The sequence below is a fragment of the Leuciscus leuciscus genome (assembly GCF_965113295.1).
Source record: "Leuciscus leuciscus genome assembly, chromosome: 8".
Classification (NCBI taxonomy): Eukaryota; Metazoa; Chordata; class Actinopteri; order Cypriniformes; family Leuciscidae; genus Leuciscus; species Leuciscus leuciscus.
In genome coordinates this window covers 9885356-10462071 of record NC_138732.1, presented here as the reverse complement: position 1 = coordinate 10462071, position 576716 = coordinate 9885356, and the positions used below count along the sequence as shown (strand labels likewise).

General features: G+C 37.9%; 11 protein-coding genes and 2 long non-coding RNA genes across 25 annotated transcripts; 8 read left to right on the top strand and 5 right to left on the bottom strand.

The window, feature by feature from the left end:
• Nucleotides 1–101484: 101484 nt before the first annotated feature.
• Nucleotides 101485–224479, bottom strand: LOC309504475 (uncharacterized protein). Of its 2 annotated transcripts, none has more exons than XM_082177622.1 (6): nucleotides 224389–224479; nucleotides 126572–126637; nucleotides 113893–114052; nucleotides 110982–111068; nucleotides 106801–106875; nucleotides 101485–103263 (listed from the first exon to the last, which is right to left on the bottom strand). In XM_082177622.1, exons 2-5 carry the CDS (start codon nucleotides 126588–126590, stop codon nucleotides 106803–106805), a joined length of 339 nt encoding a protein of 112 aa, XP_082033748.1. In that variant the 5' UTR covers nucleotides 126591–126637; nucleotides 224389–224479; the 3' UTR covers nucleotides 101485–103263; nucleotides 106801–106802. The 2 variants fall into 2 exon arrangements, with proteins under 2 accessions (XP_082033748.1, XP_082033749.1); XM_082177623.1 differs by lacking the exon at nucleotides 101485–103263 and adding an exon at nucleotides 103423–103477.
• A 6860-nt stretch (nucleotides 224480–231339) lies between these two features.
• On the top strand, nucleotides 231340–240842 carry LOC309504484. The gene is made up of 4 exons (XR_014208087.1): nucleotides 231340–231415; nucleotides 237881–237981; nucleotides 238318–238405; nucleotides 239533–240842. It is a non-coding gene; the product is annotated as an uncharacterized lncRNA (long non-coding RNA).
• A 17535-nt stretch (nucleotides 240843–258377) lies between these two features.
• On the top strand, nucleotides 258378–272249 carry sncb (synuclein, beta). The gene is made up of 6 exons (XM_082177344.1): nucleotides 258378–258538; nucleotides 259342–259472; nucleotides 263076–263105; nucleotides 263937–264055; nucleotides 269531–269617; nucleotides 271311–272249. The coding sequence occupies exons 2-6, from the start codon at nucleotides 259352–259354 to the stop codon at nucleotides 271338–271340; spliced, it is 387 nt and encodes a 128-aa protein (XP_082033470.1). The 5' UTR covers nucleotides 258378–258538; nucleotides 259342–259351; the 3' UTR covers nucleotides 271341–272249.
• A 933-nt stretch (nucleotides 272250–273182) lies between these two features.
• On the top strand, nucleotides 273183–274920 carry adirf (adipogenesis regulatory factor). Its single transcript, XM_082177331.1, has 3 exons — nucleotides 273183–273277; nucleotides 274363–274425; nucleotides 274800–274920. The coding sequence occupies exons 1-3, from the start codon at nucleotides 273199–273201 to the stop codon at nucleotides 274901–274903; spliced, it is 246 nt and encodes an 81-aa protein (XP_082033457.1). The 5' UTR covers nucleotides 273183–273198; the 3' UTR covers nucleotides 274904–274920.
• A 3779-nt stretch (nucleotides 274921–278699) lies between these two features.
• On the top strand, nucleotides 278700–281814 carry gprin1 (G protein regulated inducer of neurite outgrowth 1). Its single transcript, XM_082177679.1, has 2 exons — nucleotides 278700–278946; nucleotides 279363–281814. Exon 2 carries the CDS (start codon nucleotides 279447–279449, stop codon nucleotides 281043–281045), a length of 1599 nt encoding a protein of 532 aa, XP_082033805.1. The 5' UTR covers nucleotides 278700–278946; nucleotides 279363–279446; the 3' UTR covers nucleotides 281046–281814.
• An 18-nt stretch (nucleotides 281815–281832) lies between these two features.
• On the bottom strand, nucleotides 281833–297967 carry cdhr2 (cadherin related family member 2). The gene is made up of 31 exons (XM_082177678.1): nucleotides 297895–297967; nucleotides 297262–297327; nucleotides 296952–297017; nucleotides 296701–296840; nucleotides 296493–296546; nucleotides 296323–296412; nucleotides 294669–294758; nucleotides 294461–294583; nucleotides 294105–294248; nucleotides 293585–293660; nucleotides 293258–293376; nucleotides 292858–293076; nucleotides 292583–292738; nucleotides 291026–291184; nucleotides 290882–290943; nucleotides 290453–290696; nucleotides 290054–290293; nucleotides 289776–289848; nucleotides 289073–289657; nucleotides 288525–288596; nucleotides 288347–288396; nucleotides 288019–288176; nucleotides 287664–287757; nucleotides 287433–287521; nucleotides 287256–287324; nucleotides 286486–286633; nucleotides 286207–286328; nucleotides 285625–285738; nucleotides 285435–285518; nucleotides 282987–283050; nucleotides 281833–282700 (listed from the first exon to the last, which is right to left on the bottom strand). Exons 2-31 carry the CDS (start codon nucleotides 297311–297313, stop codon nucleotides 282539–282541), a joined length of 3918 nt encoding a protein of 1305 aa, XP_082033804.1. The 5' UTR covers nucleotides 297314–297327; nucleotides 297895–297967; the 3' UTR covers nucleotides 281833–282538.
• Nucleotides 297968–301645: 3678 nt separating this feature from the next.
• On the top strand, nucleotides 301646–319602 carry rnf44 (ring finger protein 44). 3 transcript variants are annotated; one of them, XM_082177593.1, is made up of 11 exons: nucleotides 301646–301940; nucleotides 307615–307815; nucleotides 307937–308156; nucleotides 309629–309796; nucleotides 310587–310760; nucleotides 312194–312355; nucleotides 312817–312932; nucleotides 313183–313270; nucleotides 313646–313767; nucleotides 313849–313948; nucleotides 314602–319602. In XM_082177593.1, the coding sequence occupies exons 2-11, from the start codon at nucleotides 307709–307711 to the stop codon at nucleotides 314662–314664; spliced, it is 1320 nt and encodes a 439-aa protein (XP_082033719.1). In that variant the 5' UTR covers nucleotides 301646–301940; nucleotides 307615–307708; the 3' UTR covers nucleotides 314665–319602. The 3 variants fall into 3 exon arrangements, with proteins under 3 accessions (XP_082033719.1, XP_082033718.1, XP_082033720.1); XM_082177592.1 differs by lacking the exon at nucleotides 301646–301940 and adding an exon at nucleotides 304006–304568; XM_082177594.1 differs by lacking the exon at nucleotides 301646–301940 and adding an exon at nucleotides 304013–304568 and having other exon boundaries at nucleotides 309629–309748.
• Nucleotides 319603–320261: 659 nt separating this feature from the next.
• On the bottom strand, nucleotides 320262–326530 carry faf2 (Fas associated factor family member 2). Its single transcript, XM_082177609.1, has 11 exons — nucleotides 326448–326530; nucleotides 325455–325523; nucleotides 325209–325343; nucleotides 324859–324935; nucleotides 324615–324753; nucleotides 324368–324453; nucleotides 324187–324278; nucleotides 323292–323469; nucleotides 322991–323162; nucleotides 321215–321358; nucleotides 320262–320984 (listed from the first exon to the last, which is right to left on the bottom strand). The coding sequence occupies exons 1-11, from the start codon at nucleotides 326508–326510 to the stop codon at nucleotides 320802–320804; spliced, it is 1338 nt and encodes a 445-aa protein (XP_082033735.1). The 5' UTR covers nucleotides 326511–326530; the 3' UTR covers nucleotides 320262–320801.
• Nucleotides 326531–327716: 1186 nt separating this feature from the next.
• On the top strand, nucleotides 327717–332248 carry higd2a (HIG1 hypoxia inducible domain family, member 2A). Its single transcript, XM_082177619.1, has 2 exons — nucleotides 327717–327932; nucleotides 331413–332248. The coding sequence occupies exons 1-2, from the start codon at nucleotides 327749–327751 to the stop codon at nucleotides 331577–331579; spliced, it is 351 nt and encodes a 116-aa protein (XP_082033745.1). The 5' UTR covers nucleotides 327717–327748; the 3' UTR covers nucleotides 331580–332248.
• cltb (clathrin, light chain B) lies at nucleotides 332106–340118 on the bottom strand. 4 transcript variants are annotated; one of them, XM_082177612.1, is made up of 7 exons: nucleotides 339997–340118; nucleotides 339640–339889; nucleotides 338348–338400; nucleotides 338099–338216; nucleotides 336380–336491; nucleotides 334956–335009; nucleotides 332106–333719 (listed from the first exon to the last, which is right to left on the bottom strand). In XM_082177612.1, the coding sequence occupies exons 2-7, from the start codon at nucleotides 339827–339829 to the stop codon at nucleotides 333548–333550; spliced, it is 699 nt and encodes a 232-aa protein (XP_082033738.1). In that variant the 5' UTR covers nucleotides 339830–339889; nucleotides 339997–340118; the 3' UTR covers nucleotides 332106–333547. The 4 variants fall into 4 exon arrangements, with proteins under 4 accessions (XP_082033738.1, XP_082033737.1, XP_082033739.1 ...); XM_082177611.1 differs by having other exon boundaries at nucleotides 339640–340077; XM_082177613.1 differs by having other exon boundaries at nucleotides 338348–338397; nucleotides 339640–340076.
• pdlim7 (PDZ and LIM domain 7) lies at nucleotides 338432–383540 on the top strand. Of its 4 annotated transcripts, XM_082177598.1 has the most exons (14): nucleotides 340796–340958; nucleotides 343553–343651; nucleotides 354265–354416; nucleotides 360771–360801; nucleotides 365467–365483; nucleotides 365923–365961; nucleotides 367493–367647; nucleotides 368676–368712; nucleotides 374442–374503; nucleotides 374961–375198; nucleotides 375598–375778; nucleotides 377282–377402; nucleotides 379721–379836; nucleotides 381659–383540. In XM_082177598.1, exons 1-14 carry the CDS (start codon nucleotides 340938–340940, stop codon nucleotides 381743–381745), a joined length of 1356 nt encoding a protein of 451 aa, XP_082033724.1. In that variant the 5' UTR covers nucleotides 340796–340937; the 3' UTR covers nucleotides 381746–383540. The 4 variants fall into 4 exon arrangements, with proteins under 4 accessions (XP_082033723.1, XP_082033724.1, XP_082033721.1 ...); XM_082177597.1 differs by lacking the exons at nucleotides 340796–340958; nucleotides 365467–365483; nucleotides 365923–365961; nucleotides 367493–367647; nucleotides 368676–368712 and adding exons at nucleotides 338432–338642; nucleotides 362359–362552; XM_082177595.1 differs by lacking the exons at nucleotides 365467–365483; nucleotides 365923–365961; nucleotides 367493–367647; nucleotides 368676–368712 and adding an exon at nucleotides 362359–362552 and having other exon boundaries at nucleotides 340802–340958.
• On the top strand, nucleotides 368719–370494 carry LOC309504482. Its single transcript, XR_014208085.1, has 2 exons — nucleotides 368719–369629; nucleotides 370385–370494. It is a non-coding gene; the product is annotated as an uncharacterized lncRNA (long non-coding RNA).
• unc5a (unc-5 netrin receptor A) lies at nucleotides 383238–569445 on the bottom strand. Of its 4 annotated transcripts, none has more exons than XM_082177552.1 (16): nucleotides 568853–569445; nucleotides 471770–471991; nucleotides 444194–444337; nucleotides 439908–440011; nucleotides 438463–438643; nucleotides 433222–433389; nucleotides 422318–422482; nucleotides 411430–411651; nucleotides 410408–410707; nucleotides 408870–408957; nucleotides 408120–408288; nucleotides 404119–404352; nucleotides 394964–395113; nucleotides 390294–390458; nucleotides 388957–389135; nucleotides 383238–386809 (listed from the first exon to the last, which is right to left on the bottom strand). In XM_082177552.1, exons 1-16 carry the CDS (start codon nucleotides 568941–568943, stop codon nucleotides 386644–386646), a joined length of 2748 nt encoding a protein of 915 aa, XP_082033678.1. In that variant the 5' UTR covers nucleotides 568944–569445; the 3' UTR covers nucleotides 383238–386643. The 4 variants fall into 4 exon arrangements, with proteins under 4 accessions (XP_082033678.1, XP_082033679.1, XP_082033680.1 ...); XM_082177553.1 differs by having other exon boundaries at nucleotides 411463–411651; XM_082177554.1 differs by lacking the exon at nucleotides 433222–433389.
• Nucleotides 569446–576716: the final 7271 nt, after the last annotated feature.

Sequence of the window (576716 nt, the reverse complement as noted above, 5' to 3'; positions counted from 1 at the left end):
CACACACACACACACACACACACACACACACACACACACACACACACACACACACACACACACACACAATTATTGTATTTTATGTGTTATAAATCATAATACATTAATATAATTAATTCCAATTAATTTATTAACTGTCTTGCTCCAGTTCTATAAGTTCTATCTTATCTCATTCTCTGTGGTGTTGCATTAGCTTCGTATGGTAATTGTATAAATGATAACTACTGTACTACAGTACAATTGGCAGTAATCTGAAGCTTGTGTGCTGGTATTGTGACACTGGTGCACCACAAATTAGACCCACAGACGCAGCAGCTAATTCGTCTCCATTTCCTTGAATTCTTTCCTTCCCACGTTTCTAGTGCTAAATTACTCAAAGTGTTTTCCTGCCTTTACAATTAGATCAGACAGGCAGCAAGGAGATTAATCAAACACCCAGACAACGTTTCTGTGGACGTGCCACTCAAGGAATGTGCTCTGAATGAGTCTGTCTGTGTTAGCTGTCTGTAAAGACCATGTGACCTGCTTCCTCGCCCTGCTTTTATTTCCAGCCGAATTGGATCGGGAGATCTACAGTCAGCATGTTTGTGATTAATCTTTTGGCCACCCGGCTTTTTGGCCACTGTAATTGTACGCACAAACAAAATCAAAGTAAAACGTATTATTTTACCCTTATGCTTGGATAAGTCTCACTCCCCAAGAGGACTTGAAATATTGTGATTTTCGTGTTTCTTGCTCGGCTCTCTGAATATATTAGTGCTAATATATACAGAGCAATATTAGGATTCAAAACGTTCAAGTTTATTAGCATTCCTTCAAGAGGCTGAAATATGAGCAAATCATTACAGCCTGCTGTTAGCTCTGAAGCATGAGAGGAGCATTGAATAATCTCACTGTTCTTTAATCAGGGCTGAAACTTCACTGTTGGGTCACGACCTAAAAATTGTCTGTTCTGATGGGGAAAACAACGCTAAAAGCAATACTAAAATGCAGCCAACCATATAATCACACATTATTATGATAGCAAAATAAATAGGCTTTTAAAAGTAAGGAAACCCATCCCAAATCTTGTGGATGTCAAAGACTGTGGTTTTGTTTTTTTATAGCTCAATATTACAGGTCTTTTTTCTATGGTACTTTATAATGTTTTTACTTTTACTATGGTAACTTTTTAATGTCGAGTTAGCTGACGCCTTCATCTTAAAATGCAACACTTACACTTACGATTATAATTTGCTGCTCAAGAAACATTCTTATTATTATAAATATTAAAAACAGTTGTTATTTTTGTGGAAGCCGTGATGCATTTATTTACAGGATTCTTTGGTGAATAGAAAATTAAAAAGAATTTATTTGAAATAGAAATACTTTGTAAAAAAACGCACAAAAAAAAAAACGCACAAAAAAAATGAGACACCAAACTTTTTTCATCATGACGACGTAATGTGTTTAAGTTTTACGTTTTTTTATTATTTTTATTATATATAGGCTATTACATAATAGTTAAACCAAACTTCTAGATTGTGAAGAGAAACATTTCTCATTATTCGTTTCTTTTCGTTTAGCACGCTTTGCAATCTACCCACTCAGAATGCTAGATTAGCCTGTTTAATATGCATATGTTTATACATAAAACATTTTTTTTGAACAGGCATTGCAGCATCTGTAAACAAGATTACTGAAATATGATGATTAAGAAAACTTTACAGCTCAAATAATAGCCATTTTGTTTGAAAGAATGAAGTGGTTGTTTTAAAAATGTTTACGATGCACATTTTTGCCTATAAACCCTCGGGACGCTGGGATCATTTTTAATTATTTATTTTTAACCCTAAATGAAGCAGTGAAATGAGCCTATTCTTAGATTAATTATTCGTATTCATTATGCCAGAAATACTGTCGATTAAGCATAGCATGTATTGAACCCAACACATATCACTCCATTTTCCAGTGTGTATGTTGAAGGTTTATGTGCATTTTCAAACCTCCATCTCTCTCCGTCTTCATTTCTCCCTTTCCTACAGCAACATCAATGGCAAATATGCTACAATCACGTAATGTACTCGCCTGCCAGCACTTTACATATGAGCTTGAAATGTTTTCCATTGAGGGAATGTTTATTTTTATTGGTGTTCTTTATGGGAAAGGCTGGTGATGATTTTCAAATGCACTTGTGTGATTTGTGGCCAGTGGTTTAGATCACAGCGTGTGTGTGTGTGTATGGGGGTGTGGGTGTGTGTGTGTGTGTGTGTGTGTGTGGGTGGGTGGGTGTGTGTGTTTGTGTACATTCACAATTATATTACACTGCCGGTCAAAAGTTTGGAATAATTTGAGATTGTTTTAATGTGTTTTAAAAAAATAAGTCTCTTCTGCTCATCAAGGCTGCAATTGATCATAAAAATACAGTAAAAACAGCAATATTGTGAAATATTACTACAATTTAAAATTACTGTTTTCTATTATAATATATTTTAAAATTTAATTTAATTTCTGTAATGCCAAGCTGAATTTTCAGAATCATTACTCCAGTCTTCAGTGTCACATGAACCTTTAGAAATCATTCTAATATGCTGATTTGGTGCTCAGTTATTATCAATTATTATTATTTGTTTGTTTGTGGTTTAGGTATTTCTAATGTTATGGGAAAAAAGTATTAAAATGATCCTCACAAGGATAATAACACCAGACTTGTATTGCTCGCCATGAGGAAAGCAGCTTATAAATCACATTAAATGTGATTGGTAGGTTTAGGGGTTGGGTTAGTGGAACATACAGTTTGTACAGTATACAAATCATTATGTCTATGGAAAGTTCCCATAAAACATGGAAACTCATGTGTATGTGTAGAGAGATTTCTGGTGATGGGGAGCATCTTTCCATGAGCCCCTCTTGCCCTGGCCTGTATGGTACGGGAGCGACAGACACCTGGGATGTCAGCATGGAGCGGTTTTCGAAATACCACGTCTGAACCGAAGGCTACATTTCCCTTCCCTGCATACAAATGGAGAGAGTTGTGTCCCTCAAACGGCATCCATATCAACACATTTTAAAGACTTCTTTTGAAAGTATGCGAATGCACACCCAATCTATCTTTCATTAGCATGCTATTTTTCAGAGTGAACTGCTGGTCTCTTGTGATCTGTATATGAGGGCATTAAACATGTATCAGGACCCAAGAGTTACAGCCTAATAAAAAGTCCATAAATATTAGGTGCATTAGCATAGTAATATTCATCAAAAACTTCCCATTCTCGCTCAAGCAGGGAAAGCTATCCTGTGGTTCTGTGCCGCTCGTGTGCAAGTACCGCTGAAAATGTTTACGCAGGATTTTTTTTACATCCGAACACAAAAGGGGCTCTCTTTGAGGTCCTTAAACAAGACTATCTAGCTGTGTGGCGCTAAATTAAACGCCTCTGTGTCGTTACTCATCGGGCTTGTATTAAAAGGACCAGAGGTGTCCAATTCTGTTTTTTGAGAACCTGGAAAGATTTAATTAATACAAAGAGTAACAAGTGCCCTTCAGAGTTATATGTGTGTGTGTGATGTTCCGGTATACCCCATGTTATGGGGACAAAATGGAAATTTTTTGGGTCCCCATGAGGAAAACAGCTTAATCATACTAAATGATGTTTGTTGAAAATGTAAAAATGCAGAAAGTTTTCTGTGGTGGGGAGGTTTAGGGGTAGGGGATTGAATATATAGTTTGTGCAGTATAAAAATCATTATGTCTATGGAAAATCCCCATAAAACATGAAAACCCAATGTTTGTGTGTATACTGTATATAGAGAAATAAAAGGAAAATGCACCACACTACTGTGGCTAGTACATATTTTACCTGACAGTGAAAGTGATTTAGCCTGATGTAGGATCAGTGCGGGAACATTGTTATCAATTTGTCAAGCTGCATATCAGGGCTGTAACAAACTAAAAGTAGCAACGGCACTGACTTGGCTACATTTTTTTCAGTAGTTTGATTGTTTTAAAAATGATTTAGGCAAGCACCAAGATGTGTAACTTGAAGTGTTACTTGTATCTAGATTTTCAGATAAAAAAATAAAAAAATAAATGTTTTTTAAGTTAAAAGTTGTTGTTCATCATAAGTTTTAGACTCTTGTTATATAATTTTGTTTTTGTTTTGTTTTATTGGTTGCATTTAGCATAAAAGCACTTGAGAAGATACTTCACAATCTCAAAGAAAGTTCTCAAAAACTGTTCCGATTGCAAAAAAAAATATATAATAAAATATAGTTTTATATAATAACATAGAAGATAGCCCATTTATAATATAGCCTCCTTAAAATCTTCAATAATGTTATTTTCTGTTTGTTGGTAGCTTAGTTACAGTGGCTACATTTTTAAATGAATAGATTGTTTCTGGAGAAGTTTCAAAGTAGCAGCTGCATATTAACACAATCATGAGGGTTCAATCTAAATGAGGGTTCATAGAAAGTTTGACTGGGCACAATCAATGCACCGGCACATAAAAGTGAATGAGGACTGCTGGGGCTAAAATCTGCTGAGAACATCAAGCCTTCATTAAAATGAGCTGTTGCCACACTTAATTAAAAGTGACACTTGGTAATTTGGGAACATGATGGGTGCCATGAACCTAACTCTTGTTTAATGACAGTCCAGTGGATTATGCCTCCTGACTTATCCCTGTCCTGTGGTATCTCTCTCTTTGAACAGAAGCACCACGGCATGCTGGGAAAAGCCTTTCAGTCGCCCAGGCTACAAAGGAGGAAAAGAAGAAAAAAAAAAGTTGCCGGAGTTTCAGTTGTATTGATTTTGTCTGCTCTATAATAATGTCCTTCCTGGGGGCATTAAATCACCCTGATTGTTAGACTGTATATTTTATGAAGGGCACAAAGCCCCATCAGACCATAGGAAGGAGAGTGCGCACGTCTGAGTAGTTCAAGATATCACGCTATTTCCCCAGGTTGTCCTGAGCACATATAGGAGTCTCCAGTTCTGTAGACCTTTGAATATGAAGGGGAAGTTTCACTGTAAAGTCCTAATCCAAGAGGTGATTAACTCACCTTAGCTAAAAATATACTAGTTGGAAAGAGTTACTTACATTATTCAGAGCACTATCTGCACTCGAAGGCTCATGAGCACAAATGTTTTTAACGTATAAATCCGTCGAGATTTGTAAACAAAATTAATATGCATCATGCGAGTTTGGAGGGTACGTGAGCGAGCGATGAGTAAACACTGTGCCAAACTTCCAGAAAATACCAAAGTGCAAAGTGTAATGAAGTAGAAGATTGTTTTTAAATGTACTGAACAGTTATTTGAATTTCTTGCTTTGCAGACAATTGTGCTTATATCTGTGGAAACACGTACTGTATTGTCAAAATGCAATCGTAGATTATTGAATTGCAATGCTCAAAGTGAGACAAATATAGAACTGAATTATTTGAAGACACGTCCCACTAGCTTTGTTTCTGTTTGCTCTTCATAATCAGCTGGTGAACTCTTGTTCCCTGACATTCATGTGCCATTTGTTTTTCACACTATGATCTTTAGAAGTTTATTGGGGATTTTTAATTTTTGATTTTGTTCAGTTTCATAACATCAAAGTAGCTGTTCAGAGGAGTTCAGGAGTAAACTTTCGCATTCTCAAATCAGGGCATCTGTGAACAAACGGCAGTTCATTTAATCCCATTCCTTTAAACTTTTTGCTCTCATTGACAGAAATTGACTGCTGGGCCAGTATAGTTACTCAAACTCAAGCAATCATTCATTCATTCCTTTGCCAGTCAACTCGCCTGACAGCAGTAAATAACTTCAGATAAGGCAAGAACGTGCCTGACCCGTATCAGTGCTGCTTTCCGAGAAAACTGGGTTTTTTCCCGTTCTGGGAGGTCTAAATTAATCAGTCATTTTTGGTGTTTTGATGTGAAAGGGTACCATAAATCATGCTCCTGAGCAAGTTAGCAATTATCATTATAAACATTGTCACTTACATAGAGCCTGATTTCACCAAGTGCAACATGTTCCTGGAACAACATTCCAATCAATCAATCAGATTTGAGGGAAGTTTATAGTTTATGTCAAGTTTAAGCTTACAACCAGGGTTTGCTGCTTCTACATCAGTGCTATTCACATCATTTCCCTCTGATTTTAGGGATAACTCATGTTTGGGGATATGGTTATGGTTACATTTTCAGATATGTTGACCTAAGAACACGTCTAAATCCACAAAATCCAGACTTGCGTCACTTACCATAATATAGGCGAAGGACAGGGTGTGTACACAAGGAGTAATGGAGTAAAATGACCTTCTTTAGGGATGCACCAATATTAATCTTACATGCTAATTTTGAACACTAAATTAAGACACACTCAAACAAATTAGTCATTATGTCAGTATGAAATTTCATATACATTTTGAGAAGAAAGAATAAATAAGTGTTTATATTTTAGACCTGATGGAATGGTTTTCGTGGGAAATTGCATAGTGTACATCCGTCATTCGCCCGTGCGTATCTTGTCATATCCGTAAATAGAGAAAAGTTACTCTGGCTACTTTGAAACATTGGTTAGTTGTCACAACCAGCGAGAAAGGAGAATCACACGCAAAAAAAGAAAAAGAAAAACTAACAGAGGAGAGTGCTGGCAAAAAGAAAACACAAAAGAGTTCATAATAAAACAAGAATCAACATTGGTTTGGCTTTTTGAAGATGACGAAAACTGGGGGATTTTTTAAATATCAAGTCAAGTCACCTTCATTTATATAGCGCTTTTTACAATATTGTTTCAAAGCAGCTTTACAGTGATAATAAGAAATTGCAACAAAGATTGTTTTGGCTGTACATCAGCTCTAGAAGAAAGTGCAAGTCCTTGAAAACCAGTTTCGAAAACAATACCACCACTATCCCCATGCAAACCTCAAAAACGTGAATCCACAAAAACAGCGACAGCATGCACAGTCACAGTTTGGATAAAAGCATCTGTCAATCTCAAAATATTGTTCATCCTTAATTATTTTGAACCGTAAATGTGATTATAACATGAAATTTATTCACAAAAATGAAATGCATGTCCATGATTTCAATTAGTATGGTGGTAACAGCAGCACTCTTTGTACTTTACTTTTAATTTATACAGTTTTGAGAAAAGTTGTAGATTTCAAAGCGACTTTAATTTGTAGCAGAAAGTATGAAAATATTGTATCATGTGGGAATATTATATCAAAGTTTGAGATATACCATGCAAAAATCCAGACATCAAAACTGTTTTGATGTCTCCCTGTAAAACGGGTTGGTACTAACTTGTACAGTTCCCTTATAACGATTTCCTTTCCTGTCATATTCTTGATCACCGCACCAACTGAACTGCTTTGAATATTACACAGCTATGGCAGCATGTTCTCATTTAGTTAACTAGTTCTCTTTCTTGATACAGTAGCTGGACAACTTCAGGCAATATAAAGATCCATCAGTAAGCAGTGCAGTATAACTGAATGCTATTTGTGTGATACCATGTGATACCATGTTAAATTGCATGTGATACATCATATTTTTTAATCTATACATTTCTGCAATATGGATTATGGATTCATATCCTGTACATGGTATGAAATAATAGATGGGAACATGAAGAATATCGACAGTACTTCTTATAGATTTTCTGACTGATTGGTTTTCATGGTGGGGTTAAGACTGATTTTCCCTTTGAGTCTCCAGACTTACCGAGGTTTTTTTCTACAGACTGAACGAGTTTCCCTGCTACCATCTCCTTGTGCTATAGCTCACTGGCTTTGTGATAATTAATATTATGAAACATAGCCTACTCTAACACTCTTTAAGGTGAGATGTCACAGGTGTCTAGTTACCTACTGTGATTTTTTGGAATAGAATTTTGGCCAGTGTGACAGGAAGTTGAATCTCTCTCTCTCTCTCTCTCTCTCTCTCTGTTAAAAAGTTATATTCTTTGAATTTCAATTCTGCTTTGATACATTCAAATTTAAATTGGATTTCTGCATCCTGTTTGATTACTCATTTCAAATTCAATTCAAATTAAGGAATCCAAGTGGAATGTAGAAAACATTTGTAAAATGATGAATGTTTTTACTGCCACTTTTGATCAATTTAATGCTTCCTTGCTGAATAAAATATGAATGAATATTAAAAAAAAACTTTGCATCTTTAATTTAATTATTCTGACTGAAAATGGCCGATTTTCACTTACAATTTCCCCAAAAAACAAAACAAAAACACTCCAAGGCTGAATACAGAGCAAATTTGTGAACTGAACAGAGTGTTTGATATATATAGTGTTTGATATATTCTGAGGTCAGGGTCTAACAGTGTGCTCCGGTGGCCAAACTCTGCCAGCACTTTAATCTCGCCTCACATACCGAGTGCCCGACCCTCCCTGCTCCTAATTGGTGTTTTGCTCTTTGCCACTGGGCCAACAAATTGACTAACTGACCTGCAAAAAATTGTAGCCACTGGTCTCCAGTTTTCCCAAAAGCAGAAATTTTCGGGGGCCAGACATTACGTTTATATGTGCAGACAGGAGAAACTCTTGGCCTATTTTCATTTTTCACCCCCGTCATCTCTAATAATACTCTTGGCCAGCCTTGACGGATGAACATGAGGTTTTCCGGGTATTTATTTAGTGCTTGTTTGTGATTGCCTTCAGATATTAAGTTTAGAGGACACTTTCTGCAATATCTTCTTAAACGGGATGTCAAAACTTGCATCCAGACGGAAGAAAGCAATTTTATGATCTCACTCCTAATATGAAATACATTTGCCTTACAGCCGCTTTCATCTCCATCTCAATGTCATGGAGGAGCTGTTTGTCCAACAATAACCACGTGCCTCAGTGTTTGCTGAGATTTGCTCTTTTCCGTCTCTCTGCTTTGACTTGACACTGATATATTGATGGTTGCCAGAGGCAGAACCTGCCAGGCAAATATGCAGGAATGTGTATTTGTTGACTGACGACTATTAATTTTGTCTTGTCTTTTTTCCCTTTTTTTTTTCTTGTTTTTAAGAAAACAATTGTGTATGTCAGATCCCACTAATAACAATAAGTATTAAACAGTACATTTAGCATCTTTGGAAACTTCTTCATATGTGTGTGGAATCCTCAAATAAATGGATTCAGCAGCATTTCTTAAAGCAGGGCTATGCAGTTTGGGGAATTTCTTCGCTGTATTCTCGCTTTTTGCTCGCAGGTTTCTCTCTAGAGCTCCCCCTACAGCTTCGGAATAGATATTTGACAAAAAAGTCGAAAAACTCGTTGGCGACTCTCAGATACCAGAGGCTAGTAGATCAACGACATCAAAGCAGATGGGACATTCTTTAAAACGTCTTCTTCATTCGGGTTCGAACAGCGTGAGGGAGTGCAATAATGACAGAATTTTAGCTGATTTTTTTTTTGCTGTAAAGCAATTCGTTACATCGCGAGACCTGATATCTTCCTGACGCTGCGGCCGGCGGCCCGACGGCTCAAAGTTGCAAGGGTGGTTTTTTCCGCTCACAGGCGCTTGGGGGGTGCGATACGACCACCATTCAACCCGAAAAAAGTCATATAACTATTCCAATGACTCCGAAGCTGTTCGGTTAAGGTAAAAAAGTTACTTAGTTCACCTTTAAACGGGGTCTGTTTCTGTCATCAATTACTCATCCTCATATCATTCCAAACCTGTATGACTTTATTTGCAGAGCATAACAAAACATAAAATAACTTTTGAGAAATGTTTTATTGTTTGAGATGAATCACATTAGCAATTGAAATTTAAAAAAAGCATAAGATCACAATTCGTATTATCAAATCACCATGCAATATAACACTATTGACTCTTAAGTATACAATGTATTGCTTGCCATGGTTTTACACATTTTTATTCTCAATCAACTGACTCTGTCAATCAGAAACTGACCCCAGTTAAAGGAATGCTGTGGAATCCTTTAATTTGAAGATTCTTAGACGATAAGCTACACAGAATGTAGGGTCAGTTAAACTGATAAAGGGTAACTGATTCGATAATGTCATTCACAATGCTTTTTGGTGGTCTGAGCACAGTTTCTAAAACGGTAAAGAGATTCTGCACAGGAAAATAGAGATAAATTCCCAGAAAGAAAGAAACCATGCAATATTTATTTTTTATTTTCCACAAAGAACTCTTCTTAATGCAGGATGCACATTTCAGGTCTCTGGTATCCAATGACTACCAAAATAAAAAAAAAGGAAAGCTATAGTTTGGCCTTTTCTGGTCTTGAAACAGGATTATATTTGAAATACAGTCCTGCCGGCTAGACCGAAAGTGCAGCTGCACAAACAATTCATTATTTCTTTTTTCCCTTTTCCTGACTGGTAACTCACCGGCTCCCACTGGACACCAATAGTGCTTATTCACACCCTCATGTAGCCACGCTAATTAGCCTCATCATAGCAACTGTATCTTAGCGATAACGAATCACTCATTGAGAACTCCCACAAATTTGCAGTTCTCATGTTTCTTTTTTAGCTCCATTCTTTCTTCCCGGCATTGTAGGAGTTGATATCTGCTGTTCATGAAAACCCAGCATCCCTCTGGGTGTTGTGAGAGAAAATGAACGAATAGTGAGCTTAATGAAGAGTGTGCTTGTATAACATGAAGACTTGTGGAACGGTTTAAAATATGTTCTTTTATGTATGCATGTTTACAAATTAACCACTGTAATACACTGTTTTTGCTTAATTCTCAATTTCGGTATTCAGAAACATGCGCCTCTATAATCCTTCCTCACTGATTATGAGTGATTTCCAACTCTACTATTTCTGGCTTATTTCTTCTGAAATGTGTTGCATTGACATTCTAGCGAAATCTCTGAAGTGCACAATGCAAGAGAGGCTTGAATTAAGTTATTACTTCATCCACCATTGTGCTTGTCTCATGGCCGTACCCTTGACTGCTCTGCATCAAACAGTCTGGACACGGAAAACTAAATGCCTGTTATCTGCTCCCAATTTACTGCAGCCTTAGGAATCATTTGTGCACACAGAAAGATTTTAAATTATTTTAAAAAACGATTTCACTTTTACTTTGCTCACTAGAGACAACACTAGAGTGGCTCTTAAACTCTCAAACACCCAATGACCAACCCGTGTTTTTTCACAATGGTTTTGAACGTAACTGTACTTTGAGTGTTACAAATGTTGTAGTATTACAAATGTAATAGTTATTCAGTGAATGTTTTTCATGTAGATGTTGCAAAGTCTGGAACAAAAATTGTATCCTAATGTCATTGTTGACATACAAATATGTGAATTAAATACATTTTAATGTAATTTTTTTTTTATAAATGAAATAGGCTACTACTTTACAGCTTACTGAACACTGCAGTGTAACCACTTTATTTTACATTGTGGAATTAAGCTATTTTCTTTGAATGTGCGAGACTTCAGGTTCATTAACATAACTAGAAGAATAACAAAGTGCAGTAAATGCTAAAAGTAGTTGCGCAACAAACCATTGTGTTTATTATTATGATAATGAAATTAAAATAATATGATAACAATTACAGAACAGACTATTTTTGTACAGGTAAAATAATTGGAAGCGAATGACAACGGAAGCTGGGCGCATTCAAGTTACAAATGGCCGTGCCTGCTTTTTCATTAAAAATAAGGTGTATGTATACTGTATACTGTATATATATATATATATACATACATACACGTATATGCCAAATGCATAAATGTAAATGTAAAATGTATATACACACTATTTGTTAAAAGAAAAAAACAGTGTGCTTAGTTGTATACTGTGCATTTGGGGAAATGTGGTCTGGGTATTTCGTGCATACAGAAAACGTATATATATATATATATTTTTTTTTTTCTTGTTCTTGTATTTTCCTCCTCATTACACAGTATTTATTTTGTATTATCTGTTTTAATACCTTAAGCTTTGGAAATATTTTAAATGCTAATAAAGCTTTTTTTTTACTACACTGCAGAAATACTACAGTAGGCTATTCCATTTGTTGCAGGTTGTTATGCTACAAAGACCAGGGGTGTCAAGGCTTGGCTGGTTATCATCAAGGAGGTCTATAATGCCTGGAGAAAACCATCCATTAGCATTCCCATTCAACTGCCACAGCCTATAATATTATATCTATAAGAATAAAATATGTGCGATTATATGTTGCTTGCAAAATATATATTTTGCCATAATCCTCTGCTATGTTTGAATGATCGTCAATGGAGAAACAGGCTTTTTTCATTTGCAAAATGGTGCAGATACAGAATCAACAAGTAGGGGCTAATGCTGGCAAGCCAAACCTTGACCTTCTAGTTGCCAATCCTGTCTCATACACCTATGAGAGAGATTTTCTAATTATTGCAATCAGTGACTGGCAGCTGCACTGGTGTGAAGGCAAGGCTTTAAAAAGCCACTTGGAGATTCAGATTAGGGAGTGGGAATGCTGCATGAAGGCTAATGGATTGAGTAGCTGGCGTTCTGATTGTTGCATTTCCCTCGTCCTCAATTTTTCTTTATTTATTAAATTTTATAATTGCTGTTCTCCCTGTCTGCTCAGATGCTGCTGCTGCTGCACGACGTGTTTGTGTTGAGCGTTATGTATTTCTGTAGTAGTGGGTGTTGTGCTGCTGTGTCACATTAGAGACAAAGCTTAACTCTTTTTAATGAGCATTTATTTTCTTACTTGTTTTTGTTCTTTTGTTGTGAACCACCACAGAGATTGGTGTGCAGGTCGTAATAAATGGCCATTTGATGGTAAAACATGTTGAACTTTTAGTAGCACAAAGATAGCTTAGTTCTTGGACTTTAAACTTTGAAAAATGTCTAGAAGTTTAAGTCTAGGCTATTAGCATGGCTTCCAAGAAAACTGTGACAAAAAAACAAGCTTATTTTCAGGAAAGATGTATACTTTCCAATCTCAGATGTAAGTCAGATCACACCGGACCAATTTACCTCCATAATGGACACTGCGCTTTTATCGAATTCTTATTTAATGTGTCAGACAGGTCCATGTATTACTTCCAAAAGTAATTTCCAGAGGATTTGCTGTGGCTCTTTTGTCCTATTTTACATGGACACCAATTTTGAGCGCTGAGTTTGAGGGATGTGTTAATACAAGCTTTTATCACTGCTCTCAGGTTATTAAATCCAACAAACACTGTAGTCTGATTATTTGGCCATAACCCCTTGAAGCCAAAAATCACATCAGAAGGGCATTACGTATTCTTCATCTATTGTTGTCTAAATTTAATAGATTGGAAAAGCTGTCGCAATCTGTGGATCCATTAGCGGCGTAATCAAAATTTCAGAGCCATAAAACGCAGTTTAAGGATGTGTGAATGACGGCTAACACTCTAGTCGTACTATTGTAGATGTTGAAAACACCTATGTTTTTCCTGTCACCAGCAAAAAATGAATAGTTCTGTTTTTGTCCAACCAGGTGTGAAATTACTGTTGGCAGTGGTGTATGTGGGTTAATTTACTCTCTGTAGCTTTCAGACTCCCATAGGTCCTCTCTTACATGTGTTCAGCTGTGGAATAGATTTGCGGTGGTAGAGTTGCAACTTTAATAGCCTTATTGAATGTAAGGTGATGTTGTTTGCGGTGGGCCGAGGGTGCATAGTTGTGAAGGAAACGGAAAGCTTTTGGTGATGAATGCGTTCATTGGGTTCCAGCGTTACAGTACGGACATGCTGGCTCTGACATGAAAAGGCTAAAAATGCCATATCGAACCATTTCTCACAGAGCGCAAGTAATCTATTCCTTAAAGCAAGCTAGTCATTTAACATCCCGCTACAGTGCACCTCTTCTGGGAAGTAATCTCCCTCTGCCTCTCTCCGTACCCGAGACAATTTCAAGTGTTTGTTGCGAAGCCTTTGGTGCTGGCTTTGTGATGCACCGTTGAGTTCTGGATCCCTTTTCATCTATAAATCATTTAGTCAGCTGCAGGCTGCAGACTTTTGCAAGCACCAGGCTAGCATGCAAGGGAAGTAATCAGTGCTAACAGGCATGTTGCCATGGCTGTCTGTGATAATTGTTTTATGAAATGTGACACTCCCCTTCTTTCTGACAGTCTCCTAAATGCCATCAGAAGAACGTAAAGAGAAGTAGCCCAGGTACCTGGAGCCCTACCAAAACTTTGAACGACCTCTGCAGTCTTAAAAAGAGGGAGATGGATAAAGGGCTAGCTAGTTAGCATGGCCCATTAAAGGGGTAGTTCAGCCAAAAATGAAAATTATGTCACCAGTTATTCACTTTCATGTCAATCAAATCACATAAGACTTTTGTTCATCTTCAGAACAAATTAAGATATATTTTTTAATAAAATCTGACAGATTTCTGTCCCTCCATTTAAAGTTTATTCACACAAAATTCTGATGCTTCAAAACATTCATAGTGATTGTGAAAAAAAACGAAGAAAAAGAATTAAGCGGTTTAATCCATTCTCTTTTTTAAAACAACATTTCACCTTTTTAAGAGACTTTTTTTTTAAATGATTAAAAAATGTTGTACTGTATCTCTCCCAAACTTTTGAATGGTAGTGTACAGTATACAGTTGCCTATATAATTTAGTAAATGTCTTAATAATTAAATTATTAAAACAATACCCCCCCCCCCCCCCCTATTATAAGTGTGCCTATTCAAATGAGTTTAGTGTTATTTTGCTCTAATTTCAGTTTATTTTTATTATTATTTTTTGGGGGGGATGACAAAGTCTTGTATCATTTAAAGTTTAACGGAATTAAATATCTCAGCACAGTTTGGTGGTATTGCTGTCTAGTGGCATTTTCGTGTTTGAAAATTAATTTGTGTCCATGAATGAAAATGAATAGCTAACGGATAGGTTTCTCAATGTATGATATACCCACTTGTTCTTTCCAGTCAAACATTCACAGAAACACATGCAGGGCACGTCTTGCACAGTGCAATAAACGCAATAAATCAAAATCTGCAGCAGGTTCAAAACCACATCCACCCATATCCTCAAATACTACAGCGGATAAAGGAAGTCCTGCTTCAGATCAGTAGCGTGGTATTTGTTTTCCTCCTGAGTGTTGCCTTTGTGGTGCTTCTATTATGAATGCTTGACTGCACAAAATGCTCAGCATACTGTAAATGCCTCCAATATCAGTCTGTGTGGATTGTGTATTGAGATTTCCATTCGGTTGCGTGTTCCTACAGGCGGTATCCCCGGGGAGAGCAAGTCGATTGCAGGGGGTCCCTGGGGCATGAGCTCCAAGCCTCCGGCGCAAGAACAGATTAAGTCCAAGATGGAATTTCTGATTTGTTTACTCTGTCTTTTTTTCTGTTCCGCAAGTGCAAAAGTCCTAACTGCTGTTCCAGTCCTCAGCAGCGCTCCAGGCCATTTAATGCTGCAAAGTGCATTTCAGAACTTTTTATTGGGCATCATTTTTGTTTGTTTCATTTAGCAGTAAAAAAGGTTGCTGGCAAGTGTTGCTGACAAATATCGAAGCATCTGCTCTTTTCTGAATGTTCATTCACAGATGAGCTAAATGTTTTTATTTCAGAGATTAAAAAGAAATAGGAAGCCATTCATATTTAACTAATATTTTAATCTACAAAGTAAACCATCAAAAAATCCAGTAAACAACTCTGAGAATTCAATTTGAGTATTTTCTCTGTTCTGAACTCTGGTGAGCTTCCAATATAGGCTGCATTTTAAGGCATCATAAGCACAATACCAACACCAAGCAGGGAACTTTAATGTTTCTGCCTTCTTTTCGCCAAATTCAAAGGCAGCGCCACATTAATACTTAATTGAGAAGGGAGTCCCATAATGCACTGCAGCAGACTGAATGAAAGCATTCATCCAAGATGGTGGACTATGGAATATGGAATATGTTGTTCTATAAAAAAAAGTTCAGTAAAATTTTAAACAAATAACTCTTTTACCCAATATTTGTTTGTGTTAAGTAGTTTTATGCAGTATTGCGTTGTTAGCTTATAAATCAGAGCGCCATTTTTGTAGAGCGCTCCAAATCAGTTTAGTATCACTGAGATACTATTATAGTTTTAATCAATATTTTGAATTAGATTTTGTTTCTATTTTCAATTGAATTTTATTTAAAGTTTTAGTAATTTTGTGTTTTTTTTTTGTGTTAAACTACATGAAAATGGGAAATGTTGCACTGACAACTAGCTGAAATAAAATACATTTAAATACGATTTTTTTCACTTTTTTAATTTCAGTTCATGTTTATTTTATTTCAAGTAATGGAACATAAAAAAAAAAAAAAAAGGTTTTAGTTTTAGTTTCAGTTATAATCATAACCCTGCTCCATTTATGAGGTTCTATTTCAATTAGTACGTAGTAGACAGCAAGGCAGCTCACAAGGTTTTGGAACATAGCCATAGTTAGTGTGTACGCATCAAACCAGACACGCTAGTGCTTTACTTTGCATTATAGGGAAGTCTTAAGATCGTCATTTTGTTTGTGAGACAGACGGAGCAAGTGGATAGGATATGAATATATAATAAAATCTAAAAGTACCTGCCGGGTAAGATGGGCTTAACGATGTAATGTCCTTTAAAATGAGTGTAACTGTCAAACGTAAGTTCTGACTGCATTTATTTGTTCCTCTAGCCCTCAACTGGGAGAGAGTTGAGAGACAATGCGTAAATGGCAATGTTCCTGCAGCACAGACGCCAGACCGACAGAGGTACGCTTGTTTAAAGAAACACTTCTTTTGCATTAAAATGCAACACTTTTTGCATTAAGCTTTGTATCGTTAGAAACCCAGTCATATTTTTGAATGGTCGTGCATTATTCCCTCATTTTCCCATGAGACGGGAGATATACGGATTTCAGTGTTGCAGTTCCTGCTTATAATTTTGCGTCATTCTAAGCAGGAAGTCCATTATCTTTGTAGAGGGGTTGAGACTACAAACACTCGTTCCTCATTTTTCCAGGGGGTGGGACCCACTCACACTACAGACCTATTACAGATCAGTGGGTGGGACATCACTTGCAGAAACTAAAAGCAATATTGTTTGGAAGCTAAGCTAACAGGCGCTCTGGAGCCACGTGTGAAGTTACGACAATGGCAGGTACTCAGTATGATATGGAAGAAGAGGATTTTGAAAGTCTGATGCTCGAATCAGATGTTCATGGCTACCTTTATGAGTCGCAATATGGCGAAGAGCAGCTGAGGCTGATGGAGGAACAGGAGGCGGCTGCTGTGGCTTCTGCAGCCGAGGCAGAAGACCTGCCTGTCGCGGACGAGGAGGCCGGACTGGCTCGAGCTGGGGCGGACTGGTGGAGCCACTGCTCTCACTGTACGCCTACGGACACAGAGATAGAGTCCGTCTGCTGCAAAGAATTTCAACTATGCCAATTTCTCCTGGACGAGATCTAAATTAGACGAGGACACGGACGTTTGTGTTGTGAACCATCCTAGTTTCTGGATTAGTGGGAGTGGCTTGCGGAGCTGTGCAATGTGGTGCATTGTGGGAGTTGTTGTCTTCCATACAAATGCGCTCTAAAGTTACTTTCTGTCTTTCCTCGGTCAAGAAGGCACCAAATTAGAAATTTATGTTACATTTCGACTACATATATGACCCACTTTCAATAAAGATTAATGATCCCACGGGTGAAATGCTCCTTTAATAGAGATGCGTGCAGTCCTGTTCAGGCTGACAGGCAGTGGCTATCGTGAGGGCTTAGCAACACGTAATCATCTACTGGATAAACGTTCAGATTAAAGCACTATGTAATTCTGTATCGAGCCTTTACAATGTGACAAAGAGGATTTTGGCGGTAAATGCTTCAGTACAAATAGTCGTGGTAAATGAACCGTCTGTTTGTCCCCCCCTCCTCTGGTTTAGCATCTTGTGAGAACGGCGGGCGCCCTCGACTCAAGCATTCGATTATTTTCCTGGCTCAAACTGACAGCCTGCAGGTGACAACCAATATGAAACTAACCCACTGTGTCATGCAGTTGCAGATTGTTAGTTGGGGCGGTATCAAATAGTTTATTTGATACATTTAATCTCTGTGTTGCGTGTATTGAGCAATTTCTCACAGAGCGGGAATAGAACTGCGTGGCCATGGAAACATGGAGGTTCAGTGCCAGCATTACAATTCTGTGCTGTGAGAGTGTCGAGTATGTGTGTAGCACTGCTAAAAAAGGCTGCCAGTGTGTCTTTTAATGAGGATGGGCAAGCATTTTTAGTCATTATACCACGATAGCCTAATTTTAGTATTCAAACTCTCATAAAAGAATTAGGATGCATGTTCCTGTCCATAAGAAAATGAATGGAGGATGTTTTATTTCCTCAATAAAATAGGCATCCTTTGCACTGAATGTGTGTGGTCAGCTGAATTGCAAATGAGTTTGAATAAAATCACAGAGGAGGTGAAGGTCTGAGGCTATATAACCAAAATGAGTCATAAAGGCAGAAGTACCCCTGGCGGCTTAGCCGGGAGTGATGTTGATGTGGTCAGAACTCGCAGGTTAATTGGATGGGACTGTGCACTAGATTAGGACCGTTTACCTTCTAACTGCAATTGTCTCTGCGCCTCTTCTTGAAATAAATCACATCAGGTGAAATTCATCATCGTTGGAGGAAACCATGACTAAGGGAGAGAAGAAGAGGGAGATAAAAAAAAAAAGCAAGGGCAGACCCCTGCAAAATGCGATTTTATGAGCGCTCTGCCACATTCTCTAACTTTGTCACATTACAACTAAACTGAATCGGCTAAATCAGGAAGCAATCAGCACAGCAGGTAGAGAGCGAAGGCCTCACCGGAACAGCCTGCCACGGCAAACCTGAGCGAACCAGCGGCCAAGTGTCATCACATGTGGAATTGGCACGGAGACCTCGGGTTTCCCGCTACACATCCATCATCATGAGGCTTCTCCGGTTCGGTGCTCCAGGGTCACATGTGCCTTTTCTAGTGCCCTGCGCCTGCTTTGACATATTGACTGTGACATTGCAACCTTTTGTGCAGAAATTTCCAGATAAACTTTTAGGGGAGAGGAAGGTCTGGAGGGGTGGATGGGAAAAGGTAATCGGCTTAGATGTTGGACAGAAAACAGGAAACGTCAGCTTTGATTCTTCTTCGCTCTTGGTAGAGGTGTTTGTGGCACCGAAAACACTATTACACACTACATTCACACAAAAGCACAATATACTTGTCAGTCCTGTTTGATAAATGCAATTCTGTTGTTCATACACAGTTATGTTATAAACAAGAGCAACAACTGTATTGTATAACCAAAGTGGCTCTTACATTTTCAGGGCTTGCAGTCGAATTAAGTTTGGTTTGCCTGTGCTGAGTGAGCCACACTAGACGACATGTTGGCTGTCATGTCATACGCAAGTGCGATAGTGAGAGCTGTGCTTTTTTATGTGTGGTTTTATTTTATTTAAAAATGTAAAATAAGTTACAAATTATGCATACAAATCTGCTGTTGATTAATACAAATCCACACTACACTCTTAGAAGAAACTTATATATTTAGTATGAATTCATTTTGTTTGAAATCATTTTTAATTGTACTTAAATTGTATGAATTAAACAGCTCATAAACATAGTTTATCATAATTTTTTTTTTTTATAAATAACCTGTTAAATATGAAAGTATTATGCAATAATTTAAGACATTTCTCCTAACATTTTTGACATAAAGAACGCTTTAAAACTGAGTTGAGACAAAAGTTGCGACCCATATTAGGCACTACTCTATGCACTTATGCACTATGTTCTAATCTGTGTAGTGGATGAACTTTATAAGGCTATTTTGTCATTGATAAGGCATATTTTATAAGGCATTCTTTATAAGGCATATTTTGTCCCCCCCCCCCCCACTACGTCATTAAAGTTGCGACAGTTTAGTGCATCAACATTCCACTCTTAGTTTTTTTCCGTTAATTTAGTGCATCATCCAGGTTTTTGAAGTGCACTTCAAAGTCAAAAGACTTTTTCTTTTGGGAGTTTTTTTAGTGTGAACACACTACTCACACTATTTATACTTATATAGTGAATGAATGAGTACGCAAATTGGGACATATAAAGTCCCTTTAAGGCAAGTAATTTCACTCGGCGGCCATCTTCGTAACGCATCTCTCTGGCAGCTATTTCAGTCATGCAAGTACAACTCCCATCTCTTTGAATGGGGAAACATAAAATTCTCCAAAGCTGTTTACCAAGCTTACGATTAAATGTTATATTTGAAATCAACAATGAAAACTGACGACAACTGTCTCATATATTTTGTTTGAAAATGCTCAAATCATGACAAAAAACCCTGCATTTTTCAGGCTGGACCAGCCAATGCGCAGTCACAAGCGTGCATCTCAGAAGTTTCTATAGCAACCGGAGCTTCTAACTGCAGCTGCAGTGATGTGATGACTTTACCAATTGGTGATTGGCTCTTTTATTTAGAAGATACCGCCATATTGCATATTGCACATTCTGCACAATGATCTAAAATCTTTGGTCAAGAACCCAAGGGTTCTATATTGAACCCTGGGGTTCTTTTTTCTATGAGTGAACTAGTTGTCAATTGTCAGTTTATACAGTGCTATCACGAGTGCTGCATTTAAAAAAAAAATTTTTTATGTAAAATAAGTTATTAATAATGCATTCAAAGCTGCTGTTGATTAATAAAGATCCACAGTTGTCTGTCAAGTCATGCAGTGCGAGGGGTGTGTTTTTTAGTTTTTTTCATGTGTGATTTATATTACGTTTTTGTTTTATTTTATAATTTTTTTAATTTTCAAATTAGAAGTTAGAAATTGTGCATTCAAAGCAGATGTTGATTAATAAAGATCTACACCAGACAACGGTTGTCTGTCAAGTCAAATTGCCATCATGAGTTTATTAATTAATTTATTCAAAAATAAAACATTCAGAGATGCTGCTGATTAAGAAAATGTAAGCGATGAACTTGCATCTCAATTAGACTATTAAAATATGTTGTGCAAATGTGTTAAGACTTTCCAGTGTTCATGGAAGTCGCCATATTTGATATTTCCTACTGGTATTTAGCCATTTATTATTTAAGACATTGTTTGAGTCACTCCTGTAAGCTGTTGTATAAATAGGACAATTCAATTGTCTTGACCTCATTTGCCAACCTCTAAATGCAGTATTTTACCTCCATCTTTTACATAGTTTCGTTCTTCTCTGAATATTAACAGCTGAAGATTATTATTTCCTCATTGAATATTCCACTGTTGAACAACAATTACAAATTCTAACATTGAACTTATGACCAGGCTTTAATTGTGGATTCGTGCTGATAACTCATGACATGAATTGACGGCCTCCAACTTCTTCTGTCACATGCATTTAATTTACTGCCAAAGATTTAATTTCAGATTGAAAGTTCAGGTGGATTCAACCTCCAAAAGTGTCGGTTCTGCCAAGTCCCTTGCGTGAGGGCAAATGCAGCAAAAGGGGATTGTGTTTTCATGGGAGTTAGTTACTTAAAGATCAAGACCCCCACAGGCACAGAGATCCCGCATGGATTTATGTGCTTTTGGACAAGTGGCTAACTCCTAGCGCAGATTTGTTTCATTATACAGAGAGAACATTGTGTACTCAATAGTGTTATTCCCTGGAGATCGCAGACAGCCTATGGGTGGCCTACGTGTTCCTGGACGGCAGTGAATGAGAGCGAGTTTGCTGTGGGCACAGAAAGCCAATTCACCCCAGTGGAGTCTAAATGCCTCATCACACTCTTTAATTACACTTTGTGCCATTAGTCTGTTTTTCTATCAAAGAATTAGCCTCTTTAGAGAAACACTCAGCACTGTGTAAACACTGAATGATAATGAGGAAAAGCTTTTAATGATGTTGGTAGTGCTTCTGCGGTTTTAACGTCCATATTGCTTACTCAATCTTCCATGGTGCGTTCCTTATAAGAAACTGCGCGCCATTGAAGTCATTGTCTGTCTTCAGTGTCTCCATTTGTTCATTTTTTACCTCTTGTTTTGCTCTAGAGTTTCAAATAGTATTCTTTCCTGTTTCTGAAAATGTTGATGATTGTTCAGACTCAGAGTAGGAAACAAGTAGTTCGGTGATGGGACAGCTGTAGTTTCTCTCCAAAAAGGCACACAGTTATTGTTGGGTCTTCTAAAGAATGGTTCACTGGTTTAACCTGGTTGATTTTTGCACCCATTACTGTAAGCATAACTGGTAACATGTAGCATTATTTTTTTTATACATTTTAACAAGTTTAAAGTACTACTTTTTAAAAATAATTAACAATAATCATATAAAATGATCCCTTTGCTGCTATAATGTATTGACATTAAATATCACATGACCACTAGAATAAACCATTAAAAAATGGTTTAATTGATAACACACAGCAGTATCCATGTACACTAAAAGTTTGTGCTCAGATTTTTTGGTAACACTTTAGAGTAATGGACCGTCATTAATAGGTAAACATGCAGAAAGAAATACAGAACAAATGAGTTCTACATTATCCAGCCCATTATCACTTCAGCTACTACTATTACCTAATATGGAGACAAGATAACTAATCACTAAGTACAAGCAAATATAGGACTGAGATAGTTTCTTATCAGGTAATCAATAATAACTGAATGTGATTGGCCTCATCAATAACTATTAACCAACTATGACAAATTCTAATTAGGGATGCATTTTATGACCATATTCAGGGTAAAAAATAAAATACAATTTATTATGTCTCAGAGACACATTAATGTTGTGATTAGTAATGAATTGGTAATGCTTTATATAATTTGTTATTAGATCTTAATGAGGCCAATCTCACTCAGTAATTATTGATTACCTAATAAGGAACTATCTCAGTGCTAAATTTTCTATTACTTGCTGATTAGTTCATCTTGTTTCCATAGTTAATAGTTGAAGTGTTAATGTAGTATTAATCATTTGTCCTGCATCTCTTCCTGCATAGTTACCTATTAATGACGGTCCATTATTCTAAATTGTTTAAGTTTTGAAAGAAGTCTTTTATTCTCACAAAGACTGGATTTATATGATCAAAAAGGCAGTAAAATATTGTCAAATAATACCTATTTTCTATTTGAATACATTTTAAAATGTTAATTATTCCTGTCATGGAAAGCTGAATTTTCATCTGCCCTCCAGTCTTCAGTCACATGACCCTTAAGAAATCATTCTAAAATGTTGATTTGGTGTTCAAGAAACATTTCTTATCTTTGATGAGATTTCCTTGCTACGACACTGTAATCACTGCAACCAATTCAGTCTCGAGTTCAGTTCGACCTCGAGTGAATTTTGCTTGTGCAGCTCAGGTCATTATCATTGTGCTTGGATTAGGGGGGTTTCAAACTGTCAGTTTGTTTCATCTATCTTGGTCTCTAGTGTGTTACAAAAAAGTCACATGCATTACGCTCACAACGACTAGCTGAAAAAAAATGCTGAATCCTCAAGGCCCAATTAACAAAAATTCTGAGGAAAAGACTTATTTTAATGATTATGGCTTATTTCAGGTTTCCAAAGGCAGAGCTTCCTTAGTAATTCCCCCTTGCACAACTTTGATGTGCAGTGCTATAAAATAAATTCCAGCAGGCATGTAATCTAAACTGTTGAAAGGGTTTTGTTTTCATGTAGGAACAGGGAAGTGAAATTAATGTATTGAAAATACATTGGCGTACACACTGTTGAATAATTGCTTGGACTTGTGCCTGTCTTTTCTTTGATTGGCCGAGCAGAATAATAATTAGATGTTGTTGTTTCCACTGTTCCACAGTGAAACTGCAGCACAACGAGAAACAATAATAACAATATATGTTATTTCATATATTAATCTTTTAACATGGCTATTTCCTTTTGAGATCAGAGAACAGCATCTAAGTGGTTCAATGTTGTGTAGGTTTCACACCTAACAACCTCAATTTGCAATTAAAACAGTGTCCTTGAGCTTCTCTAACATCAGAAAAAAATTATTATTTTTTGAGCAGGTACATTTTGCAATTCTATAGAAAAGTTCATTATGCCAGGAAACATTTTACGCTGTGATGTAGGTTTCATAAATTCAGTCCATTTTTATTTCATTCAGAGTGATGTGCATGTTTTGCTACAAATCAGGTAATTGAGTGACTCATTTATTGCGTAGAGACTTGAAACTGGTGGGGATAGCTGCACCAATCAGCCTGATGGTGGCGCTAGAGTGATCAAAAGCACGTAATGGCCCATAACTCCTAAACCGTTTGTCGCACACTCAAGTGTCTTATATTCATTGGTTCAAGGTGGACAATGGTGAACTTTTCCAAAAAAAACTTGCGAACTAGTCCAGTGCAGAAAGATTCTCTGGAGTCTGATTGTCAGTATTTTTCGAAATTTCTATCAACGTCCGCGACGGAACACCAAATTGTTCCCTTTTATGGAATGTGATAATTTCACCAAACTCGGTACATGTATGGGCTAGGTCTGTGGTCGCGTGAAAAAAGATGATACGACTGGCCACTTGGTGGCGCTATAAAATAAAAAAAACACGAAAACGGCTAGCTATGTTACAGTCAGTCCGATTGATTTGAAAACTGGCATGTGGTGTCTGTGTCCAAGGTGCCGTGCATTCCCTATGAGGACATTTGCGTGTCTCGAAAAACAAGGCCGCTGTCGCCCAATGAATTTCGAGCAGCTGTCAGACAAGATTTGGAGACCAATGGGAACCAAGGGGGTAATCCAGCATCCGGAAAGCGTACCTTCTATGGGGGCATCCATTGGCTAACAAGCCATCACCTGCTGTTAGCATTCCATTGACTCCCATTCATTCACTTTTCTCCATTGAAGTCTATGGGGTCGCTGTGTCCATTTCTTTTACTGTCTATGATGGGAACGAAACTCGGTAGGCCTGTTTGACTCACGACCCTGGAGGGCTGTGAGAAATTTGCACATGCCCATGACATTCATACCATATGGTCGAACTCCTCATTCTGAACAGCTTTGCCTCTTGGACCAGGTCAATCGAATCGTTCGTTAAATATTGGAGATTATTAGAGGTTTTTGGCTCTACCTCGATAACTATTAAAAAGCTTTAAAACATAGATTTTATTAGTAAATTGCCTGTTTTAGCTGTAAATGGTCTTTTCCATGTACAGTATGATCTAGGTCAGGGGTGCCCAATCCTGTTCCTGGAGATCTACCTCTTCCTGCAATGTACAGCTTCAACCTTGATTGATTAGAGAGAGAGAGAGAGAGAGAGAGAGAGGGAGAGAGGGAGAGAGAGAGAGAGAGAGAGGGAGAGGGAGAGGGAGAGGGAGAGGGAGAGGGAGAGGGAGAGGGAGAGAGAGAGGGAGTGATGGATGGATGGATAGATAGATAGATAGATAGATAGATAGATAGATTAGATTCTGTTTTTAAATGTAATTCAATAAATTCCTTATTTCTGTCATATTATTTAAATGTTCAGCTTTTTGTGGGCTGTGGCCAGTTCAATTCAAATTCCAATTCGTGAATTTACTTTTTAATGCATTTGTTACTAGTCACGTGTGTTTGCTTTCCTGAAGGAACTGACTTCCCAAAGACATTTCATGCTGCGGCTACCACAAACAACATACAACAAGACAGACTAGCACATATCACAACTGTGAGAAATGTAATGAAGCCCTCTGGTCCATTTGTCCTTGTGAGCCTGACGTCAATCAAGTGAAAACATCTTGTGTGTTTTACCTGCGGCTGTCTCTGCGGCCCTCCCTCACGTCCAGACGCTGTGAGTGAGTGAGTGTGTGTGTGTGTGTGTGTGTGTGTGTGTGTGTGTGTGTGTGGTGCCAGTGGTAATTGGAATGCAGCATGTGACTCTGGGCTACAGAGAGAGCTGTCTGATGAGCCCATTTGTCTCTGAGCGCCACAGCAGCTCCGCTCCTCCCCCCTGCCACTAATTGCAGTGTTCGTCTGCGTGCATTATCTGCAAATGGAGAGCCGGGACGCCACACTTCACTTTCTCTATTGCATTGATCCTGTAGTAAGAGACAGCTTCTTTCACACTGACTGTTTGATCAATCTCATATTGTGCTTGTAGTGTATGGTACATTCAAACACAGAGAACAAAGGAGGAAGATCAAGAGAGACAAGACAATACTACCTTTAAAGTAAGGCATAATTTAAAATTGCACTCATATTGATGTCATGGTTTTAGGGGGTATAAAAATGACACAATATAGGTGACTGACTTTTAAACAGAAATGTAAAGAGATAGTCCCACCCAGGATAGTCTGTAATACTTTGAGAGCTATCTGTTAGCATTTCCATTAATTTCTGGCAGTTTGCAACCTGCATGCTGCTTGATTTGCTAATGGGCATTGAGTTCAGGAGGCCAATCATCTAAGCTGTGAATGGCATCAGTAAGGGGTCAAGGTTTGGCTGGTTAGCATGGATCCGTTAGCCTCTGCTGGTAGATACCATTACTAATGATGCCACAAGAACACAGGCAATCCCAGACCTCTCATAACCATGCTGAGATGTGAAAATAGCAGACAGGGCTATTACCATCAGTAATATATATTACTATATACTGTATATATATATAAAGTAATAAAGTAGGCTAATTACAAATAAATTTCAAACTGTTAGTGTATAATTCATAGTTTATACATTGTAGTTTCTACATTATTATTATATTAATAGGCTATATACAAACAGTGTTCTTCATTCATTAATTGTCACTGTAATTAACAACATTTTAATTGTTTTATTAGCACATATGTGAAGAGTTAGATAATGTTTTTAATGCTTTGGTAGGTTAGGAAAATCGGAAAAAGTCATTCATTATAAGTGCAATTATAAGTGTTGATTCTCATTTGGCAAAAAACAAGATTGTCATTATTGAGTTTTAACAATCAATAACAAAAATATATGATTTTTGTAAGATTTATTTTCCTATTGCATTCTCAGGCCAAAAGCAGTTTGTTACAACCAAGAAGTCAGCAATCATTTTTATGTGTGTGTTAATCATGTGTTTTCATATTCTTGTGACCTTGTAAAGAAAATTACAGAAGTTACATTTTAAGGCAATCACAAATAACTACAAAACAAGCTAAAACAAGACAGATAGGCACAAGACAGATAGGAATCAAGCATTGTTCGGACAAACCGGTAGTCTTGGCCCAAGTTTACAACACTGGCTGAATCAGATGTTATTATTATTTTTTAAATAATATGATAGTTCATTTTGGTTTCATATTGTTCTCGCCTGAACATAAAATTGTGATGGTTGGTGACTCATTCTTGAAACAAAAAGAGACAATGACACTTTACACTTTACAATTAAACCCTTGATTAATTATATTAATTAGGAAAGGTGTGGATTATTTTTATAACATGCATGATGTCGACACCTTCTCTTTAGTTAATGAATTGTTGTTGTTGTTGTTGTTGTTTAGTTAATGAACTGTCATAAACACGGTTTGGTCAATATTTCCCAATGTCACACAAATGGTTTTGCATCACACCCTCGGAAAATAAGAGAAATCGTTTATTTATTATAAGAATGATATCCAAAAAGCATAACACAAGGACAGCTGCAAACCATTGCTCATTTCAATAAATCTTCAGTCTCTCCAGCTTCTCCACTCATCTCATCTGCCAACATGAAATATGAACATGGGCAATTTATTATTTGTAACTTGGAAATTTGATTTGATTGCAGCAGGTAATGTTAGCTGGGTGAACTATAATTAATCATGGTTTGGAATAATGCCTAATGATGTGGTTTTATTGTTCCAAGTCCATTTCTAATCCCCTTTGTTTGTGTATGTGTGTGATTTTCATTTATACAACACACACATAATTGAAATTACTTGAGCATTGAAAAGCAACATGTTAAACTGTTATTTCTCTAAGGCCAGACTATATCAGAGACCCAATCTTAATATCTTAAAATTGATTTCCTCTGCACCATGCTCTGAGGAACATGCATTTATTGGATGCTGAATAATGCTATGTGCAGTGGCACATGTTTTAAAGCTGTGCATTTGTACAAAACCCCAGAGACCCTGTAATACAATTTAGCACAAATGAGCATCTATTATTGCTTTATTTGTTCATTGATGAGGAAAATAAGTTTCCATTGCATCTTCCTTTTTTTGTAAAGGTTTCTCAGAAGTCTTCCGAAGAACACATCATTTTGTGCATCCAGTCAGAAGTAATTTTTCAGCTGCAAGCAACTGGGAAAAGTCAGTCAACACTCAATATTAAAAAAAGGGAAAAGAAACTGAGCCATTTTTTCATGGCAAAATACATTTGTTACGATAAGCAGTGATTTACATGTTAAGACAGAATGAATGAAGTGTGACCTTGTATTTGAAGTTGTATTCCTGTTGGGAACTGTGTAATCGTTATTGTTTATGAAAAAAAAAAATCTAATTACCAAATCACTGATTAGCAGCTTGCAACAACCACTCATTGAGTATAGTGTACACACACAAGTTTAAGCTTAAACCTACATGTCAATGCATAAGGTAATTTGGTAACACTTTATTTTGATGGTCCCTTTTGAACATTCTGTTGACTATAAGTAACTTTGCAACTACATGTCAACTTATTCTAACCCTAACCCTACCAGTCTACTAATACTCTACTAATACTCTAATGAGAGTTAGTAGACATGTAGGTACAATGTAACTTCTAGACAACAGAATGTGTTAAAGGGACCATCAAAATAAAGTGAAACCAGTCATTTAAACGCCTTAAAGGGATAGTTCACCTAAAACTGAAAATTATGTAACACTTTATATTTCGATAGTACACTTTAAACATTCTACTTACCATAAGTAACTTTGCAACTACATGTGAACTACCAGTCATTAGAATACTGGAAGACTGTCTGCTTAATATTTGCTCACACTTTATTTCGATGCTCCCCCAACAGACGTTCTACTGACTACAAGTAACTTTTCTAGCAGCTATGTCATGTTATTCTACTCACCCGAACACTTAACCTAGCAGTCTGAGTGTAGCGGTCGATGAAGTACACAAATCAAGTACTTGAGTAAAAAAAGTAGATACCCAAATAAAATATTACTCCAGTAAAAGTGTTAAGTACTCCTTTTCAATTTTACTTGAGAAAAAGTACAGAAGTACGTATTTTTTAATGTACTTGTATTAAAAGCAAAAAGTACTGATTGACGAATGTTTATTTAGCAATTTTATATACTCCTTCCTTCTGTTTAGAATATGTGTGGGGGGAGGGGGGTATATACTGTATATGTACTAGACAAACAGATAAGGCTTAAATAGGTCACAGCTCTCTGACATCCTTATGAATTGTAGCCAGCACTGGTCAATAAGGAAGATTATGCAGACACTTACAATGTATTGATCTGCAAGTAAGAAAATGTGCGAACATACTAGTTTCATCATTTGAAACTGCTACGGCAGCAGGGGAGATGCATGAGCATTAAATTGCATTATTACATGGCTCTGTGGAATACTTAATTCTGATTGGTCAATCACACCATCCAGCATGTTATCCCTGATAACCACCGGTAAAAACGAATAACACAGGCTTATCCGGGTAACTGAATTCGGCACTTTGCGCTTGCTAGGAAAATTTTTTCCTCATGGTTTGTGTTTGGTGAGCTAAATATTAAAACTCAAATCAATATTTTGTGTACAGTTATTTAACTATGCCATCTGGTTTCGCGGACTCGCTCTCTCGTTTCATACAAATGCAGCTGCTGCCATTTTGCGACGATTGTTGTTGAATATGTTATGGATTATAAGATAAAAAACAGGTGTACCATTTTAAAACAGTTTGATCTCAAATCAACATCTCTTATTCTTATAATTATTTATGTGGTGAAATGCCATGTAATAAGTAATATGTAATATGATGTTGCATATTAATGTAATATGTATGTAATAAAATAATGTAATATGACATTACTGTATCCCTTAAATGTCCATCAAGTTTGAACTTGCCGCTTGCTAGCAACTGCTATCTCTGTGCAAGCTCTGCGCTTGAAGAGCAAATAAATTATTTTGACTCAGATCAATATTTCATGTCTAATTATTTGCTTATGTGGCAAGTAGCCGTGTAATAAGTGGGATAATGTACATCCAGCCGGATATTATCGCAGAATAAACACTGTTAGGGTTTGCGCATCTTCCTCATGCATGTTTTGATCAGGAGATTCAGTGCTCTTTCAGAAGATGCGTAACAGCGCCCCCTACTGAAAAACAGTGAAAACACGTAAAGCCGGAAAATTTCCGTCAAAGGCAGGGAAGCGTTTTCTCAGAAATGGCGTAAATTTCCGTCAATGGTGGAGAAAGAGTTAATGAGAGTTAGTTGACATGTAGTTGCAAAATTAATTATAGTAAGTAGAATGTCTAAAGTGGACAATCAAATTAAAGTGTAAGTTGTGTAACCAAGTTCTATCATCATTTACTCACCCGCTGGTCGTTCCAAACTTGTTCGGACCCCAATGTTCTTTACAATATCATCTTCTGTGTTCCAAATCTTGTTCGGACCCCAATGTTCTTTACAATATCATCTTCTGTGTTCCAAATCTTGTTCGGACCCCAATGTTCTTTACAATATCATCTTCTGTGTTCCAAATCTTGTTCGGACCCCAATGTTCTTTACAATATCATCTTCTGTGTTCCAAATCTTGTTCGGACCCCAATGTTCTTTACAATATCATCTTCTGTGTTCCAAATCTTGTTCGGACCCCAATGTTCTTTACAATATCATCTTTTGTGTTCCAAATCTTGTTCGGACCCCAATGTTCTTTACAATATCATCTTCTGTGTTCCAAATCTTGTTCGGACCCCAATGTTCTTTACAATATCATCTTCTGTGTTCCAAATCTTGTTCGGACCCCAATGTTCTTTACAATATCATCTTCTGTGTTCCAAATCTTGTTCGGACCCCAATGTTCTTTACAATATCATCTTCTGTGTTCCAAATCTTGTTCGGACCCCAATGTTCTTTACAATATCATCTTCTGTGTTCCAAATCTTGTTCGGACCCCAATGTTCTTTACAATATCATCTTCTGCGTTCCAAAGAAAGAACAAAGTCATACAGGTTTGGAATTACTTGAGGGTGACTGTACACCTTTTTAAAAAGAAGACTGTGTTGTATGTCCATCCATTCCCAGGTGCATGTGCCTTGCAGGGCCATAATCTGTCCTTGCACTGAGGTTATACCAAACCCATTTCTTTCTATTCTGATGGAGTGAATGAATGTGAACAGGGCTCCCAACAAATCCCAGTGGAGATGCTTGGCTCAGATGTGAAATTTCACAGTAAGTCACTTAAAGTTCAGTGACTGACGATAATCAAAAAGATGCATTTAAATGCAGAATGCATACTACGATCTTTTCAACCATTTTAAAGCAACAGGCAGTCTGGCCTCAAATTCTCTGATGTCAGAGTATATGCTTTTAAAACATTTTAAAGGCTGCTGTTTCCATCCAGGGATTGACGGGGACGGCAACACTGTTGGGTTAAAAGGTCAAAGAGCTGAATCTAGGACAGTTGCCTTCTTGAAATAAGAGAGAAGATAGTTCTTCTATGTGAATTACCCCTTATCATCCTTGCTGTCTGTCCTCAGGCTCTTTGGACGGAGCTTTAAGAGCTGAGAATCCATTCAGATAGGGGATGTGCGAGTTTGTTAACCCAGGGAAGTGACCTCTATTTCAGCGACTATATGTTTATGTTGCTGGATGCTCCAGAGATTGTTTTTCTGCCCCAGCAAAACTTTGCTGCCCCTGTCGTAGCAGAGTTTTTATTTTCTTTGCTCTTTGAAAGTGGAGAGTTTGACTCTGTCTTACGGCTGATTCCTCCCTGCTGTGGAGACTGCTTGAAAAAGTCTTCTAGATTTAGAGTCTCGGGCATTTATTGTTTGTGCTTGCACAAATTTTGAAGGTAAAATTTAATAAGTATTGATCATGACGATAGAAACTACTAACAATCAAAATATGCAGAGGACCAGAAATCGCTAGATGTTGGTTCCTATAAGAACATTATTGGGTGAAATTATGGCATTATTGTATATACTGTGTCTATGCACTGTACATATACATTCTATATATATATAGGGACTATATCTATATATATTGGAAAATGATAATTCTAGAAGAAAATATACAGGAAAATGATAATTCTAGAAGAAAATTTCAGATGGCAGATACTGTATATATATATATATATATATATATATATATGGTGTAGTTATTGTAGAAAATATTATATTTGTCTTCTCTTTGTTGCTGATATCCAATAAAGTGTGCTGTCATTTTGTGTCATTATGGTTATCAGGGTTCGTACACATTTTTACCATTAAATTTCCATGACTTTTCCATGACTTTTCCATGACTTTTCCATGACTTAAAGGTAAATATTCATGACATAATGTTCCATAAAATGTCTGTGTATACATGTAAAATAAGAATAAAAATCCATGTTCAAATTTACCACCCCATATCTTGAATAAAATAAATGAACAAGCAATGTTTTAATACAAAATAAATATTTATTCAAATATGCTGGCACAGTAACACAAATAATGTCAAACCCTGACAACTCCTTAGACATTTATTAACGTAAATCCATAGGATAATGAACTCCTTGCGGGCGGGTATGGAAGCTTGTTTCCGCCACTGAATAATAAATAAATAATAATAATTGCGACTTTATTTCCCAGAATTGCGAGATATAAAGTCAGAATTGCGTGAAATAAAGTCACAATTGCGTGTTATAAAGTCAGAATTGCGAGATATAAAGTCAGAATTGCGTGAAATAAAGTCACAATTGCGTGTTATAAAGTCAGAATTGCGAGATATAAAGTCACAATTGTGAGATATAAAGTCCAATTCTAAGGGAAAAACCCCCTTTTTTTTTTTTTACCACAGAATAGTTTATATCTCACAATTCTGACTTTATAACACGCAATTGCGACTTTATATCGTGCAATTCTGACTTTATATCTCCCAATTGCGACTTTATTTCTCAGAATTGTGACTTTATATCTCGCAATTGCGACTTTATTTCTCAGAATTGCGACTTTATTTCTCACAATTCTGACTTCATATCTCGCAATTCTGAGAAAAAAGTCAGAATTGTGAGATAAAAAGTCGCAATTATTATTATTTATTTATTATTCAGTGGCGGAAACAAGCTTCCATAGGCGGGTAACGTTAGTAGCTGATGAAAAATGTATGGAAGCTTGTTTCCGCCACAGAACAAAACATTTTAAAAGATAATTGCGACTTTTTATCTCACAATTGCGAGTTTACATCTCGCAATTCTGACTTTCTTTTCTCAGAATTGCGAGATATAAAGTCAGAATTGCGTGAAATAAAGTTGCAATTGCGTGTTATAAAGTCAGAATTGCGAGATATAAAGTCAGAATTGCGTGAAATAAAGTCGCAATTGCGTGTTATAAAGTCAGAATTGCGAGATATAGTCAGAATTTTTTCTGGCAATTGCGACTTTATATCACGCAATTCTGACTTTATAACACATAATTGCGAGTTTATATCTCGCAATTCTGACATCTTTTCTCAGAATTGTGAGATATAAACTCACAATTGTGAGATATAAAGTCCAATTCTAAGGGGGAAAAAGACGGATTTTTTTTTTTTTTCAGAATAGTTTATATCTCACAATTCTGAATTTATAACACGCAATTGCGACTTTATATCATGCAATTCTGACTTTATATCTCCCAATTGCGTGTTATAAAGTCAGAATTGCGAGATATAAAGTCAGAATTGCGTGTTATAAAGTCAGAATTGCGAGATATAAAATCAGAATTGTGTGTTATAAAGTCAGAATTGCGAGATATAAAGTCAGAATTGCGTGATATAAAGTCGCAATTGCGAGAAAAAAAGTCAGAATTCTGACTTTATAAGACGCAATTCTGACTTTATAACACGCAATTGCGACTTTATTTCACGCAAATCTGACTTTATATCTCGCAATTCTGACTTTATATCTCGCAATTCTGAGAAATAAAGTCAGAATTGCGAGATGTAAACTCGCAATTGTGAGATAAAAAGTCGCAATTATCTTTTAAAATGTTTTATTCTGTGGCGGAAACAAGCTTCCATAAAAATGTGCTTGAAGAGCTCTTTTCCAAAACGCGATAAACGCCATTAAAAAAAACGAGATTGTTCCTATTCACTGCTCCATCAACGTTTCATGCCAAATCGCTATATTTCCTTGTTTAAAATGTAGGCCACTGCAAGATGCAGTTTCTTTCCAAACCGAGAAGCGCCGACCCTATTTTTAGCCTAAACGGATAAATCCACTCGACTAATCAGAATTCGGTGAACGTTCTATCTTAACAGATCATTATAAGTCCTCAAAATGAGTCAAACTAATCATATATTCTCTCTCTCTCTCAATTTTAATTGTTTATTAATAAACAAGTGTTTTCTGTGTCGACTGCAAAGACGAAGTTGACTGACTCGCGATCTTCTTAGTAGTGAACACGCCGGAGAGAAATGCACATTTCATACGGATTAGGCTACATCGTTTTATTTTGTTTTGAATGGTTCTGTTTAAAAGTAGAGATTTCTGTAGATAATAGATATAGGCCTATTTCAGTTTTGTTTAGGTCTGTGAGGCGAGTAGGCTACCTTTTACGCTGAGTTTCGGTTCATGGATGATAGCTTAAGCTCCAGTTCACTCCAGCACCACTGTGTCGTGATTATCTATTTTCTGCTATTTACTTTTTATTTATTAAGCAATTGGTTAATGAAACAAATTTTAAAATCAAGATACAATTAATACAAAACGAATTTTTTTGAAAAAGGCTTTGTGCTTTCTGTTTGAGGTCTCTGTGTAAGTTTTAAAGTCTTTTAGTGCCGCATTCAGAGCACTCATTACCGTAATGGAGAACGGTCACGTAACATTGTTTTTTCCTCATAAATGCCAACACGGAAAATAAAAGACAAAATAATTTTTTTTAAAGAAAAAATCATCCATATTAATTTGTATATATTTTAAATGTTTAACAAAGAGGCAAAAAGTCATCACAATCAAGGGAGAAACATGAAGAAACTTAGCCTATATATGTGCCGTTCGCATAAGGGTCTTTCCCTGACATTAATGCTTGGATAAGACACGTCTCCTTCCATTAATAATAATAATTTGTAGGGCGGTGGCTGAGATATAAACCTACTAACGTCCTCCGTTGCCATGATTTTTGGAATGACTGATCGCGAGAGGAAAAAAATAAGTTTTAGTTGCTTAACATCGGTTAATGGAAACGCCGTCATTTTGCAATAGTTATTTATCGATATTTAGAAGAAAAAAAAAGTTTTGCTCAAATCTGTAATGGAAAGGCGCATACAGACGGTAGCTAGCCTATAGCTAATATGAAAACGCAAAGCAGCTTATTTTCATTTGAAGCACTGAGCTGAGGACAGCGACACAAGAGCCACACAGGTATGGCTACTTAGTCGCTGTCCTCAGTGCGGCAGAAAAGCGCTGAAACGGACATGAAGGGGAACCCATTTCTTTTGGCCCATCTAGTTTTCTGGAGGCACACCTACAATCAAAATCCGCCGCAAGTGAGTCACGTGATTCGACTGATCACTCTAACGAAAAAAGTATTGCAATTTGTTTCACCAATATTATTAATTAAACAAATTCAAGTACACGGATATTTTGAAAAACAAATTTCCATGACTTTTCCAAAACTTTCTGAGTTTATTCATTTTCCAAAACTTTTCCAGGCCTAGAAATTGCCATTTTAAAATTCCATGACTTTTCCAGGTTTTTCATGACCGTACGAACCCTGGGTTATACTGTGTGAATAATATTTTTTACTATATTTTTGACGCCTTTTACCTTTATTCAGAGAGGACAGTGATGAGTGACTGGAGAGAGATAGGGTGGGATTGGGCGAAAAACGACCGCGGGTCACATACGAGCCTGTGTTTCTTGTGAGCACTTGGACTTAAATACAATACAGACTTGCCAGTAGCGATTTTGCAACTGTTTATTATGTCTTGTCCAAAGTGGCAGACTTAGTGTTTTTTTGCACAAATATCACACATGGAAATACAAGTGAATTGACAAAAGTGCCATTTTTCAACATAAGGCATTTCAATAACTGACTACTAACCTTTTCATTGCCACTAAAGTAAAATCACTAAACCTAAACAAGTCTGATAAAATAAAATAAAAAGCTAATAAAAAATAAAAAAAGTCTGAAGTCTTCAAATACAGTGATTTGCAAAAGTATTCGTACCCCTTAATTTCCCCCCCACATTTTGTTATGTTGCTGCCTTATGTTACTACTTTCATTTCATTTTATTTTTATTTCACATCACTCTACACTCCATACACAATGACAAAGCAAAGAACAGATTTGTGACATTTACAAAAATGAGTGTCATGGTAATCTTATGTTTTATCTTATTCTTGCCATTTTGGGACCTATGCATTTTATAACTGTCGATAATATTCTCTTATCTCAGATGAAACTGTAATGCTATATGAAAACTTATCCTTTTCAAACAGATTGTGATGAATCTGTCAGACCTGAACTCAAGCTGATTTTAAAGGTGAGCTCAGTAAATTTCCCTCATTAGTAAATTTCCCTCATTTTTCACATAAATGAAAAATATTTGAAATGATGCACACCCACCTAAGCCATGTCAGCAACCTAATAAAAGCTGTTTTATTTTACATGCCACCACGTTGCCATCATTTGACCAGCTGAATACTGCTTACTTTATTTCAATAAGCCCTTATTTTTGGACACATAACCAATAAATGAATCATAGCTGGAATCAGGATTTAGCTGCAGATCCATGCCAGCACAACATAACAAAAAATTACTGAGTGCACCATTAATAAATCATTATTTTTCAGGGTTTTCACACAAAAAAACAAAACAAAAAAACTGAGGCTTTAAGGTTTTTGCAAAAACTTGATTGGATTTGTGTGCATGCCAGGACTCTGGAGTCTAAAAAACAACTACAAATTATAAAGTAATAAAAACCTTTTTTGAAGACTGTTTCCCCACATAAACAGCTTATATGTCATACTCAACTGGAATTCAGCCTGGAAACCAAAAATGACAGTGACACTGTAATCTTGACCTTTACTTTGGCAAACATTGTCTGATGATGGAGAAGATCGATCTGAATGGGGATTTGAGAGATCTCCACTGCCTTTTCATGCGAGTCTCACCAGAAATCTCATTGTAGTTTTGTTTTTTTTGGCTCCTCCTTTCATGAGTTCATACTTTATGCCAGTCATGCCAGGCAGCAACATCATGCTTTAGTGAGGCCACTGTGCTTCTCCATGGGCTGGAGATGATGGATTGGACTCAGTGTTTGTCTATAATAGAAATGGGCTTGGACTGGGCTCTTGGCCATTGCGTCCCACAAGCTTTGGGTCCATTTTAAGCATCTTGTTTGTGTTCAAACATTTGATAAACATCATCAGAGTGGATTCACATGCATTATTAATCTTCCAAATGTTCTGACACCTCACAGGGATCTCTCTGCAACGTATTGTGGGTGAGAAAAACACTCTAAAGATTTCATCATCCAGACAAAAATATATTGCACATACATTTATAATTTTTGGATTTCCATTCCAATTTCCCCTCCACCGAAACACTTAACAGGAGTTTTGTCTCACTTGAACACACAATGCCTGCCGTTTTTCGTAAGCTGAGAGAGGTTGACAGTCCTGACATGATTGATACTGATTGACAGCCAAAAATACCGTATGAAACGTGCTCTTCTGTCATAGATATATGTCCTTAACGTGACAGACAAATTGTCGACTGCTTTTCTGTTCATACAATGCACATCAAGCATAATGGCTCGCAGAATTCGGTTGTGAGTCCTGAATTTTTACAAGGAGTCACTTCGGTTATTGAATGCATTTTTCAGTCTCTTGAACAGTATTTAGTACTGCAGACAGGACTTACAACTGTACTATGATGTTTGCTGATAGCATAAACAATTAAATGTTGGATTTATTCAGCAATTCTGTATCTTGCTACCTTATACGCTACCATGAAAAAGGAAAACGTTATCAGCAATGTAATCGATTTGTCTTCATAATTGTTTTTTAATAATAACCAATGACAAGCAGTACTTTGCTCCGTTGTTTTTGGTTTTTTTTTCATTAAATCATTGACAACACTGTAAAAATGTTACTGCTATTATACTTAAAAAAAATTATGGTAACAATATTACACATGATATTTTTTAGTAGTTAAGGCTTGATTTCTTTCATGGAATCTACCTGAATAAATCAAATCCCCTAATTTATTTAGTCTATGACACAATGAATTTAATAATTTTAGTGAAATATGCTTTTTTATTTTAAGTTGACTGCCAAAATTGTGTGAATTCGAGTGAATGGAAATGACCTGTTTATATTTGACTCTGAGTTATATTGTATAATTAAAAGACTGCATGTTGTTAGCACAGCACAGAAACAAACTTGTTACTGCACTGGCATTAGCAAAGTTATTGCTCAATGAACAAAGCAACATGCTTCAGAGTATTAATACATGCAGTTATTCAAAACCTAATTCTTATTAGGTTTTATTCATAAACCTTATTAACCTTATTCATAAGCCCTACTCTTCTGCATAATGGTAACAATCAAAACTTCAACATAATAGAAACTCTTTCAAATGCCAAACATAACGGAACATTAAACATTAACAGATATTTCCCTTTGCTCAAAAACACAATAACACTTCATTTCAACATGTGCAAAGCATGCTGGAAACTAACAATGGTGTCTCTAAATAAAACCGCGTAATTGAGCCAATTCTCTTAAAATAAATAGGTAGCCTTTTTACCTTAATTTCATCAGCTTTATCAGTTCCTCAATTCAAGTCTCAAAATTTTTCCTTAAAAAAATAAAAAAAATAGGAAAATGTATCTCTTGGTTTTATTAGTGAAATATTCTCAATATTTTCTATGCAACACTGAACCACAATTTTCTTAATAAAATATACACAATATTATGAATTATCACCTTCATTTTTTTTAATGAAAATTACAAGACCAGTGAATGCATTAGTGGATGAATAGTTATCAACTTCATACAAGAATTTAAGTGTGTTTTTTTTCCTATATCAAAGGTTGTAATATTGTGATTCACATGGAATAGATGGTTGGTTTGGTAATAACTTTGGTTAAAGACATTTTTGATCTCCACATAGAATAAATGGTAACACTTTACAATAAGGTTCCATTGGTTAAAATTGGTTCTTTACGTGTGAACGCACGTTCTTTTGAGAGAGAATGCATCTCATGTATTTTCCAACAGCATGTCCCTTTAGGGGCTCAGTAGTGTGTTACCAGTAAAATAAATGGTAAAAATACTCTCAAAGATGCACTGTTGCTTTCTATACGAGTGCTATTAACTGTAGATGTTAGCAGTTATTTAACACTCAACTGACTCTATAAACGAAAATAAGTCATTGGTTATTGCAGATTTCCAGAAACAAATTAATCCTCAACTGCTTAAGAGATGATTCATCTTCCATCTTGGAGAATTTAATCTAGGCTGAGTCTCTGAATCACAATACACTGAATCTATGTGTGTGTGTTCATGTGTATGCAGGTGCTGTCTGCAAGCATAACTGATATGGATGCAACAGACAATATGTATAATGTCAAATTTTATGCTGGCTTAATAACAGTGTTTGATCCACGATTAGTACCGTCATCCCTCTTTATGTGGCTCTTGGTATTTAACACCCAGCAAATCAGTGGAAATGAAAAAGCTACACAAAATGTGCGTAACGAAGAGCTTGGAAGCAAGAATGCGTATTTTATCTCATCCTCTGATTATGTCACATAGATTTACTGATGTGTTGAATGGGGACACAAAATGAGGACAGGGTTATGCTGTTGATATACAGGACTGATATTTTCAAAATGGCCACTGACTCATCAGTCAGATGGTTTTCTCAGAAGCAGTAAATCACACGCTCTTATGGTATTCATGTTCATATGAATATTATCCCCGTTGTGCAATTCTCTGCTGCCACCTTACAGAGCACAAGAATTATATACCTCTTAAATGACAGCAGTTAGTCATTACATTTTTTTTTGTGTTGCCAGTGTATTTTACAGTCAAAAGCAGAACGCCTTATTATAAGTTATCCTTACAAACAGTAAATATCTCCAGGATACAAATGATTTTGCTGTCAGTCAGGCTACTGATAGCAAAGTTTCAAAACAGGCTTCTGAACTCATAAAGTAAAGTCAATAAACATAAAGTCAATGTTCAGAGGTTCCATACATGTTTAGCGTGATGATTTTTCATATTTTCCTAAAAAAAAAATCTCTTTTCCTTCATTCACTTTGTCAAATATAAAAATAATGTATCAAATATAAATCTGAAATTAATTTCAATTAATGCATGCTTTAAGACAACCAGATGGTTTCAAACTGATTTGCCCGTTGCATTGCTTGCTATTAATAAGAAGTAATATATATAAAATCACAATTACCACAATTTAATATTTTATACAGGTAGTTTTAGGGATAGTTAGTGATAATGTAATAATTGTGATAAAAAAAGAGAAAATTAATGAAATGGCACATATACATTCTGGTCATCTGTAATTTCAAAGGGAAGATGTTGTTATTTTGTAATGTTAGGGTAGGCCATTTCGGAGAGGCTAGCAATAGCAAGCTAGTTTTGAAAGCATAAGATTCCACCCTCCCTTCAGAGTGTCTCCAAAGCCACGCCTCCTTCAAAACACATGAACGCGCACAGCAGAGTCTGCAAAAAGACTGCGTTAAACTACCACATGTCTTAAAGCACATAACATTACAATAATAATGAACATGAACAACGTACAGAGCTCTAGTTGTACCACCTGACTGCTGCAGATTCATTTCGCCGTTGATAGTGTTGACATAGAAACGCATAAATCTGAGTCTGTGGATGTGAACAGCTCTGGGTAGAAACGTCACAGGTTTGCATCTTGTAATTATAGTTACGACATGGCGTGAACGCAGCATAAGCTCATTGCTTTGGTACAGGAGGAACTGTAAAAGGCAGCTGCTGTTTGTTTGTGGCGCTCTGTGACTGTCTGTCTGCAACTCTGCATAGCCTTATGGAACGTGCTGATGAGCGAATGCAATGATTGGAAGAACATTTTTTTTGGTCCTGAGACTTCCAGAGAAGATATATGTCCATTTTTTTTATATTAAGACCACTTCTATTATTGATTGCTATCAGGATGTTAAGAGAGTTTCAACCACTATAACAAAAAGTGTTCATGAAAAAAATATTGCCTAACATACCTTTAATAGTTTCAAAACTGATTGCAGATGAAATTGTGGGTATGTTTTGTCTCATGTCTCAGGAATCCGTGCTCTGTTCCCACATCTTAAAGCATACTCAGCAGACGTGGGTGTCATGCGACATAATAGAAAATGCATTTAAAATGGGTCTACAGGAGCTCATTTTATGAATCATTAATAATGAATTGGTGCAATCTATCCTAATGATGACAGCTCCTGCTTCTGTCTGGCTTTAGGAGAATTTGGCTTCAATAGACCCCTTGCTTTTCTTTACATTCAATGGACGTAGGGCTTCCTGGGGATATTGTTAACTCACAGGGTTTTACGTGTATAAGATGTGTAGCACAACGTGTTCCTGCCTCTGTCGTCTCTTTCTACACCAGATTTTCAGAGAGTACCTACAGTGTATAATTTCTTTGTGCACTCTAAAGTTAGCAAGCAGTCAAACACTGGTCTTCATAACTGCACAAACATTAGCTTCTCTCTATAGTGGTACACACACACACACACACACACACACACACACACACACACACACACACACACACACACACACACACACACACACACACACACACACACACACACACACACACACACACACACACACACACACACACACACACACACTATATATACTTCAGTCAAAGCATTTTTAGGAAGGGAAATGGCAACCATCTGGAAGTGGTGTCTGCCTACGGTTAAGAGTCAGGGCCGCTAACAGTAAAGTCAGAGGTTTAATCCCAAGCAAGGGTGACCAGGAAGTGATAAAGAAAACTCATCCTGTCTCTATCACGGTCCTCTTGAGAAGTGTACATACTTCTAGATACTCCATGGGGATTATGTGGCTATGTACTATATGTTATATCTTTTAGATCAGCTTAGACTATAACAGTTTAACCACCTATAGCTAACAACTAAGACAGAAACCTCTACATTTCTGTTCAGGGAGTTTATTAACAGCTTGCCCTAAAAATGTGCCACATTTTGCAGACACACAGCAGTGGAGATGTATGAATTTCCTCTGGTGAATGGAAAAGGTAGGCTGTCATTATAAGTGAACCTGCTGTCTACCTCAGAGGTGAGCAAGAGATAAAAAGACCAGACAGCAAGGTTTTTATTACCGCAACCCCTTTTAATGGTCTATTTAATAACATCTCTTCCTCTCTTTTCATTAATTCTCTTTCAATAGCCAACAGTCTTCAAATACATCTAATCTGTGTTACTAAAAAAAGCTAAAACTTCAGTGGCGTTATTACTGTACAATGTGCAAAATTCACAATGTTGATTATATAAATATAAAATATTGTTAAGCCCAGAATAAGCTTTGTTTTCTACATTCCGCTCAGTCTCAGCCCTGATCATGTTGATCACCATGAGCGGATGGACGCATGGTTTTATTCTATGACATAAAATATATCAGATTTTTCTTGCTTTGAAAAAGGCAGTTACTAACAAGTAGCAAAATGGGTCTACAGAGGTTGTCAAGGACATTAAACGTCATCTTGCCAAACAGGAAAACTCATCTACTCACCAGCCCAGTTTTACAGCCTCATTGTGTATTTATGCTCCTGCAAACTATTCTAACTCAAACTTTCAGAGAAAATGTGTGTTAAATAAAAGAGGAAAGAGTTTTTGAAAGTTGAAAGGTGCAGTAAGCGATCTCCCAGAATTGTTGTTGAACGCTGTTTATATTTGAAATCAACCCAAACAAATCCACCCCCTCTCTTCATTGCTCCGCCTCCAAAATTCACGAGCACTTTAAAATTTGAAAAATTGCTTACTGCACCTTTAATGGCTTTCTTCAGCCCGTTGTGTTGTTCGTTTATAGCCTACATTTAGATTTTTACAGGTGATTGTTTTTAAGCTTCAAAATTCATAAATGTTGTATTCATTTGTGAAAGATTTTCATGATGTGTATCAAGTGTGTAAGAATAATAAACTTTTGTTTCATATTTTCTTATTTTCTGCAAAAAATCCAAAAGCCAATGAACAAATCCTATTGGGCTTTTGTCGAGGGAACTGCATCTGTTCGCAAGATGAAGCAGAACGCTGTGCGAAGTATAGCTTCTTGGTGAAAATGAATAATTCTACAAATAGTTCCTACCTAAATTAAATGCAATTAGTGTCTTTCATTGTACACAATAAATCTGATTTGTTGCAGAATGTAATTAAATTACTGTTTATTTCACACATCAGGAAAAATACCTTCACCTAAAACTTTCCTTTTAATGGCATCATTATCCACTCTGTGCAATTCCACCCTCATAAATCCAGCTCTGAGCATTATTTAGTGTACTACTGACTTGCGGTTTGGAATGGTTTGTTTTTGCAGTGTTACATGAAGGTTTCATTGGAGTTAACCAACATGACATCCTGATTTTCTTTAAAACCATTACTCCCAAAAACACGCAAAATGCCGCTTAAAAGCTTTGGTGAGCAAGATCTACCGATTCAGCATTAATCCAAGACTTCTAATCAAGAAAGTAGACATGCAAATGAAATCAGGGCATTTTCTCATTAGGCACACTCGAAACTATAAGATTCCACAGCAATCTCTTTTTAATGTGCACACTGATGAATACAGTATGGCAGAGGGCATAATGAAAATGATGAACTTTATTTTCCTTTAAAGTTTACTAGGGATTGCAAAGACAAAAACTAAATGGGGGACGAAATACCAGACAAATAGCCGACAGGAGAGGAAAACATATCTAGACGGATGGACAGACAAGAAAATAGACTGACAGAGCTGCATCAGTGAAATAATGCCAAGCTAAAGCTGGTTTCTACAAGTAGGAGTCATGCCATTTTGACAACACACTCTACATTTTACATGAACCCATTTTCAATCCACTTCATTTGACAGCTAGCTCAGTGTTTTCTGAAAGTGTAAAAAAATTAAATAAAATAGTGTAAGAGAATATAATCACATTTGCTCCAGATTTGAAACTGTAGAAATATCCAGTGGCTGTGGTTCGTTAACATCAAATTAAGAAAAGTACATCAAATATATAATATAAATATATAATATGACACAAACCATGTTTATCCTTCTTGCAAGTGACCGTCAAGTTGTCTGGGTCATGTATAGCATCACACTTGCATAGCTCTGTGTTTTTGTTGGTTCATGTTTTTTTCTGTGTTTTTGTAAGTTCATTAGGGTATGTTGCACAACGCTTGATTTCTTCAAAGTGACAGATGCATTTGCACCAAAATAGCGTGGAGTTTTAATGCATGCACAGCTTTTAAAATCAATATAAGGGAACACATTTAAAAAGGCAATTTCCTTTGCTATCCTAACACGATTATATGGTTGGATGCCTTTTATTATTTGCAAATATGTGTGTAGGCCTAGGGTGGCTTTGTAAAATGTAAAATGTTCCCCATTCCCTCCATGTCTGTTTTATTTTGTAACTGTTGTTACAAAAGTTACTCTCTGTTGTAACCATAGTTCTTTAGAAATACTGCTCATTATATTTCACTGAGGGAAATGTGTCTTTATTGAATCATTATACTTAATTTTACACAAACAATTTACAGCCCAATTAAGTTATTTACTTTTAAGAGACCAATAACTTTTAATTACACACTAATTCAGCAGCTAATGCATTTTAATTACCCTCTAGTTTGTGATTTACACACGTTTATAGTCTTTAAGAGATAGTAGTAAACATTATGCTTTCCTTCCTCCCTTTCATGTGTAGTCATGTGAGAGTCAGGTGCTCTAACAAGGAGGCTAAAGACTGCAGCCTCTAGTGTCTGTCGCTAGAGCACCTATTGAGATCAGAGGAGTGAGGTTTACTCGTACAGCGACTACTAGCTGGCCTCCGATACACATGTTCTGTCTGGAGAAACATCATGTCATCTCAATGGCTTCACATAGTTTCTAATTTAAAGCCTTTTTGTGTTGTTTTTTATTGATGTATTGACTATTTCACCTTTCCCTCTGGATTAGTAAAGTACATGCTGCATTTTATGGGCAACATTAAGAAGACTAATGAAGGGAAAAATGCTCTGTTTATTCATTTTGAAAGGTCCTTCAGAACAATAAGGGTAATAAAACATAGATTATTATCTTTCTGCACTAGTACTTGTTTTGAAGTTTTATAGTTACTGCTTTTCTTGGACAGACACGAAAAAATAAGCCTCTGCATGGGCACCAGTGCCAAATGCAGTAATACCAACCAATCAAATTCAACTTAAATGAAAAACTGAATATTCATTCAGTACAGAATTCCTATTTTTGATACTGAGTTCCAACCACACTTTATTTTTTAGAGTTGGTGTACATTTTATTAAGGACATTTTATATTGAGAGTGATTAAAAGTGCAAAGGCACAAATCTTAAATGTCATGAAAATATCAACCTTTTACCTGCTGTAACTTTTCATGCATTTTAAAACATCTCTACCACAGCACATCCTGAATATAAAATATAATCTTCTTCATTATGCAAACACCTGTGGCTATTTTGCTAATGAAAACCAGCTGTTCTTTGAAAGTTGTAGAGTAAAACGTTGACTCATTTAAGAAGGCAATATTGAATTTACCCAGATATGATCTGATTTTGCAAAAGAGAAATAATAATCCGCCTAGAAAACATGCTCTTATCCAAACACAAATAAATTAATCATGGCTCCCCATACTAGGCGGTGCTCTGCCGCACACATCTGTTGCATAAATTACCACGCTGCAATGGAGTCCTGGTTAAATAAACAGGAAGACTTCATGCCTCCTAGTTTGAAAGAAATGTTGAGTAATGAATAATAAAAGCATGTTTGCTGACATGGAGTCTCTGTGGACAGTAGTGGTCTCCATAGTCCAACTGGACTGACCTCAAGTCTGAGGCTGCAATAATGAGGGTATTCAGTATGAAGTATAAAATCAATGCGCTCCAGCTGCTTTTAATCTGAACCTTCTTTGTATTTTTTTTTTCATTGAGAGGACCTTGATGAAAGATTTTAATGGAGTTTGATAAGAGTAATTATGATTCATTAGGGCTCCATGATAGAGAAAAAGACTTTTGAGCAACCATAAAGTAATATGCGCTTTCAAGCATGGCAGCCGAACAAGTCATGTCCTAATGTGAGCAAATTTTTATTGTTGTCCATTTCATTAGTTACAGAAATCTCTCTTGAAAGTGGAAGTAGTAATTGCATGAAATTGGTTGTTAGTGGCACTAAACATTAATGTCAACAGACCGTTATGAGGCTAAATGGTTCCTTCCACATGTTTTCAAACATTACTACACAAGCAGGATTTTAGTAATCACCGAAATTGTACAATGTTTTGCTTTTCACCTCTAAAAATATGGATCATGACGCAAGATTAAAAGCTTCCCTGTGCTCTCAAGTGTCTTGAGTGTTTTCAACTTTGTATTCCATTCTAAAGGAAGTGATTTAAAGGAGTCATGACCTGTAATTTTCACTTTTCCACGAGAATCAATGTATGTTATGATTGCCTAACGATTATACACTGGCCGGGAAGCCGATATTTAAAAGTGAAGCGTTTGTTTACCCCTGGGTTCGTAAACCAGCCCACGTGCACGCGCACTCAAATACGAGATTTTAATTTCTGCCCCGACTTGACGTCAAGACGGGGCAGGATATACCATATATGGACACCGCAGACCTATGCTGCAGGAAGCCCGCCCTGCCCCTCTCCCCCTCATATTCAGTCGCGAAAGATGCAGAAACGTAGTGCACACTTGAGTTGCTCTGTTGTTGACTGCCAGAATCAACATGTAACTTAAACGTACAGTATGGAATTTTTTGCCACTAGGGGTCGCTAACCTATTTACAATAACAAAGGCGTAGTTTGATGACGCAACATTTGCTAAGAATTATGGATCTTGTCGTCAACGTCAAGCCGACCGATCTAATCTATGGATCTAATAATGTTTATGGATGACTGAATACATCGATGCTTTTATCATGACTGTGATATGAAGCAGTTCGTGATTGCTAAGAGACAGCTATCAGCTCCACATGCTACGCGAGTCCCGCATAAGGAATATGGACATTTCATTCTACCGAACTAACGTTACATGCGAGTGCAGAATTACTACTCACAGTCCAGCCCGTTCTCATCCCAAGGCGTCATATATTGACGCTTTTGACATTTCGTCTACATCGAACGCACATGGCACCCTTTAGCGTCAATATGAGACGCAGATAGAAATGGGCCAGAAGGCGCCTCCTAGCGGTCTAACCCTATCCCTACACTACACCTAAACCTACCCATAACCGAACAAAGCTCTGTGCGTCTCATATTGACGCTTGTCAGGGACCAAGCAGTTAAGCAAGAGAAGTCACAAGGGAAATTCAAAAATAAGGGTTTTTATTTCCCAACAATAATGACAACAAAATAAAAATAAAGTTTTGGGCCCCAAAAAAAAGTCAAATTAACAGACAATAACTAAAGCTCTGAACATAAAAGACTCAAAAATACAACTGACTTCCTACAAAAGAAACAGGGACTTATATATTGGCTGATCAGACCAATTTTGACACACAGGGGAAGACTAACAACAACACTACTACATAAACTACAAATAACAGCAAAATCTACCTAAAACTTATTCCAAAAGGAATATACTTTTACTTAACCTTAACTCAACAAAAGTACTCAATATAATATAAATCTAAACCCCAAAATATCTAAGGAGAGAATGAGCTAACCCCCCCGGACATAACAAACAATGGTAGTGTCCAATTAGGCCATCTCCCCTATAAAGCTGCTCCTGCTCCAAGCGCCACCCCTTTAAGCCAGCCGACTTCCTGGATCTCTCCCGGGTGTGGAATCCAACACTGGTAAGCTCAGAAACAAATTATTATACAAACAGAATGACAATCCAAAAGTAACTAATGTTGCGCGCTCCCAAAAATATACTTCTGTATGGTCAACTAAATAAAGTATAATGTATGTGAAATGAACTACGTGTCCTGTGAGTTATTTGTAACTAAATAAATATTTGCAACAAATATATAATGTGTATGGAACAAACGTATATAAACTAATCCTAAAGAAAAACAGCATCAACTCAGGAAAAATATAAGTGCATGAAGTTACCGCTCTTGAACTGGTTGTGAGGCCATGGCTGTGGCCATCACACATCCCCCCCCTTCAGAGCTGCTGCTGGGCCAGCGAGAGAGGTAGTCTGCAGTGGTGTTGAACTTGCCAGGGATGTACTGGACTGTAAACCGGAACGGCTGCATGGCCAGATACCACCTGGTAATCCGCCCATTGGTATATTTCATCCTCTCCAGCCACTGCAGTGCCTTGTGGTCAGACTCTAAGATAAACTCTCTGCCCATCAGGTAATACTTGAAAGAGTCCAGGGCCCATTTAACTGCCAAGGCCTCCTTTTCCACTGTTGAATAGCGGACCTCTCTGGGTAGAAGTTTCCGACTGATATATGCCACAGGATGTCGTTCCTCCTTAGGTCCCTGTAGAAGCACCGCCCCCACACCCCTCTCAGAGGCATCAGTCTGTAATATAAACAGTCTCTCAAAGTTTGGACTATGTAAAACAGGGCTTTTACTCAGAGATTTTTGAATGTCCTTGAAAGCTGCCACTGCCTCCCCCGTCCACTTGACCTGGTTGGGACATCTTGAGCCCGTCTTATCCGTTAGTAGAGCCGCCCTGGCCGAGAAGTTGGGGATGAACCGATGGTAGAAACCAGCCATCCCCAGGAAAGATCTTAGCTGCTTCCTGGTCTGTGGGAGAGGACATGACTCAATTGCATGGATCTTTCGAACCTGAGGTTTAATTAACCCACCTCCAATGGTGAAACCCAGATACTCAGTTTCCTTCTTGGCCAGGGCACATTTAGCTGGATTAATTGTCAAGCCGGCAGAACGTAGGCGGTCAAAGACCACTTTAAGATGCTCCACATGTTCCTCCCACGTTGTGCTGTAGATGACAATGTCATCAAGGTATGCACAAGAAAACTCAGACAATCCATAGAGAACCTGGTCCATTAATCTTTGAAACACTGCTGGAGCCCCATGCAGCCCAAATGGTAACACCGTAAACTGAAAAAGCCCCCAGAGTGTTCGGAAGGCTGTCAGTTCCTGAGACTGCTGGGTTAGGGGCACTTGCCAGTAACCCTTACAGAGGTCAATGGTGGTTAGATACTTTGCTTTTCCAAGGCGGTCAATGAGATCATCAATTCATGGGGTGGGGTAAGAGTCAAACTTTGAAATTGAGTTTAGATACCTGAAGTCGATACAAAACCTTATTGTCCCATCCTTCTTCGGAACCAGCACCACGGGATTGCACCACTCACTCTTAGATCGCTGAATTATCCCCAGAGACAGCATAAGGTCAACTTCCTTCTTCAGGGACACCAGGAGGCGCTCTGGTATCCTGTAACTCATCCGTCTCACGGTTGCATCAGGTTTTAATACAATGTCATGTTCAACCAGGTTTGTGCGCCCTGGATATTCTTGAAATATGTCTGAGTGAAGTAGAGTTTGTACCTGAGACTGCTGATCCTTTGACAGATGGCTTACATCAAGCTCTGTGGACACTGGCAAGGGCAGATACTGGTCATCTGCCTCCTCCTCTTCCTTTACGGCCTGAATCAGGAACACCTCAGCTCTTGGGACCCACTCCTTAAGGAGGTTCACATGAAGCACCCGGCTAGAACGCTGATGCCCTGGAGTGGAGACCTGATAGGTGGTGGGCCCCAACTTTTTCTGCACCTCAAAGGGCCCCTGCCATTTTGCAAGGAGCTTACTGTCACTGGTAGGCAACATAACCAAGACTTTCTGGCCCGGTTGAAAGCCTCGCTGTCGAGCTGACTTGTCATACCAAGTCTTTTGGTGCTTTTGGGCTTCCAGCATGTGTGTCTGGGCTAGATCCCCCATTCGCTGCAGTTTCTCTCTCATCTGGACAACATATGAGATTACATTAATGGTCCCTTCCTTCTTCTGATCTCCTCCCCAAGTGTCCCTCAATAAGGCCAGAGGACCCCTCACCTCATGACCATAGAGTAATTCAAAAGGGGAAAAACCTGTGGAAGCCTGAGGTACCTCCCTATATGCAAAGAGGAGGTAGGGGAGCCAGTGATCCCAGTCAGATCCAGTCTCATTCACAAACTTACGGAGCATTTGCTTGAGGGTCTGATTGAACCGCTCTGTCAGCCCATCTGTTTGCGGGTGGTAGGGCGTAGTGCGCACCCTCTTTATGCCAAGGAGTTGGTAAACCTGTTTCAAAAGTTCAGACATGAAATTAGTGCCTTGGTCCGTTAAAATCTCACAAGGGAAACCAACTCTTGAGAAAAATTGCACCAAGGAAAAAGCCACAGTTTTTGCTTTAACTGATTTCAATGGGAAGACTTCTGGATATTTGGTTGCATAGTCGGTTACTACCAACATGAAGCGATTTCCTGTTTTACTTTTCTCCACCGGACCAACAATGTCCATGCCAAGACGCTCAAAGGGGATACTTGTAACTGGGAGAGGTTGAAGTGGAGCTTTGGAGGGACTTTTCATTGACGTCTTTTGGCACTGAGAGCAGCTTCTACAGAACTGGGCAACATCAATTTGCAAACCTGGCCAGTAGAAATGGCGCTTAATGCGAGCTGTGGTCTTATGTTTCCCTAAGTGGCCCGCCCAGGGAATGGAGTGACCCAAGTTAAGTACTATTTCACGGGCCACCTGTGGGACCACTAGCTGCTTCACCTGGCCATTCTGATGGTAAAGAACACCGTTCTGTAGGACGTACTCATTTTGCTCACCATTAGTATTAGTCTCCTGCTTCCTTCCTCGTGCTCTCTGCAAAAGGGTAGACAAGGTTGGATCATTTTCCTGCATTTGCATTATATCTGTAGGTATTTGAAAACCCAGAGACATGTCTGGAGCAGCCTCAGCTGATGATTGTATAGCCGTGCCCTGAAATTTGTCTTGCCTCCTCTGACTACGAGTCTTGTGAGCTTTCCCGGGACATCTCTCAATCTCTTCATTATAGAAGGGCAAGGCACTGAGGGCTATGGAGTCTGCGTCCACCTGCTTAGCTTGTGCTCTCGTGACCACATTACAACTTTGCACCGGCTTTATCAAGTCATAGAGTACTGGCAGATCTTCACCCAAAACTACAGGGAAAGGTAAGTGATCCGCCACTCCCACATTTAACAGATACATCTGTCCCTCTATCTCCAGATAAATATCAGCAGTGGGGTAATGCTTCTCATCACCATGTACACAGCAAATAGGGACAGTCTCAATGGTACAGATAGCATTAGCTGGTACATATTTTCTCTGTACAAGGGTCTGAGTACTGCCAGTGTCAATCAGGGCTCTAAGGTTTTCCCCATTGATTTTAACCCAAGTCATTTTCATGGTGTGATTACCTTTGGGTTCAGGGGTAGCACTCTGGCGTGGAATAAAACACATTTGGGTCAGCTTGGCTGGATTCTTCGGGCACATTGGTTTAACGTGACCTTCCTGTCCACACAAGTAGCAAATGGGCGTTCTATTAGGAGCTCTAGGTGGTGTATATTGGTTCTCCCTCATGGGGGGCTTACCCACTCCTGGCGCCGGCCTCTGTTGGTACTGAGGGGATATGGGCCTATGGCCGTCCCTACCAGCTTTCCCACCCATACTACTCCATGGCTGGCCCTTTTTCCGGGCAGCAACAAACACATCAGCAAGTGTGGCAACTTCAGCAGCAGATTTCGGCCCATGCTCCTTTACCCAAACCTGAAGCTCAGGGGACAGCATTCTCAAGAATTGTTCCATGATCAGGATTTCACTAATTTCATTAAGTGTTTTACCTTGCGGTTGAATCCATTTTACATACAGCTCTTTAAGCCTCACATACAGCTCCTTGGGGCTTTCCTCAGGTTCCACATAGAGAGATCTGAACCTCTGCCTGTAGGTCTCAGGGTTAATATCATATTTTTTCAGGATTGCTGTTTTCACTTTATCATATTCGTGAGCATCATCTACATCCATATGCACATAGGCTCCTCTGGCCTTACCAGTCAACAATGGGAGGAGACGAAAAACCCAGTCCACTTTTGGCCACCGACATGCTACTGCAATTCTCTCAAAGGTAATTAGAAAATGTTCAACATCATCATTTTCTGTAAATTTTTCCAGTCTAGGCTCATGAAAAGATCGAGACTGACCTGCTGAAGACATGGTGGGGTGGATCGACTCTATAGAGGGTGAGGCTTGGGCTTTTGGATGACCCCCATTCAAATCATAGTCCTCAGAAGGATCTGGCACTGTGGAAGCAGGCTCTGGTACTGGAGATGTGCGAACCTCTATCTCCTGCTGCAGAAGGCGAAACTGATGCTGTAGTGCTTTGAACTGGTACTCCTGGCGGTTAGCTTCCTCTCTCAATTTTGCTTCCCTGGTCTCCTGTTGACCCATAAATGACCGCATGATCCCAGCCAGGTCACTCAGCGTTGGCTCTCTGCCATCTTCATCCTCACCACCTGATGCTCCCTTTAGTGCTTCTCCCTCCATTGCGTCCTCACCTTCCACCCGGTGTCCTCTCTCTATATGGGTTGACTCAGTCTTCTTAGTCCCTGTCTGGCCGCCTCTTGTCACTCTCCCTCCTCGCATGCTTCACCAGAATGGAGAGAAAAAAAAAAAAAAAAAAAAAAAAAAAAAACCTTGCACTCCTCAACTGGATAGTCCCACCGCTGCCACCATATGTCAGGGACCAAGCAGTTAAGCAAGAGAAGTCACAAGGGAAATTCAAAAATAAGGGTTTTTATTTCCCAACAATAATGACAACAAAATAAAAATAAAGTTTTGGGCCCCCAAAAAAAAGTCAAATTAACAGACAATAACTAAAGCTCTGAACATAAAAGACTCAAAAATACAACTGCCTTCCTACAAAAGAAACAGGGACTTATATATTGGCTGATCAGACCAATTTTGACACACAGGGGAAGACTAACAACAACACTACTACATAAACTACAAATAACAGCAAAATCTACCTAAAACTTATTCCAAAAGGAATATACTTTTACTTAACCTTAACTCAACAAAAGTACTCAATATAATATAAATCTAAACCCCAAAATATCTAAGGAGAGAATGAGCTAACCCCCCCGGACATAACAAACAATGGTAGTGTCCAATTAGGCCATCTCCCCTATAAAGCTGCTCCTGCTCCAAGCGCCACCCCTTTAAGCCAGCCGACTTCCTGGATCTCTCCCGGGTGTGGAATCCAACACTGGTAAGCTCAGAAACAAATTATTATACAAACAGAATGACAATCCAAAAGTAACTAATGTTGCGCGCTCCCAAAAATATACTTCTGTATGGTCAACTAAATAAAGTATAATGTATGTGAAATGAACTACGTGTCCTGTGAGTTATTTGTAACTAAATAAATATTTGCAACAAATATATAATGTGTATGGAACAAACGTATATAAACTAATCCTAAAGAAAAACAGCATCAACTCAGGAAAAATATAAGTGCATGAAGTTACCGCTCTTGAACTGGTTGTGAGGCCATGGCTGTGGCCATCACAACGCTAAAGGGTGCCATGTGTGTTCGATGTAGACGAAATGTCAAAAGCGTCAGTATTATGACGCCCAAGGATGAGAATGCGTTGCACAGTCACAGGTCAGTTTATTAGACAAATTAAACTTGTGAGGTAACGCAGCGTTGTTTCACTTGGTCTAACATTACACTATCACACTAAACTGCATTTGAATGTGTTGAAATGTATGTGTTAGTTTGTCTGTATGAGACTAGCAGTAAGCTAGATCAACATTAGAATAACATACAGATCATATTCTAACATTTCATCATGTTGAGCTATATAACATTGATTAGTTTTATGTAAATGTGCTCACCTGTTTAATAAAGTACATGTAGAAGCGGTCGAAGTCTCGGACGTGGAGCTCTCGTTTACTGTCTATGGGAGCTCTAGGCATCTCGAAAACACCGCGCTGATATTGATTCTCGTTTTAGTTCTCCTTTTGTATCCAAAGTCTGCTTGCCATGGTCCATAATGTTTGAACGAAACAACAACAGCGTGCAAATAGACATTGCGAACTACCGTCAGTCGCTTTGGTTACTATCAGAGGGCTCTGGTTCATAGCTCTGGTTGCTATGGCAGTACGAGCAGAAACCAGGGACAACGCGGATATGACGCCATTGACGGTGACAAAACGGAAATAAAGAAACGGGACGTTTCTCGAATTAAATTACAAATTTCTCCTGGTTTGAAAGTTGTTGGAAACAGTCGGGATAATGTAAGTACGCAACAAAAAAATATATATAACATAGATATAGTGATTTTTGCTATTTTTAAAGCAAAAAAGTTACATATTGTGGCTTTAAATGTGTTTTCTCTCCCAAGAACGGACCAAGCTGTCAGGGACCAGTGGATTAAATTCATTTTTAATGACGCGGTTCCTACAACCTTTCCCACTGGCTTAACGTTAGGTGTCTGTGCTAATCATTTTACGCCGGAATCGTTCACAAATTTGAATGTCTAAAAAAACACAACGTGAAACAAGGCAAAAACACCACATGATAGCAAACGTTGATCTCAATAACCACAGTAAGCTGAAAAAATAAAGTAGACTACATCTCCGTTAATGTAATCTACATTAAATAAAAGGTATATAATGTATGTCTCAGTCAAAATGATTGTCTTTACCATTCAGAGACATCTTGATGTAGACGTCCTTCCATCGACTCTACATCTTCCCTTTCCAGCTCAGGTTCAGAGTCTGGCTCGTGCATATACGGTTGAATTCCGTAGGTCGCGGCCAGGTCGGGTTCATTCACAACTTGCGCCATGATGTCATTTTGGAATGATATGCTGAAGTTACCTGCGGTGTCAACCCCCCTCCTTCCTGCCACCAATCAACGCGCCCCTCATTTGCATTATTAAAATGACCGTCCACGACAGCCAAAATATCGCATCAGATCTCGCGAGACAATAATGCCTTCAGAAATAAGGGTCAGAGGAGCTCTGTGTTTATTTTTTTTCCACTTTTCTTTTTTAGAAGGGCCTGAAAGACTATAATAGAGCGTGGGTATCCAAGGTAATACTAGGTTATGACTCCTTTAACATTTTAAAGAGTGAAAAATCAGACACCTTGTACAACTCTCTGGAATACTTGATTCTGATTGGTCAGTCGCTGTGTTCTTCCAAATATTTTTGTACAACTGACTGTTGTCCTGGCAACCAGTTTCCTTCATTGTGCTCTTACACTCTCTCAAAACACTCTCTTCTCAAATAAACTTAAATTAATATTTCTTGCCCATTTATTTATTTTTTTGTCCTGTAGCTGCATAATACTGTATGTTGGATAATGTCAGTCCCATTATTCCAAAATGAACCCTTTCACGCTTTGTGTCAGGGTTTGATCACCTCTCATGCTGTCATAATATTCCACTGACAGCACATTATTACATTTCAAGTCTATTTAAGTAAAAAAAAAACTAAAAAAAAAACTATAGGTATACTATTTCCCCCCTGCTTCATGTTCTCCAAGGGAAATGTAATGCATGCTTACCTTGAAAATCCAAAATTTCTATATGTAACATTACAATTGCTGTAACCAAAAGAAGACATTTTGTACTTAGAGGTTCATCGTTTTAAGAACAAAAGTCAACATGAAATAAAAATAGACTTTCCTCCAGTTTCACAGGCTAGTTCCAGACTAAAATGCATGTTTGATCTGTTTTAACTTAAAGCTACTTGTACTGACATATCTTAAAATATGTCAGTGCCATTGTTTTGTCTCGAGATGCACACCAGTAATGTTTTTTTGTTTAGTTTTTTCAAAGGCACATTTATAGAAGCTACTTTAATGTCCTCATTGAACTAAGGTCTAATCCTGGCTTAATCTAAGCCCTGTCTGTGAACCCAGGCATCTATTTACTTTCTTAATGTAAGTTCCTGGTCTTACTGGGGACAGATCATCTGTGCATGACATCTTATTCCAAAGAAAAACGTTTACCTTCCTAATCTTTCATCAAAATGTAATAACATGTTCTATCCCTGAAACCACTTTACTTTTCACCTGATGTCACCAATCCCCATTTGTCAGTCTCTTCTCTGTAAACCTGGCTCAGAGGAATATACCAACTCACCTTTTTGCCCACAGAATGGTGGTTACAACATCTACAAGTAGAGGCTAACTGCTTCATGCCAAAGACTTTAGATATACAAAAGTGGTGCACTCATATAACTTACGAATGGGAGAAAGTGCAATGTGCAATATGGCGTAACAAGTCCCATCTTCTAAATAATTGGTAAAGTCATCATGCCACTGCTGCCATTAGAAGCTCTGGTTGCTATAGAAGCAGGCAAATTGTGTCCCAAATGACACACTTTACACTATGCACGTATATACACTAGGTTGTGAACTTCCCTAAGCACTTCCCCTTGGGGGAAAGCCTGCCGCCATTTTGAAGAGCGTTCATCAAGTGGACAAGGGAAGTATATTTGGACAGACCCTCGACCCCATAGGGAGTGAGTCTACTCATGTCTATGTAAATTCATGACTTTCTAAAACATCCAGGTAATAAAATGTTCAAACAAACTCTTAATTAAAATCACTGGACTACATAAAAAAAGAGTTGACGAGACGTTTTGGTGTTCATCCAAACACCATCCTCAGTTGTAAAAACACAGGAAGTAACTCTGGCAAATTTACACCTATTAAAGTCACATGATCAGCACACATGTAGAAGTCACATGACTGTTACAGTAAGTTAACCTCACAGTATGCTTGCCAGAGTAGATGGCATTCCTCAACGCTTACGGTGGTGCCCCTCCTCCCAGTTTCTTTCTGTGTTTTTACAACTGAGGATGGTGTTTAGATCAACATCTTGTCGGGTGCTTCTCAATACTCAAATTGATGCTTCCTCGTTCCTCCATTCTCTTATATGGCGGCGCAGTGGCTTCACTTTTTTATGATGTCCTGAGCAATCCAGTCATTTATATACTGTAGATCAGTGACTTGAACACATCCTCGTTTTTTTCGTTTTTTCAAGTTAATTGAGTGCATTATCAGAGTACACTATTGTGTACTATTTCTTTCAGTGTGAAAACATTGCTCACACTATTTATACAAAACAGCATTAAATATTGCACAAGTACATAAATTGGGATGTACCTTTAGCGTCCTGAGACACCCTCTGCGCACGTGCTGGCACAGCCTGAAATACTGTATAAGCTTTTTAATGCTATTTGAACAGAAAAAAAATATATATAATTCTTCAATGTCTGCAATCCAGTTAAGCCAATGTTTGAATCTGCTGTTATATATTATGGAAGTGAAATACAGCAGTGTTGTGAAGTTTCTATTAATTTAAAAGGTTGCTTTATACAACAACAAATAGTGGGGTCATAGCAGATGTGATATATCCCTATTCCTGGGATGTCCACCCTCTCTTACTGTCAGACGGCCTCTCCTCCACCTCTCTGCCGGCTCAGAGCATGGAAGTAGGTCAGTGACTGTCCCATCCTCCAGCACGGGGGCGGCAAGCTTATTTGCTCAGGGCTTGGTAATGGTACTGGCAAAGACGGCATTCAAAAACATCCATTCCATGCTAAATTACAAGGACAAAAATACCAGTGATGGAACACAGAAACTAAGAGAGGTCTTTAGCCTTGAGCAGAGTCCTTATTTACTGGTAGTTTGCACAGATGAGCAAATTGTGAGCTGGAGAAAGAGACTCAGGGCAGGGCAAATTCACTAAACATTTGTGGCAATTTTACTCATGCTATTTGTGCAAAAACTTGCATCTTATTCACCAACAGCCCACAATCCGGTTTAACCAATTGTGTTGAAATAGATGTTAAAGTTTTTTAATAACTGACTTTCAGTGCAAACACGCCTTCTGTTATATTATAAATAGATATTATAAACATATGAATTAGATCTATGTTACGCAAATAGTACAGCCCCCGTAAAGAACGGCAGATTGTGAGACACCTGCAAGATCAGGAACTGCAGCATGCAAATTACATACATACAGAGATTTTTTGGGGGGTTTATTTGCGTCGTTACTTGATGTGCATATGGATCCTTTAATGAATCGGATGCTAAAATAATGCAGTTCAGCCAAAGGTAATCTTTTAGTGACAAAGTTACTGATGAAAATGTTTGTAACGATAATTTTATTTTTACACATTTCATCAACGATAATGAAGAGGAGAGAAAATCTGACATCAAGGCCAGAAATACTGCAGTGTGGATAATTGAGACTAGGGGTAATATTCATAGTCCAGCTACAATCGCTTGCTATTACGAAGTTATGTCACAGGTGGTAGAATAGGGCACCTAAATGCTCAAAACAAATGAAGTGCACTTCACCTACAGTCATATGTCTTCATTATTATCTGCTATGACACACCAGAAGCCGTGTCAAGCCTTCTGACAGACGGGGAATTAAAATAGTCTTTTTCTTCATCTTCCCTCACAGATGTTCGATTTACTGACATATTTGCCATGATTTGGATTTCCAGTGTTGGCTTGGAAGGACTGTGATTGTGTTGGATTGTAGCGTATCAGTCTCCGAATCAGGCACCAGCAGGGCTGACAGAATACTCCCAGCTGGATTCTACATAGAGGTTGTTATGAAGTCTAGCCAACCATGGATGTGTTGCCAAGATCGGATCGGGAAGCATGAGCAATGCAGCACAACCCCCCCCCCAAACCTCCAGGTTCCCCCCTCCTTCTCAACAAATTCATCAACACAGTCATCAGCCATTATCAAACAGCTCAGCTGAACCTGAGGGCTGCCTGGGAACAGAACAAAACCGCCACAAGAATCATCTCGAGTACGCGCAGTGCCTGTGATAAAGACCCTCCTCTGTCGTTTGCATGCATCCATTGCATTTAGCATATCAATTTCACACATTTCAATGAATTGATGCCTGATGAGGAAGAATGCTGTACTGTACATGATGTTAATTTTCACCAAGATGGCAATAAAAGAGCATAGATTGCATCAGATCAAATTGTATAGATTCATCAACGACAAGCTTCATTTTAAACAAAAGACTGTAGTGAATGATCCGCCTGTGTGTGGTACACTCTTAATAGATTACTCTGAGCAGACTGTAATGAGAAGGAACTAAATATTATTAGTGCATGGCGGTGCTTGCTAAGTGTTTCATTTAATATCCTTTGGCTCTGAAAAATGATGACAGAAATAATCAAATTTGAATATTGTTAAATTCTTGACAATTCAGTTCTGTGATTTGTAGACACTGACTTGAATGCTAATTCTTATTAATTTCAGGGCTTATAGGTACAAAACAGAATTGCAGGTTGGGAACTTAAGTTTTAATGTTGGTTTACCCCAGTATGCTTTTATTATGTACATCTGAATTTCTTTTCCAGATTTTTGCATATAACCATCTGAGTTAGCTGGAAACCACTTGGCAATTTGCTCCAACATTTTTATCAAGGTTGTACAAAGAAGAAGGTCATGTTTGATTCAGATGGGATTAAAAATAAAAAAGTATGTCTGTGAAAACATTTTTTCCGACGCCTTAAGGGAAAACCAGTCTCATCTGAATATGGCTTGTGTGTGGACAGTTTAACTTAAAGAAACACATACAAAATGAAGATAATCACTTCAGAGAATTGGACATTTTACTATTTAACACAATAACTGGTTGGTGAATGTGAGAATTATTTTGAAATCAAACCAGGGCTCTTAAATAGAAACCACACCGATCCAACAGCCTTCATGACTTTCTCAGAGCAAAATTCATTTAATGAAAGCACTGAAATTAATTTGAATTTCAATGTCCCCTTTGAAGGCTCCCCTAACATATGACTAATTGATACCTCTGGAACCAGTGTGCATTCAAACATTTCTTTCTGCTCTGATGGCCGAAACAGACAAAGAGAAAGAGAGCGAGACACCTAGTTAACGCTCAACGTGTCATGATTTATTTAATAGATGTAGCATTGCATAAAGGTGGTGTTTTGCATGAGAAAGAGGTGTAATTATATAAGAGGTAAACAATCAGATATCTCAGACTCAATAAAGGTAAACTATTAACTGCTAAAGGTGCTGTAGAGATATTCGTGCTTCTCATTGAAGTACAGAGCACAGTTCTCTCTCTGTAAGGCTGACATCTCATTGGAAAGGTTAGCTCTGTGACCTTTATGTCTTATACCTTATTATGTAGGCAAAGAGTGTGCAATTTGATAGTTCAGAAAAGTACACTGAAGCTTCTTTCGCTGACAAAATCAGGTAGATCTTTACTGAAATCCATCTCTGACAAAAGGATGAAAAAATACTGATTCCCATTCATAGTTCCCATAAAAATGCTGATTCTAATAGATTCGTGATTGAATCCCACAGATAACTTCGAAGAAAGGGTGCTAACAGAATAACCGAAAAGCCAAGAAGTCTGCAATACCTAGCTGTTAGTATTCCTATTCATCTTAATGGCAGTTCCTTGGCTGGTCCAATCACTTGAGCAGTAAATGCCATGTGACTAATCACATCGTGGAAGCAGACAGGGAAAGAAATATGCATTAAAAAAGAATCAGACACTTGAAACATATCTACTATAATATAATTAAATAGTGTTGATTGCACTATTTTTCTCAGAATACACAGAAAAATCTAAATGGCTGTCAATGTATAGAATTTTTTAATTTTTTAATTTTTACATCAGATGGTGTAGTTACATCATCTAACAAGCAGGGTCAAATGGTGCCCTGCTAATCCGCCAAACCTTTGGTTTGATCTAGTTTCATGGTTCTCAAATGGTTTTGCTTAATCAGGAACCAGATTTGGACATCAAGTGGTGACCCAACACTGCACCAAAACCATAAAAAAAACTGGGGTTCATAAGATATTTTTTTATGTTTTGAAATAAGTCTCAAGTCTCAAGGCTGCATTTATTTGATTCTATCATTGCAAAGCAGAAATTTCAGCATCATTACTTCAGTCATTAGTGTCACATGATCCTTCAGAAATCATTTTATCATGTTGATTTGATCCTCAAGAAACATTTGTCATTATCATCAATTTTGAAAACAGCTGTGCTGCCTAATATTTGTGTGAAAACCATGATACTGTTTTTTTTCAGGATTATTTGACAATGATTTATTTGAAATATAAATCTTTTTTATTGTTTCTTATCATGTGTCTTTTGTAACATGTCTCATCTATCATAAATGTCTTTACTGTTACTTTTGATCAATTTAATGCATCCTTGCTGAATAAAATAATTCATTTCCCAAACATTTGAATGGTATAGCTAAATGGCATAAGCTACATGAATATGACAAATTCAAAATGTCTTGCATTTCAATGTCTTTAAGCCAATGCACAAAACATATTTTGGTTGACACAAACCATGTTTATGTTTACTGCAAGTGAACCCATTTGCTTTGTATTTTCTTTTTCCTTATGTAGTTCTGATTTGTTTTTGAGGATGATAGGATGTCATGCATGTTGGCATCTGTCTAGTTTGTCTAGCTTCTACCAAGTGAATGAATCTGCAGAAAAATACCATAGCATTTGATTGGACGCGCAGCATTTGATGTCAACAGAAGATATGGGAGGCATTTTTCCCCTTTTTAAAAGTTGGAAAGCCTAATGTACGATTATATGGTTGCATTATATTGTTTGTAGTTTTTTTCTGTTTCTTTTTTTTTTCACTTGCTTTCAGAACAGACCTGAGTGAAATGTTATTTTCTGCCATAGTCCAGCAGGATCCATTCAGCCATCCTATTTTTGTCATAAATGACTTGTATTGTCATTACCTGAAACAAACAAGCTTATAATCAATCATTCCATCATGCACTCCTCCAAACCAGTGCGATGTACATTTGAATTTCTATTTGTTTTTAATTAAAAAGCTATTTTAAATTCCAAAGATGAACCAAAAAACAAAACAAAACAAAATCAATTCCCAAATGACAAGCAAACATTCTCCAAGCTTGAACCTGAAGACACGCATTTAATATCCAATAAATAAAAGATTGTTACACTTGAACGACCAACAGCATTTATTTTGAATTGTCCGTGTATGGCTTCACATATTTGCTCAAGGTCTGCTCACGACAGGCCGTACAACCTTTACACAACAAGGTCACATTCACGATTTTGTGTCCGATAGGTCAGTGTTGACTGCAGCACGGAATACACAAAAAATCCTCACGTTACACCGTCTTCCTATGGGAGATAAGCTGAGGGATCTGTGAATACAGGTAACACAGCATGCAAGAGGAGATCAGCACGGCGGTTACAATGGCTGTGTATCCAGGGACATGAATGCAATGGAGTGGAAAGATCATGTAGAAAGCTGTTTACCCTTGATTTGTTTGAATCAATAGCTGCAGTGCTTTGGTTTTTCTCAATGATTTGTAATTTGTCCCTGTTTGGCAGCTCTTAAGCCCCTAAGATCCAACACAACACTGAGCCTCATAAAGAAAGGCAAATCCAGACTTTATAGGATTACTAGCACCCTCATAAAAAGAGAAAGTCAGCACTCTCCTCTGAGAATATTTCATTTTATGGGATTTAGCCTAATATGACCCCAGGATCCATCTGTAAATCTGATTACTATAGGCAACTTATGACATGCATATTTCATAACAAAACATTAGATAATTGGTTCTGAATTAGAATTTTAATCATCATGGGGAATTGCAAATAGTCTTGAGAATATGACATTGCAGTGAGTCAAGCTAATACATCCTTCTACTGTCTTCACATGTGAACTGAAAGTATAATAAATAACAGCCTTTGTAGGGCCCATTTAATTATCTCAAATTGAAACACTGCGACTTTCATTTGTGTATAATTTATGGGGAACATCTGATAATGTCACTTTTTTTGGGGCCTTTTGAAGAGACAATAATGAAGGAGCGGACAGGGAACAGGAACTACTGGGAAATGTCACAAGTGACATTTGAACCACATGAGCATTACTAACCACTCAGCTTCAGACTAACGTGTCCCTTTTGAAGTCGACTTGAATGTACACGGGGTCTAAAGGTGGTGACGCTACCACAAAGTCTCATACAAAGATTACAGATTGGGTCCTTTGCACCCAGTTTCAAAGAGCGCTCATGTGTTAAGGCATTAAAGCATTGGCTGTAAACCCAGGAAATCTTCCTTCTTCCTGTTTCTGTCTATGTCTGTGCAGTGGGCTCTGGTAAAGGTATTGGCAGGCCTTTGACACTGGCAAGAAAATGATTGATTGGAGTGTATTGATCGTGTTGTAATGAAAGAAACCATGCTCACTGTCACTATGTGACAGATACATAAGCTCTGCTGAGGACATTGTGTATTTTCCTTTGATTGAGCTGAGATAAATGTAGCGGAATGAACTTCACTATCGAAGGCAGCCTTAACACGGCACTCAGGAAACACAATCACTACAGTGGAACTAAAATTGCATGCTTTCTTGTCTTAAACCAGGGCTGAAATGTTAGTTATAATGATATGTTTATACTAACAAGAAAGCACATTTTAACATTTTTCTAGCACTGCTTGGAAAGTTTAAGTGATCAGTGCCTAATATTCTCTGAGATTTTCACTATGGCCTTGATGGTTCAATGATGTTCCATGACATTCTGTGAGGATAAACAAAATCATTTATAAATCCTCAAATTTTTTTGGATTCTTTGTGCTTGCCCTGATGTTGTACGGCAAAAAAATGACCAGCTTCTTTTCTTGAATCTACACCAGGCAACGTGCAGACTCACAATGACCCACATCTTGTCTAAGTCTGGAATCACTGGCAGGCGTAATAGCTTCTAATGTTGAGTAATATGAGCTGCAGAAATAATTTCTCTTCCTGTGAAAAGTTAAATGAGGCTTAATTAAAAAAGACACAGGACCGCTATGACTTCTAATTCTCATTCAGATGGTAGAGCAGCCCGGTGTGAGAGGCCTCTGATAATAGAGGTAATTCTCATCTATATTGCTGTTCATGCTGCTGAAAATAAAAATAAAAATAAAAATAGTACAGCACAGCACTAACCAGCCATCATATAACACTGACTGAACCATTCTGTTTTAATGTTTAATTACACTGAAAAATTAATACCTCAAAAACTGCATACAGCGCTGCCAGAATCTAGTAATCCCAAATCATCATGTCCATTTAAATGAATTTACGGGGGTGTATACAAAGCATGAAAAAAAAATTTTTCCTCGATTTTTTTAAATGAGTTCAATGTATTAAAACATACTGTAACTTTTATAACTTTCTCCCTAGTTCAAAAAGGCCATCTATTGAAATTAAGGTCCAAAAATGACTTACACAACAATGCCGTCTATGTGTTTCGACAGAGTGAGGTAATGACATATGTTTAGACCAATCAGTGCAAGGTATTGAAAAGGTAGCATAGATACTATTCTAAACACCAGAAAGAGATACTTGAAGGGATAGTTCGCCCCAAAATGAAAATTCTGTCATCATTTACTCACCCTCTAGTTGTTACAAATCTGTATGAATTTCTTTCTTCTGTTGAACACAAAAGAAGATATTTAGAAGAATATGGGTAACCAAAGAGTTGATGGGCCAAAGCATTTTCCAAAAAGTTTTTTGTACTATGGAAGTCTATGGAGCCCATCAACTGTTTGGTTACCCGTCGATCTTCAAAATATCTTATTATGTGTTCAAAAGAAGAAATTCATACAGGTTTGGAACAACTTGAGTGTAAATGATCCCTTTAACGTCAATCAACTGCATTTGTGACAATGTTGATTACAAAAAAATATATATAAATTCAACTTGCATGTTATTTTATATATTTTTTAAAGCAATATATAATTATATTTAAAATATATAAAATAAATAGATATATAAAAATATAAAAGCAAAATATATATTTTTTTTTTCGGTTTAAAACTTTTTATTGAACTAAAAAGCTAATGTTTACAGTTGTTTTAGTGTTTATAGCATTGCGTTGTGATTGTATATAACGTTTCACTGAAAAAGTTCACACTTACGTTAAAATCAATACGCATATTGTTTGTCTTGTGGCTAAACTATTGAAACAGTGAGTATTTTAACATTTACATACTGACCCTTATTCACTTCCACTGAAAGTGTCACACTGTCACTCCTAGAAATGGAGGCACAAATGGAAATTAATTTTTATAGTAGCTTGTATATCAACATTATTCAACAAATGCAATTAAGCTTATCTTGTATTGAAGCCATAAACATTCCTCTAATTTCGGTTCCTGGACTTTCCAAAAACAACCCCCCCCCACCCCACCCCACCCCCACTAAATTATGACTGCTTTCATCCTAAAAAAAAAATAAAGAAAATTTTGCTGTGAACCTCACAGAAAAAAAGAACAATTACATAAATGTTGGATAAAAAGCACCAGTTTCTTGATGAGTGTGATGAAGAAAGAAAGCGACGGATGCGCTGCGTCTCATTTATGTTCTTGGTTGCATAGACGGAGCCAGCAGGATTTTGATGAATAGCATAGAAACACCACTGACCTAGTTGCCTATTTTGGTTCAGCCGCACTGATTCACAGCACCAAACACAAAAGATTGAGCTAAGCACTTCAGGGCGACTGTGTTGGATGACTTTGTGCAATGCATTACCAGTGCTTCTTGCATGTTCAGCACAGTCGTTCATTTTACCCCATGGACATATATAGGGCGGCCAAAAGCTCGCCACTAGTGACAATGCTTTCTAAATTAAAACCTGTTTAATTTTTACATGTATTATTACATAATTCGACTAACAGGTAGCACTGAAAACTTTACATGAAATTCATTTTGATTAGGGCTGCGTTTCCCAAAACCTTCTTAACACTACGTTGGTCTTAAAGGGATAGTTCACTTTGAAATTAATTTTTGGTATGTTTTAGCTTACCTCAAGGGCATCCAAGATGTAGGTGTCTTTTTTTCCGCAGTAGTTTCAATTTTGATATTTTTAGATATATACACTAGATGTCGCCTTAAAGACATTCGTTCCAATGAACTGCCGTAGACAAGGCGACATCTAGTGTGTATATATCTATGCACCAGTCTGCGTACACGTCAGATCAGATCACTCGGACATGGCTGTGTATAAGTGGTAAAAACGATATAAATACTGTTCGTTTTCTCACACAAACCGCTCGTTTCGTGTCTTAGGCCATCAATGTGTACTTACGATGGGGAATTGTTTAATTTGGACGACGGGGAATTGTTTTAATTTGGACTCTGTGCTTGTGTTTTGAGATAATGACCATAGACCTGCATTATATGACTGACAGACAAGAACGGTTTGACCTAAAAATATAAAAATTTAAACTACTGCGGAAAAAAAGACACCTACATCTTGGATGCCCTTGAGGTAAGCTAAAACATACCAAAAATTAATTTCAAAGTGGACTATCCCTTTAAGTTACACCTTAAGCTCTACCTTATCGATAATACGTGTTTCCCGAAACGTTCTTAGTTAAGTATACCTTCTGTAAGTCATTCGTTCGGAAGGTTGGTCTGGACCACTATAGCTTAACCTTATCACTGTTGCAGGTCTACACAAATATAATTCTGAAGTTTTCATGCAAAGAATAAAATTGTCATTACACTGATTGTTGTTAGAATTTTAATTATATTATTATTATTATATTAATTTAATAAAAGAGCGCTTTTAAAGGCCAGTGAACGCATAGGCTACTGTCAGTTAAGTCCTATTCGGACGTTAATTTTTTCTCATGGGCTCGTCCTGTTTTTTAAACATTTAAAGGGGTAAGCTGTGATTTTAGTGCCGTCCGAATCCATAATATCAGTGTTTTTTCTCACCCAACCCGCATAAAAAATCCTTGGCCAAATTAGTACCTACTGTTTTTGACAAACAGGTCGTGTGGGAATTTAATTGCCGTCTGAATCCAAATCTCTGAGTTTACAAGAAGAGATTACAAATTCACTGTTTAAATCCTTTTTGATCACTGCCGAGCACCGTACGTAAGATGCACACTTTTATTACTGAAATGCTGGAAAGTATTTACAAAAACAATATTTCATCGCAGCTCCACCTCAGCGAACAAAAATGGGAAAGAGAAGAAAGCACGTACAAATTTGAAATGGTTATTATGGCAGCAATATATGATACAATTTAAAAATATGTAGGCTAGGCTATTATAGTTTGGATAATTTTTTTATAATATCCCATGAGTCCTAATAAAATTTCAACTATTTCTAAAGTGCTTCTTTTATAAAGAACACCGCTTTCTCCCATAATGCAGTGAAGCAGCCCCTGCACGAGCGAATAATTGATTCTTCATTCTTCATGCATGTTTGTTTATGTTGGATATATTGCAATGGCACGAAGACACGCAGTCGTTCAAGCATTTCAGTTTGACCCAGAATCTGATCCAGATGGAGAAGCAACGGATGAAGAAGTTGCAACTCAGCGGCTCCAGCAGGACGTTTCCGAATGGTTAGTTTAAAATATTATGTCTGGATACGTTACTTTATTCGGATGGTTTACAGTTATCATCATGTAGCTAACGCGAACCTACTGTTGCCTTTTCATGAGAGATCTGTAACGTCTGTAATTGATCTTATTACAATTACATCAAGCTCTGCGATCTTGAAATGCGGATATCGCGCGCGCCATATAACCAACAGGAAAACGGTTATCCAAATAACAAAGAAATGTACAACACTCGCGTTACAGTATGTGTAACTTGATGTTGTCTACCTTTACATTAGCGCAAGTAACTGCATAGCTGCATAGCTAATGTGACAGCCACATTCTACGTGTAAGAGGTAACCATAAACAGTAAAGCAACACATATATAATTTGTTGACTTACTTGTCCGACGTTCAGCAAGCCCAGCTCTGTATTAACCATTCGATGTTCATTTGTACATCCAATTATTGAGCAATTATTATGCTTCGTGGACAAACTAAAATCGCGCGCGCGCGTTCTACTTCCTAGCTCATTTTCTCATGGGCGAGAAATATTCTCTGGGCGTGCAAAGCAGAGAAAGGTAACATTTATCCTTATGACGTCATAAGGAGGAGATTCAAGATCAGCCCGGTTGAGCTTCCATTTTCTCAAAGGCAGAGAAAAATAGCAAAAGCACGATTTACACCGATTACAATTTTTAGAAACTTTGGGACCATGTACAGGCTAGGGGAACTCATATTAATGTTAAAAAACCTCAGAAAGTGGAAATTTCATGTCATGGGACCTTTAAATATTTCATTGTCATTTTTCGTCATATAACTGTTTTTTGTTTAAAGAAACGTTAAATCCTAAAACGTGTTTATTTCCAGGTTTAAATGAGATTTTAAATCCCAGATTGTTATTGTGATCTCAGATCTTATTCCACTAGAAAATTGCGTTAGACATACAATCTTGAATTAAGTTTATTTTCTTTTAAGTACAGGTATAAGTAGTTTTTGCAATATATTAATGCTAAGAAACTGTTGCCAATGAGTAAAGAAAAAATTATATTCTTTAATAATTATTTAATATTGTTTAGATGTTTCCCTGGAAAGAGGAGACTAAAATATTGATTTAGAAAGAGCAGATGAATAGATCTTTAAATACAAACTGTGAAAGAGAAGAGAAGAGAAGACTTTATGGAAAGAGGGGGAAGAATCAACATAAGGTGAGAACTAGACGTTGCGTAATGATATTGTTTTTTCAAACAAGGTTGCCATCATTCATCCACATGGATCCCTCCTGAGATCTGTGAAAGGTTGATGTGCCCATTCAATATTGATGGAGAGCGTCGGAAACCGAATCGTTTGGGAGGTAGAAACGGCAACATCTGTTTCATGTCTGTTATGACGGTGGTGATGAGACAGAGGAACGACTAGGAGACGTTAAATACTGACGTTTAAAAATCTGATGACACAAGGAGGGAACAGTTGGGCATGTTTATAGGGAAGAAACATATATCACACCTGCACCAGGTATATACGGCTGTTCAGTATTCCAAGACCTCCTCCAAGGGGAAGAAAGACTTACAGCTATTCCCAGTGTATTAATTAACCCTGCCACTGGAAGAGATGCAGAAAGACAGTGAGGAGAGACAGATGATGCTGTAAAATGCTTCCACTTAGCCATAGAGGTTAAAATTCAGACACATTGTGCACCTACAGTATATTTATTAAAGCTGCACCAGTGGGGGTCTGAGCTCAATGATGGACAAAACTAGGGGTTTGCATTGAGGCCGAAGACTCCCAGGGGACTGTAGGAGGTTTGCAGGGTTTTTCTCAGTATGCGCCTGCGTGCATAATGAGATAAAAGAAGAAAAAAAAGAAGAAAAATACTAATTATTTTATTCTTCTGATTAAGAAAATATAGCAAGTAAATATTTTCCATTTTATACATATATTTTTCACAGCATAAATACATCCTTTTGCAAGGGGATCCTATGGAAGCTGGTTTCCACCACTATATGTACAAAAGGTAATTGTGACTTTTTATTTTACAATTCTGACTTTTTGTCTCACAATTGCGAGTTTATATCTCTCAATAAATTTGGACTTTATAACTCGCAAATGTGTGTTTATGTGTATCTCGCAAGTTTATTATTCCGGGTTTATATCTGGCGATTCTGACTTTTTTTCCCCCTGGGAATCGTGAAATATATTTTCCCCATAGGATCATAATATTTGGGCAATGCAAAAGTTTGAATAGCTCTGGTCTAGATGAGATAAAAACAAAACATGTAAAAAACATGACTATAAAATAATCTAATAATTTATATTTAGCTATGAAAATACAAAACTTGTGCTTACACAGCAATGACTCTTAATTGATTAACATGACCTTTTTCCAAGTATTATTTCATTTTGTACTTATAAAAAGCTCAACAATCTATTATGCCACTTCACCAGCCTACAGCAAGTGTGTGAAAAGATGAAGTTATCTGAGTGGAGGTTAAACGCCCACACACCATATACCTAGTATGTCAGTATGTCATTCTCTTGCTGTTATATATGGAACACAGGATAAAGGAAGACTTGTGAGAATTACAGGTAAGTGCACTCACTTCGGTCTGAATTTAGTGTAAGTGCAAAAGGATTCGATTAATATAAAACAATGTCCTCCTTATCACCATGCAGCATATTTTTCAAGCCGAGCCCTGAATGCAGATGTAATATCACACAGCTGATCACAAGTTCTTCCTGATAATAACCTTCAATATCCTTTCATAGAACTCTACATTCCTGACCATTCTTCTCACTGTCTTTCAAGGTACTGCTTTTAAATGGTGCCCCAAAGGCAAAAAACCTGATTGAAACATGAGGGTGTGTACAAGTCATTTACATGTCTAAATGTACATCATATTTTTTTTATATATAATGCAATAAAATTTTTTAACTATCCACATACATTTGGCTACGATTTAATCTACATATTTTCGCCTGCATTATAGAGATGATTTTTTCTGAGGTAACCATTGCAACATGATGCATTTTTTTTTACAATGAGATGGAACATGGTAAAAAAACATAAATGTTTTTATTATTTATAGATTTATTAGACATTTACTAAAACTGTTAACATTAATGTGCCAGTGCAAGTGTCACACAAAGTCATAAGATTCCATTTGTTAACATTATTGGTAACACTTCACAATAAGGTTTGTTAGTTAACTACATTAGTTAACATGAACTAATAATGAACTGCATGTATACAGCATTTATTAAAGGTACAATATGCAAGAATTTTTGCAGCTAGAGGGCGCTACATTCCAAACAACAACAACGGCGTAGCTTGATGACGATGTGAAGGAGCGTGGAATGATGGGAACTGTCGTTTTAAACTCCACCGTGGATGTAAATCAGTCAGACGGGAATCGAAAAATCATGTTCATGGATGAGGCTAAGTTCTATTTTTATAAATGTTGCGTTTAATGACATGCTTTTTGTGGCGAGGGGGGCGCGGTCTGTGATGGGAGAGAAAAGAGACGAGCAAGTAGGTCAAGTGCAAATGCACCTGTGTCTTATTGCAGTGATCGGCGTGGAGAGACCGCTTATAAGCCGCGCTGGAACGAGAGAGAGACTGGAGAGAAAATTGGACGCAGAGGAAGAAAACCGGTGGATCCGAGCTCTCATTTTTGAACTGTTTTGTGCCGTCGCGGTTGCCACAGTGAATGCGCGTTGTGCGCGGCTTTTGTTTGTTTTGCTTTATTTTAATAAAGTACGAGTCCCAGTCACGACGACGCGTCTTCTTCCTTCCTGACTCTTAAACCTCATCACACTATTATTTCATTAAAATGAATTAACCGCATGAAAAGTAAGGTTTAATACTTCATAGATGTTACTGTATTTGTTGAATTCATTGTTGTGATAACGCTGCGCAGTTTTACATGTTCTAAACAATTGTTGTAAAAGTACATTCGAACATGCCCACATCATTTGCCAAAATACTGATTCATCTTTATGTATAACACATGCTATATTTATTTACATGGCCATAAACACCAGACGTGATAAACAATGTCAATAAACTAAACACAAATCTAAAGCAATAATACTTTCCTTACATAAACATAACTATTACCGAATGCTACATTTGGAAAATATAAAATTAAGCATGCTTTGTCGACAGAACCAGCTGCAATCGGTAAAGAATAATTGTGTCCCATAACGACTGCAAGAAACAAGCTAAAGTTTGTAGCTTGATAGACGCTACAACTACAACTTCCGCATTTGTCCAGGACTCCACGCAGTACGAGCGGAAACCGAGGGTGACGCGGATATGACGCAATTGACTGGCGACTCCCAGCTCCCCCCTGCTCTAACGCCCCGTTTCCTTGGTTAAAATCGCAATTTTCTCACGATTTAAAAATAGTTGGAAACATTTGGGATATTGTAAGTAATCAACTTAACAAAATATATAACACTGGTCTTGAGATTTTGGGATATTTTAATGCAAAATTCTTACATATTGTACCTTTAATCTTTGTTAATGTTAATTTCAACATTTACTAATACTTTATTAAAATCTTGTTAACATTAGATAATGCACTGTGAACTAACATGGACTAACAACGAACAGCTGTATTTTTTATGAACTAACGTTAAAAAAGATAAACAAATACAGTAACAAATGGATTTCTCATGGTTATTTCATGTTAGTTAATACATTAACTAATGTTAATTAATGAACCTTATTTAAAAGTTTTACCATATTATGAACTAAAAATGAAAAATAACTTGGTACCACTTTCTTTTGATGGTCCACTTTAGACATTGTTTTGACTAGTATGGCTCCACCTACGTTAACTAACTCTCATTAGTAGTAGTATTAGTTGAGTATGAATAGACTTGATATCTGCAGACACTTTATTTTGATGGTCAGCAGACATTTTACTTACTTTAAGTAACTTTGTAAGTACATGTAAACCTATTCTACTAACCCGAACCCCTTATTCTACTTACTCTAACCCTAACAGTCTACTAACTAATACTCTAATGAGAGTTAGTTGACATGTAGGTGCAACGTTACTTATAGTCAAGAGAATGTCTAAAGCGGACTCCAAAAACAAGTGTAACCAATAATTCTAAAGTATTTATTACATTTACTGATACATAATTGAAATCAAAAGTTGTATCTATAAATATTATTTAACGGACATGAGCTGACATGAACTAAAAATGTATAGTTGTATCATCATGTATTATCATTGTAACAGAGATGAATAAATCCTGTAACAAATACAAAGCTCTGTCATGAAACTCTAGATGGCGCAGGCTAATAGGTCCTTAAATCACCCTGCTTGTAATCACATCATTCTCTATAGGGAACAGCTGATTGTTTCCTGCTGTACCAGTAGCCAATGAGCTCGCTGCTCAACTTTCAAACACATTAATATGCCTTAGCAGTGCAGCACACTTTCAGAAACCCTCCACCTTCCCCAGCTCCACCTGTATAGATCTGCTACGGGTAATTCATGTCAAGTCAAGTCAAGTCAAGTATATTTGTATAGCGCTTTTCACAATACAGATTGTATCAAAGCAGCTTCACAGTATTAAATTAAAATAATACAACAAGGTTTATTTCTAGTGGAATTTATTGATTGATAATATCCCCAACTGAGCAAGCCAAAGGCAACAGTGGCAAGGAACCGAAAAACTCCATTAAGTGACCTAATGGTGTCCTAAAACTCCATCAGGTTACCCAATGGAGAAAAAAAAACCTTGGGAGAACCCAGGCTCAGTCGGGGGCCAGTTCTCCTCTGGCATTTATGAACTAGAGGCCGGATTTAACAGTAAGATTAAAATATTTTATGAATGCCTGAAGAGATGCGTCTTTAATCTAGTTTTAAACTGGGAGAGCGAGTCTGAGCAACGAACAGTATCAGGAAGGCTATTCCAGAGTTTTGGAGCTAAATGTGAAAAAGCTCTCCCTCCTTTGGTGGATCTGGATATCCTAGGTATGACCAAAAGCCTTGAATTTAGTGATCTTAAAGAGCGCGATGGATTATAGGGCGATAGAAGGCCGTTAAATAGACTGGAGCTAAGCCGTTTGTCCACTATCATGTACACTATATTGTACAGCAGCAGCAGCCTGTCTTACATGATCACAGCAGTGTATTGTGTATGTATTGGCAGTAGCAAGTCCTGTATTTGATCTGCAGCAGCAATAAGCAACATAAGCAGCAGCAACAACGGCAGCAGCAGCGTAGCAGATCTATTCTGCCAAGACCAAACATATCAACATTGTCATATCCATTACTATGCCAAACACTCAAGAGAGTTGTCATGACAGAAATGAATGACTTATTTTTGGTTAATTTTAGTTAGTGCATTAACTAACTTTATTACTAGTAGAACTTCATTGTGAAGTGTTGCAGTGAAATTTAATTTTCAGTAAAGCAAGTGAAAGTGAATATCACATACGGTATGCTATCATTCAAATTTTGAAAATTGAATTGTCATGTTTATTTTGTTGACATTCCTTAAAAAGGAGCTGAATGTTAAATGAATATAAACATTTTGATTTGCATACCAGAAATGTATAGCAAAAGTTTTTGTGTGCTTTCAAAGTGATTGCGGGCACTCAGCCTACTCTGAAAGTTATCCTATAATTTGCACACTGAATAAGACATACATTTTTCTGTTTTCAGGCAGGCTGTTAATGGAACCAATCTCTGCTGAGGCCAAAATATCAGAGTGTTGCCAGAACATGAGACATTGTTCCACTTGTGTGATTTCTAACTAAAGGGGAAAGGGAGCCGTACCCAGTTAGAGGAGAACAAGGTTATTACCTTCACAATGTTCTCCGTGACAATCTGCAATCTGCTGGCATTTCCCCGGGACATCTGTTTCAGCCAAAATAAATGGAACATTATTATGCATGGTAGAAACACTCACGTTGCCACTGATTTGCCACTGATTGGGACAAAGGGCCTTTGACAGATTGCATTCTGGGTGTGGAAGAAGACTCTGTTGATCTATAGACAGAGAGTGAGAGGCTCTCTCCAAAGCCCTTCATTTTGCTAACTAAACACTGCTTGGGAAGGACCAGTCATCACGGGTCATAGCGGGGCAGCTCCTCAGGGACTGGAGAGTGGACTTGACCACTTTTGGCCTCTCTGACTGAACTGTTCAAATCTGAACTGGTTTTGACCCGTGCTAGGATGGGTAGAAACCGTCAGGCTTGCTCAGATGACTACAGTAATTGACTTGTCATCTGACACAATGACTGAGACTTTGGTCTCGCTGCTTATCATGGCACTCACAAATAATGTGGCATCTTTGTGTTGATTCACTGACCTCATCATCAGCTGCTCATTTCCCCCATGCCTGAAAGTCTACAACTGTTGGGATAGACAAATGAATGTTAGTGATGACTGGCAGCCATTTAATGCACCGGGCGCAACAGGGCCACGAGAAAACCTACCACGTTGTATGGTATCAATTTAGGTAGCTGTCAGTCTTAAAGCTGTTGTCATGGTGACAATCATACACTCTCATGCAATGTAATCATGGTTCATTATGATTCTATGATGCTGTGATAACGACCAGGTGTGTCCTCTTATACCTTTTTTCCTTTTATCAGAGCAATGAAATATGATAGAAAGGGCAAAATAATTAGTCCGTAAGATATCTTAACATACTGAGTTCGTTCTGGTTTTCAATTCTGATTGGCTGCGAACCTTTTCTAGCCATGCAATGTTCTACCATTATCAGCACTGGAACCGTTTCACTGTTTGGATCACTCCATTTGCAGCATTTCTCTCACAGTGAGTGTCATGGCAGACGAGCAAACACCATACATTTACAAATAGTACAAGGAGGTTTTTTGTAGGTGAGAATGTAGTTATTTAGACCTCAAATATGAAACTTATACATAAACAGCGCGTATTTGACAATTTTTTTAGACATTTTCAGAGATGTAAGCTCCAGACCGGCTACGGCTACAAGAGTGATATTGCATATACTGTATATACAGTATATATATATATTGATAAATCATGAGAAATGGCATCAGGAGTCTGACATTTGTTTCTGAATTGGGCTACACTTTCTTCCCATTATTTCACGGTCTTGTTTTATCGTCAAATTGGATGCAAACTGCAAATTTACATTCACAACTCAAGTAAAATATGATTTCTTTTGCAATGGTGATTAAAGGTGCTCTAAGTGATATCACGCGTTTTTTAGGCCAAACATTTTTTTGTCACATACAGCAAACATCTCCTCACCAGGGACGGATTATGGCGATGATGTGCCCTGGGCACGGATGTCTCAAAGGCCCCCTTCACCAATTTTTTGGACAACAGTGTTGCACCTGTATGCACAGGCGCCGCAATAGGGCAGGCAAGCCAGGCATTTTAAGGGGGCCCCCGAGGGCTGATCATTTAAACAATCAGAAATGTTAATATAAAGACGCAGAAACATCTCTGCATCCCCCTTAGTGGGCACCTCTCTCGTTACGCTCGTTATGCTTTTACCTTTTTCAAACTGGTGCAGCACTTACTCGCGGTTGCTAGAAAATGCATGATTTGATTTGTTAAACATAAAAAGGACTTATCCGTCTGGCATGGCAGCTCGCTCTAACTTTAACCTAGATAAATGCATATCCAAAGTGTTTGTGCGGAGTGTGCAGCGCGCACTGCATGGCAGGCGTCGGCGCGAACACTTGCAGTTTCCTATCAACAGTGGAAACAACTTGAAATACTCAATCTTTCCTGGTCATATACAGAAAAGAATAATGCATCAGTCGCAAGTAGCTACTTTTATTTTCGTAAACTCATAATAACAAGAAAACGTTGTGCTTTTGTAAAATAAAATAAAACAAACAGGGCGCTCTTTCATGGTCTCCGTGGCGTGAACTGGAGCGCGTTTAAAAAATGAACTGAAACACAGTGTATAGCCTCACAGACATGATGAATATTTCTATATAAAGCTTGAAATGTCCACTTTTAAACGAAAAAATTTGAATCGAAAGCAAATACCGGCTGATATGATATGAAAGGTGCATTTCTCTCTAAAGGCGCATCCATTTTACAGCGGAGATATAGATATGTTTGCAGCCGACACTGATTTAAAAATATATATTTTTATTATTAAACAATAAAAATGGCTATTTTTTAATAATAATAAAAAAAATTAGACATATTATCATTAGCCTGCTTTTGCCGGTGCTTTGCGGCAAGATTTATGCATGAAATTAATATTAACGTGAGATTAGTCGACTAGAAAAATCTTTAGTCAATGGCAATTCTAATCAATGCATTTAGGCTAGTTGACATTTATTTAATTAGTAATTCTAGTATCCAGGTCTTTACGTTAAATTAGTTGAGTTAACAATTAGTTAATGAACTAAAATAATAAAACAAAGATTAAATTAAGATGCTATAATAGCATTGCTTGTTCCACCACAAAAGACACTTTTTAAGGAGACAATCCGTTACACATTTAAAGATTTACTGTATCTTGATGATTGTTGTATTGTATTTTTATCTTCTGTTATAAAGATGAAGATTGACATTTCGTTAAAAAAATAAGCCCATAGGTTTTAAACTCATTTTTGTTTTGGTTTTTGAGTAACCGTCTTCTACGCGTGACTTTTATATTACGCAATGCTTTTCACTCGCCTCTAGATGTCCCTCTCAACAGCGCGGCAATACATTAAAATTATTTATTTGATTTATTTACAAGTTAATACTTTGCAACTGCAAAAAAAAAAAAAAAATCACATTATTCCTCAATATTTAACACAATTTTACTGAAAATAAAATAAAAATAAAAAGAATTATTTGAAAAGAATAGACACAGTAAATTTGACAGGGCCCCCTGCTGGCCCAGTGCCCTGGGCAAGTGCCCAGTAGGCCCGTGCGTTAATCCGTGCCTGCTCCTCACTATCCGCTAGCTGCCTGTCCCCTGAACACACAGTAAAAAAACGCGGTCTCTGTAGACACCACAGGCTCCACAAACGGCAACCAAAACAACGAAACACCACGAAACACAACAAACAGTGCTCCAGCCAATCACCGACAAGAAGTATTTGAGGGGTGTGGTTTGGGGGTTAGTGCGCGTGCACATGAAGGGGGTGTGTGGAGGAGAGAGAAGCATGAAGAGGGAAGTTTGAATTATGGCCGACACACGACTAAAGAGACGACGTTCTGATGAACAAATTGCAAAGAAGAGGGACAAGGATAAGGAACGCGCGAAGTCCCGAATTTACATCGGAAAAACCCTCGAAAGGTGGCGAGAACTCCGCCGGCAGAAGGGCTTCCAATCCGACATTCAGTTGCTCTGTTTTTGCAGAACAGGTAAATCCATTTTTCTTTCTAAATTGACGTTCATGTTCGCCAAACCAACACAAGGATGTAATTAGCTAGAACTATGCAGTCAGCGTTAGCTTTGGTGAATACATATGTTTCTAGCAGCTAGCGATCAATCTCTATTGTAAATGGTCAAGCAAATTCACAGTAGGGCGACAATTTGTGTGAATGATTGTTTTCACCCACTGTTTGTTATGGATTTGAATGTTCATTTATAGGCTATTGACAACTTTGACTAAATTTGTTTGCGCCGCCGCCGTTGTTTATGCTCACTGGGAAACGCGAAGATAACGTTATCTTGCTATTATTGCGTCCTTGTATGGGAGCTATAGTTATAGTTATAACCTCAGGTGGCGAAACGATTTTAAGACAATGTTTCTCTTTTTCTGCATTCTGTTCTGCAATATATAAAAGCATTTATCTAACTTGGTGACATTACACATTGAATGAAGTATCAGTAAAACTTAACTTTGTTTTTAGTGATTACTTTGACTTTCCTTTATGCCGGAAGGGAGGGGAGGAGGGAGGGTCTAGCTAGCCTCCGTTTTGTTTGACAACAATTCGAATGTCAATTGTCAACACTCCCGGCAACACTTATGGCGCTTTTCCACTACACAGTACCAGCTCGCCTCGACTCGACTCGGCTCTGTTTGGTTTTCCACTGTGTAAAAGTTGTACCTGTACCTCCTTCCAGGTACTTTTTTTCGTACCACCTCCGGCGAGGTTCTAAGCGAGCTGAGGCGATACTAAAATGTGACGTGAAAACAAGGCAGACTGCTGATTGGTCAGAGAGAATCGTCACTATTCACTGCGTCATCATTGCACGCGCCAGACGGAGTATCCTGAATAAAAAACAGCAAAAACAAAAACAAAAACAGCATACACTCGATTTCCTCCATTGTCCTGTGTGTGTGGGTAGCGGGTGTATCTCGCGCGTCTCGCGTAAAAGATTAAGTCACGGCAGTTTCCTGCGGCGTCGCTATGACGACCAGGTACTATTGTGGAGGTACTATCTGCAATGGAAAACGGAGCGAAAAGCGAGCCGAGCCGAGGCGAGGCGAGTCGAGTCGAGTTGAGTTGAGCTGGTACTGGTAATGGAAAAGCGCCATTAGAGCACCTTTAATATTAAAAAGTGGTGTAGAAAACACTGACATTTATTCTTATATTTTAATGACTGCTGTCATATAAAAATATTAAATATAAATGTCTTTAAAGAGTCTGTATATCTTAAAAAGTCTTTATACCTGTTAAAAGATCTGTAGCTCCTTTTCAGCATCTTTAGTTTAATTAGACTTAACGTCGTGTTGAGGTGGTGCATGATCAAGCTCCCATTCTGCAGTTGCTCATTGTTGCTCTCTAACTGGTTGGGACAGTGGCAGTGCGCACCTGACTACTGGTCGACTAGATTTGTCATTTATTTTAATCTGCAACATGCTGAAAATTTGTTCAGATCAGGAGCTTCTTACTGCAGTCTTAAAACATCATTGGCCAATGTGCTTCTTGTAGTGTAGGGGTGAGCAGGCACAACCTAACACAGGGCTAGTTGAAGTATTTTAAATACTTCCAAACATGCTTGCTAGCATGACAAAACTTGTATTTACTAGTTGCCATATCAACACTATATAGAGAAATAATTGAGCCAGAATTCAGAAATCATTTATTTTCACCATCGCAAAAGTATATTGCTTACTTATGTTAATTTGTCATCTCTGTTTGTTGTGTTTATTTAAAATAAGACAAATCTGACATTATTTTAATCTCCAATCTGTTATTTAACAGTTGAGATAGTTCTCTAATGCTTCGCTAACTAGCCGGGTTTAAATCCCAGTTGTGCAGATGGGGCATGCTATAACACTACGTTACAATGTGCCCCTATTGGAACATGCTATTCTATTCTTCGACTTTTATGAATTCAATCGAGAAACCATGAGAAAAAGGTGAATAAAGACTAAGAGTCAATGTTCAGAAATGATTAATTATTATAATGTTTTGAACTATGCTGTATTAGCAGTGTTTGGTGTGTTGTCAAACTAAAAAATTTGTTTATTTTCATTATTAAAAACATTCCATTATATTATATGAAAAAGTTATTAATTTCATTTTATTGACAAAATATTTTAGTTTGTCTTGTATATATATATATATATATATATATATCTTTTTTTATATATATATTTTTTTATTAGATTAGATTACATCTTAAACTGTCATATGGTCATGTTGTGTGCCCCTTACATGGCATGTTGTCACATTTCACTTCCATTCTAGAAAAAAAGTATACACTGTATTAATGAAACAAAACCACATAATTGTACTAGACATGTGGGAAATGAATGTGGGAAAAAATAAATACTCTGAACCCCAAGTGGATTTACACAAACTGTGAAAGTCAAAAAGTGTTAGGTTGTGCCCCGCTCTCCCCTACGCTTGACGGGTCAATTCTCAACTTCTTTGCAACATGCAAGATTAATGATTTACATCTTCATAATACTCAGAGCTTGGTTTAGTGCATGGATATCAGGCTTGTGCAAAATTCTGAATTTCAGAATTGGCCTCCATTCAATTCATGAATTGGAATTTGAATTGAATTTTCTCCGCCCCACAGGACGTTGAATTGAATTTGAATTGGAATGACAGGAAGTGGAATTAAATTCATGGCAATTCAAAGAAATTCCACACAGTCACACACAGAAAGGATGTGTTGAGTCTCGCATGAATTCAGTGTTAGGAAGGTTACTTTGGAAATGTTATTGCTTACTGTTATTAGTTACCCATTATAGATGTGGTTTTGATTACTTATTTGGATAACTTTATCAATGCAAAGCAATTTCGTTTTAAGTTGATTAGTAACTAATTGAATTACACATTTTACCTCAGTAATACAACTAAATACAATTACATTAATTTTGTAATTTAATAAGAGAAATTTCATTTCACGTAACTATTTACTCCTCAACCCTGCATACATTTTGTTCTAAAATGTCATACCTAGGATATCCAGAACCACTAAAGGAGGGAGAGCATTTTCACATTTGGCTCCAAAACTCTGGAATAGTCTTCCTGATACTGTTCGTTGCTCAGACTCGCTCTCCCAGTTTAAAACTAGATTAAAGTCGCATCTCTTCAGCCAGGCATTCATATAATCCTACAGTTCAAACTACAATCCGGCCTCTAGCTCATAAATGCCAGAGGAGAACTGGCCCCCGACTGAGCCTGGGTTCTCCCAAGGTTTTTTTTTCTCCATTAGGACACCATTAGGTCACTTGATGGAGTTTTTCGGTTCCTTGCCACTGTTGCCTTTGGCTTGCTCAGTTGGGGATATTTTGGGGATATTTAATTTAATTTTATCAATCAATAAATTCCTCTTGAAACAAACTTTGTTGTATTATTTTAATTTAATACTGTGAAGCTGCTTTGATACAATCTGTATTGTGAAAAGCGCTATACAAATAAACTTGACTTGACTTAAAATAGATATTGATCAAATTCTTGAAATAAATTACCCCCTCAATGTTGTTTAATTAGTTTTGTTCCAATGTAATTTTCATTTCAAAGTAATCACACAAACACAAAGTTGTTGTAAATGCAGTTATCATTTATTCCAATGCAAAAATTACTGAGCATCACTGTTGCATCTAATTCTCAATAGCTCCTCAAATGTTTTTACATTGAGTCTGCACCGTTCTGGTCTGAATATCTTTCCTGCAACACTAAAGATTCTCTCAACAGGTGCAGAGTGAAGTTGTAAGGGACTTCTGAAACTTAAAAAGTCCAGTGTTGCCCATCAAATTGTGCTTTCAAACAAATGTCCACCTCAAATTGTTTAGCAACCATTTTAAATACTTGGTTAAAGTAAAGCATTCTGGGAAATGGAGTCATGTTCCATCATGTTCCACAAAATTACAATTACAATAAATCAAACTTAATTATTTGTCCTGTGACTAGAGCTTTTAACATTCATTGCTGGGGGAAAACATATCATTTTAATGTAATCTGTACAAGTAGTTCAAACTAATATAATTTATAATGCAATCATATCTGACATATACTGTAAAGCTTCATTGTTAAACACTTCACTTAAAATATGTATATGAATTTATTGAATTGCAATTCTGCTTCCTTTAATTCAAATTCGAATTGTAATTCTAGATCCTGTTTTTGACATCAATTCAAATTCAAGAATTGAATTGGAATTAAGGAGTCATTCTCAATTCAATTCTGAATTGTGCACAAGCCTGATGGATATAGGTCTTGCATGTGTCTATAATTTACAGCTTCTACTGCAACTTTCTTTGATCATCTTCTCTTAAGCGTGCTAAGTAAACATTCCACAGTGAAAAATTATCCTAAAAGTGGAATGACTTCCCAGAAAGCTTTATCACTGCTTGAGCGTCATTCCCTCTTTCTTCACAGCATGGGTCGTGTGATCTTACTTTAACAACAAATGCACTGTGTTGTTTATGACGCACAATATGTCACAGCATGTATATGAACCATAATCCCTAATGCTATTATGTTCATTTTCGTACATGTTATTCTACTAAGTATGACAGCAACTGTAAGCCTACTGAAATTCAGATTGTGGGATATCCTACCATACTGTATGATCGCACAAACATAATTTGTCTGTTTTAAAACCTATTTGGCTGCCTGTCATGAGAGTTTTAGTCATATAAGTGACGCAAATTTTTTTCAGAAAGGTAGCCAATTTAAAAATGCTGTCTTTTAAGATACCTAATTTTTTCCAAATTCAAAGGCATGCATTGGATGAATCCTTCCAATGTTAGGAGCCAGATGCCTTTATAGGCAGAATGACAGTTCTCTAGGTTTTGGAAGAGAACTAATAACAATGTGCTTATTCACAATTGTTTTCTTCATCCTGTTGTCCTTGTTAAATTACTGAGGGACTAGGGTACCTGGAGTCACATCGATGCTTGTAGCCACTGGGGTTCTCTTGATTCACAAGATACTCCACTTCATCACATCTTAGTCTTATCAAATCACATCCGCGATTCGCCATCGCATCTCAAAGCTGTTCAGTGTCGTGTTTTCATTTCGCAACAGAACCCTCACTCAGAATTTCACCAGTAAATGACATTTCCGGGCTCAATCACATCAATATTACAGTGAAAACAATCAGTCGCTGCCACAAAGCATGTTTTATTCAGTCCGCTGCTGCCTAACGGGGCTCTCGATGCCCCTTGAGCTGTCAGAGAGGGGAAACCTAAAACACCCACAGTGCATCACCCTTTCTCTCAGAAGCACAACATGTGACTTATTCATATGTGTAAATCATGTTTTATACAATATGACACTGCAGGGCCATTTTGGTGAAATAAAACATGAACATGCTTTATTATATAAGATAAGTACTTTTGGGCGTTACAGGGAATATTGTTTTTGTAATGTTCTTAAGATACGATGAACTAAATTACCCTTGGGTTAAAGAAACTAGATGTGTGCACAACCCTGCTGAAAAGGCCATCTTAGCATGCTCTTTCTCATGTTACTGGGAGATTCAGAGCACAATGCATTCTGAGAAAGTGCACCATTCAAAAGTTAATTTAAATAGTTGAAACTGATGCAAAATTGCAATTCGGATGTAAACATAAGGAATACGAATTAAAAAGTTCATATAACTGTATTTTTTACTAGAAAAGCAAAGCTTGTCAAAGAAAACTTTGAATGTTGGCTTGACAAAGCCTTGTTTGAAAGTTTTGAAAAAGCCTTGAAGTTTGAAGAGAACAATAGATTCAAATGCAAATTCCAACGCATGAATGCGGATGAATGTGCAACAAACTTCCATATTCTGTAAAGCAGGTTCTGCTTTAGGTCTTTTGTAGCGTACGTGCTACGTTAAATATGGAGCTGTTTTAATCAAGATGTCATTAAAAGAGCCAGCAGAGATGAGCATAACCAATGACCATCACATATGCAGGTTGACGTAAAAAAAATAAAAAATTCTCTTCACACTAACATTTGGATATTAAAATGAAATATACAGCAACAATATAAAGAACTAGCTAGCTTTTCTGACTACCTTAAAAGTCCATAGCAATCACCGTCAGTTCATACTGCAGTTAACACTTTCTCTGACAAGCGGATACAATGAAACCAGTTTTCCTGTCTGTTCATGTGCATTTCGGCATTAAGCCTATTGAAAGAGAAGGTGTTACGGTTACACTTAACACTTGCTGATGGCGAAGAGGAGAACATTTGACATTCATCTACCATTCAAAATGACATCTTTACTGAACAGACAAAGTTTGACTGATCAAGAACAAAAGATATAGGGTGTCTTAATGAAAATTTGCAAACAGTTTCTGTTCATGTATTTTTCGTTTCATGGCTTTCTTTGAGGATAACACAATCCAGTAGACGACACAGTGGTCAGGAGGTATAATGTTTTATGCATGTGTCCTCTTTGCAACCGTGTTGACAAGCAAAAGATACCCAGACAAGAATGGGAAATGCTGCAAAGAAACTGGTTTGTTTCACCACCATGTTCCTATAAATCATACAGAGCCAAGCACAGAATAGAAATAGGACAGCTAATGCCCCTTTTCCACAGTATATTACATATCAAGTTAGGTGAAAACATTTGGAATATAGAGCAGAGAAATTGTTTCGAATGTCATATTATGCTAATTATACCATTTGTTATGGGCATGGCTATTCAACCTGTTTAACTATCAATCATGTTTTGTTGGAGCTCAAATATACAAGAACCTGCAAGATTAGAGAATAGGCTGTTTACCAACCCAAATACCTCATCTGAGGACTTGTTGAAATAACATTGCAGATAACATTAATCTTTCATAATTGCCTGAGCGAGAGTCTGCTGAAACCAGTGCCAGACAGAAATCACCTGTAAACAAACAAAATCATCCCGTGGGACGGAAGGTTAGATTTTATTTTGAATTTGCATGGATTATCGCTGTTTGTTCTTTCAATCAAGAGGTCAAGGTTTAGCTGGTTAGCATGGCACCAACTGGGTGCAAAAATCATCTTTCTCCATTGATGCCAAATCAAAATAAGCCATGTCTGATTAAATAAAAAGTTTTGCAAGCCACATTTAAATCATGCATTTTTCATTATTTTTTAGTAGATGTTTTACCCGTCTATTTTCTTTTTTTACATTTAAATCTAAATTCTTCTTTTTTAAATCTTAGAAATCATATCCTTCTAAATGTAGGATAGATTATCACTTGTCTTAAATCCCAAAATGTAAGATGTTTAATGCATTTATTGTGCTATTTAAAATATTAAACACTAGAACATACACATTCTAGCTGCATATAATACACATTACTGCTACAATATTATACAATGGCATTTCTAGCAACCACCATGAATGAGAATGCTAACAAATCTCCAGGTATTACAGACATCCTTGCTAACAATAATTGTACTGTACCAGTAAAACGGCTCAAGATTAAGCTCACAGTTCCTTTTAGTTCAAAAGATACGGCAAAAGATCCTCAGTGTTCAACAGTCATAATTAGCCATTTAGTAAATTCTACCATTCAGGATATTCAAGTGTCCTGTGGTAATGAAAGGATGAGAAGTGTCTTATGTAAAGTAGGTGATTTAACAGCCTCTGTTTAAGTTCGACCTTCGGGAGTGCAGTGGAAATGCTCTTAGCTTGGCATGGAGAGTGAGAGCGTTGCTGCACCACTTCCCTGCACATTTAGCCTTTCTATCCAGCCATTAGAGGGAAGTCTGGGCCTAAATTCATCATGTGGTTTCTGGCACAGGGACCATCGTTGCCCAGGGGAACATGTAGAAGCAGCAGGCTACATTGTCTGGGAGGATTTGGCTTAATTTGACCCATCAGGGTGGCTGTGGATTCGAAGAAGCCGGGAGAGTTTTATATGTTGAACTGTGAAATTTAGATGGTCTGGACTGATAACATGCCTCACAGTGGACTTGGCTCTGGACCCCGATGTCCATGTAGCAATTGGACCGAAAGGAGATTTACTCTCCAGATTTGAGAGCACCAGCAAAGAAGGAATACGATGATGGCATTTACCTCTAGAGATAAACCAGTTGGCCGTGTTCACTGATCTAAGAACTTTTAAATCCTTTTAAAGTAAAGCAGTTCATTATGTTGCCCAATCTCACAACTGGAGTATCTCCTTTGGGATAAACAGACCATTGTGTTCACAGTGGAATCTCTCAAGATAAAGCCATCAGTTGTGTTCCCCATTCTAAGTACAGATGTAACCTCTTGGGATAAAACCTGCTCACTGCGCTCTCTGATCTAGGAACGGCAGTTAGCCTTCGGGATAAAGCAGTTTCTACATCTCCTGATCTAAGTATACAATGGTAACCTTTGGGTATACATCAGTTTATCATGTTGCCTGATTTGGTAACAGTTTCCGACTGATCCCGATTCATCGCTTACTTTCACACCAAACCTCCTGCAAGGCATTCCTGGGAGGCCACTTAGTTCTAACTTTACAGCATGTCCCATTCAGTCCCACTGTCCTGGAGGACAGCAACATCAAAAGGATGTGCTTTGTTATGTTTATTAAACCATTTTGAAGGGAACATGCAGTGATGTTCTGAAAAGCACATTAAGTCAACTGAACAGGAGGATGAATGGAGGCCTACTGAACTGAATCAGCAGAGAATGTCTCCTTCCTTTTGTCTTTCACCCTTTCATATTTTTCAAAGACAAAATCACACCAGAGACCTCTGGAGTAATTTGTATTGATTAATGTTTCTCTGCACATGGAGAATACCTTTCACAGATTCTGCCTCATCTTAAGAACTTCCAGTCTTATCTCCTCTCCTCCACTCTCGCTTGGACGCATTTGAAATGTCTTAATTTCGCAGAATAATGCAAAATACTACCGGGAATATTTTATTACATTTTACCCATGAGTAGTTTAACCGAATATCATAGTGCTAAAACTGAACAGCATAATGCACAGTGTTTAATATTGGGATGCATTATTTTATATTAGTTTATTTATTATGATTATTTTTTACAAACAAGAAATCAAATTTTCAGTTTTGATCCTTGTGAATGTCTTTTCCGTTTCCCTTAATGGACAAACTGGAGCTCACATCTTAATGATCATCATTGTTAGACCACCTGCCAACCACCCAGATTTAATTTTATATGTCTTATTTCCTGCAACTCTGAAATCAGTGTTTATCATAACTTCTAGGTCACTTATTTTATATAGGAAACCAAGCAAAAATTATACCAGTTAAGTTCCGCTTGACTGTTTTTGTTAGCAGGCCAAATTCACTGAATCAGGGGTGTCCAAACTCTGTCCTGGAGAGCCACTGTCCTGCATAGTTTACCTCTGACTTGCCTCAACACCTGTCTGGAAGTTTCTAGTACGCCTATGATACCTTGATTAGCTGGTTGTGGTGTGTTTAATTGGGTTTGATTGGACAACCCTGCACTAAATGGTCATGTGCGCTGTATTTTAGTGCCAAAAAAATACATATTCACTAAACACCTACAATCCAGTTTAACCAAGCACTAAATTATTTAAACAGTGTTGTCATTAGCCAACAGTAATACATTGTTATTCAGTGTAAACACGCCTCCTTTCTATGCTAATTAGTCATAAGTTCCTTTTATAATATAGATCACGCCTTATTCACAAAAACCCTGTATTTGCGTGGTGCAATTAATATTTGTTTTAATTTTCTTGTGATTATGGCAGCAGTTATTCATATTTTCTATTTTATTTTTGCTGCTTGTTCAAATAGCCTACTTAAGACATAACCTTGTTTAAGCGAATACCCACCATGACATATTTTTGTGTGTATTGAATGAGCTAAAGCAACATAATTGCTATACATTTTGTCCTAACTTAATTTCATTGTGTTGACTCCACTTAAATATATTTAAAATGGAAGTTTACTTAATCCATTTGTGTTGGGATTACATTAGCCCCGATATCAAATCTTTGTAATCTGCTGCATCCACCACATTTATCATTATTATTATTATTATTATTATTATTATAATTGGCATGCTCGCAGTGTTACCCGAATTGCACAGTTCCTTTTATGAACCAGCCATTAAATTAATGCAGACTGTGAATGGATGCTATCAATGCATTTTATCAATGCAATAATATAATTTAAAATTATATTATTTTGAAAATATTCACCAAGCAATTATTTGTGCAACTCCACCAAAGTTAGCTGTAGAATTTTATTTATTTATTTGTTTATTAATTTATAGCTTTCATAGTCAAATCCCACTTCTCTAAAAGTGGAAGTCCTTAAAACTGTGGGCAGATTTGACTGTAGTTCTCAGAAAATGATGCAATCTGATCTAAATTCCCACTTTATTTCAAAGCACTAGTGACGGTGAGCTCTTCACAGCACGTTCTAATTAAAGTCTGATACTGCACTGCAAGGAGTGTCACTGATTGAAAATCACAGGACTAATAACCTTTTTCTCTCTGATGGCACAGATTGACTAGGATTTAAATGTATCATTCAGTCTAACAAATTTCAATACTTATGCAAGTACTTGCCAACCACCATTGCAGTACAGTAGATCCAAAACATATTTGGACACTTTAGAAATACTTACAAATGCATGACTAAGAGGCATTTATTTTAAATATAGCACAAGAACACTTAAATTGACATAAATTCTGTAAAAATTACAAATAAAAAATTATTTTGTTGGTTTTAAATAATAAATGCATTGTTTAACATTTCTGGTGGACAAACTGACCTAAAGTGGGCCCAACAGTCCTTTGTTTCAGCCCTGATTAAAAGTAATAGCAAAAATGGCTCAGAAGTGTGATTTGTTGATGTCTCTTGGTTTGATCTTTTGTCATCCAATGACATTCATCAATTTTTTTTGTGTGGCTTAAGTGTCCCAAAAGCTATTGAGTCGATTGTGTGTATATTGATTCCTCATGAATCTCCAAGTAGCTGATACCATTATAGCATTTCAGTTCACATTTGTGTCAGTTTTTCTTTTTCAGCTCTGATCTTGAAGTCTTTGAAAAACATATTTTTAAAAGGGGACCTATTATGAAAAAAAAAAACATTTACATTGTTTCTGAACATTATGGGCCCTATTTTAACGATCTGAAACGCAAGTGTCAAGCGCAAAGCGCAAGTAACTTTGTGGGCGGGTCTCGGCGCTGTCGCTATTTTCCCGACGGGATAAATGACTCTTGCGCCAGGCGCAAATCTAAAATGGGTTGGTCTGAAGTAGCTTCATTATTCATAGGTGTGGTTTGGGCGTAACGTGAAATAAACCAATCAGAGCGTCATCTCACATTCCCTTTAAGAGCAGACGCGCTTTTTCCATAGCGGATTGCTATTGTAACGGCGGATTTGCCAGGCGCGCGCCAGGAGCGGTTCACAGCCAAGGAGAGCAACGCTCTCGTCACGGCCGTAAAAGAGAGAAGTTACATTGAAATGGAGAAACCCACCCAAATTAACTTCGGTTAAACAGGCGTATGATAATTTGGGTAAATGTGTAAGCTAGATGTATGCTTTTATAATAAATTGTCTATCTATCTATCTATCTATCTATCTATCTATCTATCTATCTATCTATCTATCTATCTATCTATCGTTCGTAATAATTTATGATTTGCAAAAATGAAAACTGCTGCTTCTGTGTAGATGAGAGAATCAAAGTGCGCGTTGTGCACACGCTACATTGATTATGGCCAAGCATGCACCCTTAAAATAGCATATGAATAACATGCGCAACGCGCCACTGACTTTAAACAATTTTTTCCTGGTTAGTGGCACAATTGTTTTCTAAACCTGCAAAATAGCATGAAGGAACGTTTGCGCCGGAACACGCCTCCTCTTTGCGCTGAACCGCCCCCGGGAGCACAAGTGTATTTCCTAACTTACCGACGTGCTTCTGTAAAAATCAATCCACTCTATTTGTAATTTTCCCCATGAATCAGAAACAGCAGCTGTGTCCTGATTCAGAGGCTGCATCCTTCGATTGCGTCATAGCGGCACGATGAAGGCTGTCCCAATTTCCGTTTCCCTTCGCAGCCTACCCAACCCCGGAATTCATAGCGTGCCGGTAACAACAGGATTTTTTTTCCCGAGAAATTGCCTGATTACACTTTTAGGGCCCTAATTTAACGATCTAAGCACATGGTCTAAAGCACAGGGCGCAACTGCACTTGTGTCCGAATCCACTTTTGCTAGTTTAATGATGGGAAAAAGGGTCTGCGCGCATGGTCTAAAAGGGTTGTCCCTATTCTCTTAATGAGTAATGGGTGAGTTTTGGGCGTAACGTGCAATAAACCAACCAGAGTCTCATTTCCCATTCCCTTTAAAAGCCAGTTGTGCAATAAATTGAATCCGCCATGGCGGATTCACTATTTACATGACGGAATTTGCAGGCTGAAAGACTGAACGTGTCTCCAGAGAGGAAACGGATCTGCTCGTGCCCAAGGTTAAAGCGGGCAAGCAGACCATCTATGGGACAAGCCGGATTCTAACATATCTTTATCTACACAATATTAATCTTTTACATTGAAATCCTTTTATTTTTAATATTTTGCATGTTTGTGTGCTGCTGCGTCCCTGAGTCCCTGTGTGTGTAATAAGCAGAGTCTACACGCGTTGTGGACCCGCCTATAGGCGCACATTATATATATAAAATATTGCAAATATTGCAAACTTTAGACCAGGTTTTTGTTGGTAAATGGCACAGTGTATTTCAGCTGCTTCAAAATAGCAACCCGCCAACAATGCACCTGTACACACCTCGTTTTCAGACCAGCATGCCCATGGGCGCATAAATGGGAACAAATGCATTTGCTATTTAAATGTGGCACAGGATGTGAAAATGATAACTGCGTCGGGCTGAAACTAGCAAAAAACAGTTGCGTCGCGTTTGACGCTACATTGCGCCGGGTGTATGATAGGGCTCTTAGTTTTAAATTTAAGTATTTGATTTCAACTTATTCAAATATTTAATGATACATTTTTAAAAAAAATTTGATATATATAAAGCGGTTCAAATGTTGACTTGTATCTTACAAAAATGCAATTTTATATAATTTCAGATCTATGTACAGAAATGAACCAACGTGAACATATTTAGACAGGTTGTGAACCTTTTTTGCTTTCAGGCAGTTGAATATAACTTTCACTATTTCTGCTTGTCAACGGCAATCCTTTGAAGGCTAGACCGTCCCATTTAACAACGCTCGGTCTGAACTTAGCGGCTTTCAAAGGTGTGGACCTCGAAGTCTGTGTCATTTGAAGGATGCAGCCTCTGAATTAGGATACAGCCAGTGTCTGAAAATGACCTGTTCAGGAATGCTATACACTGTGTGACGTCACAATGTAGCAGGCCCCGTCCACGACTGACGACGGAATCGGCCCCATTAGCTCAGCTCCTCCCCTGAGTGAGCGGTACATCATCAGCCATGTTTATGTCCTCGCTAGAACATTTAACAGCAGCATTCAAATAAAAAAAAAATCGATTCTTCTTAAATCTACAAAAGTTTTTCAGTCAAGAGCAGTGAAGGATTTTCTTCTGTTGTTTGATTTACATTCACGAGTTTACACAAATAATCAAATAGAGTAAAGAGTATGCGTATTTGCGTGCTGTCTGAGGAGAGCTCAGTATTTTGGCCCGAACCCAGAGTATTCCCCCCGTATTTCTGGCTGTGGTAGGAACCAGTCAAGAGTGAGGGGTCGGGGTGGTGGAGGGATGCTGAAAACTTTCGAGCAACGTAGGTGAGTCGACTGTGTACATATATAGGACTACTCTCATGCTGATTGGATAGACGTGTTAATTGCTGATTGGAATGACATGTGATTGGATGATTGGACAGATCATTTGAACGTGTTCCTCCCGAACTTTGTTAATGAAACATTATTTAACAGGATAGAGCAGCAGGTACTGTACATTCGGCTGCTGCCACTTTAAATCACAGGTCTAATATACATGTGATTTCCTTCCCAGTTGTTTACATTCACAGACATAACCGGCTGTTTATGTGAACATTGTGTGTATTTGACAGTTTAAGCGCAATAAGACACAAAAGAGAACTTTGTTTAGTGCTCACGCGACATGCACTGTAAAACAGCCAACTTTCTCTGTGCCTGCATCGGATGCGAGTGCTCAGAAAACCACATATCAGAAGTTTAAACTGATATGACACGTGATGTCCATGATGAACCGCGATACAGATGATAATTAAAAACAAACATATGTTTTGTTTGTTGTTGACGGAGTATCCGAGGGACAAGCTTCAAATCGGTATGGGGAGCAGCAGCTCATTTGCATTTAAAAATGCACACACAACCAGCATGTTTTTGCTTTCACCCAAAAAGGGACAATTACAGCTTGGTATATTAAATGATCTGTTGGGTAATTTGAGCTAAAATCTCAGAGACATAATCTATGGACACCCGAGACATATTAAATATTGTAAAAAGTGGCATAATAGGTCCCCTTTAAGTTTTAACCTTTTTTTTCCATTGGTATATATTAAACTTGTTCAATTTTACTTCCTGTCAACATGACTGCTTGCATCTTGTCACTGAGATGCCAAATTAAAACCAGTTTATTTTAAACCAGTCACAAGCAGTCTCTTAATTACCCAGCAGAAAGCTATTTGTCCTTTCTTTTTTGTTTAATTGTTTACTTTATAATTCATACTCTGCAAATGTGCATTTATACAATAGCCCATAGATAACATTTACATTGATGTTCTTGGCAGATACTTCAACAAAAAGCTTTACTGTAAGTGCATGTAAATCACAGTTAACAAAATCTGGACACAACGCTAAGTAAAATCATGTTTTATAGATTGCAATGCAAGATCTTGAAAAGTTTATAGTCATAATCGATTTTTAATACAAAATGCCAAATGTTCACATTTATTCTGGGTGTCTCTATTGAGCAAAGGTCAAATGCCTTGCATAGTAGAAAAGCAAATGCATAGTAGAAAAGTGTGTGTACAAATCTGTAATTAAAATTGGTCTGACACTAAAAAAGGTCTTATATAAATGTAAATCCTGCTCTTTGACTTTATAAATGTTATCACTGGTGGAATTGTGTAATCTAGTGGTTAAAGATCTGGGCTGGTAACCAAAGGTTCTATAAAATAATACTGAAGCAATTAAGTACATTTAAGTAATGAAGTATTTTACATCCAATTATCACAGAAAGATGAGTGCTAGCTAAACCCATGTGATGCTAAATAAAACTATCTATCATTATTCTCATATTAAAAAGCAACTTCAGCCATATGCAGGTTTTTCTCAGTTCAGTAAAGGATGAATATGCTGGCTTGACACAAACTATACAGCACCTTTAGTATGAAATATTGCAGTTAGCTTAATACATTCTATCCGATCTATAACGGAGTCGCTCTGTGACTTTGTGTCAGTTTTAGATTTACTGCTGTTCAGGCTGGTGATTTTATTCACCAGGAAAAAAGCTGAAGCCTTCAACATTTCTTTCCTTTTTTTCCCCTCTCTGGTTTTTGTCCAGAATAACCTGCTGTCCATCTATTCTGATTGCCTGACTGAAAGATAGAAAACTGAAGCGGAACAATTGCTTCTGGGGGTTATTTATCCTCTAATAAACAGTTGTTTGCCTTCAGGTTTTCCAGACACTTCATCTCATTCATTTAACTCGTCAGACATTATTTTTAACTCTAAAAGATTCTGCCAGTGAGCAAGCATATGTACTCTATAACTCTCTGTCAGCATTAGCTAAAGAAGGGGAGTGATGGCCTCATTACTGGGACACTCAGTGAAGTGTGTTACATTAGAGGGGTGTCATTAAAACACGCTGCCCCGTACCGCAGTTTCACACAAAACAATTATCATATGCTTAACTATCTGCGGCCCAGGCAAGCATTTCAGTTTTCATGTTTACTGATGATGTGCTTATTTATAACACAGATGGGCTAAAAGTGTCAAAAAAAGTTTCAATTGACTGGACAGAACAGGATGGTAGTCACTATTACAGCATCAATACTTCATCAATGATGGAGGAGACAGTTGATCAGTCAGAGGTTAGAACCAAACTGGATTAAAGCATTGATTACTTAATTGGATTGCAGTTTATTCAATATCCTGATTGTAACACCACCACATTTTTAGCCACCCCAGCCAAGAAGGCCTATAATACCAAGTGACATTAAGCCGCAGGTAAATGATATGACAATGCTTATTGGATGATTGAAGAAAGAACACTCACTGCCTCAAGGTTTTCATTACTATCCTGCGCCTCAATCAATCAATAATCAATCAAATCAATCGGTCAGTCTAAATCCCCCCCCCCCCCCCCCCCCAAAAAAAAAAGACATCATGACAACACTGATGGATTCAAAACAACATGCATAGTCTCAAGCCCTTCATTAGCAACTAAGCCCCAAAATAATATCACTGGTAAATACTATAAATAAATATAGATTAGATTAGATTAGATTTCCTGCAGAATGCTGTTGTTACAACATCCACCAGCAGGGGTTAACAGGGCCATGCTAACCAAACCTTGACTTTCTAGTCCCAGTAGAAACAACAAAATCTTAATTCAATCACATTTCTGTAGATAAGACTATACTTTGAACCTCAGGAGCTGTTACTAAATGGAGCCTATGTTTTGGGGGGTAATAGACAATTTACTACTCAGCTGGTAAAATGTCATTTTAATTGCTTTACCACCATATAATGGGAGGAAGAACAAGGGAGAATTTTTTTTAATTTGTTGAGCAGTGTGAATTGCTCTATGGAGCCAGAGTATATTAACACAGCGAGACAGCAGCCCGTCAGACAGAGATGTCCTGAGAATGGAGAATAGGTCAAACACCCCTTGAAAAAAATTGCCTTGATTTAAAGCTGCAATATAATTTAAAGCTGCAACAATAATTGACAACTCTAAGGCTTTCCAGAGTTACACATCATCCCCCTAATCAAGGAAAAAAAAACAAAGAAAACAAAATCAGATTTCCAGATGTACATTAGCATAACATCAGTCTCATTCTTCAAACAACAGGTCATGAGAACCCTCAACGAGATCTTTCCCATACTCATTGACCATCACTTGACCCAGCTAAGTGGAGAAGCTTGACAGTATCTGGAACGCTACGATCTCCGCTGTATTTACACAGAAAGCACTGCGGTATTCTGGCTTCAGTCAGTTCTCCACAGCAGCACCTCAGGCTCAGTCTCGCTGCCTGAAGAGCCCACACGAAGGGGTGCATTGTTTCCTGATGGCAAGCAGTAAAGCGGAGAGTTAATTCAAAGTGAGCTGGGCTCGGCACGTTGGGTGTAAAGTGAAATTGTGGTAAAACAAAGCAGAAGCCCTGCTGGGGAAACAGAGGAGACTGAGGTAACAGTGTGTGATCACATTAAGGACGCATTCTGAGGGCCATGCAACTTTCTCAGATGAAGTGAACCTTGCGTTTTAGATGCTTCCCTGCTGCGGCTCTCGAAACAGATGCTACAAAAGCTGAGGCCTTTCTCCACAGTGGGTAAAATTAAGAGAAGAGTCCTACCAAGAGGCAAGGTCTTGCCATACACACTACAAAAAACAATAGGATGAAAATCAATTCACAATCTGCACGCCGTGTTACAGATGAGATCGTTTTCAAAAAGGGGTTTGCACGGAATAGTCAAATATTCAATATTTAATTATTATTTGAAAAATAAAAATACTATGTTGCTCTGCTGGCCATAAATGCAGTGAAATCCTAAGCACGCAAAATAAAACTCGCAGTTTTAACTAAACGCACTAGTTGGCACTGTGGAGCTTGATAACGAATTGATAGTATTTGATCACATAATGTTGTCCTCAGCGCAGAGAAGTTTGGAATTACTTTGATCAAAATGATTTTACTAAATGACCTTACAAAATGGAATTACTTTTGATCAAATGGATCAACATATCGTCTGGAAACATTTGTCTGGTGAAATGGAGTTATCATAAATATCACCAGTCAACACCATGAAATCGCATGAAATTCAAACACCAGTCAAATGAGGAAAGACAGCTGTGCATCACTGCATTCACGCAGGTGAGCCGAAAGCAAAATGATCTTGAGACATATGCTTCCTTTAAGTTTCGTTGGGGGAGACAGGTTTAAGAACAGAAAACAAAGCGCTAAAAGAAACTTTGCTTAGCACTAGTACACCGTTATGTGCGTCCCTGCAACGTCTGTCGGCGGAGTGCATTTTTTTATCAGACTGAGGAGCCAACTTTCAACCGAGCATGTGGATGTTCTTTTTTTCTCAACATGAACACATGAAACAATATAAACAAAATAACCATATGTTGACTCGAGTGTAAACTGGCACAGTCTGCACTCTATCCATCTATCTATAAATACACATACATCTCATTTTGCTCCCGTCACCCTAATTAAAATAGTACAAAATTGAGTCAGACCAACATTTACCTAAACATTCTGGTATAAAAAGAAGCCCTAAAATGTAACGCAAGGGAATGTTGTGTAGGCTCGCTCTTTTTTCAGTTTCACAATTTTTTTTAACATTTTTTTTATGAGGGTCACCTCAAGGAGGCAGACGTGTTGAAATTGCATGATCAGCCAAATACTACTCACTTTATCTCAATAACCCCCTTTTTGAAAGTGCACTATTCATGACTTTGGATACTGCACTTCTACAATACTCTACCGTTACCTTAACAGCATTGCATAAATATTTATTAAGGTAAGCACTGAAGCAGTTTGTTTGGTTGTCTGTTGCTTAACAACTTTCTGTTACTGTAGATTCTACCACCAGCTTTACTGAATACCTTTGGCACCGCAGTTTGGGCTAGCAAAGCAAACAGGTTTTCTAATTCAGGGTTAAAAGAGGTGCTAAACCCCTTGCAAAATTACAAGTGTGGAACGTTGCTTAATGCAGCATTTAAAATGGCCTTTACCTGGGGTTTAAAATTCTGTTAACCCCAGGGTTAAGCGTCGTTAGTCTATGGCACCAAGGCTTAAGTGCTTCCTCTCGCATGTGGAGTTTAATGCATGTACTAATCATGTGTTTGCTGGCCGTATGAAAAACGACAGGTCTGATTTCTCACTCAGTAAACAAACTGCAAGTCCCAGAGTGCTAAAATAAATCACGTCAAACTCAAACATGTTTGTCCACGTTGACATGTAATTATTAGTTTGTCTCTTGCTAACATTTATCTTTGGAGACTTAATCTTCTCTTGCTTTTTAACTAAAAGCCATCAATATATTTCCTTGCGTAAATCTTTCTTCCTGATGCAATTATCGGATGGGTGGCAGGTAACCAGGGCAGTAAAGAGAAATTATGCCACTCTAAATGACGTTGTTATTAGATTCGACATCCAAAAGAATATTAAATTGTGTTAGGAGAGCTTCAAAGATGTGGGATAACTCATATAAACTGCTCTGTGCCCCTGAGTAGGAGAGAGAAATGGTAATGAAATATAAAAAGTCAGATGTACTGCATTACAATTCATACCTTTTTAATCCATAATACTGGTTAAAGTGCCCTTTGACTCACTTGGCAGCACTTAGTCATTGAATCCCACATCAATGGGCATAAATCATCTTGCCAATCGCAATAAAAAGGCTCTGCCTAAAACACCTTCTAGTTCCTGTCCAAACAGCAAGTTCTCATCGGGCCAGTTATCTTCAGAAAACATGTCACAGGCTCTTAAAGTCATCCGCCGTCTTCACTTTGACAAGGGCGGCGAGTCGTTTCCTGTCAAATCTCGAGCTCAGGGTCACTGACCTGCTGAAAGCCATATTTTTCTGTCACAGTTTCATGATTCTAGCACTTCGCTCAGGGGAATACGGAGTATTTTGAACTAAACGTGTACCTCAAAAGACTTCTGTTGCATGATGCATGAATCCTTGATGCGTCATGGGCGAACGATGTTGTATGTTGTTGAATTGATGGTGATCTGTATGGGGGACAACTTCAGTTGACTGTAGGAAAAAAGAAAACTGTCATTTGCTGTCTGATGGCGGAGTCAAAACATCAAACAAATTACATAGACCTTCTTCACTACCACACTGAATAATGATCATTCCCTCCATATATCATAGTATCTGTCCAGGTGACTTCTTTCATACCTTGAACATCTTCAAAGAAGCATTGCGAGCAATTGAACATTTCAGTTCAGTTTCTGATCATATTTTCCTGCAGAGCTGTTCTGATTAGATCCTCTGTTTATTTTCAGAAATAGTGTACACTTTGAGCAATAAGATGCATAGAATGTCAGGCTGAAAAACATCTTAAAGCAAACTGTTTTCAAGGAGACAAGAAAATATGTCCTTGATGTAACTTTTATATTACATATACCACGGTCTGTATATATCAAGATTTATTGAACATAAAACTGTCTAAAGGTAAGACAATATAATTGCAGTAGTCTTGAAGTAGGTCTCAACAGCGAGGCTAGAAATCTCCAGTTGTTTGGCCCTGGATAGAGTGAATCTCTATCCAGTGCTATCGTATGGCTTCAGAACACTTGAAATATAGGATATACGGTCATACAGAACACTTTTATTTATAGTTTATGGTGTTTTTGTGTATTTTTTTACGTTTTAAAGTTTCAATTGTCATTCATTGTAACTGCATGGAAAATAGCAACCAACACTGTCTTCATAAATTCACCTTCTACGGAGAAAAGAAAGTCAAATGGGTTTTGAAATGACATGAGCGTGAGTAAATGATCACAGATTATATATATATTTTTTAATCCTACCAAAATCTGCTTAGTTGTTTGTAGTCTCAACAGCAATAAACAAACCAGATTTTTACTAACTCAATCCAAACCTCCATATGTGGTCAAATCAGATCAATATCGCCATCCACAAAACGCAGTCGTGTCGGCTACAGTTGTGTCCGGATTTATTCATTTCTGCTCACGTTGCATTCATTATGTACTGAACGAGCAAATGAACAACAGTCTCGACACATTTATTCATGAATTTGTAAATAGTACAATAATGCTCTGATGTCTGATGCACCTCATGGTTGCATTATCACAGCCAGATAACAGCTCAATAACAGCTAATGTGATGCTTGAAATGATAGTTCACCCAAAAATGACAATTCTGATATCCTATCCTCTTATTTCTTTCTAAACCTGACTTATTTTCAATATGTGGAAAACAAATGAAGATATTTTGAAATATCTAACATTAGGGACCAAATTTTGTGTTCCGCCGAAAAAAGTAAGTCATATGGTCTGGAACAACATAATGGTGAGTAAAATGATGAAATACTTTTACATTTTCATGTGATCATGGGATACGGCGGTTCACTCACAGGACTGTAACACAGCAATGTTCTCCAGACTCATGTAGGCGGCTCTGTTTGACGACTCAACACACTACCCTGATAAAACATAGGTTACCATGGTAACTTGCAGACTCCACTCGCTGCCAATTACAGCTGAAGAGGAACAACACGAGGTTAAACAACTACAGAAAGATTAAAAAAAGGATACAAGCATGTAAACATACATGTAAATGGAATATGCAGTGGAACTTAATCTGACAGGGACCGTGTTGTAGATGTAGTAGGAGTGATGTTTCGATTTAAAAATATCTTTTACATGTGCGCATCTGTCAAGCTCAGGCTACAGAAAGACACATAGATGAGCTCATCCTTTGCTCTGCTGGCTGTTACTCATTCGACATGGAACAAGACATCTAAAAGTATTTTTTTTGGTCTCTGTGCATGAATAACTTTGAACTGTATACCCTGACAGACAAATGACATGTTGATTCAGTGTAAATAAGTGTGGGTGAACAGACATTTGGATAATGTTAAGCCATAACATATGAATTAGAAACGCTGAGACTTACATTTATTTATAGATACACACATGTGTGCGATTTAAATGTGCATGTTTTTCCTTTGTTGTTATGCAAAATACAATAAAAAAAACTGCCTACCCTGCTAATTTCAGACCATGCTTATACAACCTTGTAATTTATACCTGAATGCAAATATATGTATAACTGGTTCACGTAATAGCTCACACACGTGCTATCTGTCCATTTCATAGGTAAGTGATTGTATTCCAGGTTTTATTCAATTTCCACAAAATCGAGCTAATGGAAAGGGCATTCACTCCTGAAGTGGTTCATGGTAAATTATTTAAATCTAAAGAACATTACGCCGGTAACCCCTGATCCTAGATCGGTCCATCTCCACATCTGTACCTCTTTACTCTTTTAGACAGGTGCACATTACAAAACAATTGAGTTTTAATGAGCTCCTGGTGTTTATACAGGCCCATCTCTGCCCAAGGCTTGCGTTCATTCATTTTAAATGAGCTGCCTAGAGAGATAACACATTAATATTCATACAATGACTATTTTCTCAAGCACAAAATGGTTTTATAGTACTCTTAAGAACATTAAAAGAATGTCAAAGGTAAACATGTACAGTATGATATATTACATCTAAAAGGCAGTCAATTAGAATAATGGTTTAAACTCCCCATCCAAGACTGATTAAATGTTCTTTTAATAACCCCCTTTATGGTGTCTAAGTCACATCAGGTATGAATAATAATGGTAATAATTATAAAACATAGGTTAAGTATAGAGAATCATTCAATAGAATGACTGACTCAATGTGTATCAAATTAATAAGTTATTCAGAAACATCTATCTATCTATCTATCTATCTATCTCTCTCTCTATCTATCTCTAAAACTTTTTACTGTTTCAACAAACTTTGCTTTTCTAGTTAATTACAGCTATATTAATTTATTTGAATTTCAATTCATTTTAATTTAATTACAATCAAATTGCAATACTGCACCCTATTTGCTACCTCAATTCAAAACTAGAAATTTAATTTATTTTAAGACACTCTTAATTTAATTTTGAATGGTGCACAACCCAGATAAATATTCAATCTATTAAAATGCTTCGTAACAAGTGATAATGATCATGTTGGTTGCAATTCATGCAGTTTAATATTTAGTCGCTTTGTTGTGTTTACAGTCACAAGTTCAAGTACTGTTGAGTCTCATGGATAAACATCTCCGAAAAAAAAAGACACTTTGGCTTTCTAGTGTTAACATGTCTTAGCCTACGCAGCTTTTAGAAAGCTTCAAAAGCTTCTATCCTGCTTAATTAATGTATTTTTGAGCTAGTGCATGCCTTATACATTTCTGCTTACAGACATAGATGTTTGAAGCCAACCTGAGGAGCTTCCATCAACTTGATCAAGATCAGTGGCGGCTCGTCAGGGGAGGCAAGGGAGGAACAGCCTACTAAAAATTGAGGTGAAAATGGGAGAAGGATGATTTAATGTTAATACAATTCCCAGTCATTCATTTTATGTCTCAGAATGTGTATTTCTTGTTTGTAATTTCACCACTGTAAGTGTAACCACCGCAAGCCTCTTCCCCGAATGTGCCGAATCTGCGAAACGTGAGTCTGAGGGGATAGAGAAGGGGAGGGATAGGCAAATCCATAGCCAGAGACTTGTGCCTCCATTGGTAAAAAGAATTTGCCAATCACCATCGAGTATTTCACTTTAAGCGATTAGGAATGTTGAGAAATGTATGAGGACATGTCAGAAGAGGCTTGCCTCCCTTGTAATATCAACCAATCATCGAAGAGACGTAAATTACGTGATGCTAGTTTGAACTGCTACCGCTGATGTATCTATGGAGAGTAGAGATATTGAATATTTGATCGCAAATACATTTACTAAACTACCATTCAAACAACAGCTACAAATTAAAAATGAAGGAGGACCCCGTGCCAAAGTTGAATATAGGCTACAGCAACCAGCTTCGCTAAACGGCCGAACAAGCTCTTTTAACATGGACATTTAAAAGGACAGAAGGATGGATTTTTGCTCTAAGTGATAGGCTAGGACTAGGTGAGTGAACTTATATTATATTGTCTTGATGTGTGTATCGCTTTCTATAAATATTCTGTCTATAAGTGACCAAAAAATCCATTTTTTGGGATAAGAAAGGTTGGAATATATAGGGAACATTCATCTTATACCTGAAATTAAGCTTTAAGACACTCCAAAACAGAAAATTGGTCAAATATTTACTCACCCTCGTGTTGTTCAAAACCCACAATATATTTTTCAGAGGCGGACAGGTTTAAAGAATATTCACTTATTCTTTACATACAACAGTAATTCATATTGACCATCTCTGTCAAACTGTTGAAATGTAGTGCATTCACATCATCTGTTACTTTTTGGAGCTTGACAGAGATGGTCACTATCAGTTGGAAAGAATGAGGGTGAGTAAATAGTGACAGAAAATGTAAGTTAACTGGGTAAACTTAAAGGACAAGTTCGGTATTTTACACATAAAGCCCTGTTTACAGATCGTATCTGATGAAATACAACGGTTAAGATTAAAATTTGGACACATGCTCCTGTCCCGAGAATTTTAGGTTTATTTCGCTTTTGTGGACCTATTTTGCCAAACGCGTCACACCCGTGATTCTTCCGTTGAGAACTTGAATAATAGACACTCCAGCCCAGTTGGTGGCGATAATGCACCTTTGCCAATTGCAAGCAAACCACGGGCATTTCATTGAATACACAGAAGAAGCAGAAGAAGAAGCGGTGGAGTAATATCGTAAAGGTGCTGCGGTCTCACAGCACGTCCTATTAAGTCAATGGAGTTGGACAAAAACTACGATAAAACCTGTTGGAATGCATCTTTTTCAGCGATTTTTGATGGAACATATCAGTGAACACCCCTGACCACTCGGTGAGTTTCACGTCTTTGTAAACGAAAGTTTAATGTGTTTTTAGGACGGAATCTTCCAGTGCATATAGACAACCATTGTGGGGGTGGTGGGGGGAAGCGAAATAAACCTAAAATTCTCGGGACAGCAGCATGTGTCCAAATTTTTATCTTAACCGTTCTATTTCATCAGATACGATCTGTAAACAGGGCTTTAAGTGTAAAATACCGAACTTGTCCTTTAAAGATGCATTTCACAACCTTTCGAACATACCTGGTGAACTGCCTGACAAAAGCTTTAACAGTTGGTTGCAATTATAATCCGATAAACATTCATTTCATTTTCAAATGCTATACATTCCATCAGTTTGCAATGATTAGACGATGATTAATTGGATCATTAACAACTTTATCATTCCCCCTAGTGATCCGAGGAATAAAAACGTACTGTGTCAAAACCAATCCAGAATGGTTGAATCCATTTCCCGTCCTTCCCCAGCGTGTTTCACAATTAACACTCTCTGGATCGCGGCTTCGAGAGATTGGAAGAACAGTGATGGATTGCTTTTGTGTGTGGAATTAATAACGCCACCCAATCTGGGCAGTGTCATTATGGCCGGGCTCTTCCTAACAGAGGAGAGACAAAGTAAACACATTTAATATTCATCATTTCCCTTCAGAGTAAATGAAGTGGAAAAGGAACAAAAACTTACGCTTCACTGTTATTTACATTTATTTGGATTAGGTAGAACATATTTATTTCACCTTTTCTTCTCTTCCTCTCTGACTCCACATCAGGAGGTTGGGTGGTAGGGCCAACGCAGAGGTGTATTTTCAGGTGCTGCCATATGAGGACGCAATTAATCGAAGGCAAGATTCGGGAACTGATGATGAATTGTAATTTCCATCTCTCCCTAGCTTTTAGAGAGGGCTACTTTTCAAAATTATTTGAAGTGCTTCTCATGATTCATTGCTATTTTATCCACTTATCACAACACTTGAATTTAAATGAAGAGACATTATTAAATTATTTAATCACACATTTTCTGTATACTATTATGTTTTTTTGGCACTTTTTGCAATATGTTATTGTTTGAAAAGGTTAATGTCAGGTAATAGATAGAGAGCCCATGATATCAAAATTGGAGTTTTGTGGCTTTTACTTCATGCACTGTAAACCCAAACAGTGAAATTAACCAAATGAAATGCATTTATTACACGCAAATATTATTGAAAGTTCATTGTACTTGAAATAAAAAAGTGAACTTAACTGATATTAAGCCAAACTTAAACTGAATGAGTGCAACAGAGTTCTAATTCCCAGCATGCTTTGCGTCAGACTGCATAAGGGAAATAAATAATGAAATTGAGTGTTATTTTGTAGGGGTTTGCTCAATATTAATATAGGGAGAGATGTGTTAGTGTGTAATCTTCTGTTATTTTGGGATTTATAGGGTTGCTTTAATGTTTCAGTTATGCAGTGGTTAGTAAACAGTAGAGTCTGTGGTTAGGTTGAGGATGATTACATTTTAAAATGTAAAAATTTCAAACGAATTGAAGCAAAAGTAATTAGATAAAACTAAATCCATAAAATGATTGCATGATATGAAACCTTTTCTTCTAATTTAGTGAAAAACGTGTAAACTTTCCAGCATAAGAAACTGATTTTAAATTGACCAATTAACTATTTCAATTTAAAGCAATCATCTCAATTACACAATTTTACTGCCATTTAAGTGCCAGAGTCTTTTAGCGGTACTGTAAATTAATAGCACAGTATATTACAACACCTTCCATTATGTGCTTAACCCACAGTCCTTGGCAGAAATTGATACGTTAAACCTCCAAACTAATTTACATTATGTCCATATAGATAGTCCACATTACTTGTGCATTCTCAAAAAAATTTAATTGATAAGTAGGCTCACACTAATAGCCAGGGTCCAAAAGAAACAGTCAAGCACCAAAAGCAGGAAAAAAAAAAAAAAAATTCTCCACAGACTTCCATATGGCAACACATATGTGGACCGTTCCTCCCATTAAGTCACCGAAATGGCAGTAATATACAAGAAAAAACAAAACAATTACATACAATTTAATGGCCGGTACGAAATATGTATATGCCTTGGACTCTGTTTCCAGACATCTGAAGTGACTCAATAAGAGACACAAAAGATACAAGCAAACAAGTGCGGGCATCTACTACACTTCACACAGTAGACATGATGAGATGAGTGTTTTAAATTAATAGGGATTATAGGATTATCTCAAGTTTGCATGGAAAGATATAATACATGAGTTTGAAGATGCTAGACTAATGTTAAGCTCAGCAGGGACAAAGACATGAGTACACACACCAAAAATCCCAATGTCTACAAACACCATGACAAACAGAAAATAACTACAAAAGGTCAAGGTAATGCAAGAGAGGATTCTGTGGAAAAAGTATAGTGAGAAAAATATAAGAGAGAGAAAATGAAGGCTTTTAACTGCCACACAGCTGGATTTATGTCAGATTCGTCTTGGTACTTCAGAGGCTCTAGCTGGGTTCGATTCGCCTGTGTTCATCCTCATAAAAACAGAGATATATATCAGAACAACTTTACCACCCAGCAACTGACCACGGGGAGATACAAAGTCACGTGAAAGTAATAGACCTCATCAGTGCTAAAGTCATCCATCACTCACCAGACTCTAATCAAAAACCACACTGACTCCCTGAGTAATACATGGGCCGCACAGCTGGGTTTTAATAACTGGGAAGTAAAATAATAATTTACAGTTATTGTCGCAGTGTGCATCTTAATCTATGCTGAGACTTAATCATGGTTCTAGGACGCTTGGAGCGCTGAGATCAAACATATAAAGATAAAGCTGGACCCAGTATCACATTACAATGAAGCCACAAGTTTGCTGTACAACATAACAGAAGATAAAGCTGGACCCAGCATCACATTATAATGAAGCCACAAGTGTTTGCTGTACAACATAACAGAAGTACTCTGACAGCGAACAAGCAATTAAACCAAGACGCTTCCCGTCTCTAAAGACTTGCTGTCTGCTTTTAAAATTAAAGAGCTACACAGATATTATTGTCAAACTATCTTATTAAAATAATGTTACAGTATTATGTTTTTCAGCTTACTGAAATGCTTTTGAGCACCAGTCAAGTCTGGACACACTTGACTGAATTTATGTTTCTTATGATCTTAAAATAAAAAATAAAACTTTAAATGCTTAATTCATTTTGTATAAAATAAAGTCTGTATTTGTATTTTTATTCAGCTGTAATCTAGACAAAGAGTGGCAACTTTAAAGAAGTACTTTTATTTGCATTATTTCAGAGTTTTATTATTAGAATCTTAGCTTTGGCAAAATAGAACAAAAATGGAAAGATTCAAGAGAGGAAGATAAGGGGTCATATGAGGAGAGAGAGCAATTAAAAAGCTTGGAGGAAGACCAAAGAGGAGAGTTTCAACCATCAGAGACGCTGACAGATCTGACTCTGAGTAGGTAATTCTAATTTTGATTAGGGCCAATCTGACTCGCTGAATCCAAATCATGTTCACCAAGAAACCCTCTGTGTATATAATGTACATGTATAGCTCCTCTTAAATAAGACACTTTTAAATTCAGTTTATTATATTATGCTGGAATAAATTACTTGAGAGTGTTTATATCTATTGCCTTAAGGCTCCATCAAAGATCTCCAATTGGACAACTACACCTATGCTTTGAGGTAATTGGGTATCAAAGCAGGATTTCCCAAAATTTATGAGATGATATAAATGTCATTGTCAAAGCTAAATGAATATGTAAATGTAATGTATCTAAAAACATTTTTTAACAAAAAATAAATAAATTATAAATTATATATATATATATATATATATATAACAACATATTTAATAAAAAATTCAATTCAACCTTTCACTCAAATTGTCATGCCAATAATATAATTTGTAATGAAAAAGTTTGCATAAAATTAGAAAAATGCCCAGATAAGGTATTATACTTCTCCGACGTTTCAATTCCACCATAGTGAAAATGAAACAAATATCAAAATATCAGGGTGATTCAAATATTCAAACTTTTTTTCACCCCATGTCCCATATTACTGTTCTTTTTGCTGCAGAAACCAGGAGCCATGTGCAGTTTGCTGACCTTTAAATTGTCAAAAAGCTGACATCCGTCTTTGATGAATCAGAAGTGTTCTTGAAGGGCAGCATTGAAACGACTCTGCAAATGACACAAGTGAAATGATGTAAGTGACATGCAAAGATATGATCCTGCCATCAAAAAGGACAGAAATATCCCCCAGGAAGACACTGGAGGAGTGAGGACCATGACCATGATGATAATCATTGATATTCAGAAGGGGACGGAGGGTGATGGTATTTGAGAATCGTTCAGGCGTCAGGCCATTCACCTCTAATGTCAGAGACGATTACACGCTAATTGAAGCAATCTAGCCCTGCTACTAATCACTGTTAAAGGAACCTCCCTTTCATCGCCTTGTTCTCCCGACGAGTCTATACAAGAGGTGCCTTTCACACTAAATCACAGAGATGCCAGTGGGAATGTACATCATATACACTGAGGTACGTGACCTTTCTCAAGGACATCATGTTTAACATCCCCTTTAAATGTATACATATGTGAATTTTATGATGAGACAGAGACATTTAAGACTGTAGTGAGTGCATGATGGCACATGACCACAGCTCAGACATGATGCATTTAATTTAGGGCAATCCATGGCTGTAAAGCTTAGTCACTGTTCATGACAGCCAAAGGAAAATGGCCCTTTTTGCTTATAAAATGCAACTAGACAACATAAAAAGAAAATTGACAGACAATTAGTTTAGGTTAGATTGCTTCATCCTTTGTGCTGTAGAAAGGGCATCTTTAATCACTGACTGCTCAGGAAAACCTCTTTGCAGATATTTTTATTGCCAATATCTGCGCGGTGTGACTGTCAAAAGACTCTCGGTTGAACCCACACAGGCAATATGCAGACAACAGTTCATTGTTTCAGCTGGAAGAGTTTGTCAAATGAGACAGCTTTTATGAAAGATCAGTTACTTCGACAGAGCACTTATGCGCTCTTTATACCTCAGTGAGAACTTTATATCCTAATGTCACATTTTAATGTTCAGAGAATATCAAAACCCCATTGTGGAGTCGCTCTGTGATGATCTACAAGTTTATGGATTGTGCACATTTCACTTAATGCACTGTTTTATGTGCCAATCAATTGTTTATGCTGTAAGAGCACAGCTCTGCTTTATGATTTAGCTAGATGTGCTATCACACGAGTAATTTTTTTACTTGCTGATCAAAGCTTACGAACATTATGGTGCCTTCCTGCATATGTATATTATACAGAGGAAATGCATAAATAAAATGTTTGTCGCGACATAAATATGTAAAATGAAGAAGTGGAGAGCCTCCAGAAGTTTATATGGCTTTTTCCTGTAATGGTTTAGAGATGCTTCCTCCCAGAGAGACACAGAGAATGCTAGTCTATTTTACAGGACTACAGACAGAGTGCTGGAGAAAGGGGTCATTGTCAAGGTTGACCATTCACTTCAACCTCAACTCGCTCTGTTATTATGAGTCCTCAGAGTAAGAACCGCTCGGCTTTGATGACAGCATACACAGAGAGGTTAACAGAATATTACAGGCACATCAACATACTTTAACTTTAACATACGCTCAGATCTTTAATGTGCACACATCTAAAACTGGTACACGCACAGCAGGGTCAGAAATTAAACTGGGCTTGAGAAAGAAATGCTCTAGGTATTTAAAAACTAGGAAGAGTAGTGGATTACTCTGGTTTTTAGAGCCTTCAGATGTTAAATGGCAGATAAAAATACATCCGCACTTTCCTAAACATCTGTTTATAATTATCCACTGCAAAATGTTCCTGTCCCAGTGCAATGGCAAAATATTTTTATGGTTAATTGATCTAAAAGGTAACCAGATTTTAGACAAAAGACCTGCATATGATTTTCAGTTGGTCACACTTTAGATTAGGGTCCAATTCTCACTACTAACTAACTGTTAACTATGACTTTAGCCTCAATAACTCCTAATTACAGCTTATTATTAGTTAGTAAGGTAGTTGTTAAGTTTAGGTACTGGGTAGGATTAGGGATGTAGAATAAGGCATTAATATGTGCTTTATAAGCACTAATAAATAGCCAATATCCTAGTAATATGCATGTTAATAAGCAACTAGTTAATAGTGAGAATTGGACCCTAAACTGAAGTGTTACCTTCAGTTTTATTGAACATGATTAAATCAACAGAATATGTGTTCAGCCATATTTAAATGAGACATTTCTGCATCCTTCTTTGTCAGCTCTGCAGTCACGAGCAGTTGCCCCTAACAACAGGTTTAAGAGCATTTTGGATTTTTTCCTCATCTCCCTATATCCCCCAACCTTGAACTGAGAAGAGAAGAGAAGAGAAGAGAAGAGAAGAGAAGAGAAGAGAAGAGAAGAGAAGAGAAGAGAAGAGAAGAGTGCCTGTTACCATGGAGATGCTTGAAGTGATGCAGTATGCAGCACAAGGAATGGCACATTTGTTTCCGGGAAACTTTCAAATGGATCTAGATCACACTCTTGAGTTTGCAGTGGACACATTATCCTGTAATGAATAATGTACCTCCTCCCACACCTGTGCTGAAGTCAATGTGCCCATCACTCCATCTGTTCCACATTAGATTAGAAATAAGATACTAAATAAAAATTTCATGAAAGATTTTGAGAGCGGCAGCTAAAGTAGCAGCAGTTACATTGACATAATATCACTGCTTTTAATGCATTATCTCTTTATCAATAAACGTAGAAGATAGAGTGGCGTCAAAGGGAGAAAAAAGGTTTGGAATTAATGGAATTATGACATTCTTTCTTCTGTAGAACACACAAAAAATATGTTTTGAAGAACATTGGGCTCCAAACAGTATCGGACTCTGTTGACTTTCATTGCAAAAGAGATACAGGTTAGGAATGTTAGTAAATGATGACAGAATTTTCATTTATGAAATAAATGAAAACTATGTCAACAATTACACACTCTCATGTCGTTCCAAATCTTTAGAACACAAAATAAGATTTTTTTAAATGAAATCTGAGAGAACTTACATTTATGCATTTGGCAGATGCTTTTTTACAAAGCAACTTACATTGCATTTCAAGGTACACATTTTACATTCTTATCAGATCTTGCTTTCACTGGGAATCAAACCCATGACCTTGGCGTTGCAAGCGCCAACACTCTACTGTTTGAGCTACAAGAAAGCTTTTTTCTGAGATTTCTTTCCCTCCATCGAAAGTCTATTCACCCAAAACTCTGATGCTTCAATTTGAATGGAGACTTTTATTAATGGAGCCAAGTATTCTGAAGAGTCCTCTGATTAATTAACTGCTATAGGGAAATAACGAAAAGAATATCAAAGTGCAGTAGCTAAATGGTAAAACTATATGCGCTACCTACAAGTGTGTTTATAATTACAACAATACATAACAATTTTAACATAAAATAACATCATAATTTAGCGTAAGTATTCATACATCTACAAAAAACAACAGAAGAGATCGACTGGGCACTTTAGCTGATAGCGCATCAAAATTATGAGTTTAAACATGTTATCCCAGCATCATCCCATCTGGCACTCTCACCATGTGAAAGACAAAGCGCGCACGCCATTAGTATGCACAGAGGTCACAGCAATTTTCACTTCAAATTCATCTGCCGTGCACAAAGATGAATTTCACTAGGAAGCCTGAGGAAAGCCTAGTCAATTAAGTTTTCAATTTCATTTGACAGTTTTACAATCCACGGCAAAAAAAAAAGATTTTTTGGGAAGCAGTAGTTGTGTTGGAAACAAGCACTTTGCTCAGAAAAAGTTGTTCAGTCAAGACAGACACAGATAAACTTAAAACCTGACATCTGTGCAACAATATCAGGCATAGTTAATTTTATAGAGGACTGTAACTTGCCAATTACTGGATTAAATGATTTTTTTCAATTGTCAAACAGAAATATCTCAGACTAAGAACTAAACAATCAAAAAGTCTATTTTACATTTTAACTCACTGTCATTAGCTACTCAACCTCAAATCTATATTTCCTCTGCTAATCAAAAATGTACATTTATGATAATATTCATCAGGCTGCTGAACTTTCCCATATTGAAATGAGCTTTTATGTTATATAATAGTGTGTATCTTAGCGACGAGAGTTTCTTAACCTATGCAATTAGCCTCCTAGGAATATGTATGTGTGTGTGTTATGTATATGCCTCTGTGCGGCTGTTTGCTTTTAGTACTTACTGAACAGATGACATCCCTGAGGACACTTTCCTTTGGGAAAGTGAGGTTAATTTCTCCAGCTTCCCTGATCTGGAGTCTGGAAAGGCCCTTGGGATTTAGAATATCAGAAAAGACAAAGAAGAACAATTTAATGAGACTCAAGCACATAATTAAGTACAAAACACATTCTCTGCCCCCCTTTTTTCCCCTACCTCTTCTCAATCATAATCCTGTTATAAGGCTGGTCATTTTATTATTATTATTTTTTTATGATTGTATATGTTCAATATCTGTGACATTTCACAGCCAGTTTCTATTCATTTTCTTAATTATCCCTAAAGGGACCCCCCTTCCTTTTCCAACTGATAACACTGCATTTAATTAGTGTGGCTACATTCATCCAAAGCACCAGTATTCTAATTATCTTGTATAGTTTACACATCCTATGCCTATATCAGTCTTGCCAACTGCTTTAATTATTTGTACGCTACAGTAAGTGTGCGGTACACATAGCACATTATCTGCAGGTCAAAAGTTCGCTGTTGGCTCAGTACAGTCTGTTCAGCTAATCACGGACGCTGCAATAAAGACGAAGACATACTTCAAGAGACCATCATGGGAAGTCAGGCAAAAGGAGGAGGGTAAACAGATAGTACATACAGTATTGCTTGTGAATGGGTTAGTGAATTATCTGAACTAACAATTTAGGATCAAAGCTAAAGGGCAGAAAATGCTGCTGTTCAAATCTCCAGAGACTAATGAACTGGTAACCTCGGAGCTAGAGATTAAGAAAACTGGTTCAGAGCCCTGCTGTAGTGTTCCTAAATAATACACTTTTCTTAAAGTACTTGCTCGAGGGGGTAGTAATACATGTTGACCCCAATTTCCTAGTCCCTTGGCACCTGAGAGCAAAGGAAATAAAAGAAAACCCCTTGGAATCCTGAACCATTTATCCCAGTTGTCACGGAGGAGATCGGTTTCCGTGGGTTACCAAAGGCCTTTTAGCATTGGTGGGATATTCAGGGAAAATATTTACTTTTGACAAGCTCATACTTGCACAATGATGTTGAATTAATTTCCTGTGCAGACGTACTAAAATTCAATGAATGATTAAAGAACCCGTCAGCTCAAAAAGAATTCCAAATGTGCATTTGAATTGTGCATCTCCTCACATAACCTTCAGACAAAACAAGTTCTCAGATCCTGTTAACAACCACGGTTTACTAGAAAACCATAGCCTCCTTCAACCTTTCTTTTCCTCTGGGTGCATGCTCTGAAACAGACTAGAAAATCACAAGGAGACCTTATGCCTTTGTTGCTCCTGTGTATATGTGAGTATCATACTGTCTGTGTGAAAATAATCTTCCTTGTAGGAACTGAGAACTCTGTCAGATGGCTGAGGACATCGGTTGTCCTTCTATTGTTAGAAGAACAGAGGTTCTGAACTGGTGGGTCAAAACCCAAAAATGGGCAGGTCTGCGCTGTCATGAGAAAGAGGCAAATTTGCTAAATGCATAAATATATATATAAAACTGTGCATAGTTATGATAGCAAAATAGATAAGCTTATCGACTTTATAGAAAACATTTCCCATATCCTTTGTTATTAATAATTCATCATAAATGTATCCTTCATTTTTGTGCAGGGAAGTATTGGCTGACAAGAGCATGAAATTACATTTAAAAACCAAACATTTTTGCATATTTTTGGGCCTATGCTGTTTGTTATAATTTTAATACATTTTAAATGTTTGAAAACTCTTGTATTGTGCTGGGTTGTCACTTCAAGTCTACAAAACCAGGTGAGATCCACTAAAATACATAAACTAAACATCCTAGGCTTTCTGTTATATCAAGCTGTTTATCTGTTAACATTACTGTAAATTGGTTCTGGCGTTCCAACAAAAAAAGTTTTTTACGACCTCAGCCCTACTCATTTCAATAGAGCCGTCTGTTATGGTTCACATGCCCATGTTAATTTCATTAAGCTGACTTCTAGACCGGAACAACTCACTGTTTCAGCCTTGAACTTCGATGCCTGGATGTTTTTCACTGGATGTGTGCCACAAGAAGTCATCAAAGGGATGCGGAGCAGAACTTTGGCAAACCATTTTGGATTGCGTTTGATCCATGTATATGTTAAACGGAGAGCGCTATCTAACAATTCCTTGCTGAGAAACTCGGTCGGACATCTGTCTGCTTCTGGACAGCTCCCCTTTCATCACGCCGAGAGGATACCCCAGGGAGCATTCACAGAGGAGAGGCTTGCCAGTTTCCCAAGTGGCGCCACTGAATGCACGATTAACCAAGCTAGGTATATGCTGTCCTCTTTACACAACGCACATCAAAGTCCACCAAAAGTTCACTCTGTCCTTCATGTCCTCCACATTTATATCGCATAACTGATTATATTTGATCATATTTTAGGGGATGTTGAATGATCTAATTAAATACTTGAAGCTCAGGATTGTTACTGTTAATAAGTCTCATTAGATAGTCCTAAAAGCTGATCAGGAAATCTCACTCCACCGGGCATTGCTAATGTCCTATCTTAAAGTTTTGGGAGTCACAGACTTAACACATTAGACGGAGGGAAATCCTAAAAGTTGTTTTTCTTTATTAAGATGTTGATACTTTCTGCTATCCCATATTAATGCATAGAGAAGTAAGCCATTTGCACCATTTTTTTTTTTATGATGACATAGCAACATGCACTTTATAAATGTATTTTAGTCACATTAAAACAAGAATCTGTCAAAAAAATGTCACAAGTTCTTTAGTCTTGCATATATTTTGTGCAATTGGACTAACAGGCCTAGACAACACCACTGTAGCTTTGTTCTTTGATGATAGCGGAGAAATGACACAATGCACGTTCATAGAGTCAAATGTATTTTAAAAAAGCCACAACAAGAACTTAAAAAATACTATACCATTTCTTCTGATCTGGTGTCCAAGTGTCTACCCGTGTTTGAACCAGCAAAGCAAGTCTCCAAAGCCCTGAATGCTGACGACAATTTAGCGGGCCCAAAACAAACAGACACCTCACTCTCCTAGGACGCACAGCAGAGGGTCCCAGCTGGAGAAGATTGCCTGTGTCAGGGTCAAAATCAGAGTCAGACAAAAAGAGAAAACATCCAGCTGAGATGGGAGAGCCTGCACTGTTTGGGGTGCAAGGCGAACAAGCAGGGCTCTCATTGCACACCTCCCTCTGTCTGAAAGATTTGCCACATGGGCACAAGGCTGTGATCAGAATGGTTGAAGCCACAACAGAAGTTCAAACCGTGCCCTGTATCTCAGGGGGTTTTGAGCAAATAAAACTGTGGAAAATATTTTCTTCAAAATCACAGGTGATGCAGGCAATGATCAGAATCCTGATGTAAAGCAGTTATCCTATACTTTAATGCTAAATAATTTTTACATACTGATGCATTGAAATGATTGTAATGATGTGCTCAAAATAAGTATTAAAATAGTTCATCCATGACCTGAACAACATGAAAATGCCGTAGGCCTAATAATTAACCAATTCTCAACATAATAAAGCTGTTCTAACAAAAATGTCTTACGTGAAATTCAAAATGTGATGTTATGCAGAATCTTATGCAACTTTAACATACAATAGTGGATGAGAATCACATGAGAATCGATAGCGTTAGGCGTCAATTTGACCGTGACGTGAAATCTAGCGGCACGTCCATGGGCGCGTCCATAAGCACCTTTTTTTTTTTATTGAACACGCGAAGGAGATTAATTTCATGAGTTTCAGTCTGTTCCTGAAATATCGTATGACTTTAGACGACTTGGAATGTTTATACTTTTATAACATTTATACTTTTACGACGACCTAATGCGGCAGAGAACAGAGAAACAAGCGCGCAGCCATCTTTGGAATTTTGTGAAAAAGTAAATAGCTGCGAAGTGGATTTACTTATTGTTAAAGCCACACCGTGGACTTTGTGACCTAAAGAGTTGACGCATACAAGTTATTTTAAATGATTCCTCAGGCCAATATACAGCGTTTGACACTATTAATGCTCCGATGGGGGCTGCCCTCTTGAAATACCACCTATGTAAGTTTGGATAAGACGGACCGTCGTTGGCCAGGTCATGTGACCTGGAGAACGTATCGCTTTACGGCCGTCTTCCCCCGGCTCTCCCTCGTCGTCCTCCGCGTCCTCCTCGTCCTCTCCCTGTTTCGGGAGAGGACTCTGAAGATTCTTCAAGCGGTGAAGAAAATGACTGACAATAAAACGAACATCGGCATAAATGTGGATATATAATGTAATATTTACTGCGAAGTCTGGAAATCGTGTAACAAAACTGATATAAGTCACAACATAGCCTACTGCCGTTATTTGTAGGCTTCAGTTTCTTTGTCCTTTTGCACATTCATATATGTGTGTATTATTATTAGTGGCTTATATGATTTTAGATACAAACGTGTATGTATTATTAGAGGCTTATATGATTTTAGATTCAAATTCATAGGTTACTACAGGAAAAACACAAATAAAACGATGTAAGTCCGATCTAAAGATAAAATGACTCCAAAACAAGCACAATAACAACTTAGTTTTAGGTACAAAACGTCTATAACCTGCTCCCGCCGATCGACTGTCCTGACCTGCACAGTTTATCTCCAACCCTAATCCAACACACCTGAAGCAACCAATTAACGTATACAGGATCGCTTGAAAATTAAAGACATGTGTGTTTGATTGGAGATGAACTGTGCAGGACAGACGATCGGCAGGAGCATGGTTGTGCACCCCTGGTCTATGCGACTTACCTGATCAGACATTATTTTCTGTTCACTTTTTGTGCAATTAATTTATTAAGTGGATGTCTTCTAGGCTTTTGCGACAGTGCTGCGGCGCTTGTGGCCTCTAGGGGCGCTAGACGTGAAAGTTACAGGTCTAGCGCCCCTAGCGCCCGCAAAAGTTCCGCGGTGTGGCTTTAAGTAAACGAAAGTTAACATGAGCTTGTACTGTTTGAAGCGGATGTCATAACTTAAAGTTATATAGCCTCAGTAGACCGGGAAGATTTTTAAACAAGTGGTTCATTCATAAATCAATAAGATCTTACCTTCATGCTGATGAAATAAAAACCAGAAGACTGAACACAACCAGCAACCTGAAAATGGGCGGGACTACATAAGGTAGGCTATTTTAAAGTCCCCCTTTAGTCAATAACTTTATCCCTTAAAACTCATATTTGATCACCAAAATGACATATTTAAACGTTTCCTGTGAAAATAGTGTCTTCACACAACGAAATTTAAAAAGCAAACATAAGAAATGAATCCACAACACAACGCTCCCGACCACTAGAGGGCTCTCGGAGCGCGATAAAGTTAGTTTTCCATGCCACTGAATCTAAAAAATTTAACAACACCACTTACCAGTATGTACAGAGAATGTCTAATATGGCGAGAAGTTTCACTCTCAGTAAACTTCCGGCTTCTGAACTGGTTGCAGTTCCACTCTGATTCCATATGAGGGCGCTCACAGGACGAGTGCAGAATGAATGGAGGTCTATGGAGATATTGCTCTCAAAATCCACTTTTCTCAGGATATAATTTTTTGTCTAGTAATTTGAATGTTGTATTCGAAAGGAGATGCAAAGAAATTACACATTGCTGGGTGTTAGATTTTTTTGAGTCACTTATTTGCTTTAAAAAGTATTTTAAAGTGTCAATGACGTCATACACATCGTACGACCAGAGATACTGCTTTACGGCGATCCTTCAGTCACTTTGGTGCTTTCGCGCTCTGCACTTTCTTTTCTCTCGAGGCATCAACAACACAGCTGACACAGGGAAATACACGTGCTAGAAGAGTTTTTGTTTTGTTTGTTTCTGGTCCCGCTTCGGATGCCACGATGCCATCAAGCGGTATCTCTGGTCGTAATCAGTCCTTCACTGACCAATCAGCGTTCATTAGCAGAATGCTAGCGTGTTATGGGCAACAACAACTCAACCTGTAAGAAATCGAAAGAACATAAGTACTCGTTCATTCAACTTTCGACCTATAACCCATGTTGAACTTGCAAAACCTACAATCAAATCTGAGATTTCTCAACGGCAATCGGGTGAAAGAGACAAATTTAGCCGTCTAGCCCCATTGACTCCCATTCATTTTGCACTCATGGCGAGCGCCCCCCAGTGGAACTCTGGTGGAACTACAACCAAAATTCGGTACAATAGGACTTATTAGGGAGTGGGCAGGCTCTCCGTAGACGGGCTCTGGTATGTATCTAACCATTGTATATAGGGATGGGCGATACCACACTTTTAGGATTCGATACGATACCGATACTTTTTCTTGCATTTTCATCGATATCGATACCGAGACCGTTAATTTCGTTCTTTTTTTCTTTAATTTTTGTCAGTAAAAATATTCTTACATTTAAGACAAATCACAAGACAAATACAGACCATTTATACAAAATGTATTATGGTCAATACATAAAATAAATAACATAAATATGAATGAAATAAAAGAAAAAAATAAATAAATAAATAAAAAAAGACCAATCTTGGTAGAAAAAAAATAAATAAAAAAAAATAATACATCATAACAATGTTATGTTTCGAGCCTCTTTGTAGAAGTAAACATGTAACACTTCACTGAAGCAAAAACAAGACGTCATAAAGATCCTAATAAACTAGGATTTCCTATAAACCTGCATAACAAAGACAGTTGTTCCCTGAGAAAATTAACTTGGAAAAATTAACTAGAAAACGGTCTGACACCATCACGCCTTTAGTGCACTCGAGATATGTCGTCACACTTTACTGGGCTGGTGGCCTTGTTTGGCTGTGTGTGTGTGTGTGTGTGTGTGTGTGTGTGTGTGTGTGTGTGTGTGTGTGTCGTTGTCGGCTGTGTTGCACAATGTCGCTCATTCGCTCGTCTCCTGTCACGTGACATGGGCCAGCTCAATACGCCGCCAGGTACAGCCAGGGGTGTCCCGGCACATAGTAATTTTAGGAAGTAATCTAAAACAGCTGAAAGTGATACACCCCCAATTATAATTTTTTAGTTTATATCGATATTTTTTTAAGGAAATCGATGCCAAATGAGTAGCGCAAGTATATCGATCTATCGATACCACAGGATCGATACGCCCATCCCTAATTGTATATTGACATTTATTAATTCAAAATCACTTACGTGCATTATAGCTTTATATTTATACTCTAGAATGCTTTGACACGCTACCAGCGCATGATCCCTAAGGGAACGTCCGCCAATTGTTTCAAATTGTTAAAACATATAATCTGTATTGATTAAAATTACTTTTAACATTCAAAAACAGACATGTTCCAAATCCAAAGCTTGATTGTATTGGTACTAGACTGACTTACTACAGCTGATTTATTTCCCAATACCTCCCTTCATTACAGTAAACAATTATTATTTTTAGGAAAGTTCTGCAATATAATAAAAGGTTTTTTTTAATCATGTTTCAAAAGTTGTAGTTCTTATTAACCAGACTGACTTACAAAAGGTGAAATTGTGCCAATAGCTCCCTATATGCACAGTACACAATTTGTTTTTTATAAAAACATTACGCCTACTTTTTTCATGTCCCAAAGCTTGTGGTAGGTTCCTAGTGACCAGACTGACTTATTACAGGTGAAATTGTGCCAATACCTTCCTGTAATTCTGCAATTCACCAAATGGTTTGTATTTTTATTTATCAAATTATATTATAAATTATACGTTTTAACCACTTGGTGGAATTGCCAGACGTTCCCTTCTCCAGTATACACAGCTATAATTCATGTAGGTGATTTTGAAGTATATTTTATGTCGATATACAATGGTTGCATACTGTAAAAACTAATTGTGGTATTGATCAATTAAGACTGCCTGCTAGCTTAGCTTCCAAAAAAAGATGGCTGACACTATGTGTACATTCTGTGAGTGAGATCCCACCCTCTATGGGAGGGTTGAAAACATGCGGGACAGCCCCTACTACTGGCTGTAGTCTTTAGCCTCTGGCCAAAAAAATCCTCCGATGACACAAAATGACGATTTTTGCGTCATCTGAGGATTTTTTCCAGACAAAAAATACATAAATCTCTCGTCTCAGGGGGACAGGAGGGTGGAAAGCACGGTAATTCAAAAATACTACAGGTTTTCTACTAATACAAAGCTTAATGCTAAATCCTGAAGTATCCCTTTAACAACATTAAAAACTTGATTTTCACCACAGGGGGACTTTAACATTTTCCATGGGGTTACCTGGTTAACTCTATGGAAAATCTGCCTGACATTCTGCCTGACATGTTTTGTGTTTCACGAAAGGCAGAAAATCATGCTGAGTTGGAACAACATGAAGGTGAGTAAAAATGATATATTGTATATTTAAAAATATATTTTCAGCAGCAGAATTCCTGCTGAAAAACTACATTACCCAGCATGATTATGCAGAGAAATCTCCACCAATCAGAGAATCGAAAGAAGCAAACCACCCAGAAGAACTCTTTAGTGCCCACCCACTCCCATGAAGCACTGCACATGATGTAGTCAAATTACCTGCACTGTTAACTTATTTGAATGCATAATATGCACATTTTGCAATCAATGCATAATATATTGTTTATATATATATATATATATATATATATATATATATATATATATATATATATAATCAACATCTTTCAATCATTAGTTTTATATTTCATATAATTTGATTATGTAATTTGCACTGCTTTATGTGAATGTAGTTCTTTCCCTCATAAAAATCATCAATACACATTTTGTAATAATGTGATCCACTTTGTAGCTGGTTGGTTTGATTCATCACTCATTAAAATCCATATGGGAAAATGAATGGCAAAAATACTTCTGGAACCAAAGCTGCTGAGAAAAAGTAGATGGGCAATGTTTCATTCTAATAGTTACTTCCTTCACAAGGTAACCAAGGGAGAAATGGCATGCATGTGTGCAGAAATGTTATGAACAAACCAGTGTGTGGCATGCATAAATAAAGGTTAATTTTCAAGAGGTATTTTTGAATCCAGAACATATAGTCATTATCTGTGCATTGAACTTCTTATACCTAACATTATCCACACTTATCCACAGAAAAAAATCCACTTCTGCATAAATACCTTGCACTCTAAATGCTAATTAGTCTGGAAAATCTGTATTGTTGTGTGTATATGAATGTGTAGGTTCTGTCTCTGCATGTGTACTGTATGTTCTTTCAGCTCAAACTTAGACACCCCGCTGAGTCTTAGCTGTGTATTGTTCCAGCCACAAAATATAACCGTTCCCACGCAGGAAGGTTAGGTAATGCCTCTGAAACAGCTGCCACATCTAGAATGTGTGCAAGGCCACCAACACTGATGTTTAATTAGTTTTTACCAATAACTATGTGATGCATCAAACATTCTTTCAAGGTTAAAGCGGCTTAAATTGGGAGCAACTCTCTTAAGTAGATAAACGCTACAGTGCTCGCAGGTAATAAGCCTCAATTGCAAATGATCTGTGTACAAAACAAATCAAAATCTGTTTTGGGTCCTGTGTTTGACTTAAAATGTCTCTTGTTAGTTATGCTATGTTTTCTTTTAATCACAGCGGTGTTGTTACAGAACATCTGCCGCAAAGGTGTGAACGTGTCCTTTGAGAAGTAAACCATTTGATGGATTCATAATTTGGTTTGGAAATTCAGTTGTCATTCACTCTGTGACTCATAGTATACCATACTTGTACAACGCTGTTTTGCGAGCAGGTGCTACTTGCTAAAACACATCTGCTGTATTTGTTCTGGAAGCTTGTGCATCTCTTATTATCTCCTTTATTACCCGTGACACGAGTCCCAACACACAGGTAAACACTAGCCTTCCTGTGACACGTTACTTATTTCGCCCGAATGCTGCGACAACATCAAAGTAAAGCTGCTTTTGTTTGCTCTTTTCATCCCTGTTTTGCCTGCCCAGATGCACAGGAGGCAGTCTGTCTCCTAGACTCAATGCACACAAGTTATTATCCCCCCCTTATCGCAGAGCTTTGCCTCTCTCCGCTGTGCAGGAAGTGGTTTGCTCTCGACTTGCACCCGCACGGTGCTGGAATCACTTAACCCATCCCGTGTTGGAAGACCCGAGACCACCGCCGGCCTCGAGTGCTGACGGGAAGGAACTATGTGAGATGCATTCGTTTATATATTTATTTAGTTTGAGATTTCACAGGGGCCATTTTTAATTCATGACTCCCTGCCCAATCTTTTCTAACACACACACACACGCGCCAGCATTTTTAGAAGTCCTGGTTGAAGAAAAAGAAATTCGTTTACTAGTAATTTCTAGACTTAATTTGTCACAATAAGGATACTTTGTTACTCTGTAGAGTTTAGAAGAATCATCTGTGCAGCCTTTTAGCACTAAATATTTAAATCACAGCCTCATATAATTGTAGTTAATCTGCAGATTTAAAATAAGCTCAATCTTTGGTGCATTTTAACATGCCTTACATTTCTATTCTTTTTTTTTTTTTCTGATGAAAAATGATCACCCAATGAAAGCCTCTGAAGAGTCGTAGACGGGGAGCTTACGCACTCCTAAAATGCTCCTTTGTGGAAATGCATTTTCATGTAAATATGTTCAGAGTTGCTCTGAATTAATTTATAAGATGATGATGATGCCAGGGGAAGATGTTTGTCTGTATTTCCTGCTTTGCATACACATAAAACCCCTTATAAATATCCACTTGAAAAGACCAGTTGTTTTCAAACCATGGTTTGCAGAACGATTTCATAAGATGAACATTATGAAAACATATTTCATTCAGAGTATTATTGTATTCAAAGGAATATTTGTTTTTATTTGGAATGTGATTACAAAAATAAAACAAAAATTTTAGTCTGAAAGTCTAATTTGAACACAGAATTGAAATAGGTAACATTCTCAAAAATTGATCAAATATTCTGTTTGCCTTTAAAGTACGTGAGCTTGAATTTCTGTAGGCAGGCTTATAGAGTAGTTTGTTTTTGACTCAGCACTCAGTTTCAAGCACAGACAGCAGTTCAAACGCTTTTAAACAGATGGTAACAGATTAAAAAGAAGGAATTACTCCAATTTTGTTTAATGAATACTATTTTGTTTAAATTTGATATATTTGAATACATATATATATATATATATATATATATATATATATATATATATATATATATATTATTTTCTCTCTGTCTCTCTCTCTCTCTCTCTCTCTCTCTCTCAAAATAACGTCTTTAAATTGGATTACAAAAAGTCTAAATGTGTGTTTTTAGATGCGTGTTTTTAGTGGTACTTGGGTGCTTTGATTGGATCGAAGTTAATACTTGGCCTGAGATGTTTGAGAACCACCTGTTCAAGTGGAATCATGTGGTTCATGTGGCCCTAAGACCCCACCAAATCTGGCTATGCATGTCACTCATTCTGAGATCATCCATGTCTTTAATAAATGTGTTCTGAGGGCAATGGCCTAGTTTTGAGGAAAATATTTATTCCCTCAGACAGAAGATCTCATTACGGCTTGATTAGGAATGAAACCTATCCCTTAGAGGATGTTCTGAGGAAGATTTCTGCAGTCTCCCGCTCTTCAAAAACAGTTTTTATCTGACCTTCAGAGAGTTGAAAGAGAATGGCACTCATCCATGCTGGGAGAAATGGCTTGTGAGAGGGGGAGAGCGGATTCAGTCTTTCAAAATGTGTGTGTTAGCATCTCTCTCTCTCTCTCTCTCTCTCTCTGTATAATGAAGCACCTTCCATCTCCTCTGTGAGAGATAAATGAAACCTGTCTGTGCATGTGGGCATCCACTATCCTCTCAAGTGCATAGGCTCCCATCCAGTGAACTCTGACTGAAATTAAAATGTATGAGAGAAGTTTTAATAAGGGGAGAGGTAATTTGAAAAGTCTTTGGAAGTGTTCGGAAATTTATCAATAAGAGCCAGCTAGGATTTCATGCATGGAAGCGTTTGTTGTAATTGCCTGTACCTCTCTGATAGAGGTTTGACTTCGGTAACAAAAAACACAACAGTTTTAAATCCGAGCAACTTCTGTCTTCCGCCACAAACTAAACAACCAAATCATTGTACAATATATTCATCTATATTCTGTTATAAGGACATCTTAATTTCTCAGTCCTTCTGATTTGCAGAACCTTTCTGCAAAATTTAGTTCCGACATGCTCTGACAGTTTCTGTCATTTTTTTAAATGACCCCCATGGTTCAGGTGTGCTGGACTGAGGTTGGATCTAAACTTTGCAGAAATGTAGATCTCCAGAAGCAGGATTGAACACGTGTCTTGCATCCAATAAACCAGTAAAATTAGTGCTCACTGTCCAGAAGTTCACAAAAATCTAATTATAGCTTTAGCAATGTGTTTTTATAATTGCTAGAAATATTTGATTAAATTAAATTCTCTAAAATGATCATTTTATTTTTGTTAAAAAATTCTGTCAACTGGCCTGAAACTCTTTCACACTGGCTCTAGACCATAGTGGGTTATCGTTATTGTTGAGTCCTGATGTCGAAACGAGAGATTGGGGAGAGAGAGTGTTGTGGTTGATGGAAAAATATCACAATGGCTGTCCACATCCTCTTCATTAGAGGCCTTGGTGCTGTAGGTCATAGGTTTTCACGGCAGGCTTGTAGAGTTGCGAATATTGTGCTGAAATGGTCCGCACAATGTTTCTGTGGTGGTTTGTTTCATTTCATATCCTGCACTCAGGCGTGTGCTGCTGGTCGAGGGATTTCTGAAGAAAAAGAATCTCCCCTCCTGCCAAAGGCCCTGTGTGAGTTGGTGGAATTTTTGATGTGTCTCTTCGGCCGTGATCATCGAGGTGCCTTTGGGAGAAGACGAAATAGAAAACCCGACCTGAGAAAAACAGACATGCTACTAGCTCATCTCAGGCAATTTCAGAGCAGCTAAGAAGCAAGATGGGTTATTCATAGGACCAGACTCTTTAGGGCTCTGAGCACGCGGGAGAGTGTTTATTCACCCCAGCATGAGAGGCTTTCAACAGGCTTTCCATTTCGCTCGCCCTGCATCTTTCACTCTGTCTGGCTCGAACGCAGCCATGCTGTCGCCGTTTACCTTCTATATTGAGATCTGTCCTGCATTAATTGTGAAAAATGTTGATGCTGTTTTTATGCTGCCAAATGACTAGGAATCTTATAGCCATTAGCGGTGGCGTGGCAGACGTACAGTAGTACAGGTCCTACTCTGTCTTCGTTCTTGTCCCTCTCAGTGTCTTTGAAGTCATCGATGGACACTTTGACTTTAATCAGTGTTGTATGGCGCACCGGCATTACTCGCGTTCCCCACCACGTAAAAAGCCTCTCGCGAATGAGGCATCACATTACAGTCTGGATTTCAATATTCCGTCTGTTGTTCCCACTTCAGAGTCCATTTTCCAGCTAAAAATGTTGCGCTGGATGTAAGCAAAGGTCTCCTCTAAATGTCACAGCACCTTTGTTTAAGACTCTTTTCACCAGCGACTCAGCTAGCCAATTACAGTGTGCCTGTGGTTTGGTTTATTTCTGTCACCTTCCTACTCTCATGTTGCTACCTGGACAGGCTGGAAGACCACGTGCATTTCCAGGGCTCAACCACGGCGCCCTATGAAATCCGTTTCTCCCAAATTCTGTCTTCTGTTTTAATGGTCTAATAAAATTTTTACAATAAAAAAAGAAATTAAATTCATACAACTTTTTAATTAAAATGTACAATATGATGTTTTTTTCTATTATTTTTCTTATTATTTTTCTAGAAATTGTGTTTTCTGTTCTAATTTTTCTGGATTCTGTGTTTTATTATTTGATACAAATTTATTATCAAAAATGGCGTTAATCAAGTAAATGCATACATATTTAACAATTTAATTAATCTTTTAAAATGTAATAACAATTCCTTTATTTATTTTTTGGCAAACAAAGTGCTGCACATTTAGCTATTATTATTATTATTGCTATTATATACTTTGAGACAGATACATTCTACTGTACAATAGTAATGTATAATTATATTCATAAATGATAGTCACAAACTTTTATTTTGGTGGGTTGCAGTGAAGACATTTGAGCTTATGTGTGTATCTGATGATATTCTTAAACACCACTGAGTGGTTTCAGGTCTGAGATTGGCTCTGTCACTATACTGGTGTCCCTCAGGGTTCAATTTTAGGCCCCTTGCTTTTTAGCATTTATATATTTCCTCTTGGATTACTCTTAAGATCACTTGGGCTTAATTATCACTTTTATGCAGATGATACTAGATTTATATTCACTCTAAGCCTGGTCAAAACGTGTATGTTTCTTTTCTCTCACATTGTATTTCTGAGATAAAAATATGGATGACCCAAAACTTTTTGTGTCTTAATAGAGATAAGACAGAGGTCTTGCTTATTGGATCTCCTCATCAGCTTTGTAAAGCTGGTTCACTAACGTTAAATGTTGATGGCTCTGTTTTGGATTTCCAAACTAAATAAAATGATTTAGGGGTTATATTTGATTCAAGTTTGTCTTTTGACCCACATGTGCAATTTACTGTTAAGAAATCCTTTTTTTTTTTCATCTCCGAAATATTACTAGACTTGCTATCCTTTCCTGTGACTGAAAGGCTTATCAATACTTTTGTTTTTCCCCCCGCATTGACTACTGCAATGCACTTCTTGCTGGGGTTCCTAAAACTCACTCGACAAATTGCAATGTGTACAAAATTCTGCTACTAGGATCCTGTCTGGAGTCAAAAGAAATGAACACATTTTCTCCAGTTCTGAAGTCCTTGAACTGGCTCCCGGTCAGGTTCTGCGTTGATTTTAAAATCCTTATGCTCACATATAAGGCACTGCATGGTCTGGCCCCTCAGTATCTGTCTGTGCTCTTAACTGTATATATTCCTAAGCGTCATTTGCACTCCTCTCAAGCTGGTCTTTTGGCTGTTCCACAGACACTTTTGCGATCAGTAGGGGACAGGGCTTTCTCGTCCTATGCTCCAAGACTCTGGAACGCACTTCCTTCTCATTTTAAAGATGCACAAAATCTAAGCATTTTTAAATGCAACCTAAAAACCCACTTTTAGGTTAGCTTTTTCCTAATGATTTTTTATTATTTTGTATTCCAGTGTGTTATTTAGTTTTTTTGTACGCTTTGTACTATTTCTGTGTATTTTTAACTTTTTTTATTATTATTTATTTTTCTCTTTGTATTTTTATTTTGTAAAGTGCATTGAGAAGCTGCTTTAAAGGCGCTATATAAAATAAAGTTTATTATTAAATGAAACATTGAATGCTCTCAGAGCAGATCTGGAGATGAAGTTCATGTAGAGTGTCCTTATATAGTGAGACGGCAGACAAATTCCGAAGCCAGGATGAGCGTTTTGTTCCAGTTGATGGAACAATGTGTCACGGATTTAGTCACAACATCAGTGCCAGTCACTACAGCTCCACACACTCGTCCAATCTCACCCAAACCATAACCTGCGACACCTGTTCACACTCATTACTAACTCTGTTAAATACTCACCCGTCTCCACACATCCTTTGTCTGGTCTCATCACTCACTACTGTGTGTTTGGACTTACCTGACTGCTTACCATCTTTTGAATAATTACCTTCTTCAGTCCTCATCATCTTCCTCGCTTCACCAGGCTTCAGACTTGCATTGAAGTATTCTCTGCCTGTAAAAGACAAATACACTTCATTTAGCTTAGTGGTAGTGGCATCATTTACCAGCTAAGTATTTTTCCTGACTCAGTGCTACATGTTTTTTACATTCATTGATTTTGTGCATGTGTTTTTATGCCTTGCGAACCTAAACGTTTGTTTTTTATGTATTCAACATCATTGTTGATTTGTCACCATAATGTTATTTAGCTAAATAACATGAGCAATGCAATAAAGCAGATGAATAATACTGAATGGACCTTATAGGGATGCTGTGACAGGCATCACATAGAGGTAGACATGGATAAACTGAGAGTCAGCTGACATGAGCTTGACTGACATGACCTGCCAGAACTAACAGATTTTGGTCCAAAAAAAAAACCTTTTTATTTATATATATAATAATAATATTATTATTATTTTTGGTCGAGCCAGTGAAAATATTGGCCGTTCAAGTACAAATTGGAACCACTGGACAGAAAAACTAATTCTTACTGTTTAGCACTGGACATGTCCCCATGTAATTTGACTCTGAGGTAAATTTGTGATCTTATAGAGAGGGCAAATATTACCAAAGTTACCAAACTTGAGTCCAGACCAAGAGTACCACTTTAATGAATATTCCCAGCCTGGTTACATTAATATTATGCTGTTTCCACTTGAGTCACGTAGCCGTTTGAGATCCAGCAAATCTGACTTATGTTGGCCCTCTAGAAATGCTGAATTAATCCCAGGCATGATTTGTTCCTGTGAGCTTCAGTGACAGAGGGCTTGTTTCGTGATGAAGAAACGCTGGAGAGATAAGCTTTGCCATGCACTGTGTGTTTGTTTTTTGGTTTGTGTGTGTGTGTGTGTGTGTGTGTGTGTGTGTGTGTGTGTGTGTGTGTGTGTGTGTGTGTGTGTGTGTGTGTGTGTGTGTGTGTGTGTGTGTGTGTGTGTGTGTGTGTGTGTGTGTGTGTGTGTGTGTGTGTGTGTGTGTGTTGCCAAGGAGGCCTGCCAGAGAATATTGTTGCCTAGAAAGTACAGCTGCCACCAACCAATGGCAGATTTCAGTGGGATTTTCATGTTTGTTTTCTTACCTCAGCAAAAGTGAGTTACAAATGCAGGGAAAACACTCTTCTCAATGTGTACTGCTCCCGGATCATGTTACGACTTCAATTCCAGCAGTTTATGTGCACAGAGGAATCATGAGGGGTCTTTATAGGACATGACATGGCATCTAAAATTCAGATCTAAATTCAGACTGCAAGATGCCACAGATGTGGCAAACAAGAGGACTGATACACCTCACTATCTCTCAATTCTGCCTTTGGCAGATCAGGATTCTTTAGAGAGCATAAAACCTTAACCGTCCAAAGAGATTACAGTACACACGTTTCCTATCATTAAAACTGAATGCTATAATGACGAAAGTGTCTTACAATAAGTCTGCGTTGGGAATAGGCATGCCCCGCTCTCAAGTTAACTTTGAATGAGTAGCATTGAGTCTGCATTGTTTATTATGTCCTCACATCTATACTATGGGAAGGAGCCCATTTTTTTCTAGTGCACAAACAGGGTTACAGAAATTACATTTTCGTTAAGCACAACTTTTTAAGCTTTCTTTCGTGAAAGATCTGTGAGTGCTGTTAAGTTAATGATAGATTTTAACATTTTGAGCCCATGCAGAGGCAATTTTCCCCCAATACCTGCACAAATTGAGCATTATATTGAAGTGTATTATACCACTCCATCAGGCTGTATTGCTCCCTGCTATTCACAGTCACATGTCTGTCGTGGAGCCTTGGAGGGCAAAACAGCCATAAAACTGCAGCACCAGCCTGTCAATTATCCATCTCAAATACCAAAATATGTGAAGAAGTTTTGAGCACTTGTGATCTATATAAAGCACCATCCGCAGTATTTTAATCACTAAAAACAGTGGAAAGTTCTTAAACGCTTAATATGAAAACCCCACCTATAGGATTCAATTTAGCAAAGTTTAATCATGGATTTGTTGATCTGGGTTTTATTTCAAATCGAGTTTAAAAAAATCAGGAATTACAATTCTAATCTGTGATTAAAACCTTCATGTACGATTAATTTTCTCCGCCATGAAGGATTCGCCTAGCCTGACGTCGTCATACTCAGATTCTAGTCAGAATGTGAGTCTGATACTGCTCCAATTGAGCTTTGATTATGGGGCGTGTTTCAACCGAACCAGGAAGGAAAATGCCTCTGCACTCAATTGGATAGACCTATAACCAATCAGAGCAACGGAGTAAGTGATGTATGTTTTTCATTCATGTTTCCGATCGACAAATGCCTTGATCGTGGTTCTCTGTTCCTCTTTTAAAATGAATGCGCTGTCGATATCTTCTATAACAGACGCGATGGCGGAATCTACACATAATGTTTTATAAACAAAGTTCGAGAGGAGCACGTTCAAATAATCAATCCAATCAACTTGTCATCAAACAATGACCGTCTGGTCTACACTATCAGCATGAGAGGAAGCATATATTTATTCACTTTGTCAACTCACCTAACATTCCATGACAGTTTTCAGCATCCCTCCACTCACTCTCGGCCTGTTCTTCCACAGCCTGGAATACGGGGGGAGCACTTTGGGTTCGGGCCGAATACTGAGCCCGCCCTCTCCTCGGACAGCACGCCAAATATGCATTTATTCTATCTGACTTATTTGTAAGTGTGAACTCGTGAAATAACAATTCTCCAGCGGCAGTCATCTGTGTTGTAAACGAATTCAACCCAAGCGCTCGTTGGTGACGTGGATGATTACGTTACATTGCTCATCTGTCCATCATCGTATAAAGCCCGCCCTGACAATTTGATTGGTCCGAACAATTTTTGTTCGGGCATAATAGCTCCTCAACGGAACGAGTCCAGACCAAGCGGCAACCTCCCCGTCTCTCTCTTGAAACCAACACGGAAGTGAGTTAAACTGCAATTCATTAACTGGCCGCTTGGCCTGGCTGCAGAAGTGAGTCAAATCTGTATCTCCCTCATGTTAAAATTGCCAACTTTACAGCAGAAAAAAACATGTTTACAGCCTGGATCTCTATGTGGCTTTGGTCTATACAGCTAATTTTGCCCTTCATAACAACTGTGAGGGGGGTGAATTTTTTTATAACTCGTCCGTTTAGTTGATTAATATTTAAATTTAAGGGTGTGGCCACTTGAGTGACAGATGGATTGCCGCTGTCAATGCTAGCCGTTTGTCTGCTGTTACTAGCCGTCACTTCACCTCAGCAAATGTTAGCTGCTGAACTTGCCTTCTCTGCAGTGTTTGTGCTTTTTTTCGGGATTATTTCATAAAATTTAATACTTGGGTACAAAGCCCACGTCTTTGGATTCCGTCGTTATCGTTTGAGAGAACAACCAGCGCTGTATTTCAGTTGTTTTCCTCTGTGAACATGGATGGATGTCTGACAATTTCTTTGCTTTTTGGGGTTCTCAAATTTAAAACGTCAATAAAGGCTCGTTCATTCTGCTATCATGGAACAGATGGATTATAATATGCTTATGTACTGTCAGATGAAATCATGCAGGCGTCGGCGCTTTCTCCGTCCGTGCATTAAATGCACATGAATGAGCGCGGATTTTCTAGCGCATTTACTTGCACTTCAAAGGCAATATATCTATGGTTTAACGGTTTAACCAATTTGAGAGGCGGCCAAAATCAGAATTTAAAATGGACTGAATAAGCTCTCTACGAACTTGAGCGATGCCGCGCTGACGGACCATGAAAGAGTGACTGACATGTAACGTTATGCACATAAATCACTGTCACGCACAAACACTCTCGAAGTAATACACAGTCTCACTTGTAGCCATGTCTTTTAACTATTATAATATTTCGAAGGGCAAAAATAGGAACTTTTAATTGGCTTTACATCATCAGCTAACTCGATCACGTCGAGCTAGGTGATTTCAGATAGCCAGGCTCATATCTATGGCCAGGCTTCTTAGCTCCACTCACGCCCCGCCTGTTTGCCTATTTTCTGTTATCCGGGAGTGACGCAAGGCCAAGATGGCGACGGCCGGCTCCGCCCACTTTAGGCTTCAAAAATGCTCTTCAGAAACCTACGGGTGACGTCACGGACACTACGTCCATATTTTTTTACAGTCTATGGTCCAGACCGAACTTCCCGACCAAAAAATGTTGTGGGCGGGGCTAAGTTCGGCTGGCATCCAGGCTAGGATTCGCCATTAAACAGCAACAATGTTAATATTCCATTTCCTTTTTTATTGACCATCAGAAACTCTCTCTCTCTGACATAGTAGTAATAATAGTATATCTTGCCGATAAAGGAAATAAACTTGTAAAATGTCAACTGTCTTGATAAACTGCTACGTAGAAGCCCTGATTATGGAATTAAAGAGCTGATCAAACAGCATAGGCGGAGGGGGAACCAGTCTATGGAGATGTTTAATCCTTATTGGTGCAACCCACCCTTAAAGTGCTTTACAGTTTTTCTCAGTCGCTTTGGTACATTTCTCACATCACTATTTACATTTGCACAACAGTTAATGTAGTTCTCAAAACAATTAGTACAAACTGCTAAACCTAGTTGATAACCTGCAAAAGCGTGTCACTTGCTCAAAATGGATAGATCATTCCTCAAAAGCAAGTATTCATATCAATGAAAGTGTCAGTGTCATCAAGATGAAAAGTCCTGACACCATTGTTTATGAACAAGATAGTCAAATGGCTTTGTCATGTTTTCATTATGACAGTTTACTCTGTAAATGTTTTCCAATGCAAAAAAAGTCAGATCTTGGTGACACTACCTGAAAATGCTCAAGACAGCACTATATACTATTTGCACAGCCATTTGAAAAATACAGTAAAGTTACACATTACTGTATTTAGTGAGGTAACTGAGTACAAGACACTGAATATGTATGTTTCACATTTTTACTGCATATGCTCCTTGCAATTCTAATTTGTTCACAGCATTGTGCGAAAGAAAAAATACACCCTTATTTACAACAAACATAAACTCCCTTTGGGTAGAGCTGTGCAACACTGTAAACAATACTGCAGTACATATTGGAACTGAACATACAACATACATAGTACTGTAATCATTCATGCACATCCAGACGTTCCTCTCTGTCTATGCTGAAAGCTGAAATTCACCTGAGAGAAATTTTTCAATTTAGGAGACATTTTCAGAAAAAAAAAAAAAAGATTTTATTTTTTATTTTTTATTTGCTTGACAGATTTTGACAACAAGTTCAACATTTTTGTATGTAATGACTCAAGCAATGAAATGAGGACTATTAGTTTTATATGGAATGACTATTCAGCATTCACAAGTATAGTTAATTTTGACTGACATGACATAAGCAAATGATAATGTTATAAAACAGCAGAGAGTTGTATGAAAGCAATTGATGCATGTCCAAAAGCATCTGCAATTTGTTGGGAGGAATTAGAAACTGCTACTATGATGTGCACAAATGACTAAATGTTGTGGAGGTTGAACTAACTGTTGTGCAAATGTAAATAGTGATGTGAGAAATGCACCAAAGCGACTGAGAAAAACTGTAATGTACTAAAACTGGCATTAAAAGATCAATTTCAGTTTACACCTTTTTGATGGTGCATACTATATGCAAGCAGATGAGCCCAGAATATGAACGCAAAGCTTTTTCTTTATAATGGTTTTCGATGGAAAAAATGCTTAATGAGAAACCTTGTGATGCATTTATATTGTGTTCATCTGCTTTCCTGTACAAAGTATGCATCATCAATAAGGTGTATATTGAATATGGTCTTTTAATATCACTGTCTTACTACATTAGTACTTCCTACAAACCTGGTGAAAATAACTGGCGGGCAGCGGAGGAAAGCCTTGTTTTGTTTTGTTTTGAGTTCCTATAAGAGTGTGATGTTTAGGCCACTGTAATTCTCTACAATGATACAAAAAAACAATACTTATTGTATGTAAAAATATGATAATATTGTCCTTTCAAAGGACAGCGTCTTGTTTGAACTAAAACTCCTATATAATTTTCTACGAACCAAATTATTACATATTTTTGCCGGATGTTCACAGATACATAATTGCAGTATAAATGATGAAAGACAGCATACAAAGTGACATTTGTGATGAATAACTAGTTTCATGGCATAATAATCTTTCTGATCTAAACAGACAAGATATATTATATGACACACATATAAGACACTGCAAAAACAGTATTTTTGTTGTGGATAATGCAGAGCATGATAGATGATAGATAGATAGATAGATAGGCAGACAGACAGACAGACAGACAGACAGACAGATATATAGATAGACAGATAGATAGATAGATAGATAGATAGTCAATTCTATCTATAGTCCTATCAATCTATCTATCGTTCAATTCTTTCTATCTCTCATTCTATTCTATCTGTTGTTCTGTCATCTATCATTCCATCTATCTTTCTGTCTACTGTTTTATCTATTATTCTTTTGTTCTGTCTGTCCATAGGAAATTCCAACAACTGCATTGTCTTTGCAAATCCATATAGACCTTGTATGAAGACTGGTTGAAATAGTACTATATTATAGAGATTTTATACTGAAATCCATTGAGTGTTAAATGTGAAATAATATTTTACAAGACAGATGGAGTGATAACAGGGTATTCCACACAACACCGTAACTGTACCTGTCTGATTACATACTGTCAGTTCGCAGATTATTACCTCCTGGTGATATATACTTTAGAAAGACTCTCTGGATTGTTTGTAATTATAATTCCTATCTGTTAGTCATGTTCGACGTTATGTCAAAGACTGACAAATGGGTCTCATTTGGGGTCTCAATCACCTCTGAGTTGTAGAAAAACGGCCAATGGAATTGGCAAGTGGAATTTGCATGCCAAGCCATTCCCTCATGCATAAGGGTATATAAGATGGCGGTACGCATCCACTCATTGAGATTTTTGCTTCGGAGCCTAGTGGTTGCGTGCAGCAATCACTCTTTCCAGTCACCTGTGATTCTACAATCTCCTGGTTGAGCCTGCTTATTCACGAGATTCTGCTCTGCCCCATCTTTGCGCCTGTATTAGTTCCATCCCTGTTTATGCAGGACCTACCGCAGAGATCTTTCCATATGTAGCACTGCCCCATGGGTCAGTCCATATGTGTATTTCCACATGCTCCTTCCTATGGGCAAGATGTGGCCCACAAAGTGTCCCTTTCCATTGGACTAAGTATGCTTCCCCAGATTTAACAACCCTAAAATAGAGGAATAGAGGGCCGAAGCACTGTTCCCATGAAGTAATATACAAAAGCAACAGCAGCTACGACCGTCTCTATGGTAAGCCTTGTCCCTTCCATCTCATTAGCATGGAGGACTATTTTTCTTTAGGCCTGCTTGGGGCACTAGGTAGGTTACAACTCTATGATGGAAGTTGCCAAATGGGCACACTACAGCTTGCCAGCATCTGTGTCTCCAAACACTCGTAACACAGTTCGGTGGCTGTGGCGCTTTCCATAAGGACCCCATTTGTCAATCTTTGACATAACGTTGAACATGAATGACAGATAGGGAACGTATGTAACTCTCGCTCCCTGGTGGAGGGAACGGAGATGTTATGTCCCTCCTGCCACAACCCTGAACCAACCTGCTGAATGGCCTCGTCTCCTCAGCATAAACCTGAATGGGTGGATGCTTGTCGCTATCATATATACCCGTATGTACGGGGGAGTGGCTTGGCATGCAAATTCCACACGCCAATTCCATTAGCCGTTTTTCCACAACTTAAAGGTGATTGGGCCTCCCAAGTAAGTCCCCATATGTCAGTTCTTGACATAATGTCTCTGTTCTCTCCAACAAGGAATGAGGGTTACATCAGTAATCAAGACATTATGGGTAGTAAGATGCTAATGTAAAATAAGGAGTTGAAATGGTAATATTTAATCTGCATATAAATTAATGGGATAATTGCATTGTGGTTGCCCAGGCATACCTGTTGCAATCTATTGTGATTATTTTCATGGCTGCATTTTCCAGATCTGGAATTGCTCCATGTGTAGTAGTCAGTGTCTTGTATTCCTTTTTCCAAGCACAGATGCGCATAATCTATGGAAGAACAACGTGCGTATTTAAAGGGGAACTATGCAGTTTTTTTAGCTTAATTTACCTAAACTGAACAGCTTCGGAGTCATTGGAATGGTTATATGACTTTTTTTGGGTTGAATGGTGGCCCTAGCGCCTGTGAGCGGAAAAAACACCTTAGCAAGTTTGCAAGGGTAACCTCCGATCCCCGTCAACATTATAAAAGAATGCAATGTAAAGTTTCATCTTGATACTGCCTAATCTAAGTCTATAATTGAGAGAGACTAAGCTAAAAAAAAAATTATAAACACAATTAAGCGGAAATATTTCTTAGTCTCTTTTGTTCGCTATAATGTTACGGATTACGTTTTATAAAAATCCAAATATACACTATCTCAACATTTATATGCTAGCCTTCTGTGTATCATACATACCTCAGTGGACATGGCTCTGTGTGTTCGCCGGCTTCTTTGAAACAAATGCACAGGGAGAAGATGGGAGGGGGGAGAATCGCCAATGAGTTTTTAGGACAGTGTTGTCAAATATCTATTCCGAAGCTGTAGAGGGAGCTCTATAGAGAAACCTGCGAGCAAAAAGTGAAGAAATTGCCAAAACTGCATTTAACAGGGATCTCACAAGACGGTTTCACACAGTTATTTTCCTCCTTAAATGCTTGTTATAGCCATTTAAATTACACAGACAACACAATTCATCAGTCCGATCAAAGAATTCTCTTTGAGTCAGCATTATCTGTGACAATTTTTCAAAAAAGATGATAGAGCAGTAGAGTAAGGCCTTTTGAAAACAAATTTGTCACAAGAGATTATTTTTATCTTTATCGTGACCTTGCTGTGAAAAGAAGCGAACCGCCAAATGCCACGGTAGTGAGGACCTCACCTCAAAGCGCTAAGCCGGACTGTCATTGACAGTGAGTATTCATTTTCAAATGCCATCTCTCAACAAGTGGTCACAGAGATCGGCCTGAACGAGAAATGCCATTCAAATCTCGACCCTGACGCTATCAGATTAGCACACATGATTTAAAAGCTTCACATGTCTGCACTGTGCCATATGCTCTTCCCACATTTTGCTGAGGTGCTGAACTAAGGACAGACCATTTCCCAGGCAATAAAGTATCCTGCCTCTCTTTAAAAACCTTTAAAACCTTGCACTGGGCCTTGATAGATTTAAATCAGCCCGGTAGTCTCGGCCTTTGATTTACAATCAAACCCTACCTGAACTTGGAATTTATGACCCATTACTGCTGTCACTGAGCTGGTATTACATTAGATTTCACTGTTCATCTGGTCTGGGCTTGAATGCCCACAACTGATGTGCTGTGAGAAATATGTGTTTGGGGCCACATTATAAAGAATAGTGAACACGGGTAAACAATGAGCGTGTCATTGTGTCCTCTGAAGTTCAGGGATGTTCGGTTGAGATGTAAATTTCAATTCAAGGCTTCCTCTCAGATCGGTATCCCCTATGAAAGCAGAGCCAGACGTATAGACGTATATGTTATGCATGTATATACACTTCACCCACTCTTATTTATATTCAAAGATAAGTTCAAGATTGGTGCAATAAAACAGATTTACATACATAGTGCTTTTTTACGAGTTCCAGTCATTCGGCCTGCAGTCTTTGTTGCTTAAGATTGGACCTCCATATTCTTACAAATAGGAAAAATTCACTTGCTCCTGTAAGACTGCGGAAATTTACTGTGCACCAAACTCCGATTCAGCCATAAAGTTGACCGCCGGTGTGTAGACAGGAGACAAAATGTCAGACACATTCAGACCCCACAATAAGATTACCGATTGGTTCATTAGCCAGTCATCAGACACATCCCAGCTGCTCACGTTCAACACCCAAATCATGCTGACTGCTTCAAAGCTCCATCTTGATGGAGGCCTGCTCCCTATCAAAGCATGCCAGGCTGTGGATATATCCTGGTCTTGTGTGATGTGTTTTTTTTGTTTTGTTTTTTTGCTTCTGATAAAACATGCATGGCAGCTTGCCTTTAAAGTCAGTACTATGTGTGTGTGGGACATGCATAAAAGCTGAAACCCAGATTCACTTTACCCACTAGAGGAAACTCTGCCACATTGATGTCAATGTTGACAATCCTCTTACTCCAATTTAAAGGCTTACAAAGGGTTTCAAAGCTAACAAAGGAAGCCTTTTTTTTTTTTTTTTTGGCGAAACGGAAAGTAACATTGATAATTGTATCATTAGTGTGTTGTTACTCTTCAGTGGTTATTCACTGCTTCGCTTGACCGGGGTAGCTCTTTTTATTAGACAGCCTTTCTGAAAAATTACGTTGCTGGGAGATTTGTTGACTTTCGGTATTATTAAAATAATTGTATTGAAGTTTGTTTCGTAAGACACTTACATACTAGTAGTGCTTATATTGCAAGCGCTGTTTCTTTGGAATAGTGAAAGAGAAAGCAAATGAGTTGTAATTCACATTGAGTCATCATAAAGAGCTGCTCCTTTTGTGATGTACATTCTCAACAACAATAGAGGCAGCCAGGAATCTTGGTGAAGTATTCAACACAAGATGGTGGACGCGCAACATCTAGTCAACCACCTGGTAACACAGATTCCTGCTATGTTCCGGCTCTAGTTATCTCCAAATGCTTTGCCAGCTATAGCACCATTAAGCATTTGCAGGTGATCCAATAAGCATACACTACATTTTATAAGTTTGGGATCAGAACGATTTAATACTTTTATTCAGCGATGACACATTAACTTGATCAAATGTGTTAGTGAACACATATCTAATTTTACAAAAGATTGTATTTTCTATTCTGGAAAAATGTATCACACTTTCCACAAAAATATTAAACAGGACAACTGTTTTAAACAATAACATTTGTTTCTTAAGCACCAAATCCGCATATTAGAATGATTGGTAAAACTTTACAATAAGGTCTCATTTGTTAACACTAGTTAATGTATTAACGAACATGAACTAACAATGAGAAATACATTTATTACAGTATTTATTAATCTTTGTTTATGTTAGTTAATCAAAATACAGTCATTCATTGTTTGTTCATGTTAGTTCATAGTGCATTAACGTTAACAAATACAACTTTTGATTTTAATGTATTAGTAAATGATGAAATTAACATTAACTAAGATGTATAAAGGCTGTTGAAGTATATTGTTCATTCTTAGATCTTGTTATCTAAAGTAGTTAACTAATGTTAACTAAAAAATCCTTATTGTAGAGTATTACCTAACGATTTCTGAAGGATCATGTGACACTGAAGACTGAAGAAAATGCTGCAAAAAATAAGGAATATATATATATTTTAACAATAACAGTTAAACTGTAATAATATTTCACAATATTGCTGTCTTTAATGCATTTTTAATCAAATAAATGCAGCCTTTGCTAGCATAAGAGACTTCAAAAACATACCAACCCCAAACTTTACAGTAGTACTGAAAGTAGTAAAAGAGTCAAGCTACATATTTGAAATATTCAACATTAGAAACATCACAGGCTGCTTACAAGTTGTTAGATTTGATTGAAGCTGTTTGAAGCTGACAGTTCACCCAAAAATGTACAATTCTGTCATGTAAATTCAAACCTTTATGAATTTCTTTCTTCTGTGAAATAAAAGCGAATAGGTTTAAACAATTTCTCAGTCTTTTTTTTTTCTGTATGAAAGTCAGTGGGGTCTAATGTTGCATTGTCCCAATAGTAGCATTTAACTAAATATCCCCCTATTTGAAAAACAAAAACAAAAAAAAATGTTTTTTTTTTAATTGAAGTAATTTTTCATATGACAGAGAGCACAAACTAAGAAGGCAGTTTTGGAAGTTTTATTATTGCCTCAGTTTAATGAGCATGCAATAGAGTGACTTTAAACATAGCGATGATGTGCTCCAGGTGTTACAGGGTCATTCCACGAAAAAAGGGTGGCTTTTGTATCAACATATGTTTAAACAAATATGTTATGTTGAATAAGTACTTTTATGTTATCATAGGAATTTTTTTTGAACACATTAACAAAAGTCCTGCAGCTTATTATTATAATTTTTTCATGTGAATTCTTTGTTATACTGTTTTGACGACTTTTGTTGTAGTGCACATGTAACCGATCCTACTCGACCCGCTCCGAGCGGGATTCAAACTGGGGTCCCCGCTGTGGGAAGCGGGCGCTCTAACAGGGAGGCTAAAGACCACAGCCGCTAGTGTCAGTTGCTAGCGCGCCTCTTGAGGCCAGGGGACTGAGGTTTACACTCACATCTCTAAGTCTGTTACACACATTTTGATTTACAATTTTACAGATACATGTTTTCAATTGTATTATCGAGAAAAATTTGCCTGTTCTGATCTCATTCCTGCTAGCTTTTAGAAATTAATTATTTCATCAGATTCATCTTCCTCCCCAGATATTATAATGAACAAGATGGAATGCTCTTCACAGAAATTCAGATTGCTGCAACAAGCTTGTTCGTTTTTTTCTCCCTTTTGCTTCTGTCTCTGTCTCTCTCTCTCTCTCTCTCTCTCTCTCTCTCTCTCTCTCTCTCTCTCTCCCTCCCTCCCTCCCTCCCTCCCTCTATGGCAGTCCTTCCAGGGTGAACTTATTTATGATCCTGTGTTTCTGTGCGTGAACGACAGGCAGACACAGTGAGAAATTATTATCTGAGGAAAGTATTGCTGGATTGCTGTGGGTGGACAGGGCTCTCAAAAGGTCATGCTCCAGCCTTAGACTGAAACGACATCCGGTGAGTCACATACCAATCTGACAGCCTCCTCTCTCGTTTTTTTTCTTTTTTTTTTTTTTTCTCCACACCTCCCAGCCGGCCTTGACAAAGAACCATTTGGCTCAGCTGTCCGCAAGCCAAGCTCAGTTCCCCGTCCCCCTGCTGATTACTTTACATAATTAGTCAACAGAACATCACATCTTGCACATGATAGAAATATGGCAGATGCTAGATCTACTCTGTTTTAGAAGTAAGGAACAACAATTTGGGAGAAAGGGAAGAGAGAGGCATAGATGTAGGTACAGTATGTGTAGTAGAGACCCTATTAAAGTGAAGAAAGAGACTGAATAATTCCTAGCGAATTAGAAAATTAGTAGAGGAGACTGCGAGACATGTTGTAACATGGGGTGAAGTTGTAATGACATCAGTTCAGCCAATTAGTAATGAACTACAGGGATGAAATCACTTTCATACATGAGCACCAACATCCTGAGATAATAGTAGAAGTTGTAAGTCGCTGTGTAAATATATAAATGATTAACAGGACAAAAAAAAAAAAAAAAAAAAAACGTAGTAAGAAAGTAATTTCATGTCATATTAAATTACAGAACTGGTCTCATTTGAATTAGATGATTAGAGAAGCTTTTCACTTACATTTAAACAAATGATAATAACAAATAGTAACATTTGGTATCAGCTATTTATTGTTATTTATAATGAGGGACACAAAAAAACCTGCTTTAGAATATAATCAAACTCCAAGAAAGTATTATTTATAAGAAATGATGGTATAATTTTCTAAAGTATATTATATATTATTAAAATGATTTGCATTATTCCTAAATGATTTCAGAATTTAAGAAAAAATGGCAGTCTGGACCGTCTACCTGTTTTTTTCTCTTTGCTTTGAGGCCAAAATAAAAATATATATTATATTATGGTTTACAATTTGATTTGCAATTAAATCAAATCATAGAACTGGTCTGATTCAGCAGGTTTTCTTGTTTAATTGTGTAACCCACACAAGCCTTTCACCTACATAAAAAAAAATAAAAAAATCTAGAAATATCATGGATGACCAGACGGGGAGGATTTTCCAATGTACTTGGTTGTTAATGGAGAAAGATGCTCTTTTCAGCCAGATGGTGTAGTTTTGAAAAATCAGGAACAGCACATAGTAATAGTTGGTCTATCAGGTATTCATTGGCTGCGTTTAACTCCACTTTTAGACATACACTCGCAAACTTCCAGTACTAAAACTCAGCACTACATCCGAGTGAACGAGATGGAGGGAAGTCAGCGAGGGAATTGAGAATAGCAAAAAAATTGACTTAAACACTGTAATTGTTTATGCATATGCTAATTAAGGACACCAAAAGCACCAAATGACCCATCAAACTCAAGTGTATTTTTTGGACATTGTTATTGTACATTATAAATGTACAAAAGGTAGCAGAAACATGGAAAAAAGTGGGTAGCTCAGGTTTAAAATTTCTGCTGACTGTAATCATTTTCCTGCTCTGAGGAATAAAAGAGAATATTAGTCAGCTCATTTAAATTAGCAGGGCCAAACTGTACATTTTCCCTCCTTACCTGTCAAGCTGACTCATTCTGAATAACAATACAAAAGCATCTGAATACATCTCAGACGTGAGACGCATAAGTTAACTTTTCAGTGTTGATATTGTGGCAACAGCTATACGCTTTTTTAGGAGTTTTTTTTTTTTTTTTTGGAGCAAGCACAATTTAATCCATTTTATTTGCATAAATACATTTTTGTACCCCAGAGTACTTTGTGCGTGTGGATGACATGTAAATTAGCCAAATTTGGACACTCTTCTTCTCATATTTCGGCACAGAGGATCATCACTGCCCATGCATGGCCTTCTAGTCATGCTGAAAGGTTACTGCGGCTTTCCAATTGGATTCATGTAGGGAAATTAATTATTTCTGGGAAGCAACTACACTGTAAAATTAGTTTTGGGCAGCTGTGGGCTACAGTTTTTGCCAGAGCAGAATCTCTTCATCACGAGCTGACTGTTAATTAAAGAAACCTTTCAAGACGTTGGTGGGAGTATCGGGCCTCCATCTGTGCATCACTCAACCACTTTTCATTGGACGCTGTCGTAATTTCCCTCCACTACAGAGAGTGATGAGATAATTAATGTGCACTCATACAGCTGTATACCATGATAGATGTGTCATGGGAGTTTAGCAGCCAGCTAGGATGTGATGGCCACACAAAAGGGGCAAATGGTCTTTGTGGAAGTCAATATTGAAGTCAGGAAAGTTAAGATTGACAACAGGGAGCCAATAAACATGGTGCACAAGCAAATGAGACATGCTGTACCACGAGGGACATCTTTCAGTGTTTAAATTCTAATTCGCAAGATCTATGCTATATCCAAACAAAAATACATGAGCGTTTGATCGCATCCTTTCCTAGAAGGAGCATCAAATTAAGGTCAAAAGCCGCAAGAAGTGCCTGACTCAAAATGTGAGTCAATGTGAAAAACAACTCTTATTTTGTCATTTGGATTTTTTTGAGCTTGTTATGTTCAAGCTCGAAAAATTTGTGTGTGATATGATTTAAACCATGCTAATGCAATTCCACTAATCCCAGCATAATTTTCGAGTCTACATAAAAGAATGTTGTGGTCAATGGTGTCAAATAAAGATCAAGTAACACTAATAGAGAGATACAACCACGATCAGATGATAAGAGCAAATCATCTGTAACTCTAATGAGAGCAGTCTCAGTACTATGGTACGGTCTAAATCCTGATTGAAAATCCTCGCAGATATCATTTCTTTCTAAAAAGGAACATACTGTAGTTGTGAGGATACTGCTTTTTCTAGTATCTTTGACAAAAAGGGTGTCATAAGCAAAGTCTCTAAACCTACTGCATGGGTTAGCAGTAGGTTTAGAGACTTTTAACAAAGACTACAACAAAGGGTAGATTTCAGATCAGCCTGTAATTGACTAATTCTCTTAGCCTGGAAATCCAGACCTAAATCTAAAAAGATTAATGGTCTGGTGTCGATCAATGAAAATCAGCCAGCTCGAGGGGCGGCACCAAGCATGCATTTGAAAATCTCACAGCACGCAATTGGATAACACTACGACCAATCACAACAATAAACCCCATACGCTTAGCTACCAGGGGAGCTAACTGGTAGATTAGACTCTTCCGGTCGGCAAAACAGCAAAAACACCCTTCTTGCAAAGGAACGATTCGAGCGCCGTCTTCTGTTCCTCTTTTGGGAAAAAGCCAAGTCTAACCCGTTCATTGTAGAGGCCAAAGCCGTTTCAAACCACTGCTATTTATCCATAGGCATCTTGCAATGTTTACTGATGACTTCGACGTCACAGCGCTGTCGTCATCTGTTTAGCTCGCCTCTGGCCCGCCTATATCAGATAACTCGATGTGATTGGTGCAGCTCAGATCGAGGGGCATATTTAATGAGCTCCATTGCTCGACACCAGAGTAACTCGCTGAGCAAATTCAACTTGTGCTCTCGCGAGAACTCTGGTTTACCAGGGTATAATTCTCTAGGATCAAGTTGCGTTTTTTTAAGAAGAGGTTTAATAATAGCCAGCTTAAAAGTTTTCGGTACATATCCTGCTGACAAAGATTAATTATTAAGAAGAGGATCTATGACCTCTGGAGGCATTTCTTTCAGTAGCTTAGTCGGTATAGGGTCTAACATACATGTTGTCGATTTAACAAAACACATGATGGACCCCGCTGACTTCCATACAAAAAAATGATATACTATGGAAGTCAGTGGGACTTGCCATATAATGAAAAAAAGGTAAGGTAAAAGTGTTGTTAAAGGCGTGGATGTTGTTTTGAAGACTAGTCATTATAACTGATACCGAGGTAAATGCATCTAGACATTGATGTAGCATTTGTATATAATACAATCCAGGTTTGAAATAAAATGAATGCATAGTTTCATTAAAACGCTTCCCGGTTTCAAAGATAAGAGGCCGTTTTAATTTTGCAGACTGCAAAGTGTCATTATCTGCTTAATTATTATCTGTGATTAGTGCCTCTAATGAATGGAACTCCTGGATAATGCCAGTTATTCGGTGTCATTTAATGATGGATAAATCCGCTCTGGCTAACAGAACTTCCCTTAGCTTACGCACTAAAGCAAGAGCATAAGATGCTGAGGTAAGAGTGAGAACGCGGCCTATATTTAGACCCTCCTACTCAACCTCATGAATATGGACTTAATATTTCCTTTATCACAGAAACAGATATAATCTGAGCTGCTTATCTAAAAACTAAATCGAATAATTAGACCTAGAAATCTAGAAAATAAGAGTTCGGCCCGATGTGGGATAAGTTACATATTAAAAGATATACCAGAATAACCACCCTTTCACATGCGTCGATGTTAAAAGCTTGTTCCAAAAACAGAACTTTACTCCTCCTCAGTCTGAATTGGTGGTGGAATAAACACATCTGCCTGCCCATGGCACCTGCTGGGGGTGCAGGCCAGATGGAGGGCATGATGGGAAATTTGAGAGCACGACCATGAAATAAGGACATCACATAAAGCCTGTGATCCCTCTGTGATAGATGGTGTATCTCGTTCAGTGAGGAAGAATAAAAATGGATTGTGGAGGACACGATTTGTCCATCCAGAGTTCAAGATGCATAATAACAGCTGAGACTTCAGTGCATGGCTAAGAGTGGTTACGTCAAGCTTTGACCTAGGAGTGAGAATGAGGTCTAGATACTTCTATCTGTCTCTGAACATCAAAACTTGATCAAAAGCAAAAATAGCTTAGCTTTTTTAGATTATATTTTTAAACATTTTAAAAGCATCAATTAACAATGAAACTGTATATTTATAAATTAACTTGAACCTAGATTTCTAAATGCATTAACTTATTGATGTGTTACCAAATTTTTTTTTCACAGAGAATGACCTTTTTAACTCTGAAATGCATCACATTATTTTAAGTAAAATGGTTTGAGAATCCTGTTTTATGATGACTAAGTACTATTCTGCATGTACAGACATAATTTTCTTACTTCAGCTGAACCAAGCAGTCTTTCAGCTAACTGCTGTACAGATATTGATGTTCCACATTGGCTTGCACTGTTTTAGCTAATTGTGTAGTTTGTAACGCTCCGAACAGAGTTGCACCTCCCTCTAAAATAATATTTTGCTCATAATTTTATATAGACAAGCACACTACTTTAGACAGCTGTATACTTCCTATCTGACTGTATGCCATAAAATGTTATGGTGCATATGATTTGAGAGGGGGTATTTGGATTCCAGACATAAAGTGGCCATGCACGTTTGTGTATATGAGTGTGCATGCATTTAGGTCTTAGCTGAATTAGCCCAGAAGGTGTTGAATAACATATGGAGTGCAGCTGTTTTTTTGGTCTCAGGGACTGGTCAAGGTCATTTCTGGATTAAGGGTCAGTTGGTTAATAAAATGTTTTCCAAATGGCTTTTCTCAATAATAAAAGTAATGTCCACACAATACAGAAATATTCTTTACAGCCCTCACTGTCTTGGTTTATATCCAGTCCGGTCCAGGTTACAGTGACTTAAAGCTCAAGTTTCCATTTTTCAGTGAACCTGGAGGCCACCCGTCTCCCTGATGACTTCTAAACAGGGAAGGAATATGACAGACTCTGTTTGTGTGGTGAAAGCTCTGGAAATCATGCGGCTATGTTACCTCAGCCCCCACAACTCTGGAATTCACTGAGACAACTGTTCTGAAATGTTGGGATGTGCTTTAAAAAAAAAAAAAAAAAAAAAGTAGTATGGTAGCTGGTTTTCATATTATTTCCCATGCTAACATTTTAACATTATTTACAATACTTACAATTGCTTTAAAATACATTTATTATTTCGAAATATTATCGATTTGAACACTGCACTGACTTGAGTAATGACACTGTCTCCCGTATAACTGCATTATAGTCGAACGTTGACACTGTTGTTATTATTAACTAAATTGAGCTGAATAATGACACCATTGTCTTTTTAGAGGTGCTTTCACTGCAAAAAAAGTATTTTCTCGTTTTTCAGAAAAATATCTAAGCATTCTTAAAACAAATTACATTTACTTGAGAAGCATGTAATTTACTTAAAGAAAAGCATTTCTTGAGAACCTGATCAACATTAAGTGAGTTCCTGCTTAAAAAAAGAAAAAAAAAATATCTGCCAAGAAAAATTATCTTGTTTTCCCTTTTTAAATTACATTTATTTTTCTTTCCACATTAGCAGGTATTTTTTCTTCTTTTAACCACAAACTCGCTTAATTTAATCAGTTTTTCAAGAAAACAAGACTTAAGTCGTTTTTCTTGTCGAGTAAATGTATCTTGATTTAAGAATGTTTAGATATTTGTGCCACACTTTAGATAAGGGTCCAATTCTCACAATTAACTAACTATTAACTATGACTTTTGCCTCAATGGGCCCTATCTTGCACCCAGCGCAATTGACTTTGTACACCGACGCATGTATCATTCCTATTTTGCACCCGCGCAAAGCGGACTTTTCCCTCCACAGAAGCACGTCGGTAAGTTAGGAAATACACTTGCGCTCCCTGGGCGGTTCAGCGCAAAGAGGAGGCGTGTTCCAGCGCAAACGTTCCTTCATGCTATTTTGCAGGTTTAGAAAACAATTGCGCCACTAACCAGGAAAAAATAGTTTAAAGTCAGTGGCGCATTGCGCATGTTATTCATATGCTATTTTAAGGGCGCATGCTTGGCCATAATCAATGTAGCGTGTGCACAACGCACATATACTTTGATTCTCTCATCTACACAGAAGCAGCAGTTTTCATTTTTGCAAATCATACATTATTACGATAGATAGATAGATAGATAGATAGATAGATAGATAGATAGATAGATAGATAGATAGATAGATAGATAGATAGATAGACAGACAATTTATTATAAAAGCATACATCTAGCTTACACATTTACCCAAATTATCATACGCCTGTTTAACCGAAGTTAATTTGGGTGGGTTTCTCCATCCCCAACGTCCCTGACGAGAACGTCGGTCTCCTCGGCTGTGAACCGCTCCTGGCGCGCGCCTGGCAAATCCGCCGTTATAATAGGAATCCGCTTTAGAACAAGTGCGCCTGCTCTTAAAGGGAATGTGAGATGTCGCTCTGATTGGTTTATTTCACGTTACGCCCAAACCACACCTATGAATAATGAAGCTACTTCAGACCAACCCCTTTTAGATTTGCGCCGGGCGCAAGAGGCATTTATCCCGCCGGTATAATAGCAACAGCGCCCAAGACCCGCCCACAAAGTTACTTGCGCTTTGCGCTTGACACTTGCGTTTCAGATCGTTAAAATAGGGCCCAATAACTCCTAGTTACTGCTTATTAATAGTTAGAGATGTAGTTATTACGTTTAGGAATTGGGTAGGATTAGGGATGTAGAATAAGGTCATGCAGAGTAAGGCAATAATATATGCTTTAAAAGTAATAAAAAGCCAATATCCTAGTAATATGCATGCTAATAGCGTCCCTGTAGCTTTCCTGTTGCTCAAACAGTAGAGTGTTGGTGCTTGCAACACCAAGGTCATGGGTTCAATTCCCAGGTAAAGCAAGAACTGATAAGAATGTAAATGTGTACCTTGAAATGCAATGTAAGTCGCTTTGGATAAAAGTGTCTGCCAAATGCATAAATGGACCCAAAACTGAAATGTTGCCGATATTTGTAATAGAAAACAAGACAAAAATACTGAGGGAAAAAAATCATTCATACTGTTTTCGTGTTTATTACTGTGAAGATGTTTGAAACAATCTGTATTGTATAAAGCGCTATATAAATAAATGTGACTTAATTTTACAGTAAATACAGTCGATAACTGAGGCACACCAGTTACGTCTAAAACAAGACAGAGAGAGAGAACATCCACAGTGTGGTATGAGAAACATGAAGGGAGTGCCAGTTTCAAATAACCGGATGAGTGGTCATTATGCAGTATTGCTATTGACGATGGTCATTATCGGGGATTAAGTCTCCTTGGAATGTTGTGACCGACCAATCAGAATCAAGCCTTCACTGTAAAGCAGCTTGGAAACAATCTGTATTGTACAGAGCTATATAAATAACTGGCTATTTTCACACGCATCAGATCTTTCAGGCACGTAATATGCATTACTTTAAAAGAGGATGTAGTCACTGCGGTGCTAAAATGACTGGATGAAAGCCAGGGACCCACACACAGACTCTGTCCTCATCTGGCTGGCTGGACCAGGCTGGGGTTACCATGGAGAGAGGAGGTGGCACAACTCCCACTGCATATTCAGAGCCCCTGGATGCCGAGGCACACAAAGTACCGGTTCACAGGAAAAGAATTATCCCATCTCACTGTGCTAAATTAGCTCATCAGGACCAGCTATATAAAGCTAAGCACAAGCAAGGGAAACGAGAGCATGCAGGTGAAATGGTGAAATAGAGAAAAGGAAGGATGGAGAGAGAGAGAGAGAGAGAGAGAGAGAGAGAAAGAGGAAAGGCGGGAGGGGAAAAAAAAAACAGCCGCGAGCCCTCAGGCAGCATTCTGACGAACAGCTCTATGTCTTTTTCCTGCTGCTCTGCGGAGACAACATTCTGCTTGCTGTCTAGCTTACGCTAAGACACACTCCGTCCTCCCCGCCTCGGGGGAGCCTTTCTGTCCTGCCTCTGCCTCTGAGCAGCTTCCCTTTTGTTTTAATTATCCATCGCCTAACAAGGAGAAATTTATTCCTCTTCTCAATCCAGCGCCCCCCTTTCCACCCCCCTGTGGCTCACACTTTCTTCTGCCAATGGCATCATTACCTGCTGCCCTTACTGCAGGAACTCTGCCTTAACATTTAGATTTGAAATTTAAATTTTGCATTTGCATAATCGTAATTTTCTAATTTTCTTTCCTTACTTACAAAAAAAATTGGCTTTTTCATGATCTGTTGCTTTTTCTCCCAACCGTATTCTTGTTAACCCGAAGTCATTTCTGCTAACCCTGTGAAAAATTATTACTTTGAATCTCACGGTTTCCCCCTTGAATGAACATGATAGACATCTAACACGGCGGCACAGTATAAGACACGTTTCAAAGTGTAGCTTTTTATCAGTCATCTAATTTCTCTCTCGTTGCCTGACACACTTAACGGGGTCCACTGGAGACTGTGGATAAATGTCAACTGTATTTTTGTGTCTTTGGGCTGGGTGCGGTGCTGTAAGCAAACCATCTGTTTCTCCACCTGACCTTTCCTTTAATTGCCTAAATTGAAATGAAATGAAACTCTGCCTCCAAAGTTACTCATGTCTAGCAACAGTCCTGAATGAACAAATGTTGTGCAGTGACAAAACAGTGTGTAAGAGCTAACTAAAAGTTTCAGCAATAAATTACTACATGTTTCAGTAGAGTGACTGAAGCTACAAGCTCAGCTGTTTCAAAGAAATGTATCTTTTTCAGTAACAAATCATTTTACATGGCTGTTTCATGTCACACACAGCTGAATGCACTCTAGTTGAGCATCTCTCTTTTCAAACGAGTTTGCAAGTCATTTCATTCAGGTTCAACGATTAATTTGAATTCATCCAAACGATTTGTCTTCAGCAAGAACAAATGAGGTTCATTCTTGTGTTACGCAGAACGTTTGAGCTTCCGCAAGAACCAGTGAGGTTCATTCTTGTCTGTTGCGCTTGAGCATCCGCGAAAGGTTTGTTCTCACGTGTCAAGCAGGTTTGGTTGAGCTTTTGTTTATCTTTCCCCGCCAGTGTTTTTGAAAAAAGTTGCCAGTCACCACCAGCATTGTTTTAAATCATTTTCACAAAAGCTTCTTGGCCCCCAGAATATTTTGTTGTATGAATCCATGAGGGTGTGTAATGACAGAATTTTCATTTTTGAGTGAACTAACCCTTTAAGGGCTGTCTCAATTGCAAAATCCTTCCAGTGCACTGAAATGTTCACTCTCTAAAAAGTCCTTGAATGCACCATGAAAACCAGGGAGCATCGATGCTCACTGTGTTCCCTTAACGGAAGTTCTGAAGTGCGAAACATAAATCATGAGAGTCAAGAAACATTTCTTATTAATATCATTGCTGAAAACATAAATTTTTTGAGGAATAGAAATTGAAATAGGAATCTTTTGTAACAGTATACATGTCTTTACTTTCACTTTTGATCAATTTAATGCACCCTTGCTGAATAAAAGCAATTATTTCGTAATTTTTTTTTTTTACGTTTTAGAATGTACAGTACATGTATAAAAATGTCACTTATGGGATTGTATTAGGAAGTATATGTATATAAATGTAATGTATGTAAGGGTTAATGCCCGACGAGGTGTCCATTGTCAGGTATTAATGGACGACGGCGAGGCGTGAACCATCTGGCGCGTAGCGGAAGCCGAAGTCCATTAATACCTGACAATGGACACCTCGAAGGGCATTAACCCGCTTATTCCATGGTCACTTGCCAAATAACACATTTTATATTTTAATTCGTTTTACAATCGAAATCTAAAGTTTTTACAAACAATAACTTGGTTTCCCTGGTTACGCCTGACGGTTTATTTAGCAACCGAAGATATTTATAGTCCGCTCGATTTATAGTCCGTATAGATACTTTGACTGCCTGTTTCTATGGTTACTCACAGCTGATGTAGCCAGCGCATTTATTTATTAATTTCGAACGCTAAACAGTCAGTTTCACCAGAACTCCTTTACTTGGTGTCCTCTATCACTTTTTAATGGACACTCTGCAGCCAATCAGAATCGAGTATTCACCAAGACCATGGTATAAACAGATAAACAGAACCTGTCTCATCCCTTCCATTTCACATCACTCTCCCCTCCCTATCAGTCATTACAGAAACCGATCTCACTAACCATTTCAACAAAATCCACCTCACAACCTGCCCACTGGACCCCATTCCATCTGCACTGGTCAAGCACTGCCTTCCCTGCCTCAGCCCACTCATCATGGTCATCATCGACTTCTCTCTCACCTCTGGAACAGTTCCTTCTTCCCTCAAAGTTGCCGCTATCACACCAATACTTAAAAAACCTGGCCTGGATCCTGACAACCCCAACAACTTCCGCCCCATCTCCAACCTACCTTTCCTGTCTAAAATCCTGGAACGCTCGGTCGCCTCTCAACTAAAACATCACCTCCTCTCCAATCAGCTCTATGAAACCTTTCAGTCTGGATTCCGCACTCATCACTCTACTGAAACTGCACTACTCAAAGTAACAAATGACCTCCTGCTCGCCTCTGACTCTGGTTCCCTCTCCATTCTCCTCCTACTTGACCTCTCTGCCGCCTTCGACACCATTGACCACTCCATCCTTCGACAACGCCTACAACATCTTGGCATCTCTGGCTCAGCTCTCTCCTGGTTCACCTCTTACCTCACTAACAGATCTCAATTCATATCCATCAACAACTGTACATCTCACACCATACCTGTCAGTCACGGAGTCCCTCAAGGCTCGGTGCTAGGTCCCCTACTGTTTATCCTGTATATGCTTCCCCTTGGACTTATCATTCATAATCACGGACTAAAATTCCACAGTTACGCAGATGACACATAACTATACTTCAGCACCAGATCCATCACTCCTGCCACAGTATTAACCATCACAAACTGCCTCTCTGCAATAAAATCCTGGATGAACGCTAACTTCCTTAAACTCAACTGCAATAAATCGGAAATCATCGTCATTGGTCCCAAATCACTCCTCCTACCAAGACTTCACTCTCTCCGTCGATGGCCATACAGTTACCACCTCTCCCCAGATCCGAAATCTTGGTTTCATTTTTGACCCCACACTCACATTTAAGCCCCATATCCGTCATATCATCAAAACTGCCTTTTTCCATCTACGTAACATTGCTCGCCTACGCCCCACCCTCTCCACATCTGCTGCTGAAACTCTCATCCATGCATTCATTACATCAAGACTCGACTACTGCAATAGCCTCCTATATGGTCTTCCTTCCTCTGTTTTACAAAAACTGCAATACGTTCAAAACTCTGCTGCCCGCCTCCTCACCCACACCCCATCCAGTGACCACATCACCCCCATCCTCCAACAGCTTCACTGGCTCCCTGTACAACAGCGCATCCATTATAAAGTTCTGCTCATCACCTATAAAGCCCTCAATAACTTGGCCCCTCCATACCTCACAGACCTCTTACAGCACCACCGCCCATTCCGACGCCTCCGCTCTACCGACTTAAACCTTCTCAAACCCATCACCAAATCAACGCACTGAACTTTGGGGGACCGAGCCTTCGCCATCGCTGCCCCCACCCTTTGGAACTCACTCCCCATCCACATCAGAAACTCGGACTCACTGACCACCTACAAAAAACTGCTCAAAACTCACCAGTTTCAGCTCACCTACAATCTATAATAGCACTCTCATCTTTGTTTGTTTGTTTCATTTGTAAAGCGTCTTTGAGTTCCTTGAAAAGCGCTATATAAGACCTATGTATTATTATTATTATTATATAATGTACTGGTGAGATGACTAAAGGTTTATATGTAATTTATAATAATTAATAAAAAAATTAATTTAAGGTGTTCCTCTGAAAAAAAAAAAAAAAAAAAAAAAAATGTATACAAAAATAAAGAACAAAAATTCACTTATGTACCTTCAATGTAGTTTTTTTAATCTACTTTATGTTAATCTATTTTTTTTATCTACCAAGTACTTTTTTTTGTTTTTCGGTGCAGTTCAACAATTTAAAAATTAGATTCCCCATTACTGCAAAATAGCAGATAGAAAAAAATTAAATAAATCACAAGTAGGCAGATATGAACAAAGTCTCAGCTGGTTTCCACCTGCCTCTGTTTGACACCTGAACACCTGCCCCATCAGGTTCACTGCAGATGGTTGAGGTGAATCTTTTGTCTTTCAATCTAAACCCTTTTCTCACTCAATCTCCATCTCTCTCACTCTCTATGTGTCACGATCCACACGTAGGAAATAAAGAGAAGATCCAAGTGCAGTATGAATATTTATTAAAGGAAATCCGTTACTCAAATCCAGTCCAGGCAGGGGTCAAAACCAAAGTAGCAATCCAACATAAACAGGCACAAGAAAAACGGGCAAGAACAGAACTCGGAAGTGGCGTGAAAATACAAGGACTCCGTGACACATACTAAAACAGACAGGGTATATATACACAGGGAAATGACAATGCTAATGGGGAATTGGCTGAGTGCAATGATTAGTGACAAGGGACAGCTGAGTGCAATGAAGAACAAGGATCGTGGGGAATGTAGTTCAGAATGTGACAGACACCGTGGGGAAGGAGGACATCTAGTGGTGACCCAGGGAACTCAAACCAGACACTGTGACATAACCCCCCCTCTACGGAGCGGCTACCAGACGCTCCAAGACATGACAGAAAAAACAAGAGCCCAGGCGGGAGGTGGACTGGTGGAGGATCGGGGGAGGGATGGGGGACCAGGTCCATGGAGGGAAACGGGGACAGGGAGTGACAGTTCATCTGGCGGCCAGGGTGGAGACGACAGTCCATCTGGCGGCCAGGGCGGAGACGACAGTCCATCGGGCGGCCAGGGCGGAGCAGACTTTCCCTCGAGTGGCCAGGACGGAGCAGGTCGTGTAGGCGACCAGGGCTGAAACGACAGTCCATCGGGCGGCCAGGGCGGAGACTTTCCCTCGGGCAGCCAGGGCGGAGACCCTCCCTCCGGCGGCCAGGGCCGAGACGACCCCTCGGGCGGCCACGGCGGAGACGACCCCTCGGGCGGCCACGGCACAGGAACAGACACCGGCTCAGGAACTGGCACAGACACCGGTTCAGGAACTGGAACAGACACCACCGGCTCAGGAACTGGAACAGACACCACCGGCTCAGGAACTGGAACAGACACCACCGGCTCAGGAACTGGAACAGACACCACCGGCTCAGGAACAGACACCACCGGCTCAGGAACCAAAACCACCGGCTCAGGAACAGACCCAGGCACCGGCTCAGGAACAGACCCAGGCACCGGCTCAGGAACAGACCCAGGCACCGGCTCAGGAACAGACACTGGCTCGGCGGCGGCGATCTCGTCCGGAGACACTGGATCGGCAGACGTGGCGAGCAGCTCGGGCGGGGCCGGCAGGGCGAGCAGCTCGGGCGGCGCGGGCAGAGCAAATCGCCTGAGCGACGCGTCAGGGATGGCAGTCACCTCCGGGATGGTCTCTGGGTTAGGAGCCACCAAACAAGTCGTTGTGGAGGGGTTTCTCCTCCTCCTCCGTCTCCGGACCACCAGACTCAAGACCACCGGAACTGGGACCACCGGAACAGGGACCACCGGCACCGGGACCACCTGACTCGGGACCACCGGAACTGGGGCCACCGGAACTGGGACCACCGGAACAGGGACCACCAGAACCGTCACGGAGGGTGTCTTCCTTCTCCTCCTCCGTGTTCGAGAGCGAGTGGATGCTGCGGTCTCCCCGGAATCTACCGGGAATGCAGCACTCTGCTCAGTGAGACGATCCCACCACGTGAAACACTCAAACAAAGTTAAGTGAGGCTCCGCCTCTGGTTCCTTGGGGAGACAGGAGGTCTTACCCCTCCTCCGCTGTTTCTGATGGCAATGTGCAGGCTCTGGGCTGGGCGGAATCAGCGGCGGATGGGGCTCTGGGCTGGACATCACCAACCCAGGGTCGAAGAGGGGCCAGAGTGGAGAGTGGTGTCGGGATTCCTCTCGACCACCTCCTCTATTGCAGCCTCCACGGGTCCCGCGAAATTTGACCAACCGGGTCCCCTCAAAAATATTTCTTCTCTCCCACTCGGTGGCTGGGGAAGAGACATTGGCATACATACCGCTGGATCTTGTGTTTGACGGAGTCCTTCTGTCACGATCCACACGTAGGAAATAAAGAGAAGATCCAAGTGCAGTATGAATATTTATTAAGGGAAATCCGTTACTCAAATCCAGTCCAGGCAGTGGTCAAAACCAAAGTAGCAATCCAACATAAACAGGCACAAGACAAACGGGCAAGAACAGAACTCGGAAGTGGCGTGAAAATACAAGGACTCCGTGACACATACTAAAACAGACAGGGTATATATACACAGGGAAATGACAATGCTAATGGGGAATTGGCTGAGTGCAATGATTAGTGACAAGGGACAGCTGAGTGCAATGAAGAACAAGGATCGTGGGGAATGTAGTTCAGAATGTGACAGACACCGTGGGGAAGGAGGACATCTAGTGGTGACCCAGGGAACTCAAACCAGACACTGTGACACTATGGCTATGTTCGGAATGGCATAATACAGTTCTGTTCTCACTATTTTTGTAATAGGCATATCATGTGCATGTATGCAAATTTGTTTCTATTCTCGGAATGCCATGATGACCTATACAACATTTGTAATGTGTAGAGTACAACAGAGCACATCGTGTGGATGGAATACCATATCCCACAATGCAATGCACTTTGACTCTCCATTCCCAGAGTGACGAGTGAACAGAAAGGGATTTTACACATTTTCTTCATAACCCATAATTTATATTTCTAAAGTTGGAAGATTTTTATACAAATAATTGTATTCATTCCAAACATTGACTGTCTTTCTTGTGGACCTGCCATGTCTAGAAGCAGTGTTGTGTTTTAATAGAATTGCAACTGCATGTCGTGAATTTCTTACAACTCATAATGAAATATATTCAGATTTCATTCATGATACTCAGAATATCAACAGGATATTAAATGAACTCGGCCTATAGCTGCGTTGTGTGTTCATGCATGTAATATAACAATATATGCACTGTTCATGCACTTATGACTGCATATTAATTTTTGTTTTCTATGTGAATTTCTTTCATTTCAAATGCCATACTTCTCTTGTAACATTATACGCTCCATAAGGCAAATGGAGGAGGAAGAGGCAGGGAAAGTGTTGTGCTTGGGTGTGAAGTTTTCCATCCCATGATGATTTCCACACTCAACACTTTAATTAGCATGATTATCCATGAACATTAATACAGTGCTAATTGCAAGATGTTTATTTCACAGCATTCAATTAACACACTCTGCATCCAACAGTAGAAATCACTCATCCTTACTGATCATTATGGAGCTTGAGTCTTTCTTTAGACGTCTTAACAAACACGACTGCGTGGCCAGTCACACTGTGTCCCTGTTCACTTTTTGTGTGAGATTTGTCTGTGCACAGTATTCAAGTACTTGTGAAATAACACGTTTCTATATAGACTCTGATTAGCAATCACACCCTCCTGCAGACACCGAACAAAGACTCATTTGTATGCTTAAAACCTGCAACAAAACGTGTATATATATATATATATATATATATATGTATATGGAATCTACATGATGAAAATGAAAGAATATGGAACAATTTGCACTCTATAACAGAAGCATTACATTTGTTTCAGATTCAGTTTTACAACCTGGTGTGACCCATAGCATTAACAAACCCTTTAAAAAAAACCTTGGCTTTATTTCCAGCATGCACTAATTGTGTAGTAAATTCCCTGAAGTTTTATTCAAGTGCAAGTCATTTTCCCAAAGCGAATGAACTGCTCACCCTTGACATCTCCAGTGGAAGCAAAACTATTTTGTTTTTGGTTCTCAATTATGCACATCTGCCGTCACTCAGTTTGGGATGAATTTGGAAACTCAGCCAGCCATGCAGGACTTTTTATGCTTGTAAAAATTAGAGATTGGCAGGTTCAATTGGAGCAGGGCAAATGAGTTTGCGGAGGGTTTGGTGGGGTCAGGGTGGGTGTGCTGTGGTGAGAGTTGCTGTGGGCAGCAGGAGTTAGGGTCACGGGCCTGCAGATAGCTGGGTAATGAAGCGTTTCACACAGCTGGTGCATTCTCAGGCATCCCTGGAGTTACACCATTGAAAGAGGAAAGGTCAGCGTTAGAAAGAGAAAAGAGCAAGAGAGAGAGGGAGAGGCGGAAAATCTAAGAGCGAGAAACAATGGTTCTGCTTTGAGGAAATTAATCCGACAAAAAGAGGGACAGGAAAAGAAAAAATAACTGCAGTTTAGAGGATAATAAAGATAGATATTTCCGTTCATGACAAGAGAAAAAGAGAATGGGGTAGAGTATACATCGCACAGGCCAAAAGTGCACTCGGAGAAAACAATGACTTTGAATATACTTGGTGAAAATCACTTTGACACAAGCTGGAAAAACAAAAAACAAAATGAATAAACCTCATACAAGCATGCCGACACAACCCCGAAAGGAGTGCGGAGCAGAGCCCATCTCATCAAGCCCTGTACAAAAGTCATACAATGAGAAGTGAAGGGGAGCCCGGGAGAATCGATAACCTGAACGACCAATCTGTTCCAGGTACTTTATGATGTGACTGTGGTAATTATTACCTGATCAATAAAAGAGTTTGTTGTGTAGAGGGATGGGTTCTAGGCTGGCGTAATTGGTTTCTCCTCCGTGTAGGTTTTATGTATACATTTTCTCAGTATCAGAAATGGAGTTTGTGGAAAGGTGAAGAAAAGGGGTGTTTCCTGCTATGCAGGATATATCACTAATATCCCGATGCATGAGTGTTCTTTACTAACTGCGGGCCCTGCAGATGCTCTTATCATTAAACACTCTCAAAACCTATCAGCAAAGAGGAAAAATTAGAGAGAAAGCAGGAGAGTCACAGAAAATATTGCCCAGTTTGTCTTGTAATTTTTATTTGCTGTTACAACTTCTTGAAAAGTTTATTTTAACACTAAGGTTTCTGTGCGTGTGAATCTGCGATTGACTAACACTGTTGTGGTTGCCCCCCCCCCCAAAAAAACTATGCATATTAAATGCATGCAGCAGTGAATTCCCTGCATATTTCATAGACTACAAGCTATTCTGGTTTTAGCCACAGAATGAGTCCAATTCATTCCTGCTGCAAATCCCCACTTCTTCATTTGCTGATTGTAAAATAACAGTTCAGACTCAAGGGGAATGCTCTGGGAATGAATTGCGGCCGGTGATAGCGCCGTTTGTTTGCACACGCGGTCTGTGTTGTTTTTGTGTCCAATTCACTAAGGGAAATATGCAAATCAGGTAACAGTGTAAACGTGCACACAAAATCTGTCCTGAGTGCAATTTGCATGGCACAATCTTGCAGGTCAGGTTTAAAGTGCTAGGTCGTAGAGGATGCAGATTGTCACATTGGTGAAGCAGAGGAGGAAGCAGGATCCATGTGCAGCAGGCTTTTAAATAAACTCCAAACTTCAGACTCGGGAACAGAACAACCAACAGTACAACTTTAAGAACTGACAAAGACTGAACAAGACACAGGGCTTAAATACACAAACAAACTGGAGAGCTAACAAGATAAGACGAGACACACCTTAACAGAACTAACTAATCAATATGTAACCATAGAAAAAAACAGGGGCAGAGGAAGACTAAACTGAACTAATAAACAGATAACCAGACACCAACAAGAACAGAAATCAAAACAGACTGCCAATGTTACACAGATGAGTTCCCTTTCAAGGGAACTCCCGTTGCGTCGAAAAGCTGACGCTATGGGAACGCTTTGCGTGATGACGTCTTGAAGCACATGTAAAATCAGTCCAATGGTGTGGCGGAACGTCAGAGGCGGGTGACGTCACGTACCAGGAAGCTATAAAAGCCGGCCCGAAACAGAAAACGAAAGCTTTCTGAGTCTTCAGTTGCGCTCTGTGTTGAATCTGTCCTTGTTATTTGGTGTTGTCTGTCTATATTATATATATATATTCAGTATGGCGAGCAAGCAGCAGTTTAGAGTGTGTGTCCATCCCTGCCCGCGTTATTTAACGGGAGGTGATACTCACACTCTTTGTGTTGTTTGTTTGGGTGAGGAGCATGCCCAGTCAGCACTCGAGGGTGGTGACTGTGTGCATTGCGACGCGCTTCCATTGCGCACGCTCCGATCCCGCTTGGCTCGGTTCAATCCCGATCGCGTTCCCCAGGGCTCGGGTCCCGCCGCGGCTGAGGCTCGGCGGCGATCTCAGACCTGGGGTTCGCAAATGGATCTGTCAGTGGATGTTGAGACGGGCTCTGCCTTATCTCAGCATCAATCTGACAGATCCAGTGCCTCTCATCAGGGTGTGGAAGCACGCATTGCGGTTTCTTCCCCCCCGATAGAGGCACCAATACTGCAACTGTCCAGCTCTGAGGAGTTGGATGTTGTGAGTATTGAAGCTGAGTCTGAGGATTCGCCACCTCAGTCTCATGCGTTTGAGGAACTGCTCGATGTTATTACTAGAGCAGTTGACAGACTATCTATTGAGTGGCCAGAGGATAGGCAGGACGTTCGTTCGAAAAGTAAGCTCGATGAACGCTTCCTGCCATCTCGTACACAGCCTCAGCGAAGAAGCCTTCCGTTTTTCCCCGATCTCCACACCGAGGTGTCGAAATCGTGGGGAAAACCGGTTTCATACAGAGTGTATGCACCACAAACATCCCACTATTCTTCCATTCACAAATATAAAGAATATGGTTATGGGGAGATGCCGAAGGTGGAGGAGACGCTTGCGAGCTATCTCTCTCCAGCAACGGCATCTTCCCTGAAAGCTCCTTCACTTCCCTCTAAGCCAGTAAAATTCACATCATCTCTGGTTCATAAATCGTATGCAGCCGCTGGTCAAGCTGCAGCGTGTCTGCATACGATGTCTATTATGCAAGCCTATCAGGCAGAATTATTGGGGGATTTAGAGGAGGGCGGGGGAATTGGTCCTGACACAGTGGCTGAACTACGCAGAGCCACAGATCTGTCTCTCAGGGCCACCAAGGAGACCGCTAAATCAATCGGGCGGTCTATGGCAGCCCTGGTGGCCACTGAGAGGCATCTGTGGCTCAATTTGAGCGATATAAAAGATAAAGAAAAGCACGTTCTCTTAGATGCTCCGGTTTCCACTGTTGGTTTATTTGGTGATGCAGTAAACAGTGCGGTAGCTAAATCTCAGGAAGCTGCTAAACAGGCAGCTGCATTACAAAAACTTCTCCCCCGCCGTTCTTTCATTGAGGCTGCTGAGCGGGAGCAGCCTCACTCCTCTAAAAAGAGCGCTGAACATCGTGCCACTCAAAAACAGAGTGTGTCCTCTCGTGCTCCCCCACAAAAATCTCGGGGACACGGAGGGCGCTCTCAAACCCAGCAGTCTTCGAGGGGTAAAACGGATCTGCGGACCGTTATTACCGCCAAGAAGGCTGCTGGGAAAAAGTCCTGATGTCTGAGGGCTCAGGACAAATGAGGGTAGTCCCCCCGAAGCAGAGCGGTTAACACCTCTTTTCACGGTGCCCGTCTCTCTTCGGTGCCCTCAGGGGACCGTTCTGCCAACCCTGCCACCTCTGGTGTTACAGGGCGCAGCGGTCTCCGGCGAGCACATATCTCAAGGTCCACCCGGAAACGTAGTGGCCTCGGGATGCCCGCCCCCTCTGAGGAGGGTGCTAGAGCAGTCTGTTTGGTCGTTCCCTGCCGGTGCGCCGTTACAGGGCGACGAACCGACTACTCAACAGCAGGAGAAAAATACGGTGCCGTCTCTCTTCGGTGCCCTCAGGGGACCGTTCTGCCAACCCTGCCGCCTCCGGTGTTACAGGGCGCAGCGGTCTCCGGCGAGCACATATCTCAAGGTCCACCCGGAAACGTAGTGGCCTCGGGATGCCCGCCCCCTCTGAGGAGGGTGCTGGAGCAGTCTGTTTGGTCGTTCCCTGCCGGTGCGCCGTTACAGGGCGACGAACCGACTACTCAACAGCAACAAAATCCAGAAACCAGTCTCGAGAGACTGGTACCTCTAGTAGAATCTTTGACAGCGTGGAAGCTACTGTCAAATGTTTCTCGTTGGGTCCTGCAGACCGTGGAAAAAGGGTATTAGATACAATTCTATTAACGCCCACCGCGGTTTATGGGGGTCCTGCCCACAGTGGTGGGCCCCGAGCAGGTTCTGGTTATGGAACAGGAAGTAAACACTCTGTTAGAGAAAGGGGCCATAGAATATGTACCCCCCTCCAACAGGGAAACCGGGTTTTACAACCGGTACTTCATAGTTCCAAAAAAGGACGGGGGATTGCGTCCCATTTTAGATCTTCGAGTTCTGTACGAGTACATGCAGCTCAAGTTCAAAATGTTAACCTTGAGACAAATCGTGCCACAGATCAGGTCCGAGGACTGGTTTGTCACGATAGACCTCAAGGACGCATATTTCCATCCGTCCGTGTCATTGGAAGTTCCTGAGGTTTGCTTTCGGGGGCAAAGCATACCAATATCGAGTTCTTCCATTCGGCCTGGCTTTATCACCCCGCACTTTCACCAAATGCGTGGATGCAGCTCTGGCGCCTCTGCGCCTCCGGGGTATTCGCATCACGAACTACATCGACGATTGGTTGATTTTAGCTCAGTCGCATTAGATGGCGGTTCAACATCGAGATGTTGTTCTCGCCCATATGAAAGAGTTGGGGTTACGGCTGAACGCCAAGAAGAGTGTGCTTTCTCCATTTTAGAGGACCACTTTTTTAGGCGTGGTTTGGGATTCAGTGTCGATGCAGGCGCGCCTGTCATCGCCACGCTTCGATTCCATCCTGGCAGCTGTGAGAAGTGTAAAGCTAGGCCAGCTACTCACTGTCAAACAGTTCCAGAGACTGTTGGGTCTCATGGCAGCAGCTTCCAACGGGATACCTTTTGGACTGCTGCACATGAGGCCCCTGCAGTGGTGGCTCAGGACCAGAGGGTTTTTCCCCGAGGGGCAACCCATTTCGCACAATCAAGGTCACGCGGTGATGCCTACGTGCCTTGGTTATGTGGAAGAAACCTTGGTTCCTGTCCCAGGGCCCAGTGCTGGGAGCTCCTTGTCGTCGCAAACTGCTAACGACGGATGCTTCCCTCACGGGTTGGGGAGCGATCCTGTGGGTCGCTCATCTCAAGGTCTGTGGGAAGACCATCATCGTTCCTGGCATTCTATAGCCTAGAGATGTTAGCTGTCTTCCGGGCTCTGAGGAGCTTTATCACAGGTCTCAGGGGACACCATGTGTAGTACATACGGACAACACGTCGGTAGTCGCCTATATCAAGGGGGTTTGCGCTGGCATGCCATATCCTCTTGTGGTCCCAGGGGAAGTTGCTGTCACTCAAGGCAGCCTACATCCCCGGGGTCCAGAATATAGGAGCAGACACTCTGTCGAGACAGGGGCCGAGGCCCGGGGAATGGTGGCTCCACCCCCGAGGTGGTGGAGCTGATATGGAAATTATAAGTGGATCTGTTTGCGTCTCGAGAGACGTCTCACTGTCCACTTTGGTTCTCCTTCACGCATCCAGCTCCTCTGGGATTGGATGCTATGGTACAGACGTGGCCGAGGCTACGTCTGTACGCCTTTCCCCCAGTTGCTCTGCTCCCGGGAGTTCTGGAAAGAGTTCGCAGGGACCGGGTTTCCCGATCTTGTGTCCCTCCTCGACGGGCATCCTCTGGAGTTACCCGTCAGGAGGGACCTTCTGTCCCAGGCAGAGGGCTCGATATTTCACCCTCGGCCAGAACTGTGGAACCTGTGGGCTTGGCCTCTGAGGGGGCCCAGCTCATAGAGTCAGGTCTCTCAACCGAGGTTGTTGAGACCATTCTACAGTCCAGAGCTCCCTCCACGAGGAAACTTTATGCCCTGAAGTGGAGAGTATTCACTTCTTGGTGTAGTGACCGTCGGTTGGACCCAGTCCACTGCCCAATTGGTACAGTGCTGGAGTTCCTGCAGGAACGGTTCACTGCAGGTCTGACCCCGTCCACTTTAAAGGTCTATGTGGCGGCCATAGGTGCTTACCACAGTCCTTTGGGTGGAATGTCTGTGGGGAAAGACCCCTTGGTATCTCGTTTCCTTCGTGGCACTTGGAGGTCCTCCTCCCTTTCGAAATCGGACCAGGAGGCGAATCATTTGCTTTGCCCTGTTCGGGCGTTAGACGCGTATGTCCACAGAGCTGCCCTGTGGCGTAAAAGTGACTTTTGCTCCCCTAACAAGGGAGGTCCAGTGTCTAAGCAAAGGATGAGCAAGTGGGTGGTTGAGACTATCTCACTGGCTTATGAGGCGGCTGGACAGCCTTCTCCTTTGGCTGTCCGGTCGCTCTCTACTAGGAGTATGGCGGCCTCTAAGGCCCTTATATCAGGAGTATCGTTACAGGACGTCTGTGATGCGGCAGGCTGGTCCTCACCGCACACCTTCGTCAGGTTCTACTCTCTGGATTTAGACTCTACTCTAGGGTCTCATGTTTTGTCTTCTTAGTGCTGCTCACATGATTACACACAGGACAGACATTTGTAGCTATGGAGGCGTTGGTATAGACGTTCCCATAGCGTCAGCTTTTCGACGCAACGGGAGTTCCCTTGAAAGGGAACGCCTCGGTTACGACTGTAACCTCGGTTCCCTGAAGAGGGAACGAGCGTTGCGTCGCCTTGCCATATCTCCTTCATGCCTGTCAGCGCGACTTCAGACTTTACGAAGCTTTCGTTTTCTGTTTCGGGCCGGCTTTTATAGCTTCCTGGTACGTGACGTCACCCGCCTCTGACGTTCCGCCACACCATTGGACTGATTTTACATGTGCTTCAAGACGTCATCACGCAAAGCGTTCCCATAGCGTCAGCTTTTCGACGCAACGCTCGTTCCCTCTTCAGGGAACCGAGGTTACAGTCGTAACCGAGGCGTTTTGTCAACAGTTATTGCTGTCTGCCAAATAGATATTTTAGTATTTTGCTCCTTAAGTAGAGCAATAGCTGAAGCGAATGCACACCTTTTGAAGCGCATGTTAATGAAATTAACTTTGTAAAGACAGTTTAAAAAAAAAACTTAAGTGAGTGTGCAGTTATTCTCTGTCTCATGACTTTGTGTAAACATACACGCCACTTTCAAGTCAAGTGGCGTGTTATCTATACGCATTTTGAGCTATCCGCGTGTATGTCCACGCCGTCATCTTCCGCGTGTATGTCTACGCCGTTAAATGTCCGAGTGATTCCGTGTGTATGTCTACGCCGTTAAATCTCCGAGCAAAACGAAGCAAAATGTATATCTACATCTGGGGAGCGATATTTTTTTACTAGGATGGTAGGGGAAGACTCATAAATGGTATTAACCCCAGTGACGGGTAGGTTTAGGGACGGGGTTGGGGTAAGTCATATATATTTATATAGAGAGTAATGTAACGTTAAGTCAACGGCGTTGATAAACACGCTGAAAAGCGATTATGCGTGTTGATAGCACGCCAAAAATGGAAATACGAATTGGCGTGTCATACATACGCCATTTCATGAGATCAGTCTGGACCATGAATATTTTATGAGGATGTGTGTGTGTGTGTGTGTGTGTGTGTGTGTGTGTGTGTGTGTGTGTGTGTGTGTGTGTGTGTGTGTGTGTGTGTGTGTGTGTGTGTATTTGTGTAAATTGTTTGTCTGACCTATTGAAAAGAACCGGTCAGTTGTTCGTGAACAGTTTCATGTGCTGTAACTGCATAATGCACACACAACATTTTCCCAACTGTTGCAAATGGCATCTAGATTTTAAAATTACTGTTGCATTTAAAAAAATAAAATGTTTTGTCACAGTCTGGGGCCCTGAGTCTATAATAATCCTCATGTTTGTATGCATGTTTGCACTGAAAATAATGACTTCATTTAAATATTTAAAGTCCCCCTGTGGTGACAATCAAGTTTTTAATGTTGTTTATATGTCTATGTGGTGTTTTTAATATGCTCTAAGACAAACCATGTGCAAATTCATAAGCCAACACCATTGCTGAGTATTGTCTCCTTAAAACTGCAGTTAAAAAATTGCTCAAAAATGCGGTTTGAAATCGCTGGTGTTTCTGACGTCACTAACTACCTTGTAACCAATCACGTCATAGTGCTGGCGGGCTTTAGCATATCATTAACAGCGAACTAGCAGTCTCGAGAGATGCCATGTTATCCCAGTAGCCTATATTTTTTTGTTGATATGGAAAATCAGGGACATTTAGCAAATAGCAGGTGTGATGTATATTACGATGTTATGATGAACTACATGCCTTTCTCCACTGATGTTCTGAGTTGTTCAAAGCGTTTCTGATGATTGTTAGAAGGCAGACTGAGATGAGGAACGGGAACATAGTTTGTGTAACATTAGCAATACATAATTAGCTGTTTGATAGTAAGTCAAGCAAAAGGCTAATCTTAAGAATTACCGCTATGTGTCCGACATTGTAAAGAGCGATATCATTGTGCAGCGTTTACCTCAGTAAGTTGGCCGAGTGAATCTGTGAGCAGGCGTGAGTGGAGGCGGGGCTAATTAGCATAATCATGGAGCCGTGTATATTAAATGAAGCAAGGGTAAAGAGTTGCATTCAAGCTATTTAAGGCACTGTAAGGACTTTAAGGCACCATTTTAACCCATTTAGCATCTGGTTAAACTAGATTGAGGGTGGTTACTGAATAAGTTTTCATGCTGAACTGCTACAGAAAAGTGTCAAGTCAAGTCACCTTTATTTATATAAAGCTTTAGCCTATACAAAACAGACTTTACATGGATGAACAGGAAATGATTCAATGATGCAAACAGAGTTCAATTCTGCTGTGAAGCAGCTCTAAAAAGAAAAATAGTGTCATCGTTCAGCTGAAGTTAGTTAAGTGTTGATTCAGTTTAGTTTAATAACTTTGTGAAGATCATCAAATGTGATGTTAGTTCAATTCAGCTGTAAAGCAGCTCTGTAGAAAACAGTGATGTCATCAGCTCAGTTCAATTCTCATCATCTTAAAAGTGTTAAAATGTTATATAATACTACCTCTTAACAGTGATTAACAGATATAACAGACTTCTCCCTTCCTAACTACCAACCTGACAGTCAAACTGTTGCACTAATCACACACACCTCTGATTATGCTGTTGAGTCACCCCTGCCCCACCTTGTCACAAGCTGCAATTTATTCATCCTAAACTGCACTTTTTTTGTTTTGCTGCTTGTGCATTCTTTTTCTGAAATGATTTGTTGAATGGTGTGGCACCTATACAGAGCCCTAAACTGTCTAGAACGTCGAAAAACGCATTTTGTTCTCTCCTGAAACACTGACTCAGCCTTAAAGAATAATAGACGACTAGCCAAAAATAGCTCTGTGTGCCAAACAGTGCTGTTGTAAGGGCCGGTTACACGGTGCAGTCGTTTGATCTTTCAGTGTAATTATCACCATTGATCATGGTTAATTGTGATTGGTTGTCAGTGTATATTTCATAATGGCATGTCAATCAATTGACCTTGTTCAAAAGGCTAGAACCTTCTAGATATCCAATATTTTGTTCTTCAGATCAAGAAAAGCAATAAAGACATGCTGAAATAGAATATAATGGCAGATAGCACCATTAAATTCTCACTTTATGCCTCTTTAAGCCCACGCTATCCTTCATATTCCGATTTAAACCCACCCTCACTTTCCATTTTCATTAAGGTAATTCACAATGAAGGTCATTTTAATGAATCAACTCACAGCCGTTTAATTAAAACTTAGCAAGACTTTTTTGTCATGATTCAACAATTGATGGAAGTAAATCATCTCCACTTCACTGCTTCAGGAGTCAATAAAGCATAACAAAATAAAGGGGAAAAACATGCTTTATGTTATATGTAGAAGCCTATTTGCAAAAGCTCAGTTGCATGTTGATATTGCATATTTTGTGGTGCATGATTTCCCTTTGTATCTTGTGTTTCTGATTTGTTTTCATTTTTGGGACCAATTTGATGCATATGTACTATTTAGATATCAGAGCTCATTATGCTGCTGAGTTCAGGGTACTTTATATTCTGTCCAACTACCTTCATTATTTTTTTCCTCACAAAAAGTTATAATCTATTAGGACGTGGCTCATTTGTCGCCCGATTAGATGAAATAAGGCCAGATAGGGCTTATCACTTAAATCCTAATCGCTTATTTAAACATGCTGCCTCGGATTCATGGACATATTTTCATCAGTAAAAATGTCTCTAAATCTGAGCCAAGAATTCATTTCTAGCATTAGCACAGAACTTTCACAGCAATTAATTGCTTTTATCAGCCGGTTTTATATCCGTGCCAGAGCTGAAAAGACAAAGTGCGCAGCCAAAGCGGTTGCCCCGTGCCATCGATCATGAGGCAATATTAACTACCCCCTCCCCCCCAATCACAACGAATACAATTAAAGTTCAACTTGTTGATTTTGTTCCTACAGGCCATAAATCACATCTCAGCCTACAAACTTTCCATCTGCATTGCTCGTTCACTCACTCCATCTATTTCTCTCCCGCTTCCTTTTTTCTTTCACTCCATTTCTCTTTTTTTCCACTCAAACCTTTCAGCTTCCTGGCTAATGCAGTCCTGCTACGTTCTGAATCTACTTCAGACCACCAGACCATAATTACGTTTAGTCAATAAAAGTAAGTCATTACAAAATGAGATCTTGGGCTAAAACCTCCCAATATTGATTGGCGTTTCAGCTTCTATTTGAAGGATGGCATGTTATAAAATGTGAATACAGAAATAATTTCAACCTCAAGGCTATGCCATATACTTGTATACTGTCAATATAGAGGTGGCCAAGGCTTGTTTTCACACAAAGAAGTTTTCATATCTCTGTAACAGAAAGAAGATTTTTAGTCAAAAGTCAAAAGATTGTTTTCTCTACAGCCGTTTGTATGTTGGTTTCAAACATAGCACAAAACTGTTTTAAATTAAAATATGTTCATATGATTCTCTCTTCCAAACTCCAATATCATCAGATTTTTTCAGTAGTTGTTAGGTAAACAAATGAATACAATAAACTGGGATGGGATACACTCAGGCAAGAGTTATTTAAATAATGAAGTCAGGTTTTAATTGAAAGTTTAAAACAAGGGTATTTTTCATAAATGCCAGGTCAAGGCAGGTTGAAAATATTAAATCTTGTAATGTTACACAATTATTTACAGCATTGTTTGGCCAAAGCAATGTTCTAATTGGTTTGTATGTTAGTTTTAATTTAATGGAATTATGATATTCTTTTTGTTGTTGTTGTTGTTGTAGACAAGGTGTCTATATTTATCAACATATTAATAAACTTAATCTGAGAGATGTTGATTGGAGTTAAATGTGTGACAACTAGCCTTGGTGCCTTATGCATTGAAAATGTATAGGTTAATATAATTAGTGTTCAATAGATAATTTTTTTTTTAATCGTGACTCATCACACTATTTTTTGAACGATTAATCGCACACTTATAGTGAAATTAAGCATTCACCAAGCAAAACATAAGATTAAAAGGTGATTCTCACAAAACTTTAATTTCTGCAAGCTTTTTTCAATTATGAAATGTTAAATTTAGCTGTCTTTCCCAAAAGGATACTTGGAGACTCCAAAAGGACACCAAATAATCAAATTATATTAGAAGTACCAATTAAAAAAACATTACAGAGAAAACGTTTCAGAATTCACAGTGTAGTAGGCTAGTGGGCTACGCAACAGCAAAGTGCTTTGCTTTAGCCAACACTACAGACAAGTTGCGATAATGAACAGGACCGCATAGAGATAATTGTTAACGTTATTCTGATGTGTGGAAACAACGTGAATGTAGAGAAACGTGTCGGTGCATAAATTCAATGTGCGATCAGTGCATCGAGAGCGCACATAGCTACACGGTTTGTTTGCGCATCAATATAACACTGTACGGCTCCTTTACATCACTTTACTATCGCATCTATCTTGATTGTAATCCTCATCCATCAAAACTTCACTAGAGAAATGCTGGTTTGCTTTATCCAGCCAAGAAACGTAGTTTGTGTATCTGTATCTGTAGGCTATCTGGCGGCGTTTGTATTTCACACAGCGTGATGCGTGAAGGTTCGCACTCTTCTCAAAACAATCACCGAATATGACAGAGCTCATGTTTTAAAGCAAAACACACACAGTGATTAATTCACTGAAAACGCAACGCAAGTCTTTATTCCCTGCCATCTCTGATGGAATCAGCCTGTTTTTTGTTGTTTTTTCATTAGAGCTGTTTTGGACTGATTGTTTGAATGAATGCCCTTACTGGATCATCGGACTGGAAACTTTCCTGGAGTTTAGCGGCTTGAAATTTACATTTACATTTATTCATTTAGCAGACGCTTTTATCCAAAGCGACTTACAAATGAGAACAATAGAAGCAGTTACATTAACAGTAGGACGACAATTTGCAAGTGCTATGACCCTTCTCAGATGAATCCAACGCAGTGCATGTAATTTATTTATTAAAAATAATAATAATAATAATAAAAATATAGAATAGAAGAGAAAGTGTTTAGTATGACTGGATCAAGTGCTGCCGAAAAAGATGCGTCTTCAGCCGTTTCTTGAAAGTGGCTATGGACTCAGCAGCTCTGGTTGAGTTAGGCAGATCATTCCACCAGCAGGGAACAGTCATGGTAAAGGTCAGAGAAAGAGATTTTGTGCCTCTTTGAGATGGTACCACAAGATGTATTTTGCTTGCAGAGTGCAAGTTTCTGGATGGCACATAAGTCTGAAGTAATGAGTTTAGGTAAAAGGGAGCAGAGCCAATGGTTGTTCTGTAGGCAAACGTCAGTGACTTGAATTTGATGCGAGTGGCAACTGGCAACCAGTGCAATTTTGTGAGGAGAGGAGTGACATGTGCTCTCTTTGGCTCATTAAAGACCACTCTGGCTGCAGCGTTCTGGATCAGTTGCAGAGATTTGACAGAGCAAGCTGGGAGACCAGCCAGGAGAGCATTACAATAGTTCAGTCTGGATAGAACAAGCGCTTGGACAAGGAGTTGTGTAGCATGCTCTGATAGGAAGAGCCTGATCCTCCTAATGTTGTGCAAGGCAAATCTACATGACCGGGCAGTGCTAGCAATGTGGTCTGTGAAGTTCATTTGATCATCAACTACAACTCCAAGGTTCCTGGCTGACCTTGATGGAGTTATGGATGACGAGCCTAGTTGAATGGTAAAGTTGTGATGAAGTGTTGGGTTGGCCGGGACCACAAGTAGCTCTGTCTTCGCAAGGTTTAGTTGAAGGTGGTGGTCCTTCATCCAGACAGAAATGTCTGTCAGGCAGGCTGAGATACGGTCAGCTACCGTTGGATCGTCAGGCTGGAATGAGAGGTAGAGGTTGTGTTTCATCAGTGTAGCAGTGATAGGAAAAAAACATGTTTCTGAATCACAGATCCTAGTGATGTCATGTAGATGGAGAATGGAGAAGAGAAGTGGTCCAAACACTTAGCCCTGAGGCACTCCAGTAGCTAGATGTTGGGTCTTAGAGACCACACCGGAAAGAAGCGAAATCGGGCTAAAGGGTTAGAATAAAAATTTCCATCAACTACTAGGTAGCCACTTGCACTATTGTAGATGCTCATTTTGATAAACTCCTGACTTAGAAGATCGTCCAACTGCGTGACGTAATACATACGTTAATGACGCAATTACACATGCTTCAGTAATTTATTTGCATTATTTGCGTTAAATTATGGTTTTGAATTGATTGCATACGTTAACGTGTTTAAAGTTGACAGCCCTTAATATAATGGGCTACATAGCCTATTTATGTATGTTTGTATACTGATAAATTAATCATGAAGACAGCTAGTGTAATACCCCTAAAAAGAAGTATAAGAAGATTAAAGAAGAATTAAGTAGGGGCTTGTTTACACTGCAGGTCTTGATGCCCAATTCTGATTTGTTACCTTTATCCGATTTTTTCGATCATCCGTACACGTTCTTTCAATTGTGACCCATAACCGATTCATGTGATTACACTTGCCATACTATCTGAAACATCGCGCATGCTTAAACGGGGTTCTTATTCGCCAAACATCACCATCATTTTGAGGCGGAGGAGGAAGAAAAGGGCCATCATCATTGCGCATATGCTTCAGTTATTGTGTGCGAGAGAGATCTCAGGACTGGTGGGAGCATATTGTGGTGAGCAGTGGGTCCGAAATTTTAGGATGAGCCAGCCAACCTTTGATATGTTGTGTCAACGTTTGTCCACATTCCTTTTATATGTTGTGTCAACATTTGTCCAAGTTTTGTCGGGCCATCCGTCCCTTTGCAGATGTGTGTCGGGGTTGCTCTCATCATTAAACCACGGAGATATAGCCTAATGCCTCAGAAAATCCGATCTGCCTGTTTACATGACAGTAGCATTGGCACATATCTGATTTATATCTGATTTATTTCCACATATGAATGAGGCCTGAAACCGATCTGGAAATATCCGAATGCATGCATTTTTTTCCTGTTTACAGTGTCATAGAACACATCCGATCTGTGTAAGCGAAAAATCGGAATTGGGTCACATTTCACTGACAGTGTAAACGAGGCCTGAGGTCCTGTACCTTGACCCAAGCGCTTCAGTTGTTTCGTCAACAGGTAAGTCTCGTTCCATTGGGTCAACGGTTGGTTAGTTTTTATGACATTCTTGTCTTATTGCAGGTGCAGGGGCTGGCTCTGGAAGATTTATCTCTGACTCGGATGAAGGTGACTGTGGCCTTGGTTTTGACACTGGAGATCTAGATAGCGGCTCACAAGGTACTGACTGTGGTGGTAACAGATCCCTGTTTCCTAGGAGATCACTGCTTTCTTGTGGTCTTATCTTATAAGGCTCCACTCTGAAGTAGTACTCATCCTCTTCACTTTCATTATCACACTCTGGCTCACATTCTCTCTACCTGGTGGGCTGAATTCTGCTGTTTCTTTGTTGATCTCCTTGCTTTGGTTTGATATTTTGAGTTGGTGTGATGTTAAGAGGTAGATGGTCACATGGAAGAAGAAGATTGCGATGTAAAACTCTTGATCTACCTTTACTCTGCTCAGGTTTTACTTCGTAGATTGGTGCATCATCTGCCACCTGGCGTGTGACAACGTGAACTTAATCCTCCCAGTAATTCCGCAGTTTCCCGGTCCCACCTCTTGCTTCCTGGGAACAGGTCAGTGCACCTTACTTTTTGGTCATAATTCCTTTTGTTCCTTTCAGCACACTTGTTTGGCCTGTTCTCTCGCTATCTCACAAGCTTCTTTCATCCCTTTCGTCCATCGTTCCATGTACTCACTGTAACTCTGAGAGTTGTTGTCGGAGTTGAGTCTGAAAAGAGTGTCGATGGGCAGCCTTGGCGAACGGCCGAACAGCAGATGGAAAGGTGAAAAGCCAGTTTTTTTGTTTGATGCAGGAGCAGGTTCTCAGGACATAGTTTTCAATGTCTTTCTGCATGTAGGGCCAGAAGAACCGATCCCTGATGAGGCTTGTGGTGCGGTCGAGACCCTGATGACCCATCTCATAGAACAGTTGTTTTGAACCAGTTGGTAATACCAGCTGTGTCCTGTGTGATGTTTGGTGGAACAGAGTGCCATGTTCATCCAGCTTCAGCTTATCCCATTCTCTCAGAAGAACTTTGGATGGCGAGTTGACCGACCACCACTGCTGAGGAGGCCTAGATCCTGTTTGTAAGTGTTCAATGATTACTCTAATGTCCTTGTCATCCTTTTTTGCATGTCTAATTTCTTCTTTTGAAAGGGGTTTGAGGAGTCCGTCATTTTCCTCCTCACAGACTGGTACACTCTGACAGGCTACAGCAAGGGACACATCTGGATTACGCTGGATCTCCACTGCTTGTACTACAGCTCCCACACAGTCAGATGAGAACTCCTCAGTACATTCTCTCACTGTCGTTTCTGGGTCGACTGGCATCCTGGAGAGTGAGTCTGCATCTATGTTTTCCTTACCGGGACGGTAGAGGATGGTAAAGTGGAAGTCTGTGAGCTCTAATAACCATCTACACCTGGTGGCATTCAACTTTGCCGAGGTCATGACATAGGTCAATGGTTTATTGTTGCCGGAACACTGTAAAAGTTGGTGCGTAATACAGATAGTCTCAGAATTTTGTGCAGGTGGTAATTTTTCTCTGCTGCTGTCAAAGTTCGGGAACCGTAGGCAATTACTCTCAGCTTGCTCTTCTGATTCCGATATAAAATTGCTGGAAACCCTAAAAAGGCATGTCCACGGGATCCATACTACTGCCTTTAGCTGAGACAATTCTTCCCAGGTAATGCACCTCCTTCTTAAAGAGCTCACATTTTCTTGGTTTTAACTTGACTCCATGGGATTGCAACCTTTTCAGCACTCTCCGTACCGTTTCCACCTGTTCGTCGAAGGACTCAGTGAAGACCAGGATGTCATCTAAATAGGGTATGCAAATTCTATCTCTCAATCCTTCCAGGCATTCCTCCATAAACCGTTGGAACGCTGCGGGCGCATTCATAAGGCCAAAGGGGATACGAATCCATTCGTAGAGGCCCCATGGTGTTGTGAATTCAGTCAGATACCTGCTCGCTGGGGACATGAAGCCTTGATGGTTCGCTTTTCCCCTTGTCCAGCAGAGATAACCATGCATTGCCCCCCAAGCCATCTAGGATATCCTGTACCCTGGGTATTGAGGATTGGGGACGAGTAAGGGGAATGAGACTTGGTCACCCATCCTTGAGCAATCAGGTCATGTAAGTAGTCTTTCATTTCTTGGTATAATGGTTTAGGGACCGATGTGTATGTGCGGGCAACAGGGGTGTTATCGCTTAAAGAAATGCTCAGTTGTAAACCTGGAACACAGCCAATATCATCATCTGACTTTGAGAAGGCATGACATTCCTCACGCAACATCTACTTCACTTGTTGTTGTTGGAGCAGAGTTAAATGGCTCACATCAACTGGAGGGTCCCATGAATCCTGGTTGCCATCTCCACCAGTTGTTTCTGGTGGAACCTGAACAACAGAGCTGAGCAACAGCTGCACACGGTGGGTTTGCCGTTTGTAAGACAGACTTAACCGGCTGCAATGTTCCTAGATCTGTTCTGTCGCTGAGTGTGATGTCATGGTCTGTTCCATTCTGCACACTGATAGTAACCACTGGGCGACCTCCCCTTTTCAGAATGAGACGGATATCAAAAAGTTCAAGGCCATCAGGATATGGCTGGTTGACATGTGGTTAAAACAGTAGCACACTATCTTGTTTCACATGAGGCATTTTTACCTGGCACTGAATCTGCATTAGAGTGTGCTTCCGTATGTTCACAGGCTCCTTCATTGTTCTTACTGTGTACTCGCTGAGGCCCTCTGCCGTCACTAAATTGATGAAGGTATGTACTCTATTTTTCTTTATGCCAGGGAAAGCATTCCTGACAGTTCTGTACAAATACGCATTAGTCGCATCATGGGATCCATTTGTTTCACTCCGTCTCATTATTTGTTCTATCACGTTATACCCGATGATAGGTCTGGACAATTCTTGGTCCTTCAAGACAAGCACAGGAATGATTAACTGTTTCACATTCATTATAGGGGATGCTAGCTTAAAGGTCATTTTTACGACCCTATGGTTTGTATTTTGTTATATCTCTGTTGTTTTGTGAGTCTCTGTGTGTGTCTGTCTAGGAACGCCATCTGATTGGTTCCTGCAAGCTGATTGATGCCTTGTCCTGATTGGTGCAGAGTACTTTAAAAGACACGTCATCACTTCCTCTACAGAGAGATCTTGTGTTTGAGCAGAGAGAGTTTGTGATTATAAAGTGCTGAGTATTTTGAGAGTGTTAAGAGTATTTTGAGAGTGTTAAGAGTATTTTGAAAGTGTTAAGAGTATTTGAGACTGTGAGTATTGTTTGTTTGTTTGAATTGAAAGATGTTTGTATCTGAATATCTTTGTTGGTATATTTGACCCTTTGCCTGTTTCTGACACTGATTTGGACTGCCCTTTTCAGTTTGTTTGCCTGATTGTAAATATATTGTAAATACAGATTTTTTGGGAAAGTAGGGAGTCTGATGCCATTTTTGTTTAGGTTAGGGAGTCAGGTTTACAGATTGTATTCTTATTTTCTATATTCTATATTGTTAGGGTTTAGGCCACCCATCCGCTGAATGGCATGTTTGTTCCATTGGCTGCCACCAGACGTAGACTGTCCGGTGCTTCTGTTGCCTCTGAAATGTTTCTCAGTGTCACTTCAGGTGCGTATTTGGCTTTCCACTGCTCATCTATAATGCATACTTGAGAGCCTGTGTCCCATAATGCTTCTGTCTTTTGCCCCTGTAAATAACAGGTCACAAGACATTGTTTGCCCACTAAAGACGAGACTACAGAATGCTGGTTAACTTGACAAGGGGCTGTTAAAATACTATCAAGGGACTGGAACTCAAGCTGTCTCTGATGGCTCATGCTGCTCTTGGGACTTCTCTACCGCTCGGATCACACCCTGTCCCTTGGGGGCAACCCGCTCCGGTTTAAAGGAGCTCCTGGCTGAGGCCTGGTGCCTTTACTCCTACAGCCAGCTGAAAGTGCTCACTGCTGCCACAGTGGTAACAATGGGTGCAAGGTTCCTCTTCTTTACGCTGCTGGCAATGGAAACATTGTCTGGCTCTTGAAGGATGGGGCTGGCGGAACTGATAAGGGTGCTGTTGTGGTGGCACCATATACTGCTGGGGATAATACTGTGATGCTGCAAAACTTGAAGGATGAGTTGCATTATTGATGGACATGGGATGCTGCGGAGGAGAAGGATACACATATGGCTGTCCATTGTGAGTCTCTGGTACTGTATAATGCTGACTCAACTGGAGATAATGTTCTTGCGGAACACTGAGCTGGATTTGCAGGTGTAAGCGGTATGTTCTGTTCCCTCACCTATTTTTGACTTTGTGAGAACTGGTGTGGAGGCATGTACAGTATGGACCTGCCTGCTGTGAACATGCAGCTGTATCTGGTTTCCAGGTCTGATGCTCTTGGACTGGGGTTCATCCTGATGTCTGTCGGGAACCCTGAGATGAGATCTGATGCTGTGGGGACACTGCTGCTGTTGGTTCTTTGTTATAGACTGCAAAACACTGCTGAGAAACAGGTAAGGGTTGTTGCATTGTCTCTTTAATCTGCATGATATCATCACTTAGTCTTTTCAGTTGTGACATTAAATCAAGCTTAGACGGTTTGGAATGGAATTTTTTTTCAGGGACAGGCTCGCTTAGCTGCACAGCGTGAACAGAACCACTCTTTTCATATTTTCGCTTGTTTTGTCTTTCAAATTCATTGGAACAGGCGATATTGAGTTTTTCCAGCAACACTTCATCTGGAACAGTGGGATCTGACAGGCATGGTTGAAGGTCACTTTGGATGCGATCATTTTGCAATCCGGTCAAGACTGTGTGCAAAAACATATTCTGGACTAAGGCAGGATCACATTTTAAGCCTGAGTCATCCTCCTGAGAAGCAAACAGAATTTTCTGTCTAAGATCAAGGGCTCATATTAGGAAGCTTTGTGGCGTTTCTCTAGTGCGCTGAGCTTCGGTTGTGAGCTGCTTATACGTATAGTTCAGTAGCGTTTTTCTTGTGATAATGAGACCGAAGTATCCGTCTCAGCATTGGGAGTGTCAGCCCTGCCTTTCCCTCAAGATAGCTCCGCAGCTGAAACCCTGGTGTGATAGCTCTGATGACAGAATCTATTATTTCCTGTTCTGGATAGCCCTTATTGAGTCCACTTTCTATCTGCCGTGCCAGACTGGAAAATGAGAGACGATCCTTCTGTCCTGGGTCTCCTATTAGACCAGAAATTTTGAAGTCTTTCTGCCATGCTGAGTTAACTTGTCCATGTAATGTGTGTGGAGAATAAACTGGGCCATGGTCTGCATATGTCTGTCGGTTTCCTGCATTCTGTAGTGCGGCGGGACTAATGTGCATGGCAGAAAACAATTCAGCTGCACTTTTTCCACTTTCTCGCATTTCTCTCTGTACTTTGTTAACATCTCCAGGTTTATTTTCCTCCCTCTGTGCTCCTGGTTCAGAAGCATTAACTGTAATTCTCAGGAACTGACTCAGTTTGTCATTAATTGTCAAAAGTTCAGCCATGCCACCATCTTCTAACTCATCTAGCTCAGTTCTCAGAAGATAGTTACTAAGGCAACTCAACAGGGAAAAACGAGTCACATTTATCTCATCCTCTCGTATTAGGCGAAGAGAGACACTGAGTTTTGCCAGCTTTTCACATGAAAGTGTGCATCATTTCTCACCAATTTCATCCTGAAGACGTTTAAGCCCATCCATTTTTGACTGCCGTGTAGACAGGCTGTTGAGGGTGGTGTTTACCTTACTGACTTGACCTTGTGACTACTGGTGACAACTCCAAGTGCACACACTGCTCATTTAGTCTTTTCCACCACTCATCCTGAATGCCTTACACAACTGCTCATCTGGATCACTAAAGGCGCTTTTCCACTGCATGGTACGGTACGGCTCGGTTCGGTTCGGTACGGCACGCTTTGGCGCTTTTCCACTGCATGGTACGGTACGGCTCGGTTCGGTATGGCTCACATATGGCGCATTTCCACTGCATGGTACGGTACGGTACGGCTCGCTTTGGCTCGCTTTAAATGGTACCACCTCTGTTGAGGTTCCAAGCGTACCGTACCGATACTAAAATGTGACGCGAAAACACTGCAGATCACTGATTGGTCAGACAGAATCATCACTACCAGCGTCATTGTATTTACGACACGAGACACTAAACCCGCTAGATTTAAATAGCCAGTAGACAAGAGCCAACACTGTAGCGCCTGTTTTAAAAGTATTGGCTTAAAAAAAAAAAGAGTATAAACTTAAAAAAAGAAATGGCTGAATCGTGGTCAGTGGACGAGGTGCAGACGTTCCTCTCGTTGGTTGCCGAGGAGCGGATGGGGAAACACAGAATGAAAAATTCGCATTTAATATGATGATGTCATGGCAGTAGAGACTGTAACTATAACGATCAGTCCCACCCACTTTGAAGCGGTACTAACTGCAGTGGAAAAGCAACCGAGCTAAAGCGAACCGAACCGTGCCGTACCGAGCCGAGTCGTACCACGCAGTGGAAAAGCGAAGCGAGCCGAACCGTTCCGCGCCGAGTCGAACCGTACCGAGCCGAACCGAGCCGTACCATGCAGTGGAAAAGCGCCATAAGAAGGGGACGATGTTGCTAAGTGGGCTCTACCAGTCAGGGAGTCACTCCACCAAACATCAATCCCAGCGGTGCCTCCAAAATTGTAATACCCCTGAAAAGAAGTATAAGAAGATTAAAGAAGAATTAAATAAAAGAGAGCGCAACAGTAATGGCTTCCTTGACGGTGTATTCACTTTGAATGAAGCGCACCACCTACTGAAGTGTGCGATGACATCATCACGCTGGTATGCCAAGCGAAAATAATTAATTTAATAAATGCACATAACACTCTTTCTTTTCTTTTTTTACATAAAGCACAAATAAGCATTTATACAATATTAGCAATATTATAAAAATAACATTTACCAATTCTATAATGCATTTGAAAAAAAATAATAAACAAAATCCACTATATCACACTGGCTACTATTTTATTTGTATATTTTATTTAGACTATACATTTATCTCAAACGTATATCTGTTTGGCAGCTTACTTAGCATCTACTAGCATCAATTTTCACACCAGTGCAGCATGATATGAAATTCCACATTGGTACTGCCCCTAGTACCTAGCACTGTGGTATAGCTAATTGTTTTACTTGACTGTAAATATTTTATGAATACATCACTATGTATTATACCATGTATAAGGGTAAAGGATAAGATTAAGTGTAACACCGGTTTCACACTGCACGCGTTAGCAGAGCGTAAGCAGCGCAGGAGCAGTGCGTATGGTGAGCGGGAGCAGGACACGCGCGTTTTGCTTTCACACAGCGTTTGTCACGCGCGGCTGAACCACGGCGTGTCTAGCCTAAAGACAGAGTAGCCTACTCTATAATGGGTAAGTTGGCATTGCTTTATTTCATTTTCAAATACATTTAAGAGAAAAGACTTGTCAAGAAGCTTATTTTATTAATAATTTCATTTATATAACTTTTGGTTCATCTTTGTTTTTAATGTTCGGGCAACAAGTTTGTTTTTGGACATTTGTTTTCTTTTTAAATTGCTGTTGGTCATTTGATTGACTGTTTAAAACACAATAGATATAATCAATGCGCTTTTTGGGTAAAACTGCGGTGTATTTTGGCCATGATCAATGCATTGTCACTTTAATTCAGCGTAAGCGGCGCAGCAAAAATAGACTGGGCGCCAAAACTAGCGCTCCTGCTCTGCTCCTGCTACGCGGTGCCGCGCCGCCTCTGCGTGCGGTGTGAATGCTCTAATCTGTTAACATGGGCACCGAAAAAAATATGCGCTACGCTCTGCTAACGCGTGCAGTGTGAAACCGGCATAAGACTTCAAAGCAAAAATGCATTCTGTGTTAACCAGCCCTGACTGTAAAACAAACCTATGTTTGCCCATTTTCTCTACTCCATGTTGGCACCCTGACAACCTTTCCCCGCTGCACATTAATTATCCTGAGATGGCCAATTTTGACATGTTTGTATAAATTTTTTTGCTTTGTTTGCTTTATTTCTCAATCTGGTTTTGTCCTGGCAGTAGCAGAAACACATTGTGTTAACCAGGCATATCCGCCAAGAGTCACCAATCTCACCCTGCTTAAACAGCCATGACCCTGTCTGGCACGGACAGGTGGGTGATGAGACAGACTCAGGCCTTTGGAACCTCTGTTGCTATGAGGCTTGGATGCTTCTCTTCAGGTATGTGCTGTGCCTTTTGTCCTGCGAATGAAATGGGATGGTCTATTCAGCCTGCTGGCAGCTCACATTAGAGATTGGAGACCCTTTCAGAACCAGCATATGCCTGAGAAAGCTTGCGGTTAATCCAAAGTCTGCTGACGCGCGGGAAGCTCATCGAGAATTCTGACATTCTCATTCCGTTCCGTCGGGGAACGAGGAAGTGGATCCAATTTGATAATGACATTCAGGGCGTGCGGGTTTCTGTGATAATTCTCTCACAGTACAGCACATCAGTTCTTGTTACAGGTCTGGTGTTGCTGCAGATTGGACAGCTCTAGCTCGAGAATGTTTCAGAGTGCGGAAATTAGTCAGAGAAGTGTCAAACACAGTTGGGCCGCACTCATTTAATGAGACTGCAGCGAGAAACATATAACCCATCAGTCAGCTGAACACAAACATATTTTCCATAGATCTTCTTCCCTTCAGTGCAACACAGTTTAAACCAGGGTTCCTCAAACCCGGTCCAGGAGGGCCACTGCCCTGCAGAGTTTAGTTCCAACCCTGATCAAACACACCTGAACAAGCTAATCAAGGTCTTCAGAGTTACTAGAAAATTGCAGATAGGTGAGTTTGATCAGGGTCTGAACTAAAGGGGCCCTCCAGGGCCAGATTTAAGGAACCCTGGTTTAGATGAAGGGAACAATATAAATGCTAAATATAGAAGATATCTGACTGCTTAACAAATGACCTGCCCTATAAAGGCAAACAGCAGGAACTACTGTATGACAACACTGAGTTTTTGGCTGGACTTTTTACATTCGATTTTCTCTGATAAATTCTGATCAAATGTGAGGTTGTTTTAGTTGATCAGAGATGTTCTGTTACCTAAAATTACTCCACTGAGCCATCCCTTTTATTGATTTTCCACAAACGTTTCCAGTCACCTCTGATATTAATGATTAATTAATCAGAGACACTAGAAACAAACATGAATGTCTCCATTGTTGATGTCTGTTGATGTTCATTAGAGTGAACATGCCGACTCTTAGCTTACGCATTAAACTCATTTGTATAACATTATGGGTCAAGGCAAATTAGGCTGCTGACTATTCATTATTCCAGCAGCCTAAAAACAGCCAATAGTACAACCTCTGTTTGCTCAAGTGTTGTGTTCTAATTGCCCTGAAAGTACATTCTAGACAAAAGAAACACCAGGAACACAGGATGAGCCAGCTTAAAAGGATAGTTGAAAATGTTTTCATCATTTACTCACTTTTATGTCATTCCAAACCTGTATCTACTTACTTTCTTCTGTGGAAGACAAAAAAGAAATCTTCATCTTTTAAGTTCCGCTGAAGAAAGTATTACAGGTTTTTGGAATAACATGAGGGGGAGTACATGATGACAGAATTATTTTTTTATTTTTTTATTGGGCTATGCCTTTATCAAGCAAATTTTGTAAACTTCATAGCAGATAAAGTGCACCTCACAAAAATGTCTCTTCTCTGATGATGTGTACACTGGCCTGAGGGCGGGGCAATACGGTTCTTCTTCTTCTTTTTCTTCTTCTTTAAGGTTTAACACAATAAGGTAGCCAAATAGCCAGACAAGTTTCAATCCTTCCCCTGCAGCAACCTGTTGCTCACATGAAACGATCGCAGCAATTAGCAAACGACAATGATCCAATGATTCAATCACTTCCCATCGGCCAAAATCAAGTCCAACCTCACATTTTTTCTTGTTTGAAAAGCCGTTACAATAGGGAAGAAAAGATCATTGCAATTTCCCTTTAATGCCAACTTTAAACACTAAATTTCTACTTTATGGAAGGCGTACATCACTGTTACTCTTGTTTCTAATTGGGGATTAGGAATTTGAAACTAACCTGTAATAATGAATTGTCATCATGTAACTTGCCTTGCACCATTTGTGTGTCAGGGTTATGTTTGTTTTAGATCTGTTTCCCTGTTTTGTTCATGTCTGAGTTTCACGTGTTCCTTTGTTCAGTTCCCACCTTTGTTCAGTTTCCACCTTTGTTCAGTTTCCACGGGCTAATAATACCGTCATTATTAGTTAATTGGTTTCAGCTGTGTGTCATTTATTAGCTCGTTTCAGTTTGTTATTTAAAGGGATGGTATAATGCACTTTTCACAAGATGTAAAATAAGTATCTGATGTCCCCAGAGTGTGTATGTGAAGTTTTAGCTCAAAATACCCCACAGATATTGTTATACAGCATGTTAAAATTGTCAATTTTTGAGGGTGAGCAAAAACGCACTGTTTTGTGTCTGTTCCTTTAAATGCAAATGAGCTACTGCTCCCAGCACAGAGGGCGGAGCTTCAACAGCTTGCACTCACACAGACATGCACTGAAAATTTCAAAAACTTTTAGCCTTTTATGTTCAAACCAGATTCAGACAATGATGGAGAGACTCAAGAAGAAGTGACAGCATGTAGAAGCAGCAGGACATTTCTGAATGGTTAGTTGATGAATTGATGTATCTTATGTGTAGTTATCTTCTAGTCATTGATTAGCATATTCTCTCTTGATAATCTGTAAATCGTGTTCGGGGGCCGGGTTTATATAAATTCTAGGGTTGGTGATGTCACTAACTCTGGAGGAATGTCGTGTTGTCCCTACCAGCCGTTTGTTGTAGTCCTTAAAAAACTATTTCTTTAAAAGCAAATATCTTCCTTTGCTTTGAACTTTGAGCGTTGTAACTTTGTAGATGTTGTTTATGCTCAAACAGCAACATTACACACTAACTAAAGTTAGAAAGTGAAATCATAATCAACCACCCCTTTAAGCCTCACCCTTGCCTTCACTCTTTTTCCAGTCTGTTATGTTGAGATGTGTTTGCACTGCCTGTTTGCTTGCTTTTTGAGTAAGAATTAAACTTATTAGTGTTTTGTGAGAACCTGAGTCTTCTGTCTTCAGCTTCCCTGCATGCATCGTTACATTGTGCTCCAAACATAAGTGATGAACTCAAATTATGTGGCTTGTCTCGTTGACCTGGCTTTTATGATTTTAACTTATAACTCCTTAAAAACGGCTATAGAACACCATAGCTATATAGCAACTCTCGAGCAACCACCCACAATTTTATGGTGTTGTAGGAGTGACTTTTAGCAATCAAAATTTATTAAGAAAATGTACGTCTGCTCACTTGGCAAATGTTATCTAATGCAACATTGCTTTTATGTGTTTTATCAGTTTGATTGTTCCCATGAGTGTTTCATTTTGGCATTAGCTGAGCTACTGGAACAGATGTATGTATGTCTGTACATTTTTAAGTATTTTTTTATTTTTTTACACATTGCAAATGTAATCGGTATGTGTAGAACATCAGAATTGTCTTTAATACTTGACCAGGCTTCATACTGTATTGAATGAAACACAAAAACATGTGTTGCTTGAGAATTACTTGAATTAAAATAACACTTAACCACTGCTCAAGTCCCCGAGGAAGATTCTGACACAATAACCAGATAATCAGCTAATGTTCAGTCTAAGCTCTGTTCAGGAACATATTATACTAAATATCTCTCTGCTTTGTCCATTCAAGATTAAGTTCACAGGCTGGTGATTAGACACAAAGACCCTGTCACAGTCTTCCCTTATCACAGTTTGCGGGGGGAAAAAAGGCTCAGTGATGCCCCATGCCAGCCAAATGCCATTGCATAATTTCTCTAAGCTGCTTGGCACCGGCTCGGCAACTTGGCTCCCACTAAAGAGGTGAGTTTAGCTAATGAGCTCATTAGGAGCAGGTGTTAGATACCTGTCCATCTGCCGGAGAGGGTCACTTTCAACGGAGGACCCCGCAGCCAACATAGTAACCCCGATCCCCCAACACAAAGACCTGACCCGCCCCCACACTGGTCCCAACATTTACTCAGATTAAACTGATGACCCTCCCTGCCCAATTCACCAAGATTAAACCTTGGGAAAACCCCTGCCGGGATTCACTTGGACCCTAAAGCCTGTTCGACTATAGTAAAATGAAAAGGGGAAAGCTGAAAATCCATTGCAGAGCCAGATCTGTGTGGGAGCCAGATCTTCTCTTAACAATCTTTTCTTTTTTAAAGCAGATGTCACCAGCAAAAAAACAAAAGAGAAACCATAATTTAGATATAAAGGCTTACTTTAGAAAGTCAAAGAGAGGATGTAAGAGTATTACAAATACACCCTAGAGATTATACCTCAAGTACTACAGGTCACAATGACAGATCTTTTCTGTCATGTGGAAACAGTTTTTATTCCCCGAGAGCATGGATAGTCACAAAGCAAACACTCTTTTTTGTGTGTGACACATTCTTACACTTCAGCTGGGTTCTGTCCAACTACTGTTTATTTAAGTGTAGATATGCCATGATTAGACGGATTCCCTTGGTGTGCTATGGAGTTTGCAACAGACTGAGGGCTGAGGGTACAAAACACATGGCAAATGTTGATGGCATGTCCTTGAGCATGTCATGTCTGTAATACATAATATTCTAGAGGGAATTTTTATTGCTCAGATATTTCTCTTTCAAAGCTCAGGTGACTTATTGGAGATCTTATTTATATTTTAAGTTTTAACGTTATCTTAGATGTTTCTCTTAAAAGTCCTTAGGCATGGAAAAATAAATCGAGAAAAAAAAGAAGAACATTTTTGACCAGGTCTATGCAGATATACTGTGTACTATTGTTCAAAGGCTTGTGGTCAGTAATATTTTATATATATATTTTTAAATACATTATTATATTTAATTATTTTAAATTGCAATAATATTTCTCAGTTTTACTGTATTTTTTTAACATGTAATGATAACTTGATGTTGATTCAGTAACTGCTATAACCAATTCAGTGAGTTCATCCTGTGATTTATGCGAGTCTGTATCTCTTTAGTCTTTTTGAATGAAACCTGCTTTTAAGAGTCATTGGTTCATGAATTGTAGGTCTACTTCACGTCATGTTATGTTATGTGCAGCCCTAGGGCTTTTTTGCCATTATTTTACAGCATACACCCTGTTTATCGAAATACACTCAATTCAAACTTAGATAAAACATGACTTCTTTTGCTGTGGGGCTACAAATTCAGCAGCGGAGTTTGCTGCCTTTGAAAAACATAGCACAGATAATTTGGTCTTGGGGGAATTTAATAAGTTGATTTAATGATATTGAGTTCATGTTGAAATAATATTTAAATCGAAGTTTTGATTGCAGACTTTGGTATTATAGTTTGGGACATTGTTTAGTTCTCTGAAACTCTAGAGAAGATGTGTCATTTCTATCCAGGAGACAGAATTTAGGTATTAAAGAGATCTCAGTTGTAATTTTTCTTCCTTAAGCTGTTGATTTTGAGTCACAAACCCCCCTTGTTTCCTTTACCAGTGGAACCACAATGGATGACCTCTCTCAATACAAAATGACAAAACCATGTTACAGTGAAACAGCAGGAGTTGATATCTGTGGATGTTTGAGATCCATGAGCCCATGGAGGTGCTACAATTTGCTGTTTACTCTTGTTTTAAAGTGTTCTGAGACTGCAAAGGCAGTGGGTTGGTTTGCCATCACGATCTGTCTGTGACAGAAACAGAATATTCAGGACAGCACAGGATGAAAATACACAGTGTTTAACATGCACAGAGAAGGCTGCCGTCAGATACGTGTAAAAATAAAACATTTCCGATCTTTCGGAGGCTCTGCATCAACATTTGGTTCCAATAAGGGTACAGAAAACACTCAGGCTATGGTTTAACTTAGGCACTCTGCAAATAACTATAGAATGACTGTCACGTAGCCTGAACACAAGGCGTAACTGATGCCTTTCAGGGACGTGCACAGCAGCAAAAGCTTGTGTATCTTGCCTCGTTTCAGCTCAGCGGTGTGGACATCAGCAAAACACTGACTGTTGCCGTGCAAAAATATACACACAGGTTAATGATGAAGCAAGCAACATGTTCCCAAGACATGATGATGAAACAATAACAGTGGTGAATACTTTGTGTGTGATATAGGCTATATCACAAGCAAAGTATGCACCACTTGTGTCATTTAAACTCTCGGAATATTTGGCAGTTGGCACGGTAATGGATATTATGACAATGTTTGAATCAATCAAAAACTTACTTAAGCTGGACAATGACTTTCTTCTAGAGCTGCTGTACAGCCAAAACTATTTTTGTTGCATTAATTTCCTATTATCACTGTAAACGTGCCTTGAAACAATCTGTATTGTAATAAGCGCTAGGCTATATAAATGTGACTTGACTTAACAAGTTTACCTGTGAGCAAGTATGACATGCTGCTGCTGTGAACACATGAATTACCCATAGCAGATCTATACAGGTGCTAACTGCTACAGTCACCATGATTTTGCCATGTAAGACATGCTCCTGGATCAACATGTTTTGCTGATCCTGGAACAACATTCCTGTTCGTAAATTACCCATTACTTTTCTATAAAATCAGAGGGAAATAATAGCATATAAGCTATAAGCATAAGCATAAGAATGGTCAGAATGGTGTAGAAGAAAACAGCAAAATCAATACTTTTATTCAGCAAAGATGCATTATTCTGATCAAAAGTAACTTTCTTAAGGAACATATGACAATAGAGACTGGCATAATGACAGCTAAAATTTCAGCTTTGGCATTACAGGAATACCTTTAAATGAAAATTTAAATAGTAATGTTAATAAAACTTAATTGTAAAAATATTACACAATGTTGTCGTTTTAACATTATTTTTGATCAAATACATGCAGCCTTGATGAGCATAAGAAACAAAAAACAATAGTGTTCACGTATACGTATTATTATTATTTAGCCCAGTCCTACATGTTTTATTAAAATCTGCTGCTTAAATCAAAGGTTGATTAAAAGAAGCTGGATATTACCCTGGAGAGTAGATTTGTTTACTTACAAATCATTAATTCCATTAGTAGTGAGTTATGAATCAGAGAGGGGGCGAGATGAAGTGGCTTGTTGCATGATGGACAATGTTTTGGTGCGTTTTGTGCATGGTGATATGGGTGGGTGGTTCGATTGACAGACAGAGAGGAAAGGGAGTTGGAGAGACGGAAATGAAAAGCAGAACACGCAGCAGTACCAGTGGACATGCATCGGGCAAATCGCTGCTGCTCCATTCCATTATAATTGCACTCTGGTATAGGCCTGAGGGTCCCCCTGCAGACGGTGGTCTCTGGCCGGACCTTCACAGAACATTTGTTGCTCAAGTATAGGCCAGATCTCTAGAGAATAGACTGGACTTCAGCTCCCTGCTCGAACGCTTCTCTGGAGCCTGGCCTCTGGCGGAGATGGAGACCGTACACAGAAAATACTGTGCCCTTAATTATGAAAATCACAGGGGGACAAACTTGATCCATGTTCTCTCCCTTTTTATCTTTCTCTGTCTTTTTCCATCTCACCTGTATGCGGAGCACCTTTTAGGTTACTGGGTCATTGTGTTACGCAATTAATTTCTCACCCCCTAACCGCACCATCTATTTATGAATGGACGACATGATGATTGTCTTAGGGGGTCAAGTATGAAATTCCCAATTTACTAACTCATCGGGATTCAAATCCATTAAAGTGACAGACCGTGTGTGCAAAAGAGTTCCAATTTATTCACCTTTGAAATATTAGGTTTCTCGTAAAAAGATTAAGCATCCCAACAGTTTCATTACTGAAATAGCAACTGCATGCAAAATTTTTGCAGTTTATGAAAATCTCATATCTGTAAAAGCCTTGTGTGTTTGAATGGAATGTTATAAACTGAATAAACAAACTGATAATCTAAAATGAGAGACGAGAAGGTATTGACTAACACTTCTGTCTGTGTCATGTCATAATTTAGCCCTTACCACAAAGGGATACACTGTTTAAAGAACATACACTAAACATACTTCCCTCTTTATTTCATGCTGTCTTATTGTTAAGGTTAACAATGACAGCCATCAAAGTCTCTATCTCCCCCATCATGACTAATTAATATATATGCTATTTAATCATTAATTATTAATAATCGCCTGACATGAGACCTTGTTAGTTGTAATTTATTACAAAGAGGGAATCAATATTATTGTAATGAAATAAATAATTTAAAGGGAGTGAAGTGGAGGTCGGACACATGGGATGATGGCTCCCTCAAAAACCATTGAGGATTTACTGAAAAACAGAGATTTAGCATGCAGGATCACTATGCATCATCCAGTATTATTAGGGGAAATAGTTGGAAACATTTGCTAATATATTTGTTACAGGGTAAGATGAGGCCTTACCTGAAGCCAGAATCCCCTCGGGATAAGCTTGTCCCAGATGTGTTTTTATTTGTATCTATTTTTACAGAATGTATAAAATGCATCTAATGTGTTTTTGCATACATTTTTGTGATTTTTTTATTTGTATTTTTTTAGGTAATGCACTAAATGCAGAATCAGGGATTCTATTTAAAATATTGATATATTTATTATTATTATTATTATAATTATTATTATGGGCCAAGCACCAAAGTCTGTAGGCATCTTTTGTTATTGTCAGTGTTCTTATTTTTCTTTCTTCTTCTTTTTCGCCCTTGAGTCTATGGCAGGAAATTTTTCGCTTGCGGGAAAGTTATGAAATTTGGCACACAGATAGAGGACAGTCTCATCATTAACCACGGCAAATTTGGAGACTCTAACTCAATCCGTCTAGCGCCACCAACTGTCCAAATTTGCACTCATGTTTATGCTAATAACTTTTGAACCGTATGGGCTAGATATAAGATTCGACTGCAAGGTTATTTTCCGTCATGATATATTTTTCTCCATCATCCTGCCCTAAAGTTATAACTTTAGAACATATAATAAATGTGCTGAAATGAGATTGACTGCCATCTATGATTAAGTGCAAAATTACAGGTGGGGAGACATCTTACCTAGAGGGTTTCTTGCCCCATTTTACCCTAAAGCTGGCACATGTGCATTTATACAAAAGGAAATCCTCATCCAAACTTTTAAGTGGTTTCATTTTTCCACCTGACAAGGTGATTGAATTTGATTTGTTTTGGCATACTTCTGTGTTCTTACACTTAATCCCTAGAGTGCGAATGTTGTCAACTCGATTACAGCTCAAACCATGAGTGAGCCATATACTCAAACCATATACTCTTGGCACTGCAACATTTCTGAGATAAGTATCTGTTCAAAGAGAGAGACAGTTTTGAGCCATAAGGCTAGAAGAGATTATCTATGTGTTTTAATGTTCCTGGGTGTGCAAATGGTTTCAAGAAAATATTTGATTAGAGGGAAAAAAGTCCTTTACTAGCCGCAGAGACACAGAAATCATGTACTGTAATTCATACAAAGTGATCCAGTGTCCAGAGGGCTTGTTACTCCTTTCTTATTTATCAAATATTTCTTGAAACATACAAAATTGCAATGATCCGATCGTGGGTTTTTAGCATGTTAGTGTTGTTCTATTTATTAATAAGTGATCATATTAAAAAAAGAAGTGGCATTTATAAATGTGCTTTAGAAAAGAAAAAAAAAACATTACTGGTGGTGTGCATTTTGAAACAAAACAATGGCACTGACATATTTTAAGATTTGCTTTCAGTTAAAACAGCCCAAATATGCATTTTAGCCTGGGACTAGGCTTAACCCTTGTCTGTGAAACCAGGGGCATATGTGCTAAACATATCCCACACCAGAGACTCCGGTTCAAATCCCGCTCGGAGCGGTTTGACCGGTTACAATTGTAGCCATGGAAGCCATCAAAGAAACTGGGAGAGATCGCATATTCTACCCAACATAAAAATCTGTGGCAATAAAAGCATTGCAAATGTATACATTAGCTGATTAGCATACATTGTAAGGCTTGTCGCTTTCCATTGTCAGTTGCGCTCTTTCTTGTTGCGTGCCTTCAATCTGGCAACCCGCTTGAGCATCGAGTCTGAGGAGGGGAAGCGGGGAGAACAACTCTCTCCAATACTTTGAATTTGGTCTGCAGTACACATTTCAACCGCTTGCTGTCAATATTACATACTGCACCTTTAAAATATATTATAAACTGACAATTATTTTCAATGGACTTTTGTGGGATTAAAGATTTTCAGCATTAATTGTTGACTGGCACAGGCGAGTTACTGGTTATTAAATGTGTGTAATTTCTGCAGCCTTCGGAAATTCTCAGGTTAATTAATTTTTCACTTCTTGTGCCGAGTCTAAATGAGGGAAAACATTCGCAACACCCACAGACATGGGCTCAAGGCATGTAGGCCCACTTGTACACAGGTGTTTGTTGTTGTCATTTGTTGTTTTCCCATGTATACACAAAACAAAAATTATCAAGTGGCAGAATAATGCCTCTCAGTGCAAATAGCTCTTATGAAAATCACAGGGTAATATGTGAGTGAGTATCTGGATTGCAGTGCTGTGCACCATGGATTCAGCACCAGGGCCAAAGCTTTTGAATGCAAAGAGGATGATGAAATGGTCTAGAGCTGTAACACATTAGAGACTGCCCACCCGATTGGCAGGATCGCTACTATGTTTGGCTGAACACCCACATGTACTTATTCCTGAGGATGCGGGCAAGGCTATGTGGATTGTAAAACTGAATGCTTAAGAAAAAAAGAAAGAAAAAAAAGCATATTAAAATGTTGCCAGTAAAGAGGTGAGTCTATTGGTGCTTTGTCCTCTGGGTTTTTTCTTTACGGAGTCTAGAAAGAAAGGCTGAAAATGGGAGAGCGAGAGAGAGAGAAAGAGGCAGAAAGTTGAGAAAAGAAAGAGGAGAGAAGCGATAAGAAGAAAAACAAAATGGAGAGACCAGGTGAAAGAAAACCAGAGAGTGAAAGCAAATAGACAGGAGTGAGGTAGACTGATCAGGAACTGCTCAAAAGTGCTACAGTGCCACCCAAAGGCCGACCGCCACACTGCAGTCTATTGATCTGATTAGTCATGTATGGAGCCTTCATGCCTTTTTCCCAGCTAACTGCATCTAATCAGGAAAGCACCACTGTAAAGATTTATCCTCTTGTACTATAGATGTGGTGTGAGGCAGAAGCTGCTAACTGAACCTGTGACACGCGGGGGTGTGCTAGCAAGGTACACCGCTGAAGTACAACACTTTCAAAATCCATCAACACATCGATTGCTGGCTGGTCAGCTCATTTCGAATACTTAGCATGAAGCACACGCCACCTTGTTCCGTCTACATTCCTTTAACAAGGCATTTGTTAATGCTGACAATGTAAAGGAGGGTTGCATCAGTCTCTGGTAATGTTTGACCTTGTCCACTCTGTCTACCTGCAGTGTGGAGCTTTCACAATGCAAACAGAATATCACTGAGCAAAGGTTCTTCTCTCCTCAGGTTTTCCATGCATTAATAATATCAAACAATTGAGCAGAAACATCCAGCTTAAAAACTGCATCTATTTCCAGATCATAAGGAAGAGATTGTTGTGACGCTGGTAGCGATGGCTTTAATGTTGTTTAAAGGTGAAATGTGTCTTTTTTCAAATGTTAAAATACTTTTGTCTCATTTTTATCATGGATACTGTCATCGAGCTTGTATTGTATATACCACTATAAGTAGCACTATCAAAACATTGCTCTGTTTGAGCCAAGGAGATCTAGGAGAATCTGTTAGCATTTCGCATTCATATCAATAGAAGTTGGTATGGAATATATCTGGTACCAACTTCCATTGATATGAATGAGAATCCCTCCATCCATCCATCCATCCATCCATCCATCCATCCATCCAACCATTGTAGTTCCATCCATCCATCCATCCATCCATCCATCCATCCATCCATCCATCCATCCATCCATCCATCCATCCATCCATCCATCCATCCATCCATCCATCCATCCATCCATCCATCCAACCAACCAACTATGGTTTTATCCATTCATCCATTGTGCTATATCCATCTATTATTCTATCATGCTATAGTTCCATCCATCCATCCATCTGTTTATTTCATTATATCATTTTGCATAAATATATATATGTTGCTTGAAAAAAAATATTGACTTGCCCACCCATCCAAGAATAAATCTGTTGGCAATTGTTTTTGCAATTCTGTTTGGTGCCCCTAATAAATTACACACTCTACCTTTACATTTGTTGTTGTTGTTGTTGTTGTTGTTGTTGTTGAATTGTATTTGGGAAATCTACAAATCTTGCACTATTTGCAAGCATCTTCTGAAGACTTTTATTGTTCTTTGTCTGTAATACAGTTTGTGCACAGTAAATTAAGGAGGTGTGTGATGGATTAAACACCTTCCTTGTGTTTACATGTTATCTCAAAATCTTTGATTCGGATCATTTGCATCTTTTACTTTGAAGCACCCACTTCCTCCAAACATATCTATCAAGAGAGAAGGCAGACAGCAAAGCAGAAATATAGAGCATCCAAGAGGTAAATCATGACAAATGACGGCAACAAACTGGACGTGGTCTAAGAACTTCTCTATCTGTCCTTCACAATGCTCACAATCATTTTCATCATCTGCATTTTTTTGTCTTGCTTTCCAGTAAAAACATATAATCATCCTTAAGACAAGATACAGTTCATTTAGCTTATTTCTCTTACCCTTTGAGAAATAAAATAGGCTTTTTGTCCTTGTTTTAAGCATAGATAAAATTTGGATTAAAACAATAAAATACAAAACAGTTTGCTAATTGAGTAGGAAAATTTTTTTTCATTCAAATTGTATTTTCTCAAAACAAGTGTTAATACTATGTGCAATTTTGATAACAATTAATCTTGTTTTAAAGATGTTTAGACATTCTTACTGGAAAACAAGACACATATGTTTTTTTATATTGCTGTTTATATATATTATATATATATATATTTATTTTTTATTTTTTATTATTATATATATATATTTATTTTTTTAATGCTATGGTGCAGTGATGTTGGAAACTGGTGGAACTTTTGTTCTCACGCCGAGTTCACTTGAGGGTAAAGATGGCAAATTACCTTAAACTATGTGAAATATCACTAAACCTCAGCATGAATACACCTACACAGTAACTCTAACCTTAAACATGCTCCACACACAGCATGATGTTCATTTTGCATCTGTTTTTATTGGCAGTTCTGGCACCATTGCTTAATTTGTACCTGCTGAAGTAATCAACACAACACCTCACAATATGGATGTTGTTGCAAGTCATTTTCATACGAAAGCTTCTGCCAAGAAAACAAATGTAAATGTGTTTCTATTCAGATGTTAACAATGGGCCCACTTCTCGGTTGAGCCTTCCAGCCTTTCCTCTGTTCAAACAAAGATTCTCGGCTGGTATCACTTTGAAAGCATGGCTTCGTTCTTTCTCTGTGTCTCTGTGGTGGTTTTCAGACAGACTTTAATGTCCAAAACTCGTCTTGTTTTTCACTCACTATTTTGTTAGAAACAGGATTCAAATGTTCTTAGCATAGTTACTTGTATGTAGGGATAGCATTATAGTCATTGAATAGTCATGTATAAGAAAACATTATTTCATATTGTTGACTCTTGTATTTTAACGTTTTGTTTTTCTGAAAAATTGAAGAAAAAAAATCTGTTACTTACCACATTTTAGCATTTAGAGAAGCTATGCAAGTTCAACAGCATTTTTGACATTGCCATTTGATTACCATTAAATATTTTTTTTAAATAAACATTGCATCCACACCGGTAACACGTTTACAATGAAAGTAAACCAAGTCAGTGTTCCAGAGGATTTAAAAGCAAAAACTGTAAAGCTAGTATTTTTATTAAAACCATTTAATAAAATATTTAGCAAAACTACTTTTCTTTTCTTTTTTTTTTTGCTATAAAGTGGTTTAAAACATCCTTGTTTGATGTGGGGCCACTTTTCTAGGTGGATGAACTTTTATGCATTACTGACATAATTCCAAATGGGTTGAGTATGCAAACACTGCTAATATGCTTTTACACATTTTTTTTTTTTTTTTTTTTTTTTATATTCCCATGATATCAAGTCACATGTATTTATATAGCACTTTAAACAATACAAAGCAGCCAGAATTACTGACATAATTCCAATGGGTTGAGTATGCCAACACTGCTAATATGCTTTTACAATTTTTAAAAAAAAAATTTTTATATATATTTTTTATATTCCCATGATATCCTTGCACATATTTTGCGGAAGTAAAGTCAAGTCACATGTATTTATATAGCACTTTAAACAATACAAAGCAGATTCACACACAAACAGGAAATACTATTGTAAAAGTAATCAATTATGAAAAAATTCAAGTTCAAGCAGCTCTTGAACAGAAGACAATATATTGTCATTATTCAGCCCAGTTCTCAACCTCGTTGTCCGACACTATATTCAAAGGCGCTCCACATAGGCCAATGGTATTACATTTATTTTTGCTGCAATTACAACAAAGCTTACATTCATCATGTTTCAAGAACTGTATGTTCTTTAATAAAAACAACATGATATTGCTTTACAATGTAAATTGATTTCATACTGTATGCTTTTTGGCATGGTGATTTAGATTTAGATATTAATAATCTTTTATTTAAGTACTTTTAAGTCACCCCGCAGCCCCCTGGTTGAGAATAGCTGGTCTGTCATGAGTAGTCTCTCTCTCAATGCCAAAACGTATAAAGACCTGTTTACACCAATAACGATAACTATAACGATAACTATAGCGTCCACATCAACGCATAATATAATTTGGTTTCTTATAAGCACACGCTGCAGTGCTGTCGTCTGACGCTTTAAAATGCTCGAGCTGTCAATATTTGTATCGTTCATCAACTGAAAAAAAACTGAAACTGAAAACACTCTGTACTGTTATCATTGTTGTGATGTGGACTTCACTATTCTTTGACAAAAACGATAAACCTATATCTTTATTATTATAGTTATCATCGCTGGTGTGAACAAGCCTTAATGTTCTTAATTTTATTTTTGTAAGTTACTATAAAACTTTTTTTTTTTTTTTTTTTTTACTGAACTATGAGTCAAAATTATTTTATGTGCTAAACAACATCATATCAAAAAATGCTCGATGGGGCCTAATTTGCACTGAAACCTAAATGTTCCTTCAACATCAGCTGTTCCAGCTCAACCCATGTTTTCCATATGGATAGGAAGAGTTAGATGAAGCTCTGTCAGTGTGAATATATGGCCAGCCTTTAGTGAAACCTTTTGGGATATTCCACAGGTTTACAGCTGTGCTCCCCATATACGATATAGACTAATGTGACATTTGGAGTTCCTGTGGGCTGCAATGCTTTTGACATACATCTGTTGCCAACATGTTGATAACATAATATTCTAAAAAAAGACTTGTTTGATATGGGCAGAAGAGATTAGATACGCAATGAATAATTCCCAAACATGTTTTCAGACCAGAAGTTCTTGCCGAGAGCGTTCCCTGACATTTGTTTCAAGTCATATTGCCCATTTCCCTTCCATTAAAACATGGCATTTGTTTTGCTAAGTTGGTGCAGAGTCACGCTGTCGCTCGGCATACAAATCCAAGCTGTCTTTCATATGGATGGGCTGAGACTTTCAGCCATACACGCTGAGGTACAAACACAATTATTCTTTGTGGTCTCGACCCCATGCCGAGACAAAACACAACAGGGATTCCTTAGTTGGTCTGCAGAAGAAAAAATATTTGAAGGAATGCAAAAGCAAGCACTCTTGTCTGGGTCTCAGTCTGGCAGGGGATTGAGTGGTGTGAACTTGGGTGGGTGGGGGGGATGAAGCAGACCATTTTTTCATCTTCTGCAAGGTAAGCAGCACTCCATGTGTGTGTATAGGCTACCTTACAAAGAGGGGTCATATATCACAGAGATAAGCCCTCCCAGTTCAATAACCTTGTATCTAATGGCAGACGTAAAAAAATAAAGGAAATCAATTCATCTAAAAGTGAAGTTCGGTTGAAGAAGGTCATGTGTCACGTGTTCTGTGACTAAATATGCACAGGGCCTCTATACAGACACACAGTAGATATGAGTTGTGGGTAATGGCTTTGCAAGGCTTTGAAGGCATGACTGACATTTAAATTGTCTATATATAACCAACTTCAAGATGTGCCTTTAAAATCTATTTCTAAACTCTATAATGAAGTAATTGGCGGCAGGGGAGACTATTTATTGATCAGCTATTGCCTAGTAAATGCGTTTCCTTGAGAAAACGAGGTGAAGTCTAAACACATGCATTTATTCATACGTATGACAATGCCGCTCATAAGCGATGAAAATCACCGTTGATGATCGCATGGAATGCAGATAACCCAACGCAACAGCTCCAGGGCTATCTATTTATAAATGACGGCTGGTGGAATTATTGGTCCAGATAAAAATACTACCAGAATGTTATTGCTAATATCTGTTTGCTTTGTTTTCTGAGTCAAGAATGATGAATGCAGATGGAAATTAAATGGGCAGAGTGTGTTTTTTTTGTTTTTGTCAAAAGAATTACATTCATTTTCATCTTCCCTTGCTGGCATTGTGCATGACAGCAACCAGTGCATGAAGATTAAAGGTGCATTCATTCATTTTCTTTTCTTTATTAAAAAGTGGTGCATTCATTCATTTTCTTTTCTTTATTAAAAGGTTTTAGATAGATAGATAGATAGATAGATAGATAGATAGATAGATAGATAGATAGATAGATAGATAGATAGATAGATAGATAGATAGATAGATAGATAGATAGATAGATAGATAGATAGATAGATAGATCCTATCTCATGTCTTTGTTTAGTTTTGATAATTTTCTCAAATGTATAAATCTCATTTTTGTATAAATTTAAATAATAAAATCTGTATATAAAATGCATTTGAAAGTAGCAATAAAATGTTCCCAAGAAAGTTTTAATGTGACTTTCAAATAAAAAAAATAAAAAAGTATATGTCTATTAGTTCTGTAATAAATACCAACTCCTGGTACATTGTATAACCTCTGGCCTAAGCGGCAGACTAAGCGATCAAACTATGATAAAATAAATTATTTACAATCAACATTTTTTTCTCATAATCGTGGCCAAAACTATACAACATGCACCAGGCTTAAAGACAATGTTTTTAAGGGGGGGGGGGGGGGGGGTTTGGGGGTCGACGGATGAATGGATGACAGTGGGCTGCATAAGACAATAAAATCAAGGCCGTTCAAGAGCCGAGATGGATTGATGAGCTCGTTGAGAGGAAATGGCAGTCAGCCAGATATCTCAGAGGTCAACACAGAAGGATACCTCTCCAAAGAAATGATGCTTTTAAGAAGGCCAAGGCTGCCAGGCCAGGTTTCCTGTAGGGAAATCAGAAAAGGAGCGTGAGAGAGAGAGAGAGAGAGGGGGGGGTAATAAAAGAAAGAGATGCAGCGTGTTGAAGAACCTAAATAAGTGAGGGTGGGGAGCCGAGAGAACATGTTCGGTTGAACTCTGCTAATTTAGATTAAAAAATTTCCATAATAATGAGATAAATTTCACTTCTCACACGTTACAATTATGGTTCTTTTCCATGGCTAACCGCTGCTAATTCATTCAGGTGGTGAGGCACACCTTGGTGCATTTAAATTTATTTATACCTTCATTCTCACCGCCAGAATTTATATACATTCTATTGTCAATCTTGTTTTATTAATCAAAGTAATTACACAAAAAAAATGCAACAGGAAAAAAAAAATAATGTGACATTTTTACATAAGTGAAAAAATCCCCCCATCTGTCCGTTATCATTTGCAGCAGTGCTTTGTACAAACACTTGAGCTGTCAGAGCAGGAACGCCGAAATCAGATTTATGCAAACCATGTGCTGTGAAGATAAACATGGCTGATAGGCAAAGTATAGTCTTATGCTCAGGTATTTCTTAAGGGTCTCGCTGGAGTGTTGTTGGTCTTGAAATCTGTCTCACACATTGTGCATCTCCTATCGTTCACCTTTTGACTCCCTGTGTCACCCTGGACTGAAGTTCCTATAGCCCACATGCTACAGCCAGGACCAAGGGCTTTGGTTTCCTTCTCATACACCTCTCGTCTTTGACAGGGTAGTAAAGAATATATCTGGGGTCTACAGGTAGATTTATGGCCAATATGGAAGCTTGCAAAGAACGATGTTAACAATTACTTGTGGCTTGAACACAGAATGAGCCAAGTACACACTACAAGACTGAAGCATGTCACACTTTAAGATTTGTGAACAGTTTGCGACAAATGGTCCCAAATCCTAACACTGATGATTGTAGTTGCAGATGCTTTAATAAATTTCAAACTAGTTTGAAATCTGTCGTTTCCATTTCTTACTTTTTGTGCAAATCAATGCAAAAATATCCTCCATATTGTTTGCTTGCATTTTGTCAATTAACAGGGTTTCACAGTATTTAAAAATAAAATGAATTATCAGGAAGTTTTTTAAGATTTCCTGACCTGAAAAAGTAAAGGTACAAAATGTAAAAAAAATTTTTTTACAATAATGTGAACATCATTTCACCAAGTGCAACATGTTCCTGAATCAACATCTTTGTTGATCCTGGAACAACATTCCAATCAACCAATCAGATTTGAGGGACAAGTCAACCAATCAGATAGCTGCTTCTACATCAGTGCTATTCACCAATCATTTCCCTCTGATTTTGGGGATAACTTGGGTAGGGTTAGATTTAGGGATAGGACAACATTTTCAGACAGAACTGTTGTTCCAGGATCAACAAACTATTTTGATCCAGGAACATGTCTTACTTGGCAAAATCACAGTGACCAAAGATATGTTTGCAGTTATGTTTCGCTGTTAAATATTAGTAACACTTTACAATAAGATTTCATTTGTGAACATAGTTAAAGGTATAGCGGAGGATGTTTTACTTCCTGGTGGGTAACCTATACTATTGGTCCTCCTAATTGTCAATCATTCTGGTGAATCAATCAAACTTTTCAAAAAGTGGAGAGGGCGGGTCTTATCTAAAATTTGGAAAGATCCTCCGCTATACCTTTAACTATAGTAACTTGAACTAACAATGAACAATACTTCTAACGCATTAATCTTAGTTAATGTAAAATTCAACATTCACTGATAAATTTTTAAGATCAAAAGTTGCATTTGTTAACTTTAATGCACTGTAAACTTAAATGAACAAGAACATTTTCATTAACTAACATTAACAAAGGTTAATACACTAAATGCTGCAAAAATATATTGCTCATAATTAATGTTATAGTTAATGAATTAACTAATGTTAGCAAATTAGACTTTATTGTAAATTGTTACCTAAATATTTAACTGGCTAGAAATTGCTCTTTGTGAGTGCTGTAAAATCTGTAAAATATATTTTTTAAATCCTTATTTAATGATTTAATTTTTGGTATTGTACAGTCGGATAAGAGCATGATCTTGTGATTGGTTGTGTAAAGCGAGCACCAGCATGACAGAAAACTAGAAACTGTGGATCTGTGTGCAAGGCGGAAAGTCTAGTAGTATCTGCTTGGCATAAGCAAAAAAGCTTTGAAATCTAACAAATGTGCTGCAGTGGAAGATCATTATTCTGCAAGTTCAGAAAGGACAAGAAAGGAAAGAAGTCGTGGGCAAAGTCGTGTCATGGAGCAGTGGGTTAGTTGACACATAACATGTCTTGTTTTACAGTATATTAATATCAAGATTTTGGGTCAAACTTTAATTAGTAAGATAAGTGTCGATTTTAGGTTCTGTAACAGGTCACTTTTTCACCATTTATAAACACCTTATTTCCTTCACTCATTTATTTTAAATTGTCCAGCTGTGGGACAATCGTATCTCAAAAGTATGAATCGTAAACTCTTAATTAATTATTCATATGCGGTCATAAAAGGTGCATTCAAGATAATGTTTAAGCGAGTAGAAAAAGTATTATGAAGTATGTCACACTGCATGTCAACTTTCCCAAAGTATTTCATGTCACTTCACAATGACATCTGTGTCATACATGATTGCATTTTTTATTTTATTCCCACATCACAGTGCCATGGCAGCATGCTGCAGTGTGGACAATGTTAAAATAAAGGCCCGCAGTCAGCCCTGCGAGAAGTTCCTCAGCATTATTTTTTCCTCTCCGTCTGTCAAAAGCAGTGTCTCTCACTCCACTTAACAGCCTGCAGTAAATAAAGAACAGAAGCTTGTCATAAATGCCTATATAGCTTATTAGAAGCTCTGCCGACAACGTCCGACGGCTAAAATCAAACAAATTAAGCAAAGGGAATGTTCTGTCAGGCAGGCGCTGTCATCCATACATGTCATACATATCCAGGTCATTGTGAGGCTGTGGAAAGAAACATTTATGCCCCCTGCTGCACTGCTCTTTGGCCACTGATGGCATTTTTGTCCCATGATTCAGCCTGAGGATTTATGCTTGCTCAGTTGCTTTCTTTCCTTTTCTCTCTTTTTCTCTCTCTATGTTCCACTTTTTTCCCTAGTACCCCGTACAAAGCCTGTAAGGACACATGTAAGCTAAGGCAATTTAATGTGACAATTTGCCGAAGTCAAATGCAAAATTGGTGGAACTGATATAATGGCATATTTGTAAATGCCTACTTCGGTCATCTTGGGTGTTAGGTTCACACCCTATGGAGTTAATGAAGTGGTTCAGCCAAAAATTAAATTATGCCATTATTTACTCTGCCATTCTTAACCCCATACGAATTAACACTAATGTTTTGCAGAATCTGCTTTTTTCCATACAATGAGTCGAAAGTGTTTTTCACTATCAAGTGTAACCGGGCCGAGCGCCTCTTGAGGCCAGGGAGTGAGGTTTATACGCATAGCTCTTACTGGTACATAGTCTGTTACACACGTGATTTTTTAGAATTTTTTTTAAAGGTAAAAAAGTACCAAAGTAGTTGAAATGACTATTCCAAGTCTTCTGAAGCCATTGTGCGATGGACAGACCAACATGTAATCCTTATCTGCTGAAAACACAACATCTGGTCAACAGGATTGATCATATGACATAAAAGAAGCAATGACATTCGGCATCACTGACATCAAATAAGGCGTGAAATTTAAAGCATATATGACTGCAAATGAGGTTTGAGAGATGTGTCTAATGAAAAGAGTAATTTATGGTGATGTATGGTGCATTTTTGGAGCTTGGCAGTAAAAGTCACCAACGCTTCCAGTTTTTGGATACAGCAGCCAGGTCGTTCTACAAAATATGTTGGCAACGTGGGGTTTTAGACAACGTCAGCATACATCATTCTAAGACGATTTTATATGGATAGAAGACAAAATAAACTATGAAAACATTTTATTAAACACTAAACTGTTTTATTCGGTCTGTAATCGAATAATCAGAGTGTTTGTGTACATTTACCCATTTTATATTAATCAAAAAGTAAATCATTATTTCTGCTGTTCACTGAAAACTACAAAAAGTTCCTTTAATGCATTTACGTTAATATATATTGAAGATTTATGCTGATATTGTCAAAATCTCCACCTTGCCTGGGGCATTTTCAAGCTTTTTGGAGGGTAATGTATCTTCTGTGTTCAATGAAAGTAAGAAAGTTGTATAGGTTTGGAATGACATGACTTTAGAAAATCATGACTGTATTCTCATTTTGAGGTTAGACAATCCTTTTAATATTCTTTATAGTAGTCTGATCAAAGCACCCTTCAGACATCCTCATTATGTTCTGTGAAGAACCACCAGCCTTACTTCACCCTTTAGTTGAATTAATTTTGCAAACTGTGCAAACTGTAGACCCTGCTGGCACATGAACCCTCCATGAATAATACAAATTGATTCCACAAAGAGGCTATAAAACTTTGGACATTTACTATGCTGCACTGCCTGGGTTGGAACGCCAGAGTTTTCGTTTTAACTCCCTCATAAATGAACACTCATGCAGGGGAAAATAAATAAAATAAACAAATAAATTATGTACCACCTCCTAAAGGTTTATCCAGATGTTAATCTGTCAAGTGTATTGAACCCTGAGTTCCAGGATTATCAAGAGAGCTTATCTTATAGCATGGCTGTGTGTCCGACTCAAACAGACTGAGTTTCTTGTTGAAGGCTAAGACATCCTATCAATATTTAATCTTCCTAAAGTTCGACTTGTAGGGCATGAGGAGTTGTAGTGTTTAAATGCAACAAAATCCTCCTCTATATTATCACAGTTTGACTGAGATTTCATTAATGGTCATGGCTTCAATTCCAGTTTATCTTTCCTCAGGCCTTTACAACACAGGAACCGCATGACTCTTGGGCAGGAACATGAGCTCACTAGGACGGGTCAAATGTTGACAACTGCGCAAACCTCGGCTAAGATGTTTTAAAAATGTAGGTGCAGATAGGAGACTTTAATAGCACTCAGGGGAGATGAGAATTTGCCAAGAGAGGATGGATTGTGTGTGAAAAGGCTGGAATTAACTTTTCACTGCAGTGGTGGGTCAGATAAGGACTGCCTGGAACCGGAAAGCAGCACCCAAGAGAAACAGTGGAACTGAGTGAGAAGGCAGGTGATACAATTATAAATAATACACTAGTAAGGAGTTAGTGAAGACAATGCTATCAAATGTCATACTGTAGATTTGGAGAAGAGACTCCACTCTGAGAACATGATTACTCACAGAGTGAAGCAGCAAGGTGTCTTTATTCTCAGACTGACGTCATCTGTACAGGCATACACACACGGTTAAAGGATAGACATTACTCATCATCACTGCACGATGGTCCACTTTAGACATTCTAATAACTACTATAAATAACATTGCAACTTCACGTCAACTTACTCTTTAGAGTATTAGTAGACTGTCTGCTTAATATCTGCTAACATTTTATTTTGATTCTACTAGACATTCTACTGACTATCATTAAATTTGCAACTAGATGTCAACTTATTCTATTAACCCGAGACCTAACACATACCTTAACCTAACAGTCTACTAACATACTCTAATGAGAGTTAGTTGACATGTAGGTGCAACGTTAGTCAATAGAATGTCTAAAGAGGACCATCAAAATAAAATGTTACCCAGTGATGTATGCCAGACTTCTCTAATCTTTAGTCCACTTAAATCCCATCCATTCCTTACAATCCGCTGCAAGCTTGCATTCAAATCTGCCTCTATCCAATCAGCAACCAGTGGATAGAAACAAATCCCCGCCCTACATTTTCTTCTTTTTCGATAATCTGTTTCACTTGGATGTACGTCACAACACAAAAATAAAAGATCTGTCACTACACTTAGTTTATCATGACTTTAAAGAGAAAATAAAGAAAAGAGTAGCAATGAGCATTCAATGAGATATGTAGCATGGCTCAACTTTTTTAGCCATATGTTTTTAGATTTGTAAGAAATAATATCAATATTGTCCATTAGATGTTAAGTGTTTTTCTGTAAACTGGCTTCCATACCTGGCTTATTTAAACCAATTGCTAAAAGTGTAGTTCTCTTACGAGAGATAGCCTACTCTCGTACTGCGTAGAATACGCTAGGGGAAAATCCTTTTCCACGAGAATACTGAAGCCAAAAAAAATTATCCTTTAATTTTGTATTAATGTAAAACGCGTTGCGGCAGCATACAGATATAGGCGAGGCAGCTCGCGCGCCTATTGGCTGGTCTGCTGGCAACTGCTTAAGCCTATCGAGCGAGACCTAGAGTGACGTCAGACCCAATGAGGGCGCTTCGCGCCCTCTGCATCACGTCCCGCCGAGACGGGCGTGGCTTAGGTCTATAAATACCGCTCGCAGGCATTATTTCTCTGATTTTTCATCCTTCAGCGAAGCAACTCACATCGCTGGATCCGAGAAGAAGCCGCGCTGTTGAAGAAGCACCTCAGCGGGACGAGTCGACGAAGCTGCTGGCCGTGCCGCCTTCATCGCCTTCCTGCTGCGCTATCCAGCGCCCATATCCTTTTATTGCACTGTGTGTGTGTGTTCGCCGGCGCGACTCACACTGTCTAAAAGAGCTGCGTCTTTTTCAAGATGCCTGCTTGTGGCTCGTGCAAAGCCACACTCAGCGACGGGGACCGCCATGTCATCTGCGCTTCCTGCCTGGGTCAAGAACATGCAGCTCTCGCGCTCGCTGATGGCGGCTGCCATCACTGCGAGCTGTTGCCATTAGCGACTCTGAGGACTCGCTTGGCACTGTTCAACGAGACTGCGCCCACACCTGCTGTTGTGCCGCGCCGTAAAAAGCGCCGCGCTCAGCGAATCCCGGAGCCCTCTCTCAGCCGTCAAAGCTCGCCGGTGCGCCCGCCTGCTTCTCCGGTTTCATCAGCTTCACTTCCGGACGGACAGCGGCCGCGGTCTGCCACCGCTTCTGTCGATGACGCTGATGAGATCGACGCGCTGCTACGAGAGGGGGATTCCTGCTCTCTCATAGCATCAGGCAGTGAGGATTGGGCGAGCTCTGAGGATCCCGCCCCCCCTGCCCGTGCTTCCACGGGAAAGAGAGCGAGCATTGAGGCGGAGCTCATGCGCGTGCTCACTCAGGCCACGGCGAGCCTCGGCCTCGAGTGGATTACGCCTGAGCAGCCTGCTCACAACCGGCTGGACGGCTACTTCCTGCCTGGGGAGCGCGTTTCACCTGCATCCAGGCCAGCACCTTTTCTTCCTGAGCTTCATGAAGAAGTCGCTAAGTCTTGGGGCTCCCCTTTTTCGGCCAGGACACGATCCTCTGTCTCTTTGGCGTTCTCCGCTGTCGACGACGCAAAGAACAGAGGCTACCACTCCCTACCGCCGGTCGAAGAGGCTATTGCAGCGCACTTATGCCCGCCCTCTGCTGGACGGCGTGCTAAGATGACGCTGCCCTCAAAAGCCTGCCGCACGACGTCAGCCCTGCTCCGCCGCGCTTTCTCCGCCGCCGGGCAGGCCGCGTCAGCGTTGCACACCATGGCCACGCTCCAGATATACCAGGCCGATCTCCTCCGCCAGCTGGACGAGAAAGGACCTGACGCAATCTGCGTGCCGGACTTGAGGAGCGCTACAGACTTCGCTCTTCGCGCCACCAAGTCAGCAGCACAGGCCATTGGACGGAGCATGGCCTCGCTCACCGTGTCTGAGAGACATCTGTGGCTTACGCTCTCTGACATGACTGAGTCAGAACGCACCGCGTTCCTCGACGCGCCGCTTTCCCCTGCCGGCCTCTTCGGAACCTCGGTCAAAGATTTCGCCGATAGGTTCGCTGAGGTGCAGAAAGCGACCCAGGCCATGAAGCACTTCCTCCCGAAGCGCTCCGGTTCTGCAGCAGGCCGTGCGAAACCGTCTGCTCAGAGCTCACAGCCTAAGCCTCCGCCCGCCGCCTCCTCTTCTCAACGCCGCCAAACCCAGAGCTCGAGACCGCGCTCTCGCTCATCCGGCCGCCGCCCCGCCCCGCGTGGCTCGCGGCAGAAGATTGCGTTGAAGCCAGAGGCCCCGAAATCGTCCTAGCACGCCTAGGAAAGCGACGGTGTCCAAGTCCCGCTGCGGCCGGACTTCCACCAAAGCTTGCCGCTCGTCCAGTTCCAGGAAATGTGACTGGTCCAGCGTATTTAGCAGCCAACAAGCCGGTTCCATTACCCGCTTGCCTGCACACAAAAGCCGTTTTTACGGCTACCCAGATAAATCCCTTAAAGAGTGTATTTTCTGGTGTCCCGGCCACGGCCGACGGTGTTTCATGTGTAGAAAAAATGCCCACTACTCAGTGCCCATTCCTACACACAAGCACAGCCCTTCACACAGGGCCCGCGCACATAAAATCGACTCAGATCGATTGCGCTTCAAATGTAGCAAAAGTGCCCACTACCCAGTGCCCACAAACGCTACTTCCCACATGTCTCACGGTCCCTGTAAATACAGGACCAGTATGCATATGCTCTGCTCACGCGAGCAATGCTGTAAAGGTGGTGTATGTGCCCGCTGCTCTGCGCCCACGCCCACACACAGACATGAAACTAGCCCAGCCCTCCTCCTCTCAGCTAAACACTGCGGAGGAGTCGAGCGTGGGCATTCTGCCCGCTGTTATCAGTGCGCCCCCTGCCTCAGATGTCATGAGCGCGACGCTTATGTCACAGCACACAAAAGCCGCTGTATCTCGAGCCGATCAGAGCGTGCTTCGCATCCAGCCCCTAGCTACTCGCGCACCTGCGTGGGAAAAGCTTCCCGGGGTTTCAAGATGGGTGCTGAACATCATAAAAGAAGGCTATTCGCTGCAGTTTCGCCGACGCCCTCGCCGCTTTATGGCGCGCGTCGAGACCACGGTAGAATCGAAAGTAGCTCATCTACTTCGAGCCGAGATTTTGAAACTGTTGAGCAAAGGGGCTATAGAACCCCTATCTCAAGCTCAAAGCGAAGGGGGGCTTTACAGCAGATACTTCCTGGTGCCCAAGAAAGACGGGGGTCTCAGACCCATACTAGATCTGCGGCAGCTGAACAGAGCGCTTATGAAGCGCCAGTTCAGGATGCTCACAACCAGAAAAATCCTCGCGCACGTCCGCCAGGGGGACTGGTTTGTGTCAATAGATCTAAAGGACGCGTATTTTCAAATACAGATAGCGTCACGTCACAGGCGATTTTTGAGATTCGCCTTCGAGGGCCAGGCATATCAGTACACAGTCCTGCCTTTCGGCTTGTCCCTGGCACCCCGTACATTTACGAAGTGCATGGACGCAGCGCTCGCACCCCTCAGATTACGGGGCATACGAGTGCTGAACTATCTGGACGACTGGCTGATTCTAGCCCAATCTCACTCAGAGCTCGTAGAGCACAGGACCATTTTACTCGATCACCTCGAGAATCTCGGTCTCGCAGTGAACTGGGAAAAGAGCTCGCTTTTCCCCAGACAGATTATATCTTTTCTGGGAATAGAGCTGAACTCGCTGCTAATGACAGCACGCCTGTCATCTCAGCGCACACTGGACATTCGGCGCGCAGCCGGCTCGTTCCGCTGCGGCGCGATAGTCCCTCTCAAAGCCTTTCAAAGGATGCTCGGTCTGATGGCCTCAGCATCTTCAGTTCTCCAGTTGGGCCTTCTGCGCATGCGCCCACTGCAGTTCTGGCTCAGAAAGAGAGTACCACGCACAGCGTGGGCCTCCGGTCGGCTTCGCGTCAAGGTCAATCAAGCATGCATTGCAGCTTTGAAACCTTGGGAGGCAAAAGACTGGTACCAATCAGGTGTAAGCCTGGGGACTTCCTCGAGAGTGATGGTGGTGTCCACGGACGCATCCACCTCGGGATGGGGAGCGCTGCTCGAGGGCAGACCGCTTTTTGGCCAATGGTCAAAGCAGGAGAAGCTCTTACATATCAACTGCCTCGAAATGTTGGCAGTGAGCAAAGCGCTCACGCGCTTTTGTCCCCTCATAGAGGGACACCACGTGCTAATACGTTCAGACAACGTCTCAGTGGTGTCCTACATAAATCACCAGGGCGGCCTCAGGTCCCTGACTCTGTACAGGCTAACCAGGCGCCTCCTGAGAGCAGCGCACGTGCCAGGGCTCCAAAATATAGGACCAGACAGACTGTCCAGGAACCAGGTTCCGACAGGAGAATGGTCTTTGCACCCACAGACAGTCCAGCTGCTGTGGAAGAAATTCGGCAGAGCGGAAGTAGACCTGTTCGCGTCTCAAGAAAACGCTCTCTGTCCAGAATTTTTCTCGAAGAGCAAGGACGCGCTGACCCACGAGTGGCCTCGCCGTCCTCTCTACGCTTTTCCCCCCGTCTCCCTCCTGACTCAGGTGGTAGAACGGGTCAGGGAAGAAGGATGCTCAGTGCTGCTTGTAGCCCCACTTTGGATGAGCCAACCTTGGTTCCCAATTGTGATGCAGTTAGCGAGCACCGCCCCGTGGCCAGTGCCTCTGAGGAGGGATCTCCTCTCTCAAGCCAACGGCTCGATTTGGCATCCTCACCCAGAGCTGTGGTCCCTCCATGTGTGGGCCATCAACGGGTACCCGCTGACCTCCCACAGGGAGTGTTAAACACTATCACACAGGCCAGAGCTCCGTCTACGCGACGTCTCTATGCCTCAAAATGGTCAGTGTTCTCTAGCTGGTGCACAGCTCGTGGTGTGTCACCCCGGCATTGCGGTGTGACGGAGGTTCTCTCCTTCCTACAGGAGCTGTTGGATAAGGGCAGGTCCCCTTCCACGCTCAAAGTCTATGTAGCGGCCATAGCAGTGTTCTCTTCGACCACGCTCGGCCAGTCTATTGGAAGGAACGATTTAGTCATTCGCTTCCTTCGAGGAGCTAATAGACTGAATCCTCCCAGACCTCCCACAGTCCCTATATGGGACCTTTCTACGGTACTGGAAGCCATGAAAGGTCATCCATTTGAGCCCTTGCAGGAGATTGATCTTAAACACCTGTCTTTCAAGACGGCGTTTCTTCTGGCTCTCGCTTCAGTGAAGCGCATAGGGGACTTACACGCGCTCTCAGTAAGCGCGACGTGCATGGAATTTGGGCCGAATGACTCTAGAGTTATACTCAAACCTAAGCACGGTTATGTTCCTAAATCCCTCAATACACCGTTCAGAGCACAGGTCATTTCCCTGTCTGCCCTGCCGGTCACTGAAGGAAATATGGACGAAAGCTCCCTTTGCCCAGTCAGGGCGTTAAGAGCTTATGTGTCTCGCTCGTCTGTTTTCAGACAGACGGAGCAGCTCTTTGTTTCGTTCAGCGGGCGTTCTAAGGGACTAGCCGCTTCGAAACAGACCCTATCCAGATGGGTAGTGGACGCAATAGCGCTAGCTTACACAACCAAGGGCATGCAGTGCCCGCTGGGTGTCAAAGCGCACTCCACGAGAAGCATGGCTTCATCGTGGGCATGGTCAAGTGGGATTGCCTTGCAAGATATTTGTATGGCGGCAGGCTGGGCCTCTCCGTCTACATTTATAAGGTTTTACAACCTAGAGGTTCCCGCACTACAGGCCAGACTACTGTCGGTCTAGTATGGCCAAAATCTCATAACTGGCGCTGTCAGTTATGCAGCTATTGAGTATTGCAATCCTTGCTCTATGCTGCTATAAGGAAGATAGTGGCTAACCCCCCTCTCTTCCAGGATTCCCTGTGAGTCCCCTGGGTGATTATGTACTGTATGAACTCCGGGCTGTCGCCCTTGAGTCTATGGTATCAGATCCCAGCACGCACGGCGTTTTACAGTAGGTTCCCCTAGCGTATTCTACGCAGTACGAGAGTATCTCTCGTAAGAGAACGTACTCGGTTACTAACGTAACCTCGGTTCTCTCTAGAGAGAGGAACGAGTACTGCGTATCCTGCCGTGCCTGCACGCGCTCTGGTTGCTTCGACTATGAAAAACCAGAGAAATAATGCCTGCGAGCGGTATTTATAGACCTAAGCCACGCCCGTCTCGGCGGGACGTGACGCAGAGGGCGCGAAGCTCTAGGTCTCGCTCGATAGGCTTAAGCAGTTGCCAGCAGACCAGCCAATAGGCGCGCGAGCTGCCTCGCCTATGTCTGTATGCTGCCGCAACGCGTTTTACATTAATACAAAATTAAAGGATAATTTTTTTGGCTTCAGTATTCTCGTGGAAAAGGATTTTCCCCTAGCGTATTCTACGCAGTACTCGTTCCTCTCTCTAGAGAGAACCGAGGTTACGTTAGTAACCGAGTACGTTTTGCAAGACACTCCTTCAGACAACACTGGTACTGAAGGTGGACATGTTCTTCATGGTAGAGTTAGATTATGTACATAGAAGTATAATATTTGCATTTACAACCCAGAAGACGAAGAAAAAACCATTTTCCTTTGATGCAAGAAATGAACTCCAAGTGGGATGCATAAATCAAATATGAAATGCAGTGTGTTTACAAATTCACCATAGGATCTTGGCTAAAGCAGGCTTGAAGCGTATGAATCTTTTCATTTGGAAAAACATTCAGTAAGAGGTAAAATAACTTCATTAAGTATGTAACCCTGCAGAAATATGATCTTACATCTTGGGAGTTTTCTTTAACACTTCTCCCCTTAACAATATTTCAACAAGTCTCGCAACACTTTAATTAAAAACAACACCACACAAGGGGTTACGGCAGAATTTGCATGTCTGTTATGAAAACTTTAAAATAAATTATGATTTGCAATATCAGAACGAGAAATTCTAATGAAGAGAGAACATGAGGACTTTTAAAGGGGTTACATTTTCATCTACAAAATCACTTTGCCTCACTGGGCACCTTAAAAATGCTTTTTTAATTTTTTTTTGGTAACTGTTTAATTAACTGTTTAATATTCTATTTTTAGTGTTAATGAGTTGTGGGATCTGTCAATCTCTCAATAGCGTGGCTACTGTAGCAGGTGGAGCCAGATGGTGTTAGGACCATATCTGACATACATGGGAAAATACATCCAGCATTAATTACAGAAGTTACCCAAAAGATTAAACAAGTTATGAATACGTCAAATCAAATGGGGTATTGCGATGCAGTGGTCTACAATGGACGCTTCAGTACCATATAGCATCATCATGCACCCTTTCAGAAAGACAAATGTGCAGTTTATAATGTTTACTTTGATGTGTCTAGTGTAGACAGCCTTCAACAGTTTGGGACATCATGTAAAAAAAAATGCACTCAGTGCAGGTAAGTTAAATGGGTTGGCTGCAACACAGGCTCATTGGAAAAGCATACCTGTGGCAATTTTTTTTTTTGCAAAATGCAAAATACCAATATGTACATATCACTGCAGTTTCTAACAGAAATAGAAACAGTAAAACAACAAGCACTTTTAACCCCTTCCTCATCACCCCCAATTTTGGCAAGTGCTGCATACATGAAATGGCCAAAATAAAAAGGTTACTGCTCATAAGTAATTCTGAATAGAAACATAACACACATACATTTAGAAAGCCAACCCTTGAGAGTTTATAGTTCAAGACTCAAAATTAACCAGACTGTTATTAATATTGAGATATATAAGCTCAAACATATTTTGAACTAAAATAATCCGGGATCACCAGTGATCCCTGACAGGGTTAATTGTTTTCACACACAATTTTGATAACGGGCAGATTATGGATTAATAAAAGACATGTTTTCACGCGGCTCCTTGTACAATTATTTTATGACCTCAAAACACTTTTTAACCATAGTGCATGATTTGTAAACGATTATATTTTGGAGTTTGCATTACTTAACCAGCTCCATATATTCGTTCAGTTTTACTGATGTACTAAGTTTGCTCAGTAGCTCAGCTGGTACAGAATTGTTCTTGTGATGCGGAGAGCTCAGATACGAATCCCGTCAAAGACGAGTCACAGTAACAGCTCAAAGGCAAGAGTTTAAAAACAGGCTAAAATGCCATGATTACAATTGCGTTTTATGTCGGTTAGGTTTAGGGTTTAGTGTAGGTGTACGTTATTTTAAAATGGAGTATTAAGCTTTTAGCGCCACTCATTGGACATTTCAATTCAGAACTGCAGTGATACATACAAAGTCCAACATAATAAAACGTCGCCATATTCACGTTAATCTGTTCTGGAAATAACTAAACACGCTTTTAGCACCACTCACTGGACATTTCATTTTGAAACTGTCACGAAACGTGCTCGAAGCAACGTATTTTGCAAAAATGTTGCAACAGTGTATAATAATAACAGTGTTAGCTACTCAACTGCTTACTCATGACACATAGCAACACAGCTAAAAGTATTCCTAATATGTTGGACCTTTACTTGAAAGTAACCGACATTTACCTGTTAACGTCTACACCCATAAGAGTTGTATTTGTGACGTTTGAGTTGGGGGAGGCATGAAAGGGGTGTTTCAAGATTGTTTGAACATGTGTTTTATTTTTGTAATTCCACCATGGTGCTACTAGTGTGGCATAGCTTACAGGGAGAACCCTCAAAAAAATGCACCTGAAAATGTATTTCTATCAGAAAGACTCGGGAGATAGAAATGTAAACAAAGCGTTAATTTATTGACAGCCCAGCAAGCAATTATTTATAAAGTTCTTTGGCGTAGGCCCCTTTTGTAGTGCATAATCCGAGGGTAGCGGATCTGCATTTCCTGCCTTAAGACGAAGGCAAGGGCGCAGCCAACCCCCCGGGAGGTATGGACAAGACCATCCTGGTGGTGGTGGGGAGGATGGAGGTAATTGTTTGCGTCAGCATCTGCAAACTCAAACATGTGTAAGTACTGATCTTTTATACAGAAAGTATAAGGACATGATTGGATAGATGTGAAGGTAATAAGTGACGTATAATTGAGTCTTCCTGGCAGAACTTATGCTAAAGCTTCATTTCTGGAGGGAAATTTTGGCTCGTAATGGAACAGTTAATTTTTTACATGGGTGCGGTTTAGAATTAGGGTTTTCCAATCTGATTTCCAAGTCATGATGTATTCAAGGATAGTCGGAGTATAAATGTATATAAAATATAAAACAGTGCCATTGTGTCTGTCTCATTTTGTCTCAGCATGCAGAGGATGTGCCATCCGCGTTGCCCGTCTCTGTCACAGTTGGAAAATGAATGTGTCGGCAGGTGCTCACCCTACACGAAGGAGCTTTGAAAATTAAAAGGAAAACAATCTACTCCCTGCATATGAGGAAACTATTATTTTGATGCTTGTCGGCAAGAACGTAAGCAAACAGCATTTTACCTGATCCGTGGAAGATAAAAGATTGCTTAGAGATTATTTAATTATAAATTGAGTTAAAATAGGGAGTCGAGACAGCACAAACCTTACGTGATTATGTAAGTGCAGAGGAAAAGAAAGTGAAGAATGACAGAGGCTACGTGTAAAGCATGTGTGCCGTTGCTGTACAATACACAAAGCACTTTGGGTGACATGAAAATTGGATTCAAGCACACTGTAATACTGTACCACACCCCCAGGTAGCTGACAGAGGCAAAATTCTCTGAGCAGGAGACAGATCATGCATGAGAGTATATGCAAAGCACAGTCTACACGGCTGGCATCTGATATGAGCCGAAATATCAAAGACAGACAGCTGCCTGCACAGTCCTCCTCCACACTCAAACACACTCTCCCCTGATGCTCAAGAAAAAAAGCTTTTGATCTAAAACAACTTGAAGCTGCTGTATTCTCAGATGTGAATTAATATTGCATAGAAACAACCTTGCAAGCCATTCCTCTTTTTTCTTTTTCTTTTTCTTACCCTCAGCATTGATTCAGCAATGGAGTCTGCAGCCAATTTGAATCCCGAAATCAAGCGAACAGTGGATGTGCCTTATCCCCCACGTTGATGATTAGTCTGTGTTAGTTTGGGCAAATTATTGATGACAGCTGTTAGTGTTGTGAGTTTGTGTGCAATTCCACCACATGTCAATCATGTTTTTCCCGACTGGGGAGATTTTTTTTTTGTGCTGTCATACTACAAACGGCATCAGCCTCACTGTCAGCGGCAAGCTAATGATCAGAGCATCCCGTTCAGACATTTATATTGTTTTAGGCAGGTAATATCTTAATAAGACAGCAACATCACCCCAAAAGACTCTATCAACCCCTAGACAATAGTGTTCAACTCTTTTCTTCTTAATGCAGTAAAAAGCTGTAGGTTTTTTATACATTGTTATGTTCAAAGTCGGATGTGGGATAGTCTCACTTGATATCTAAAACTTTAAACCATAAAGACTTTCTGTTGCCTGATCTTCAGAAAATGACATATAAAGAAACAAAATGAAATCATTAGTTTTGTACTTGTTTGATTGTCAACAAAGACGTCTCCTAGCAATCATATTTTGTTCTTAAGGTTTACGATTATCAACAGAGAGGATCTGAAGTGTGCTAAACTGGATTTATAATCAGTGCCTTGAAGAATTTGATTTGCACACAAACAAATGTTTGTTTGTCTCAAAGTTGTAGATCTGAATTTAAGCAGTATTCCATTGCAATTTTCCAAGTGGGAATTTAGAAATTATGACTTTTACCCTTGAATGGAATGCATCCTTAGTTTAGCTTATTACTTTGACTAGTAAGGATGCATAAAATTGATCAAAAGTGACAGTCAAGAAAATGTGTACAATATTATAAAAGAGTTCTAAATACTGTATTTTTCAAATAAAAAATAAAATAAAATAAATTGTCAAGGTTTCCACAAAAAATAAATAAATATTATATATATATATATATATATATATATATATATGAGGCATATTAAGCTGCACAAACATGATAATAATAATAAATGTTTATTGAGCTCCAAATTAGTCCATTACAATGATTTGGAGAATGTAACTGAAGACTGGAGTAATGATGCTAAAAATTAAGGTTTGGTATCAAAGGAATTAATTATTAAAAAATTTTATCAAATAAATGCTGCCTTGGTGAGCATAAGAAACTAATGAGAATAATGTTTTCATTCAGAAACATAAAAATATGTGTGTGTAAGTTGTATATACATATAAGTGTTGTCGATTTAAGTTAGTAGTGTTGTGGTGATATTGAGGATTATGAAATCTGTAAAGTTTTGGTTTCACTATTAGCAACATGCTCAGTGGTTAAAGCATCCTAGACCTGTGGTGCTCATGTGGAAAGCACAGTTCAAATACAGTTTGTGATTTTTTTTTTTTTCTGATCCCATTCCCCCTCTATCAACCCATAATTTCCTGTCCTATCTCTATTATCTTTTTAATAAAATAGCCAAAAATAAAACTGTATCTGTAAGTTTGTGATAATTTGCAGCACCTTAGTTTTACTGTTGTGCTTGGGAACAGTAGTGCATAATTGATGTAATCACATCTCTTTCATCTTTATTTGAAGCCTTTTTTATTAAAAATGGTTTCCAACTGCTTTGGAGTCCTATCTACCAACACTGATTAAGCAAAGCATATGCAGAAATAGGTCTGAAACGAAAGCTTTAGCGCAAGTTCTGCCAGGAAGACTCAATTGTTACGTCACTTGTTACTTTCTCATCTAACCAATCGTGTTCTAATACTCGTAGTATAAAAGATCGGTACATACATACACATGTCTGAGTTTGCAGATGCTGATGCCAACATTCACCTCCATCCTCCTCACCACCACCATGATGGTCCCTTCCCATACCTCCCAGGGGGGTCGGCTGCGCCCCTGCCTTCCTCTTCAGGCAGGAAATGCAGAATCCGTTACCCTCAGATTGCGAGTTACGGACGGGGTCTACGCCAAAGAACTTTAGATCATAATACTTGCTTGCTGGACTGTTAATAAATGTATGCTTTGTTACGTCATTTTGCCTTCGGAGTCTTTCTGGTAGAACTAAATGATGGCAAAACAGTTTGAATTACAGTATTAAACTTCCCAGGCATTTTCCATAGTGGCAGGAAATTATTTTAATCAGCATTTCATTAGGTTTGCTGTTAATCCTCCTGCACATGCAGCACATCCCTTGATACCTGGATAAATTAAATGCACTTAATTTGTCTTTTAGGTGCATATGTTGACTCCAGCTTCTGGCATAGGCTATGTCAGAATCCTTCATTTTAAACTTCTGCTCACAGGATCTTGATAGTACTGAGGTAGTATGAGCTGAGCTCATATGAATCTACAAAGAGCATGACGGTAGTCTGGACATCTTGCATCATTCATGGACATCAGGAATCATAGCTGAATCTCATAAATATGTTATACATTTTTTTTTTAAATACATTTGTTTATAATGGGAGATTATTTTCATGAAATTAGACATGAGAAATGTAAAATATTGTAATTTGAACCAGCATAAAGGCTGGAAATATACAGTATTATTTTTTTTTAAATAAAAAATAATTACATTTAAATCAGCATTAAAAGCAGCACAAAAATATTACAAATAAATACATTAATATTTAAATAATATAATTTTGCAATATATATTATATTCAAATTCATGCTATTTTTCATAATGGTGTCTTAATCTCCAGCAGAGTAGTGAATTGCACTGATTGGCTGTTCGCTGCACGTGTCACTCTTTCAGATGCACACGCTTCAGAGTTAATCACAAACTCTGGATCAAACCCTGAGTTGACAGAGAACGTTTTTGCTGAGCATTTTTGCTGAACCCGCTGAACCTGATCTAAACCAGGTTGGATCTAAACCAGGTTTTATCAACTCTAAACCTACTTTGAAACTTTGTTCAACTAACTTCATGCAACAGACCTCAATTGTCCTTCTCTAAGCAACACAGTAGTGGTGTTCCCAGATGAATCTGTTATTTGAAGGAATCGGTTGAGTGAATGAATCAATGACTCACTCATATAGACCATCAGTTCAAGTTGTTTCAATCCTAAATGAATCCGTTGTTTTAAACAAAATATGGCTGCGTTTGACTCCACTTTTAGACATACACTCATGAACTTCCCAATAGCACTTCCGCTAGGGGGAATCCCCGCCGCCATTTTGAAGTGTGTTCAACTTCAAGTGGACGAGGGAAGTTTATTTGGACAGACACCCGACCTCTTTGACTGAGGGAGTGAGTCTGCTCATATGTACACTTCAGGTAGATCCATAGACCACAAAGACAAAATAACTGTGATATCACACATACAACTCGCAGTTCTCGCACTTATTTTTACCCACAAGTGATGAAGAGCTTAATTCGTTCCATTTAAAACCCATTGCAAGGGTTCCATCAGTAGTGGGCACTTGTGCAACGCAAGCAGTGACATACCTCCATGTGAATGAGATGTTAGCAAGGGAAGGGCATAAAAATTGACTTAAACGTAGCCTAGATGAGTGAATTATTCAATGACTCACTGACTCAGTCCCTGAATGAATCAGTGCCTTTACGATTCAGCGATTTCAAACGATTTGAAATAATCGTTTATAAACAATTCAGTGACTAGCTCTTAAAGGCAGTCACTTGTTTTTATCTTCTGGCATATCTATGAAGTTCCAAACAAAGCCACAGCAGAAAATAGAAAATAGAATGTACCTGTAAACACCAATCCATGAATTAATTGCCTTAATTAGTATTGCATTTGAGATCAGCCTAATCAGCAATGAATAACAATATGCTTTTTAGCAGAGACCCCACTAACTTGAAACAATCTCAAAGATTGTTTATCTCCGGGTTATCGGCAGGGAAGCAGTTGCTCAATAATAAAGAATGCTCAATAATTTTACATTTAAAAAAACCTGTTAGAGAACCTGCATGATGCCCACAGCAGGCAGCATAGCCCACAAAAAGATGATGCATCTAAGGAAGGGCTGATCTAAAAACACTCAATGAATCCAGGCTCCATTAGCAAAAAAACAAAAAAAAACGAAAGAATTTATAATAACATGTTTTCAGGAGTGAGAGCCAGATAAAAGCTGTGGAAAGGAGACAGAATTATTTCACATGTGTTTTTTTGTTGAGCACAACAAACCTGGTGTACAAAATGGGATGAGAGAGAGAGAGAGAGAGAGAGAGAGAGAGAGAGAGAGAGAGAGAGAGAGAGAGAGAGAGAGAGAGAGAGAGAGAGAGAGAGAGAGAGAGAGAGAGAGAGAGAGAGAGAGAGCATTCATTGAGTGAGATAATATCCAAAGCTCTCACAGTTTCAAAGATATCCAAAGCTCTCGCAGTTTCAAAGAAACTTTTCTGTTTGATCAGGCCACAATGTTTATGCATTGATTTGCATTCAAGTTGCACTGACATGACAGATGTGCATGTTTTCTGATGGCAGATGAAAGTTTCGTAGGAAGGAAACGTGTGGCACAGCCAATCAATGACTAGCGAATCAACTTTGTCCATGTGCTTCATTAATGAGTAGCCATGTTGTTCACAGCCCAACTTTTCTTATTTTCATACACACTTTTCCCTTCTTTCACAGCCTAACAAGGTAGTTATTTTATCACACTTTCAGCTTTCAAATGTAGTTACGTCCACGGAATGATGAAGTGCCAAATGCACCAAGGGAAGGCAATTCTGAGGATGAGACTGTCAGTGTCTAGGGGATCAAAGTAATTTGCAAAGAGCACACACATCAAACATCCCGGTACAATGTGTTACCTAGCAACCTCAGACCAGGTGTCTCAGAGCAGATGGGGAAAAAAAATGTCTTTTCTTCAGTTACGTAAGTTTATAAAAATCGATAACTGAGCAGAATACACGTGAAATGAAGGTAGACTGTGCCCTCCCCAATGCCGTTCTTCAGGCAGTCCTTCATACAGATTGCCAAACTGCTTCCCTCCTACACACTCTCGCATTCTCACCTGAGACGAAGCTGCACTGGGAATGTAGCAGACACCAGTGCTTCAGGTGGCCCGTTTCCAGTGAAAAGATTCGTCAAGGCTAAGTTGGCCCATCAAGTATGATGCCCCCCAAAAGGGGGTCCATACGGCCACTGAGGGGATGATGCTGCTGGGGTATCAGCAAGTGCAGGGTGATATGGGCAAAAAAAATCATATCTCTGTATTTTTTGGTTGAATTACGATATACAATATATATCTTGGCATATTCTACGGTTTTCTACTTGGATAATTTTAATTTATTTGACATCCTGCCCAATGTTGTCCTACAAACAATGTTCATATTGAAGGCTATGAAAACAAATAAAGTGAATGTAACCATGTAGGCTGTGCAATTATTATGTGCATAAAAGGGTTAAAATCACATTATATTCTAACAGTGTAACAATCTAAAAACAAAAATAATGATTTTATTTTTAAATTCACTAAACTAAACGTAAATAAATACAAACAAAAGCACAGACTTAGCCTACATTTGATTACCCCATTATAATAGTCACTTTAAAGTTACTGCTATAATAAAAATACACTTAGGCCTACTTGTAGGTTTAAAATTTTACCTATGGCACATTTTTTGTCCAACAACAAATTTTTTAGCAATATGTATATTTTAGTCAGAAATTGTTGCGTTCACGGAAGTCTGTGAAGTTAAGCGGAGATTCACTCCTGACAGCAAAATGATGTGTTATATCTTACCAACTGAAGCCCTTAAAATAAAGCATGGCTTATCCTCAGGACAAAATGGATGATGCACTTTCCCTGCAGCAGCTCACTGCGTCCTCCGCTATTTTTCAGATGCGCTCGTATCAAACTAGGCTACTGTTTTTCGATATAAACGGTATTGCCTCGATATTGTACAATCTCAATATACTGCCCAGCTCTAGTACCAGCCCTGTGATATTACATGCAATTAGTGACCTGATTACACTGATTTTTGTTTGTGTGTGTGTGTGGGGGGGGGGGGGGTTCTGTTCCTTCTATTACAAAATATTCGGAGGGTCATGAAAGTCGTGTGAAAATGGTGACGCTGGCTGTTAAAGGGATACTTCACCTCTGGAAAGATGAATGTGCATTTAAAATGGGTCATTTATGTAGAAGAAATGTGAAATTGTTTTTGAATTTGGAGCTTTCTAGACTGAGAAAAGCCAGAAAATGTATTTTTGGCTTATGTGGATGAAAGACAACAACTCCCAGAATGCACTTGCTTCGCTGCCCTAGGAGGCCACTCCCAAGCCACGCCTACCGGTAAGAGTGCGCAGTTTAAAACAACAAGGCTAGGCTACTAGTGAGTCTCCGTGACGATTTCGAGATCGCCCAAAATGTCGAGATGGTGCTCGATGCAGAGCCAAATGGGAGGAGCTAGAGCTCGAGCTCCCCCTTTTCTGGAGCTCCAGCTCCACCTCGCTATATTTAGTGGGCGGGGCTTCGCTGCAGTGTCAAATGGGAGGAGCTAGAGCTCTAGCTCACCCTCGCTGGATCTAGTGGACAGAACATGACGCGCTATCAAGCCTGTTAATGTTAGTGCGAGTTCAACCGTGATAAAAAGATTTTTTTGTTATATTGTAAATTTAAATGGAATACTGACTGTAATTTTGGATAGACTCAACCTTGATAGGCTATGCATTAAGCTATTTTAATGAAATGGAAACAAGCAGTCCAGTACTCTAAAACCAGCCATGTGACTTCCCACTTTAGAGGAAAAACAAGATAACAAATGTGCTCTGAGATTATCCTCTCCAACCAAATTTAGGAGAAGATAATTTAAAAGTCACTTGCTCCACTCTCCCACAAGTGTTGAGTTGGATTTATTTGTTTCTATTAGCCTAAATTAGCAAAATGTTCATCTAACATAAAATTAATCCTAAATCTAGATAAAATGTTATAAGATAAAAAAAAAAACATAAGTATATCCCAAGAACACAACCCTTTTTTCCACACAACATTTTTGGTGTAATAAGATAAAATAATACATTGTATGAATATATTTCAAGAACACACTTCACATAACATTGTAATATTTTACAAAACTCAATCAATATTTATTTTCATAGTACCCCCACTGGTAGATTCAAGTTCAAGTTGATTTTATTTATACAGCACATTTTATAACAGCCACTGACTGACCTAAGTGCTTTACAGAACTACAAAATTAAAAGAGAATAATACTTGCATAACAGCACAACACAGATAAGTGCAGCAAAGCTAAGAGCAGCCTTAAACAGGAGTAGCAAAAACATTATCGGACTTAAAATATAAAATAAGAAAAGAAACGGCAAAAAAGTATCAGACATATCAATAATAAAACAAAAATGGCAGTGTCAGACTCCAATAAAAAGGAAGGTTTCAGGCGTCATTTATATGTGGAAATAAATCTGATATGAATTGGATGTGCATTTTGGACCTGCCGTGTAAGCGGACAGATCGTACATTCTGTCAATGCGAGTCGTATGTCATTAAAAATGTGTCTTTTTATAACTGTTCGCGAAACAAGTCTTGTTGACTAACAGAGTATTAATTTTGTTCATTTGTGTTAAATAAAAAGCGATCTGGCGCTGAAATATGTTGCTTTTGAAATCATGCTGAGTGTTCGTTGTCGCTGCTGCTGTCAATTTATTTTAGTGACAAGCAGTTTCTCTACGGATAGCGTTACCACATAAAATGGTGGCGCCTTCACGGAATGCAACGCTGCGTGAAAAGATCATTCGTGACGTAACTCCTTGATGGTGAAAGTTAACCTGCGCGAAAAATTGTACTTGATGTACTTGTTCATTGATGTTTAATAAAATAAATTAAAAAAAGTTAACCTGCGCGGCCTCGCCCATACTAAATCCAGCGAGGTGAAGCTGGAGCAACAGCGAGGGGAAGAGCTGGAGCTCCAGCTCCTCCTATTTGGCTCTGCATCGAGTACCACTTGAAAATGTCCGGGATTCGGCTTTTGCGTTCTACAGTCACCATTCATTATGTTTTCTGTGGCGTGCAGGACGAGGCTGAGGGGCGTGGGAGAACGGTGCGAGGCCGGTGGCGTGATTACTGAGATGCACCGGTCTCATATCTCTCAGGGAGGAGCGGGAATTTTCTTAGCAATGTTAAAACGCACATCAACCGATCACTTGTTTAGCGATCACTACATTCAGATTCACCAACTGGAATGAATTCAGTTAGATTGAAACAAAAGGTGTGCATGTAAACAATGAATGGCGACTGCAGAAAGCAAAAGCCGAATCCCGGACATTTTGGACAATCTCGACGGCCGGACATGTCCGGGAAAAAGAGGATGGTAACCCCAACTCAGCTTTCTCCTACTACTCATCTTTCTCCACAGAGCAAGAGCCTGTTGGCTTACCTTGCAAAAAAAGATGGCTGACACTATGTGTACATTCTGTGAGTGAGATCCCACCTCCTATGGGCGGGTGAAAACATGCGGGACAGCCCCTCCTACTGGCTGTAGTCTTTAGCCTCTGGCCAAAAAATCCTCCTATGACGCAAAATGACGATTTTTGCGTCGTCTGAGGATTTTTTCCAGACAAAAAATACATAAATCTCTCGTCTCAGGGGGATATGAGAGTGGAAAGCACGGTAATTCGAAAATACTACAGGTTTTCTACTAATACAAAGCTTAATGCTAAATCCTGAAGTATCCCTTTAACTTGTTTTTTTATTTTTGGGGCAAAATATGACCCAGACATGTTCTGGCAGGTTTTCCCTATAATGGAAGTACTATTATAATATTGTATATAGAGATATTGTATATAGAGACAAAGATCAATCTAAATAGCATTTCATAAGTGTTTAGCACAAGCAGAATAAAGTTGGACCTTAAACACACAATGAAAACTGGGGTAATATACGGTGACCAGGAAGGAACATCTTCAGTTCAGTTTAGGTTCTCATATTAACTCATGGGAAAGTGTCGTGATATGTTGTGGCCACAAGATCATTTTGTCGAGGTAACAGGCCTTCCCGTTCACCACAGTAATCCACTTAACATTTTCTCCGCTTCAGATGCAGCTTGAATGTTAGAGAGTTCGTCAATAACAGCAGGGCTTCGTTTTGGGCGAAGTGGGATTTTCAGGAGAGACTCCGCTGGAGGGAGGGTAGGGAAGAGAGGAGAGGAGATGTTCCTCTGGCTCACAGGGACACTTAAGTCAGCCAGCAGGAAGATTGATGCGACACTGTGTTTCTGGACTGTCTGTCTTACGCAGCAGAAACAGGTGTAAATTAAGTGGCTGATGAATGCTTGCTCTAATGTCTTTGACTGATCCACTCCTTGATTCCGACAGCTCGTCTGAAACAATGCTAAAACAAGGACACCGGATATCAGAGATTACAAAAGAGAAGAATGTAAGCCTAACGCTTTTGAAAATCATTGAAAAAGATTCAGCCATCCAAAGCCATGAAACATCAAGCGAGTGGTGAGGTTCAAAAGAATTAAATCAGCATTGAGAAAAGAGGAATAATTACTCATGTCGGAGTAAAACAAATGGGTTTGCAATATAATTATACAAGAACAACAGCATCTGGTACAAAAGTCAGATAATAGCCTGACTGTCATAAAACAGGAGATGAACATAAGCAGTTCAACGAGCAGATGAACATAAGCAGTTCAACGAGCAGACACACTTAAGGAGGCCGAGAATGACGAGAATGACGAGACCAGACAACAGGTGAGTGTGCTGTGTGCTTGTGAAGGGGGATTGATGAGGGTGTGACAGGTGTGGCAGGTATATAATAATATTCCAGTGATTGTGAACGAGTAGGTGGAGCTGAAGGACCTGGTGCTGATGGCATTCTGGCTGAATCCGTGATGCTGAAAGCGGGAGGATCAGCCTGAGTAAAGCCTTATGTGTTTAGCACGCGCAGAATAAAGTAGATATGTATTTGAACCTTAAACACTCAATGAAAAAATGTAATTGGAAAATAATTATGAAATGATTTTGAAATAATTAAGGCCCCTTTTTTTTTTTGCTTAACACAACTGAGAATTGGGTTGAGCAAATGTGCTTCATTGTCATGAAAATAATAACTCAAAAATACAAAATCAGTGGTCCTAAATATTCGTTACTTTTTTCCCTTCATTGTTTTTTTTACTTTTCCTTTTGTGCCATGTTCTTTAAAGGTGCTCTAAGCGATGTCGTGCGTTTTTTAGACCAAAAATTTTTTGGTCACTTACAGCAAACATCTCCTCACTATCCGCTAGCTGCATGTCCCCTGCACACACTGTAAAAAAAAACGCTGTCTCTGTAGACAGCCCAGACTCCACAAACGGCAAGAAAAACAAACTGGCCCAGCCTGGACCACGAAACATAACAAACAGTGTTCCAGCCAATAACCGACAAGAATGATTTGGGGGTGGGGGTTGGGGGGTTGGGGGGTTAGTGTGCGTGCACATGAAGGGGGGTGTGGGGAGTGGAGGAGAGAGAAGCATGAAGAGGGAAGATAACTAGAGGAGAGATGTCCTAGACATCGACTAACGTTAACATTTTTATATTCTTGAGAATGTGGATATGGCCGACACACGACCAAAGAGACGACGTTCCGATGAACAAATAACAAAGAATAGGGAAAAGGAGATGGAACGCGCAAAGTCTCGAATTTACGGAAAAGCGTTCAAAAGGTGGCGAGAACTCCGCCGGCAGAAGGGCTTCCAATCCGACATTCAGGTGGCTCAGTTTTTGCTGGACAGGTGGGTAAATCCAGTTTGGTTTTTCTACATGGTTCATGACTGTTTCAGGACTGTCACATAATAAAACATAAAAACCACAACATAAAACCAGGCCTGTCCTCTCTCCATCTCCACTGTCGTCGCTTTTCATTTTATGCTTCCCTCCGTGAGAGATACGAGACCTCGCGCCGTCCTCCCACGGCCCTCGACCTCGTCCTACTCGCCACAATAGCATTTCATAAGTGTTAAGCACAAGCAGAATACATTTTATGTACATGTATGCTGCAGATGCTCAAAGAAGTCTTTGTTAAGTGTTTTTTTTGTGTTTTTTTTACTAATTAAGGCCTTGCAATGTAGTTCCATAAACCGCATCTCAAAAATCGAAACTGCAGAAAGCAATTAGCACAAAAAAACAACGACGAAAACAACAATTTGGCCGAAAAATAACAGCTTAATGAGACTGTGAGGGAAAGATTACAGAGATGTAAAACAGAGAGAACCCTCTGCCTCTCAATATACAAAAGGCCAACAGGACAAGCTCAAAAAACAAACAAAAAGAAAACAGCCTTTGAGGACTTTAGAATTAGGAAAATCTCTTCTTTTCCATTGAAAACAAGAGCCCGCACCCTGAAATGGGAACTTGGCCTGGGACCCAATGTTTGAAAGACTGATGAGCTTCCATTAACAACACTCTGAAGCATCCTTACAATGACAGCTGTTATTTGAATACAGACAGCAAAAAGGAATACTTCAACAATCTGTCATCAGCTAAACTGATGAGGGTACCTCTCCAAAGGCCTGTTAGCAGAGAAAAATGAGGGGCATGAATCTGGCTGCAGTCTTCCCTTTGAAACCAATTATTTTCTCCATCCTGGGCAGCACTTAAGTCTTACAATATGTCACCTTTTATCCAAAGTGTTGAGTGAAGTGCCAGTGCCTTGAGGTCAGACCCTTGTCCACTCAGATCAAGCTCATTTCAAACGCTTCATGAAGTCGGCACTCTGCTGTTGCGTGGCTCAAACAGTCCAGATTAACAGGAAACGGTTGCGCGCAATTCACCTCCCCAATGTTTTGAAGGTCAAAACCCTATTAATGTACAGTTAATGGCTTTCTCAACTTGTTTTGTTAGTTCTTTTCAATCCTGTTGATAGTTACTCAGAGAGGAGCCTTTTCAGAATGGAGTCACACAAGGTGAAACTGCATAATAATGTCCTTATTCGGAGCTAAACACAACTCTGTTTAAGTCCTCTTTAAAGTTTCAGATCTGAACGTCACAGATTCTCCTCAAAAGGCCTCCATCTATGTCTTTGTGTTTCATTGACAGGTCGACTAAAACAGCGTTCATCTGTTCCGCAAGAACGTCCGCTGCCGGATCAAAGGAAAACGCATCTTCTGCAAGAGCAGCAACAAATGAGAAGTGTGCAGGACTATCATATGATGCTAACTGTCATACATACATTATTCAACGGCAAGTAAACAAGAGAGGAAAGAAGAGCGAGACGTGTTTTGGCTCTCTACCAACTGTCTCATTAGCCTCACTCTGTCATGAAAAACAAACACTCACCAGGCCCACTGAAACACAGCCAGGTCTCATGTGGATGTGCTACATTCAGTCGCATAGACAGTTCCTCCAGTCAAACAACAGAAATCTTGTACTTACCTCTCACAAATCACCGCAGAGGCCTACACCTCGAGCACCAGGGGCCAGTGATCTTCCCCGCATGGAGTGGCAGCGTATTCAGACTTACTGAGTGCCCCATCTGACACTAACACACCTGACTCTGCTAATGAAGGCTTGGAGAAGTGTCTGGTAAGTAGATTCAGGTGTTTTGGCACCAAACTGTGCCAGAACAACAAGAGGATGCTTGACTGCTCTAGTTGTGTCTGACAGATCTGCACTGCGTAAAACCTGCAAGTGGCAGGTCGTCTGTAAAATATGTGCAATAATTGTATACTATTATCTAGGTTAGGGTTGAGTGAATTTCTTATAAACCCAGATTGAATTTAAGTCATATGATATTTTTTTTTTTTAAATGACACTATAAATATTAGAGCTGTAGATTAGCAATTAGCATAGATAGATAGATAGATAGATAGATAGATAGATAGATAGATAGATAGATAGATAGATAGATAGATAGATAGATAGATAGATAGATATGGAAAGTTTTGCTGCTTAATATTTCTGAACAAAAAAAGAACAAAGTTTATTTGAAATAATATTTTGTAATATTATAAATATCTTTACTCATTTTGATCAATTTAATGCTGAACTAAATAGGCTAGTTATATTTAAAAATGCTTTTGTCATCATTTATTTATTATAACTTCTCAACTTTATTTCAGAGTCTGAATTTTACTTAAATGTAAGCCCAAGGGATTTTTTTAATAACCTTTTCTTTCTCTCTCTCTCTCTCTCTCTCTCTCTTTTATTTAATTTTTTTTGCCTGCCAGGTGAAATATGTAAGTCTGGTTGCTTAAAAATGTATATCACACCTCTCAACAAGCGGGGTGATTTGAAGTCTCATTCATGTCCAAAGCACATAAAGCAACAGTGTTGCAAAGTTAATACTCAGGGTTTGGGGTTCATAAAATCCATAAGCTGCCCCTATGAAGATTATTAAATCGTGATTTTTTTTTAACTTTTATTATTTACAGTCTTCTTTCTTTTAATGTACAGGACAGTGAACATGGAGGGAAATTGGACAGACACATGATGCACGGCCCATTGTTCCACAGCTCTGACGGTAGGTGAATAACTCTGTGATTTAAAGGTTCACATTCAGTTTTGACTTGGAAGATTCTAGACACATCCACTGTCATGGTGCCTTCAAGTAGCTGCACAGATGCACATTATAAAGGCAGATCAGGCAGCGCTGAACAGGGTGAGATTAGGTGAATTCTGCTGCGTGACACCCTGACACCAATCACAAACATCTCTTCCGAGGTTAACAATCAATGAACCTCGTACAACTGCGATATATCCACAGCAGAAAGAAATCAGTATGGCCGAATAGAATTGATTCAATTTTTTGAATTGCTTTGCATTCCTTTTTTCTTTCAGTAGGATTCATACCGTCTGGTGGCTACACAGTAAGAATTCCAGGCTTTTTATAGTTATTAAAAAATGCATGTTTATAAAGAAAATTATTGGTGTAAAACTATTCAGTTCATTTAAAGGCAAAGAGAGTAATAGTTTCAATATAAAATAAACTTTCTCGGATTAGTTTAATGTCAGAGTCAGCCAATCATAGATTAATTTCCTGCAGAGTTAAACACTGTGGCTCTGTAAGGGCTTGCAAAACATTTCTCTTTTTGCGTGATCTGACTTTTCAGCAATTAATGGTGTGAGTTTAGGTGTGGTGTGGGACTACCTTGTCCAAACAAACAATGACAAGGGAGAAGAGTCTTTTGTGTTTAGTCTACTCAACTTGAAGGTCAATTTGTTGTACAAACTTCGATTTTTAAGTTTAGTTGACAATATATATTGAGTTTTCCGAACATAGAAATTTAAGTTCACAAAACCTAAAGGTTTAAGGCAAACCGCTTCAGAACTTTTTAGAGTTTACTAATTTAAGTTGGTATGTATGTTCAACCAACCTACATTAATAAGTTCACAAACAAAGAAGGGTCAATCCAACATGAGTGAATGCATTATTTATTAAATGCTATTCAGTAAAATTACAGCTTCAAATCAAATCAAATCTTCAGTCTTCGAACCAAATGGCCACAATCATTAACAGTGACATTACTATTGCACCAATAAATACACTGTAAAAAAAAATGCTGCGATTATCACAACTTAAAATCCAACATTGTTTCAACTTTAAAAAGTATGTGTTCATGCTTGACTTAAAATATTAAGTTTAGTTAACTTTAGTTAAGTTGGATATTTAAGTTATCTCAACAAATTTTAAGTTGTTATAACTAAATCGCAGCCACATTTTTTACAGTGTAGTTTCTTTGTAAAACCACAATTTTAAAATCCACTAATTTCATTCTCAACAGATCTAGTGAAAAGACAGCTTTTGCCACTGGTATAAACTACATATTTACAAAATAATTATGTAATACTGTTTTACAATTTGTGATCCAATAAATGCAGGTTTGGTGAGCATAAGAGACTGCTTTCATTTATGTTATAAAATCTTACCAAACAAACTTTTGAAAAGTATTATAACATAACTTTCTGGATATGATTACTAACCCTAAGCGCATTTCTTCTAATTTCCTCAGTGTTGTCTGTACAACTGATTGCTGACCGACACTGCTGTGCAATTATTTCAATGAGTTTTTTGCTGGTCTGTTATTGTAGCGTCAACTGCTTCAGATAATCACACCCCTCAACGGCACAAAAACAACAACAAAAAAACTGTGATTTGTTGCTTTACATGTTGGTCAGACAGTCTCTTCCTGTTAAAGTAGGCGGTTCTTGGCCAGAATAAGCTGTGATTTAGACTTTATGCAGCTAGTCAGAAGTCCAAGATCTGTGATGAATCACTGCTGTTTATGAATGTCTGCAGACATCCAGCATAGTGCTTCATTGACTCACCTGTACCTCCTGTGGTAAGAATTAAACTCTTGATAATGTCTGACAGTGTGTTTTCCTTTCCTCTAACATAAACAATGAGCATGCTTCTGATTGCTCTGTATGTGGGATATGTACATGTGTCTGTTTGTTCACAGAAGCATTTTGCCCCCTTATCATCTTCAGTGTGGGCAATGAAAGCGGGTTTGCGTGTTGACACAACACATTTCACACAGTTCTCCTCGAGTGATAATGCATGACAGCAATGATAATATGCAGGAGAAAGAAAGTATATTCCATTCAATGATCCATATCTGCACTGCAGACTTTATGAAGTCATGACCTTGGCTGAGATGAAGCCTGAGATTAGCTGATTTGTTCTTTCTTATTTAAAGGTGATGTGTGTATTTTTTAAATGTAAGCATTAATACATCCCTTGAGTTTCTTCTTCTCTTCCAGGAAGGCAATCCATTCCAGTCGATGTTGGAGCACGGCTGTAGGCAGCTGTATAAGCTACTTGAGTAATTGTCCTTCATTACTATACTTAAGTATCATTTGGGGAACTTGAACTTGAGTCCTATTGAAACTGAATATGTGTGCTCTTTCTCACTAACATTCCAAGGTAAAAATGATACTACTTCAAAGTATGACGTACACTTTTTTAAAGGTCGCCATGACTTCAATCAAGTCAATGGAATTACTTTCACGGCTGAACTTTTATAGATTTAGTTGACATCTATTTCACTGTGAACTATAGTATAAATCAGTTGTAGGTTGATTTCCCTGAACATTTTTTTTTCTCACAAAACACCTGCACGGGTGTCTTTACGTAGCCACTGGTGCTTATTGGATAAACTGGAGGTAGACATCAAATTATGAAAATGAAATACTATAAGGCACTCACGTGGTGAAGTAAAAAGCCTTTAAATAACTGGGCTGAATCTTTAAAAATGATTGCAACCCTTAAATGCCAGCTACACCAAATTTAACCTGAGTTATTCGACCCGTTCTGAGAGGGATTCGAACGGTGGTTTCCGCCATGGGCGGCGGGAAAACTTACAAGGACACTAAGGACAGCAGCCTCTATAGCGTCAGTCACTAGCGCGCCTCTTGAGGCCAGGGGATCTAAAACATAGCAGAACAGGGAGTCATTATTTTTGCAATTCCATCTGGTGACCCTAGTGACAGAGAAATTAACCCCTTCCCCTTTAAATAAAGAATAATGATCTGATCTGAAAGAAGGATGATAATGGAAGTTGAGAAAGAAAGAGACAGAGGGATAGAGATTATCTGTGAGTGTTTCTCTGATGTGTAATTGGCCTCTTAAGAGGGGGAGAGTGAGCCAGAGAGAGCTGATGCAACAATAACGTCCCAATTCTTCCTCTCTCAGCATGTAAACAAGGCTCGACTTTTGTAAGCCAAAACTAAAAAAAAACCCAGACCAAGATCGATCGATCTGATTCTAGGAAAAGAGCAGGAGGAGGATGTGAGTGATGGAAGGCAGATGGACCTGTGCGGCCCATATAAGAGTATCAGTCTCAGCTGCACGCCGCACACTTCCTCACTCCACAGGCAGGAGGGAAGAGAGATAAGCCCCCATATCTCTCTCCCCCCCTGCCTGTGCAGATTACAGGCATGCCAGAGCTGTGGGTCCTGCTCTAATAGTGCTGCCCACTCCCTCACAATTAGCCGTAATCATTACCACCCCGCTCGAAGGAGATTAACTCAGCCTTCATTTGTTTGGGGTTTACAGAGCTGCTCTCTCACGCCGAGGTGAGTCGTGGCAAGAGGAGATTCCAAAGACACAATATTGCCATCTGTTGGAAGCATGCCGGAGCTCTAGGAGTAATGTTAGAGAAAGAGGTAAAAAGTTGAAAGAAGGAAATATGGCTAATTATTTGTGCACACTGCCAAATTCAATCAACTATTCAATCTGCCATGGCGCGTCGCAATCACAGTGTAGACCACTTCGCTGATTATAATTTGAGGCGTTGCACCATATTTTGCTACTCTGTAATACAACGAGAAATCAAGGCATAACACGTGATTATTAATTGGGTTGTGCAGACGTTTATCTTCCAGGAGCTTATTGTCATGAGCAAATCATTTACCTTTGTAGGAAATGTGGTCACACTTTATATTAGGTGTCTTTAACTATTATGTTCTTACATGTTGTATTGTAAAACTTTGAGGTGGGATACGGGTTAGTGTTGTGGATAGATTTAAGGGTGGGTTAAAAGGGAAGGGTCAACAGTGTAATTATAGCTGCAATTACAGATATTAATTACAGATGTGATTATATAAAGGTAATTATAATGATATGTGTCATGGTTATGGGCTCTGATTTTGATATTATTTTATTATATTCTGTTTGATTCTTGTTTCCCTGCTCTGTTTAGTTTTGGGTTCCTTGGTTACTGATTATGGCCTTGTTTGTTCTTATGGTTACATATGATTTGCACCTGTCTCTCATTATGGTCGTCTTGTATTTATACTCCCTGTTATGTTCAGTGGCTTGTCGGTTCTCATTTGTATTTAGTTGTTGTAGTATTTCTTCAATGTTCTCCTAAGTGTTTAGATATTAATAAAGACTGTGTTCTTGAACCTACTATGTCTTCAAGCGTGCTTACCACTATTGTTACAATAAGAACAATGTAAAAACATATAAGTGCATTGTATCAAATGATTAATTTAAATGTTAGTACATAGTTAAAACATAAAGTGGGACTGGATGTATCAATTATTTCATACAGATATGCAATCAAATGTGAGATAGTGTCATAAATGCATAAACAAGGTGTCTTTGTTACAGTGTAATTGCTCATGCTACTGAGTAATATTAATTTACATGTACTTATTATTGGGTTGGTTTAGGATTAGATGCATGTAACTATGCATAATTTACTGTTATTACTATAACAATACAATAGTAAAATGTGTAACATAGACAATGCAAAGGAGTTACCGAAATAGAAAATAATGGTTGCACTTTATTTTTATGTGTCTGTGTTGCAGTGTAATTATACATTTAAGTACTGAGTAATAATAATAACTACATGTACTTATTATAGGGTTAGGGTTAGGAATATGGGTTGGTTTAGGGTTAGTTGCATGTAAGTATACATACATAATTTATTGTTATTACTACAGTAACTACATGTAATATGTAACAAGGACACTGTAAAATAAAGTGTTACCTAATAAATAATAATAATATAAATACTTTAAAATTGACTTACAATTTACTTTCTAATGACTCATCAGAAATCATGAGATTAAATAAAGGTTATTTAAATTTATTGGTATAGCCTTAATTTCTCTTTGTTTATTTACTCTAATGTTGCTTAAAAAAACACATAATTTCCAGGGTATATTGTACACATATTATAATATTTTAAATTTTAAATATAATAAATAGGTCTTTTGTATTTTAGGAAAGGGGTTTGTCGCAAGGAGACCGTTATACTGTATTTGATGGATTTGAAAAGTTGGAAAACCTCTAGAATAAGTAACCAGAATGAATTTGTCTTACACTCAATCTTATGATGACATTCTATTACATGATACCTGTTTTTTGTCATTCCTGTTCATATGCAAAGAACGTCGCACCAGACCTTGGAGCGTAGAAGCATTTGGAATGCATAAATCATCAGCTTGACATTTGAATGCTTCTGAGCAGCGCATGTTAATAGAATAACTTCAGAATACAAATTACTTCAATGCTTTATGATGTATTGAAGAGCAAAATGGGGTGTTTGAGCTAGGGACAGGCACAAAAAAGAAAACAAATCTGACATGGCTATTACAAATGCATAAATGTGGAATGTGGCAAACAGTTTGGCTGCCTCTTTATTTCTTGTAAGGTATTTATTTTCCACGCTGTACCTTCAAGTAACCTGACCATTTCTGGTATCATTAAGCATTAGATTGTGTTAAATCTGGGAGGTTCCTCTATGCAATCGTTCAGGTCTGAGGAGACAGCAGCTGTGGAGCTGTGGCCAGGTTGCTGTTTCTGCCTGAGTACATGCAGCCTCTCTGCTGTAAATAACACATTCATCGCTGTGCCGCCTCCTCCTGCCAACACTCTGCAGATACACTGTGACGTTCTGTGTGATTAGGAACTCTCAAAGCAGACCGACCGGCCGTGACTTCAAAATGAGTGAGTCAGATTTCTAGAAGCTTTAGTTTGCTTTCCATCCACTTAACATTTCTAGCGTTCTTCTGCTACTCACACTTCACACAATTCACACTTTAAAAAGCATCTTTTACTACTCTGCACCAAAAGCATCTGTATGTGTATTTTCCATGCAATTACAGTGAATGCAGACTGAGGCTTTCAAGCTTCAAAAGGGATGAAAAAATCACCATTAAAGTGTCATGTCCACAGGACTTCTGTCAGGACCACTATCGTCAAATACGATATACAATTAGCATACAGTTAGAATTGGCGGTATGGTTCTGTTATGGGCAAGAACTCCCTGCACATCCACGCAGCCTAGCATGGATAAGAGCAGGGAGAGCAGAAATAACCCCCCTTAGGGTAAACAGAACAGATCCAACTGAATGTATTGCAGATATCATTAATTAATTTTAATGTTCAACATAATTAGATCATTTTAGTCTGATTCAGGGGTAATCAGAATGCCAAATCCTGACTGATGAGAGGAGGAGCTGGGGATGGAGGAGGGTAATTTGCTCTTGAGAAACGTAATATCTGCTGATAATACTGAAGGAGCTTATATATGTATACAGTTATAAGCGTCGTATTCCTATAGGTAGACGTGGATCAGCTGAGAGTCAGCTGATGCAAGCTTGACTAACGTGACCTGCCAGAACTGACGTTACGCTTGATTTTATTCAAAATTTAAAGGTGTGTTCACACTTAGCAGGTTTGGTTAGATTAAAACAAACTCATGCGATTGCTCTCTTAGTGCGGTTCAATTGAACAAGTGTGAACGCTGCCATCCAAACTCTGGACCGAGACCCAACTTTTCAGGTTTCAAATGAACTCAACACGATGAACAATGAACAACGAACGCAACACGATCCAAAGACATAAACAAACCAAAAACAGGACGTGATGTCACAAGATGCGCAGCACACAGCATTGTGTTGGATGTTTGGGAAGTTCTGAGGCAAAATATTCGTTATAAAAGTAATTTTTTCTTTCTCTAGGTTTGGTGTTAAAAATGACATTGTGAACGCTAGCTAACCAGGACTAAATGTTTTTTTGTTGTTGTTCTGGATAAAACAACAACAAGAGAACCGAACTACACGTGTGAGTCGCTGTTCACTGAAAATCATGAGATCTTGGTGTGTTCATGAGAAAAGCACAGATTTGTGAGCAAATTGTTCTTTTGGGTCAAATCTTTTCAGTGAATAAGTTGATCGAGTTCACAAAACCGGTCTGAATGATTCATTCACGAATAAGACTGATACGGTTCTTAAGTTCAACTCATTGATTTAATAACAGCATCAGTGACTTAAAGGGATAGTTCACCTGAAAATTTTAATTCTGTCATCATTTACTCACTCTCAAGTTGTTCCAAACCTGTATGAGTTTCTTTCTTCTGTTGAATACAAAATAAGATCTTTTGAAGAATATTGGTAACCAGACAGTTGACGGAAGCCATTGATTTCCATAGTAGGAAAAAAAATACTATGAAAGTCAATGGCTATCCACTTTTTGTGTTCCTCAGAAAATTAGGTTTGGAATGACATGAGGGCGAGGAGAAGGTTTAATTTTTGGATGAACTATTCCTTTGACATTTTCAACGTTTCTCTGCTTCTGGCATTCACACTTCAGAAAGCTGTTACTACTCTGCACAGAAAGCATCTGCATGTTTTTTTCCTTGTCTCACTTTCTCCTTGCAGGTTTTCATTGACGTTTCAGCTTGGATGGTCCTATATGACGAGATCTCTTCCTTGCTGATTTTCTTTCATTGATCAGATGAGGTTACAGTGAATGAGTATTTTATAGCAAATTTGATGCATGTTGTATATATCTGTGCTTAGAAAGCCACTGGAATCTTCCAGTCCGAGACTATATTTATGATAACCAGCTCTTAAGTGATCTGATGCTTATTGTTTTTCTGTAGTTATTAAATTCAAGACAACAGTGGAAATGCATTATATTTATGATTTAATATAGCTTTTGCCAGGGGGAGATGTTGTATGCTTACCCATGCCCTTACAAATCAAAGCCCTTCAAGCTTCAGTTTTCACGCACCGCTCTAAATGATTCATCGGAAATTATCACTGGGGGGAAAATTAAATAGACTGATAAGCTGTATGTATTTGGTTAGTCGCATTAACCTGTGAGGGTTGTACCTTTGGCTGCATGGTACGCCCAGCTTATATTGTGATGCTATCAGAAGAACTAAACATCGAATAGATCTCAAATGATAAACACCAGGCTTCACAGGTGTCTTGTAATTGATTTTTTGGAACACTTTTCTCAATGGTTTATTTGAAAGCATACACACACACACACAAATTTTTTCTTTAAAAAATATCTGAAGATTTTTTTAAATATATATGAAAATTACATCAAAGGTATGCTTAAATATGTCCATATGTCATTATCTGTCATTATTCTTATATAACATGCTCATGTAGTTCCAAATCAATATTCAAATCCAAATCGAGTTCCAAATCTATCCAACTTTCTTTATAAGAAAATGACTTAAATCACTAATTTCCATGCAATTAAATATGAACAAGAGATGTCAAATTTCAGGGACAAAAAAAGCACAATGAAAGTATTCATATGACTCATGCACTATATTCCACACTTTTTGAAGTCAACAACTTCTAGTTGAGGTTGTTACATTTCAGTATGTGCTATAAACAGAATAAACTGATTCATTAAAGAGATCTGACTCAAACAAATGATTCATTCACAAATTAGTCACCCCTAAAATCTCTCAGGAACTTTAATTTGCTCCAATAAGATCTTGAATGGACTTCAAGATTTTCAGTCAATAACAACTTAAAGACTTTTAAAGATTTGGAATAGAGTCCTGTAAACCACTATTATGATATTTGATGGAGCTTTTGTATCCTATTTGAAGCTTGAAAGCTTCAGTCCCCTTTGTAACCCTACCCTTGCATGGAGAAGAAAAACGAATTGCATTCTTCAAAGTAAGTCTCACATGCAGGTTTGGAAAGACATGAGTCAGTGAATGGCGAACTGTTCCTTTATAGACTTCATCCATTAAAACTAAGTGCATATTTGTCATGTTGAATTAAATCATCTGGCATGTCTTTATATGGCATTATAAAACGTTATTTTAAAACACCATGTATGATTTGAAGCACCTTCCCAAAGAGAGATTAGAAAAATATGAGCAAATATGGGCCAATGCAGCACATAAAGTGTTCCACACCGTTTCCCTCAAAGTGTTGCTTTATTTGGAGCCGTAACGTCCTGCCTAGGAATAAGATTGAGTGAAAACTTGTTTCACAGTGAGAGAGAGAAAGAGAAAAAAGTGTGAAATTCCTTTTTAAAATGAATGCTGCATGCCACTTTTCCTTTCATCACTTATTCATTGAGAGCAAATGTTTTTCTCCATAACCATAAAGCAGTTTCCCATATGCTCTGTTAGTGTGACATCTTAAAGCAGTGCAGGTGCTTTAGACGTCCACAGAAACACTTGCTACTCTATCTCTCCGCGTACTTACACACAGTTGTGTTTAATATTGCGAAAGCTGTCTTTCCGCAGGAGAAGAATCTTTGGGTCTGCCTGGGGCCACGATGGATGGGGAGATGTTAGGTGGCAGGCAGTGATGCCAGGTTTCTTTAACACAAGCTTGTAGAAATATCAGTTTGGATATTGGTGTTAGATTGCTGTCTGTAGAAACTCCAAGGCGCTATTGTTTTATCTCAAGTTTATGTAACCTTCTTTTGCCCCAAGGTCTAATAAGTTTAGTAAAAGAGTATGAATCATGTTTCTGTTTACATGCAACTGTGACTTTGTCTGTGTTAAAACCAAACTCTGAGTCATTCCTAGAATTATGTGGATTTTATGCCACTATGAAACAATTCTGCATATTTTACAAAAAAGAAAGAAAAAATAATAAACTATTATGCCACATGGTTTTTCATGCATAGATGTACCTCAATTAACACACATTCATAATGATTAGTAAGAATAATAATAGAAAAAATACTTTTTGAAGCATTAACAGGCAAATTCCCATGTCCCCGATCATCTTCACTTTGAAATAAAGGTTACATACAGTACATGTCTTAGGCATGTTAATATCCTAAATATATTACATTTCCAAACATTCTTTTTGCCATTAATTGTAATAATCCAGTGAGATTTGTGTATGCACAAGGAATCTGACAACAGCCGGTATGATCTGATCTCACCATCATCGAGTCCGTCTGTGATTACATGAAGAAACAGAAAAAACTGAGACAGACTAAATCCAGAAGAACCGCGGGAATGTCTCCAAGACAGGCCCGGGGTGGGTAATCGGGAGAATCGGGAGAATTCCCGGTGGGCCGCTTCACTTTTGGGCCGGTCGAGGAATTTGGAAAAAAAATTTTTTTTTTTTTTTTGTGTCATTACATTAGGCTACACACATTCATTCCGCATCCTGACACCGCAGCGCGCAGCCTCTGCATGGGTTGTACCATGAGAGGGAGTTCTCCCCTCCCCTCCCCTCCCATACAGTTGGTTGGGTCAATAGCCCGTCTTTTCCAAAACGTTTTCTCAGGTAGGCTACCGCGGCACCGCCGGCGCCTACCGATAGCTGGGCCGGCCCTATGGCGGCAAATCAATGACAAAATTAACGGAGCGCACAACTGATGCTGGCGCGCGCAGTAAATTACATTCGCGAGAGGATAACAGATCTACACGCGAGGAAACGGGAAATCGCGAGCTCATTCAAACCCTGCGCGCGCGCATGACATCTCCTCTGCACGCAATACAAGCCCTCGCGCGCGCATGATCATTCCCCACGCTCTCGCGCTTGATCTCCTGCATTTGCTCGCTCGAACACTTTTATTTTTGGCAGTCAGTTAATACATATTTAATTAATTAAAATTATATGTATTTTTTACCATCATTCATTAAAAAGCGTTATATCATCATCATTAGGCACACGGTAGTTGACACAACACTTCATGTTTTATTTCAATTAAACAACATACAATATAACACAGTATTTATAATTATATTAATAATTTTGTCATTATTCATTAAAGTGCATAATATGTAAGGGATAATGTATTGCGAGGCGGTTGTGAATAACAACCCCGACAGGCTGAACAGGTTTTGAATCAGCCTGAAGGGGTTGTTATTTGCTATAACAACCACCTCGCAATACATTATCCCGCTTATTACATGGCTACCTACAAAATAAATAAATCATTTGACACAAATGATTGATTTAAAAAGGAGTTTATTGATTTAAAAACGATTGTATTGCTTCCGCTAAAGAAAATAGTCTGTTCCGCGTCCATAGCAACGCTCTGTTTTTCATGGCAACGGTGTGTTATACTTCGCAGCGGTCTGTTATCAAGAAATAACAGACCGCATTCTACATTGGAATTCAACCAAGCCATGTAATAACAGCGTTATATCATATGCATACGTGCAGTTATAATAGTTATATAAAAAATAGAAATAAAAATTCAAGCCTTATCATAACTGGTAAAACCTGAATGCCAAAGAAAGAAAACATCGGTATTTTTTACTTTCTTTGGGCAATATACAAGATAACTCAATATTTACTATAAAATACTATGATAATGCTGTAAATGAGTCCTGCCTGTCGCGACATTACCTTCTCTGCCTTCCCTTATAAAATAACCTTTTTATCATAGTAAAATCTATATATCGTTCCCAACAAAAGTATTGTTTAGTGTAAAACATGTTGAAGATTAGCATGTTGATTACTTAAATGATAAGGTGTTTCCTCACAAAAGCGGTTTATTCAGTGTAGTGAAGCCTCCCCTCCATTGACATCCATTCATAAAAAACGGCCTCTGCTTTCATTCCCTGTGTACCGGCGTTAGCATTAGCCGTTATTCTTTTTTGGCTAAAGGTTGCAGGCTTGTCATAGTGGCTTTGTCATTTGTCTCTATATAGCCCTCATGTTTCCATTGTTCCTTTGTCTAGCTTTGTCCATGTAACCGCTGTTTAGTCTATATTTCTCAAGCCATGTTAGCCAAGCCTTTGTTTGTTTTATGTTTGCTCATGTTTGGGAAATTAAGCTGCACTTGGGTTCTATCAACTTGCCTGCTGTAGACTCATTACATTTACACACTGCATTGTAAAAATGTCATGTAACAGGGTGAACAAATGTCCTATTTATATGATGGACAGACATTTTCTTCCTCTGACAAGACAAAAAAAAAAAAAAAAAAAAAAAACCTTGCTCAGTCCAAAATCCACCTACCTGAAGGAATGACCCCTCTATATAAAATCAAAGAGAAGATGTCCTACATTTGATCATCTCAAAATCACCTTCTTTTCCTTCCGGCCAAAAGCTCCTAATTTTCTGTTGCAGATCACACATGGTACTCCCAGTGTGTAAAAAGCCTGCCACTTGTCCAAGATGACCAATGATTTGTGCTCACAAATACTCATATTACACCATTTGTTTTCAGATCTCTTTATCTGTTGGCTGTACCTGCTAAAAACAAATTGAAGATGTTATTTCTGGTCTGCAATATATCGCAAAAATCTCTGATCCCACCTCCAAACACAGGTATACCTGACAAATCACTTAATGCCAAGACATAACATTTTGATATATGCACTTTAATGCAATTTAACAAGAACACATGATTTTCTTTTCCTCAAATCTAGCCTTGAAGTGAAACACTTGATTTGTGTCTTTTGCTGATGCACTAATCGTCCTGCTGCTTTAATATGAACTCCAGCCATGAAAAAATATGTAAATAAATGTAATAAATGTCAAAAGAATTACGATCTCTCTCATCTTGCCTTCCATTCACAGTCAGTGTGATATAGGCCTTTATATAGAGATCCTGTCTATGGATTTGAAAAGAGCGATAAACTCTCTCTCTCTCTCTCTCTCTAGACCTGATGCAAGCTGTTGTAAAGATATGCTGTTAACTTGAACGATGAATTTACAGTAGAAGTAAAGATTGAATTTCCTAAATCTGCAGGTAAGTACAATTTTAGTATATTTATCTTGTTTTCCAGCACAAATATCTAAGCATTCTTAAATCAAAATTTACTTGAGAAGCAAAATTACTTAAGATATTAAGTCTTGTTTTCTTAATAAAAAAAAAAGTGAGTTTGGGCTTTAAACAAGAAAAAAAATATGGAGTCAGAAAAATAAACTTAATCCAAAGGGAAAGCAAGTTTATTTTTCTGACCCCATTGGCAGATAATTTTTTCTTGTATTAAGCATAAACTCACTTCATTGATACGCTTTCAGAAAACAAGATTTAGGGCCCTATCTTGCACCCAGCGCAATTGACTTTGTACACTGACGCATGTATCATTCCTATTTTGCACCCGACGCACAGCAGACTTTTCCCTCCACAGATGCATATGCTAATCATAAATTAGGGAATGAACTTGCGCTCCCGGGGGCGGTTCAGCGAAAAGAGGAGGCGTGTTCCAGAGCAAACATTCCCTGGTGCTATTTTGCAGTTTTAGAAAACAATTCCGCCACAGACCAGGAAAAACCTATAGTCTAAAGTCAGTGGCGCATTATTCAGATGCTATTTTAAGGGCGCATGCTTGGCCATAATGCAGCGTGTACACAATGCACATACACTTTGCTTATCTCATCTACACAGACGCAGCAGTTGCCATTTTTGTAAACCATATAATTACAAGGAAAAATATTCCACACGAGGGAAATCATTGTGGTGTCCATGAAGATGTGAAAAAATCTATCTTACACATTTACCCAAATTATTGTACGCCTGTTTAACCAAAGCTAATTTGGGTGGGTTTCTCCCAATTTCACGTTACGCCCAAACCACACCTATGAGTAATGTAGCTACTTCAGACCAACCCATTTTAGATTTGCGTCGGGCGCAAGAGTAATTTATCCCGCCGGTATAATAGCAACAGCACCCGAGATCCACCCACAAAGTTACTTGCGTTTCGCATTTGATACTTGTGTTTTAGATCGTTAAAATAGGGCCCTTACTATCTTATCATTTTGTTTCTCAAGTAAATTTGGAAAACAAGACAAAAATACTGAGGAAGAAAATCTTTTTTTATAAATGTTTTTGTGTGTGTGTGCTCAGATCCTTGTTGGTAATTTGCTTTACAGAGGTTTGTAGGAGGAAAAACAGAGTTGTTTGATTCCGGCGGGATTTGAATCACAAAATATGCCTCTGAAACATGAATTTACCTGATCCTTTTGAAGGAAAACTAGTTCCCTTTTTTGCTTATCCTTTGTACATGGAGCCGTCATTCTTGAAAGACCCAGCCAGAGTCTGATCAGAGAATGAAGTAAAGGTCAGAGGAGAAGTCAGGCAAGGTGACATCGCACCTCCACTGGGAGCCCATCACTGCGATGCAGATCATAATGATGCGCATATTCCACCTGTCAATCATGCCTCGACAGAAAAGAAAAGGTTGAGAGCGATGACGCAGACGCCCTTTTTCCAGACGGCTGAAATTTACCGCGGGTCAACAGAGAAGATCAACTTCAAACCGCATGCTTGTTTGCGCTCACTCGTTATTTCAAACAGACAAAGATAACAACAAATCACAACCGCTATAGAAACAACCAAAACAAGGAAGCAAATCAGACAGATAAATACGCTGTGTTTCGACAAACAGCTTTGCGTCTCCTTTGAGAACTCCTCATTTGCTGTGTCATGTATAGGGTGCACTACAAAGACTCTGCGGCTTCAACAAGTTTCCAGCTGAAATGTAGGTTCTTTTATCATGACAGGTCCATACAAAGACCACAGTGAGACGAAGATGCTTCAAAACATCACAGGGACAGAGTTTGTGAAGTCTCTTGGTGAAGCGCACAGCGTGAACGATAGACTCCCATGATAGTGTTCAACAGAAGAGTGTCAATTCCCCTCTAACCCTTCATCACTAAGAGGATGTTGAGCTCTGGCACAGAGAGACAAGGACACTTAACAGATTGTTATCATGATGCTGAAACTAGCAGCTACTTGCAGGCGTGCGATTCCTATTCACACTGAGATTTCACAGCTAAGTGGCTTTGAAGGCAACCTCAAAACAAAATGGCACAAAACAAAGTTGCATCATTACGTTGAGAATTGAAATCAGGTGCACCTCCATCCACAAAAAATATACTTGTAGACTCTGAAATGACCTTCCATTTTAATTTACATCACATAGGCTATTTGGTAATGTTAACCAATTACCAAATAGCTATTTAGGCATTTGGTCTTGCTTTATTCCAGTATGCAATGCATCACTTTTCATTATCCAATCAGTTGGATAAAAGGGGTTGTGAACTGCAATTCGCATTACTTTAAGATGAGATTTAAACCATTAAATCATTAATATTTGGAAAGGATTTCATGTGCTGAAGCAAACTGTTCCAGACGCATGGGACCGCAACTGAAAAAGGCACAGTCTCCGTAAAATTTTGAAAGGGACCTGGGAACAGATAGAAATAGGCTAGTTCGTGACCGTAGATGAGCATCAGAAATGAAATGCTGGTGCCAAGCCTGGTTGCAGTTTTTAATAAATCAGGTCTGGATTAAATAAAGGCATTTGTGTAGCACACCCTTGACATTAATTTATAATTTCATGTTGTTGTTTTTTTTTTTTATTAATTTCATGTTTTTTATTAATTTCTTTCTTCTTCTTCTTCTTCTTCTTCTTCTTATTATTATTATTATGGCATTATATTATTGATGTTTAAAGCTGAAATGTGGTATTTTATTATCAAAATACTCTTTCCTCTCCCAGCTTAATATGCAGAGACCACTCTAACCAAGCCATGGACCCTTTTCACATTTCCGGGGTTCTCTGAAAGCGTCTCAAAAGTGATTATAGTTGGGTAAACTTCTGTAGAGGTGAACGTATACTACACCAGTTATAATTCCCATTTGCCCCAATAGCAAAAGAAATAATGCACAATAGCTTTTATATGACTTTCCAAAAGAGGAAAAAGAGAGATTGCCCTAACGCCCTTAGCCATTGTATTAGAATCACTCATCTGTTAGCTATTTTTCTTAATGCCAAGTTAAGAAGAGTATAGAGGGTAACACTCTATTTTGATGGCCCACTTAAACATTTTTACTAGCTACAAGTAACTTTACAACTACATGTAAAGCACCAGTCATTAGAGTATTAGTAGATTGTCTGCTTTATATCTGCCAACACTTTATTTTGATGCTCCACTAACATACATTTTACTAACTACAAGTAACTTTGAAACTACACGTCAAGTAAGTCAGTAGAGTAGTAGACTGTCTGCTTTATATCTGCTAACACTTTATTTTGAAGCTCCTCCAACGGACATTTTACTAACTACAAGTAACTTTGCAACTACATGTCAAGTCAGAAGAGTATTAGACTGTCTGCTTTATATCTATTAAAATTTTATTTTGATGCTCCTCCAACAGACATTTTATTAACTACATGTAACTTTACAACTTCATGTCAACTTTTTCTACAAACCTGAACCCTAACACCTAACCCTAACCCTAGTTGCAAAGTTACTCATAGTTAGTAGAATGTCAAAATGGACCATCAAAATAAAGTGTAACCATATAGGGTTAAACATTTACATAAAATAATAAAATAAAATAAAAATAAAATATAAAAACATTTGCTATATTTACAATTTTAATAACTGTGGAATTGCATCATCACAGGGTTAATTTGTGGCAACACTGGCTCAACCAATGGTGTGAGTTTGGGGCGGTACTATCTGGCTGACCAATGGCAGATTAGAGGTGAGGGGGGTTGGGAAACCTGTTTGAAAACCATCACAGTTTTTGCACTTCAGTTTGGTCACCCCAGTGATACAGACATAGAAATTCAGCTTTAAATCTTATTATATTGAAAATAATGGAATAAATATGAAATAATACAATTATCAATACAGAAACAAAATGTTAAAGGGATACTCCACTTTTTTTTGGAAATAGGCTCATTTTACAACTCCCCCAGAGTTAAACAGTTGAGTCTTACCGTTTTCGAATCCTTTCAGCCGATCTCCGGGTCTGGCGGTACCACTTTTAGCATAGCTTAGCATAGATCATTGAATCGGACAGGACCATTAGCATCTCTCTCAAAAAAATGACCAAAGAGTTTCGATATTTTTCCTATTTAAAACTTGACTCTTCTGTAGTTACATCGTGTACTAAGACCGACGGAAAATGAAAAGTTGCGATTTTCTAGGCTGATATGGCTAGGAACTATACTCTCATTCCTGCGTAATAATCAAGAAACTTTGCTGCCGTACCGTGAGTCCAGCAGGCGTAATGATATGACGCAGCACCTGAAAATAGTCCCCAGCTCGGTAACTTCCAATGTGACCAGGGCTAAGTTTGTCTAACCTATTAGACCTATTTTCAGGCGCTGCGTCATATCATTACGCCTGCTGGTTTCTTGATTATTACGCAGGAATGAGAGTATAGTTCCTAGCCATATCAGCCTAGAAAATCGCAACTTTTAATTTTCCGTCGGTCTTAGTACACGATGTAACTAGAGAAGAGTCAAGTTTTAAATAGGAAAAATATCAAAACTCTTTGGTAATTTTTTTTAAGAGAGATGCTAATGGTCCTGTCCGAGTCAATGATCTATGCTAAGCTATGCTAAAAGTGGTACCGCCAGACCCGGAGATCGGCTGAATGGATTCGAAAACAGTAAGACTCAACTGTTTAACTCTGGAGGAGTTGTAAAATGAGCCTATTTCCCAAAAAAGTGGAGTATCCCTTTAAATCTGATCGGCCTTCTGTGATCCTGATATTTTTCTTCTTTTTTGTATTATATATTTTTCCTGAAACAAACACTTAAAAAAAAAAAATTTGGATTTTAAAGTATTACAATCATTGTTTCTCTTACTGCTAGACATTTTCTCAAAACAAACAAAGCTATTAGACTATTCGTTCTGGCAACCGCTTGTTGATTCTGGCACACAGCCAAGTGAGCTGACAGGAAACAAAGCAGCACTGATTGTCATGACAACGACAAAGTTTACTGCATTGCCTTTCATTTCGGTAGGTCAAAGCTGCATGTTTTAGCACCACTTTTATGCACAGCTTCATCTTTACACAGCCTCTGGAGCCGCTTCGTGCAGCCTTACATCAGCTATGTAAAAGGGGCCTTGTAAAATGCTTTTAGAATGTCATTTCATTTATTGTTTGACAGTGGTGACTAATACCAATTAGCTTTACTTTACAATTACCATTTAGCTGGAGAAAGTCATCCAACTTTAAATGTGCCTCAGGCTGACAAACAAAGCTTGTAAGGCAGAACTCTGACTTGATTTTAGTGGAAAATAGAGCTGGAGTACAAAGCACTGTGATAAAATATGTAATATATTTGCCGTTTTTAGATATTGATTTCTTAAGATTAAGGCAACATGCATAATCAAGTATTTGGTTTAAAAAAACTGTGAATGTTTACATGTGTACAGCTAAATGTTACATTTGTGCCACAGTGAGAGCATATTCTGACTTTAATCTTAAAAGATAAAACAGGTTTAGTGCATTATATAACACAAAATGCACCCTAATAACATAATTATTAGTTTAAAAGCGAAACGCTCTAAATTACTGACTTTTTCAGCCGTCTGAAGCTTCGTCTCTTTTCACAGCAGCGGCTCTTTGCTCATTAGATGAGCGCATTGATTTTATGATCGTCTGCGAGGGAAATGCAGGATAGTAAGAGTTTAATGAATTGCTCGTTATTCAGTGCATTTCGTAAGAGTCTCAAGGCACCATATTACTCTGAATGCAACTCAAACTGAAAGGAAAATGCTAATGCCTGTTTCTTGTAGCAGCACCTTATAAATATTCCACAAATAAAGCATCTCCACAAACAAGCTCCCTGCTTCTCTTGCTCCAGCACTGCTGTGTGGTTTTGGTTGACATACAGCAGACATCAGAGAAGCTTCAACCTTCAGCAGCAGTGCTGCCAGATTCAGAGGCAGAGAGCTGGGGGTGTTCTTCAAGAACGCATCCCTGGATCTCTGCCTGAGCTGAAGACACCAGGATAGTCGGTGTGTGACTCTCCTGCAGTCCAACTTCTCAGGGACTGCCAGAGATCTGATAAAAATGAAGAAACATGGCACTGGAGGCCTCCTCATCTTTATGCAAAGCCAGGTTTAGGACAGGATTATTATTAAACCAAGTTTGCAGTGTTTGGCAAGTCACTCAAGAGCAGGCGGTCTGTGTGTGTGCGCGCGCGTGTGTGTGTGTGTGTGTGTGTGTGTCGAAGAGGAGAGCTGTGGTCAGACAGAGAATTAATCTAACAACCCAGCAGCATAACTCACTGGTCAAAACAGACTTACATATGAGATGCATCATAGGGGATAATGCTAATGCATTTCTATATTGATTAACATGGCCCTAAAAAAACTCCACTGCCAAATAATTAAAAATGAACATAAAGCCAAGATGAGATAAGACACATTATTAAAAGTGTGATGATTAAATAAGCACCAATTATCAACACCATGTCCAAAGTAGTATAATGTTACTATAGATACAGCCATTAACACATAGTTTTATAATTAAGCAGCAGAACTTGACCTTTATATGATTTACAGTATAGCCTATAGAAGAAATGAATGCTATAGATAAAGCAGTCATGTTTTGTTATAATACACAACCTGTGTTGTATTCTGATTGCAGATGTGACAAAATAAAATAAAAAATGTCCTACTTTAAAATCTAGTAGCCATCAGAGAATTGGTCCGCCTCATCAAAGCACGTGCCAGTGTTTTTGGTACGTAATACTGAACGCTGCGTGAGCTGCGATGAACGATTTTCCAAACCAGTGACTCTTATAAATCGATTATATTTAATGAATCAGTCAAAAAGATTCACCCCTTTGAAACTGGACTTGCAAATGATTCAATGGTTTGAATCTGATTCACTCAGTAAAGAGAGTTCACAACTGATTTCCTCATAGAACCACAAGTCATTTTTTGTTTATGCCTGATTTGAAACAAACCAGAAACCGCAACCAGGAGAGTTAAATCAGTCTATTTACTGACTGGTTGTTCATGTGACAACCTGTAGTCTAATTAAAGATTAATTTAAGGAAACATTTACAGTAGCTTTGTCTGTTACTGGAAGTGCTAACGTGAACTTTGAAAGGAAGTTAGACTATCTCAGGAAATAATAAATAATTTATTATTGTTCATGTCTGCTGAATTAAACAGACCTTTCATTAAATTGTGTAAACTGTAAACATGTTAAGTAATAGCCTTTTTTTTTGTAACCAAAGTCATAATTAACACCAAATATCTTGTAACTAAACAACATTAATATTTGAATCACAGAGGGAAGCTCATTAACCGATATGCTGTGGGCTTTTGGAAGAACATTGAAAAATCTGTGAATATTTCAACAGAGGTCACCGGTCCTCCAGAGGCTAGCTCTGACAGAAGGAATAAGGGAACTTTGTCAAATCTTTCCCTGTATTATTGATGAGGACGGGGCATGATATTGCATCTCTTTAATGGAGTGAAGATGGCGTGATTAAGAGCCAAGAACGATGTCTAAGGGGCCATTAGTGTTGTGCCATTAGTACAGCTGAACTTTATCAGACGACCAGGGATATAGATAAGGGTAAATGTTTTTTTTAGACACGGGCACATTGGCAACGTTGTGCCAGTATGTTTTGAGCCATAATCAAAGTGAAGGTGAGCATAATTGCTCATTGCCATGTTTCCTTTTCAAGTGCAGACCAAGGTCGGCTAGAATAATCTCCGTAAATTGTTGCATTCAGTCTTGATAATCTCCTCTCGCTCTAATGGATCCTAGGAATGTTTACCAAGTGGGAACACCTCACAAAGTCATTTTGCAATTGTTCTCTCCTCTGACACAATAATAGAACTTGAATTGGCTTTTTGATCAATGACATCAGTGGTTAACTTGATATGTTTGATAAGGACTGCCACCTTGAGCCTTGATTGCATAATGTATGGAGTGGTGTGTGTGTCAGTGTGTTTGTCCTCACTAGGTCGTAAGCTTGTGTCCGGATCATGCATATACTTCTCCAATTAAACTAAAATGATGTTTAAATAAAAGTAAATTAAAAAAAGCATCTGTAAAACATATAATATTAGGCTTTCACAATAGTGTGGCAAAAAAGCCCTCTACTAGTAGCACCAAAGGTAGAAGTAGTCTCAAGAGCCTTTAAAGTGTCAGTGATACATGAGCTAAAGTAGAGGGAAACAAGCTAATTTGTTTTTGGAGGGTCTGGCCGCAGGACATTTGAGGATGTGCAAAAGGGGCGGATGAGTGCAGCAACGAGATGCAAGGAGCCCCACCACTGCGAAGCGACGAGAAGTGTTTATTTGATTTCCCTGTGCGCTTTTCCCAGGCATTAATGGTTGAATAAATAGGAATGGACAAGGCTGAAGTCTAAATAAGAGTGCAGCCCCAAGCATAGCGTGGCAGACACCCTTGCTAATATTGTCCGACTCTGCTTTTGCTGATGCACAGTGGTAAAAGCTTAATTACAGCTGTAAGTGTGATACCCTCTTACATCAACCACAGACTCGTCAAATGAGCCCACTGCTAGGAAGGGAAACATGTCCACACATTGAAAATAGATGCCAACACAAGCAATTGTGCACATGCACAGTCTAGAAAAAATAAAAAAATTTTTTAACTTAACAGAATTTAACCAATTATATTTTTAAAAATAACTTTTTGAGTATAAATACGATTGGAAAAAGTGTTGTACATGCATTTAAGGATGTCTTAGTATTTTGTTTGTCCCCCACTTGCCACTGTTGCCTTTGGCTTGCTCAGTTGGGGATATTTTGGGGATATTTAATTAAATTTTATCAATCAATAAATTACTCTTGAAAAACAAAAAAACTTTGTTGTATTATTTTAATTTAATACTGTGAAGCTGCTTTGATACAATCTGTATTGTGAAAAGCGCTATACAAATAAACTTGACTTGACTTTTCTTGCTTTAATAACAGCAAAACCCCTAGCTGCATAATTTTAGAATGATCCACAGAGAATTTTGTGTTTCAATGAAAGCAAAAACATGACAAGTTAGATGATCGTCACAAATTTGCTTAGATTAGTAACCAGAATATTTAAATATTTCTTTTTCATTTTAGTTTATTTATAATTTAATAAAGAATTAATGTGGTCTCATATAAACAAGCACAGACGTAAACACACATTAAAGGAGATACCCGTGCTCTCCTAAAGAGAAAAGCACACTTCATTTCTCATTTGTGAAAGCTGAATCAATGTTACCATTGTGCCTGAAGGTGCAAGCTGCCAGAAGATCTCCTCTTGAGTACTTCAACATTCTGTGATCCCTCCTCTAAATCCCTCCACTTCAAGCTCTTTTTGTGTATCTGATCACATTAAGTGGTTCTAAGTCCACTGCTTTAGCAAAGGAGCTTTGAAAATAGCTGGCGTCTCCTGGTTTGAGAAGTGCAGAATTCCAGACTTGATGGTCATGGTTGGTGAAAGGCACAATATTCACATAAAGGAGCTCAGAAGAAGGTGTGAAAGGTGTTTTCAGTGTGACACAGCAAATAAGGAAGAAAAGCTTAGTGAGAAAAGTGTTTTTCTTGCTTATTTTCTGTGCATATTTCATGAGTTGAATGCTACACCTTGTTAGTTTTAGTGAGGCCAGCGGGGGGTTCTCACCCTGTGGTCTGTGTGGGTCCTAACGCCCCAGTGTAGTGATGGGGACAGTATACTGTCAAAAAGCATCATCCTTAGGATGAGATGTTACATTGAGGTCCTGATTCTGGTCATAAAAAATCCCAGTATGTCCTTCGAAAAAGAGCAGGGGTGCATCCTGGCCAAATTTACCCATTGGCCTCCATCCATGGGCTCCTAATCATTCCCATATATAGTATATACTGATTGGCTTCAATCCTCTCCACCAATAAGCTGGTGTGTGGTGGGCATTCTGGGCACTATGGCTGCCGTCGCATCATCCACGTAGATGATATATTTAAGAACCATAGACCTCCTAAATTACAGTTATAAGCAGAAGTATGTGAACCCCCCATCAACAGAATGGCTTCAACAGAAAATACATCCTCTGGAAGAGACCACTCTGAGCAGGCCCGGAGTGGGTAATCGGGAGAATCGGGAGAATTCCCGGTGGGCCGCTTCACTTTTGGGCCGGTCGAGGATATATATATATTTTTTTTTTTTTTCACATTTCAATGTCACGTTAGTTACATTAGGCTACACACGTTCCGCATTCTGACACCGCAGCGCGCAGCCTCTGCATGGGTTGTACCATGTGAGGGAGTTCTCCCCTCCCCTCCTATAGAGTTGGTTGAGTCCATAACACGTCTTTTCCAAAACGTTTTCTCAGGTAGGCTACCGCGGCACCGCCAGCGCCTACCGATAGCTGGGCCGGTGTTGTGCCGAATTTCGACCCCCTGCCAAATTATTACCCCCCTCGTTGAAGTCAGTACCTGATTGCCTAATCCTAACCCCACCCCTAATCCTAACCCCTCCCCCACAACTAATCCTAAACCTACCAATACTAGGGGGGTAATAATTTGGCGGGGGTCGAAATTCGGCACAACACCGGCCCTACCGTAACGGTACGCGTCAGGGAGGAAGAGGCCAGGAGGTATGGAAGCTTTGTTTCTGCACAGAATAAAACCTTTTAAAAGATAATTGCGACTTTTTATCTCACAATTGCGAGTTTACAGCTCGCAATTCTGACTTTATTTCTCAGAATTGCGAGATATAAAGTCAAAATTGTGTGAAATAAAGTCGCAATTGCGTGTTATAAAGTCAGAATTGCGAGATATAAAGTCAGAATTGCCTGAAATAAAGTCGCAATTGCGTGTTATAAAGTCAGAATTGCGAGATAGAGTCAGAATTGCGTGATATAAAGGCACAATTGTGTGTTATAAAGTCAGAATTGTGAGATATAAATTCAGAATTGTGTGAAATAGTCGCAATTGCTTCTTATAAAGTCAGAATTGCAAGATATAGCCTAAAGTCAGAACTGCGTGAAATAAAGTCGCAATTGCTTATAAAGTCAGCAAGATATAGAGTCAGAATTGTGATATAAAGTCGCAATTGTATGTTATAAAGTCAGAATTGCGAGATATAAAGTCAGAATTGTGTGAAATAAAGTCGCAATTGCTTCTTATAAAGTCAGAATGGCAAGATATAAAGTCAGAACTGCGTGAAATAAAGTTGCAGTTGCTTATAAAGTCAGAATTGCAAGATATAGAGTCAGAATTGTGTGATATAAAGTCGCGTTATAAAGTCAGAATTGCGAAATATAAAGTAAGAATTGTGTGATAAAGTCGCAATTGCTTCTTATAAAGTCTAAGTGAATTATTATTTAACCTTTACATTATTTGTTGAACCATGGTATTAATACAAACTACACAATAGCTGAACTGTTGCTTCATTTATCCAATTTAGAAAAAGTGCTAATTTGGAATTCCACCATGGAAAAAGTGGGCCGGTCTTGGGCCTGAAACTCCCGGGCTGAAAAGTGGCCCCACTCCGGCCCTGACTCTGAGTCATGACCTATTGAGATACTTTGGCATGATCTCAAGAGAGCGATTAACACCAGACATCCCAAGAATGTTGCTGAACTGAAAATTTTTTTTAAAGAGCAATGGTGTAAAAAATGGTTCCACCTGAATCATTGTGCAAGTCTGAACCGCAGTTCTATCATGACAACTATCGGAAGATTTTTAGCATGGTATTTTGGTGTCGATGGAATCGATCTGCTACGCTGCTGCTGCTGAATTGCTGCTGTTGCAGAGTAAGTACATGAACTTGCTACTGCCAATACATACGCCGATACGCTGCTGTGAGTATGTAAGACATACTGGTGCTGCACAAATAGCATGTATATAAATTATCCATAGCAGATCTATACAGGTGGAGCTGGGGAAGGTGGAGGGTTTCAGAGGAACTTACTGTATATATTCTTGTATACATCACAAGTATGTATGCTTGTATCCAATGTATCCAATTGTGCCCCATTTCTGATGGTAAATTGTATTTTTAACACTTTTTTAATTGTCTGCAGAAGTAGCCTATTCATAATTCTGTACTTTCTAAGGACTGTCTTTCCCATGTGAAAATTTTTGCGTCAAGATTCCCTAAATTCCAGAAGAAATGGGGATTGAGGCGGTGACAATGGGAACAGCATTACAATGCTTTGCACACTAGATCCTCAAAGGCCTGGACACAAAAGCAGTAACAAACCTAAGAAGATAGACGAGCAAACTCATTAGCTTAGCGGCCCCCAGTCGAAGAACATAATATGGTGAGCAATTCTCTGCTCGCCGGTTGCCTGATAACACTTATTTGTCGTACTTCAAAGCCAAAGCTGTCTCCAGAAGTCATTCTGATTTCAGTGTCCTGCTGGCTGTGTGGGGAATGAGTTGAGAAATAGGTTGTTTAACATACTCCTTCCACCGCAAATCATGAATTGTGTGGCTCAACTCACCTAAACAAGTGCGTGAGTGCATCGCCCCGCTCTATTTCGAGAAGGGCCCGGAATGAACGAAAAGACCTGTTCATCATCTTTTCAGAATGACAAATGACAGGAAGATGTTTCAGAACAGCAAGACGTGACGCTTAAACTTCTCACTTGTTTCAAAATTGACTTTGATTGGTTTCAGGGCATGTCACCGGAAATAAGCCCAATACGCTTTTGATCACTCCAGGGGAAAAAAAAACCCTGAGCAACAAATTTGAAGACCTATTACTACAAAGTGACTTATGCTTGCATGCTCTCTGGGGAAAACATATTCTTTGTAGTGCAAATTATGCCCTTGTTCACAAATTTCCTTTTGACTTATCACAGTAGAACAGATTGTTCCCTTACTTCACCCCAGTGCACTTTTGCTAGTCTACAAACTCGTCTGTGACCGAGCAGAGAGCGAGTATAATCTATAGATGAAAATTGGTAAATATTTGCTTTTTATTACTGGACTGACAAATGCTGCCTGTGTTCATTCGTACACCCAAATGTGTCTATTTATTGTCTCTTTAACTCTTTTCTTCCGCCATTTCTCTCTCAAATATCGGTTGAGGAGTTGATTTAAAATGTAATAGTGAAAACAAAGCGTACCCGAGAGAGATGCTTCCTACAGATAAAACCATAGATTCTGCTATAATACTTGATCTTGCATCACGTAGTTAAACTGCCCCCTGGTGGCACTGAAGAGCTCCCAGTAATTTCATAAACCATTGCAGTCATTTTTGTTACGGTAATTTTCCCCCGGGGGTGGAAGTCAGTTTGTTATTAGCATGGTAATAGCATTCACAAAGAGCTAACACTATCTCTCCAGTAGTCCTGAGTTTGCATTCATTATGCAGCCTTGTTTCTGAACACAGAGTTGAGGTTCCAATCACAGCGAGCAGATGTCTTAAGTAGCTTCACTTTGGCAACCGCGGTCTGCCGAAACCCTTGGGAAGCTCGTCTCTTGATGTGTCCCAAGTTCATGTGAAGTGCTTCAACGATGCAGAGCACTCGATCGAGCACGTACGCTTAACATTTGCACATTAATAGTCACACGCTTCCGTCTGACTGGTGGCAGTTTATTGCTTTTTCAGTTGACTGCCATCCAAAGTCTCCAGATATATGGCAGCTGCTCGGTATTTACCTATATTTATGGTGAAAAAGATAATGGGATGCCATGCCAGGCAGTAGTTGTAGGCTACAACTTGTAGCCTATTTTGAAAGGCGAGAGAGAGAGAGAGGTTTTGCGCAGGAAGACAGCGTCCACTCATATTGTATCTGCCTCCCCCCTCCCTGCCGACCGTTATCAGTTTTTAATGTTTTTCATAAGCATTTTATGTAACATAATTGTAGATTAACATTTTAACATTTAATAGCAGCCAATTGTGCTGGCAGGCAGCCAAATTAATGGGTTTACATAACTGGCGAGATTAGTTAAATAAAGCACATTTTGATGTCACTAATGTTGTCAGATATTAATTATCCGTGTGGCAATAAATACTTGAATACGGACCTCACTGGAATTACATTTCTGAAAATCTTTTCTAATTTTTTCAGTTTTATGAAATGTATTTATGTGAATAGTTTCGGCTTTGCAACAGCTGAGGAGAATAGTTGTGCTGTGCTAAAACATGGTCTTTGTCGCCATCCAGCGGGGATGATGCTGAACTGCTGGTTTTGGCCTCAAGAGTATATTTTAACAATTCAATTTATTTCAGTGTTCAAAAGTACTTGTTTTAATTATTTTTTTAATTAAAAATGACTGAATTTATCAGTTTATGCTAATGCCGATATATTTGCATTTGTAATATATAGGCCTATTTGTATGCAAATCCATAAAAATGGGCTGCTGGCCTGATTCACAGCAAAAAGACTGATGTACCATAACCTGAAGGGGTACTTACATTTACATTTACATTTAGTCATTTAGCAGACGCCTTTGTCCAAAGCGACTTACAAATGAGAACTAAATTAAGCGAGTCATTGTGAAGAGGCAAAAACAACGCAAGAAGTGCTCAAAATACAAAGTTCAGGCATTGCTCAGAGTAGCATAAGCCAGACAAGGGAGGATTAAAGGAAAAGGAAAGATTTTTTTTAATTTTTTTTTATGAGGTTAAGTGCTCATGGAAGAGATGAGTTTTCAGTTGTCTTTTGAATGTTGTCAGGCATTCTGCATTCCGGATGAGGGTGGGGAGAGCATTCCACCAGCATGGAACCGTGAATGAGAATGTTCTGGAGAGAGATTTTGTGGCTCTCTGTGATGGAACCACGAGCCATCGCCCATCGCTCATTGACCGATCATAGGCTTCTGGTAGGGATGTAGACTCTTAGGAGCGAGTGAAAGTAGGAGGGAGCCTGTGGTAGATCTGTAAGCAAGCGTCAATGCCTTGAACTTGATGCAAGCAGCGAGTGGTAGCCAGTGCAGAGAGATGAACAGAGGAGTGACGTGGGCCCTTTTGGGCTCATTGAAGACAAGACGAGCTGCAGCGTTCTGAATCATTGGTAGAGGTTTAGTTGCACATGATGGAAGTCCAGCCAGAAGAGCATTGCACTTTTTTACTTTTTTATAATGAAACCTTTTACTTGCTAAAAAAGTATAAACTATCAATGAGATGACAAGTTTTTTTAATTAATTTTTTTATAAAAGTTTGGATCATGTTGAAAATTTTGGGGAAATACACTCACCTAAAGGATTATTAGGAACACCTGTTCAATTTCTCATTAATGCAATTATCTAATCAACCAATCACATGGCAGTTGCTTCAATGCATTTAGGGATGTGGTCCTGGTCAAGACAATCTCCTGAACTGATTTAATCAATTTTGAGCGTGGCATGGTTGTTGGTGCCAGACGGGCCGGTCTGAGTATTTCACAATCTGCTCAGTTACTGGGATTTTCACGCACAACCATTTCTAGGGTTTACAAAGAATGGTGTGAAAAGGGAAAAACATCCAGTATGCGGCAGTCCTGTGGGCGAAAAAGCCTTGTTGATGCTGGAGGTCAGAGGAGAATGGGCCGACTGATTCAAGCTGATAGAAGAGCAACTTTGACTGAAATAACCACTCGTTACAACCGAGGTATGCAGCAAAGCATTTGTGAAGCCACAACACACACAACCTTGAGGCGGATGGGCTACAACAGCAGAAGACCCCACCGGGTACCACTCATCTCCACTACAAATAGGAAAAAGAGGCTACAATTTGCACGAGCTCACCAAAATTGGACAGTTGAAGACTGGAAAAATATTGCCTGGTCTGATGAGTCTCGATTTCTGTTGAGACATTCAGATGGTAGAGTCAGAATTTGGCGTAAACAGAATGAGAACATGGATCCATCATGCCTTCTTACCACTGTGCAGGCTGGTGGTGGTGGTGTAATGGTGTGGGGGATGTTTTCTTGGCACACTTTAGGCCCCTTAGTGCCAATTGGGCATCGTTTAAATGCCACGGCCTACCTGAGCATTGTTTCTGACCATGTCCATCCCTTTATGACCACCATGTACCCATCCTCTGATGGCTACTTCCAGCAGGATAATGCACCATGTCACAAAGCTCGAATCATTTCAAATTGGTTTCTTGAACATGACAATGAGTTCACTGTACTAAAATGGCCCCCAGAGTCACCAGATCTCAACCCAATAGAGCATCTTTGGGATGTGGTGGAACGGGAGCTTCGTGCCCTGGATGTGCATCCCACAAATCTCCATCAACTGCAAGATGCTATCCTATCAATATGGGCCAACATTTCTAAAGAATGCTTTCAGCACCTTGTTGAATCAATGCCACGTAGAATTAAGGCAGTTCTGAAGGTGAAAGGGGGTCAAACACAGTATTAGTATGGTGTTCCTAATAATCCTTTAGGTGAGTGTATATCAAATATGATACCGTAGGGCAGGCTTTATAAGGTTAACTTCAATGCAGACCAGAACCATGAGAAGAGTTTTTCTGTGAAGTATTTCACCACACTTAGATAGTTTCATAGACTTCTCTTGCTTTTGGCCTTTGACTCGAAAAGTTTCATGTCGTGAAGGCTGGACCTCGAACAAGATCATGCAGCAAAACAAAGCCAAATGTCTCCTGATTTGTTTTGGATCTCTGGGAAATAGAAAGGACCTTATAAAAAAATGTTTGGACTGGAGCACAGTGTTAAATCTGTTTACTCAGTGGGAGCCTGTGAGGAGGATTGTTAAGAATGTAAGCTCAGTCTGGAGGTATTGAAACACCAGTACTCAAGCAAGAGATGAAACAAATGAAAAAATAATGCATTAAAACAACAGAAAAAGAAAGGAAAGATAGAAAAGGGAGTGATGTAAAATTTCAATGGCCAAGGTTCATTCGAAATGCATTTGTGGAGAGAGACTTCAATATACAGCTTTCGTCAAATAACACTGACTGATAGGAGACTGTTGTCATTTCCTGTTCCCAGATATTGCACTTCTATCAAGGGGCTTCGGGGCTTATCTTCCAAATTCTGAACAACAAGTTCATTGCAGGAACCACGGAGCAGTAGGTAAATAGTTATTGTCAAACATGATGTCTCTGTGGGATCAAGTCTGCTTCTGTCAACATTTTACTCGAAGAAACAATGCATTACAATTTCCTTCATTTTTCTTCTATAAATGGATATTTGCAAAGGACGTCAGATCTGCATTCAAGTAAACCCTATGTTTTTTTTGTTTGTTTTTTAAGTCTAAAAATGCAGAAAGTTTTCTGTGATGGGTAGGTTTAGGGTAAGTAAATAGAAGTTGTAAAATGTGTAATGAAAAAAACTATGATGTGAATAATTATATGCACGTCCCCTTTTTATCTAGAGGCTGCAGGGGAGAAACATATATTATTAAAAGGAAAGAAAACATATCTCCTTGAAATGAAGGCAAAAATAAGAGCGAATTGGTTCTGTCTGCAATCCCGGCACTCACCATACACACAGGGAAACTCTTCAATGTTTTATTTACAAAGTAAAGTCTCTTTTACAGCAAGACTTCAAGCTTCAGGAGGGGGTTAAAGCCGAAATAACAAACAAAAGGGTAATCTACCTGGGAGTAAGGGAATCTAATGAACCTATCAAACGAAAAATTAAAGAAACAACATCTCTTCCCTGACTACCTTACTATACCAAAAACAGGAGAAAAGCAAGTGTTAGTAAAAACAAAAGTGGCGTGGATGTGTGTGTGTGCTTTGTTTATATGATTTATGAGAGCACAAATTTGTATAATGACATGGCTATTACACTGGTAACGTAAATATGTTTTATAAGGACATTTCCTGAGGCCTTCTAATTAAAATGGCTTTTAAAAAAAAACATACTAAACAATGTTTTATTAAAAATGGTTAAAATGCAGAAAGTTGATGGGTAGGTTTAGGGAGGTTTTGTGTGTAGGGAGAGAGATTATACAGTTTGTACAATAAAAACAGTCACGCCTATGTCCTCATAATGATGTACACCAAGGGGTCAAGTAAACCTTATGTTATGGGGACAAAATGTCCCCACAAGGATGGTAATATCTGAAATCCTTATCCATTTTTGGTCCCCATGAGGAAAACAGCTTATAAATCATACTAAGTGATGTTTTTTGAAAGTCTAAAAATTCAGAAAGTTTTCTGTGATGGGTAGGGTTAGTGTAAGGGGACAGAATAAACAGTTTGTACAGTATAAAAACCAGTACGTCTATGGAGAGTCCCCACAAACATGAACCAGACTGTGTGTGTGTGTGTGTGTGTGTGTGTGTGTGTGTGTGTGTGTGTGTGTGTGTGTGTGTGTGTGTGTGTGTGTGTGTGTGTGTGTGTGTGTGTGTGTGTGTGTGTGTGTGTGTGTGTGTGTGTGTGTGTGAGAGAGAGAGAGAGAGAGAGAGAGAGACAAAACTTTGAAGGAACGATAACTGCTGTATTACAGTAATTAATTTATTGAATTATAAATATGAAATGTTTAGATGTTGTGGCATCGATGCCATAAGAACCAATTTTGTTTCCCCAAAGAACTAACCAAAGAACTAACCACTAACCATTTGTGGAATGGAAAGGTTCCACAGATGTTAAATGTTCTCCATGTTCCATAGATGCAAATAAAGAACATTTATTTTTACTAATGAGGTTAACCGTGTATTATAAAATGTGTTGCGTCGAATAAAGTAAGAAAAAAAAAAAGAAAAAAAAAAAGTGAAATCCCTTTGTCAGCCTGGGAAGATTGCGTCTGCTTCGTCATGGAAGACATAGTGCTGTTTAATTAACTTATTGTGAATTATGAAAAGCCAAATATCGTGAGTTTTTACTCCCCGGTGTTTAACTATTGTGTTTTGGAGGCCGCTGTCCACGGTGCTGAAATTCTGCTTTCCGTCTACAGCTAATGCTGGTCAACAATCGTAACGAATTAGCGAAAACTCCTGAATAACCAATGTTATACTACTATAAAACAGCAGATGGCACAATAGGCATACAAACAGGGTTTGTGTGTTAACGGCTGATGTCATAGGTGTGAGAGCTACGTCACTAAAAAGAATACGACGATTCCCGTGATGTGTTTTAATGTGTGAAATCACATTTTTCTTGATTAGCCTATACATCATTAGGCCTAGACGAAAATACGTATTCTAGACAGATCGTTAAAAAAACTTTTGAATCACCAGCTGGTACTGATCTTTACAAGACTTTAAACAGGTTTGGACAAAATCAATTGGCCAGTCGAGCCATTCGATTGCCTTTCAGAGGCAGAAGTCACGATGCGCCCACTTCAGGCAGATGGACAGTGGACACGACACTCATCACTTGCAGAAAATCCCGATAAGACATGCATGAGAGCAAGACTAATGGCTAATGGCCACTCCCTCCCTTCAGGATCGACAGCATTTTGACTTGAATTTACAATACAATTAACGGTTAGACATTCAGCTTGATTTTAACATCCAGCTCGATATTAAGCCACAGAAAAAGAAGACACGCACGCGATCACAAAAACAAATGGATGGACTTGTCTTTCCCCCTCCACTTCTGTTTGGTCAATGCATATGTAGTTTCTCAATATTACACAATACTGCCATAGATAGATAGATAGATAGATAGATAGATAGATAGATAGATAGATAGATAGATAGATAGATAGATAGATAGATAGATAGATAGATAGATAGATAGATAGATAGATACTTCTCTCCTGATAATACATAGATAGATAGATAGATAGATAGATAGATAGATAGATAGATAGATAGATAGATAGATAGATAGATAGATAGATAGATAGATAGATAGATAGATAGATACTTCTCTCCTGATAATACAGTAATGCAACACGATATGAAGAGAAGACTATCACACGTCCTCTGTGAGTAAGTGCAAATTATGAAATAACTCCTGACAGTACAGTATGAAGCAGATGTCCAATTTGAGCGCGCGTGCCATCTCCTGACGATCTCAGTCACCTTTTTATATGATAGGGATGCAGCATTAGTCTCACTGTGTCACAGGCCATTACAGCCGGGGACTGACACCCCCCATGATCAATACCATGAGCTACGTCGATCGTCTCATCCTCTCGTCCTCATTGGCTGAGAGCACATCCAAAGGAAGGCCCACCTCAAGATCGTAGAGTAAAATTTCCTTCCACGATATTTCAATCTACTACGCAATTGAAGCATAAGGACGAAGAAGGTGCTTTAAAAGGTACGTTTTAATTTTGATTTCACGTCTACGAGGCTGAATCGCAGTTGTTCGTGTTAACATGAGCCGAGATCGTGTGAAAATACTAAAGGTGCGCTCGTAAGGACACAAAACCCCGTGCACGTCGATGGAAACGAGTATTCGCGCGCTTGTATGAAAATTAAAACATTGCGTGTTGAATGTTGTATGCAACCTGATGATTAAACGGGCAATTGTTTTGTTTTTCCCGTGTCGTGTCCAGCACTTCTTCTGTGTGAGGACATTGGAGAGGTGACACCATATTGTAAATGAGAAGTACTAGATCCATCTCCTTTTTGCGTTTAAATTAAAATATCCTGTCTGAAACACTGTCAGTAATGTGTCTGCACACATTTTCTCCATTATAGCAGTGCATTCGGTCTGTAATATGACTTAAATTAACTATATAAAGCAATGTGCCATTTTTATTTCACACAAGCACTAAAATATGTCTCTCAGGACCCATATGGATGTTTAGTATAAAATACGCGCTTTAGGAGCTTTGAGTAAAAACAGTAATGTGTTTGTGAACATCTCGATGACATCTCCTGCTGTTAAAGCTGAATAATAACGTCAGCTGATGGTGTGAATGTTCTCATCTCATTGTGTGAGCATGTTTGGGCGTTTTATCTTCAGGGAAATTAGACTCCTTTTTGTTCGACTGACAGGCTGCTATTACACACACACTTGCTCTCAATTCCAAATTAACCCACATTTGTCATATACAGTGCAACACAAACCCTGTTTTTCATTGTGCGCTGCCACATAACTTGCTCTCTTGGATGCAGAGGGGCCAAGATGGATGTTTTTATGAAGGGGCTTTCTAAAGCTAAAGAAGGTATGGCAGTGGCCGCAGAGAAAACCAAGGAAGGTGTTGCGGTGGCTGCAGAGAAGACCAAGGAAGGCGTGATGTTTGTGGGTAAGACATGGAGCACATAATTCTTTTTTTTTTTTATGCATTCATATCACGAATCAAGCGTGAGCTTGGTGGGAGTGGGAGGGACCATGAAGCTCAGAGCCTGAGGGCCAGGAGGGGGTTGCTATCTGTTTCACTGCCTCTTCTCAGAGCATCACTATAGGTTCAGGCACTATTGTGTAATTTTGTGATTGGCTGGGATATTGGGTGGGGTTTTCCAGGCCTCTTACATGTACCACATCTTATTAATATTAATAGAGCTTTTTTTCTTAAACAGCCATATAGAGCCACATTTCTTGTGTACTTTGTGGGCATTTTGAGCATGTTCATGTCTCTGTTTAGTCTCTTAACACTAAGGACATTTAGTTCTTAAAATTATTCAAAAAGAACATTTTCTAATGAATTATGATTAATATACTACAGTAATGATTAAGACTACTCAGAACATTTGTAAATTTATTGTGAAAAGCACTCTACAAATAAATGTGGACTTAAATTTAAATATTTTAAATATTCTAATATTTTAAGAATATCTTAATACATTGACAATATAAAAGCCAAATATTTCATTTTGTTCAAATATAATCTTTTTTTATTTTTATTTTTTATTTATATATTAACACTTGTGTTTCTCAAACAATATGAATGGGTTGTTATGCATTAAAATATATAGCTGCCTTTATATTTTTGGAAGGTGGTCCATCGCAAGAGTATCATCATATTTGGGGTCCTTAGCATCAGAAATGTATTGGGGAAAATATGCTCTTTCCCTCAGTACTTAATATTTATTTTTAACTAAAATCTTGCTGTTGAAAAAAAAAAGTAATTTTCCATTTTAGAAGCAATTGTTAAGCCCCTGGCTAACTGAGGGTTTTCAGCAGGGGTCCGCAAAGGTCCTGCAGGAAACGTATATATATATATATATATATATATATATATATATATATATATAATACATTAGGGATTTTCTTTAAAAAATATATTTAGAAAAGTATATTTATTTCAAAATATACAGTAGTAAATTAAGTCATGATATTCCAAGCAATATTATAGACAATAATAATGTAAAGTATTGTCAGGATAATCTATCTTTTTATATTAAGGGTCTTACTCGGTTCAGTTTTCCAGTGCACGTAGTTTGTGGTGTGACACTACATCACTCATCTCTCCAATATTTCTCACAGTAGAATACTTATGTAAATATGATCATAGTTGTCCTACTGCAGTATGTTTCCCTAACAACAAATGCTGTGACAGTCTTGTTTGCATATCATTTCTGAGGTTGTCATCACTCTCTAGTGCACATGGCCTGTTTAATCAACAATGGATTTTACATCTGGAAAATTAAAAGCTCTCAAAATACTGGACTGATATTGATTCTAGTATAACATGAACTGTAAACGGAGAAAAATCCATTTTATGGAACCTGATCTTATAAGGTGATCTTTAATGTACACGCTAATTTGAGAGTGAAATAACACCGCGTGAGATGGTTGACTTCTGGATCTGATCCAGCAGCTCTCTGATCTCCTATCGGGTTGGAAAAAAAGCCGTACGGGCCACATGTCACACAATTCCATGATCTCATAGCCCTCTATATGCACAGCACCCGTGACAGAGAGCTCTATAAACACTGACAAGAGTGACAGTCCAAATTCTTATATAGAGTTGAAAGAAAGGAAATATATCTCTCTAAGCTTGTCTGAAATTATTCCAGGCTGCTCTTCTTGATTCCGTGTGCTTTGATCAGTAAGATGAGACGTTGCTGTAATTGGAGACTCAGAGGGCATTTGTGTTTAAGTGCACGCGTTCATGCCCGGCGACAGCACTCATTCATACTCCTCTGTTTTGATGTTGAGCTGAATGAATAATAGAATCCCTTAACATAAAAAAAACTCACATCTGTGCCACCAGTGTCCCAGGGAGAGACAATTAGGCCAGATATCTCAAGTCCATTTGCGTTGCTTTGCGAGCACATAGCAGATCGTCCTGTACGGTTTCTTGCTGTCGTTTCCTTTGCGGTGAACACAAGCTTGCACGGTGACCTGGGATGCCATGCTTGAATGACCTTATGAGAGTGTGTGTTAGCGCATGGAGGAGGGATGACGGTTATCTGATAGGTTCTTGTTCCACCTTGGACAGCAATTGCACACTCACACTCCTTCATGCACATGTGCCACCATCCCATCTGAGGAGAGATTGAAGAGGAAGTGGCCTCTGTTAATCTCACACTGGCTCGTTTTGTCCCACTGATATTAATTTCCTGTCCGTCTTACATTTATTTCCTCTGTGGTTCCTCATCCTCATATCGAGCTGTATATTCTCTGCTGTATATTTAGTAGTATATTTGCGGTTTACTTTTGCCCCGACACTGTTTGTTCTCCATACATGATTGTGTGGCTTACTGGGAAAAGATGTGCTATTACTTAAAATATATATATATATATATATATATATATATATATTTGTTTTTAAATGAATGTTCTGCTAAACAATGACAATATACTTTGTTTTATGTTTTATTTGCTGTTTGTGCAAATAGGAATGCAATATATATATATATATATATATATATATATATATATATATATATTATGGTCATCAAAGCTACATTTATTTTATTTTAAAAAAGACAGTAAAACCAAAATCTTATAAAATGTTATTACAATTTAAAATAACTATTTTCTTTACTATTATTTTAATATATTTAATTTCTTCCTGTGATGGCAAAACTACATCTAGCATCATTACTCCAATCTTCAGTGTCACATGATCCTCAAGAAACATTCCTTATTATCATTAATATTGAAAACAGTTATGTTTAATATTTTTGTGGAAACTAATACAATAGAAAGTTCAAAAGAACAGCATTTATTTGAAAAATTAATATTTTGTAACAATGCAAAACTATTTACTGTATATATATTACTGACTACAACTTTTGAATGATATACTGTGTATATTCTGCATTCCAAACACAGAAATTTGAGAAACATAAAATGGAAAAAAAAGAAAAGTTTACAGACATTTCTGTCAGTGATAGATTAAACCTAATAAAGCACTTTTTATCTGCCCTTTTTATCTAAAAAGATACTTCTGTTCCACTGTGCATTCATGACCAAGTCTTTCCCCTTTTAAGAAGCGACTTTGTGTTATAATGACTCAAGTGCTGTAGATGAAACATATCAGCTTTAATGAGTCATGGTTGAATGACTCTAGTTTAAACATCTATTAGCTCAAGAGTAATTTCTCTTCTTCTCTCACTTGTAAGAAACATACACAAACTGAGACACAGAGTAGTATTTGCCATTACAGTGTGTAGTAACTTCCTTCTTACCAAGTGCTCCTGAGCTGTATTACTCGTGCTGGCTGGTTAAGGTGACAGGTCTGAGATACAGGTTCTATTAGCTCTAATGATTTTTCAGTGAACCTTTAAATGAAGCTGCTCTGGGAGTTCCAGGCTTGTATTTCACATTGTCTTTCCTCTCTGTATCATGTACTTTCAACCTTATCACAGTTCCTTCAGAGGACTTATTTAATGTGTGTTTCTATATAGTAATGGGCTGGGTATAAGTGATTTTACAATATTTTTTTGTGTGCTTGCAGGCAACAAGACCAAAGACAGCGTTGCAACAGGTAAGGTTATTCTGCAAACTGTTCTTTAGTCTTGTCTTGTAAATAATGGATACGTCTCATTTAATGTGTTCAAAGGGCATGGCTTACAGCCAGTAAGTGGAACCGAGACAAATAGCTCTGTGACTAGGTGATATTTCAGAAGGTTATTGTCTAGGACAGACGGACAACAAGAAAAGCCATAGTGTTTTTCCGTATGATTTACTGTGAGCACAAAGTCTCTAAACCACAATACCTGACACACATTTAAAATAATTCAATATCACTTGAAGCCTGTATAGACGGTGCATAATGTATTATGTATGCATAATGCCTACTAATCAGTATGTTTCTTGTAAGTCATGTTAAGAACAGTTATATTGTTAACATATGTAATCCGATGCATATGTAAAATAACGCAATTATCAACATTAAACAGCATATAAATCAAAACTGCCTAACGTTACCGAATGAAATGTCGACCCAGGACGAGCTATAGAAATGTGCAAGGTTTGGGTATGTTGATGGACTCGATCTACTCCATGTATGTTTTGATCATCGTTCTGTATCCGATCCAGAGATAGTTTTTGACAAAGGTTTACTAAGGTAGTTAACTAATGTTAAATAATAAACCTTAATGTAAAGTGTTACCGTCATATAAAATTGTAAAGAATTTTATTTTACTGAATAAAATCCATTTATTTTCATATTGCCGCATAGCATTGACATAGTGTAGAACAGTTGCTTTGTTAAATAATTGACCAATTTTATTTCTTGTGTCACCAAATAAATATTGAATCTCTGAGTGATGTGTTTGTGTTGGAAATGGGTTGTCTGTGTTTCATCTCCGGTTAGTGGCTGAGAAGACGAAGGAGCAGGGCTCTCAGCTGGGAGGAGCTGTGATGCGCGGAGCCGGAAACATCGCCGCCGCCACAGGCCTGGTGAAGAAGGATGAGTTCCCCAGTGACTTAAACGTATGTTCTTTTATATATCATTATTGATTATTCTTATCTATCATTTTATTTTCATTCTTTCAAAAATATCACTGTAAAAATGTTCAGTGGTTAAGCTCGTCTTGAGCTATTTCTACCTGATCAAAAAAAAAAATATATATGTTTTGTTGGTGTAATGAAATGTAGTCAGTTTGACTGTCATAATATATATATTTTTTTTTTTTACTTGACTTGACATTTTAGGTTACCTGACAAAACATTGAAGATTTGTCACATTTCTGCAATACTATATTCCTGCAATCAGTGGTGGGCAAAGTACACACACAAAAAAAAAGTTCTTAAAAAGTAAAAGTACAAATACCCTAAAAAAAAATTATTACATACTTTACATATTACGTACTTTGGAAAAAAAATATATGGGCCAAGCACAAAATGGTGCCTATCATACATCTGGTGCAATGTGGCGCCAGGCGCGGGTTTTTTTGCTAGTTTCAGCCCGACGTAGTTACAATTTTCACGTCCTGCGCCACTTTGTTTAAATAGCAAATGCATTTGTGCCCATTTGTGCGCCCATGGGCGTGCTGGTCTGAAAACGATTTGTGTGCCGGTCGCATCTTTGAGACTGAAACTTTTTTAACTGAAATAGACTGCGCCATTGACCAACTAAGACCTGGTCTATTTTTGTTTTGTTATTTAAAGGTTGGGTAGGTAGGAATTGTCTAAAAAACTTCTTTTCCAAATTTGTTTAAACTTTATTTATATATCAATACATAATTAAAATGTAAGTACTCTGAAAAAGAAAGTATAAAAATCGAGTGTCTGTAGACCTCTCACGACTGTTTTAAAGACAGCTCATTATTTCCATTCACTCCACCCCCTCCCTTCTGGGCTCCTTCCAAAGCCACGCCCCCAAAACACATGAACGCGCGACTCCGACCGCTGAGCTGGAAGACGCATTATTTACCTGAGACGAGCGGAGAGGAGCGCAGTGCATGCAGTGACATCATGTCAGAATGACATGTAATAAAAAAATCTAACTTTATCATTATGAATATAAACAAATAAGATGTATTTTAGTACTCACTATCAAGCTAGCATTGGTAAAGTTTAAAGCTGCAGTAGGGAGCTTTTAGAAAACGTTGACTTAGCCTGAAAACATGCTAGTAAACATGCAGAGACACTGATGACGGCGGATAAACAGTTATCGCACATTCTCACTGGTAGGGACGAAACATCAACAATATGATTTATATTGACTATGGCCTGCCCATACTTTGACTACAAACTTGGTCCTCAAATCATTACGTATTTTGCAATTCATGTAATGTAACTTCATAACGTTGCACTCTTTCTATAAGTTATAAATAGCTAGCAAGATAATAATAGTAACGTTACACTAGTATCTAAGTAATTATTCTAGCGATGTGTAATGCTAAATAAGGTTTGCTAGTACATTATTTCAGCAACATGACAAGCCAGTGAATTAGCAGGTTTCTATTGTTGCTTTGCACAGTGCGTGACATTTTATCTGTATGCTATGCGGCTAGAGCTTTGACACTGAGTCAATGGGCTCCGACGCGCTTGTTTATCGTCATCGGTCTTTTTCCGTTTACCTGTCTTTGTTGCATGAGCTGGTGCCACTCGATAAATTGGCAGTTTTAGTTGTTTGTCCGCCATTAGCACAGCTGCGCGGCCCACCGGCTATCTTGATTTTGAACGACGGTACGCGCTGTGCGAGAGAGGGGGGTGATCAGCGCGTACACGAGCTTGATTGACACTGCTAAGACACTCCTCCTGGCTCTGATTGGTTGTTTCTTACCGGGAGCGGTGTATTTCTGCAAATGGCAATAGGACCACTGGGAGGAGCCTGGGGAGCTTGATTTTTTCACAGATTATCTGTCTCATATTCTACTGTCAGGACATAATGACAGTTTTAACAAATATGTAAAAAATAAATTTTTACAGAAGTTACCAACTGCAGCTTTAAAGACTGCGTTAGTAATATGCGCCTCAAACGAACTGGGAGGCATAGGCGGGTCCACTTTTTCCCGTAGATGGCCTGCTCGCGCGCTTTAACCTTGCGCTCCGTCGCCAGAGAAGCATTCAGTTTTTCCGCTTGCAAATTCCGCCATGTAAATAACGAATCCGCCATGGCTCGAGCGCAACTGGCTTTTAAAGGGAATGGGAGATGATACTGATTGGCTTATTGCACGTTACACCCAAAACACACACATTACTTGTTAAGAGAATCGGGACAACCCTTTTAGACCATTCGCCATGTGCGCTGACCATTTTTCCCGTCATTAAACTAGCAAAAGTGGATTCGGACAGGCCATTAGTGCACTTAGTTTAGACCACGCTCAGATCGTTAAAATAGGGCCCTAAGTGTTTAATTGTTTTAACCACAAATTATTGGTCAGGAAATTAGCTAAGCTTAAGCAAATGCACTACTTAAAAAAAACACTGCTGTCTCAGAAAAACATCAAAGACAGAATTAAGTTTTTGGCAGAAAATGGGAAGTTGTGTGTGAAGTGATGAATCACAATGAAACATGAGTTTCACATTGTGATGCTCCAGAACGGTCTTCGAACATCTGGTGAGAAATATGATAATAAAAGCATCTCTACCACAGTGAAGCATGGAGGAAGAGATCCTTTTAGCTGCTGATATTGATGAGATACTTCACTGTGAAAAGTCATTTAATGCTTTTGGAGTAGAGGAGAATATTGCAGAATAGCTTGCTTCCCACAAATGAAAAGAAGAATGATCAGATATTATTTTTTAACAAGACAATGCTCGTGCTCAAACTGCAAAGTCAACCAAGAGAGCAAGTCGATCAGGCTATTTGGTCTCACATTAAACTCAAACCAACTGGGAGGCATTTTTGCAACCCATGAACTGTTTGAAGCCATTAACATTACGTGGAACAACACAGACTCTTCCTGTAAAAAGCTGTCTGCATGTTTGGGAAAGCTATTCCGTGCTAAGTTACTTTATCTACAGTATTTGTGCAATTCTTGCTAATTTCCAGACCAGGGATTTGTGATTAAAATGGTTAAGACCATTAAAAGACCACTAATTATTGTGCCATTTTTGGCTTGGCCCATTTTTTTTTCCGTCCAAGCTAGCCAGGAGCTAAAAGGAGAGTACATACAAAAAACTAGGGTCCTAGACTGGTTTTGCAGGTATACCCTACTCCATTTCAGCTCAATTGTATTTGAATTCATAGACTAGAAAATGTGTGAACGCTAGTAGATGCACATGCACATCTTCTGTGTGTCCATCAGACGTAGTTGTGGGTTATTCCATGAGAAATACATGCCACTAGAAAAAATAACACCGTCTATCAGAGGGCTGTACACCCTACACACTCACCTTCACATCATAACACATGACACATAATGGATCGCCGCTTATCCCACAGGGAATATTGTATCTTACTTTGTCTTTCTATCCTGCTGAGCCCCCTCTGCTCTCCCCTCCCCCTCGTCTCTCTCTCTCTCTCTTTCTCGACCTTGCCCAAGGTCACTTAGCACTTTGCATATTACTTAAAAATGCACAATGGGAGGAGAAGTCGGCCAATCTTCAAACTTAGGTAGATCTGTTTCCGTTTAAACAAACTGTTGATATCAGAGCTCGCTGGATTTTGAACTGTTGCGGTAGTAGCAACAAATGTGTGGTCTTCCCCGGATTTTCCCCACCCGGCTTAAAAATTAGTCTTGTCGTTTGTGGTGACTCAGTAATCTCTTAAATCACTTAGAGGCAAAAGCAGCATAAGAAGCTTGCAGCATATGTGCTTTCAGTGTTTACAGTTGTGTGTGTGTGTGTGTGTGTGTGTGTGTGTGTGTGTGTGTGTGTGTGTGTGTGTGTGTGTGTGTGTGTGTGTGTGTGTGTGTGTGTGTGTGTGTGTGTGTGTGTGTGTGTGTGTGTGTGTGTGTGTGTGTGTGTGTGTGTGTGTGCATGAAGCCTGCTGGAGACAAAGAAACAAACACTATGTCGCTGTCATTGATTTTGTGTGTTCTGAGTGTTCTAGTGATTCAGTTAAGCCATCATCCCTATTCATTTGGAGGACAGTTATTGTCATAAGAAAAGTGTTTGATGGCCGGTTTGAGTGTATAGTTTAGTGGTTTTGAAACTTGCGAAAGTGTGTGGATGGTCAGTGCTAACTGTGTTGCTGTACTGGACTGTGCCATTTGTGTGTGTGTGTGTGTGTGTGTGTGTGTGTTTGTGTGTAGACTAGAATGATCTTGTACACAGACACACTCACAGTGCCATTTGTGCCACACACACACACACACACACACACACACACACACACACACACACACACACACACACACACACACACACACAAATAGCACAGTCCAGTCTGTGTCACTTGTGTGTTTTAGTGTCCACATGACTTAATACTGATTCAAAGAACTTTTCAACTAAAATTTAAATCTAATTTATAAATAAATTTAATTTAAAAAAAAAAGAGTTTTTACATATATATATATTTTATTTTATTTTATTTTATTCTTACGAGTGTTCTAGTAACGAATGGATAAAACAAGTTTCCTAAAACATCCTAAAATGTTTTAGCACAAATAGCATAATTTCTTGATTGACGTGAAGGGTTTGACAGGCTGTGTTGTGATATTAGGACTGTAGATCGCTGAAATATGACCTAATTGACTGTGATAGCTCAGTTTAAAAATAAACCTTCCATTGACCCAGAACTGTAAAGAAAATCTTAACTACTTATACTGTATGTAGGTAATGAGGGTCTCTCTTTCTCTCTGGCAAGACATAAAATGGAGTTTGATAAAACATTTCTTAGGTACATATTAAGATGTAGCATGCATATTAAAGCACAGTAGAAGATACACCACTAATATATATTGCACATACAGTAAACAGCACACGAGACAGGTGCTTATATTTAACCTCTGTTTGTGATAGTGCTTTTAAAAGAAATCGATCCTTTTATCGATATACTGTATATATGTGGAAAAACATTTTCAACCCTCATTCTGACCCTCTGTCTGAAATGATCTGTTTTAAGAGGCGGCTCATTTAAGGCTTGTGCGTGGAGTATGTCAGAAACTGAACGCGCATTTGTATGCTGAATGCACTGTAGACAGCATCAGTGATTATAATGGGTTCTATTTGCTTTTGACTGTACTGTACTTTATACTGTATCCAGTGGAGGCAAATGTCAGCCGTTAAGCGACTGAATGCCTGGGAACGGGGCCTATGGTGCGATGATGTCATGTTCTGGAGGAAGTCATAGGCATAATGTATTTACCTATGTGACGTCACAAATCCCACAACATCCAATCAAGCAGTTTTTGGAGTTTGGTTACATAAATGCTTTGTTTATAAAGAAGAGGACAGTTTGAATGTTTTTAAATGTTTTAATGGTACAAAGACCTCTTATTTGTCAAAAGATCAGGGCAAATTGGATTTCTCATGTCATGACTTATTTCATTGGTTTCACATGTGTATTCACAGCCTGAGTTTGGTCAGGAAGCCACCGAGGAGCCAATGGGAGAAGGTCTCGTGGACCCTGAGGGACAGACATACGACGAGACTCAGCAGGTAAAAACATCAGCACTCACAGTAGCACACACATTTACCAGACACACAAATCACTAGTCAAATCTCAAATCACTTTCACAAATTGTTTTCTATATGCTTGTATAGTTTTATGAACCCAGGTTAAATTTAATTTAATAAAATTCAAAAAGATACTGTAAAATTGATATTATTTATGAAATGTATTTATATATAATATAAAATTTCGTTAATTATATTGATGATTAAATAAAAATAATATATTATATAATACATTTTAAGAAGTTAGTCTCTTATTAGTCCACAGTCTATTTCTTCTCACATTAATTATTTTAAATAAAATAATGAATAATTTCATGTACACTTTTTCTTTGTTAAAGGACTCATGTAAAAACAGTATTAATAATCACCCTTCTATTTAACATTAATAAAATAAATAACACTAATAAAACTACACACACACACACACACACACTCATTCCATCCTTCACAGAATTATAATATGTAATTTAATCCCAGACATTTTTCTCAAACGTGTCTTCGGCATCTTTCTGCTTCCTTTCCTTCTTCTATTCCTCCCCCCCTCCTTCTGTCACTGCCATGCTGAATGTGCCTGTATGGGAGTGGCGGTGACATCAAAAGCCCTGTTGCATTGTGGGTAGCAAATGAGGCTCCCCTGCCCTGTTGAGGAGTTGGGCTCTTCTAGTAGATCCTCTCTCACACACAGGCAGCCAGGGCCATCAGAAAATGATAATGACATTTAGATGTCAGATCTTCAGACCTTACTAATATAACTCCAGCATGATGTTTGTACTTACAGTATATTCATTAAATAAATAAATCAGATGCTTATGATCTGAAAGCTGTAGCTGCCACCTGCTGGGGGAAGTAAGGCAATGCAACAGACCTTAAAGGGATAGTTCACCCAAAAATGAAAATTCTGTCATCATTTACTAACCCTCAAGTTGTTCTAAACCTGTATGAATTTCTTTCTTCAGTTGAACACAAAAGAGATATTCTGAAGAGTGTCTGTAACCAGACAGTTGATGGTAGCCATTGACTTCCATAGTAATATTTTTTTCCTACTATGGGGCCTATCAACTGTTTGGTTACTAACATTCTTCAAAATATCGTGTTCAACAGAAGAAAGAAACTCATGCAGGTTTGGAACAACATGAGGTTGAGTAAATGATGGCAGAATTAAAATGTTTGAGTGAACTTTCCCTTTAAAAAATCAATGCCATAGGAAAAGCATCATGATGAGATGTAGTTAACCATCGTATTCTGTTGAAATTTACTTTGTGTAGGATCCTAGAGAACCCAATGTGTAAAAAAATAACACTAATTTTAAAATTATAAATTTTTGTCTAAATATGTTCCTTTGGGCTAATCAAAACCTATATGTTAGATATTATTAAAGAAATGTGATTTTTATTAATATTGTAATATTGTTTCTGTTTGCATTCAGTTTAATTACAGTGAAAAGTATATTGTAGAAAAATTCAAAAACAAATCAAACAAAAGAATAAAAATGAAGCTGGTAGCACTTTACGGTTCATTAAAACAATGCATTAAAACAAAGTATTTTTGTAAGAAATCTTCCACCATTATATATGCAAGCTCCTTTCCTTGTTGAAATCAAGTTCCACGGCCTTTTGGCTATTTTTGCTATTCTTCTCATTTTTACAAAATGTCATTTTTCTGTTTCTACTCACAGGACAACCAAGATTATGAGCCAGAGGCATAAACTACACATTCCAAGTCCAAGTCCAGCCAGCAGCACAAAAAGTTTATATCAATAACAAGTACAAATTCTAAACACAATAAACCCTGTTGCAAAAAAAAAGAGAAAAACAAAACAAAAAACATAAATATATATTCCAGTTAATCCTGCCGAGAAATGTTCTTCCTATCAGATATATACTTTTATTATGATCTATTGTAAATGTCATGTTCTGACGGTAACGTGTTGGATGTAGCTCTACGCTGACTGCCGGAGGGCGCTCTGTCTCGTTTCCTTGACTCCCTCCCAATGAAACGAGACCTGCCCTCCCATTGTGACTCTTTGTACTTGTACTGCATTTCTATACGTGTAATAGATGTTTCAGATCTTCCAATAGCATATTGGGGGTTCAAATATCTTCGGGTAAATATGATATTATATATAGCTGTGTGCAATGCCTGTTTGTGGGATTCTACTTTTATTTTTTATTTAATATTGAAGCAAGTTATTTATTTAATGTTTCTGAAGTAAGAGTTTTATACGTTGTAACTTTATAGTTGCTTGTGATATCATTCCAGTGGATTATTTGTTAGAATTGGGCAATTTGTATCTGTGGGTATGTATGCGTTTGTGTACTGGAGATTTTAAAGTTAGTGTAAAGTGTCTTGAGATGTTTATGGATGTCAGGTCAATATGTGCTTTACAATGCTGGAAATGTCAATATTAAGGTTTCTGTGTCATTCAAGACAGTGAATCCTCTGTATATAAAGAAAACAAACAAAAGAAATCTTTTCTCTTTCTTTCCCCGAAAGGGTACGTTTACACAACAATGATGTGCTAAAAACAGAAATGTTTTCCTTTGTGTTTTGCATTTTTTTAATTATCTCTGTTCACATCCACAAAAACGATTAAAAACGTTGTATTAAGCTGCCAGACCAGTAGATGGCGATGTTGCTTTGTAAAGAAACGCCTACAGACTGAACGCGTAAAACGCATGCGCATGACGCCACTGTTTCCATAAACTCGTGTTTTTGTAGTTTACACGGAGACGATAACGGTATAGGTTTCAAAAACGTACACTTTGAAACATGTTTTCAAAAGTTTGCATTTTCAGGCCCCCAAAACGCCATTGACTCAATAAGAAGCCTTTATGCCAAAAAGTTATATGTAAGGAGAAACATCTTAAATTATTGCATAGTGCTTTCCTGTTTAACATGTTATTTGTTTTGTTTTTTTCTATTGTGATAAAGTATTTTTACATGCTGTTTCATTCATAAAATTTGAAATGAACCAAAACAAAATTAATTAATTCAATCTAAATCCATAAAAATTATTCCAATTAGGGAACCCCTAAAGGTTCTATAGCCTATATGAAGTGCCTGACAGAACCCTTTAAGTTTCTATTTAAGAGTGAAAATATGCAACACTATTTTGATTTACAGCACCTCAGCATTTTTGGACACTTAAGTCACACATGAATGTTAAAAGTACTTGTAATAATGATCTACTACCACTTAGTTCGCTATTTTCTTATACAGCACAATGCAAAGGCACTTGTATATCTTAAGTGTGTCCATCTTTTGGCTTCCAGAATAATATATTACATCCAGAGAGCCCTATCCTCCTGTCTCTCATCAACAGGAAGTCTGGCTGTGTCTCAGAATGTAGTGCTCTATACAGACATGCTGAGCCCAGCAGAATCAGGACGGTGCAATAGCTGAATAGCTGGCATACCTGTATAAGCCGGGCACCATTGATGGATTAGCTCGTGTTATAACAACAGAATGTGGTGCCCTCCGGCAGCAGAGGGTATTTAAGGGCCTGCTGGCAGCATCCCTCTTACGCCGAGCCGGTAGGACTGTGAGTGTATGTGCTCAGTATCATGGCTTCCTTTAAGAAGTCTCTGGAGGGGCTGAAGAACACAACACAGTCAGCCACTAAAGGCGTCACTGACAGTGCAGGTACTAATGGATGCACACTGTTCATCTGTCATTGATTATGTTTGGTAACGTTCATTTTTAGTTTAAGAAAGAACAGCTGTCTAATTTACCTCATTTGTGTTTTATTGTGCCACACATAGATTTGAAAGAACTTTGACCATCAGGATGTTTTATTTAAACATTTAATTATCTAACTTTTTATTGTTGATTTATGTTTTCATGTATTATTTTATTATTTATTTATTTTAACTATAATTTTAATAATTTGATTTGAACATGTTTTACATTTGTTTTACAAGATTTCATAAAATAGTGACAGGATTACAGCATCAAAAAATTCTCTGTTTTTAAGATTTGCATATTTCAATTATATGACATATTTCCGTCAAATTAAATTAAATAATTGAGTAAAATAAAACTGCTTGAGTAAATTGTAAAGATATTGTGCATTTCAGAATAAATTATTTTTTGGGAATTTATAAAGCTTAGAATTTGTGAGTTTTAAATAATACACACTGATTGATGGCAGAAAAAAAAAAAACGATATTTGCTTTGCCATTAATTTAACTAAGTTAGCAAAGTTAAGCATATTCAAATAATTAAAATGTAAAACATTTGTTAAAAAATTAGGTATCACTTTATTGTGATGGTCCTTTTTGAACATTCTGTTGACTATAAGTAACTTTGCAACTACATGTCAACTAACTCTCATTAGAGTATTAGTAGACTGTCTGCTTAATATCTGATAACTCTTTATTGTGATGCTCCCCAACAGACACTCTACTGACTATAAGTTATTTTGCAAGTACGTCAACCTATTTAACCCTATCCCTACCAGTCTACTAATACTCTACTAACACTCTAATGAGAGTTAGTTGACATGTAGGTGCAATGTTACATATAGTCAACAGAATGTGTTAAAGGGACCATCAAAATAAAGTGAAACCAACATTTTTTATTTAATTTTATAATTATTATCATTCTATTTATTGTAGGCCTAGTCCATTTCACCATGCGTTAATGTAATTTTTAGATACTGCTTTTTGAGAGACTTTTTCCCCAGTGCGCATGAAAAACATCCAGCATATTTGATAATGTTATTTCAGTTCAGGCATCGCAAGATGTCGTGCACCAGGTGGCAGAGTCCGCCAAAGAAACCACCAGTATAGGTAAGAGAAAGCTGCCAGCTCACGAATCTTCTATACATCTGTACAGAGATAAAGATGCTCTTAAGTGTGGATGTGCTTGATATTACAGCTTGTGTACAGTCAGTGTATGCAAAACATCTACAATCATATTGTACTGCACACAGAATATTCTGTGCATAATTGCCATTCGTCATTGCCACATCATGTCATCATTGCCATAATGTCTTCAATCTAAAATTGTATTGTATTGTTTTGCTTATCTCTATCAATTTATTTGTATGTTGTATGAAGAAAATGTTTGTAAATGCGTCCCTGACGGATCTCTCTCTGTGCGTGTGCGTGTGCGTGTGCGTGTGTGTGTGTGTGTGTGTGTGTGTGTGTGTGTGTACAAACAGCTGCTGAGGAGGCGTCCAGACAAACACAGTCTGCTATAGGCACCGCTGCAGGGAAAGCATCAGACACCATAAAGGAGTTCGGACAAAAAATGAGTTCTAAATAAATGCTGCACTGCCCAACCAATTTGACATTCCTTCTTATCAGAATAGATTCAACTTTAAACTTTGTGAATTAAATTGTAAAATAATAATAATAATAATTAGCAAATTTGCAAATGTACTGGCTTTATTTCATCTGCAGTTGCAATGCGGACTATGCCTAAAGATTTCATTTGAGTTTAGTTGTTGATCCTGTTCAAAGATGCATATGCTTTCAAAATACACGATACATTCCGTTCAACTGCTGCAGTGTCTCTGTATATCCATCCTGCATTTATATTCTAGTGTAATACGATGTGATTATAGAGTATGCAAGAACATGTTCACTTTCTTAGTAAAACCTTCTATTATTTTTCTCAGCTCCCACGTCACGGGGGGGGGGGGGGGGGGGGGGGGTGTATCAGAGGAGGGGGTGGTGAACTGTTGCTATGGCAACATAACACAGATAGTCCACAGTGAAAGAACTTTCATTCAAAAGTGCCTTAGGGCAGTTCCTGCTATTCAGTATTCCTGTGGATGTCAAGAGATGATGTTTTTGATTACGAACAATAACCCCTTAAATGTACGTGCAACGTGATGGCTGCTACTCACCTACTTACGCATCCTGTTTCAAATGTGTTGCACGTCTTAAAATCAGTCTTTATCAGTTCAGTGAAACTGCAATAAAGCATTGCAATGGACATCCTTTAGATGTTTTTAAAAAACTCATTTAGTTGAAAAGAAACACCTTTATTATGGATGTATTTGCCCTGTAGATTAACTCGTTAGGCTGCGTTTACACTGCAAGTCTTAAATCTTTTGACCATATCCGAATTTTTGTCCACCCTGTTTACATTCACTTGAGACTAGGGGTGTAAATCGGACAGTTCATCATGATACGATATGATATCGATTCTCTCAACCAGCGATACGATGCCGATTAAGGCTACCTCAAAAAAATGCGATACGATTTGATTCGATTCAGGGCTATATTGATTGATTTATCGATATTTAGATATTATGTGCCAAGTTTACACAACCAGTTATATTTTTATTAACTCACAAATGTAACCAAAATATATAACATTAAAGTATGTAAGAAATGTATTTCAATTAATCATAAAATGGCCCTGATATGTCACTAGACATTAAGAAATCATGTTCATTTCAAATACTTATATCACTGACAACAGTAGTCCGGCCAGGATATTTCCATTTAAAAGTGAAGTTGCAGCCCTTAACTGATGTTGATGTTGTCATGTTGTGTTTTGGCCTGAAGCTCCACCCTCCACCTATCTACCAATCACGAAGTCAGTAGTGTTTTGGCATCCGGGTTGCCAGCTCTGCTCTAGTTACCACAGCTGCAGCTACAAACGTGTCGGATAAAAAATATCTAACGTTACGAATCCTAAAAGACCTCGTTATGAATCCGAAATACGTCGTGACAAAGTCCGAAAAAAGACTTACTGTGTAGGACTCGTCACTTGCCATTGGAAGCTCCTTGTAGCAGCCTACGTTCCTGCTGGATCCTGCAGCCTAACTGGCAACGTGGGGGGGAGGGGATACACCGCTCTACAGTAATTTGAAAGTGATTGCAGTACCAGTTTTGGCCACAATCTGACATACGGTTCCTTTAACTTTTTATTAAACTCTTTGCAAATTGCAACTCATACAGCGCTGCCCACAGGGCTATTCCTCCTACATAAGCACTTATTTTTATCAGTTCTTTTGTCTTTGGGGCCATTATATTTCTCACAGATTTCTGTTCGTTCTAAATCAGACACTGATAAAGTAGCACAGTAAAGATATATTTATGATGTTTTATATAACACATTTAGTATAATAGAGTATAAACACATTTATATGAATGCATTAATGAGAAAGTGATTGAGTGTGTTCTACCTGTGCAGCGTCTCTCTATTAATAGTGAATCTGTGGGTTACTAAGAAAAATATGCTAGAACGTTTCAGTTTTAAGCAATGTTGACAATACATTTCTGCGCAACTGAATGTTTCTGTGTGCGGCGCGCACGATCTTCATGTGATGTGCGAGCTACTGTCTGTATGTGTGTGTTACAATCTCTATGGTTACAATGCAGCAGCGCATTAGTTTATATCTGCGATTAACTTACGTGTACAATAAACTGTTTAAAATGTGCATTCATCCGATCTATTTTGAGCATCCAGATAGTATAATCAAACATATCTTGTGGAGCGCTCTCGAAGTATGCATTTATTTGTAATTTTAACTGTTGGAAAGGGAGTGTAAAAGTGGACAACAAAGATTTCTTATCCTGTTGCGCCCTCCGAGGATAGGCCATGATCAGTGACTAGTCGATATCAAGCTTAAAGTCGACTAGTCTGTGCAATTCCTAATATGTATCTGATTTAAAACACATTTGGAAGTGGCTCAAAATGGATGCGAAAAATCACCTCTTGTGCGGATTTTTGTGTTTACATGCATGCAACAAATTTCTATTTGTAATTAGATGTGAGTAAAAAAGTGGATTTTTTTGGTGTAAACGCAGCCTATATATTCAATGAGAAACTGCTGAGAATGAACCCCTCTTACCCTTAAAATGTATGAGTAGAATAGGCCTATTTCTTGCAAAGTTCAAGAGCAGATATGCTTTGTGTCAGGCACTTTATGTGAAACCTGCCAGCCAGTGAGCCCATAATAACGATATGGTGTAGAACAGACTTGGTACGATTTCATGCAGCTGCAAGGAAGAATAATCTATAGATTCTTTTTGGTTTATATTTTCAGTTCAGTTCCTTTAAAACACAAATATAACAAAGAATGTTTATTTTGCATTTATGGCATGAAAAATCAAGAAAAATCACTTATCAGTGCCAGATTGTGTAGGTGTCTATAAAAGCTACATGGAAACAAATATCCTGAACTGTTTATTAATGGAAATTCCCTGAAGATGTAAGCAGACAAGATGTACCCATTAGTGTTCATATCTGTGGTAGACGCAAATGTCAAACAGTTTCATCCTGAGGAAAGGTTTCTCACCGCGACTTATTTTACAGTTGATCTCCACAACTTGTGGCATAATCTCCACCTCCACACCCCCCATCATCTTTACATCCCTATCCACCTCCTCCTCCTCCTCATCATTTGCCTGCATCCTGTTGTTATCAAAATATGGCATGTGTTTTTTGAACACCCCCCCCCCCCCCCCCCCCATTACCATGAGCACAGTCACCCCCCTCCCCCCTGCATGTACATGGCTGGTTGCTAGGCAACAAATATTCTGCGGGTGCGTGCAATTGGCAAAAGCCCTCGATTTCTATGGTGAGAACATAGGCGATAGAATAGAGCTCTCCAGAACACAATCCACGGTATGGTGAGGTGCAATGTATGCGACCACATACATGAATCCAAAAACACCTGGGAAAAGCCGTTTTATAGTTACCATTCAGCCTTAAACTTGCATACTGTTCAATAAAATTGAAAGAATATTAATTTGAAGATAATCTAATACATCATGGCATCAGCATAGTGACCTACATTGATTGTCCAGCACTTTACACTTACAGTGATTTGTCTCCTGTGACATGTTGAAAATATGAGTTCATTCTATATATTTCAAAAGAAAAAGTTCCAGAGATCACAAAACCATTACCGGTGCTCCCTTTTAGTGTCTTGTCTTCCAAAGTAAATTTGTTTCATTTGATTTTTTATTACATAAGAGCCATGTGTGACTCTACACCCCCCCCCCCCCCCCCCCTTTAAAAAAAGGGAAAAAAAGAAAAGAAAAAAAACTATTTTAATCATGATTTGCTTCTGATCATAAAGCTAGGGATACTCTGTCATTTCATTACCACTCACTGCCAGGTTGAGTCTGGTTTCCAGGGAAACTAAAAATCAGAAGCTTTCAGTACTCGCAGCCAAAGTGAAATCCAAGGACCACCATCCACTGAGATTCTTCTGGAAAACAAACCATCTACAGCCTGCCTCTGATTTCGAGCACCTAAAAGAGGAGCTTGGAGTGTGAAGACATGCTTTGGCTGTGAAATCTTTCAAAATATGGATACTGCTTTTGATCTGTCGTGCAGTTGAGGTATGTGTCGTTGGGGTGTTTTTCAATAACTGTCTCATTGTGTGTCGTCGTAGTTTTGGTTTTAGAGTGTACTGTTACCGAGCAAGTTCTCTGTGTGTGGATGAACCGAATCAGACAGCTATGACATTATTGGATCTCTCTTTTTTAGGAATAAAAAAAGGAATCGACTTATTGACAACTGATACAATTTTTCCTTTCTTAAGTATTATAAGGCTGAAGTTTAGACAAGAACAGAAATTATGATTTTTGTCAGTGTCTGAGATCATTACTAAACAATATGATTTGATATGAATTTTATCTAATGTAATATGTTTTCAAATAAAATGAGTATGCTATCATTAATGCAAGTCAAGTGCCATTTTTTTTTAATTGCACCAACATTAATGCACTAATGCATTTATGTAAATGTTTTCCAGCAAAACCATCAGTGGTGTGAGACCGTGAAGCTCAGACATTTTCCTGCCCTTCTCTCGGATCAACACAAACTCATCTCTAAACCCATGGAGGGTCCTGTTCTGACAGAAAGTGAAGTTTGGAAAGTTGGCTCAGGGACCAGCTCAAGTTTAAACACGGATGACAGAAGTATTGACTATTCGCCCCTTATGAATGACACCGTAACTGACGAAAACCTGTCAAAAGCATCTGAAAACCCAGGGATCCCAATCCAAGAGGAGATCTGCGACAGCATCCAGGAACAACCCGACCCAGAGGTTACATCAGATCAGATCAAGTCAGTAATTCCACATGAGCAGCGATTAGAAGAAGATTTACCTTCCACTCAAACAGCAGTAGAGAGCAATAAGCCACCTGAGTCAACGTGCAAACAAGAGAGGTGTGTCAACCGAGTAGAGGAACAAGCAGATAAGATATGCTTGGCGCTTGGCCGACAAAACCTTGACCAGGAGATTAATCAGGAGATCACCATACTGGTGACCAATCATGACTGTATATTGGAGGATGAGGAGGATGAGGAGTTTGGGGAGCAGACGACTTCCAGCTGCCCTACTGAACCCGAGACTGCCTCTTCCGTTGAGGGTGGAGGAGCGACTGAGGAAGAGAGTCTCGATGGTTCCATCGTGGTGGTCAACATGATTGAGGTCAGTCAAGTTCAGAAGACCAACGTGATAAGCAATGCATCAACTGAGCAGAATACCACCAATGAAGAACCAAGATTGCCTGGAGATCCTGGGGATAGTAGCAATGAGACAAACTCTGGGAGAAAAGGTTCAAGCACCCCTCAGAAAACAGACGCAAGTAGCACACATGCTAACACAAAGGCCTCTGTGGAAGTGAATGTCTGCAGTCTGACAGATCAGTCCATACAGCCTAAAGACGTAGAAGTAAAACTGGAGAAAATCGAATCGACTGACTCCAGGAATGCCGTACGGCCAGCGCAAGAGACGCTTGGCGTGACTCGGTCACCTGGACGCGCACAGCATGTGCAAACCCAGGTCAGTCTGGAAGTGATGTACCAATCAGTGGCCACCAGCCCCATGACTCCTCCCGAGGGCTCTGCAACGTTCATTTTTCCGAGCACCTTTGGAAAACTCGCCAACAAGTGTAGTACAGAGTTGGCCCAGACCAAAGATGCAGAGTTGCAGGTGGGCTTGCAGGTGGAAGTACGTTCAGTTGCCACAGCTCCCATGAGCCCGATTACTCTGACCGCACCTGAGGTTATCCCAGAGCCGGAACCACGGATCGGGGTGGTGCCAGAGGAAGCTCCAGAACCCGTGCAGGAGGTGAGCTGGGACGAAAAGGGAATGACTTGGGAGGTGTATGGTGCAGTGGTGGAGGTGGCAGTGCTGGGTACAGCTATCCAGAAACACCTGGAGAAACAGGTAAAGAAGCAAAATAAACAACCTCCGGCCTTGCCTGCCCTGACAGATGATCTGCCAGCGGATCTGACTGAAACATCTACAACGATGCCTTCCAGTCCACCCCCCATCCCAGACCCCGGTGAAAGCAGCCCGGCCAAAGAACAAAAGGAGGAAAAGACGGTGCAGAGCGGCGGCCGTCGACAGAATCATTTTCGCCAGTGGTTCAGGAACGTCCGGCGACCAAGTTGTTGTTCAAGACCACGTCAAGATGAGGAAAACTAAGAAAGGCATGAAAGTGGAAATCATCTTGAGACAATCTCTCCCAGCTTTGTGCACTTTGGCCGTGCACAGGATTGGGTTTTGTTCGATAATACACCCCTTTAACATTCTTAAGACATTTAAAAATGACACTGCGCCACAATAAGTCCCTGTATGGATAATCAACATTTTTGGTTTAGTTTGTATTCACTGCAAACAATTACAGTCGTCTTGATTTCTCCTCGCACTTTGACTTTAAAATGGCTCCTTCCAGTTTATGTTGCTATGAGTGTATATTTGCTTGCTTCTGTCAAGACCATGCCACCCTGATGTTGTTGTGGTCAGTGAGGATCACTTTTAAAGTGCCCTTTTACAATATTTTACACAAATAATTTTACCTTTAAAATTTCTATATTTCAAACATGTATATGAATTCACCATGTATATTTAAGGAGTGGTAGAATACATTTATAGAGTGACAGTATCAAGTACTGTGTGTTAGACAAAAATTACCCTAGAAATTCTTGGTGTTTCTGGCAACATGTAATAGATGACGTCTCTGATTTTTTGACTGTGACAAATGTTTGGTGTTCTTTATGGGTTTCAGATTCTTCTTTTTCTATTGGCTTTTGTATAACCCTGTAATATTACATGGATTTGTCTTGTTTTTGCAGTTCAGCTCAGCACACTCGTAACAAACACACCTTCAAGCCTTACATTCTGTGTGATGTTTCGTGAATGTTGTGAGAGCTGTGAAGTGAATAGTTTTGAAAATAAATAATCTTTACAAGGGAAAAGCAAAAACTTGATTTTGTCTCTCATTTTGATAACATGATACATTTTATTTGAGTAAAATAGCAAAATAATAATAATAATTTTTGAACATATAACAATACACCAAATATAGACAGTTTACGATATATACACCCTGGACACCAATCTGGCTCAGCAAGATATGATTTTTTTGTTGTTGCTTGTTTTGATCAGACCTAAACTAAGCAGGCTAGTGCCAGGTAATATTTGGCAGAGAACACAAGCAGTTTTATAAGTTTATGTGTTTGTTCAAAGACAGAAAATAACACAAAAAGAATTTTACAAATTTGAAAGAGTTCCATTCTTCTGTAAAACAAAACTTTAAACAGTATGAAGGATTAGGTATTACATATTGGAGATGAGACTTCAATATGAAAAAAATAATAGAAAGTGATGACAAAAATAATGACAAAAATAATGAAAGGTAAAATTAGGCTTCAAAGTCTGTTTGAATTACCACTTGGTTTTAGTGCATTGAGAATGGTTCTTTTCCAAACATTTAATTCCCCCCCCCCCCCCGACCAACTCAACATTTCAAAGTGCATTGCTGATTCAGCATTCAAAGTCATGGGTTAACTTTAAAGGTCTTGTTTAGAGTTAGAGTTTGGCCAAACATAGAATATATAGTGTGAAATTGAGTATTTTCTCCTTTTTGGCAGAACCACATATAAAATGGCAGACAGGTGGAGGTCAGAGGTTGATTTTTAGAGATCAGTGGTGTTTATGGAAGGGTTTGCAAAAGTGAGACCAGGGCTGTCCGCATCTCTCTTCTTCTCTCGCTGGGCCAATGCAGCGCCCAAAGGCTCAATGTTTAGAGAACCACTCCTGTCGTCGTCATCCTCCTCCTCTTCTTCTTCCTCAATTACCTATCGCACAACAGAAAACATAAGCACTCAAAAAACATACATAACCAAACAGCTTATAAAGACTTCAAATGCACTTGTGTCCCCAGCATTTATACATATAAGTAAATATGCTTGAAATACTGTGGAATCCAAAAGTCTGAATGCAATCACACTGAAAATCTGATTCAGGGTTTTGTAAACTTTTAGGGTAAAAAATAAAATAAAATAAAATTATGTTGTTTTTCACCAGTGGCCTCAGACTTTTGCACCCCACTGTATATTATATTAATTTTAATAATACATTTACCATCATTGGCATAGTGTCTTTCTCTGTCATGGTCATATCAATGTTGTAGTCCAGGGAGTTAAGGCTAAAACAGAACAGACACAACATACACACATAATCAGAATCTCACAAAGCAAATCTTCTGTGTGAAGTCATAAGTGACAAGGGGAACAAGTTACCAGTAGAGACATTTTGGACCAGTAAATCAAAAACATGCTTCATTGTGTGATTCAGTGTGACTCTGAGAAATATGGGGTCACCAATATCACCACATCATCTAACTAAAACTATTGCTAGTAAAACTAATAATCTACTATTGCCCATATATCAATACAAGCAGATGTTCATCTGTCATGGAGGACCACAGTATTATTTGTAGTCAAAACAATTGTAAAATGATTTTGTAGATGCAGTATAATGTGGGCTTCCATGACAAGATAAATATGCATGCAAACACTTCCGGTGTAGGTCAATGTCTTTCATCTTAAAAATAAATAAATAAATAAACCAGCAAATATGCAAAACCAGCCATGTAGCCTATTTCTTGGCTGGCCATCATGTGGTCCCATGCCATCTTTGTCCTTCTCCTCCTCCTCCACCACCTCTTCATCTTCCTCCCTGTTAAGTAAGGAGACTCTCATATGTCCTGACTACAACAACAAACATTCTCAAACTGCTGAGGTGTTGTGGCTGCAGTCTGGACAACTGAAGATGGAGGCTGAGGCCTGGGAGGGTTGTTTGGAGGACTAGGAGATGGTAGGTGCTGGGAGATGGCAGATGAAACTGATAGATCCTCTGACCATGAAGGACCTGACTCAGACTCAGGTTGAGTTACCCCTACTACTCCATGGATGTCAATACCACCACAAATGCCATCTGAAGCACTTGCGCCAAGTAGTGACAAGGCCTTTTCTTCCTCTGCTGTAAGAAGGGGGGAATCATTGGTCCCACCACTTGTTTTATTAAATGTTGTCCTCTGCAGTGCCCTTTTCCTTTTAGCAAGGCTGGCAAAGTTATTCCACTTCTTCCTGACCTCCTTCCCTGATCTTTTAATGCCCCTAGTTGCAGTCAGTTTTGTAGCAATATCCTCGCAGCCTTTTTTTTTGGTTTATTTGTATGACTTCCCTTAAACCTGCTGAAAATAATATGTTTGTATAGCTCCACCTCCACTAAAATAACATTAATCTCCTCTTTTTGAAAAATGTATTTTCTTTGGGTTTTTTTTTTGGGTTCAGCCATTTTGCTGGTGTCTCCACCAGCTAGGTTTGTGCTTTTATGGATAATTGGCCTCGTAGAAAATGCACATCATATGAAAACAATTAGGCTAAACATTTCAAAATACAAGCGTGTGCTACAATTACGAGCCATTCTACAAGGTGACATTTCAGCACTTGACATACGGACAGCGACTCTTAAGTAGCACTTAAAACACAGCGCCGTGCGATAGTGCTGAGTGTGTTGTTATGAAACGCATGTGAAATGAACACGAACGTTCGTAAAGTCGCTCGTAGAAAATGCTCGTAAGTGCTAAGATCCATCGTTATCTGGAAATGCAGCCCAGATCATTTCAGAGCAGACGTGCATATGCATAAGATCATATTTTACCTCTTACTGTCCAATATAAATATTTTCAATCACAAACTGCCTGAGAGACCAGACAAATATAATATATATTTTGTAACTAATACACTAAAAAAACAAGAAGTAAAATTTACTAAATTGACTAAAAGTTTTTGCACACATATGGAATACTTAAGTAAAATTATCAAAGAAAATAAGTAACTTTTACTTGACCAGATAAAGTAATTTTCTACTTAGTTGAAGTTTACTTTGCAATATTCTGTTTGAAAAATTCTTTCTCAAACAATATAACACCGAATTAAGCCATGCTTTTAAAGTGTATGCTTTACTTAGAACAAGTAAATAATACAGTATATATTGTGTAGACAACATATCTACATAATAGAAGTAATGTGGTACGCATCCGAACAAGGCTGTATTAATTTGGTCAAAAGTGACAGTGAATACAGTTATAATGTTACGAAAGATTTCTATTTCAAAATAAATGCTGTTCTTTTATTCATCAAAAAATCCAGAAAATAAAATAAAATAAAAATTAAGCAACACAACCTTTTTCAATGCTGATAATTAAAAAAATTATAAAAAAAGTATTGTGCACCAAATCAGCATATTAAAATAATTTCTGAAGGATCATGTGACACTGAAATTTCAGCTTTTGCATCACAGGTATAAACTACATTTAAAAATATATTCAAATAGAGAAGTTATTTTCTATTTGGAAGACATTTTATATGAAGTAAAAATATTTCACAATATTACTTTTACTGTATTTTTTAACAAATAAATGCAGCCTTGGTGAGCATAAGATACTTTTTTTTCCTATGCAAAATGTCATTTTTCCCCCCTGTGAATCCCCAGCTTGATGTGTATAGTGTACTTTCACGGTACCTCTCTCTGTCTGCGCTGGAGCCATCTTCATCAAAGCCAAGGTCTGTGGCCGTGTCAATATTCATATTCAGCACTGGGTTTGCTCTGTGGAATATCAGACAATCTCATACACCAGCCTGCTGCTGAATGCCAGTTCAAAATGATATTACACTGGGCCAGCATTTTAGGTAGCTTGTTATTTTTGTCTCACCCTTCTTTGGTGTATTTGTTGGTTCCAGGAACAACAGGCCCGGTCTTCTGATTCTGTATGACCACAGTGGCTGCTGAGTTCATGGCTTTGGCTGCCTTCAGTTTCCTCTTGTAGCTGAAGGGTAAAAGAGACCAATAGCGTAAAGTTGTAGATGGAGCGTGTTCGTGCGTGTGTGTGTGGGTGCACTGCACATCAGAAGAGCTATTTTAGAATCTGTTGAAACTAGTTAGCAGATTTGTACTGTTTGTGACCCAGACTGAGGTCAGAGGGTATTGTATAATGTTGGCTCCATGCATAATGTTGGAAACAGGTCTGACATACGGGATCATTCAAGTTCTATGAATATTACATTCACCCTACATGAGCTTCAATGTCTTCCTGTCCAATTTCAGAGGCATGACTGCTAATTTTAGCATCATACATTTTACAATCTGGCTTTAAAGTTTCTCAAAAGGTGAAATATAAACAAATGGTATACATCAAGAGACTGATAAGTTGAGCCAAAAGCATCATGCAAACACAACAGTGAGTGTTTCTTTAACATCATTAAACTATAATGGCTGGTAATTCAGCAGTTCTTACTTTCTTCTGATACACACGAGTGAGGTGGTTGTTACAACAAGAACGATCGCCAGTGCAGCCATCAAACCAATCATGATGAATACCTCAGACTTAACTCCTCCAGACTCAGTAATGGTTGTCGACTGTTAAGGGAATCAAAAAAGATTATATATATAAAAAAAAAGAATGCTTAATGTTTTGAACAACAATGTTGGCCTTCATGCTGAACTTTTGGAATATCACAATTCATCATGTGTTTTGAAAAGGGAAATTATTAACCTATTATTTTTAATTACTTACAATGCCAGTAAATCCAAGCTCAGTTAGTTGGTATCCAAATTCCCTATAGACCTCCTCTGAATTCAGGATTGAGGTCACTGCATCATAGTCAAGAGCCGTGCCATTTCTGAACACAAAATATGCCTCCACAACAGTCGTCACATCAGCTCTGCAAAGGACATAACAAATTCTGCTTTCACTGTATGGAAACCACAGTTATTTTTTGTATAATTTATATACTATTATAGTGTTTATTCATATTTTTAATTCACATATAAATCTTTTTGAAGCTTTCACAGTAATTCTGATATTTCCTTATGTCATGTTAATTTCGTTTTTTTTTTTTTTATATTCCTATTTAGCTTTATTTTTATTTCAGCTTTATAGTAATTAAGTTTTTAGTATGTTTTTTTTTTCATCTAATATTTATATTTTATTTTATTTCAGTTAACAAAAACTACTTTAATAGTTTAAGTCAACAATAACAACACTGAGTGAACATTCTTTAAAAAAGTTTCCTTTTTTGTTCCACAGAAGAAAGAAAGTCATACAGGTTTGGAAAGACATGAGAGTGAGTGAAGGATGACAATTTTTCAGTCTATAATCTATCAATTAATACAAACCGACTTGGATTCATTATTCTATGATGTACACGCCACCTGCTGGATCTTACAAATTCCAACATCGGAAGGAAATGAAAAATTCAGATATTTCTGCCGTACATATGAGATTCAATTTAGTTTACTGTCTGTATATATGTATAAATGGGGGTGTGGGTGGTGGAATCTTACCGTTGAGTACCATCCTCAGGATATACACTAAAGAATTCCACCGTTGCTTTTGTAGCACTTGTCAGAATACTGTAAGAGATATATCATACACATTTACTTTTTTGGACTGAATCTTTGTTTAAAAAAAAAAGTATTAAATAAATAAACAGACTATAATCATGATTCATATTTCCTTACTTTCTGATTTTAGCCAAATTCTCATTGACGTCAGACACAGGCGCATTAAATCTGAGACTGACTCTGTAGGAGCTGTCAACTGTGAGAAGCTGCAAAACAATGCAATTAGAAATTGACCAAAACAAACAAGACTGACTGAATGAATGAATGAATGAATGAATGAATGAATGAATGAATGAATGAATGAATGAATGAATGAATGAATGAATTGTAAGGGTGAAAATTCTCTACCTCAACCACAGAGACGGATGTGAAAACGCCGTCAGATGCCTCCACCTCCACCATGTATTTCCCTTTTTTATTATTTGTCATTGCCTGCTGGGACCTGGACATTATAAAGAGGCATTTGCTTGTTTATCTTGAGTTAGTTTCTTTGTGCGTTTACAATCACTTGTTCTCAGTGACGCGTAAAGCAATAAATCAGTTATTCCCTAACCAGGGACATCGACATTTTGACTGATTTTCTGATTCTGTTTTGACTTCCTTCAACGTGGACAAATAATTTGATGTTGAAAACTTGTTGCATCGCATCAATAAGGACTTACATAAAGGAATTACAAACAGGTTCCAAATGTTAATTTCTCACCTTATATGTGTACTGAAGATTCCTTCAGCATCTTCCTGAGCGGGAGAGTCAGCAGCAAGAAAATTGTCTGTGGAATTCCTGTCACTGCCGATAAAGATCACTTTGGTAACTTTAAAGTTGATTTTCCTGTTCTTTTCATCCGTGTCTCTGTCTTTGGCCTTAATAGTGTAAGAGGAAATAAACACAGGGAACATACTTTATGGAGACGTAGAGACATTGCATTCTGACTTAAACAATTACATAACAGTGGATAGATGTATATTACAGTACAAAGAGTGACAGATATAAAGAGACCTCAAATTGTCAATGAGTAAACTATCACACTTACATAAACTCTGGCGACAGACGTGCCCGTGTCTACTTTTTCAATGACTACAACTGGAGAAGCAGAAATATGTTCAAACTTTTTGAAAGCATAATATACATTTACTTAGTATACATTTATGCTTTAATTCACATCAAAACATGGTCACGGTGAAATAAAAAAAAAATAAAAAAAATTTTACCAAAGAAATCCTGCGAGGCAATAAACTCTGGGGCGTTGTCGTTGATATCCACAATATTAATAGTCACGTCCCCTATAAACAGGTGAACAGTATTTTATTAATATTTAATGCACTCAATAGTAAAGGTACTGGTCAGTATAAGAGAGGAGATGGGAAAATATATATATAAAAAAATGAAAATGTGATATGTTAAACTTGAAGGAATAGTGCACCTAAAAAAATTATAATTCATCCTCGGTTGTTTGAGTCCTGTATTTTTCTTCATTTTTAGGGTTCAAAGTTTGAAATCACCGATGACAAAGGAGTGTCACATGACCAATCATGATATGGCAAGTTAGAAATTGAATTTAAAAGCAAAATGGAGCAAACATTGGAAAATGGAAATTATCATCCCATTTTTTTCTATGGAAAACACCTGTTGTGCTCCATGGAATTAAGAAAATTATACAAACTAAAACATTTTGGAGATGAGCTATTCCTTTAACAACAAAACATACTACGAAAAAAAAAAAAGACAGTTTAAGACAGTAAGAAGCAACAAAACACACCTTCAGTACTGTTCTCCCCCTTCTCAGTTAGAAGATCCACCACCATGGCAGTCAAGAACACTTTATCACATTTCTCATAGTCAATATCATAACTACTAATCGCTTTCACATCGCCGTTACGCTCAACTTTGAACCACTCCTCTGGACACGGCCCTTTGGTGCCATTGCACTGGCATTCAGTAGAAATAAGCTCATATTCTAGATGGTGTTTGGTGTCCACATCTTTGCCTTCGATTGTTATCAGAGGCTCTGGCAAGCTGCTGTTCTCATTTACATTCAGGATCATGCCGGATGGGAATACAGGCGGAGTGTCGTTAACATCATCCACTATCACTTGCACATCAATTGTAGCCTTGTTTTGACCCAAGTCTGAGGCCTCCACCTTCAGATTATAAGTCTTGCGGTCACTTTCGTAGTCCAGCTCAATTGCAGGATCCACCGTGATGTTGCCTCTGTAACCTTCACTGAGGGACTCAGAAAATAATATGAAACTCCCCAAACTGCCATCAGTGATGCTGAAAATGATGCGGTTATTTAAGTCCGTTTGGTCGGCGTCGCTAGCCAGCAGAGAGCCAACCAATATGCCTAAAAGGGACAATAAGAAGTGTCGGTTTTCACAAGATATTTAGCAAATAATTTCATAAAAAGAATTACTTAAAATCGTAATGAAATCTGTTCCGAAAAAGCACAACAATCTACTTGCCTCTTTCACTTTCCTTTACATGAAAGGGTTTGGGAGTAGGATCCAGGAACTGTGGAGGATTGTCGTTTTCATCCTGGGAAAAAGAAAAATTAAAGTTAATTAATTATATTATTGAATTATAAATATATGCAAAGGTATACACATTTAAAATGTATACGTATAATTGCGAAGTCACATCAATAAATGGTCAAATTCAGCTTAACTAAATTTGCTTTGCGGGGGCACTTGCATGAAGTACCGTAGTTACATCTCTAACTGTACACATGCCGGATTCTCACCTCAATGTTGATGGTCACATTGGCTGATGAGGACAGGGATGGTGTGCCCATGTCTGAAGCGAGCACCGTCAAATCAATCACACCCTTTAGAAGAGGGTCCATGGCTTCACGGTCCAACTGACCATTGTTTTTAAGCAAACCAGTGTTCGGGTCTATGGTGAAGTTACTACTGAAAAAGCTGTCCACAATGTGATACTGGATTTTGCTGTTTGGCGTATTTGGCTTATCTCCGTCTATAGCCTATAAAAAATTCAAAAATAGGTCTTAGAAAATAAGGAGACTTCTATTACATGGTAGTTACATGGATAAAAGTGTCATACAGAACATTCACACAATTTGTTTTCATCATTTGAGATGTCTACGCTGCTTTTTGAATCACAGTTACATCCATAAAGTCACCTTAATTTGAAGCTCAAAATTGTTGTTCTCTTTTACATAGGCCTCATAAACTTCTCTGTTCATCTCTGGTGTCTGATCATTCATATCCATAATGTCGATCATCACAACAATGCTACCAGTCTGGTTGTTTGAATCTAAGGCCTGCAGGGTGGGTGAGTAGGAATTGGTGCCTTCCCAGTCAAGACGTGATCCATTTTTTACATAGATAGTTCCATTATTTCCATAGACATCAAATAATGACCGCCTAAAGTCAGTTTGAGAAGGAAAAAATGTAAAACATTTTTTGAAGTCATCTTCATCTTTTTTATGCTCGAGTATGATTTAAATACATTTAACCCTGAACAGTCACATATTTAGCTAGAAACTTGCACTGACTAAGTAAATAATTTTGGCTTAACCAAATTATATCAGACTGAATATTCAACATACATGCTTTCTGGCATCAATCTGTAAGTGATTTTGCCATCATCCAAGGCATCGGCATCTGTTGCCTGTCAAAGCAAAACATTAGTGAGTGCAAGATACAATTTTACTCACCACGACAAGATAAAGGTAAAAGGCAAGTGCACTTACAGTAATGGTAGCCACAAAAGTTCCATCTTCACAGTTTTCAAAAACCTCTGCATTATAAACCTCCTCCTTAAATGTAGGAAAGTTGTCATTTATATCATTGATGTTAATGGTGACAGAGGCCGTAGAGGTGAAGTCTGCACTGGCATCTTTAGCAATAATCTAAGAAGATATAATAAAGCATAAAAAGTGCATTTTATCATAATTTTGATTCAACAGTTGTTTTTTGATTGGTATAAAGTACATATTCTTTCTACTACAAAGAGGTTTTCTGAACACTACCCCTCTTTGACTATGTTTAGGAAAATAGATAGTCTCATCCTAAACTCGCAGCATTGGTTGAAGTTAGATTAGAGTAACTAACATTTTTGACAAAATATGGACAGCTTTTTTTTTTTTCTTTTTTTTTTGTTTTTTTGACTTGACCAATGAAAATAGTTCAGATAAAATGTTGTGAACCATAGAAGTGAAATTCAAAGTAGTGAACACAAAGACTGAAACATCCAATGCTGTGATACAAAATAATTGAGTATAAACATTATACTACTTGCATAAAGTTAATGGTTGTTGTTTTATGGCTAGTTACAGACATAATTGCCATGCAGTTTAAAATAATCAAACATTTCCTGGTTTCCAAGAAGTCCCCAATATTTGTTCCTGGTATGCTCTTCAATATCTGTAATCACTCTAAAAGTAATTGAGCTTAAAGGGTTAGTTCACCCAAAAATGAAAATTCTGTCAGTAATTACTCACCCTCATGTTGTTCCAACCCCGTAAGACCTTCGTTCATCTTCGAAACACAAATTAAGATATTTTTGATTAAATCTGAGAGCTGTTTCACTCCTCCATAAGCTTCTAAGACATTATAACTTGCTGGCCCAGAAAATGCATTAAAGACATCGTTAATATAGTCCAAGTGACTACAGTGGCTCAAACTTAAGTTTATAAAGCGACGAGAATACTTTTTGTGCGCAAAAAAACACAAAAATAACGACTTTATTCCACTAGCGCGTCTGTGTTATACGTCACACATAGGCTCACTATTGGGCGACGCTGGTCATGTGTGTCATGCGTGTGATGCACAACACAGAAGCGCCACGCAGTTACACTACGTGAAAAAACTCAAGGCCCAGAGAGAAGGAAATGAATAGTGGAATAAAGTCGTTATTTTTGTTGTTTTTTTGCGCACAAAAAGTATTCTCGTCGCTTTATAAACTTAAGATTGAGCCACTGGAGTCACTTGGACTATATTAACGATGTCTTTAATGCATTTTCTGGGCCAGCAAGTTATAGTGTCTTAGAAGCCTATGGAGGAGTGAGCCAGCTCTCAGATTTAATCAAAAATATCTTAATTTGTGTTCCGAAGATGAACGAAGGTCTTACGGGGTTGGAACAACATGAGGGTGAGTAACTAATTACTGACAGAATTTTCATTTTTGGGTGAACTAACCCTTTAAGTAGGCAAAGTCCTTTTCACAAAGATAATTCTGGCATCTTCCAAAGTAACAGACTGGTTATCTTATTTGGTTAATCTCCAGAGACACACCTTCAAATACATACCTCAACATACATTACTGTCTTCTTCTCATAATCAACAGCAAGAGAATCTCTTATTGTCACTTGTACAAGACTGTCTCCCAACACAGAACTGGGACTGACATGGAACGCATCCTTATCGGGTCCAGCAAGTTCGAGAATAAACCTGCTGTTTTGCCCCTGGATCATAAATAAGTTAAACATCAACAAATAAAACAAAATAACAGTCATCATTTCAATAAAAAAATAAAAAAAGGAATCTTCTCAGAAGAAATCATCCAAGTGTTGTAACTACAAACCTGGTCTGGATCTTTGACTCTTATATTCAGATCATTTACTGCCAGTCCTGCAGACGAATGCTCATCAACCTTGCCTGTGAAGCTGTTTTTCTGCGTGCAGGTTTCTCTCTCACACTCATAAAATTCAGGGCCATTGTCATTGATGTCGCCAATAGAAATCTCTAAATCTGATACTGTGCTCGCAATAACTCCATCCACATTAAATTGTGTCTCACTTGCCTGAAGTACAGGAAGAAAACAAATGAGCAAAAAATAAAAAAGTGCAGTTCATAGAAATCAAAGAATATGATTGGTACTTAAATTTTAAAGTTAAAAGTATTTAGTGCTATTGGTTTGCCGTCAAATAGTAATCACTCTGATATTATGATAACAGGATACCATCAAATCTCAGTAAACTCACCTTTATGCGCAGTACTACAGTAGCACCTATATCCAGTAACTCCTCACGGTCAAATTTAGTTTTGACAGATATTTCACCAGTATCCTCCTTGATTTGGAACAGGTCTGGTGCATTAGTACCTGTGTAAAAGGACAAAATAATAGAGACAAAATGTCATTTAATTGGCCAAGAAAAAGCTGTTTTATTAAGGGTGTCCAAAACTACTTAATATATCTTAATGATGGGTAACAGTGAATGGGGTATTTTTTACCATTTTAGAGACAAAATATAAAGTTCATATTTCAAAGTTCAAGCGCATCTTTAAAATAAAATTTCCAGCTGACTCACTTTCAATGCTGTAGAGGATTTTGTCGTTGATCCCAATGTCTGGATCTATGGCTCTCGCAGTAAAGACTGATACACCCTGAGATGGAGCAGCATATGGTGAGAGGGTCAAAGGTGAGAGGTCATTCAGTGGATCTCAGATGTTTTTGCTTTGTGATCCAGATTTTACATTAGACAACATCAAGCGGTACCCCAAACACAGTACCAAAACTGTTTAGCTTACAAAGTAACACTGAAATAAATATTGAAATGTATTAATATGAACTGCATAGTCGATTAAGGTTGAAAACTTAAAACAAATTTAGTAAAAACCAAAGCAAAAAACAGTACAGCCTGTACAAATCAATGAAACACTTGTGGGTCTGTCTTTATTTTGCAAGTGCTTTTTTCTTTTTTAAATTTAATTTAATTTTATATTTTATTTTATTATTTGCATTTAGCATTGATTTTTTGCATTGTGATGTACAAGTAGTAAAATACAGCATGACAAAATTAATTTTAAAACAAAACATACACCACTCACCACATCCGAATTCTCGGCAATAGTAGCAAAGTTAGGTAAATTCAGAAACTGTGGGTTGATATCCGCCACATCTTTAACCGTAATGAATGCAAATGCTGCTGTAGATTGAACCACGTCTTTACCATGCAATATTCCACCACCATCCTGACAAAACCAATGAACACTTAGCACATGACACAGTCAATGTATGTAGATTTTCAGATTGCTTTTTGCTTGTTTTGCTAGTAAGAATTATTTGATAACTTTTTTTTTACTACTTGATTGTGCATTCCATACACAGATATCTTCCCTCAATCATTTTCTAAAAACAGTCCATCACTTATCTAAATATGATTACTTCACATATAAATACTCACAGATGCATTGATTCGTATCTGATAGAAAGGGCTTTTCCCAGTGTAGTTTAAAGCTCCCACCAGGACAACAGTTCCAGAGGTCGCAGAAATTGAAAACAGGTCTTTCCCTTCATTCGGTACCACCTAAGACAAACATACTGTGTTATGAATACAATTAATGTGAGATGTGAGAGTGAAAATGCAATTTATGCCATGGAAGGGAACATACATCATCAATTTTGTAGGACACTATAGAAGCTGTGCCAAAATCATCATCTGTGGCGTTGACTCTGAACAGTTCACTGCCCATAGCTACATTCTGAAGGAGGGAATGGGAAAACATCATGTATAAATGTGAAAAAAAATAAACTGACACACATAGTCAATTCTTGAAGATTGCTCTTTGCTCAGAGACAAAGAGTAAAGTTAAATTGGAGTAGATTACAGACAGAATTAGCCCAGTTCACATTCACACATTCACACAAGATCAACACCATCACAGCTCGTAAACCTCAACTCCTCTTAAACGATTAGATTCCGTCAGCATTTACTCACACTCATATTGTCCTAAACTCGTTTGACTTTCTTCCACAGAAGATGCAGAATAATCTACTTGTCACTCATTCAGTTAAATTATGTTGACTGAAACTTTCAAGCTTCAAAGTGGACTCAATTGCACCATCAAAATATATAAAAGTGGTCTATACGATATCAGTCTTCTGTCATTCAGACTTAAATTCGTCGTTTTACACTCATAATATTTGGATAAAGTGTGTTGTTTACTTCTAAATGCAAGTCGAGAATAGGAGGATTTGTGAATGAATCACGGATCAACCAGATCTAGTTCACAAAATAATGATTTGTTCAAACCCAGTGGCAGTATTTAGGCGGTGTGTAATATTGGGTGATATAATATTGTATACTGTCTAGAAAAAAAACAATACTGATATTTTGTTTCTTTGGCTTTCAGGTTTTACCAGTTATAATAAGACTTGAATGGCAATGGCTGTTATGCACTATGATGCTGATATAATGCATTTTAATGAATAACGAGAAAATGTATAATTATAAATATTGTTTAATGAAAAAAAAAAGAAGAAGAAAAAAAGATGTGTAATCTCGAAGGATTCCAGGTTTCAACAAATAAATTAGAATTGAACTGTAATGATTTATGACTGCTGTGTATGCCTAATAATGTTATAGGCCTAAAACATTAAGATTTGAATAGGATAATTAAATGTTGTATTCTGTGGCTTCCAGACTGTAGCAGTAATCTGCAGCTAATAGAGCGATTTGCTATCTTTTTCCGCTCAGTAAGTCCTAATGTACGTTTACTTGTGTGATATAACATAAAATATAGCACATTTATTCACAAGAACGCACTAATCCACAAGAAACTGTGCGCAACGTAAACTGACATATAGGTAGCCTACTCATAACACTCTGAACGCTGAAAAAATTGTATTTAAGCTATGCAATGAGCAATGACTACAGAATACTGGTGAAATATAGTACTCAAATAATATTGGCTGCTTTTATTATACTCGCTTTTTGCCTAGCATCATGAGCGCCGCGTTTTTAAAACACATTTTAAACAGTACCTGTTCTGGCCAGTAGATGGGGCTGTTGTCAATCGTAAGATTTCAACAAACCGCCTATGCTAATAATAACTGTGCAGAGTTTACAACTTGAACTTGTAAATTTAGCGTAGGGCCTATATATTTTTGGATAAATTAAATATACAATACAATAATATATCATTTCATTGTATAAACTTTTCCAACCCAAGCAACGACCCTGTTGTGGAAGACATGAGGGTGAGTAGGCTAAATGACAAAAGTTGTTATATTGAATGTTATATAACGGGCTCATGATAAACTCACCTCTAGGACCTCTACGTTGTAGGGCAGACCTCTGAATACAGGTGCGTTATCATTAGCATCTATCACAGGAATATAAACGATTTTTGTCACCTAAAAGGGCAGAGGTACGTATTAGGATACAGGAAAGTGAATTTTCTGACCAATGTAATACTTTCATATTCCCAACTTACATCCGCATAAACGCCATCATTCACCACAACATCTATTTGTAAGAGGACTTTTGTCTGAAAGAAAACACAGACATTCATAAACGTAACTGATTGTCTTTCATGAAGAGTAATTATAATAAAATTGTTGTGGAAATTATTCCCAATTGTTGTCCTTCATCTCAATTCAGAAATAGAAGGCAGACCTTTACATTCTTAACTAACTAGCTACCTCTCTGTCCAGCAGACTCTTGATCTTGACTTCACCAGTGCCTTTGTTGACGTCAAAATAACTAGCGTCGGTTCCAGTGATACCATATGTTAGAGTGTCATTATCCTGATCATATGCAATAATTTGAAATGCCACTTCGTCTGTCAGGTTAAAAGATCATTGGGAAAATGTTACATCCAGGCATAGAAAAAGTAATGCAAAATGGGATTGAGTTTAAAAGTTGAGACTGAAACTAGGGCTGATGTACAGACCTATTTTAAGATCTTCTCTCAGCTCTACCACAGCCATGTCAATCACAGGGACAGAATTACAATACGCTGCAGAAAACACAAATATGAACCAGCATGTGAGTCATAAGAAAGCAATTGTAAGAAAACAAATCTTATTTTAAAGAACCAAGTTTTCGAGTTCTTCTCTGTAAATGACAGTGAAACTTAATCACATTGGCTTCTCTCCGCTCAAGACTATCATTGTTAGATTTGGACTTTGAGCTAGTGCAGTATAACAAGTCACATCTTATTGATAGATGAAATGGACACTGACTAATTCTCAGATACTCACCAGAAGCTAAAAAACTGAAAAGGAGAAGTAAAGGTGTCCCCATCCTCCCCATGTCTGTCTATAAGGCTGTAATATCAAAGAAACGAAACACAAAATCACCACTGAATGCAAAAATAATTTCCACCTCCAAAATTATAGAAGATAGAACTTTGATTATTTTGCTATAGTGGTTTATTTTTCAAATGTTATGAAACAAAAAGAAAGCACAAGACTTAATACTTATTAATAGTTACAAAACTGTAATAACTAAGTAATTAATAGCCTAGTAACAAAATCAGTCTAGTTTTTTTAAATTTTCGGGACTCCTTACATTTCAAGCCCTGGAATGGCTGAGTATCATAAATAACATACTTGCACCGATTTTTCATTTAGAATACAAATAACTAAATAAAATCACAAATTATTTCTTTTTTAAATCTGAAATATTTCTCCTTGACTATGAGATTAGATTTGTCAAGACATCATCAGTCTACAATCAAAATTGAATTAAATCTCAGTACAAACCCATCATTCATGAAAAAGTAATCTATGCGAATAAAGTTTATTCCGGATATAGGCTATTGTTCTAAATGGCAGTAACTGAATATAAACAGATATAATAAGAGAAAAATGATATGGTTGATGAAGACTTACCGTGCCCAATCTGCTCTTTTAGTGCTATTCCGACAAGTGGCGTTCTTCAAATGAGGGTACAATATATAATATATGAGACCTTTGTCTAGTGCATCACTGGCTATTACTGTCCTTCAGTTGTAAACATTAATCATTAACAACGCTGGGGAGAAAAGCCTGCGTGCTTAATTCGGTCTTCGCACCCTGTAGACAGATGATAAAGCTGCTCAGTGGCACCACATTATCAGATCCTAAAACAGTGTTCAGAGAATGGTTTAGCGGAGCAGCAAGTCTGGGTAGGCAAACAAATGTCAGAACAGATTATGTCTAGAATAATCCAGTCCATTCACACATTAATTCAGCAACTCCTGAGCAAACTCAAAGACACAAGATTATTGATGGCCGCATGGAATAGAAAATAACTGGAACCTTTTTATTATACTTGATTAGATGAGATCATAAAAACTATATAAGAAACCAGAGGACAACAACACCATTTCTAGTGAAGTGTTATAGAGCATCTGCTTCCTAAGCCAACTACTGAACCATACAGGTTTTATTTTCTGGCTCTTTCTTGGCATCACCCCAGTGAGCTGGACATAAATGTGGTGTGAGAGATTCCAGGGAGCAAATGAGTTCATTAGCTATTCAAGAACCTCCCTACTCTCTGCCCGGCTCTAATGAGCCCACTTCCCTCGTGGGCCTTCATAATTAACGAGAGAAAGACAAAAGATAACTCTCCCCTGGGAGAATCTTTACCGCTACCAAACAAAAACAATGGAGGAACTTTCTCCTGGGACTGACAGAAAAGCTTGTGTTTGTCTGTCTCTAATTGTTTGGTGTTATACATACTGGGCATGCTGTGGAATGAGGGATCAGACTAAACCCACTCGAGCCCTGAAGATCAACTAATCCTATAGTAAATTAATTCTATTGAGCAGCAGAACTTTATACCACTTATATATACAAATAATTTAAATAGATCAGTGCTTTATACAATAGTATCATTGAATAAAATATTATACTTAGTATGAAAATATTATTTATTTCTCCACTTACGCACGCGGACACACACACACACACACACATGCACACACAATGTTGTGTTTTCATGTTTTATGGGGACTTTCCATAGACAAAATGATTTTTGTACTGTACAAACTGTATATTCTATCCCCTACCCCTAAACCTTCCCATCACAGAAAACTTTCTGCACTTTTACATAAAAAAAAACATAATGTAGTCTGATTTATAGGCTGTTTTCCTCATGTGGACCAAAAAATGTCCCACACAGACAAGGATTTGGGATATTTGCCTTTTTGTGGGGACATTTTGTCCTCATAACGACCACACACACACACACACACACACACACACACACACACACACACACACACACACACACACACACACACACACACACACACACACACACACACAAACACAAAGCGTATGTATGTCTGTGTATACACTCATGAAACAGGTTCAGTTGTTTTCTGGGTTCTTGACTCAATTTTAAAGAACCCTTTATGTGAAAAGGTTCTATATACGAAGACATGTCTTAAATTATTGCATAATACTTTCATGTTTAACAGGTTATTTCATTTTGTTCTAGCGATTTTACTTTTTCACAGTTATTCTGTGGCAAATTTGTGTGGCCTATGACTTTAAAGAATGTGGGTGTGTTAGAATAGTACATCAAAATACAAAAATCTCATAAATCTGTTTACTGGTCCTCATTTTGTAAAATGTGACCTGTTCATGCCACATGTGTTGCAGTAATATGCCATCCTAATCTTATCATATTAGACTTTGGTTTATGACCTCGCACAATGACGAGAAATAGGTGAGGCCCAGTGATCATCACATCCTAAGACACAAGTTTTTAATGATATGCATATTGTGTAATTATGCTGGGAAAAGAAATAGTGTTTACAGGCATCATGTCATAATTTTCACTGTCATAACAATAAGTATGTGCGATAAGTTGGTTTGTCTGTTATAGGCCTATACATGAACACTGTTTAGTTAATCATTTATAGATTGAATAGCTTTCCATGACAATAAAGTGTTTTGCTCATTTATTGCTGACAACAAGGCAGCCATCTCACTAAGCAACGGTTATGAAAAGTATGGACTAACGCCCTATTATTAGACCTTAATGTTTAAGGATATACACAAAAAAATAAATAAACAGACAATAACCCAGGCTCAAAAAACATGTTAGACTTCAGTAGCCTATATGGTGTATGATTTATAGAAGAGATAGACCCTCACTATAATATAATATAGACTGTGTAAACACACATCAAATAACTTTGTAACATCTTGTTTTATGAAGAAACAATGCGAGAATTGCATGATGGTGTATCGTGTGTCAATCATCTCAGGTAGTGTCTGCTGTTCCTCGTCTGGCTAGTAGAGGGAGACAAAGCAAAGCACATTCTAATCATAGACTGGCAATTACGTAATGTGACCCTGATTAGTTTTTCCATAATGGATGCAAGGAATCAAATTGATGATGACATATGCCTCCCTCATAATGCAAACAGCTTTAATAAGAAAATAGAGCACAGGTAATGTCATCATTATCGTTATGAAGTCAAAAAAAAAAATATCCCAGTCAGCTGTCTATTTTTGTCATAAGATGCTCGACGAGGATTTGAGCTTTTATTAATTTTTATTCAATGTGGAGAATAGGATAATGACACAGTCTATGCAATGACCTAACTGTAGCCCAGCGATCTTGTTAACCGAGACTTGACATTGGGAGTTCATGAGGACAAATTTGTACAGTGTTTACGGTAGAGCAAGACAACTGTGGCAAGCCAATTGAACATATTCCTGAGCGTATCTATTTAGTTTCTTACATTTTCAATCCATGGTATGATTGAATATCATAATATAAACATCCACTTGCATTGATTGTTCATTCAGTATACCTATATAAAAGTGAAATTCACACATACAATCATAAAATCTCCTAGACAGCAAAGAGATTCAACATAGAGGAATGAAGACTAGTGCTTTTTCCAATTAATATTAACAATCAAAATAGTATCTATTCCACTTTTACTATAGTATTTATTTGTATATTCTAGTACATAATTATTAGTATCTACTAAAGAATACCAATAACTACGTAGGATTTAATGTGGAATTTACTTGTTTGTATTTGCAAATACGAAATTGACTTCTAACAATAAGTTAATGAATAAGTAATAGTGACTAATTCAGTATTTGTCAATACTTGAAATACTAGAATGTAATCAGTATAGTAGCCTACTAATTAATAGTTAGTGACACTGAAAAAGATTCTATAGTTGGACAACTGGATTATTTACAAATAAAATAGAAGTATCACTATATATATATATATATATATATATATATATATATATATATATATATATATATATATATATATATACCACTATATCACTATATCATATTTCAATTAAAAAACTTAAGTTCAGTTTATGCATTCAGTTTTTATGTATTATCAACTTGGTTGTACAAGTCATTTCAACTTTAAATATGTTAAACTGACTTATAAATCGAGTTAACTCTTGTATAACTTGTAAAAAGTTGAAATTGCTCAATAATTTTGATGAGTTAAAGTATGGCTTATGACTCATGACTGGCTCATGACTGATCATATAATTTTTACGGTTATTTTGAAACAATAATTTTTTTCATGAGGAATAATGCTAAAACTGCTTGCCACAAGCAAGCGGCCTCTAAATGCCCCACATAGGGGTATGTCACAAAAGCACGCAAATAGGCGGCGGATGATACTGGGTTCAACCGAGTGCATTGGTTTCTCCAAAGTCTGATGCATTCAGAGAGTGGTTGTTTTGCGCGAGATGCGAAGAGTAATGACACATTCTGCCTTTATTCTTCGTGCGAGCTCCAGTTTGTACCTTTTTCACAAATCAGTGGTGAAATCCACGGAATGTTCCATTAACAGGAACAGCTGAGGATCATGCCGCACCGAATATGGGAGAGATGTGAAGAATTACAAGGAGAAATGTCAGCGATTGCGATGCTCACAAATTAACAATCAGGTAACGCACGCGCCTGCGTCTTCGTGTTGATGGCGTGGATTTCCGTGGGTTTTCACGGTCTTGAATGCATCGCACATAGGTATCAGCGTGTTTTTATATCTTGTCCCCCTAAAGCCTTGAGCCCCTCCTTGTTTTGTTGCTGTAATGCTGTAATGTTTACATTGGATTGGAAGTGCACGGATGGATTGGACGCGGGTTTGCTTGTCTCGCGCTTGTCTCCGATGTGCGTGATTGTGTGCACGCGCAGCGCAGGTTTCACTAGAATCGGAATTATTTTCGCTATTTTCTCGTGAGTTAAAGATTAGGAAGGAAGGTTACATTGCGGCGTTTTCTCTGCAGTGAAGCCACACGAGAGAAAATGCTGCAAAAATTATTCTGCCCCATGCGTGCTCAGACGAATTAAACTCAAACATTATTAGAAGAAAAAAATGGGGCACTTTGCCTTCCTAGTTCTTCTACAGACCCATTAATGCATTGAAGGGTGCATTTTCTAGATCAACTTAAGTCCATATTTCTGATGTCAGTTTATGAACTTTAAAGTGCATTGAATAAACAAGATGTTACTCTGACCGCTTTGAGACGCTTGCATGTGTTTCTGTCCGCTGGCTCGCCATTTGGCGCAAGGCTTATGTAACAGACTGGGCTGTGTCACACTGTCTCTGATGGAGAGACGGATGGGAACTAGAGAGAACACAGTTAGACTCCCCAACATGATGTTTTTTTCCCCCCCTGCTTTTCATTTAGTACACACACAGTGATATCAACACTAATAATAAACATTGTGTTATTATTATTATTATACCATCATTTAAAACAATGCTTAAAATGGTAGTTTATAGCTTCATCGTAAATTAACTTATGTAATAAAATCACAAAAGCAACTTAAACCTGAAAACTGCTGAATGTAAAGGATTTCTATTCTACTCTATACTTCTATACTTTTCTGCTCTTTTTATATAATACTAGTAATGGTGATTATAATAAAATCAGTATTTATATTGTAAAATAATATTGCATTTTTAAAAGAAATGTTAAACACTTACATTTCTGACACATAAATGAATATTTTATTATATTTTTTGCCGCATAAATTATAGTATTTTATTAATACAAATTATAGTATAATGAAAACATATAGGCCTAATTTTGCATTTATTATGTTGCAGTGGTTTAGTGAAATATTCCAAACATTTCTATAGAAACTAATTCCATTTCAAATTTATCTTGATTTTGTTATTAAGCATTATAAAACATGAACATAGCCTATAGGAGATGGTCAGTTTCAATTCAAGGAAACATTTTAGAGAACCATGAGGTGGTTCAACGAGTAGAGAAAAGGACTTCCACTTGCAATAATGGTTTGTTTGGTGATGTTTATTTGACATTATTTTAAAGCATCCTTTTGATCCCTTGACATGCTGTTTGAACTGCTTTAAGATTATAAGTACCTTGTGCATTGTACTGTTTTAATGGAATTAATTCGATGCTGTCTCACTGAATTGTAATATACAACACGACTGTGTTGCATCACTGTTGTTTGATCACTGCAACAAATCCCTTGTGACAAACAACATCCCCTTTATCTGGGACTACCCATGCTACCTCAAAATGAATGTCAGAGGCATAATAAATCATCACCGATAACATGCACTGCCTGACATGTTTATGGTTAATGTTTTGACTTCTGCACAACACAAATCAGCTGACTCCATCTGTTGGATTGCAAAACAATTTGGGGAGCTGCTTATAGTTTGTTTCTTGGTTCGTCAGTGATTTTGACTTATGGATGCTCTAAAATAACTTAAAAGTGAACCATTGTGATCAAAAAACACTCCATGTTCACTTTATTTTCACTTTAGCATTAAAGTTAATATTTACGCCAGCAATATTATAATCTATCATGATATCTAATTATTCTCAATAATAATAATTCTAAATATTAAAATACAGTTTTGAAGTTAGCTTGTTCTCTTGGACTGCAAATGGACTGCAGCTAAACTGGACCAAAAAACGAGTGTCCACGGACAGTGTGAATGCAACTTGGTCCCTTTTTAATTCAATTCACTTTTTTGGAACACTTAAAAGTGGTTTGAGTTTGTTTTTAGTAAAGAGGAAGTGTGAAAACACCCGTAAGGTTGGTATCAGGCTGGAGCAATTCGACCAAACAGCAGCATCTAAAAAGTGACTGGCTGTCTGTCTATTGCGTGGTAGTTTTTAGAGGAAGAAGGCGTGACTATATACAAGCACAGTAGCACACAACCACCACAACAATACTGAACAGCACCCATGTCACAGATTATACCCAGTTTGAATGCATCGGATGTAATAATAAAGGAAACAACAACTGCACGCTATTACAAGTTTGTTGGATATAAGTTAACGGATGCTAGGCTGCGGAAGAATATGTATTTTCTCTTTCTATGCTGAAGCTCAACAACAAGATCAAGCTCGCGGACGTGAACTAGGAAACGGACGATACCTCATTTTAACCATGACTGTTTGCTAGTGTACCTTGGCGATTTCTTTTGGATTAGTCTGCAAATTCATCAAACAAGACAAACTGCATCGTTTTAGTCGCCAACAAGCAGCGCGTGGACGAGTCGGAAACTCGCGCGCCATTGAAAACAAGTAAGCTCGGTTGGTGTGATCATACTTTGGTTATTGGACACAAAGCTGTCATGTATCAGCTAAAATAAAACCGAAAACACTCTTGATATTCAAACATTGCAGACTGTCTAAATGAGGCGTTCAAGCCAAACCATGTTTCTTTTGTCAGGGGTGCATCCCTGCATTTCCTGTTTAGGGCTTCATCTGCTCGGGCTATATGCTAGTGATAGCAGTTAGGGCTTGGGAAGTGCATGCGATTGAATTAATTAATTAATTAATTAAATGTAATGCACAAACTCCTTGTAGTGTTGAGAACATGTTTTAAAAGCACGAGGACAACTGCGGATGTTTGCACGAGCTCCGCGCGCGCCTGTAAAACTTCGGCCTTGCGACTCTTTGTGCTATTGTTGATCTACTGCTGGGCCCCGGTGACAATTTAATTTGTTTTATTCATAGGAAATGTGCACTGTCCTTATGTGAAGCACGGACCATGTTTTAATCATATCCACAAGCCCATTCAAATGATTATTTCTGATAAAGCGAGGCACGCGAGGTTTGGTGGCGCTCCTTTGTTATTGCTTTGTCTATGTGGGAGCACATGGCCATCCACGCTTTTGTTGTTGAAGTTACAGCTCCCCCTCTTTGTGGCAAATCAGCCCCGTCTTTCCATTAAACACTGTTTGTAAATATTTGCTGTTACTTGTTTTCTTATTTTACACATAAATAAGCATTTGAACATTTAACATTGAACATTTAAATGTCATGTAGTGTGATGAGAAGTTTTGCTTGCGTGAACCATGCACACTTCACTGATTTTGTTAAGAGAAAAGTAATACAAATGATTTGAAATGTGTATATAAATAATATTTTAATTATTCATTCTGATGCCTTTCAGTGAAGTGATGTCTACTTGCCTGAAAAGGCTGGTTTTATATAATTTCTAATCCCACTGTCTTCTGGTTTACTTCAAAGATTTACACAATGAAATAATGTCACAATCCATAAAAAAATACAATACAGCTTTTTTGAGGCACATACCAGCATATTTTAATTCAGTTAGTATTTCACTGTTCTTGGTTTCAAATGGAAAATGACCTATTTATTTTTAAGCTATTCATGCTGTTTTGCTTTGAGAGCAGGAGGCTATATGGTCTTCACATTTTAAGTCCAGGGTAATTTTTTAAAGGAATAATTAACCCAAAAATTGTTGTTAGCTTGTATGCTGTTTTTTATATGAAAGGAGACATTTTTAATAATGTAAATGCTTCTGTTTTCCATATAACAGATTGACCACAGCTGACTACAATAGACTGACAATAATTTTTACTGAAAATTTGTTCTCAAATGTCATTCTTCTTCATGTTTGTGCCCTGCGTTTGCTTGTGATTCAGGCTAGAACAAAAGGATCTGTGAACAAAATATAAATGCAACATCATGCAAATGGTACTTGCACTGGGTTCCCTGCATGCTAAACAATTAGTGTATCACAAGACTAATTTGCCTCATGTTTTGAAAGGCATGTTATTACAGCACCTCTCTACTCAGTCTGTCAGTAACGCTCTGGGGTGTGCTTCCCAAAAGCATTGTTAGCCAACAAGTTCTGTCGTTATCAGCATATTTCAACGAGTCGGCGTTTCCCGAAACTATAGTTCCAACGAACATTCGCAAATAGCATTGCAAAGTTGAATGGTTGGAACAGCAGCTTTCGACCTGTTAGAAGCATAGTTTCTTGTTTGCATGACTTAGTCCTTATCTTGAGCAAAATAAGCAAGCTGACATTCAGGACAATCTATATCTTTCATTTTGAATATATGCAAATTTCATTTACATCTTTTAGTTTGTCAACAGATTTAAAGCACCGTTTTTGAAGAGCGCTCGTGTGTACGTGCTGTAGTAGGCTACATAAGAAGGAGCCTATGATTGTATCTGGAAATTAAGCAAAATAACTGAGAAGAAAATAGAATTAGTAATTTATTGCAGACAGATCTGGCATTAATTTGATTAATTAAAATAAGTTATTATTCCACATGCGTGACATCATTAACCAGCATAGCTGAATGACAGATTTGGGACAATACGTTTTTTGGAAACAGTGGTGACTAGCTAGTTGATCTCTTCAATAATGCATTGTACTATGCAAGTTAAGCAGCAAGTAAGGGTGGGGAATATAACCAAATTCTTATAGCACGATACAAGTAGGCCTTAATGTTTTACTATATATATCACAATAAAGTTATTTTTGCTTTAAACAAGGTTTTTATGATAATAAAATGTTTGATACTATTGAAATTTCATCATTGAAAAAACTTGATTGGCTCACAAAAAAACTAATAGGCTACTAGCCTGAGAAAAAAAACTCTCAAGCTTACTGAAGGAAACAGTAAAAAAAAAGAAAAAAAGAAACTATTTACAAGGATAAGGACAAAACTACAATAAAACAAATGAATTAGACCTGCCTGAAAATTATTAAGCACTAAATAAGAAATGCTACATAAATTGTATAAATTAATTAAATGTAGTGCATAGTCTTTACTGTGTGAATTAAATATAGCCAACATGTATTCTTATTAAAGTTACAAAAGTGACTCAGGAGGAGTGAGTGATATTCTCTTTTGTTGTTTTATTAACATTAATGACAGACGGCTGCAGGTTTATTAGGCTGCTGCAATTTTAAGACGCACCTCTGTTCACTTCTGTTTTTATGATGCCCCTCCTTCCGAAAAGCACAATATGTGCTCTGATCAGTTCCCTGGACCAGTGTGTTGTGATTGGTCAACCGCTTCGAGCATGTTTTAGAAATGTCACGCCACCATTACTATAACCATGAGTTTCAACATGCTACTAAAACAACTCAATCAGGCCTTGCCCCTTATTTGCTTATACCCTGGGCGGGAATTATTTAAATGAGGGATATCGAGGTTGGAGTGGATTTTAGTTTGAGTGCTTCATAACTTTGCCGACCGTCATAGGTCCTCTTTAATTAACTTCATTTGAAATGCACAATAAAGTTTTTTTCTGTACATCATTATTCAATTCACAAAACCAATATTTCTTGTGTTTCAAACAGAGTTCCGACAATCTGAAGCTGTTAGACACAAGTGCCTCTTGCACTACTGGTTCCCCACCCCAGGCAGGTGTGACTCGTTCGTACGACGTCACAAATGCGACCATGGGAAGTAGCAGTGAGTAGGCGGCCATCAACAGCCCCCTTAAACCAGAGGAGGGTCGTCGGGGAGCCTTGCATCACCCCTCTGCACCTCAGGAGAAGGTGGGTCGGACAGTGTCATATTGAGTTTGATGAAAGTAGCATTCGAGTTGTACAATTTATATATATAAAAAAAAACATCTGCAGAGTGACTACTTACGTTATGTGTACGTTCATGTCCTAGTCCTCCAGTACGACGTCAGTGGGGGCAGAGAGATAGACCTGCTGTGCACACTTCCCTACATCAGGATGAGAACTTCCTTCACCCTGTCTTCTCCCAGCATCAGCAGATTCCTTTAGATGAGTCCAGGCAATATAGCCACACCAGTGCACCTCCACGCATGCTGCATACTGCCACACAGCCCCCCCAACAGAACTCCATCATGGTGGATCTTCACGAACAGGTATTAGTTCAAACGACAGTTATTCATTTAGACAATGGGTCTCAAACTCTAATTTTCTGGAAGTCACTATCTAGGTGTTGTTCTCCATTAGAATAAAATATTAGTGATTACTCTCGAAAATGTAAACTATTCTTATTAAACTATAAAACTATTAAACTATATCTTTTTTTTTTCACAATGCCCTCGTGATTCTGAATAGGCAACTTAACATGTACTTTACTAGAGGTTCTATTAAAATGTTAATTGATGCAGTTTATATATATATATATATATATTAATTTCAATCAATTGTTTTAAAAGAAACAATTTGAATGAATGATTCAACAACTCATAAAGACTTCACAAACTTACTGGTGTAACAATGTAATTGACACAATCTTCATTTGAAACATCAAGTTATGTTCAAAAGTGATTTACACTTTTCTGATCGCTACAGTAGACATCAGTGTTTACATCTTTACAACTCTACACTTTTATCCCAGTACTTCTGTGATCATTTGAATGTTTGTAACACAGAAATAATGATACTGTGTGGTCAAAAAGACTGTGAAGCTGTTTCATACCTATAAATGGCAACTGCTCTTTCTGGGTCAGCGGCAGGATCAATGAAGATTTGAATGTTCGCTGTGATCGTACTTGTCAAAGGTTTAATGATAAAAAGGACAGAGCCGAATCATTGTCATTTAGGAATAAAATCTAATCGCGTGGGTATTGAATCGAGATTGCGATCTATTAGCGATTAATCGTGCAGCTCTATTCCCTATATAACACACTATTTGACGTTCACTATATAGGGAATTGAGTGCATAAGCAATCTTTTTCTGGTTGATTTTTTTTTGGTTGCTATTTAGGCTACAAGTGGGCGTTTATTTGCTTTTCAGGCCTTTAAATATAAAAATAAATAAATATGAAAAAAGTATTAATAAATACCAATTTAAATGTATAAAAGTGTAAAAACAAATAAATATTTGGCAGCTTAATAATCCTTAAGAGAACTATGGGAGAGCGTTGGACGCTAAACCAAAATTCATTGAATGAAATCTGATTTGCGAGCCAAATTTGAGATAAACTGGTAGTTTGAGATCCTTAATATAGACATTATCCCTCAGTTTCACAGACAAGGCTTAAGCCTAGTCCCAGACTGAAATGGATGCTTGAGCTGTTTTAACTGAAAATAACTTCTTCTGACTTATCTAAAAATATGTCAGTGCCATTGTTTTGTTTCCTGATTCACACCAGTAATGTTTAAGGCACGTTTATAAAATCACCTATTTACAATCCTAATTGAACTAAGGTCTAATCCTGGCTTAATCCAAGCCTTGTCTGTGAAAGTGTATTTACTCTGACTTTGATGTGAAAGCAATCAGATTGCTGTGATATTGCTGATATCAGATGATTGCTGTGATAATGAAAATCAGAGATAGTGGTTGTTTTTTAACAAGTAACCTGAACCTTTTGTGTTGTCCTTCAAGATGCATCAAGGATCAGTTCCGATATCTTACACAGTTACCACGGTGACGACCCACGGTTTTCCCATCCACACCGGGCAACCTATCCCAGCCTGCAATGCTCAGCAGCTCCCAGCATGCTCGGTAATGTTCAGCGGACAGCTCTCTCTGCTCTGCTGCCTTCCTCCTCCAGTGAGTTTGAAAAGGAAGAGCTGGAATGTTAGTGAAGTTTGTGTAGAGCACACCTAACATGTCCCATCGCTCCAGCTTTACTTTAGCCGATGTATGTGTGTCCCAGGCAGCCATTATGCCCACCTGTCCTGCTAGCCAAAGATATTCGATTATGAGTGTTGTTCTGTACGTCCCACTCATGCTTACACATTAGACATTGGTATAAAGCTGCATTTCACGTTTTGATTTTCCCGTAGGCTTTTCCTGTGTCTCTAGAATGATTAATTACCTTTTATGATGCAACTTTCAAGGGACAATGTGCAACCCTCTTAGTTTGTGTTTGCATTGTCACTGCAAATGTCTTTGGGGTATTTGATCTTTAATGACAAAGGTGTACTTTCTGCTAATTTTACCATTTTCTCAAGTCATTGCATTTGTGTCAACATACCCACCTCTGTACTACTTTTTATGTGACTATAGTGATGTACAGTTGAAAGTCTCTTATATTGTGCAGAGGACAATTGCTTTTCAGTCCTCTTTACATTATGTATGCTTAATAAAATTATATAAACTAAAAAACTATATATATATATTATTCTCTAAGTTTTCCCCATCATTAACCCTAATGCTTTTGAAATGGTTTAGCGGATTTCTAAATAGTACAGAGTAGGGAAAGTGTTAGATATGCTTTAGTCCAGAGTATGTTAGCATGTTGAATACAGAATTGCCCATCCTCACTTTCTTCATGAGTGTATCTATGGTGTGAGTGACCCTTTTGTTGTCTGGTATTTCTCTGTCTGTCTGTCTGCAGCTCATTCAGGCCTGCACCATGCAGCACCTGCCAGTGTCCTATCAGGCATTTCCACCAATGATCTCCAGTGAGCATTTTATCCTTCACCCTAGTCCGCCAGTGCCGCCTCACCAGCCGCCTCATCTGCCTCCACTCAACCAGTTTGTTCCCATACAGCCCCAGCACCCGCGCATGGTGAGTGCTGATCACAACATCTATGAATGCTACTAAATGGAAGAGAACTATTATTAATGTCCTTTTTATGCAAATTATAGTGTAAGAAGTTTTTTACATATTATTTTTAGGGATCGACCGATATGTATTTTTTTGATTGCTGATATCTTGGACAGCAGGGTTGCCGTTGGCTGATATAAAGCTATATGTAATAGTAATATAGTGTGTGATAGATGTAATGATAGTAAATAACACCTGCAGGATAACTTAGGGCTGCACAATATTTGAAAAAAAGTGCAATATTTTGTTTTTCTGCAATATGAAAACAATTTCACCAGATTTGAATAGCTGTATTTTTAAAGAATTAATAATTCTAGGATGATTGGGTTGATTTGTAGGGTATTGCATCTGCATAGCAAACAATAAACAAATTAAAAGTATAGATAAATAGAACAAAGATACAAATGAAATAAGCAGTGCTTTGTTTTTCAGTGTTTTGTAGGCCTAAACCTAACAGTATTCAGGGAGAGAAATTGAATAATCAAATGTAAAATAACACTGCGTAGTCTTCGCTGTATAAATTAAATGTAATTAATAAATGTTATCTTTTTTAAAGCTTTTTTTTTCTCAATTGTTTACAACATAACTGATTGTGTTTACGAGGATACTCCCTGAGACAGACATTTTGACATTTGTCAGACTTAATTTTGCGTTCATTTGTCCTTTCAAGCTCAAAAAGGAGAGAAATAGAACTGAAATTTTGTGTATTTCAAATAAGTTACGTTGACAACATGACCAAAATCTTCACCGTGTGAGTAATTTTATATTACTGTAGCTGTAAATGTTGTAATGCAGTTATCTTTGCTGGTAATTCAACACTAAATGTTTTGTTTCATATTTATGGAGTAGTAGTAGTGCTATTTTTTATATAAAAATGCAATTAAATAATTTGAGGAGTTAGCTTCTTGATGAATACAAACTAAAAGATACGCTTACTTTTAATGAGCTTATTTTTAATCTGCCTTTAGTGCAAAAACATCTTTACATTATGTTACACCTGAGATTTACATCAAAAACATAGTTACAGTTAAAAACATAACTCAAAACTATAAATGTGATTGGACGAGCCATGTTTGAAGGTTGCCATGTTGTTCCCAATGTTGAGTGTGCATTACAGTAATCTAGAGTGTAATGTGATTACTGTTACAGTGTAATTAGTAAAGCAAACCCATTACAATCTAGAGAAAACAGTTAGTCATTGGTAACAGATAAGCCCCCATAATGGATTATACCCTTAAAAATGATATAAAAACAATGCTGAATGTTGGTGTGACAAAATGCATCCTTTATAAAATAGCATATAGTTTTATGGTATTAATTGTCATAATCTTATGCTACAGGTATGTTTTTTTTTCTTTCTGGTTGTGCAATGTCTTTTATATGTGTGTATTCAGCCTCTGCAGAGGGTGGAGAATGAAGTGGATCTGCGAGGAGACCAGCATCCGTTAGGAACATTCTCTTATCCTCCAGCCCACCATCCACCAGCAATGACCCCCTCTGTCCCCCTTCAGTACCTCCCCCAGGAGCCCCTCCATCAAGAGCTACCCTACGGAGTGGTAAGATGTCTTTGCTTCTGTATGTTAACAAAGCATGAATCGCAGTAAACAAGTCAAAATGAAATACTGATTTAAATGAGGAGCATTTGCATAAACAAGTAATGACATTATGCAAAAACTAGGGCTGTGGATTTAATTTAATGAATTAATCATGGAAAAAAAAAAACCCACATCTGACGCACCCGCCCTGCCCCAGACCTACGTAGGTCATCTGACATATCATACAGTTGATTGGTGACGAACATGAAGCAGGGCAACAACTCACTGTGATAGAGCCTATAGAAAGCAGTTAGAATGGCTCTAAAATTCAAGATATGGGGCAAAAATGCCCCTGTGTGAGTTTTTGTCTCATATTTATATCATATGATATAGTAGAAATGCTGCTAAAGTAGCTTTGGATAAGAGTTGGTAAATGAAAACTAATAATTTGATTGGTTTTCCTCATGTCTCTATTTCCTCAGCCATATCCGCACATGCTGCCGAGGCGTATAACTGGACAGAGGTACCGATTACAGCAGCCTCTGCCTCCCCCGCCTCCTCCACCGCCCTACTACCCCGGCTTCTTACCATACTTCCTGTGAGGGTCTTCATTTTGCCATATAAATTGTTTCATATTCTAATAATGGAATTAAGTAACGAGTTACTTTACATGTTATATCAAAAAAGTAATCTGATTACTTAATGCACGTTTCTTGTAATGTGTTACCCTCAATGCTGCTTATAATTATATGAAGCCTTTGTGATATTTCTTTGCTAGAGTGAAAGAAAAGCCATTGAGTGTATGCTAATGATTTGTGATGCTAATGTGTTTGTGACCTATGAAACAGCTCGATGCTACCTGTGCCTCCAACTGCTGTGGGTCCTGCTATCAGTTTGGACTTGGATGTAGATGATGTGGAGATGGAAAACTATGAGGTAAATGAGAATCCTCACATGCTGGGTGATGTAGTTGCCCCACTGTTTGTATAACCTGGCTTGTCAAAATTAAGCCACTGATGGTTTTTATGTAAGGCCTAGTGAACTGCCTCGGTGTCTACTGAATGTATAAGCAGCTCGCTAACTTCTAAAAACGTATACATACTCATTTGCAACGATCAAGCAACTTACTCATTTTCAATAAGAGTGATTCTGTGGGCATGTGCAGTGATGCAACAAAGTTGAGAAAAGGTTAACTTTATAGAATTAGTGAGTTACGTTATAGAATTAAAGCTAATTTTGGAACAGAGATAACATGGTTATCTTATCACAGTTTGTGTGGAGAGTTTTGAACACTTGTGATTTTTCTCTCAGGCGTTATTAAACCTTGCTGAGAGACTCGGAGAAGCGAAACCTCGAGGACTAACGAAAGCTGATATAGAGCAACTTCCGTCCTACAGGTTCAATTTAGAAAACCACCAATCTGAGCAAACTCTGTAAGTGTTTTCTGTTATATATGCCCTCTGTTATATAATGTTGAAGTTTTGATTGTGACTTGGTATTGACTTTTCTTACAGGTGTGTTGTATGCTTTAGTGATTTTGAGTCAAGACAGCTACTTCGAGTATTACCCTGCAACCACGAATTTCATGCGAAATGTGTAGACAAGTGGTTAAAGGTAAGAAGAACATCTTAATGCACAATATCTGCATTAACTTACAGCAAAGCGCTAAGACGATGTAAATAGTAATGGTCAACGAATATAGGTTTTTAAGTGGCTGATGGCTTGTAAATTGCTTATGTACACAACCGTTCAGATGTTTGGGGTTGGTGTGAGTTTTGTCTCTCATGCTCACCAAGGCTGCATTTATTTGATCAGAAATATGGTAATATTGTGAAATATTATTATAATTTAAAACTGTTTAAATTGGCATGCTGATTTGGTGCTCAGGTAACATTAATTATTGTTATCCATCTAAGAACAGTTGTGCTGCTTAATATTTTATTCAAACAGGATTCTTTGATTTAAAGAAAGTTCAAAGGAACAGCAATTATTTGAAATAGACATTTTAACGCTTTTTCTTAACGCTCAATTTAATGCATCCTTGCTGAATAAAAGTATTAATATTTTTTTTTCCTACTGGCCCCAAACTTTTGAATGGTATAAAATATTTATAATTTCATGATAGTTGCTGATTTTTTTATTTATTTTTTTAATATTTAGTAAATGTTGATTTAAGCAGGCACAGTTATTAGCTGATGCATAGATCAGGTAATGGTGTATAGAAACATCACTGGCTTGTAGAAATTAATCCGTAACATGTCTTGCAGACCAATCGCACCTGTCCAATCTGTCGAGCCGACGCGTCTGAGGTTCACCGCGATGTGGAATGAGTTCAGGTTTTTGTCCTTCACTGGAAAGCAGCACAAATCCTTGAGTGTGTTCTGTGAGTGGGGACACCTGATCTCCAGCCAAACGCAAATCTACCCCCCACCCCGCTCCCAACCCCACCTCTACAATAAGCAATCTTGGAATTTGTAAGGAACCTGTTTGACCTCTGCTGTGCGCCATTGTGTGAGTTTCATGAAAGCTACTGCCGCCTATAGCAACTTCCGAGTTCTGGAATTGTGACCATTTAAATTTTTTCTTTTGGTTCTTTTTCATCTTTCTTTTTCATTTCCCTGCCCTTGTTTTTCGCAGATTCCAAAGATAACCTGTAATACGTGTTGTGTTGGCATATTTGTTTACACAATTGAATATTCTCTAGTTGTTTGATCACAGATGATTAAAATCGTGCTTTAGTATCGTTAGGGACTGCGGGAGCGGGCCAAGATGACGGTGGTCTTTGGTTTTTACTGTGCAATCAGACGAGTCGGTAAGACGCGGCTGCTCCGCCGGTGAACGACCATCATAGATGCATGTCTCTACAAGTGATGATGGGCTGAGGGACTTGTTAATAATCTATGTTTTGCAATAATGTATTGATCATTTGAATATCTTAATCCCGATTCTCTTTTATCTGCGAATGCTGTTGTGAAGGTGTGACTTTCAGTGGTTCAAAGTTCCAAGGCCTGAGGTTAAAGAGGGTAACGTAGACAAAAAGGACTGGGAAACGACGAGCGTGAATCCATCGGGAAAACTCCCGCTTGGATTTCACCACAGTCGTAGAGACATTGAGGAAGCTGTGGGGTTTTGGCTTTTGCTGTTTGCTGGCAAGGCCAATCTGACTGGCCCATGGGAACACAGGGACGAGGACAGCACACTGCCTCTGCCAGCTCCCACCTGGCTGCACTGCACAACCCACATCCATTCTGGACTGGCCCTCTTCATCCCACTCCCTCACACTAAGCTGTGTAACTCTTTCTCGGCTAGATCCAGGAGAACATCTCACGGGCCACGCGCGGACTGTTCTTTTAGACTAGCAATATTTGAATCGACGGGATCCATCGCATTTCAACCACAAGAGGAACGTCGGACGAAGGCCACGGGGAGGTCGCATTTGCCTTTCCAGAATGACTTTTTGGGAAAGGGTGGAAGACTTTGCGGAAAGCAATACGTGCAATGAGTGTGAGAGGTGAACGCAACGTTTTGACCTGATTTTGGAGGACTAGGCCTTTTGTTTTTCCTCATTCGTGAGCCAAATAATCAATATACTCTACAAGATTTTAGCTCTGCCTTCTCAAGACCTTGACAAGCACAAACCTGTTACTAATCTTCAGTTCCTCTTTTAAAAGTCTAAGTTTTTTTTAAAGTGGTGTTATTTATTTCTTCTCTCGAGAGCGTTTTTGAAGGATTCGGTCGGAATACTAAAGCATCTTTAGCGCGTTTTAGTTTGCCTCCCGTTGTCAGGTCTCAGGCCATGTTCACAGTGTCAAGTGATGTGAAAGAAAAAAAAAAACATTGTATGCATAGCCTTGGTGTGAAAGGTTGCAAATTATCGTCTTGTTTTTAAGACAAAAGAATGTTGAAACCCTCTGTATTTCTAGCTACGCCCTCTCCTGTGTGCCAGTTGACTGTAGTCGTTCCACGAAGATCCCAGGCAGGATTCGAAACGGCAGAGACGGAGCGTTAGGGTCGTTTAAAGAAAAAAAAAGATGCACTGTAAAACGCTCAACTTGTGGTTCACTCGATTCCAAAAACAAACCTGAACATTGTTCGGGCGAAAACTATGAACTATTTGGGTATACTTTTTTTTCCCTAAGTACTTTAATTGTAGGACTTTTAAATATATATATATATATATATATATATATATATATATATATATACTCCTGAGTCGTTTGTCCACTGAATAGTCATTGTAACTCAATAGACACACTGGCTTTCTCGGGTAAAGGGACTCTCTCATGAGAATGTGAGTATCTTGCGTTTGCGTGCCAGGTAAAAAAAAAAAAAAAAAAGCCATTGTCATGAATTTAATCCACACTTTTGATAATTAATCTATGTATACATATCTGTTCACTGGCATATATTTTGAGTATAACAAAAAAAAAAAAAAAAAAAATTCACTCAGGGCCTCTCTGTAATTGAAAAATATAGGAAAACAGTCCATTTCAAATTGGATTGATGCCATGGAGATATATTTGGGTATTCTGGGTTGTTTTCCTCAGGCCATGCATATTTTAAATGTAATCAACTGAACTAATATTCCTTTTTTTAAATAGTGGTGAATATTATTCCATTATAAGACTGGCATGCAAAGAAAAAAAAAGATGAAGTGACATGTTGTATCGAGTGAGAATAGGCTTTTCGTCACTGCAGCCGATCATTAGCGTATGTTACTCAAACCTGTTTTCCAGCCGTTGCGTTTTTCCGTGTTCTTGTACTTAAACCACACACAAAGGTTGTAATCCCGTTGAAAAAGGTGCCACGGTGCACACTGTTCTAACTAGACCACTTCCAAGACTATTCTTACAGTGTTTGCATGATTTAAGGATTAAAAAAAAGAAGAAAACAAAAGACTAATAAAAAATTTAATCTGTATTTTCAGTGAAAGATATCAGGGGTGGGCAAGTATTTAATTGTGCGCAATATGCATGCATGTCTTACCAGGTCCCAACTGGTTTTTAGGTAGATCTAGTTGGCTTTGGGTTCTGGGTGTAGGGGACTTTCTGCTCAGCTGATAACTGCCATGCACTGTACTGCACACATTTGTAATAGAACCGAATGACTACAAGATTTTATTGTGCTTGTACTTGCAAAAGAAGAAGAAGAGAAAAAAATCGGAAAAAAAAATCGAAAATAATAATATAGGATGTTTAAAATAACAAAGTTAAGCTTGATGCCAGTGGGAAGACTTTTTGAGATGGGAAATGTGATTGGCTCCTCACCACATTTGTGCTTCTATTGTTGCCTCAGTTACTGACACACTTGCCTGGAATCTAGATAATGGAAAGCCATATAGTAAAAAGGTGCTAGATATTCTATATTTAGGTGTAATGCTACATTCACATAAGAGAATGCAATAGTTTGTTAATGGGTCTCTATTCATACAGCATGCAGTGCTACTAGTACCCTCACGGAGGTCAGCAACAGTTAATAACATTATCAACAGGGGTTTCAATTAAGGAAAAAAAGAAAAAAAAAGAAAGAAAAACTATTTAGCTTTACTTGTATGTGCTGGTAGACAGTGACCTTTTTAAAGGATAATATTATTTTACCGCCCGAGTGATCCGTTTCAATACATCTGCCTTAAATGGAAGTAGTAGGAGGTTTCGTGTGGGTTAAAACAACACGGCGCTATCACTCATTCACCAAAATGGTCAGAAATATATGTACCTGTTGTACAGTTCTCTCTACCTTGAGCATCTGTAACTGTTATGGTTTAAAAATAAGTTGTTGATGTACACGCAAGCACTTTTGCTTGGGGTAACCGGCTGTGGGCTATTTCTATTATATCCTTATTTAGATTTATAAAGGAATTTTTCACAATAACCAAGATTCCTTAAGAACCTCAGTGTTACCTGTACTGAATTACTAAAAAGAAAAAAAAAAGGAAAAAAACAACAACCTATGAGTTATGATGATAAATAGAATCTTGTAGTCTTTCTGTGATTCAACTAATAAATAATCTCACAGCTTGTGTGGTGGAAAATTGTGTTCCAATAAGCAGCTAAATACTTTAGGATTTGTGATTTGTTGATTGCTCCATAGACGCCACTGATTGTTTACCAATGATTTCTTGCTGTGGTGGGATAGTGGATTGTTTACTGTTCTATTCTCCTCCTGGCCTTTAGGGGTCAGTCATTGCCTGAACTCCAGACTACCCAGCCAACAACAGGGCCAGGGGCATGTGTTCTGTGTTAGGAAGATATTTTGCTTTGGTACTTGCACATTTACAGTTACCTCATTTTTGCCATGTTTGTATTTGGAAGAAAAAAACAATAAAAAAAATGAAATAAAAAAGCTAATATATATATATAAATATATATATATATATTATATATAGGAAATGGTTCTTAATGCTATAATTTTTTTCATTCCATTGGAATCATTGTTTGTAGCATTTAACATAACTAGTTATAGTGTATTATAAATACATCTGTATACTGATTGAAATTTTTAAGATTTGTACTTTTTTTAAATGAAAGTTGCTAGTTCTGCTTTACCGAGTAGTGCAATCATATTTTTTTTAATTGTGGCTGATTGGAGAGGGTTGTTCACTAATAAATGTGTGATGTATACTCATACTACACTGACTAAAGTAATCAATGCTTTAAACGTTTTGCACAATATAGATGTGTTGCAGTTCAGTTACTTGTCTGAGGGTTTCTGTCTCTCAAAACAGTTAAAAGGTGAATCTCATAAAGAATGCACAGGTCATATTTGCCCATATAATCAAAAGGAATATGCATGAAGAACATTATATCGGTGATGGGTCAATACCTGCTGAATAATTTGTTTTAGGCCATGTGATTGTTTCCACCCATTTTTTCTTTAACCTAGCATCGTCTAGGGACAGCAATAGATTTTTGCAAAGATTTAACCCTTTAATATAAGAGAGCATCCCTTCAAGAACAGCTGTCGGTGAATTTCTGTGCACTGGTGAATAAAAATGATTGTTCATTCTTGGAAAAATTACCTTTATTAAAGTTACTCACACACACACACAAACTTTCTTGATTAATACTCAAGTAATGACTTAAATGTATTGGTTATGGCTCAATGCATTCTATTATCTAACCAGCATCCCATAGATCTCTCCTTTATTATTATAATCACTTTTTTTTTTTATTCAAACAGTATATGTGTATCTATAGCAGATTTAAAAATCAACATTTATACAATAGTATCATTATAATGTTGCCTAAATTCACTTACAAAAAATAAAATTAAAGTATGGATTTAGAACCACCACTTATTGGTTATAACATGAAAAGAATTTGATTATCGTATTGACTTAAAATATCAGTTCATCCTGATTTTTTTTTTTTTCTTCATTGAGACATTATGGGCAATTTACATTCTCAATGTTGAGCACATCATTACTGTGATAGTTATATAAATCTTCAGTCTACACAATTTGTTGATTTAAATCAGAATAAAGGCAGCACAAGAAATGCCACCTATACTACCTTTTTGAGTGGATGACTTCTATAGTATAGGCATGAATGATTAATGGAGAAAATGTCTACAATGAAAACAGTCACAATGCAAAAAGAAAATCTTAATGGTCTCAATGGACTCTTTTTTTTTTATTTGGGGGTTAAATGTGACCCATCTTTTGACCAACTTTGTGAGATTCACCCTAATAGTTCAGACTCACATTGAAACAGACTTAATTCTATAAAACAAGGTAATCTGAGTTACTACCTCTCCAATTACTTTATAAAATTGTACAATGAATGTTTTAAGCCATTATTCAGCACCATATTTTATTTCCACATGCCTACAAAAATATTAAAATCGCCATGGCTTCAGGTTTGTGCAGCAGGCTGCAACGTTAATGTTGAACAAGCTTGAACCAGAACATTGTTAGTCAAACCACAACAACATTTTAAAATGTTTAATTTAGAATTGGAAAATGACATCTTTACATGACCAGACCCATCAGATGGACGACAGGCAACATAGGCATCTATGAATTACCACAGGCACACTATGGGCAGACTTGCACTATACTCTATACAGACAAAGCCACATGGAAATGATGTGGCCTTTAGTTTTCTTATCTGAACTCACTTGAACCACAAGCAGCCCATCGGATCCTTTGCTGACAACCCCTCTTTTGGTCGTTAGATGAGATACATTATATGGTCGACTTTGATTTGCATTAAAAAAAAGGAAAGAAAAAGATAACTCTGTTGTGGCTTCCAGGCTTGTCCTTAAATATCTAAGTCATATATTTACAGGGCTGTTCACCTTGCACTCATTTTACAGAACAAAACTTCACTGCAGGGAAGGATGGGTTATTTTTTTTTAAATTCAGTAAAAGGTTTATTTCAGTGATCCCTCGTCCAGGCCATCGAACAGAAGAACAAACTGTAGGGGGAGGCGGGACTTGACTCGTGAGCAGAGGGTTAGCTAAATGTCAATCGTCTGTGAGGTCCTGCACAAAGAGGACTTCTGACCGGCTCAGACCGGCTTCCTTCAGAGTGGGGGGATTGGGCTGCTCTTCCGTCGGCAGGCAAGGCAGGACCCGGCGTGGGAAATTCGTTACTATTTGGAATTTCTCAGGGGTCTCTTTCAATGAAAACAGGAAGTCGTGTATTACCTAAAAAGGGGAAAAAATAAGTTTTAGCCCAAAATGAATTTTTAAATATAAGGTGGTATCACGTAATACAAAAAAGACTGAGCTTTTGATGAAAACATCAACTTCAAAAAGCGTCTCATGAGCCTGTTCTCCTTTTCTTCAACCACAGATGCTGTAGACGCTGATATACTGTTATGGTTCTCAACACTGTATATATAAGCGATGCAAAAGAGCATCTGAAGGGTGTTTACCGTCAAAGACTGGCTGAAGAGGAATCTCCGTTCCACGCGAGTGTCGTTGGGCAATTTGAACACTATTTTGACACTGTCAGGGTCGTCCGAGGGCGGCTCAGGGGGAAGACACTCAGACTTGCGCTCCTTCTCTTCTTCCAGTGTCTGTCATTAGACAATCATTAGGAAGTCATTAAGTGAAATTTGTCAACTGACTTAACAGTCATCGTGAACAGTTATTCATGATGTGCAAAGAAAAAGACTGCAGGCTTTTCTCTTTAGGTTAAAGACAAACGTAACTGTTCCAAGTTTTTGGAATTGCAACTTTATACATGGACTAGGGCTGGGTAAAAAAAAAAAAAAAAAAATTCTTGATTTTAATCAATTCTCAATGAAAATCCAATATCGATCTTGCGGTGCACATGTGAGTGATCATCTTGATCTTCCCCTTTACCACAAGTTACAGCATGAATAAATAAATATGAATTAACAATAGAAGGCATGTTGAAAGATACAGTACAACTTACCAAATCCATATCTCACATGTAATCAGTCAATCAGTGTTTCAACCGCAGAAAGACATCAATAAAACAGCAATATCATGTAATGTTACATTTACCTCAGAAAAGCCATTTAATGTCCAAAAACGTGTTTGTCGACTAGAAAAATCAACTCTAAAGGAGGAGCATTTCACTAAATATATGAACTATATTGCATGTTTATTTTATTTTTACTTAAAGGTATAGCGGAGGATCTTTCCAAATTTTAGATAAGACCCGCCCTCTCCACTTTTTGAAAAGTTTGATTGATTCACCAGAATGATTGACAATTAGGAGGACCAATAGTTTAGACTACCCACCAGGAAGTAAAACATCCTCCGCTATACCTTTAACCTGTTCTTCAATATTTAATGTATGTTTGAATAAATCCTTCATGATTTTATGTCAGCCATTATTATACCGTTATTATAAAAGCTTCCTTATGTGGAATGCAAGTAGCCGACAAATCAGTTACTTTTAACCTTTAATATTATAACTGTGAACCTGATAAGCCCCAATGAATCTATATCGAATTTAATTGAAATACAAATCAAATTGTGAAATTTGAGTCAACACCCAGCCTTACCATGGACAGATTAGTTATTTTACCGTGATCAATTTAAGGGTGCTTTTTACGTCATTGATTTGGGTCTGAACCGCGGTACAATTACATCAAAGCAGCAGCTGTTTACCCCTGTTACAAGGTAACAACAACGCAGAAGGCAGCAAAATGCATAGCGTTGCTCACCTCACTTTAAGTTTTGGTTTTGTTTTCAGCACATAATGGCACTTGCGTCTATCTGCTTCTAATGTACTGGAAATGTTCTAAAGAACACGGGAGTCCAGCAGAAATGTGATGTGTATATATTCTTTGCTTGCAGTGTGTCAGGAAAGTGAGTGAGAACACAGTTTTATTGAATTATACATCAATAGCGATTCACTTCCGTGATTTAGTACGATTGCGACTGTACTGTAGTTCACATGAACCATACCCCACACAATCTTTTTTTTTTTTCAGACATTGTATGGTTTTGCGAGCCGAGTTCACCCGAGCTCAGAAAAGAGCGCTCACATCATCCAAACGAACCGAACTCTGATGTCAATAGAACCTTGGTGCGCACCAAAAGTGCTAGTGTGAAAGCACCCAAAGAAAGATTGAATTATTTGGTATATCCTATAATTTCTTAATTTAAACAATAGACAACAAATGTATTTCTAAAATAATTTATTTTTCTTTATATAATAGTAAATCACTCACTCTCAGTCTCCTCTCCTCGGCGAGGATGCTCTGGCGTGCCTTCTCCTCCTCTTGGCGCTTCTGCTCTTGTTCTTCTCTTTTCTTTCTGTCTTTTTCCTGGTCTGCACGGAGGGACGCCAGGTAAGCTTCATCCTGCTGTTGCCTCAGTACCTGCGTCTGATTCCTCTCCTCCCTGTAGTTACAAAACTGAAAATTCTGTATGTGTGTATGGTAATAATATCTGTTACAATTAAATATCCTGGTTGGTCATGTGTAGGTGCAATACTTTAAATTCTTCAGGAAGCCAACTATGTAACCTTACCTCTCCAGTTGCTCTGACATGAGATATGTCTGGTTTGCCTCCATGATGAAGTTCAGCTGGTTGATAAGATCCTCAGGTTGGATCAGCCCCTCCAGTCTCCCAACAACTGTCATTTTGCGGTCCTTCAGCATGATCATAGCCAGGAAGGGATAGGTGTTCTCACGAAGGGCCTGAGAGACTGAACACACAACAAAGGAAACGTGCTCAAACCACATCTCGTGAGATAATAGGGGCTTTCACACCGGGTAGTTCTAGGAACTAGCCGCCAGGGTGGTTGCCCGAGAACTAATGGTTCCTTTAGGAACATATTCCTGGTTGCAAGTAGGAACTCTGAAGTGACGTAAGCCGCGCTTGTTGTTGTGACTTATTTTAACGGCGCTGAGAACACCAGAGTACACAGCTTTTAAAAAATGGTGGGTGCTAGTGTTTAGTGTGTGTTCAGATAGTTCCTATAGTGCTGGCTTAGACCCTACTGGTGGGGTGGTGGCACAATGGATAAGACACATGCCTTTGGTGTGAGAGACCCGGGTTCGAAATCCACTGTGAGACACCAATGTGTCCCTGAGCTAGTCCCTGAGCCCCTAATTGCTCCAGAGGCGTGCGACCTCTGACATATATAGCAATTGTAAGTCGCTTTGGATAAAAGCGTCAGCTAAATGAATAAATGTAAATGTAAATGTACTCTGAAGCAGGAGCTAAATTAGTTCCTCCAAAAGGAGTTCCTAGAACTAAAATCATTCCTAGTTCCTGCGGTGCGAACACTCCAAAATCCAGGAGCTTCCCCCAATAGTTCTAGGGACTGAAAAGGTTCCTCCGGTGCAAAAGCCCCTTATGATGACACCATAACCATTTTCAGAAAGAGATTAATCAGAGATGTGGAAGTGAAGTTGGTTACCTCGGTAACCCTCCGGCTTGCTGGTGGAACATGCCCAAAACAGCATCCTTGTGTTAATGAAGGTCAGTACCTCTTCTGAACATAATGTGGCTCTGAGAGAGAGAGACAGACAGGAGCTCTAGTTATGAAATCAGAAGCTCACCAGACGTAACATGAATGAACATCACAACTTTAAACCTACCGGCAGAACTCATCTGTGTCCTGGTGATCATCTCCATGAAGATAAACTAACAAGTAGCGAAGTTCTCGCTTGGCATCATTCAGAGCCTAGAAGAAAAAAGAAAAAAAAGTTAATTTGATACACTTTTTGATTTACTTCATGCAAGTCATTTCAGTCTGCCTGATTAATGGGTCAATATTTGAAAAGTTAAATGGTCTTAATCTTGTAAGAATGTTAAGATAAATACATCAGTTATACATCAACATACCTGACTATATGTTCCCTGGTAGAAAACGGGATGCGATCTACCATATTTCTCCTCAAAACTATGAATAAAGGACATGACATCTCCAACAGGATCCGTGACACGACCCCTTGGATCTGGCCGAATGAATCTCAGGGCAAACCTGTAAAATTTAGGAAAGGAAGAAACATCAGTGGAAAGACTAGTAGCATTAGTGTAATATAATACAGGTCTATGTTAACATTTCTAAGTTTAATTGCTTTAATACCTGAATACATCCAGAAGTGTATAATACGTAAACCTGAAGGGAAGCATTATCAAGTAGTAACTCCATCCTAATAAGCCCTGTAAAAAAAGTTAACGTTAATATAAGCACTTTGTTTCATATTTATAGAGATCATGTTTTGTCAAAATATTCATGTGTTAAACGGTATTACCCTGAACTGTATGTCACACCAGGCCGAAACCAGCATATTACCACTTGACATTTTTAAATTTACCACAGCTGTACAAATGTATTTTTGGCATGTGTCATTTTTGAAAACATTGGTACAAAAGACCTGAGCACTGGGAAGAAAGGAAATACACAAAACATAAAAACCAAATAGACCCTCTTACTCTGGGCTGTGGCCTTGAGACAATATAGCTATACACTCTGTGGTCTGTGGTGTTGACCTGTAACGGTCTGGCGGGTGGCGGGTTGAAGACACTCGGAACTCCTTCTTGCTCATTTAGTCTGTCTTGTACTGCAGCCTGCAACAAAGAGAGATTCCCAATTAATCCTATAATTATATGGTTCCTAATACAAAATGATAAACAAAACTAAAATGACAGGATCAATTCATCTGGTTTACCATCTCTCACCTCAATGTTCCAATTGTGTTGTTCTAATGTGCGCCGACATTGGTCCATTGACTCCAAGCCTGTCAGGTCCTGAATAATATGTGCCATTTACAAACAAAAGTCTTTAGGTTAAAAAAAAAGAAGAGCTGGAATGTATTCTCACAATAAATTAGAAAATAAATTAGAAAATAAATATCCAGTTGCCTGGCATGTTTATAAAATGTGTGCCAAATGTTCTGCTACTGAATGAAACCGTTGGGTGACGATATAGATTACGCGAGTGTTTTCGAGATCAGTCACTATTCAAGGGCGTATTTCTTTTATATTACTCGAACTCAGTAGTAACGTTAGTTGTGGAAGAAGTAACGGAAACTTCTCAAATGATGGTAACTTGCAACTAGTTTAAAACCAGACCAATAAAATCTTCCTAAAATTCAGCAAGTTAACAGTTCAAGTAATGCCAGACTGGGAGCAGATTAGGACTGCGTCTTGAAACCTAGCGAGCTGTCTATCTAGATAGCATTTTTGATATTTACGCACCCGTACGACTAGCAGGTTATCCCTCTGTTTATTTATAAATAAAAATAAAAACACTGCAGCCAAATTAGACAACATTTTGGCCATCATAAGCGCTTGATGACTTTACTTCGATCAAATCTAACTTACTGTCTAGGTAAGTTAGGCAGCTCTCTAGGTTTTGAGATACAATAAATGACTCGCTGCCTAACTGACAGCTGCCATTTCAACTAAAACAAAAGACACTTGTAATCACGAGAAAATCTTTATGTGGACTCAAATAAGAAGGTTATTATTCAGATTAATTCTGTAATTATTAGGTGCACTGAAGCTGGTCTCGGTTGAGTAAAAACTAACGATCTTAATGGGAGTTAGCTCGCTGACTGGTCATTTATACTTAAAGCGGACTGAGCTGGATACCACGAACACTATTTTTCTGATACTTTAGCGTATAACATATTCAATCAATATGTGTTAACAAGACAAAGTAATTGGTACCTGAAACTGGAGGAGTTTTTCAGTTTGAGCCTGAGATAATTCCTGTTCTTCTGGCGCCGCCATCTTACCTCGCCGAGCCCTAATAAAACGTGATGACGTATAAAGCGTGCTGACATGACGAATACGTTAAACGTTGCACAAACAACTCTTTCTTTTTTGCGCCACCTGGTGCGCAGGAGTCGTGTGGCGCATGTTTGGTTTGATTGTTTTCACCAAGAACAATGTTCATACGTAATATACAATAAACAGTGTTCTTTATTTTTATTTAAAAAAAAAAAAAAAAAAAAGTTAAGTAATCTATTGCAAGTAATCAAAATGAATCTATTTAAAATAGATAGATAGATAGATAGATAGATAGATAGATAGATAGATAGATAGATAGATAGATAGAACAAATATGCATATGAAAATATAGGTTACACAAATAACATGTAGGCTAATTAAATCTCCATTTGTATCGTTTTGTGAATATAAGCAGGTTCCTTCGAAAATCTTATAAGGAAAGAGACTCATACATGACTTTATACAAGAATTCACTAAGGGATTTGATTATTTTTGGATAAGTAGGCTATTTTATGGATGATAGGCTAATTATTACATTAATTTTTAAAACAAGTTAAAGAGGGTTTACACTTGCACTCACAATTCCACTTGCTTTTATGTATATTTACCCATAGTAATAAATAATAACATCAGTATCATCTTTTTTGAGAGACCATTAACCAAAACCTTAAATAATTTAAGTGAAGGAATTTCAGTAGGCCTACCAATATTTAGCCAGCTGTAAAGATCCCGCCAGAACTGCAATGTGACCGGGCAAAAACAAACAAAAAAAATCAATGATTGCAGGCTCATCTAAGCAGAATCTACAAAATTCTACTTCAAAAGGAATCTTTCCCATAAAATGTCAGCACCAGGATCACAGGATCACCAGGAAAATCACCAAAATCATTGGTGATTTTAAACTGAATATCATTCGTTTAACTGCCCATTTAAGACAATAACAGTATTTGTTTCTAAATGTTTCATTATCAAAATGTTTAACTTTTTCTGGTGTGTTGAAATCGTAGAATAATGTGCTTTCCTATTACTTTGTTATTGCACTTCTTATCGCACAATCTTCAACTCGGGCAATTTAACAAACACATTTGGATATGTAAGAGTGTTTTGTATTAGTTGTTTTAACGAATTACTATATTAATATAATTAAGGAATATTATATTGCACATTTTTTGAAAAACACGTGTCATGTGATACACAGCTGGCGGAAACGCCATGTTGATTCCACTTCCTGTCTAATCATGGCAACTGCAACGACCCCGGTTGGCCAAGATCAACCGAATAAAACAGCTTCTCCACCGGTCGTGTTTGATTTGTCTCAGCCTCCGGTCATCGAGGGATTCACCCCGCTGTCCAGGGCGAGGGAAGAGAACTTTAAAGACAAATTCATCAGGAAGACGAAAGAGAATCCGTTCGTTCCTATAGGTGAGTTACATAAAGCAGTGACTTACACAAGCAGCACAACATACATAATATGATACAACCACCACAGAGCTTCATATGATCTTGTTTACCAACAGTTAAACACCGTTAAACATAAAATGCAAAGAGTTTTGAATGGGCTTAATGTAAACATGCAATGCCACAGCATGGGAACGTCTCATGTCATGCATTCAAGGTGATCTTTGGCATCATATGGCATATTCTGAATCACTCTACAGGGGTTCTACCATACAGCTGACATTTCACTTTTGGACTCATAGTTTGACTTTCATCTCCCCGTCAAAGTAACACCAGCAATTTAAACAGAGTTCCCTCTTCTGTGTTATGGAAGTGCTGCTGTGCAAATTCTTTGCTGTGTCAAAGCCAGAATAAAAGGATAACCAGGATAAAATACAATAAACAAAAACAGGGGCTTTGTTGGTGTTGAAGCTTGGTCAAGGCTGAATGTTTGAGACCACAATAAAATAGAATGTTTTCTGTATCTTTCTGTTACTTGTAATTTCTGAGAGGTTTGTTAATAATAATAACAACAATGTATTTATTATATATTTATTTATTTATAAAAAAATAAATAAAAATGTAATGGCTACCTGGTAGATAGCCTAGAAAGTTAAAGTTTTCTAGCTTTAACAATGACTGTTGTAACATTATATAATATTTTCCAAACATACTATTGTTCAAAATTTGGGGGTTGTGAAGATTTTTTTTATGTTTCTGAAAAAAGTATTTTCTGTGCACCAAGACAGCATTTATTTGATAAAAAATATCGTTTTAATTTATGTAATATTATTACATATTTGTTACATTTTAAATAACTTTTAGCTATATTGATATATTTTACAATGCAATTTATTCCTTCAGAAATAATTTATAGGATCATTCCATCAAATCAACCAAATTTTAGAAACTTTCCCAGCTCAAATGTTTTATTTTGTTCATGTTTTTTCTGTAGAAAGACAAACATAAATAGTGATGAAAGCCAAAATATTAAATGTCACAGATGTATATTTACTGCGTAATCCACTATTTTGTAGAGAGGGGTCAAAATGACAATTTTCACCTAAGATTTGAAGCCAATTTACAGGGGTGTAAAATGACTTTAGAAAGATGGCAGTATCATTATTTTATTTAGATTGGTTGGTCTATTAGTAAAATATGTTGACTTTAGCAATCTTTGTTTCATTATATGCCAATGGTGACAGTTCAAAAATGGCAAAAAGCACATCTTGTGTTGTTTTTGTGCCACATGTTTGCATGCCTGTAACTCAAGAAGTATTAAAGATATCTTAATGTCCTTTTAGATTCTGGTTCTTAACAAACTTTCCTTTTGGTTTCTTCCTTGTAAAGGCCCTCGATGGTTCAATCCCAGAGATATGGACATGTTAATGTGTCTCCATGAGTAAATTGTAAACATTTTCAGTGGGTAAAAAACAGATGTGGGTCACTTTGCATACAGCCTTTTTCTTTTAAAGAGGAATATCTGAAGAATAAATAATGTTGAAACTAGAAATGTGTATCGTATTTTTCTATTAACACAATTGCATAGAACATACCTGTCTGAGAGCCAAAAATATTCCTTTTCCAACGTTGTCATGCTTTTGTAACTCTAAAAGTAAAAGATATCTTAAAACCCTTCTAGATTCTCATTCTTAATAAACTTTCTTTTTGAAATCTTCATTTTCAAGGTCCTATAAAGTTCAGTCCCATAGATATGTGGATCTCAAAGCAGCTCCATGTTCAAAACAAAATGTGGTTCACTAGCACACAGCTGATACTTATTGCATTAAAAGAGGAATGTCTGAAGAATAAACTAGAAATGTATCTTGTTTCCCTCTATCAAAAGAATTGCATTAAACATAACTCTCTGAGTACCAACAATCCAATGAAAATGGTTGGGGCACATTAACTTGCTCTCAAACATGTATTTATATCTATATTTGAATCAGTTTTAGGGATATTTGGAAGATGGGATTTTGTTCATTTTAATAGCTTCTGAAACTACCAAGAGTTCAAATACGCAGTATCGTAACTGGTTACCGCATTGGCATCCCGATATCTCTGTGATTGAACCATATAGGGTTTTAAAAATTAAGATTCCAAAAGAAAAGTTTCATAAGAACAAGAATCAACATTAAAAAATCTTTAATACTTGAATTAAAGTATTAGTAAACTTATATAGTACTTATAATAGAAATGATCTTAGTATAGAAATAAAGACATGAAAACTTTTTTTGTTTTTGGGACTCGGAGAGACGTATTGTATTCAATTGTTTTGATAAATAGAAACGAGATGCATTTCTAGTTTCAGTGTTATTTGTTCTTTAGGCATTCTTATACACATAATCATCAGCTGTTTAAAAAGTTACCTAAATTTGGTTCTTGACCATTGAAAACGGTTACAATTCAACAATATGAGCATGGAGCTGCTTTGAGATCCCCATATCTATGGGACTGAACTTTATAGGACCTTAAAAATTAAGATTCCAAAAGAAAAGTTAATGAAGAATGAGAATCTAGAAGGATATTAAGATATCTTGAGTAATGAGTACTTTTAGAGTTACAGGCATGACAACTTTAGAAAAAGCATATTTATGGCTCTCAGACAGGTATGTTCTATCTATGCAATTGAGTTGATATAAAATATATATATATATATATATATATTTCTAGTTTTAACATTATTGTTCTTTATATATTCCTCTTTAAAAGAAAATAAAAGAAGCTATCAGCTGTATTCAAAGTGACCCACATTTGGTTTTTGACCACTGATTTATTTACTCATGGATCCACATTAACATGTCCATATCTCTGGGATTGAACCATCGAGGGGCATTAAAATGAAGATACCAAAAGAAAAGTTTAAGAACCAGAATCTAAAAGGATATTAAGATTTAATATTTGGCTTTCATCACTATTTATGTTTGGTTTTGCACTGAAAAAATATTAACAGAATTAAAAAATTTGAGGCGGGGACCTCTGGTTGAGTTGACACGGAATGACCCTATAATATACTGATTTGGGGCTTAAGAAATATTTCATATTATCAATATCAGTGTTGAAAACAGTTTATGTTTATGTGGAAGCTTTGATAATTTTCAATGGGACCCCAAATTGTACTGTATATAGTACTTTTGGCTGGGAGTAAGTGATAGGAAATCACATTATTTTCTTTGTATCCGTTGATCTCTGGCAGAGTGAAGTTGTAAACATCAACGAGAATCCCAAGGCATGGTAGATTTTCCACTAAACACACCCTTCTCTCCAGCTGTGGGGTATGAATGTGACCCATGCAGATGTCCAGCTGGGGCTTTCTCAAAATACAAGCTAAAGAAAACAGAAATGGAAGATCGAATAAAATAAGCCATTTGGCATTAAATGTGTATTGCATGGTATAATGATTTTTATTTTGTTATATACAATCAAATGGAATAGCTTAACTTTTTCTGTGGTCTTCCTCCTCAGGTTGTTTGGGAACAGCCGGAGCATTGATCTATGGCCTCAGCGCCTTCAGACGGGGCAAGACCCGACAGTCCCAGCTGCTAATGAGAGCCCGAATCTTCGCCCAAGGCTTCACGGTCGTTGCTATTATAGTGGGTGTGGCTGTGACAGCATTGAAACCCAAGCCGTGAAGAGAAGACTGAGACCCTGTTTGACCACATTGACAAGCGCCTTATATGGTCGATGGGTGAAATGTGATATGAATGTGGAGTGAACTGAACATTAAATGCCAATTGTTAGCATTTTTATTTTCTTTAACCCCTTCAGACCTGAAGTTTTCCCACTGAGCAAAAACAAAATAAGCCCAGTGTAAGATCTCATATTATAGATCGACAGGTGACACTTTATAAAAGTGTATCAAACTGCCACACTTATACACTCATTTAATATCCAATATGTAATGTAAAGAGTGTCACAGTAGCCACTGTTTTGTGGTTAAAGCATCTGGTTGACAGGCATAGTACCTGTTTTTCCATGTTGATGACCATTTCTTGAAACATTACATTGCTTCTTACCTCAGTTTTCTATTATGTATATGTATGTAGACTAGTCAAGCTGCAGAGTAATCAAAGATAAGGGGGATTCTTGAAATTATCTAAACTCTCCACGTGTAATAAATGTAAGTCTTATGTGTTTAGAAAAGTTACAATGAACGTCTGAATTCAGAAGTTTTTTTATTGAATTAATTTTATTTATGTATTGAACGTGTTATTGAATACACAATTATTGCATGGTCTGCATTGATGCACACACATTTATTTGGAGTCAGGGTGAGGGCTAAGAGATCTAGAAAAGGGAGACCAATTTTAAATTACAAATTAATATCATTACTAGATTGCTTCACTTAGTCAAAAAACATACAGATCCTTTTCTTTGGCTATTAAACTTTGTTAGTTGTAATATGCAAATACATTTCCAACCAAAATTCAGTTTTCAATGGAAACAAGGCCTCCTAACTTGTACAAACAAACTGCAGCATTTATACACCTGCCATTAAGTAACAAGCAGGACAACAAAGTCAACATCTGGACTGTAAAAAGCAGTATTATTTAACTTCCAGCATTTTTTGTAAAAGAAAACCTATCTTCATTATTTCACTGTGCTACGCTTTATTTCTAGCGCTTTTGGACACTCAACTGATGAATGACTACAGAGAGAAAAGGTTTAGGCACAGGATTCATTGCTGTAGAATGAGAATAAGGAACTGTACACTTGACAAAGTACATGGTTTAAACTCTGTATTATTAGTCCCATATGTATGTAGTAACAGTGGAAAATATTAACTGCTATATGAGCACAGTGCAATGAAGGATTGCTGTGTAGTAACTCTTCTTCATTTGTAAAAATATTCTGCTAATTTAAGTAATTAAGAAGCTGTTATGAGCAACATGCATGGGAAATTAAAAACTGCACATAACTAATAATGATTTGAATATTGAAAAGTGGTAATGTGAAAATTATTATAGGTCAATAACCTTAGCAAGCTCAGAAATATAACGTCCCTCTTGGCAGTGAACAGAAATACAAAAAAGCAGATGATGCCAAACCCAGATACTGATTACACCACAGCATTCAACTTATGAAGACAAAAAAATATTACATAGGGTGAGAGATGGTAACTAAACTGTATCCAAGTATAGAATGTAAACAAATACTTCTATTTCCTTTGTAACAAGGCAACAAAGACACTTTTGGTTCCAGTGAATGAATGCTGTCTAATGGTTTGTAGGCACTGCAAATGTTACAACAATCACAAAGAAACTTGTAAGATGCACCAAAAAAACTTTTGGCATTTAGATAGAACTGCTGCCTTTTATGGACATGGGGATTAAGAGAGAAACCATGAATTTGTTTGACCTGTTTTCAGATGTTCGTGGCACACTTGAAATTTTTTTTTAACTTACGGAATAGCTGAAATCTTCTGCCATTGCGAAACACCAGGGTACATAAATAGGAAGTTTAAATACAGTAAAGTGTACACATTCAATGACCCTATTAAAACATAAAAACTTAAATCTGTTTAAGTGTTCAGCCTCACTAAAATAGAGTGCAAGAGGGAACAAGAAAAGAAAGCCTAGGAAATACAAGAGGGAGTTATGTTAGCGAACCAGAGGCGTCTGTTTTAGAGAAATGAGAACGGAGCGCATCCGAGACACGTCTTTAGTCATGCGGCTGGTCTTGGGGTTGAAGTCGCATAGACGGGCCACTTTCTCCCATTCTGTTCCAGGACTGTCATCATCACACTCCTTGAGGAAGGCCTCCTCTGACGCTCTAAAAGAACAGACAGGAGAGAATCATGAGCACCAGAGGTCATGTCATGCCTCGACATCAACCCTCAAGTTTCACAGACTAGGCTTAAGCCTAGTCCCAGACTAAAATACATATTTGAAATCTGAAAGCTACTTGTACTGACATATCTTAAAATATGTCAGTGCCATTGTTTTGTATCAAGATGCACACTAGTAATGTTTTCTTCTAAGGCACTTTTATAAATGCCACGTAAACGCCCTAATTGAACTATGGCCTAATCCTGGTTTAGTCTAAACCCTGTCTGTGAAACCGAGCCCAAAATAAATGAGAGATCAACCAACATTATTTTCTATGTCCGATCTCTGATTGTAATTATTTTCTGTCCTAACCATGAAATTTTTTTTTACAGTCTATGGTCTGAACACACTGAATGTGAAAGTTACACAATGTGACAATCACAGCCAATCAGAAGGTATTTGTTATGAGTATATCCAGCTGTTTTGCCTAAACTTCTGTTTCTCAATTGAGAATGAAAGGGGAAACGTTTAAACCTAAAAACTAAAAAACCAAAACTAGAAAAACATGAATATCTGTCAAATATTGGTTGAACAAATTAATCAGATCTCTAAATGAAACAAGAAACAAAGCATGAATGTGATTACACTATCATTCAAAAGTTTGGGGTAGGTAAGATTTTTTTGGAAAGAAATTATAGAAATTGTATTCAGCAAGGACACACTAAATTGATCAAAAGTGACAGTAAAGACATTTATATGGGACAAAAGATTTATATTTCAAATAATTTCTTTTTTTTTTTTTTACTTCCTATTTATCAAAAAAATCCAGAAAGAAATGCATCACAGTTTCCAAAAAAATACTAAGCAGCACAACTGTTTTCAACATTGATAATAATAATACATGTTTTTTAGCACCAAATCAGCATAATAGAATGATTTCTGAAAGATCATTGTGAGTGAGGACTGGAGTAATGATGCTGAAAATTAAGCTTTGCCATCACAGGAATAAATTTCATTTTAAAATATATTCAAATAAAAAAGAGTTATGTGTAATAATAATTTCTGTTTTTTTTTTTTATTAAATAAATGCAGCATTGGTGAGCAGAATAGCCTTCTTTCAAAAACATTACAAATCCTCAATGACCCCGAACTTTTGAACGGTAGTGTCGTATCTTTGTTTATGTGATGCAAGCAAGGAACTGTGCATTTATGTTATTTCACTGATTTGCATTAAACATACACAAAACCTATGGCATCAGAGTTGGGCTGTTTGTAGAAAGCCTTATCAGCGATCCTAATGCACAAACAGGCAGGAAAGCAAAAAAGGAAATGAAAACAAGATAAAGGAGAGGAAGAGAAAAATAGGGAGAGAGGGATACATAAGAAGAACATCAACAGAAGTGTTAAAGTGCATCAAATCCTTTTTCATGATACTAAGAAGACTGAAGATAAAAGTGTATATTAATCAACAGCATATGTGATGCGGTTTGCTGTCATTAACAAAGAAAAAGTTAGATCATCCCCTCCGTACTAATTGTAAGTGCATTACTGCAAATAAGATTTTTGCTTCTAAGGAACAAGTCTACATTTTCTTAAAGCTTAGCCCTCATTGAACTCGGAATATTCCTTTATTGATTATTTTACTTGACGTGCCTTTGTTTCTCTCTCTGCTACTGGTTTACAAACACACAATATTGTAACGTGAATGAAAGGGATGGTACGGAAAATACAAAATTATAACTGTTCACAATATAGCATATGATTGCTGCTGTCCTGCTGAGTTTAGCTGTGTTTTTTTAAAACAACTTAGGCTGTCATACAGTATGTAATATCATACAGGTATAAATCCCTTTTTAATTGATTATTAAATTGTTCAAATATGGTTTACACATGTTAGTTTCCATGACAGAGTTAAAGATAATTTTTTTCATGTTACTACTGGAGCTGCCAGTTTGCTAATTTCAAATAATTATTAAACAGCAAGCACAAACTATGTATCAGTGTCTGAATTCACTCTCTCTCAAGTGAACTATATTAGTGGAGTAATGTATGGAATAGTGAATGAGGGTATAGGGGTCGATTTCAGACACAGCCTTAGTAATCCTGAAGACATTTATTAGCTTGTTCAGGTGTGTTTGGAATAGGGTTGGAGCTAAACTCTGCAGGACAGCGGCACTCAAGGGCCGACGTTGCCCATCCCTGGCATAAGTCAAAGTTCATCTCATTCCTATCAATAATAAAAAGCATGCAGACAACTTTATGACCAGTCTTCTCTGTACACATGACAAAACTACAATAAAACAAAGGGAATCAGATACCATGCAAAAGTCTGTTAAGAGGTGTGAGAGGTTGCTGACATTAAAAGCCAGCAGTAAGACTCACAATTAATTACGTTTACTTTTGATTATGAGTAAAATTAAAGCTCCTCTAAAACATTTTTTTTTTTTCTATCTCAGAAAACAAATGTCTTTAAATCAAGTTAAATAATACTGACAATAGTAAATAACAATAAAACTCAGTTCTAGCCATCATTTTATAAGACATTCTTCATTTCAAGTGTTTTCTTGTATGGACTGGTGGTTCACAGCTGTGCATCCTAATTTTCACTAACAAAAACATATAGTTCGAAAAAGCATGGATATTAAAGATGTTAGGGTGAAATACTTGTTGTTGGCTTTATTTTTCTCCATCTGTTCATTCTGGTGTACATGCCAGTCCTCCAGTTCTTTCCGGGCCTTGTCCCTCCACACAGCCTCGGCTGCTTTAGAGGCGGAATCTGCACATCGGAAACCAGAGAAAGTTCATATACAAAGCTGCTTATTTTATTTGTCTTTGTTTGCAAGATAGTAATACGTTTGGCTGCCTGTTTATGTTTTTAAAATACAAATTCCTTGAAAAATGAATCTGCTGCTTAAATAAAAGCATTCAACTATTTTCATTCTCAAATGTGCCTTTTATCAGTTCTAACTTACTAAGTTTCTAACTATGTTTTGCTGGCCCGTATTACAAACTGGTACCTATTATGTGGATGTAGCATAACTTAAAAGTGAAAATTTTTGAATACTGCTATAATTAGAAATACCCTATTTGGTTTTGTCACTCATGATTCATTTATTTTACAACCGAAAGTATCTGATAATCATGGAAACTTGTTTCCACCATGGGATGAAAAAATAAAAACTTTTTTTCTTGAAATGACAAGTTTATATCTCACAATTCTGGCTTTATAATTCACAATTGCGAGTTTATATCTCAAAATTCTGAAATATCTTGCAATTGCAAGTTTATTTCTTCTAATTCTGATTCAGAATTGTGAGATAAAAAGTCGCAATTACATTTTTCTTTTTTTATTCCATGGAATAATACAGGGGTTTCAGGGATGAAGTGTTTAGTATTCAGCAGGTCATATGATCTAAACATGCTGGCCACCGTAAGAATAGACCCGTTTTATGTGGAATAAACTGGAATAAACATATTTGTCAAAAGTACTATTAACTAACTGATTTTAAGGCTTTTAAGGCCTGGTTTCACAGACAGGGCTTAGATTAAGCCAGGAGTAAGCCTTTAATTAGGACATTTAAGTAACGTGTCTTAGAAAAAAACATTACTGGTGTGCATCTTGAGGCAAAACAATGGTACTGACTTCTTTTAAGATATGTCAGTGCAAGTTGCTTTCAATTAAAACAGCTCAAACATGCATTTTAGTCTGGGACTAGGCTTAAAGGGTTAGTTCACCCAAAAATGAAAATGATGTCATTAATGACGCACCCTCATGTCGTTCCAAGCCCGTAAGACCTCCGTTCATCTTCGGAACACAGTTTAAGATATTTTAGATTTAGTCCGAGAGCTTTCTGTCCCTCCATTGAAAATGTATGTATGGTATACTGTCCATGTCCAGAAAGGTAATACAGACATCATCAAAGTAGTCCATGTGACCTTAGTGGGGTTAGTTAGAATTTTTTGAAGCATCGAAAATACATTTTGGTCCAAAAATAACAAAAACGACGACTTTATTCAGCATTGTATTCTCTACCGGGTCTGTTGTCAATCTGCGTTCACGACTCCGCAGTGACGCTGCTGAAAGCTCTTAGACTAAATCTAAAATATCTTAAACTGTGTTCCGAAGATGAACGGAGGTCTTACGGGCTTGGAACGACATGAGGGTGAGTCATTAATGACATAATTTTCATTTTTGGGTGAACTAACCCTTTAAGGCTTGTCTGTGGAACCGAGCATATATTAAATAAACTTAAACCAAGCTTAAGTTAAATTTCCTGCATCTAATATCATGACATGCCAAATAAGTGTCTTAATTGAACTTGGCAGGCTATCCAGTTAGTAACACACACACACACATTCTTATTGACGGTAATAATTCAATACCTAATTCCTCCAGCCGAGACTTTTGTTCCTCCCTCCATTGGCGCAGACTTTCAGGTTCTTGTCTCTGCATGTCGACTTGAGCAATGGCTGAGTAGCCATCAGTTGTGCCGTTGGCGTCCTAATGTTACAAATGATGATGTAATGTTAACAACGTCCTTTCCTGGCACAACTGGCAATTGTGTTGTAGTACATAATAACAAACAAGAACATTTAATATTACAATATTAGTTGTTTTTTAACCACACTCACCTGAAACATATCTCCGTTTACAGCAGTAGCTGGTGCTCCTCCAAAATCACAGTCTGCACTCAAATAGAAGAAACAACGTGTTTCAGCACTTGTTAGGCAACAGTTTCTACACTGTGTTGATTTATTGAAACATTACAGGCATCACCGGAATGCAGCACACCTTGTTGGACTGTGAGTACGTAAAAGACCTCTCTCACAATTTCTGGATCTAGTCAGCATGGGCTGGTGTGTTCTCTTTTATTGCTTTTACTAGTGTGCTTTTCCAGTGGTTTGCTTGCTTGTCTTACCCTGACAGGTACTGTGTGACTTTAACTCCAGTATTAAAGCTGATGATGTGATGCTAGACTACTAAATAACATTGACTAGAAAATTTGTTTTGGTGGTATTAGTTTTTAGATCAGTTAAACAGTAAACCATTCAATTATATATCAGAGTCTTCATGGTTGTTGTAAATCATAATTATTCTATTATCAATCTCCACTACTGTCAATAGCTCATTTTGATGATGAAGTAGATTAGATTTAGAGCATCTTTGCTGTATTGTAATGACGATTAATTCTAACAATCAACAAGTACAGTGTAATGATTTTGTAATCTTGGTTGTTTTTTTTTGCTTTAATTCATTGAATTAATTTGCAATACTTTACCAAAAAGTACTGCGGCAGTACTATGGTACAGTGGCGGTATCCAGTGGTAATACCATGGTACTTCTATAGTACCGGTATATAATGTAATATCATATTATGTTACATACAGTTAGTATAGTAACAATTAACCTGTTAAGCTTCACCAGTGCGTCGGCGCACTGAAGCGTTTTTTTATTTATGCATCTATGCATAATTACATGCAACTAAACCAAACCCTAATCCTAACCCTATGTTACTTATTATTACTCACTACTTTCATGTATAATAACAGTGTAACAAAGACACCTAAAATAAGGTGTAACCATACTTTTTTGGACATGTACTATGGGATTCTTAAAAGCAAGTACCTGTAAATATCAAGGTACAAGAATTTCTGTACATTTAGTAAGGGATGGTCAAAACCATGGTACGTTTTTGGTAAGTTATATGGTACTCTCATTTAGTACCATGGTATTGTATGGCACTCCACGGTACTTTTAAGAATACCACGGTAGATGTCCAAAAACATGGTACCACTAGTACTTATGTGTAAGAACTAAGGATACTGTAATATATTTTTACATTAGTTTTTACAGTAAATACATAAATAAACTTGAATATTCATTTGATTAAGCAAAAGCAAACAGGCCGGCGTGACACACACACCTCCGATGAACGTGTACGTGTCCGCGGGCGGAGGTCCGTCGTCCTCCTCCATCGCAACGAAGCCGAAACCGGCGCTGTCGTTCTCGATCACGGCGATCTCATTCTCCTGCTGGGCCAGAAACGCCGCGGCCGGGTCTTCTTCTGCATGAACGCCGTTGTCGGAGGCGACAAACCCAAAGTCGTCAGCCATGTTTAACAAAGTAACACCGGTTTCCGTAAAGCGGCACTAAAACCCTCCAGCTGTTTTGTTCTTCGAGCGAGTTGGTAGTGTTTGAAAGGAACAATAAACGTGGTTGTTAAAGGTCAAACGAAGACAGATTTGTATATAAAAAGTATATAATACTAGTAATTTTTTACTTTTTAATGGCAGCAGGTTGGCTATGAGTTGAATGACGCGCAGCTCTGGTTGTTGGGAGTGTTGTGAAAAAAATGACAGGAACAATGTTGAACACACAGTTGATTGTGGTGTTGTGTCTCCATCTACTGGAGAGAGTACGTAATACAGGCTTCAACTCTACAGCAAGCCAGCTACTCACGTCGTTACGTTCATCATAATGATTTTGGTGATACAAAATAATATTTTTTTGTTTTAGCATATTTGGAAAACTTGACGAATTGCAATGCTGAGCTTTCAGGTTTTTTTTTAAGCAGCACATGCTTTGACTTTTTGAGACTTTCTTGAAGACAATTTCCAGCAAACTAGGTTGAAATTCGGATGTATTTATGCCGGAACAGTCCTCTAAAGTTCTAAAGTTGCATGATCTTGAGATTTTCCTACACCTTAATGAAGTAGGCTACCTGAAAATGTAGTCAAAAGCAGTAAGTCAAGAACAGTATAGACTGACCTATGTTGAACATAGTTTTCTGTATTATACACAGGTAAAATACTTGAATAAACTATGAATTAGTATGGGTAAATAAATTAATAAAATAAAAATAAAACAATAAAATAAAATAGAAAGATGAGCCCACGTTTACAAAACATCAAATCTGTATTCTACAAACAATTGAGAACCTGCGGGCGGGTAATAGACTCAATGAATTTACACAAATTTGAACACATTTTCACTTAAACATAGAACATAAGAGTCTGGCCACGGCCGGGGGCGCGCCCACCGAGCCCGTGCGTCAGGCCACCACGTGACGCATGACGTATTATCAAAGTCCTACTAAAAGAAAATCCAACAGGGAAAACCTGCGGCTTCTGTGCGCGACCTGACGCCCAAATCTAGAAAGTTGTGAAGTTTACTTGATCTCTATTTATAACAGATCATCAGATCAGAAAACGGAAGGCTGAGATGTCTGTCGATCACAAGGAGGTAAATGCTCTGCTTCCCAACTTCTTTTTGGATGTACCGGCAGTAACTGGGCTTTAAAAGAGAGTGTATTACGTTTCTAGGTTACATACATAGACTCACATAGTATAAGTAGCCTAATGCTGAAGGCTATTAACGGTTATGATGGGAAAATTATGCATCAGCTTTAGGATACTTTGGGACTTTTCCTAACATAGCAATTCGTTTACATTATAATGTGGCTTGGCAGCTTATCTGGATTCTCTAAAGAGCTAAATGTTTTCTTCTTTGTAGGAAATATTCCTTTTTAGTGATCCTTTAGTTGTAATGATACAAAGTTAAAATTTACAGATTGTGTAGTTGTCACTTAGTTTCATTGATTGGAGGCAACGACATTGGTTTTATTTCCACATATTGAGAAATAAAGTAAAATTATGCAAAGTTCATGTATAGTTTGCAGTTTTCAAAGTAAAAGATTTATGCTTGCACTCACATGAACCCTATATAATATTGATAGAATTAGATAGAAAGGAGTTCAGATAGCTTGATCACTTGTCGGTGTTTATGCATAGTTATGTGCTTTTTTAGCTTTAAAACATTAAAGCTATGAATCATTATTTCATTTTTAATTCACCCTAGGGGATGAAATGTCAGGCTTATGAATGAATATTATTTTGTAAGTAATTTTGATCACAAAGGACTGAATGAAATTGGAGATAGTTAGTGGAAAATTGAAATGCACACAGAAAAGAGGACCTTTCAGAACGTACAATGCCCTCTCAATTACAGTTTTGCCACAGGGTTTGACAACAGCTGCAGTTTTGTTCTCTCAAATTGTATTCAGTCTGACATAACCTGCTTAGGGTGGCACAGCTTTGCCGTCTAAAACATATGTTATTCGCACAGTGCGAGAAGACCATTCAGAATTCATAATGGTTTCTCAATTGGAGTTTTACCACAGGGCAAACACAGCGCTGTTGCATTCTCAAATTGCTGTCACATACCCAACTGTGGGTGCAACCATGAAACATATGTTATCCACATTGAGAGGAATGTTCATTTTGCTTCCCACCCATCCAACCTGCCTTCTGATGTCTTTTTCTGGTAGTTCATGGGTTTAAATGTTACATCTAGAGCCAGAGAATCTGAGGTAGTAGATGTTTTCTCTTCCTTCACTCACTCCCTCCCTCCCTCTCTCTTTCCCCCTCTCCGTGACTCGTGGGTGTTGGGCTGAAATAGTTTGGTGTAGTTTTACATTCCTTATATAGCCTGTGGAGTAAGAGAGAAGTGGAGCGAACCCGTGTCACAAAGAAGGAGGGGAGGGAGTTGAGCTTTGCCAGCAGTGAGAAAGTCAGGCTGTCTTGCAGTGCCAGATTTCCCCTTGGTTTTCTGGAGGTTTGGGTGACAAGTTTGGTCCGTGGCATAAGGTATGTGTGCGCCGTGCCACATACTCTCAGGTAAACTCTGTGTGGGATAGGATAGCCTCTGGAGTTTGGAGACTATAAGTCACAGGGAGGGGGGAAATGTCATGATTTGGGGGACTCAGCTTGTCCTTGGCTTTTAGTTTTATGTCATGTTACTATTTGCTATTGTGTCAACCCATAACATAATCAACAGTGATGCTATGATTTGCTGGAGGTGCCACCCGTGGATTATTTAGTGTTTGAGGAATAATATGCAGTAGTTATTAAATTAATCTGCTATCATCATACATACGCGTGTCATGTGCTCATGCTTTATTCAAACAGCCATTGAGTGCTATAAATCTATGCTGAGCTTCTAAAATGTGCTGGGTTGTCATAATATATAGCATTTTCACTCATGGATTTGCTTGAGTGTAGATAATGTGCACTCTCATTGTGGATCACTGACCAGTAATTTGCAGTTCACCATGCAATGGGAACATATAGGTGCTTATTTCTGTCACCTACCTGATAATTAATTTAAATAAGCCGAATCTCAAATGTCTCCATGAACGCTGTCGTGAACAATTGATCACACAGGAATAAAAGTGTTTTCAAATCGTTTCAGTGCTGATAAAACCTGATATTTATACTTTTGTTTAGTTGTCAAGTAATTTTTTTTTATATATGTGTAGTGTTTTTCACAATACACATGGTTTTAAACCAGCTTTACAGACATTTTAATATCTTAGAGCTGGGCGATTAAATTATATTGCTTTATGTGAGCATGCTGTATGTGTGTGAATAAAGTTGGACATAATTCTATATCCAACTTTTTTTAAAGAGCTGTTCGATAATATATTTACGATATAAGCTTTTGAAAGGTTCTAAAAGAGGGTGATGCCATAACCATTTTGTGTTCCCAAAATAACCTTTTTAAGAGTATATTAGTATACATAGCTTTATGAGAGTGTACTCTATGTATGCGAGTAAATTTGGATGTATTATATTGTACTAGATAATTGTTCGAGATATCTTGGTTGTTGGGTTTAATTCACGCACAGTCAGACATCAACAGCATACCAGACACTGTTCACGTATGTGGCTCTGGAATGTTTGGTAAATAGCCTTGTTAGGAGCTCAGAATCACTTGTAATATTATTACTACATGATGGAATGAAACCATAATCTCTCCTCTGTTTGTTTTCTTTTCAGGCCATGAATATATATTCTGTAACACTCAACGGACCTGCTCCCTGGGGCTTTCGGCTTCAGGGAGGCAAGGACTTCAACATGCCCCTGACCGTGTCCAGGGTAAGTGACCTCATCTTGGATGTAGCGTTGGGTAATAGACATGTTTTGTTATCAGCTTAAGCTGTCAGCTGTATATTAATGATGTATATTCATCACATTTGTTCCCTTTAACATTTCAGTTTGACAAATGAACAAGGCGTTTCGCAGACTTCATTTAGATAGCATGTATCCATCACTCACTCAAGGTGTTTTCATCCCCCTAATGAGGTTTTGCACCAGTTCTGTGTTAGTTTACGGTCCCGTCTCTGCGTGCAGAAAGACATCAAACACAAACTCAAAAGGAAATGCAATCGAGTTAATGAGAACAGTGTGCTCAGTGCTTCATGAGGTCTATTTCAACACTTGCATTCCTTCAGAAACATGTCACCGCTTGATATCAACCCCATAAGAAAAGGGCTGCTTCAGAACTCCATTCAGATGTCTCCTCACAAGGATATGTTATGCTTTGTTTAGTTTCCAGCATGCGTTGTTCACTCTTTAAGGTCATTGAATCTTGGCTTAATGGCACCTCCAATGGAGCATATTGAACAGATCAGGTCCAGACGCAGAATTTCCATTCCTTATATGAGCAGTGTTGTTTGTAGTATACACACAATGTCAGCTCTGGTAGCTAGTGCTGTTGTGAACCTAAAAAGTCATTTCGTATGTATACGAATACCATAGGGACGATTGAGGCCTTAGTTTTGATAAAGGCGATGCGTGTACGTGGGTTGATTCCACCAAAAAACATTAAATATTGTGACCCTGAACTGTTTTCAAAACATTGCTCAGTTTGTTGAGCATCCTAACTAGCGGTGCATTTCCCAAAAGTATTGTTAGCCAACTATGGTTGCATGTTCCATCATTACCACCGTGGTTCAACGATTCAGCATTTTAACGGAAACCGTTGTGAAATATAAATTTCTCCAACGATGAGTTGTAGTGCGGTGGTTAAGCAGCGAGTTACGTCATTGTTTGTGAAACACCCCAGCACAAGACTGGAACACTGGATTAGCTTGGGGCAAGACTGTCTGTTTGCTCAACCAATGATAGATGAGTTTGAAAAGTCATTTTTGCAGTTTCTATAAGTTATGCTAGTGCACAAGTCTTGTCTTCTTGTTTTATTGCATTAAGTAATGTGTCTTGTTCTTCATAGCTTTTCTTGTCTACATCTGCATGTACTTCTTAATGATTGATATTGATTCATTGGCCTTTTTTTTTTTAGTAATGACTACCACTTGGCTGAAGAAGTTACCAAAAGTAGCATTTCACTTGTGTAAAAGTTCCAAAATTTCCTGACAGCCAGTTTTCAGTCATTTTATGTCTCATTTACTTTTAAATTATTTTATGTTAATATCGGCTTCTAAATCTAAATATTGAGGAACAATAACTGGACTTTCTATGTTTTCAGCTCTGCCAGATTTTACAACATTTTCACCATTTCCCTTTCTTTTTCTGACATGGTAGCATAACCTGCAGCCGTGTACATCTGTTTAGCCCTCAGACGTCTGTCGTCATTGATGACTTGCATTGACAATCTGTTAAATGTCTGCTTCAGTCAAAATGGTGACTTCATCCGTCAGTGTGCGAGCCGGCCGTAAAGCCGCCTGCTGTTGCCAGATGTTATGCAATAGCAGGAGCGTGTCTGTGCGTGTCATTCTTAACCTGATTTAACTTCTCATAAAGTGCATTGCAGGGTCTTGGGTTTATGAAGAATGATTTCATTACAGGACTGAACAGACACCGGCATCTCCTTCACGCTAGAGCTAACATAGCAAAAATGATGACTATCATTTTGGAAATGAAGGATATCTTCTTCTTTTTGAGTTAAACTGCAGGAACCGCTTCAACGTTAATTCGAAGAAACTTGATAAAAGATAAGTGTCCTGAGATAAGAGATGAGTCCATCCAGATGGATCAGTTATTTACTTTATATTTCAGTGGCTCTCTAGGCCTCATAAAGACTATTCTAAATTAAAGCCCTAAATTGGCAAGTGATCACCATTTACTCAATGCTAATCACATGACCTGGAACGTGCCGTATGTTTAACACATCGCAGTAAAGCAAACATTTCATATCTCAGTCGTCCTCACCTCTTGACAGATGTGAAAATTAATTTTCAAAGGAATGTTACAGTCGGACAGCTTCCAATGTTCAGGTAGACATCAGCCCGTCATTACTGTGACAGGAGGTGACTCATTAGGTGTGTTTGTTCTGTCGTTTGAGATTACACTATGCTGTTAAAGGTGATTTGTTAGTCTGATATAAAGGACGGTGATTCATTCATCTTGACAGAAGGCTACACCCTTCCACATTGCTGTACTGTTGAGTTATGCAGTGTTAAATCACGCTGGGTTGAAGCGTATCGTGAGTTAATGAAGATATGCTCTGTCCACAGGTTTTAAAGGGGAGTAATCTGAAGATGGGTGGTCTGTTTCCCCCCTTCTCCTCAATGGGAGAACAAAGAGGTTAAAGAGTGAGGTATTATGTGCTGATGCACACAAGGCTGGCCATTCAAACAGGAGAATGATGAAATGGAACATAGTGGCTTATTTATAGAGGACTGCTTAAACATTTGCTGTTATACTCAATAATTAGTGGTACTTGATTTGAACAAACCACTAATCCTGTGTTTTAAACTTTGGCATCTAACTCATTCTGCACCGCTTGTGCTATATAAACTAATGATAGTCTTTGAGGAAAGGTGCTTTTCTAAGCAATCTGGTTTACAGTCTTCAGCAGTTGGATGATAAACATGCGCAGAAATCCCAGAGACTTCCATTAAATGAGGGCTCCAAGCTATATTTAGGGACCAAAATGTCTTTTGTTTGGTTTCTTTTGACTTGGGGCATTAAGTAACCACCTAGTAACACCCTAGCAACCATATAATTAGCTAAAAACCACCCCAGTCCCACATTACTAATACAGTCCAGCAGCTTTAGCGACTGTATTTTCCCCATGTCATAAATATGGATTGAGTTCATCAGCTGATGGTATTTGGAAACTGGACTGGCCTTAATATTTCTCTGAGCATTTCCCTTTCATTCCTCCTTTCCTTCACCACCTCCTCCTTCTCCTGTTCGCTTTCCATTGGACACCTCGGCACATTTCTTCAGCATTCCTGGGATTTTAACACTGCTTTACTTTTTCTGGCAACAGAGCAGCCCTTTGTACCCACAATCCATTAATGTCTCCAGTCATCATTCCCAAAACCAGATGACATGGTTCTTGGACCTCAAAGGAATACTTTCCTAGTGAAATAAATGCAAGTGAAACCTACAGATGAGATGACACACACAAACAGTTGGATCTGTGTGTACTAGCTGTGAAATCCATAATGATTACATTGTACAAATGTTATGATTTGTATTTGCTTCAGTGGATGTCCATCTGGTTTGCATTAGCAGGCAAAATGCCATTCAAGAAATTAAACACAACTGCAATTAGAAAATGATGTATGATGTAATCTTTAGAAGATTAAGAGAACAGTCTGAGTTTTCTTTTTGTAATTTTGTTCCCTGGGGTTCCAGCTCTGTGACGTTAACCCGGACTGAAGCTGGTCTGCTCCCTTGATGAAGACATTTATTACTTTGTGCATATTACTCTTGAGGTTAGAGACCCCATAAAATCAAAATGGGAGTTTGTGGCTTTTAGTCAATGACTGTTAGCCTTTAGGTCATCTACATGCTAGTGTGCTTTTAAAAGTTGACATAATCCAATTTATATCAGATATAAGGATTTCAAATTAATAGTCCTTTTTTCTCTTTCAGGAAAACAGACCTAAAATATTGACTAAATCTACGCTCACTTATTTTGTGCAGCAGTCATATGTTCTCTAGAATGAGAATGTCCCTCTATTGGCTAATAATGTTTATAGTTTTATATTTATGTTAACATTTTTTATAAAAATGAAATGTTCTATGACCTTATAATCCTTTATGGTCTTATTTCAGTGGAACTCCAAAATAGTAATTTTAAAGGATATTTACATGGCTCTTTTCTGTTCTAGCACATTCAGGGTTCCCATGGTTGTCAAGAAAATGAAAGAAAATGTAATTATTATTCACTGATAATCTTTCACGTTCATATTCAGAATCCAAGTTTTTAAAAAGGCCGGGCTACAGCGAAGTTTGGGGTTTTCAGTAAATACATTTTGAACAGACCAAAATGTAGGTAGGTAAAGCACACAAGTAGACGACTGTCATAATATAGTTGTTGTTGTTTTTTTGGGCTTCATAGCTCTTGTCACCAAGAACTGTCATTGTATAAAGATTATTTAAAAATGTAGTTTTGTGTTCCTCAGGAAAAAAAAGAAAAAAGAGCAGGTCATTATGGTTTTGTAACAATGTGAGTGAGTGAACAATGACAGTATTTCCCTTTTGGCTGAATTATTACTTCAACAAAATAAAAGAGAGAGATGCCCTTGACGTTCATCATGAGAAACATTTAGTTCATGGTTTACTGATCGTATTCCCAGTGTCTCTGGCCTGTGGACCTAATCATCTGAGTTTGTCACAGTCATTTTAACAAGTTTGTCAATATGTTTGTTTGCTTTTGGAGGGCTTGTTAGCCAGCATGGCAGTGGCTGCTCTAAGAGATCTCTGAAGACAGTTTGGTTTAAAGCTTGGCTCTTACATCTAAGATATTTATGGCTCACTCGTATCAGCTGACGCAATTGCACTGAGGCCCTGAGTCTTACAGCCCCCCAAAAGGAAATGGAAAGTGAAATGCAGCAAGGATTTTAATGGGGTGGTCTTTAGGGTTGCCACATAAACTTTCAGCACCATCATGGACAAAAGGATAGGCCACTGCGTGTCTGGGGTAGAAAATTGTAAATGGGCCATGATTTTAAAGCATCGGATATCCAGGACATACATGGGATATGTCAAAGACTCCATTCTTCTTGTTAATTGTGACCCAAATCATCCTCCATTGAACATCTAATATGGCTGCCGTCCTCGTTTGTAGCTGTTTATACGAGTGTAATTTCTTGTGTAGTCCTGTACATTGATGTCAGAGGGTTTAAGGTTTCTCTACTCTTCCCCCTTTGACTTGTAAAAGGTCTTAGCGCAGCACTTAACTGCCACCAGACTCAAGTCCAGGAACAGCTGGGTTCTGAACTTGAGCCAGGATCACAGGTGGCCGTGTCCATCAGCTCTATCTGCATACTCAACCGTCCACGTTCCCGTATTCTTTCTTTCTCTTTTGTCTCTCAACCTTTTATTTGTGTGTGTGTGTGCCCATTTTCCTATGTGTGTACTTTTAAAGGGATAGTACACCCAAAATGAAAAAAATGAAAACAAAACAAAAACCCATTAACTCGCTTTCACGATTTTGTTCCCCCCCATCCACAGACCACAAATAGATGTTTGGCAGGAGGTTTGCACTGCTCTTTCCCTTTGAAAGTGAATAGTGACCAGGGAAGATCTAAAATGACTAAAAGCACCATAAAAGTATTGTTGACTTGGAATAAATCGCTGAAGTCTTTTATGGCACTTTTTGACATTTTTGGAGCTTAACGGCCCCTGGTCATTATTCACTTCCATTGAATGTAGAGGAGCAGTGTCAACATTCTGCTTAACAAAATCAGGAAATGGCTTATGGCGCTTTTCCACTACACAGTACCAGCTCGCCTCGACTCGGCTCTGTTTGGTTTTCCACTGTGTAAAAGTTGTACCTGTACCTGCTTCCAGGTACTTTTTTTTTCGTACCACCTCCGGCGAGGTTCTAAGCGAGCTGAGGCGATACTAAAATGTGACGTGAAACACGGCAGACTGCTGATTGGTCAGAGAGAATCGTCACTATTCACTGCGTCATCATTGCACGCGCCAGACGGAGGATCCTGAAAAAAAACAGCAAAAACAAAAACATCCAAAAACAGCATACACTCGATTTCCTCCATTGTCCTGTGTGTGTGGGTAGCGGGTGTATCTCGCGCGTCTCGCGTAAAAGATTAAGTCACGGCAGTTTCCTGCGGCGTCGCTATGACGACCAGGTACTATTGTGGAGGTACTATCTGCAATGGAAAACGGAGCGAAAAGCGAGTCGAGTCGAGTCGGTACTGGTAATGGAAAAGCGCCATTAGTGTGAGTCGAGTCGAGTCGGTACTGGTAATGAAAAAGCGCCATTAGTGTGATAGTGCTTTTTTACACGCAAGCAGCTTATGATCTAGTGTTTTTAGTGTCTCAGAGTGGCTCGATTTACAGTAAATGCTGCTCATCACAAACTCCGTTTGGGTTACTTAAGTTTGCTTATAACATGCATTTGGGAATGCAACATCCACCAAACATTCCCCAACTTGTAATGTTAACAGGCATTTTATAAGTGCTTTTTTTTTCTGTTCTTTTTTTTTAGTAGCCTACTTTTTAGTATTTTAATTACTAGTATTTTAAAATGACAATTATTATATTCAGTGTTGAGGGTAACGCATTGCAAGTAACACGAGTTACATAATCAGATTTACTAAGTAATTAGTAAAAAAAAAATACTTTTATAGTTAAAAAAATTTATTAAAAAATCGGAGTTTCAAATAAGTAACGGAAGTTGGTTTCCATTTAAGCTGTCCAATCTTGCTCCTGCAATCTTGCCACTGTTCTGCACAGTTTAAGCCCAAACCTCATTTAAACACACTTGAACTATCTAATCAAGGTCTTACTAGGCATTCTAGAAACGTCCAGGGAGGTTGGAGCTAAACTCTGCAGGACAGTGGCTCTTCAGGACCGAGTTTGGACACCTCTGTTCTAGACTAAATTTGAGCATGCATTTACTCATCTCACTTGCACAAAACTGGTTCAATATTCCCCAAAATGAGTAAAAACAGTAAAATGCAAACTCAGAATATTACGCAAACCTGAAATAATTAAATTATAAAGGTTTAATTTAATACATTTATGTATTTAATCTAACTTTATTAACCAATGTCTTTGCTGCTGACCCTTTGATGACGCAATCCAACCATACTAAGCAAAAATGACTTCAGAAAAGCATCACATTTGTGTTTAATTTTTTGTTTTTATTGCTGAAGTAAGAGGGTGAAAGGGCCTTTACATTTCTCTAAAAATAGAAATTTCATTTATTTCAACCAAGCAAGCAAGCCCAGCTGTACGTAACGCACTAGTACTTTCTATAAAAAGTAACTATGTAACACAATTATTTACTTTTTCATAGAATAACGCAATATAGAGTAGTGCAGGGATGACATCAGAACCCAGAAGACTAATTCGTTGCTGGTTCCTCTATGGAGTTTTACAAAACTACGCACGCCCATACCAAAAACGCGAATTTTGAATAAGTTATGTTTATTTTTGAAAGCATATGTTTCTAATAAGTAACAAGATAAGACAGTTTTGGAGTGTGAGAGCGTTTCATTTTACGTTGTGGAACAAAATGTCAAATGTTCACCACAGGCTTTATTTTACTCATAAATTGAAAAACTTCATTAAAAAAACATCAGAAAAATCTTGAAGGAACCAGTGGCAACACTGCTTATATTATTACTAAATGCTCTTATTTTTTTACATTCAAATATTACAATAGTTATACATTTGTATTAGTTAAAAAAATTATAAATAATAACAATTAATATATTTTTCTTAAATTCTTTTATTTTTCCATGAAATATTACAACAGCATTTTTAATAATAATAATAATAATAATAATAATTATAATTATTATTATTATTATTATTATATAGTCAAATACTTAAAGTTTGGGCCAAATTGTGCAGACCAACAGGGACCGCAGACCTTTTTTATAAATCACAATTTACAATTTTAAGTCGTGCAGCCCTAACATGAGGGTGAGTAAGAGTCGATCGAATTTTCATTGTCTTTTGAATGAACTCTTTTAAGACCTCTCCTGGTCTGATCTGTTTCCTGTACGCTTGCCAAAGCGCTACACCTGAGGGAGGACTTTCTGCAGGATTGTTTTTCAAACCGCAGCCATTTCCTCATGATGTCCCGACGACGTCACAATGCTTCTTATGTTTCATAAATATTTGAATGGTCTCTCAAACAGGCTGTTGAGGGGCTGAGGTCCGAGGACAATAACTTTTGTTCTCTTCCCCCAGTGCTGTCTAACTCCGGATTCCGATTCAGAGCTCAGCAGAGAAGACTTGTAAATGTTTGTTGAAGTGAATAGCAGGCGGTCGAAAACCGGAAACATGGTAGAACTTGGAGAATGGAGGGATAGGGAGCCTGAAATGTCCAGAGCAGATGGTAAATCTTTGGGTACAGCTTTATATAGACATGAGGACAGACCATGTGCATTGCATTCAAATACATGCCAATAGCAAAAGCTGGATCTCATTAGGGTGCTACAACCAAATGTCTTATTACCTTATTATACAGACTAAGTGCTCTTAATGATGCGCAGCATTTTGAATTGCTTTTATTTGTGGCCAAATGTGGTGGTGCTGTTTGGGTCCACAGGGTTAAGGTTTCTCATGATCCTGTTACACCATCTGGCTCAAAAAGCATCTTTCTTCATTGATGCCTGGCCATTGAAAAGCAGAGGAGCTATGATCGAAATGACTGGGAATGCTAACAGATATTCTCCTTCTCTGTTTGAGTGTACCTTTTAGCTTTAGGCTGTGACTCGAATCTTTCCTATTCACCGTTTCTGTGGGATTCTTGAGCAAAGTTTCCTCATAAATGTTCATCTTCAGCGGAAATCTAGCTGAACTGCTTGCCAGATCAACAATAGGTCAGAGAAATTCCTTCAAAGCTTGTCAGAGCACGCATTGTTTGGAATGAATGTTCAGAAATGTTATATGGCGGATCAGTTTGGCGGGTTCTAGGTTGCGTGCTTTGTCATCAGTGTGTGACGTTCAAGTTGTTCACACTTTGCTCAGTAGTTATCTGAAACTGTTGCTGGTCTTATTTTTCTAAGGCATCAGACACAGGTTGACCTAAGCCTTGGAGTTTCACATTTTGGTTGTGCTATTCCAGTGGTGAACAAGGTATACGCTTAAATCTGGGACATATGTTCTTCTTTAGCATAAGTAAGTGATGTACACATGAACGTGACTCATATGTTTCTAGACATGGCAGAACATAATTTCCCCATTCATATTGTACAGAGTCAGACAGCAGTAGAACATTTTCCACGTTCTAAAATTTGAATGTTCTTTTCCATGTTACACCAGCATTTGTATATTTCCCTACATTCTATTCACTTTCCCTTTTGGGCGACGCCTCTGGCCTTTTTCTGAGTGATTTATATGCTGTGGCTCGCTTCATTGCCAAGACGGCCTTATCTGAGAGCGCTGCACAGTGAGACTGTAAAAGTCAATGCTGCGTTAAAGTGCTGGATTATTTTAGACTGGCTTTTGTGTTATGATGGATTTATCAACAGTATTACATTGTGAGTTCTTTGTCTGTCTGTATGTCTGTAGACTTCACTTCCTCTCAGGTGTGTTTGTTCTTGTGCGGTAGGACTTGATTGATTGGAAGTTAGGTGTGCTGTTTCTTTCACTGCTGTGGTTTTAGAGTTGATGTGGTTTTGAATAGTTCAGCATGAGGTGTGTGTGGTTGGCTACTATCCATTTATTTTTTTGATATAACCGGTCAGGTTTGCAGGTTCAGAGAAATTTTCTCATTTCTAATCTTCTCAACTGCTGGTGGCCTACAGCGCCCTGAATTTAGGCATCGTCAGAATCTGGGTCAAATTATAATACATTCATCAGCTTTTGCATATTAAATAGCCTAAATGAGTTTATTCCTTTGGAGATTCATAGTAGTGGTGTTAAGGTGGGCATTAATATTGCTATGGTTCATACTAGGGGTTAGGGACTTACCTGAAGTATTAAACTTAAACTTAAGCTAAACTGTATTAAACAGAAAGCTTGTCTTGCATCATGCTAGATTTATATTTTCAGTTTTCATTTTAATAAAATTTTAGTCATTTTGTTATGTCCTTTCTCATTTTATTAGTTTTTGTTTTGTTTTGAAAACATTTAAATAGTATTTAATTATTTAAAATGTATTTATTTATTTATTTATTTATTCTCAGCTTTAGTTTTAATTCAGTAATTTTAGTACTTGAACTTATTTCAGTTAGTTGCCATGCCGAAGGCAACCTTTAATATTTTTTCATCTAATATTTATATTTATTTAATTTAATTTCAGCTATTAAAATATTTTTTAATAGGTTTAGTTATCAATAAAACACTGCGTGCTACAGATGGAAATTATTCCTTACATTATGCAGCTTATTGAGGTGTGTGTGCGTGCGGGCGCTATGAGACTTATGATTTCCCCTTGACGGACAAGAAAACAAGCTAAAACTCTTATAAATGTACATACTGTAGAAAGTGTGAGAATAGCCATATGTTTAGACCAGAAAAGTCATAGAAACTTGGGGGTGGGCACTTAAGGCTTTGGTTATTAATCAAGTGCCTAGTAATTACCCAGAATACCCTAGCAACCACATAAAAATGTGCTTTAGAAACTTGGCACCCTGGCAACCACTTACAACACCCCTGTATTGTGTTTGTTTTCAGCACCACTCACTTGCTTCAAAAAATGAGAAAATCTGGTTTAGATTTGAAATGTTTTGGGTTAGCTGAAAGTCATCTCCTGACACTTCTCTAGACAGAGTGTGACTAATGTTTGTTCTCTATGGCTGTTTCAGCTGACCCCAGGCGGCAAGGCGGCCCAGGCCGGAGTGGGTGTTGGAGATTGGGTGGTGTCCATCTCTGAGGCCAACGCAGAGGAGATGACCCATGTGGAGGCACAGAACAAGATCAGAGCCGCGACCGACTCCCTCACACTCACTCTGAGCAGGTACACACACACACACACACACACACACACACACACACACACACACACACACACACACTTACTCAGCGTCTTTCATCAGTGTCTTTGAGTTTCAGTATCACATGACGGGGGAGAGGATGACTTTACAGGAAACTGAGTTCTCTGGTAAATGCATCACTCAAAACCCCTTTTATTACAGTCTTGAAAGATAGAGTGTGAATTTTACAACATGTGTTGCATTAGAAACGACTAAACAAATGTATTCAGATGTCTACAACTTTCAAAGAGCTTTGAGGGGCTTTGAGAAAAAGACTAGTCGGACACCATTTGCTTTAGTTAATAGATACCCGTAAAGAGTACTACCCTTCCATTTAATGTAATTGCCTGTTTATATGGGTTTACCATTGTTTTGTTAAGGATGCCAAAACCATTGCCTATAGTGTGCAACAACAGGACGCCAGATGTAAAAAATGTATTGTATCCAATTAATTTTCTTCATAGAAAAATGTATTTATATTGATGACCACTTTTAAGATAAACTTGCCACAAGCTCTAAGGTTGGTGTAGCACTGTTTCTGTGGATTTTTATTTAACAAATAGCTTAACATGCTGTACAAAAGAAATGTGAAATACATTGTGTTGTTAACCAATAATTTCTTTATTGAAATAAAGCTGTGATTAAAATAAATAATGTAAATATTAGATGATTTTTTTTTGCAATTTTTTCACAATGTTGCCTGACTGAAACAAAATAAGTTTAAAGATGAAGTACTTCAAATACTTCAAAATTACTAAAACGGATTAAAAATAAATGAAAGCTAAATCGAAATATATATACTTTTTTAAAATAAAAATGACAAAAGCATTATAATAAAATGACTAAAACTTAAAAAAAAATCTAATAAAAATTAGAAAAATAATACAAAATATTAATATATAACAGTATATAACTATTAGTATTGTTTTTTTGTTTTTGTTTTTTTCTTCAAATATTATGATTTATCTCGGAGCTGGTAGTGTGGATGTTAGAACGCTTTATTAAAGTGTGTGTGTGTGTGTGTGTGTGTGTGTGTGTGTGTGTGTGTGTGTGTGTGTGTGTGTGTGTGTGTGTGTGTGTGTGTGTGTTTTAATGCCTAAGGAAAATGTGTAGCTCAGTTTGAAAATCATGGTACGCAACGCCAAGATCATAGGCTTGAATCACAGGGAATACACAAACTGATGCGCTGTAAATTCGCTGTGGATAAAACCTCTTCCAGATGCATTAATGTAAAGTCAATGGGAAAAATACTTCAAAACCAAGGCCACATAAAGCTGTGCAGTTACTCTTGTGATATTTAGCATCTAATTTTGGTCTGTCGTTTTGAGAATGTCAATGTGACTTTTAAATGGTTCCTAATTCAATCTAATTTGGCCCAAAATTGTGTCTAGAGTGCAGATCTATCAAGATATTTTGAGATTCAACCTAATCCTCCTAACAATACATTTCAAATTTCAAATATACCAAATGAAAAGGTCTTTTCCCTTTTTCCATAGCAGTTGTGTTGATAGCGTGGGACCTTGTGTGGCATTTAAGCTGAATTAAATGGCCTCTAGATCTTCAGGCCTCTTGTGTTGTGCAAATAGATTTTAAGGCAGGTATTAAATACATAGAACAAATCTTATAAATTCACTGTCATGCTGTGTAATAAAACTGTCCGGTGGCTCGGATGACCCTGGGCTAAAGGTAGAGCAGATAAGCTGGAGACAGAGAACTTGAGTTGCCCTTTACTTTTCAGCTTGGAGATGGGAAAACTCCAATGCCTCGGGACACAATTCTCAAATCGTTTATATTGCACTCCCTTTGGGAAGCTGCAGAAAGGGCCCAAAAAAGGAAAGCTAATGGACCTTACTCAGACAGAACAGGAGCTACTGGTGGAAAAAGTCTAGTGTATGTGGTTAAGAGATGAGTAATGGGAAAAGAGGAGTCTAGCTTCAGAGTGACAGATGCACTCCTTCCTGCTCTGTCATTAAGCCGTCCCTGTGATCAACACAAGATGACGAAGAGCCTGTTTAATGGGCCAAACCGCGGTTATGAATGTGGTTTTCTTCCTTTTTTAGGTGTGCGAGAATCATTTAAATGTCATCACATAGGTAAGCGCTTGTAGCGGTTAGTAATGGCCTGTTTAAGAGAAGACGGATAAAAACTTGCACTTGAGTTATTAGAGTTGCGTCCTCTCGATAATACATGGCTTAGCTCAAACAGTATTTGCATGACTATATTTATATGTAAAACTGTTTGTCTCTTTTCACTGGCAAATCTCATGAAAACTGTCAAGACAGGCATGCACAGAGTAGGTTGCATCTGAATTTCAATTTACTTTGTGACCGTGAAAAAATTATGTTTTATTTAGTATGAATGAAATTCGTAAATATTGTTACTGTCATGTGACCTACCAGCATCAGACTGCCATTTACAAATCCTCTCCCGTGGTCTCATGGGATAGTAAAGTGTCCATTAAATGCGCACTTCAGAATCTCCTGGGACTTTTTGACTACAGTTTTTTTTTAATACTATGTATTCGGATGTACTACTCTTGTGGCGTAATGTTTTTCGCATACTATATAGTAGGGAAGTATTTGATTTCGGACACAGTCGGGGTCATATTTCACCCAGAAATTTGTGTATAGTATATTTTATATAGTAATTAGAGGTACACTTTGTAACTTTCGATGCTCTAGCAGTTAATAAACAAAACAGCATGAGTCTTGTGGAAGAACATTGTAGCCAGAGTTACATCTCTCCGTTTATGTCCATGACGAGATATTGGGCTACACCGCAGCGGTTGTCCTGCTCGGTCTAAAATACTCCAAATATAAGCACTTATTATAGGTGTACTCTAGTGATTTAGGAAAAGACAAAAAAGACAAAAAAAAATAAAAAAATTTGGAAGATGGATTCATGATATACTCGCTCATTATATAGATTTTGTAAATTTTGAACAAAATCACAGTGTACCTTTTTTAAGTAGCTTGCTTTTATTTTGTATTTTTATATTTGTTATATTATTATTTATGTAATTTTGCATAAACAAAATGCACCCTATTAATGAACCTATTAAGATATATATACACTGCATTTCATTAAGCACATACATTCGTTTTTTCAGTAACTAAATACATATTTCATGTGTTTTTTTTAAGTATATTTGCTAGTATACGTCATTGTAGTACTGAAATGAAGACAATATATATATATATATATATATATATATATATATATATATATATATATATATATATATTTATTTTTTTTGTAATCAGAAGAATTAGTCCCCCCTTAAAATTATAGAAATGCACATTTTTGAGAATGATGGTCTTAAATGGTCCTATAAAGTATGCATCATTTTCTTTATGCGAACTACTATAATTTCCTCTTTTTTTCTCCATTTTTGGGAATTTTGTGGTGAAATATGATGCATACATTTCTTAGTGAGATTCACCTCAAAGCTGTTATGGTATGAAGGAGGACATAAATGAATGAGTTCGATTCTGTCATAAAATGTTGCCGATGCAGAGACTAGCCGATTCTCCAGACAGCTCTTTGTCACAGGCCCCAATTTGTTAGAATGCCGGGGGACGGAGTGAACTGATTGGAGGTGTGAATGAAAGTGGGCGTGTCCTTATGAGTCATTTTGCTGGTGGTTAAATGATGTCATTTCTTGACATTTTTGTGGAGTTTGTTTTGACATAACTGTGAAAACATCTGTTTATCAGTGTTCATAATTACCCCTTTGCCCAGTTTGCCGATAGATGTCTAGTATCTTGACTATTGTTTTGGGTGCTTTGGTTGTCAGACATGTCAGTGTATCTGTCTGTTGTTGTGAATCACAGATAAATTACAGTGTTTGCATCCCATGGAAAGACATACTTGAAGACAAATGTCTGAACATGTCTGTATTTACTCTGGGATATGCTTTTATTACAGAGGGTGGTGTCGTTTTTGGTTTACATAGCCGTATGGGCAACCTCTTCAGTTGTGGTTTGCAAGGGTTCTTTAACACATAAAGTCTCTTTTTAGCGGCATTGCTTTCGATCATTGTCCTAGTTCGCCCTTCCTGTGTGTTTTGGTTAGTGAAGTGTTTGTTTAAAGCATTAAGTTCAATGTGAAATCCGATTTGATTTTCTCAACGTTTGTCGTCTTAATCTTTTGTTGAAATACAATAGCTTGCTGTTGCCAGTGTCCACTGAAACAGGGTTACATGTAATGTCAGCTGAACAGCTGTGTGGAACAGCCACTTAGACTATTAACCAAAAGCCAGCTGTTTTCCTTAAACTACTGTTTTAGGTTGTGTAATACAGGTTGTCTGGAAATATGTTGTGTATTGGATGTAATACGACTTGCAAATTCAATTATTTTTTTATTCAATTCTATTTTTTAATTGTCATTAGTTTTCATTCCATCTTAAATTGAAGGAAAGCGGGTATAATACATTTTAGGAAAACATTGCAAGTTTAAAAAATATATATTAATAATTAATTGATTTGTTGATTTTTTTTTTTTTTTTTTTTCTTGTGGGAAAATATATTGCATTTAGAAAATTGTCAGTTGTAATGGACGATGTTCATTTCCTGGACGATGTTCATTTCCTGGACCATATCACTTTTGTAAAACAGCCTGGTTGTGCTGTTTTCTTCTCCATTTTTCTGAGCTGTTATCTGTAAGCAGGCCACTGTGCAAAAGGACACCATCACTGTCACAGGAAGTGGTGTATAGGCACAGGAAATCCAGACTCAGGGAGGCCGATGATGGAATGCAACATTTTTCTAGCCCAGTCAAACTAATCTAGACAGTCCAGTTTAGGACAGAGTACAGTGACTATCTTGAGTACAGTGATGGTTTTGAGTGGTAATACCATGGGCGTCGGAAGAAAAAAAAAAAAGTCTGTGGGTCCTCCCCCAGAAAAATGTTACTGGAGTAAATACCATTTCATGTATTCTGGTGCCTTTTAATTAAACAAGTAAACTAAACTCCACTTCACGTCGGGCGGTTCTTTGCCTCCACGTCGTGCATTAAATGCACAGCTATCAGTGGATTATCCCCCTAATACATTTGCCAGCAATGAAAACTTAAAGCTGTTATTGATGTTTGCAACGCAATATTTGACTGGAAGGGTACAACGGGCGGTTACTTTCGTCAGTTGCGGCTCGTTGAGAAATATAATGTAGCGATTCAGCAGAAATGGAGTTTAATTTATCAGGGAATTCCTCAAGTGGAATGGATTTGGCTGACGGCGCTCTGAAAAGCGAACATACAAATGCACTGAATTAGAGACGGTAAAAGTGAGTGGGTATAATATCATTGGTCTTAAAAAGTGGGCGGGTCTTGTCCCACCCATATACAATGGTTCCGACGCCCATGGGTGATACCATTGTACCTTGGGGTACTATAGACTGGTCTTTGGTCATTTTTTTTGTGTTAATTGTTAAAGGGTTAGTTCACCCAAAAATGAAAGTTCTGTCAGTAATTTCTCACTCTCATGTTGGGCCAACCCCGTAAGACTTTCGTTCATCTTCGGAACACAAATTAATATATTTTTGATGAAATCTGAGAGCTGGATCACTCCTCCATAGGCTTCTAAGGGATCGAAACTTACCGGCCCAGAAAAGTTATTAGTGTTGTTTTTTGCGCACAAAAAGTATTCTCGTCGCTTGATAAACTTGTGGTTGAGCCACTGTAGTGACTTGGACTATTTAAACGATGTCTTTACTAACTTTTCTGGGCTGGCAAGTTTCGATCCCATAGAAGCCTATAGAGAAGTGATCCAACCCTCAGATTTCATAAAAGAAGATCTTAATTTGTGTTCCGAATATGAACCAAAGCCTTACGGGGTTGGAACAACATGAGGGTGAGTAATTACTGATAGAATTTTCATTTTTGGGTGAACTAACCCTTTAAGAGAATGAGCACAAGAAAAAAAAAAAAAAAAAAAACAGGTTGAAAAGGTGTTTTAATGCCAACTTTAAGTGTTTGTGACTTTAATAACTAGATTTTTTCTTATTTATCCACATCTGATTCGTTGCTATTCCACATGTTTGAGTCACATGTGTCTATTCAAAAACATTTGGACAGACATCAGGTATTTATCCGCAGATACAGCTGCTACATTCCATTCAGACTGATAAAATGGGATTTGGGAGCCAGAAAGAACCAATTGAATTCCCATCATGAGACTTGTTGAATTTGGCACGAACGAGTTCGTCATGAGACTTGTTGAATTAAACACAAATGTGTTCATCCATTAGACTCTCTTTAGTTAACATTTTAAACATTGCAGTGAAATGAGTCATTTTATGAACGAGCGTAAGTGAATTCATTCTCTAATTGTCTCTCTGCAGAGCTTTTCATCCTGCCGGAGGAGAGCAGAAGGTAAGGCGGTTACCCCTTTTCTCTTCTGTCAGACAGAACTGCAAAGCTTTCGCAAGAACACTCAACCAGCTCCTGATATCTGATATTTAGATCTGTTCTCAAGTTCTCAACTGCTTTGAATACTTAAGGACTGAGCACACACACTCACACTCACACACACACTGTCCCACTCCCACTCACATATATACCTTGCTAGCTAAATATCATATGAGCATACCATTTAATATAAAATATATTAATTTAAATATAAAATGATATATATATAAAACTACAACTAGACCCTGGAAGAACTTTTGCAAACATTTGATATTTATGAATATTTTTTATCCTTGTACTTCCCAAAGGATTAATATTTATATTTTTTGTGTCAGATTTCGCTCATTTCTTGGCACTACTTTGTCCCCAAAGCATATCTAAGTTAACCCCCACACACATACTTGTATCTCAAATACACAATGCTTCATAATTCATTCATAACTCATTCTCATGTAAGTTTCATGGTTCTGTTAGCTTTCGTGGGCTGGTTGCACTATATTGCGGAAGTTTGGGTGGTTTGTCTATTTGCCTGATTCTAATGTTAAACGTCTTGCCGTTTAACTTCCCGTAAGCAGTTTTTGGTTTGATTGAATTTGCATTGCCACAGAATGCACAAAACCAGACTAAATGTACATTTTCCCAGTACGCCATTTGCACATGCTGTAAATTAATTGAGCCTTTATGGATTTTATAGCTATATACATTATAGCAAGAATTGCAAATTAAAAGCTTAATAAACTACTTTATATTTGTATTTTCATATAATGTGTGTGTATATATGTGTATATACAACATATCTAAAATGTTTACATTTAAATATAATTTATTTTTTATATGTTTGTTTAATATTTGACACACACATGACACCTATATTTAAAACTTTCGAAATAAATGTTTATTAAAAATTATTAACATGTTAAAAAAAAACATGTATATTTGTTATTTTATAGAAGGGTCAGTGAAAATGTTGGCTGGGCAGATAAAAAAAAAAAAAAAAAAGTAGCATTAACTAATCAGATTGTTTCTCCTTCCACAATGCATACTAAAACAAAACTCTGAATTTGAATGGGAGAAATCACGCCCTCATGTGGCTGTAATAGATCATAGCATGGGTATCTGCAACAGTGCCTGTTATAATTCTAGTCATATCAGACAGTTATACTTTTCCTTTCGACCCATTCAGGTACAAAGTACAGCTAAAATGAAGTAGGTCCTTTAAGCTGGACCTTGGCCTGATCTCAAGATAAATATTTGTGCCCAGGGTGTGTTCACACTTCTCAAACAATCCCCCTCCACTTTCTCCGTGCTCCATAATTTGCTGTGAAAAGACATGAAGACAATTCCCACCTTTTTTCCCACCAGTTAATCCTCTCATTTGGAGGGGATTAACTATTAAACCATATCTGGGACTGTGCCTTCACCTGTGGTGCCACTGGAGTTTATTAAATAGCGTGTATGTGTGTGTGTGTGCATGATCTGACATGCATGGTGTTGCTTTGCACTGTCTTTCTCCACACTCAGGATTCACTCGCACCTGCATCCAGTCAGCCCAAGTACTCGTTTGCACCGAGCACAGCCATAAACAAGATGGCGCGGCCGTTCTCCGCAGCTTTTGGCAATGGCAGCAAGGGGCCTGTCATCAAGCCAGTGTCGTACGCCCCCAAGCCTAACTTCAACTCGCAGGTGCCCAGCAGCACGCCGCAGCCTCACAATGGGTAGGTGACCAGCCAGCCAGGTCTCCAACCGAGACTCAGGCTCATAATCTGTCTTTAATGCGGGCTTTGATCGCCACGGGACCTGCTTGATGAGCTTAGTCCACAATAATGAGCCTCATCATACCCAAGGCTGCATGTTTCTAATGATGCAGCAATACCTCAGAGTTGGGTAAGAACGCCCGCAGCTCCCAGAATTCACGGTGTGCGTGAGTCATCTGGATTCTAGCCCTGAAAATGGGCTGCACGATATTGGAAAAATAAAACTGACATTGTGACATTTACTTTTTCTGACATATATATTGCGATATAAAGAAATACAGGAATGTTTACCAGAGGACTTAAATAGCTATATTTGGAAAGAATTAATCATTCTAAAATGAGTGGATTTATTTTCTTGTAAGCAGCTGGAAAAATAAATTAATAACACATTTAAAACTAACAATTTTAGGGCCTATTTTATTTATATATATATGAAGAGTTCAGATGTAAAAGCCTCTAAGTGCCATCTGAAATTTTCTTCTAGAATGATCATTTTTATAAAGCTTGTATATTTAAGTTCAGTAATTTCACTTAAATGACAATTAATAGGTAATCTGCATTGCCATTTAAGTGAAATTATTGAACTTAAATATACGAGCTTGATAAAAATGATCATTCTAGAAGAATATTTAAGATGGCACTTAGAGGCTTTTGCATCTGAACTCTTCATATATATGCATATGCAGTCTGCACGATTTGACATATCGCGACTAGTCTGACAGTTTAAGTCGACACTCTGTGTTGTGTTTCTGCAGTGAGGTTTGGGGTCAGTGAGTTCAAGAGTCCGGTCTTTAGTGTTTTTCCGGATTTATTGTGCGTGCTTGTAATAAACGATATGGCGTTAAGCAGCTGTGTCTGTTTTCCTTGTTGGAACGGGCGGTTGCATCGCCACCCCGGTGACCAGACTGTTCTGGGACCCGCTCGAACACGCCGTCTTCATCTGTTTTCCTCTCCACCTCTTTATCATCCCTTTGCAGGGACATTCTGCTCCTCTTTTCCGACAGGGTCCAGCATTTTAACGAGCACTTTTATTTAAGCTGATCAAAACAACAGATGTTTGCCGTCAAGTCCGGTGGAGTTGAAGACAGTAAAGTTGTGGTGTTTTTTTATTTTTTATTTAACATAAACACATGAAGGAGTTTGTGAAGGTCTAAGGTGTTGATCTGGCCAGGTTGAGAAGGTTGAAGTCTGTCTTTAGGCCAGGGCTTGATGTTGTCTGTTGCTGTTTATAGAGTCCAGACCCTCCCATAAATTCTGCTGAGCCCTCAAAATGCCGTTACGGCCCCGGTGCTGAATTACTTAACGGCCTTACTCGGAAAAGCTCCTGTACTGTAATCCACCTTAACACAAGTTTCCTCACAAACAAACTGCATGAAGGTGATGTTTTATTTAAATAGATGTCCTCATTGTTTTATTCAGAAGCCTTGAACTTCAGTTGGATTTTGGGAACATTTTCTGGAGTGTAGTGGAAGGAAGGAGGCTGAATCCGAGCTCGGCTGCTGGAGTGTTGCGGTTGTGTGTGTTTTTTTTTTTTGTGCGATCCAGCACTGAGGTCTCCGTGTTCTCTGGAGATCACACAGTCACGTCAGCATTCTGAGCATGTTTACTGCACCGCACGCCTACAAGCTTGTTTTTACAGCTCTTCACTCTAAGGGGCACTATTGCTTGCAGTGTTTGTGGAATGGTACCAACTTTTGAGATTTGAAAAATGGCTGCAGTTTTCAATCAGAAGTATTATATTTGATATAATTATGTATTTCGTAATATACACTACTGTTCAAAAGTTTGGGGTCAGTAAGATTTTTTAATTTTTTTTATTTTTAAAAAAGAAAGAAATTCATACTTGTTTTGACCAAAGACATTAAATTGATTGAAAGTAACAGTAAAGACACTTATAATATCACAAAATATTTATATTTTAAATAAATGCTGTTCTTATGAAGAATCCTGTATCGAAATATACTTGTTTCCACAAAAATATTAAGCAGCCAGGCTGTTTTCAATATTGATAATATTAAGATATGTTTATTCGGCAGCAAATGATCAAATCAGAATGATTTCTGAAGGATCATGTGACACTGAAGACTGGAGTAATGATGCTGAAATTTCAGCTTTATCATGACAGGAATAAATTACTATTTTAAAATATATTCAAACAAAAAAAAAGTTATTTTAAATTGTAATTATAATTCACAATATTACCGTTTTCACTGTATTTATGATCAAATAGATGTAGCTTTGTTGAGCATAAAATATGTCTTTCTAAAAAGTTATAGTGTATATATATATATATATATATATATATATATATATATATATATATATATATATATATGCATTTTTCTGGATATGTTTTTAAAAATTCCCCTAGTAAATTAATCAAATATAGTTTTTTGATTGGATATTTTCTACTTGCTCAACTTTAAAATACTTATTGATTCACTGGCTAGAAATTGAAATGATTTTATTCAGTTGTCACAAACGACTGGAAAACACATACATCTTTTAGGAACCATGTATTTAGGGTAATGTTGGTTTAATGGCGTAGAGCCAGATTCAGTGTCAGTTTGATCTAGTGGTTGTCATGTTTGGCAAAAGTTGCAGGGATATCTTTAATAATAAAAGCACATTAAAAGTTATAGAACAGAATCATTTAACTTATTTAACAGGAGGCACAGCTCATGTTTCCACGTTTTCTGTTGTGTTACTTAACGCACGCTGTGATGCTTTTCACCACTAGAAACCCACAATTTGCTTTGTTTGTCTCTGCATCATGTCTTTCTAAATGCTGTGTATTCTGCTCTGTGTGATTTATTTCTAAACGATTTTCTCTTCTCCTCTCTTTTTTTTTTTAATCTCCTTTGTCATTCCACAGATGGAAGTTCTTGACAAGTTAGTAATGCCTTTCCTTATTTCCCTCCTGCTCTGAAAAATGTGTGCAATTATTGTTTTTGGCTATCAAATCCCAGCCCTGTGGCTCAGCCTCTATCCGTTTTCATATATTTGTTTCCCTAAATTTAATTTATCTTTCCTTTTTCCCAAGCCTGCATTGTTGCAGTATTGACTTTAGGAGACGGCAGATTTCTCACATCTAAGCTGCCGTCTCAATCTGTAATTATTCACTATGGGATTGTAAATGTACAGCTTTATTCCAGCGTTGATATTTCAGAGCGTAGTGGACAGTCTCCATTCACTCGGTGTGAAGTTAATGGACACTGTTGTGTTCTTTGTTGTACTCCTCCCACTCTTCCTCTCTATTGTTATTTGTGCTCCTTTTCCTTTTTTCTCCATCCTGTTTTTTTCTGTCTTCCTTCACTCTCCCGTTCATTAGAGGAGAAGCCTTCTATGAGGAGTTGTACCCTGAGGGGAAGTAAGTGCTGAATGCTTGTGGCTCTAATGCACTAGCTAAAAGAACTAAGACCTGCCGCTGACCTCACTAATAAACTCCTGCTTTTGACGACATCAGACCATGTTTCATTGCTTTTTCACTCAGGAGTTGAACTGTATTGAAACGCGGCACTTTAGCTGGGTCGTTTGAAACTATTAGCAAATGTAGTCGTGCACTTTGAGCGACTTCATTAGAGCATGAAGCAATGATGTGGAGCCTGAATAGAAATCACATTTCGTGGGTGTTTTGATTGATTATTTTGTGTGCATGTAGTTATGACTCTGATGTGTGAAAAACAGGGTTTTCAGCCATTATAGACCCTCCCACCAGACTCTCAGCCAACCCACAGACTCCAGTACTTTAAAAAAAGATTTTCTCTGATATATTTTTACTACATTATTTAATTAAATAATAAACTGATTAATACTATTTTGAATAATAACTTTGATTTAAGACTCTTGCATTTAGCAGACGCTTCTATCCAAAGCAACATTTTTGTCACAGAGTCAACAATATTCAAAGTAAATGCCAGGTTTAATAAAGCTGCACTGGGAAACAAGCTCTCACTATTAACATAAAAAATAAAAATAAAATTTATACAAAATAAAATATGAATATTAATTACTATAAAAAAATTATGGTTGGCTTAAATAAGGAACATTTAATTGTTAAATGAAATAAATACATTTTTAAAACATCTATAGCCCTTCTTCTCCATGGACCCCATCAAATGACTTAGTATTTACTTACTTACTTACTTACTTAGTATACATTTAGGATAGTGCACCCAAAAAAATGGGAATTGTTCAAAATCCATAAGACTTTTGTTCATCTTCAAAACACAAACTAAAATTCTATGTACCTAAAAATCTGATGCCTCAAAATGTTTATTAAGATATTGTAAAATAAATCCATATGAATTTAAAGGTTTAATCCAAGACTTCTGAAGAGACACAATCTCTTTATATGATGAACAGATATGTGATATGTGATATATGAACAGAAGATACTTTATTTAGGCTTTTATTCACAATATAAACATTGTGTTTGAAATATGAATGAAAGTCTTATGGGTTTGAGTCTCACGACATGAGAGTGAGTATTTGATGATAGAATTACATTTTTTTTTGGGTAACTATCCCTTTAAGGCACCCCTGGTTGAAAACCCTGGCACTAAAACATCACCTTACTACATTTTACAATGCTAGTCCTAATTTCTGCACCATAATAATATAGTGACTCTAATAGATCTGTGGTAACTTGGAGTTGTAGCAAATGTAACTACTCTATTTTGTCAGAAACTTTGGTTACCATGATGAGTTTTTGTAAATGAATGTATGCACCCCAGAAAAAACAGAGTTTTTGGGGGGGATCCTCATGTACAGCACGTTCCCTCGCTGTGTGTGGTGTAGTCGTCTCTTCTTGTGCTGCACGCATTATGTGAAGCCAGTTGTGTATTTTTGGTGGTGTGCTGTGGTGAATGAGAGAGGTCACGAAGGGCTCATGTCTCCAGGCACGGTCTGCGGGTGGAAAACATGGCCTGCTTCATCCCCAACGATCGCAGTAAGAAGAGACTGATCCAGGACACGGAGGATTGGCAGCCGCGCACCGGCACCACCCAGTCTCGCTCTTTCCGAATCCTGGCCCAGCTCACAGGCACTGACTTCAGTAAGTCAGACACATGCAGACCACAGCCTGTCATCGCCGTATACTCCTCTCAGAGCATTTGCTTCTCATTTGGGCTTTTCAGCATCTAAGCTCATTAGTGTCAATGGGTTTCTTTGGAAAGATCATTTCTCAGGGAGTCAGTATTTTTGTGAAGTAATGTGGAAAAAGACATTCCTAAGTAGGGACAAGAGTTATGAACAAAATCTTTAATCGTGGAATGAAACTATTCATACCGTGGTATATCACGAGATGGTTTGCTACAGAAATTCAACTCCAATTCATCCCATCCATCGTTATATCGTGCTATAGTTTCATCCATCCATCCATCGTTCTATAGTTTTATCCATCCATGTATCTGTCAGTCCATCCATCATTCTATCGTTCTAGCTCCGTACGTACATTCATACAACTCAAATGATAAAATAATGAAGCTGTTAAAGTAGTTCAGTAGTATTTTTCTACTTTGTCTTTAAAAAAAAAAAATTGTGTTTTATCTATTTTTTTTAATTGCACTGTGTATTTACTGCGGTGCTGTACACTATATACAGTTGTATCTCCCAGCCCTGTTCCGAAGTAAAAAATAAAATAAAAAAACGTCCCTCCTAAATCCCTTTTTTACTTGGCGGCAGGGACTAATCTTAGTGTAGGAGGGTATGAAAGCATGTCCTAGAGGACCCAGCTGCTGATCTGATATTGAGATTGAGATCATAAAGAAGTGGGAAATGTCATCTATCCATAGCTTAAAGGGTTATGGCTGAGATTTTCTCCTTTATGCGATCTAGAGCCGGAGTGGCTGTGATTTGCTCTTGTGTAAGTGGTAGGAAAGATGTGTTCAGTCAACCATTGTTGCCGTAGCGTTCCTGTACATCTCACGGGATTGACTCTCATGTTGAAAGGTGATAGGTAGTTCCTTTAAAAGCAGCAATCCTCAAGTGTCTTGTAGCATTGTGCAGACCTTGGCCGTGGAATTTTTGTGTGTGTGTGTGTCTAATGGTTGGTCTGATTGGTATCTCTCCTGCTTCCCTCAGTGCAGGACCCGGATGATGAGAACATGAAAAGGTCCAGGTAAAGAACTGTGTGAACTTGCTAATGAAGTGCAGTTTGAAGCATTAAATCGCTAGCTCTGACCTTTTTCTACCCTCATTAAGAGATCAGCTCTCTGCGGAGAAATGCTGAAAATATGCTTTGATCCGCATTATGAGCCCTTGTCTGATCTGTGCATTTGCAGTATAAATTCATACACAGAGTGCTGTGTGCCTTATAATCAGACCCCCACAGATTTCTGCAGAATATAAATGCCTGTCATGTATAAAATACAGTTTTATAGATCTATTTACGCCGTTTTCAATTCATTGATTTTTGATGGGTGGATTATGTAGAGGAAAAAAATGCAAGGGTTTATGAAATTATTCCATTATACAATAGAAACTTTGCTATCCCATAAGGCCACTGAGTTGCCAGTAGATTTGAAAAGTCTTTTTCAAGTACACTACCCTTCAACAGTTTGGAGTGCTTTTGTTTTTTTGAAGGAAATTAATACTTCTAGGCTCAGGAAGGATGCATTAAATTGGTCGAAAGTGACAGTAAAGACATTTATAATACTTCAAAACATTTCTATTTCAAATGAATGTGGTACTTTTTGAAGAATCCTGAGAAAAATGTGTATCACTGGTTCCACAAAAATATTAAGTAGCACAACTGTTTTTAGCATCGATAATAATTAAAACCGTTACTTGGGCAAATTAGATTTCGACCGCCCTAATACCTACAAGAATGCACTTCTATGAAATATGGGAATTTGGATGCAACCCAGTTCTGCTTTCAGAAATAGCCTTTCCTATTTTCCTACTTGATTTCAAACCAAATGTTTTCCATACCCTTAAAAAAGCATCTTGTGCATTGCTATCCATCAGAACACTCTCACTTGTGTTTAAATGCCCTTAAAACGTTTGGCTTATTTAATTGTTGTCTTTGAAAAAAGCGTGTACACTGATAAAAATGATTTTGTGGTAAAGTAAATACTACAGAAAAAAACAATGTAATTTACATGAAAAAGTTAGTTCAGGCAAGAGTTTAAAAAAATTAAGTAAATTCTATATTAGTACTCAATTCAAGCGTGTAGAAATGAAAGCGTAAATATCAACGTTATAAAATTAAGTAAAATTACTAAACTTTTCTGTTCCCATCATGCACTGGGCCTTGAATAATTAATGAGGTTGATTTTTCACTGTTTTCAAACTGTGTTTACACTGTTTCATCATTGCTTTTGTTGTTAGGATTAGTAAAGTGCCATTTTGTGATATTTGGAGTTCGTTTTCTACTCAAAATGACACATTCAAACACACAAACGATCCATCAAATGTTACCGTCATTGTGTATTGTCTACCAAGTATTGAGTACTCTGCGTTCACATGATATGTAGATATGCTGTCTTACACAATATCTATTGTATTATTACTTAGGTATTTTTAAGTGAAGCATATACTTAATTCAGTATTATATTGTTTGAGTGAAATGTATTGCAAAGGAAACTTCAAGTAAATAAATATTACTCAACCTTTTACTAGCCAAGTTTCTTTGTTACTTTCACTTAACTTAGTTAAGTAGAGTTTACTTAATTCCATATGTGAAATTTACTTAAAAAATATGTGTGTGAAATTTACTTTAAAAATATTTGTGCATAAAACTTGCCAAAGAAAAATTGAGTAAATTTTACTTTTTTTTATTTTTTTTTTAGTGTAGTTCCAAATCCATTTAGCAAGTTTTCCATTAAAATCAAAACAGGAAATTGTAGGAAAATGGCTGCAGATTCTGTCTGGGCCTGGTTATCTACAGATATGCTGATTTTTTTATTATTTTTTTTTATTCTTCACTGCTTGCATATGTTGCAACTTTTAATCTTTCTTCAATCCCTTCTAATTTGACTTTCTGTTCTGCTGCTCTCCACCTTATTTTCATTCCCTTCTTTTGTCTTTCTATATGTGCTGGCATGTCTTTCTCTCCCTCTGTTTTGTTCTCACTGCTCTCCTAATTTCCTGTTCTCTGTCGTGCAATGAATGCAGGGAAAAGTTCCTCACTGAGATTCAGAGTCCCCGCTATGCCAGGCTGAGAGACTGGCATCACGAGAGATCTGCCCGTGCCCTCAACATCAAGTCCTGAACGCTCTATCTCCCGGGCATCAGAAGGCCGAGGTGGCTGAGATACGGCCGCGCTAGATACAAACGCATCACCTCGATACCGCGTGCCAGCTATGGGTGAACACCAACCCCAGCTATACCAGGACAACAAATTGGGGATGGGGGGGGGGGGTTGTCAAGTTAATGAAAAAAATTAAAAAATAAATAAATAAAAAAACAAAAAAACAATGCAAGTTGAAAATAGCAAAAACAAACGTGAGAAGAAACGCAGGCATAGTCGGAAAAAACACACAAATTGAGCCCTACATTCAAGTTCCCATTAGGAATATCTGAATGCTGTTGGTGTGACATAGTCTCTTTCAAGTGGTATCGTTTCTACAAACTGATAATCATGTTAATTTATTGTTATTATGATTTTTGTGGTTGTTCAGAGGAGTTATCCATCACAGGACTGTTCCTGTTGCTCTTTCTGTCTTTCTGACTGTTGTGTAGCCCCCCTTGGGATTTTATTTTTCTTTCTCCTTTATATTTCATTCTTTTTTTCTGACTGTAATTTAGCATAATTCACTATTATGATGTCATCTGATCGCTCTTCTTCTGGTTCTGTCTCCAATAAGATGAAATAATCTGTTGACTCATGTCTATGAGTACATAAAACATTGTGAAACTTTCTGCTGTCCTCCTCTATTTTCTTCAGCCTCTGTTTGTTCCCTCTTCTTCATTTCAACATTTTCTGCTTTTTATACATGGCTGTTCCTTAGTATTTTAAAGAAGATAGGGAATAAATAACTTCCCTCTTGTGTTTAATTGTTATTTAAATCACCGCAGACCAACTTAGGCTGGTTTAATATGCTTTTTTTCAGCAGGGCCACAAAGATTCAAACATTGAAATGTTAGCTTTGCTGGCTAGTTAAGCTAACAACTCTATATTCTAAGCATTACTTAGCACAAGTATTACCAAAGAAAATCTGAGAAATCTGAGAAACACTGTTGAAAAGTGGATCGGACAGAGCACCAAAACACACTTGTTGCCAGCAGGCGTATACACTCATGATGGGGAAGGTGCCTGTGTTGCATCATGTGTTTGTGAATATGGGGGTGGAGCTATCAAGATAGGGGTGTGATCCTTTTGGGTAGGGACATGTTTGTTTTGGTGATTTCAAATATCAACAGCGTTTCTCAGAAATTGCTTGCTGTACCTTTAAGGCAAGTCATTTCACTCGGCGGCCATCTTTGAAACGTCTCTCGGCAGCTTTTTCAGTCATGCAAGTACAGCTCCAATCTCTTTGAATGGGCTAATTCTCCAAACTTGTTCACCAAGCTTACGATTAAATTTCATACTTGAAATCTGCATTTTTCAGGCTGGACTAGCCAATGCGCATGTGCAGTCATAAGTGCGCCTCTCAGAACTCTGACTCTTTCTATAGCAACCGGAGCTTCTAATGGCAGCTGCAGTGATGCAATGACTTTACCAAATACCGATTGGCTCTTTTATTTAGAAGGCTGGACTTGTATTACTATGAATGGGAGAAAGTGCAACGCGCAATAGACCTTATGCGCCAGAGAAACAAGCACACAGCCATCTTTGAACTACCGTTTTTGTGGTCGCTCTGTATATTTCTATGGCATCGCTGTCGAGGAGTGATTAGCTGGCGAAGTGGATTTACTTATTGTAAAGGTAACGAAAGTTATCATGAGGATTGTAATGTTTAAAGCAGATGTCTTAACAAATGCCGGTAGACCGGGAAGATTTTAAAACGAGCCGTTCATTCATAAATACGTAAGATCATTGTGAAAATACAGACCAGAAAACAAAAGACAACGAGCGCAGCGCTGAAAAGGGGCGGGGCTACATTAGGTCTATAGAGTGGTGCAGATATGACATCACTTTGTAGGCCAAAACACGGAAGCGAGTTAGCATTTTAGCACTTCCGGTTTTTACTTCGGGAGACAAATTTTGGCTTCAAAATTCACATAAGTTGTGTTCATCTGTGATAATTATCTTGATGGACAAAACGTGCAAGTATCATAAACTTTTGTTGATCACAGAGTTTGTTTTTAGTCATAATCCAAAAGCCTATGGCAAAATCCTATTGGGTTTTTGTCGAGGGAACCAGCGTGATGCTAACTGCCGGTTGGCCTACAAAGTGACATCACACCTGCACCACTCTGGCGAAATGAATGAGTGCATCGTCTTTTTATTTCTAAAGTCTTTGATCTGACTTCGTTATATTATTGATCTGACTGTACTGGTGCTGTTGTGTGAGATCTGAACTGAACTGGACGATGACATCATTTTTTGCAGAACTGCTTTATAGATGAAATGAACTAATTTAATAATTGATGATCTTACAACACGGAACTGACTTCAGTTGAACATCGGCTGAAATGCATAATTTTCCTGTTATCACTGTAAAGCTGCTTTGCACAATCTGTTTTGTATAAAGTTCTGTATAAATAAAGGTGACTTGACTTGGGCATTACATAAAATACTGCATTTAAATAGATATAATTGTTTTATCTTGATCAAATTCTATAGCCTTATAAATAAAATTCAGTGCAGTGCTCTCTGGGATTGGCGATTCTAGCAAGGGTAGAAACGAGTGTAATTTTGCTACTTACTGTTTGGAACAGACTTCCTGTTGTGGGCAGCACACTAGTGTTTGGGACAGAACTGAAATGTGTTTTGTGCAAATAAGAGATAAATTAGACATAGTTTGAAATCAGTATGCATCGATTCTTAATCTCTCTGAATAGAGATTTAATCATTCGTTATCTCGCTTTGTCCAACTGGTATCATTTTAAAACCATGTTTGGCAATAAAACATAAGACAGACTTGTTTGGCTGACTCTGTATAGATTTACGCCGAGGGAACTTCACGACATTAATTCATTTGAGAAAGCACCAAACATGAGGAATGACATACTCATAATCGCAATCATAAAACTGCATACACACATCTGGAAAGCACATGACTCTGTTATTCTTGTGTGATCATGAAGCTATGATTAAGTACCAGATCTGGATATGTTTATTCATTTCATTCAGATGATGTATGGTGAAAAGCTCATAAATGCTACAACTGACATTTTTAGAGTAATCTGTAAGCTAAAACCACACATAGTCTAAATCAGTTTAAATCTTAACCAGGGGACCGGGGCCTCTGCTAACTTTCAAGGGGGCCCCAATTTTATATATATATATTATTATATGTGTGTGTGTGTGTGTGTGTGTATATATATATATATATATATATATATATATATGTATATGTGTGTTTATATATATATATATATATATATATATATATATATATATATAATTAAAAAAATTTTAACAAGATATTTATTTGATAACCTAAGGTCTAACTAGTCTAAATATGTCGTAATTTTGTTGAAGAAAGTAAAAAAAAAATTAAAATAAAGATGAAATGTTTGATTTTTATTCACAAATAAAGCAGAAAACCCCCATCATGTTCTTTAATTTGCATAAAATGCCAGGTCATGATGTTTTAATCTCTTCGCTTTGTTCAGGAGTGTACTTTCCATCCAGGATATAGATGTCAGAGGTCGCATAGCTTAATAACATTTTCATTGGCTCTGGCTAACGGCATTTTATTATGTCCTGTGTTCTGAAAGGAAATTTTCTTTCTACAGTCACGGAGTAACTCCCTGTCCTGCCAAGTCCAAGCCAGCAGACAAACCTGATGAAGTTCAAGGTAAGTACTCTCAGAACTGACAGAATAGATTGACTCTCACAGTACGCACTGACTCACGGCCCGGAGTCGCTCCCACGGGGAGGACTTAACTCGCTGACTTGTTCACGGAGCGGTCCGGCTGGCTCAGACAGGCCTGATGTTAATGGGAAAAGTAAGACATAAGGGGCACTGATGTGTTTATAGTCAAAGATGATAATATGACTCAATTATCACTCTCCCGAGATGCGGTTTATATAAGCTGAATTAAACCATGAGCCGCTCCTATTGCTCTCCTCTCATGGTGTTAGCAGCATCTCAATGATAATGATATCTCTGGATAAAAGCAAGCCATTTTAGACTACGATTGCACTCGTTTTAATAGCAGCCCATAAATGTACACACTGCTAACAGGTCTCTGTTGGACCATAGTGAGGAAGTGCTGAAAAAAATTGATGTTTCATTGTCTTTTTTTGTTTAGCACCAGCTAAAGCACCAGTGAGTTCCGGCCCGTCCTGCAGGCCACCATGGGTGACGGACCCCGGTTTTGCAGACCGCTACCACCCAGATAAGACCAGCACGGTGGTGACCCAGCACAAGCAGCCGGTCCAACCCACTCCCATGCAGAACCGCAGCTCCATCCTTCAGGCAGCACAGCAGAGCCCTGCCGACACTAGTGGCTGTACGCCGCTCTGCGCCGCCTGCAACAAGATCATCAGGTACGGCTGGAGTCATACTGCCGAAAATGTAGTAAAATCCCAAAGCTAACTGCTGCAGGCAGCCCAAAATACCTCCAAATCAATGATGACTGTGTGCTAAATGTCATTACTTCAAGACATGGGGAGGGATAAAAGGTTGTCAAACTTTGTAAGGCAGGAATATTTCTTAAAATACGCTGAGCACAGAAATAGCGGCATGTCCTTGGGCTTTCTGCTGTGGAGAATCAATACAGAATGCAGTGGGTTTCTGCGTCTGACCTACTATTTCCATTAGAATGGCTTTTGCACACTGAACACTTAAGAGTGCTAAACCCAGCTGCTGATGCTTGAGCTGACCCTTTCACTTCAGTGCAGAAGACTTTAGCTGTAAGACTTTGTGTTCGTGTGCCTGTGTTTTAGGGGACGCTACGTGGTGGCGCTCGGTCGTTCCTGGCACCCTGAGGAGTTCATGTGCTGTCAGTGTCAAAAGGTGTTGGACGAGGGGGGCTTCTTTGAGGAAAAAGGATCCATTTACTGCACCAAGTGTTATGACAACCGTTACTCACCCAACTGTGCCAAATGCAAGAAGAAAATAACTGGGGTGAGCGCATTTCCTACCGTTCTGCAACACAAACACACAATGCAGTTCTTTTGAGTAGTTTCACAGGAATATACACTGATCCATTCAAACTGAGTGGTGGAATAATTTAAATCGTTAAGGATACTGGTAAAAAAATAAATATACCATACTCTTCCAAAGTTTGGGGTAAGCAAGAATTATTAAATTTTTTAAAAGAAATCAATACTGTTATACAGCAAGGATGTATGAAAATGATCAAATGTGACAATAGAGACATTTCATTCTTTTTTTCTTTAAAAATTTTTTTTTATAAAAATCGAATCATCATATAATCCCGAGAAATAATGTTACTGTTTCCCCAACAATATTAAGCAGCAGACCTGGTTTCAACATTGATAAATGTTTCTTGAAAAGCAAATCTGCATATTATAATGATTTCTGAAGGATCTGCCATCACAGGAATAAATATATATTTTTAAATATTGACCCTGGACCACAAAACCAGTCACAAGGGTCATTTTTTTTCAAAGCTGAATAAATAAACGTTCGATTGATGTATGGTTTGTTATGATAGGACAATATTTGGCCGAGATACAACTATTTGAACATCTGGAATCTGAGGTTGCAAAAAAAAATCAAAACATTGAGAAAATCGCCTTTAAAGTTGTCCATTTATGTTGGCGATTGTGCTGCATTCACTCACAAAAATAAATGTTTTATATATTTATGGTAGGAAATGTACAAAATATCTCCATGGAACATGATTTTTACTTAATATCCTAATGATTTTTGGCATAAAAGAAAATTTTTGCTGGCTATTGCCACAGATATACCCGTGCGACTTGTGACTGGTTTTGTGATCAAGGGTCACATATATTAAAATAAAAAGACGGTTATTGTAAATTGTAATATTATTTTATAATACTGTAAAATTTTACAATAATGTATTTTAAACAAATAATGCAGCATAAGAGACACTTAAAAACAATATAATAATTACAACAACAACAAAAAATCTAACAGACCCCAAACTTTTGAACGGTGGTATATAATAATATATACAGTATTTGTAATATACAGAGCATTACATTATGTAATATACATTCTATTAGTTAAAAATGTCAGAAGTCAACATCATTTTACCCCATTTACTTTCTGATCATCTTAACATATTTACACACATTTCTTGTCTTTTTGTGCACAATACATTAGTAGGTTAATTATTTATTTATTATTCCAAGCGTTAAAAAATGAGCTGCAAACAGCATTTCATGTTGACTTTAGCTGTTTTCGAATTTGCTAAATTTGTATATTCTTCAAAAAATGTATATTCACTGACTTTAATATTAATGGCTTAACAGAAATGATAAAGCGTTACCAGAATTGAATCATGCAATGCATTAATGCAAATTGTTGAAAAAAAAACTGATGTAAGTTAATGTTATAATATGACAATATAATACTATGACAATGTCTGTATGACCTCAGAAACGGCTCCCTCACACCCCTCTGTCCTCTCCACAGGAAATCATGCACGCCCTGAAGATGACCTACCACGTACAGTGCTTCCTGTGCGCCGCCTGCAAAATGCCCATCAGGAACCAGGCCTTCTACATGGAGGAGGGAGAGCCCTACTGCGAGAGAGGTGAGCGACTCACACGCCCGGCCGCACATCTTATCGACAGCCCCTGCCGAGAGCCGAGCGCGGGCTCCTGTGGTGTTTAATCATTCAAATGCTGCCACTTCACTTCAGACTTCAAATCTGCTCCATACCGGCCCTGAACATTGATTAGGAGCTTTGCTGAGAACTTTTATGCTTGAGAATCTACTTTAAATATGCAATTAGTAGAAAGTGCTTTGCTGCTCAATGAAACCATTAATACTGTTAGTTCAGGGTTTTTTTTAAAGCTTTTTTTTGTTTATTCGAATCACAAGACGGATTCAAACTCATGCTGACCACATGAGCAACCAGCTGAAAGTTTTAGCATGTGTTGTAGTAGACAGTTTTTTTGTGATGCTTGCATTTATGATGCAACAAGGCATCAGGAATTTTTGTTTTATTTAATTTAATTTAATTTTGACACTTTAATTTATAGGACTAGGGAGAATTATGACTGAGGGTGTGTTCACACTTGGCGTGTTTGGTTCGGTTAAAACGAACTTCGATGCAGATGCACTGTTAGTGTGGTTAATTTGAATATGTGTCCAAACGACCGCTGAAAAGATGCGTCTCGGTCCGCTTCCAAACGAACTCTGGTGCGGTTCGAATGAAATATAAATGCATCACGGACCATGTCACATGACCTTAAAAAGGACAGAATGCTCAAGCATACCTGTTATTTCTCATCATAGTCGTGATGTTGCCCATCACAGTTCAGTACAGGCATCAGAACCGCGTCTCCTCGCAGCAGATTGTGTGTGTGTGTGACGGAGGGATTCCTGCCGCTGTTTGGCTCCTATACACATTTAATAAGCTCTTCACGAGTTGTCAGCTCCACACCATCATATTACGCACAAACAACAAGCGCGTTTATCCCAGCACACAGCATTGTTTGGGATGTTCGGTAAGGTCCGTCGTGAAATACGTGTAATAAAAGCCGACATTTCCCTATGCCTTTAGGTTCAGTATCTTAAGGTTCAGTGCAAAAAAAATTTCACTTAATTATATTAGGGATGTCCCAATCAATCTCAAGGATCAGTAACGGGGCCAATTAGGCATTTTTAACTGGTTGAATCCGCTATCCTGAGCCCGATCCTTTATTTTACATCAGCTGTCATGCATTTAGTGGCAGAAAATGGACCTTCAATTGGGTTTTCTACTGCCATTAAAAGTAAAAGAAGTGCAAATCTACATGTAAACACATTTTTTTTTACTCTGTAGTGATAGATGCCCCTTTTTTACATTTGAGCCCCTGCCCCTGAGGAATTCTCTGTACGTCCCTGTATGCATTGCATTGGATTGACTTGAATAACTTTAATGTATTTGAAGTGTGCACCCAGCACAAGTATTGGATCAGGACTAGGTATCGCTCTATTAAATTACTCGGATTGGAGCAGGGGCACAAAAAAAAAACTTGACCGGGACGTCCCTAATTTATATGACTAGTGAGAGTTAAAACAGGACATTATTGGAAGGAGCAGGAGACATTAGAATCAAACATATGTTTCAAACATGTTTGCCACAGCTTTAAGTGTTTTGAGATTGTGTGGCGGATGTTCTTTTATTTTCAACCTTTTATTTATCGGAACCATGAGAAGTTGCATGAAGGAGCTCGGTAATGTTGCGGATCAGATTCAAACTTACATTCCCACATGAGAACCACGGTTGAAGTAGTTTTGAATTCAGTAGTGAAATCTGTCGTGCTAAACTGTGCTTGTTCATTCATTTTGTTTCCTGAGTGATGGAAAGTTGCTAAATTCAGCCACCTTCCATGTTTAATTTATATTTATGTAGTGCAGTTAATCACATTGTCACATTTGTTGGGCCCCTAATCTTACATAAACAGACATTAAGCGATCTGAAGGGAGTGTGTGTCTTTATTATGTAAATAGGCTTGCGTTGCAGTTCCGGTGCTTTACAGCTTTGAAGAGTTTCGGTCTTGTGTCAGCAGCAAGTGGGCAGCTGCTTCTGTCAGAAATAAAGAGCTAGTGTTGATAAAATAGCTGCAGTCTCAGCACCTTAAAAGGATTGTGCTTTAAACCACTTACCTTGCGTACGAGACGTAAAGCCTGCAACTTTTAAGTTTTCCGTAATGGGTAAAACTGGGGCAATCCAAATAGAAATCTGGACCAGTGTGTTATCACACACTGAGCATGTGAGGCCTGAGAAAATGTAATCCCTTTTCTTTTTCCTTTCGATAAGACGTTTCTTTCTTTCTTGTCTTGTTCTCTCTGTGTCTGACCAAGCATTTCCTCCTCGCTGGATTAATAGGCCCTTTTTGGTTGGTTTGTTTTTCTCTGCAGACTATGAAAAGATGTTTGGTACCAAATGCCATGGCTGTGACTTCAAGATTGATGCAGGGGACCGTTTCCTTGAGGCGCTGGGCTACAGCTGGCATGACACTTGCTTTGTCTGTGCCGTAAGTCATTTTGATGCATTGGGACCTGTCCCGAAACTCCATCTTAAACTTTCTGCACCACGCAACACTATCAAGAAATAGCCACTGTGAACCCAGACAGTTCATACAGTGGCTGCGTTTGCATGAAGTTTAAGCGTTTCACAGCTTTTACAAATATTCCAGATAAACAAAGACATGAACTTTATATTCTCTTATGGAAGTACTGGAGATGCTCTTGCTATTTATTTAGCTTTTTTAGCAATTTAATCTGTTCATTAATTTTTATTTGTCCCTCATTGCTGCCCACAAGAGCACAATAAATAGCTAACATTTGTGAGGAATATTGCAGGCATGTGATCAGCTAAAGACAAAAAAAAAGGAAAACCTGACCTGCAATTTATTATTTGTATTATTTTATTAAATTAATAAAGACACATCTTACTATTGCATTAATACATTCTATTGTACTGTAAAATGAAAAAAATCGAATATTTAACAATCTTAAACTTTTATATACTTGATATACTTTTATATACTTAGCTTTTTTTAATGTTATCTTATAACGTATACATATATTATGATGTATATTACAATATATATCATAATGATAATGTATTGTCTTATAATACAATGTGTTATAATAAAAGTATTAATAAAATTGCTATTATTATTGTTTTTGTTATTATTATTATTATTATTATTAATACCAATAATAATATTTGTTTTTTATTTTTATAATTTTTTGTTTTTGTTTGTTTTTTACAGAACAATGGTAAAATTACAATACTTACATTTGGTTGTCTAAATTTGCTTTTAAACATGACACCATTGGGCTTTTATTTTGGGTGGTAAACCGCAGAGAGACCTTAACGTTTCTCTTTGTTGACAACAACAGATTTATAATGATTCTCTTTCCGAATTTGGGAAGATGGTTGGCGCACGTCGCGTTCCCAAATGCGAGTGCTGTGTGTTTGAGTCGCATTTACTGTGAATCGAGACTGAAAATGAACCCAGTGCTGTGCTTTACTCTGAAACGTGCAGCGCGTCAGACTGTATATTTATGTTATTATAACATCACAGTCATTACGATTTCATGATTACACTAAGCCATATATCATTCTCATAACCATGGATTGTAAAAATTCATAAAGTTACCAGCGAGTTACCTGGCGAGTAACACTGTTTCAACAGCGGCTCGCATGTGGGGCTTTGAACCCTGGCTAACATGTTAATAGTGTCCCGTCAGAGGCTATCCATGCATTAAATAAATGTATTAGAAAACTTAACCTTTCACAGTTTATTGGTGTTGATGGACTCACTCTACTCCCTTTGGTTTTTTGATCATCGTTCTGAATCCGATCCAGATGTAGTCTTTGACAAAAACGCGATTTTTCCCAGCTTTTTTTTTTTAATGAAACACTCCTATTCAAATGTCGATTAAAAAATCAATGCATGAAGCTAAAATAAAAGTTTTTTGTTTTGTTTGTCTAAAAGCAGAGGGTCTGTTGTTTCTTTTGACATATTTTATGTTCAGATATTCATACAATAAAAATATTCTGGGGGCTATTAAACTTTTGTTTCAAAAATGCTGGTGGTGACTGGAAACTTTTTTTCATAAACGCCGGTGGGGAAAGAGTTGATTTCTTAAAAAAAATCTTACTGACCCCAAACTGACCCAAATGCTCTCTAGAATTCAAACATTTCGCTCCCTAATATTATTGGCTTCTAGTAAGTAGCAAATGATGAATCGCAGCTATAGAATAGCCCTGTCCCTTTGCATTGGCTCCATGACTGAATAAGAGTTTGATTTCCACTGTTTAATCCTCATTTTTCATCTCCTCAGATCTGTCAAATCAATCTAGAGGGAAAGACGTTCTATTCAAAGAAGGACAAGCCACTGTGTAAAAGCCACGCTTTCTCTCCGCTGTGAGGCTCTGCTGTTCTTCAAGGAGGGGCCGGAGCGGAGACTGGGGGGTCTCGAGCTATGCCAAACAAGACCAACTACTTTACTTGAAGCCTGTAACATATGGCTGACTGACAGAGTGATGGATACAGCAGCTCCGCTGGCTTTCACCGGCTGTTATAGCCCGCTTCGATCAGCATTCACTAAGAATGTATCATTCAGCAAAGCACGGATCTGAATTTTCGGTAGCTTGCTACAGTAAGCCGACAGACTGGCCTCAGTTTCGCTGTTACGATGCCAGTCATTCAACTGGAAAAACGGCTTATGAACTGTTAGAACCAACAGTGCCAGATGTCAGAATGGATAACAAGGCATTTTGGATGTCCCTCCTCATCCACCTCCACCTCCAAAAGTACACCTGCAGTATTCACGATGCTTCGTAAATCCAAAGATATTACACGTTCTTACTTATACGGCTCACTTTACTTTCACATTTTAGATAGATTTGGTTCGTTTCAGTATTTCAATCCTTGTGAGGTCATATGTCACCCCTTTTTATATTGCATAATGAAAATTAAGCCATTTGTAAGAATATTAACATTTTTTATGACTTCATTTCTATGACAGTTGTGCACATTTTCCCTACTTGTCTTTCTAATTACTGTAATGCAAAAAATAAATAAAATTAAAGTATTTATACATCATGATAGTATTTGTACTGCCATTTATGCTTATTTTAATACAGCAAAAAAGTTAAATCACCATTAAAAATAAAGGGAATGTGATTATCATGAAAATATTGTCAAAGTGGAAAAAACTAACGGAAAAGTATTTTTCTTTTGATTTTGGTGTAAAACGTGATCATGCTATTTTTTTAATGAGATTCATCCATCTCTTCTGCACTTTGATGTATATTTATTATCCAAAGTTCTGTCCTCTCTTTTGTCACAAATAAGGACAAAGCATTTTCCATGCAATGAGTAAAGCAATCTAGTCGTACTCCATACAATCCTTTTTGTAGGCTAAAGCATTGAGCATGTGATCTACTCAGACAGGATCTTAAAGTGGCCCCTCAATCCTCTAGATGCTGTGCAGCCTACTTTTTTGCTCTGCCTGATTTGCTCTGCCAGGGTACTTAAGGTAATGGCAAACCACAGAGGAATAAAACGCCCCTGGCAGCTTCGCTGAAATACATTAGCACTGATTGCATGAGTTCCATCCTGACCCAACCAATGGTCTCTACATGTCTTCAATACTAAATACCCTACATTCATCTGTTCTAATCAGACAGGTAGTTTGAATTAAGGAAAGGCCCGTGATGCCATAAAAACGGTTTGCATTGGCGTAAATGGATCCTGCAATTTTGTATGGTAACTGAGTCACTTATAGTGTTTGCTTGCTGTGTTATTTAAAGCTTTGGCCAGTGGTTTCCTGATTTTAGATATCACCAATATGTGCATAATCTTATGCCATTTGGGCAGTAACTCATCCAAACATAATGGCTCTTTTTTAGAGATGCTGCCCAGAACATCATTCCCTTATCGCGATCTCCTGCGCTCTAATCGGAAGAAATGCAACCCTCCAATATCCTGCTCTTGGAACGCTATATATATTTGAGGCAACAGCTCAATTTTTATACTTTTGTTGTATTGACAATGTGTTATGTATCAACTATCAAGTGCATTTTTTTATTGCTTTGCAGCCTTTAACTATTGTGTGTCAAACTGCTGTATTCTGTGCAGAGGTTTATATGTCAGATGGTGCAAATCATTTATAAAGAAATTGTGCTAGAGACACTTAGTCAATAAATCCCCTGCATTCATGTTGCGGTGTGCTGACTTACTCATATGAATGGCAGTGTCATTCGGGTTTTCTGAATGTATTTGAATTCTGAAGGCTACGGATTGAATCCTTCTGTAAGCGTTAAACTGAAGAGAGTGCCTGGCATAAATCAATCGACTCCACTTTTAACAATATATAATTTATTTACATCCATTTTAGGTTCAATTACTATACATACCTTTTCTGAAATTTCATAGAGAGATATATACATAAGGCCAAGTAAATACTTGAAAGCACTTAGAAACGAATTTCCAAAATTCTACCCACAAATCCATATCATTGTCCAAAAAGTAGAGGAAACCTTCTGCAGAAGAGGGCTTCCTATTACCACAAAATCATCGACGACAATTTACATCGACAAGAAAAATGAAAAGTAACTTTACCAAAAAAAAAAGAAAAAAGAATAATAATAATAGAAAAGAATTGTACAATTGCATAAGCGCTGTGGCATGTAATAAATACAGCATTCTGACTTGCAGAAAGGCAAGGAACATTGAATTAAGAAATTGAATTGAAGAACATTCACAGGTACACAATTCTACGTTTCTCAGTTCAAAAAGAAACTCAGTGGAAAGAAATAGCACACTCACACATTCATTTACACAGAAAAAGCTATGAATGAGGCTGACAAAATGTACAGTCATGAAAAGAGATCGGTGGTTCTTTTAGTGAATATCACGGCATCTGCTTTATTCAGTGTTAGTCGCTGACTTCTGCTTTGTGAGCTCAGAACGAAAGACTGCTGGAATGATTTATATGTCAGTGAGAAGCATCGACATCAATGAGAAACTCATTTCGTTGCGCACTCTGTAAAGAATGTTTAGAAATGCGCAACATGTCCGTTTCAACTGAACTGTTAGTAAACCTGAGTGTTAGGAATCTGACCATTTTTACACCAAATCCTTGTCTAAATACTCTGACAGAAGTGTAATTTACCGATACATCCGTTTTCTCATGACGTAGCGTTGAGATTTCGTAGGAATCTAAGAATTGATTACCCATAAACCAACAGCCTCAGGACGAAACAAAGCGGCGGTGAACAAACTTATGGCGAAAACAGTCTAAACCTCAAACACTGCAGAAAGAATGAACTCAGTGCTATATAACCAATGAACAGTAGGCAAACACTTCACAGGTTATACTTTGACAAATGTTACGTCAGTTGTCTTGTCTTTTTTGGCTTGTTATTAAAATATCATTTACAATTACTTTACAAAGTGCTGTATTACATATTTAAATCGTTTTACCAGTGAAATGCTCAAAACGAAAAGTTAGCATGAGATCTTGAAAGAAAAATAGATAAGAGTGTTGAATATAGGAATGTTACTTGTACTCGAAAAACAAAAAACACAATCGGCATAGATATGAAAGAAATGCTCCAGATGGCTCATACACTTTGGTTGCGCAGAGATGCGTCATATGAAAAGTAGGCTACTTATCTACAAGACTTTCATAGATAAAAAAAAGAAAAAAAAAGAGAGAAATAGCTGACTGGTTAATTGATTTACGAAAACCACCAAGGGAAACCTTAAGGAAACATAAGGTAGAAAAAACATGAAACAAAAACCCATAATGTGCACAATATGGCATTTAACTTGAGTTCTCTGTTAGCTGAGTGAAACAGGCCTTGCTGTGGAGAGAATGTGCCGGGCTCCTCCAATCATCTCTTCAGACGTGGCCGTCATTACTGCTCAAGATGAAAGCGGACAATTTGTGATCCACAGTTACTCACAAATCCTCCTTCATTTGGAATGAAATACTCTCACATTCAAAAAAAATAAGAATCGGACAATCTTCAAACTGTGTAATGCACATTCATGGCGCCAAACGCGGGGCTGAGACGTGTTGCCGTTCTACAGGAATTTAGAAAAGCACGGAAAGCTGCTGAGTGTCGATGAAGTTTTCTTGGATGGAACATTTGCTTTTTAAGGGTTGATGAAAATATTCTTTCTCCTACGAATAAGAATTTGCCCTGGAGCCAAAATGGCTTTCAGAGAAACATTGACTCATTAAATATGAAGGAGAGTAGCAATGAAACATTTGGTAGTATTGCATTTTCTGTTTATAAAAGAAGAAAACTTTGGTTCTTCCTCCTTTATAAACGAAGAATATAAATTCAAAAGATTTCATCATTCTAGACTTGAAGGGGTTTCATTGACATGAACAATGCTTTGCAGAAGATCTGATCTCAAAAGTCTGTTGAAAACAACAACAAACGTGAAGTTTTTCAAAACCGTTATGAACGTTTGAGGTCCCTGATCACCCAATCCCAGATGTCTTTTCTTCAGCAGCTAAACATCCACAGAATCCTGTGCTTATTTACGGATTATCCACCCGGATCGGAACATATATCGTTTCATTGAGGTGAATTTTGGACTTTATGGCTTCATGAAGTCGAACAGACATGTTAAGTGCACACGGGCAGAGGAACAAGTGATGGCTCTTACCAAAAACGTTACGCATCGTTAATGTTTTTGACCTGAAATTTAGCAAACGCTCAAAATTTTTAAATGCTTTGTGAGGTAAGAAACGAGTCGGCCAAAGGAAATTGTCTTCGATATGTGTGTTTGCATATTGCTAAATGGTACACATTTACAAAATGCATGACACAAATCTGAATTAGTCCGCGAAATATTCACCTTGCCAATATTTTCCACTTGATATCTTTCAAAACGATTCGTTTTAGTTCCCAGTCTGATATTAATATATCAATGTGCCTAACACAAATGTGGTTAGAAAGTACATATTGGTCAGTGATTGAGGGCAGGACCAGAATCATAGAATCTGGGAGTTTCTATACACCATTATTTTCAAAACAAATGGATTTTTGTTCTGAGAAAGGGGCATTTGTCTCAGTCACAGTACATCTAAAAAGCCCTGCCAGGTTCCTCCAGAGCCTGGTCTTGTTTTTTTTATTTTATTTTTTTCATTTTATTCCCTATTCACTGGGGAAGTGGCCTCATATAGTTGGGTAAACCCTGTTCTTTGATTTGTTTCTCATCTCTGGTGGGGCGGGCAGAGGGTTGCGTCCTTCCCCCCACCCCATCACTCAGAGACGGCTGCTCTGCTCCAGTTTTAATGTGTCAGCACTCCCCGTCTGACACCAGGAATATCATGGCCTCCTGCTTGCCAATCTCAGCCATCACAGCGGCGAGCTGATTGAGATTTCCGCTGTGGAAGTGCTGGGTCTCCCATAAGTCCAGAATCACTGATGTGGGGCTCGCTTTGGACGCTAAGAAACTCATGTGCCTGGGGAGGGAAAACAGAGGAAAGGAAATGGTCAGAATCTCACTGCGGTGTGGATAGACAGAGCGACAGGTGTTGTATAACACGTGTTGCAGTTTATTTTCCACTTCCATGTGCATGTTATTATTTTTATATTCTTTGTTAAGATTATTATATTGTAAAACTATTAAAATAATCATTATTGATATACAGAGTCTTACACTGCATTACATTTAGCAGCCACTTTTATCCAAAGTGACTTATAAAAAAGGGGCAAGTCTTAAGTCTTACATTTAATTTTCCTTTATACATTTTAATTGAAACATTTGGCTGAACTTTAACTTTAATTAAAGTTAATATAGGATTTGTTGAACTTTTTTCTTCATCAAAATTAGTTTGAGACCAAACTATAATTGGGGGAAAAGGTAACACTTCACAATAAGGTTCCATTAGTTAACTTAGTTAACATGAACTAACAATGAAAATTCTTCTAAAGCATTAATTAATATTGGTTAGTGTTAATTTCAACATTTAATAATACATTATTACATTCAAATGTATCTGGTAATATTATTCTATAGACTTCAGGCATGTTGAATATTTTTATTAACTATTTTTAACAAAGATTAATAAACACTATAACAAATGTATTGCTCATTGTTAATTCATGTTAGTTCATGCATTAAAAAAAAAACCTCATTGGAATGGACCAAATATTATTATTATTTACATTGTAAAGTATAACTGTAAACAGGATAGCATTTTGTTGTACTAAACTGAATATCCAAATTAAACACACCAATGAAAAACATTGTTAATAATAGGCTGTTTATTCTAAACTGTACAATTCTACACTGTATGTTCTATCACTAAACCTACCCTTCACAGACAACTTTCTGCACTTTTACATTTTCAAAAAACATCACTTAGTATGATTTATGAAGGGTTTTCCTTATGGGGACATTTTGTCAATACCTGAAACACACACAAATTAATTGATTAATTAATTAATTAATTAGTTAATTATATGACCTGGACATTTCTTTGTGAGATTCACTCGGCTAGCCAGGCCTTCTGTTTTTCCTTTATAACCAGATATAATAGAAACTAAATTAGAAATACAATGAATTTGCTTCAAAATTCATTGTTTATGTTTCATTGTAAAAAGCTAATCAGGACTGAAGGGGAGTCATAAATTATTATTCCCTGAAATAACAAAAAGCTTCTCTTGCATTGTAAACTAATATATCAACCTCACTGTCACTCCATTCTCCAAGCGAGAGTGGAAAATCCATGTGCACTGGTCCAGGGAGACACATTAGCTGGACATAGTTACTCCACAGAGGAATATAAAACAATGTTTTCCCTACTCTTCTCCATTCCAATATACTAAACCAATGAGCGAATGCTCCGTTCATCAGAACACATGCTTTGTTAACTCCTGAACTAAAGCAGCCCTGCATTTTCATTTGATGAATTATCTTCTGTGGGTCTCAGTCCTCTAAAAGGGTAAAACCCAGGTTGCATGTGACCTTTTCCATTGACCAGGCTGAACCTTTCGGATCAAAGCTAATCAATAAGAACAAAGCAACCCCCTTTTTGCAGCGTATTAGATGTTGCCAGATGCATCTCCCGAAGGAAGCTGAAGTGGGTTGTTCGATCTAACAGCCTTTTTCTGGACCTCAAATGCCTGGGGCTTTAAGTGTTGTTTTCTGTATGCGCTCTGTTCTCAGCCAGAAAAGGTTTACAGTCGGGGCGGGGGGGTTGTATTCACTAGTAGTGCTTTTCTACTTATTAGTATAGCTATTAGTAGGATTCTGCACTTTTCCTTAACTAAGTAAATGAAAATGGATCGTGTTGGGCTAGTGGGCTAATTAAACACACACCACAACACTTCAAATTGTAATTAATTGGAGCAAGTAAACATTATTGGACAAATGAAGTCTGCCCATTATGTTCCATTACCTGGAGGAAGTTCATTGGGACAGTAATTAAATCACTGCCTTGCAATTTCCTGTAGAAGTCTGTGTTTAACATGCAAGTAAAGAACCGCACCGAGACAATCTGCTATATCGTAATATTTCGATAATATTTCCATGACCAGAATCCTCAGATTTTGTTAAACAGGATCCATTCCCGATCTTAGAGATGCTAAGAGATCCTACATGTACCTGTCAAGCTTCAGTCTCTGGGCCAGTAGTCTCCAGTCTGCTCCGTTGGGACAGGGGGTGTCCAGACTGCTGCAGATCTTCTGTCGGATGAGATAAGGGATCTGGAATGCGCTCGGACCAGCCAGGGCAGGGGTGCAGTTGTCCATTAACAGGAAATCAGAGTCCAGTGGTCTGATGTCCTGGAGTCAAGAACAGTTCAACCTCATGTGTTACTCATTCTAAGTGTACAGGGATTTTTATCTGAAGATCTATGGTCTTTTGCAGGAGAATCGTTTAATAAAATCAGACAGTTAAATTGAACTGAAAGGTTTTAAAAGGTGTTTGAGAAATGGTTAAAATATGCATGTGTGTAGACTACAGTTCAAGATTACACTTTATTTTGATGTTCCTCTTTATACAGTACATGTTGTTGACTAAAGGTTAGGTTGCACCTACATGTCAACTGACTTTCATTCGAGTATTAGCAGAATGTTAGGGTTCAGGAAAGTAGAATAAGTTGACATGTACTTGCAAAGTTAGTCAGTAGTATGTCTGTTGGGGAGCATCAAAATAAAGTGTTATCAGATATTAAGCAGAAAGTCTACTAATACTCTATTGAGAGTTAGTTGACATGTAGGTGCAACATTACTTATAGTCAACAGAATATTAATCAAAATAAAGTGTTACTCAGTTCAATTCAGTTCACATTATATTCCACCTTCTAATTAGAATTCAATAATCTTACGCATGTGCAGACCACAGTACAGTTTATTTAATTTCTATTCAATTCTAAATCCAAACTACAGTGGTGGCCAAAAGTTTGAATAAACCATCAAAATATGAGGGAAATATGAGGGAATAATTTTTAAATATGAGGGAATAATTAAAACATCAAACTTGGGTAAGGTATTTATCTGACAAAAGTACGACATAGTTATTAATATTTTGTTTGTTCTCTCATATTGGGGCATTTCTAAGTTTGACAGCCTGGCCAAAAATGATGTCCACATAATGTGGCCTGTTTCATTGCATTATCACAAACAAAAAAAAGGACTCCAAGCACAGCTATACAATATGCTAACAAAATGTAACACATCTTACATTTTTTATAATATTTGTATAAAGGGTGATGTCGTGAATTTTTCTAGGCCGGAATTCACTTTTGGCCACTACGGTAGTTGAGCTAGCTTTTGGAGAATGATTAAAAAGAATTGTTGGTGTGCGCATAATACAGCGCCAATTCATTTAAATTCAAAAACACACTTCTCATTTTAAACTACATTCAAAAGTCACAATACATCACATCTATCAGCTTTATAGTGTGGTAATACTACAGTCTGTACTGGTATATCAGTCACCTTTGAGATGTTGAAGTCCAGTGTGAAGCTCTGCCCCTCTCCTTCGACCTGCCACACACACAGCGTGCAGCTGAGATCACAGGTGCTCAGGCTCTGTCTCTCCAGTGTGAAGGTGCAGTGCAGGGTCCGCTGAGACCCGCTCCAGATGTGGTAGAATGGGATCTCCTAAAGGAAAAATAAAACAATCATATTTTTCATAATAATGTATCAGTTCTGAAATCTACTCTCAGTATTATCAAAACTGTCAAAATAATTTAAAAAAGCATTAAAATCTAACAATAATGGTATCATCAATTTTGATTATTTAGCTCGTTATGTTTAAAAATGTTTTAGTGTACTCTCTCTCTCTCTCTCTCTCTCTCTCTCTTTCTCTCTCTCCATCTATCTCTCCATCTATCTATCTCTCCATCTATCCATCTCTCCATCTATCCATCTCTCCATCTATCTATCTCTCTATCTATCTCTCCATCTATCTATCTCTCCATCTATCCATCTCTCCATCTATCCATCTCTCCATCTATCTATCTCTCTATCTATACAGGGGTGTAAACACGTAGCCACTAGTGCTCATTGAATACATGAGAGGTAAATATCAGATGAAACAACAAATATTCCAAGGCACTCGCATGGTTAGGCATGAAAGCCTTTAATAAACTAGGCCAAACCATAAAAATTTGCATGTGTGTGCATCGTTGCTGTGTCAAGCCGAAACGCGTTGACCAACACTTTGAATGTTTTAGCACAGTATATTAAAGGATTTTTACGCCTAACCACACAAGTGCCTGGGAATTTTTGTTGTTTCATACACACACATATATATATACATACATATATATATATATATATATATATATACACACACACATATACATGCATATATACACACACACACACACACACACACACACACACACACACACACACAACACACACACACACACACACACATATATATATATATATATATATATATATATATATATATATATAAAATATATATTATATATATATATATATACACACATATACATGCATATATACACACACACACACACAGCACAGTATATTAAAGGATTTTTACGCCTAACCACGCAAGTGCCTGGGAATTTTTGTTGTTTCATACACACACATATACATATACATATACATATATATATATATATTATATATATATATACACACACATATACATGCATATATACACACACACACACACACACACACCACACACACACACACACACACACACACACACACACACACACACACACACACATATATATATATATATATATATATATATATATATATATATAAAATATATATTATATATATATATATATACACACATATACATGCATATATACACACACACACACACAGCACAGTATATTAAAGGATTTTTACGCCTAACCACGCAAGTGCCTGGGAATTTTTGTTGTTTCATACACACACATATACATATACATATACATATATATATATATATTATATATATATATACACATATACATGCATATATACACACACACATATATACATATATACATATATACATATACATACATACATATACATATACATATACATATGAAGAGTTCAGATGCAAAAGCCTCTAAGTGCCATCTGAAATTTTCTTCTAGAATGATCATTTTTATCAAGCTCGTATATTTAAGTTCAGTCATTTCACTTAAATGACAATTAATAGGTAATTTTCATTGCCATTCAAGTGAAATTACTGAACTTATATATACGAGCTTGATAAAAATGATAAAAATGACCCGTCCTTCGGATGAGACGTAAAACCGAGGTCCTGACTCTCTGTGGTCATTAAAAATGGATGTCTTTCGAAAGAGTAGGGGTGTAACCCCGGCATCCTGGCCAAATTTGCCCAGTGGCCTCTGTCCATCATGGCCTCCTAATCATCCTCATATACTGATTGGCTTCATCACTGTCTCCTCTCCACCAGTAAGCTGCACATTGCACATTCCAAGTGGATGCTGCACATTGGTGGTGGTTGAGGAGATTCCCCCCTTCTGTGTAAAGCGCTTTGAGTGCCGAGAAAAGCGCTATATAAATGTAATTAATTATTATTAATTATTCTAGAAGAAAATTTCAGATGGCACTTAGAGGCTTTTGCTTCTGAACTCTTTATATATACATATAATATGATACACACACACACACACACACACACACACACACACACACACACACACACACACACACACACACACACACACATATATAAGATGATAAGATACCATTAGATTTTCGCAACACAAGAAGTATGCAAAAGTTGCCTGATTTTGGCAAACTTTGCATCTGACATAAACTTACAAGAACAATTCTGTCACTCGGTAGATAATACACAGCTTCTGTTGCATTAAAAGTTCTGCACTCGCAAACAATAGATCCAGCTGAATTTGACGGTCAGTCAAAGACACAGACAAAAGAAAAAAACACCTGGTGATTTATGATGCAGTGGCTGCCGGTGCAAGTCTAAGAAAGCTTTTCTAAATCTATTGTAGTCGACATTTTCAAACAAAGCAGAAAAAATAGTTTCTTTGTCTCTGACAACGTCCTTAAAAGTGAATTGTTCACAACAGGGGATTTGGATTTAATTTATGAACGAGCACAATTCAGAAGCTAGAACAGATATGCCTGCATATCCACGGTCAAATAAAATAAGAACATGTATTAAAACAATACATTGCCTGTCAAACAAAACACGTTCAGAGCGTCAGTCTGATTTAACTAAATATTTAGCTTTATAATACGCTCGCCTCATATTGTCTTATTAATTGTGCAGAGCGACACAAAAACAAAGATAAGCACATGCTATTTAAGACTGCACATCAATCATGAACCAATCAAACAGCAAATCAATAAAAGCCTGTGTTATCAGAGAATATGCAGTACCTCAGTTTACTCTAATGGGGGAGCTGTTATACAGACTGAAAAGTCTGTGGGGAAACCAAGCCAAGCAAAACACTTATATAAAAAATAGGGGATGTTCAGGTGAGAAAATGTTTCCTCCATGCACATTTGTGCTGTACCACTGTTAGCTGGCATCTTTAAATCCTCGGAGGAGCTTTTTACGCCAAGATTCCTCCAAAATCCAGAGACGCTCCTCCGAGGCCCATGCATGGATCCAGGAAGGGAAACACAAGAAAAATCAGGTGCTGCAGCCTTGAGAATTTACATATTGGTCTATATTTAATTTCCTCCACTGGGAGAGAGTTCTGAGATGGGCAGAGTGTTGAGGAAGACATATGAGAAAACTGCACTGCTCTCAATCCTTCTTTACCCAGGAAGCCGTTAACTCGAAGCCAAGGCCGTGCATGTTATTAAGAGCAGACGTTCTAGGGTCCCTGCTCGCCAATTCACCCTATAATGGGCTTCTTTAGCATCCCCGCACGTTCAGAAATACTCTAATGAGGTGAAACCAAAGAAATTTCCAATTACAGAAATCCGAAGGACACACCAGATCACACACCCTGTTAGAAAGCTCAGAGCGACCACAGAGCACACAAGCCCTTAATATTCGCCCCCAAGAAAAATAACTTGGCTAGCTAACTCTAACTCACTCAATTAAGTTTGAAAAGACTTTGACAACAGAGAACAAAAAACAAACATAACATTTGTAGTAACTGTTACAGATGCAAACAGATAAAAATAGAGGGAAAACTGCACAAAGCAGAGTGGCAGAATAATGCCAGAACAATTTGGGTGGTTGCTATGTGGTGTCTTAAGTGTTCTGCATGGATGTTAACAGGTTGCTAGGACTAGGAATGATTGATTCTTATATGCATTCAATTTATTTGCCTATTTATCGTGTTCAAGGCATTTATTTTTATTTTTTATGTTTAATTAATACATTTAATATTTGAGGTTATGGGTTTTGAAAAACCACTAACCCCAAGTATAGGAGCGATAGCAATAAATACACTCACCCCATAAAACACCATTTCAGGGAGAATTTTCTCAAAAATGAAAATTCTGTCAGCATTTATTCACCCTCATGTCGTTCAAAACCCATAAGGATCTTCAAAAGACGAAGGGGAAAAAAAACAGAGCAGCAGATTTCGCCATACGGCGTGAGTGTGTGTTAGAAATCAGGAATGGCGAGAGAACATTGTGCTTGGTACGTTTTTCATCTTCAAATTTGGATCTTCAGCCGACAAAGTTTAAATCCCGCCTAGCTAGCGTGCTTCCAATAATGTTTACGCATTAAATCAGTAAGCGGAGAGTAGGCGTCTTTTATGGCTGTTCGAACACATTTGACCACATGAGCGTCTACACTATGAAAGCAATCCGGTCAAATGTTTTCGACTACCTCTGGAGGTGGCCGAAAGTGGACAAGCTCAAAAGGTTTTAGACCCCGTTTACACCTGTATTTAGCGTCGCCCACTTGTGATCCGATCGACCAAAACGCATCGTAATACCAGGTGTAAACAGGACCTTTTTAGTTCTCTGTTTTAATTACCTGGATTTCAAATGGACGGACAGAAACCAATCAGGTTTCATTAAAAATATCTCGATTTGCATTTTGAAAATTAACCAGTCTTTGAGTGAGTAATTGATAACACATTTTTCATGTTTGAATGAACCATCCCTGTATTTTAAGAAGCGCTGCGAGAGAGAGAAGGTGTTGTATAGAAACCCACCTGATAGCCGGCGAGTAGTTTGCTCCTCCAGTGCGCCTGTGGCATGTCGTGAATTGAGAGGCGGAGGTTGTGGTAGCTGTCTTTGAAGAGCAGGACGTGAGGCTCGTCAATCAGTCGACCTCCCAGCTGTCTTTCCATCTGCATCACCTCCTGTGGAGCAACACGGCACAGCACAGTCGGTCAGGCTACGGCCCTCATAACCCCGTTACTTTCCCCCTACGCTCCTTTAATGTCACGCCAAGGTCAAGGCAACTCTGGCAAATGCACTACAAATCCAAGGGTGCTGCAGTAATGAAGGTCTGGGCTGAGCTATTCGTCAAGCGCTCATTGTTCGTGCATCAAAGATTCGCTTAATTTCATTTCTGCGGCTGTGCCAGGAGAAATTTGTACTCGCACGTCTAATGTTTTCGTCTCAGTGGGGTTGGTACGGCAAGGCCATTTGTTGCCATCAGAACAGCCATCTGGAATTAGGTAATAATATCCGCACACATCCTGGCTGATCTATCAATTCTTTTTCAGGGCACATCTCTCATGCTAAAGCAGTGTGCAGAGCTGAGGTCTCTGAAAGCCGAAAGACTCCCATCAAAGACCTCTGCTCGCACAGAGGAACTAAAGCTCAAACAATATGATGAATTGGACACCGAGGTTAGAGGACTGGCAGACCTTCCCAATCAGGATAGCAATCTTTCATAACACTCAAACTTGCTAACAAAACAACAGCACAAATGTAAGGACTAAAGGAACACGAAACAGGTGAAGCGTTCCTGAGGAGCGAGCTGCGGTGTCTATAAAAGAAAGGTACTTGAACGAACAGACAACAAATGAAGGAGAGAGATGGGGGGTGCGGTAATTACCATATGTTTGATTCTTTTCTGTGTGAATGTGGATGCACATGAATTGTGTTTGAGAGCGCTTCTAATTAAGATGGAGAATCTCAGTGATTTTTATCTGCACATGAACGATTCAATTTTCTGCACTCTTTACCAAGTATCGGCAGGCCCACTTTCAATTAAAATGGTATAGAACCTGTTAATTATTCATTTGCAATACTTGCTGTACAAGTACCATATTATCTGCTTAACTACAGTTTCAAAAGATCTATCTATCTATCTATCTATCTATCTATCTATCTATCTATCTATCTATCTATCTATCTATCTATCTATCTATCTATCTATCTATCTATCTATCTATCTATCTATCTATCTATCTATCTATCTATCTATCTATCTATCTATCTATCTATCTATCTATCTATCTATCTTCCCTCACATTGTTGAGCTTGTCACAATGCATTATGTCTGCCTTAGAATTTGTCCAGAACAAAGTATCTTACAAAAAATTATTACAAAAAAGCTAAAACTAAAAATTCTAGACACAAGCTTTATCTCCTGTCCCAGTGCAAAACACCATTTTATCTTTTTACAGACCACAAGTGCTTTCATGGGAGACAATGAAAGTAGTTTAAACCATTTTTATTATTAGAGCCAGAAAGTTAAGCTACAGTCTCTCTCTATAAGCACAGTAAAGATAGAGACGTTGTCGTCTTTCATGGTTAAGCGGCCCAGCCACAGAGGTGAGAGGTGAATTTTAACCAAAAAGATTAGAGGTCAATGTTTATCTCATTCCATTAGGTCGTACGTCAGTCAATGGCCCTAAGTGCACTAGAATCTGAAGAGGAATATATAATCTCTCCTTCACGACAAAAGACACTTTATTTAGACTACAAGCATCTAATTTTATGTTCTTGTCTTAAACACAATCACTCTATGGGCAGAAATTAGCATTGCAAATTGCCACATGCAGACTTTGATCCTGATTCTGACCTATCAGCACATCTAGCTGCCTAGTACTGGGAGACACCGAAGAGCTTGCCAATTATCCCATTATGAAGAACTAAGAGCATGCATACCAATGCAGACACAGTCCAGCCTGTGTCCACCCTACGTATATTAACAAGGCCAGCTCAAAATGATGAGCAGAAACATGTCAGTCTTGGCCCGCCGCTGCTGCATCCCAGCCAAGATCTGAGCTTGCCATTTGTGTGTTTGCTTTCAACATATGTCTCAGGCTGAGGGAATACTGGCCTTGTTTACACCCCATTGTCTTGTTAATAAATTGTCACAGAATTTCATTAAAACAATCAAACAATTCTTTCCTTCATTGCAAAAAGCACTTGACTACATAGACCGCACAGAAGTTAAGCAGACCCTTATATATATATACAGATATATACATATATATATACACACCATAGATCCTGTATTTGTACTGAAGTAAAAAAGTGGTAATAAAAAATGCATTAAAATAATAATAATAATATTAATAAATAAATAAATAAATATTTATTTATTTTACTTAATACATAATATGTGATTTCAAATAAAATATAAATAAATGTATTTATTTTTAAACAAACAAATTAAACAAATGAATAATCAGAATGGCCAAAGAAACAAAAATAACTACTAAATTGTTTTGTTGATACTAAATTGAATAAATGAATTTATTTTCTTGCCTGGGGCACCAAGATAGCCCGAAATGCCACGAGTTCCCCTTCAATAAACTAAAATAAATAAAATAAATACAAACAATCAAACAAATAAATAAGTGCAGGACATTCCTTTTTGGCAGAAACTGGTCACCATGGGGGTTTTTAGTAAGGAAACGTTTAAAGTTTATACAATGGGAGACAAAGTGAAGTTCTTATGGATGAAGACAAGATGGTGATGACTTAGCCATATAAAATACTTCAGAATAAAAAGACTCTCTATTTTTTTGACAGTGTCTTTAGATATTAGACTTTAGAAAAAGTAGGACGAAGACCACCCTCTGACTTTTTCTTACTTACTAGAAAACCGAAAGCCGGAGCAAGAGAGGGCGCAAGAGAGGGTGAAAGAGAGCGTGAGGGAACGATATAATACAAAAAGGAATGGAGAGGAGACAGAGGCAGCTTAACACTGGTGTCTTCGGGTCAGAAGAGTGGTAAGCTTTAGAGAGACAGATAACAGGATTACGGGGAAGCATGGCCACAGTCCTCACGAGCCCACAAACCCTTCATCCTCGCAGGCCTGGACAGCTCCTGTGGTGTGCTGAGCCGGGCTCTGACGGACTAGTGCTGCACTCCATTTGGGAATACAAGAGACTCTTATATAGTTTATCTCCCCTCGCCGTCTTTGACAGAAGGAGGTTAGATGCTCAGCCACAACTCACATGCTACAAACGCTCCTCCGCCAAAAACACACAAACAGAACATTTAAAAGCAATTCAGGCAAAAGGGCAATGTGTTTACAAAGTTCACGGTAACCCAAACTTCCATTAAGATAAATCACTTAATGCAACTCTCAGAAGATTGAACCACAGTGGTCAAAAGTTCAATTTGTATTTTATTTTTTGCTAGTGTGCTTTGGATAGTTGCTAAGACGTTGCTCTATGGTTGCTAGGATGATTTGCTGTTGCTATACTGTTCTGGTTTTTTGCTAGAATGTCGCAACATTTTTGCTATGGTGATTTGTGTGGTTGCAAAGGTGAATGTGCGGTTAAAAAATAAGTTACATATCCGAGTTTACCATTTACAGGTTTGTACGGGTCGTTGCTGATGTCGTTACGAGCAATAGTAATAATGATGCTTCCCTTGCACACTAATAAATTCCTTCAAGTAAATCTATCACAGAGCTATTAAAATAAAAAGATATTAAACCTGAATGCAGAGTGTGGTCTATCCATTTTGTCTCCATTGGCTTGCCAGTAATAGGATACAAGAAATAACCCATCATACCGTATAAAATTAAAATGAGCACGCCATAAATTAACAACCACTGAGACAAGTTTGTTACGCAACATCTTAAATCAGTGAACTAAATAAAAAGGCTTTGATTTTAATGACAGTATAGATCCGTTGTACTTGTAATAGAAGATTTCTTTCAGTCTTTAACAACTTAATCTCAACTGTCTCACGGAGCATAAAGATATGATAGCTTAACAAAGTGACTGACATTGACTAATTTCCGCCCGGTGTCTTCCACGACTTCTCAGCCGTGAAAAAACAGACCTTGCACTTTCTGAGCTGATGAGCAAGTCAGAAAAGTCAGAACAGAGATCTGAATGATGGAGGCAAACATTTCACAGATGTAAATCATCCAGACATATGTCTGTGAGTTTTCTCCAGCTGGTGACGAGGCTATTTTTCTCTTTTTCTCTCGCTCTCTCTCCCACCCAACACCTCAAACATTTCCTCCCTTGCCTCCTCTCTCTGATTAAAAACTAAAAATGCAAGCGATGTGCGAGCTGCTTTCCAAACAAGCATGCCAGAGAAACAAATGTGACAAATCAGAGCAACAGTAAGTAACACAGAGGCTTTCTTTCGTCGTCTCCTCTCGCATTGTCAAGTGAAATGTCTTGTTAAATGTTACGTCAGTGATCAAAGCCGTGCACCATTTTGGTTTCTCCCCTGTAGCATGAACGCAAGCACATATGCGCAAATTATGCTCAGACGTTAGACGAAAGGTCAAAGATCCAAAGACTCTCTCTCTATTTGTTTCTAGCCCAGTCAGCAGATAGAAAACACCAGACGTGGCTCCTCAGACATTTGGCTACTTGTCTGGAAGGTCTGGAGGGACAAGAGAATATCACACAGCTCTTGATTAAATGTGAACATCATTTGGAAAGAGGCACCAAAGGTCATCGCTCATCCATCTCTGAAACGAGAGGATATTTTACAATCCACTGTCTGTTGACAAGCCTGATAAACCAGTGAACCCAAAACGTTCCTCTGCTGGTGCTTCAAACTTGCTTCGGAACATGTTGATGCTATAATCTGGATCTTTCTGCTCTTTCTGCAGTGGTTGCATACACTGCCAATCGTGATTTGTTGAAAGGTCAAGTGCTATGGTGAGATCACATTAAGAATGAAAGGGAGCAGAGCAGTGGTGTAGTGGTTTGTTGCTCAGCCTGGCATAATAAGGTCAGGTTTACAGTTGGAGGTCAATAACTAACCACATTAAAGGAAGGGTCTCAAACAGGTCCTGTAGTAGAGCTCTGGGGAGGTTGGCTATGACATGTCCAGCAATAGTAAAGCCAGCAGTGGAGGCTCTTCTGTAACAGACCGCTGTACATTAAATATTCACAAACATATTGAACGCATCTCTGCTGAAATGTCACTGATTCCCAAATGTCATATTTGTGATTAAAGACAATGACATTATTTTAATGTGGTTTAATTGGGAGATTAAAGATTGCTGTTGATTTAGGCACAAGCAAAACTCATGACTGAGAAAGAAAGAATGAACAGGAAAGAAATAGAGTGTTAGAGAAAGGAAAAAGTATTTGTATAGAGCGACAATTTCTTAGCTTAATGGAAGTGTGACAACCATCGAAAATAGCGGTATCTCATTGGTTGCGGTATCGCATTACTGTGTTTCAAAAGTAATGTAGTAGCCCAGCGGCAATCAAAATGCAATTAATATTCACCCAAGATGATGGTGGTGAAAGACACACACACACACACACACACACACACACACACACACACACACACACACACACACAAAAACAATTCATCTTTGTCATGAACAACTCTTCTAATACTATGCTAATTCCGAAATCCTCTTCTGTTATCAGCAACGATTAGCATAATAATTCCATCACAATAAATCAGCCTCACATCTTTGAAGGAAAGTCAATCATGGACTCGGATGTAGTTCTCAGGGGGTGAAGCACCTGTTAGACCACAAACATACGCTACATGAGTTCACAAATGCTTGGCCAATGCATTGCAAGATTGTAAACACATTGATTTACATGCATTCTTGCATCAATGTAGCGGATAAAACCCCTCAGTAATTAAAGCAGTTGATGTGAAAGAGAAATCTGGCCGTAGACTTTTTACGCTAAATTTTACGTTTGTTTAAAACATTTTTTAAATAAAACGACATGTGAAAATGCTGACGTAGAAAGACTTTCTGCATTTTTGTTCCCAAACTTTTTGACCCATGATTTTTTTTCATGAACCTTCCAGTTGTTAGTGATTCCTGTATGAGGAGTTTAAGAAATAATTTTGTTGTGATTTGCCAAAGAACTGATTCAACTAAATTAACTATATGCAAGAAAAATATCTAGCCAATTAAACATTTAAAAGCAGAGTAAAACTAGAAAAATGGTTCTACATTAATTAATTTAGCAAAGCAAAGAAACTTAAAAAAAAAAAATGGTTCAGTAGTGCTGCAATTACAGCACACACTACAGGCATTTTTACTAAATTTAAAAATCGATATATCAAGGTTTAGCATGAAGCTTTTGCATTCACATACTTGCATAGACTTTGCATCTGGCCTTAGGAACAAAAATCTTCTCTCTTTTCATACTGACAAAGATCAGCATACAGTCCAATCGACTCCCCGCTAAACCCCCCAATAAAAAACTCCCTGTCCTATGAGGACACTGTGGCTTACCACAACGGTCTGTGCATTTGAGGGGAGTGAAAATGCAAATGGGGTGGATTCATGGAAAGCAGCTCTACACGAGAGCACTGCATGACTGAGTCTGTCCACGTATGAAGGTTCCCCTGGAGCAGCCCACACCTGATCAAAGGCAAGGTTAGTATGAAAGGAGGTCATGGGTTGAAAAAGCATCTATATTGGCAGCTCAACACCCTGGCTATAGATAAAAGCACATCCCTCATCCACACCTGCAATCATTAAACAACAGCAACTGGTGTGAAATAAAGAAATACAAATAATATAAAAAGGGCTTTTTTGGGGGGGGCCAACAAATCACCACTTCAACACTTCACTTTAAAATGACAGAACAGTCAGCGTTCTCGTGAACCCTTCGGAGAGAATTGGAGAGGAGGTGCTCACATCCATCATAGGCTGGAGCACTTCTCATCTCTGCATGGCTAAGAGCTCATTTTAAACAAACTGGGCAAATTCCTGGCATCTCTTTTGCAATCTCTTTCCCCTGTCAGCCCACCCTAGCGGGGCCCAGCGGGCAGCTTTGGGTAAGGCAGGTCATTCTTTCTGGCAGGCTCTCAGAGGCTGGAGTGGGCAGAACAGGGAACGGGCCCTCTTACTCTGACAGTGAGAGCCGAGCGGAGCTCAGGGGCCACGGCCAGAGTGTCTCTCCTTTTCATTTGCTAATTAAGGATGCAAATGAAATCTTAACAGTCTGCTCAGACGTGCTCCTCGAGGGAGGCTGCTTTGGCATTAGCTCTTGATTATTCCTGATCTGTTAGAATGGGAGCAAAAAAAATAAAAAAAATTAATGCGCTGATGAAAAGAAAAAGAAATATGTATATTTTTATACTACTGTGAATATATGGTCAAAAGTTTACATACACCTTGCAGAATCTGAAAAATGTTAATTATTTTAACAAAATAAGAGGGACCATGAGCAGTTAAACTGGGTTAAAATATGCAAAAGATGCTGGAAACCAAAGAATTTGCAGGACCTGAAGGATTTTTCTGAAGAACATTGGGCAGTTTAACTGCTCAGAACAAAAAGGGACTCACCAACAACCATTAAAAAAAAAAACGGCCGTGGATCATCCAGGTAACGACACAGTATTAAGAATTAAGAGTTATTTTTTTTATAAATTCAGCTTTTTTTTTTCTTTTTTTTTTGTGGACTATATGTAAACATCTTTTATGTAAAATATCTTATTCAGGACAGTACTAAATTCTGGCGAGCCCCAGTTGAATGTGCATACATTTCACTAAAACCTTTTCTTAAAAACGCTAAAAAAGAATTTATTTCGCAGAAAACAAAAAAATGTCATGCTCTTTTCCATGAATTTACATTAAATTGCCATTGAATCATCCTCTAATTAAATTTTTTCTGTGTTCCACAAAGTAAATTAGGTGAACTATTCCTACTACGCAGTTGGTCCTTTCGGCAGGGTAAAAAGGGACCGCGATTAAGAGACAGAAGACAAATTTAGGTAAACTACTGAAGGGGAAAATCTGGAATTCCTTGTCTCTTCAGTATATCTATATCTTTTTGAGTGATTTGATGAGTGATTTACATATATGGTTGACAATCAAGTTATTAATGAATAATCAATATTTTTCCTTCTAAATATCAAATGAGTTGAATGACCTCTCTAAGCTTATGAGATTTTACTTTGTTATAGAAGTTGCCAGTGTGATTACTGAAATGTTCTTTTCATGTATTCTCTAATGTCTGTATTTAATATCTGAAAATATATCAATTTTTTTCCCCCAGATATTATTTCAAATAATCAAATAAACCCGGCTTCCATAAATGAATTATGACTTCTTTAACGTGTCAATACATCCATCTGCTTTTCTAGGGTACTCTGACAGCTATGGTCACAGGGGTCATGGAAGTCTCTAGTTTAAGGGACCCTTTCTTTGTCAAAGCCTTACTTTCCAGTTAGACTAAAGTGTCCTCTCCTTGAGAGAAAGAACATATTCTTGATGTTTTGAGAATACTCTTTATAGTTAGAGCCTTGCCAAATCCAACCTTGAAGAAGCTGTGTGTCAGTGTTTGTGTTAGTCTTTTTGGTTACAGGTTAAGGAACAACTGCATTATTGGAGATTGACTGACTTCTTGTTCTGGACAGGCTGGCGCCCAGCAACCCAAATTTGCGACCTGGAAGGTGACAACATGCCTAACTGTATATGTATGGAAAATTACTATGTTTATCTATTTCTTAGCCAATCAGAAACTGCAACCTGAAGCAAGGATGTAGCTTAGACCTTGGTGTAGGGCAGGGTTCACCAATCTCGGTCCTGGAGGGCCGCTGTCCTGCAGAGTTTAGCTCCAACCAGCTCCAACACACCTGTTTGAAAGTTTCTAGTATGCCTATTGAGACCTTGATTAGCTGGTTCAGGTGTGTTTAATTGGGGTTGGAGCTAAACTCTGCAGGACAGCGGCCCTCCAGGACCGAGATTGGTGAACCCTGGTGTAGGGTATAACTGCTGTGATCTTTGTAACTGGGCAGCCTACACACTCCTTGTGAGTGTTGAAGCTGACTTCTGATGATGAAACTGCAAACTATCTTCAGTAAAACTTTTCTTCAATGTATTATAATTCTGACTCGGGGTCTTCATTCATCATATCTCGTTCTGGGTCTTTGACTGTAAATCCCCTTACACTATACAATTGGCATAATTACAAGTACATTTTGAATTCACCTTTAGTAGGTCCTGTGTGTCATCCATGCAGTAGATGCGGATGTTGTACTCCAGCGTGGAGCAGTAGGCGGGACCAAACAGCAGCAGTTTTAGGCGTTTAGCGGCAGCCATGCTGAGGGACTCCCCGACCAGAGCAAAGCGGCCCAGCTGCTCAGTGAACACCCGGCACGTCTCCGCCTCCAGCTGGCAGTAGTACGGCTCTGACACCACTTCCTCACCCAGCTGAAGTACATCCTGAGGAGCCAATGAGAAAATGACAGGGGTCAGAGGGGAGGGCAGAGAGCAACTGTGTCAGCGAAGTTATTGGAGAGATGGCCAACTCCTGCCCTGAGGATATTCAGTGTCAGATTGTAGATACAATGAAGTGACTAGGGTGAGAAGAAACTGAAAGATCTGCATAATCAACTGTGTTCTGTGCTCTAATGAGACACTAATAGCAGGAGTTCATCGTGAATCTTCACACATGGTGGTGCCTACTAAGAGATCAGAGCTTCCCTTTCTTTTCCTTACAAGCAGGGGGGAGAAAAAAAAATCTCATCTCAGATTCTCAGATTCAAAGTTAAATACAGCAAAAGGAGCAATTAAAATAAATAAATACAAACAAACAAAAAAGTATGCATTTATTTAACCATTTCTGGTTTGTAAAGAGAAAACTAGATTTTTACATTTTACTACATTTGCTGGTTAATCTAGTCATTTTAAATTGTAATACTATTTCACAATGTTACTGTATGTCTGATCAAATAAATTCAAGTATTTGATCATAAATACAGTAACATTGTGAAATACTAATATAATTTAAAATGACTGTTTTCCATTTGATTATATTTTTAAATGTACTTTATTCCTGTGATGGCAAAGCTGAATTTTCATCATTATTACTCCAGTATCACACGATCCTTCAGAAATCATTCTAATATGATGATTTGATGCACAAGAAACATTTATTATACCTTTATTATACTGTACTGCTTAATATTTTTGTGGAAACCAAGATACATTTTTCTATTTATGAATAGAAAGTTAAAAAAAACCCAGCAATTATTTGAAATAGAAATATTTTGTAACATTATAAATGCAATTACTATCAATTAAATACACCCTTTCTGAATAACGTCTTTAAAAAGAATATCCTTAAAAAAATGTTTTACCCCAACTGACCCCAAACTTTTGAATGGTATAGAATGGGGGGGATTGATTGATCAGTCAATCCTCAAAAACGGCATGATTTATTCCTGATTCAATTTATTTTAAGATAAATGTTAAATTGCTTCATCCATTGCAAAGCCAAAACCAATCCTACTTCATTTTGCAATCCCGTTGTTTTGTGTTAATCAATTAGTGACTTTGACAGTTTGAAGTGCTTCTCTACTAATAACCAGGAGAATAAACTAATTAACAGGTTGCCATGTGCAATATGGAGCTCGTCAGGGCATGGCAAGATAATTCCTTTAATTGGATGTACGAATCCTGACTGAAATCAGAGATGTCTTCAAGTGTGCCTTGTATAGACTAATGCAAAGAAAATGTATTAAAATCACAAGAAAAGGCATTCTTGTCAGAAAACGTGACTCTAGCAAAGGCCAACACTATTGTGGAGGGAGCATGCAGTTTTCCTCACAGTCTTCGGTCAGATGCAATCACATAATGGCTCCCCAGAGTGGCTTTAATTAGAGAAAAGGCAAGTGGGATATGTGGCGACAGAACCTTTTGCAGGAAGCTCATCAGAAAGATTCCTCACACACCGTCTCTCTCTTTTTCTCTCACTCACACCATTATCTAATCAAATACAGAGAGGCGGCCCTACTGTCATGCACTTCGGGATCTGGGCCAGGAAATTACATCAGGCAATCAATAAAATAAACCACTATCTTCATCAGTGAAATTAGTATTGGCACAAGCCGTTTTCTATTTGACCACAATGAAGTCTAATTTTTTTCCTCCATTATAATTTTTTTTTTCTTTTTCAAATGACTCAAAAAAATCATCCTGCGGTTCAATAACGACACAGACTATATTTCATTCTCTTCTGCTCGCGTTTTGCTGATCTGCGTCCTCTGGAGAAATTAATTGCTGCGAGTCTGTCTGCCAAGGCTCCTTCCAGGACAAACTTCCCTGTGTTTTTTCCCTCTTTTGTCTGCTGTACCTGGCCAAGAACGGCGACCTGCCGCCGATGGGCTATATTTGGGGCAGGGGATGATTAAAAGTGCTGCTCTACCCTCTGTCTAAGACAGGCCTATTCATTCTACTGCCGCCCCATTGCTGCCACACCAAGGAGCCTGAATTATTTATGCACAGTATCAAACATGAAAGAAGACCTTCACTCTCTTCCTCCGCCCTTCCTTCCTAGGTTCCTCCTCTTCCTTGTCTCTGTGCCTGATGTCACTCGCAACGACCCGGCGCGGTTCAGTGCAGATTTGGAAAAGCCATCAGGCATAATGAAGGACTCACCCCGGCTCAGTTTAAAGGTGGGTGCTGATGACCATGGGATGGAATGAGGTAGAGATCCATACAATTAAATGGAGATTAAATGTGAAGGTATGAGAGATAGGTGAAATGAGGAGTGCGCTGATGGAGACACTTCAGGGCTTTATTGTCTGAGAGGCTATTTGAAATGATTATGACGATACAGCCCATTTGCCTCCATAAGATATTCAATTCAGCAGCAGGATGATGAGAGAGAAAGAGATGGGAAAGGGCAAGAAAGGTGAACGTAAAGCATGAGTTCCTCCTACATACAGTTCAAAACTAACGTATTTATTTATCTCCTGGAGCTGATGGAATTTGTTCCTGTAACTTCACATGGTGTCATCATGTGGGGTTGGTTTCACAGGAGAAACTTCTACGAAAGCGGGTAAATCTGCACAAGAATGTCAAATGTAATTTTCAGCACCCCCTGCATATTAAAATGAATTAAACTATATTTTGTTGTTTTATTCCCAAGTACATTTTCTTTCCCAAACTACAAATCACAATAGTCTACTGTAATGTAATCTATAGAAAAGTCATTAAAGGGATACTCCACTTTTGTTGGAAATAGGCTCATTTTACAACTCCTCCAGAGTTAAACTGTTGAGTTTTACCGTTTTCGAATCCATTCAGCCGATCTCTGGGTCTGGCGGTACCACTTTTAGCATAGCTTAGCATAGATCATTGAATCGGACAAGACCATTTGCATCTCTCTCAAAAAAATGACCAAACAGTTTCGATATTTTTCCTATTTAAAACTTGACTCTTGTAAATGTAAAGTTGCGATTTTCTAGGCTGATATGGCTAGGAACTATACTCTCATTCCTGCGTAATAATCAAGAAACTTTGCTGCCGTACCATGAGTCCAGCAGGCGTAATGATATGACGCAGCGCCTGAAAATAGTCCCCAGCTCGGTAGACTTTAGGGTCGACTATTTCAGGTGCTGATGTACACGATGTAACTACAGAAGAGTCAAGTTTTAAATAGGAAAAATATCGAAACTCTTTGGTCATTTTTTTGAGAGAGATGCAAATGGTCTTGTCCGATTCAATGATCTATGCTAAGCTATGCTAAAAGTGGTACCGCCAGACCCGGAGATCGGCTGAATGGATTCGAAAACGGTAAAACTCAACTGTTTAACTCTGGGGGAGTTGTAAAATGAGCCTATTTCCCCAAAAAAGTGGAGCATCCCTTTAATGTAATGCAAAATAAATACATTTTTGAATATTTATAAAAGTACTGTATACATCATAACATTAATTGAGAGATCGATTAATTGTATTGAATTTTAAATATTTTAATAGAAATATAATAATTTAATAAATAAATAAATTAAATTATAAAAGAATATATTACAAACTAATTACATAAAATTGAGAGGGGAAATTAGATTTTTCCTGTGATTTGGGTGTGAAAAATTTCTACACAAGGAAAACCTGCAGGGTTCAAACCTGCATCCTTTCAGTTATCAGCGCATATCTTTACTACTAAAGCTAAACATAAATGCAAACAAACGCAAACGAACACTGACCTCCCACGTTCCCTCATATGACTGCTTCTTGAGACGGATGGCCCAGTTCTCCAGGCACGCATCAGAGCAATGGTCCATACTGAGGATGACCGGCCGGGTGAGCACCACACCGGGCGGTCCGCAGCTCACCACGGGGCTCAGCAATGTCTGACACCCAGCCAGGGGCAATCTGGAGGGAAGAAGAGGAGAACATGGTCAGGATTCAACCAAAGGGGTCTGGATGGATGGCCAATGTCAAGCACAGAGCAGACCCTTTTACAAGACGAGCTTCCACTATTAATCAGGGCTCTGGTGCTCTGATCTGACTTTTCACACTCTGCATTCAAGCACAGTAGGGAGCTGGTCTTGAACACTGCATGAATGCATGAGCAAAAAATAGCCAGAGCGTTACCTGGTGCTTCACTCCGACAGGAAAATCTAAAACAGGAGAACATTTCCCTCGCTGCGGCCCATGGCTCATTTGCATATAACAGACAAGGCACACAACACATACACACAAGCTTTTGATATCTCAAGCTAGCATTAGTCATAAATCTGAGCAAACGGCTCAACACACACACACACACACACACACACACACACACACACACACACACACACACACACACACACACACACTCACACACGCCAGCATGTGGAGATTAACTTCAATTATATTTGACGCTCTGTGCCTGGGCTTTTTAAAATCTGATTCAAACTGTGCATTCTTTCTTTGTGAGGCAGATCCTCAGACGGGTTCCAGGGACCTACCTCATGTCTTCCTTCGTCTGAATGGTGAGATAAATCTCATAAATCTTCCCTCTGGGAATGGCCTCTGGCGGGATGAGCAGGCTGATTCCTAATGTAAATAGGAACAAAAGAGACAAAGTAGGATCATTTGTTCAATCTGAACGCCGCTTTTGTCACAGCTCACAGTGGGCCTTTATGTGACAAAAGAAAATGTGGTTAACACTAGTCCACAGTCAAGGTCAAATATGTCATCTACCAGGTGTTCCTTGAAAAACTCTTTCACTTTCTGTCCTGGTGATCAGAACAGAGACAGGATGTGCCTACAGCCCCTGCTGTCTGTCCTGACATAATTACTTCTGTATATGAAATTAAATGCATAACGTGCGCTTTTAGAAAAGGTATCATACATTTCACATTGGCAGCAAAATAATAAGAAATAATAAACCCTAAATAGTCAAACGTCTGTATTTTTCTGGTAAAAAAAACTCAAATTATTAATTTAAATGTATTTTGGATGGATGGATGGTCCACTCTGGAAATTGTGACAAAAAAAAGGAAAAAAGAAAATATGTATAAAATAATTGTGTTATTATATACTATTATAAATCACCCTGCATCCAAACTAGATTATTATGGTGTCTAAAAAAATATTACTATTGCTCATAATTTGGGTTACAAAAAAAATTATTGAAAAAACCCTTATCCCTAAATATTAAAGTATATTGTGCACCCCGCATAAAATGAAATAAAATAAAAAATAAACAATTTATGAAATAAAATGAAATAATAAAATACAAATAAAAAGTTGCTCACTGCTGCTATGATTATAAGAGAAACTGTTTGGTCACCACTGGTATAGGGGATGCAATTATGCTGCCTTCATTCTCAAAACAGCAGCGGATTACAGGTATCTAAATTTGGGCATTGTATTTTGAAGGACAATGTTCTTAGCCGAGGGAGCCCTGGTTATTTCATTTCCACTGCCTCGTGAGCTGTCTCTTTGACCGAGAGTGATTCATAATGTGACAGCCTGATGAACCCTCTGTCTGTGATTAAGGAGACTAATTGGTTTGAATATACTCTGGTGGTGTCCTTGGAGTGGATAGAGTTGCAGGCACTATGAATGTGCACACTGCCTATCGGCTTACAGTGCCACGGCTGACAACTAAGCCACTGGTTCGGCTTGCAGAAGATGCAGCGAGGTATCCTTCAAAAAAAGAAAGGGAAAATAAAAAAGACGTTCCCCCAATTACAGCTATTTCCGTCGAAAAAAGAAAATGGTTGTCATTGTCATAACACAATCAGTGTATAAATGGAGGCACTTCTTTGCCCCCTCTGCCTTGTTCCTTGAAAAACGTCTTTAGAAGATGTTCGCATTCGCTCGTTCCCCATTTACATAAAACTGCTTGGATTACCGTGTAATTGGATCACTTCACCCTTCCATTTTGGGCCATGTCAGTATAATAACATTGCAGTTAACAAAGCTCAGGAGTTCTTTCACAACACTCCTGACTAAACACATAAAACATCTTGCACAGTTTGCAGTCGTATAATCTTACCAGTGTTGGGGAGGGTTAGGCGACCACCCAGGAAATTGAAAGTGCCGTAGGAGGTGTTGACGTTGTCTCTCGGTAGCGTTTTGAAATATGTCTGAGAGGAAAGGCGGTTCATGAAGTCGTTGGGGTCGCTTGGCAGTTTGCCGTTGTGCAGCGTGTGGGAGCCGTTGGGAAGGGGCTCCAGGAGGGGGCCGTTGCTCATGGAGAACTTCCCGGTGACTTCCTGTCGAGAACGTAGAGTTCCCTGGTAGCTAGTGGTGGTGGTGGTCAAATCAGGCTGGATGGTGAGCAAATGAGAGTTTTCTGTAGAAACAAAGAGAATGAAACGAGTGAAAAACCCTTCGAAAGGTCACGCTGGCTAAAAGTACACAGCACAAATTGAAATTCAGTGCAAACGAACAAATCCATGGATGTAGCCAGGCCTTCGCGCTGAGAGAGATTCACTCGTAAATAAATCAATGCCTCCTCCTCCTCCTCTTTAGCAGCCACAATCAATTCCATACAGCGTTTAAAGAAAGCCTGGCAGTCACGGTTTAAATTTCTTACACTTTAAATAAAGCTTACAGTGTGGCTTCATGCAGGTTCAAATCCCCCAAATCCAACTTCATATTTCATGATTTCAGAGCCGTTCTCATGTTTTTCCACATGAAACACTTTGCATATGTAAAATTAAAAGTGCACAGCAGTAGGCAGATTTGTTTCGTGGGAGGATCAATAGAAATCAGCTTAATGCTACTATTACCAAATCACTTCCCACGGTAGCAGGCGGACGAGAGAAGGTCTCCCCTCACATGCAGCTTCAAAGAGGATTCAAGTAAAACCAAAATCACAATCATTTGCAACTGTGAAGATGACACAAAACTATGACTACCTCGGTTTAACGCAAACAATGCACATACACGGACACATTTGCGAGACTGTGGGCCGCTATGGCCACAGGTGGTACGGGAACACGGGCACTGATGAAAGGATGAGCGTGAAACACCGTGACGAGGAGTGGATAGTGTAGAGAAACAATAGCCTACTGCTGCGGGCTGCCCTGCGCGGTGCCCACACACCTGGCTTGGTGGGCTTGATGCCCATGGGCTGGAAGCCAGTGGTGAGGATGGAGGAGTCTGCCACATCTGCATCGAGACCTTCCTTCTTCCTTCGGTACACCAGCACCAGGATGATCAGCAGAAGAGTCAGACACAGAGCCACCACCACGATCCCCACGTACAGAGCCACGTCCTCAGCACCTGACGCCGCTGCATAGAGACAGAAACAGACACATATGCATTACTAATAGTCACACAAAATCTGGGTCATCATGATGTCAATATTCACATTTATTCAACATTTTTCTGAATGTCATAATCATTTGTTAACAATCCAGTATTCATTACTTCGATGAGCTCATTGTTTCTTAAATGATTACATTGTTTAAATTAATACATTTTTAGCAAACTGTGATTTTGTATATGTACATTTCTGAAATGCATAACTTAGACAGTTACCTCTGATAACAGATCACTCTAAATCGTAATGTGGACTCACACATTTTCTGTAAAGCTGCTTTGAAACGATGTGTATTGTGTAAGCGCTATACAAATAAATGTGAATTGAATTTATTTATTAGTCAACAATGAGCGGATTAGGCTGATATTAAAAGCTGTAACTATAATGTTTTGATGCCTCATTTTACTTGAAGCATGACAACTACACTACCATTCAAGTTTGGGGTCAGTAAGAAATCATTCATGCTGATTATTAAAAATGTTGATCACAGTTGTGCTGCTTGAAATTTTTCTGGAAACAGTTATATATTTTGAAGAAAAAAAATCCCACACATTTATTTGAAAGAAATCTTATATAAATGCCACTTTTGATCAATTTAATCTGTCCTTGCTGAATAAAAGTTTTCATTTCTTTAAGAAATGTGAACAATGCAGTAAACAAAAGACAACACGAAAAAAATAAAAATAAAAATAGCACTGTATACTGTGCAATGCATGCAGTAAGTATTCCATTCCAAACATAGCCTGAATCGCTGGTTAAAAACTACTTAAAATGACAATCAATGTCAATTTTAAAATGAAATACCTGTTCTTCCCGTGCATTACTTTGTAATCAGACGTTAACCAAATTTTGCCAGATGCCAGTTTTTTTTAAGCATGAAATTATTAGCAAACAGAATTACCTAAACCTGACTTGGCTTGCATTGTGCGTACGGGAATTAACTGCTGGGAAAACATTTCAGTAGTTGTGCAGCTTCCCCACTGCCGCCTCCTTAAAAAGGTAATCATATCTGTGCTTCAGTGGGTTGTTCTGCAGTTGGAAAGAGGGGAGTGTTTGCTGGCAGCCTGCAACATCAGCATTCTTCAAGCTGCTGGATTTATGGCCATGATAGAGAGAGAGAGAGAGAGAGAGAGAGAGAGAGAGAGAGAGAGAGAGAGAGAGAGAGAGGCAGTGTGTGTTTGTATGTGTCTGTTTCTGACAAAAAGCAGATTTTCTTATGAATCCACATTTCATGTGCCCTCTCTCGTTGTGGCCTGCAGCTTTATGGCTGAGTACCCAGAGACAATCACATCCAAAATTATTCGAATCAATTGTTTCGGTGGGTAATGGGATTTGAGAAGGGATCTCTGTGGCGTGCTGATTTTTGGGTGGTAGAGGTGTCTGCGCTCACTGCTGGGAGAGACCCAGTGGCTCTGCATTGTGAGGAGAGACTGAGACATTGTTTAGACGCTCTGTGGACTGACAGCTAAAAGCTATGAGGAATCGCTCAGCCAAAGCTACTGAACTCAAAGATGTGCATATGGGCCATATCACGGAGCATAACACACTGACCTGCATCATAGTCCACTCCTGTACACACGAAGTGGGGTCAACGGAAGGGCAATTCAAAAATAAAGGTTTTTAATAGTCTAAAACCTTAGTGAAGAAATTGCTGATATATTTATGATCGTCCAGAAATCATTCTAATATGCTGATTTGCTGCTCAAGAAACATTTATTATTATCAATGTTGAAAACAGAAACAGAAAATTCAAAGGAACAGCATTGATCTGAAAGAGAAAGCTTTTGTAACATTATACACTACCGTGCAAAAGTTTGGGGTCAGTTTATATATATTCTGTGAAAGAAATTAAAGTACTTTATACTTTTATTCTGCAAGGACGCATTAAATTGATCAAAAGTGACAGTAAAGACATTTATAATGTTACAAAAGATTCATATTTCAAATAAATGCTGTTCTTTTGAACTTTCTATTCAACAAAGAATCCTGAAAAAATTGTACAGAACTGTTTCCAACATTGATAATAATAAAAATTCAGCTTTGCCATCACAGGAATACATTACATTTGAAATCATATTCAAACACAACTAATAAATAACAGTTATTTTAAATAGTAATAATATTCCATACTATTACTGTTTTTTTTTTTTTTATCAAATAACTGCAGCCTTGGCAAGCATAAATTACTTTTTAAAAAGATTTAATTTAATTTTTTTTAATACCGATCCCAAACTCTTCAACGGCAGTGTGTTTATATTCCCTTGTGTGTGTGTGTGTGTATATGAATGAATGAATGAATGAGGCATTTATATAGCGCTTTCATATGTACTACTGTACACCCAAAGCGCTTTACAATCATATCAGGGGATCTCTCTCCTCAACCACCACCAGTGTAGCATCCACTTGGATGATGCGACGGCAGCCACAGTACAACGGCGCCAGTGCGCTCACCACACACCAGCTATAGGTGGAGAGAGGAGAGAGAGTGATAGAGCAATGTAAGGGGATTATTAGGAGGCCATGATTGGTAAGGGCCAATGGGTGGAATGTGTCCAGGACACCGGGGTTACACCCCTACTCTTTACGAGAAATGCCATGGGATTTTTAATGACCACAGAGAGTCAGGACCTCAGTTTTACGTCTCATCCGAAGGACGGATGAGACGCATATATACACATATATATATATGTGTATATATATATATATGTATATATATATATATATATATATATATATATATATATATATATATATATATATATGTGTATATATATATATATGTGTATATATATGTGTGTGTGTATATATATATATATATATATATATATATATATATATATATATATATATATATATATATATATATATATATATATATTAAAATATATATTCTAAGAGTGAACAATTCCCTTGTGTGGTTACTAGTGATGCATGTATAATTTTTAATTAACAATAGGAGTTTTTGTGTTTATATTTAAGTCAAAGCATTGAAAAAAAGATGCTACAAGGAACTTAGGTAAGTTAATAACAAATTTGTGTTAAGGTTAATAGTTCATAATATCATTCTTGTATGAATTGTTGCATTTAAAGTGGCAATTTACTTCTGACGCATTTTTTTTTTTTTTCTCACACCTTTGTTTCACTTTGATGGAGACAACAAAGTTCTTGGTTGTTGTTGTTGTTGTTATTTTTTTAATTATTATCTTTAGCCCAGGAAGTTTGATTCTCCTTTCCTTAATCACGATCACACTCACATCCTCACACTCTCTGTTTGGTTTGTTTGGTCTAAACGAGAGTGAGATTGTCAAAGGAAATTGTTAAATTAGAATCATCCCCAAGCCTAAAATCACACAGACAATTAAAACAGGGCTGTCAATTACCATTATGCCAGCCTGCGTCACTCTAATTAAGCTGTCTTCTAATTGCTCATCACACTCTTAATCACAAGAGTTGCAATAAACACCCTCATTGCTATCAGCGGAGATGTTACTGAAGACAATCTACACTTCTCAGGCCTACAGGTGCCCGGTCCAGTTAATTTCATCCAAATATAGCTCCATTATTCTGATGTGACTTTAGAGTACTGCTAATGGCGCTCAGGAGTCATCGGCAACATGTCTTGACATGTTTTGTGCGAACGCTCCTGACTGATGACTCTGTCAATACGACATGATACCGAGCAAGCAGGAAGTAGCATTTCATCAGGGCATGTTTTATGACAGCTGGTCAATCGTGAATGACTGAGCGCATGCAAACAGGAATCGCTCCTGCGTCTTGGTATCGACGATGCATTAAGTATGTCTGCGGGAAGTGACTTTGTCATGGTTAAAAAGGACTTATGATATCATAAACTGAAAGTCGTCGCACCGACAGATGATGGGGGCTGGGTTTGTGCCTGTAGCATGTGCGCTCCAGGTGCTGAAAATAGCATGAAAAAAAGAGAAGATTAACAGAATGAAGTGTCTGTAAATCTGTAAAACTCTACAGAGTTTGCCCTCTACTGAATCATGAAACGCAGTTTCTGTGAGAAAAAAAGTAACAAATAAATAAATATTTAATAAAAAAAAAATCATCTATTATTATAATTATAAAAATAAAATAATAAATAATATAATTAATATAATAAATTAATAATAACGTAATTTAACCATGCACGGCATGTAACAATAGGGAAAATGATAGTGATATTATTAATAATAGTAGAAAAATAATAATAAATACAATTTAAATATAAATAAAAATGATAAATAATAAAAAATTTAAAATAAATAAGAAAATATGCATTATTAAATTGTAAATAAAATGAAACACATTAAGCTGTAGTGTTCACTGAAACACCATGCTAAAAATTTAAATCAAGTAAAAATGGATCAATTAATGTTTTATATAATTTAATATAATCAGATACACATGCTTTTCTTTGTGTTTTCAGTTAATTACAGTAATAAAAAAAAAAAAGTATTTAAATAAAAATTATTGCCCGGAATGCATTGTTTTCTACAGTACATTACTGTTTTAATGGAAAACAGTATGTTAATATCAGAATTTATCTTTTTTTACAGTGATAAAATACTGTTAGCAATTTGCAGACAAAGTATATTAGTATATTGTATTGTATTATCCACTTGATGTCCAACCACTGTCCACGGCTCCAACAAACTGCAGGATGCGTTTCATTCTATTAGTACGTTTCTCTCCCCTGCTCATCCTGCTTTTCTTTCACCAGCTAACCTCCTTGGGCTTATCAGAGCCTCCCTAGTGCAACTTTTTATCATGTCTAACAGATGTTCTGAAGAGCCAATCACTCTTCAGTTCCCTATAGACTGGGCTAGCGTTCCCTCTGCCCTGCTCAATAAATGAACAGACATCCATCACACTTTAATTGACACAGTTAATCAGTTTTATAATTGAATGGATTCAGCCTGATTCCACGCAGCAGTATTCTCTCTCTCTCGCCTTGACACGGAGGCGGTGGGGAGAGAGGCAGTCGATCTGCTTTCGCCATCAGATTCCCACACCCTTGCTCCCTTTTTGCTGTAATCAACACAAAACAGTGCGAGCGATGTTCCTGCTGTTCCTGAGGCTGATGTAAGGTGTGTCGAAACACAGGTTTCTGGAGGTGTAACACTGAACATCTTGTGCTGTCTGACAGTGGGGTGTCAGGCCTGGCCTGAGGGGACCAAACTCAGCCTGTGGGTAAATCTCAGAGAGTGCCTTCCCCTCCTCTCATGGTGGGATACAACCTACAACCTGCAATTTTCCTATCATGATTGACATAAACAGGTTGACATTTAAGGAGACAGTAGCGATTCTGTCAGGAAGATTCAGAGTTGAAGTTTATGCTAGGTCTGTTGCCTTGTTTACACCTAATATTAAGATGCGTTTTGGTCGATCAGATCACAATCAGATGAGGGAAACACATTCCTGTTTACACCTAGCATTTTAATCTGTCACTTTCAACCACTTCTGTCCTGATTTCTTTGAGGGGAAGGGTCTATAGGTGGGTAAATATATGTTGTTGTTTTTCTCGATCTAATAGGCAAAATAAGCTCACACAATTTACATATGAACATGACTGAAGACGGGAAAAATTATGAAGAGCATCAGCAATCAGGAATGGTGAGAGAACATTGTGCTTGGTACATTTTTTATCTTCAAACCAAACTTGGGTCTTCAGCCGACAAAGTTTAAATCCCGTCTGGCTAGCGTACTTCCAATAATGTTTACGCATTAGGTCAGTAGGTGGAGAGTAGGCAGTCATTTGTGGCTGTTCGAACACATTTAACCAAATGAGCGTCTAAACTATGAAAGCAATCCGGGACAAGCTCAAAACCTGTATTTTGCGTAATCCACTTGTGATCCGATTGAACAAATCGCATCATAATACCAGGTGTAAACAAGGCCTGTGTTGAACGCGTATAGATAAAACACTAGAATGCACTGTTATCGGCATGCATTTATCACCAAAAGGTGGAAATTTGTAACGGCAGAGTATTTTGTGGTTATTTATGAGAAGATACGTAATGTGGAGGTCTCAAATGGTTACTTTACCTAAAATAAAAATTCTGTAATCATTTACTTACCATTATATGTGAATAAAAGCCTAAATTACATGAGTTCATAATTTAAAGCGATCATGTCTCTTCAGAAGTCTTGGATTAAACCTCACAAATTCATATGGGTTTATTTTACGATCTCTTTGTGTATGTTTTGAAGCATCATAGATTTGATTTAATAGACTTTCAATGGAGTGACAGAAATCTCAGATTTCATTCAAATATCTTCATTTGTGTTCCAAAGATGAACAAAAGTCTTATGGATTTGTGACAACATAATGGTGAGTAATTGATGACAGAATTGCAATTTTTGGGTGTACTATCCCTTTAAGGTAATCAAAAAGTCTACAATTGAATCATCTGTATCTTGTAACAGGTAAAAATACAAAATAGGAATAATTTATCATCCTTGCAGTATTACCAAATTAGTCCCTCAGCCTGAAAGACTTTGCTTATAAAGGTTACAACGTTATTTTCATTATTGCTAAATGGCTACAAACATGGTGCTTTAAAAAGTCTTAATTTACTCTATTCCACAAATTAGCCTGATTATAAGTGCAGGCTGCATTAATTCAGCAACATGAGTTTTCCTTCCCATCATCACTTTTTACCCAGCAACACCTGGGTGTAATTTCGCCAGGTGGTGATGCGCCAAACTGTTAATTATCCTGACTAAATGAATGTAGGTTACGAGGCGTTATGCAGCATCCACACTGTAGTTTTCCACCGATTCATGAAAATCAAACAATAGACACCTGCAATAAAATACTGTTTGATGACTGTGATTTTGGATCAACACCCTTGTCCATCCTGGAACAATATCCCTATCAACCAATCAGCTGTAATCTCAATGATAGGCTTTAGATACATCAAAATAGATGAATAATTATGCATCCAACTTTATTTTAACTGGAAATACTTGGTCTAGATTACTTGTATTGATGAAGCATTGGTTTAAAAATTACTTGCAAATTTTTTTTATTGTGATATAAAAATAACATAATATTTATTAATATTTACTATATTTAAAATATAATTACATAAACATATTATAAAGTCAGTACTGCTATAACTGTGTAAACATGGTTCAAAATGTATCAAAAGTCTAAATATAAATATATAAAATTATATAGGCTATGATATAAAAATGTAACAATATTTTTTACTATTTTTTTTATTTTTTATATATATAACAAATAAAAAAAGATAGTTACATAATTAATATTCTTATGAAGTCATTATAAAGTGCTCTATACATACAGTTAGAAAAAAGTCCAGAAACATCACAGCAAGATTTGGTGTAATGGTCAGAAGTTAATTATATTTATGGAGACCTATGAGAATTATAATTAAAAACTGAGCTAACGTTTTTAAAAACGTTAAAAAATGTTAAACGTTTTTGCAAATTCCATCCAAAACAGTACATGAAATCACAGATAATTATCACAATTAGAACTCAAGCATTGTTTGGAAAGCTAATCTCATCCTACAGTGCTTAGAATGTGAATGTCATTTTAGGACCAACTAAAATGTGTCCAACTTCATAAAAAAAGCTTATTTCACATGCATGATGGAACCTTAACAGTGTTTCAACCTGTCCTCCTCGACCACATCCACTGTGCAGTGTAAACAGTCATTCTGATGCTCTTCATTTCAAACAGCTGCTTTGGATTTATGTGCTTTTCAACTTGCATTTAACCCATAGCAGGTGCTCTAGGGCTAATCTTCCCTTGAATTATGAGGACACTAAATGCAACTTTTATTTCAATGAGTTTCCTCTAACAACTAATTAAACCCTCCGAAGAAGAAAAAAAACATTTCCTGTGCAGCAGAGTAGCCAAAGCAGGCAGGATTTTCTGCTCATTACAGTTTAAAACAGGTCTATTGTCTGGTGAGAGACATCTGCTGAGAAAAGATTGGGACAAGAATTTTTCTGTGGCCTGCATTCCAATTTTCAGGGATTTTTGCCTATTCAGTGTGCCTGTATATGTGGGCTTAAGAGTTTGAGCTAGTACGTGTGTAAATGGCGTGTGGGAGGGCTCAGATTAAAATTTGAAATGTGCAAAAGCTTAAAGAACGAGGGGAGGGACTCGCCCGGCTGATGTTGTCCCACCCCCCTTTGACCCCAACGCAAAAGTGTCCTAGAGGGGGACTATGTTAACAGGACACTCACAGCATACCCGAATTAAGATGCCAATCCCAACACTTTGATCCGAGAGGATGCGAATACAAGCCCATCTGCTTGGCCGGACCCCCAACTGAGCAAATTTTCCCGTGGCTGCCATCCTACCAGCTTCTGCGCTTTTAATTTGAGCAATATGGGCCAATTAATAACATCCCGACTGCAGCGCAACCTCCCAGAACAGAGAAACGTAAACATCTAATGATGATAACCAGGCCTTGGGCTTGGCTGCAAGGTTGCAATATTCAGTATTTTCATTCTTTTGTTGTAGCCGATTGCGATTGACAATTTTTGCACGTAAGATCTCAACGCTGCAAAATATACTGGAGTGGTTTGAGATGATGCTATGATTGGACATGCCACCATGTGGGCCTTAGTTGAAAAGCTAAGGATTCTAGAACTGTATCGACTCTCAGCATGAGGAATACAAACTCTTTACTCTTGACTTCTACTTCTGCACATACTAATGGGAGTGTTTGCACACATTCTGCCTCCCTTTATCTCTCCTGAAGATTCGTATCAGCAACAGTCGTGGCCGTAGCGAGATCAAACGGAATCGCATGTGAAGACGAGTCCCAGATTTCTGCTGTGAGTGAAACAGCCCCAAATCAACTGTTAATAAACAACAAATGTTCGGCTCACCGCGTTTCATGATAACCAGTGGGTAAATTACAGGGCGAGACATTAAAAGAGCAGCTCGTTTCTGTTGTTCTGCTGTCTCTATGGGAGATCTTTTAAATGCGGTTCTTCACAGCTGATATTGCACAAAGAGCTTTGAATGACAGACAGGGTGAACAATTCAACTGTGACGTAAAAAAAAAAAAAAACTTCAGTGCAAGTCAGTGCGAGCACTTCAAGTTACTTAACATTAATTATATTCATAATCAAATTAGCTTAAGAAAGAACTTTAAGTAAGAAGTTTTGTAGCAACTCACAATGTAATAACTGCACATAATGTAATAAGTATTACATGATTATTGTAATAAAATGTTCATAATGTAATCATTTTCTCACAACATAATACAATCTTGAGCTCATAATGTAATAATTTTTATATTATGAGAAATGTATTACATAATAAACTCACCAAAAACATGTCATATTTTCATAATTGTCACAGCTTTTAAAACAAAAAAAATATTAGTATTCCCTTACAGAACATTTTAAAAAAAAATCTTAAACCACCTGCGAAATGCAACAGATTTAAAAAAATCTAAATTCTTAACCTGCCAACTACTACTACTACTACTACTACCACCACTTCTACTTCTACTTCTACAACCACCACTTCTACTTCTACTTCTACAACCACCACTTCAACTTCTACTTCTACAACCACCACTTCTACTTCTACTTCTACTTCTACTTCTACTTCTACAACCACCACTTCTACTTCTACTTCTACTTCTACTTCTACTTCTACTTCTACTTCTACTTCTACTTCTACTTCTACTTCTACTTCTACTTCTACTTCTAGTAATCTTTCACATTCTTTTTACTGCATTGTTGATCATATAAATGCAATCTTGGTGAGCACAAGAGACTTACAAAAACAAAAAAAATCTTACCAACCCTAAACTTTTGAACGGTGGTGTATTACAATTATAGTGCATTAATAAATCAATTAATTCCAAATTAGCATTTTAAATCACTTAGTGGCCAGAAAGAACAATTCATGATTTAAAGGTCACATTTCAAGCAGGATTTTTCTAGTTGCAACACTTCGCTTTCTAGTATTCATTTAGCACAAAGACTTTGGAGCTGTGAAAGCACATTAAACCCTTTGCTCGAGAAGCTCTTCTACCCACACAGAACAGAAAGCATTAACTTCTCCACCATCTACCCTCTGGCATTAGTTTCAACCAATCGTTTTTTGCGGAAACAGTTGATAACGGCCACCAGATGCTCCATTATCAAAAACGATCATCAGAAGAACAGCTATATCATTGCTGCTACCGAGGACGCCTATGTCGATGCTTCTGTGGTGCCATGGCAACGGCGGCTGCAGGACTGAGAGGTTTAACATCATTAAAAGAACAGAAGAACAACAGGAACGGGAAAGGTTGTGTGAGGGAAGAAGAGCTGGAAAACAAACAGAGAATGGAACCCAGGGGACCATCAAGACCTTGGACAACTCGAGATTCTCTGATCTGGAAAAGTGACCTCCCTACAAAAAAACACCAACCTACGATACACAAACCCTGCCTGCGCTACACTAAACAAATGTGTTAATGCCAACCTCCAAGGTGCCCTTTCTTCGTTCTTCCCACGTTGTCTAGCGGTAAATGGTCTCTCACTGATGCACCCCAGGCTTCACATCACATTTAGTGTGATCAATAAAGGAAGTCTGTCATTTAATCGATGGATTAATCAAGGGACTGAGGTGGTGGTACTCACTCTGAGGGCATTGCTCGCTGGTACAGTTGAGGGACTGAAGATCCAGGCCCTGGCATTCCTTCCCACCGGTGCCAGGCGTAGGTTGGGTACATTCTCTACTCCTCCACATGCTGCAGTCGGCTCCGCATGGCGACCACTTACTCCATTCACTCCAACCGCCATCCACTGAACACACATATGCACACAGAAGACAGAATTAGCAATCCATCACACATTATGGCAGAATGAATGTTTATGTACTAAACTCATTGCAGCAGCACAAAGTCCTGTTGTACATACATAATGTGCAGTAACTAACTCACTACTCAAGAGGGTGATAGAGTCACCTTGATATTTAGGTATAGCTAGCTATAAATATCTCTAAATTAGCTTATTCACTTATCTCAGCAACACCCATTTGCTCTATCATGCATGCACAAACTCCACATTCCTGCCCTATGCTCATGTCAATCACACACATACAGAGTTTTTGACATTGAGGTGTATTAAATAATGCGGCTCATGCAATACGAGTGCTGTTATACTGATGTATGCAACACCTTTCTCCATGATACACTCAACTACATACAGATGTGCTGTCTCTGGAGCTGCAAGGTTTTACATATGCACGCACATCAACCACCACATTTGAAAATACTATTCTTAGCTTTTTAGCTATGCATTTTTCAACACTTTTGTAGCATTTTATTTTTTCCCCTGAAGTCATAATTCTGTTTTACATGACCATTCTCTACCCTCTCTCTAAGGATAGATGTCTTAAAAGGTACAGTAGCAAGCAATTTAGTTTAATTATGGGATTAAAGATTATTCTACTGCTGTGCCCTTAAGAATATACTGTACACTCCCATTCACAAATTTGGGGTCAGTGAGATTTATTAATGTTGTGCTTACCAAGGATGCATTTATTTGTTTTAAATACAGTAAAAACAGAATGTGAAATATTACTACAATTTAAAATAACTTTTCTAATTTACTATATTTTAAAATGCAATTTATTCCTGTGATGGCATAGCTGAATTATCAGCATCATCAGCATCTCTCATGATCATCAATGTTGAAAATAGTTGTGCTGCTAAATATTATACTATATTAACATTATAAATGTCTTTACTGCCATTTTTGATCAATTTAATGCATCCTTCCTGAATCAAAAAGGTCTTAATCTGGGTTGGCCAAGTTGCTGAATACTGAACGGTTGTATATCAATATGGGCAGATATATAAAAATTCTCTCAAGGTTGTGACTTCAAAACTATGCATAACACGTTTGTGCAACTTGGCTTCCATAAATGGCCTGGGTGGAATGAAAAAGGAGCTTAGCATCCACAGTGTTAGAGTTTGTTTACAATATCCCGATTACAATTTCAAGTGTGAAAAGCCCATGCAAGGATAAAAGGCAGGTGGAAAATTCTGTATGTGTTTGTGCCTAGTGAAACAACACTCAAATGTCCTATTTCCTCCCAAGCCATGGAAGACGTATTTTATTTCCATTTCTCATTCTCACAGGGCCGCGTTATTCGTCAGCTGGACCGGAGGCCATTTTGGAAGTCTTATTCGGGCTGACGTTGTGCCAGGTTTGGGAAGGTTACTACAGGGCTAATGTGAGCAGCTCTGGTAATGAGCTCTCTAGGGACGCTGAGCTGTGCCCTCACAGGACCAAGAGCAGGGGGTGAATTATGGTACTTGGATACAGTTGGATACAGATACAGAGTTACTGATGACTCCATTTGACAGACCCAAGATCAGACACGCTGGGCTGTTCATTTACCCCTGGCTTTATAGCATATTCACTGTAACATTTTGGTCTACTAACCAGACCCTGGGTCACCGCTTGGCCAAACAACCAGCTAATAAAGCACTTGCGTGCCTTAGTGATTAGAAATATGAAAAGTCAGCCATCATAAATGGCTGTTAAAAAAGACGACAGAGTGGGTTTTTCATATTTAAATATGCAGTGAGATTAGTAAGCAATGGCGAATAATATTTGTACTAACAAAGAACGTGTGGAGCGCATCTAAAAGAGATGCTGACATAGCTTTTGATCAAACATTTGTCAGGGAGAGTGGCGAAGAAATAAAATAATTGTCCTTGTTTGCCATTGAGTGGACTCATTTGCGAGCGAGACAGGCTTATATAACCACACTAGCCTGAACAGGGAATTAATGCTAATGAATACATTACAATAAGAATTGTGTTCCTGTCTCTGATTCTCTGCATTCATTTTAAAAGACAGGTGATGAGAGATCAACAGCTATGTGATGGAGAAAAGACTCTTTCTTCTCTCTGAAAGACTGCACAAAGTGGCTGAGAGGAACTCTCTTGACTTATTTGAGAAGAAATGAATTGCAGATAAATCACTAGCAGCATTATAGACATTCGAGTCAACATGAAACGCCATTCTCAACCCATTTGACTTTGATAACGTTACATTTTGAAATAAAAAGGATTCGTAAAAGATAAGTGGGACTTCATTTAATCCCTTGGGAATTGATTGGATCATGAAAAGTGGACATTCTGTACCATTTAAGTCTGTAGTCAATTGTGAAGGAATACTTCATGTTTTATGTTGGTTGCTGTAAAAATCTCAGCAGTTTGGAAATGAAATGTCTGGTGAGTGCCGCTAAAAAGTAATGCTCTATCATGTTTGAAAAAAAAAACAATAATAATTGCCTAAACCTAATCTATAGCAAACGTGAGAGAAAAATGCACTTGCTGAAGCAACTATGGCAATTTACGTAGCTTGCTTCTACAAGTTTTTGATCTTTTTTATCATGATTCGTGTTTCACTGGACTACTGGATACCCGATCGCTCCGCATTGTGAGTATAAGGTTGTACCAGGTGAGCTACTGAGACAATTTACTACATCAGAAAAGCCATACACATGGAGCTGATTATGTGATACAAAAGTCAAAATGGATATGTTTTGGAAAAAGTATTTTGAGGTCATAACATATTGCCCAAAGAACCATGAGAGAATAAAAGTTTGTTTGTAAAAGGTGTTTTACTGTCTCTAGTGTTCATTTCAGCTGGAAACTTCAGTCAATTCCATGTATATGTACTTTTGCAAAAATGTAGCTAGAGGCATGCTTTTCCAACGAGCCTGGGTTTCTTTTAAGGGTACTTCTAATCAAACATTTGGCAGGGAGAGTGGTGTTGAAGCTAAAGGTCAAAGTTCACCTTTGAACATCAACCAAATATCTCATCATTTGCTATTGTTGCAGTGAACTTTATTGCATCGAATTGTATTAAATGGTCTTTCATTTTTGGGTAAACTAACCCTTTAAATAGTTGTGTAGACCTACAACAGTAGTCTTGAACACTGCTTAAACAGCTTTTTGAAAAGTAGTTAACATTAACGAGCCTTCCATAAATCACATCAGCCTAAAAATAAATTAATTTTAGAGGCACTGCAAGTTATTGATGACAAATATTTTTTTCTTCGTAATAACATGCACCGTTTGTGCAAAATAAGACAAGGAACGTTTATTAAGTTTATTCATGTCGACTTTAAACAAGTAATGAAGTGAGAGAAGCAGAAAAATAGACCGTGATGGTCAATTTCCCCTTCAAAATATGCAAAAATCATATCTTAAACCTGCTTAAAATGAGTGAAGTATGCACTAATAAGGAACCGAAGCCAGACAAATAATTGTCCATTCCAGACTCCCTGCCATTAAGATATTATCTTTGATTTCCAAAGATAATATCTTTGTGTGTGTGTGTGTGTGTTGTGCCAGGGTGCCTGTAACACAATAACGCAGTGGCAGGTCTATTTGGACATCTTGTCAAGGGCACATCTAAAAGGCATCAAACTGCTCTTTAAAAGGCCTGCAGGAAGCCCCATTTCAACTCGCCGTTGCTCAAAATCACAATGGCCAATGCTGGACACCTCCAGCTGCCTCGTCCTTGAGCAGGAAGGAGGAACCGAGCGGGAGAGTCACACAATTACCTTTCAGATCAGCGGGGATGAGACAGAGTCAACAACACTCACATCTGTAATCTCACCTGGACCTAAACATTCCATGTTCAATAAAACTGAGACAACAAGATTACAGGTGATTCATGGGCTCTGAGCCAGAGTGGGCAGGGTCAGAATGATGTCGTCATAATCTGCTGCCTATCTTGGATTCAAGTGCATCATGCAACAAACACAAAACGAATTTAGGTCTTTAAATACAGGGTTCTAAAAGAGTTTTGGAATTCAGGAAAGCATGTTATTGAGAAGCTTATACTTCATGGAACATATTTCTTGGTTGAAGCTTGCCAAAAAAAAAAAAAAAATGGCTTAGGGTATTTTCACACCAAAAACAAGCTAAGCAAAACATCTTCAGAAAAAAATTAGCAGTCTTGAGCCTGGCACAATATTTAAATGTCCTGGATTTACAGCTTCATGACAATAAACTGCTATGCACACATCAAGTTTTAAGTAGGACTGGGCCATATATCAAAACTACTATATTTGTTCTATTTACGTTGATACAACGTGTTATCGCAAAGATTTCAGTGCACCATATATAAATATATATTTATGGCCATTATGTTTCATAAAGACCTCCTAAGCTCACAGCTTACCACTTTGAGGGTGACTATTACAGCCTTCTTGTTACTTCATTAACTTCCCAAATACAGCCCTAGCCATCAATGGCGTATTGTATTCAAGTTAGCAATGGAAGCTTAAAGTCTTAAAGTGCCTTGAAACACACAGCATTACTCAATATGTTGACAATTTCCAATGAACAGGAAGACAGGGCGGGACATATCGAACAGCTCCTTCCCTTTTTTAAAAATAGACAATAGTGTTTAGTTTATCACAGCATGACCAGAGCCTTTGAGCTCGATAAAGCTGCAGTTTCCTCCTAATCTCTGACTGTTTCTCCTAATGTCTTCCATATATGGCATTCTGTGCAAAATTCAAATGGGTCCGATACGTTTTGTGGTCTGTGCCGACTGGCTATCGTGTCTCTGGACCGGAGCAGACTGTGTGTGTGTGTGTGTGTGCCACAATGGAAAGCATATTTACACTGTCTGAATCTTTCCCTATCCCCTATATAGAGAACTATGTGCTAGTCACCATGTAGAAAATAGTAAATGTGTGAACAAGTGACTGATTTTAGCCGCAGCTTCAGCGTCTATTTATAATGTAGGGGCGGGACGCTTTAGATTCTAGAGAGCATTTTGAGTGATCTCATCAAAATCATTGATTCATATTGGTGGAAGTGAGAGACTAAGTTTTGAATGCTTATACCTTCTAAATGCAAATTTTATCATTGTTTTGGAGCACACTAGCTTTTAGGTAACAGTAAGCAAGGCTAACATACTCATACCAAAAGCCTTCAATTTTGATTTCATGGGGACATTAATTCTACTAAATGTTAACATATATAATATTACATATTTTTTAAATATTTTGATCTTGATTTTTGGCAACAATGGCTGTTTCAAGTAAAGAAAAAGCTGTTTCTCAGCAAAACATGCATAAAATGTAAAAAATTTACCATAACGTATCTCTCAAATGTCATCATCACAAGGCAAAAAAAAAAAAAAAGATTTTTACAAGATGTAAAATTTTTGTAATATTGTCCAGTTCTATTTTTAAGCAGATTCAAGGCTAACAGAAAATCATAAAAGTGAAAAAGAAACCAGAGGAAGCAGCAAACGGACCAACAGGAGCAAAGACTAGCACATAACGGGTGGGGGAACGAGATTTTTATTTCCTGGCACTGAGCCTTCATCCAAACCTAATTCATATTTATATAGGCCAACATTTTATCTGTTAAAAAAACTTCAAGAGGGAAGGAAATGCTAAGAGATAAAGTTCAGCAGAATAGGCTAGCATCCAGGGAAGAGGAAAACATTTGCTCCGAGTACTGAAAACATACTGCAACGTAAGCTGGAAGATCTGTTTGTTCTCCATCAGTTAAGACACTGCCATGGTTCCACGCTGAATGCATCAGACTAACGATAACGCATCAGTGAAAGATTGAACAATGGTTTTTGTGATGTTAACTTTTGTTTTGTTCCAAATCCAAATTAATCAGCACTTGCTCTGATCTTTAAAAGAACTTGAAACAGAAAAGAGTTACTGAAAAGTGAAGATGTCTCTCCTCAGAGACCATTCAATTCACGAGGCTCTCCAGTCATAGGTGAGGGTTGTCTTTGTGTGTGCTGGTTGATGTCGTATGACGTCTCTGACGTGTCGGGATTAGATGAAGCAGCCTCTTCACCATGCTAAAGGTCTAACCAGCCAATGATTCAACAAGAGCCAGTAAAAGAGGCTCATCAGGGTCAATTAGCCCTTTAAAGCCCACTTATTACATTAGACTCTTCACAGCTGAACTCATCCAGTTGATTGGCCAATTGTGTTAAGTTACTGATGTGTTCCTTTTGAAAAGATTTGAAGGAAGAAAAAAAACCCCAAGTACTATTGATTCTTGAGACTATGGTAATAATTTTCCATGAGAGAAAGGAAGGAGAGAGAAAGGAAGAAATGGTAAGCCAGCACATCATGCGGATTAGTCCTCAGGTTCAGAGCTGGACTCAGAAGGGCTGTACCATTTGGTTTTGGTGTGGAAATTGGAGTATATGTACAGATTTAAGCTGGAATAAATATGATAAATGTACAACATTTTATATATTTTTGCTGCTAAGATATCAAGGCTAAACGTACAAAAAGGCATGCAATCACAATCAAACATGCTGAATATGGCATGCGAAACACTAAAATGTCCAATTAAGTCATGTTTTGCCATGTTAAGTCAAGTCTGCTGCCAATAGAAAGACTTGCACATCAAGGGCTCTTTCTGCATTCATGCTGTCCTTAGACTTGCAAGTGCAGTCTTTTTGATCTACATTAGTTATAGTTCTCAGTCCACTTATTCTTAAAAAAAAAAAAAAGTAAAAATTAATAAAGTAATTATATTGTATAATAAAATTATATTGAATAATACAAATAATTATAATAAAGTGTACTGTTATTTACCCAAATCCTAACAACAAAAATTGCACAAAGAGATTATACTACTACTACTAATAATAATAATAATAAATTGAATTATTTAATTTGACTATACACTACATTTTCTATTGTAATGTATACATTATTGAGCCAGCAGCCATATCACCCTGTAGCCCAAGACTGGTTGCCCACTGAAGCTAAGCAGGGTTGAGCCTGGTTAGTACCTGGATGGGAGACCTCCTGGGAAAACCAGGTTGCTGCTGGAAAAGGTGTTAGTGAGGCCAGTGGGGGGCGCTCACCCTGTGGTCCCAGTAAAGTGATGGGGACACTATACTGTCAAAAAAAGCACCCTCCTTCGGATGAGACGTTAAACCGAGGTCCTGACTCTCTGTGGTCATTAAAAATCCCAGGATGTCCTTCAAAAAAAAAAAAAAAAAAAAAAGAGTAGGGGTTTAACCCCGGCATCCTGGCCAAATTGCCCATTGGTCCCTGTCCATCATGGCCTCCTAATCATCCCCATATAAACTGACTGGCTTCATCAATGTCTCCTCTCCACCAGTAAGCTGGTGTGTGGTGGGCGTTCTGGAGCAATATGGCTGCCGTCGCATCATCCAGGTGGATACTGCACACTGGTGGTTGTTGAGTAGATTCCCCTTCTTCTATGTAAAGCACTTTGAGTACCCAGAAAAGCGCTATAAAAATTTAACAAACTATTATTATTTAATTTAAAAAACCTAGTTAAATTTAATTATATCATACTATTGTAATGTACTATTATATAATATAACAATACTAAAATATAATAATAATAATAATAATAATTCAGCACTGTTAACAACAAATATTCAGTATATTACAATAATATAAATGGGTTAATAAATTATGCATAAAAAATGTAGTGTATAGTAAAATGATTTAATTCAATATATTATTATTATTATATTCATTATATGACATTTTATTATAATAATAACTCCTCTGAGACTGAAAACACTGTCTGTATCTAAACACTGTGAGTACTATGTGTGGTTAGAGTATTTCTGGTAGATTACAGTCACTCATAATAAGAGTATATAGCATATGTGTGTGTGTGTGTGTGTGTGTGTGTGTGTGTGTGTGTGTGTGTGTGTGTGTGTGTGTGTGTGTGTGTGTGTGTGTGTGTGTGTGTGTGTGTGTGTGTGTGTGTGTGTGTGTGTGTGTGTGTGTGGTTAATAATCAGATTATTTTATTTCGATTGGTTCTGCAGCCTTGTGACTGAGGATAGCATTTTGAGTGCCTTGGAAATATTATTCCAACCTATTCGCATTACAAAAAGAATTCAGCTTCATCAGCATTCACATGGCATCGCATGCTCGCCGCATTACACAAAGAATCTCGTCACGTCCTTTAAAGTCGCCCTGTCCTGAGGATCAGTAGAACAGCGGCGATGGACTATGTTCACATACAGAGTCGTTTATCAAAGCTCTGCTGTTTCTCTTTCTGTCTCCTGCTGTCTGACTGTGCTCTGGGAACACTGTGCCTCTACCTGCAGCTAGTCAGTAAATGATGATTTATACCTCCTGCAGTCAGAAGTCACGTTTTGATAAATCGGGATGAAGTCTCAGATGTAATTTTTAGGGCCTGCAGTTGTCCGTGCGTGTCTTTGTATGGTGATAAATGGAACGGGATGGTCATTCTCTCTCCTCCTTTTCTCTCGCTGACAGGATTTGGGGTCCTCTGGTGAGCATGCTAAAGCAGGCAAGTGCCCGTTTTTGATTGGACACACAACTAAGTCATCTTTGGCTAGGACACCGTGGCTCCCTCGCTGCGACCCATGTCAGGATTAATCGGTCGGAGTGCGAGAAACACGAGGGGAATAAAGCCACCACAGGAACAACGTCCAACTCGCTCGCTCAGCATGACTCTTATAAAAAAAAACCTTGCAACTGTGAACCTCATTTCTTGCTATTTTTATTTATTTATTTATTTTTCCCTGCTTTTTTTCTTCCTCCCTCTCGCTGTACTAAGTTTACAGCGACAAGCAACTGAACACGAAAGACTGATGTGTGACAGGAACTTGGTGCATTAATTCAATGTAATTTTACAATGGCTTCAAATGTGGCTCATCCAATCAGAATTTAGGTTCTGAACTATCTGTATTATAAGCCTCTATTTATATATTGTTTGAATGAAAATGTGAAATATCTAAATAATGAAAAAAATTATTGGCCGACCAATTTTCCGAATAGCTGTCATACTCTCACTGTTTTCCCATAAAAAACAAAATCCTACTTTCAGTGTTTCTCTTTAACAGTGTTCATAGCTTTATTTCCTTCTCTGTCTCTTGTCTTCCCCACAGAAATATTATTTGGGTCGTAATCATGTGAAATCCATCCCTACAGAGCTCCGTCAGAAGCATTCCCACATGCTTTGAGTTTCTGCTCATCAAAACACCATATTTTGAGAGCACGTTACTTACAGAGCAGCGTAAAGGTGGCGTCTTATTCAATTTCACTGGTTGCTTTGTAATGAAACAGGAGATTGGTTTAAGTAGATAAACCCTCTCACAGGAGGAGTGGAGGAAGAGAGGGGGTGAGCGAGGGAGACGAGCTGCAGCTGACAAAAGCTTCGATTTCCTCTCCTGTTTACCAAGCGTGGATATTTTCCGCTAGTCTGCAGCGCCTGCATAATGCCATTTCTGTCCCTGCTGAAATCCACTCACGGGCCTATCGCAGTAATCAAGAGAACCCCTTCCCCCATCTACCTGAGTCTAATGTCAGCCTGTAAATGAAGCGGCCTGACTTTCATTTCAAACTGCAAGCGATCGATAAACACTGAGGAAAAGCAGCCGTGTTGCTTCCCTGCTTCCTCTTCCTTTCAGTCTGTTCACTCTCAACCCTTGAAAGTTCTACTAGCAATAGTGGAGGTCAGGGAAACTTCTTGAGCACTAACGTAGCTCACTAGCATCAAATAATTCGCAAATCCTTGTTTTTATGAGATGCGCAGAAGAGTAAATATCACTGTCTGACTCTGTGTAAAAGTAATGTTTTCTTTCTTTTCTTCGAGCTTAGATCCAGGGTCTAAAATGAACACTCACAAATTAAAATTAGCTTAATGAATTAGCAACCTCCCACAGGAAGTTGGTTTGTAATTTAGTAAATTTGTAATCTACAAATCTAAAAAGTAAATTTATTAAATATATAATTATCTGTTACAATCCTCAGCATTTTTTCTTTAAAATTGTATGATTTTTTTGGAAGCAATTCATATTTTTATTCAGCATGGATGCAACAAATTGATCAAAAATGGCATTTACATTGTTATGAACTCTCTACTCAAAGAATCCAAATCAACATATTAGAATGATTTCTGAAGGATCACGTGACACAGAAGACTGGATTAATGATCCTGAAAATTCTGGAATACATTTCATATTAAAATGTATAAAAAAATTCTGCATCCTGTTTTCTGCCTTAATTCAAATTTAGGAATTTAATTGAAATTTAAAAAGGCTGAATAATCTTTACATTAAACTACCAACTGTACATCACAATGTAAATACAAGGAGAAAAACAGCTAAATATCATTATAGGGACAAAATATATATTTTGACCACTGGCAGGCAAGTTAATTTTGGACCCTGTTTACAACTGAACAATAAAAAAAGACCTCATGCAGCAAAAGCGAAAGCAGCAAAGAGCACGAAAAAATCTGAAAGAAACATGATGGCCAGAATGGAGACACAAGCACTGCTTTAGCTATGAATAATTCAATGGATTTCAAAGGCAAAAAAAACACAAAAAAACATGAGATGTTTTGCTTAAGCACAAAAAAGCTAATGCCAATCAAGCTAGCCGTCCTACAGAGAGGGAGCTATTGGTGCCATTAGAGCAAGGGGACCGTGCAAGGGTCTGTGCGCTAATGCTAAACTAGCTCTACTCTGCAGTGAGCGACGCCCGGGGGACGTTACCTGGACAGGTGGCAGTGCAGGCACTTTTCTGGACGCTCTGGCCCTCGCAGGACGTCCCGCCGTTCAGGGGAGTGGGGTTGGTGCAACTCCGGCTCCTCTTCTGCCACCCCCGACCACAGACAGCACTGCAGGCCGACCATGTGGCCCACGTGGACCAGCCACCGTTCACTGCTCGTGCGCCCAGTGCAAAGGAGAGGGGGAAACGAACACAGCGAGTCAGGATTACCCGACAAGCACGAGGATAAAAACAGCCACAAACATGAGCTCTGAACTTAAAGGCAGGCCACAGGGACAACGGCAACAAACGACAGCTATGTTAACGGTTGTCAATGCTTCAATATACTGTTGATTTGAGGCAGTTATGTGGCGGTTGCCATCTCTGTTGTTGTTTTTCGTCCAATCTAAATTCCTGGTAATTTGATGTTTACACAGTTTCTGTGTTCATAAAACAATCAACAAGCAACTGATTCTATAATACTGTTGATATTGGAGGTACGCCACAGAGGATTGAATTAAATTCCTGAATTTGAATTGAAGCAGCAGACATGATGCAGAAATGGATTTATTGTTAATTTACCGCAATTGTAATTTCAACCACAGATGGCACTATAGAGCCCAGAATACCATTTAGTGTAGCCAGAGAAAGTCTAATGAAGGGAGAAGTGCCACTCAATAAAGGTGTTTGGTGTTTTATGCCCCCAACGGCGTCTTCCAGGCAGCGAGGGGATGGTTAGCTGCCTCTAAGGAGCCATTGGGGGCTTAAAACACCATCAAGCCTCAATAAACTTCCAGTTGCAGTTCCACTCTTGTTCCATATGAGGGTGCTCACAGGACGAGTGCAGAATGAATGGAGGTCTATGGCGCTATACCCCTCAAAATCCACCTTTCTCAGGATATAATTTTTTGTCTAGTAATTTGAATGTTGTTTTCGAAAGGGGATGCAAAGAAATTACACATTGCTTGGTGTTAGATTTTTTAGAGTCACTTATTTGCTTTAAAAAGTCTTTCAAAATGTCAATGACGTCATACACATCGTACGACCAGAGATACTGCTTCACGGCAATCCTTCAGTCGCTTTGGTGCTTTCGCGCTCTGCACTTTCTTTTCTCTCGAGGCATCGACAACACAGCTGACACAGGTAAATACACGTGCTAGATGAGTTTTTGTTTTGTTTGTTTCTGGTCCCGCTTCGGATGCCACGATGCCATCAAGCGGTATCTCTGGTCGTAATCAGTCCTTCACTGACCAATCAGCGTTCATTAGCAGAATGCTAGCGTGTTATGGGCAACAACAACTCAACCTGTAAGAAATCGAAAGGACATAAGTACTCGTTTATTCAACTTTCGACCTATAACCCATGTTGAACTTGCAAAACCTACAATCAAATCTGAGATTTCTCAACGGCAATCAGGGGAAAGAGACAAATTTAGCCGTCTAGCGGCTAGCCCCATTGACTCCCATTCATTTTGCACTCATGGCGAGCGCCCCCAGTGGAACTCTGATTGGAACTGCAACCAATAGGACTTAATAGGGCGTTGGAGTGAACAGGCTTTCCGTAGACGGGCTTTGGTGTAGCTTTAACATTCAAGTTGGTGGGTCATTTTTTTTCCAATAAATAACATATCTACTGCAGTTTGACTCGTTTAGGCTGATTTGCTGACCAATAGAGTGCTGCAGGGATGACGTATTTTTGCCAAAACTCAGAAACGAGTTATGATTTTAGCACTTCTCTTATTACTGTGTTTACTTGTCTTGAAAAGGTGGTTACCAACAATGGGACTACAGAGGATATCAGGGACATTAAATGTCATCTCATCAAACAGGTAAACTCATCTACTCGCTAGAATGCTTTCACAGCCTTGTTGCGTTTATAAATCGCACTCTTGAAAACTATTCTAACTCAAACTTTCAGGGGAAATGTTTTTAAATAAAATACGGAATGAGTTGTTGAAAGCTTAATGCTGGTGGCGTTGAAGTCATGTGACCATGGTGTAGTTCGTGTACTGCCTATGTTGAGATTTGTATTTCTGCCGATTGTATTTAGGCTTCAAAATTCAAAAATCTGTTAATTTGTGAAGATTAGCATGACGGACTAAAGGTGTAAGAATAAACTTTTTTTTTTTTGCCACAGAGCTTATTTTCTAAGTAATCCAAAAGCCAATGGGAAAAAATCTATTGGGTTTTTGTCGAAGGAACCAGGGTGATGCTAACTTACAAAAATACATCATCATTGCACATGGTCGGCAGGCATTATCAAATTAACAGTGACATAATAATCAGCCTATCACCGTAGAGTGACATTTTTGCCAGCATTTGGTAATTTCCCCCTCACATTGTCGGCACGGTTGGAGCTTAATGAAAGCCTGAAGAGGCACTTCATCTGCATTCCTGAAACGTCATGGGGTTACAGTATGTAATCTCCTGTTTTGAAGTTTATTTTAAATTGTCAAATATTTTCTCACTTCATCTGAAAAAAAAAAAGAGTCTGAAAAGATGGCCACATCTGGATGAAGCCAAAGAACCAATCATTGTCAAGTCACAACACTATCACTCAATCTCTCTTACAAGCTATATATTAACCGCTGTCAATGTTAAAGCTACGGAGCAAAACATGGGATACATGGTGGGATGGATGTTATAAGGGAACAGCCTAGATTTCATCTCATGTGGGGTGTATATTGGTTTTCCGCTTTACACCGACACACAGTATGGTTTTTATGGCACCAATATCCAGGCTGGTGAAATGCATAATCCTGCAAGGATTCTGGGATGATTCTGAGTCCAAAGATCACGCAGGGTTTTTAATCAAGTTCCCAGCCTCCTCTCTCTTGGTGGGAGAATTCAGAGCAAATCTGATTTCTTCTTCCCCCGGTAACTCGAGCGATTTGTTGTCCAGAAGCCTCGATCACAGGTCAGAGTCTATATTGTGCCTGGAGCTGCACCTAATTCTCCACGAAATGTTGCTCTGGTCAGACCAAATCAATTCTTTAGCCTCTCTGATTGCTCACCACGAGGAAGGAAATTGCGCAGCAACTCGGGTCCTGATTACCTCTTAGCACACCGTTGTGTCAAGTCAAGTCCAGCCTTGTTAAAATTCATCTCGCCCTCTGTCCAAAAGCACTAATAACAGCTCTCACACCACCTATGGTTCAGCCAATAAGCAAGCCTGCAAGACTTCAAATTAGTAAACTGACATTTTAATGTGAAGCCATGGGGAAAAAAAGAATAGCATAAAGGACCTAGCCTAATAGTTCTTTTGATCAAAAGGTATTCACAGGGAATTTTTCTTTAATTAATTTCTACAATGGTAGCAAATTGCTTGGGGAAAATTGCACAACTTGAAGCCGCCAAATTGTAAGGCACCGCGACCCTAGCATTCATGTGCCATTTCTCTTTTTTTCCTGTGTGAGGGCTTCATTGATTGACAGCATAAAAAGCAAACAATAGAGCGAAAATATTCTCTGCTCACTTCTGCAGAGCCTTCCATCAAAATGTCCCCAAATCACGCAATTCAAACAAAATTCAACAACTTATCTAATCTCCATTCATCTGAGAAATAATTGTCAGTTTAGCTCCATTTTTCCCCTATTAAATACAACACACTGATTGTCTCTGCATTAAAAATCACGTCCGCATTTATTCCGGTTTAATGCAAAACATCACGCAGCTGTCCATTGACTCATTGTCTTTATGCTTGATAGTAAAACGGATACATTACCTCTGCAATGAGGCAAAGACTTTCGATTTTCCATTGTTAACATGTCTGTCTGTGCATTAGGAGTATCCTCAGTAGATCTGTCCCAGTACTGTACTATGTGTCGTGTGTGATTGACTAGGCTGGGATCAGTAGAGAGCGTGTACAGGGTTGTAATGCATGCTACCTTTAGAACACTGCTTGTCCTGGGAACCCTCCGGGGTTAGCGATGCTCTGCTGCTGTGCATTTTAATAAAGGTCAGCTAGCTTATAAACCCTATTCATTAGCCACTTTCTGCCATTAATTCAACAAGCTCAACTACAGTGTGAGTGTTTGTCAGCTCTGCGGAGATTTCTGAGACACTGTCTGGCTGCTTTGCTCCCAAATTGATATGTTGTAATGAAGCTACAATCATTTACAGCATGATCAGTTTTAGAGGAACTAAGCTAAAGCTAATTCGAAGTAAAAACAGAATGTTGTAATGCTTAGGTTTAAGGTGGCTACAAGAAATACAGTGGCCTTTAGTATTTAAAACACTGTATGTAAATGTACATTACGTAATGTAAATATATTTATATTTAAATTACATAAAAAAATATCCAAGCAAGGAGCATTTATTTTAAATAAAATTACTCAAATGACAGGGTTCCCACAATTTCTGACCAATTTTTGAGCACGTTCTGTAAAACTTTACAATAAGGTCTCAGTTGTTAACATTAGTTAAAGTATTAACTACCACGAATTAACAACAAGCAATATTTTTGTTACAGTATTTATTAATCTTTGGTAATGCTAGTTAATAAAAATGTGTAAACATTAGTTAATTCACTGTGAACACAACTGTTTGTTCATGTTAGTTCACAGTGAATTAACTAATGTTAACAAATACAACTTTTGATTATAATAATGCACTAGTAAATGCTGAGATTAACTAAGATTAATAAATGCTGTAGAAGTATTGTTCAGTCTTAGTTCATGTTAACTGAAGTAGTCAACTAATGTAACCTTATTTTAAATTATTAAAACTTTTTTTTTATATATAATTTTCCAGATATACATCTCCAATATGTCAAGAAAATTATTCACAAAACTTAAACTCAATGTTGCTCTTAATATAGAGTAAATACAACAAAATTCCCACTTGTCATAAGATTTCATTAATTTCCATGACTTTTCAGGCATGGAAATAACACTTTTGAAATTCCCTGATATTTCTAGGACTGTGGGAACCCTGATAAAAAATGTATAATGTTAAAAATGAATTGGACCATAGAGCTACAGGTAATATCATGAATGGAGACTACAGCTATAGTGTTATTATAGTAAAACACTGATACATTTTCAATAGGCAAAGCATAAGTAGTCAGTACATTTTGTTCTCAAAGTCTGATCAAAATAGAGTTGTCCATCAAAGCTAGCCTGACTCTCTCAGTAAATTACCCCTGACTCAGGGTCAGAACCATCCCAAACTTTTGTCAGACTCTTGAAAGGTGAAGTCCATTTATCTGTGATCTAAGAAAGGAACAAAGTATGAGAAGAAACACACCATAGACAATCACAGTAGCCGAGGAGCTCTTGCGTCGAGCCACAATGTTCTTGGCCACGCAGGTGTAGTTGCCTGTGTCGGCCAGACGGGCTTGTTTGATGATGAGATTATGGTCCACGGTGATGAAGAAATTGGGGTCAGTCTTGGGGTCGATCAGCTCCTCGTTTCTCTGCCACTCCACCTATAGATATACACAAGAGAAAACATTTCACAGCTTCAATCTGGCTCAAATGGATGGAAAACGCTCTGTGTGCTCTCGGATCCAGCTGCCATTCTGGGCAGATCCCAAGGCCACAGCCAGGGCCGAGGATGTTAAAGTTTGGCAGACACTGGAAAGTGGATTAACACATTTTTTTTCAATTGTTTTTCTATTGTACACTGAAAAAAAGAAAAAGAAAATTAGAACACTTTTTGCTCACTTTATCAGAAATTTAACTTAAAGTAGAAATTGCGATTATGATAATACATGGGTAACAAAAAAAAAAAAAAAAAAATGTGATTACATTTTTGTGTTGTGGTAAGTTCATTGTCACCAAAAAATATACATATAATCATATTTTGTTACTGTAACTATGATTAATGATTATGATTATAATCTGGTGAATACCTGTAAGTCAAAATCATTTACGGTAATATAATTTTATCGAACACGCAATGTACAAAAAAAAAGAGACAGAATTAGGGGTGGGAATCAAAGGGTACCTCACGATACAATACACAGCTCACGATACAGATAATATCATGATACAGCAATTCAGCGATAATCAATATATAATCCTCTAATGATACATCACAATATCTGTCTAACTATGAAAACAAAATGTATGTGAAAATGTTAAGTGAAGGTTTTCCAGACTTTGGACTTAAATGAGGCTGGGGCATTTATTATTTTCCCATAAAAAAATTTTTTTTTTTTAGGCTAGTTAACTTATGTTCACGTTTCCCTCATTCATTTGTTGAGCGCCACCTTGATGACCCATGAAGTAGCGATGCTGGGAGCAGGAAAATCTATTTAGAGAGCCTTATTTAAAACAAATAATTTAATATCGATATTTGGCGCCAGCATATCGATTCTCATATCGCATGGAGAAGGACAACGATATATTACCCTATCGATATTTTGTCCCACCCCTAGACAGAATGAGTGTACTCAAAAACATCCGGCATTTCTGTTGTTAAGTTTGGATGGACATTTTGAGTTGCAACAGCTGGTCGCAGGCTGGTCTAGTCCTGCACCAGTGCAAAAATACATGTATTATTGATGGGACTCCAAGAGCTGCCAAATCACTCTGAATGGTTCCTCATCCAAGAGCAGCTCATCAAACAGATGGAATATGGTGAAATACATCAGATATCTGGCTCGATGGTATATTTGTACCAGTACATTAATGAGGGGGTAATTAGCAGAGCCGTTGGTTGTTAGCATGTTTACTTGTTGCTCTCACCTCTGCAGGAGGAACACCTTCAGGAGGATGACAGCGCAGAAGAATTTCCTGATCAAGTGCCACTTCCTTACCCAGCGGTTCCTCCTCAAAGTTCTTCCTCAGATCTGTAGTGCAAAATCATTTCATTTATTAGTCATTGGGGGCTAGCTAAATATATACATTATATATATTATATACAGTATCTATTCTGTGCAATGTGCAAAAATAGACAGCTCTTGTGCACAGTACTGGACATTTAATATTAAACTTTTTTTTTTAATTAGTGTAACATTAATTTGGTTACTAAATTGGATTAATATATTGGAATTTATGGTGAGTGTACTGACATGTTGTGCAGTGGTGCTTATGTGTGTATGATATGCATTATGCACTGCTGCAATTTATATATAAAAAAATTGGCAAAAAAAACAAACATATTTATATACATATTTATTCACATGTATAGATTTTATAAAGATTTGTCAGTTTGAAGAGGGCATTAAGCAAAAGTCTAGAAGAAACGAGTGAGATTTTATAGGCTGTTTACACAACACCATTTTCAACAGAAAATTTCAAACTTTATGCGTTTGTCATTTACAACGGCGTTTTGGGAGCCTGAAAACACAAATTTTGTAAAACAGGTTTCAAAGTGACAGATACTGAAAACGATACCGTTATTGTATCCGTGTAAACTACAAAAACATGAATTTGTGAAAACTGTGACGCCATGTGCCTGAGTATCATGTGTTCAGTCTATGGGTGCGTTGTGTTTCTTTACAAAGTGACGTCGACCAACGACTGGCAATACAGCGTTTTTAGTTGTTTTCGCAGATCCGTGTGAACTCTTGACAATGTTGTCATCTGTACGCGAAAAACACAAAGGAAAAACTTTTCCGCTTTTAGTACATCGTTGTCTTGTAAATGTACTCTTAAACGGATTGCATGTTTGCTTTATCCTTTCCTATGGGCTCTCAAGCCAGGATATTGACTAAAATCCTCCCTTAGTCATAAAGTGGATCAGAACTTGTACATGTATCACCAGGAAGGTAAACTGCCAAGCCATTTAATCTAACATTATCCGTGTCATATTTAGCAAAGTGTTTTGGGGGTTCAACGCTCCTCCATATATATGTTTGCACCATGTACGTTCAACAGGAGCCTTGAGTGGCCTTTCTCTCTAAGAAGGATCCATATCACAGACCCGAGTGCTTATTAGACCCTGCTTGGTTGCTTCAGAGAAAGGCTGTCTGCAGCCTCAAGGCAAAGCATCAACAAAAAGGAATTGCATTAACTTCCTCCTCTACTCGATACCGCACGGAGGCTGTGGTATCCACACGACCACCCACTTTACCTAAAACCCCTGGGACAAGTGTTGATGCAAGTCGAATTGTATTTGCTTGTCAAAATTGCATTACTCTTGATGGAGGGCTTTCATGCCCTCCTGACTATGGATGGCAAAATTTCAAAACAACATTTGCATAAACGTTTATAGCTGTTATGACACGAAAAAGCTTTTGGAAGGAGGTGTCCATTGAGACAGCGGACTTGTCTTCAGCTCCGATGCTGGGGAATAAAATCTCTCTCAATAACAGCGACACTGCCAGTCATTTCATTTCCTCAAAACAGATGTCATGCCTGTCTTCACCAATCAGGCCTTGGCAAACATTAAGAGGTGAAGAGGGGTCTTTGACATTCAATTTAATTAAATAGGATTTAATGGGAATAGGAGAGGCACAAAGGATTAGATGGCCATCGAGCACTGAGATGACATTGTCGTGACTTTGAAGGGAAAACTCAAGTTTGTTAAAGGAATAGTTCACCCTAGCGCAATTAAAATGATTGGGAAATTAGGCTTTCAAGCTTCCAAAAAACAGAAACACCATACAAACAACATAAAAGTGGTTAATTTGAATCATGCGTTATATGCAGTGCTTAGAAGTCATATGGCACTTTGTGTCAAGTCAAGTCAAGTCAAGTCAAGTCAAGTCAAGTCAAGTCAAGTCAAGTCAAGTATATTTGTATAGCGCTTTTCACAATACAGTTTGTATCAAAGCAGCTTCACAGTATTAAATTAAAATAATACAACAAGGTTTGTTTCTAGTGGAATTTATTGATTGATCAAATTAAATTCAATATCCCCAAAATATCCCCAACTGAGCAAGCCAAAGGCAACAGTGGCAAGTAACCGAAAAACTCCATCAAGTGACCTAATGGTGTCCTAAAACTCCATCAGGTGACCCAATGGAGAAAAAAAAAAACCCTTGGGAGAACCCAGGCTCAGTCGGGGACCAGTTCTCCTGTGGCGTTTATGAACTAGAGGCCGGATTGTAGTTTGAACTGTAAGATTAAAACTATTATATGAATGCCTGGCTGAAAAGATGCGACTTTAATCTAGTTTTAAACTGGGAGAGCGAGTCTGAGCAACGAACAGTATCAGGAAGACTATTAAGTCCAGGAACAGACAAAGTTATGTAGCTCACAAAACAAATGAACCACTCTTATAGGCCCTTTCCAGAGCTCCTGGTCACTGTATGCGTTCTTGGGTCCTTTCATTATGTAAAAGTAGAATTTGAGGTGAATACGTTTGGCAAGATAAAATTTCCATTCAGAATATTTATAAGCACCACTCTGAGATAAATCCAAATCCAGTTTAAAATCAAACAATGCTTTTAATCCTTGTTTTAGAGACACAAAAAAAATGACTCTATCATCTTCCTTTAAAGGAAGGATGTTTTATGATGTTTGTTCTGAGTGAGGCGGTGCTGTGGTGCGGTTTCCGTGTGTTTAATCACACAGAGATATCAAAACCACCAGGCCTCTTGAGGCAATTACAAAGTGTTACACTGCAGATTAGCAGATTTCCTTGCCACGGGCTCTTCCTGATCAAACTTTCCAATCAAACATTAAATAAGTCATATAAAACCAACTAAATCAATCAGCCTTGGGGAGAAAACGGAGCATAAGTGGTTAGATTGATTGGCTAAATGGAATTTCGAAATAACTTTTAATAGAAAGTACATCACTATCAAAACACTTTACTGTGGAGTGATAAAAAAAGAGCAATTGCTACTGTGTTGTGTAGAGCACTTTAAAAACATTTGGGATAAATTAATTTTGTTAAACATGCTTTTGACCAGAACACACTGTTTACACAGTCTTTGAAAGGTGTATTGAAGTATACATCTATGGCAGGAAACACATGTTCATGTATTAACTAATAAACTGCCTAAACACAGTCTGGTAGACCTGTGGTTCTCAATTGGTTTTGCTTTGGGATCTAGATTTTACACTGGGGATCAAATGATGACACCAAATGCTATAACATAACATTTTACAAATGCATGAAAGCATGTATAAATATTGAAATGTATTATTGGTATTTTATATTAAGCCAATAATTAATTGCACAAAACCCATGGTGGTCATTTAAAACCTTGTTTAAGGTGAACCCATTTTAAATGAAGTTTGGTTTCTTGTATTGTGAAGTCTGATTGAATGCACAACCTTGAAGTCAACAATAACTACAAAAGATATGGGAAGTGTTTTCTTTTCTAGCTGATAACCGCTTGGGTCAGTATTTCTTTTTTTAAGAAAAAATGTATTACTTTTATTCAGCAATGATGCATTAAACTGATTAATCATAAGCGGCAGTAAAGACATTTATAATGTTATAAAAGATTTCAATTTCAAATAAATGTTCTTTTGAACTTTCTATTCATCAAATAATTCTAAACATGAAGCATAATATGAAGCATAACAATGTTTTTTAACATTGATAAGAAATGTTTCTTGAGCACCAAATCAATTAGAATGATTTCTAAAAGATCATGAAGACTGGAGTAATTCAGCGTTGCCATCACGGGAATAAATTACATTTTAAAATATATTAAAATATAAACCAGTTATTAATTTAAATTTGAATAATATTTCACTATATTACTATTTTTACAGTAATTTGTATTTAAAAATGCAGCCTTGGTGAGTTTAAGAGACTTAAAAATGACTAAACATTCAAATATATTTACATATCTAATCTATAATAATTACAATTAATCTATAATACATTTATTTTGGTACTGTATTTAAACTGCACCATTCTGCTGCATTGTTAGTTGCAATTTATTATTTGCAATTAGGTTTTGCATTCGTTTTTTTCCTCCTGTCCAGATCAATACAGACTTGTGACTCATTTTTGGGAGCGACCCACCAGCTGAGAACCACTGAGCTAGACATTTATCACATGATCAGATTATAAGGTAGCATTTGGTCAAAATGTTTGCTCTATAAGATAGCAGAGCTGAACTCACATGCGATGCGTACAAAAGCCTTTTGGCTCTTTTGGGTTCCTGTAGTGCTCCAGGCCACACACTGACACCAGTAATCCTCCAGACCAAAGATCTTCTCCACCTGCTGTCTGGAGATGTCAATCTTCACCTGCATCACCGGCAGCCCTGGGACCAAACCAGACAAAGCAAACACGTTCAGCGCATCGCTCTAAACATATCCATTGCCATCCACAGAGACAGTCCTTCAGACCCCTGTCAAAAGTTTACTTGTGTCAAACTTGTGGTTAATATGGCAAGTTTGGTTGGCAGAAATTAGCAGCACTTCACTGGCAGTGGTGGATCAAAACTTTGGCAACAATGTGAAATCTATCACAGCTGTCAAACTTTTCACAGACGTGGCAAAATGTCCACAGTTTCTAAAGGTTTTTTGGAGGTCCATCACGTCCAGTGAAGAGCTGCCAACCATTTGCAATTAAGGGAAACAAATTAAGTTTTTTGCAAACAAACATTTTTCTTTCTTGGTTAATGCAGGGAATGTTGACAGATGATTGAACAATGTCACGATCATTGTTTAATAATTGCAGGAAGTCTATGACATTCGAAACCATCTCAAAATAGAAAATCCCAAACTCTACTGTGATTTCTTGGGGTGAATTAATAAATAAACAGATATTAATATTTATGTGAGATATATTTTTCGTGGTTACTCAATATGTGCGTTTTCATTCAGACATGAGTGGCTAGGATTATCCAAAGCTCAGAGGTCTTTTCTGAAAATAAAATGTAAAAGAGGACAAGAAAAAAAAAAAAAAAGGGAATGAAGTGATAATTTGTCAACCACAGTCAGATGAATAATGTCTATACAACTGGTGTGAAGTCATCCAACAAAATGACTCATTTTCAGTTGACAATTACAAATGAACATTATCAGAGTTAACCAATAGCAACAACACAACATGTGTAATGCATAATAAAGCTCTCTTTGAGGATGGAGGGATGGGGTTAGACAAAGATCATTATTCTTTTCATTATCTCTGGACCATCTCCTCACCCCCTTATAAGCCTCTGATATTTTCCTCCATGGCTATCGCTCATCTCAACACGGAAGCATGACCTTGAAGATGTCCACATCCCCCTTCCTCCTAATTTCTCCCATAATCTCTCCATCCAACCAATTCATCCTTTCCTCTTCCCCTCTCCCTTTTTCTTGTTTTGCTTTCTCCATTAGAATCTAGACCTAGGTTTCAAAACCTAGGGCATTATAGGCATTATTATGTTCAAATAGATGTAAAAAAAAATTGATTGCATGGGTATTTCAAATCCTTTTCTGTGCACCATAGTTGCATTGAACTTACAATTTGATTTGAAATGTTTGAATCGACTGTTGAGCATCATACAGTAGTTGTGTTTGAAAGTTCAAATTGATTTCTGGTGCATCGTATAAACATTTAAAATGATTTAAAATGATTTTGGGGCATGAAATGTTTAAATGGACGTTAGTGCATCATAGATAGATTCAAACACCCTTTTTGGGCATCATAAAAATGTTCAAAGGAATTTTTTAATGCTTGAATCGATTTCTGCATTTCAAATGTCTGAATCTATTTTTGTGCTCCATAGGTAAATTAAAAAAGGCTCTGAACAATATTTCTGCACAATTAAATATATTATTAGATTCTTTCAAACACTAGAACTGTTTTGGCATTGTTTGAATGTTTGAATAGATTTTTTTGCAAAATAAAGCTGCCTTCAAATGTTCAACTTGATTTCTGGACATCATTTCAATGCTTAAATTGATTTTGTTGGCATCAATGGAATATGTAAACATCTTTGCACATCATGTGTGCATAGACTTAAATTGAACATTTGAACTTCCCTATTATGTCCAAATATGGTGTCAAGGTAGACCGCTCTCTAAGTTCTGAAACTCATACTGCACTGCATGACCAGTTAAGCATTTAATGTCAATGGACCATAATAAGCACAAAACAACTCCAATATCCACATTCTGCAATTTGCCACGGTGTGGTCAGACGCTCCAGCTTTTTGACAAAAATGCATCATCTCAAATCCTGCTGGTCAGTTGAGTTCTTGTTCCAACCTGTCTGTCACAAATCTATGTACATCACATCCATCACCACTTGGCAGAGAGTCTCTAGGAGGAGAGAAATAGGGCAGCAGAGAGAGCTTGTGTCTCGCTATCTTGGCAGACATTAGGAGCACATGCAATTACTGTTAGATTTAAACCACCCTCCAGTGTTACTCAGGGCGTAAACATCAAAATGGACCTCTCAGACAATCTTGCTCTCCTCTGACTCAACGTCTGGACTTTAATCCTCGCTGATGGCTCTCAACACTTTTGCAACGGGTCTAAAATATGAGATACAATGCACAAATCTCTGTAATCCAGACTCAAATAAGTGCATTGAAAAGAACACTTTCAATTAATTGCTCCACTCGCACTGTATTTAATTCAAATTGCGTAACCAATTCAATAGGAGCGGAAACCGTTATGATATTAGACCACTAATATCATGGTGATTTTTTAAGGGGTGATTTTTCTTAGAGAATGTAATTATCATTCGCATTAAAACGTAAAATACAATTAAGGGAAATAGGCGTAGTCCTGAAATAGTCAGAGGAAAAGCTATCTTAAACACTGATTGTTTTATTAATTGCTTTTTGTTTCTTTTAGTAGCAATTACCCGGATTTCTGACCTCACACTCCCTCTGCGCTTCACGACGAACCGCTGAGGCCGCCACATTCGGTTTCATTCACTTTTGTGAATATGCCAAACGGCCTGCACTGTTACTCAGGCATGAAAATTCACTTTTCCTGCATGACAGATTTAGCTGCATGATAGGCCAGGATAATACTGTAACGCAGATTTGTATAATTAGTAATTAACCGAGTATGAAGTCTTTGACTAGGAACACCATTAAAATGTTCACCCCTGAGCCCTTGAGCGAGGTCGCTGTGGCAACCCTCCCTTTGGGGTCTGAGAGGTCACACAGTTAAAGAATAATTGACTCTTAGACCGAGTGTCACATGCGAGCACACACCCGCTTCCAATACTGTTAAACCCCCACAGATGGAGGAAATTATTCCGAAATGAAGACACATTTATTAGACCCTGAAAGAAAAAAGGCCCTGCGGAGATTGAATCATAATTCTGAGTTATTGCTTTATGCTTTTGTCGTGTTGTGCGTCTGCATACTCAATACATGCGGCACACCTTCAAAATTAATTGTTAAAAATTCATAACCCGTCCCATTTTTCTACATTGACATCTACCAAATTATTAAATACAGATGTAAAATTCAGACAAAGAATAATAATGATGCCGCTTTTCATTCTGGGGTTAGCTGAACCCAGTGCATTTTTCATAACAGACCATAAGGTCACTAGTTCCCAGGCATTTCCCAGAATTCCATGCATGCATCATGAGGAATAGTGTGAATGAAAAAGAAATACGTTTTTTTACCTCCCAATGGTAAAGCATTTTAAACTTGATCCAGTGTTTTTTAAAAAGCAACACACGGAGAGACGCTGAAAAATTTTTTAGACGTTTTGCAAACATCAGTCTTTAATTTTTGGGTGAATTAATTAACCCTTTAAAGCAGTGGTTCTCAACGAGGGGGGCAGGGTCCACTAGTGGGCCTCAGCAAATTTAAATGACTAAAAGGTAATTAAATTAATACATTATTATTCATATTTTAAAACAAGCTAACCCTACATTAAAATGCAAAAAAAAAAAAAAAAAAAATCTTATAGAATATGATGAAAATAATAAATAAACAAATAAACAAAAATATATATTTTTCTAAAAAGCTATGGGTTTATTGAAAAATGTACTGTTCATTAAATTTCATAAATCACAAAATAAACTGTGGTTAATTAATTTAATAAAACACTCCTCCTAGTTTCTATTTCAGATAATAAAATACTCCTACAATACTCCTCGTTTCTGGTGACAACAAGTTTCAACATGTTTGAAAACAAGCAGTCTTGTCATATCTATGGCAGAAATCCCTATATCAGGAAGCCTTCTGATATTGTGTTGAGGAGTCTTTCAGTCAAAAAGGTTGAGAACCACCATGAGATGATTCCTCTAGGGAACTAACAGGGTCCTGGTCGGATTCGACGGTGCATTTACAGTAGAATCCAGGGATATGATAACATCCCGTTCCGACACGCTACACCATAACTTCATCTGAGTCCCAGCGTGACTTTGCAATGACTGCTCTACATATTATTGCAGCAGCAAACATCTGTTTGTGTCTGCACCAACAGCTCCCCAAAGTACAGCAAACACTGCAAGTGGAGTGACTAGGTGGCAAAGAGATTCATTATTCAAGGATGTTATCTATCCAAATGTGTGAGTAACAGTTCTCATTACTGCTATAAAGGACTTTTATTGTGAAGACGATGTAGGCTGCTAAATCAAATAGCGTGTGTGTCTTGAAATACAGTCAAGACTCACAGACCCACAATGACATCGCTGCCCTTATTCCCTTGTGAGTCGATACAGGGGCTTGTCTGGTGAAGAGACTAGATTTTATTTTCGCTCACTCTTGTTTTTGCTGCCGGTGACCTCAATTCCACGGGGGTCATTTGCTTATCAAAGGCGCAGACCGAAACTGGCAGGTTGGAGTAAGTTTTCATTGTGACTGAGGAAATTCAATTAGGCCGCATCTAGAGCGCGAGGAGCTAAGATTCATCAATGGGAGCTGGGATTAAGAGGGAACTGACTTACAGGACGATCAGTCAGAAGGTCAGCATGTGCTCATCACAAGGGACTTCTTTATTTTTTCATTGACTTCCCATTGAATACAGCTAGAATAAAGCATCACTCTCCAATGCACTGAATCTTACAGATAATTGCTTCCATCACCTGTATAGCAGTGGCGAGTGGGGACTTCTTTAACCGGCTGTGCTGGGTGGTACGTTTTATCACCGTGTAAAAAAAAAAATCAAACCGCATTTGCACCGCCATTCATCTCAAATCTGATGACACATACTCATCTATAATATAGTTTGTTGAAACACGAAAAACCGACAGACAGAGTTAGGCTTATGTATGTTTCTGTCGATGGATATCAATTCTGGCTTCCCCTAAACTTTGTTCAGTGCGAGGGCCGGATGCCCGAACATGACCAGTCATTTACACCGTCATCACCCGGGTATTGATAGCGAGCGAGCGCAGGTGAGACCTAAACAGCACATGTTGCTATCTGTGTTTAAACTAACCTTATTTAAGCCCTGCCTATGTAAACATTTAAGTGCAAGACGACGCGTAAGAGAACTTGTGCGCACGGAAAGCTGCGTCTCAGACATCTCGCAAATATTGAGTTCTTGAAATCTTGACAAATTCACACAAAAATGATGTCAACATGCCCGTCTTGGCCAGTATCCTAGCAAACATAGTAGGTTATGCCTTAAGTGAACGTAAACATTCGAGAAAGACAACACAAGTGTATCAGTATATTGGATCCGTGCATTGAATCTTAAAGTGACAGCAGCCTAGTCAACAAAAGACAAGGAAATCACACACTGCTCCTGACTGAATAGATCTTGTAACTTTAATAATGATTAATCCCTATCTAATTTATACAGTAAAGATTAAATGCAATGTTTTACATTTGATAATTCAATTTGCGTACCTGAAAACTACTGTTAGACCTACCTGAAAAACCCGGAAAATACTGTTTATTTGATTTGTATCTTTGCTCTATTGTATTTATTTGTGCTGTTGCTTTTAGTTCGATTATTTTCTTTTATTTTCTTTATTTTTATTTGGCAGTGCACAGCAGTAGTCTTTTATTTTTATTTTAAGTAAATAAATAATTTACGGACAGTTACATATATATTACCAACATTTTATCATGTAAGCTTTATGGTACACATCAAACAACGTAATTTCTAGTGTTAATATTAATTAGCGAGTCCGCGAATGGCTTGGGTATGCAGAGCATTTGCAGCTTATATGGACCACACGGCCCTGCTGTATAGACACACTAGTGACAATAATGATGTTTACCATTAGTGTTGAATTAGAGAGGTAAATACGCATTTAAAACACATTAGTGTTTTGAACTGTGTTGAATAATGTAATGTTTACCATGTTGTTTGACAAATATATCGCTCTCTTTCATTGCATTATACTCTTTTCATTACCCGTTATCGCTTCTGGACGTCTGAGCCCAGAAACAGCGGCCAAAGCTAGAGAGGCAAACAAACACATGAATAATCAGAGCAATTTGAAAAACATCATTAAAACAATGACAAAATTCTGAGCTGTGTGCCGACACATTGAGCCATGATGCTTATGAGGTCAACATGAGTTCAAATCTGCCTCATAACATTTCCCAATCATTCTTTTTCCTTGGGCATCAATACAATTACTCGTATAAACAAAAAGATCAAAAGTAAATAAATGTAATAAAATAATACAAATAATAAAAAAAAGATGAATAATACAAATAATAAAAAAAAGATAAATAAACAAACATTCTGCTAAACAATGCTTAAGTTCAAATCTGACCAAAACTTAATAAATAATAAATAAATAAAAAGAACAAAAGTAAATATTGCATACATTTAGGCTATTAAATTAATTAAACAATTAAATATAAAATCTTATAATAGAAATATTTAAAATAATTTTTTTTAAATAAGACCAAGTAAAGAAATTAATAAATATATGTATACAATAATAAAATTAATATACTTAAAACATTTTTTTTTTAAATAATACAGTACTCTTTTCTATTAGGCTAAGGTGTTGATCACACAGCTACGTGGTTGCTCATTGTCCATAACAGTCCATAAAAGTCCACTTTAAGTCTCGAGAAATGGTTTGGCTCCCTCCTTCAGTAAATCTACAGGATTTTTTTCCAGGTTTTATCATCCAGCATGGTCATAAAATGTAACTTAGAAAACTACAAATGCACCTCTCCTCAACAAGCCGCAAGATTTAAGGTATCCATCACAGAATAAATGGCGTGTCGTGTATGATTAGGGATTTGAACACACCTCTTGGGTAGCACCTCTAACAATAAACAGTCCCAAATAATGCTGCACATATAGACAAAGCATCAAAACTAGAATCCATCCCATCCCTGCAAAACCTCTCAAACTCCAAGTAAAACATTCAAACAAGTATATACATATAAAAAAAGCAGGCGCCTCCTCAGGCACACTGAAGCTGGATGTGTGGCCCATGTGGGCCAACAGACAGGATGACTCAGTGAACGGCTGTCTCTTCTCTTGCACATAAGATGCTGTAATCCCCGGCTCACTCCAGCGAGCAGCAGTCTATGAAGAAGAGACAGACAGACTGTTCTAGGGTCCACATTAAATCTATAAGCCACGGAGGTGCCACACAGGCACATCCAGGAACCCCTAACCAGTCTGTCCAGCACACATTGTAGGTCAAGGCTTGGCTCAAGGATTCTAGTTATTACAGGAATATTTTTGCTAGTTCTAATTTGATTGAACTGTCCATTTGCGACTGTCAATGCGACATTCAAGGTCTCCCGCTCGTGTGTTCAATTATGGATTATTTAAGGCTGGTGACCCAGCGTGTGGCTGCGGCACCAATCAATCCAGTCTACTTCAGGCCAATGCCAGATCAAGGTGAAATGACTTGCAGGTAGGTTAGAAAAACCACTGACACGCATGCTAATGTGCCAATCTGCAGCTTGAAAAAGGGAATATACAGCAATATTAATGCCTACAGAGTCCTGAAATCGGCTGTGACGCGGAAAGAGCGATTACAAGCGCCATGAAAGACAACGATATGATTTTATGTCGACTTTTATGTGACTGATATTAAATTAAATGCTAAGTGTCTGCAACCTGAGAAAGCCCTGGCAACAGTGAATACGCAGGTTTATCTAGTAACCGATTTCGTAACAGAACACGTAAACACACCAATCTTGCCTTAAAACACTTTCTTTAAACTACTGAGTTTCCCTTTATATAAGATTTCTTTTTGTAAGATGAATTCAGCAGGCAGCCAGTGAAGGTTACTCAAGGTGTAATTTGTCATTTGTCTGCTGATTGATTTTTTTATCTTATGGCATCAACACCCTGATCTGTGAGTAGCACCATATTGGCATGTCAGTGTTGATTGCGGTTTATTGGACGTTTGATGCTAAATTGCCTCTAGAGAGAGTCTGTTTGATATGATGTAGGATCAGCATGCGATGAGCATGTATTGTGGCAGAAGGGGGCCGTGTTCTAACATGCATCTTCAGTGAAGAGAGGACAGGAATTCACAGATCTACAAAAGCTGATGAAATGCTAATTTGCTCCAGTATTTTTAGAAAGTCGAGTAAAGAAAACACTGTCAACACGTACTAACAACATCATTTGCAGGTAACAACAATAGTATCAAAATGTATCATTTAAGCTGGTTTGATTATGAATCATAAATCATACACTGTTCGTTCGTTGGCCAGAGGAGAACTGAGCCTGGGTTCTCCCAAGGTTTTTTTCTCCATTCTGTCACCTTTTGGTTCCTTGCCACTGTTGCCTTGGCTTTTGGCTTGCTTAGTGGGGACATTTAATATTCAACAGCATTATTGATCTGCCTTACTTAAGGTTGACGATGACGCAATTTTCTTCTAGAAACAAACTTTGTTGTATTATTTTCATGTTATCACTGTGAAGCTGCTTTGATACAATCTGTATTGTAAAAAGCGCTATATAAATAAAGGTGACTTGACTTTAAAAAAAAGTAATCATCCAAGTTGATTGTACTTCAAAATGTAAGTCATTCAATTAAAGCCACACTAAGTAGAAATTGTGTTTTTGTCAAACAGCGACCCCTAGAGTCGCTGTGGAATACTTGCACTGTCGTAAATATATTATATTATAACGTTTTTACATGATTGCAGCTAAATCACAAGTAAATAGTCTATAGTCTAGGCCTACTGTATATAATTTAATTTGTGTTGTTTTTATTGGAATGTAAACATTACAAAATGCCAGTTAACATCAATTAAGTTAAATGTACGTCGCATTATTTCATAACATTGGCCGTTATGATGTCATTAGACATGATTATTGCAATTTATCATAATAGTTTGCAAATTGTGCTCGTTTACACTATTTACAACCTCTACGTTAGGCTTATTTATGTCCTGATAATTATGTGAGATATTGAAAGCTGTTCTTCATGATAATCGCAGGAATCAACATCAAACGGCGTTGTCTGATATCCGTCAGGACTACGTGATAAATACACCTCACAACACCTGAGTTCAGCTGGCAAACTAATTCGTGAGGCATAGCTATCTGATTTATCAAAACGATTCCATTTACACCTGGTCACATAAATGTATTTTTGCGAAACGGATTTAAATTCGATCTTCAATTCTTGCGCTTTATGCAGATTTAATGGAGTGCACGTCACCGAAAGCAACAGATATGAGCTGCATTTTATAGATCATCAGCTAAAATTTCAAAATCAAAGACCGCAATAAGAGAGAGCAGTAACAGCCCTGGTAAGATCATTTCGTTTCTTTACTTTTAATGATGAAGATTGTGTGTTAAGCGTCTGCGACTTACTTTCACTTTGATTTGCGATAGTTTGCAAGTTGGCTTGATGCAGTTGCTCATCTGCGGTGATGCGTGTTCCAGCGCGTCGTCATATCTGGATATAACATAGCCTATAACACGCTCTCACACGTTTTTATTTTATTTTTTTGTAGCATTTTTGTAAGTAGTACAATTTACATATGTGGTTTCAACAACCATATGCATTTACACTTGTCCAGTTTCGTCTGGAATGCGTCTCAGATCTCCTCCTGAAGTGGTTTGAGGGATCGGATTCAAATCCGTCTCAAATGCGTTTCGGAGGGCATTTAAACCTGGACTTTTCACGATCGGATAACTATCCGATCTGAGAAAACGCATTAAGTGGCCAGGTGTTAACAACCCCCATGACAAAAACATACGCACGAAAGCCGAAAACAAACGCTGGTTGGCCTCTCACGTCCAAATTTGACGAAGTGGTGGGGTAAGTGACGTATGCCGTAAAGCAGTCGAATTTTTGCTCTGGAGTTCTTTTTGTGCTCTGGTTACTACCCGAACCCCGAAGTTACATAGTGCCAGTAAAAGCGATACAGACCCTGTCAGGCTATGGCAGACGTGTCATTCAACCTATTGTAAGTCGATGTACCATCACAAGGATCTTGGAAATATATTATGAAGGTTGAAAAGTTACATAGTGTTGCTTTAAACTGGCTTAAAAATGATTTGAATCTTGTATAACTCAAAAGTTGAAAATTGCTTAACTTGTTTTAACATTGCTCATTAAACTCATTAAAATATCTTGTCATAACTTATTGATGATATAATTTTATACAGTGTAGTGTGAAAAACAGACATTGTTCTCTAACCGTTTAACAAACAATCTACCCTGGTAATCCAGAGTTCTCGCGAGAGCACAAGTTGATTTTGCTCAGCGAGTTACAGCGAGGACCAGAGGCGAGATGACGACAGCGCTGCGACGTCGAAGTCATTAGTAAACATTGCAAGATGGCTATGGATGAACACCATTTGTTTGAAATGGCTTTGGCCGCTACAATGAAAGATTTAGACTTGCCCTTTTCTCTAAAAGAGGAACAGAAGACGGCGCTTGAATCGTTCCTTTGCAAGAAGGGCGTTTTTGCTGTTTTGCCGACCGGATACAGTAAGAGCTTTCTTTTACTGTCTATGGGTAAGAGTCTAATTTACCAGTTAGCTCCGCTGGTAGCTAAGCGATAACTTCTTGTGATTGGCCGTAGTGTTATCCAATTGCGTGCAGTGAGATTTTCAAATGCATGCTTGGTGCCGCCCCTCGAGATGGCCGATTTTCATTACTTGACGCCAGACCATTCATCTTTTAGATTTAGGTCTGGATTTCCAGGCTACAAACAACCCATAATAGTAATCAATAAACCAACTGACAGACAAAGGCTTGAATACAGATTTTTGCAGAATCATAAAATCATCTTGTTTGCATAAAAGTGAAGAAATCATGAAAAATATATCAGGCAATTGTCATAATGTTCATGTTGCTTTAGCTCATTTTAATATACTGACCAAGAGGCATGTGTGTATTAGGCTTGCACTTTAAAAACATTTTAATCATTAACCACAAGTACATGAATCACAAGCCAACATTTCATATAATCAGGCAATCTCTTCATGCTTACGTTTCCTAAGGGTCACAGGCAGGTGGGCGGCGCTAAAACTTCAAAGCAGTGTGTGTGTGTGTGTGTGTGTGTGTGTGTGTGTGTGTGTGTGTGTGTGTGTGTGTGTGTGTGTGTGTGTGTGTGTGTGTGTGTGTGTGTGCACGAGTTGTTAGTTCATTCCTTTTCCAGCAACATTTACTGGCCGCATGAGCCATGGTTGGTTGTAGCAGGCCAATAACCAAGAATAAATCCAGCTTTGACAGAAGGTATTCCTCTGTTGACAATTTACACCTCAGGTAATAAATTATCAAAGCTAAAGATAAACAGTGAGACCATCCATCTGTTAGCTAACAAATATCACATCAACCTCATTAAACTTCCATTTCTGTCCAACTTTATAACCAGAAGGCATCTCTGTCAGGTTAAGGTAAACCAATTAAAGGCTGTATGGACAAAATATTCTGAATAGCTCCAAGCTAAAGACCTACCAACCCATGACAACCAGTTGGCATCACATGGTGATGATACACTTAGCTCAAAAGACGAGACAATACACGATATTGGGTTTACGAGAACGAAACAAGACAAGATTTTAACACTTTTGTTTTTAAATCTTCAATGTAGAAATATATGACTGGAAAAACGTGCAAACTCAGTGAGGATTTTAAATTTTAATTTGAAATCACGAACATTAATTCACATATTTAGAAACATATTGATGTACTCTCCTGTTTTGGTGTAGATTTATAAATGATTTATGTTACAAATCTGGTGAAATTTCACATATTGCGTTCCCAGATAAGCGTTATAAGCAACTCTATAAGCATATGCATGGATGGAGTTGGTTAACCGAGTTGCTGAGACGTGCTCCACGCATGTAAATGATAACAGCGCAAGTGCGTTAGACTTTATGAGTTCCCAACTTAGGGCTGGGCGATAAAACGATAACGATAATTATCGCGATATAATTTTTCTCGATAAAGCGATATCAAGAGTTCTATAAATGTTCGATAATGTTTATGCGCCAAAAGCGGAGCGGAACGAAACTAATTTGAACCGTGCGCCACACGGACCATTTATCCGCTCGGCTCAAAGTCCAAACGGCAGCGCGAGTCGCGAGCTCACTAGAGCCGATGCGTTTACTCTGATCGGTCTCGGTCACGAGATCCAGTGAGAAGCGCTTGAATTCAGCGAAGAACACAATGTCTCTGTGATTTAAACCAGTTTAAAGGCAGATGAAACAGCGCTGACAAACAGGCGAAACACTGTGCGCAACGATACAGTCAGAAGGCTTTTCCGTCTACAAATTCCCATCATTTACCATGGATTTACTGTAACGTTAGCCTAGTAATATTAACTGCACCATGAAATGTGGAATATACATATTGAATTGTATTATATTATTAATGTAGACGATGTATTAAAGGACTGATGGAATAGAATTACAGTAATTAATAATGTATTTAGGCTACTGTTTTTCATACAAATACCACAGAAACCATAAAGTTACATTTTGCCATGATAGTGAGGTTATCATGATCTAAATGCATGATACTGGATGACCAATGGTTAAGTTTAATAAAACTCAAACAGTCAGAATATTACATTTTACCAAATAAAAATTAGCACATGCAGAAACTAAGAAATTAGTTAAGGAAAAAATGACAAATGTTTGAATGTTCTACCTCAGATTTGTGAAATGTTCACCAGTTTGGCAAGTGTTTGTCCTGATATGTTCTGACAATAAAGAGTAGTTTAAAACCACAATTAACACTCTGGTTTCTACAACTTTCACTTAGGAGCAAAAATCTGCCTTTAAACTTGAAAGAAATAAAGATTTGACTTTTATCGTGATAATTATCGATATCGACTGATATAAAAAAAATTACTGTGATATTTTTTTTTGGCCATATCGCCCAGCCCTATCCCAACTGCATGTTATTGGAAAGTTTGTGTGGAGCAGCATTTACTGTGAACAGAGCCGCTCTGAGACGCTGGAAGAAACATGCAACGCATGTAAATAATAAAAGTGTCGCGCTTCACTCTGAAACCCGCAGTGTGTCAATGTGACCCATCAACTTCCTATGAGTTCAGCAGAAGAAAGAATTCATACAGGTTTGGAACAACTTGAGGTTGAGTCTTTTTTTGTTGTTGTTGACCTATCCCTTTAATAATAAGATTACTTATTATTACAAAAAAAACCACAATATTACTGTTTTTACTGTATTTTTTATCAAATAAATGCCGCCTTGGTGAGCATAAGAGACTTCTTTCAAAAATATTAAAAAGCCACACACATACTGAAGGCCCAAGAGGGATGTCAATACCAGATGTAACAGTGCTGAAAAGTGTATTTAGATAACATGATTGATGAACAAAATATATTTCTGAAAACATCAGCCTTTAGAGGACAGAAATTCAACAGCAAACTGACTGCCACAGGATTTCACAGCTGCTGTACAGAGTATCATTTGGCAATCCAGACCTAATTCAAATCCGTTCAGAAACCATTTCCTGTCCCAAATTACCTTCTCTGTCATACTCCTACACGTGTTTGGAGCTGAAGTTGACAAAAAGAGAAGCCATATGTTTTGATATTTGTTTGAGTGCTAAGTGAGTTTATACTGATTCTTTCCTAAGGGCTAGTGCACACAAAACACAAACTGTCATCCACCCGGTTTCTCTGCCTATCAAAAATCTTCACGGACTATTAAGCTGTCACGTCCCCTCCTTCCTCTCCCAGCGACTGATCTATTTATGAAGCAACGTGAGCTGAACAGGTGTTGATCTGCATCAAAAATCATCTTCCTTGATTGGTGACAGTTAAAAACTGCAACCGTCTTGGTGGATTGTTTATGTTTGGTAAGGCTTGAGTGACAAGCAGAACTCGTCACAAAAGCATCTATTTTTTTTGGATATCTGAATAAATGCATCAACGCCCATCTTCACACACAAAATTCTGTATTACAGTATATATACACTGAATGTAAAAAAAAAAAAAAAAAAAAAACTCTAACCCACACCATCTTTGTAATGATAGGTATGGGTACTGTAGATGTCGGTTGAAAAGACAGAAAAACAGTAGAAATTTCTCATTGAGTTTTCAGTTCTTAACAATTGTATCTGCCAGCACATGGTAAGGAAACGAGCATTTCAATCAGAGATAGAGGAAGGCGGCGGAGCAGCAACAGATGTCAATCAAATTAGTTACAGTTGCCATCTCTGTCAAGTGTTCCTAGTAGCACTCATTCTGCTTTAAGAAATATGAAGACAGAAGTGATTGGATTGAGTGAAATAAAATCTGGGGCCAGTTATAAACTATGTTAAAACCGTGTTTTAAAAACTAACTAGCAGTTTTCCAAAGGGTAATCAGTCTTACTTTTTAAATTCAAATTAGACTAATCTAACTTAAATACCGGTCTTCAAGAATCAAATTAGATTACTAACTTGTAAGACTAATATAAGTGGCTTATACAACCGGCTACTGAATTAACAGTGCATTTATCTAGTTGACAAAGAGGTTATGGTAATACAGCAAAATATGGCATATGGTAATACATCCAAATTAGGCAAAGAAATGGATAATGGAAAGGTATGGTTCAGAATCAATGCAATTGCTCATGTTAAACAAAAAAAAGACATTTAAAGGAACACGCCACCGTTTTTTGAAATAGGGCTTATTCACCTTCTTTCCTACATTTAGATAGGTGGGCAAATGCATTTTTGTCTCAGTGCATGCATTGTTTTAGTTTGACAGGGTTGGCGCTAGCTTAGCTTAGCATAATGAATGGAATCCTTTGTTGCCAGCTAGCATGTCCTGAGTAAAAGTGATATAAAAAATAAAAAAACCCCACCTAATTACTTCTTGTGGCCCGCGTATTCACAACAAGTACAAATAGCGATGCAGATTAACACTAGGCGATTTCCTATGCAGATTTTGACTTGGGACTATATTAGGGGGAAGCACAGGCGAAGCACTGCTACTTGGGCGCAGAGATATCACGCCCAAGTAGCAGTGCTTCGCCTGTGCTTCCCCCTAATATAGTCCTTAATATATAAGTCAATATCTGCATAGGAAATCGCCTAGTGTTAATCTGCATCGCTATTTGTGCTTGTTGTGAATACACAGGCCACAAGAAGTAATTAGGTAGGTTTTTTATTTATTTTTATATCACTTTTATTCAGGACATGCTAGCTGGCAACAAAGGATTCCATTCATTATGCTAAGCTAAGCTCACGCCAACCCTGTCAAACTAAAACAATGCATGCACTGAGACAAAAATGCATTTGCCCACCTATCTAAATGTGGGAAAGAAGGTGAATAAGCCCTATTTCAAAAAACGGTGGAGTGTTCCTTTAAAAAAAACCCGTAAAATTAAAGGGATAGTTCAATCAAAAAATAACATTGTGTCATCATTTACTCACCCTCATGGTGTTCCAAATCGAACACAAAAGATGATATTTTGAAAAATGTTGGTAGCCAGACAGTTGACGGTAGCCATTGACTTCCATAGTATTTTTTTTCATACAATGGAAGTAAATGGGTGCCGTCAACTGTTTGATACCAACATTCTTCATTCTGTTCAGCGGAAGAAAGAAACTCATACAGGTTTGGAACTTGAGGGTGAGTAAATTATGACAGAATTTTCATTTTTGGGTGAACTATCCCTTTAACTTAAAACTGAAAATGAACACTCAATTAATTAGTGATCAATTAATTACTATAATATTTTTATTTTTTTAATTAACACATTTTTAGTAATTTACGTGACTGCTGGTAAAAAAAATTATTCTGTGTGATTCTTTGGACTTCGTATTTTAATTTTCCAATGTTTACATCTACTGACTGAAATTTTTAAAATAATGTGGCATTTATGGACTTTCTCATTATTGGTACATCACATGGGCAAATCGTTGAATTAAAGACATGAATCTGGATTCAATTTAAAGAATAACATGTGAAAGCAAAAGCTTCTTCCATCAATCATTGTGCTTCTGTGTACTTTACAGTGCTAAAGAACTGTGAAACGACAAGCGAGCATCCATGACTTGTGGCATTGGAAACCTCCCAATGTATGAATATTTCCAACACCAGCCCGAGGACACCACATCCCATTTTCTATGCCATTTCATGAACATTTTCCCAATCCTGAAATGCATTTCCTCTTTTAGCTCCCATCACTGCCATTTTAATTGTGAAGTAAACAGCTCTCCGGGGCACTTCGCAGCCTCTCTACGGTGTCAATCTTCATTTCCTTCCACAAAAAGCAACACATCTTAATGGTACAGTATTGATAATCCATTGGTCTCCTAGTGCACAGTGAGAAAAATAAATGCTAGAATCAGTACCACAGGCATGTTGTTAGTCTAGATTGCATTCTGTGCAACAACAAGGGCATAGCTCTTGATCAAAAAGTAATTACTTATTAGCTGTAAGCTATGAACTGAGCTGAAATGGATTGTGGGAGAGCAGGCCGTGTGTGTACTGACTGAGACGAGCGGTTTTCTGTTGTGACACACATTTCTTCTCAATGCAGAAGATTTGGGGCACGTCGGGTCAGTGAATTAAGACAGCCATAATCAGACCTGAATAACAACTCTAACATCAGACCAGCCCTCTTTGAACCATTTCAACAACACAAGGTTATGTACAAAATGTGTAGGCTAAAAATACAGTATCTACACTTTCTTTATGCAAATAATTTGATTCAAATTCTATATGAGAAGGCGTGAAATAAAATCTAATAATTTCCAGAGTTTTGCAGGAAATTAACACAAGAACTTTACTTTTAAACTAAAGTTCTTTTAAACTAATTTAATAGTACATACTGTACTCTACAAGTTTGGGGTTGGTATGTTTCTTATGCTTACCAAGGCTGCATTTATTTGATCAAAAATACAATGAAAACTGTAATATCACAATATTAACACAATAATATTTTTAAAATGTAATTTATTCCTGTAATGGGTCCAGTCTTCAGTGTCACATGATCCTTCAAAATCATTCTAATATGCTGATTTGGTGTTCAAGTAACATCTCTATCAATGTTGAAAATGGTTGTTCTGCTTAGATGAATAGAAAGTTCGGTAACACTTTAGTTTAGGCTCCAATTCTCACTATTAACTAGTTGTGTTCACTAGCATGCATTTTTCTAGGATATTGGCTGTTTATTAGTACTTTTAAGGTACATATTAATGCCTTATTCTGCATGGCCATATTCTACATCCCTTAATCCTACCCAGTACCTAAACTTAACAGCTACCTTACTAACTATTAATAAGCAGTAATTGGGAGTTTATTGAGGCAAATTAATAGCTATTTAAGAGTGAGAATTGGACCCTAATCTAAAGTAAAGGAAAGCAGCCTGGTAACTTGTAAACAGGGAGCAGGGCATGAAACTACACACCCTGATTTCCTAGAATTATAAAGAAGCCTGGAATCAGATTTCAAATGTGAGAATTTTGTAAAAAGCTCTCACCATTTTAGTCAGCAATCTACATGATACTCATTGTAAGTGGTTTGTTTGTGGCCCGTGACATGACATCTGAACCTAAGATTAATTTAGGCCAATGTCAACAAAAACTGGTTCTCGCAGACCTATATGAACATGCCCTTAAGGAAGCCTGAATTATAGGCAGCGATATTACCTTTAGTTTAGACTGTTTGCCTGTGCTCCATGTATAAACAGTCTCTTTATGAAGCATTTGCAGTAATGCAGATCTCCCCTGGCTGGTGCTGACCTGGCCAGGCCAGGTAATGGGGCTGTCTGCTTCTGGATTACTGGAGCTGTTGACCTTGCCATCTGCTCCTGATGCCTCAACGCCAAACACTCTCCCTGTCTACCATTCAGACAGGATGAAATACAATTCCCATTAAAGGGAAAGTTGCTAATAATGCCTTATCAATTAGCCCCATTGCTATTGATTGATGTCTAGCAGGTGGCACGAGGCGATTATGTTCATTTAGGAGGTACACTGAATGTCCTCGCCTCCTACTCGTTCGTTTGATGCTCATTACAGCCCAGGCCGTATAGATACATCAGCTACTGACTAAATCAGGCATCTAATAGCCCATTAAATGTGGTTTTATCACTGTTGAGTCTAATATTTGCATTTCTACATTGTTACCAAGATGTTCTCCGATGTGTGATAATCTTCATTTGTTGTCTCTATGATATCTGCTGTAAAAGTTTGTATAATACATAATACACACACTGCCATTCAAAGTTTGGGGTTGCTAAGATTGTATTTTAGACTGATAATACTGTGAAACAATATTATTATTTGAAACAGTTATAAGTAACTGTTTTATATTTTTATATTTTTTAAAATGTAATTTATTCCTGAGATGGCAAAGCTGAATTTTCAGCATCATTACTCCAGTCTTCAGTGTCACATGATCCTTCAGAAATCATCCTGATATGCTGATTTGCTGATAAAGAAAAATGTCTTAATATATTATCAATGTCAAAAACAGTTGTGCTTCTTAAAATGTTTGTGGTAAGTGATATATATATATATTTTTTCCCAGGATTCTTAAATTAATAAAAAAGTTCAAAAGAGCATGTGTGTAATGTTTTACAATATTACTGTTTTTACTGTATTTTTGATCCAACAAATGCAGCCTTGGTGAGCATACGAGACCTCTTTCTAAAACAAAATATTATACCAATTACCAAACCCAAACTTTTGAATGATGAATCATTATTAAATAAAGCATTCAAATCATCATGCAGCCATATTCATAGTCATGTTTGACAGCCCTGATATAGATAATTATGTTTTATGTATACTTAATCAAATTTCTCTTACTATCTGCACATCAACTCTATAAGCACCTTTTCCAGGTAGTTTCAAAAATAACAATGAATAATAATGGGATTTCTCTGACTGGAACCCTGTTGTTTTTTCTTCTTTTCTGTTATTCAGAAAATGTAGGACCAGGAGGCCTGAGGTTTTAGAAAAATCTTAACGTGCCAAAGAATGGGTTCATTTAATCAAAGACATTAGAGTTTGCATGAACTTAATTACACTGTTCTGAGAGTATGTGCAAAGGGTGGGAATAATTCTGACAGGTTTCCGAAAATTGCCCATAATTCATTTCACCTTAGGACATGCACTCACTGTCCTCTCCGACAAGTTAAACTATAGATCTATTTTTTTTATATATATGTTCCCCATATAATTCAGAAGTTTAAAAGACCACTGAATTTCACCTTTTCGACCTGAGATCTTGGCAGAATCCTGCCTCATCAATTAAAAGTGAATGTGCTAATCATCTTAGTTTGTCTGTAGGAACCCAGGAGCTTTACCTGAGAACAGTGAAAACAAGCTCAAAACGTTGGCACGGAGAAAAATCATACTTTGCTCATTTAACAAAATAAAAGAATGGAATCAGTTCCAAAGGAACTTATTTTACTTAAACAAATTCACTTTCATTTGATTAAGAAAATATTAACAGAAATTCATGCAGCCAACTTGATCGAATGTTAAACTCTATTAAAAGTCTTGCATAATCAAAACCAGGATCTCTAAGAGGCTAATGGGAAAATTAATATAATACATCTCTACTAGTCAAGTGAGATGTCTTATCAAAAGAACTCTCTCTAAAGAGACAAAAAAAATTTTTTTTGGTGACAATTACTCTCAAAGTGTTTCCACAAATGACCGTGTAAGAGGGAAATAAGATGTTGTCAGGTATGACGGATTTTGTGAGATAAAAGCAATCAAGTTCAGAACCACATTGATCCTTATGAAAACCTTGTGAAGGCAACAAATCAAATATAATCACACAATCCGAAGCATTTGTAATCTTTCCCCCATGTTTGAGACTACAGTGGATATTGCCATAATGGATCAGCCGGCATTCAGGTCTAGTCCATGCAAATCCACTGTCATCATTGATTTCTCTTTAAATGGATATGTCCTCATCTCTCCCCTGTCTTAGCTTATATTCCTCAGACAAGAGGATGAGAAACCTGTGTGCGCGTGTGTGTGTGTGTGTGTGTGTGTGTATAAAAACAGGAGTGGAGAAGCTTTGAACTGGCCAGTGAAATACAATTGAGATAAGTTACTGGAGACAGGTAATGAGAACCAATAGACTCCCAGGAAAGAATCGATTGTGGACACTGATACACTGGAGAGGAAGGACAGATCGCTGCATTATTCTTCATTCGAGTAAACGCTGCAGATATAAGGGAGACGTGCACCAAGCAGACAGATACCAAATAGTTGTCGATAACTTGATATTTGCAAACTAAAACATCCTTCAGTGAGCTCAAACTGCCTCAAGGTACCGATGACTGAAACCCTGATAAGAATGAAGAACTCTGAGCGGTCTGAGTCTTAATGCTGAGGGCAGAAACATGATGAAGACTGTGACATTTTAAGTATTGATCGCATATATAACATATTGATCTTGTGGGGCGGTTCTCATTAAGAAATTATATGTGACCCTGGACCACAAAACCAGTCACATGGGTCAATTTTTTTCAATTGAGATTTATACATCATCTGAAAGCTGAATACATAAGATTTCTATTGATGTATGGTTTGTTAGGATAGGACAATATTTGGCGGACACACAACTATTTGAAAATCTGGAATCTGAGGGTGCAAAAAAATTAAAACATAGAGAAAATCGCCTTTAAAGTTGTCCATATATGTTCGCGATAGTGCTGCATTCACCCACAAACATAAATGTTTTATATATTTACGGTAGGAAATGTACAAAATATCTTAAATGGAACATGATTTTTACTTAATATCCTAATTATTTTTGGCATAAAAGAAAAATCTATAATTTTGACCCATACAATGTATTGTTGGCTATTGCCACAAATATACCCGTGCAACTTGTGACTGGTTTTGTGATCCAGGGTCACATATCTCTCATGCTTATTACCGTAATGCAGTAATAGAAAAATGATTTAGTCCAGACACAATGATTTCTTATTTAAATCTGCATTAATTTAAATATTAGATTATGAATACTACCATGATGGACAAATATTTTACAATTTAAATAAATATCAATAATTAATATATAATGTACCCTTATATATTATGCTCTTTGCTCTTTGGTCATTTTTGAGAGATAATTTTTTTTTTGTGTATTTTTTATTTTTTTTGCTTCATCGGAATGGTATGAAACTTGGAAAAGCTTTTGACACTTGCTGTGAACGAACAAACGAACGAACGAACATACACACACACACGATTCATATAAAACAATTTAAATAGTATTTTTGTGCATTTTTCATAACAATAAAAGTTAACTTTAAGTTAAACTTTTCAAACCTTTTTCATGTCACCAATAATTTTGTCTTTTAAAAGAAACCAAACTGAAGTCTCCAAAGCATTCAATATTTATGAGTTTAAGTTGGAAATTCCATTTTCAGTTCTATGCTCAAAAAGTAAATAAATGGATTATAACTACTCCATAAATATAATTTAGTACCATAAAATCCCCTCAAAATACAAAATATTAAATTGAAAACATTATCGAACTAAAATATATTACATTCATTTCATAAAAAAAATTAATAAAAAAAAATCTGTCATTTTTGACTGCCCCACAAAATCCATTAAATTCCACAGATATCCTGTACCACATACTTGGTTTCTTGATTTTTGTCCTGTAGAATATTAAAGCACCCTTAAAACAAAATACAACTGCAATTAATTCCAGAGAATATATATTTTATTTGATTAGTTTTATGTGTTTTTACTCAATACTCAACTGAATAGATGAATGGATATATATGAATACAATATTATTAGCACAATGACACTACTTAAGACACAACATGCATACAACACTGATTTCTTTTGCACCTGAGCAGGCAAGACAAGTGGAACTACTTTGTACTCTCCGCTTCAATGAGCTGACATATGTTTGAGTTGTTTTTCTAGTCAAAAGGAAAAGTCAGAAGTCTTGTTTACTTAGTTCCCAGCTCTAACTTTGAGCCAGACTTTATGAAACTACACAGGAGACTATGCTTCCCGCTGCTCGCCTTTCAAAACACTGCTGACAGCACAATGTGGAAGTTGGAAGAGATCAATGTGGGTACCTTCGGAAACCTATACCATTGGACATCTGTTTGTCCTTCATCTCTGGCCAAACGCTGGCCATTCATCAGCAACACAGAGGCAAGGGGAATGGGGTGTCATGTTGAGACCTTGTACTGTCTCACTGTTGACAACGGATTGTATTCAAACAGAACGACAGTTACTGAAGTCATGCAATGCTTCAGCTAACACACTGCAAAATATTCTTCTTCAGTATTTCCAACGCTATATCACGACCAATTCGTACGAATTCGTATGAGTGCGTAGAGGTGGCTAATCGTACAAATTCGTACGACCTCAATCGTGCGATTCGTCTAAACCTCAGTGATGCGTAGGTTTAGGGGCGGGGCGATATGTGAATTATCAATATATCAACTGTGTGAGACTGTGGGCTGTGTTGGGCTCTTTTCCCATGTTATTGTTAGTGGAAAGAAAACATGCATAATTTGCCTTTAAGTGTTTATTTCATTGCACTTTATTTGCTTCTTTAGATTTCAATTACAATATCTTTAAAGGCTGTTTTCTCAAAATCTTTTTTCATATTCACTGAGCCAGAAATCTGACTGTAGCACTTCCATACGCCATACTTTTACAGTTTTATATATTATATCTAAAGCATTTTACAGAGGGGCTTGTTTATATATAAGTTGCCTGATTTTACACTCTAAAAAATGCTGGGTTGTTTCATGTTTGAGTCAAATTTGGACAAACTCAAAAATTGGTTTAAATTAACCTAGGTTTCAACGGTTTAATATAACCAAACAGTTGGGGTTGGCAGTTAACAGTATTTTCTGTATTTATGTAATGATAAAAAAGATATCAAAGATTTCTTCTGTAAAAACCTAATTTGAAACCTAATAAAATTCTAAGATGTCAACAAAATGAAACAAGAATTTTAAACCTGGCTTTACCCAATGTTTAAATTTCTGTTCTGGAAATATATGCAAATTAGTGCATATTTAATTAGATAATGCCTATTTTGCATATTTAAACATAACACTTCAGAAAACTTTTAATTATTTATTTATTTATTTATTTATTTTTGTGGGGTTTTTTGTGTGGCAATTCTTAAATGTTATCAACATTAAGGGGAAAGTATCTATTTTAATTTTTTAAATTTTTTTATTCAGCTTTCAGTGTCTTGTCTGATATTAAAATATTATATTAAACTTTTTTACAAAAAAAAACAAAAAAACAATCATATTTTTGCCAGCACAGGGAAAAGCAACATTGCAATGGACATTAAAATCTGACAAAACTCTCTGTTGTTTTTAATATGTTGTGATCTCGTAAACATGGTCTGAAGTGTCAATCTTAGTTCCTTATATTAAAATATGATTTTTTTTTTTTTTTACAGAAAAAAAACAAAAAAACATAATAATATTTTTGCCAGTCCAGGGAAAAGAAACATTGCAATGGCCATTAAAATCTGACAAAACTCGGTTGTTTTTAATACGTCATGATCTTGTAAACATGGTCTGAAGTGTCATAATCTTAGTTTCCAGTGGGCAAAACATACACTAAGTAAGTGATGTAGGTGACAGTCAAACAGACTAACCGACTGAATGAAGAATGTGCGTGTGCATTCACAATGAGACTCACCGCTAAATAAATAAACACAGTGTACTGTCTGACAAAAGAAACTGAATGCTAATAGTCTAGCGTGTGTGTGCATGTGTTATAGACAGTTGACAGGAGTTTATGCCTGTCTGCTCTAATACCTAGCGGCACATCCTCCATCTTAAGAAATGCGACATTCCTCTGAAAATTGTTGCAGCTCCTCCGCAACATGTCATCCTCACGTCAGCTCTCCCAATCAGCTGTCATGCTGTGAATTGGAGGTTTTAAGTAACAGATCACTTCTGAATCCTAGCACACGCGTGACGTGCATCCCTATGCCCCTACACTGCCTCTGCCAAGGAGCGTCAAACAAACACACAAACATCCGAGCCGTACCCGCCTCCTCCTCCTCAGAGAACCAGGGGAAGACGCTGAACAGGAGAGACGGAAAGCCCTTTAGGAAATTCTTTTATTCTATTGACGCAAGGAACAATACTTGTAGGAAGCTGAGCTGAGTGCTTGTCAGCAGATCCTAATCAATCATGAGATGAGTAAAATAACAGAAAACTCTGTGTCCACAAAAGAACAGGTAAAGCTGAATAAAACAAATCAGCCACATCTCCGGCTACATCGCTTAAACCGCTCTCTGAGGGGAGAGTGTGAGTAAACCTCTGAGGAATTACAAAATAAAACGGTCTTCAAAATCATGAAACAAATAGGAAACTGCAGAGAAACCATGCTGGACTTGTTTGAGGGAATTGGCACTTTCACTGTTTTATAACAATGTAAAAAAAACAAAAAAACAAAAAAAAACAACCTTGGTTCCGAGATTTGAAGAAATAAAACAGTGTTCTCGGAAACGCGGCCACAATTGGCTTATTGCTTTCATAAAATGGCCGCAGTTAGAAACAAATTAAACCAATGTTCAATAAATAGTTACATAACTTACATTTATAAATAACAACAAACAATTCTTCTGCCAAGTACTATAAGCCATTAGAACGACCACAGGGACCACTTATAGTTGCCAAAAAAACAGAATCTAAACACATTAATAGGCTGTCTCAATCCATCTCTAGTACAAAAGTGTTGTCAGTCATTTTTAGTTCTATCGTTAAAATAGTTGAAAGGGTTAGTTCACCCAAAAATGAAAATTCTGTCAGTAATTTCTCACTCTCATGTTGTTCCAACCCCGTAAGACATTCGTTCATCTTCGGAACACAAATTAAGATATTTTTGATGAAATCTGACAGCTGGATCATTCTCCATAGGCTTCTAAGGGACTGAAACTTGCTGGCCCAGAAAAGTTATTAAAGAGATCGTTAATATAGTCCAAGTGACTCCAGTGGCTCAATCTTAAGTATATCAAGCGACGAGAATACTTTTTGTGCGCAAAAAAAATAAACAAATAACGACTTTATTCCACTATTCATTTCCTTCTGAAATGATCCAGCTGTCAGATTTCATCAAAAATATCTTAATTTGTGTTCCGAAGATGAACGAATGTCTTACGGGGTTGGAACAACATGAGGGTGAGTAATTACTGACAGAATTTTCATTTTTGGGTGAACTATCCCTTTAAAGCACTGAAACATCGTAAAACAACAGTGAGCATCAAAAGATGATCAAAATCCATTCCATCACAGAATCCTATCCAAACGCCGTTAGCATTATGCTAAGCTATTAGCAATACACGAATGCTACTGAAAACACACACACAAAGGAACCACACACCTATTAAAGGAACCGTAATATGTGATGTTATATTAAATTCAAAATAAATGAACATGTTTTCATGTATAACAATTACACGGTAGCTGTTTATAATCGATTAAAAGTTGTCTCAGCCAATGAAATGGCTTTGATCAGGAAGGGTCATATGATTTTGCAGGGGACAGAATCTTGCTTGACAACAAAACTGGTGGAAACCAAGTTAGAAACCTTGTAACAGCTGTTTGAAATCTAATTACAGTGTAAACAGCATCAAACATTTAAATTAATGGTACTATTACAATTAAAGTAACAACCACAATAAATTAAACATAAAAAAGGGGAAAAACGATGAACTAAAGGTTTTAAATTTAAATAAAAAAAATGTTGCACCAATATGTATGCACAATATTAATGTGATAATTATCTACACCAGTGCAGTATCCATGATCAGACTATAGCGGCACAGGTCATTTTGTGCAGCCCCTCAACTTCACACAGTTGTTCCTGTCAAATTAAAGGTAATGTCTTTGGTCATTGCACATGATAAGATGCCTGTGTAATTCTGGGGCTGAGCTTATGAGCTGCTTCCATTTATTAGATCTTTTATTCTTACCAGCATTTAGGAACTTACTGAAAGCTCATTTAGCATTGGCACTACATATGTAGTGTTTGATTTGTTAATATGCATGTTTTATATTTTTTCCTTTTATGTAAAGCACTTTGGTCAACCTCGGTTGTTTTTAACAGTGCTATATAAATAAACAAGACAAGACAAGCTTTCAATGTGTTCATTTATCAGGGGCGCAACCTTTTTATAGGGTGACAATCCATTATTTAAGGCCACATTTATTTATTTATAACATGACTGTAATCATTGTGTCCCATGGCAAGCCTAATACTTATAAATTAGTGTGCCAAGTTTATAGAATAAGCTTTGACCTTTATGTAGCTTGCAAACCTAGCTTGCAGCCTACGGCTGATCTAAATTATTATTATTATAAATAAATATAACAGTCCTGTATAATGCAGCTATTTCTGTAGTTTTATAAAAGCGTTCACTTTGTGCATAGCAACATCTGGTTAAATGACTGTAAAGCAAAGGATTTTGGCTTTATTATTAAATAATATTATTTAACTAGATTCTAAAACTGACATTTGTTGATGTTCAATTATTAAAGAGGCCGTTTTTTTTTCAATTTTCAAACTTCTTTAGTGTAATGCTGCTGTTTAAGCATGGAAAAAAAGTCTGCAAAGCTACAAAGCACAAAGTCCACTTCAAAGAGAGTTATTCGCCTCGAAGGTGGCCTTGAGTTTTCTTCCATGAAAGTGCATGTCACAATATTCCTCATTTAAATAATTCGCGCCCCAAGGCATACACTGACTGCAAAAAAAAAAAAAAAGAACAAAAAAAGATAATAATAAAACATTTAAAAAGGGGCAAGGCCTGATTCAGTTGCGTTAGCAGTATTGAAACTTGTGGTTATTGTAAGGGGCATGTATTTCCAAAACACGCTCAAATCGGTTGACCAATCACAACACACGTGTCCAGCCGACCAATTAGAACACACTGCGCTTTTCGGAAGGAAGGGTATCATCTCTGTTTCTGACAGATTGGGAAGGGAGATGCTGCAATAATGTAAAATGAGAAAAATAAGGTGTTTTTTGAACATTCAAGCATGAAAACCTTTACTAGTAGACCCCAAAAACTAAATCAAGACTTTGAAAAGGGGCATAATATGGACTCCTAAATATATCCGCTTCTGCTACAAAAGCTAAAAAGAAAAAAAATCAAAGCTAAGCCAGCCATTCAAGATGCACAGTGCACTTCAGCAACAGACCAATCCTGGAGCAGAAAGCCAGCTCTGTTCATGATATGGGCAAAAGGTATTTTCGAAATTGCCTTGTAGGAAGCCCTTGTATTTTGGTACTATACTACAAAAAGAAGAAAGGGCATCAGATCTAGAAAGCATCTTTTATAGACACTCCTGTTCTCCAGTGTCATTTTATAAATGCTGCGGGTCAGCCGGCTTTATTGTCGACCTCAAAAAGAGCGTTGAGAGGGTCTACCTGTGGCAGGGTCCACATCACGCTCGATCAAGTGCTGATCCTGGTGAACCCATTCCCCGTTGCACTTGAAGTAGATCTGAGTGGCAGGGGTCGAGCGGCAGGTGAGGGTCACGGGCTTGTTCTTCACGATATAAACATCATCAGGCTCCACCAGGAAGTGTGGCAGCAGGTCGGAGAAGGCCGCAGGAAGTGGATGTGTTACAGTGACCGCATGCTCTCCACCTGTGAAAGCAAGCCAGAGAAAACTTTAGAGACAGGTTGTGCTTGTTCAGATGCCTAAAACCTTTTAGTAGTGCACAGAGATAATGAGTGTATCTGATTTAATTTCACACTCCGAACCCCGTGAGCGGACAGATTGCTTTTGACACGCACCTGAGCGCAATGCTAATCCTGTGCATCCGTATTTAGTAGAATACAGATATGCTGCCAGCCACAGCTGACAAAACGTCTCCGCTACAGCAGGTCTGAGAAATAATGCTAACGACGTGATCTTAAAGGGCTTGCTTTTTCTTGAGTGGCATGGGTTTGTATTTCAAGACAAAGTAGTTTTGAATGGACTGCTCATGTGGGCGGGCTGTGATGTCATGACACGGTGAAGAATTAACTCATTAATATTAATAGTTGCACTGACTGGCTAGGTTTGATAATATTGTAAGCACTTACATCACAAAGAAGAACTGATCTGAAATTTGTATTTCAATAATTGACCAAATAAAAAAATGTATTACTATATTTTAATCACAAAGTAGACAGTTTTTCATAAATGAGATTTCATTTCAATGCATTAACATTGCTTCTGTTTGCTTCAATTTGACTCGAGCAAAAACACACTGCAGAAAATAGTATCAATAAAATTGATCATGTAAAAGATTACATTTAATCATAAATAATTTACACCTGGAGTCCCCAAATACTTATGTAACTTTTTTTTGAATGACATATGATTAAATAGATAGTTAAATAGATACAATCAATTCTCACAAGATTAAAAAGTGTTAAATATATATATACATACATATATATATATATATATATATATATATATACATACATACATACATACATATATATATATATATACATACATACATACATACATACATACATACATACATACATACATACATACATACATACATACATATATATATATATATATATATATATATATATATATATATATATATATATTTATATTTATATTTATATTAACTATACATTTAAATGTATAATAGATTTAAATATCAGTCAATTTCAAGACAGTTTTTTTTAGGTAAAAAAAAAAAAAACCTGAACATGCTCTATTATACTACAAATAAATAAATTAACAGCAAAATATACTGAGCAGATAAAATAAACAGAACAATTTGGATTTAAAATTAAATCTTAAAAATGTGATAACAGTAACATTGCTTCAGTTTGACAGAAAAAAAACACGCTGTAGAAAATAATATCAATGATATTTTCAGCATGTACAAATTCATTAATTTCAATGCTTCAAAATGCAATTTTTTTTTATGGAAGACATATGATGAAATACTTTACAATCAATCATTACAAGATAAAAAATGTCATTATCTACCGTTGTTTTGAGAAAATAAAAAGGTATTGCAGTCTATTTATAACAGATTTAAATGATCAGATTTAGATAGTCCATTTCAAGTTCAATTTTCAGTTGTTACAGGCTTAAAAGAGGTTCAAGAGCCCCTAAATGTGTCTTATTTTCTCTTGAAAGAGACATGCTATATTCCACCCCACACAGAAAAACAATGTGATAGTGTGTAAGAGAGCGAGCCCCCTTGTTAAGAGGCTGAGTAAAAAGCTTCTGAGTAGTATGGCCTTGTCAGGGTTTGCCTACAGCGATGCCGAATCCCGTCTCTACTCTCTCTGCTGTTAATCACAGCCTTTTAAGATCAGAGCTGATGGACTGCAGGCCATAAATCCCTCTTGCTGAATGACCACGGCACTTCAAAACATGCTCGGCGGGCCCTGTATCCAGAGCTTTAACTCAACTCTTTATTACGCCCAGACTGAATGCAGTGACGTGAGTGCCAGCCATTCACTGACTGACGGCCCCCATTGCAAATTGGACGCATTAAATGTGATACGAACTGGCTCTTTATTCCGACGGCCCTCGGTAGCGCGACGAGATCAGGTGAGGAGTGCGTCCTGCTGTTTACGGATCAAAGGTCTGCCTGACTTTGTGGGTGGAAATGTTTCTCCCCCGTGTGGATTTATGGAAGCAGCGCAGAGGCGGTTGGATTCGTAAATTTGTGGAGATATTCATTGAGAAATCATCATTAATCAGAGCTTGGCCCTGCGACGTGCGGGAGAATTATTCTTTTACGCGGCGTGGAAACGGAGCGCTACCCTATCAGTAATTTTGTTGATTCATTTGTTAGCTGCAATGTTTTTCTGGTCTTTGTAATTAAGAATGAATTGCTAATTTATCCTTTTCCGCCCACAATCCAGAGCAATCAAGCAGCCTCGGCTCGCTGTTTATTCCCTCTTCATACTGGTGGTCCCACACCATTGTGCATCATACACAAACATACACACTACATGTCTGATAGCCTTCAGGACTGAACTCAATTTTTAAAGTGATCACTTTTAATAATTAGTTATTCCCTCTGCATTTTTCTCTTTACAGTGTTTTGGTTTTTAGGCCCCATGGAAATGCTTGTTTAGTGCAAATAAATTGCTTGCATATAGATTAGATTCAAAGCAAATACACAAAATCAACAAAACTCCAATTTTGATTTCATGAGGTAAGGGAGCAAAAAAAAAAAAAGAAAAAGAAAAGAAAAGAAAACTAACAACCTTGGAATGCTTGCCCAGGAGCATATCAGCAGCATTTTTGGAAAAGGGCTAGATCAGGTGTGAATAATATTTAATTACATTAGACTGCAAGTTAAGAGTGTGTATTTTAACCTACCGACACAAACAGAGGTTGCGTCCGGCTGAGGTGATAACCATAGCAATGACAGATTGCTTGAACGCTTGCGGTGAGGATTAGTATGGAACGGTGCATCAGTGTAGCACAATGTTATAGATTTACATTTCACAGGCAGGTTTTGTTTAAGCCTTTCGGAGAGCTAATGTTTGACTAACTGTAGGATGCCAAAAATGTGTTGAGTGAGATGGCATTGTTTTGAGGGCATGCCCCCGAACCCCCCTAGCAAACTCAATTTTGGGAGCTTTGTATAAACCCTGCACACACAAACATTTTTTTTTTTTTTTTAATCACCTACAGCATCTTTAGCATCTTTTGTTTATCTTCGGAAAACAAATTAAGATATTTTTATTTCTGTCCCTCCATTGACAGCTACGCAACTACCACTTTGACGCTTCAAAACATTCGTTAAGAGATAGTAATACTAACCCATATGAATTCTGAGGAGAGTCGATCGCTTTTTATGATGAACAGATTGAATTTAGGCTTTTATTCACATTTAAACATTGATCAGCGAACATAAACAGAAGCTCAACTAAACCTGCTAGATTGGTAAAAACAAATCTCTTGTGGAAGCTCAAAGTGCTGCGTAACACGAGAATGAACCTCATTGGTTACTGTCGAAGCTCAAACGTGCTGCGTAACACGAGAATGAACCTCATTGGTTACCGTCGAAGCTCAAACGTGCTGCGTAAAACGTGCTTTGTAAAGCGTTAAATTGTCAGTTGCGTAGCGGTCAATGGAGGGACAAAAAGCTCTCATATTTCATCAAAAAGATCTTCATTTGTTATTCGAAGATGAACGAAGGTGATTCGAAGGCGAGTAAATGATGAAATAATTTATTTTTGAGTGAACTATCCCTTTAAGCAACCATAAACCCCGTAAAAAGGTGGCCACAAGGTCACATTCAGATAATTAAGCACATTTTTGTGGACTGTGATATTCACAAAATAATTATCAATAGCTGGAAGACTGCGGTTTATGACATTTTCTATCACAACGGGCCAGGGGCACTAAGAGCAAAATGCACATCTCTACTAGTGAAACACCAAGGCTAAAGCTGACCTTTCCAGCACCTTCATCTCTCCTGCGGAAAACCACAACCCAGGTCACGCAAGTAGCATTAGCCCAAGTAATAAACGTCAGCCTCCACACAAAGACATTACCCAGCCTCGCCAGGCCTGGTGCAACACGTCATAATAATGCTGCTCTGCTCATTTCCTTTTGTCATTTTACGTGGTGTGCTGACTTGCTAATTCATCAGGGTGAAATACAGTGAAGAGCAAAGCTACGGCTATTGAACCTCCGCTAATGTATCGTGTACGTGTTAAACTCTTAATAAAAACTAAATGTTGTGTGTCCAATGAAGGACATACATCACTTTCCAGTTTCGCCCCCCTCTGTTACATTACATTTTGTGCTACGACAGACAAGTAATTTATCTTACAGGGACATTCATTTATTAAAAACATGCTCAAATGAATCGGGAATTCAAGCCGTTCTGTTGCGAGCAGAGGATGGTGCAATCAAGGCAATTACGGCAGGTCAAAATGACTTTCTTTCTGCTGATGTAACACCAGGCGCCCATGGGATGTGGTCCATCTGATGAGCCTTAATTTGGCACTGTGATGATGGCCATTAGCTACTCCTTGGTGACCTTTTCAACAACATGCGAGCTTGGAAAACCAGCAGGCAGACCTGGCCAAATCAAGACTGAGGTGAGATACATGACTATCATAAATTAGGTGTCAAACTGTTCATGACTGTTCACATCTGTTTTTCGTATTAGTCTCAAAGGTTTTAGGCTGTATTGGACAAAATAGAGATGTTCTTTTTTTTCCCCCAACATTTCAAAGTATTGCTATATTTTATCCTCACAATACTGAAATATTCCCACATTAGGAATCCATCTTTTTCCTCATAATATATTTATTTATTTATATGTCTAGACTGCTAGCCAAGATGCACAATGGTACATTTAAGTTACATTTTTGGCTGTACTGCCTTTATTATGAGAGGACAATTCAGAGAGAGAGGGGAAACAACCGGACAGGAGAGAGGAGAATGGTTGAGAAATGACCAAGAGCAAGTCAAACTCAGAGCCATATGTCAGAATCATATTATTTTTACTCAAATGTGCCAATACTCTATACTATTTTGAAGATATAAATAAAGTAAAGTAGGAAATTCAGCACTATTGCACAATCAGAAATATAAGTAAAAAAAAATGAATCGCAATACAATGATCTCTCAAAACAAGAAACTGGATATCATATCAACAGAGAAAGAAATTTACTCCATGAGTTACTTTGAATTAAAAATAATTAAATCAATTAAGAAATAGATTTTATTTTTATTTTTATTTTTTATCTAAAATATATGATGTTACTAATAATATTTAAAAATTAAAATAAAAATTCTACCATTCTAGAAAAGAAAGCCCCAGGAAACTAGTGCTGAAAAAAATCTAATAAAAAGAAAAAACATAAAAATTTAATTTAAGTTGCATTACTTATGGTATAATGCAAATGTACTTTATTTTGACAGTTTCCAACAGTTATATTATCCACATATGAAAAGCTGTAATTTATTTTATGTGTATTAATGCAACAGGATCTGTTTTATTTGGATGTGTCAAAACGCAAAACTGAATAAATGAACATGGTTGTAATTCTACATAAACAAAAGTAATAAATAGCAGGAGGTAAAACCACCTTCCCCATAAGCTTGAAAATGAGCCTGTACCAATCCCCACACTTGCCATCTCGGCCACTTGAGAACGTGTGCATGTGACAGGAAATAAGTGTGTCCCAGGTCTGAAAAATGCCAAAGCTCAGTGCCCTTAATGCACACTATATCCAAACTATTTATAACTCTCCGGAGCGGTATTTGAGGCTAAGCGTATCCCATCATTCATCATGTTCAGGGACTCATGTGCCCTGAAATTGCGAGATTTTAGAGGAAATTTGGTGGTAAACTGTAAAGTGTTGCACATTTTCCTTACACAGAGATGAGTATGTGCATTTAATAAAATGTAAAATTAGATGCAACAATTAAATTGTGTTGTTTGTTACACAGAGTCTACTAAACAGACGTTTAAAAGTTTATTTTAAAATGCAAAATATTGAAAATCAAAATGCGTAAAAGCTCTGTAAAAACACCTTTACTTGCATGTTGGGCCAAATATAGGGAAATATGTCAAGTGATCAAGTGCAAAGACTGCAAGTGTGGGAATTGGAACAGGCCCAATGTTTTTACTTCTGTTGGGGTCCTGATCCTCCAAGTTCAAGAATCCCTAAGAATTTGCCCGATCAAAAATAAAAATCTAAATTCAAGGTCACTCCAAAGACTAATAATTGATCACAAAACAATGCAGACTTTTGTCTTTTTTATTTTTAGTATACAGTATTTATACAGTATTTAAACTGTATTAAAATTAAAGGAAAACGCTGACTTTTTGTGACTAGCTTATGCACTGTATCCACCAGAGTTAGATAAGTCCATACATACCCTTTTCATCTCTGTGTGCGCTGACTTTTGGGGACTTTTCATCTCTGTGTGTGCCGTAACTCTGTCTGACGCACCCACCGCTAGCCTAGCTTAGCACAAAGACTGGAGGTAGATGGCTCAAGCTAGCATACTTCTCCTAATAAGTGACAAAATACCGCCAACATTTTCCTATTTACATGTTGTGATTTTGTCACTTATTGGGAGCAGTATGCTAGCTGGAGCCATTTACCTCCAGTCTTTGTGCTAAGCTAGGCTAGCGGTGGGTGCGTCAGACAGAGTTACGGCACGCACGGAGATGAAAAGTCCCCAAAAGTCAGTGTGTTCCATTAAGTTCACATTTGAAAAAAAAAATAAAAATGATGAGAACCGTCACACCTCAGAAATGTTTTTACATTTAATTTATAGAAAAAAAATTGGAATGAGAAAAAGTCCAGCTCAATTAAAAGAAAAAAATAAATAGTCTTTTTCTTTCAAGACAGTAAAATTACAGGTCATGTCAACTGCCCAATGTGTGACTTACAAAGTTGTATTTTTAAACAGCTGGCTCGGAGGAGGGCACCTTAACATCTTTAATGGACAAAACTGCGTGGGAAGATTTCACGTCTGTTAACACGCGTTCCAGCTAATGACAAAGTTAAATCCTTTATTCATGAGAGCATATTCTAGCCATGCAAAGCTTCAAATTAAAGTCATTCTGTTAGGCTGATTGATGAGCTTCCCACGCTTATGTTGTTATAGAGTTTAATATATTCATCACTCTCTTTGCACTTATTTCATATTCATGCACGCGAACACACACACACACACACACACACACACACACACACACACACACACACACACACACACACACACACACACACACAGAAAAACAACTGCCAGTCCATGCTTAACTGCCTCCTCATGGATCAATGCACAAATGAAGTAAACACTACATAATGGTTAACATTTGAATTTGAAATCTGATATTACACACAAATAATATCTAATGGATACGATCTTGTGCGAAATCTGATAATGCACTTTCTCATCCCTGAACATTATATCAGCAAAGAAACAAATTTATACGAGCGAGATATTTCTGTCACAGCCATAGAAATGTGTCAGCTCAATAAAAAAAATAAAAAAAACAACACTAAAATTACATTTTCTCATGCAAACGCAGACAGCAGTAGATGCAATTCATAATGCTCTCAGACCATGAATAATGAATCTAACTGAACAAATTCATTTAAATATACTGCATGAAAAGCACAGTTGTTTGTTATGTATCTCTCAATGTACTGCCATGCTGAGCATCTGACCAATCAAAATCACACTGCAAAGAACCAATGAGACCAATCAGAACCATGATCAGAGCGCATCTGCAAGACCCAGAATGCACCCAATAAACGACATTCCCCTTCTCTGATCTGATGTGTGACATGCTGGCATTTGACTTCACAGGCAAAATCTTCTGATAACTAGGACCAAACATGAAGATTCTATCAGCTAAATTGGAATAAAACCGCGTTGGACTGTAAATATGGTCTGGTTGTATTGCACTGCACGCAATGGTAGAAAAGGTCATGTAAGGTCTCTCTTCATCGGCCACTCTTTCGTCGCCTGCCCTTTCCAAGCCAATTAAAGTCCTTTATCAGTTCTTTGTGCCTCAAGCAACCGTTGAGCAATCACCCGGCATAATTTAAAATCACAATGATGAACGGCAGCTGTAATGCATTTTATGATGTCATCACCTCTTTACAATGTCATCAGAAATTAATTTTATTAAAATTACTATGCAGATTATTAAGTCATTTCATGTGCCAGTAACTTAACAACATAACCATGGCGACGGTGGCGGATACAAAGCGTTGATACGGGCCTACATTTTGAAGGAAATTAATTTTCTCGATTCCATTTATCATAACAGTGGGGCCACGAAACAGACATCTACACTTCCAGGTTCTTCAAGCAAGAAGCTTTCAGCAGCACTGTTTCTCTAATGATCTCATTAGCATGGTATTATGCAATAAAGTTAATTCATTTAACTCAAGCCATTTTAAAGTGATTCCCATGGTTTAAAGTGAAGCTATATGCAGTACATAGGCTTTAACAAAAACGGTTTCAACTTTATTCAGTATTTTAATTCATTTGTCCAACATAACAGATCGCAACAATCTCCAAACTTGACAAATGTATCACAAAAAAAGCTAAATGTCTTTATTGCTCAAATATAACAGTATTTCCTTTGCACTAAGTGTAAATAGTTGTTAGATGCCATTTATACTTAGTGAAAAGAGTGGCAGATAGATTGAAAATATTCTCTTACATTTTCTTTATTTAAAATAAATGCCTCTCCGAGCTGATATGCAATGGGAAAGAGCGTTAGCGCCACTCGCCTTACTCTCCACACCACAAATTATGTTATCAGCAGGATTTCTTTTGTGATTTTGTCTGGCTCAATCAGACAGTGGTGGGCAGAGTTAGTGTAAATATCCTCTGCCAACAAAGCGGGCAATTTACAAGGTGTAAATAGACACTACATTATTTTATAAATTATTTTAGTCAAATTTTACTTCTTGACCCACTTATCTACTGTAGATGAAGCCCAAATCTTGGAAATAGCAATTCAATCAATGAATCCGCAATTAATTTATGTACCTCCTTGTAAATGCAGTGCAGTTATATATATAATTTCACCAGAAAAATGTTGCATTCTGGTGAGTGAGAACTACGCTGTTTTGTTTAATGGTCCTAGTGATTGATAACAGATATTGGAACATAGGCAGCGCAGTCTAGACAGGAAATGGTGTTGTCCGAGGCCCTGACTGATGCCTGTTTACCACCAGACAACAAATATTTGCTCTACCATGAGTCCAGGTTTAGTGGAAATATTTCCATCCACAGCCTCTCTTCTCCCAAAAAAGAAAACACTGCGTCTCACGTCGCAGGCGACATACACCTCGCCTATGTGACACATTCAGACAATATCCTATTTTTGCATCATGCACAAGGTAGTGTTCGTGTCAAATAAAAAAAGTTAAATCTCAAGGGGAGCATTCCTGGGGTAAACTGTCACCAGTTTGGAATTGTATAAAGTTCTGATTGGATGCTTCAAATGATAAACCACAGATATATGAGCTTCTGTATAGGCAATGCAAAGTGAATTCTTATAGATTGACTGGACTTCCAGTACCTTAGCCAGGCTGAATAGTAAAGGGCCCAGGCCAGTATATGAGCGTTGTAGATCACTTTACAGAATGTGTACATGGGCCAGTGTTACAGTATCTTACATTTCACTCATGTATGCACTTGTATGCTTCAGAAACAAACACAAACAATCTCCATTAGAATGGGTAATGACAGTAATATAGGTTTATAATTTCAAGCTTGGTTAATATATTATTATTTATGTTTGTGGTAGTGGTGTCAGAAAAAAGGTAATTACATTTTGATGGATTAATTACATTGCAAGCTTTCGAGACGGATTCTGGGATATGGTGAATACAAAAGAAAAACATCCACAAATGACCAGCTGGCTGCATGCAGGGCTGACTTAAAATAGCCAAGATATGCAAATTAGGAGAGAACAAACGCAATCTAGTAATGGGTTTGCTTTTTTTTTTTAGTTGCCGGGTCTGTCTTTCTCTCTCTCTGAACCATAATGTATTGTAGAGGAATGGTTTTGATTTACCCATCAAAACTAATTCGCTCATTAAGCTCATTTGAATCTGTTAAAAGGTCCAATCTGCAATTACCAAAACAGCACTGTGGTAATTGGTCTGCTCAACATACAAATTAGCTATTAACTGATATTTGTAAACAATGGAAGAGGTCAGTATAATGTGGTATCACTTGTATGTGTAAATGTTAATCGATTGAAGGCATCTATTGTACTATTTTTAATAGAACACCATAAATAGGTTGTCATACATAATAAGTAGACCTAAAATAACAAAATTAGTGTGTTTTTTTGCAACAAAATAGTACATTTGCATTCATGGCAGATGCTACTGCATTCATTGCATTCGAGGGTCAGTGTTTCAGTAAAGCCTCTTTGCAAATCCTGCTTTACTTGAAAATACTCACACACTCTTACAGTCAGACTAAAACTATCAGAGATCTCATTAAAAAGTAAACTTCAGCCTTCATAACATCTTTTGAAAGGATGTGCAAATGTCCTCTTTCCGAACACAATAAGCATCGCTGATGTGTAAACGTGGACAGCCCTGCCTGATATCAAGTTCAGTTTAATATTTTTTTTTACAAAATTGAGTTGGTGTGTTTTCATAGCTCAAACACTTTTAAAGATCAAGGAAAAGTCGATTTTGTTTTATTACATGACCCATTTAAAAAAAATACCCTCAAAAGTACTAACAGTGATTCATATAGTCTATAAAAAGCCAAAAAATAAATAAATATTTTAAGTGTCCAATGAAAAGGAGTCTTCACACCTTTTAACTGTAACTTTAAGTACACATTCACACCATATTTACACTAATTCACTCTGTGAAAAATTCAAAAATAACATCACACTCTTCATATAAACTAATCTAATACCTCTAAAGAATGATGGGTCAACTTACCCTTAACCTTCTAATCAAAAGAACTGTGAATCTAAAATAACACATGTAAAACAGTCATGCCAGCAGTGATCTCGGCCTTAAATGTATACGACAGTTCATTTGTTCACCAACTGTCGGAATGAGTGCCGTTGTAAACGTGTGAAGCCTTTAATGAGAATTCCTGTGCTGTGAAACAGATGTCTCAGAATTTCAGATTTCATTTGCTTTTTATCGTTTATCTCATTTACAGTCTCTTTGCTCAGCGAAAAAAGGCCTGCAAAGGTCACAAGGTGTCAAACAAATCCAGTCAAACAAACCTCTATAACCTAAACTAGTTGACACTGCAGTCCTTGTATCAGAAACATTGAAAGACAGTGATAGTTTAAGTTTAACAAAAAACCTTCTTTTCACTTAAAGTTTCTCATGAATGCATGATAAAGGAAGAAAAATGCACAAGAAATAGAAGACATATTAAAGAAAAGATTAGTGAGCAACTATAAAAAGACTAGACTATCTCCTCTCCTTACACACGCAGACAAGAACCAATACGTTTTATCTAGTTTCTTGTCCAGATGTGTCTAATCAATATCCAGGGTCTCTCGAATGTTCTTTGAAAGGAATAAGGGCTTATTTTCCATCGATTCAAGGCCCCACGTTAACCCTAAAAATGGTCTAAACCCCACCTTTGAATATGTGGTAATGGACGTTCAAACAAGGGCTTGTTGCGAAAATGATCGTGATTGTTGGCTACCATTCTGGTAATTGCCACTTGTACAATATGCACTTTGCAGGAAAAGTACATGCTGTGAATGTAAATGATTCCTTTTCTTATGGTTGTCATTAGCAGCCCAACTTTCCTTTAGAATAACTTTAAAAACGAGACAGGGAAACAATACAGGGTCATTTGCCCAACAGAGAAGATCACAGGCTGCCCTCTAAAGGTACCACAAATGAAAGACCAGCCTTGTGCTACTGAAGGACAAAAAAAAAAAAAAAAAAAAAAAGCTGTTGAGAAGTGTGTGATACACAGGGCTAATAAAGCATGACATTTCACTTAGCTTGGGTCTTTAAGTATATACGAAACATCCCTTGAATGGAAATGTTTAATATAGGAAGTGTAGCATCTTAAGCTAGTCCATTATCTCACCTACAGACAAAAAACAAAGCAAACAAAAAAGCGCTATAAATAAAGGTTGATGACAATTTAGGAAATAAAAAAGTACAAACAGACCATTTAACAAAGCACTTCGAGTTATTTTATATTTAAAAATCGGCATGTGTATATTTATATTTTATATACATTTATATGTAAAAAGTCACTTGGTGACTGATTTGAAAAGTTAGTAATAAAACGAACAACAAAGTAAAACTAAACATTACCTAGAAAAAGTGGCAGGTCTATTATTTAGCATTTACATTCCAAGACTTAATGCACAGATCATTTGACATACAGTATCACATTGTTTTGTTCTGTCCATTGCTATGGTTATCACTGTCAATTGATTCAAACGCACATTTAAATATGGTTGTCAATCCATAAACTTTGCAATGTGTGTGTAGGTAAAATATATATTATACAGTATGCAGAAAGCAAGCAAAGATTGCTGCCATTATAATTACTTCAGGTCAACGCGAGGTAAACAAAGCTGCACTCTTGCAGAAACTCCCATTATAATCAAGGAAGCTGTCTACGCTGTTCAATGAATCTCTCATTGAGATTGTTTAAACTGGCTAACTTAGACATATCTGTTGAGTGCTTGAACACAGTGTTGTTTGTGATTGGCTAGTAACAGTGGCAGGTATTGATATTGTTACATAACATTTTGGTGGGACACATTTATTTTGGCGGCCACCAAAATATTTTCAATGCAGAAAAAAACATGAACTACAAAACTGACATTTGGATCAAAACTAGTTCCAAATGAGTGACAGCATATATTATAAAAAAAATATTTTTTTAATTTGAATTATTAATGTAACAAAACCACACAAATCAGGGTGGTTTAAACTATTTAGACATTTTAACACAAAACAGCAAACTTCATAAAACGAATATAAAATATTCTAATTTGACCATAATATACATGACACATGCATAATTTAAGAGTTTCAATCCATATTGTGTATCTCAAAATGACTACAGCACAAAAAAAAAAAAAAAAAAGGCAATCCTTGAACCTTTTGGAATGGATGTGAAAGGAATGCGTGAGGTAAAAAAAAAGAGAAAAGGCCCTGTGGAAAAAGAGGAAAGTCATGAAACAATTTAGATTAACATTTTAATCCCTTATCTAATTACCCAGCTTCCCCAGAGATAAAAAAGGAATTTAGCCAAACTCGCACATCCATTTTTTTTCCGCCCAATGCGTTTCTCAAATTCCAGCAGCAGAATGCGACAGAATGACACATTCATTTGCAGAAATGTTCTAAAATCACAATCATTAATTACGACTTTTGAATTTGTGCCTTTTGCAGCATGCATATATGAGTTAATGTGAGAAAACTATCACAATAATTATATATATATATATATATAAATGTGCTTGAGTTAATGTGAGAAAACTATCACAATAATTAGCTAATTACATCTAGAGAATGTTTTTCATATTATGATTTCTTTGCGACTACACCAAACGAAAACCAGAGGGATCCTCTTACGACTTGTCAACTTGTTCACCTGAAATCCGCATCCTCCTCCACACACACGCAGGCCTGGCTGAGCTTTGAGGAGTCTGACTTCAGCAGTTTAATTAGCGTGACAAAGAAGCAAGGCAAGTACACCAGAGATTCCTTTTAAAAAGGCACATAATATAATACTTAACAAGAACAAGACAAAGGAGCACATGAGCACCTGCTTGGGCCTAATTATAGCCAAGCTATGTTAATGCAAAACAATAGAGTGCCACGGTACTCTTTTTCCTATGCTTGCACAGTGAATTAAAAAGGTAATTGAACTTTTTTATGTAAAGCCCCCAAAATATTAACCAATTCCACAATGTTGAACCTAACAATGCACATGAAGTTTTCTTTAACACAAGTTAATGAACCTTCAAGTGTTGGAGTCATTTTGGGCGCTGCAGTGATTTATTGAGGCTGAATTTCCATGATGTTCCAAGCTGGTTTATGCAAGTAAAAGCTATCCGATAGCATCCCAAAGACAACAGTAATAATATCAAGATAAATCCACTGAAGTTTTTCTTTTTGAAGAAAAGTCTTTATTCCAGTATATGAGAGATGGAAAACTTGGCACTCTAAAACGTCTGTAATGGTTCAATGATCACATCTGGTCATTAGGAAAACCATGAAAGGTGTTTGACTTCAATCTTAAGATTCACAGATAATTTCATGAATGCATTTTGCAGCATGCCGCCACAGTATCATCCTGGAATATGGGAAGAGCGCTAAGGAAGAGTGTTTGAACCCTAGGGTGCACTTGATGGTGTCAAATGACCTCACATTATTGGCCGTTACAGGGCCATACAGTGCAATGATTGGAGCTAATGACTCCCACGAGATGGCTTCCCATATCATTACAGGCAAAATGCAATGCTTGGTTGGCAATACTGTTCGTTTAAAGGGATAGTTCACCCGCAAATGAAAATCCTGTCATTATTTACTTGTTGTTCCAAACCTGTATTACTTTCTTCTGTGGAACACAAAAGAAGATATTGTAAAGATATTTTATATTTCGTTTTGGAAGCCAATGACTTTGTGTATGGGCAAAACAACACAGGCATTTTTCAAAATACATTTTATTTGTGTTCCACAGATCAAAGAAAGTCATGTACTGTATGTTTGGAAGATAATTATTTGGGTGAACTATTCCCTTAAGACATGCACACATACAGCCACTAAAACAGACTACCGAACACAACTTTGTGTGTTTAAGAAAAAAATTGGGGTAATGGGGAAAAACTGTCATTTAAATTTCGCAGTAAAATTGACAGAATTTAAAAAAGCTGAGATATGAGTTTCATATCAAAAGCTGTGCCTATATATTCTCGGTGTCCACTATGTTCTCCGATGAGAAAAAGGACGTATATAGTGTGACAACAGTGTCAACTGCGTGAGTCTGAAAGTGTGAGAGTTGGCAGCCCTGCATATGACATTTCTTGTTTTTGTAGTTATGTTAAACTTTCCCACACTCTACTAGTTCGGCTTTATTGGTAGTTTGCACTCCGAACCGCCATAACTTCTTCTACTGGATTGCATTACAGTATGTGGCTACAGCTCCCCACTGGTCAAACTGTGTCATTGCAGGCGCTTAACAGAAATATTTAGACACATTTTTATTCTCAATGTCGATAACATCAACCAAGCGTTTCAGCCCTATTTACAGTTTGAACATTCTTGTTTCCTTTCATTTATTTTCATCAGCTGTGGTGAATTATTCATTGTTGCTTTCAGTGTGAGTATAAAGATCACGCAAATTGATATTAAAACTCACATTAAATTACTTTAACATTAAACTAAGCACATAATCAGTACCTGAGATTATCATTATCATATTTGTATGTTGTTGTTCCAGCCGCAAAGTTGCAGAAATAGAAACAGTTTATGAAATAGAATTGTCATGTACAAAACCTCTGATTAACAGAGAAGATACTTTTTATTGTGTGTCACATCACATCTGGTTAGGACACAGTGTTAGACTGTGCATGTGAAAGCACCCATTGATTGAGACTATCAGGTAAATAATAAGAAAATAATGCTATCAGTATGCCTGCAATTAAGGCACCAACCGCTCTGCTTGAGAAACTCGCATTTTTAAGTGTTAATTGACAGACTTCTGTTATAAATGACACATTTTTAATTGGCAGCACATCTAATGTGACTAACTTCAGAGATGCATTTGAAATGAATGTATAATTGTAATTTAGCTGAGGGCAGTTAGCTGATTTAGTTTCCAGAAGAATCAATATTCAATCTCATCTGTCCTAGACTGTCAAATATTCCTATTAGAGCCGTAATGTGACATTAAAGTTCACACCCCTAAACATTTTAATCCGGAGACTGAGTCCTGGTGAAAGACGGAAAGAGAGAGACTGGATACTCACATGAAAGTGAAATGCAAAACGGGACTTCATGTGATAAGAGTAAAGCCAGTCAAGAAATGAAAGACAAAGCAGGAAATCTGATCCGAGTTTTCCTCTGAGTCAAACAGAAAGGATCAGACTTGCACGCGTGTTTAGGATATCAGCCCTCAGCAGCTGAGGAAACTCAAGCTCCCTTCAAATGCCGTTCTGATCAATTCTATTCATTTCCCCTGCAAACTTCCAGACGGATTGCTCTGATTTCACAAGCGACAGACATATCGTGTCCTCTGACTCCAACCACGCATGAATACAAATGATGCAGAAAGCACATCTTTTATGAGCGGAGACCACCTCTGGAGCATCCCGTCCAAAGCCAGAGATCAAAGATAAACCCGAGTGTGTCGTACCCAGTGAAGCTGCTTTGTTACGATGTGAATAATCACATAAAGGAAATCCATGCACATTAAAATCTCTGCTGTATGTGAACATCACATCTCTGATGGATGGGCTCTGGGTTTAATATGATTGTATTATCTAAGTATTTTCTTTGCCATTTATTACGCACTTATAAATTTCGTTCTCCGTTTGCCAGCACGTGTGACCTCTGGCAGTACGGCGTGATTTATTTTTCACAATTATTAATATGAAGTTATTGAAGGACAAGAGTTCCTTGTGGATAATGAATTGCCAGCCCCAGAGTCGATAAATTCTGGAGATTATTGCTGACATTTCATGTAACTTCAAAAAGTTACTTCACAAGTCGCCCTTTTCCAATGCTGTACTTAAAACTAATAACGTGGTTCAGCAGCCTTTCTCTCAAGCTGTGCTTGCGCCTGGTAACCACATAAACGGTAACCATGCCAAACATAATGTCTACTTTTATTCATAAGGACGCCATTTAAAGGGAACATTAATTATTAGACTTCCTAAGAGACATACTGGGAAGAAAATATCTATACCTAATCCAAATGTGGACAGATTTTCAAACTACCTCAGAACAAGAGATTTTAGCAGCAAATGTGGTTGTTATAGTGAATGGCAAGATAATGGCAAAATATATACAGTATGTGTGTGAGCTTGAACGAGTGTAGGTTTAACTAGCTATACTTTGGGAACAAAACTGTCCCAGAAATTATCTAAATCTGTCAAAACTTCCCAATGGGGATATCCTCTAAAATGTAAAAATGATTCATAAGTTAGGTATGGGAATAACAAGGCATTTACAGTAACAAACCTGTTTAGAGAGATTCTCATTTTTAATGATTCATTAATGACTTTTAGTATGTTTGAGGAAACCACATGTTCTTTAACAAAATGTTAATCAACTTTATTTAACAATGTTTAACACAGTTACAAGATACCTTAACATTGTAACATTCAGAATTGGACAGGTTTCTGGTAAATTGGTTCAGTCTGACTGATTCAATAATTGAGTGACTTGGTTAAATTCAGTGCATCAATTCACTGGCTCAGTATCATAAATCTGATTAAAATTTAATCAGTAATGCTTTTGTTTTGTATATATAAAAAAAAAACAGTAACACTTTATTTTGATGGTCCACTTTAGGCATTCTACTAACTGAACTGCCAGTCAGTAAAGTATTAGAAGACTGTCTACATAATATCTGCTAACACTTTATTTTGATGCTCCTCAACAGACATTCTACTGACTACAAAGTATCTTTGCAACTGCACGTCAAATAATTCTACTAACCCAAACACTAACACCTAACCCTAACCTGAGTCTAATACAGTCTACTAATACTCAAATGACTGTTAGTTTACATGTACAGTAGTTGAAAAGTTGCTTGTTGTTAGTAGACTGTCTAAAGTTGGCCATCGAAACAAAGTCCAACCCAAAAAAAACTCTACTCATAAATGAAGCAAATAATTCTATAACTTGTCAAATATATATTTTCTGTTTTCTCTGTAAACCCTAGAGATGGTTGTGTGTGAAAATCCCAGTAGATCAGCAGTTTCTGATATACTCAGACCAGCCCGTCTGGCACCAACAACCATACCACATTCAAAGTCACTTAAATCACCTTTCTTCCCCATTCTGATGCTCGGTAAAAAAAAAAAAAAAGAAAAAAAAAGAAAAGAAAGTTAAATCACATGTGTTGTAATGAGCAGTGTGTGTGTATGAGAGAGAGAGAGAGAGAGATCTCATTTGCTTTCTGGGGCTGATGATCCTTTGACAGGCATCAGGATGGGGTGGGACAGTGTAGGCCGTTAATGACACCTTACCACAAATTGGAGAGAGAGGACAAGCTCTGGCCGATAACAAGGGAACAGGTCTCTGAATGTCTCTGGAATTTTCTTTATCTCCCAATATTACCTCTCTCACTCTCTCTGTCTGTCTCATGTCTTCTTCCTCTCTCTCCATCCCTCTCTCACACATTCACTCCCTTTGGGACAAGCTTATCTCTCCGCTCAGCACAGAAAAAGACGTTTCTTAGTGCTGAAACACAATTTATTTTTATTTTTTCCACTGCACAGCGGTCATGTCAATGATGGGTAATTTATGGCAACTGTGCAGGCTAACTCGCGCAATAAGATGATTTCTCACCAAAAATAAAATATTATTAATAACAGCTTCACCCTTTGGGAATATGGGCAGCAAAGTGCAGCTGAAACGAGTGATGGTTACGCTTTGGATTGTGGAATTAAGCCCATGCCTGAAGTGCAGAAAGTCTCAAGTCACAGTCATGTTTACTACGGTATTTGAGGTCAGAGTTGCTCTCAGTAAAAGGGTTCACTCTAAATGTTTCGGATAAGGAATCAATATCACTTTGTCTGTAATATTAATGAGCCAATAACAGTGAATGAATGCACATTTATTAGTCGATCCTAGAGGCAGATAGTATGAGCAAAATCGAACACCAATGTATGAGTCATTTTGAAAACTCGGTGAAGGTATCTCTCACAATATAACTATTTAATTCCATAGCCATACAGTAATCCATAATTTTGACAATCCAGAGAACAACGAACAAAAAGGTACTTATTTATACACATACTGTTTATATGCATGTCTGTATACTTTCCATTAGTGAAATGTTTAACGAAACTTAATTACTCAAAAATATAATATTTTAATAAGATAAATTTCTCCAATTATAAATATACAAACAGCAAATCACTAAATAAGTCCCATACTTTGGCAAGTGGGGTTGACAAACCGTTAAAAAAATGTTTCATCAACTTATTAAATTCTTCTCCAACTTTTTCACCCTATGTTTTCCACATTTCATGAGAGTGTTGTGAAGTCTACGCTGCCAGTGTGACTAAAACCGGACCTCCTGTGGCTGTGCATGCGAACACCCAGTGTCACCGCCTGCAGCACAGACTTCTTACTGCCATCCCGGACAGTAGGGGGCCTAGCACGTACCACTTACACACTGTCCTCATTTCTTCCACATCTGAATTTTGCACTACATCCCAGATGACTGCTGCTTAGTACAATTTGTTCCCTCGCATAATACCGTGCTTAAAATAACACATGGAAGACTATCCTCAATATGTAGCAGAACATAACACAGAACTGCCGGTTTTCTCACAAGACAGCACAGACACAGATTGGGAATTCAGATTCTTGCTGGCTTGTGACCAATTCAGCCATTGCAAAAAGGAGAGAAAAAGAGAGAAAGAAGAGAAAAGCCAAAAGAAAATATTGACTTTCGCTCAGTGTCCATCAATGCAGAACACTAAATGTCTAAAACTTTTGTCTAGATTTAAAAGTAATTTTGCATATTCTACATTGGTAAAAAAAAAAAAAATATATATATATAATAATAATAATAATAATAACAACAATAATAAGAACAACAACTATACCAACAACAACAAAATAATCATCTTAATATTTTAATTAGTTAAAGGCACACTATGAAACTTTTTTTTTCTTCCAAAACTAACAAAATTTAAATGAGTCAACACATCATCAACCCTTCTTCCATAAAGTGTCTGTTACCCTGATTCACTATGATAAGTTTGTTATAAACGTTTATAAAACGGTTAGTTTCAATCCTTGATTCTGATTGGTCAATAGCTGTGCTTTATTCACGATAAAACACGGCTATGACCGCTTCACCCAATGGTTCTATGTATCACTACAACACCCCTAGCAACCACTCTTAGCAACGTAAACGCATGTGCGATCTCATTGATATTGTCCATTGAAGCTATAGTGGAGTATTGTGAGAGATCGAGTAAACGAGTGTAAAGTTACCTGCATTCACAGTAGACATTGTATTTTCCTTCAGGTCAGTCCTATATTCATAATAAAATATTCCGTTTGAATGTCCGCTGCGATATCTTGTCCTTTTAACAGTTAACCGTTAAGGGGTTTTCCCGTGTCATCTGTCAGTTGCGTCTTCCTTCTCCATGAAAACAAGTTTGAGTCTTTTCAATATAAAAGTCTTCTCTACCGACGGACTCATTCATAAGACAGTCTTTGCCGCCATCTATTGGCGAAATAATGTATGTAACTTCTATTGCTGTTTACGGTCAGGGACTATTTTTTTCCAGCGGAAGGAATGCTTTTAGTGATTTTACTTCATGAAAGTTGCATTGATAAATATTTTTCGGCTTTAATATTTAAAAGCAATAAGGTACTCGAGGCAAGTGCTATATCGTGAATAAGTAACGCCCTTCAGCCGTTACTTATTCACGATACAGCACAGCCTCTCGTACCTTATTGCTTACTTATATTTTAGACCAGGCCGGATTGTTTTCGCAGAAAAAGTCTGTACATGCGTCACTCAGCCGTTCGTGTCTCGTCACATCCATAAATAGAGAAAAGTTGCTCCGGCTACTTTGACGCGTGTATGGTACAGGAGTGGCATAGATTAGTTGTCACAACAAGCAAAAAAGATTTACATGGAAAACGCTAAATCTCAACAAATCTCATTTTAAACAAACGCAGAGAGGACAGTCTGCTGGCAAAAAGGGAATGCAACAGCTTGTAATACACAGAGAATCAACATTGGCTTGGCTTTTCGGAGATGGTGAGAACTGGAAGAAAGAAGGAAGGAAGGAAGGAAGGAAGGAAGGAAGGAAGGAAGGAAGGAAGGAAGGAAGGAAGGAAGGAAGGAAGGAAGGAAGGAAGGAAGGAAGGAAGGAAGGAAGGAAGGAAGGAAGGAAGGAAGGAAGGAAGGAAGGAAGGAAGGAAGGAAGGAAGGAAGGAAGGAAGGAAGGAAGGAAGGAAGGAAGGAAGGAAGGAAGGAAGGAAGGAAGGAAGGAAGGAAGGAAGGAAGGAAGGAAGGAAGGAAGGAAGGAAGGAAGGAAGGAAGGAAGGAAGGAAGGAAGGAAGGAAGGTTTCTTTAACCGCTAGAGGGCCGAAGAATAGTATTCCTTTAACTATATAATTCTCAATAACATTGTAAATCATCAACATTTTCTGAAACCTCTAACAAAAAAAACACTCTACAGTCTCGTGGACTTCACATGTATGCAGCAGCAATTGCAAGTACACATAAAATGTTGCATGTAAACAGTGACTTGTAACCATTTATCTTTACTCTACAGCAAGAACTGATGTTCTGGGTTGGGCAACATAATAACTATAGAAAAACAGCAATTCATTTTTACAAGGTAAAAGAGTGGTCCAAACAGGCTAGGCAAACAAAAGAATTATAGTACACTGCCAAAGAACTGGTCAACAAAGGGTCTTAACAGCAACATAACACTAGGGTACTCGATTTAAATATTTGAAAAGCACTCTAAAACAAGAGAGAAGAACCTCTGATTGTGGGTTGCCAGGGTTTGAGGCCTATGAGAGCACAAAAACGCAACTACCGCCTTGGCATAATCCCTAAACAGATTTGGTGGAGGGGAGCAGAGGACATGGGAGGAATACAAATAGTTTGTGTTGGCACACTGAACAAGGCTCGCTTACTGACTGAGGGAAAGCTTATTTTTAAAGTGCATCTGTCAAAAGTAAATGCTCAGCCTTTCTCATAGTTCAACGCGTGTCTGTCATTTGTTAGCCTCTGAGCTAATGGCAGCCCGGTAAAAGCAAAAGCAGCGGTCGTTTTCCTTTCAAACATAGATGGGTAGATCCATCACAGAGAGAGTGAAGGTCTGAGCTCTCAGAAAGAATGGCTGGTGCCGGTGCTGAAATGTGCCACGGTGACAAATCTGGGTCCTTGAGGAGCCCGTGAACATATGAAGCTCCTAATGCAAGCATTGACAGCTATTTACAGTGCGCTAGTGTGACAGCGACTCCCTGGGAGTTTACCACAGATCTCAGAGCACGTTTAAACCCAAATAAATGTTTTCCTTGCAATAGACCCCCTTTCTTTAAAACAAATTCAGAAATATATTTGCTTAAATAAACATGCATTAATACAGTGTCATATTAAGACATTACTTGTGAAATTAAATGATTGTTTTGTTTTAAATATTTATTAAAACATAAATATCATTATCCAAGAAAAATGATGCAACATGATTTGAACAAATAATTTTCCTTCAATTTTACATTGCAAAAAGGTTTAAAGTGAAACAAAGAGATACAAATCAATTGTTTAGGGGAATTAAATCACAAAAAGTTAAACATCCCCTTACATGAATTTATAGTGCGTACACTATAAACATACACATGCCCAGAATGATAATTCATTAGAATGCTAAAGTATGTGCAAAACATCTCAGTACGTGAACCATAATATACCTCCTGTTGGGAGGTTTACGATTCTCCAAGAACAACAGATTTAGACTATAGGTTCCCATTTCATAACTGTAATTAAATTCACATCTGTCCTGAATGCCACAATTATCCTTTCTAGAGATAATCACAAAATTGCATCATTTGGATTTTCAGGGCAACATTACAATGATTAATTTCCTTGTGCATTTCTGTGTTGCTGTTTGCCAGTATAATTCAGACCATTCTGCGCACAACGGGATAGAAAACTAGCAGTGAATTGAACGCCCTTTAAGTGTTTATTTCCTCATTATTATTTCTTTCAATCAATTCATTAGGGCAGCAATGCATAACTTTACACAGGCATGGTTTGTGAATCTTCCACATTGTGACAGGCTTTGTTTTTATTTATTTCATCAGCTATTTATTAGCCCGTTTATTGATTTATTCATCAAGTGATTTGCGTAACGCGAGTCAGCCGGGCAGATTCAGCATAATCGCCTGCCTGCAATATGAAGATTTATACACCAGCGAGTGCTGCACGAGCTTTTGTCGCAGATGCACAAACAGACTCTGAGCACAACTGCCGAGTCTGTTTATATATCAAAATCCACAAACTAAGCGGTCCACGGAGAACGACTGAGTCTTACGGCTGTATGCGAAAGCTTTTGGAATGCCTATCATTTAAAGAAGCGTTTGAGAATAAGGGACTTCTTTATGGCTTTCTCCTGCGCTCTCTCTCTCTCTCTCTCCCTCCATCATTCTTTGGCGAGATGGGCGATTTGTTTTACAGATGCCTTTGTCCGACACCTGGGTGAATAGTGCAGTGCAGAGTGCTCTCCTCGGCTGACGTATGGCCCTGCTGATGCGGTCTGACTGAACCTCGCTGATAGCATCCAGCAGGCATTAGCTTCAACCGCATGGCCTAATCATTCTCCATACATCCCCAATATCCACTGACAGCCTGGGCATCAAGCCTTCCCGTGCCCTTTAAATGCATCTAGTATCACAAACTCACTGCAAGCCTAATTTGCTTCCTTATCTAAATTAAAGTAAAAGCAGTCTGTTAATTGAGTTGCACGACCCATCAGGAAAAGGTTGAGCCATTATACACTAATTACGATCCTTAGTAGATAACTAGATAGGTTCCTCCAGACAAATAACATGTATAATTTTGCCAGTACACAGGCCATGGACCGTTTACCAGAGGCAAATAATCGAAGCATAGACAAATGTGAAGTTTAACAACCGATGGGGGCGTCGAGGTTAGTAGAAGATCATGATGGTATTGCGTATTCCCCTCTGTGTGTGTGTGGGCAGTCAATGGAGGGGCGACGCTTTTCAAAAGTTCCTGCCTCTGCCCTGGGAAAAGGTCAAGGCATGGTCTTGCCTGGAGCAATGAATTCTGCTTTCATTCTTCATCTGTAATGTGCTGCAAATGATGTATGGAGTCATATTTATTATAGACCACCTGGCTGCTCTGTGGCAGCGGTGAAATTAAAGGAGCTGGTGTGGAGCCATAGCCTGCGTTTCTGCAGAGACAAGGAATACGAGGTTCAGCAGGATGGTGTTTCAGAACTGCAATGCATAATTGGCACAAATTGGAGAGGTGCCGCATCTACATCCTTATGAATTCCGCGATGAGGAAAACGTGGACTGAATCGTGGAATCAAGTCATAAAAATGGAATTTACTGTATAATGCGTATAATGTCACAGCATTTTGGATGAATAATTGAAAAGTAGCACTGTACAATTAATCAAGCTGCAATATGAACTAGTGTCTGTGAATATTAAACCACAAAAAGACTACCATTTAAATATGAAGTCTGCATGGTCTGTGTCTCTCTGTGTGAATGAACGGTGCAGTGTACTATACATGCTAGTGGAGTTTTCAGTACCTGCCGTCTCACAGTTCATGTTCAGTTCACTTGATAAAACTAAGATTGATTAAGCTGTTAAAGATTTATGCATTAAATGACTCCCATATGTTTTTTTTATATATTTTTTTATTTGTTTTAAACACAGAATCCATAAATAAAACACAACAGAATTTCTTCACAGGGCCCTATTATCATTCATATTTTAATAAATAAGCCATACAAATTTTCATGAAAACAATTGATGCTATTTCATTATTAAAATTAAATTAAAGGAATGGAAATCAGAAAAAGGGGGGGGGGGGGGGGGGATCTTGCATCTCTGGTACAGTCTGTTCCCTGTAGCGCTGTTTGTCTGACAGACTTATATGATAACAACCTGCCGTTGTTTACTCTTGTATACATTAATGTGCGTTGCTGACGTCTGTTAAGATATTACTCACCAAGATCTTATGATATTATAAGATATTACTCACCAAGCCTGTTTATGTCATGAAATGATGCACTCCTAATCCATACACTGATAAAATCAAGCACAGCATCACTGAATTATGGTTTGTTTTTATTGACAGATCACTAAAATTAAATTTCATCAAAAAACATCAAACAGTTTGTTATTCAATTTCAAGACGTCAAAAACATTGCTAAAGTGATGAGCATGTCAGACATTACAATCTCAGTAGTGATTCCTGTATTCCTTACACACGGAATGATAACTCAGGGGATTCACTTCTGCATTAAAAAGCGGTTGTAACTACCAAAGCATCATAGTGCGTGTGTAGCTGGTGTGTCAGTCATTTTAGATAATTTTTCTTGATTACATCCATGTAACTTGAGCTAAATCCCCCAGCTATGAACTGGGAGGTTGGATTAAAGTGCCATAACATGAAAGCCTTTATCTGGAAAACAGCCTCTCGGTCAATACTAAGTGGCATTTATACGTTCAAGTCAGATAGCAAGTCCAAAATGACATCATAACTGACATTCATTCAATTCAATCACATGCCATAGTAATCAATAAGAACCTAAATACATCCTAGATATCAGCACTCTGCAGTGAAGGTTTGGGGCCATAACTGTCAATCAAGAAAAAGATATATTTATGAGAAAGCTAAACAAAATGAAATTATTATTCAGATACTGAAAAAGTGCAAGACTTGGGATTTAAAACATATAGTACGTTCTCCCAAATCAGTGTGTTCAATACATCATTCAAGGTTCCTACAAATCTGAAATGAGTTCTAGAGTTGTGAGTAAATTCGTAAAGTCGTCGATTCTTGCCCTAGGCAAAATAAGTCACTTGCATTCCCTCCCATATATGATATCAACTTAAGTCAATTCAAGCCCTGAATTGATCTGATCTTAAAACAGTCAATAACCGATACAACTAGCCTCACACCAATAGAAAAGGCAAATTTGACATTCATGTGTATTAGTCAGTCTTAATGAAGTAAGAAACACAGATGAAAAAAAGACAACAGTCTTATAACCTCCATAAAGACATCACTGTGTCTGAGAGGTGTTTTTTTGACAACTTTAACTTGCCACAATGAAAATTTGTGGTTTTGTTTAATGTCTAAGGAGGGCCAAATTACATAAGGAAGCCTGTTTGTTTGACTAAGCTATTACCTCTGTGGGACAAATAAGCCCAGATTCATTTCTGCAAGAGGTGGTAACACATCCATTTGGACCCGAAAGAGATGACTCATTTATTCAATCTTTAGCAGAGTGCTGTGCTGTATTCTGAGTGACCCACCTATGCTTATTTCCAATAGCTGCTATTTAAAAAAAACAAAAAAACAAAAAACAAATCTGCACCGGTCAGTGCACCGCTTTTTCATAGGCAAGAGAATTGTCCATTTTCCACAGGAAATTGTCAAGGCAAATTGGAGACAAAATAAAAGATGCTATGCAAAGAGTGCTTCGGTGCATTCAGCTCAGTTGCACAGGGCAGAAATAGCTACCCGGTCACTATTTAACAAGCAAACTACGGACCAAAACAAAATCTATGAACAGAATTGGAAGTTTGCTATGGTAAAATGCAAACCAACTTTTAAAAACCAAATCGGCATATTTTTTACAACTTGCACAGTGATAACATTCGTCTGAAGCAGTGTGTAGGCGTCGAGATACTGAGATCACAGTACTTTTAGCCTTGAAAAGCTTCTAAAAAGTAAAGTTAAATGCTGATAAGTCATCAACCCAGTTATTTAAATTGAATGCGTGTACAAAGTCGAAAAGAAAATGAAGGTGCAAGATGTGGAACATAATAGTTCTTAGGTTTTGCAGACCCCGTCTAAATACTCCCACAGATGCTGTAGTTCAAGCTGGCTTTGTTGAGTATTCTTGTGGTACCTGCTTGCATGTTTGTGTTTGGATGTGGATTCCAGTAAAGATGTCTTTAATGAACACCTCATAAATATTTTAACAATTGAAACGCATCTGTGAACGTGCTGAGAGATCGGCCGCCCTGGGAATTAAGCATTCAAATACAGCTTTTTTTTTTTCCAAGCGGGGCCCCAGACTGCATCTTTACACAAACTCCTTTGTGAGGTGATGATAGCCTTATGGAAAATATTTCCTCTGTGTTTAAGACAAAATGTCTCTCATGGCTTGAATGGCCCTTTAATTGCGATTGCGACTGCGATAAACATGCCTTTGTCTCAATGTACGGATAAGCGCAGGTGAATCGCAACTATAATCCAATTACAGAATACATTTATAAATAAATAAATACAATTCTGCCACTATTTTGGCACTCATGACTAGTGTGTGACGGGCACATCTGACACACGGTAAACTGTAGAATACTGTCATAGTCGAGCAAAAACACAGTTGCACTTTCCCGCCGACGTGCTGCGCGCGTGAGAGACAGCGAGAGCTCTTTGATCTCTGTTCCACTTTTACTTCATTCCCTCAAGTATTCGTTGTTATCTTTTTTTATTCCAGAAGAAAATAAGGAAAGTGCAAAGGGGGTGGAAAGCGTAGTATAAGCAACCGACAGCTTCTTTCCAACTGAATGTTCTCGTTTCAGTCACAATTGAGTTTATCGTCAAAGTCACTGTAAGTGAGATGGAAGCAAAAGCGACGAGTCTGTCTGTTTAAAGTCTAAGCCATCCTATCCATAGCAAAGAGATCTCAGCGTCAAAGTGTGGCAAAGGAATGGCATTTATTAAGTTAAGTGCTAGTGTAAGGTACAGAAAGTGTAAGTACCACCAAACTGGGCATTTTGGTTGTGAGATGGTCTTTAGACAAGACATCAAGATCCAGCTCGACTGTACAGCTAATCCTTGTCTTGAAAAGACAACAGCCAAAGGACATATCTACTCTACCAACACAAGTGTCCAGTGACTTCTTCGACAGCTGTAGTGACACATGTGCAGAAAAATAAATAAAATAAATAAATGCATGTCTGGTTTCACACAAAAAAAACAACCCAATATTAACTAGTAGAAGTGACCCTAATATAGGCCTAAAATTGACACTCGCAAGCACCAAATGAGAGAATTTTTTTTCTCAATCTCAATCACCAGTTGGCTGGTAACATTTTTATGAATCCTAACAATGCAATGTTGTGAGAACGCAGGAATGAGAGTATAGCTCCTTGCCATATCAGCCTAGAAAATCGCAACTTTTCATTTTCCGTCGGTCTTAGTACACGATGTAACTACAGAAGAGTCAAGTTTTAAATAGGAAAAATATCGAAACTCTTTGGTCATTTTTTTGAGAGAGATGGTCTTGTCCGATTCAATGATCTATGCTAAGCTATGCTAAAAGTGGTACCGCCAGACCCAGAGATCGGCTGAATGGATTTGAAAACGGTAAGACTCAACTGTTTAACTCTGGGGGAGTTGTAAAATGAGCCTATTTCCAACAAAAGTGGAGTATCCCTTTAAGTTTGAGCCTTGTCAATATATTTAAGTGTAAGAAGATGCAAAAGGGAACTCAATTCAATTAGTTTTCTGTGCGCGCTAATCTGAAGCGCGCAATCAGAAAGCGGCGCCAGGGAGCGAATACTGAATAGAGCTCTCTTTCACGTCTTGCGCTTGAACCAATGTTGTTTTCGTCAACGATGACGATAACGAAAGGATTTCGTTGACGCATCTTTTTTTTATGACGATAACGCGACGATGACTAGCTAAAAATGGCTCTAAGGTGACTAAAACATGACGAGACGTTTTCGAGTTTTCGTTGACGAGACGAGACGGAACGAAAATGATTTTAAGTCTGACGTTCACAATGCATGTCATTTCTGCCTATTTTGCCCACCACCCGGCTGCCGCCATGCCGCGCACCAGATTCCACACAACAACAACCACACACCTGCGGCTGCGGCTAGTCACTCGCCACACATCTTCGATATGAGGCGCCGGACTGGACAAAAGCGAAACGAACTGCGCAAGCGAGCGACAGTGCACGAGAGAGACCGAGTGTGTCTGCGCGCGAGAGAGACCGAGTGTACGCGAGAGAGACCGAGTGTGTCTGCGCGCGAGAGAGACCGAGTGTGTCTGCGCGCGAGAGAGACCGAGTGTGTCCGAGCATTAGTTTCAGTAGGCTAATTGGTACAAAGTAATATATAATTATTATATAACTTAGATTATAACATAAATTATAACATAAATTATTATTTAACTAATTATATAATAAAGCCACAATTGCCAAAGTAAGAATGTTTTTATTCCTGGCTTTTTTGGAGTAAAACAGTGATTCCACTGTTACCACTTTATCTGTGTGTAATGTTGTAGTAGCTCAAATTGAATTGAGTTACAACACTCGAATTGCAACACTTGCAAGTACAACCTGTCAAACCTAAGCCCATTTCCAATACTTTTTAACCTAAATTAATTTGTTAAAGACTACTTTTTTTTTTTACTAAAATTGACTAAAACTTGACCAAAACCTTTTTGTGTTTTCGTCGACTAAAACTTGACTAAAACTATCAAGTTTATAAGTGACTAAAATGTGACTAAAACTAAAAAGCATTTTCGTCCAAAAGACTAAGACTAAAACTAAAACTAAAAGGGCTGCCAAAAACAACACTGGCTTGAACGGACAAATTCACAAACATTTTTTAATTTTAAAAAATGCCCGTCTCGCCAAGTATCCTAGAAGTAAACATATTTGGTTTTGGCTTAAGTTAATGCAACGATTATTTGAGATCTTTACGTTATGTTTTACAGTGTATTCCCGCTGCTGTCTGTGTTTTTAATGTTAATGTTAATTCTGCCCTTGACTGAAAAACATGTGTAACTTTATTAAGGGTTAAACTATATTTAATGTACACAGGGAAGACTATATGCAGAGTTATTTTACATTTGATTACTTTATTCAATTTATATACCTGAAAATTACTGTTAGACCAACCTTAAAAACACTGTTTATTTAATTTGTATCTTTGTTCTACTGAATTTGTACTTTTGCTTGTAATTTGATTATTTGTTCTTTTTTCCCCCTTTTTTTCCGGTTTACTTGTCTTTAATAATGTTTTAAATTTATATTAGTTAGGCTAGTAGTTTTAGCTTTGGTATCGAAACTGGAATAGAGAATTGTTAATTTTCTCTGGCTTCTAAAATTTGGGTGCAATTACTGCCCGTTTTTGCAAAAACACCAGCGATTGTGGCAAAAAGTAATATGAACTATTATTGTTATTATCGTTGTTATTAATAAATGATTATGTCTGTTCAGAGAGTTTTACCTGAGAGGTTAACCTTTAATTTATCCACATAATTTGAAGGCTCTTCAGATATATACACACAACAACATGGAAAAAAACCCTTGCAGATCTTGGCAAGCGTGCACCTCTACTATTAAAACATAAGCCCAGACTAAAACAATTTTCGTGAAGTTAATTAAAAGCTTTCCCACAGCATAATTTAATGAAATGAAACTCCACAAACAGAATAGCTGTCAAGCGAAAGCCATGTGGACATTCCTTTAGGCTGGGCCTTTCTGAGATTTCACACCTTGTTGAGTTAGCTGGCCCAAGGTAACTTGTTAGCGCGCTTGCAAGGAGCCGGGCCAAATTCTGTTAGAGGATTTCAGAAACATCTGGCGTTTATCACTGCACATAAAGCTCTCACACAGCACTGGATCAATATGCAAATCTGAGCTTATTATGCAGGACACCACCTCTCCGCTACAGAAGAAAAAGGACTGAGTAAACATTGTTGCCCATGATTTGTGCAATTGTACAGAATCCCATCTCGGTATCCCATGGTTTCTTGCCTCGCGTGTGGGAAGCCGCCTTCTTCAAAGTTCCTTAAGTGACAGTGATGAGCAGGAGGAGAAGAGACTCATCTCTTCATCAACTGCTTCAACTTGATCAGGAGGGGATTCATTGCTCCTTTTAACTGTCAAGATGGTAGGAGAACAGGAAAGGATACTTAAACCCCTTCACACTATTTGTTACATGTCCAAAGCTAGACAACATGCGGCTGGGTGTAATTGCAGCCATACATCTCTGACCCTCAGACAACCAATCAAGATGGATCCCTTTCTCAGCACAGGGCCGAGCAGTGGTGAATTTGGGTGAATTAGAGATGGGACATTATTTAACGCCCACCCCGAGTCACATTTAGGTGCATTAGGCTCCATGGTGTTTAAAGTGTTTGTCACACTCTAAGGGCATCCATCTGTGAAATGCTGGGCTTCAATCAATAAGTAAGTAATCTACCGCAATGAGAACAAGTGTGGTGCATTACTCACCCGTTGCCGAAAAGAGGCAGCCACCCGGGGACATGGCAGCCGATGAGCAGACTGGTTTGTTGCAGTGAATGCTTATCTATTACCTGCCCATGACAATATCGACAACGCAGGTCTCCAGGCATGTTCTGTATTGAAACTGCAATCGCTACTCTCAAAAACGACAGACTTTCATTGGATTCCTTTGCTCCTGGCAGCCATTTTCTTTCATTGCCATTTGATGCAAGACACTCAGTCGAATCTGAACTTTAGCAATTTGCTCAATTTGAGGACAACCTCCAATGGTAAATAGAAGAGAGTCAAGTAGATGCTCTCTGAACAATGGAAAAGAAAGAATGCTAGTACTCTAAGGTGATTAATAATTAGAAACATGAACATGCATGAACATCAAAAGGTTTGTTGAATGATACAGTACAACTTACCGAAATTTAAGTAAATCGCTCAATCAGTGTTTCAACCGCATAAATACGTCGAACAGCTTATGAACAATGTCACTTAACCTTGCATTTACCTCAGGAAAGTTATCCAATGCACAGTTCATTAGATGGCTATAAAAAACACTAGATGAGCATAGTTACTGTATTATTATATATGCATGTTTGAATAAATTTGACAAGCATTTCTGTGCAACAGAGCATTCATGTGCAAACATTTTAGTTTTTATTTGAGTGTAATTATCTGAAAATAGCAGCTGAATATTATAGTGTTATTTGTTGTTAATTTTAACCTCTAATGTACCAAATGAGAGGTTTCCCTGTATAGTTTACAGCATTAGTTGGGTGTGATTTTTTCCCTTGAGAAAGTCAAACTATCGGTAGATATCATTCAGATATGAATCAGCTATCGGTGCATATCTAATTATGATTTTTTTTGTACTGTTCATAATAAAAATGAAAGTATATTTAGTGAGTTAAAGGGATAGTTGACCCAAAAATGAAAATTCTGTTATAATTTACTCACCCTTATGTTGTTCTTAACCTGTATGAGTTTCTTTCTTCTGTTGAACAAAAAAAAAAAATATGGAGGATTTGTAACAAAACAGTTGCTGGTCCCCATTGACTTCCATAGTATTTTTTTTTTCTCCGACTATGGAAGTCAATGGGGACCATCAACTGTTTTATTACCAACATTCTTTAAAATATCTTATTTTGTGTTCAACAGGAGAAAGAAACTCGTACAGGTATGGAACAACAAATGGGTGAGTGATGACAGAATTTTCATTTTTAGGTGAACTATCCCTTTAATAAAGATTCACCAGACTGATTCAAACCAGTAAGTCCCGAGCTTGTCAATTTCTTATTCTTTGTTTGTTTCTTGATTCATAATTTTTTTATTAAAAAGTATCTTTGCTTGTTGTTCGTGAGGACAACTCAATAAAAAGACATGTATTCTTGTAATTCGTCTCATCTCATCTCATCACATTACATTTAGACTGCAAACTTGCACAACACAGGGAAAATATGATTTATACTAAACTGACAATTACAACCTCCCTCTGTGTAAAACTTACTCGCATATTTAACTCCTGATGTCTTGAACACCACAGCTAATGCAATAGCCTCTCAATTATTCATGACAATGGTTTATATCACTCGATGAGAAGGAAGACATTTCCTCCCCACGTTTAAAATAAAATAAAATTCTAAAACCCTTTTAAATTGACAGAAACGCTTCCAGTGGTGTTATATCAGTGTGACATTGAGGAACCCCTGAACCAGTGTTTGTTTACACAGCTCTTGTCTTTTACCACTTTTCATCATGCTCTCAAATATCTCCACATTCTGGAGTCACGGCCCTGGAAATCTATGGTCTACAGCTGACATTTTGAGTGAGGGCCAAATAACTCTAGGAAATACCAGTGAACATTCGGCCATGTCCCAACTCCATCTGCCACAATGAATGATAGTCCTCCATTTCCTGTTAGTGTTCTTTTTTGATAGTGTCCAATAAGACCATTTCTCTTGTAGATGTGCTCACAAACTGGCCATTAATCCAACAGATGTCTATATAATTCTGTGGTAATAGGGGGTGAAGAAAAAAAATATTCTTGAGACAAACAAACATTTAAAATCATTGGCCTGCCTTTTTTTTTTTTATCATTCAAAATATTGGGGTTGGTAAGATTTTGTTCATGCTTTTAAAAGAAGTCTACTATTCTCGGCAAAGCTGCATTTACTTAAAAAAATATATAGTACATAATAGTGAGTAATACAATTTAAACTAAATGACTGATTTCTATTGTAAAGTTATTTGCTTTGCATTAAAATCATCTGCCAAATTCATAAATGTAAATGTAAAACTGAACCACAATATACAATATAACACCACAACCCAATTGTTTTATTCTCTCTCATCATGGATTATCTTTCCTTAAAGTCTGGATAAACTGACAAAACACTTGTGTAAATGGCCTATCAGCTGGACAATGTCTTTAGCATCTTAGACGAGCAGAAAAACAAACAAAAAAGAAATAAATAGACTGCTCTAAGTAACGCTACAGTTGACAGTTTCAAATTGCTGTCTAGATTTGTTCTCTTCGTCCTCCTCAATAGCTGAACATCATTCACCTGCTGACTGTGCGTATTGATTTGTAGTCACAAAACACTTAATATCAGTGAAGTGCATTCACTTTTATGCAGTTGGCTTGTAAGGATTACCTCAATGAACATTTATTCAGCTCTATAGCTCTCTGGCTCATATTTAGTGACTAAAACCTGGTGAACAAAAAACAAACGTCTGGTTTTAGCTGGTTTAAGATAGTCTCCCAAACTAAGATAAGAAAAAGGCTTGTACACTTACTTTCTGCTATGTGTTATTGTTAACTAAAGCTGAAACCATTTAAATAGTTTTTGTTAATTGAAATAAAGCTGAAATAAAGAAAAATACTTCAACTATATATAATGAAAACTTAAGTGAAAATCAGAAATGTTTATTAACTTATAAATAAAAACGTGCCTAACAAAACCGAAATATATAAAAAATTTGATAAATATCATAAAAAAATTAATAAAAATAAAATTATATATATATATATATATATATATATATATATACACATATATATATATATACATATATATACACATATATATATACACATATATATACATATATATACACATATATATATATACACATATATATACACATATATATATATATATACACATATATATATATATTAAAGCTAAATAAAAGTGACAAGAGCACATAAAAATAAAACATGAACTGAAAATATAAATATATAAATAATACAGGAAAAACAATACCTTCTGCTCAAAAACACATTCAATTGAAGAAATAACGAGGTAGTTTGTGACGTCAGAAACACCAGCTATTTCAAACCGTGTTTTTGATACCATCTTTGGTTCACTGCAGTTTCAAGGATAAAATACACAGCAATGGGGTTGACTTATGAATTTGCACACGGTTTGTCTTAAAGCATATTAAAAACACCACACAGACATATAAAAAACATTAAAAGCTTGATTTTCCCTTGAAGTGTTTTTCAGCAGGGATCTACTATAAAAATGGTGTCAGTTTTGCTAAACTTAAAACTTTAACAATAACAATTAACCTAACACAAGGACATACTGAGTTATACCTAGCGCTTTATGATTTCTTCTTCTTCTAAAACAATGACACAAGCTATGAATTAAACGTTAGCGCGGCTCACGGTTTCATACATTGGAGAAATTCAATTACGCTCTCCTTTCCACTCCATTAATGGGAGACCACGCAGCACTCAGAACTAATGTGCCCAGAATGATGTGTGACAGAGCACGGGCCTCTCCGACAGCTCGATTATACTTGATTCGGTCAAAACGACTGGCTTTCAGAGCACCTGCACGGACGCCAGCACAGAAAAATAGTGGCTGATTCCATTCTACGGATAAACAGACATTTCTGAAAGCAAGATGATGTGCTAAACTAGTTCTGCCTAACACTGATTGGATAAACCGAAGCCGAGAGACGCTCACGTTCGTATTCATCATTACAGCTCTTGATGTAGCATCTGCCGCAAACAAAGGTCTTTAAATAAGCTCGCACCCAGCTGATGGCTTTTCACGTCCAATCTATGAGTATTCATCATCTACAGATGGCGGTCATCCGTATTAGCGATAGGATAACATTCATGTCCGATATTGTGAAATTGATGTTGTTTGTATTTCCAAACCACCAGACTTTTTAATCGCTCTCATCAAAGGAAGTTTTAAAGAGACACACACACCACAACAACTGCCATCAATAACCTCACACCGGTTTCCAGCACTCTTTCTGAAATTATGCAGTTATTGTCCGTGCTTTTTTAGTTGGGCATTTATGAGCTAAAGCTAGAGGAAATAAACAGGATTATTTCTGGCAAGAAAAGACTCCATAATTCATACAGAATTAGCTGAATCCTCTCAGAAGATAATCTGGTGCACTAACAAATTAGTCAATTATTATTGAAGGAATTGCACATGCTAAGAAAAAGCTACTTCAAAATGTGCAACAAGGTACAGCTCTTTGCTTTCTCCAACTGTATGTACCAAAATCGAATTTGTGTCAAAATGAACACAGTGGATCTTCGCAACACTCATTTGCAAATTTAATTCCACAGATGGACCCCAAAGCTGTTTACTCAAACGGGAGCAGTCTGGCTGTCGAGAGCCCAGGGGAAGCGTCTCTTTCTGTGTGAGAAGGTTACGTGGCATAGACTGTAACTTTTAAAACGGAGCAAATGTGCTTACAAATCGAATTCCTCCGCATCGCGGCTTTCCAACGCATGGTTTCTCACCCACGTATCATATGGCACGTGGGACTCTAGCACATCAAGACAAAAGAAAGCTTGTGGCCTCTCCAATAGTTTATAATCACATCTGAACATGAAAATAGGTCAGTACGATGGGCGTGAAGCCAGGCTGTGCTGGCTGTGCCAGCTTTCACAGTCCCTTTTTTCAACCCAATCGCAAACACTCAGTGATAATTGATGTGTGGTGGCTGCTAGGGTGGGAATCAAAATTTGCACACCCAAGCGTGGCCCCATTGGATAAATTGTAAACATTGGGTCTCATTGGTGGTTTAGAGTTTGCTGACTTGTGAAGTGAGTAACAGGCGAAACTACACATTTATAAGTGCATACCTGATGAGTGATAATAGCTATTAAAAACCAAGAGAAATAATTATAGCTTATGCTTCGTAGCTTAAATTACAGAGAAATGTTACAGCTTATTGTGATCTCAATGGGGTACAAATAGCAACACAGTGCTTAAAATCACACCCTTTGTATAATCAGATCTAGTTGTGAGCTCCTCAAACATAATTATTATTTTTTTAAACAGAGTGTAGGAAGAGGAAAAGGTTACATAAAACCACTTTAGTGACTATAGGAATGGAAGTCCTGCCTCTAAGGCAATGAAACCAAGCCAAAGGTCAGCCGACAAAAGATGGTACAGACAGTAGGCTGTTCTAATTTGACGTCATCTTACCTGAGCATTTCAATATGTAAATATTTTCTTAACAACATGAGTCGCCTGGAATGAAGAAAGTGATCAGCATGTTTGATTTTCAAAATGGTAAGCAAGCGCTACTTTGCTTACAGTTTGGATATCTGCAGTCCTAGTTTCGGTTCCCCCTTTTTAAACAACAAATGTAGACTATATTGATACCTGCTGATATAGACCGTTATTTCCTGAAATTAAACATGAAACATAGCCATTACTAACTCTAACTAACTATAATATTATATATTAAAAAAAAATGATAAAAAAAAATTATATACAGTATATATATATATACAGTATATATATGTATATATACACACACACATATAATAAAACATTAAAACATTAATAAAATGAATTATTTTATATAAAAAATAATACAATTTGATTTATATAATTTTGAAACTTGGATGGAACCTGCTATTAGCTAACTAAAACAACAGCAAAAAAATAAAAATAAATAATAATAATAATAATAATCTTAACAAAAAATAAATATATATTCGCACTTGGATTGGAAACATAGTTATTTACAATAGCACAGTGTTGAGATTTTATTTCTGATCGAAGATTCCAGTTCAAGATCTGCGTTTCTCCATTTCAGTAGACAGGAGCTGTACTTGTACGTCAATTGCCTAGAAGAGAGCGACCTGGAGGTCTTGCCAAGATGGTCTCCAAGTGAACTGACTTGCCTCAAAGAGGCTTTGGCTAGGCTCAACCTTTATAGAAACCTTAAAAAAAACAAAAAACAATCAAGTGCTTTGACAATATTTCCCAGAGTCTAATGAAAGGAGTATGGAGAACAGCCAAAAGAACTCCTCCTACCCTCCAAAGGAGAGGACAAGAATCTGAACCTGGGTCACACTGTAGGACTCTCCAGATTCACCCAGTCTGCCCTCATCCAGAACAGATGGATTTGGCAAGAACGCAGAGTTCCTCCGAGAGTGAGTGAGTAGAGCGCAAGCAAATGATGAGAGAGGTGGAGGTGGTGTTGCTAAGAGATCAGGGAAGTAGAGAAGAAGTGACGATGGCGTTAGGGACCCCATGCTGGGCTCTGCGGCAGTCAGAACATGATGGGCCATAAAGCGGCCTCTGCAATAGCCACGTTCGGTCACCTTCTCCAGCTGGGAGCCCTTAAGATGAGGATGAGGTTCTAAATTCAGTCACTGTTCCTTATACATATATGATATGACTTTCCCACACCATCTAGGTTTTAATCTCAACCCACGCTACATATTAGTAGTCAGCGTGTGGTAAAATCTCATTGCACATGAATCTGTTAGAGAATCCTAAACAGTCTATTTTTGTGGCTTCTCGTTTTATGCAACATATTGCAAAATACAAAAATATTAGAATCAAATTATTTTCAGGACATTTGGTTATGTTAAAATACTCTGACAGTGTTTCCTGCACCTCTACAGTAGAACAAAAACAAAGCTTGCGGGCTGAATTGAATGCAGCGAGAAAGACGAAGGACTGTGATATAAAAAGTCAACAAACAATGCAATTTTTTTTGCAATTATCTGCAAGAAAAAAGAAAAGAAAAAAAAAAGGTCTCAGAGTGAGTTTGTGGTCTGAACTGGTCTTCACTGGATTTGTCAACCTAAAAATGTGCTTCATGTGGTAATATCTACATTAACTGATTACATTCAAGCCAAAAACATTTAACATCAATAAATCAGCCTAAATACACTAGGTTACACCAACAAAACTAAGTTTAAGGTAACAATTGCAGGGTTCCATTAGTATTTTTAATTAGTTTGGATCAGTTATCGGGAGATTATTTTAAAATCCTAAAATGAAGTCACATAACCAGTAACGTTAAGCGAAACCGCAATCAAACCGGAATCATTCAATTCTTCATGATTCCCTCTCCTACTTGCAGCTCATTTTCTGCAAGCACGGTTTTCTTGATGCATGCTGGGGACAGTGGTTTGCCATAGGCACAGTGGTGCCATCAGCTCACCTCTATACCCACTCGACCTATAAAGAGAAATGTCCTTTTTGAGAGTGGAAGTTAAAACTCAAAATGCATGCAGGGTTAAGCACCTCAGTCCTCTGCGGTTCTGTAGGCTGCACTGATTGATGGAATAGAAGCTTAGTCATTCAGTCACTTGGCATATAGCAGACGCTTTTCATCCAGAATGACCCAGGGCAAGGGCCTGGCTGAAGGGCACAATGTTTATTGAGTAGGACTGCAATCTCAGTAGCTCTCCAGTTCCTGGGTCACCTCTACTTGAGCATGAACCTTCAGTCTCAATTCATAAACATGCTGTTAGCACGACCCCAAGATTAACTGCTACGCTATCTAGAATCCATTCTGCTTATTTAAGGAGCCTCCTTGACAAATTCTGCAATATTAATTATTTAGCAATTACAAAGAGTGAATTCATGTGGTCCATCTCTGAAAACATGTATCATTTTCTTTAAAATGCAGTAATTGGCATTTTCTTATTGTGATCTGTTGCTCGTGAACTACAATTATAATCTATTTTATCGTCTTTCAAAAACACTTTTTCAGACATGATGAGAGGGGACTAATGCGATCTCGCAACCGTTTCCATTTTGATGCATGGGTGATTTTAACATGACGCACGTTACTCTGGGAATGCCATCTTTCAGGTTTGAAATTATCCAATCGATGACGCTAAAAGCTCTAATCTGATTGTTAAAACAGCTGATTTGACAAAGCTGTTATCAAACTGATTTAAGCATCAATCAATATCACATTACGGACCTCTTTTTATCTCGCTGAGCTGACGCAATTTTTCCAAGGACTCACTGGTCCTTACAGCTGACCTAATGCAGAAACACACACACACACACGTAAGCATGTTTGTGAGGGCAGGTGCAAATTAATTGGTCTGTTCATGTACAAAGTATGCATTAGCGAAATAAGACAGAGGTAATTTAATGGAAACGCATGAAGGCCGCTGAAACCACAAGATCCCTGCATTAATTTCTGCATAGTTTACAGAATATTTGACTCGCTGTAAAAGTCTCATAATTGCAAAGCATTTTATTTTATTTACATGTTCCTGCAGTGGGAATTTGTTTTCTGCACTTTAAAATTTTGCACTTCTGGTCCCCCCCCCAAAAAATAAATAAATGCACCAAAAACACTTGCATAAACTCAAACCCAGAACATTAACATCTAAATTAACTTCAAAACAGTCTTCGTTTCTTTGGCGGATGCTTTAAAGCAGGAGTGATAAATCCTATTCCTGTAGATCTACTTACCTGTCTGTAATTATCAAGTGCTTCTGAAGTTCTTAATTTGCCTTCAAGTGCTATCGGGATTATCTTAAATAAGAGTTTCGGAATCGGAATATCAGTTAGTTGACATGGCTAACAGGTTTGTGAATATTTTTAATAAAAAATGAAAAACTAAATAATATTGTGGTGTCACATGACAAGCATGACGCGTCGCCATTAAACTTATGCTGGGGAGTCAGCAGCTAGAATATTTTAAACTTGTGTGTGAAAAGGTTAATATCTCATAAAATAGGCTACTGTCACTTTAAGACCTGACGCACGGATCCATTACACAGTTACATTCACGTAAACACATTTTACATTTTTTAAGTGAAGACTCGCCAAGACCGGCATTTTGACATTATTATGTGTGCATTTGACTGTTTAAGCGCAATAAGCAGCGAAAAAGAACTCAATTTAGTATTGAGAGGGGGCTTTATGTGCACGCTCTTTGGGTGTTTGGGCAGCTGGTATCGTGTCTATTATGCGGAAAATTATTGGAAGCATTTCAGATATTTCAGTACCAATATGAATGTATAAAGCAGGCTGGTTAAGCCCTGTATTCTATATACATAGAACACCCACATGACATACTACATTTGACAAAATATGCAGTATATACCTATACTACTTGCAGTATGCCTATTGCATTTAGTATATTCCATAATCCAATGTGCTCAACTTGACTTTCTATTGCCATTGTGACCAATGAACCTGAAATACTACTACTGTGAATTTTAAATTCATGGTTACACTTTATTTTAAGGTGTCATTGTTACAGTGTAATTATATATTTAAGTACTGAGTAATATTAATTAACAACATGTACTTCCAATAGGGTTAGGATAGGATTAGGGTTAGTTGCATGTAATTCTGCATAATTTACTGTAATTTACTGTAACAAGGACAATATACCTAAATCATTTTTTGGACCGCAAATTTTAGATTTTTTTCACACAAAATTGCTAAATAAATAGATGTAAATGTTGGAATTACACAAATAAGGATTGAAGCCACATTTTTATATACATACTGTATAGTGTGCAGTTTTCATACGGCAAACATTATGTTACAATATTCCATTGTGGACATGAAATGTGTGGGCATCAAATCCTTGACCTTGAGATTGCTAGCTCCACAAATCTATACAGTGAACTAAGAATGCACACAAGACAAATCACACACACACACACACACATCATGGAATCAAACAGTAAATTATACGCTGTAGCAAAAATTAATGTATGACTTTAAATATTCTCTTTTCCTGTCTGGAAGAAGGACGGCTGGTGTTCTCACCTAGTCTTGTGCCTGCATGGGCAGTGATGGCCAATTAGGCTCTCTCTGATGAGCAGTCCAGGGGCTGGGTGGCAATTAGGGGAACTGGGAGAGGCATCTCATTACCAGCAGCAGCAGCCGGCTCTATTATAGAGCTCCTGAAGTCTACGCCGCAGCCTTCAGATTCCAATAACGCTCATTAGAACCAGCCTTATTGTACCTGCATCTGAATCAAACTTCTATCAATCGCTCTTTAAGTCGTTAAAGGCTGAATAAGGAACATTCCTCTTCTCTTGGTTGTGGTGGTGGGTGAGTAATGTATTAAGCTGTCAGGGGAAAGTCTATAAACTAAGACTAATTATTGAATCTGAAGTAAATTATTTCATTAATCCTATCTGAATGCAAACAGTTCCAGAGCAGGAGACATCAAAATGTAGTTTGGAAGCTCTGTACGTTTCTAATTCATCGAATAAGGACCAATATACTCTGCTTCAATCTTTTTCACAGACAGGTTCCTCCAGTACAGATAACCATACTCACTTTACTGCAGCAGGGCTCCTGCCATTTTGCTGACGCTGCCATTTTTCATCCACAGCCATACTAATTACAGGCACAGTCCCCCTGCAGCATTGTGGGACTGAATAACTTGCTCATGGGCACAGTTTAAAGAGCAGGACTGTGGCTTCAGTACATGTCCAGTTCTTGGAATTAAACCTCCAACTATTGATATAGCATCATTATGCCAGCACCATCCACCACAAAAAGTTCAGTTAAAATCCAATGTGAATGATAGTGATGTCTGAAAATGTATGGGAATAATTAATGTTTTTGAAAGTCTTTAATGCTCAGAGAAGCATTGTAATATCGTGAAAGCTTATTACAATGTAAATTATTGTTTTCTATTTTAATATATTTGAAAATGTCATTTATTCCTCTGATGGCAAAGCCGAATTTTCAGCATCATTACTCCAGTCTTCAGTGTCACATGATCCTTCAGAAATCATTCTAATATGCTGATTTGCTGCTCAAGAAACATTTCTTATATTTATCAATGTTCATTAAACAGCTGTGCTGCTTAATATTATTGTGGAAACTGTGATCTATTATTTTTCAGGATTATTTGATGAATATTAAGTTCAAAGTAATAGCAATTATTTGAAATAGAAAAATCTTCTCAATAACATTATACATGTCTTTACTTATCTGACCTATTTTGAAACTAGTACTGTATATATCAAAAAATAATATCTTCAACAAGCCACATGATTTGAGTTATCATTTATGTGTTAACACAAATTGGTGTGGTGAGTTACATGCCAAAATGTAATAATTGCAGCTTGAATTTTCCAAATGGTAACCAAATGGTTTAGCCTGGTTAAAACAAGACCATTCTCAGTAGTAACTGAGTTATGGTCTGGCAAAGCTTCATTAATAACTCATTTCCAAAGGGGCGTCACCAACGGACGTCGCTCAAATGCCTCTGGGCGCAATTGGATAGACCTAAAACCAATCAGAGCGATCGTCATTGTGGAAAGCCATATGCTGCGTCCCAATTCGCCTAAGTTACACTACGCCATAAAAGTATGTACTCTTTTTGTGAAGAAAAGGTATTTACTTTTGAATGTGTAGCAAAAAAGTAGGCAAGCTTTGGGACATACTACTTCATCATCTTTATCGGATGGATCTGTCGCGTGCATCCCGTCATGTAAACTGCCCTGTCAATCATCTTGTCACAGTTAAAATCCTCTATTAAATCTAATTTAATTTCCTACCGTTTCGGAGAGAAATGTAGTAGTACATTCATCTGCCAGTGGGTCTTTCATGGAGACTGTCCTCATGTGTTTGCAATTTTAATATAATAATGCATTAAAAAGTTGGTGCACTTCACCAACGGACGTCGCTCAAATGCCTCTGGGCGCAATTGGATAGACCTAAAACCAATCAGAGCGATCGTCATTGTGTAAAGCCCGCCTCAACGTTTCTGATTGGTGCCTCGATTTCGACGGATTAGAAATGGGCTTGAATGAGCTCTTTGCCAGACTACTTGCAGAGCAAATCTAAATTTGCCGGAAGTTGTCTGGGTTTTCCCAGGCTACAAATGGTTCAGAACTACATAAAAGTGATAAATAAAAAAAAAAGGTTTGTAATGTGCATACACTATGCAGATACATCTTTAAACATATCCATGTATTCAGTTATTAATGCGTTTAATGTGATATAACTTGCCTTTCTTTTAAAAGTGTTGTAAATGAAAAAGACAATTGTTCTATTTAAAGTAAAACTGCCCTTTGTGGGCAGTGCAAATCCACAGAAAGGTTTTGTAGATGATGAATTCGGCATTGAATGGTGTACCTTGGAAGCTTCAACTTCGTAATTCATGCCCATTATGAAATCTAAAAAAAGCATACTTCACTTGCAAAAACAAAAATATCATTGCATCTCTGCAAAGCTGTGGTTAATAAACTGCGTGGCGAGGTTGACAGACAGCACGTTACCCACGCAATGAATAGATTTAGTTAAAACATTCAATAGTCCTTTAGGTACCTTGAATACACAACACATTGTTTTTCTCTGACAAAGTAACTAACCCCATCTGTTCTCCTCACTGAATTCATGACAATCAATGTTACAAAGAGAGGAAATATGCACATTGCTGTTCTGAAAAAAAGAAAAGAAAAATATCACCAAGCAGAAAAGAAAAGCGAACGAAAAATAAGGGTGCATGTATGCATGTATCGCTCACCCTGTTTTGAATAAACACATGCACCGAATACTTTCAGCTTCCAGAGATGTTTGTCAGGTCTGGAGGCACAGAAACAGGGGTGCTGCACTGAACCGCAGTGTAACGGAGGCATATCTTGTAGTATCAAGGGTTGCATTTTTTTATTTTATTATTTTGTTATATAAACAGAGGCATGTGGGAACCATCGCAAAACACAGAAAATGAGAGTCAGGATAAACGCCTGTGAGAATCTATTCTCTGCCAGCAGCAACATTTCCATTCATTTCTGACTATATATTTATATTTACAATTGCAAACACAAAGAAAATGCACAGCAGTTGTCAGCTAACATCTAACCTTACCAGAACACCACAAAGTTGAACTGCAGTGCTTGAAAAATTATGAATCTCGATTCATCACTTGACATGAAAACAAACTGAGGTTTGCCATCTTCCCTGCAACAAACAAACAAACAAATATTTGACAACTCTTAACAGAAGACATCTAAGGTTAAGTGCTCAGAAAATTAGTATACAGATTGCTTTATAAATTCAAATACCATTTCGAGACATTTCTCCTTGAATTCTCATCGAAAAAAGGCAGATAATTGCGTTTCAGTTGCAGTGGAGAATGCCAGTGCAAAACGCCTTTCAGTTTGTGAAATTCTGCACAAAAGAAAGAGTTTGGGCATTTTTTTCCCTCCTTTTTACTCCCAATATTTATCTAAATATTTAGGATTGCTCATTGCACATTTATATTAGTACACATTTCCAATCAGTTATGAATTCATGCTCATCTGTGTAGCAATTCGCACAGATTTCTCAAGTAGGAGCATTACATTCCACCAAGTTATGCATCTGGCAAATTAGATTATGCAAACATCTCAAAAGAAACAGGATGAGTTGGCCTTTTTTCAAATGTCTCCCTCAATGAGTTGTTCTCTTAATATTCCCATTAAATTACCTAAAAAAATACTTTTAATAAACTAGGCATGCAAACAGCTCCCTGGGAAAATAGAAAGTCTAAGGTTTCCCCCAAGTGCGTCTATCACATTAAAAGAGTGTAAATGGCATAGCCTTTCTCATAAATGTAATCTGTTTGCACTAATTTTACATGGCTTACACCTGCTCCACCCTCTGAGGAGAGTGCTTGAAGAAAGCCAGCGTAGATCAGATGTAAAAGAGACAAGCTCCGTTCTGCTCATTAGTTGATTCAAGGTGATGTTGCTCAATCTTTGCCAAAAAAGAAAAAAAAAAAGGCCTGCCACTCTACCTCACCTCCAAATCCAACAACAACACCCGCCCAAAGGCAGGTGGCATGAAAACCTCGCCATATGGCATCTGCCGAAAAAACAACTGTGAGGAATTAGCCTGAAATGGCTCAGAGAGCTCCGTAGATGGAGATCAATGATGGTTACTTATCACCTCAGGACACGAGTCATGTGTTATTTATCTAACAAAAAGTGACTGCCGTGTGCCCTCTCTAACCTCTCCCTTCAAACTACGGTCGGGATGGTCAACCAGTCATGTTGTCAGCTAGTTTGTCTAGATGTTTTCATCTGTGATGATTTAAATAATACATTAAGAGATTTTTCAGAGAGTGTATTAGTGTGCGGAGCGTGTTGTGCTTCAACATGCTGTTTGACGGTCAGCAAACAAACTCTCTCTGAGAAGTTGCGTCTTTAAAACATCCCCTCTAAAGCACTGCCGTTGGAGCCATTAAAGCAGCACTTTTGAAAAATGTACTATCTAAAGAAATTTCAAGATAATTACTGTAAAACTTCAAAATCACCCGCAGTGAATAGTGTTCATGTTAAGTTTAATCCACAGGTCGAAGAGGACTATGATAATTTTGTGCATCTATAAGTGACACTGCTGCATTTTAAATGTAAATTATATATTTCTTATTTTATTTTGTTGTTGTTATAAAATACTTACCAGCCAGCAATTTTATAACAATATGGAGCTGTGCACATCCCTACTATCACCACTTCAACCTTTTTGCTCTTAAAATAAAATAAAAAATAATAATAATATTATATATATAAAAAAAAAAATATATATTTTATATTTAAAATAATAATAATAATAAGCTGTGCAGACCCGACCACCACTTCCATCAAGGAGCTGTGCATCTCTCTGGCCACACTGCAGTTGTAGTAGACGAGGAAAGCACTTTACAGAAGAACCTGTTAGGTACATCTCCCGTCCTGCTGAGAGAGGGGCAGTGTTGCCCCAACACTCCATCACTACGCTGACACGCCAACAGCGATTCATAATGAGCAGAGCCTGTGAGGGACCGGGACTCGCGGGGGGATGGTTTAGTGTGAAGTGAGAGAAAGGCAGAGGCAGAGAGACCCCATGGAGGAGTGTGGTTTCTTCAACAGGAAATCAAATCAGGCCAGTTTATTAGGAGCATGGCTCCAGAGAACAGAGTTTACAAATAGAAGCCGGTGGGAGTGCTGGAGTAAGGAGGAGAGCGAGGAATCTGACATGAACGCCTCTGGAACACGCACCCACGTACTTACCCAACAACAGGGCAAGGCTGCATGCATGTGTATAAACGTTTTTATGAATAATAATTGACAATATTCACCTATTTGCATTTATGACTTGCAAGTTGCAATGCATCTATAAAGGCAGAATGCAGCACTCATTCTAACTGCCAAAAGTAGTATTTTGACTTGTTTTCAAGTACACACATGTAAACAATCCTTAAAACCATATTTTCGTATAAGCCAAGTTGTGTTAGACTACTTTTTAGTGTTTTAAAGGAGGTTAAAAAAAATTAAAGTCTGAACTACTAGTTGGTATTATAAATTTTATTATAATTATCTTTGTTATATTGCAAGAACAAGTGGTACGCATAAAGATTGTACAATATACACATATCGACTACCATAAAACAAAACAATAGATACAACAATATAGGGAGGAGAAAAAAGAAAACAAAATCAGAAACGGATTTAAAAAAAAATAATAATCTTACAGTTTTTGCTTCTCGAGTAAATTGATCTGGTTTTAAATGGATTTTAGATTTTTTAACTGGAAAACAAGACAAAAATACTGTTTAAGAAAATACATGTTGTGTGAATAAACATTGAGAGCATTTTGTTTTGTGCTGGCGGGTGGAACCATTTATCTTTTGTTCAATGTTTAATTTTGTTTTCATTCTTTGAGTGGAAAAAGAGGATAATAGAGAGAGAGGAGAAAATGACTGAATGTCCAAATGTCGCCTGGATTGATCTGTTATTGAGGTGGGATGTGCTGTGTTTGTATGAGTGACAGAGATAGGGGTGTTTAGAGTGAATGGGGTTCTTTTTGTTTGTCTCAAATGTAATGTAAATCCATCTGTCAGCCAAAGCAATTTTACATATTAGCAAATATTCTAACACAGAGGATGCTAAACAATGCAACTGTCAAGCACTGGTAATTTCTCAGTCAAATATTAAGAGGAAAGTCAAGGAAACATTAGGTAATAAACTATTTGTCTCACATAGATCCTTGATCATATTCTTTTTATGACCAAGTTGCATGTCTTAATAGGCAATTTAGTGGCCTTCCTGTCACTTAAAAGCATTCAGAGAAAGCTACTTTCTCAAGAGCAAGTGCCGCTTGAAATGTCCTCAAGATTCGCACACAATTCAAAACAGTGCAAGTGAGAGTGACCTGCTGTAGTGCTGTTTGTTGATTTGAATACCTCCTATATGTGAATGGATAGAGCATGTGTGTGTTTGTGCATGTGTAGAGGCAAGGCAAAATTATCAAGCTCGAAGATGAAAAAAGGTGAAACATCTTCAGGGTTGATGTAGGAGCGTCTTACACCGCCATACTGGCAAAACTCCAGGAGCAATCCACTCAAACAGCATGCAGATGGAAAAGGTAATTACACAACACCTCGAAGCTCCGGCGTGAGGTTCAGCCCTTTCATCAACATGTTTGGAAGTGGGGGAAAAAAACAGGAGATTGGCTAAACCTCACCTAGCAGAATGCTGTAAACCATCGCTCCTTTTCTACCGTCTCCCCTGGCTTCGCCCAATTCAATTGTTCGGTTCCACATACAGATGTCGCAACCCGTCGCCCCGGCACAAGGGTGTCATTTGATGAGCAGCTGCACACTACACGCTCCGCCAATGCTTTACAAAGCAGGAAATGTTGCCCTGCCTCGTACTGTCTCCGCCATTTACATTTGATTTAGCAGCTTGATTGGGTCCACCTGGCCTATGCACCCGTCCTTACCTCCACGGCAGCCATCTGTGGAACGACAGATTGAGAGCCACTGTCTGAAACTGGGAATGATGAACACGTCTACTGCCACTGTCTCTGTGCAGGCATTCATATTCCTACAAGGTTAGTGTGATTCTATTCAAAGGGAGTATGTTCCAAATGGAATACTAACCTACTGTATACGGCACAGTACTGTATACTGCCTAGTGTTTTTAAAAGCGGTGTGTGAAATGTAAACATTATGCAATAATAAATGTTTCAAACTGTATATGCTACATGGAAACATGATTGCATATAATCTTCAGTTCATTAAGAGGTGTCTTTTGCATCCATGGATCAAAAATAGGGATGCATCGCTACCACAATTCTGGCCGATAACAATAATCGAATTAATATTTTCATGTATTACTTATGTTCATGTTAAGACCGACAGACAATAAATTGCCCATATTTTGTCCAAATTTTTAAAATAAAATAAACGTGAAATTTAAAAAATATATATACATTTTATTTTGGCATCACAACATCATAATGTACATCAGTCAAGTCAAGTCAAGTCAAGTTTATTTATATAGCGCTTTTCACAATACAGATTGTATCAAAGCAGCTTCACATTATTTAAATTAAAATAATACATCAATGTTTGTTTCTAGTGGAAAACGTCCACGTTTGGTAATGCTGATCAGTAGTATTGTTGATTGATTAATTAAATTAAATATCCCCAAATATCCCCAAGTATCCCCAACTGAGCAAGCCAAAGGCAACAGTGGCAAGGAACCAAAAAACTCCATCAGGTGACGTAATGGAGAAAAAAAAACCTTGGGAGAACCTAGGCTCAGTCGGGGGCCAGTTCTCCTCTGGCGTTTATGAACTAGAGTTCGGATTTAACTGTAAGATTAAAAATATTATATCAATGCCTGGCTGAAGAGATGCGTCTTTAATCTAGACTCTAGAGCGAGTCTGAGCAACGAACAGTATCAGGAAGACTATTCCAGAGTTTTGGAGCTAAATGTGAAAATGCTCTCCCTCCTTTGGTGGACCTAGAAATCCTAGGTATGACCAAAAGCCTTGAATTTAGTGATCTTAAAGAGCGCGATGGATTATAGGGCGATAGAAGATCCGTTAAATACCCAGAAGCTAAGCCGTTTAGGGCTTTATAAGTCAATAGCAATACCTTGTAATTAATACGGAACTTTATAGGTAACCAATGCAGTGATGATAAAATCTGTGTTATATGATCATATTTTCTTGATCTAGTAAGAACTCTAGCGGCGGCATTTTGGACTAACTGTAGCTTGTTTATTGAGGATGCAGGACAACCAGCTAATAAAGCATCAGCAAATCTCAAAATATTTTTCTTTTAAAAGATGACATTTGACAATGTAATTCAATTACTAGTGTTTCTTATGAATTGCCTTTGCTATCATCTGAAACTCAATTAAAGCTAATCTTGTAAAAAAAAAAATGTATAAAAAAAAAAAAGGAAAAATAAGCATTCACAATTGAATATTCAATATTGACCAATAACTATAAAAAGTTTAAATCAAATTTTTTTTTTTTTTTTTTTTTACAAATAAATACTACATACTGATATTTGCATCCCTAGTCAAAACTTTCCACGGTCCAATTATATAAAAAGACAAAAATTCTGAAAGCTTTAGCTACAACTTCTGGCTTATTCTTCACAAGGAAAAAGCAATAGTGTGAATTGCATTGTGGGATACAACCCAGAGTGCTCTGTTGCATTCTGCACACTGCAAAATGTAATCCATGCATACAGAAAATGTTCATACCATGCACAGTGTGCACTCTATAAAATGTTGAAATAGTGTGAGTAGTATGCTTTATGCATACACGAAGCATACATTAGCATACATGAAGCTGTATGCTAACAACAAGACCTCAACTTTCAACTACACTGACTGCACATTGCAGCATATGCATAAATATCCCCCGCAACAAAACTCCAAAACCAATTAAAAGTTATACTGTGAAGTCTGGGTCAAAATGTCTTTAGCTAAAAAACATGGCAAATGCATGCGAAAAGAAGAAAAAAAAAAGAAAAAAAATCATTTCTAGTGGGAAAACTCTAGCAGATTAGGCTACATCAGACAAAATTGCATGCATTTTCTACCTCTCTATTCTCGTTGCAAACAACCACTGAATCAAAGAAATATGTGTGAGACAGCAAATGCTTCATATATAATTATGTTATTTCATCACATTCTTTGAGATGCTACATTATGCTTATGTTTAGATCGTATTTTCTGAATGGCCACCAATTTTCACTGCTGAACAACAAAGTGCCAATTAGAGGCTTATACTCTCCATCTGTCAACAATGCTTTAGACTTACATGTGTCAACTCCACCCGCCGCACTTATTTCAGACCAATGCTTTTCTGCTACTCAAACTACTATCCTACGAGACTTACAGCTCAGAACTTATCTAAACGGTAGTAATCTATTAAATGAACTGAATCAGTGTCCCACACCAGTTAATCAGGAGATTTAGCATTTAATTAGCAACATACCTTATTTTTATGCCTTAATAGCATCAATATACCATGCAAAAAAGTTATACTAAGCCCAAAAGGTTAGCACTCCAAATCCATGATTCATTTAAGCAGCATTCATTCAGCATTCAGATCCATTACTGCCTCTGCTCATCACCGAATTATATTCTATTTGGAGAACAGCAGACGCCCAACAGATTGTCTTCCCACAGTCCTTTATCCAAGAACATTATCATTGGGAAAACACACGCTTACTTCAGAAACGGACAACTGTTCTCATTTTGGCTCAATTTTAAGGCACGAGATAGCATAAGAGGACAGTTTCAAATTGAGAAACATCTCAACCAATTCTATCAACAACAAATTAGTGCCATATTGCTGTTTGTGAGAGTGACTATTGGCTGCAAAAAGCCCATGTGCATACAGCTTTACCCTATGAAACAACACTAGGAGTATAATAGCAAAGAAATAGCAGTCTAGGTGATGAAACAGCTCTGTTAAATTCCTCTCTGAAGGTTTTTCTTGGTAGGTTGTCCCTATAGCATTGCTGTTAATGTTGTTCCACTACTGCTGCTAGCAGATGGTAATGAAGAATGCTCCAGTGAAACAGAACTTCAACTAATGGCGCACAGTATTTGTGGCTGAAACACAAAGCTGCTGTCCAGCCTAGCTCATGTCTTCAGATGTTAATAGCACATCATACAATCGTAGTAGCTTCTTTTGAATGAATAAATTTACTTATTATATTATTGGGTATTGATTGGCTTGAGGGCAGAATCCTTGTATCTCCATATTTTTTTTATTTTATTTTTTTTATCAATCATTACTATTGGTCATCCTTTATGTCTGACTGTGGGTACAGCGCAAAATTTTAACCAATGAATATTTTTTTTTATTTTTTTTTATTTTTTGAATAAACCTCTTAACACTGTTGGATCTTCAAACTGTCTGTAAAACCTCATTTCTCCACCCTGCCTCTATCATGAAAGAAGTGCTGCATGCAGTTTAGACCATCTCTGCTTGTTTGCAACACAAATGCAAATAAAGAATTTGTACAGCGTTTTCTTTACTCAAGAAACACACACACGCCAATTTATATTTCTGCTGGTGGGTGTCCACACTTCCCCCCGTGTATCTTAGGTTTTTCTTAGTTTTCACCATGTTTATTTATTGTAAAATCCCTTTTCTGTCTTCACTAGTTAATTTTAAATGCTCCTGCTGTGTGCCAAATAGATTTTTTTTATATCCAAATATTCCTTGTAGTCTTTTAATAAATAAACAGTCATAAAAGCTGCATGCATTAACATTGGTGAATTGAAAAATGCTCTTTAATGTCATTTTAGATTGTGTATAGCATGTCACACCACATGAAGTGTCAGTTTCCTGCTCCCTCCTCGCCACATGTAGGACTGCACGTTGCGTGACCCCAATTCCCATGTTGAATCGCCCATATTAGAGTGTTTGCAGTTACCAATTACCCCTGCCAATGTTCAATATGATTAAATACAACAGCCATCACTGACTATTATTCATCAGAGGAAAATGACGAGTACAAGTTGGTAGATTAATTAAAGTGTCACATGCAACTCTCCGGTGGATAGTTTGAGCCGTAATTAAGTATCTTATATCATTAGTTAGCGGTTCGTTTCTCTCTGCCTGCTTAGAAAAGGTTAATTTCACTTCACTTCTTTGATTGAAAGCTGTAACGCTCATTCTTTGTTGGGTCAGTATATGAATATCACTTCATAAATTTAGTGCGAGCCGTCAGAGCTGAAAGATGGGCGTGAAATATTGTTCAACAAGGTTTGTTTTTTTAACAAGATTGCTTTACACCATGATGGTAATGCATATTGTTCTCCATACTAAAGCAAATGTGCTGCCAAATCTTAGACGAGTCACGCATGCTTGTAGAAAGCAGCCAGAACACCTCTATGCAGGGTACAAAATCAACCCTCCACAAGCTGTTAAAATTTGCTTTAGCGAATCATTAGCAGGAAACTGCATTACGAAAGTGAACAATACATGGTTTGAGTTGAATTGTATAAATAAATAATAATACTATGTAATATTAGCAAATTAAAACTGAAGTCCCAGATGTGCAAAACCAATTTGATGTGATGTGAATTTTGATGTCCCAGAATTTATATATAAAAAAGAAAAAGGCATTACAGTTTCATGGCTGGTAAAAAATGTCTATGGCCTACAATTTCACTCCTGTCATGGTGTGGCAACAAAAATTAAATATAATTTTGCTTCCCTCTATTTGGCAGTTTACTCCACCATTCCTTGGTTCCTTGATTTTTCACAAGAACTATATGCTGTTATTCTAAATTAAATGTTTAAATGAAAGTGTTAACTTCATTACAGGTCATGTGGAAATTTGTCTCTGAAATTTGTTTAGTTTAAATCTAATTTAAAACATTTCACACAACATTGCACTTCAGTTTCAATAAGTGTTGACCGACCTTCCATTGGTCAATCTTGGATAACGCACACAATTGTTAGCAGCATAGGAAAACAGTTTAACTGGTCTATTTCCCTCAGGAAGAGCAGAGAAAAGGCACATCCAGATCATGTAAATAATGTGTCCAGAAGCTCTCCAATTCAAAACATTTGTTTCCAAGGACATTTGTGGTTATTCGTTTCTCTGGCCTCTCAGTGCTGGCATAGAACCCTGCAAAAAACCACTATATGACCGCATCTGACCCCACTGGTCTACTGTAACTAAAAGAAGCTTCCTGAGAAAAATATTAATCAAGAAATCTCAGGAGCAATTATAACATTAAGCTCAGAATCCTTGAATTCATTCCAGTAGCCTGTGGGGCAGCACCAGCAAGGGTCCGCGATCTGAGAGCCTCAGCTGTTCTGACAGGTGAGCGGTAGGGTTGGAGAACCTGGATAAATGTTTGTCTTCGCTAGAGCAGAGAGGCCGAGCTCGATCCTGACCCGCCTGCATTAGGAAAGCACTGATTTACGACGATGCATTTGCTACCTATTGAGTGCAATTACACAGAGCAAGAGCGTGTACAAACAAAGCCTCAAAAAGAGGCCATACCAAGTTCACGAGGTGCAGGGGTGTGAGAAAAAGAGGGCGTCCCTGAACGGAAAGCTTACGAGAGAGATTTATCACTCCCACCGGCTCTAAATCTAATCTATCTGCGATTCGGTTCGTGCTCCACAGGAAATATACACCATCTAGAGAGGAGATTGCGTAATCATAAGGTAGGCAAAACGTTCAACGCGACTGCTCCTCTCCTCCTCTCCATTGTTCACACAACTCAACACAACTTTTAATATCTGAAGGATCTCCATTCAAAACAGCAGACTGACTATAGGGCATGGGTTAATTTCCTCTATTTGCATTACGCAGCGAGAGACAGCGAGAGAAATGCGAGACATACAGTACATAGGCTGACAGATTACCTCAGTCGTTTGTTTGTCTGAATAAGTGTTGAGTTTTACTTTAGGGCTGAGTCTTTATCCACTCACTGGATTTGCATACAGCCGACACTGAAGAGTAACAACAGGGAAAAGCACAAAAACAGCTTAGCCAGAACAGATGCTCGACACAAACACATTTTGTCCTCACTACTGTAGCTCTATTGACTCATGCAGACATGCCTGCATTTCAACATGATTTGCTGTGAAAGTAAATGTGGGACTGTAAAGCTTTTGTTATTAAATGTGAAGTGTACTTTTTTTTTTTTTGCGCCAGTAGCTGCACCAGATGGAATTACAAAAATAACTTCATAACTTTTGCTACATATTGCAATGTGAATTTCTAAGATCTTTTCAGTGTTTGCTAAGTGGCTACTTATGGTTCAAAGAAGCCCAACCGTACCTAGATATAGACTTGGGTCTCTCTATCAAATGTCAGTCTATCATATTTTCTCCCACCAATTATTGTTCTCCAAATTAAATCAAATACAAGGGTTCTGCAAAATTCAGAATTAAGATTTGAGTATAATTTTGCAGAACCCTTGTATTTGATTTCATTTGAAAATATGATAGACTGACATTTAATGAAATTGAAAAAGCAAAAATATCCATCTACCCATCCATCAGGCTTAACAACTTTTAAACGCGTCTTCTTGGCAAACTTTGATTTTATAGTTAGAATGAGAGTTATGAATTTCAATTCCTTTTAATTCTACTTCCTTACATTCAAATTCTACAGCTATTCTGCACCCTGTTTGGTAACTCAAATTGAATTCAAATTCAGGAATTCATTGGAATTTAAAATGAATTCTCAGTTCAATTCTGAATAAACGGAGCAATTCCAAGAGGGTCCTCACACCATCGGTGCTCGGGCCCTAATTAAACGATGAACTCTCTCAAACACATTCTCTGGAAATGTTTTAGAAGCACCACGGATCATTTATTAACAAGGCAATCTCTGAATGTCATATGTTCTTAGCACATGAAACTGCAAAAGAGTATTTAACAGCACAAAAGAAATTACACACTTCGCCTTTAAGTGTGACTAAGATATGAGCCGAAGAGCATTTAGAAGAAAAAAAATGAGAATATAATTTGTAGTAGGAGGAGGACCAGTTCTCAATCATTAATGACTATAATGTTCACCCATTAGTGACTATTCAAAATGTGTGAATCAATTTGCATTGTAAGGAGAAATAACCATTCTAGCTTTATTCATTTCTGAGAAAAAAAAAAGAAAAAAGAAAAAAAAAGCCGGGCATCATTATCAAGCCAAGATGGAGTGTGAGAGCCATTCACACAGGAAACAGCACCAAGGTATGAGCATGGGTGGGTAGGAGGTGGTGGAGAAGGGAAAAAAAAGGAGTTGAATATGCTAAACGTGTACAGACTAACAAAGAAATGGTGCTCTGCGCTCAGAGTGGAAGATCAGCACAAGTCTACCTCATAAATTTTATATTATTGCCAGAGGAACTTAAAGCCTCAGAGTCCACTAAAGGCAATTAATATCTCCCACACAGATTTGACACAATCCTAAAATCCAACACATCATTATCTGCGTAAAAATGCCACACATTAAATATTTCCTGCAAGCTCTTAACCTGCGTTTGTGAATAATTAGATGATCTTTTTCATTGCATGCTTCATTGGAGAGAGGGGATGGGGTTACGGCCCTGTGGTAAGAAGAAAATTTGACGTCTTGGTAGATAAGACGATGAGTTTTTTGTCTGCGATGGCGGATTTAAGACATTTTAGATCTCTTCAACGCTCTCCATTTCACTTTAAACTGGCACAGCCTTGATTCTGTAAGAGCGGAGGTAAAAAGTAGTAAGAGAAGCTTTTGATTTCTATTAAAAAAATGTGAACTGCCTGTCAAATCGTTCTTTGTATTCATAGAGACAGAGATTGAGAGAAAAAGAGTAGCAAAAGAGGGTTGGCATGATTTGTTAGAAACCGGAGTTGCATTTGACAGGTACACATCACCATTTTCTTCCCTCAACAGTTTTTACACTATAGCATTGTATACCTCCCTGATTACAGCTTTTCAAAGGGTTTGTTTCTGCCAAAATAACTAAACCCTTTTCGGTTTTCGTTACAGAAATAATCAGACTTTACCCAGTTTGTAATTTTCCAGTAAAAGAAAATATAAGGAAAATATTAGCATATCTCCTCAAAAAGCCACGATTTGAATAATCACAAATGGTGTAAGTTACACGCCAAAGGTTATAGAAGTTTATTAATTAAATAATTAAAAGAGAAGTAAGAGTTCGAGCAAACATATAAACAGAATAATTAAAGTTGGTTTGTTTGTGATATTTTACACACATTTTGACATTTCATATGAAGTTTAAATAAGTTTCAAAGGTAAGAAATGCATTTACTCAGCACATAATCTCACTTTCAGTTTGGTTGTGAGACCTAAAGGGAGTCACTCCTGTTACAGAATGTGGTTGTCATCTTTTTCATAACCAAACAGTATGTGAACAAAACCGAAAAATGGATTATTACACATTACTCCAATTAATGCATGCGTTTACAAATGCAGTGCTCCATCACAGTATCGCCACTGTCCTGTAATCCAAGTTCAAAATACATCAGGAGATCAGCAAGAGACCAAAACCGCAGACTGCACTCCTCCTTAACTGTCGAGATTTGTTTACCATTATCTTGTGGTCATTTTATACTCTGTTCTTTGATTAATTGGCCATTTAAAGTGAGTGGTAAAATGAGAAAACCCTTCACTCTCCTCTGTCGTCTCTCTCTCTCTCTCTCTCTCTCTCTCTCTCTCTCTCTCTCTCTCGCTCCCTTTTAATTTGTTTAATGCAGTCACTTAAAGATATCTCAGTCAAGTCATCCAATCAGTCTTGATGGAGGGCTGCCGTATATAATCAGTCTGATAGTGGTCTTTAAGTGTGAGCTTTAGAGCGGGGGCATTTCAAGGTTAAATGTGAGCATTCAACTGACTCTCGTACAAAATGGTGGCTAGTACTTCATGCGCTGATTAGAATATGGTAAACATGGAGGGATGTGCAAGCTTTGGTTTGATCTCTATTTGAGCTCTTGTCTTCAGACGTTAGTCAAGGGAGGCAGAAACAGATGTTTGGAATTTAATAACCATGCAAAATATCCACGAAAAGCTTAGGAAACAGACAGTGATTATCTCGAACCTAGCTGTTTGCAGTTATTATAGATGCATTTCAGGCAAAGATTCATGCAAATGTTCATACCCATGGAAACACGTATACATGTGTATACACATTAGGGCTGGGTGATATGTCCAATATTGACAATATTTTCAAGACGACTGTCAAATGATTTGCGATTATAAAACTGTTTAGACAGTGTTTCTCATTTAAACTCCTAAAATGAATGAATACATAAATCTGAATAGGTTTATTTCCAAGAATCATTTCAAACTATCCATTTCAGTGAACCGATTAAACAATTCTGATACTGATACTTTATTATACATTTGAGATTAATAAACATACATGTATGTTAATGTTGAGGTTTGTTGCTATGTATTGCTGTATTAGTCAGTGTAAATAAAAATGGTAATTCTTTTCTCTCTTATGTTCATTTGGTATAAAATGGCATGGAAAACATGCCTCGGTTATTTTTTAACTAGATGTTTACTGTGTTTTAGCTCTTACATTCAACATTTTGAATCTAATTGGCTCCAATGGCTGTTTGGTTGAAATAATTTGTTAAGAGATACTGAACAACGTGAAAAAAAGGAAAATACAGAAATGCTTAATTGCCGCCAAGCTCTTATGCACATTATACATACAATAAAGAAAAGCCCAGCCAAAACATGAACCGAGAAACACACACAAAGAGACAATTAAAGAAATGCTTTCCAGACAGGAGGCTGATTGTTTATCTGTGTTGTAGCATAGAGAATTGAAATCTTCAGCGTCAGATAAGACATCAATCTCCCTCTGTGGTCTGCGTACATAAATCTGATTAGGAGCAGAATCATTTCCCCTTCAGGACTGTTTTATCTGTCCGTCCCATGCCTCAGCGGCAGATAACTCTGACGGAACTCACAGCCAGAGGTTGATGTTCTTCACTCACCGCTGAGACAGCACACCAATCCAAATGATGTTATATTTGCCAAACAGGAACATGTCCATCAACCGTGGGCGACTGCTGGTAAGCCGACACTCAGTTAGAAGGAGAGGATAGTTTTGAAATGAGATTTTCCAAATTATGCTCTTTTGAATTTGGACAAAGGCACAGGTCTGTGTGGCTCACTTCTTGGTTTATTGCACTAAAAAAAAAAAGAAAAAAAAGTTTCTCTCTTTTTCTTAATAAAAAAATAGCTAAGACAAATTGACCCTGAGGGGCATGTCTGCACGAGATAAATACTTTCAGGGAATATATTTTGAATTAATTGCAAACCCAATATTGAGAACATTTCCAAGATGATTTTGTGGGATTTGTCAAATGATTTGCAATTATAGACCTGTTTAGATGGTGTTTTTTGCCCGTTTCAAGTTTGATTAAAAAATTATTTTGAGATGCAGTCAAAAATTATCCCTGTATGGCATTTATAATTTATTAAGATTTTTTTAATAAACATACATGTAGGTTAATGTTGAGGTACATTGCTCTGTATTGTTTTATTAGTATATATATATATATAGGTACCACAACTGTACTGAATTCACCCAACCGGATATCATTTAATCATCTCCTTTCATTCAAAACTTAGTGCTTCACTTCACTTCCGCCAATATGGATCAATGATTTTGATGAGATCATTCTGCACTTCAGCTTCTCATCAAATTTTCTATGGCACATAGTGCACTATATAGGGGATAGGGCAAGATACAGACAGACAATGTAAATATGCTTTCCATTGGGGCGAATGAAGTCTGGTTTCACGTTAGTGTCACGCGAACCACCGCAGAGCGCACACACACAGTCTGCTCCGGTCCAGAGACACGATAGAACAGAGCAGATCATATGTGCAAGTCGGCACAGACCACAGAACGTATCGGACCCATTTGAATTCTGTACAGAATGCTATATTTTAAAGCAATATGGAGGAGAAACAGTTAGAGATTTGGAGGAATCTGCGGCTTTACCGAGCTGTGATATAAACTTAACACTATTGGCTATTTTTAAAAAAGGGAAGGAGCTGTTCGATATGTCCCGCCCTGTCTTTCTGTTTGAGTGTAAATTGAGTCAACACACTGAATAATGCTGTGCATTTCAAGGCACTTCAGTGGGCCTTTAACATAATACATTTTGAATTGCATTTTGAATTACTTATGATTCTTAAGTAAATGCATATTTGTTTAAGGATGTTTAGTCATTTTGTTCCTGTTCTGTTATTTCAAAGCACATAATCAACATGCCATTATACGGAATAGTTCGCAATGCAAATAAAATTAATTATTGGAATAAAATTGCAACAAAATGTCATTGAAAAACAACAATTCTACCTTGAAGATGCATGAGAAGATCTTGGAAGTCAAATAAGGCATGCATGGGAAAAGGGGAAAAAAAGTGGGAAATGCCTGATTTATAAAAAAAAATTATAAATAAAAAATATCGATTTGACAAGACTCCAGCAGAAAAAAAGGAAATCAAAGATAATGAAAACATGAGTAATGCCTCTGATCCGTGCAGATGGGGGTCCACTCCCATTGCCACAACCTCCTCTACAGCGGAAAATAAATCATCTTGGTGAAGGACCACAAATAACTGCTGAAAGCAATACAACATAAAGTACTAGTTGGGCTTATCAGCACCAAATATTCTTTGAAGGAACTGCAAGCAGTGATCCCCTTCAACAACAACAACAACAACAAATGTTCCTTTTAACATGTACAGTATTATATGGGATGTCATATAGCATTATCATTAACATTATTAATCCTATTAAGACTTAAAGTAAATTCATACTGCTGGCAAAAATATTTTAGCATTTTGGGGGCAATCATTAAAACTTTCTCTGAGAAATACCTACTGTAACAGAGAATTTATTAATAAATGAAATCCACATTAACACAAGAAAAGTCACTTAGACACCCATGAGGGAATACACAGTATTTTAAAAACTGAAATCTTTCCAAGTACCACCTGGAAATTGCTTAAATACACCCTGGTGTACAGCCATCACTAGCAGAGAATCACCGCTCCAACTTTGACGATAAATAAAGCATCATAAGTCAGTACAGGCATACCAAAATAAGCCCTGCCACATCTTTGCACATAACGGACACGGCCTTCAACAATTATCCATCACGTTTCTCCTTTAAAAGAGCATGCAAATTTCTGAAATAGGAATGGACGGTTTTCTCGGTCAGACCAGATGCATCAGGTTATTTCCAGAGGACAATGAGGTTCTGGCAGGAAGCGCAATGGATGAGCTAAAATAAGATGATTATGATGCATTGCTAACAGAGCTGCTGCCGCCAATTATATCGGCCAGTTAAAATGACAGACCACATTATGTGCATTTCTCTTCCGTCACGTTGGGGGGTGTATGGTTAGTTTACTGAAATTCCCTGCATGGGAGAACATCAAAACCTACATCAAGACATGCATCTTTATCTTCTGGGTTTAATTGTCATGACATCATGAAGAGAGATAGATTTGATGATTTGATGCCAATGAAAGTCCTCTACACTTCCATGAGTGCATATGAAGGCTATTTTCTCTATATGCACAGCTTATTAGTGATGAATGTTTCTATGATATATTGGTGATGAATATGGTATACACTGGTTATCTATTAAAGCTGCCGTCGGCAAGTCTGGCAGATTGGGTCGATTAGCCAAAATTTTGAATGTTTACAACTCTCATGCCCCTCCCCACTACCAGCGAGCACCCTCCCATCGAGGTCGTGCTCGTCAGTGCGTCACTGTGCGTGTGTACCTGATTTTCTGTGAACGCGTCCGTCTCTTCAGCATCTATCAACACCATGGACTCGGAGGTAGGCTGCCCTGGCTAATCTATCCACAGATAGCAATAACCGAGGAATTGGGAGCTTGTTAGTAGATTTTCTCTCCGCCATCACGCTTCATGCAATCTCCAGGCGAACTTCAGGCGTGGCGTGTGCATGTGATATTAACGTGCGCGAGTGAGGGGGGATCTGTGGCGTGTGCACGACCTGTGATTGACAGTCAGATCTCACACCCCCCTGCGCTGATTGGACCTGATGAAGCGGGAGCGCTGGATTTTTGCTAAACAAATAACACGCTCCAGGTGGAGTTAGAAGCTCGGGTTTTTTTCTAAAACCACCTTATTTATGTTGTTCTGTCGGATTATAGTGTCGATTACACTGAATATGATAAAAAAAATGTTGCCGACGGCAGCTTTAAGTACCGTATCAATAACAAAGTATTGCTACTAACCTATAAGGCCCTAAACGGTTTAGCTCCTGTGTATTCAACTGATCTTCTATCACCCGACAATCCATCTCGCTCTTTAAGGTCCCAAAATTCGTGGCTTCTGGTAGTATATCTAAGTCCACTAAAGGAGGGAGAGCGTTTTGGCATTTGGCTCCTAAACTCTGGAATAACCTTCCTGATAATGTTCGGGGCTCAGACTCACTCTCCCAGTTTAAATATAGAATAAAGACATATCTCTTTAGCCAAGCATTCACGTAATGCATCTCATAACCTTGTAATCCGGTTATATCAGATCAAATGCACATGATTATCTTTGCTTAATGTTATGAACAGCAGCTATAGGCTAATTATTTCCATTTGCTTTTCTGAGAGTACGTCAGCTCCATAATAGATCCAGGTTCTTATGAGGACTTAAGATGCACCAAAACCTGTGAAGAGAAGGCTCCAACTCCTGCGAGGACTTCAGATGAAGCAAACTCTGAATCAACATGCACCTATGCTACATTTTCATTACTTCAATGAGCTCATTGTTTCTGGCTTAAATTAATAAAGTGTTTAAATTAATACATTGTTAGCTAACTGAGTGATTTGTTTATTATGTACATTTCTAAAAATCAATTACTTGGAAACTGTAGCCTCTGATAACAGATCACTCTAAATTGTAATGTACGCACATGCATTTTCTGTAAAGCTGCTTTGAAATTATGTGTATTGTGAAAAGTGATTTACAAATAAATGTGAATTCAATTGAATATCTGATTGTGGCGAAAAACAAATACAAATGAAATGAACATAAAACAATGTATGAGGAACAAGAACCGTAAAACCGGATCATGGATGGGTCATGATGTGATTAATGAAGTTGGCTGCAGTAACACGAGCAACAGCTTAATTATTAAAGGAACATTCCAGCTTCAGAACAAGATAAGCTTAATTGACAACATTTGTGGCATAATGTTGACAACAATTATTTCAACGTTTATTTTCTTCCCCCACATTATTTTATTACCCTAATATCTTTTTAAAAAAATCATGTGGGTTACAATGAGGCACATACAGTTGAAGTGACTCAGGCCAATCCAATAAAATGTTTTATAGCCACGATTTGTGAAAAAAAGCTTTTATTAAATTTTACAACATTCATGCCACAAACACGCAATGCAATAAACCCTAAAATGACTGTAGAAAAACACTGATTTAAACAACTTTACAACTCAAATAACAGTTTGTTTGTTTTTATAAAATTACAAGCTTTACATTTCTGCAATTAAATCCTATAACCTCCATTTCTGCCTTTTTACAATTTATTCATTCATTCATTCCCAAATACTAAGATTAACTTGTACTGAAAATTATTCCTTTTAGAGCTTCTTTAAAACAGAATAGCTGACTAATTGTTTTGTAATTGTTCAAGCAACCCACCAGATAGTTGATTTTGAAAATCTGTGTGACTTTGTTTGATATCAATTAACAATGTCCAAAAAATTAACAATGCCCTCACTAAGAAAGACAATCTTCATAAACCTACAAAATATCCCTCTGATACTGTAGCTCTACTGGAAAATATATAAATACATAGTATAAATTTGAGCAGCAGTTTCTATAACACGCATGAAAGCCCAACGAAAGACAAAAGAATCCTTTAAAATGTTCTTTAACAAACTGGACAGCAGTCGACATGGGGAAAAGCGGTAAAGTGGATTATTTCCCGGTGCTGAAACTCATCTTGTCATTAGAACACAAAGTGAAAGGATGGATAAGAGAAGAGAGGGGGATAGAAAGAGAGGAGTGCAATGGAACTTCTAGTGCATCATTTATCCTCACGGCAGCCTGGGCCTCTTGTGAAGTATGAAAACATAACGCTGATGAAAATCCTATTGATTCCAGTCGATTCTGCTTACATAAATTGCACTCTGCCTCCGAGCTCCAGAGGGGAAAAAAATTGTTGCATCGCCTAGAAATAGCTTTACTGACGGTCAACAATGACAAGTGGCAATACTGAATGCAAACAGATGCGGTTTTACCACTCAACAAAAGGTCTGACCTTCAGGGCGTTACCGAACAATTCTGCTCGTCACATTAGCTCTTCCTATTCACTGACAGATCAACTTTTTATTTTTATCTAAGGACGGCACAGTGCTGCTTTTATTGTAAGATTTATTATGGTTTTAATTAATTCATGTTCTTGCACAAAGTCCTTTGTTACAAAATGTAGGACACAATGTGTTTGTCTCTTGCTTATTTTTGTGATAATCTATTCATGAACTAAAAATATTATACAAAATTCAGTTCTCTGTAAACAAATTTGCTGAAAAAGTCGCTTACTTTCATTAAATAAGCTAGACAATGAGCTCGATTGATAAAAAAGCTAAATTTAAAGTTTTTAATAATACTTTTAATTCCAACTTAAAGGGATAGTTCACCCAAAAATGTAAATCCTGCATCATTTACTCGCCCTCATTATCAGTATGCATTTCTATCTTCAGCAGAACACAGAAAAAGATGATTTGAAGAATGTTTCAACTGTTTTTGTACATACAGTAAAAAGTAAATGGGGTCCAAACTAAATTGAAATGACATTGAGGTGCAACATTGTGTTCCACAGAAGAACAAAAGTCCTGACATGTGGATGAGTCACTTATGACAATTTTCATTTTCAGGTGAACTATCCCTTTAATAGGGGTGTAACGATATTCGAACCGAACCGAAAAACCGCGATACAACAGCCACGGTTCGAACCGCGATACTCTCATGTCGAACCGAACGCGCCCCGCCCCCTGCTGCCCCGGCCCAACTCTCACATCACTTTGTCACAAAACTATTTTTTTCTTCCTTGACATTTGATTAAATAGTTATTAATGAGTACACTTTTAACAACTAATAAGAGCTGTAGTTTTACTAAATATTATTTACTAAATAAAATGCATGTCACGTGATTTGGGTGATCGATCACGCTCGGGAGTTTACATACGCACTTCAGGATGGCAACTCCGCGGCATATTGAGATTGAAGACCCTCCGGTCACAACCACTGACTGATACAGCAGCAACAGCAGCAGTGCTGATCACGACACTTGAGAATGATCACTGACACCGTCATCATCCAATATGATGACATATCACAGCTTTTTTTAATCATCGTTTTGAGACAAATCATTGTTTGATTTGCGAACATAATCCTCTGCCGTCTGGTCGCTTCCGCTTCAAGCCGGACTCGTCTCGCGCTAACGGTAATTCTCACTGTCCACGTTTTGATTTCAGCAAATCAATTTTGGCGAATGCAAACAACGTGATTATTGTTCATGAGTCCAACATCCAGCCACGCAAGAAAACATGAAATCTACCTGAGGGAATAATATGCTCGCAAAATATTTCTGATTATTATTAATGTTTAAAACTGTTTTGTTTTTTCCCCCAGGATTCTTTGAAGAATGCAAAGATCATAATAGATTTATTTGAAATAGAAAGCTTGTGTAACACTATAATTTACTGTCACTTTTGATTAGCCTAATGCATCCTTGCTGAATAAAAGTAGGCAATTACTTTCTTTAATTTCTTTCCCAAAAAAAATTCTCTTACTAACCTCAAACTTTTGAACTGTAGGCCTATGTATAATGTTAAAAAAGCTTTCTATTTCAGATAAATGCTGTTATTTTGAATGGTGGTTTGTTTGTAATGTGACATTTTGTTTGTATGACATTAAAATTATGTTTAGAATTAAATTGTACATAAATAGGTTAAGCAATACAAATGTGTTTGTCTGATAACCTTTTAAACATATACTTAACTACAGTTTGCAGACACTGAAATTATGTACATTGTGCGATACAATACAAATATTTTGAGTGTCCCTCGTTTTCCTATAAAGAACCACGATTGTCCCGCATTTTCCTTTTCTGAAGTTGGCAACCCTACTCAGGTGTGCAGTTTATTTCTGACTAGTCAGTGGAGGCATTTATTTCATTTTAGTTAACTCAGGTGTGCTAAGTGCTCTAAAGAAAACGTGAAGCCACTGTATAAAGTTAAGTTAATAAAGTTAAAGTTAATAAGTTAGATTATTGTTGTTGTTTTTATTAAGTTAAAAGTGAATCTAGCGTTATTATTGCTGGTGCCCTGCCATGAACCCTGCCCCCACAGCAAACAGAACCGAACCGAACCGAACCGTGGCTCCAAAACCGTGATATGAACCGAACCGTGGCATTGGTGTATCGTTACACCCCTACCCTTTAATATGCTGAAACTATTATAATTAACCTATTGGAAGAGAAATTAGAAAGTTAATCTTTTGGCAGTTGAGGTCAAAAAAAAAAAAAAAAAAAAAAAACTTCACTTCCCTAAGACTCACCCCTTCATCCTGATGCCAAAACATCAAAAGCTGAGTAGCCTCATAAATAAGTCCACTCCAGCCCTGAAAACAAATTCTCAAAGCATCTCATGCTGATCCAGTTATATATTTTTTCATGGTATTTATGGTGTGTAGAGTCCCAAGGTTGTGCTCCAAAGCTAAATGAGTCTGCAAACCAACAATTACTCATCATCTTTTCTTCATTTACGATGAGCAGGAGTCAATCAGATGGGAACAGCAGAGAAGCTGGAGCTGATTTCAAGCAGAGGGGTTGGAAGTGAAAGGGCATTCGAAAAGACTGAGGAACATGTATGTTGAGACAAGACGGACGGTCGGTCCTGATATTTATCTCCCTCTCTTGCAGTCCTGCTGCATTTTTAAATTAAAGATGTTGAGATAGCAGCAGTGGGAGAGAGTTTGAAACCCTGTGATCGGACCGAGTAATGAGAGATGGAGAGGAGGTTAGTATATCAGCCCATCTGGCCTCTATCATGGGGTCAAGGGTTCCTGCAATGCTGTTCCATTATTACCAGCGCTCAGCCTCATTTTATCAGCCTGTGTTTCCAGCAGCAGAATTACCGTTGCCAAGCTCTACGATTAACAGCGATTCAGTTTGGATTGTTACTTCTGTATTGGTGTACAGACATGGAGTATTTAGGGGAATTCTTATTATCTAAAAGCAAATCATAGGTAAAAAAACAAACAAAAATGAACTTGCGTTAGATTACATACAGATTTATAGCAACATTGTTTTCTAATGTGATTATTTTTTATTAATTATTTTTGGAATTATGTTTGGTATCTCACAAATGTACTTATTCTTTGAGCTGTGGTGCTCACATGAATAAATGCATGCCATTTCACAATTTTGTTCTTCCCTGTTCTCCACCCTCCACCCGTTTTTGTAATGGGGTTTTTCAATTTATGAGTAAAAAAAGATCTACAGTATGGTAAACATAACTTGACTATTCTTGAACGTTTTGCTCTACAAGGTAAATTACAAAGCCATATCGAAATCGTGAATTTCGAAGCTGGTATGTTTATAAAAAAAAGAAAAAAAGAAAAAATATATAATAAATAATAATTTCTAATAAGTTACTAGATAAGAATGTTTGGGGTGTGAGCAGTTTACGTTGTAGAACAAAACTTCCAAGTATCATCCAGTTATTTTTACTTGCCTTATTTTACTCCCCCATTAAAACCCCATAGGAAAATCTTGAGAGAACCAGTTAAGAATTAGTCTTCCGGGTTTTTACGTCATCACTGCAACGCCCTATAAATTAGCCAAAAAAGGCCTTTCTTTCCCATGTTGACATATTTTCTATTCTCAATCTTTAGAATTTTTTTTAAATATATAATTACAATACATATACTATGTAATTCAAATGCATTAATCACTAAAAATTCTGCAAAAATAGGGGTTCACTACACTAAAAACCTTTTTTTTTTTTTTTTTTTTTTTTGGCGGTGCTGTAGAATTTATTGTAACACTTTAGTTTAGGGTCCAATTCTCACTATTAACTAGTTGCTTATTAGCATGCATATTATTATGATATTGGCTGTTTATTAGTACTTCTAAAGCACATATTAATGCCTTAGTCTGCATGACCAGATTCTACATCCCTTAATCCTACCCAATTCCTACCCAATACCTAAAATTAACAGCTACCTTACTAACCATTTGTAAGCAGTAATTAGGCGTTTGAGGCAAAAAATAATAGTAAGTTAATAAAGAGAATTGGACCCTAATCTAAAGTGTGACAATGTATTTAAGATTGTGAAAAAAATTGCATAATTTGAGGTGAAATCTTAAAATACAACACAAAAGCACAAGGATGCAGCCGGGAATGCATGACCAAAAGCACGGAGTACAATTCCCCTCACAGTATGTTATTCACAAACAATAAAAATGTGAAAAACGAGATTCACATACAGACATATGGACCACAAAGGCACAAGGAGGAGAATGTGACCAACACTCTTCAGAAACATGCTGAAACACCACCGATCAAAGACAGTCCAGACGCTGATAGAGACATAGGAGCACAGCAGGACCACACTGGCCTGAAATAACACGATATGTTCCAGCTATTGAGGGTATTACTCGGATATTAAACATAAACCAGTACGAATGGGATGAACTGGCACATGTGCAGTCACATGTAGCCAGACCTTTGACTAAACCAAAAAACAAAACAAAACATGGTCCACATTGAGGTTCTTCTTGCCAAGAATCCACCCCCTTAGATCATGTTAAAGCGACCAACCACAGTTTTTATTTTGTGTTGTTTTAGCGGCAGGGTTATCTGAAACAGATTATAGCACAAAAACAGAACCACATCAAAAAATATATATATTAAAAAAGCATAAATAATAAAAAGGAATAAAAACAGGTAAATAATGATACAGCAGTCTAAGAAAATGGCTATACAAAAAATAGAAAAAAATAAATGGCATAATTAGTATATATTAGGGGTGTGACGGCACAGGTATTCATATCGTGTTTTTTCGGTAAGTGTCTTACCTCATGAAGCATGTCGGTGATGTCGCTATGAATTTAGGCAAGGCAAATTAATTGTAGTTCCTTATCAATTTAATAACAATACTAGCTTTATAATAATAATAATAATAAATGATTATTATTATTATTATTTAATACATGGAAAATGAGCCAATTATCGTATTGATATCGTCAAAGGCATCTGCCATCAGCGATATGACTATCGTCGATACACAATACTATCGTCTATCAGCACAACCTGATCATTAATATCTAGTAACTCGTTGCCTCAAACCAGACAAAATTAAGTGATAATTTAATACTCAGAAGTATTTGTACCAATCTGGTACCTTTTAAACTAACTTTCATATTGGGAAAGTACAAGGTTTTTCCTATTTGAAAGTTCACAAACTGGGAAAGTACAAGTATTGTGTCCAAAATGCATCAGACGGTCAGCAAATTGGCGGCTCCATGAAGAGTTGTGCAGAGATTCAGGTGCGTAGATGTAGGATGATAATTCCTTGCCTCGATTGTCCCGGCAGAACAGAGGCGACACACTTTGTCATTGTGACTTGGATTTGATGTGACACGAGTGGCAAAAGCTATAAGCGTATAACCCCAGAAAAGTGCTCACAATGCAAAGCTTATGTGCTGCCGTTCGACAGTTGACAATCTCAACACTCATCTAAAGGGCAGATCTCATGTCGCTTCAGTAAAGCAGGTTTGAAGTTTTAGGCCATTGCTAAACACAATTCCTTTCCATGCATACTCATTCATTCCAAACATAGTTCCTTACTTCTAAACCTGCTTTATGTTTCTAGAGTTCTTGGGATTAAACAAGATATGGAGAAGTCTGGAAATGGAATTTCTTATCTAGAGCGCTCATGCCTCAACTCACTCTGCACTTTAACTATGAAATGATGCAAAAGCTTTCGTATGAACTGTAAAAACGGCACACAAAAAATTGGCAGTTGCATTAATTCAGAATACGTGAATAATCTTAGCATCTGCTTACAGTGTAAGTCGGTTATGAGAACTGAGAGCAGATTTCAAACACGAAACCAGCTGACTTCAGGCCTTTTTATGAGATTGATAACATCTGTGCATATATCTTTGATGCTGATGGGTACAAATATTTTCTGTCATCTTAATATGTACTTTCATGACTAAAAAGCTGCCAGCAGTCGCAGTCAAATGCTGGCAGAAGTTGAGGATGATCAAATCCATACATTGCTTTTTTTATCATACATTTACTGGGATTTCTGTAACTGAAATGTTTGGTTTAATGTAACGAGGACAAGGATGAAAAATGAAATGTCCATCCCACATTGCATCATTATTAACTCCTCACCAACTTTTATTTTCTGCTTTTCTGCAACTTTTATAGATATTTTTGAAGAATGCAAAAGCAAACTCCGTTCATAGTGACCAGACTTGTGTGCGTTAGTATTAACTCTTCTGAAGTCATATGATAATCTTGCTCTCCTATAGTCTATATAGAGTCATAAAAAAAAAAAAAAAGCTGTAAAAAAAAAAGCAGCATAAAGCATGAAGGAATAATAGTAAATAATAGTATAATTCTTACAGTTGGGTGAATTACTTCTTTATCTAAATTAATAGAAATGTGAAAGTCCTCTTAGGCATCACCATCCCATCAGCCACTCATACGTAAATGGAGATTACAGACTTTTTCAGATACTGAAATCAAATGACGAGCAGATAATGCAAATGGGGTTCGTTTATAACTCATTTACAAACCTGCATTAATGTGACAATATTCAGAGCTCTCATTGTCATGCAGAGAAGCGAGAAAGAAACAAATGAGACAAGTTGATTCATTACTTTTGTGAAACTTCTTTTTTTATGCAATCATTATTCGGAAGCCAATTAGCAACAAACATTATGCCATTTCTCTGGATTCTCTCCAGTCACCCTTAAAAACAGCGGCAGAAAACGTTTCTGAATGTTCTTTCATAAAAGGACTGATATTTTGTGCATCTATTTTGAGAATGGCAGATAGAAAAATGTTGAAGAAAAAAAAAGAGAGATGAGCAAGTCAAGTCACCTTCATTTATATAGCGCTTTATACAATGCAGATCTTTGCAAAGCAGCTTTACAGTGATAAAATGAATGCAACTAAGATTTTTTATTTATTTTTCAAGAGCTGCTGAAAAAAAACAGTCACTGTCCAGCTTAAGTAAGTTTTTGATTTATTTATTTCCATTATAAAAATGGAATGCTATTAACTTAGTGGCCATTTACACAACAACGTTTTCAACTGAAAGCAGAAGACTTTTATTGCGTTCTGTCCATTCATTTACACTACAGCAGCGTTTTGGTGGCCTGAGAATGCAAACATTGAAATAGGCTTTTTGAAAACGAGTTTTGAAAATGACACTTATCATCTCCGTGTAAACTTCAAAAATGTGAATGTTAAAACGGTGACGTCATGCACATGCGTATTACATGTTTAGTCTATAGGCATATGTGTTTAGTTAGAATGCATATGTGCGCGTTTCTTTACAAAGTGATACCACCAATAACTTGTCTAGCATGCATAATACAACGTTTAAGTCGTTTCCGCGGATCCGTGTGAACAGGAATCATTTTGATCACATTCATCTGTACAGAGGAAAAAAACATTTGTCGTGAAAAAAAAAGAAAGAAACTTCTGTCGTGTTGATGGGATTCAATAGTCTAGTTGACACGGTCTCTGCTGACACTTTAGGGCTGTGTTGTGGTCGTGTCTAGGCACAGGTCTGGCTTCATCTGATCTGGATATGGCCCAGATCCAGCTGACAACGGTTAACCTCAGGATAAGCAGAGAGAATAATATTATTGGATAATAATAATAATTATTGCCAATATTAATAATATTGGAGATGCCATTCTTAAAATGTAACGAGTACATCAGGTGTTATGGGAAGTGTTCCCGGTTTTATGCAGCCTAACAATCATTTTACATGATTTGAACAATATAAATGTATAATATGTTATGTGTATGCCAGGTTAAAGAGATGTGTTTTTAGTCTAGATTTGAAGGACTATAATGCGTTAAGAGCTCGCTAAAGTACTGGGGAGCTAAACCATTTAATGCTTTGTAAGTAATTAGCAAGATTCTAAAATGTATAAGATGTTTAATAGGGAGCCAATGCAATGTTGACAGAACCGGGCTAATATGGTCATACTTCCTGGTTCTAGTAAGAACTCTAGCTGCTGCATTTTGGACCAGCTGGAGTTTGTTTATTAAGCATGCAGGGCAACCACCCATAAGAACATTACAATAATCTAGCCTTGAGGTCATGAACGCTTTAACTAACTGTTCTGCATTTTTTATTGAGAGCATATGTCGCAACTTAGGTATACTTTTAAGGTGAAAGAATGCGGATTTACAGATGCTAGAAAGTGGCTTTCAAATGAAAGATGGGTATCAAAGAGCACACCCAGGTTCCTAATTGATGACGAAGACTTGACAGAGAAGCCATCAAGTGTTAGACAGTATTCTAGGTTTTTATGTGTTGAGGTTTTTGGTCCAATAATTAGAATCTCTGTTTTCTAATGTTCTATAACCGCAAGCTCTATAATACCAAGTATGAGTCAACAGCATCAGATCAGACCATGAGATCCAGTGTGTGTTGGAATGTAATGGACAACATGCGCTCACACTAGACCATTTACCCAGCCATTAAGATTCATTATCCCAGTTGTAACAGACTAATACACTGAGCCATTAATGTGCAAGAACAGTAACATGTTGAGCAAATGAGCTCATCTTTTCATCCAATTAGCACTGAGTGTGACATCTATTGTGGATCAACATAAAGGGTATCATTAAAAGAGTGGAGAGCAAGCATCACATGATTGTCCACTACAGAGGCATTAAATGTTTACTATGTGAGACCATTACAGATTTGAAATTCAATCAACAAATGCTGAATGTCTCATTACTTAACGAATGCATGAGATATTAATGAGAACAATGTAAATAAAACCAGACGTGTGTGTGTCCCAGTAAACCCTATGTTGTGGGGACATTTGGTCCCTAAGATAATAACAGTCATTTCTGGTCCCCATGAGAAAAACAGCTCATAAATCATACTAAATTAGGTTTTGAAAATGTAAAAATGTGTGTGTGTGTGTGTGTGTGTGTGTGTATATATACTATACATATATTAGATACAGTTTTTACAGTTGAACAGTGATTTGAATGTCTAAAACAAATACGTTGAGCAATGTAATATGATCATATATACACACACACTCAAGGTACAGCCTATAATTCTTGAAATTTTCTGTGAAAATTAATCTTTGCTTTTTTTTATAACAATATAATACAGTTCGCTTCGATCAGAAATATATCACATATAGCTATGAATTAAGTTTCATGCATTGCAAATGCAGTTTCAACACCACTAGTGGCTGCAAATGGAATTGCAATCTGTTTATTTTACAACTGTCTCGACCAATGTCAAACAAAAGTTTGGAGGTGTCTAAACAATTGAAAATAACGGGAACTGGCCGCTATTGGTGCAGAACTCACTTCACCTATAAAGTCTGACTTGGAGAAAACTCTTTGTCTTAGAAAATGTTCCGATGCTTTTTTTTCTTTCTCCACACCCACACCACTGGCTTGGTTGCACCTGCATCTCTGCACTTGTGCCTTTAAAGACATTCAGCCTGTGAGCAAACTGCCACTGAAAATTAGAGCTTGAGCCTATACTCCTTATTTTCTGCCCTTTTCTCTCTCGTCCCCTTTCTCGGTCACCGCCACGTCTCCATGTCTGAGGCCACACCTTTGTGTGGGAGCACAAACAAAGGCGGATGGTCTAATAGAGAGGATCTTTGTGATTTCGCCCCTGTAAATCCGCCCTTTGTTCCACACAACACTATTAGGAAATGCCATTAGTGCGGTGCCAGACAGTGATGGGTACTGACAGCCAGCGACTTCTCTGGTCAAGAGAGCAGCCTGCAGCCATAAGTGTGTCACCAGCCTTCTCACATGTCACTGCCTCTGACTTTGGCTTGCAGGGATCACCTTTGTTCTAGCTCCTTCAAACAGGACAGCTAATTGTGTGACCAAAAGTCGAGAACAGAAGACGGGTGAAGGAGGGAGGGGTTGCGGTCCAGACGACCCATAGTTTGCTTAATGTTAACTTCACTTGTTAAACACACTGAGGGAATTTGGGCGAAATTAGAGACATGCACCCTTTCTCTGTATTGACAGGATTGTTATTTATTTATTTATTTCTGTACACAGCCTTTGTCGGGAAAATTAATGCCATGTGAAAGGAACACATAGGCAATTTTGTCTAGTGGCTGGCTAATATGATAAGACGGCTTCTACAAGGCCTGGTAAGAGGTGATAGCAAAGACTCAGCATATATCACACACCTTTGAGTTGATTAATGTTTTGTCAAATAACACCTTTTCACAGAGTGATCTGCAAGAATGAAAAATTCTAGGGTGAGGAAAAAATGGCATATCTCAGCATTTGAGGGATATCGCACCATAGACATGTTTTAGCAGCTCTTTAGGGGGAAAGAATCACATTGACTCCTGCTGTCCTGAGATCTGGAGGGAAACATGGGAGGAAATGGACTGGAATATGACTGGTTTTTGTCCAACCAGGCAGACAGGCATGACATATGAATGGCAGAACAATGCTATACTATTCTTTTGCTGTCTTAAGAGGGTTTCTCAATATCAAGCGATCACAAATCTTGACTGATTGTGCCTCTGCCAAAAACGGCTGTCTTAGTAGTAGATTAGCAGTTTCCAGGAACACTCACTAATCAAATATATCATATTACATGTCTCAACATAAAAATCACTGTTAAGAAAAAATACTTTCTTATAAACCCACATTAAAGCAGAACATTGGTTTAGATTGTGTCTGAAGATCTTCAACAAACTGCAGATCAAAATCTGTTATGGTATGAGCAGGCCCAGATGCAATCTGCAGATGTTTTTGTGCTAATTTTTTTGTGAAAAAAACTGAATTCTGCTAAATGGATTTCAACATTGTAAAATGTGTTAAGTCATGTCTTTTATTTTTGTTGTTATTATTACTTATTTATGCCTGTTTATTTATTTGATTACTTTTTTTTTTCTGAATGTATAATAAAAAATATAAATAAATCATAAAAAAAAATTTTTTTTAAATGGAGAGAAGAGTACCGAACTCCTATTGGTATCTGAGATCAAAATCCAAATCCCCAAAATAATTAACTTTTCCCCCGCCAGCATTTTTGAACAAAGTTGCCAGCCAGCGCCAACATTTTTTATCATTTTCATGGCCCCCAGAACATTTTGATTTATTAATATCTGAACATGCAATTTATAAAAAGAAAGAAAAGACTCTCTGCTTTAAAAAAACAAAAAGTTCCATAAATCTTTTTTTTTTTTTTTTTTTACGTTTTTGTCAAAGACTTCTTCTGGATCGGATTCAGAATGATAATAAAAACATATGTGGTATATATCGCTTCCATCGACACCTCTAAAGCTTGCACAGTCCTATACCTCATCCTGGGTCGACATTTCATTTTGTAACATTAGGCAGTTTTTATTTGATTTTGGGTTCTGATTCCGTTGCAGATTCCAATGAGGAACAGAAATACTAAAAACATAAATGTATACCTCATACCATGATATTCTTTAAAATACCATGGTAAATCAATATGGTAATAACACAGTGCCAAATTATACAATCAAACTGTGATGGTATTATCATCCGATAGCATCCCTAGCCTGAACCATGGCAAGTACAACTGAGAAAAGATCTCATTAAAATCACTTCCAACATTAGTCAGAGACATACAAATCTAAACTTTTTACACAATCCTTAGAAATGTGATGATTAGCTGAGAATTTTTAGATCTAGATAAAATTACCAGGCAGGAGATAACAGGACTGAAGACAGTAAGATGTTTATATCGGTGCCATCTAACACATTTAAAGAGTTGGCTCTAATATAGTCTGAAATCTTACTGTGTTGGCAAAATGTTATTTTGTAGCCAAAATCTTAATAGTTGAACAACATTATACAGTGATGCTGTACACCTTTGATAAAATCACTGATATGTTTTGTAAGCAGCTACTTTCATTAAAAGAGCACAGAGTGGTTCAAGAAAAGAAAGATAAAGCAAACTATCCATCCCTCTCCCACCGTATGAGACACTGTCTCATCTAATGCGAAAGGATAGCTAATGTATGGCATTGATTAACTTAATAGAATCTGAAAGGTAAGATGTGCTTGTTAGACTTAGACTGAAGCTTGTAGGTAAGAGAGAGGCCTATGGGAAATCTTAAATCATTTATAAAACTGACAGGGTTTGTGTTTCATTCCTGTTCGTTTCAGAGTCCAATTTTTAATTCCATATCCTTTAAACCCAGAACAAATCTCATGTTTGGTTGAGACAAATCCTTTACTACTTTCTAGTAAATCCAAGTAGGAGAGTTGTTGAGGGTACAAAGTGGCCCATGTAAATGACAAAAAGAAGCAGAATTAATCAAGAATGTAATTTATCATCGCTGGCAGTGTGATGTTTAGCCAAACAACATCAAAACTCCCGAAGCAAATCTGAATCAGTCATACCACACCTCTCAAAAATGTCATTTAGATTCTCCACATAAATAGGAATTGTGGCTCTTTTTAATGAAGCGAAAACCAATAATGATGGCATTCTAAGTCTATAAAATGTTATAATAAGTAATAAGAGCCTATACTGGGTAAAAATCCAATCTCAAAACCCATGAACAAAACTAAGAAAATATGACTTGAACAACATTTAAGTTACAGGTTACAAGTGTTAAAGATACTAATGCAAGCAGGGCCGTTTACGACCATGTTGGCACCCTAGGCGAGATCCATATTAACCCAAACCCAGCACCCCCCAATCTCCAGAAAAAATTAAACTTCTAAACATTGATTTGATGCTTTTTACAAGTTATAGGCTTTTTGTTTCTTATTAAGCAGTGAAATTATTTTCTTTATGTAGGTAAATGATTGAAGTCGCACGTCCAAATGATTGTCATAGCAACACTAAAGTGCAGAGATGTTTTAGGAATGAAAATTTCCCAGATTTCGAGTGCGCAGTAGAACACATGTTTCTTAATAGTCCCAATCAGAACACATTGTTCTTAAATTGATTTCTTTTCCAGTTTACTGGATGGCCATTTCTCCCTTCGCCCAATGCCTATGCCTTTAGGTTCAGTATCATTAGGCTCTGTGTTAAAATGGCAATATGAACGCTAAGCGGACCAAGCCTAAATGTTTTTTGTTTTTTTTGGTTTGGACCAAACAAACCGAACTACAAGTGAACACACCCTTGAAAAAACCTTGCTCCGTGTTCAATCCATGTCAATCAAATGTGCTCCACTGTAAAATTATTTTATTGTGTATTTAAATAGTAGCCCATCAACCTCTACCTAGATGTATTAAACAAAAAATAAATACAAAATGGGCTACTTAGGCTATAATAAGAAATAATACCACAGAAAACGTTGAATTTGGAAAACCTTGCATTATAATTATGTAAATGAAACAAAGGTTTTATTGACATTACCAGTATGTTTTAAACTTTTAAAATCAATTTCATACGGATTATAATTTACCTACAGCTTATATGGTGATCAGTGCATTTGATTAGAATATGATTTAAAATATTTTATAAAAAAGTAGAGGTATTACTGACCTTAAGATTTTATTTCTACATGTTAACAGAAAACTTTATTTGGTTTTCTGGACAGACTTTTTTTTTTTTGCTGTTATTGTTCTCGAAGCTGTGGTTGTGGCAATGATTAGCCTACCCAACACAAATGTTCAATGTGTTATTTCCCCCATACCACCCATCATTCATTTTTATGCACTAAATATTTGGATTTCTAATCACTGTATTTGTGATAACATTTAAAAAAACTCCATCTTTCTTATGCTAATATTCATCTTAAATGTACTTAACACGTGTTGCATTCTTGCAACAACAACAAAAAAATGCTTGCCGCTCATTGGCACCCCCTTCAGCTGGTGGGATCTCCCAACCGCCTAGTTCGCCTAGAAACAGCCGTGACTGCAAAAGTATAGCCTATATACTTTAAAATGATAATTCAGAAACCATTGTGATATGCTGATTTGTTGATTAAGAAAAAAAATCTTATTTTTACCAGTTTTACTCAGTTTTGTAATCAATTGTGGCACTTAATATTTTTGTGTAAAGAGTGATACATTTTTTCAGTATTTTTTGATGAATAGAAAGTTCAAAAGAATAGCCTTTATTTGAAATAGTGAAGACATTTATAATGTAACAAATGTTGTGTCACTTTTGATCAGTATAAAGCATCATTGCTGAATAAAAGTATTAATTTCTTTTAAAAAAAATTTGAATGGTAGTGCAAAGTAAATAAATTATAAATATTTTAAATATGGTACATTATAAATAAAAGCTTTAAAAGACAAAACTACACTAAACAGCAAAAAAAGTTTCTGAATGCAGCACTCATATTCTAGCCAATCAGAAACACAGAGGCGAGTTTTGAAAAATAAAAATCTTATGATAATGGTATCATACATCTAGCTGAAATAACACAAAAAACTATTTGATCTATTTCTCTATAAAAATGTGACCAGCTATTTTAACTGAAAGTTGGGCCTTTCATTGAGTGCCAAGATTTCTAGTACAAGTAAAAGTAAAAAGTAGCCAAGTATGCATTTGAAACGGTTAGGCTACACTTAAACTACATTAAAACCCTTAACACAATCTCTGAATAAGGCTGAATAAAAGGCTTTTCACCATATGTCTAAGTCAGCCAAACAGCAATAATAGAGTACATTTGTGAAGCACCAGTGAATCTCAAAGCTCTTTGTACTCTGGGTTAATTCATGAATGAGAGGCTGAGATTGTTATCACCTGAGCTATACATAACCTGATTTTGGCATCAAAACACCCATTCAGAGTGTTCGACTACTTGGAGAAACGAATGTGTATACATTTAACAGTGCAAGATTTAATGTAATGATTCAGGGGGTGAAGCAGCATGCTTTCGGCTGGGTAATTAGGTGGCCTGCGTTGAGACTGAGACAGTGCCAGGACACCTCTACTTTTCCCAGCATGGTGAAGTCTTCAGCAACCACAGTGAGTCAGGGAAAGAAGAAAGGAGATGATTCATAGAGCTCTCAATGAAGACGCTTCTTCGCAGAATGCAAGACAGAAATGTTTCTTACACCAGAAGCTGTGAATGTCTGGGGCTGAAACTTGAATTGTTTTCAAAATAGCAGCAAACCACAAACTAAAGGCTGCCTACATAGGTCATGGTGGACTCTACAGATATTTTTAGACATCTCAGAGAAAGAGAGACATGTAAAGAAATAGCTCACCCAAAAATGAACATCCTGACATTATTTATCCTAATGTTGTTCTAAACCTGTATGCTATTTTTGCCACGGAACACAATGATACATTTTAAAGAAACTTTACTTACTGGTTCATAGCAATCACTACTGTCAAACTCTGACCAGAAAAAAAAAAATCCTCCTTAAGAGACTCAAAACTACAGAGCCCCTAAAAGGACCTTTGCAAAAATAAAAATTTACAGGCTTTCGCGTGCTCAAAAGAAACTTTTGCGCCGTGCTCACAAGAAACTATCGCATGCTCACGCGTTACAATTTCCGATTTGCGTTATAGCGTCAATCTTTCTGTTGAAGTTTAAAATAGATTTTGATTAATTCATGCACACCAATGCTCTTGTTTTCTTCATAGTAAGATGGCAGTGACGCAAATTGCACGCAATCCTGAAATTGTAACGCGTGAGCACGAGATACGTTTCTCGTGAGCAAGTGAAAGTCAGCATATTTGTATTTTTGCCAAGGTCCCTTTAGGGGCTTGGTACAAAACAGTATAGTCAATATGACTTTTGAGGTATATGTTCCAAGTTGTCTGAAACCAAACAACAAATGTGCGAATATCAATTATTCACTAAAAACAGTTTTCTCTGCCACAGCTCTAAAATGTTATTCTCTATTCAGGCTATGTTGAGAGAAAAACTTAAAGGGATACTTACATTTACATTTACATTTATTCATTTAGCTGACGCTTTTATCCGAAGCGACTTACAATTGCTATTTATGTCAGAGGTCGCACGCCTCTGGAGCAACTAGGGGTTAAGTGTCTTGCTCAGGGACACATTGGTGTCTCACAGTGGATACTTCACCTCTGGAAAGATGAATGTGTATTTAAAATAGGTCATTTATGTAGAAGAAATGTGAAATTATTTTTGAATTTGGAGCCTTCTAGACTGAGAAAAGCCAGAACATTTATTTTTGACTTATGTGGATGAAAGACAACAACTCCCAGAATGCACTTGCTTCGCTGCCTTAGGAGGCCACTCCCAAGCCACGCCTACCGGTAAGAGAGCTCAGCTGTTAAACAACAAGAAAACGAGTCTCCATGAGTTTGCCCGGGATTTCGAGATCGCCCAAAATGTCCGGGATTCGGCTTTTGCGTTCTAGTCGCCATTCATTATGTTTACTGTGGCGAGCAGGACGAGGCTGAGGGGCGCGGGAGAACGGTGCGAGGCCGGTGGCGTGATTACTGAGACGCACCGGTCTCGTATCTCTCACGGAGGAGGAGGAATTTTCTTAGCAATGTTAAAACGCACATCAACCGGTCACTTGTTTAGCGTTGATGTAAACACTACATTCAGATTCACCAATCGGAATGAATTCAGTTAGATTGAAACAAAAGGTGTGCATGTAAACAATGAATGGCGACTGCAGAAAGCAAAAGCCGAATCCCGGACATTTTGGACGATCTCGACGGCGGACATGTCCGGGAAAAAGAGGATGGTAAACCCTACTACTCAGCTTTCTCCTACTTCTCAGCTTTCTCCACAGAGCAAGAGCCTGTTGGCTTACCTTCCAAAGAAAGACGGCTGACACTGTGTGTACATTCTGTGAGTGAGATCCCTCTATGGGCGGGTTGAACACATGCGGGACAGCTCCTCCTACTGTAGTCTTTAGCCTCTGGACAAAAAATCCTCAGATGACGGAAAATTACGATTTTTGCGTCATCGGAGGATATTTTCCAGACAAAAAATACATAAATCTCTCCTCTCAGGGGGATATGAGGGTGGAAAGCACGGTAATTCGAAAATACTACAGGTTTTCTACTAATACAAAGCTTAATGCTAAATCCTGAAGTATCCCTTTAAATTTCAGTCTGTTCCTGGCACACACACACAAAAAAAAAAAAAACAATCCCGAAACTCCCATAATTTTACGGTTAACAATAACTCTTGACTGAAGCATAGTGTCAAAAACTGTGGTTATACCATGACAAACTCATAGTAGAATCTCCCAAAAAAAGAATTCCTGCCAAAACTTTTATCATTTAAAAACTACATAATGTCAGAACTAAAATCTAGAGTGAGGTTACAAAAGTCTGAAGTTGGATTTTTTTTTTATATATTAAAAAAAAATTGTGGCTTGCCCCCAAAAAAATTGTTGAAAATGTTTTATTATGTTCTTGACACAAAAGTGAAGACAGGAGTACTGTATAACATATGAACCACTTTCAAAGTGCTTTTATGGTTTTTGTTTGTTATTCCACAAAATAAAAAGAAAAGATTGGAACGACAATTTTGATAAAGATTGACCCTGCTAAGGTTTGTTGTAAATAGTTTCACAGACCTAAAAAAATATGAATAAATTCAAAGAATTGTCTTTTGTAAACCATCTGGCAACATCTTGTTTATAGACCATGACTGAAGCTGAAAGGAACATTCAGGGTTAACTTCAACTTGATGTCTAAGGACAGCATTTGTGGCACGCTGTCAATTACCAAAGCAATCATTTCAATGTAATGCACTTACTGGAAGCCTTGCAGGCAAGCTGACAGCGGCACGAATCAACGATTAAAATAAACATTAAGTTGTAAATAACCAGGAATATTCCTTTAAGGCTTTGAAGTTATTAAAAACAGCAAAAATCCATTTACATTGGCAAACTTCCTCACTTTCTCCAGTATGCATTAATCATTATTAACACTGCATTTCTGCACTGCACTTAAATATTATAATTTAAAATGTGCTAAAGATGTATGACAATCACTTGAAGAGCAAGATGGCATGCTGTCCTCTAAGGACAGGATGTGACATAAGGAGTTTGGCACTGTACAGCCTTTTATTGCGGTGACATCATATCCAAGGGTTTCAGACACCTCATATAAAGCTTGAAAGAGGTTCACTTCTGCAGTGAGAGCAGAAATTAACAGAAGGCCTTGTTCATTTATATGATCCAGCTCTCAGATCCTTTTGCCCCAAGAGACTCTTGCTGAACATGCAGTACCTCAGCAGGCCATTTCTGAAAATGTGTGCGATTTACACTGAAAATGTATTTGATATGTTTGGCTTTGTTTAGGAGAGGTCAAAAGAGGTTGTGGCTCTCAAATTACATTTAACCAGTCTCAAGAGTTGAATTTGTAAGAATCTCACCGTTTTCCTCTCAGTGCTAAAAGACACATCCTTCACTACAGCTCATTCAAAATGCATGAGTACAAAACGCAAACCTGAGTTCATCCTTTTTTGTAAATGAACCAGAAAACATGTTTATAGCTGAAATAATACAATCAAAGTCCTTTTAGACCACCACACACACACACACATTTACAGTAAATACACGGACTGACTGTCTCCATATGCCATTTCACAGAGGCACGAACAGTCAGGTCTCTAAAGAACGACTGTAAGACTAATGAGCCCCCTGGGTTATTATAAACAAAAGAAAGCGACGAGAGGACTACCTTTAAAGGTCTTTGAAACATACTGAAATCCTGTGCTTTCAAGGATTAAAAAAAGTATAGGCTTAAATGCAAAAGTAAATGACACATTTACAGTATTCATTCAATTCCATAGGCAGTGCAAAGTCCCAGAATGAGCAATTCTGTCATGATTAATTATACAAGCATGGAGTCTTAAATCTATTTCAACGGCTTCACTGCTCCTAATGTCCTTGCCAAGAAATGCTACTTCTTTGTCTTTCTGAAATCTGAAATCTCGTCCGCTGCGACCACATTTCACACACAAACCGAGCCTAACACGAGGGTTGGCAACATATTATTCTCTGTTAAAGTAAAGGGAGGAAAATGAAATGTTTTACCCACACACTTTTCTCAAGCTAGAGGTTGCTAATAAAAATGGTTGCCAAAGGAAGTAGTAAGCATGCTAGTTTTCCAAATGAATATACTGTCATTACAAATGCTAGTGTGATGCTGACATCTACCCTCAGAAAATAATTACCATGGTAGCTTCTGCCAAAATACCAGTTACTACTGTTATTTTTCTACCGATAAAACATAATAAATGAAAGCTTTTATAAATATTTTTTGGACTACTGTACCATGCATGAAAAGTCCCAGATATTACTAAAATATGTATCATAAGAAGTCACATTTATTTCTGTGAAAGCCTTAAGCTTTAACAGCATCTCAATAAAATATGAAACAACGAAATGAATACCTGGTTTCACAGACAAGGTTTAAGGCTAGTCCCAGACCAAAATGCATGTTTAAGCTGTCTTAACTGAAAGCAACTTGTACTGACATATCTTAAAATTATGTCAGTGCCATTGTTTTGCCTCAAGATGAACACCAGTAATGTTTTTTTTTTAGGAGGCATGTTTATAAAAGTTACTTAAATGTCCTCATTTAACTAAGGCCTAATCCTGGCTTAATTTAAGCCCTGTCTGTAAAACCAGGCCTATAAATAGAGAAATATAAAACTATTAAAACAAAATAAGTTAATATTCAGTGAACACTTCAAATAACATCCTGAAATGTTACATTTGTGACCGAATTCTTCCTTATGATGTACTGATATATTACATTTTTTTAATATGAACATTGTGTCCGTAATAAACACTTTTTTTTTTTACAGTATGAAAATTGTTTCCCTCACTGCTAGACATTTGTCAAAACAAACAGAGCTATGAAACTATTGGTTTTGGCTATTGCTTGTTGATTCTGGCAAACAGCTCCGTAAGCTGACAGGAAACAACGCGGCACTGATTGTCATGAAATCGACAAACTTTAATTTTATGCGACATTGCATTTTTACACGGTATCTGGAGCTGGCACAAAAGACACTCCGCAAGCAGCTTTTAGATTCGGTTTTATTTATCTGTTTATTCATGACAGTGGTGGCTAATACCACATTTCCATCATTTTACTGCAAACAATAACAATAAATGTAGTATAGTGGTAGATATACAGTACTGTGGTTACCATATAGTAAGGGTACAGCCTCCAGAAAGGCTATTTCTTAAGAATGTTATTTTAAAACTACAAAATGTCAATACTGAAATATAGAGTGGGGTTACAGAAGTCAGCAAAGTGTAAAAATCAAATATTCAGATTTTAAATATCCTTCTTGTCTCTGAAAAGGGTGAGCAGATGTTTTGAGTTCCCTTGATGAGTGAAGGCTGAGCTATGGCCAGTGTTGACTCAGTTAAAATTGCCAGCCTGAGGCGCAACTGCATGGAATATGAACGTAATGAGCAAAGGTCAATAGGTCGTCTTCCCTGTCAACATCATCACTTCAAGAGGACACGTTTTGGCCGCCTCTCAGCCAACCCGCCCTCAAATATCCTTGCCATTAGAGAGTTCATGCCACCTCCAGCCTGCCTGAGGTACTTTGTATTGACTTGAGCCAGGCTCGAACAATCACAAGCTAATGCTAAAACACATATGCCAGCATACTGTTGTTTATATTATGTTACATTATGCCACATGGAAATCTTTCGTACACAACAAAGAAATGAACTACTTTTTTTTTCTTAAGAAAATTTTTTAAAAATGGCATGGCTTGCTGCTATGCAGTTCCTAAAGCATTCTGAGTGTTTCTAAAGACTGTTGCTATGTGGTTGCTCGAGTAGTTGATCATAGACCCCACCCTCTTTATGATGATAACCATAACAACAGTTATATAAAAAGTACTGTCATTATGTATCACTTTATTATAGATTTATGTCACAGATATAACCACAAAATTATATGGAGAACAAATATTTGTTTAAAAAGTCTTAAAACTAAATATGTCTGACATTTAATAATTTAGCATACATTTGGGATTTATTTAAAGAACAACTCACTATTTTAGGTATTATTAATGCCGGAACATATTGCAAACTGAAGTTTAATACTTATGTTATACTATTTTGTTTTTCAAATCCATAACTATAGCTGCACGATTCTGGATAGATTGAAAAATCAAGATTTTTGTGTTTCAAACAGAGATCAAGATTCTCCCACGATTCTGAACAGACAACTAAAGAAAATAACATGCAATTTACTCTGACGAATGTTAATTGCTGCAGTCTATTTAAAATGATTAATGAATCTGAATGAAAAAAAAAAAAAAAAAAAAACGTTTGAAAGAATGGTTCAATGACTCATAAAAGCTGCCTCCCAATTCAGAGGCTGCATCCTTCGAAGGCCGACTGCATCACAGCAGCACAACGAAGGCTGTTCCAATTCGAAGGCTCCTTCAAAACGGCCTTCCAAATGTATCCTTCGTATCCCGTGAAACCGCGCCAGTGATGACAGGATTTTTTGAGAAGACAGAAGTATTGGGTTTCAACTTACTCAAATATCAAATGATACAAACGTAAAAAACGCACCTTTAAAGCGGTTAAAGATATAATTTATACTCTTTATTAAACACAGAAATGGAGAACATATTCCTGGTGAACATATTCAGACCGTTTGTGAACCCTGTTTTGTTTTCAGAGTTTAATATAACTTTAAAAAAAAATCCATACCAAATGATACCATCACTCAATGGCAGCTGTCACAGTTGCTAGGCGACAAGAACAAACCTTCATAGGCTAGACTGTCCCATTTAACACTACTCGTTCGAGCTTCGTGGCCTTTGAAGTATGCGTCCTTCAAAGGATGCAGCTAAATACTTCACTTGTTTCATTACTGAATGAATCAGTGTTTCTGAACAAATCTCTTGAATGTTAAAAAACAATTATTTGTCATGGAATCATTCAGTCCCTTGTCACCACCTAGAGGCGTAACAATAAAGCACCCTGTTACTTTCAAAAGGTGATTTACTCTATTTTGATCACTTCCATAGACATTAGTTTTTATATTCAAACTATAAACTTTATCCAAGTTCTTCTGTGATATGAATATTTGTAACAAATATAACAATACTGTGTGGTTGAAAAGACTGGTGAAGCCGTTTCATACATACACCTGCTCTCTCTGGGTCAGCGCCAGCGCAGATTTGAATGTCCGTACTTGTCAAAGGTTTAATGAACACAGGCAGATCGTTGTCATTTAGGAATAAGATTGCGTGGGTGTTTGAATCGACATTGCGATCTTTTAACGATTAATCGTGCAGCTCATTCCATTACCCTGAGCAAAAAAAGTTATAGAGTTAAGAGTTTAAACATTCTTGTATGATCAACCTCCTCTCCTTCCAAATGCAATAATCAAAGTTCACAAAGAAACCTCAGTCACCTCCAATATCAATATCTCTTAGTGCCAAAAAAGCTTTGCCTTAATACCCAGAGGTCTAATACATAGAATCCCAGAAAAGCATGTTTGCCTTCATGATTATAAGCATGTTTTGAATGTAGGTAAGCCAGGAACCAAAGACAATTCTGCACTTTGAACTCAGAAAACTCAATGGTCAAGAGTACATTAAGCTGCATCCAGATTAGCCGTTTGTGTAAGAGACAGGCTGAACTCGAGAGTTTCATTAGCCTTGAAGTGGGCAAAATATCAATATGATGCTCTGTCATTTCTTTTGATGCTGGACCAGTTATGCAGTTCAAAAGAAAGCTCCGCCCTTACTTGTATTATGGGCTTGCGGAGCCGGAGCGTTCTATCTACATCACGGTAGTAGTCAAGACAATGCTCCCTTGTGGAAGCCCTCTGGAAGTCTCGTGTGCTGCTGCTGCTGCTGCACGGCGCATACAAATAACAAAGCTCTGGAAGAAACTTAGACAAAGGCTACAAAAGGCCCCAGAGGACTTGTATAAAAGGCGGGGATTGAGCACCTCCGTGTTTAACTCTACTTTGTCGTTGATTGATGGCCAATTAAACAGTTAGAGAGTTATTGATCACAGGAGAATGAAGAGCATCCCCAAACAACCTTAAATATGCTGGTTGATGAACCACAGATGGGCTGAGAGCAAGCAGAGCGACACAGGAAATTTTTCATGTTTATGTTCGCCGTTGCCACTGAATAAACCCTATGGAGTAATAATAGCTGGAGAAAAAAAATATCCGCTTTTGTTGCATTACCATTGCGGGATGAAGCAAAGTGCTCGAGTCTATTGAGTATTCAAGCAAATGGTTCATCATTAAAGCGGACAGATCTTACTTAGATCTTGCAGTCTGTGAGTCAAGCCAAAAGCACCTTGGGAAATGCACTCTTATCTCTTCGGGGAGGGGCATTCACCCAAGGCTTTCATAGACTCTAGTGCTCACAATGTGCTGAGAAGTAGTGTCTGCACATTAAAGGCATCTGCTCTCAAGGTCAACAGTACTCCAGCTTTCTCTGGCCACTGACAGCACCTCAGGGAAGAACACGATTAGTCTCTCTGGTGACAGCGCTGATCTTTGGTTCCTCCTGCTGACCGCATCCTTTCTGAAGGGCGTCGCAACGCTTGCAGGAAGGAGCAGGTGTTGGGAGCCCAGGATAGGACCAAAGGGGTCTGGAGAAAGCATCCGTTAGCATTCTCGTTCATTTCAAAAAGGCCCTTTTAACATTTCTGGGTTTCTCAGAAGCAGAAGTCACCATAGTTGAGAAAACTTCTATAACTGTTAACGGAAACTACAACAAATCATTTTTGCATTCCCATTTGCTAAAGTTTCTATCCTATTTCTAAAAATAGAAACACTGATTACATTGATCAGAACAGAGAAAGATCAACTGTTGTGCTAGGGTGCTTTCATACTAGAATCCAAGTTTAATTGGTGTCAGAGTTCGGTTCCTTTGAATGATGTGAATGCTGTTTTCAGAGTTCAGGTGCGCACCGGCAAACCGTACCCGAGTCTGAATAATAAAAGGTGGTCTGAGGCAGTGGCGGCTGCTGGTCTTTCAAAGAAGGGAAGCTCATTCATTTTCGGCCTACATCATAAAAATTGTCCATTTATTTATACGTAAATTCTATGTTCCTTTTCAAGAAAATGCTCTGTGACCCTGTCGTACCAACTAGGCGTCTTTTCCAGTGACTTGACCAGTGTCCTCTCAATGGCCAGCAGAGTTAAATAATTGTATAAATGTAACAATATAATAAAGGTATAAATAATAATATAATAAAGCATAATAATACAACTACTAATAATACATATTTTAAATTATTTTAATAATAATTTTTTAATTATTACTACTAATAATAATAATAATATATAAAAAATATAATAAGTAATAAAATAATAAAGGTATAAATGTATAATTGTGTGAAATGTATTATGAAAATTGGCTAGCATTTTCGACAAGCACAGACACTCCAATCATCACGCAAAAGCCCGGAGTCCAGGCGGGACATAATCGCAGCATTTATCCAATGACCGTCTAGTTTCGAAGCACTGAAAAAAACTGTTCAAAGCAGCCCCATTGAGGTCAATGGACGCTGGGCTTCAACAGGGAAATGCACTGTGATGCTACGTGAATGTATGAGAAGGAAATCGAGTCAGCTGACCTGCTATATGTAACTGATTCTGAACGAACTCGTCTTTGAGATGAACGTTTTCTAACGCATTTTTAGTCAATAAAATGTTAATACAATAGTACATATTTGTCCATACATTTTTTGACATTATAGGGGAAGCAGTCTTAAAGAAATCCCCACTGGTCTGAGGCATGAACTCCAGTATGGTTCATTGCTATTATGCAATCCTTCGAAATCGCGAAAGAGAACCATTATTGATGATGTATAATTTGATAAAACTGTGTTTGATTGCATTCTCACTCGCTTTCCTGACAAGCGTGACTGACACTGCAAGCAGAGAATGTGGCCATTAGCAGAAATGGACTCCTGCCTTCTTTAGAGCATTTGCAGTACTTTAGTGGCAGATAGACACAAGTGGCATTATGTGCTGACACTTTGAAAATGAAACCGAAGGTTAAAAAACCAAAATATAAAAATGAGGTGAGCAACGCTATGCATTTTGTCGCCTTCTCCTGCGTCGTTGTTACCAAGCAACAAGCTGCTGCTGCTTTGATTATGCAAATGCACTGTGGTTTCGATCCAAATAATATAATGTGAACACAATCCAGGAGGAGGGGGAGCAATCGAACCTAGTATGAAAGCACCCTTGAAACACTTGTGCAACTAGTTTTCTGTTATTTAATGCAAAGGTAAGACAACACAAAGTATATTGGTATAAATGTTCATATTTAAAAAAAAACAACAACTTGAAACTGTGGAAACACGTCTGTGAATGTGGCTGCATTTGTTTTGAAATCTTTGCTATCCTGCCCCGTGATGAAAGACAACAGACGGGGAAAAATCCATTTCACATCTTTTAAGACATTCCAAAAATAAATACAGCACTCGTAATTTAACGGGGGGGGGGGGGCACTGCCCTTTTTCAAAATTAATCAAAAGTGCCCTTCTCAAACAAATATCAAAGATAATATTGTGGTCAATAAAACAAAATGCATTTGATTATAATTAACATGACAATGTGTACAAAACTAAAGTAGCCTAAATTCCCGTTTATTTTTACGTTTCTATCAATCCGAGGTCGGTGTCGTTGCCACAGCGCGTTGCTGTAGGTAATGTCAAGTTGTGTGTCTTGCTTCGGACGAGGGTCTAAAACTCCGGAGTAGTGTGTGTGGACGGCAGGTGTAAGTAACTGTAGCAAAAGTTAGGCTATGCGTTTTAAAATGAAAATGCACTAGTGTAAACGTAGGTATTTCACAGTCTGCTCGGGAACCGATGCTCTCAAACCAAATATTTATTTCAGTGAGTTTATGGCTTGAAGGCAGAAGGAATAAACCAGTTTTAAATATTACATAATTCATTGAAGCCTGTTTGTCATGTATAATACACCGACCAATCGTTATCTGGCACAACAAGTTAAAATCTCATTAGACAATATGAAGTGGAACGGTAATTTTCCAGTCATTCATAAATCGTTTGAGAATTAGATGGACAGATGAATTTACATTTATGAAGCAAACTGAATCTGCGTCGTTTAAACAATGGATGTTAATTGACTACAAAGCAAGGCAAAAAACCAGCACCAAAAGTCACATTAATGGTAAGTAGTATTAAAGTCACTTTTTATTTACTATGTAGATTGATACACCGTTTACCATTTGATCAAACTATCATAGTTGGTTAAATGAAGCCCAGGCCTATTATGTGAAGTGTTGGAGGACAACAACACGCAAAATGGAGACGTGAAAGGACTTTAACATTTTTGATAATTATGCAACAATAGCAGCCTATAATAGTACAGTAGCCTACTACTGGTCAAAAATTGACATTACTATTTTTATGCTTTTTTAAAAAATAAATGTCTCTTATGCGCATCAAGCCTGCTTTTATTTAATAAAAAAAAAATACAGAAATATATATTACAATTTAAAATAATGGTTTTCTATTTTAATATCCCTTAAAAATATCATTTATTTCTGTGATGCAAAGCTGGATTTTCAACAGCCAATACTCCAGTCTTCAGTGTCACATGATCTTTCAGAAATCATTCTAATATGCTGATTTATTATCAATGTTAGAAACAGTTTTTTTTTTTTTTTTTTTTTTTACCTGTGATACTTTTTTCAGGATTCATTGAATTCAGTATTTTATTAAAATAGAAATTATTTTATAAGTCTTTACTGTCGCTTTTGATCAATTTAGCAGCACATCCTTGCTTGAATAAAAATAGCCTACTAATTTCTTCTTTTTTTTTAAAGAAAGAAAGAATATTACTGGCCCCAAACTTTTGAATTGTAGTGTATATTGGTACAAAATATTTCTATTTTAAATAAATAATGTTCTTTTTTTTTAACTCCGAATCCTGAAAAAAGTATCAAAGGTTATAAATATATTATAAAAGAAAACCATTATTTCAAATTGTAGTAACATTTCACAATATTACAGTTTTTTCAGTATTTTAGATCAAATAAATGCAGCCTTGATGAGCATAAAGGGCTTCTTTCAAAAACATAAAGAATAGTAGTGTCTAAACTTTTGGCCGGTATATATATATATATATATATGAAGAGTTCAGATGCAAAAGCCTCTAAATGCCATCTGAAATTTTCTTATAGAATGATCATTTTTATCAAGCTTGTATATTCAAGTTCAGTAATTTCACTTAAATGACAATTAATAGGTAATCTTCATTGCCATTTAAGTGAAATTATTGAATTTAAATATACGAGCTTGATAAAAATGATCATTCTATAAGAAAATTTCAGATGGCATTTAGAGGCTTTTGCATCTGAACTCTTCATATATATATATATATATATATATATATATATATATACACACATTATATTATTATATTATATTATATTATATTATATTATATTATATTATATTTATTTATATTTATTTATTTATTATTATAATATAATATAATATAATATAATATAATATAATATAATATACACACACATTTTTTTTTTACATTTGAGCCCCTGCCCCAAAAAACACCACGTCACCCCTTTAACAGAAGTCTATAAGTGTTTGAGTGAAGCGAAAGGGCACATTTCCGAGATCTGATGCAGTCTGATGGGAGACATCCCCCACCCCAAAGGTTCGTGTCACACTTTCTCATTTTCTCTGCCTCGCCTTTCTTTCCCTATTTGCATTTGACACTTATGGAGAAGACATATATAGCACCGCGAGATAAGAAAAGACCACATTTGTCATCAAATGGAACATGCTCTTGGATTATGGAAAGCCAGCTGCTGTTGACTTACACTGTTTGCCTTTTCCTCATCTCTGTTACATTTCATGCCTCTCCATTCATCAAAATCAAATACGGCTCAACGTATATTATATACAGTACATGTGTAGAAACTGTGTGAGTGGTAGAAATACACCCTCTATTTAAAAAAAAAGGAAAAAAGAAAACAGGATAAGGCGGTTGTAAAAATTGCAATGTGGCCGGCAATGAGTGAAATGAAACAACAAAAATGGATTTAATTACATTCTGCTTCGGAGCGCTTGTTGCGACTCCAAAATAACACTGCTCTCAGACATTAATCTGTTCTAATCTTTAATTTTTCTCAGAAATTTTCTATTGCTTGATTTTTTTGGTTCTTGAACATCATGAAAAGTCATTGGTTAGTATAACAGAGACCTCTCTTTATATCCATCATTTGACTTTATATCTTACACGAAAAAGGGCAAAAATCGTATTCCTCATTTTTCTTTCCTTTTTAGAAATGCACATCACCATGAAAACAGTCCAAATACCGTAGTGACAAGTAAGGTTTAGTAGTTCAAGGCTTAACCCTCTACTGCATGAATTTTGATGACACATGATAAAAATTATTTCACATCATTTCCTGGCTCATTTGGGAACATTTTATTGATTTATTGAAAAATGTCCCTCCCCCAACCCCCCCACCCCAAAATATTTTTTTGTTGCCTGAGGGCAACGTTATGCAACAATGGTAAAGAATCATAGAGAAAATGATCATTATACAATTCTCAGAGAGCAATACAAAAATAAAAAAAATAATAAAAAAATGTCAAGAAATCATTTAAGTAAAAAGGGAAAAACACTTGAAACACATCAATATACTTGATTTGATACAGACATAGGTTTGTATCATGTAGTGCGTCATGTCATATCATGTACTTCATGTATCCTAATCAACCCCATATACACTACTGTATAATGACAAAAGTATTGGGACCCCTCCAAATCATTGAATTCAGGTGTTCCAATCACTTCCATGGCCACAGTTGTTTAAAATCAAGAACCTAGGCATACAGATGCTTCAACAAACACTCTCAGGAGCTCAGTGAATTCAAGCGCGGTGATAGGTTGCCACCTGTGCAATAAGTCCATTCGTGATATTTCCTCACTACAAAATATTCCACGGTCAACTGTTAGTGGTATTATAACAAAGTGGAAGCAATTGGGAACAACAGCAACTAGGCCACAGAGTGGGGTCAGTACATGCTGAGGCGCACAGAAGTCGCCAACTTTCTGCAGAGTCAATAGCTACAGACCTCCAAACTTTGTAGAGAGCTTCATGGAATGGGTTTCCATGGCTGAACAGCTGCTTCCAAGCCTTACATCACCAAGTGCAATGCAAAGTGTGGGATGCAGTGGTGTAAAGCACGCCGCCACTGGACTCTGGAGTGACCAATCACGCTTCTCTGACTGGCAATCCAATGGACGAGTCTGGGTTTGGCAGGAAAACGGTACTTGCCTGACTGCATTGTGCCAAGTGTAAAGTTTTGTAGAGGGGGGATTATGGTGTGGGGTTGTTTGGTGGAGGGGGGATTATGGTGTGGGGTTGTTTGGTGGAGGGGGGATTATGGTGTGGGGTTGTTTTTCAGGGGTTGGGCTTTGCCCCTTAGGTCCAGTGAAAGGAACTCCTAATGCTTTAGCATACCAAGACAATTTGGACAATTTCATGCTCCCAACTTTGTGGGAACAGTTTGTAGATGGCCCCTTTCTGTTCTAACATGACTGTGGATGCTGCACATTAGTGTCACTTTGGTGACTTTGGGTGTTCCTGTGCACCCAGGAACCCTACATCTTCCCTACTTGTAACACATTATTTGCCATTGTGAGGTATTGTCCAAGACATCCTTGAAAAGTACCCCTTATCGCATAACGTTGCCCTGAGGCAACAAAAAGAAAAACTGAATTTGTGAACATGCAAAATAAAAAGAAATTCACAAAACCTGCCAAAAGGCTTCTCTACACCTTCATACACACACACATATTTTTTATGTACAGTTCATGTCATTTTAAATATGATTACTAAAGCAAATAATCTTGCTTTCATCTCACACCATGTGCTCCTGTGACCATGTGTCAGAAAAGGACGTCCCGCCTTCAAATGGTGCTTGATAGTGACTCCCAAACCTTATTGGACTGTTCTTTGATACTTTTTCAAACATTCTAATTGGTTGCAATCATTTAAAGAAAAATGTACTGAACACAGGGCTTAAGAAAACTTTCCGTTGCCTGGGGGCAACGCTATGCAGTAGAGGGTTAAATAACATTCAACTTTAAATATTAAAGTTGAATTGATTTAAACCTAACAAAAGACAAGACCACCAAAATGCTATAGCTTTATCATAATTGCAATAATCCAAATAATGAGAGTAAAATCACATCTCTGGGGTCTGAGGGGCCTTTGAACAGCTTCAGTTTACTGCACCCCAGAACCCAACCCTTCCAGTGAACAACCAAGCACACTCACACCAGTGCCAAAAATCACTGAGACAAGCCCACCACAAAATTCAACCACAAAAATCCCCAGCCTCTTTCTCACACAGAAAGAATTAACAGCAAACCCCTTACATATCTCTTTTTCCAAAGAGCTGGGAACAAACAAGAAACCATACTTTACTGCGAGTCGATTGCATGACTGGATTACTGTACTCTGCTGTACTTTCAGATTGTGCACTGAATTTAATGAAGCTGAAGTATGCTGTATACATTCCTGTATATACTATCCACAATTGTTGTTAAGTACTGTACAATTTAACCACAAATAAACAACTTTGGGATTGCAGGTCTGTTCTGATAAAATCATTGGGTTTTTTTGCCATCAAAGCTAAATGCATATAAGAAAATGCAATAACTATGTACATTAACAGTGCTTAGTTAGGATTGCAAAATCAATGTGGGCTTATCAACATTTAAATTGATAAATTCCAATTCCATGTCTTTTGTTGTTGATTATTTTATTTTATTTTCGTATTAAAGGAATAGTTCACTTAAAAATGAAAATGGTGTCATAATATACTCGAGTTGTTTCAAACCTGTATGAATTTCTATCTTCTGCTGAACACAAAAGATGACATTTTGAAGAATGTCGGTAACCAAACAGTTGATCGACCCAATTACTATTGCTTTATTAATTTTGCATATTAACAGCATGTATGACAGTATGTATTTCTGTGTAAAAAAAACAGTATTAGAATAAGAATATTTTGGTTTACTTTGCTACAATAAATAATTTTGGTACTGTATTGGGTCAACATAAAATCCTGAAGCAAGACCAATAGAGCCACTAACACAGGCTAAAGTATAAAACACACACACACACACCACAAACATAATGTGCTGATTCCTTTTGTCTACAGACTGATGAAAACCCTCCTGTCGGGTCAACGGTAGCTGATCTCCCTGAAGGCAGCACATTGTTCATGGAAGAGCTATATTCTGTCTCTTGTGTTCTCTCTGATGAAGACTGACAGGGCGACCTTTATTTTTGACCGGATTATGTTTCAGGGGAAAAACAAGTTGGCTTTTTTTATATATATATATATATATATATATATAGGAAAATTCACCGTCAGCATGTTTCTCCCTGGCGAGAGCACCTTGTGTGATCTTCGGACTAACAATGTCTGTGAGCACACGTGCTTCCATAATTTCCCCTCCATCCAATTTACATTTCCTCATCTTTACAAGTCTGGAGAATGAGAAAGTTCTTGTCTGATCTTTTTTCACTCGGAAGCGAAGCTGGATAAGTGTCCTTGACAAATTAAACAGAGCATGCAAAGATGGTGCAGGGCATTTTTCATGACGCCATGATAAAAAAATTAAAAAAAAATGCTTCATTTGAAGGGACGTTTGAATAAATGGAACTGTATTTCTTTCTGTCTTTCTGTCACTTTACCTCGTCTTAATTTGTGTGAAATCCTTCTCTAATGAGTTCACAAGAAAATACCTTCTTAATTCAGTTTCCTAACATAGTGTTTCCTAAAGCAAAGACTAAAAACACAACATTTAACAAGTTAGCCCTCTGTCCACAGCGGAGAGGAGGGAAAACAATATTAGCCAAGTGAGAATTTTTTTTACGCTGCTCTCAGGATACTCATCAGCGGTCCCCAGCTGGGCTCTATGGTGATGATTACTCTAAGACCTCCAGAAGCGCAACCCAACTTTCCCACAGTCATGTTTCCCACAGCCAAGACCTATACCTTCCTTCTCCTACTCTCTTGACACAGTGTAATACAAATCTCGGCAAGCCCAAACTGGTCAATGCAAACGTGTTGTGGGTGGACTAGGTCAATGTTTCCCAATCTTTTTTGTTTTATGGTCATCCACACCCCTTCATCCATATGCAGCCCAAAATGAGTTAATTTCAACTGATATTACACTAGACATAATTTATCATCATTACATATATTAAAATAGTTATTAAAATCATGTTTACATCAAATCAATTATGCATTATTTTTAACCTATAAGTTTACATCCTTGAATTTCTGCATTTATAGGTTCAGTAAAGGAAAAAATCCAAGTTCCCCTGGGCTGCACGCATCCCTGGTTGGGAAACACTGCACTAGACGACTGTGATTCTGTAACTGTAATTATGTCCAGGCATTGACAACAGGTTAATGTGCTATTTGATGTTATTATAATATGCAGCATTCTTTGTTTCATTCCTTTTTCAGTATGAATGTGCACAAAAACAATGACAACACAGTTAACAAAGGTTTGCAATAAATTTCCCCAATTAAAAAGATGCAACAAATAAATATTTATATGCATATCCACATTGATTCTTATGTAGAAACACATAAGCTGGGTATTTAAGAAATGCTCCAGACTTCATTTTTGTTGTGGGAGAAGTAACAAAGAGTGATTATTTGAGAACCTGACAATGTGGCATTTTGCTGGCTCGGCAAATAAATATATAAAAACAAGTGTTCATTATGAACATATAAATTTAGAACGTTTCATAATTATTAAAGCTTTAAACGTCAAGTAAAGCTGTACTTCTTCCTTTGTATGGCTACAATGGGTATAGCCAAGACAAGTGCAAGATGTGTGATGGGAGGAGAGCACGATTATTTGTGCATGCTCTTTTCCACTGAGCTGACCACGACTGCATGATTTACCTCATTTTATATATCTGCACACAACAAATATGCCCTGCACCGTTCAATGATCGCCAGAGCTCACTGTACTTCGCAAAGCTGTCATAAACACTGTCAATGCAGCAAGAACGGATGAATGTCGCCGCGTGGAAATGTGCGAGTGTCTACTTCATTCAAGCTGACGCTCACGGAAACGTAACGTGCAATACAGGGAGCAATATTCAATCATATATGTATCGGTTTAAAGCCTATGGCTTACATTTCTGGTCATTTTCAATTACACAAACCCTTGGTTTTGTGTAGCCTTCATATTTGTTGGAACAGTGATCTTGCTCGCGCCTTGAGTCTCGTGCTCGCAGAAACATGTCAATCAAACTTACTGCACGTTCAAGTTCTTATAGGTTCTTCACGGCATGGTTATTAAAAGTAGCAATAATAGCGCAACTTGGATCAAATGACATATTTCGCATACAAGTGAACACCGTGAAATGTTATATTGTTGTTATTCGTGAAACCACATCACAAAAGGAGCCGGCTGCTGGGTGTAAAAGCAATTACGCCCTGCTTACACATGGCTTTATCAGTCGCAACTGAAAGACACGTTTAAACATTAATTAAACTCACCAATGAAGGTAAATCCGGACGAAAACAAGCAGATCCATGTGAGTACAAGCCCGGATCTCCAGTGGACAAAGGGACCCAGGTGTAACGGCATCTTTATCACCTTCTTGTTCAAGTTTAAGTCAGTAATATCAACTGAATGAGCTGCGAGGAGTATCTGCTTTATGGCTGGGTTTAGTTTTTGCAATATTACGCCGATCAGCGCATTTATAAGTCCTTTTTCAACACGTATCCTCTTCCTGTACCTTGGCCATCAGTGCGTCTTCGTTGCTCAGAGACAGCAGCGCATCACAGGTGTGGTAAATAAAGACGCCACTCTAATTTCTTCAGCTCACTCACCCACATACACACTCCAGACGTGTGAAGAGATAGAGAAAGAGCACAAACGTCCTCACTCTTATTCGTCTTCTCACTCTCCGCTGCAGAATACTTGCTCCGGTAAAGAGAACGGTGTATATTGGCTTCAGCGCGCGAACATCTGCTGCTACAGCAATGCAGGAGTGAGGAGACGCGATGTATAGAGCAGTGAGGGAGCAAAACCCGGAGCGGAGTCCTGCCCCTTCACTGGAACGGAGTGTGGAGAGCCTTGGATACGACGCGTCATGTAAGTGAACAAGTGATTTAAACCGCCTAGTGTTTAAACAGAAGAGAGCGGGGCAATTTGTCACACTTTTACGAAAGTTTTATAGCGTTTAGTCGTGGCTGCAAAAAATCTTGCCAACTAAAAGATAAAGTAAAGCTAAAAAGTCCATTAAACACGTTGCCATTTTGTGTTAAATGGATAGTTCACTCAAAAAAGAAAATTCTGTCATCATTTACTCACCCTCAAGTTGTTCCAAACCTTTATGCATTTCTTTCTTCTGCTGAACACAAAATAATATATTTTGAAGAATGTTGGTAACCAGACAGTTGATGGACCCCATTGACTTCCTTCCATATAGTAGGCTATACAAAAATACAATGGAAGTCAATGGGGCCCATCAACTGTTTGGTTGCCCATATTCTTCTAAGTCTCTTTGTTTGTGTTCAGCAGACGAAAGATGTATACAGGTTTGGAACAACTTTAGGGCAAGTAAATGATGACAGAATTTAAATTTTTGGGTGAACTAAAACATGTTGTCACACTGCTGTGTGTGCTTTTACTAATGTAGCCTGAAATTATTCTAGGCTTGTCAGCTCAACAGTACAAAAATTATCAAACACAAAATACTGTACACAAAACAGGAAATATTTAAGAAGGATCTGCACAAATGTTAAATCATTGTTTTAGCCCACAAAATAATAATTTTCTTTGGCTATAGGTGTTGTAGCCCTATCATATTTTAAACATTGTATAATTTTAAAACTAGTTGTTTGACATCAAACCTTATAGTTACTGACATACAGCCCTTGTGATAACTTCCCTGTGTATATTTACAGTATATTATCCCATCAAATGAACAGTCATTGAATAAACATAACCTTCCTATTTATCACTTCATGAAATGTTTTTTTAGGCTACACCAAGTGCATTATAGGTGAGATTTTAGATTTACAAATATGCTGTCTGTCTATTATTGCCAATGGCTATAGTAGTTATATAGGCATTGTCAGATTAAGAAGGTTTCAGGTTTTAATGTCCCTAGCCCCCAATACTATGTGTTTTGTATGATTACACATGAAATTTAAATCAAAAAGAGCTTAGCGCTTTCCACCCAACCATTATCCTATTCCACATATCTGGATCATGAATTTGAGATATTTCTCCAGATTAAAGAGGCCATTGTAAGTGTTAGTAATGACACTGAATGTAATAATTTCATTCTATTGCACATAATTAGATTCAGTCTTAACCAATAGCAGGGCTTGTCAGAGGGTTAGTTCACCCAAAAATGACTTTCCAAACACAATCTAAATATATATATATATATATATATATATAATTAGAGACTTCATAGGAAAATAGCTAATTATCAATAAGGGCCTCTGAATTGTTTGCGTATTGATCTCATGCTCATTGACTGAAATGAAAACAACACTTGGGTGTTAAGTTGGCAAACATGCAGCAAATACTGTACTTCTACATCTGGGTCTTTTGAGATGAGTATGATTAAAGATTTAGAGACACCACATTCATAATGAATCGTACATGCCGCAGAAGCTATAGCCATTGATCAATAATAGCATTCAATGCTTTGCCAGCAGCCTGTTCTTTAAGGTGTTTTGCATCCGTTCAGTCGATGTTTGTATCAAAGTAAAAGTTACTTCAGCCTTGATGTACTTTTCAATATTTTTCAAGATAGGATTCTCTGAATTAGCATTATTTATCTGCTCCCCAAAGCAATTAGCTGTAAGGTACGAAGCGGTCAGGATGACTCTTTCTATTCAGTGGCTGCAAATCCAATTTTCCCTCAACCTCTGCCTAAGATATTACATTGCGGTAACTAGGGCAGCATTCGATAAACAAAATTACATAATTGCTTAAATATAGTAGGCCTACTCTATTTAATAGACATGCCATTGCTCACCCAGTTAAATTGAAGAAACTTCTAAAATGTGTTATTCTGTCTTTGTTTCTTATTCTTTAGTGCCAACATACACATTTATAAACTTATTCTGAGGGTCACAGAGAACAGGAAAAAAAACAATGCTTAATACAAATAATAAAATACCATTAACTATGTAATCATGCATAGTTAGGATTGCAAAACAAATAGGCTTAGCAACTTTTCGAAAGAAAGAAAAAATATTTCTTTGTTGACGCCAAAGGTATGTGTCAAATTAAGCCATTCAGCATAGCAAAATAGAAAAATTTACATTTTACTTGCTATAACTTTATCATCTTAAAAAAAAAGTCCAAATCGACCCAGACTACATAAATAAATAAAAACATTTTCTCAGTGTATTTTTGAGTGTCTTAGCACAATAAAGAATCTATGTTTGTTTTCCACTCAGTACATTTGAAAAAGTGTTTTGCAAATTGTATAAAAAAAACCTCTTTGATTACACTAAAAAGACTACTGTACCAAGGGAAAACACGCACAGCTTTGGGCCTATGCAACATTTCCTTGCTAAAGCAGGAATATATATATTCAACAAAAAAATAATACCCACAGTAACACACAGGGGTTTCCATGTTTAATGGGAACTTTCCATAGACATTATGAGTTTTATACTGTACAAATTGTATATTCTGTCCCCTAACCCTAAACATACTCATCATAGGAAACTTTCTGCATTTTTTGATTTTCACTAAAACATCAGCTATTATGATTTATAAGCTGTTTTCCTTATGTTGACCAAAAAATGTCCCCAAATGTATTTGGATATTGCCATATTGGTGGGGAAATTTTGTTCCCATAGGGTTTACCTGAAACACACACACACACACACACACACACACACACACACACACACACACACACACACACACACACACACACACACACACACACACACAGAGAGAGAGAGAGAGTAAACCTTTAAGCAAATTAGCTGCATCATATCATCTTCCACTGTGCTCACAGCCTCTCAGTTTGAACTTGTGTTTTATCAAATTAGATTTCAGCGCCATGATGCAGCGGCTGAGAGACTGTGCGATCATAATAGCTAGTCAGTGGATTTCATATTGTAGTGAAAGTCACTTAACCAGACTGCAGGAAAATGATGGGTTTGAATTTGCATACTTCCCTTTTACTCTCGTTGTGTGCCATCCTCAAATTAGCATGGGTAATGTGTAACTGCACATTAGCATAGCATGCGTAATGGCATATCAGTGTTAGATTAAATTCCAAAAGATAAAAAAAACGGAGCAGAGATGCGAATACAACCACCAGATAGTAGATTTATATGCAGCCTGACACAGATTATTGCTGCATGGACATTAGCATTATTTGCATAGAGTCAGCCACATGCACAGATAGACCACAAATGGTGCTCAAGCACCTGTCCTTTTAGCCTCCGACTATAAGTTCTGGGAGACACATCCACGTCTCCCAGACTCTCCTTCATTGGTGACAGCCAGCCAACGATTGTGTTTGCCCTAAACTTCAGCACTGTTTGTCACCACTGGGACATTAAACCACTATTAAAACATCTCAATACAGCCAGCCTAACATAGTCACTATAATGTTAATAGCTTAAAGCAACACCAAAGCACTTTTGACATTGCTTGCTATTTTTTGCTATTGTTACACTTGCCGTAAAGCAAGTCAAATTTGTAGTTTCTTATGTCTCATTCGAACTACAGATCCGCTACCCGATCCAGCAAACTTGCATAGTGCGATTATAGCCGATAGAGGGTCGCAAAGCGAATGCAGAAGTGCCTTTCACCCTTTTACGAGTTGATGAACCACTGAAACGATTTTGGAAACATTAAGGCACAAAATAATCTTTGGTGTTGCTTTAACAACAAGCAAGCTGGTCTGGAATTGACGTAAAATAGCATTGTGCAAGGTCAGAAATGCAGCTAAAATGTACAAAAACGCCCCAAAATTCAAGGTATGAATTTTCCTTGTAACGAGTTCTTGTATTTTGTTGATAACATAATATAGTTAAGCAATATAACATGAGCAAGAGTGCTATTTTAGCGAATATCAGCACGATTGCAAAATGTGATATACATTTTATACAACAGTGCAATAAATAATATAAGATGATTATATAAACTGGCCCTTTTTAATTACAAAGTTGTCAATTTTGACTGTTTTTGCTCTATTTTGCCAACAAAATTAGTTCCAAACAAAGAAAAACAGCTGCATCTCTCCGAGCAACACACAGCAGTGTTTCGTTCTTGAATGATTCACCATTTTTGAATGAATTAGGTGAGTCAATGATTCAATGACCCATTCATAAAGTCAGTGGACACGTGCTTCTTTCATGAATGAATCAGCCAGTTTGAACCAATCGGTTTAATTAATGATTCAATGATTCACTTATTACGACTTGCCGCCACCAACGTGGCGGATTTAGTTTAATGTATAATAGTATATCATTGTTTCATATATTCATTGTTTCCCAACACTTCATATTTAAAAATGTTATATTTAGAACATTAATCTCATAACATTATTTGGACAATTGCAGATTTTTATAAATCGTTGGATGGATTTTGTTGATACTGATTTCATTGAATTGGTATAACAGCCCTAGTCTAGTGTTAAATAATGTTATGTAATTAAAATATGATCAACAATATGTAACTTTACTTTTCATAAATAATTATAAGAGGGGTGCTTTTTTCACAGGAGCACCTGCTCCCCAGAATGTCTGTGCATGGCACTGCATAGAGTAATAACAAAGCACTAATATATACAATTCTATAAATATTTTCTTCATTGCTGTCATTATGAAGAAGTTTCAACACCATTACATCTCAGAGGTGGTGCTCCAACATGCATTGCCTTGATCATGGCTGCTCTAGAGTACTTTTGAAGTCTGGAGATTGCTGATGAGACCACTTTCCAATGTCCCATCAATCTCTGCTTCAGCAATTTCTCACTTTCACAGATATATACATGGAAGAATTTGACACACATACACAAAAGGGAAGAACCTGGGTACAACAATCAATGGAAGATCATGCTATAATAAATTACTAAATGATTTGTTTATATACTAAATTACAATTCAGTTGTTGTTTGTGGGTTCTTGTCTCACTATGTGGTTCCCTAATCCTGTCTGATCAACATACAGAAGAATCAATACTGATATTTGACATTTTACATCACTTGAGGTGCTCACACAGGGCCCAGAATTGATGTGTAAATTTACAGGCCATAAATATTGCCCACCAATGAACTATGTTCTGGATTAATTACAAAATAACTAACTTTATTTGTAACTGCATTATAATGCGACTTCAAGTATAAGCCTTCCATTGTAGTAAAAAAAAGAAAAAAAAAAGAGGGAAGATGTTGTTTTCCTTATTTGTATGCAACCCCTTGGTCTCTGACAATCTGTGCTCTACCTGGGCTGAGGATCTTAACATGGAGATAGAGACTGAGACTTGGCAGTCGGTTCTGAAACGCCTTCACACGTCATCTGATAGCATTTGCCATGGGGTTATACAATGTAAAATAGTCCACAGAGTGCACTGGTCTAAAAGTAAATTAACCAATATTTACCCTGGCATTAAACATCATTAAACTAGAAAGAATTAAACACTCCCTTTGTGGTTCCAATAAAAAGAAATTAGAAAATTTGTTTTCCCATTTTAGAGCATGTTTAATTAGCTGGATGCTGTCTCCATTGACTGAATGAATCCCTGCACAGCACCATTTATATGTCTGTAGCACACAGCAGCATGCCGATGTTTAGTTTTAGTTTTTTTTATGTTTTTGGGTCTCCCCTGCTATCTTGATCTCATCTTAATCTCATAGACCTAGCCAACGCTTACTTTGTTTTTGTAAATGTCTACATTGCGATGTGCATTTAATTTGTATTATATTGCTTATTGTGCTCAACTTGTTATTCAGGTAGGGGTCTGTGTGCGATGTTGTTTGCCGTTTTTTCTGAAAATTTGGTAACACTTTATTTTGATGGTCCCTTTTGAACATTCTGTAAGTAACTTTGCACCTACATGTCAACTAACTGTCAGTAAAGTATAGACAGTCTATAATCTGCAAACTCTTTGTTGTGATGCTCCCCCAGCAGACATTCTACTGACTATAAGTAACTTTGCAAGTACATGTCAACTTATTTTAACCTTAACCCAACCAGTCTACTAATACTACTAACTCTCTAATGAGAGTTAGTAGATGTGGCGAGCTGGACGGGGCCATGAGAGGACGGCGCGAGGCTGATGGCGTGATTGATAATGAGCGACGCCAGCTCGACGCACCGGTCTCGTATCTCTCATGGAGGAGCGGAAGCATAAAGGAGGAGTGACGACAGTGAAGATGGAGAGAAGCCAGGCCTGGATTTATGTTGTGTTATGTTATATATGTGACAGCAGTCAACCGTGAAGGGCTGCTGTCTTTACTTTCATTTTGTATTTGTTTATTTTACGTTTATTAAAGTCTTTGAATGTTCGCCGGTTCCCGCCTCCTTCTTCCCACATCATCTAACCTTGCTACAGTAGACATGAAGGTGCAACGTCAACAGAATGTGATAATGGGACCATCAAAATAAAGTGAAACTGAAAATTGTATTTCAAAAACAAACAAAAAATAAAGATGTTTACTTGACAATCATGCATGTCACGTACACCAGCAGCAATCTACCAGTCTAACAACCTATTATATTGCAGTTCCTAATAAAGTTACTTGCCAAGTCATCAAAGCAAACTTTTACTCATGTTTTAATTATGTGTTTATCACTAACACTCATGTGTTAATTTTGGACCCTGTGCACATAATGATGAGTCATAACACATCATGTTACATCCTAAAAGCTTTTGGAGTGATCTTCATAATATTTTCAGAATCAATTTAGCACCACCTCTCCCTACGGTTTAAATTCCATATATAAGTTATAATTAGATTCTATAGCTTCAAGGCCTAACAATTAAAAATAAAAATCAGCAATTTCAAGTTTTCTTTCATGCTTTAAACTCAAGACACAGTGCATATTCTTCCTTAAATGCATTGTGTTAAGAATATTTTTTCACTTTTAAAAAGCAGAGCTACCAAGAAAGAAACATATTTCATAAATACATTTTATAAATAAAAGAGGTTGTATTTTTGTTTATAAAATGTTTCATAACATTTGTTTCCTAAACCATTGAACTATGAAATTCAATTTACAAACCTTATTAAATTGGTTCCACTTTATCTAATCTTCAGGCCATTGACCTTCAGAGAGTGTTTAGCCTGCCTGCAGTTTTGAGGGCTCTATGACATCAGTTCCTGTTTTAGGGGTTCACTGAATTTGTTTCAAGGAGTCAAAA

Excerpts from the sequence above, each read along its gene's own strand:
- gprin1 (XM_082177679.1), top strand. The coding sequence starts at position 279,447 with ATGGAGGGTCCTGTTCTGACAGAAAGTGAAGTTTGGAAAGTTGGCTCA.
- cdhr2 (XM_082177678.1), bottom strand. The coding sequence starts at position 297,313 with ATGGGGAGGATGGGGACACCTTTACTTCTCCTTTTCAGTTTTTTAGCT. Across the intron at positions 290,294-290,452 it reads ATTTTGAGCTTCAAATTAAG|GCTATAGACGGAGATAAGCC; the intron begins GTGACTTTATGG and ends AATTTTTTATAG. Across the intron at positions 289,849-290,053 it reads ATGTGACCATCAACATTGAG|GATGAAAACGACAATCCTCC; the intron begins GTGAGAATCCGG and ends TCTTTTTCCCAG.
- faf2 (XM_082177609.1), bottom strand. The coding sequence starts at position 326,510 with ATGGCGGCGCCAGAAGAACAGGAATTATCTCAGGCTCAAACTGAAAAA. Across the intron at positions 324,936-325,208 it reads TCTCAAGGCCACAGCCCAGA|GGCTTATTAGGATGGAGTTA; the intron begins GTAAGAGGGTCT and ends CTTTTTTTACAG. Across the intron at positions 320,985-321,214 it reads TCTTCAGCCAGTCTTTGACG|GTAATACACGACTTCCTGTT; the intron begins GTAAACACCCTT and ends TCCCCTTTTTAG.
- unc5a (XM_082177552.1), bottom strand. The coding sequence starts at position 568,943 with ATGCCGTTACACCTGGGTCCCTTTGTCCACTGGAGATCCGGGCTTGTA. Across the intron at positions 410,708-411,429 it reads GCGCAGGGCAGCCCGCAGCA|AAAACTCTCATTTGCTCACC; the intron begins GTAGGCTATTGT and ends TTGTTTCTACAG. Across the intron at positions 386,810-388,956 it reads CAGAGACTGAAGCTTGACAG|GCACATGAGTTTCTTAGCGT; the intron begins GTACATGTAGGA and ends TTCCCTCCCCAG.
- higd2a (XM_082177619.1), top strand. The coding sequence starts at position 327,749 with ATGGCAACTGCAACGACCCCGGTTGGCCAAGATCAACCGAATAAAACA. Across the intron at positions 327,933-331,412 it reads GAATCCGTTCGTTCCTATAG|GTTGTTTGGGAACAGCCGGA; the intron begins GTGAGTTACATA and ends CTTCCTCCTCAG.
- adirf (XM_082177331.1), top strand. The coding sequence starts at position 273,199 with ATGGCTTCCTTTAAGAAGTCTCTGGAGGGGCTGAAGAACACAACACAG. Across the intron at positions 273,278-274,362 it reads AGGCGTCACTGACAGTGCAG|TTCAGGCATCGCAAGATGTC; the intron begins GTACTAATGGAT and ends ATGTTATTTCAG. Across the intron at positions 274,426-274,799 it reads CAAAGAAACCACCAGTATAG|CTGCTGAGGAGGCGTCCAGA; the intron begins GTAAGAGAAAGC and ends GTGTACAAACAG.
- pdlim7 (XM_082177598.1), top strand. The coding sequence starts at position 340,938 with ATGTCTGTCGATCACAAGGAG. Across the intron at positions 367,648-368,675 it reads GCTCACAGGCACTGACTTCA|TGCAGGACCCGGATGATGAG; the intron begins GTAAGTCAGACA and ends TGCTTCCCTCAG. Across the intron at positions 368,713-374,441 it reads GAGAACATGAAAAGGTCCAG|TCACGGAGTAACTCCCTGTC; the intron begins GTAAAGAACTGT and ends TTCTTTCTACAG.
- LOC309504475 (XM_082177622.1), bottom strand. Across the intron at positions 111,069-113,892 it reads ACACCAGATCAGAAGAAATG|GGCCTTTCCAGACTCCAGAT; the intron begins GTATAGTATTTT and ends CTAAATCCCAAG. Across the intron at positions 106,876-110,981 it reads TCAGGGATGTCATCTGTTCA|AGTCGTTTCAATGCTGCCCT; the intron begins GTAAGTACTAAA and ends TGTCATTTGCAG.
- rnf44 (XM_082177593.1), top strand. The coding sequence starts at position 307,709 with ATGCGACCATGGGAAGTAGCAGTGAGTAGGCGGCCATCAACAGCCCCC. Across the intron at positions 308,157-309,628 it reads TGGTGGATCTTCACGAACAG|ATGCATCAAGGATCAGTTCC; the intron begins GTATTAGTTCAA and ends TTGTCCTTCAAG. Across the intron at positions 312,356-312,816 it reads AAGAGCTACCCTACGGAGTG|CCATATCCGCACATGCTGCC; the intron begins GTAAGATGTCTT and ends CTATTTCCTCAG.
- cltb (XM_082177612.1), bottom strand. The coding sequence starts at position 339,829 with ATGGCTGACGACTTTGGGTTTGTCGCCTCCGACAACGGCGTTCATGCA. Across the intron at positions 338,217-338,347 it reads TAAACGGAGATATGTTTCAG|GACGCCAACGGCACAACTGA; the intron begins GTGAGTGTGGTT and ends TTGTAACATTAG. Across the intron at positions 335,010-336,379 it reads AAAAATAAAGCCAACAACAA|GATCGCTGATAAGGCTTTCT; the intron begins GTATTTCACCCT and ends TTTGTGCATTAG.
- sncb (XM_082177344.1), top strand. The coding sequence starts at position 259,352 with ATGGATGTTTTTATGAAGGGGCTTTCTAAAGCTAAAGAAGGTATGGCA. Across the intron at positions 259,473-263,075 it reads GGAAGGCGTGATGTTTGTGG|GCAACAAGACCAAAGACAGC; the intron begins GTAAGACATGGA and ends GTGTGCTTGCAG. Across the intron at positions 264,056-269,530 it reads AGTTCCCCAGTGACTTAAAC|CCTGAGTTTGGTCAGGAAGC; the intron begins GTATGTTCTTTT and ends GTGTATTCACAG.